Source organism: Podarcis filfolensis, assembly GCF_964270895.1.
Source record: "Podarcis filfolensis genome assembly, chromosome: W".
NCBI classification, from domain to species: Eukaryota; Metazoa; Chordata; class Lepidosauria; order Squamata; family Lacertidae; genus Podarcis; species Podarcis filfolensis.
Genome location: NC_139619.1, coordinates 27807428 through 28384143, shown reverse-complemented (window position 1 = coordinate 28384143; position 576716 = coordinate 27807428). Strand labels below are relative to the sequence as shown.

Genomic DNA, 576716 nt, shown 5'->3' with positions numbered 1-576716 from the left:
CAGGGTGGCTGCAATACCACCAGGTAAATGATCTGTTAAAAGAAGATAAAAAGAAATTAGGATTTGAAGACAAAAAATCTAAATTCAATGTGGAAGTTATAGAAGGTAAGAACAAAATATTGTCTAGGATATATGATATTTTACTGGAGTGGTACACAAAAGACGAGGAGGTGAAGGAGGTCATGACTAAATGGGCGATAGACATTGGTTATAACATTGACTTTGAGAGGTGGCTGGAATTATGGACTACCAACATGAAGTTCACGGCGTGTACGGCACTAAGGGAAAACCTGTGGAAAATGATCTATAGGTGGTACCACACGCCAGTGAAACTTGCTAAGATTTATAGGTTGAAGAACAAAAGATGCTGGAAATGTGGAGAAGCAGATGGTGACCTTTACCACATGTGGTGGTCATGTAGCAAAGTGAAAGGCTTTTGGGAATTGATCTATAACGAACTTAAAAAAAATTCTTAAATACACTTTCCCCAAAAAGCCCGAAGCTTTTCTGCTAGGAATGACGGGTAAAGAAATTTAAAAAGAAGATAAGACATTATTCCTATATGCCACAACAGTCGCAAGAATCATGTTAGCACAAAATTGGAAAACGGAGGTTATACCCAATATAAGTGATTGGCAGGTTAAAGTGATAAATTATGCCGAGCTCGCTAGAATAACAGGAAGATTAAGGGATCAAGACGAACAGAAATTTCATGATAATTGGAATAAATATTTGATGTATATTGGAACTAAATTTCAGACGACACTGGTGGGGTTGAAATAACTCTAACAGTAAGGGATTACTATGTAAAAGAGATAAAATACGTGACCATAAAATTTATCTGATACTTACCAAAGGAGTGGAGGGAAGTCCAAGGCTCGGCAGAGCCTAAAACAACTGTATATTATACTTATGATTTGCGGAGTGGATATAATATGTGCAAGTTATGTAATGGATTTTGTATATGTTTATATGTATATATGTGCAATATTAATAAAAATTTATCGGGGAAAAAAAAGGAAAATTCCCACATTCCCCCCCCCCGACTTAGGATTGTACTCAACACTCTTTGTGAACCTAACAGACTGAGAGTCAGTCATGAATACCCTGTATGCACCTTTTTCGTACCCCATCAACAAACCATGTGCCCCACGCTTCCCAAGCTTGCTGCTCTGTGGGGTGTGGACCCACATGTCAGAACCAAAGATTCTCATGTGCTTAACATAAGGTTTCTTACCAAACATCTTCTCATAGGGAGTACAACCAATAGGTGATGGCAGTCTCCTGTTGTACGAATAAACAAAAGTATTCAAAGACTCAGCCCAATATTTCTCAGGGAGATTGGAATCATGCAACAAGGTTTTTAGGCCTTGCAGCAAATTTTGGCCTGTCCACTTGCAAAGTCCATTCTCCCATGGAGATCTGGGACTTGAGAGGTCATGCTGGATTCCCTTCGCAGTCAGGAAAGCTTCAAACTGCTGAGAAGTGAATTCACCGCCTCAATCAGAAAATAAACAGCCAATGCGTTTATTGTAAGCATTCTCCAGCCAAGCACAGAACGCCTTGAACCTAGGAAACGCTTCTGACTTCTGCTGGAGCATAAACACATGAATGTACCTGGAAAAAGAATCAATTAAAACCATGAAGTACCTTGCTCCACCCAAAGAGGGCGCAAGTGGACCAACCAGGTCTGCGTGGACTAGCTGGTAGGGTTTGGAAGCCTGTCGGCTAGACACTTTGCCTTTGGGAGCAACCTTCACTTTGTTTTCTGCACAAGAGACACATTTCATGTGAAACTTGCAGGGCTTTATGGTCAAACCTTGAACCATCCCAGGCATCTTGGCCAGCGCCTGCCATGCCATGTGAACAAATCTTCTGTGCTGTTCGTGAATACAACCTGAATGAATCTTCTTGAAGGAAATCTCAAAGTCTTGCTCAGTCAGCTGTGGGATGCTGAGCAAATTGTCTGCAGAATGTGGAACAAAAAGTACTTTGCTGATGGTGGTGTGCAGACTTGCCAGTTTCACTGTCCCAACTCCTGCAATTCTCAAAGTCTTACCATCAGCCTGTTGGATTCCCCAACCTGAGGCGTAAAGGAAATAAACAGGTGTCAATTTCCACAGATGTGCCTCGTGGCTCCAGAATTGACAATAAAATGGCCTTTGGCCTTTGCAGCAGCAGTGCTAGCAAACAAAGTCTTGTTTTGCACAGGCCTGGGTTTCTCACCCCCTCCCTGCTTCCAGCCATCTGCAGGCTTTTTCTTTTGTTTCCCTTTAGCCTTTGGACAAAGACGCTGCAAGTGGCCTTCGTTTCCACAGTGCCAGCACTTCACAGCTGCCAACACCTTGGCTCCCCCTGGAGGCTGGAATGCTGTCCCACACTGCTCCCCCCTGAAGCACACAAGCTGGTTCCGCTGCGTTCCTCCTATCATATTCATTTTGGAGGGTCTCCAAATCCTTTGAAGCAGTGAGCTCCTGCGCAGGTAAAGTTGCCAGCTGGCTTGCCACAGCATGGTAACTATCGTCTAGGGAATCCAGGATAAGGATTGCAAACAGAGACTCAGGCATATTAAAACCTCTCTGAGTCAATTCCTGTCTGAGATGCTGCAAATGCAAAACGTGGGCTCTAAGGTCTTCCCCTGGTGACAAACATTTCTTGTGCAGTTTTCTGAAGTAAAGCAACACAGACCCAGCCTCTTGTTGGAGATGACAGGCCTGAAGCCCTTCCCACATCTCATGCGAGCTGGCCTTGCCAGTCAGGGTGATTGACTCTTCAGGGTCGACTGAGAGCAAAATTACTCCCATGGCTTTTGAATACTGTGCCACCCATGCATCCGTCAGAGGCGCTGGGGGGTCCTCATAATCAGCAGAGTGAATAACTTCTCACAACGGAAGTGGTGGACAGAGACATGTGTAAGCATATCTACAGGCGTTTATTCAGCATAGTTCAGGAACAAAGGAAAAAACATGTCTGCTTCCCTTCATGTCCAAGCAAAACAGCAGTACAGCAAAAGCAATATACAACGGAAGTTCCCAGCAGACTGTGCTGGAAGTAAACAGACATGTGACATACTACAACTCCACATATCTGTTCCTCTTAAGGCGGAATGGAACATCAATATCCTAACATATTGGAGCCTGTGCTGATTCAGAAATGAAGTAGTATAACCATAGAGGATAGCCATAGCCCCAAAACTTTTGCACCCCCTCCAGCATTTTCTCTGATGAAAATAGGGACATCTTCTTCTACATCAGGAAGTTTCTCCCGCTGCACACATAGACATCATCTGTGCATCAACATGGGTCACCTTGAGCCAATTACAACCTCTCCGCTGAACCTACCTTGCAGGATTGTTGTAAGGAAAAATGTGCGAGGGCAGGGATCATTTATAACACTTTCCACAGATTAATAGAATGAAATAAATTTTAGCCTATAAGCTCCTTTGAGGGGAAAAGATGTTGTTGTTGTTGTTGTTGTTGATGATGATGATGATGATGATAATGGTAAAGGAAACTGGGAGAATTATCCAGAACATACCAGCAAATAAATCCTGTTGAACTCAGTGGGACTTAGTTCTGAGTAAAAATGCTTAGGATTGCAGTCTAAGTCTTTACCGTTACCTGAGAGTAAGTTCCACTGCATACAGTGGGACTTTCTTCTGAGTAGGCAGGGTCAGGCTCCATCTACAATAAAGGAATCAACACTCCGCACGTTTCCTAACAAATGGCTGGCTGCTGAAGCATTGCAATTAAAGAATTCAAAGTGGATTTCTTACATTTTCTGTCAAAATTATAGGAAGTGCTTCGTATCCCAGCTTCACCATTTCCTTCATTTGGTGCAGTTATTTTATTTTCAGTATAATTAGCATCCACCCGCCCTCCCACACCACTTTTATTTGTTCTCTGAGACGTGAAGGGGAGGAAAAAGGAAAAGTGGGACATTCCAGGATCAATTCAGAAACTGGGACAGCTTCTATAATTCCAGGACAGTCCCTGGAAAATTGGGACATTTGGAGGGTGCAAAGAGGTTCATGTATAACTGCCCTGCCCAGATACCACCATGAGCACAAATTGTCATAAATGCACAATAGAAAGGATGCGTGGAGGGGGCCCATGTGTTCTGCTGAGAAGCAAAGAAAAATGGGCTCTTAGGCAGTCTCCTGAGACTGGTCAACTGGATAAGGCCCCCAAGTCCCACCCCAAGCCTTGGGCCCAACAGCTTAAGAACCCCTCAGTTGCCCCAGGGCAGGTTGTATGCAGAAGGAAAGTTGGCAGTTCACCGTCCTTCCCTGCTTGCCTCTTCAGGGCTTCCTGTGTTTATTGTTGGTGTGACCCTGACCACGTCGTTCAACAAGTACGTGGCAGAGAACCACTACTGGCTGAATGCGCAGACGGATATCATCTGGGCTTTTGTGGGGCATGTCCTCTTCGTCCTGACAGTAAGTGTGTCAGGAAAGGGGGGGCCTCCTCCTTTCATTGGCAGAGTTTGCAATGCAAAAGGTTCTTGCTACCATGTGTGGCAGGATTGGGTGCATGTGAACAAATGTTGGGATTCAGTGGTTTTCAAACTCAGCGCCTTCACAAGACAAAGAAGAACTCTGCAGACCACAGGGTGCGTTTACTTTCCATGTGTGTGGGAGATAACTCTGATTTACACAACAATATACTGGGGTGGGTGTTTCCGTGTTCCCTGAGAGGAGGATTCTGTGAAATCTCCCCCCTCCACAACTGCCACCTCTTAAAGCCGCTGACTGCTGTTTCAGGTCCAGTCCCTGACCCTCTCGCCTCTCTCCTTTGCGCTTTTCCAAGTAGTGATTTTGCTGATTAATCCTGCCGTCCAGTCAGCGCTCCCTGCGTAGCTCTGCTGGGACTGACCTGAGCAGAATATACAGAGTCGCAGCGGTCCTGCCGTCCGTGTGAGATAGAGGGATAAATCAGTCCAGAGACAGTTTGTTGCTATCTCTAAAAGCGTTTATTTACAAGCCATAAATCCATCGGAACTCTCCAGCATTTCTCCGGTGCTTAGAGCACACGCAGCCTCTCTGTAGCGTCTCTCAGTCTAAAGTGAAAGTAACTCTCACAGACAAAGACGGACAAAGCCTGTGACGTATGGCCCTGCGTCAGGCCCCTCCCCAGATACAGGACACCAAGGAGTTTTAACCCTATAAACTCCAAACTCCACACCCCCTCTTGTCCTGCATCTGGGGGAAATAAGCAACAATGCTCACCCCAAACACAGACCTTCACAAAACTCCCCATGCTTCTGGAAGGTTAGCGGTTTTAACCCTATAAACTCCAAACTCCACAGTGATGGTGACAGTCTCCAGTGCACGGCGACGGTCAAGGATGCTGACCCCCAACAGCAGCTTGGAAAAACAGATTGGAATTCAGATCCGGTGAATCCCGGAAGGCCCCTGGGGCTGCCCCCTGCCCCCTCCAGAGAAGAGCACCAGAGAAGCAAAAGGACATATATTTGAATGCCATTTGCTAGGGAGAAGAAGTGTGAGAGCCAGTGGTGATGTAGTGCTTGGAGGGTCAGACTAGGACCGGGGAGGCCAGGGTTTGAATCCACACTTGGCCAAGAAGTTCACTGGGTGTCCTTGGAAGCCAGTCACTGCCTCTCAGCCTAGCCTACCTCACAGGGTTGTGAGGAGGGGAGAATCATGTACACAACCTCGAGCAACTTCGAGGAAAATGTGGGCTATAAATACTTTAAACAATAAAATAGAATCAGAGGCCACATTTCCACCATAGATTTAAAGTGTTGCAATACCACTTTGAACAGTCATGCCGTCCCCAAAGAGCTGTGGGAGCTGTAGTTTACTTAGGGTGCCAAGAATTGCCAGGAAACACCCTGTTTCTCTCGCAGAGCTATAGTTCCCAGAGTTCCCTGAGAAAGAGGGATTGATTGTCTTTTTTAAAGTTTTTTTTAAAAAATAAGATTTGCACATGGGACGATTGAAACATCATACTCACACACATCATAAAAACAGTAATAACGTCAAGAGGAATAAAAATACAAGATAATACAGCTTTAAAAGGATGAATGATGTAAAATATATTCCATAGTTGATATTTATTCAAAATATATCAAGCATTCATAAACCTTGACAGATAAAATATTTAGTAGGAATGCGCCAGCCATGAGATCGTTTGGTCATATATATTTATATGGGAGGGATTGATTGTTAAACTGCTCTGGAAATTGCAGCTCTGGATGGGGAATAAGTGCCTCCTAAATAACTCCCTTAGCAAACTACTGCTACTGCTGCTTGAATTTGTACACTGCCCTTCACCTGAAGGTCACAGGGTGGTTCACAACATCAACTGCACCTCCCAGGATTCTCTGGGGAAGCCACAATGGTTTAAATTGGTATCCTAGTGCTTTAGTGTGAACATGGCCATAGAAGTCAATTGTAGAATTGTAGAGTTGGAAGGGATCCTGAGGATCATCCATTCCAACCCCTGCAAGGCAGGAATGTGCAATAGCAGCTGGGATTAGTAGAGAGGAGGACAAGGAGATGAAGCCAGAGTGAATGACAGGCAGGGTCACCCCCTGGCCAGTTATAAGTAAGAAGACAGGCTGAGGTTGGTAGGGCCCCATTTGCCCCAATAGACCAGCTTGCACAGCTTGAAGCCATTGGTTCGAGTCCTACCCTTTGGAGCTGGAGAAAACAAGCTTGCTCCCTCTTCCACCCGACAGCACTTAAGATATTTGAAGGTGGCTATCATATCTCCATCAATATGCCAGCAAGTTTGGAAAACTCAGCAGTGGCCAGAGGATTGGAGAAGATCAGTCTACATCCCAATCCCAAAGAAGGGCAGTGCCAAATAATGCTCCAGCTACCGCACAATTGCACTCATTTCACACGCTAGCAAGGTTATGCTTAAAATTCTACAAAGAAGGCTCAAGCAGTATGTGGACCAAGAACTTCCAGAAGTGCAAGCTGGATTTCGAAGGGGCAGAGGAACCAGAGACCAAATTGCAAACATGCGCTGGATTATGGAGAAAGCTAGAGAGTTCCAGAAAAACATCTACTTCTGCTTCATTAACTATGCAAAAGCCTTTGACTGTGTCAACCACAGCAAACTATGGCAAGTTCTTAAAGAAATGGGAGTGCCTGATCACCTCATCTGTCTCCTGAGAAATCTCTATGTGGGACAAGAAGCTACAGTTAGAACTGGATATGGAACAACTGATTGGTTCAAAATTGGGAAAGGTGTACGACAAGGCTGTATATTGTCTCCCTGCTTATTTAACTTATATGCAGAATTCATCATGCGAAAGGCTGGGCTGGATGAATCCCAAGCCGGAATTAAGATCACCGGAAGAAATATCAACAACCTCAGATATGCAGGTGACACAACCTTGATGGCAGAAAGTGAGAAGGAATTAAAGAACCTTTTAATGAGGGTGAAAGAGGAGAGCGCAAAATATGGTCTGAAGCTCAACATCAAATAAGCTAAGATCATGGCCACTAGTCCCCCATCAACTCCTGGCAAATAGAAGGGGAAGAAATGGAGGCAGTGAGAGATTTTACTTTCTTGGGCTCCATGATCACTGCAGATGGTGACAGCAGTCACAAAATTAAAAGACGCCTGCTTCTTGGGAGAAAAGCAATGACAAACCTAGACAGCATCTTAAAAAGCAGAGACATCACCTTGCCAACAAAGGTCTGTGTAGTTAAAGCGATGGTTTTCCCAGTAGTGATGTATGGAAGTGAGAGCTGGGCCATAAAGAAGGCTGGTCGCCGAAGAATGGATGCTTTTGAATTCTGGTGCTGGAGGAGACTCTTGAGAGTCCCATGGACTGCAAGAAGATCAAACCTATCCATTTTTAAGGAATTCAGCCCTGAGTGCTCACTGGAAGGACAGATCGTGAAGCTGAGGCTCCAATACTTTGGCCACCTCATGAGAAGAGAAGACTCCCTGGAAAAGACCCTGATGTTGGGAAAGATTGAGGGCACAAGGAGAAGGGGGTGACAGAGGATGAGATGGTTGCACAGTGTTCTCGAAGCTACCAGCATGAGTTTGACCAAACTGTGGGAGGCAGTGGAAGACAGGAGTGCCTGGCGTGCTCTGGTCCATGGGGTCACGAAGCGTCGGACACAACTAAACGACTAAACAACAACAAGTCCACTGAGACTTCTGAGAGTTGTCAAGAGACCCCTATTCCTCTCACAAAGCTACAATTACCAGAGTGGTTCACCCCCTCTTCCCATTAATTAAAACACAAGCCACTTTTTATTAATGGAAATGTTTATGTGATAATGATAATAGAATATTTATTTATTTAAATGCTCATATTCCTCAATCTCATGCCAAAGTGCTACAAGGCTGGGAGCGAGGGATCAGATTCCACTTCCTCTGGAAGAGAGTTCCAAGGTTTTGGAGCCAGCACTGGGAAGGCCCTGTCATGCCTTGTTCAGCAAGGAAACTGTGCCTCTGAAGCAAGTCTTCATCACTGGGTTGGTTTCCAGGGGAGAAGGGTACTTCTGGTATCCCCAGTTGTTGGATCAGCCTGGATTTGTGGTCAGAGTGTCAGACTGGGGCCTAGAGAGACACCGGTTCAACTCCCCCCTTGACCACAAAGTGCTCTGGGTGACTTTGGGCCAGTTGCTCTCTTTTGACCTTGTCTACCTTGCAGGGCTGTGGAAAGAATTAATCTTCTTCTTATTAAAATTTATATGCCATCCTGCACCTGAAGATCACAGGGCAGTTTACAACATGAAAATACAACATGAAAACACAAATTACATAGCATAATAGCAAAACAACACCACCCCTCCCCCACTATCACACTTAAAAGCCGTAGATGGCTTAATCAGCCAAAGCCCTAGTTGAAGAGGAATGTTTTTGCCTGGCTCCATGAAATGGGTGAGGTACTAACTTTGTAAACCACCTTCCACAACCTTCCATTTGCATGTCTGCTGTTTCCCCCTCAGAAAACACAGTCAAAACCTGTCCCACAGCTCATAGCTCAGGTTAATGCATGAGCGATTGTGACAGTGGTGAGTCTAAAGCATTGGCTGCAGCCCTTCAACCCTGAGGGCTTCCACCTGTGGTCCAGCATCACTGTGTTGCTGGCCAGGCCTCATGGGCCCTGGAGCCTTTTCTCAGCGCCCCCAAGTGTTTCCTGGGTGAGTCTGTGGGGAAGTTGATTTCTGGGAGAATTTGGGGTGGTACAGGTTGCAGGGGGTTGGACTTGAAGATCCGTGGGGTCCCTTCCAGCTTCACAGTTCTGTAATTTCTGTAAGAAGCTGCCAGACCCCAGAGCCATCTAGCTGAGCAGGATGATTTCTGGCAGGGGCCATTCGTAGCTCTACCTGGAGCTGCCGATGGGGAGTGGGATTGAATCTGGAACCTTCCTCACTCAAAGCCAGTGCTCTTCCACTGAGCCACAGCTCTGGGAACACGTGACAAGTGTCTAGCCTTGTCTCAGGAGACCCACGGTGGGCAAAGCTCCTTAAAGTCTGAGGGGAAAGTGAAATTGCAGAGCTATGAGAAATTGAAGTCAAAAGTAAGAGACTGGCTTCATTATTACCAGATAAATGAAGTTTTTAAACAGGACAGGAAAATTGGTTTCCAGGTGGAGAGATCAAAACTAGAAACAGAATTGTTGGAACCCAATACTAAGAATTTGTCAAGAATGTATAACTTGCTGTTGAAATGGAATACACAGGATGAGACGGTTAAATCAGCTATGATTAAATGGGCACAAGACATTGGTCATGACATCATGTTTGCTGATTGGGAACAGTTATGGACTACCGGTATAAAGTTTACGGCATGTAATGCCTTAAGAGAGAACATTATGAAAATGATTTATAGGTGGTACATGACCCCAGTCAAGCTTGCAAAAATTTATCATACGCCCAATAATAAATGCTGGAAATGTAATGAAACTGAAGGTACTTTCTACCACCTTTGGTGGACGTGCCCAAGGATCAAGGTCTTCTGGGAAATGATCTATAATGAAATCAAGAAGGTACTTAAGTGTACCTTTCACAAGAAACCAGAGGCCTTTCTCCTGGGCATAGTGGGCCAATTGGTGGCAAGGAAATATAGGACGTTCTTTATGTATGCTACAACAGCAGCAAGAGTTCTTTTAGCAAAGTATTGGAAGACACAAGAACTACCCACGCTGGAAGAGTGGCAGACGAAGGTGATAGACTATATGGGACTGGCTGAGATGACTGGCAGAATCCGTGACCAAGGGAAAGAGACGGTGGAAGAAGATTGGAAGAAATTTAAAGTTTATCTTAAGAACTGCTGTAAAATTAATGAGTGCTAAAATGTCATGGGTACTGTAAAACAGAATTGCAGTGATAAATAATTGGGTAAGAGGAAAAAGATTAAAGAAATTGAATTATAAGTAATTGAAATTAGGGGTTGCTGGAAAAGTTTAAAACAGGGATGCAGAAAAGGGAGGTATGGGGAAGTCGTTGAAACAAGGTCTAAGAAAAAGAGGTTAAGAAATTATACGTGTTTATATGTTTGTTTGTTTATGTGTTGTTAGTTGTTAGTTGTATTGTGTTTTAATAAATGTTGGAAAATCAATAAAAATTTATTAAAAAAAAAAAGCTTCTTAAAGTCTGGTTGTGTGGCACAGACATCTATTGGCACATCTTCTCATCTCAGCTCTCCACATTGCCCCTCTGTCCCCGCCCCCCACTCCCAGATTTATGGCTTCCCTACACACTTTCCCCTAAAATGCCTTCAGCTTGTGCACTGCTCCCAACCCAAAGTTCCCATATAACAGATTTTGGAACAACTGCTACTAAAAATACTTCAAAAATGGCTTTGTGCAGATCAGACACATCTGGGTGGATTTTTCCAAAAGGGGAGGCACACACACCCCTTCACCCACCCTGCCCCCATTTAGTCCCCCTTCTCTAACCTGGGGGTCTTGTTTCTGGCTACAGATTCCCGAGAGTGTCTTCCAGGCAGAAGCCCGAGGCGTGGACCTTTCAGTAGCCGCTGGTTACCTAGGGGTGGTGGAGACGGTCCTGACGGACGCTGAGCCGACATCTCTGGATGCAGCTGCTCTTCTGGGCATCTTGCAACTGCTGAAGGAGGTCTCAGACATGGATGCCAACGAGCTGGAGGAACTGGCAACGCTGGAGCAGCTGGGGCAGCACTACGTGGCAACTGCCGGGGCAATCCTGGAGGAGCAGAACGCTGAGGAGTGGTCCAAAATAAAGCCGGTAAAATCATGGCTTCCTAGAAGTAAGGGGCGGGCGGGGGGGGCGGGTCTGGTGAGCCCCAATGTTTGAGGCAGGAAATCCATAAAGCTAAAGCAGTCCTGATGGTCCACCATCCCTTTCTGTCCTTGAGAGTATGTGGCCAGACCAGGACCCATGGGAGACCCTAGGGCCATGAAGCTGACAGAGGTGACCTTGGAAGGCAATGCAGGCCTCTTAGTCCCACTGACCTCACAGGGCGGTTGTTCGGGGGTTAAACACGGAGGGGATACCTTGAGCTCCTTGATGGTTTTTTTGGCAGGGCGGGGGGAGGTGAGATAGAAACACAATAAATAAAGAAACACTAGATGGTTGTCCGGCCTCTGCTGGAAGATTTTCAGGAAGGTAGAAATATATAAGGAAATAAATATCCCTGGGTACACACCTTAATTAAATGAGTTGCATCACACCTATGCTTGCAGCAGTTAGACTTCTGGTAAAAATCTAAGTTATCAATCCCACTGTCTGCTGTGGCAGAATTTTACACAACTAAATATGTACTTTATTACATGATTTACTACATTATTCCACAACATCCATTTCAATGCAAAGAAAACACAATTCGGTTTGGAAGGGCAGTTCATAGAATCAAAGGACTGCAGAGTTGGAAGGGATCCTCAGGGTCATCTAGTCCAAACCCCTGCAATGCAGGAATCCCAATTGGTTCCATATCATTGGCAAGCTGAACACAACGAAGGTGAAGACCAATCATATTCATTGATTTCTGTTCCAGACATGGGGCAAATAAGCAAACTCTGCTTCCGTTTCCATCAGGATTGTCTGATGTCTCATACCACCTCCCTCTGTGTGACTGGCTCCATTGTCAAACTCTCCCTACTATCAAGAAGCTTCCCTAATCTTTGACCAAAATCTACCCTCCAGTAACTTAAGCAGCAGAGAAGTCATAGAATCATACAGTTGGAAGGGACCCCCAAGGGCCATTTCGTTCCAACCCCCTGCAATGTATTAAGCAGCCTTTGCTGTCTTCAATGGGGCAGCCCCTCAGAGATGCTATTATGTGCTGGCCCCCCAGTCTGCAGGAGGAGGGCCAGGGAAACCCTTGGGCAACGTCGGATGATGATGATGATAAGGTTTGGGCAGCTGCTCCTGTGCTCCTCAGAACCTTGATGGACCCATGACAGTTGTGGAAAACATGGACAAGATGGTTTCCAGCCTCCATCAGCTCCTGAGTACAGAGAGGCCAAAGTCACCATCTGGTGTAAGAATGTTGGTGAGTAGCAGCAAGGCTCTGGGGTGTGAGGGGGAGGAAGAGCCTGGGGAATTGTTAAAGCAAATTTGATGCCAGAAATTCAGTAGGGAAGGAATTGAAAGTAAAACTGCAAATATCCTAATGCTGTTACACAAATTTGTGGTGCATCCCCCACAGTACTGTCTAGAGTACTCATCTCAAAAAGGATACTGCAGGGCTGGAAAAGGTTCAGAAAATGCAGCCAAAATGATCTGGGGGATGGAGGGGCTCCCCTATGAATGAAGGCTTGCAAAATTTGGGGCTTTTTAGCTTTGAGAATGTGGGAATGTTGTGGATAGAAGGAGAGGACAGATTGATTAAATATTGTCCTCCCTCCCTGACACTAATGAGTCAGTAGCACATTCCCCAGTATATAGCAGGAAGCTAGTTGGTAGATTCGTTTGAATCTCTTTACTTCAACAAACCAGGGTTTGATCCTGGTAAATTCCCCTTTTATCCCTCTTATCATTACTTTTAAAAAAGACACAACAGTCTTCTTGAAAAGTAATGATAAGAAGTTTACTTACATGCTGTTCACAGTAGGTTCCCTGAAGGCAGGCTTTTAGCTTGAAGTTACAGAAAAGAATGTGGGGATTTGAGCCCATGTGCTGCTGGCTGAGAGCCAGCAAACAGCAGAATACATCAAGAGAACAGCATCAAGAGAAAATGGTCAAGGACTTCCGGTCTGCTGCGGAGGACAATGGCGGTGTGCTAAGTGTCGCCCGCAACACGGAGTCAGCAGAAAGGCTTGGAGGGCAGTGCTAGAGTGCAGCGCACCCCCAAAACCCCCCCCCCACAGGAGAGTGGGGACCTGAGGGCTCCAGCGGAGCGGAAAATCTCACAACCCCCCCCATTGTCTCCCAGCCGCTGCTGTGTGCGCGGGAGGGAAGGGGAAGAGGCTCGAGTTCGCTCTTGGCACCAACACAGCCTGCTGCGAAAGCTACGATCCGTCATCAGAAGCAGCAGATCTTCCAATTAGAGGTAAAAGTCAAATAAAAAATTTTGAACTTTGAATTAGAGCTTAAAAATTTAATTTGGCGAAATGGAAGCAAAACAGGAAGTCAGCTTCCGATTTCTGTGGACGAGCTCTGCAAAGGGAACTTTTTTGTGAATGGGACTCAGACACAGCCGACAGCAAAGGAGAGTTGTAACATTTAACTCTGACTTGGTGGATGGTTACATTCTAATGGATTTATACATTAACTGTATTCAGTTACCTATTGGGATACAAAGTTAAAAAGCTACTGACAGCTGGAGGAATCTGAACAGTCTTTTAAAAATTGGTGGCGCTGAAGAGGAAAAGGGGAAAGAAAGAAAGCCTGCAGGGGACTCTCAGCACACCTGGGGGGTAACCCCAGAAAGTGGAAAGAGCCTGGAACAGCTTCCAAAGCATCTTTGATACTACGAAAGACTGAAAGAGCCCACCAAGAAAGATGTGTTAACTGAAACCCCAGCACGTCTGTGAACTGAATAACAAGACAAATGCCATGGGATTACAAATAAGAAATAAAATGGAAATAAAACTTCTGGAACTATTGCAAGCCACCACTGTTTGAGATACTCATAAGTAGATAAGTACAAATCAAAGAACAACTTCCTCCCCCCCTTTTTTTAAAGACATAAACTTGAAATTGAACTTGCCGAACATTTTTATTTTTTCCTTTCCTCTGCTTCCTGGATTTGTAAATTACTTTATTAATTCTCTTTTTTATTTTTCACCCTTTCAGTTGTATATTTTATGTTTTCTGGTCCATTGGATGGTTTTATTTCTTTTTGCCTTTTTTCTCTTTTTGTTATATAACTGTATGATATATTGTGGTGGGGAGGGAGAAGGCAGACAAAAGGGAAAGAGAAACTAGAAAGAATCTGGGAGGGGGGAGTCAGTCTCACAGTTGGATAGACTCAGGAAACTTTGAACAACTCATACAACACTGGGAACCAACTGATAAGAGATGTCGGGCAAGGAGGGAGTAACAACTAGGAAAGCGGCAGCTGCGGCGGCTGCTAGATGGGCTAGTGTACAAATTGGGGACACTGGAGATAAAGGAGAGAGAGAGCAGACAGATCTCTTTGCATTGCAACTCTCGGAATTCAGGAAAGAAATGATCCAATCAGTGCAAGAATTTACACAACAGGTTCACAGTGACATGGAAAAATCCAATCAATCACTGAACAAGTGCACTGAGACATTGAAAATTCGAATAGAGTCCTGAAAGAGCAATTTGGGATACTGGGAGATAAGGTTAATAATTTGGAAACATAAGTAGACAAATTAGAAAAAATTAAAGACGAGGTAGGAGAATTGAGAGAGGAACAAAAAGGGATGATGGGAACTGTAGAAGGGGTTCAAGGGAAGCAGAATGAATTGGAAGATCAGGTTCTTCTTCTGCAACTAAGGGAAAGAGACAGAACACTACGAATCAGAGGTTTGCCAGAATCTGATTCAGAGCCAAATTTGGAGACACATGTTACACAGACGATTTCAGAATGGATGGGGGAAAGCAAGGACTGGCTGGATGGGCTAGCAGAGAGCTGTTTTAGAATTAGATCACGCCATAGTTGAGAACGGAGGCAGCCAGAAGATGTTTTATTAACATTAGTAACATAAAGAGTGAAGGACGCAATCCTTCAGAATAGTTTTGAAAAAGATCTTGCGGTTGCCGGGCAGAAAGTAGACATTTTTGGAGAGATCCCACTGAAATTGAGACTCAGAAGAACAAAATATAGGTTTTTAACAGCAGCACTCAGGAGAGCTGACATTAGAGACAAATGGGAATTTCCAGAGGGTATCTCTTTCACATACATGAAAAGGAGATATAGATTAACATCAGAATTCCAGGCAAGAGAGTTCCTTGAGAAAAATAGGAGAGACTTAGATCCCAAACAAGATTGGGGGGATCCCCGAGCTGAACAAAAGGAAGCTTTGGAACGGTTAGCATTGGAAGATGTAACACCAGAAAAAAAACAGATATTGTAACTGACTCTGACAATGGCCAATCTTAAAATACTGTTTAAGGTCAATATCTGACCCTGACCCTAAACTGTACTTTGAGGCAGCGTGCTGGACATGGATCAAGGACTGGATATTAATTAAAAACACGGAAGTCCTAGATTTGGAGGTATGGGATATTGTGTACGGGTGGCATGGCTACATAGGCTATGACAAGGTTAAATCCCACAAAGGATTTTTAAATCATATTGTGAGAAGGGCATTATATGAAGTATGGGAGAGGAGTAAAAAATCAGTAGTAACCAAAACTCATGGAACTTTGAAGTGTCAGGCATAGCTCTAATGGCTTTAGCCCAAACGTAGCAGAGTTTTCCTGCACAGCGAAGAAGCTAGTTGAGGTGGAAATGACTAGTCAGCTAGACTCAGAATAACTATTTACAGGATTTATTAAAAGGAAAAAATAAAACCAGCAGAGTTTCTGCATACGAAACAAAGCAAAATAAATCCTTTCTTTCTCTCTCTCTCTCTTAACCATACACAGCACTTCTACTCCTAACACACCCCTAACACACCAAACTGTGCTAGCAACCCCTAGATAACAGAGTTGAGTGCTGGTCGTTAACCAATCAGAGTAAGTAGTTTCTAGGTCAAGCTGACCTTGGCTTTCTGCCAAGAGTAAATTGACACGGCCTTGAGTTAATTGTGTGAAGCCAGAATCTGTAAGTTTCCCATGAGAACCAATTAACAGAAACTGAACACCCCCTCACAGATTCTGCTGGACAATTAACATCAAATACACCTATGTAGGAGATTATTTTTCCAGCAAACCTAAACCCTTGCACATTCGCTTGTTCTTTACCTTTGCCAATGGTTTAGTTAACACATCTGCTACATTTTCTTCACTTGATACATAAGTACAGGTGATTACATTGTCTTGTACACAGCAACGCACATTTTGGTATTTTACAGAGATATGTTTGGAACGCGATTTGAAACCCTCTGTTTTACTTAAGGTTATACAAGCTTGATTATCAATGTAAACTTGTACTGGTTCTTCACAATTTACATTTAAATCTGTTAACAAATGCTTGAAATAAATCACCTCGTTGCACAATTCACTCAACGCGGCGTACTCTGATTCCGTTGATGACACACTTACAACGTCTTGCTTGCGTGACCGCCAGCTGATTAAAGCTCCACCAACCATTATGACTAGTCCTGTGACAGATTTTCTATCCGGCAAATTTCCCCAGTCACTATCACAGTAGCAACTCAACATTTCATCCTCTGAAGAATTTAATTGTAACATATAGCCAATTGTCTGTTTGAGGTATCTCAGAACTTGTTTTACCCCTTTCCAGGCATTTAGTGTGGGTTTTGAGACCAATCTACTTAATATGCCTACTGCATAGCTAATATCAGGTCTGGACCACTGTGCTAGATACAATAAACTTCCAATTACAGAATGATATACATCAGGATGTTCAAATTCAGGACTCTCATCTGTATGAAGTGTTTTTATGAAACCTGGATCCATAGGCACCACTGCCCCTTTGCAATCCTGCATCCTGTATGTAGTCAGTAGTTGTTTAACTTTGTTCTGCTGACTAATTAGGCAGCTGCCATCTTGGGCCCAGCACACTTCCAACCCTAGATATGTCCTAACCGGGCCTAAGTCCTTCACTTTGAACTTACTGGACAATTGCTTGGCAAACCTTTTAGTTTGTTTATCTGTTTTGCAAGCATACAATACATCATCTACATAAATCAGACAAAACTCTTGATCACTGCCTGTACCACGTACATAAACACAATTGTCAGCTGTACTCTGCTTGAAACCAAATGACACTAAGGCCTCATGGAAACATTTGTTCCAAGATCTTGCAGCCTGTTTGAGACCATATAGAGCTTTGTTTAATTTCAACACTCTATTGGAACCTGTCTCATAACCAGGCGGTTCGGCTAGATACAGGTCTTCTGATATTGATGCATGTAAATATGCAGTCTGGATATCAAAATGGTTTAACAGGAGTTTTCTCTTTGCTCCAAGCGTTAGAATCAGCCTTACACTGTCCCCCTTAGCAGTAGGGGAAAAAGTCTCGTCATAATCTTTTCCAGGCCTCTGAGAGTATCCTTGAGCCACTAAACGAGCTTTGTATTTGTACTCTCCTGTCACCAGAGGTTTAAGTTTGTACACCCACCTGCAGCCTACAATCTTTGCCCCCTCAGGCGCTGCTACTGGTGTAAAGACCTTGTGCTCATTCAGAGAGGACATCTCTTCCTCCATTGCCTGTTTCCAGAGCTCTGCCTCCTCTTTTGGTAACTTTAACACCTCCTGAAAACTCTTGGGCTCTGCAATTACACTAAACACATTTGCAGTATCTGGAGAAAAACGCACCGGAGGCACTCCTTTGTTTTGTCTTTTAGATCTTCTGGGAGAAAATTTTTCTTCTGACCCACTTTCCTCCTCAGAACTACGACCTCTCTTTTGTTGCTTAGCAACTGGTCTCTGGCTAATTCCACTTTCTTGAGAGCTCTTATCTGAACTTTCCTCCCCCTCAGACTCTGATTCTCTATGTTTACCTTCAGAGTCATGAAGCTCCTGGGAAGGTTCAAACCAAACCTCAGTATTGGCATGTAGTCTCTCCCAGCCACTATGTTCACAAAAAGTGGCATTCCTGGAGATCACAATGCCATTTGTCCCTTCAGCAAAGCGGAAACCTTTTCCCAGCTCCTGGTAACCCACAAACACTAACTGTTTGGTCTTAGGATCTCCCTTCTTTCTCATTTGTTTTGGAATTAATACCCAGGCTTTTGATCCAAACACATGCAAATGGTCAATTTTGGGTTTTTCCTGAAACAATTTAAAGTATGGAGTTGTGCCTATTGTTTGATGAAAGAGCCTATTTTGGAGATAACACGCGGTGAGCATGCTCTCCCCCCAATAAGACATGGGCAAATCAGCATCATCAAGCATGGCAAACATCATGTCTTGTAAAGATCTGTTTTTTCGCTCTGCAACGCCATTCTCCTCTGGGGAAAAAGCGTTCGTTTTTCTATGCCCAATGCCACGCTTTTGTAACCAATCTCTAAAAGCATTTGACATAAATTCACCACCTCTGTCCGTCTGAATCCTTTTGAGTTTAATGGACAGAAATCTTTCCACAGATGCCACCCAGCTTTTAAACTTAGTGAACACGTCACCCTTATTCTTCATGGGAAAAACCCAACAGTAACGTGTGGCATCATCCACAATTGTTAATGAAAAACGTGATCCACCCCTGCTTACAGCAAATGGACCAATTACGTCCATGTGAACCAGCTGTAGCGGTGACTCACTAACTCTGTCACTTCTGGGGTAAGAGACTCTGTGGGTTTTAACCTTTTTACAAACATTACAATCAAGGTACTTGTTACAACTCTTTAAATTACCCCCATCAGCCAATTCAGACATTTTTAGTACACTTTTCCAGCCAGCATGCCCCATTTTCCTATGCAATAAGTGCACACAGTTGTCATGTATAGCTTTGTTATTCACTGCAGGCTGAGATTTACTGACTACTGCTGCAACTTGAGATCCCGCTTTAAGCCAAAACAAGCCTCCCTCTGACTTAGCAGTGCCTAAAATCTCACCAGCCTTCTTAATAATGCAACTGTCTCCTTCAAAATACACTTTAAACCCAGCTTTTAGCAAACAATCTACAGACATCAGATTGCTCCTTAATGAAGGCACATAAAGTACATTTTGCAGGCATTCACGAAGACAAGGAACAAAAACTGCACCCCCTGAAATCACTTCGGAAGTTCTTCCGTCTGCTAGAGCCACCTGGCTGCGCTGTGCTGAGTTCTTGGAAACAAACAATTCATCTGAATTTACGATGTGCCGAGACGCTCCCGAATCGACCACCCAGACAGCTTGTTTCTCATCAGCAATCTTGACCTCGGCGGTCACCAGCTGAGCCGACTGTTTTTGTTTGAAGAACTTCTTTTTCCGCTGCTGCTGCTGCTGCTGCTGCTGATCTCGTCTCTGCTCCTGCACCGGCAACTGGGACTTGACCAACTCAGGACATTGTCGTTTTAGATGCGCTGAAGACCCACATCGGAAACAACGCCTAACAGCAAACGCAGACTCCTCACCGGCACGCTGCTCTTGCTTCACCCCTGGCACGGCATGAGAACTCCTTCCAAACCGCCCGCCTGTAGAGGCCTCTGCAGCCAACGACCTTTCTTGCCTCTTCTGCCACTCTTCAATCAAACGCCCAGTAACGTAACTGACTGATAAATCACGCTCCTGTATGCCTTCTAGAGACAAAACTAAATTATCCCAGCTTTCCGGGAGAGAACTCAAAATAATAGCCACCTTCTCCTGCTGGTCTAATGCACAGTCTCTTTCCTGTAGTGCAGCAAACTTTAACTGTAAACTGTGTAGGTGTTCCTGCATTGTAACCCCAGGCTGTAACATTGCCTTGTACAATGCCTTGCGAATGAACAGCTTGGAAACCGCTGTCTCACGCACATGGAGTTCTTTAAGTGCTTGCCACACACCTCTAGCTGTCTTGATTCCCCTCACATACGGCAACTGGGAATCTTCCAGCCCCAAGACAATTGTGGCCCTTGCTCTTTGGTCTTTATCGAGGTCTTCATCATCAGGCTTTGCAGGAAACTTACTCACCACTTGCCAGAGACGATCCCTCTGCAGCACTGCCTGCATGCGTTCCGACCACAGCAAGTAATTGGAGTCATTCAGACGCTCAAAAGCCATCTGAACTGGTTGTGAGGCCATCTTGAGAGCGATGTCCCTGGAACCCGGAACCAGCTACTCACGACCACCGAGAGAGAAAACAGGAACCACAGCACCCAGCACTCACACGCTGCAGCTGTTGTCCTTGTGTCCACTGCGTCACCAGCTCACAACAGTCAGGAACCAGCCAATGTCCATCTGCTGCACCAACGGGAACAACAACTTCTGGAACTACTGGAACCAACACCGTTGATGCTGACACCACCACAACTCAGGCTGGCAGCACAATACCCATAACCTCATGGAACTTTGAAGTGTCAGGCATAGCTCTAATGGCTTTAGCCCAAACGTAGCAGAGTTTTCCTGCACAGCGAAGAAGCTAGTTGAGGTGGAAATGACTAGTCAGCTAGACTCAGAATAACTATTTACAGGATTTATTAAAAGGAAAAAATAAAACCAGCAGAGTTTCTGCATACGAAACAAAGCAAAATAAATCCTTTCTTTCTCTCTCTCTCTCTTAACCATACACAGCACTTCTACTCCTAACACACCCCTAACACACCAAACTGTGCTAGCAATCCCTAGATAACAGAGTTGAGTGCTGGTCGTTAACCAATCAGAGTAAGTAGTTTCTAGGTCAAGCTGACCTTGGCTTTCTGCCAAGAGTAAATTGACACGGCCTTGAGTTAATTGTGTGAAGCCAGAATCTGTAAGTTTCCCATGAGAACCAATTAACAGAAACTGAACAAAAACACCATGGTGGCTGTCACCAATGGAATCTATGTCGGTTCACAGGATAAATATGAACAGCGATTGGCTAACATATAAGGATTTAGTAGAGGAAACAAGTAGTGATCTGAAAATAAAGGGCCTAAGCGAATTGAAACAGAAGGGAATAACCTGGCTGCAGTACTATCAATTAAAAGCCGCCCTTGAAAAGGATAAAAGAACCAAAGGATTTGACCCAAAAATATCCTATCTGGAGAAGGATATTTTATATAATAATCAAAAGATACTTTCTAAAATGTACAAACTACTTTTGAATTGGCAAAGAAAGGAGGAAGATGTCAAAGAAATTACAGTAAAATGGGAGAGGGACCTGGGACATAAGATCAAACCCAATATTTGGAATGAATTATGGACTAAAAATATAAAATTCACGGCTTGTTTCCTTATAAGGGAAAATCTTATGAAAATGTACTATAGGTGGTACCTGACCCCTGTAAAACTTGCAAAAATAAATAAATCAAACAATAACAAGTGCTGGTGATGTAAGGAACAGATAGGAACATACTACCATATGTGGTGGTCCTGTCTAGAGATACAAAGATTTTGGAACATGATTTATGAAGAGATAAAGAGATTGATAAAAACTACATTTAGCAAGAAACCGGAAGAATTTTTACTAGGAATGGTTTCAGATAATATTCCCGAAAACAAAACTAGGCTATTTATGTACGCAACGTCAGCAACAAGGGTTATAGTGGCAAAACACTGGAAAGATAAAAATACACCCTCTAAAGAGGAATGGGTAGTCAAATTGTGCGAGTACTTGGAGCTCACAAAGCTGACAGATGCAATAAGAGATAAACCTAAAAAATTGGTGAAAGAAGAATGGGAATGTTTAAATAATTATTTAGGGGACAAGGGCTCAGCAAGAAGGATCTGGCTATGTCTAGAATGATGCAGCATAGAGAAATGTTCACTGATACCAAGATGAGGGATTCCTTTGGAATGCAGATAGAGATAATTGATAAGAATAATAATCTGTTGTGAGCTTGACGGAAGTGTACAATAGATGAGCCTGTTACGAAAAAGGAGCAATGCTGCTGAGTGCTCCAGATGGCTGGAAAGCCAAACAGGATGTTGATGTTATGGGACTGTACCGTGGGAACAAGGAACAGTCTATTATGTGCTCTGAGCACCGGATGTTAGCTCAGAGTGTCACATGACCCTGTACTGGAAGTACATGGGTGGAGTTTTTCCCTCTCTGCTGTTGCAGTAAAGACAGTGCAGACATGTTTTCTCTGCACTGCTGGAAAGACAGAAATAAAGGCATGTAAATACATTTCTGTCTGTCTCTCTCCCCTCCCTGGGGATGGGGGAGGAAAGGTGTGTTCTTCTCACGTTTGAAGAAGGATCGCCGGGATCTCGCCTTGTCTTGCCGGGAGTCGCTGACGGGGGAGATCAACAAGGAACTCAAGCCGGGCACCGGGAGAGTGGCCAAATTCCTCTGACTGATATGGCTTGATTCCAACATATGGTAGCAGACGCTGCTGGTTATCTGATCCATGGGAATCAGCATGAGAGGCGAGAGGTTGATGGATCGTGTGCCATCCTCTGCACCAAGGAAAGAAGATAACGTCTGCATTGCAGCCAGAAGCTGAACAGACGGCTGGACACCAAGAGGAGGTGTTTTCCAAGCATCGGAGCCCCAAAAAGGTATGCTGAATATCGGGCTGAAAGTGTGAACGCAGAAAGTGGTTCACAGGAGCTGCGTTTGGAAAAACAGCTCTGAGAGCAAAAGGCTTGCATACCACAAATTCTTGTGGCTAGATAACGAAGAGGTATGCACAGTTGCTAAGCAACGACGGTCAGTCGGCTTGGAAAGTTACTGACACCTGGGGCTGGCTCAGTGAGAGCGAGAGTTGTTTTGTCTTCGCTTCTTTGCAAGGACTTTGAAACAGTTTCCCTGCCTGAGAGAGGCAGAAAAACAGCTCGAAAGAGACTTTTGGATTTTACTAGCTCGAGAGAAAGAGCTGAGACTTGGATTCAAAATGGATGCCAAGAAGGGGGGAGGCTTGCCTTACCCGCCTCCCCTGACTAATGACAATTATTCATCTTGGTCTGTAAAGATGAAGGCCCTGCTGCAGAATCAGAGGATTTTTGGGGTGATTGAGAACCCCATCCCTCAAGCACCAACCCGAGGTTGGGAATCACAGAATGTGAAGGCCAGGACGGCTATAATTCTGTGTGTCTCGGATGATCAACTTGTGCATATTCAGGATTTGGAATACGCGCAAGAGATTTGGGAGACGCTGCGTAGAACACATCAGAGAGATGCTGGTTCTTCAGCGTTGTTGTATTTTGAGAAGCTGACCAATCTGAGGCTTGCGCCTGATGGAGATGTTCAAGCGCACCTGACGGAAATGAAATATCTGCGCCAACAGATGGTGGAACGCAATTTCCGTCTGCAGGAGGAAGTGTTCTGCTTCATGATGATAAACAGCTTAAATCGGACTTACAAAACGGTTGCCAGTCAGCTGGGTTCCCTTCCGGCGAACGATTTGACCGCGGAGAGGGTGTCTGCCGTTGTTTTGAATGAACACGACAGGCTTGCTGCACTGGAGGTGAAGGACAGGGGGACGGAGGAACGGAGTTCTAATTCCCCCACTGATGTTGCTACTGGAGAGGATGCTGTAGCTTTGAACGTTGTCCGATGTTACAGTTGTGGACAGGCTGGGCATCTTCAGCGGAACTGTAAGAAGCCACGCCAGCCGAAAGGAGCTGAGGGCCGCTCAGCAAAGCCTGAGGCAGCAGGCAAAGGTCATACCAAGTCTTCGGTGAAACCTGCAAAGGCCCTGATGGCGAAAGGAACCACGCCAGATGTTGAAAACTCTTTTATAATCGATACGGGCTGTAATTTTCATATGTCCCCACACAAGGCGCTCTTTTCAACGTTTAAGAAGCAAAGCTTCGCTGTGGAACAAGCCAACGGTCAGAAGCTGGAAGCGACCGGGATTGGAACTGTGTATCTGAAGAGTCTGAACCTGACTATACACAATGTTTACTTGGTTCCTGAATTGAAGTTCAATCTGCTGAGTGTTTCGCAGATTGCAAAGAAAGGACTGAAACTGTCCTATGATGCTGAGAGCTGCAAGATCTTCAAAGATGGAGAGTTGTATCTTTCTGCCAGAGAGAAAGATGGACTGTATTTGTTGACTTTTGACCAAAGTGATTACATGGAATGTAATTCTGAGTCTAACTTGATTTCTCTTGCAGGTGTGACCAAAACGAGCGCCAAGAAGGTGGCCAGGGTCGACAGAGCGTTTCAGCGGGTGTATGCTGATGTGATTGGTCCTCTAGAACCATCTAGAGGCAATGCAAGATTTTATCTTGTGTGTGTGGATCATTTCACTAACTTTGTCTGGGTTTATGTGTTAAAGAGGCCACAGGAAGCCTTGGAAAGGTTTCAGGAGTTTTGTGACAAGGTTAAGGATATGCATGATGCTAACATTGATTGTCTTTTCACAGATGAGAAGCAAATTTTTCTTTTACAGGATTTCCAGAGGTTCCTGCAGGAGAAAGGGATAAGACACAAGGTTGCTGTTTCAGCGGAAGCGTGGAACAGGGGTGTCTGTGTACGGGTGAACAAAGAATTGCAAAAGGGGATGAATGCGCAATTGCTTAGTTCACATCTGCCACATGAGTTCTGGGCGGAGTCACTCATGTCGTTTTGTTATGCGTGGGTGAGAAAGGTTTCAAGAGAGTTGGGAAGTTCTCCTTTTGAGAAACTGTTCCAGAGAAAACCTTCTGTTGCCCATTTAAAGGTTTTTGGGTCTCATGTGAGGACAGAAGCTCCAGATGGAGTAAAGAATGCCAGAGGCATTTTTGTGGGATATGAGAAGGGTCTCTACAGAATAATTTTGTCTGAATCTGGTCAGGTGATTCTCACAAAATTTCTAGAGAGTGCTCCTAAAAAGGAGAGAGTGATAGTACACACATTTCCCACAGAGGACGATTCAGATGATGATGATGATTTCACAGATTACAGTGGTACTGAGAGCGACAGTGATAGCTCAGAGAGCTCAGTTGTCACAGTCATTGAGAGGAAATCTCACACAATGGATAGACCTTCACAGGTGAAGGATGAACCACTGTTTGCTATTGGAACTGGTTCTCCTAAGAGTCCTGAGACTGAACCAGTGAGCAGAGAGGATCAGCACCTCTTACGCAGGTCTGAGAGAGTCACAAAGGGTGAACCACCCAAAAGGTACTCAGAAGAGTTTGCTAACTTAGCTGTTGCATGTGTTGCTGTTGTACACAACCGAGGACAGGTTGGAGCAGTGTCTAAGTCAGAGACAAAGACACAACAGAGAGTTGCTAGCCAAGGTAATGCAGAAGCACTCATTCCTTGGAAGCCAGACAACCAGAGAGGTACACTGGGGAAACCAGTGGCGGGGAGTTCCAAGGGTGGAACTGAAACAACAGGGGAGTGTTATGTGTATAACAACTGTTTGTTTTCTTCTCTGGATCACGCTTTGCTTGCCGCAACACGCATTGATTCTTTTGGGGGAGGTTGTTACGAAAAAGGAGCAATGCTGCTGAGTGCTCCAGATGGCTGGAAAGCCAAACAGGATGTTGATGTTATGGGACTGTACCGTGGGAACAAGGAATAGTCTATTATGTGCTCTGAGCACCGGATGTTAGCTCAGAGTGTCACATGACCCTGTACTGGAAGTACATGGGTGGAGTTTTTCCCTCTCTGCTGTTGCAGTAAAGACAGTGCAGACATGTTTTCTCTGCACTGCTGGAAAGACAGAAATAAAGGCATGTAAATACATTTCTGTCTGTCTCTCTCCCCTCCCTGGGGATGGGGGAGGAAAGGTGTGTTCTTCTCACGTTTGAAGAAGGATCGCCGGGATCTCGCCTTGTCTTGCCGGGAGTCGCTGACGGGGGAGATCAACAAGGAACTCAAGCCGGGCACCGGGAGAGTGGCCAAATTCCTCTGACTGATATGGCTTGATTCCAACAGAGCCTTCCTGCTTTGGCTCATCCTCCTTTTTATTTTTATATTTTTTTTCTATTTTTCTTTTTTCTTTTCTTTTATCTTTTCCATAGTTGCTTATGTTCTGTGTTATGTACTTTGATATTTTTTGTAGTTTTTAAAGTTTTTTTTTTCATTACTATTAAGGAATTTTCCTTTGTAATCTTGGTTGTCTATATTTATATGTACCTGTTTAAAGCAAAATAAAAGTTATAAAAAAAAATCTTAAAATACTGAGTTGGAATGTGAATGGTTTAAATTGTAAAGCCAAACGTTTTCGGATTGAGCATATAAAAACAAAACAGAAATTAGACATAATCTGCCTCCAAGAGACACGCATTGCAAAAAAACATAAAAGGGTATCTCTTTCACATACATGAAAAAACAAAAAATTAGGTATGGACTTCATCTCATCAGATAAAACAAAAAAGAGAGGAGTTGTTTTTTACATAATCCTGTACTTGAACCCAAATTGATTCAGAAGAATGAAAAAGGTAGAACCTTAATAACACAAGTCAAAATCCAAGGAGAGAAAGTGATACTGGTTGGCATCTATGCACCAAATGACAAAAAAGCAATCGTCTTCAAAAAAATCAGAAACAGAACTACTTGAATTTGCAGATCAAAAAATGATCTTAATGGGAGACTTAAATGGAGTTCCATCTTTAGATAAAGATAGATCAGCCAGGAAAAAAGAGACTAAGGAAGGCAAATTACACTGGTCAACAACAAATTTGTTGTCTGCGTTTTTTCAGTTGATTTAGGACAAATCTGATGTGCTGAATCCAAAAATCACATTGGTTTTGCTCAATCAGGTCAAGTTTTTGAGCTATGGCCACATGTCATTTTTTTACGTTTTTGTTCACATGTACGCTTGTGTGGAGCATTTTAGAAGAAGTTGGTGGGGGTAAAATGCCATGTCGAATAATTGTTTTGATTGGAAATGATTATTTTAATGACAAGAAGTATTCAGGTCCAATAGTTCTGGGTGATTATGTCGAAAAGGGATCAGTTTGAAGTCATAAAATCTTCCATAAATTGGTGCACAAGTTTCATAAGGCGTGCTTACCATGCTTATTTTGGTATTAAACTTGGTGACCAGGATAAAGCTTGGGCGCCACACATGGTGTGCAAGGCATGCACCGAGACTCTACGTGGGTGGACCAATGGCAAGAGGAGTCTGAACTTTGGAATTCCCATGGTTTGGAGGGAGCCGACAAACCATGTCACTGACTGCTACTTCTGCGCTGTTGATGTGACTGGGATCAACAGAAAGAACCGGAGCAGCCTCAAGTATCCTGATCTTCAATCAGCACATCGTCCTGTAGCTCATTGTGATGAAATTCCAGTGCCTATCTTCAGAGAACTTCCTGACATTAGTGACGAAGATGCCTCCAGTGTTGAAGGACATGAAGAAGAAGAAGTGGTTCTTGAAGATGATGCTCCACATCCATTTTCCCAAAAGGAGTTGAATGATCTAGTTCGCGACCTCAGCTTGTCAAAGGACTCTGCCGAACTGTTGGCTCCAGATTGAAGAAAAAAAAACCTCCTCTCTGACAGTGCTCGCATCAGCTTCTTCCACAACAGGCATCAAGAGTACCTCCGTTTTTTCTCGGAAGAGAAGGACTTGGTGTACTGTGCAGATATTGCGCAGCTTCTGCTCAAGCTTGGAGTGCCACAGTACAAACCCAAAGATTGGAGACTGTTCATTGACAGCAGCAAGTGATCACTCAAATGTGTTCTGCTACACAACGGCAACCAGTTTGCCTCTATACCCCTGGGCTCACTCGAGTACACTGAAGGAGAACTATGAAGCGGTGAAGTATGTGCTGGAGAAAATTGGTTATGATCAGCATAAGTGGTTTATTTGTGTTGACCTGAAGATGGTGAACTTTTTGTTGGGACAACAGTCTGGCTTCACCAAGTACCCATGTTTTCTGTGCATGTGGGATAGTAGGGACCGTGCTCAGCATTACACGAAGAAGGACTGGCCTGTGCGGGAGGAATTGGTGCCTTGCAGAAAAAGGAATGTCATCAACGACCCTCTGGTAGACAGAGACAGAATACTCTTCCCACCACTGCACATCAAGCTCGGCTTAATCAAGCAGTTCACCAAGGCTCTGGACAAGGATGGTGACTGCTTCACTTACTTGTGTCAGGCTTTTCCAGGATTGACCATGGAGAAGTTGAAAGCTGGCATCTTTGATGGTCCTCAGATCCATCAGCTCATCAGAGATCTAGAGTTCGGAAACTCAATGAACGAAGTGGAACTGGAAGCGTGGAAGGCATTTGTTCTGGTGGTGAAGAACTTTCTTGGCAACAATAAGGCCAGAAACTACGCAGAACTTGTCAACAACATGCTGACTGCTTTCAGAAACCTCGGCTGCAACATGAGCGTCAAGATGCACTACCTATTTTCACATATGGACCGGTTTCCTGAGAACCTCGGTTCAATGAGTGACGAGCAGGGGGAGAGATTCCATCAGGACATGAAAGAGATGGAGACCAGGTATCAGGGTCACTGGGATGCAGTCATGATGGCTGACTACTGTTGGACTCTGAAGAGAGACCTCCCTGCTGCTGAGCATTCCAGGAGTTCCAAGAAACGGAAGTTCAAGCCCTGAAGTATGAAAAATGGTGAAGCAACATGCAGTTTACGTGTTTTACCTTTACCAATTTACCTTTATCAATGCCCACCATTCAGTTTACAGTAATCAATGTTTCTATCAGGTAATCAATATATGTTGTTGGAAAAACATTTTTTTCTCTTAAAAACATATTTAGGATGATATGTGTTGACAAAAATCAGCTGATAATGCCACAAAAATGTAATTGATTTTGTCACAAGATCTGATTTTTTTCAAATCAACATAGCACAAAAACCTGACCTGATGGAGAGAAACGGATGCCATTTCCTGATTCAGCAGTGCAAAAATACCCTAAATCAATTGTAGAAATCTAGACAACATTCAAAAAGTAAAAAATTGTTGCCCGGTGTTACCAAAGACTTTTTTTGATATGACTCAAAATATGGAGAATAAGACATATGTTTGACAAAGAGTTCACTTATTACAGCCATGTACATGATAGCAGCTCGAGAACAGATTCTTTGTGGATTTCCAAAGAATTGGAAATAAGAGTCAAAAAAATTGAAATTAATCCCAGAAACTTTTCAGATCATAATTCCTTGATTATGGAAAAAGAAAGTCAAATCTCATTCAGATGGAGATTAAATGATGATTTATTAGATGATCAAAATTTTATAGAAAAAACAAAAAAGGTCCTGACTGATTATTTTGAAATAAACAATCAAGGACAAACAAAATTACAGACGGTCTGGGACGCAAATAAGGCGGTAATGAGAGGACTCTTTATACAACAAAATTCATATAAAAGGAAACTGAGAGAGAAAAGGAAAAAAAGAAATTTTAGAGGAAATCACTGAAAAGGAGAAACAGCTGTCAAATAAGGCAAACAAAGAAGCTGTGAAGCAGATAATAAAAACTTTACAAACCCAATATTCAATGATAATTAATGAGGAAATTAGTTGGAAAATAAAAAGAGTAAAACAAAAATACTTTGAGCATGCAAACAAACCAGGGAAATTGTTAGCCTGGTAGCCTGGCAGCTAAAAAAAAAAAAAAGTGAACAGAGGAACTCCATAAATAAAATTAATTTAAATGGAAAGATCACAGATAAGTTGAAGGAAATAAGAGAAGGATTTGTTAAATATTTTTCAGAGTTGTATAGACAAGGGAAAGAAAAAACATTCAAGATAGAAGAGTACATCAGAAGTAGTAATATGCCATATATAAAAGAGGAACAAAGGAACATTCTTAACTCCCAGATAACAGTGCAATAATTTTTAGAGGTAATAAAAGGCTCCAAAAATGGCAAGTCACCAGGCCCGGATGGTCTTATGGCAAAATATTATAAAAAACTAAGCGAACAGTTAGTGAACCTATTGAAAGATGTCATGAATGAAATACTGAATACAGGTGAAATTCCAGAAACATGGAAAGAGGCCTATATTACAGTAATTCCAAAACAAGACGCAGATTTGCTGCAAATTAAAAATTACAGGCCTATTTCTTTGTTAAATAATGATTACAAATTGTTTGCAAATATATTAGCCAATAGATTAAAAAATATACTAAATGAGTATATACATCAAGATCAGCCATGGTTTCTACCAGGTAGACAAATGAAGGAGAATATAAGGAATATTCTGAATATAATAGAATACCTAGAGGCCAAAAATGAAAAGAAAGCGGCAATGATGAAAGAGACTGAAAAAGCCTTTGACAATGTTTCTTGGAAATTAATGACAACGTTGTTAGAACAAATTAAACGTGGCTCTAAATTTCTAAAAGGAATAGCAGCAATTTATTCAAAACGAAAAGCAAAATTAATTATTAACCAGGTGATAACGGATGACTAAGATTCAAAAAGGAACTAGACAAGGATGTCCATTATCACCATTATTGTTCATCCTGGTACTGGAAGTACTTGCCAGAAATATAAGAGCAGACAAAGAGATTACAGGTGTAAAAACTGGGGAAAGTGAGTTTAAACTAAAAGCATATGCAGATGATTTAGTGATAACAGTGGAAGAGCCCAAAATTTCACTCCCTAAAGCAATAGAAAAGATTCAGAAATTTGGGGAAGTGGCAGGATTTAAGTTAAATAGGAACAAAACCAAATTATTAGTTAAAAACCTGAAGGAAGAGGAAAAAATGGAGCTAGAACAAAATATTGAGAATGAAGTCCATAAAAAGGTTAAGTATTTAGGGATATGGTTAACATCAAGAAATATAAATCTATTTAAAAATAATTATGAAAAAATCTGGCTTGAGGTAAAAAGAAATTTAGAAATATGGAGCAGAATGAATCTCTCATTGTTAGGTAAAATAGCAGCGATCAAAATGAACGTGTTGCCAAAAATGCTATTTCTTTTTCAATCAACTCCAGTCATCCTGAAAGATGAATGTTTTAAAAAATGGCAGAAAGAGATTTCAAAATTTATCGGGGGGTGGGGTGGGGGCAAAAGGCCAAGGATAAAATATAAAATACTTACAGACGTAAAAGATAGAGGCAGGTTTGCCCTCCCAGATTTTAAATTGTATTATGAATCTGCTTGTTTGGTATGGATCAGGGACTGGATGAGGTTGGAAAAGCAAGAAGCATTAGAACTGGAAGGACATGATAACAGATTTGGCTGGCATGCATATCTGTGGTATGGGAAAGGAAAGGTACACAGAAGTTTCTACAACCATATAATTAGGAAATCATTAATGAGAGTATGGGAGAGATACAAAGACTTGTTAGAACAAAAGACTCCTTGGTGGCTTTCACCACGTGAAGCGTTACTGCTCAAACCACTTGGAAAGAAAGGAAAATGGCTTGCATATGCTGACCCGTTAAAGGATCAAGATGGGAAATGGAAATTAAGAAATTATGATGCGATAAAAGATCATTTTCAGAGTTGGTTGCACCATCAACAATGACTTGAAACATACAAAGAAGACAGTAAGAAAGGATTCAGTTACACAATATCCAGGTTTCAAAGGGAAGTGATAGGAGGGAAAGTCAAATTATTGAAGGGTGCATATAGCATCCTGCTAGAATGGGAGACGAAGGAAATTGAAAAATATGTTTACCTATGCGACAACGGCAGCAAGAGTCTTAACAGCACAAGGATGGAAGCACGAGGAAATCCCGACTAAAGATTATGGCAAGAGAAACTGATGGACTACGCAGAATTGGCAAAATTGACACATAAACTACAGGACAAGGATAACTGACTTTAAAGATGAATGGGAACCTTTTACAAAGTACTTAAAGAAAAAACAAAGTGAACTGGACTCCTTGGCAGGTTTTGAATAAACACTCACAAACTTTTTATTGACAATAGTTAGTTAGACAAATTAAGGATCTACACAATTTTGTAACATGCAGAGAATAACATGTCAGTGTTTGTAAAAAGCAAAAAAAAAAAAGAAGGAAAGGGTTCTGACCTCCCTTTGTCTCTTCAGCCTGGTCCTCGGACCCTTGTCTGTATAAAAGAGTCCACGAGAATATCCTTGCAGAGTTTTATTCTTAAAAGTCTTTGTGCAAAACACGACTGAATAACTATACACACCAGCACTAACCAACCAACCCAAACACCAGCCACAGCAACAAACTAACATTTCTCACTTATATATACAACTTGGTGCAGACCGCTGAGTCATGCTGACCCAGCTTTATTCGCATTAAAGAAACAGCGGCCATTTTAGCCGTGACACCCCTTCTGTTTCTTAAATGCGAAAAACTTCAACAGAAACAATACATACATACACTATATACATAAACCCAGTTTTGTCATCAATTCATTATGGGATGTTGCTGGCAAAGGCTTGGTAAACAAATCAGCAATATTATCTTGTGATTGACAATACTCCAGTTTGATTACCCCATTCTGTACACAATCTCTCACATTCGCATGACGGATAGCAATATGTTTTGATGCGGACTTCATTGTTTCCGAGCCCGCTAATGCAATGCACGATTGGCTATCTTCATACACTTGGATAGGCAAGTCTACTTTACAATCTAGATCTTTTAGTATCTGTATAAACCACATGATTTTGTTGCATGCTAGCAATAGGCTCCCATATTCTGCCTCACAGGATGAGGTTGCAACAAATCCTTGTTTCTTTGACCTCCACCCAATTATGGAATTGGCAAACATCATAATCATTCCACTTGTAGATTTTCTAGTAGCTACACAGCTTCCCCAGTCCGCATCAACAAATACTTTTAGTTTTTCATCTTGTGTACTAGATATCTTCAAACATACATTTAATGTCCCCTTTAGATATCTGATAAGCCTTTTTCAAAGCACACCAATCGGCAGTACTGGGTTTAGATACACGTTGGCTCAGAACATTTGTAGCGTATGCAATGTGTGGCCTTGACCACTGGCTTAAATACAACAGTGATCTTATTTTTGAGTGATACAACTCAGGCTGATCAAATTCATCATCACACACTGTCTTTGGGAAATCTGGTGTCATGGGAGTCTGAACTGGCTTGCAGTTTTCCATGCCAAACTGCTCTATCAAATGAAGAATTTTCTCTTTCTGACTCAATAGGAAGCTTCCATCAGCTTCCTGCCTTACTTCTACTCCCAAGTAATTGCTTACAGGCCCTAAGGCTTTAAGCTTAAACCTCTTTTCCAGTTGACTTGTGAGATTCTGGATCTCATCTGTGGAACTCCCTGCCACAAGCAAATCATCAACAAAGACTAAGAGCATTAGATATTTGTTGCCTGTCCCCTTGGTGTACAGGCATGGATCAGCCACACTCCTTTTAAAACCAAGTTTTACAAGGGCTTCATTTAAACACTGGTTCCAACACCTTCCACTTTGTTTGAGACCGTAAACAGCCTTTTTCAAACGCCAGACTGCACCATTCTCCTCTTCAAACCCAGGGGGTTGTCTCATTAACACTTCATGGTCTAAATTTGCATGCAAATATGCAGCATCAACATCAAAATGGTGCACTGCTAGTTGTCTTACAGCAGCAATGGAAAGCATTAAACGAAAAGTTTCACTCTTTACAGTGGGAGAAAACACTTCATCATAACTCTCCCCTTTAATCTGAGTGAACCCTCTGGCTACTAATCTGGCTCGAAAATGTGGTTCCCCAGATGCAAGGGTTTTTCTTTTGTAAACCCACTTGCATGACACCACTCTGCCACCAGGTGGCGGCATTATAACCTCAAACACTTTGTTACGTTTAAAAGAGTCCATTTCTTCTTTCATGGCTTGTTCCCACAAAGCACATTCCCCAGGGGGTAAGTCTAAGACTTCATTATAACTTTGTGGTTCCACACAACTCACATTGCATACTCTCACTCCTCCTAGGGTCAAACGTTGAGGAGGTACACCCTTGTTTGAACGCTGGGAGCGCCTAGGCACAACTACTTCTTCTTCCCCCCTTATCTCTGGCTCTTCTTCCTCTTCCTCTAGAGAAGTATTATCTATTGCTACATCTTTTGGGGAAATCTGTGCCTCCTCCTCATCCTGCTCCTGTGTTGCCAATGGCTGAGAAGAAGCCTCTTCTCTTACTTGCAGGGGCAGTAGGCAATCTGGGTTGGCATGGATCGCAGTCCATCTGTCCTGGTCAGCAAAGTCTGCGCTTCGTGACAGAACCACACGTCCTGGGCATAAATTGAAATGCCATCCTTTGTCACAGGACTGATATCCCACAAACCGCAGTTTCTGCGCTCTAGCGCCCCCTTTCTGGCGCTGAGCTTTGGGGATATTTACATGTGCCCAAGAACCCCAGTTATGGAGCATTTTCCACTCTGGTTCTTTCCCAAACAACACTCGATAAGGAATATCTTTTATAGAGCTAGACCAGGTTCTATTAATCAAAAAGTTCGCTGTCAGAAAAGCCTCGCCCCACAGCCTATGGTTGTGACCCAATCCTGCATCCACTAGCAGGCAGTCCTTTACTGACTGTATTACAGCCCCACGTCTTTCACACAGACCATTTTCAGCAGGGCTATAAGGGTTAGTCAAGCAATGAGTGATCCCCTTACGTCGCAACCATGCCCCAAATTGTTTGTTCAGAAATTCTCCGCCCCTATCTGTTTGCAGCTGCACAACAGGCTGAGCGAAGAGCTTTTCAGCTTGGGCAACCCATTCTCTGAATGTGGGAAAACACTCAGATTTCTGCTTTAACAAAAACAACCAACTGAAACGTGATTTATCATCTATTACCAGAAAAGCATATCTGGCACCCCCTTCAGTCTTCTGTGGAAAAGGACCTATCACATCACAATGGACAAGTTCTAAAACCTCTTTAGATACTCTGTCACTTTTAGAAGCCACAGGCTTCCTCTTAGATTTGGCCATTTTACATACATTACAATTTAGGAAACAGTTACAGCTATTTACTTTTAGGTTCTTGCACACCTTTTGCATCTCTGAAAGCACACGGAAATTGGTGTGACCCAGTTTTCTGTGCAGTTCATGTACACACCCCTTATGAACTGGTAAATTATCCTGAACCACCTGGGCTGCTTTAACAGGCTTGTCCTGCATTACATATAACCCATTTTCCAACTTTGCATGGCCACATACCTGAGTTCCATTCTTTATCAGGCAACCATCCTGCGTGAAGTTAACACTATACCCTGCATTAATCAAACAGCTTACAGACAGTAAACAATAGTCCAAACTGCTGACAAACAGAGTCTCTGGTAGAGTAGTGTTCAAGCACTGCAGGAAACATGTTCCCTGGCCATCAATCTTGCTTCTACGACCATCAGCAAGATAGATTGAGTCCTTTCCATCAGCTGGCTTCCCCAGGGTCTTAATGTCCTCCCGACTGTTGCAGATAATTCTGCTGCTCCCAGAGTCCAGCAACCATGTTCCTCGAGGTATCTTCCTCTCCTCTCGAGAAAATGCAGACACAAACTGAGTTGCTCAGTATATAAAGAGTGTTTGTTTTCTCTGCCTGTGGGGTGTGAAGCAAAAATGTCTGAAAGCTCCGGAGGTGTTTCTGTTATCTTTCTGCAATAAACCTGTCTTTGGAAAGACAGGCTTCCCTGTGTCGTTATTTCTTTGCTGCTGAGACTTTGAAGCTTGTACTGCAACAAGAATCTCTGCACTGGACTTAATTAATGCTCTGCAAAGGGAACTGTTGCTGGTGGCACAGCGGAAGCGTTTACTGGACCAGTACACAGACTCTCTTAGGTTATGGGTCCTTCTACGTTTCTACAGCTGTATTGTGTGCAGAGAAAGTGAAAGCAGCTTTCGGATGAGAGAAGACCGGCTTGGTCGTAAATCCAGCTCTTAAAGGAACTGAGAGGCTGCAGAAAGTTGAGAGAGCTGCGTAAGTGAAGATTTACAGCTTCATTAGCTGCAAAAGGCTAGCTTGACCTCCCGTTGTGTTTTTGTTTTGTTAATAAAAAGAGAGGACGGTGGTAGGTTGCTAGTGAAGAGACGGAGGGAAAAAGTTTAAAAGGCGTCAGAGGAGGCTGGAGGCGTCTGAAAAGTGAGTAAAACAAATCCCAAGGGGAAAAAGAAGCAAGGGCACACAGAGGGAGTAGCAGCAGACCCCAAGAATGGCAGTGGAAAATTTCCAGGTTCCCTTTACAAAGTTGAACTCTGCTAATTACGTGCAGTGGTCTAAGAGGGCTCAAGTCTGGTTGGAAGCCAAAGAAGTGTGGGCTGACTATGTCCAGAGGCGAAAGCCGTTTGTGGCTGTTGCAGCAGATGCCACAGCAGAGCAACAGGCTGCTGCACATGCTCAGAACAGGGAACATGATAAAATGGACACTAAAGCTAGATGCATGTTGATGGTATCGATAGACGATTCCCAATTACCTCATGTGGAAAATTTAAGGTCTGCATTTGAAATTTGGGAAGCTCTTAGGCGAATTCACCATAGAGCCACGCCCGGAGAGAAGGTGAACATTATACGTGCTTTGTATGAGTTGAAACTGAAGCCAGGGGATAGTGTGGTTGAACACACGTCACAGATGACTGAGTATTTCAACCGACTGTCATCTCTAGGTGTGAATTTTCCTGAAAATATTAAAGTTTATACTCTGCTTAGCAGCCTGCATGCAGGGTTTGAAAACTTAGTACTAACTTTACAAGTTTTGCCAGAGGACCAGCTGAATATGAATTATGTGACTGGTAGATTGTGTGAGCAAGAATATCAACATCATCGAAAACGTATTGATAATTCAAATACCCCAAGGGTTGGATGTTCAGATAATTCCCAGTGTGGGGGAACTAGCAGGCAGAGCTGTAAGGAAGCCTCACAAGTGTCTGCTATGGCCAGCAAGTCATGTTTTCGATGTGGCAGCAGGTTTCATTTGATAGCAAAGTGTCCAGAAAAGCAACAGGAATTTCAACAGTCCAAGGCCAGTTTCCGAAGCTACAGGGGAAGACGACGTGAGAACTACAAGAATCAACGATCCAGAGGGGGAGCAGGTGCTGATAAGGGACTATCTGCAATGGCAGCACAACAGAGTCCTAAAAGGAGCCAACAAACCTTGAAGTGGATAATTGACAGTGGAGCAAGTCACAGTTTAGTTCCAGCGACATCTAGTGGCAGCTTGATGAACTGCAAGACATTGCCAGTTGCAAAAACTGTGACTATAGCAGACAATAGTAAACGAGAAATGAACCTTAAAGGCACAATTTATGTTAACTGTTTGCAAACTAACCTTCCTGTTTTTGTTCTTCCAGGAATGATGAATGGACTTTTGAGTGTGTCATGCCTGGTAAAAAGTGGTTTTAAGGTTGAGTTTGAAAATGATGTGTGCACCATTTCGAAACAAGGGAAGGAGCTAGTTAAAATTCCCTGTGAGGATGGGCTTTTTGTTTTGGATGAAGAGCAGTTAGCAGCAGGTAGATGTTCAACAGGTGAAGCGCAAGCTAAGTGTGTAAATAAGGCTCCTCATACAGGTTGTGCACATCTACTACACAGAAGGTTAGCTCATATATGCTTTAAGTATGTAAGCAAGATGCCAGATTTAGCTGAGGAGTGTAACATTAAACCCTGTCCAAATTTTCTGGATTGTTGTGCTTGTAAACATGCTAAGGTTAAGACATGTAACTATCCTAGATCTGATAGAGTAAGCAAAAAACTCTTTGAACTTGTGCACACAGACGTGTGCGGCCTTATGCCAGTCAAATCGCTTGGAGGTGCGAGATTTATGCAAATTTTGGTGGATGATTTTTCAAGGGCTAGTTGGGTTTTCTTTCTGAAAGAAAAATCACAAGCAGCTTCCATCCTGATGGATTGGATTGAAGAAGTCGAATGTAAATTTGACACCAGGGTACGTAAAATACAATCAGATCGTGGTGGGGAATATGTGAACCACACGCTGGAGACGTGGTTAAAAAGGAAAGGTATAGTTCATAGACTTACCAATCCCTATTCACCACAGGAGAATGCAGTTGCCGAAAGAAAATTTCGTACATTACAGGAAGCCATTGCTGCTTTGCTGTTTGATTCTGGACTTCCACAGCGTTTTTGGGCTGAGGCTGCACTGTATGCGAATTATACTTTTAACAGAGTATACAATAGCACAGTAGGCAACACTCCTTACTTCATACTATTTGGAAAAAAAAACCAAAAATTGATCATCTAAGAGTTTTTGGATGTCGTGCTTATGTGCTGGTGCCTAGGGCACAACGTAGGAAAGGCGATCCTAGATCTAAAGAAATGTTTTTCTGTGGTTATCAAGCAAACACAAAAGGTTGGAGATTTGTGAATGTAGAAGGCAATCAAACGAAAATCACAATCAGCAGAAGTGCAGAATTTTGTGAACAGGATGGTTGGAATAAAATTCATGGAAATCCTGACATACTATTTGATGTGGTGAACAGTAACAATGAAACTTAGGCCCCCGGGCAGGTATTAGTTCCAGAACAGGCTGAGGAATTTGAGTCTAAGGACGAGGGTGAGAAATCGTCTAGTTCACCCAAGTCTGTAAAGTCAGAATCTTCTAGCTCTAAAAGTTCACCTGTACAGCAAGAGAGACGTGTAAAGTCAGAATCAGAAAGTTCTTCAACTACTAGTGACAAACAGGTGACGACTAGTGATTCTGGGTCAGAGGGAGAAACTGAAGGAACATTGCAGGAACTGTTAAGGCATTCCAAGCGTACCAACAAATGTAAACCTCCTGAAAGGTACCAAGCTATTAGTGTTTGGGCTGGTTTGGCAAATTGCGAACCTGAAAGTTTTGAGGAGGTTGAGCAATTACCCCAGGAGGAGGCCAGTAGGTGGCGTGAGGCCATGCAAAAAGAGTTGAATTCTGTGAAAGAACTGGGTGTGTTTTCCATCACCAAACTGCCAGAAGGTACCAAGGCAGTAAGTTGTAGGTGGGTGTACAGGATAAAGACAACAGCGATGGGGAAACCAGAGTACAAAGCAAGGCTTGTAGCTCGAGGTTTTACGCAAAGAAAGGGGTTACATTATTCTGAAGTCTATGCACCCACTTCAAGGAGTGAAACCCTACGGGCACGATTAGCAGTTGCTGCTCAGAAAGGGTTCAAAGTGAATCAATTTGATGTCTCTACAGCTTATCTTCATTCAGACTTGGCTGAAGAGCTCTATATGGAGCTACCGCCAGGATTGAAAGTTGGTAAATCAAATCAGGTATGGAAACTACATAAATCTATTTATGGACTCAAGCAATCTGCTCATAATTGGAATGAGTGTTTGAATGACGTTTTGGTAGGCATTGGTTTTAGCAGGAGCAAGGCTGACAATTGCTTATATTTCAGAGGTTCAGGAGATGCTCAAGAATCTTTGCTTGTTTATGTAGATGACCTGATTTATACTTCAAAGACACAAGAACAAGTAAAAAAACTAGCCAAAGAGTTAAATAAACACTTCAAAGTTAAGAATCTTGGTGATGTGAAGGTCTATCTTGGTGTTCAGATAGATAGGACCAAAAATGGCAGCTTTCTACTGAATCAAAAAGGCAAGATATTGCAAATGTTGAAAAAATTTGGCATGACGGAGTGTGCAGGTGTTAGAACACCAATGGAAATGGGTTTTGTAAAAGACAATGAGTTCAAGGATAGTGCTGAATTCAAGCGTGCTGAAATCTGGGAAGCTTACTTCATCTTTCGCAATGGAGTAGACCAGATATTGCTTACGCTGTTAACTTACTCAGCAGAGAAGCTTCAAAACCTAGTGTAAATGCATGGAAAGGAATTCAAAGAGTGTTAAGATATTTACAATACACCAAAGATTTTTGCCTTGAATTATCTTCTGAAGGACAAGCACAGATTACTTGTTGGGCAGATAGTGATTGGGCAAATTTAAAAGATAGAAAATCAGTGTCTGGCTGTGTAATAAAATTTGGTAACTCTCTGACTTGGGTGGAGATCCAAGAAACAGAACCTGATTGCTTTGTCGTCAACAGAAGCTGAGTTCTGTGCCTTATCTGAGTTATGTAGAGATCTAGAATTTTACAAATGCTTGGCACAAGAGATGTATGAAAAGGCCATCACTCCAATCACTGTATGGGGTGATAATCAACCGTGTCTTAAGTTAGCACAAAATGGGCAGTTTAAAGGTCGTAGAAAACATTTGGATATCCGCTTTCAAAATGTTTGTCAAACGGTAAAAGCAGGAATTGTTAAATTAAATTACTGTCCCAGTCATGAAAATCAAGCTGATGGTTTTACGAAAACGCTTGGGTTTCAGCGGCATGAAAACTTTTGTGAAGAAATGGGTCTGAAGTAATTTTGTTTTTGTATTGCCAGCGAGAGGGGGTGTTAAGGTGTGAAACCTAAGACGCTGGCAAGTTAGCAATGTCATGTGACTTTAAGTAGTCAAGCTCGTTAATTTGTTAAGTTGCTCAGTATATAAAGAGTGTTTGTTTTCTCTGCCTGTGGGGCGTGAAGCAAAAATGTCTGAAAGCTCCGGAGGTGTTTCTGTTATCTTTCTGCAATAAACCTGTCTTTGGAAAGACAGGCTTCCCTGTGTCGTTATTCCTTTGCTGCTGAGACTTTGAAGCTTGTACTGCAACAAGAATCTCTGCACTGGACTTAATTAATGCTCTGCAAAGAGAACTGTTGCTGGTGGCGCAGCAGAAGCGTTTACTGGACCAGTACACAGACTCTCTTATGTTCTTCTTCCCTGAAGAGAACCCCTTCTGCTTACATTTCTGCATCGATTGCTGTCTCTGCTTCACGTCGTCTCCTGGAAGCCTAGCCCTGCATTGACGTTGGAGATGCCCGGGTTGGTTGCATCTATAGCACCTCCTCACCGCCATGGCCAAGTCCAAGCCTTGGCGTTGCTCCATTGGCAGATTCTGCTGCTGGCCCCCTCGACTGTAACTCCTCCGCTCTTGGAGTTCAGCCTGTCTATCTGACCTTCTTTCTGCTTCTTCAGTCAATCTTCCAACCACATACTCAAGGGTCAGATCTCGGGGACGCATACTCTCCATGCTGTTAATCACAGGCAACCAGCTTTCAGGCAAACTTGAAAGGATAATGTAGGTGTCAGAGCTACCCTAGGTCCCAGCTCACAAAGGACCAACGCTGCTTCGTTGTTAAGTATAAAAGTCTTTATTGAAGTTCAGTTTCACTTCCAGAGCCGCAGCGCGCAGCTCTACGTCTCAACTGTCAGACCGCTGATGCTACGTCTGAGTCTCCTCCCCCTTGACACCAATTTAAGATTCTAGCCTTGCTCCACCTTCTCCGCTGCTCCTTCCTCCTCTGGGTCCGCCTGCCCGCCGGGGTTCCGCCCTTTCTAGCCTCTTCTCCCGCTGATTCCCCTGAGCCTTCTCCCTCCCTCCGGCAGGCTTTAGGAGCTGGTTCCCCATCCGGGTCTCCTGCTGTTCCGCGCGCCTGCACATTTGAACTTGGCGCGCGTGCCCAGCCAGCACCTTTCCTCCTGACCGTTTCACTGCTGCTGTCACTGCTTCCCCCTTCGGGGGGGCTAGCTGCAACTGACCTCCCTTCCGTTCCTCCACTGTCCGATGGAGGCGTGGTCAGCCCTGACTCCCTCTCTGGAGGAGACGCTGGCCCTGACACATGTGACTCTTCGCCCCCACTACGATCTGGTGGGGAAACTGGTCCCGATCCTCCACTGCTGCTTTGGGGTTCCCCTCTGGCTCCTTGTTTCTGGTGCGTCCCCCCTGGGACCCCCCTTGCCCTGACCATCGGCGCCCCCTTCTGGGAATCTTCTGATTCGCTGGAGAAGCTCATGGAATCTCTCGGGCCACTGTCATACTCCCCTACGCTGCCCTCGGATTCTTCCCCTTCGCTCTCCCATTCCTCTCTCCCCATTGCTCCTGCTCCTGATTCCCTGACAGTAGGTTTGGTCGGTCTCATCATAACGCTTACCTCTCTGTTGTAGTTGAAGAAACAGAGATTTCAGCGTTTGAAGATGAGTTGCCAAACTCTCACCTTCTTTCATAACAGTCCTGAACAGCCTTCTGGTCAGAGAAATTATAGTTCCAGCAGTTTCTCTGACATGCATTGCCCTTAATAAATTCCAGCACTCAAACGTTGTGCTGGCATTTGCTACATGCAATAACTGAGAGTTGCTCAAACACAGCATAATTTGGGCACGAGCCCTTTCATCCAGCCGTTTTTTCTCAGCAGAGTCCCGTCTCAAAACCTCAGTTTCAACACAGTCCCATAGTCCATCTCTCCTTAACAACTGTTGCATTTTAATTGACCAACTCAGCCAGTTGCTTTCTGAGAGAAGTTCAAAAGGGATGCCTCCCCCAATATTTACAACTTGGGAAGACTGGAAATCTGCCATCTCTGCTGGTGCTTGCTGAGCCCCTTCTGTGGGGCCTCCAGCAATCTCTCCTGACTCTCTCTTTAGAGTCCAACTGGATGGTCCTGGCTGGCACTCACCGGCTTCTAGCTGCTGCCTCTGTTGACCCTCAGGTCCCGCCCAGCTCTGCAACTGGTGTAGCCGCTCTGTGAGTCGCCTACTGTGGTCCTCTAGCAGTTCAAACTGTTCCAGTAGCCGACGTTGAGTGCTTTCTTGATCCTCAGATCCTAGCCGCTCCAGCGTCACTGCAGACAGTTACAGCTTGCCACCAACTGCTCCAACGCACAGCCACTGGCTCTATACACCACCAGGACTCACCAGCTCCCTGCTCAGTTGCGGTCAGTCGTTCTGCATTCTGCACATGCTCAGAAACACTGGGCCCATAACCTGTCAGTGTATGTAAAAAGCAAAAAAGGAGGAAAAGGTTCTGACCTCCCTTTGTCTCCTCAGCCTGGTCCTCGGACCCTTGTCGGCACAAAAAGAGTCCACGAGAATATCCTTGCAGAGTTTTATTCTTAAAAGTCTTTGTGCAAAACACGACTGAATAACTATACACACCAGCACCAATCAACCAACCAACCCAAACACCAGCCTCAGCAACAAACTAACATTTCTCACTTATATATACAACTTGGTGCAGACCGCTGAGTCATGCTGACCCAGCTTTATTCGCATTAAAGAAACAGCGGCCATTTTAGCCGTGACACAAACTACTTGCTATGTAGCCATATATCAGACATGACGATCAATTAGCCTTTGGAATCCACCAAGTCCTTCCTCCGGGCCCTGGAGGGGGGCTGTCAGACATCCATTTAGCATTTTCTCTCGCTCATGATGGAAAAAAATTCTTTTTGCAAACAGTTGCATATTTAATATTGTCTCCAATCTTTATAACCAACCATCGGTTAGCTCCTGTTTCTCTTAATCAGGGAGGTATTTCAGATATTCCATAAGTGCGTAGTGGGTAGGCGCCATTTTGTTCTTTGTTTTCGTCTTTAACGGGCATTTCAAATCTTAAAAGAAAAGCGGCTGTGAATAAGTCCCAATTATATATAAAAGTCCATCTGTACTCACTTTTTGAAGAGCAATTTAGGTTCTTAATGAGGCTTGGCATGCAATGTGAATTGTTAATGTTAGAAGAAGAAGAAAAAACATACCAAGCCCCTCCAGATTCCAAACATCATGATGAGGATCTCTTTGAAGTTCAATCTTTTACACCAGAGACTGTACATTCTGCAGGTTTTTTTCCAGCTTCGTCGGTTCAGAGCATGTCTGTTTGTTTTTCAAATCTTTATATTTTCCCAAACAGATGCGTCCAGCTATGGGGTGGCATCGCAGGAGTGTCAGCCCGTCCCTTGCTCCGTGACCCAGTGCTCCTGCCGTCTGGAAAAATACTTAGTTCCTGAGCCAGGTCACAGGGTCACCCTATTCATACACAGACATACCCTTAAGACAGGATTTGTGAACGAAAAGACAATGGGGAGGCTTTTCCCTTTTCCTTCGACCTTGCAGAGAAATATTTGAGGTCAATGTGGGAGGGACAAAATGGTTTCAGGACTTTTTCTGTGGGGTTTCAGACATGTGGTTTATATATGCAGTTATGACCATTTATCTCATATATATATATATATATATATATATATATATATATATATATATGATATATGACCTTACATTATTTTATTTCAATATGTTTACTCAGAAGGAAGCTGCAACTCTACTATGTGGGGAACGCTCTGTGGAACTAGGCGAGGGCCTTATTGACACATGGGATTCTTCTTCTGGATCTTAGAATGGTGCAAACTGCTTGATTTATTTGTGAAATAACGACAGGAAAAAATGACAGCGAATACTGTACAATGACAGAAAAAAACAAGGTTTCCTTCCGCCTGACGGAGAGACTGTAAAATGAGCCCCTCCCCCTCTGAAACACTAACAGCCAATGGTGAAACCAAAAGCCCACTCTCCCCCCCCCCATCCTTCCCTTTCATTTGTGAGCATGCGCGGCTCTTCAGTTCCGTTCCCCGCTTACACTTCGGGTGAGAACACCCCCCCCCCTACATTTTGCGTCTGAAAGGAGGGGGGCGCGAGCAGTTCATGCATGCTCATCCTGAGACCAGTGCCGCTCCTGCCAACGGTGGGAAGTGACACAGCCAAAGGGGAACCCAAGCCTTTTCTCTTCTCCCAAGCGCAGCCCCTTCCTTCCTTCCTTCCTTCCTTCCTTCCTTCCTTCTTCCAACGGCCCCGCCCCCACCCCCACCCCCACCCCACCCCACCCCAATCACGATTTGCTCCTGCGCAGGGAAATATTTTTTGTATAATTTTTTATTAATTTTCCAACATATATTAAGACACAATATAACTGACAATACATAAACAAACAAACATATAAACACGTATAATTTCATAACCTCTTTTTCTTAAACCTTATTTCAACGACTTCCCCATACCTCCCTTTTCTGCATCCCTGTTTTAAACTTTTCCAGCAACCCCTAGTTTCAATTACTTATAATTCACTTTCTTAAATCCTTTTTCTCTCACCCACTCATTTATCACTGCAATTCTATTTTACATTACCCATAACATTTTAGCACTCAATAATTTTACAACAGTTCTTAAGATAAACTTTAAATTTCTTCCAATCTTCTTCCACCGTCTCTTTTCCTTGGTCACGGATTCTGCCAGTCATCTCGGCCAGTCCCATATAGTCTATCACCTTCGTCTGCCACTCTTCCAGCGTGGGTAATTCTTGTGTCTTCCAATACTTTGCTAAAAGAACTCTTGCTGCTGTTGTAGCATACATAAAGAACGTCCTATCTTTCCTTGACACCAGTTGGCCTACCATGCCCAGGAGAAAGGCCTCTGGTTTCTTATGAAAGGTACACTTAAGGACCTTCTTAATTTCATTATAGATCATTTCCCAGAAGGCCTTGATCCTTGGGCACGTCCACCAAAGGTGGTAGAAAGTACCTTCAGTTTCATTACATTTCCAGCATTTATTATTGGGCGTATGATAGATTTTTGCAAGCTTGACTGGGGTCATGTACCACCTATAAATCATTTTCATAATGTTCTCTCTTAAGGCATTACATGCCGTAAACTTTATACCGGTAGTCCATAACTGTTCCCAGTCAGCAAACATAATGTCATGACCAATGTCTTGTGCCCATTTAATCATAGCTGATTTAACCATCTCATCCTGTGTATTCCATTTCAACAGCAAGTTATACATTCTTGACAAATTCTTAGTATTGGATTCCAACAATTCTGTTTCTAATTTTGATCTCTCCACCTGGAAGCCAATTTTCCTGTCCTGTTTGAAAACTTCATTTATCTGGTAATAATGAAGCCAGTCTCTTACTTTAGACTTCAATTTCTCATAGCTCTGGGGAAATATTTTTTGAACTGAACGGCAGGAGGGAGTTTTTTGGCGGCGCTGGTTTTGACGGTACGAGTGGGGAAGGAGCAAGAGGTAGGTGGGCCTTGAATGGCTGGGGAATGGCGCGAGAGGAGGGCGGAGTGCTGGTGGGAAGGAAGGAAGGAATGGTTCAAATATTTTTTCAAGGGCTGTTTGAGGTGAAGAGAGGTAGCCTGTGGAGCATGCCATACTTGAACACCATAAACTAACTATTCACTTGAAACTTGGGAGCCAAGCTTTCAAACCCCTCCCCCCTCCCCTCCTACGTGTCTTGGCCTATGGCAAGAAGGGAGCTGTTTATGGTTTTCTGTTGTTGATGGGCTCCATGTCTGTCTCCTCTGATTCCACTTTGAACAACAACCAAAAAAAGCAAAACCAAACCGAAATATCTGTATAATATTTTATGAACTCTTCCAAAGAAGACTTTTCGGGGGGGGGCATCACTGAGACACTGGTTCTGTCGTATTGCTATTACCCTGTTATTATTGTGTTCATTGATGTGCCTAAGGCACCTTTGTTTGTTTGTTTTCAAAGGTAGCTGTCCATTCTTAAAGAAATGGGAGTGCCTGATCACCTCATCTGTCTCCTGAGAAATCTGTATGTGGGACAAGAAGCTACAGTTAGAATGGGATATGGAACAACTGACTGGTTCAAAATTTTCATTCCACCTTAAGGAACAGGCATGTGGAATTGTTGTGTGTCACGTCTGTTTACATTCCAGCACAGTATGCTGGGAACTTCCGTTTGTGCATAGCTTTTGCTTTTGCTGTTCTCTCCAAGACGACATGAGAGAGAGACGACATGTTTCTTTGTCCTGATTTATGTTTAATAAATCTGTAGCTGTAGAATGACTTCACAAGCCTCACGCCTACTTCTGTGTGCACAGTACACTCTGCTAATAGCATGCCCTGGCTTTTGAAGTCCAGGTCGCTGATTTACGTCAGAGCACGGGCCGATGGAAGGAGACGTCAGAAGGGGATTCAGCATGACCTTGCAAGTCCAAGATCTTCATGAAAGAATGGACTTTGCGAAAGGGAAAACCAGACTTTGCTACAAGGACTGAAGACCTTGTTGCATGATGCCAATCTTCCTGAGGAATACTGGGCGGAGTCGCTGAATTGTTTGGTTTATTGTTTTAACAGACGATTTTCTGCACCCATAGGTTGTACTCCCTATGAAAAGATGTTTGGTAAGAAACCATACGTCAGGCACATGAGAAACATTGGATGCCTGCTTCTTGGGAGAAAAGCAATGACAATCCTAGACAGCATCTTAAAAAGCAGAGACATCACCTTGCTGACAAAGGTCCGTATAGTTAAAGCTATGGTTTTCCCAGTAGTGATGTATGGAAGTGAGAGCTGGACCATAAAGAAGGCTGATCGCTGAAGAATTGATGCTTTTGAATTATGGTGCTGGAGGAGACTCTTGAGAGTCCCATGGACGGCAAGAAGATCAAACCTCTCCATTCTGAAGGAAATCAGCCCTGAGTGCTCACTGGAAGGACAGATCGTGAAGCTGAGGCTCCAATACTTTGGCCACCTTATGAGAAGAGAAGACTCCCTGGAAAAGACCCTGATGCTGGGAAAGATGGAGGGCACTAGGAGAAGGGGATGACAGAGGATGAGATGGTTGGACAGTGTTCTCAAAGCTATCAACATGAGTTTGACCAAACTGCGGGAGGCAGTGGAAGACAGGAGTGCCTGACGTGCTCTGGTCCATGGGGTCACGAAGAGTCGGACATGACTAAACAACAACAACAACAAAGCTCTCCATTCCTTTTCTGCACCAAACTTGATTATCAGAGGACAGGAAAATACTAGCAAAAGAAAACAAAACAAAAAAAAGCTGACCTTGTCCTGTGTTTCTTTCCTGGAATAAGATAAAGATAAAGAGACACAAGAATTCTAAGGTGCCAGAACAAGCTTTGCTGGCTACTGGTAGTAAACAAACCAGAAGAGACAGAAGATGACCGACTTTCCATTGAAGAAGCCTTGAACCGTTTGAATAAAGGTAAGAACAAAGATAGGGCTCAGTGCTTATGCCCCAATCCAGCAAAGAATACATGTAAATCAGCTCTTGTATGTTTGTCTCTTGCTGGATCACAAACTGGGAGTAAAGCTGGTGCATATCTGAGTGTTAGTACTGAACTGCATTGTTTTCAATATGATGTGCTTTTGAATGTGTACTCCTATTCATCTTTTAGCTCATCAAGCCATACTTTAAAATGGTGTTTACATGTGACTAGGGTTGGGTAAGGTCCTTACCGTAAGGATGTTAATACTTGGATGCTCAGTTGAAGTTTATCCCATTCTCTTCAGCTGTTTAAGGACTGCCCCTCTTTCTGATTTACTGCCGCTGAATTTTGTGCCATCTGCAGATTTCAACATGCTTCTACTTTACCTGACCCAAACCATTGGTTGGCTTTCATTGAGTTCTGTGGACACAGTAAAAAAAAGCTGCCATCTGGTTTCTCTCTGGATGTTAGATTGTTGAAAACAGATTTGCTCTCCACCGTAACAATGTCTCTCAGCATACCACTTTATTTCCCCCCAGACAGGTGGCTACTATTCAATTGTAGGAAGATGTGCTTATTTAGATTACAACATTGCAGTGGGAGCAAAACCCACCTTTCTTCTCTCAAGAGGGATAGTCGAGTTTCTGTTGTTACGGAAAAATCCAGGTGGGAGGCTGCTCAGAGCCCGTGGGTCCCTGCGGAACAAAGAAGGAGACCAGCCACCAACCGGAGCAAATAGCGTAGACCAAAGTTTATTGCACAACAGGTTCAAAGAGGAATTGAACCCTGAGAACGGGGTGACAAGGACTTTTAAAAGTTCCTATCTTATCCCAGCAGACAGTTCGCTAAACATCACCACTCCATCAGAAAAGGGGAGGGTTATACATGATTAACATAGGAGGAATGTGTTGGGGTAACATGCAAATACAGGATATGTCTTGGGAAGTACATTTTAAGCACCTACTGCAAGAGGAGAATAGAACTTTGGTTTGCATAGTCTGCCGCCTGGGTAAGTCCGGAGGAGAGCTTGTGCCCAGCAATTGTCACCTACGAGTAAAGTACCTTCCTGTGAGTACGTGACCTCCTGCTTGGGGAATTCTGGTGGGGACCGAGGGGTTCCCAAGTCCTTGGCCAACGAAGCAGACTGGCGGTGGAATCAAGAGAACCGGTGAAACCAGTGATTTGCTATGAATTTCCAAGTGTTTTTAGGCGTTTTTAATACAGACGGTTCTTTTCGGAAGTAGCCTGGCCTGACACTGCTACATTTTTGCCAATAATCCTGCCGTCCAGTCAGCACTCCCCTGCGTAGCTCTGCTGGGGCTGACCTGGGTAAGAAAACAGAGTTGCAGCGGTCCTGCAGTCCGTGTGAGATAGAGGGATAAATCAGTCCAGAGACAGTTCGTTGCTATCTCTAAAAACGTTTTATTTACAAGCCATAAATCAGTCTCATTCCATCGGAGCTTTCCGGCATCTTTCCCGTGCTAAAGCACACACAGTCTCTCTGCTGCGTCTTTCAGTCTAAAGTGAAACCAACTCACACAGACACAGACGGACAAAGCGTCTGACGTATGGCCCTGCGTCAGGCCCCTCCCCAGATACAGGACACCAAGGAGTTTTAACCCTGTAAACTCCAAACTCCACACCCCTTCTTGTCCTGCATCTGGGGGAAATAAGCAACAATGCTCACCCCAAACACAGACCTTCACAAAACTCCTCATGCTTCTGGAAGGTTAACGGTTTCGTGAAACCATCAGCGAGGTTCTTGGTTGAGGGACAGTATTTCAGAGCAACTAGCCCCTCACGAACGCTCTGACACACATTCTGAAAACGTATGTCCAGATGTTTGGTCCTGGCCTTGAATTGACCCGTCTCGGCCAATTTGAGGCACGGCTGATTGTCTTCATGCACCACGATGGGTAGACAATGTTCTCCACAGAGTTCCTGGACCAAACACGCATAGAACTCCAGTTCTTTGCAAACCTCAGATAGCGCACTGAACTCAGCTTCAGTAGACGAAAGCGCTATGAGACTTTGCTTTCAGGACCTCCACCCAACTACTGAGTTCCCAAACTTCACCACTAGGCCTGACACTGATTTGCGGTCCTCAAGGTTAGCCCAATCCAAATCCACCCAGGCAGTAAGCTTGACACCACCCTCAGCTGACATCTTGAGGCAAAAGTCTTTGGTATCTTGCAGGTAACGCAGCACCCGTTTAATACCATTCCAGGCCTGTACACTTGGACTCGAAGCCTCTCTACTGAGCAGATTGATAGCGAACGCTATATCTGGTCTGCTCCACTGTGACAGATACAGTAGACTACCCAGAGCTGATTGAAAGAGTTCAACATTTTCGAACACAGCGCATTCTACTTGCTGACATTCTTTCACGTATCCAACTTCCATGGGAGTTTTGACACCTGCACACTCAGACATTCTGAACTTCTCAAGCAACTGCTCAATCTTACCTTTCTGGCTGAGCAAGAAACTTCCATCTTTCGTTCTAGTTATCCCTACGCCTAGATACGATTTGACATCTCCAAGCTGCTTGAGCTTGAACCGCTTTCCAAGCTCCCTAGCAAACTTCTCCACTTGTTTACCTGTCTGTGCTATGTATAAAATATCATCGACAAAAATCTGAGCAGCTTGCTGTGTCTCACCTGAACCTTTAAGGTAGAGACAGCTGTCAGCAACACTTCTCCTGAAACCTAGCTCTTCTAAGGCTTCATTCAGACACATATTCCAGTTTCTGGCAGATTGGCGTAATCCATAGATGGATTTGTGCAACCGCCACACGATGCCTGGCCCACTGACCTCAAAACCTGGAGGAGGAAGCATGTACAACTCCTCCTGGAGGTCTGAGTTCAGATAGGCAACATCCACATCAAAATGGCTCACCTTCCAATCTCTCTATGCAGCAAAAGCTAAAAGCATCCTCAGAGTCTCGGCCCTCGAGGTCAGCGAATAGACCTCCGTGAAGTGGACCCCTTTCCTCTGAGTGAATCCACGAGCCACTAATCTAGCTTTGTACTGTGGTTCTCCAGCTTCTGTGGGTTTAAGGTGATAAACCCACCTGCAACTCACAGCTTGCTTGCCAGCCGGCAATTGTGTGAGTGAGAACACACCAAGAGACTCCATTGAGTTCATTTCCTTCTGCATCGCCTCACGCCATTTGCTAGCTTCTTCCTGAGGCGACTTCTGAACATCCTCAACGGATTCAGGTTCACATCTAGCCGCACCTACCCACATGCTAGTGGCCTCGTACCTTTCTGGTGGCTTTCCCTTGGTTGACCTTGCTGACCTTCTCAGCGTGAACTCTGGAACTGCGCCTGATTCACTTGGGCCAGCCACACCATCCCCTGTGCCAGAAACCTCCCCCTCTGACCTGCTGCGCCTTTTAGGCCTCACAGCTGGTTCTGCAGGTGAGGCTGGCTCACTCCTTGGCTCAGACTTGACAGAGACCTGTGGAGGGGTCTTGGGACTTCCCTTTGGAGAGGTTCGGAGCCTCTCCCTTGGAGACCCCGGCTCTGGACTCTGTGGCTGTGGACCATGCACCTCAGCACAGTGGCGTAGCGTGGGTTGTCAGCACCCGGGGCAAGGCAAGTAATTTGCGCCCCCTAACCCATGGATTTGCGCCCCCTAACCCGTGGATTTGCCCTAACCCCAGATGTTGCGCCCGGTGCAGCCAGCCCCCGCTGCACCCCCCACGCTACGCCACTGCCTCAGCAACAGGTTCAGTTTCATCCTCCTCCTCTTCCTCATCTGAGTCAAACAGAACATCCGGGTTCCCGTGAAGACGTTTCCACCCACTCTGCTCGCAAAACTCAGCACTGCCGCTAATAAGCAGCTTAGACTGGTTGCCAGTAGGGTATGCGAAACGCTACGCCTTTAAGCCCGGCTCATAGCCAACAAAGATCATTTTCCTAGATCTTGGTTCACCCTTTCTGCGAGTGGCCTTTGGAATGAGGACCCAAGCCTCACATCCAAACACATGCAAGAAATCCACTTTAGGCTTCTTACCATGCAGCAGAAAATAGGGCGTGTCTCCCACACTTGAATTGAACACCCTGTTCTGTAAAAAACATGCAGTCTTATAACTCTGGGCCCAAAAGTGCTGTGGCAGACCTGAGTCTGCAAGCATAGCATTCGCTGCTTCCTGGAGCGTGCGGTGTTTTCTCTCTGCAATCCTGTTCTGTTGCGGACTGTAGGGGGCAGTCAATCGATGACTGATACCTTTCTGCCTGAAGAAAGATTGCAGCGCAGAACCTGTGAACTCCGCCCCCGATCAGATTGAAAGGAAACCACCCTGGCGGAGAAACGCAGCTCTACCGCTGTGATCCAATCCCTGATCAGTGCAGCCGCCTCCCACTTGTGTTTAAGTGTAAACAGCCAGGTGTGTCTCGAAAAATCATCAATCAGAACCAAAACATACTTCGATCCACTTAAAGAAGCTACCTGCATCGGCCCACATAAATCTGCATGAACCAGCTCAAAGGGTTTGCTGGTCCTCCTTTCTGACCTGGGATATGTGCATGTTGTAATCTTTGATTGCTTACAAGCTTGACAATCTAAGTATTTATCACATGCTTTGAACCCACACCCAATTGTGTTCTCTTTTTTTAAAAAATAAATTTTTATTGATTTTCCAACATATATTAAAACACAATACAACTAACAACTAACAACACATAAACAAACATATAAACACGTATAATTTCTTAACCTCTTTTTCTTGAACCTTATTTCAATGACTTCCCCATACCTCCCTTTTCTGCATCCCTGTTTTAAACTTTTCCAGCAACCCCTAATTTCAATTACTTATAATTCAATTTCTTTAATCTTTTTCCTCTTACCCAATTATTTATCACTACAATTCTGTTTTACATTACCCATGACATTTTAGCACTCATTAATTTTACAACAGTTCTTAAGATAAACTTTAAATTTCTTCCAATCTTCTTCCACCGTCTCTTTCCCTTGGTCACGGATTCTGCCAGTCATCTCAGCCAGTCCCATATAGTCTATCACCTTCGTCTGCCACTCTTCCAGCGTGGGTAGTTCTTGTGTCTTCCAATACTTTGCTAAAAGAACTCTTGCTGCTGTTGTAGCACCACACCCAATTGTGTTCTCAGTGGCTTTCTTAATATATGACCACCCTGCATGCCCAAAGCGTCTGTGCCAGAGGTGTAAACAATCATGGTGTGGTGGTACATTTGCACACTTTACTTGTGCTTCTTCAGGGGACTCTGCAACAGCCACATTTGCAACAGGCATCTGCACCAGAAAAAGCCTGTCCTTCCCCTCAACGCTGTGGAGCTTCTTCCCATCCCTGTAGAATTAACACGTATTGTTAGTAAACACCACATCAAAACCGTCAGCAATCAGAGCTGATACCCTTAAAAGAGAATGAGCAAGCTCGGGCACCACAAAAGCTTGCACCTCATGATCTATAAAAGGACAGTATAAAAAACCAGTCTCAGTTAACTGTCTCCTAGAGCCATCAGCCATTGAGACAAAACGTCCAGTTTTAACTTTCTTGCAATTTCTCAGGAGCCCACTAGATGGCACTAGGCTGTGGGTGGCTCCTGTATCGATTACAAGAGACAACGTGCCTCTCTGGCTGTCTTCCAAGGTTGCCATGGCAACGTTCTCCCCCCGACGGGGGCCTTCGCAGTTTCCCAGAGACACCATCGCAGCTGTGAGATGATAAGACGACTTGTCCTTGTTTTTCTCCTGGCCTGCTCCTTTCCCACGTCTCTGCTGGGAACCAGCCCTGGAACCGCCGCTTATCTGCTTTGTTGACATTCCTTTCCGGCCAGTGTCCTTGCCTTCCTGGGCCTCTAGCGGACAATTGCGGACCAGATGTGTATTGCTACCACACCAATAGCATCTTTTGGAGGCAAAAGCTTTTACACAGTCTTCGCTGCTCCTGGCTGCTGCCCCCCCCCACTCCTTCTTGGGGTGCAGCCTGCGCCCTCCTTCCCAGCCCTCTGCCGTTTCGATTCTTCGTCAATTAGATGCCCGCTAATATATTCCATCGTTAAATCGTTCGGCGGCATCGTTTCCATCGTTAGAACCAAGTTCTCATAACTCCTGTCCAAAGAGCTCAAAAGCATATAAGCCTTAAGTTCGTCTGGGAAGGGTACATTGAGCTGACGCAGCTTGTTGAAGATAGTCAGCATCTGAGCAATGTGATCCCTTATCGGTTCCCCTGGGGACAGCCTCTTCTCAAACAGAGAGCGTATCACATGGATCTTTGCCCCAGCTGTGGTCCTTTGATGTATTCTAGTCAAAGCGGACCAGATCTGATGACAAGTACGTAAGTCATCAATATGAGGGAGTTGCGACGCTTCGATCGCCATCACCACATGAGACATAGCCTTTTTATCTTTCTTCACCGCCCCTGCAGCCCTCTCCACCTCTGGAGCTGCAGCACCGGGCTGGGCAAGAACTGGCTCGGCCTGCGTACATTCCCATAGCTGCTTCCCTTCCAGCCAGTAGTACATGCGCTTACTCCAGTCTTTTCAATTGGCCCCATTGAGCCTTTCAAAGGGGATATTGTAGCTCTCATGGCCTTGCTGTGGCTGAGCAGCAGCCATCTTCCTCCCCCCGGGGCTTAAGCGTACTCACGCGTTGCCAGCTAGCTGGTCCTTCAAAGCAGCAGCCTTCTCTTGGCTTCGCTCTCCACCAGCGTCTCCCACTGCCCTTCTGGCAGGAGCTCAAAGCAGCTTACAGCTGGCAGCCTTCTTCCCTCCTCACACTTGGCAGGAAACACGGAAGACCCATAACCCTTTGCCAATAATCCTGCCGTCCAGTCAGCGCTCCCCTGCGTAGCTCTGCTGGGGCTGACCTGGGCGGTCCTGCAGTCCGTGTGAGATAGAGGGATAAATCAGTCCAGAGACAGTTCGTTGCTATCTCTAAAAACGTTTTATTTACAAGCCATAAATCAGTCTCATTCCATCGGAGCTTTCCGGCATCTTTCCCGTGCTAAAGCACACACAGTCTCTCTGCTGCGTCTTTCAGTCTAAAGTGAAACCAACTCACACAGACACAGACGGACAAAGCGTCTGACGTATGGCCCTGCGTCAGGCCCCTCCCCAGATACAGGACACCAAGGAGTTTTAACCCTGTAAACTCCAAACTCCACATACATTGTATCTAGTTTTCGTTGGATTAACAGGGTAATGAGGTTTCGATTGACTCAGTCCATTGTTCTCGCAGCGGGAGCTGTCATCACCTTGTCAGCGCTCAGTGGAGCGTGCAAAACAGCTCGAGCTGAGCTGCCTCTGCAGAGGCATGGCATTGCTGCGATTGGCTGAAGGGCTACATTCAACACAATCGGATTGGCTAGGGCGCATCCTCATGCAAATACATTGTTCATTCATAAAATACATCGATTGTGTAAAGCATCGGGATACGGGATCAGAAATGGCGCTTTATTCTTGGGGATCTATGAGAGATCTTCGAAATATGTGGTTTCCAAATCCTTTGTGGACTTTTTTCTTATCATACCATAGATATGCATGCCAACCAAATCTATTATCATAACCTTCCAAATCTAACAATTCTGTATTTTCTATTTTCATCCATTCCTTCAACCAACAGAGGCACAATGCTTCATAATACAATTTCAAGTCCGGCAGGGCGAAGCCTCCTCTTTCTTTAGCATCTGTTAATAACTTAAATTGTATTCTTGGCTTCTTACCCTGCCAGATATACCTTGAAATTATCTTTTGCCATTCTTTAAATATTGCTGCCCCTTTGATTATTGGAATTATCTGAAACAAAAATAACATCTTTGGTAGCACATTCATCTTTATCGTTGAAATCCTTCCCCAAAATGATAACTTCAACCTTCCCCATACCTCTAGATCTCTTTTGATACTATTTCACATTTGTGTATAATTGTTTTGAAATAAATCAATATTTTTGGGAGTTAACCAAATTCCTAAATATTTAACTTTCTTAACCACTTCTATACCTGTTTGTTGCTGCAATGTTTCAACCAATTCCTGTTCCATATTTTTGGCAGTTATCTTAGTTTTCTTTTTATTCAGTTAAAACCTGCCACTTGACCGAACTGTTCTATTTCCTCTAATACTTCTTTAATACTTAATGATGGTTCTTCAGTTGTTAATACCAAGTCATCAGCAAAGGCTTTTACCTTATATTCATTTCAACTGACTGTCACACCCTTTATTAACTCATTTCTTCTTACTGATCTTAAAAAAACTTCCAGTACCGATATGAATAATAATGGTGAAAGGGGGCACCCTTGTCTTGTGCCTTTAGTAATTACAATATTCTCTCTTTTTTAAAAAATATAATTTTTATTAACAGGCCAATCAAATCACATTAATTCCAAATCACATTAAATCCAAATTATACAGCCGGATTTTTAAAATTTTTGTTGGGGGTACCCATACTTCAAGTTCCGAAAGGGGTCAAAACATCACTCTTGCTGCTGCCTTGATCAAACAGTTCTATCCAGTTCTGTCCAGATAGACTTTTTGTTATTTTCTTCATCTTCTTGTTGTTATCATATATTCCTTTCTTTGTGATCTCTGTTAATCTTCACAAGCGGGTGAAAGACAAACATCTCCTGTGTGGGTTTTACACTCTCCAAAAATCATATCACATAAAGGACAGACGCCATTTCCACACCTCCGTTGAAAACATTCCCACAGTCTGTCCGTTGATTCACAGGCTTGCGAATCTATATCTCAGAGGGCCCTGCCAGGTCAAGATTACGTTCCGATAACCATACATTCACATTCCAATGACCCTGGTCCTCCTCCCTCTCGTCCTCCTTAGTCAAGCCTGCTTCACAAAACTCCATTTTTAACTGCGTCATAAAACTTTCCTTTCATTCCCCGGTATTTCCACCAGTCCTCTCCTCAATCAATAATTCATTCCCACACAGTTCTGAGTCTCCTGCTTGTGATTAATAATAGCAACGATTCTTCTCTCTATCTGTCTGGAGGGGAGGGTTATTGGTACTCACATAAGGCAAAAAAAGAAAAGTTTTTTCCTCCCCTCCCTTTCCGTTTCACTCCAACATACCAATCTCTTGATGTTGATTCTTCATTTGATTTATTTTCACGCCCGTCGCTCCGCTCACAGAGATCCCATTAATCAGCAGTCTTTACTCCCGATCTTCACTTGATGTATGTGCATTAGCTTCTCCAATTATGTATTTCCAATTAAATATTTCGAGCTAATGCGAAACAGTGCGCTAATTGGAGACAGCGTCAGGAAGAGCCGACTTTACTCGAGGGCTTCGTGCCAAGTGTCCACACCCCCTTCTTTCGAATCCGGGGGTGAATTATGGACACCGCTGGCAAGGCAGTCCCCCCCATCCCCTTGGAGGGGGCAAGGAAGGCTGCATACTTCCCATAGCAGCCTCTTAATTACCTCGTGTGGGTCGGAGAGATGTTATTGTCGGCCATCTTCCAATGCGCCCCCTGGTGGCCCCCCGTAATTACAATATTCTCTGCTGTTATATTATTTACAATTAATCTTGCTCTTTGCTCTGTATATATAGCTTTTAGTCCATTTAGGAAGAATTGACCCATACCCATAAATTCCAATTTTTTTAACATAAATTCCCAAGATATATTATCAAAGGCCTTTTCCGCATCCACAAAAATTAACATTGCTTGTTTATCATTCCTGGCTGTCAGATATTCAATTATATTAACTATATTTCTTATATTATCTTTCATCTGTCTGCCAGGTAGAAAACCTGCTTGGTCTTTGTGTATAATTTCTTTCAATATTTTTTTCATCCTGCTCGCTAATATGCTTGCAAATAGTTTATAATCATTATTTAACAGCGAAATCGGCCTATAATTTTTTATTTGCGTTAAATCTGAGTCCTGCTTCGGAATAAACGTAATATATGCTTCTTTCCATGTTTCTGGTAATTCTCCCTTCTTTAAAATATTATTCATAACTTCTTTCAACGGCACAAGTAGGATGTGTTTCATTTCTTTGTAGTATCTTGCAGTGAATCCATCCGGTCCCGGTGTCTTCCCACTTTTCAATTCGTTTATAGCATCTTTAATTTCCTCTACCTCAATTGGGTCATTCAGTCTGTCTTTTTTATCAGTCGGGATTTTCTGCACTGCCTTTTTCCTCAAAAATTCCTCTATTTTTTAAACATTACCCTTCTCAGTTCTTATTGGACTTCTGCCTGTCCAGTGTGCTTCCCTGCGCCAAAAACACTGCTTTCTCTCAGTGCAATCTTCTGGGTAAAACTTCAGCTGAGGCAGAAGTAGTAGCAGAAATGCAGTGGTGTTGCTGTCGCGGGAGAATAGAGAGTGAAACAGTCCAGAGACAGATTCTTCTTATCTAGAGGCTTTATTATCTACAAGCTGTAAATTATACCGTCAGAGCTTGCACACATCTTTTCTCAAAGCTCAAACACACTCTGACTCGACTCTGACTGAAAACGAAACTAGAATCACAGATCAAAGAAACAGGGACGTGACATCCTGACTGACTCCTTATAGAAAAAACCCTCCCTCAGACACGAAGCACCAAACTCTATAAGTTAACCCTATAATCACCAAACTCTACAGTTCTTTTATATAAATGTCTATAAAAATCCACAAACCCTTTTCTGATTCCTTTCGGATTATCTATTTCATTACCTTCTACAATGATTTTATTAATTGTATTCTGTTCCTTTCTTTTCCTAATTTGCCATGCCAGCCATTTTCCAGATTTATTTGAGAATTCAAAATTTTTCTGTTTCATTCTTTTGATATTCCATTCTACTTCTTTATTTATTATCATTGCAAATTGGGTTTGCAATATTTTAATATTTTGCTTTATTTTCAAATTGTTTGGTTTTTTAATCAATTTCTTCTCATTTTCCATTATTTGTTTTAAGATTTCTTTTCTCCCTTTCCCCCTAAATTAATTTTTAATCGTATTCTGCTGAATAAAGAAACCTCGCATCACAGCTTTGCTGGCATCCCATACTGTACTCATTTTCGTACCCTTGTTACAATTGTTCACAAAATAGTCTGTCAAGTTCTTTTGTGCTTTTTCTATTAGTTTCTGATCATCAAAAAGATTCTCATTTATTCTCCATCAAAAGGATTTTTCTTCACTTCCTTTTATTACACACTTTATCGCATTATGATCCGAAAGTACCATTGGTTGTATCTCAATTTTTAAATCTCTTGATGTTAATTCACTAGAAATCCATACCTGATCGATTCTTGACATTGACTGATTTGCTTCTGAATGAAAAGTAAATTGTTTTTCTAATGGGTGTCTTAATCTCCAGATATCTATCAAATTACAATTCTCAATCATAGAGAAAAAAGTCTTAGGCAATTTCCCTTCCTTAACCTCCCCACTTGTTCTTAGTCTATCCATTTCCATTGACACCACTCCATTCATATCACCCATTATTATAATCTTCTGATCCATAAAATCAAATAACTTTTCCTCCAAGTCTTTATAGTAGTCAGTTTTGTTTCCATTTGGTGCATATACCCCAACTATTATCAATTTTTCGCCTTGCCATTTGACTTGAACTGCAATAATCCTACCTTCCTCATCTTTAACAATCTGCTGAGCTTCCAGCTTCTTTTTTATATACAATTTTTATGTACAAAAAAACTCTTCTTGCTTCTGTCTGATGAAATAAATTCGTTTCCTATTTTTTTAATTAATTAATACTTTTCTGAGTCTCCTTGCCCCATGAGTCTCTTGCAAGCAAATAATGTCCAAATTCTTCCTCTTCAAAAAATGTTCAATTTTATTGCGTTTTTTCTTATCGTTCATCCCATTAATATTCCAGGTCCATAATTTCAGCGCCATCTTGTACTCTTTTTATAATAAAAATAAAATAAAGTCTTAAATCTGTTCTTCTTCTTCCTTTTCCTCCTCTTCTTCTTCTTACTCTTCCTCTTCTTCTTCGTCCCCTTCTCCTTGATCCTTTTTATGATCCTTCTCCCCTTCTCCTGATCCCGCCGGACCTCCAGCCCCTGCTCCCGCTCCCGCTCCTGCTCCAGCTACCTCTTCTTCTCCCCTTTCCAGTTCCTTATATCTTCTCAAAAACTTCTGTGTTTCGTCTGGATTTGTAAATTTAAACTTCTTCCCTTTGTAAAAAAAAAAAGGAGATCCCTTCTGGGAATTCCCATTTGAATTCAATTTGATTTTTCCTCAAAGTCTGTGTCAATGGTTTGTAAGGGTCCCGTTTTTTCAGTAAACGAAGTGGAATGTCCTTAAAAATAATTATGAAGTTTCCATCAATGCTCAGCCTTTTTTCTCTATTCTTCTGTAATATCAAATTCCTCATTTCTCTATCTTTAAAAATAATTAAACAATCACCTGGGAATTTCTTTGCTTTAGTAGATCTCATTTTAATTAGAAATGCATTTTGAATTGTTTTAGCAACTTCATCCACTTCCATACCTAACCACTGAGCGATTTCTGATGTCAGTTTCTCCCTTATCTTCTCTCCTTGTACCTCAGGCACAGATCTCAGTCTCAAATTCATCTCTCTTTGTCTCAAAACATTCATAGCAATCGCATCCCATATTCCTTCTTGCATTTTATTGATTTCCGAAACCTCCACTTTGATTCTTTCCTCCTCCTTCTTTACCTCCCTCATCTCCAATTTTGTTCTTTTCATTCCTTCCTCTAAGCTTTGTGTTCTTTTTGTCATATCCTTCATTTGTCCCTTCAATTCATTAACTGTCACATCAATTGTTTTGTCCATCTACTCCAACCTTGTCTCTAAGCTTTTCTCACTTTGTTTAATGTCTTTCTTTATTTCTGCAAACATCTTTAATATGTCTCCTTTAAACTCCATTTCCTGCTTAGATCCTCTTCTTTCCCCATGTGTCGCTTCTTCACCCACTTTTTTCTGTGTGTGAGACATTTTCTTAACTTAATAAATCCCAATCCAAATTTATAACATCCATAAATTTTTAAAAAATTAAAACTTCTTGCCACTTGTTTGGCTAATCCAACCAATATAATTGTAATCCGTCAAGCAAAAGGGGAAAAGTCCAAAGAGAGGAATATAAAGAAAAAAGAGAATTCAACAAAAATTTTCTGCCTCTTTACAGGCTAATCCAATTTTGATCCAATTGTAATCCTTATTTTTATAAATAAAAATTGTAAATAAAATTTATAATCCAAATTTAAAGCCACAATTTAAAATAAAGGCTACAAAACCCAAAAAGGGTTGCAAAATCCAAAAAAATAAAAATAGGGAAAGAAAAATTTACTAATAATATACTAGTAATAAAAAGGGGAGAAAAGAGAAAAGAAGTTAAAAAAAAGAGCAAGCAGACTGCCAGGGAACTGCAGGCAGCGAGGGAGGAAAGAAAGGGAGGATATAGAGAAAGATCCCCTCTGATTAGCAGTTTTTCGTCCTCAGAGGAGAGAGAAGAGGGGAGTGAGTCTGAGCGGGAGGGGCTACTTCCGAGAGAGAGTGCTCCTCGTCACAGGGAAAGAAGGAAGGATGATGAGGGAAGAATTCTAGGAGTCCAAATTAATCACCAAGGTGAAAAATTTAATGTGGTAACTGTTTACGCCCCTAATCTAAACAAAGCAGAGTTTTTTAAAAAACTGGAACAAATATTATTAGAATTAGAAAATAATAAAATAATTCTGCTTGGAGATTTGAATGGAGTACCAATACCAGAATTAGATAGAAGTGAAAAAAAGAGGAAGTCGAACCAAGGGAGACTTCCAAAATCATTCAATAACCTTGAAGAAAATTTAGATTTGATTGATATATGGAGACATAAAAACCCAATAACGAAACAATTCACACATTTCTCAGAACCACATCAGAGTTGGGGAAGAATCGATCAGATATGGGTCTCAAGAGAACTATCGATAAGAACAATGAAATGTGAAATACAACCCAGAACCCTCTCTGACCACAATCCAATTGTTTTGGAAATAAAATGTAAATCATCCGGGCCATATAGGTGGAGAATGAATGAATACTTACTTGACAATGATGAAACGGTCGAAAAGGCTAAAAGTACCTTGAAAGACTATTTTGATACAAATTTAAATAAAGAAACAAAAATTGACATAGTCTGGGACGCCAGTAAGGCGGTTCTAAGAGGATTCTTAATTCAACAAAATAATTATAGAAGGAAACTAAGAGAATCAAAGAAAGAAGAAATCATTAAGCAATTAAGAGACTGTGAGAAAAAATTGATAATAAATTCTAGGGATGAAAAGACTAAACAAATTTCTAAAATGCTGCAAACACAATATTCAACACTAATAAGTCAAGAAGTAGAATGGAGGATTAAGTCAATGAAGCAAAAATATTTTGAATCCGCAAACAAAACGGGGAGATTATTGGCATGGCAATTAAGAAAAAGGAAAAAACAAAATGTGACTGTCAGGGAACTGTCATTGGAAGAACCAGTGGTGCAAGGGCTCCCAGAGGTTGGGAGAGACTTATCAGCGGAGGAGGGAACCAGCAGGGGGAGAGAAAGAGCTCCAAGGGAAAGTGAGTCGGAAGGATGGCTCAGAGACAATTCCAGCGAGAACAGCGGGGAGGTTTCAGGACCTCCTATAGGGACACCCACTCCTCGCCGGAAACTGTCACGCAGAGAGTCCAGAAGGCGTGTTTCCGTTAAGGAGCTTTTATGCTGGAAGAAATTCCGTAAACGCCCACTGTCGGATTCTGCCAGCGACTGACGGAGTCATGCTTATGGAGCTCCGTTACAGACAGTGGTTTGTGGACTTAGCCAAACACTGAGGGACTAGGAACTTTACGCACAAGCAGCTCATCATCCCATCACAGCAATCCGACAGTCACTGAAAGCAGCTTGTGCAGAGAGGCATCATGAACAACCCAGCCGGAACCGGAGGAGCTGGAGCGGGTCCAAGCCTGGAAGAAAGGTACCGGGTGTTGGAGGTCCAGCTAGCGCTGCAAACGGCGAGGCTCGATGAGAGGAGGGCTCAGGATGCAGAAAAGGCAAAAGCCCCCCCACAAGCAAGAAAGATGCCAGGATTGGTGCAGAAGTTTGGGGGGGATCCCAGGAACTATCAAGCCTTTAGGACAGAGATGCAGTATGCTCTCAATCTGCAGTTTGATGACTTTCCCGACGAGGAATCGCGAGTGGCGTTTGTGGTTAGCCATCTCGAAGGGGGGGCAAGAGACTGGGTTAGACCCCTGATGGCAGGGCATAATGAAGTCTTGAAGGACGCACGGAAGTTTTTTCGCGCCATGGACCTGATGTTTTCCAGCGACATTGAACAGGGAGTGGTGCGCAGACAGTTGATGGCTTGTAAACAGGGGAGCCGATCTGTCCGTGAGTACTGGACTGAGTTTACCATGTTGATACACAAATTGGGGTGGGATCTATCAGCGGAACCCATTCAAATGCTTTTCGAAGAGGGACTTTCTTCGGCTGTGAAAGACGAACTTTCCCGGGCGCCCAGGGCGGAGTCTATGGACCAGCTGACTAAATCAGCGCTAACCATTGGAGCACGCCAGGAGGCTAGAGCCTTGGAGAAGCGGGAAGGGAAGGGGGAGCGTTGGAAGGATTTCCGCATTCCAGAGATTCCGGAGCCAGCTTTCCCGCCTGGAGAGCCGATGGAAGTTGGAACAGCACGCGCGCGCGCGCAGTTTCAAATCCCAGTGAAGGGCGGAAGAAGGAGGGGAAGAGCCCTAAGAAATGTTATCTCTGCCAGCAGCCAGGTCATTTTGCCAGAGTCTGTCCACAAAGAAAGGAATGGCAAGGGATGGCGGGAGCTGTTGGGGGGAAGGAGGAGGAAGGGCAGGACCAAGTAAAAGCCAACGCCTGACTGCCACCATCAGGGCACAGCAGTCAGGCCAAGGAGCAGTAAAAGTGCCCACGCCGGAACCTCCGAGACCAGCCCTAGTGATAGAGGTGTTGCTAGAGCTGCCAAACGGACATCCCTTAAAGATAAGGGCGCTATTGGACTCAGGCAGCTCCTGTAATTTTATGAGCAAGGAGTTTGCAGCAGAACACCAGATACAGACAATCCCTTTAAGCAACCCCTTGCAGGTGACCACGATCGATGGGAGGGAGCTGTTGGGAGGAGCAGTCAGCTTACAGACCGTCCCAATGGTAATGAGGGTGGCCAGGCACACCGAAAGAATAGCATTCAATGTGGCCACCTTGGGAGGGGCTCCCATTATTTTGGGAATGAGCTGGCTAGCGTTGCATGATCCGCTAGTGGGCTGGCATCAGAGAGTGGTCTCCTTTGGGTCAGCACATTGGCTAGAACATTGCAAAGAGGGCAAGGCTCCGGAAGGGGCAAAGGCCTTTCTAGCAGGAACGGAAGTAAAGGACAAAGGAAAGGTGCCCAAACAATACGCTGACCTGAGCAATGTCTTCAGCGAAAGGGAAGCAGACAAACTACCACCGCATAGGCCCTTTGACTGCCAGATCAATCTAGTCCCTGGGGCCCAGCTCCCAGTGGGCAAGCTGTATGCCATGTCAGACAGGGAAATGCAGGAGTTAAGGGAGTTTATCGATAAAAACCTGAAGCGAGGTTTCATCAGAGAGTCCAGAGCGGTGGGGGGCAGCCCAGTGTTTTTTGTGGACAAAAAAAACACGGATAAACCTAGACTTGTAGTGGACTTCCGGGCCCTAAATGCAGTGTCTGAACCAGTGGCTTTCCCCATGCCCAGGATTGATGACATTTTGACCCGGGTGAGGAAGGGAAAAATTTTTACTAAACTGGACCTAAGGGGGGCATACAACCTGATACGGATAAGGAAGGGGGATGAATGGAAGACAACAATGTTCACCCATCTAGGGGCTTTTGAATATCTCGTTATGCCCTTCGGATTACAAGCAGGCTCAGCATGTTTTCAATCGTTCATGAACCACGTCCTGGGACCTCTGCTCTACAAGAATTGCGTGGCCTTCCTAGATGACGTATTAGTCTATTCAGAGAATGAGGAGCAGCATGTAAAGGACGTCAGGGAAGTGTTGAGCCGACTGCAAGCAAACCAACTGTGGGTGAAATTAGAGAAGCGTCAGTTTCACACCAAGGAGGTGGAATTCCTGGGGTACCGCTTGTCAGACAAGGGATTAGCCATGGATCCAGGCAAGGTCCAGGCGGTGCTGGAATGGAAGACACCGAAAACAAAAAGAGATGTGCAAAGATTCTTAGGGTTTGGGAACTTTTATCGGAAGTTCATCAAGAACTTTGCCCACTTAACGGCTCCCATTACGGACTGTCTCAGCAGCAAGAAGAAATTTGTTTGGACAGCGGAAGCGGAGCAAGCATTCGAAGAATTGAAAAAGGCCTTCGCTTCGGAAGAACAACTCCTGCATGTGGATTTACAAAAACCCATGAGAGTGGAAACTGACGCATCAGACCGGGCGGTGGGGGCGGTGCTTCTTCAGCCGGGGAAGGATAAGTCGGAGTGGAGACCGTGTGCCTTCTTCTCGCGTAAGTTAAACAAATCTGAGAGGAACTACACGGTATATGACCGAGAACTACTCGCCATTCACGAAGCGTTCCGGAAATGGAGACACTTACTAATTGGTGCACAACACAAGGTGCAAGTATCCACGGACCACAAGAATTTAGAGTACTGGAGAACGGCACGAGTGCTCAACCAACGGCAAGTGAGATGGGCACAGGAGTTCTCCAAATTTTATTTTGAAATTTGCTATGTGCCAGGTCCAGAAAACGTCAGGGCGGACGCTCTCTCACGCAAACCTGAGTATTTGGAGGGGGAGGGAGCACCCGAAGAGAGACATATCATCCCAGAGGACCGCTGGGTGTGTGGGGCGGCGTTGGTGGGGCAAAGGGAACTGGTAGAGGAGACGGAGAATGATGAATACGCCCAGAATGAGCTCAGAGGTCTAAGGAGGGAGGGAGAAAACCCTGGAGGTTTTGAAGAAAGAAACGGGGCATTGTATTACAAAGGGGCACTATATATACCCGAAGGGGAATTGAGAGGGAGAGTACTCAAACAGCTGCACGACAGCCCCACAGCGGGGCATTTTGGGCAACACAAAACCATGTGGTTGGTTACCAGGGAATTTTGGTGGCCCAAGGTGAGGGAAGATGTAAGGGAGTATGTAAGAGGGTGTGACCAATGCCAGCGAGCCAAGGGAGAAAGGCGGGCGCCGGCGGGGTTATTAGAACCGTTGCCCACACCAGAACGGCCATGGGAGGCGGTATCGATAGATTTTATGACTGATCTGCCGAAATCCAAGGGGAAAACCGCCATACTGGTCGTAGTAGACCTGTTAACTAAGATGGGCCACTTTGTAGCTTGCTCACATGCAGTCACGGCGGAAGAGACAGCTAAATTGTTTGTAGAACATATTTTTAGACTGCATGGCGCCCCCTTGAGGGTGGTCTCAGACCGGGGCAAACAATTCACGTCCAGGTTCTGGAGGAAGCTCATGAGCTTACTGCACGTAGAGGTCAATTTTTCGACTGCCCGGCACCCTGAAACCAACGGGCAGGCGGAAAGAGCAAGCGGTATCCTCCAACAATACCTGAGGTGTTATGTCAATGACAGAGAGAACGATTGGGTGGAAAAGTTGGCGCTGGCGGAATTTGCCTACAATAATGCGGAGAATGTGTCCACCGGGATGAGCCCCTTTTTGGCTAATTATGGGTGCCACCCCAGGGCATTTCCAGGGGGAGGAGGGGAGAGATGGAGCGTCCCAGCCGCAGAACATTTTGTAGAAGAAATGGAAGCGATCCATCGTCAACTCCAACTCAACTTAGAAAGGGCCAAAGAACAATATAAGAAGCAGGCAGACAAGAACAGAAGGGAAGGTGAAACCATAAGGGTGGGGGATCAGGTGTGGCTGTCAACCCAAGGGTTGCCGTTCAAGGGGGGTTGCAAGAAATTGAGACCCAAAAGATTGGGACCATTTGAGGTCATTCAACAGGTCAACCCCGTGGCTTTCAGACTCCGGTTACCGAACCACATGAAACTGCATCCAGTATTCCACAGGTCATTACTGTCACCGTATAGGGGGGGAAATGAAGGGGTTTCCCCACAGGGACCAGTCTTAGAAGAGAGGGAAGGCAGCAACCATGTGGCGGAAATCCTCGACTCCAGGTGGAAGGGTAATCAGGTGGAGTATTTAGTAGCGTGGGAAGGGGAACCGGAGTCAGAAAACACATGGGTGACGGCAGAGGAAGTCAATGACGAGGTCTTGATCGAAGCGTTCCATCAAAGGTTCCCCAGGAAACCTCAGTCAGTAGCGAGGTTCCGGAGGGAGTACTTTGGCACCACCGACGAGGAGGAGGAATTGGAAGGATTCACGGGGTCGGAGTTGGAAGAAGGAATAGACTCCGATGAGGATGAGTACTTAGAAACCCGAAACAGCAACCGGTGGAGGAAAATGTTTGAGACTTCGGAAGATGAGGGTAGTTCTTTCAGGGGTTTTGCTCCCTCACCTCCAGCAGAGGAAGGGAGGGGAGGGGGTGAAGGGGGCCCTGGAGGGGAGGTGGATGTCAGGGAACTGTCATTGGAAGAACCAGTGGTGCAAGGGCTCCCAGAGGTTGGGAGAGACTTATCAGCGGAGGAGGGAACCAGCAGGGGGAGAGAAAGAGCTCCAAGGGAAAGTGAGTCGGAAGGATGGCTCAGAGACAATTCCAGCGAGAACAGCGGGGAGGTTTCAGGACCTCCTATAGGGACACCCACTCCTTGCCGGAAACTGTCACGCAGAGTCCAGAAGGCGTGTTTCCGTTAAGGAGCTTTTATGCTGGAAGAAATTCCGTAAACGCCCACTGTCGGATTCTGCCAGCGACTGACGGAGTCATGCTTATGGAGCTCCGTTACAGACAGTGGTTTGTGGACTTAGCCAAACACTGAGGGACTAGGAACTTTACGCACAAGCAGCTCATCATCCCATCACAGTGACTAATAAAATTAAAATAGAAGAGCAAATATTAGAAGATCCTAATGAAATAAAGGAAAAGTTCCTCCAATTTTATGAAAATCTGTATAAAAAGGAAGATGAGGACATAGTAGAAATAGAAAAATATTTGGAAAGAAATGGAGGAGAACATTTGATGGACGAAGAGAAAACTCATTTAAATAAAGTAATAACAGTAGATGAGATCAAAGTGGCAATTAAGAAGATGAAACCAGGGAAAACACCAGGCCCAGACGGCTTGTCACAAAAATATTACAAAGTCTTAGAGGAACATTTGGCTCTGGTTTTATGTGACGTAATGAATAATATTCTACAAGGAGGGAGGATTCCTGACTCCTGGAAAGAGGCACATATCACGTTAATACCTAAATCAGATTCGGATAAATTGGACATAAGAAATTATAGACCGATATCACTACTTAATAACGATTACAAAATCTTCGCAGAAATAATGGCGAATAGACTTAAGAAATATTTAATAAAATCCATTCATAAAGATCAAGTTGGATTCCTCCCTAATAGACAATTAAAAGATAACGTAAGGCACATAATAAATATTATTGAATATCTGGAGTTTAAGAATGATATTCCTGCGGCATTAATTTTCATTGATGCCGAAAAGGCTTTCGACAATGTATCTTGGCGGTTTTTACTAAAATGTATGGAGAGGGTAGGGATAGAGGGGCCCTTCATGGAAGGTATAAAAGCGATCTATACAAGCCAAAGGGCTAAATTAATTATCAATAATAATCTAACTAATTCGTTTGTGATCTCGAAGGGTACTAGACAGGGGTGCCCCCTGTCCCCTCTCTTATTCATTATGGTGCTGGAAATAATTGCAAATAAAATAAGGAAAACTTCAGAAATAAGAGGAATCAGAATTGGAGTAAAAGAATATAAATTAAAGGCTTACGCCGATGACTTGGTAATATCGTTAGAAGACCCAGTTAAAGGTATCGGTAAAGTTCTAGAATTATTAGAAGAATTCGGAAAACTGTCTGGTTTTAAGTTAAATAAAGTCAAAACCAAGATGCTGACAAAGAACTTGGCTGAAGATTTAAGAAATCAGTTAGAAGTACAAACAGGAATCAGGGTGGTGAAAAGGGTGAAATATTTGGGTATCTGGGTCTCCACAAAAAACATAAACTTAGTAGAAGATAATTATACTAGAACCTGGAGAGAGATTAAAAAAGACCTAGACACCTGGAGTAGGATAAAACTCTCCTGGTCGGGCAGAATGGCTGCAATTAAGATGAGTACTCTTCCGAGATTGCTATTTCTATTTCAGAACATTCCGGTGATCAGAGGTACGACAGTGTTCAAAGATTGGCAGAAAACCCTTTCCAGATTCATCTGGCAGGGCAAAAGAGCTAGAATTAAATATAAACTACTTACAGACCGGAGAGATAGAGGAGGGTTTGCCATCCCGAACTTGAAATTATATTATGAGGCCTCGTGCCTGTGTTGGATCAAAGAATGGGTTGTATTGAAAAACACAGATTTGTTGGATTTAGAGGGTTTTGACACCAGATTTCGTTGGCATGCATATCTATGGCATGAGAAAGAGAGGGCACACAAAGGATTTTCTAACCACATTATAAGAGGAGCGTTGCTTGAGGTATGGAACAGAAATAAAAGACTTATAGAAAAAGACACCCCCTGGTGGTTATCACCAATCGATATTTTAACAATTAAGAAATTAAACATGGAAAGCCAAAGATGGACTTATGAAGATCTCTTGGTAAGATCAGATAAAGGATGGAAAATTAGAACATATGAGGATTTAAAGGATAAACTAACGGGTTGGCTACAATTTCATCAGATTAATGCTTTATGGAATGAACATAAAAAAACAGGGATGAATGAGAAAAAGTCCAGATATCAGGTGGAAATATTAGAAGGAAATACCAAACTTTTATCCAAAATGTACAATCAATTATTAGATTGGGATACCAAGGATGAAGAGATAAAGGAGGTTATGGTCAAATGGGCCATAGACCTTGGATATAATCTAGATTACGACAGGTGGGTGAAACTCTGGAATAAGGATATGAAATTCACAGCATGTGTGGGGCTCCGAGAAAATATGGAAAAAATGATGTACAGATGGTACATCACCCCCGTGAAACTGGGGAAAATGTATAAGACCGGGGATAAATCCTGCTGGAAATGCAAAACAAAAGAGGGTGACTTTTATCACATGTGGTGGGCCTGTGAAGAAGTGAAGAGGTTTTGGGGACTTATTTACGATGAACTAAAAAAAATTCTGAAATATACTTTTCCCAAAAAACCCGAAGCCTTCCTTTTGGGAATGGTTGGAGAGGAGATCAGGAAAGAAGACCAAACAATGTTCCAATACGCAACGGTAGCCGCCAGGATATTGCTAGCGCAAAATTGGAAAACCCCTAATATCCCAACTGTTAGAGAATGGCAAATCAAGTTATTTGAATTTATAGAATTAGCTAAGATGACACAAAAAATCAGGCAGCAAAAAAATGTAAAATTTATTAATGATTGGAATAAATTTATAACGTACATAGAAACAAATTTAGGAAATAATAAAATCACAGTAGGTGTAATATAAAACCGGCGATGTATAGATAGAGGTTGTAAAAAGATACCGCAGAAAGATAATGTGGTGATATAGCTCAAAACTGAAATGGAGGGAAGTCAATTAATGTTATGTTGTAATTTGATATGTGGTTTGTTTTGTGTTTTTTTTTTTTTTAGGGGATGTAATGTCTTTTCTTTTTGTTTATAAGTTTTTGTTTTTTCTTTACTTGTATGTTTTTGGTTATGCTTTTTTTTTGTCTTAAAAAAAAGTACTCAATAAAAAGAAATTAAAAAATAATAATAATACAAGGTTGATTGTCTTCCCACACTCTGATAGGTAGGGAACATTCTCCAAACAATTCTTGTACCAGTTGCTTATAAAATTCCAGTTCTCTACATACATCTGATAATGCATTGAACTCAGATTCAGTTGAACTTAAAGCTATAAGTGATTGCTTTCTTGATCTCCAACCAATTAGTTCATTTCCAAATTTTATCGCCATTCCTGACACTGATTTTCTATCTGGTCCAGCATCTGCCCAACTGCTGTCGGCCCAACATTCAAGTTGTGTGCTGCCCTCTGCTGATAGTTTTAAGCGAAACCTTTTGGTAGTTTGGAGATACCTTAAAACTCTTTTTACTCCTTGCCAAGCATGCATTGATGGTTTTTCAGCTTGTCTACACAGCATGTTGACAGCATATGTTATATCGGGCCGAGTCCACTGTGCAATGTGGAGTAGACTGCCTATCGCTGACTGGTAAACCCCGGGATTACTGAACTCTGCCTGTTGCTCGGCTTGAGCATCCTTTGTGTAACTTAACTCCATTGGGGTTTTAACACCAGCACAGTTGTCCATTTTAAACGTTTCCAGCAGCTGCTGGATCTTAGCTTCTTGGCTGAGCCAATAGTTCCCATTTTCATCTTGCTGAATTTTAACTCCTAGATAAACAGATACAGTGCCTAGTGATTTTATCTGAAACTTTTCTCCAAGCTTTGTGGCAAATTGTTGTGCAAGTTTATCGTCCTTTCCACTGTATAATAAATCGTCAACAAATATCAAAACTGCTTCTTGTTCACATCCGGAGCCTTTTAGATAAAGACACGCATCTGCTGCGCTCTTTCTGAACCCCATGCTCTCTAGAGCATCATTTAAGCAGGAATTCCAATTACGGGCAAACTGTTTCAACCCATAAATGGATTTGTATTGGCGCCAGACCTGGTTTGGCTTGTCTCCTTCAAAACCTGGTGGTGGTGTCATATAGACTTCCTCCTGTAAGTCTGCATTTAAATAAGCCACATTGACATCAAAATGAAACAGCTTATTTCCCTTCTTAGCTGAAGAGGCTAGAAGCATTCTTAATGACTCCGATCTTGAAGTAGGGGCATAGATTTGAGAATAGTGAACACCTTTGCGCTGCGAAAATCCTTTTGCAACTACTCAGGCTTTATATTGCAACTCCTCAGTAGTTGTGGGCTTTAAACGATATACCCATCGACAACCTACAGCTTGTTGCCCTTTCGGAAGCTCTGTACTTGTAAACACACCGAGAGACTTCATTGAAGCCATCTCTTTTTCCATTGCTTCCTGCCACTTTACGGCTTCTGAGCTTGGAAGCTGTTGTACCTCTATATAGCTATCTGGCTCACACTGTGCCATATTTACGTATACACTTGTCACCTTAAACCGCTCTGGTGGTTTGCCCTTTGTGGCATGTTTTGATCTGCGCAATTGTTCCTCTTGTGCCCCCTCTGACCGTTGGCTGTCAGAATCTGTCTCAGACTTTATATCTGGATGCGCCCCTAGGGATAAAGACCTCCGTTTAGATACCTCCCTTGGGCTTGGTGTTGCAGGCGACCTGCTTCACTTTTGCTGTCTGCTAGGCCTACTGACTGGCGATGTTGGGACACTCCTAGATTCTGGCTTTTCTACCTTAGGAGAAGAACCTTGTGCCTGGTCAGAATCTGCATCTGAACCATGTGCACCATCCCCTTCTGGCTCACCACCCTCTGGACTTTCATTCTCAGCATAAATGCCTAAATCATCTCTGAAAATGTCAGGGTTAGCATGTAAGTGAGTCCATCCGGATTGCTCACAAAATTCAGCGCTCCTACTGATGACCACTCTTGTAGTATCCCCATCTGGGTTCACGAACCTCCAAGATTTGGCGTGTGGTTCGTACCCACAAAAGATGAGTTTCCTAGCCCTTGGACTTCCCTTTTTCCTTAACGCTTTTGGGATAAGTACATAGGCTTGAGATCCAAACACCCGAAAGTAATTAACTTTGGGCTTCTTCCCGTATAAAGCAAAATATGGCGTAGTATCAATTACCAAATTATATACTCGGTTCAGAATATGAGTAGCCGTCTGCCAGGCTTCCGCCCAGTAACTTTGAGGGAGTTTAGAATCAAACAACATAGAGTTTGCCAACTCTTGCAGAACCCTGTTTTTACGTTCGGCCACGCCTCCTTCTTGGGGGGAATAAGGTGTAGACAGACGATGCTTAATTCCCTTTTTCTTAAAGAAATTCTGCAACACAGACCCGGTAAATTCTGACCCTCTGTCTGTCTGAAAAGCAAGTACTCTAGTACCGAATTCAAGTTCTACTGCATGAACCCAATTTTTAACTGTTTCTGCAGTATCTGCTTTTGTTTTGAGAGGAAAAAACCATGTGACTTTTGTTTTGTCATCCGAGAGACACAGTGCATACCTCGAACCTCCCATGCTAGCAACAGGCATTGGGCCACATAGGTCCATATGCACAAGTTGGAATACTTTGTCAGATTTCCTATCTGAACTGGGATAGCTGCATCTATGAACCTTCGCCCTTTTGCATGCAGTACAATCCAAATACTTAGTACATTTGTTCATTTTGCACCCTTCTGATAATTCAGGTTGCCTTTTAACATACTGAAAATGAATATGTCCCAAACGGCGGTGCCATAAATGAACACAAGAATTATGGGTAGGCGAGTTCACACAACCAGCATGAACCTGTTCAACTTCATCTGGACTTGTCTCAAAATAATATAACCCATTTCTGCATTCCACCTGCAAAAGAGATACGTTATTCTTTGAAATAGTGCAAACCCCATTTTCAAACACAGTTTTAAACCCATCTCTATCAAGTTCTGACACAGACAAAATACACCCCTTCATTCCCTTTAGCACATAGGCATCAATTTCTGTATGCAAACAATTCAAGAACACTGTGCCTACGGTCTCTAAGGAACGTTTAGTTGAATCTGCCATTGTCACAACTTTAAGGGTTTGCAAATGCCTGCAATTCTGCAAACGGACACTAGATGGCGCCACCAGGTGGTGAGATGCACCACTGTCGATCAACCAGCGTAGATTGCAGCCTTGGCCACGCCCTTGCATCAACGCCATTGCTGAAGCCATGTGCTGTGTGCTGTGGGAGGAGCCACGACCTCCTCCTCTTCTTCGACGTCCCCTGGAACTCCTTGTCTGGTAACTAGGGGTAACGGCCTTGGTGCTGTCTTGACCAGGTTCACGTGTACAGTTCCTGATTAAATGGGAAGAGGAACCACAGCGAAAACAGTGTCTAGCTGCAAAAGCATTTACTGTGTTCTCAAACTCAGCATCCCCACTCTTAGGCACAGCACAACTCCCCTTTGAAGACAAACCTCTTTCTCTTTGCCTTTTATCCTGTTCATCTGCAAGCCGAGAAGAAATGTATTCAAGGGTTAATTCAGCTGAAGGCATAGCTTCCAAAGTTAAAGCTAGAGTCTCATAGCTTTTATCAAGAGAAGACAACAATATGTATGACTGCTGCTCCATAGAGAAAGGAATGCCCAGCTGTCTTAGTTGATTAAAGGCAGACACCATTTTGGCAATATATTCTTTCACACACGCTCCCGGTTGGAGACGTAAATCAAGCAAACATCTTGTAGCATGGATCTTGGCCCCCGCAGTGTTTCTGGAATTTAGCCGCTGCAGAACCGTCCAGATCTCATGCGTGTTCTTTAACTCAGAAACATAAGGCATTTGCTCTGGTCCCACTGCCAAAACTAATAGACCATGGGCTTTCCTGTCGCGTTTCTGTGAAGCTGCTGCTGCTGCTTTGTCTTCTGCAGACGCGTCTGCAGCTGCCTGTAAAGGCGGTGCTTCAGTACAACTCCACAACTCTTTTGCTTGCAACCAAACCCTTACTCTAGCCTTCCAATCTTGCCAATTTTTCCCATTGAGTCGCGTAAACGGGACAGCAAAACTTTCCTGGGACTCTGCCATCCTCCCTGGGGCTTAGGAACGATACTCACACACCTGTAGACCGTCTCCCAGCTGCTGAGGTGGCTCCTTGAGGAATAAGACGTCTTCCAGCGAGTACAAACTGCGCAGTGCCTGTTTAAAACTTTTCTAGGCACGTTGCAGGACTCAAGCTGCTTTGAAGGCTTTCGTTGTCGGCAACCGCTTCTGTCTTCGCTCCAGTCCTTTCATAAATCACTCTGAACTGCACTCCTTATCTCCTTCTTGACGTACAAACAGCCATAACCTGTCCATTAAACTTTAATTAGTTTAATGTTAAGTAAACGTCCAGTGCGCTTCCAACACCATAAATCTTATCTCAGCAGAGAATTTCGTGCAGCGGTTGAAGAAGGCAGGAGAGTCAGTACCTTTCAATGAAGAATCCTGGAGCAAGCACTTTGGAACTCAGGAAAAAACTTTATTTACAAAAGAAAAACCCTGGCGATAAAGCACACATGCTTTTATCTCCGGCATAAAGAAAACTTTACTCTAAACTTAACTCATATCAGCAAACACGTCCATGGCCACAAACTGAGTCTGCGAGTCAGGTCAAGGGGGAAAACACATGGGTGAACTGACTATTTATACAAACTAACTCACATTCCTGGATGCTTAATGACTTCCAGCTGCTCAGTGATTAGAGCGACTTGTTACCTCTTAACCCTTTAGTACCAACAATCTACTCACCAAAATGTGCCATTTTGTGGCGTGTTCTCATGCGGTAACTGCGGAGGAGACCGCCAAATTGTTTGTGGAGCACGTGTTTAAGTTGCATGGGGTACCTTCGAGGGTCATTTCAGACAGGGGAACACAATTTACCTCAAGGTTCTGGCGCAAACTCATGAGTTTGCTGCAAGTCGAGGTGAGTTTCACCACCGCCAGACATCCCGAAAGCAATGGGCAGGCAGAAAGGGCCAATGCAGTGTTACAGCAGTACTTGCGCTGTTATGTTGGGCAGAGGCAGAACGATTGGGTGGACAAATTGGCGCTGGCGGAGTTTGCATACAACAACGCTGAGAACGTGTCCACAGGGATGACTCCGTTTTTTGCTAATCACGGATGTCATCCTAGGGCTTTCCCTGGGAGGGGGGAGGAGTCGTGGAGTGTGCCAGCCGCTGAACAGTTTGTGGAGGAAATGGAGGCGATTCAACAGCAACTGTGGTTGAACTTGGAAAGGGCCAAGGAGCTATACAAGAGGCAAGCAGACAAGCATCGGAGGGCAGGGGAAACCCTTCGGGTAGGGGATAAGGTGTGGTTATTGACGCAAGGTTTGCCTTAGAAAGGGGGGTGTAAGAAGCTCAAACCCAGGAAGGTGGGTCCCTTTGAGATCATACAGCAAGTCAACCCGGTGGCCTTCAGATTGAGGTTGCCAGAGAGCATGAAAATTCATCCCGTTTTTCACCGGTCGCTATTGTCGGCCTACCGGCAGGGCAGACAGAAAGGGGAGGTGCCACCGCCCGAAGTCGAGGAAAGGGAACGGGGACACCAGATAGAGGAAATACTGGATTTGCGTTGGAATGGGAATCAGCTGGAGTATCTTGTGGCTTGGGAGGGGGCTCCCAGTTCTGACAACACGTGGGTGCCGTCAGGTTGGATCATTGAGGAAGGTTTAGTGGAGGACTTGCATGAGCTATTTCCCCACAAGCCCCAACCCTCGGGGAGGTTTTCTGAGCAGGTGTTTGGGCCGACGGACGATGAGGAGGATTTCAAAGGATTCCCAGCGTCGGACCAAGAGGAAACATACTGGAGGGAAGGAGTGCGCAAAGTTCGTCCGGGTCCGTCAGGTGTTGGGGGTTGGGGTAACGTTTTTGATGATACCGAAGAGGACGAGGAGATTTTCCTGGGATTTACCCCCGAGAGGCATGAGGAGGATGCAGTGGGTGAGGCAGCCTCTCAGGAAGAGGAGGAGAGGGGAGCCTTTGAGGAGGGGGTGGATGTTAGGGAACTGCAGGCAGCGAGGGAGGAAAGAAAGGGAGGATATAGAGAAAGATCCCCTCTGATTAGCAGTTTTTCGTCCTCAGAGGATAGAGAAGAGGGGAGTGAGTCTGAGCGGGAGGGGCTACTTCTGAGAGAGAGTGCTCCTCGTCACAGTGAAAGAAGGAAGGGGTTGGGCAAATGGTTGTGCTGGGGGGAGCGAGGGAGAAAGAACGCCAGTCGGAGCAACGCGTCATGACGCTCAGATCACTTTGTTTATTCTGCCTGTAATTGAGTCGAGAGGCAAAAAAGAGTGTAATTTATGGCCGGCTGCCTGGAATGCTTTCTCTGCTGAGCGCAGCAACACAAAGCAGCTGGAAAAGCTGACACAGACAAAAGAGAAGGTAAGTTATAAAATCAACTCAGAAGACAAAGAGGGGGAAATAGGCAGAAAAGGAGGAAAGTAGCCACCTAAAAGCACGGTTGAAGGGAAAAAGTAAAAAAATGTATACCACATAGGTTCCAGAAAAATTAAAAAGGAGATGAGAAGAATATATAACATGAATAATAATAAGAAAATAATATAATATAATAATAATTATAACATGAATAATAATAATAAGAAAAGATAAAGAAATGGGAAGGGGAGAAATCACAAGGGAATTATAGTTTTCAGTGCAGAAAGAAGTGCACGACCTTTTCAGGGCAACCTCCGAAGGGGTAGGTCGGCATATAGAATTAAAGAGAAAGAAAGACCACACACAACCCTTGTCTGGACAAACTCCGATGGACTAGGGTTGGTGTTGAGATTGAGGAGACAGATAATGAAAGGAGGCAGTTTCAGGGCTTCAAGGCAAGGAAAGAAGTAAGAATTTTTTTGAGAAAAATAGGTTGCTGTGGTTATAGAATCCCACCCCACTACCCATGTCTCCTACTTATACTTTTCCGGGAGCCTGTGGGTTCTGGTCACGGTAAAGCAAGAAAAGGGGGGCCACCCTTAGGTTACCCTTATGCTATTCATATAATCAGTTATCAGTAATCAATATATTCACACATGCTCACACATAACAGGGCTTACAGTGATTTTTTTAAAAAATAATATTTATTAAGAGTTTAAAGATTACAAAAAAAGAGTTAAACAAAACAGAACAATACAATACAATACAAGAAAAACAAAAACACTACTTATCTTAACAAAACAAAAACAAAAACATAAACAATTAAAAACACATCCAATATTTCAATATCTTATCTTTCATTTACTTGTTTCAGCGACCTCCTCGTAGCTCCCTTTTTTGTATTCCAGTTCAGTTAGCTATTTCAGCAAATCCTTTCCATCTTCCTCAGTTTTTGTCCTATAATTTATCTTAACACAATCTAACCTTATTTTTCCCTTTAGTCCATTAACAATCTATTTTTACTTAATTCTTTATAACATTTCTGCTAAAGCCATATAACTTCATTCCAGCATACTTCTAACATCCATTAATTTTACAGTGTTTCTGTAAATAGTCTTTAAATTTTTTCCAATCTTCTTCCACTGACTCTTCTCCCTGGTCTCGGATTCTGCCAGTCATTTCCGCCAGTTCCATGTAGACCATCAACTTCATCTGCCATTCTTCCCGGGTGGGTAGATCTTGTGTCTTCCAATGCTTTGCGATGAGTATTCTTGCTGCTGTTGTAGCGTACATAAAGAAAGTTCTATCCTTCTTTGGCACCAATTGGCCGACCATGCCCAGGAGAAAGGCCTCTGGTTTCTTCAGGAGGGTATATTTAAATACCTTTTTCATTTCGTTATAAATCATCTCCCAGAATGTCTTAATCCTTGGGCACGTCCACCAAAGGTGAAAGAATGTACCTTCCGTCTCATTACATTTCCAGCATTTATTTTCGGGCACATGGTAAATTTTTGCAAGCTTGACTGGTGTCATGTACCACCTGTAGATCATTTTCATTAGATTCTCTCTTAAGGCATTACATGCCGTAAACTTCATACCTGTGGTCCATAACTGTTCCCAGTCAGCCATCATAATGTTGTGTCCAACATCTTGCGCCCATTTAATCATAGCAGATTTCACCGTTTCATCCTGGATGTTCCATTTCAACAGCAAGTTATACATTCTTGACAAATTCTTAGTTTTGGGATCTAACAGTTCTGTTTCCAATTTTGATTTTTCCACCTGGAAGCCAAGTTTTTTGTCCAAATTATATGCCTCCATTATTTGGTAGTAATGGAGCCAGTCTCGCACTCTATTTTTATTTATTTTATTTTTTCTGATCTTTATTGAAAGAACAGGAAAAAACTATTGCAACAGGGTCCCCCCCCTCACGTAACAAAGGCGGAGTGAGAACCTCTAACAAAAGAGCTGCCTAGACTTTTATACCTTTTGGTTCCCATACAGATCAATGACACAGAAGAACAGCAAGGGTGGTGGGAAGCAACATGAATGGCGTGAAGAGAGGATAAGTAGGATGTTGTGAAGGTAAGTAGGATGTTGTGAGACCTTGGCTGGTGTTAATGGAGGTGTCATTTTTGCTGGAGGGCTGAAATAATATGTGTTGAGCTTCTTCTCATTTATCTTGAATCCAGTTAATGGCTTTTTTCCTTTATCTACAGGAAAAAACTCCAGAGCTGCTGATAATCAGTATGCAAATCGTGTGGAGTTTGGAACTGACAGGGTTAAAACTCCGTGGTGTCCTATATCTGGGAGGAGCTTGACGCAGCGAAGTGCGTCACAGTGTGTGTCTGCATTCAGACTTGCTTTCGATTCTGACTGAGACACAGCTCAAGCCTCAGAGGCTGCGTGTGTGCTTTTGGAGCACGGAGAAATGTCGGAAGTTTCTGATGGTTTTATTGCTTTGTAAATAAACGCTTCTAGAGATAAGAACCGAACTGTCTCTGGACTTGATTTATCCCTCATCTCACACGGATGCAGGACCGCTGCTACTCTACTCTCCTGCCAGGTCAGCTCCCAAGCAGAGCCACGCAGGGAAGCCTGACTGGACGCAGAATTTTTTTCCGCAAAGGTTATGGCGGTTTCGCGTTTCCTGACAAGTGTGAGAAGGGAGAAGGCTGCCAGCGTTGAGTTGCTGTGATCTCCTGCCAGGAAGGGCAGTGGGAGATGCTGGAGAGAGGAGCCAAAGGCCAAGAAGGGCGGCTGCTTCAGAGGTCCAGCTTGTTGGCATACTTGTGAGTACGCTGAAGCCCCGGGGGGAGGAAGATGGCTGCTGCACAGCAGGGCCATGAGAGCTTCAATATCCCCTTCGAAAGACTGAATGGGGCCAATTGGGAGGACTGGAGTAAGCGCATGTTTTATTGGCTGGAGGGAAAGCAGCTGTGGGAATGCACGCAGGCCGATCCAGTCCAGGCCCAGCCCAATCCAACAGCCGCAGAGGCGGAGAGGGACTCAGCGGCGGCAAAGAAAGACAAGAAAGCAATGTCCCATGTGGTGATGGCGATCGAAGCGTCACAGCTCCCTCATATTGATGGCTTACGTACCTGTCATCAGATTTGGTCTGCTCTGACTAGAGTACATCAGAGGACCACAGCTGGGGCCAAGATCCATGTGATACATTCTCTGTTTGAGAAGAGGCTGTCCCCAGGGGAACCGATAAGGGATCACATTGCTCAGGTGCTGACTATCTTCAGTAAGCTGCGTCAGCTCAATGTGCCCTTCCCAGACGAACTTAAGGCTTATACGCTTTTAAGCTCTTTGGACAGGAGTTATGAGAACTTGGTTCTCACGATGGAAACGATGCCACCGCAGGATCTTACGATCGAATATATTAGCGGACGCTTGATTGACGAAGAATCAAAGCGGCAGAGGGCTGTGAAAGAGGGCACAGGCCGCACCCCAAGAAGGAGTGGGGGGGCAGCAGTCAGGAGTGGCGAGGACTGTGTAAGAGCCTTTGTTTCCAAGAGCTGCTATCGGTGTGGTAGCAACACACATCTGGTCTGCAATTGTCCGCTAGAGGCGTAGGGCGGCGGCAAGGAGACCGGCCGGCGTGGAATGTCAACAAAGCAGGTTCCCAAGGCCGGTTCCCAGCAAAGACGTGGGAAAGCAGCAGGCCAGGAGGAAAAGAAAAACAAGGCGTCTTATCACCTCACAGCTGCGATGGTGTCTCTGAGAAAAAGCAAAAGCCTCAGTCGGGGGGAGGCTGTGGCCATGGCAACCGATGGGAGTGCGAGCAACGCCATGACATCTTTGGAAAACAGCCAGAGACACTCTTTATCTCTTGTTATCGACTCAGGCGCATCTCATTGCCTTGTGACCTCTAAAGGGCTCCTGCGGAACTGCAAGACAATTAAAACTAGACGTTATGTCACCTTAGCAGATGGGTCTCAAAGACCACTGACTGAATCTGGGTTTCTATATTGTTCTTTTATAGATCATTGGGTGCAAGCTTATGTGGTCCCCGAGCTTGCCCACTCTCTTTTAAGTGTGCCAGCCCTCATGGCTGCTGGGTTCGATGTTCTGTTCTCTAAAAATTTGTGTTCCTTCTACAGGGATGGGAAGAAGATCTACAGTGTCGAGAGAAAAGACAGGCTCTTTCTGGTGGAGATGCCCATTGAAAATGGGACTGGTGGGAAAATGGGGCTGGTGGAAAATGGGGCTAGTGGAGAGTCCATTGAAGACGCCCAAGGGCAGTGTGCTAATGTCCCACCACACCATGATTGTATACACTTACGGCACAGGAGATTTGGGCACGTTGGGTGGTCATATGTGAGGAAAGCCACAGGCAACACCATTGGGTGTAGGTTCAAGGCATGTGACAGATACCTAGATTGTCAAGCCTGTAAGCAATCGAAGGTCACAACATGCACATACCCCAGGTCAGAAAGGAGAACCAGCAAACCCTTTGAACTTGTGCATGCAAATTTGTCAGGCCCCATGCCGACACCTTCTTTAGCTGGGTCTAAATGGGTTCTGGTTCTGATTGACGATTTTTCGAGACATGCTTGGGTCTTTTCGCTTAGACAGAAATCAGAGGCAGCTGCACTGATCAGGGATTGGATCACAGCGGTAGAGCTACGGTTCTCTACCAGGGTGATTTCCTTTCAATCTGATCACGGGGGGGAGTTCACAGGTTCTGCGCTGCAATCGTTTTTCAGGCAGAAGGGTATCAGTCATCGACTGACTGCCCCCTACAGTCCGCAACAGAATGGGGTTGCAGAGAGAAAATTTCGCACGCTACAGGAGTCAGCGAATGCTATGTTGGCAGACTCGGGTTTGCCACAGCGCTTTTGGGCTGAGAGTCTTAAGACAGCATGTTTTCTGCAGAACAGGGTGTTCAATTCAAGTGTGGGAGACACACCGTACTTTCTGCTTCATGGGAAGCAACCGAAAGTGGGTTTTCTGCGCACTTTTGGGTCTACGGCTTGGGTTCTCATTCCAAAGGCCATGCGCAGAAAGGGTGAGCCAAGGTCTAGGAAGATGATCTTTGTAGGCTATGAGCCGGGGTCAAAGGCGTGGCGTTTCGCATACCCTACTGGCAACCAGTCCAAGCTGCTTATTAGCGGCAGTGCTGAGTTTTGCGAGCAGAGTGGATGGAAGCATCTTCACGGGAATCCAGATGTTCTGTTAGACTCAGATGAGGAGGAGGAGGAGGACGAGGCTGAACCTGTTGCTGAGGTGCACAGTCCACAGCCACAGAGTCCAGAGCCGGGATCTCCAAGGGAGAGGCTCCGTATCTCTCCAAAAGGGAGTCCCAGGACCCCTCCACAGGTCTCTGTCAAGTCTGAGCTAAGGAGTGAACCATCCTCGCCAGCAGAACCAGCTGTTCGCCCTAAACGGCGCAGCAGGTCAGAGGGGGATGTTTCTGACACAGAGAGTGGTAGGGTTGATCCAGGTGATTCAGGCGCAGTTCCAGAATTCACGCTGAGGTGGTCAGCAAGATCAACCAAAGGGAAGCCACCTGAAAGGTATGAAGCCACGAGTGTCTGGGTTGGTGTGGCTAGATGTGAACCTGAATCCTTTGAGGATGTTCAGAAGTCGCCTCGGGAAGAAGCCAGCAAATGGCATGAGGCGATGCAGAAGGAGATGAACTCAATGGAGTCTCTTGGAGTGTTCTCACTCACACAGCTGCCACCCAATAAGCAAGCTGTTAGTTGCAGGTGGGTTTACCGACTTAAACCCACAGAAGCAGGAGAACCACAGTATAAAGCAAGGTTAGTGGCCCGAGGATTCACACAGAGGAAGGGTGTCCACTTCACAGAGGTATATTCGCCGACCTCGAGAGCGGAGACTTTGAGAACGCTTTTGGCGATAGCAGCACAGAGAGGTTGGAAGGTGAACCATTTTGATGTAGATGTCGCCTACCTGAACTCAGATCTCCAGGAGGAGTTGTACATGCTTCCTCCTCCAGGGTTTGAAGTCAGTGAGCCAGGCGTCGTGTGGCGGTTGCACAAATCCATCTATGGATTACGCAATCTGCCAGGAATTGGAATATGTGCCTACATGAAGCCTTAGAAGAGCTAGGTTTTAAGAGATCTCTTGCAGACAGTTGTCTTTACATTAGAGATTCAGGCTTGCAACAGCAAGTGGTTCAGGTGTTTGTTGACGATATCTTGATCATGGCACAGACAGGTGAACAGGTGGAGAAGTTTGCTAAGGAGCTTGGAAAGCGATTCAAGCTGAAGCAGCTTGGAGATGTCAAATCCTATCTAGGGTTAGAGATCACAAAAGCAAGTGATGGAAGCTTTTTGCTTCGCCAGAAAGGTAAGATTGAACAGTTGCTTGAGAAGTTCAGGATGTCTGATTGTGCAGGTGCCAGATCACCCATGGAGGCTGGATACGTGAAGGAGTGTCAGCAAGTAGAATGCGTGGTGTTCGAAAATACTGAACTCTTTCAGTCAGCTCTGGGTAGTCTGTTGTATCTGTCACAGTGGAGCAGACCAGACATAGCGTTTGCTGTCAATCTGCTCAGTAGAGAGGCTTCAAGTCCTAGTGTGCAGGCCTGGAATGGTATTAAATGGGTGCTATGTTACCTGCAAGATACCAAAGACTTTTGCCTCAAGATGTCAGCTGAGGGCGATGTCAAGCTGACCGCCTGGGTGGATTCGGACTGGGCTAACCTTGAGGACCGCAAATCAGTGTCAGGCCTAGTGGTGAAGTTTGGGGACTCAGTGATTGGGTGGAGGTCCCGGAAGCAAAGTCTCATAGCGCTTTCATCTACTGAAGCTGAGTTCAGTGCGTTATCAGAGGTTTGCAGAGAACTGGAGTTCTATGTGTGTTTGGTCGAGGAAATCTGTGGAGAGAATTGTCTGCCTGTTGTGGTGCATGAAGACAATCAACCATGCCTCAAATTGGCTGAGACAGGGCAATTCAAGGCGAGGACCAAACATTTGGACATACGGTTCCGGAATGTATGTCAGAGCGTTCATGAGGGGCTAGTTGCTCTGAAATACTGTCCCTCAACCAAGAACCTCGCTGATGGTTTCACAAAACCATTAACCTTCCAGAAGCACGAGGAGTTCTGTGAGGGTCTGTGTATGGGGAAAGCATTGTTGGCTATTGTCCCCAGATGCAGGACAAGAGGGGGTGTGGAGTTTGGAACTGACAGGGTTAAAACTCCGTGGTGTCCTATATCTGGGAGGAGCTTGACGCAGCGAAGTGCGTCACAGTGTGTGTCTGCATTCAGACTTGCTTTCGATTCTGACTGAGACACAGCTCAAGCCTCAGAGGCTGCGTGTGTGCTTTTGGAGCACGGAGAAATGTCGGAAGTTTCTGATGGTTTTATTGCTTTGTAAATAAACGCTTCTAGAGATAAGAACCGAACTGTCTCTGGAATTGATTTATCCCTCATCTCACACGGATGCAGGACCGCTGCTACTCTGCTCTCCTGCCAGGTCAGCTCCCAAGCAGAGAAGCCTGACTGGACGCAGGATTTTTTCCAGCAAAAATCGTGAGGCTGGATATTTGGGAAATGGCTTCAGTGTTGGTGTGAAATCCTGTTCTGCATAGCTATCAATTCAGGTGTGATAGTCTTATGTTTGCATACTTATTGGAAAATAAAACTAATTTATTTTAGAGCTTGTATTTGTGTGTATTCATGGTATTATTTGTAGACCCAGTAGATGGCAGTGTGGTGTGGAGAGTGTTTTTGGCAGCTCGTGAAAGGATAGAGGGTGGAACGTTGACCGTTCAAAGGCACTATAAGCAAGATATATATATATACACATTTTCCTAGCTACGTTTTCACATAAAAGTATGCACTCGAATACATTTGAATCAAATACATTTGGAACAAGTGGTTGTTACATTTAAGGAACATTCTCCAGGTAATGAGATTGGGGGAAAATACAAAAACACATTCGGATACATTTGGATACATTTAGAAAAGTACAACATTTTGAGGAAAAATACATTTCAGTCGAAAAATACATTCAGATACATTCTGAAAGTCAATGAGAAAGAGACTTCCGGTCGGTCGCGAGGAAGGAAATGTCCAGGTTGAGGGGGAGTTGTTGGGGTCTCAGGCTCAGGTGGCTCGGGATTGGGGTGCTCTGCCCGTCATGGCCCCTGCCAGCCCGAGCTGGGGAAAGGGGCATGGCAGTGGCGACCCCGCACACCTCTTTTTCCAGCTCGGGCTGGCAGTGCCTCAGGCTGTCCTCTTTTTTTGCTTTTATTTATTACTTATTGAATTTATATACCACCCTATAACCGCAGGTCTCAGGGTGTTTCACAAAGTAAAATGAAAATATAAAACCAAAAAATAAATACTGTTGTACCCTCGTTTTCAAACAGCTTAGTTCTTGAACGTTTTGGCTCCCGGAACTGATTCCATTCAACTTCCAAGGTACGACTGTAATCAAAATAAAAACAACAACCACCCAGTAACCCACAATTGGATGGCCCCATTGGGTTCTGGAATTATGGAGGGATGAAAAACTTATCGCATTCCACTTTCTCTACACTATGCTTGTACCGCTGACCGAGTCCTCCCTTACTCATTTCCCCCCTAAACTAGAAAGCCCCAAACGTTTTAGCTTCTCATCTGGGAGTTGCTCCAGCCCTTTGATAATTTTGGTTGCCCTCTGCTGAACATTCCTGCCCCCCCCCAAGTTCTGCCTTCAACTGCAAACGTGGCAGACAATGCCTTCCCAAAAAAGTTCAGTTTTACTTTTAAGGACAGGAAATTCTCCTGCAGGCCATCTGTGCTAAAGAGAGGGTGCAGATATAAGTCTCCTTGTTTTGGACCACTCAATTTGCATAACAATAAGACAAGATTAAAAGTGTTGAGTTTTCCCCACCCCATGGAAAAGGAGCAAATCAAAAATCCTCTCCTGAGCTCTGGCTGCGACTTCCTGAGCATGAGAGATGAAAAGGGCCTGTATGGATTTGGCAAAGTCAGCATTCACAGTTCGAGAATCACACTTGGCTCATGACCAAGGGTGTCAAAAAATAGCAAAAGCCAAACTTTTGGCTCAGAGTTGAAATGCTGACGTTCCTCTTCTCTATGGCCTGCTGGTCAGCGGATGCCTTGACCAAGACCTGGTTGTCTAACTTTAGACCTTTCGCCTACACCTGCTGTTCTGGGCTATGAAGCAACAGCAGCAATTCAGCCCTTGGCTCACTGCAAATCATGTGTGCAAACACAGAACCTGGCTTTGGGCTGCTTTGCCTCTGACTTACTTTGCAACATCCTCTCCCTCCAGAGGAATCTTGCTTTGAACAAAAGTAACCCACAGTGGAAGATCAACTTTACAATACTTGACTAGACCCAGTGGCGTAGTGGGCTGTGGGGCACAGGGGCAGTTTCCCCCAGGCACAAAATTGTTAGAGGTGCACAATTTCAGCACCTGGTGCTGCCTCAATACAGCTGCACGCTTCCATCACTGGGGTCCGATGACAACGGCTTGTCCATGCGATCAGGTAAGTGACCTCTCCAGACAATGGGGTGGCTCTTCTTTTCTTATCTCTGTGGCTGTGATCCCCTGGGTGATGTGGATGCCATTAGGCAGTCGAATGCGCATGCATACTCCGTCTGTTTCCCTCCCTCCTACCCCCTCCTCCACATGGCCCCGGGAACTGGCAAGCCGTCCTATGTCTCTGACTAGGCAGAGCTCTGGCACCCTCCTACCTTGGTGGAGTCTACCTCTTTTTATCTGCAGAAAAACTCATGACAGGAGTCATTACAGGAGATCTTGGACTCTGTATCAGACCCTGATGGCAAAGGTGGTTCTGTTAGACTATGAAGCATCTGAAAGAGTCTCCTGGTACTGTTTTCACCAACTGATCACAGCGCCAGGTTTAGACCACAGTGCCACCCGCGTCCCTCCTGCACATCCATACCCTGGGGCAAGTCTGGGGATGGGCTCTTGGCATTGAAGAAGCAACATCTGCTTAGCCAAAGATGCCCTCTTGGCCTCCAGCCAAGAGAGGACAAAGGGACTGTCTTCTTATGGAATAGTTTTCAAGTGTATGTTACTTTTCTAAGCTAAGTCTGCCTTCTGGGATCCGATTGTGAACAGAATGTGAGTAAACTCTTTTTATACTTTTATAGAAGACTGTGTCGTGTCTTATCTTTTATGAGGGAAAAGGGGGGAAATACCATAACAGTTATTATAGAGGCTTTAGCGAGCCTGAGCAAACGCATCCGCTGCCAATTTTAGAAGAGGGGAATGTTACTCTGCTAAATTGTGGAACTTGTTAAGACAAGTTGGATAAGGATATAATCAGACAATATATCCTCTCCTGCATCCCTGAACATTCCCACAGGTTTGAGGGACGGTGGACAGGCCATAGGCAAACATGTCCAGACTTCTCACTCAGTACAAGCTTAACACAGGCAAACATGTCCAGGCACCTCTTAAGTAAAGCTAAAGGTAAAGGGAGCCCTGACCATTAGGTCCAGTCATGACCGACTTGGGATTGCAGCACTCATCTCACCTTATTGGCCGCCGAGGGAGCTGCCATAAAGCTTCCGGGTCATGTGGCCAGCAGGACTAAGCCGCTTCTGGCGAACCAGAGCTGCGCACAGAAACGCCGTTTACCTTCGCGCCAGAGCGGCGCGAATTGATCTACTTGCACTTGGACGTGCTTTCGAACTGCTAGGTTGGCAGGAGCAGGGACTGAGCAACGGGAGCTCAACCCGTCGCGGGGATTCAAACTGCCGACCTTCTGATCGGCAAGTCCTAGGCTCTGTGGTTTAGACCGCAGCGCCACCCGCATCCCTCCTGCACATCCATACCATGGGGCAACTCTGGGGATGGGCTCTTGGTTTCTTTGGCCAACTAACTGCTCAGTAAGTGTCACCTTTGGGCACTTCCCTGAGTGGGGGGCGGGTGGACACGTGTCCTCACGCTTGAGGGATTATGGCGGGAGATAGAGGGGGAAAGAGTCATTTCCTTAAGGGCAAGAATGGTGTTGGAATGGAGGAAATTGATGCAGGGGGTGGATTTTCTGAAGTGAGGGGCTTTTCCTAAGCCGGCAGTCCATAAGGGAAGTGGCTTGACAGATTTCTTGCAACAAAGGATCACTTTTGGCAATAGAAACCAGTTAATGGGCTTTGGATGGACTGAGTCCATTGTTCTCTCAGCAGGCGGCCACTCAGGAGCTCAGTCAAGCTGGCGAAGCTCCGCTGGTCCGCAGAACCGAAACAGGCAGCGGTAAGATTCTGTCCACTAGAGGCCACTATCCGCTAAGCGCTATTGGCTAGCTGTCCAAATCTGATGCTTTTGATTGGTCTATACGCAGCAGTATGTAAATACAGAGTTCATTCCCAAGTCCCCGTTCATATTGATACGCTTTCATACCAGAAAGAGGGAAGCAGGGTCTTTTCTTCATAAAAAAAGATGTGGTGCTTGGTGCGACAGGGGAAGGAAAGGGCTTTCTCGAGCTCATTGTCTCGTGCCCTAGGTATGTGGAGGGCTTTCTGGGGAAGGCGAGATCCGTAGTGAATTTCCCCCTCGGAAATTCCTTATAGCATATTCTTAAAAAAAGGGGGGGGGGAAGGAAAAAGGAGGGGGGGAGAAAAGACTGAAAGGGAAGAAAGGTTTCCTCTGTTCCCCTCCACTCTTCCAAATAATTCCGAGCTGAGGTGCAGAGCTCTTTCCTCCCTTGTGACCTCCCCACCCTCCTCCTCCTCCCTTCCACATAACTGGCTGTGTCACCTTGCCTGCCAATCATACCTCCCTTTGAAGTGAAGCAGATTTCCATCCCTGTTTGTGCCAGTTCTGGAGTCTAAAAGCTGAGGACCTAAATCAGCCAAAGGAAAATGACACCCTTCCTACCCACGCAAAAATGCAACTTTCATTGGTCTGTTTGCTACTGGACGTGGTAGCCAAGCTTGGCAAAAGGGGTTTGTTTTTTTCTTTTGTTTTAAGAAGCAATAGCTCATTTGCTTGCTAGTGTGGGAGTCTGCAATTCTTGGTGTTCCAGGGCTTTTTGCAAGTTGGAGTTGCCTCCAGTCCACCCCGGATGTAAGAACAGTCCTTCTGGATTAGACCAATGGATGATCTAGTCCAGCACCTTGTTCCCCATAGTTGCCCAGCAGAGGCTCACAACAAGCCCATAAGCAGGACCTGAGTGCAATGGCCCTCTCCCACTCATATTCCCAAGCAGGGCCGGACCTCTGATGAGCCAGAGTGAGGCAGCTGCCTCAGGCGGCCGATGCTGAGGTGAGGGGATTGAGCTGGGAGTGGCCTGTGGCCTGCCCTGTACCTCTACGTTAGCTGACTGCTCTCAAGTGCAGGGAAAGCTCCTCTCCTTTCCAAAGTACTTGGAAGAAGATTCAACAGTCAATCCAATTGGCTTTGGTACAGGAAAGATTTTGGGGTGTTTTACTGTTTTGGATGTTTCAATTTGCTGGCAGCGCCCAGAATGGCTGGGGCAACCCAGTCCGATGGACAGCATAGAAATCTCAACGTTGAATTTGTCTGATTTCCTTTCAGAGCCATTCAAGTTGGTACTTTTCAGCACCTATGGGTGTAGTGGCATCTGGACCATGGACCTCTCAGCTGGTGACTTGTGGGAGTCAGTCTGTAGCTCACCACACCTCAGCTAGTGGGATGTATCACCAGAGATTACAGAACCCCAGCCGAGTCTTCAGAGATGTCCTGCTCTCAGCAGAACAGCTTCTTCCAGAGCAGTGGCGGAGCAGGGTGGGGGCGGTCCGCACTGGGTGTCATCCTGCGGGGCGGGGGACACATTCACTGTAGGCTTGGGAGCTGGGGGTCGTGGGTGGGCGCTCCCGGCTGGAGGAGGCAGGCAGGGGAGAGGACGGGAAGGAGGCAAGTGAGCAAAGAACGGAGGGGGCAGGAAGGGGAGAGGAAGGAAGCGGGATCGGTGGGTGCGCCTTTCATTCTGCCTGGAAGACCAGCGCCTACAGCTGGACTACCAAGTGGATTGAAAGGGTCACTTTGGGGGCAGTGCTGCAAATGCAGAAGGGATCTTGGCCGGTTTCTAAAAAGGGAAAGTGAGTTTCCCTCTGACAAACGCTTTCTGCCTCACCTCTGCAAAGCTCCACATGTTTCCGCCCCACCCTGTCCTCAGCCAACCCCCCACTTAGAAGCCACTCTTGGGTTATTGACTTCTGTGTGCTTGTGTATCTGTGTCTCCCGTGTGGGGTTCCTCTCTGCGTAAAGTCTTCAAGCTGTGCCTGTGTGCGCCTGACAAATCTGCCCCATTGCCTTTCCCTCGTGAAAATTTATCTTTCCCCCCACCTCCAGTCTCCGTTGTTGTGTGTCCTGGCTGAGAGGAAAAACAGAAGACGGGGGGCCATCGGTCAGGGATAGTCTACTTGAGATTCCTGCACTGCCCCAGGGGGTTGGCTTGATGACCCTCAGGGGTCCCTTCCAGCTCCACTCTTCTCTGGTGCAGGCTTGTGCAGAGTTTTAGGTACAAGTTGGATGCAAGGGGTGCAGCCCATCTTATGCACCGTCGGCTCGGGAAGAAGTCCCACTGATCATGATGAGACTCGCAGGCGAGTAGATTGCTGCTGTGCAGGCCTGCTGTTGAAATCAATGTTTTCCTTTTCAGACCATGGTGAAATCCCCATGACTAAAACCTCCCCTTCCGTAGTTTCTGTCAGGAGTTCAGCCTACACTCGAGTAGCAGCCTGGCAGAGACACGTGCCCGACTGGCATGTTCCCTCCCTCCTGGTCGATCGTTTGGGAGCTTCATAAGCTTTCTTCAGCCCGAACATCACAGTGACCGATGCCAAGCGACACCGGCACACTTAGGGATCCGCAGAGTTTGTGCATCATGCGTGACAGACCTCAGCAATTCAGCATTTTGGCTAATCGGTTTTATTTACATATCAACACACACACGGAGCACTGCAACATGGCTCCATCTCTCTCGAGCATCAGACAGCAAAGAGAAAAAGAACAAAGGACAATAGTCCCACTTCACGGAACACAGGAACACAAACATCCTGTCGCCGTCACTTCCCACTCTATGGAGTCAAAACATAGACAACAATCCCATGACTGCAATCATGGAGCTGGAATTCTAACAGTTTCAAGCGCTACCACATGTTCCGCAGAATATCTGTACTGCATGGTTTAGTGTGGCAGCACCTGCCCTTTGGAACTCCCCGCCCCTTGCAACAAAGCACGTGCCTTTGCTAGACGCTTTTCAGGCACCTGCTAAAAGCATTCTTATTGAGGCAAGCATACTTAGAAGCTTAGGAAGTTGAAGTAATTTTCATCTCTTTTAATATTTTAGCTTTTGTATGTTTTAAAGTAGGATTGTTAATTTTTCTTGATTTGACTGCTGTGGTGGTTTTTTTGTTTTTTGTTTTGGTAAACCACTTTGCAGGCTTTTAAAAATAAATTTTATTAAATAAAGAAGCAATAGTAAAGGTAAAGGGACCCCTGACCATTTGGTCCAGTCGTGACCGACTCTGGGGTTGCGGTGCTCGTCTCGCTTTACTGGCCAAGGGAGCCGGTGTACAGCTTCCAGGTTATGTTGCTAGCATGACTAAGCCGCTTCTGGAGAACCAGAAGAGCAGCGCACGAAAACGCCATTTACCTTCCCACCGGAGCGGTACCTATTTTTCTACTTGCACTTTGACGTGCTTTCGAACAAAGAAGCAATACATAGAACTAATAATAGAAATATATAGGAAAATATATATTCCCCCCCCCATTTTCTTTATTTTTCCTTCTCATCCTCCTGCTGCTGCTCCTCCTCCTCCTCCTCGTGTTCCTCACCTGAAGGAAAAGCCACAGAACCACCATTAAAATTGGTGCCTGGTATGTGCAACCATATGCTGTATTTTTATTCTTTTTGGCAAGAAAATGGGCACACAAGGAGGCAGCAAACCTTTGTGCCCTTCAGAGGCAGATGCACAGTCTGCTACTGGCCTCTGGTCTCCTGCGCATGGGGTGGGGGTGGGGGTGGGGTGGGGGGTGGGGGGGAGGCCACCCCTTCCACGCAGCGAAGGCGACCCTGGCATGGCTACCAGCTGCCCACAAAGGCACACTGAACTGGGCTCCAGACTGTGGTGGGACTCCCCTAAGCCCCAGCCAACATGGCCAGCACTCATCATGGATGATGGGACTTGAAACCCAACATCATTGGGAGGGAGGGCCATGTGAAGACAGGATTCTCAAAAATACCTCTGGCTTGCGGCTCCTGGAGTGTTGCTGGCAACGCCTGGAGTTTCTCTTCAAGCTCCCGGAGCTTCACACGCAATGCTTGAGTTTTCTTAAGTACTGTTTCAGCTGCATGCCACACCTCAGCCAAAATCACTGCTTTAACTCAGAAAAAGAAGGGAGCATCTGTGCATGTCATTCCGGTCAAATTGCACTGAAGTGGGACTTGTTCATCTGAGCTCCACAGGCTGTTTTTTTTTTTATTGTTTGACTGGGGTTGTTTGTTGGTATTTCTTTAATTTGGGGCAAGGCCTTTTTATGTGCCCTTTCAATCCCCAAGAGCCAGCACTGTAAATCAGTTTTAAGGGAGTCTTACAACCACAGCTGTCGCCACCCCCACCCCCCACCCCCATCAGCAGTTACACATAAAGGCTTTTAAAACTTATTTAATATCTTTTTTAAAAAGTTAACCTTGTAATTCCTAAATCATTTTAAACACTTTGAAATACTTTCTAAAATTCTGCTTTTTAACATTTATGTAAATGATGTAATAAAGGAACCCAAATGGCCAGATATTTCCCTGTTTCAGTTTTATCCCATAATGTATCCATTTTGCTACATGCCAACGATACGGTGTTGTTAGCACAAACATTCTGAGTGTCTGCACATCATTCTGAGCGTCTGCACATGCGTGAGCAGCGAATCCTGGAAGTAACCCGTTCCGTTACTTCCAGGTCGCCGCGGGACGCAACCTGAAAAGACGTAACCTGAACCGAGCGGAACAAGAGGTATGACTGTATTTGAGGATTTGCTTCTCTGATAGGAGTACTGGGTCTCATCAGATGACAGCCTCGGCCTTGAAGGCATCAAGATCTGCACAAGCAATTCTTAGCTTTACCAGAACTGAAGGCGGCAATGGGATTGCCCCTGCTCCGAGAAGATATACAGTGGTACCTTGGAAGTCAAATGGAATCCATTCCAGAAGTCTGTTTGACTTCCAAAACATTCAGAAACCAAGGGATTTGACGATAAAAAAATCAAAATTTCACATAGATATTATAGAAAGCAAAAATAAAACAATGTCCAAAATATATGAGTTATTATTAAATTGGTATACTAAAGATGAAGAGGTGAAGGAGGTTATGATTAAATGGGCCATAGACTTTGGTTATAATATAGAATTAGAAGCCTGTCAAGAATTATGGAATGTGAACTTAAAATTCACGGCTTGTACGGCATTACAGGAAAATGTATGGAAAATGATATACAGGTGGTACCTCACGCCGGTAAAACTGGCAAAGATGTACAGAATGAAAAATAACAAATGCTGGAAATGTGGAGATCTTTTCCATATGTGGTGGAATTGCAGTAAAGTGAAAGGCTTCTGGGAATTAATTTACAATGAGCTTAAAAAAATGTTTAAGAATACTTTTTTTAAAAAAAAACCGAAGCCTTTCTACTGGGACTAGTTGGAAAAGATGTTAAAAAGAAAGATAAAAACTTATTCCCGTATGCCACAACAGCAGCAAGGACTATGTTAGCCCAGAATTGGAAAACAGAAGTAATACCAACTATTACTGAATGGCAGGTCAAAATGATTAATTATGCGGAACTGGCTAGAATATCGGGGAGAATAAAAGATCAGGATGAACAAAAGTTTTATGAAAATTGGAGTAAATACTTGGATTATATAAGAGATAACTGTAAATCTGTAAAGACACTGGCAGGATTTGACTAACTTCAACAGCTTATGATCAAATAGATAAATGTATAAAATACGTGACATAATGAAAATATATGATACTTACCAAAGGGGAGGAAGGAAGTCCAAAGCTCAATAGAGCTAATGTTATGTATGAGATGTATTAATACAATGAATGTATTGGAATGCATGTGTGATGAAAACTAACAAAAATTTAAGTTGGGGGGAAAAAAAAACATTCAGAAACCAAGGCACGGCTTCCGATTGGCTACAGGAGCTTCCTGCACTCAATCCGAAGCCGCGGAAGCCCCGTCGGACATTTGGGCTCCAAAGAACATTCACAAACCGGAACACTCACTTCCGGGTTTGTGGCGTTCGGGAGCCAAAACATTCGAGTCGCAAGGCGTTTGGGATCCAAGGTACGACTGTATTGGTAAGGCGCCCCCACAGGTAACATGGGGGGGGGGAGGAGAACGATAGGAGGGGATCGGGAGAGACAGGGAAGCCCGGAGGGAACGCCCCACCTAGCCCAGCTCCGACCCCAAGCCAATATCACCAGCGGCTGGAGCAAAAGAGCAGAGGAACCGCGCACCGGGGACCGGCTGGGGGCTAGAAGAATGCGGCGTGGACCCTCCCCTGCCAGTGCAGGGGGGCACAGCAAAAACCATGCTTTATTTTATTTAGTTTATTTTCAGTCCATTTCTTATCAGTATTTTCAAACCCTATGAACCCAGGTAGGCGGCCTGAACCATTGGAGCCCATTTCCTGGAACGGCCGCCTCAGCCCTGATCTAGGGACCCGACACCAAGCCCTGGGGGTCCCACAGGAGAATTAAAACTGCCCCTTTTTCTTGTTCCCTTCTCTCTCTCTCTCTCTCTCTCTCTCTCTCTCTCTCTCTCTCTCCCTCCTCATTCTTCTTTAGTTATACACACAACCCTCCCTTTTTTATTAATACATTATTACTCATTATTCATCCATTTCTATTCACTTATTACTCATTTTTTCTTTTTTTCAAAAAAAGTTTTTTTTTTTAATTTCTCATTAATGAATTCTATATATATACCGTATTTTTCGCTCTATAGGACGCACCGGACCATAGGATGCACCGGACCATAGGAGGGGGAGAACAAGGGAAAAAAAATTCTCCCCCTCTCTGCTAAGCATCCCTTCAGCAAAGCGGCAGGAGAAACGGAGCCCCTTCCATTTCTCCTCCCGCTTCGCTGAAGGGGCGCTGCACAGAGAGGGAAAACTGTGCAGCGCCTCTCCAGCGAAGCGTAGCCTGGAGAGCAAGAGGGATCGGTGTGCACTGACCCCTCTCACTCTCCAGGCTTCAGGCGGCTATCCACAAGCCTTCGGAGCGGAGAATTCCATTAGCCTTTACATTTTAAACTTTGGACTCTTATCTGCAAACTCCCAACCCCACCTCCCCAACTTAACACTGGGAGGGCCATGTCCCCGGAATTTGTGAAGACAGGATTCTCAAAAATACCTCTTCCTTGCGGCTCCTGGAGTATTGCAGGCAACGCCTGGAGTTTTTCTTCAAGCTCCTGGACCTTCATACGCAATGCTTGATCATCCTTAAGTACTGTCTCTGCCCCCGTCTTAGGGCTATTGGGCGCCTTCTTCAGTATTTCAACATCCTGGAGAGGACAGACACTTCCTGCTAGACATTTACTCCAGACATTTACAGAAGGCACAGAGGCACTGGTTGAAGAAGTTGGGAATGAGCAGACAGTGCTATTGCTGAGAAGGAGCTCCACCCCAGGGTGCTAAAGAGCTCTTTCCCTAGCCTGCAGGTGCCAGAAGGCCAAGCGCTGGTGTTGCAGTGGTGGTACTTCAGAGGAGTATGAGAAAAGGCTGCTCTGGATTCTGGGTATATAAATAGCCTTGCCTGAAGCTGTGGATTGTGCTCTGCATTAGCAGAGAGGCTCTACTTAGTTGCAAATGAAGCACATTTCAGTTCTTACAGAAACCGGTGTTTCCATGCATGCTTGTTCAGGAACTCTGTGAACTAGACAGCCGCTGTTTTAAACTGGCCCTTTTTCTGGCAGGTTGAACGATTAAAGTTGACTTGATTAACTTCATCCGCCAACTACCCTTCTAAGCAACCAGAGCAATTACAAATCAAAGGCTCTCCAACCGTGCGCTATCCCTATCTGCAAGCAAGCTCTCCCACAAAGTGTTCTATGAGACACATGAGCCAAATAGCCGAGGAGACAGTTTTTTAGCTGCCTGTCATTCATACACTTTAAAATGAAAGGATTTCAGGGGCAGATGCTCTTTTTCTGCATTGAGGGTGGGGGTTTCCAAAGGAGCATTATTCAGACCTGCATTCATGGCTTATGAGTCGCAGCCGTGTGACAACTGCACCTCATGCTGATGTGTTGAAGGGCTGATGTTGCACTTCCAGGTAGAAGAGCTCGTTGGCATTATTTTAGGCTCTGTGTCAATTGACTTTGTGACATGATGGGGGGGGGGGGGAGTTCTTATTTTTAGAGTATTTACCTGCAACCTATTATGTGGGAATCTCAAGGTACTTTACAACTAGGTCCGAAAATAGGCAAACATTGAAATGCAGCAGAATAAACAGGCCTCCAGTAAAAAAAATATCCTTCAAAGCCCATATTGGCTGGCAGCAGCATCCCCCCAAATCCATGATGGATAAACACTTTCCCCACATGGACCAGAATTGCACCCATGTTGGCAAAGGCCTCCTTTCTAGAAGGGGGAGCAGAGGCTGCCCCCACCCACTGCTCTCTTCTCCCAGGCATCTGAAGAGACAAATGGCTCCCCTTCTCTACCTGTGTGCCACAAGCCTGAATTGCAAGACAGTTCCCACTTTGGGGCAACAGGGAACAAACATGCAGAGGACGAGTTCTGAGGCTCCCCCAACAAAGCCATTTCCCTGGGCCCACCTGCCGGCCTGCTGCTGGCTGGCTCCCCACCCACAGGAAAACGGAACGATTCTCCCCACCAACAGGACATAACAAGAAGATGGGCACAATAACATAGGACTTCCTAACTTGTGAGTTCTGATGAGCCGCTGCTGCTTCCCCAGTTTAAAGGATGGCGGCTCAGGTGAGCCATTAAGCTAGAAGCTGCCTTTCAGAAATGTGGCACGCAGGAGGAAAAGGACCGACCCCGGGATGGGCTGTCTGCCTTCCTTTTGCCTTCCACCTCACGACATCCCCAGCCTGGTGCACTCCAGGTGTTCTGGGGCTCCATCTCTCACCAGGCCCAGGCGGTATGGCCAGGGGTCAGGGATGGGGGCAGTTGTCCAAAGCAGCTGGAGAGACTCAGGGAGGGCATTGCAGCTTCAAAGCCCTTTCCCTACCTCTCAATCTGGACTTACCTGGCCTTGCCCCTGGCCGCCTTTAGCCAGATCAGCTGTGCTCGGAGCTGGGACAGACCCCTCTGGAGACTTAGAGGTAGAGGAAACAGCCTGGGTCCCCTGGAGAGCACTCCCAAAGGAGATGCCCTCAAAGCTGATCATACTTTTCCTACTCCCAGACTGCAAGCTAGAGAACGTCGCTGCACACTGGTGACCCGTTCCCTGGGAAGAAGAAACCTCATCCAGAGATGGGAGGGAAGCACTTTGGCCAGTGCCATGGGGCCTTTCTTCGGAAAGCTGCTCGGGGACCTGCAATGGAGCACTGCCCAAGGAGGAGGAAATGTGGGAGGCCTGCTGGGAAGGCTGCTGGGACCCCGACTCTTCCTGGCTAAGGGAAGCAGCTCTTCCAGTGGTATCTCTGGGAACAGAGGGCATCGAAGTGAGCTGCAATGAGAAGGCTCAGCCAGATCATCTCCAAATCAGATGATTTGGTATTGACATTACAGGAGCCAGAATCTAGTACTAAAAGAGTACTGGAACTGATTCAAGAATTTGGTCAGGTAGCGGGTTTTAAGTTGAACAAGATGAAAACTAAGGTTTTAGAGAAAAATCTAACAGTGACTGAGAGAGAGAGGTTTCAGAAGGAGACAGGATTAACACTGGTTAAGAAAGTGAAATACCTAGGGGTCAATATGACTGCCAAGAATGTGAATTTATTTAAGGATAACTATGAAAAATGTTGCATGGAAGTGAAAAAGGATTTAGAAATATGGTCAAATCTGAAACTATCATTGCTAGGCCAAATTGCTGCGATAAAAATGAATGTATTGCCAAGGATGCTGTTTTTGTTTCAAACATTGCAAATTTTGGATAAAATGGATTGCTTCAAGAAGTGGCAGAGAGATATTTCTAGATTTGTCTGGCAGGGCAAGAAGCCTCAAATAAAATTTAAGATATTAACCGATGCTAAAGAAAGAGGTGGATTTGCCCTGCCAGACTTTAAACTTTATTATGAATCAGCCGCGTTTTGCTGGCTGAGAGAATGGCTGCTTCTTGAAAACACTGATGTGCTGGACCTAGAAGGTTTCAACAATGTATTTGGGTGGCATGCATATTTGTGGTATGATAAGCTCAAAGCACATAAAGCGTTTAAAAACCATATTGTCAGAAAAGCACTGTTTAATGTTTGGATAAGATATAAGGACTTGCTTGAAAATAAAACCCCAAGGTGGTTGTCACCAATGGAAGCAAAGGCTCAGAAAAAGCTCAATATGGAGGCCAATTGGCCGAAATATTGGGAAATTTTGGAACAAGAGGGAGATAGATTAAAACTGCAGAGTTTTGAAAAACAAAAAAATAGAGTGCGAGACTGGCTCCATTATTACCAAATAGTGGAGGCGTATAATTTGGATTAAAAAATTGGCTTCCAGGTGGAAAAATCAAAATTGGAAACAGAACTGTTAGATCCCAAAACTAAGAACTTGTCAAGAATATATAACTTGCTGTTGAAATGGAACACCCAGGATGAAACGGTGAAATCTGCTATGATTAAATGGGCACAAGATGTTGGACACAACATTATGATGGCTGACTGGGAACAGTTATGGACCACAGGTATGAAGTTTATGCCATGTAATGCCTTAAGAGAGAATCTAATGAAAATGATCTACAGATGGTACATGACACCAGTCAAGCTTGCAAAAATTTACCATGTGCCCGAAAATAAATGCTGGAAATGTAATGAGACGGAAGGTACATTCTTTCACCTTTGGTGGACGTGCCCAAGGATTAAGACATTCTGGGAGATGATTTATAACGAAATGAAAAAGGTATTTAAATATACCTTCCTGAAGAAACCAGAGGCCTTTCTCCTGGGCATGGCCGGCCAATTGGTGCCAAAGAAGGATAGAACTTTCTTTATGTATGCCACAACAGCAGCAAGAATACTTATTGCAAAGTACTGGAAGACACAAGATCTACCCACCCGGGAAGAATGGCAGATGAAGGTGATGGACTACATGGAATTGGCGGAAATGACCGGCAGAATCCGAGACCAGGGAGAAGAGTTGGTGGAAGAATATTGGAAGAAATTTAAAGTTTATTTACAGAAACATTGTAAAATTAAGGAATGTTAGGAAGATGTTGGAATGAAGTTATGTGGTTTTAGCAGAAATGTTATAAAGGATTAAGAAAAAACAGACTGTTAATTGGTGAAAAGAGGGAAAGTAAAGTTACATTATAGTAAGATAAGGACAAAAATTGGAAAAGATGGAAAGGATTTGCTGAAATAGCTAACCGAACTAGAATACAAAAAAGGGAGGTGTGAGGAGGTCAAGGAAACAAGTGAATGAAAGATAAGTTATGGGAAGGTTTGTTGTGTTTTTTTTTTTAATTGTGTTTATTTTTCTGTTTTTTTTTCTTTTTTTCGTTTTTTTTTTCATTACTGTGACGTGATGTTTTGTTTTTGTTTAATATGGTGTTCTTTATTTTTTTCTTTTTGTAACCTTTAAAACTTTAATAAATATTATTTTTTTTTAAAAAAAAAGAGAAGGCTCAGCCAGGTGGGAGCCGGAGGTCTCTGTGGTCGCACCCAGGGATTCGTTGGGCGAACTTTTCTTCTCCATTCTGTGGACACGAAGGCAAGTCTTCTGACCACTGTACCAGCTGGTTTCAAAGGCTATTTTTTATGAAAGCTTGAAAAACAAAGAAAACACAATATACAGAAATCAGTGTCAGATATCAAGCATTTTGAAAACATAAAAATGAAAAGAAACAGAAGACGAAAAGACTTCTGATTCCTTGTCTATCAGCTTAAAAAACTTATTGAAACCTCTTACTTCCCACCTGGGATGAGCCGCTTGGCACACTAAACTGAGCCGCCGGAGAAAGACTGGGGTGGGCGGCAAGTGGGAGGGGGAAGTCGTGCGCTTCTGTCCCTTGAAAAAAAAAATGCTGATCCTCCCAGGAGGCAGCCTGCTTGCAGACAAGGGGGCTGTGCTGCCTCAAAGCCTATCAAGGCCTCAGGCTGCTAGCATGACTCATCCCGGCTTTCTCATCTGAGGGGAAAGGATGCGCGGTCTTAAATGCTTAAATGCCTTGGCAACCTGGCTGAGCTACCTTGGGCCAGTCCTTGGGCAAGTCCTTGGGCCAGCTTAGCCTCCCTCACAGAGGGTTGTTCTGAAGATACACTCAGGCGGAGGAGGACGTCGGGTGGGTTGCCAGGAGCAGCACAATGTCCCTCCAACCCCCGGCTTCCACTCTCCAGGCAGGCGCCCAACGTGGCCAGCTGGCAAGGGCTCTTTCTTACTCCAGCCTTGGCATGCAGATCCCGGGTTCAGCCCCAGATCTCTGGAGCGGAAAGGCTCTTGGGCGTGAATATGAAAGGCAGCATCTGTCAGAATAGGTCATACTGAGCCAGTACAGATGAACGTGACTATTGGTTCGCTTCCTCCGCTATCTGCCTTTTTGGGCACCTCAGAGGTGGCAGAGAGAGGCAGGGGAGAGACTCCGGCCTCTACAGAAGGCTGCACCCCTTTCCTCCATGTCCCCACCCCAACTCTTAGGACCAGAAGCAAGAGACAGCTTTGCTGAGCACGTGCCCCTTCCCAGGGAGATGCAACTTTGCACTACTGTTCCCTGAATTGCTCGGGAAGCAGCCATACTCCAGGCTCTTATTGTCACAGCCCTGCAGGATCAGACCAAGGCCCATCTAGTCCAGCTCTCAGCAGCCCAGCAGATGTCCAAGGGAAGCCCCAAGCAGACTCCAAATGCAGCCTCACTCTCCCCACTGGGGACGCCCACAACGGGTATGCAGAGGTAGAGTGCCTCTGCGGCTGGAGGTGCAACATGGTCTAACCCTCCATGAATTTGACGAATCCTCTCTTAAAGCCATCCCCCTCAGTGCCTCTGGAAGGAGGAAATTTCAGTGTCACTAGGCACTCTGTGTCTGGCCTGAATCTGCCAACATTCCTCTTTCTTAAAGAGATTCAGGTTCTGATATTATGAGGGAGAAAACATCGCTCTGCACCTTTCCCACATCATGCATACTTCTATGATGTCTCCACTTTCCCCCCTCTCCCAAAGCCCCAAAGCCTCCTACATTGTAAGCCTTCATGGAGATTTGCAATGACTGCTGCAATGCACCCCTAATGATTCAGATTGCATCATTATAGCCTTATTGTGTTTATTTGTTGTTGATATATTAAATTTGTATAATCTTAAAAGCGGTGTGGCTGTGAGTACCATGAAGGGAGCCTGCACTTTGTGATTTGCCAGGGCACTACTGCAGGTTAGGAAGGAGGAAGAGGCAAAGATCATTTCCCCACTAAAACATGTTTGCACCCAGGGTGTTTCCAGACTGTCAGTATTTTGTGGGAGGGATTCAGGTCCAGCCCAGAACTTCAGCTTTTCCAATGAGAATGGATTAAAGCACTCTGACCATTCCCTTAGTAGAGTCTAACCACTGTGTTAAGTTTTGGGCAAGCAAGACATGAACGCAAAACAAACAAGTGGCCGTCTCCTCCGGAGGAACCCCTGCACTGTAAATATATTGACAGCACACTTACAGGTCTTTGGCATTGGCATCCCAAAACTGTGAAGGTTGCCTCAACTGTTGAGCAACACAGCTAAGGAAGAAGGAGTGGAGTGTCTCCAGGGGGAGCGTTGTTACGAAAAAGGAGCAATGCTGCTGAGTGCTCCAGATGGCTGGAAAGCCAAACAGGATGTTGATGTTTTGGGACTGTACCGTGGGAACAAGGAACAGTCTATTCTGTGCACTGAGCACCGGATGTTAGCTCAGAGTGTCACATGACCCTGTACTGGAAGTACATGGGAGGAGTTATTCCCTCTCTGCTATTGCTGCTGAGGAGTGCAGACATGTTTCCTCTGTACTGCTGGAAAGACAGAAATAAAGGCATGTAAATACATTTCTGTCTGTCTCTCTCCCCTCCCTGGGGATGGGGGAGGAAAGGTGTGTTCTTCTCACGTTTGAAGAAGGATCGCCGGGATCTCGCCTTGTCTTGCCGGGAGTCGCTGACGGGGGGAGATCAACAAGGAACTCAAGCCGGGCACCGGGAGAGTGGCCAAATTCCTCTGACTGATATGGCTTGATCCCAACAAGCATAGCTCCCATGACCTTCCAAACACACAGACAGGACAGTGTGCTGGCACCCAGGGAATAGTTGCAGCAGCCGGATGGCTGGCTGAAACACACACCATTGCACTATTTTTGCATGGGATTCACTCTGAATCAGCCAGTTAGTGAACTTGGTGCTCCTGTGCAACAAACCCACTACAAAATTGCTCTTCCCCGCACACTTCCAGGTCCCTCCAGCTGGGCTTTTTGAGTGTGATGGATTTTTCTCACTGCAGAGCAGTTTGTATTTAAGCTGAAGGTCACCAGGAAAGCAAGGGAGACTAAAAATTTTGCATTTGTTGATATATTAAGGTTTTAATAACTCTAATAATTACTAACTGTGTGGAAATGACTGGAAAAAAGGAAAAAAGGAAAATCAAGGCTTTCAACTCTTGGTTTCCTGGAAGAAGATCAAAAGACTCCCCTGGACTAGAAGAGACATCTCATTAACAACTGGAGAAATGCCGAAGAACTTCGGATATCTGCTTGGGGGGTTTCTGACGCAGTATTAACTTAACAAGGAGCCAGGAGTGAAACCGAAAGTAGACTGACCAGCTAGCTGAATCAAATTATATTGCTATGGGGTGGGGGGAAACCTCTAACATTTTACTTTTTGATACTTGTACTTCCAGGGTGAATTGAATGTTTGGGGGTGTGTGGAGGAGAGGCAGAAAGAAGAGCTAACTTGTCCGTGGCTGGGGGCGCAATCTGGACGGTTCTGCCGGTGCGCAAGATCACCTAACTACTGCTCTGCGCCTCTGGACCAGGGGTGGATGGTGCTCATTGGGACTGGGAGGGTGGAAGGCAAGGAGGCCAACAGTAGGTGGCGCCAGAGCCAAGGAGTGGCAGAGCAAATGTGTTCTGTATCTGAGATGGAGTGGGAAGGGGCTGGCGGCCACCGCAGCCATCCCGTCTGCCCTCATGGACCGGCCAGAATCCACTAGGCAAATGCTCATCTTGCCAGAGTCTGGGTCTTCTGCTGTTGCGCTCTCAGAAACCGTGCCCAGGTGGGATGTTTCGTTTTTCGTAGCTGCTTCATCCCTGAGGAAGTTGGAGGTGACGCAACTCCTGCATCTCTGACGTGGGAAGGTTTAGAGGTATTTCAGATTCCCCCGTTCTTCCTTGGCTCCCTGGAAAGAAGGCATCTTTACATTTTGAGCACATTTCACAGGCCAGGAGCCAAGCACCCCTTCCTGAGGGGGAGAAGAGGCCCAGAAAAGATGAGCCCTTCCCAGCCCAAAGGCGTTCCCCTGAGATTCAGCTTCCGGGCTATGGCTAACCAGGTTAGGAGCAGGAATATTGGGAGCGGGAAGGAACTGATGTCATCTGCCAGAGCAGCTGGCTAATTGAAGGGAATGAGGTGATAACAAGGCTTTCAAAACTGAACTCTTTTTTGCGGCTGATTAGCATAGAGGGAGGTGGAGAACAAGGGCAATCAGAATCATACTCTGGGTAGTTTGTTCCTTTTCTTTGTTCAGGTTCCTACGTCACACCAGCAGTTTAAATGGCAACACTCCTTTGCAAGATTGTCCGTCTTTTTAATTGTTTGTTATGGAAAATCAATAAAATGATAAGTTGCCCCTGCCAAAGGGTTGCATGACATCTGGCTGAAGACTTTTTGTGCTAAACGTTGAAGCTATGCTGGTGTGTGTGTGTGTTGCAGTATGGTTTAATTATCTCATTCTCCTCCTAGCACATTGTCTTCATTCAACTCTGGCTGTTGAATGAATGCTTTCTTATAATCATTCTTATGTTTAAGTGGGCTTTGGCCTCCTTCCAGACAGCAGCTTGAAAGGGAAGCAGAGGAAAGCTCAAATGATGACAGAAGGCAGGGGCATCCAACAACCCAGAGTTTTGGTTTGGATGTGACACTTTGAGAATTCCCCAAGCCATCCCGAAGCCCCAATTTCAGTCGGCCCCATTTCACTCTGGTCCATCTGAGTATCTCCTTTCCACCTATGCCTCCCCTCCCCCCCAAATATTCACAATTACGAAATCAGAAAACAACCCCCACCTCTCTTTCGACAGAACTAGATGGAATGATCAGGCATAGCAACTCCTGCAGAGAGGATAAAACCAAAATGTTTCCAAGGGACACATTTATCAAACAAGATATCTGCCCATACCTCAGTCAGTAGAGTGTGAGACTCTGCATCTCAGGGTCGTGGGTTGGAGCCCCACGTTGGGCAAAATATTCCTGCATTGCAGGGGGTGGACTAGATGACTCTTGTGGTCCCTTCCAACTCTACAATTCCATGCTATCCTGTGAGGAGTAGTCAACTGAGTTTTACTCAGAAGAGATGCGTCAAAATCAACACAGCCACGTAATTTGTGCCCATCAATTTAAATAGGTCTGCTGTGGAAAGGACTGATGTTGACTACAACCCTGATGTTTTCTGATTATTTTATAGAGCGTTTCCCTCAATACCAAAAAATGGAAGCAGAGACAATTTACTGAATTTCAAAACCACCGAAGCTTTATTGAATGAACGAATCAATTTATTACAGTCACAAACCAGAATATGGACTTCTACAGAGATAGAGAACATGTAGAAGAAGAAGAAGAAGAGTTTGGATTTGATATCCCGCTTCATCACTACCCTAAGGAGTCTCAAAGCGGCAGCTAGACTGGTGACTGGGGGCGGCCGCCGAGACCATATAACACCGGTCTTGAAAGACCTACATTGGCTCCCAGTACGTTTCCGAGCACAATTCAAAGTGTTGGTGCTGACCTTGAAAGCCCTAAACGGCCTCGGTCCAGTATAGCTGAAGGAGCGTCTCCACCCCCATCGTTCTGCCCGGACGCTGAGGTCCAGCGCCGAGGGCCTTCTGGCGGTTCCCTCATTGCGAGAAGCAAAGCTACAGGGAACCAGGCAGAGGGCCTTCTCGGTAGTGGCACCCGCCCTGTGGAACGCCCTTCCAGCAGATGTCAAAGCGATAAACAACTACCTGACATTCAGAAGACATCTTAAGGCAGCCCTGTTCAGGGAAGTTTTTAACATGTGATATTTTAGTGTATTTTTGGTTTCTATGGAAGCCGCCCAGAGTGGCTGGGGAGGCCCAGCCAGATGGGTGGGGTATAAATAAATAAATTAATAATAATAATAATAATAATAATAATAATAATAATAATAATAATAATTATAACATTCTCCTTTCCCTCCCCCGCCCAACAAACACTCTGTGAGGTGAGTGGGGCTGAGAGACTTCAGAGAAGTGTGACTGGCCCAAGGTCACCCAGCAGCTGCATGTGGAGGAGCGGAGACGCGAACCCGGTTCCCCAGATTACGAGACTACCGCTCTTAACCACTACACCACACTGGCTCTCATATATATGTAGGTTAAAATCAAAATCTATAAGCTAGAACACAGTAAAGAATACAGATGTGAAACTATTAAAATGTGTAGTTTAAGACCTTAACCGCTAATTTAAAATATGCATGTCAATGCTTTATTATAATTAAGGCAGGTAAAATAATTATTACTCTTAATAGTATTCATTGCTATGAGGCTTCTTGAAGCAATTCGGAATACAATCAACATTAGCAGAACACTTTCCTTTACAAGGACAATTTAAAAAGCAACAATTTAAAAGCAATAAAAAAGTAATATTGCATAGGAAAGAATTCTAAAACAACAGCAATGATCACAATTAGCAACAAGACACAATGAAACAGCAAGCAAAACTTGCCACTCCATCATCGCTGAGCCTTGAAACTTGTGTCTTATCCCCATAATCGAAACTGACATCAAGTCTTATGTCATCTGGAAGAGAATGAAGGAGAAGAGAGATGAATTTATGCCACATTTACTGATTCACCAAACTGACCTGGCCCCCATTCCACCCTATTTACAAGGAGGCTTCCAGGGCTGGGGTTCTATTTATGGATCTTGTCTTTGGTGGCAGCGACTCCTTCCAAGCCTGCAGTTTGGCCATCTTTGTGCTGTGGCAGGATTTCACAGCCACATGACCCAGGAGGTCTGCATCAAGCAAGGATGCTGCAGCTACTGAGTGGGTTCTCCTTAGTCTGGAAAGTGCGTCCCATGTCCCCAGGCTGTGGGTGTTACCTTCTTTGGGGCAGAAGTGAGCCAGCTCCAGAGGGACGAGAGCATGCTGTAGAGAAAAGAAAAGACTGTACTGGATCAGATGACTGATCTGATCCTAAACCCTCCCCAAATAATGGGTGCAAGAGAACATGGAAGCAGACCCAAGCCAGGGAAGACTTGCTTCCATCATGGGATGAGTGAGTTCTATTGCCTGGCCCCAAGGTGGAAGTGTAAGATCAAGGAAGAGGGCAGGAAATGTCTCCAGCCTTGTCCGGCATCCCAGGGACACACATTGTGTTGTGTGCCTGATACCAGACTGTGATTCCTCCTGTGGGAATCCTTTCACAAGCCACTCTGGGAGCCTCTTGGGGCTGTGAAGGTGCCAAAGGTGAGAGACTTACCTTCAGGCAACTGAGCCTTCTTGCACAGGACATCAGCCAGCTAATGCCACTGGCTGCCAGTTGCCTCTCCACTGCAATCACACTTGTTGTGTAACTTCTCAGTTCCTGTGGGAGGAAAGGGGACCTCAGGATCAGGAGGCTGGTCTGGGGAAAAGAGGCAGACCACTGTGAAGCCCTTTACACTCTCAGAGAGAGATCCGTTTCTGTTCTAAAATGGCAATGTCCTCTAGCCCCAAATTGTAGCTCTGCATCCAAGGCCCTCCTTTGGCTGTCTGGGCAAGTGGGCCTTTGCTGGCTCGTCCATGTGGCCAGCTTGCCTTACAAGAGGGGAAGGGCCCAAGAGGTGCACTGCTAGGTGGCGGCTTCTCCATGAAAGCTTTCTAGGTCAAACAGCCACTGAGGCCATCAAGATACTTACATTCATCAGCAAGTTCAGGATCTTAGTGCTTGGGGCCTCCCAGAGGAGGCCTCCCAGCATCAGAGTATAACGTTCCTCTAACTCCTGCAGGCAATGGCAATGAGGGAGAGGATGCGCCAAGCAGGGGAAAGAGAGATCAGATGTTGAGCAATGGAAGCAATGCTTAAAGCGTGTGAAGAAGAAACAACAACTAGAGAAGTCAAATTTCAAGGCTAACAACTTACCTGCTTGTCGGGCTCAGTTTTGACCTCAATGACTGCCGCAAAGGCTGCATGCACAATCAGGCTGTGGAGCTTCAGTGGTAATTTGGGCTTCATGAGGCTGGAGAGAAGGAGGGGAAAGTTTTTAGACACTGTCTCATATTGGGGGAAGCATCAAATACATGTCATTCTCTTGAAGTTCTAGTGAATGCATGTGTTAGCTTAAACCACTTTTGACAATCAAGCAGTGTATCAATTTTACAGGGTAAAAATGAATAAAGGTAAAATTAAAATAAACACACGAGGGCACTGTTTATGTGGCAGTCTACCTGGCACTTTGTTGCAAGCCTCTAGGTCTTAGTTAATCCCACCCCTAAAAGCTGAGCCATTTCACAGTCATCTCTAGACAATATATCTTCTATTTTCTCTCTCACATCTCCACTCATCCTGTAAATAGTTGCTGCATAAAGAAAGCTTTTTGAACGCAAGAAACCCAAGAAATTGTAAGCAATTCTTCCAATCGAATTCACTGCAGTGGCAAGGTCTGGTAACACCTTTCCACATTCTGCTCCCCTCCCCCCCCCCCGCCAGCTCCTCGTCAAGCTCAAAAAAACTGGTATACCTCAGTTGGTAAAGGGCTTCCAGCGCCATAGCAAGGGCCAATTCAGGCTACGTAAAGCACGCAATCCGTCCCATGAGATCCTGATAGAGAACAGAGGGCGGAGGGGGAAAACGTCAGTTCCCTACGGACATCAGGTGGATTCCTCCAACCCCAAACTCAGTGCAGGAATTGGCAATTTCATGCCAAATGCCTGCACAACCCTTCTCTTGGCCAGACCCCGCCAGGCCTTCCTTCTGCCCAGCATCCCCCCAATCCCATCCCCAGCTCTCCTGCCCCCCTCACCCCTGGATACCTCATGCAACCTCTCACTCACCGCAATTGCCTTGACGGCCATCTTTTTGGAGTACCTCAAGCTGTCCTTTTCTCTCTGGCGGGCCTCCGAGCAAGTGGCCAGCACGCAGCAGATGAACATTTCATCCTTCTCCAGTTGCTGAAATGGCAAGAGTCAGGCTGTCAGTTCATGGCAGGAGGGCTTCTCTGCATCTGAGACCGCCAAAATGGGGGTATAAACAGCACTGGTGGGTGGGTGGGGGGTGGGGGGTGAGGGATTTCGTATGTACTGTGCTGTTTTCTCAAATACTAACCACAGGCGATGCCCAGACCCTGCCAGTCTCTGAACCATCTGCAACAAGAGAAGCAGGAAAGGACATGGGGGCAGGTTAGTTCATTTCTACTTATTTTCCACAGTTGAGGATTAGAGCATTAAGGCCACCCCTCCTTACGCTCCAAAATGAAAAGGAAGCATTTGCTCACGTGGGCCCACAGCAACCCTGGACTTCTTGGGGACTTTGCGGGTCCCCTTCTTCTTGCGGGCTGCCATGTCCCTCAGTCGACTGAACCTAGAAGAGAAGGAGAGGGGCAGACCTTGTTGTTGTTGTTGTTATACCGCCCTATACCCACAGGTCTCAGTTACAGCCAGTGCTTTTTTCTGGGGGGATGCAGGGGTACACACACCCCGAAACATTTTGTGAATCTTTGCACTTTTGTCCATTTACTGTACTGCATTTATTTTCCCTGATTTGAACTATAAAATGGTGATTTTCTTGAGTCAAAATGAGAGTACCCCAAACATTTTTTTAATAGAAAAAAAGCACTGGTTCCAACATAAAAATCGCAATATAGAAACACAAAATGCATAATAAACGTGAAAAACAACCCAGTAAAGCCCCCTCCTCAACACATTTCAAAACCTGAGACAGAAGCCTACAACCAAAATGGTGTGTGTGTGTGTGTGTGTGTGTGTGTGTGTAAGAGAAGACAGGGAGTCTTTGCAGCATAGCCATAACACAAATATGGGTAGCCTAACAGTTGCAGGCAGAGCCGTGTCATTTCACACACTACTTCGGCTGCGGGACATCGTATCAACAAGGAAAGGAGCATTTGGTGTTGTTGCATCTCCTTGGGTATTTGTTGATTTGTCGCCACGAGGGGTTGTAGTTGTGGAGGTATAGTTTGATGAGGTTTCTGGTTATTTGTACCCTAGGTGCCCACTCTCACACAAAAACAAATCTCCCTGCAGCCAACCAAAGACCACCAACCACACCCTAGGTCACCCCCAACCTCTCTCACCACCAAGGAAATGCAACAAGGGAATAGTAAGTGAACCCACACAAGTGATGCTTACACAAAACCCCACACATACAGGGGAAACTCGGAAAATTAGAATATTGTGGAAAAGTTCATTTATTTCAGTAATTCAACTTAAAAGGTGAAACGTCTACTTCTCAGAGGTCAATCTCTATTCTCTATTTGCAATCCTTGTTTTGCTGATTTCATTTCATATTCTAATTTTCTGAGATCGTTAATTTGGGGTTTTCATCAGCTGTACGCCATAATATCACAATCATAACAAATAAAGGCTTGACATATCTCGCTTTGCATGTCATGAGTCTATCTCATATATTAGTTTCACCTTTTAAGTTGAATTACTGAAATAAATGAACTTTTCCACGATATTCTAATTTTCCGAGTTTCCCCTGTACACTAAGTAGAAGAGAAGCATTGCCACCCGACCCCACCCGACCCCTCTTTCCCCCTCTGTTCTTCCTAACCCAACACTGCATGCAACACTAATGTCTCACAACAAATGAAACTGATCTGTAGAAAACACAACTTGAAAAAAGAGACAAGGCACTTTTTTTTGTAAACTAAGAAATCTTCAATCATTTGTTTATTTATTTATTTATTTTTTAAAAAAGGAAAGGAGCAGGAAGGAGTTATCCAAGATGATTGTGGCCTTGGAGAGAAAGCAGATGGAGGGAGAGCTTTGAATCAACTCATTTGAGAATGCTGGTGGGAACTTCTTCACATCATGTTTACTCCATTGCTGAAATTTGCAGGCAGCCGATGCTACAAGGACAAGTAGCCTGCAGGGCTGGGAAGCAGATTACACCAATTGTTGGAGGAGAACAACAGCATCTCTTACTATTACTCAGCATAGCAATATAGAGCTTCCAGGAATAGAGGCACTCTACCTCTGAAGCCCACAGCTAGAGGAGAAGCAGCAGGAGTGGGCTACTGCTTGTGAGTTTGGACTAGATGGGCTTTTCCTCTGATCCAGCAAAGCCACTTCCGCCTACAAAGGAGGTGGAGTTGCGGGCGACTGAGGGAATCCCCGGCCGCGTCAGCCCCTGGACAGCCAGTCGCTGGCTCAGGGAGCGTGACCAGCCCTATTTATCGCCGCCTACCTCATAGCAAATTGTCACAACTTTCTGGGTATTGGCGGTTAGGCATTGGTATTGGTATTGTTCTGTAGATGGAAGAGGGGAGGAAGCGCCATCACCTGCCCCGCATATTGAAGGGTAGTCTGATAAAGGATTCCGGGGGGCGTGGCCCTGTCCGAAGCCTATGGAGGTGAGGGCCTAAGGCACGCCCCTGAGCGGTGACCCCCGGGGAGGGGGGTTCCGAGTTGATGTGCATCAGCAGGACTCCCCCTACTGGTGGTTAACCCTTCCCGGACCTCAAGCGGACGGGCTGAAGCCGGATGTCGGTTAGGACCAATGCCTAAGCCAATACCGCTCATCACCTGTAACCAATAAAGTTGTGGCCATATTTAGCCCATTAACCTTAAATAATTGTGTCATGTGTCTTTATTTCCACTTGGGGGGGGGCGGGAGCTCGCCACGCAATAGGGCTCTTTTTGTTTTTTTTATGCACCCACAGACCCCAAACGGCTCTCCACAGGAACACAGTGGTGCATCTCATGTATGGGGGGGGGGATTCCAACACTCCCCCCACCCCCACCCCCAGCAAAGGAAAGATAAGGGAAGCATTTCCAGCATTTAAAAGAGCCCTCAGCATAATGCTGTTAGGACAGCAGCCCTGCCTGGAGAGCGAAGGGGGCTTCTAGGAAGGTCGTCAAAGCATCAAGGCATAGATGAGCCAAAGAATGCAATGAAAACGCTCTTAGAGCCAGAGTGACTGACAGGAAGACAGACAGAACCCCTGTCTGTTGCAGTTGATGGCTGAAGAGTTGAGAAACGGAGAGGGGGTAGAGAGAGGGGGGGTGTATAGTGGCTAGAATTCTGGACTAGGAGGACCTGGGAGATCCGAGTGCAAATCCCCACTCAGTCATGAAGTGCACTGTTTGATGTTGGGTCCAGTCACTCTCATCCTAGCCTGCCTAACAGGTTTGTTGTGAGGGGGGAAATGGGGGGAAAGGCAAGCCATCAATGCCACCTTGAACTGCTTGGATGAAAAGTGGGCTATGAATGTAATAAAAAGCATCTCAAAATAATGATCATGGAAGGTACCCTGGGGATCATCTAGTCCAACCCCCTGCAATGCAGGAATATGCAGCTGTACCTTATGGGAATCGAACCTGCAACCTTGGTGCTATCTGCAGCTCCCTCTAACCAGCTGAGCTGCAATGAGATTTCATAGAATCATAGAATCATAGAATCATAGAGTTGGAAGAGACCACAAGGGCCATCGAGTCCAACCCCCTGCCAAGCAGGAAACACCATCAGAGCACTCCTGACATATGGTTGTCAAGCCTCTGCTTAAAGACCTCCAAAGAAGGAGACTCCACCACACTCCTTGGCAGCAAATTCCACTGTCAAACAGCTCTTACTGTCAGGAAGTTCTTCCTAATGTTTAGGTGGAATCTTCTTTCTTGTAGTTTGGATCCATTGCTCCGTGTCCGCTTCTCTGGAGCAGCAGAAAACAACCTTTCTCCTTCCTCTATGTGACATCCTTTTATATATTTGAACATGGCTATCATATCACCCCTTAACCTCCTCTTCTCCAGGCTAAACATGCCCAGCTTCGTTAGCCGTTCCTCATAAGGCATCGTTTCCAGGCCTTTGACCATTTTGGTTGCCCTTCTCTGGACACCTTCCAGTTTGTCAGTGTCCTTCTTGAACTGTGGTGCCCAGAACTGGACACAGTACTCCAGGTGAGGTCTGACCAGAGCAGAATACAGTGGCACTATTACTTCCCTTGATCTAGATGCTATACTCCTATTGATGCAGCCCAGAATTGCATTGGCTTTTTTAGCTGCCGCGTCACACTGTTGGCTCATGTCAAGTTTGTGGTCAACCAAGACTCCTAGATCCTTTTCACATGTACTGCTCTCAAGCCAGGTGTCACCCATCTTGTATTTGTGCCTCTCATTTTTTTTGCCCAAGTGCAATACTTTACATTTCTCCCTGTTAAAATTCATCTTGTTTGTTTTGGCCCAGTTCTCTAATCTGTCAAGGTCGTTTTGAAGTGTGATCCTGTCCTCTGGGGTGTTAGCCACCCCTCCCAGTTTGGTGTCATCTGCAAATTTGATCAGGATGCCCTTGAGTCCGTCATCCAAGTCGTTGATAAAGATGTTGAATAAGACCGGGCCCAAGACAGAACCCTGTGGCACCCCACTAGTCACTCTTCTCCAGGATGAAGAGGAACCATTGATGAGCACCCTTTGGGTTCGGTCAGTCAGCCAGTTACAAATCCACTGAGTGGTAGCATAGTCAAGACCGCATTTTACCAGCTTCTTTACAAGAATATCATGGGGCACCTTGTCAAATGCCTTGCTGAAATCAAGGTAGGCTACATCCACTGCGTTCCCTTCATCTACCAGGCTTGTAATTCTGTCAAAAAACGAGATCAGGTTCGTCTGACATGACTTATTTTTCAGAAATCCATGCTGACTATTGGTGATCACAGCATTCCTTTCTAGGTGCTCACAGACTGTTTGCTTAATGATCTGCTCCAGAATCTTCCCTGGTATTGATGTCAGACTGACTGGGCAGTAATTATTTGGGTCCTCTCTTTCCCCCTTTTTGAAAATAGGGACAACATTTGCCCTCCTCAAGTCTGCCAGGACTTCGCCTGTTCTCCAGGAATTCTCAAAGATGACTGCCAGTGGTTCCGAGATCACATCTGCCAGTTCTTTTAATACTCTTGGATGCAGTTCATCTGGCCCTGGAGGCTTGAATACATCTAAACTAGCCAAGTATTCTTGTACTATCTCCTTAGTTATTCTGGGCTGTGTTTCCTCTGCTGCATCATTTGCTCCAAATTCTTCAGGTCGGGCATTGTTTTCTTTATCGGAGAAGACTGAGGCAAAGAAGGCATTGAGGAGTTCAGCCCTTTCTGTGTCCCCTGTTTGCATTTCACCATCTTCTCCTCTGAGTGACCCCACTGTTTCTTTGTTCTTCCTTTTGCTACGAACATACCCACAAAAGCCTTTTTTGTTGCTTTTAACCTCTCTAGCAAGCCTGAGTTCATTCTGTGCTTTAGCTTTTCTGACTTTGTGTCTACACGTGCTGGCTATTTGTTTGAATTCCTCTTTGGTGGTTTCCCCCCTTTTCCATTTTTTGTACACATCCTTTTAAATCTTAACTCAGTTAAAAGTTCTTTAGATAGCCACCCTGGCTTCTTTAGGTACCTTCCATGTTTCCGTCTCATTGGTATTGCCTGAAGTTGTGCTTTTACTATCTCCCTCTTAACAAACTCCCAGCCATCATGAACTCCCTTTCCTTTTAGTATTACTGTCCATGGGATCTCACCCAGCACTTCCCTAAGTTTTATGAAGTCGGCTTTCTTAAAGTCAAGAAATTGAGTCCTAGTATGCTTGGCTGCTCCTTTCCGCTGTATAGTAAACTTCAGAAGAGCATGATCACTCGCGCCTAATGATCCTTCCACTTCTACCCCACTAACCAGGTCATCAACATTGGTTAGGACCAGATCTAAAATGGCTGTTCCTCTTGTTGCTTCTCCCACTTTCTGGACAATGAAGTTGTCTGCAAGGCCAGTGAGGAATCTGTTTGACCTTATGCTCTTGGCTGAGTTTGACATCCAACAAATATCCGGGTAATTGAAGTCCCCCATTACTACTGTCTCCCTTCCTTTTGCATGCTTGGACATCTGTTCCAGGAAGGCATCATCTATGTCCTCCGTTTGGCTTGGGGATCTATAGTAAACTCCCACAATGAGGTCACTATTATTCTTCTCTCCCTTAATTTTGACCCAAATGCTCTCACTTTGGCTTTGAGGTTCTAAATCTTGGATCTCTTCACAGGTATACACATCCCTGACATATAACGCCACTCCTCCTCCTTTCTTGTCTGGTCTGTTTCTCTGAAATAGATTGTATCCCTCCATTATTAAATTCCAATCGTGGGACTCATCCCACCAGGTTTCAGTGATGCCTATTATGTCATATTTAGTTTGCTGTACCAAGAGCTCAAGCTCATCTTGTTTATTTCCCATGCTTTGCGCATTAGTGTACAGACATTGAAGTCCATTAATCATTCCCCCGTGTCTCTTATTTAAGGAATTAATTTTTTTTAATAATTTTTATTAACTGGCCAATCACATCAAATTAAATCACATCACATAATTCCAAATTACAAAGCCAAATTTTTAAATTTTGTTGGGGGAACCCATACTTCAAGATCCAAAGGGGGATTCAGATCATCTTCTTATTACTGCGTTAATGTCCAAATCAGTCCCAATCAGTCCAAACAAAATTCATAATTCTATCCAGTCTTATCTTGGTGTTTCCACATCATATCTTGTTCATATAATTTCTATTTTTCCTTTACGATGTCTTCTGTTAGTCTCCTTAAGCCGATAAGCAAAATAATAATCCTGTGTGGATTTCCCGTTCCTCCACTAAGTCCAGATGGTTTCCATATATCTCCTTCGTAGATAGCATCGCTCTTTCCATCATAAATTTGGCATTTGTCGCTCTTAAGTCCCACCGAGAAGTTGATCCACAATATGTAAACAACTCTATTTCTCTCTTTCTCCTCCCAGACCCAAGAGCTCCAACAATGCCTCCCAAAATGGCGACGGCATTTTTAACTGCGTCATTCCAAAACTCTTAGCTTTCCAGCTTCATCTTGAAACATTGCTTTGGTTTGAAAGTTTATCTCCACACAGCCTTAAATCCACAGCTTAAGTCCTTAGTTTCTGACTCATTTGGGGAGGGGATTCTTGTTAAATCACATAAGAAAAAGGAAGGCAGGTTTTTTTCCCCTCCCCCCTCAGTCATTTGTCATACCGTATCTTGACGTATCTTCTCATATTTTATTCTTGTCTTGTTATCAGAGATCTCTTCTGTCAGCAGTCTTTACTCCCCTTTTTCCTTGAAGCATGTGCAATTTATCTCGTCCAAATTGTTTCTTTTGAAGATGCTTGCAACTAGCGGCGCGAATCAGGGACGGCGTCCAGGAGTGCCGAAATCCCACAGGAGGGCTTTGTGCCTAGTGCCCCCACCCCCACAAATTCGGGGGTGGTATAGGGCACAGCAGGCAAGGGCCATCCCCCCCAATCCTGGGGGGGTTAAGGAGGCTAATTACCCCCATCATAGCCTCCAAATTACCTTGTGTGGGTCGGAGAGATGTTATTGTCAGCCATCTTCCGATGCGCCACCTAGTGGCCCCTCTTATTTAAGGATTTTTTCCTCCCACCACTAGGTCTGCGTGCTGTTTGCTCCATTCGGTCTATGACATTGGGATGATCATCTTCATCAATTGATAGACTCCTACCTTCAGGAGCACTGTCTCCCTCCCCCACATTAGTCAGTTTAAAGCCCTCCTGATGAGGTTTCTGAGATTTTTGGCAAAAACATTCCTCCCAACCGTTGTGAGGTGCAGCCCATCGCTTGCCAGAAGTCCATCTTTAAGAAACTGCAGTCCGTGATCTAAGAATCCAAACCGTTCCTGTTTACACCATTTGCGAAGCCAGTTGTTCACTTCCACTATTTTCCCCTCTCTCCCTGGGCCACGTCGTTCAACTGGGAGGACAGATTTGAGGGAGAATGGGAAGGCGGGGAAAGGGAGGGGGGTGGGAAGAGAAGTTAAGCTGTTCAGGAAGGTGTTAAATTCCATGGGGATGCTGGCCGTGTGGGGGACCCCAAGCCCTCGCCCCAGAAGATTAAAAAAAAGAAGCAGAAGAAATCCTACTTACAGATTCACGATGATGGCCATCTCTTCAGGTGAAATCCGCTCCTGTTTAAACTCAACTGCTTTAAAATGCTCACACAACACTAACTCTGAACCTTGCCTGTAACCCTATTGCTACTCCTCTCTGTCTAAAATATACAGGAAAATATGTGCACAAAATATACAAATGAAAATGAAATGATAAAGTGAAAGCAAAGCAAAGCAAAGTCTGCACCTATCTCCCCTGTTGGTCCCTCGCTTGCTTGCTTGCTTCTCCGTCCCAGTTCTGTCTCAGCCAACTCCTCCCAACTATCCCACGATGGGGATGTGTAGCTTCTGTCTTTTCTACAAGCAGCACGAGATGTCACAAAGATGGGCAGGACACTGTTTCCTTGACAACCCACCCAGCTTGACCCTGAACTAATCTCCCCCCTCTTTCGTTGCCATGTTTTCTCCCTAACCTTGGGACACCTGCTGTTTGCAGCTTTACGAATCACTTTTTATCACAAACAGGTTCATACATTTTCTGGCAACGTTTCTCAAGAAAGGCCACCCAAGCAATTCACCACCCACAATTTGCGGACACCGCTATGCCATCATATTGGCATCAGGTGTTTTCCAGGCCAGTGAATGTCAGCAACCCCTTCTTCTAAAGCTGCTTCCCCAGTTTCATCCAAAATAGAAAGAAATGCCATTTGGTAGCCCATTGAGAAGCTTTGGGAAGTAATGAAATACATTTCTGAAAGTTATTTATGGATGCACAAGGTCACCACATCTTTGCTTAAGGTGAATGGAAAGGAACATTTCCCCAGGCGGCACACCACTGTCCCCGAATCTCGTCCGCTGCTTGGTCATTTCAACAGATTGTGTGTCTTAGTAAGATTTTGTACATTTCAGAAAGCTTTCCCTTGCCTACAAATGAAGTGCATGATTTTTCAAAAACTTATTAATGCCCCGTGCTTTTACTTCTGGTGTGGTAAAAAATTGCAGAATCTGGCTATCATTTAAAGCAGTGTAAGATGCTGGTTTACGTTTCCCCTCACATTTGGTGACTAGGTAGGGATATGCAGTTTTGTGTTTTGTTTTTTGAAGAGTTCAAATTTTTCAAAAGTAGGGGGTCTGCGGCTTGGCTTTTGAAAAATAAGGGGTCCTCAGTAATCAGCCAATTAGGAACCACTGATCTAGTTCCATCCCCTACAATGCAGGAATAATGCAGATGGCCTATACAGGGATCAAACTTATGACCTTGGCATTATCAGCACCCCGCTCTGAACATCTGCGTCACCTTCAGAGTTGTTGTTGTGGGAGCTGTAGTTCACCAAAGTAAATATTGAAAGGATCCTCTTTTCACATCAAGGACAGACCATGCCAAACATCTACCTTATGCACAAAATTGACTCCCCAAGCTCTTCTTGTGTTTTAAGACGCTGGGATGTGGGGAGCCGGAAATTCCACTGGGCTGGCAGAAGCCCCTTTTGTGACTCAATAGAGCTCTGTCTTCAACCCCAATTTTAGTTTGGAAAACTCATCCCTTTTCCTTTAACACACTCCCCTCCCCCCACTTTCCTGCATTCCACTCTTTTCCATATTGAAAGCAATTTCTAATGTCCACTGCCAGGACCAGCTGAGGATGTTTTTGCTTGAGGCAGAAACACCCTGAACCTTGCCTCTGCTTCTCCTTTAGGAAAGGAGGCTGGAGAGGAGCAGGTTGTGTTGGCGAAACCCTCACAAGGGCCTGACCGTGGTCACAATAGTGGCATGGCTGCAAGCATGGTGCTCTATGGACCTTGATCTGCCCCCCCCCTTGAGCCAATGGCCTCGCAACGCCTCATGCGCAGGTTGGCCCTGCCAATTCCTAGGGTGCCCAGTTGGATTATTTCAGTGGGGAAGGGGGAAGTTCCCAATCCCGTTCCACTGCTCTCCGCCTGCTCCCCCCCCCCAAAGTGGTCCATCTAGCCTCTACTCCATCCCACTTCAAATGAAAATAAATAATAAAAGAGCTCCCATCCAGACTCTGCAGTCTCCATAGCTGCTCTCAGAGCTCCAGTCTCCTTTGGTCATTTTGGGGACTCCCTTGAGAAGAACAAGTGGACATCTAGGAGTTGCTGTTGGTGGTGGTGGCGGGAGCAGGGCTCAGCTCCTCCTGCTCTTAAGTGTGCTCTGCTCAGTTCTGCAGCCTTATCCCTTGGCACCAGGTGCACATATGCTCTCATAACCCCCTCAAGCCAAGCCCAGTTCTTTTTCTTCCTCTGTTCTCCCTCCTACCACTGAGCCCTGGAGACAAAGCTTAATGGGGAGAGGGGAGGGCAGACCTCCCCTCAAGAGTCTATGCAATAATTCGCAGCCAGCCGCTGCTGGGCTGAAACTTGCAAGCTGCAAGCAGTATGAGGAAGGAGAGCAATTGAGAAACACCTTGGGGAAGCAATGTAGCCCTCTTTCTGCACCTGCAAGCCTTGTTGTGAAGAGCGAAGTCAGATTCCATGGTATCTGCACAACCTGATGCCCCATGCAGCACCCCCTCTCCACAGCCTCTCCCTCATGTGTGCTGCGAGGGCCCAAGGCGGCTACATTTGGAAAGTCTGGCTGAGCTTCAGAGCAGTGGAGAAACCAGCAAAGGCAAGTGTAGCTCCCCTCCAAACACCAGAACAATCTCTGCACAACGGATCTTTCATTTTGAAACAACCGCTTCCCAATAAATTAAGAGTGTGTGTGCACCAAGTACAGGAACCCAGGACAGAAAAGCAGAAAGACAAAGTTGCAGAACTTGGGGTCGGGTGGGGAGCCCAACCCAACCCAGCTGTACCCACTGCCTCAGCTCCCCTCCTGCTGCCCAGCCTGCGCCCCCTCCTCCTCCCTGGTCCCTTTAGGCAGTGCTTAGTGTTTCATGAAGAATGAACACCCTAGAACTCTACTTGGCAGAATGGGGACAGATAGCTGAACTATAGAGAGCAGGCTAAGGCGTACGTGGGCCACAGTGGCTGCCCTGCCCCTTCTTGATGAGCATCAAGGCTGGGGGGACAGAGAAAGAGGTCCTGCAATCCCAGGACAGGCCAGGAATCCTTATGCCTGGTACCCACCAAGAGTAGCACATGCTCAGCTGCAGCAGAAGGGGAGAGCGTGGACTACTGCGCAGGGACTGAGAGCAGCAGTGGTGGTAGTAGGATGGGCAGGGGAATGACTGTCCTCCAACAGGGTCCCTCCCCAAGCACCCTGAACCTGCTGCCAATGCCCTGGAACCATGTGAAAAGCCAAGTGTGCAACTGTGTCAGGAGTCAAGAGGAGAAGATGGAAAGGGCGGAGCACAGGGAAGGGAGCTGGCACATGGCAAGATGGCACAAGGGGAAGGGCAGGCACCAGAGAACAGAGGCTGGGCCTTGCCTCTTCCCTCCCAACTTCGTCTCCAGTCACGCTTGGCACCTTTCGTAGTCATCCGCCCCCAGCAGGAAGCCCAGGAGGAAGCCGATGGCACTCGGCAGAACGTTGGGCAGAGGCCATAGCAGGAGGCCGGCGAAGAGGGTGGCTGCAGGGAAGCGAAAACATTTGCATGAGAGGAGGCGGGAGCAGGAGGAAGGCCAGCTCCCAGCCGGGACAGGCAGGCCTTACCTAGCATGTTGCCACTGACGTTGTTGCTCTCAGAGTATTTCAGCAGCTCCCGCAGGAAAGCCACCACGAAGCAGAACACGTTCTGGTGCGACCGCGGCAACTGGCAGATCACCTGCAAGACAGGGAGGGGCGGTTTGGAGTTTCAGTGCAGAGCTTTGCTAGAGGAGAGGCATAGATCACTAGCACGGTGTACTTGTTATGTTTGCAGGTTTAGACCTGGCATTAAAAAAAAGAATGTTTAAAATGGTAACCGGACTAGAACTCTGCTGGGAACTTTGGGGAATAATACAACTGTAGAGTCGGAAGGGACCACAAGGGTTAACTAATCGAACCCCCTGCAATGCCTAAGGTGGGGCTCGAACTCAGGACACTGAGATGAAGAGTCTTATGCTCTACCAACTGAGATATCTTGGGGGAAGGGCCATAGCTCTGCAGTAAACCACCTGCTTTTCATGCAGAAAGTCTCAGGCTCCACCCCCAGCATCTCCCAGGAGGGTAGGGAACATCCCTTGTCTGAAATCCTGGAGAGCCACTGCTTGTCAATTTCGACAATACTGAGCTAGATGGCCCAGTATATGGCCGCTTCCTGGGTTGGAAATTCAAGCGAGGTTCACTGAAACAGGTGGGCTATTGTTACAAGTCCTGGTCAGAAAGCAAAAAGGCAACATGTGTGCACCCCACCCACCTTCCACAACCGAGAGGGATGGTTATCAAAGGAGACATCAGCAACCTCTGCAGTTAACAAGGCTTCCCAGACCAGACTAGCCCTCCTGCCAGTGTGCCGGTTTACTGGCTTTCAAGGATGTTTTAGTGGATTTCCTGTTACTCGCGGCAACATTTGGACTAGATGACTTTGGAAATCCCTTCTGATTCTGTGCTTCTGTACACACCACAGACCAGCCAGGAAGAGATGGGGCTCTGGGGCCAACCTGGCGACAGAGGTGGCTGTCATGTGAGCACTCAAGGCAGCGCTGATACAGTTCATAGCAAAGGACTGGTTCTGGCACTGCCTCCAGGAAGATGAGCAGAGCTTCGGCCACGGAGTGGTCACTGCCAGCTATTGACAGCCTGGCAAGGGAAGTGTTCTGTCCTGTTACCTGCAGCCTGCCTCCTTCCCAGGCTGGTCCAAAGCAAGAAGCTTGGTTCTTATACATCTGGGCCCACCTTGCAAGTTCCCCCTTTTGGCACAAGGTGGACCTTGAACCCGCAGCCCTGAGATTAAGAGTGTCACGCTCTACCAGCTGAGCCATCCCACTGTAATTATCCCACACCTCCCCTCTTGACGAAGCTGCCTGCAAAGCTGATCTGCTGAGGAAATGTCCTTCTGCAGGCATGGTTTCAATCCAAACAACAAATACTAGTGGTCAACTCCAAAAGTGCGGTCAACAAACCCTGCTTGCCAAAGAACAATTGAACGCACCCTTGAAGCTCCTTTGCAGCCATGTCTTTACCTGTCTCCACATCTGACACCACGTATGATGCTAGATGTGGGGCCTGCGGGCCTGTCAAGGTTCCCCACCTCTGCTCTATCTAGCCAGGCTGATGTTTTCAAATGGGGGTTAAAGCTGTGAAGCTGTTTGGATGCATGACTGGACTTGACTGTGGGCATTTCATTTTGCTGTGTCTCAGAGCCTTAAGGATGGGCTGGCCTAGGAACCTAAGCCACCAGGTATATAAAAGTGAGGTCCACTCCAGCCAAGAGCGAAAGAAAACCACCAAGCAGCCCTGCTCCCCAACAATGTCCCCCAAAGAGGATACGGATCGTCTCGGGAATGCTGGTGTCCAGGCACTCAATTCTCTCCTGCAGCTCGTCCTGCGTGCCCGGGGTCTGGAAGAGGTCCTCCTGAAGCAGAGTATCACCCATGCGTTCGGAAGGGATGAGGTACATCCTGGATAGCATGAAGAACAATCCAGCCCTGGGGTGCATAATGTGAGGTCGAGGAATGCCACAATGGAGAGAAGCCCATCACCAAGAGAGCTGGCACAAGGGCTGAGAATTGTATCCCGCCTGCTTTCCACAGTAGCATTCCTACTACCCTTCTCCTGATTTGGGGCAATGGGAGAGTGAAATCATTCCCCGCTTCTTCTAGCGGCTAGTCTCAGAGAGCCGCTTTGCTAGGGATAGACAGACAATGGTTGGGAACACTTGGGTTCTTCTGAGCCGCTCTAAGGAATAGTATATGCTGGATGTCCCACCCGCTGCCGCTCCACCAAGGTGCCACTATACTCACAGCAGGAGCTTGTAAGAGCGAGTCGGTAGCTAAGATATAAATCAATTGGGGCGTTTGGAACCTGTACACCCCAAAACTGGTACTGGATTCCAGCCCACACCCATCCTTTCAATGGTACAGTCCCCCTCAGCTCACCTGGTGGCAGGCATTCTTGAAGAGGTGGTCCACCAAAAGCCAGATCTCCTTGGCCGCTCAGTGGAGTCATCACCATCCTGGGGTACGATATCCAGAAACTGCTTCTCCTGGAGGTCCAATGACAAGCGGGACTGGCATGAGAGCCTGACAGAATGTGTGCTGTATGCATTCTTTCCTTGCTCCAGCTGGGTGGACAAGTCTTGCCCTCTGAGGCCACAACTAGGGCTGGGTAATAGCTGGCTTTCAACACGGTGATATATCACTAGCTAAACATTGCAATACACCAATATATCACAATGTCTGAAATAAGATGGAGCTATGTAGAGGCATTGTCTGGCTTCACAGTTTCCCCCCACATGGTGTTTTTTGCATAGTATACACACACATCATGATTCGCAATATATTGCCAGGTCAGAAATTATGAAACCAGTCTCACTATCTAGACTTCAAGCTGATTTGAAAATATATCTATATTGACATATCGCCCGGCCCTAGCCACAGCAAGCATCTCGAGTGGGGAAACAAAAAACAAATTGCTTGCACCCCAAATCCAAGCTCCCCCTCCCCCTATTAATATGCAGCTAGTAATCCTCCCACTCCGGATGTGCAGTTCACCCAAAAGCTTACTAAATATGCAGCTGTGGACATGGGGTTTGGCTAGAGAGCCAATGTGGTGTAGTGGTTACGAGCGATAGACTCGTAATCTGGGGAACCGGGTTCGCGTCTCTGCTCCTCCACATGCAGCTGCTGGGTAACCTTGGGCCAGTCACACTTCTCTGAAGTCTCTCAGCCCCACTCGCCTCACAGAGTGTTTGTTGGGGAGGAAGGTAAAGGAGAATGTTAGCCGCTTTGAGAATCCTTCGGGTAGTGATAAAGCGGGATATCAAATCCAAACTTCTCTTCTTCTAACATTTTATTTAAATTGTTGGAACCTGCCCTGGGACCTTAGGGTGAAGGGCAGGAAATAAGTAACAAAAACAGCAACAGAACATGGATGGGCCTTCATAGGTTGATGGGCTGCAGCCCCAGCCAGCATGATGAGATGATGGGGTTGATGGGAGTCCAACAACATCTGGAGCGTGTGCTGAGCTAGGAAAGCCCTCTAACTGGGAAACTGCAGAGCAGTCCTACTTATTCCAAGGCAACCCTCCAACTTAATTGGGACTTGCTTCTAATTCAGGTTGCACAAACCTGCAACCTTAAAAAGCATTTGTAGAAGTTGCAGTCATCCTATGTTATAGCTACACTTTGCTCCTAACTGCCTGAAAGTGGTTTCTCTAGCCTAGGCTGGGGTATCCCAGACAAAGGAAATAAACAGGGCAATATCCTAAACCACCACATATAACACAAAGATGTCTCTCACCTGGTCGTAGGTCAGAAGTCTCTGAAGCTCATTTTTAGTGATCAGATGACAATGCTGGAAAAAAGCAAAGCAACCACAGCTACAGGCTAGCTCACGGGGTCGGGGGTCGGGGGGCAGCCTGCTGCCACTTCCTGCAATATGTAGTAAGACTGATAACTAGGATTGGGCAGTATGATCATATTAGGCTAGTGCTCTGTGAACTAGACTGGCTCTTGAACTGCTTCCAGGCCCAATTCAGAGCATCTCATTTGGCCTTTCAAGTGTTTCAAGGTTTGGGAAAAGGGTACCAGAAGAAGGCCCACTTATTTTTGCGCTGCCTCTCTACTGACTAGAATCTTTAGCAGGGGCAGCCCTTTCCCAGGGAAACTCCTGCTCTTTCAAGTATGGCAGGGCCTTTTCAGTCATGGCACCTGACCTTTTAAAATAATCTCCTAAAGAGGTTCACCTGGCCCCTGCTTTGATGTCCTTTCAGCAAAGACTTTTAGAATTTCCCCTGGTTCTTGAATTCATGGGCAGGGCTCTTGTGGCCCTCCAAACCCTGCTGTAGTACACAGGAACATAGGAAGCTACCTTATATTGAGGCAGACCATTGACCCATCAAGCTCAGGACTGACTACATGGACTGGCAGCAGCTTTCAGGCAGCGATCATGCCCAGCCCGATCTGCACACACTGGTGACTGAGCCGGGAACCTTCTCCATGCAAAATGGCCACTCTGCTTTCGCGTTACTGCCCTTAACAAACTGCAACTCCCACCCCGATCACTGGAGAAGTTGCCCACATTTGCTATAATCTAATCTAATACATCTCTGCCACTCGGTTTATCTTGCTCTCTACTGGCTGCTCTAGTAGAAACCTTAGTGGTGCAGCTGCAGCAGCAGGGATCGCCGACACTGCACCCTCCTGGTGTTGCTGAAGTGGAACTCTCATGAGCCCCAGTCAGCAAGGCCAATTCTTAGCAATTATGGGAATTTTGGTCTATCAACATTTGGAGAGCACTATGCTGCCTGCCATAAAGAAGGCTGATCACCGAAGAATTGCTGTTTTTGAATTCTGGTGCCGGAGGAGACTCTTGAGAGTCCCATGGACTGCAAGAAGATCAAACCTCTCCATTCTGAAGGAAATCAGCCCTGAGTGCTCACTGGAAGGACAGATCCTGAAGCTGAGGCTCCAATACTTGGCCAACTCATGAGAAGAGAAGACTCCCTGGAAAAGACTCTGATGTTGGGAAAGATGGAGGGCACAAGGAGAAGGGGACGACAGAGGACGAGATGGTGGGACCGTGTTCTCGAAGCTACCAGCATGAGTTTGACCAAACTGCGGGAGGCAGTGGAAGACAGGAGGGCCTGGCGTGCTCTGGTTCAGGGGGTCACGAAGAGGCGGACACGACTAAACGACTAAACGACTGAACAACAACAAATGCTGCCGACCCTGAGCTACACACAGGCAGGAAAGTTACAGAAACATGACTCAATTTGCTTCTCCAGATAGCGGAGACCAACAAGTTACATCAGCCAAGGCTCTCTCCCTCCAAGCCCTCGAAATGCACAGCTGACAATCACTACTTTGTCTCAGTAGCAAAAAGAAGTTCGCGTGGACAGAAAGTGCCCAGCAATCCTTTGAAAGACTGAAGAAGGCGTTTGCTTCGGAAGAGCAGCTCCTGCACGTTGATCTAGAGAAGCCCATGAGACTGGAGACGGACGCGTCCGACCGAGCCGTTGGAGCGGTCCTTTTGCAGCCCGGGGCCAAGCAGGGCTGGAGGCCGTGTGCCTTTTTCTCAAGGAAGCTGAGCAAGTCAGAGCAAAACTATACAGTGTATGACTGAGAACTGCTTGCGATCTATGCAGCTTTTCGGCAATGGAGACATCTGTTGATAGGGGCGCGGCACAAGATCCAGGTTTGTACTGACCACAAGAACTTGCAATACTGGCGGACCGCGTGAGTGCTCAACAAGAGACAGATTCGATGGGCCCAGGAGTTCTCCAAGTTTTCCTTCGAGATACGATACGTGCCGGGAGAGGAAAACGTAAGAGCAGATGCTCTCTCCCGGAAACCGGAGTACATGGAAGGAGAGGGACCGCCGGAGATCCGACACGTGTTTCCCGAAGACCGATGGGTGTGGGGGGGAGCGTTGGTTGGGAAACGAGAACTGGCAGGGCTTACTAGAGACAATGCGTTCGCTCAAGCGAAAATCAGGGAACTCCGGGACGGAAGGGAAGACCATGGAGGGTTTGAGGAAAAGGAAGGGCTACTGTACTATAAGGGGGCACTGTATGTACCGGGGGAGACCTTGAGGGGGAAGGTACTTAAACAACTCCACGACAACCCAACAGCTGGGCACTTTGGACAGCACAAGACCATGCTGCTCGTCACCAGGCAGTTCTGGTGGCCAAAGGTGAGGGAAGACGTACGGGAATATGTACGGGGGTGCGACCGATGCCAGAGGGCAAAGGGGGAGAGGGCTGCCCCCACAGGGTTACTGGAACCCTTACCTACACCGGGAAGGCCCTGGGAGGTGGTGTCCATTGATTTTATGACAGATTTGCCCAAGTCAAGGGGGAAGACAGCAGTCATGGTAGTAGTCGATCTACTGACAAAAATGTGCCATTTCATAGCTTGCTCACATGCGGTGACGGCAGAGGAGACAGCCAGGTTGTTTGTGGATCACATCTTCAGGCTGCATGGGTCTCCCTCGAGGGTAATCTCGGATCGCGGGAAACAATTTACTTCCAGGTTCTGGAGGAAGCTCATGAGCTTGCTACAGGTCAAGGTGGGCTTCTCGACGGCGAGGCACCTGGAAACCAACGGACAAGCAGAAAGAGCGAACACTATACTCCAGCAATACCTACGCTGCTACGTCAGTGAGAGACAGAACGATTGGGTAGAGAAACTAGCGTTGGCTGAATTTGTGTACAATAACGCTGAACATGTGTCCACGGGAATGAGCCCATTCATAGCCAATTATGGGTGTCACCCCAGGGCCTTCCCGGGGAGGGGGGAGGAAGGATGGAGTGTACCCGCGGCAGAGCAGTTTGTAGAAGAAATGGAGGCCTTGCACCAGCAACTCAAGATGAACTTGGAGCGGGCCAAGGAAGTTTACAAGAGGCAGGCGGACAAGCACCGTCGGGAGGGGGAGGCCATACGGGTGGGAGACCGAGTGTGGTTGTCAACCCAAGGGTTACCACTAAAGGGAGGGTGCAAGAAGTTGCAGCCGAGGCGGCTGGGGCCTTTTGAGGTAACACAGCAGGTGAACCCCGTGGCATTCAATCTCAAGTTGCCTGGCAGCATGAAGATACATCCGGTGTTCCATAGGTCCCTACTTTCACTGTACAGGGAGGGGCGGGAATTTCCGGGGCGGGAGGGAGGAGTCACCACCCACCTGCTGGTAGAGGAGAGGGAACACCGCAACCAAGCCACGGAAATACTCGATTCAAGGTGGCGAGGGCGCCAGGTGGAGTACTTGGTAGCTTGGGAGGGAGAACCCAGGTCAGAAAACACGTGGGTCCCCGCTGAATCAATCAATGACGGCTATCTGGTGGGAGAATTCCACAGTTTGTTCCCGGATAAGCCAAAACCACTAGCGAGATTCTGGGAGGAAGAATTTGGAACCACAGACGACGAAGGGGACTTTGTGGGTTTTCCTGCCTCCGAAGAGGAGGGAGGGGAGGTGTCAGAGGGAGAAGAATCAGACTGGGAGGTCCACCCTGCGGGAAGAGATCGGAGCGGGTGGGAAGCTGGTTTTGAATCCTCAGAGGATGGTGACAGCTCCTTCAGGGGATTCCCCACATCGTCGGCCGAGGAAAGAGACGAGGTTGAATCGGAAAATCGCGCCGGGGGTGGAGGGGGTCCTGGGGAGGAGGTGGATGTCAGGGAACTGCCATCGGAGCCAGAGGGAGAGGGAGGGCTCCAGAGGGATTCCGGAGAGTGTCCCGGGAGGGAGAGAAGCAGCCCATCTTCTGGGGAAGGAAATCAGCGTAGCACCAGTGGAGAAGGGGGGCAGATGGGGGAATCGGCAAGGTGGCTCCATGACTCCTCGCCGGAGACCAGCGGGGAGAGCACGGGTCCTCCGCTGCCCACACCCTCCCTGCGCAGAAGGCTTCCGCGCAGGGAGAGTAGGCGGAGACTAGGTGTCAAAGAGCTTCTTTGCTGGAAGAAGTTCAAGAAATGCCCACTGACGGATTCTGCCAGCGATTGAGACAGCCACGGGTGAGTGGCTGTCCAGACAGAAAGAGTTCACCCAGGTAACGCAGCCAGGTGTGGCGCCGATTTACGCACGAGCAACCCCTAGAACCATTACAATATAGAACTAGCCAAACTTTTAAAAACTCAATGAAATGTAAACTAAAAAAGAAAGTTACATTGGGGGCGCAAAAATCCTTTCCCTTTTTATATTCTTTTGTTAGGATCACTTTCTCTCACCCCCCAGTATCCTGTCACCATCTTCTGTGCAGCTGCTGCTTTGGAGGACTAGAGAGGAAAGTGGGGTGGGGGTGGGAACTGGGTCGCTTCTTTTCCTAATTCTTGAAGTTAAGGTTTCCCCCATACACCTGTGAGAACAGGATGCTGTACTAGATGGGCCATTGGCCTCATCCAGCAGCCTCCTATTGTGTCCTTCTGTTCAATTATTCACCGTCTTAACTTTTAATTTCCCAACAGCTTGCTGTTCTGTCTACTGCTCAGCTAATGAAACTTGTTGTATTGCAGATACTAACGAAGTTTTGCATGCAGGATGTATTCATGGTTATCACAGGAAACTTGATCATTTAAACTTCGAGGCAGTTTCCAAAATGCCTGCCTTAGTTGAAGGTATGGCTTTTAAACCCTGCAGGTACCACATGAAGTGTAAGGCATGCGCAGCAAACAAGGTGAAAATGGCTGCAAAATGTAAGGTGTCTAGTAGACAAGCTACAGAACCATACCAGGTAGTGCATGCTGATCTTGTTGGTCCACTATCACCCTCTTGGGTGGAGCCAGGTACTTTATGGGCCTCATTGATTCATTTTCCAGGTATATTAATGTTTTCAATCTCAAGCAGAAATCAGAAGCGTTTCCTAGGTTCAAGGTATTCTGTGCTTGGTTGAAAAATGTGCATGATAAACAGGTGAAATGTTTATTTACAGATCGAGGGGGAGAATTCACTTCTCAGCAGTTTGAAGCTTTTCTGACTGAGAAAGGAATTCAACATGACCTTTCAAGTCCACGGTCTCCTTGGATGAATGGACTTTGTGAAAGGGCAAGCCAAACATTGCTTCAAGGCTTGAAAACATTGCTGCATGATGCCAATCTTCCAGAGAGTTATTGGGCAGAAGCGCTCAGCTGTTTTGTTTACACTTCTAGTCACAGATTATCATCACCAATTGGTTGTACCCCCTCTGAAAATATGTTTGGCAAGAAATCATTCATCAAGCACATGAGAATTTTTGGTTCTGACATGTGGGTTCACACACCACAAAGCTTCAAGTTAGGCAAATGTGGTTTGCATGGTATCTTTCTAGCATATCAGAAAGGTTCCTGCAGAGTAATGATGACTGACTCTAATACAGTTAGACTCACTAGAAGTGTTGAGTACAATGCCAAGTGGGGGGAGAATGTGGGAATTTTCCAATGTTATCCTGATGACACTGAAGAGACTGAGGATAAGCAGCAGCAAACCCCCACACCCACTGATGAAGGTTCTGATTCTGAATCTGAAACTGACTCAGATGGTTCAGAGGATTTCAAGAGTGCTAAGGCCTCTCTGCTGTTGGTACTAAAGGGTTAAGGGGTAACAAGTCGCTCTAATCACTGAGCAGCTGGAAGTCATTAAGCATCCAGGAATGTGAGTTAGTTTGTATAAATAGTCAGTTCACCCGTGTGTCGTCCCCCCCCCCCTTGACCTGACTCACAGACTCAGTTTGTGGCCATGGGCGTGTTTGCTGATATGAGTTAAGTTTAGAGTAAAGTTTTCTTTATGCCGGAGATAAAAGCATGTGTGCTTTATCGCCAGGGTTTTTCTTTTGTAAATAAAGTTTTTTCCTGAGTTCCAAAGTGCTTGCTCCAGGATTCTTCATTGAAAGGTACTGACTCTCCTGCCTTCTTCAACCGCTGTACGAAATTCTCTGCTGAGATAAGATTTATGGTGTTGGAAGCGCACTGGACGTTTACTTAACATTAAATTAATTAAAGTTTAATGGACAATGTAGCCCAAACCTCTTGTCTCTTTCCTGTGCTGGAAACTCTGCTGGATGAAGAATGTGCCTGAGGCCTCATCAAAAGCTCAGGTCGTTAAACATGTTGGGAGGCATTTCCGAAGGCTCAGCCTGAAGTTGAGCTTTATCAGCTTGGCCGAGCAGAGATCTCGACACCCCTTACCATGGGGGTGGTGGGTCTGTTGGAGGATCTCTGAGACGACAGGAGGGGAACCCTTCGGGAAAACTTTTACTTTCGTTTTTGGGAACTGCGTAGTTATAAATAAGAAGCCCCTTTTTGTTATTTTTTAAATTTTTATTTAAGTGCCAAGCAGTGGCATTTTGAAAGAACTGCCAAGTCCAAGTTAAAAGAGATATATACTGTTTATTGTTACTTTTACTTTATTTTTTACTTGGAGAAAAGCGGAGCGGAGAAAGAAGCGCTTCACACACACACCTTGCTTCCTGTCTGTGGCTTTTCTTTTTCTTTTAGCGGTTTGAGACTGGATTGGTGGACTTAGACTGTCCTAATTGCTTTTTTCTTTTTTGTGTGTCTAGTTTTTTAATTTTTATAGTTATTATATATTTTTCGCCTTCTTTTTCTCTCCTTGTTGTTTTTATTTTTATTGGGGTGGGTACTGCGAAGTGGACGCTTGAAGGCTAAGGGTGGAACATTATTGTACTTGCTTTTTGTTCTTTTTTTACTGTTTGCTCCTTTTTATGTTTTGCTGTTAAAGTTTGTTGGGTCATATATCTTTTGACCCACTGAGTCTGCTGCAACGGCCCTGCAATAAATTTGATTTACTGCCACTCTGACAAATTTCCAACGGTGCCCACACGCTTCCACTCCACGCGCTGCCACTCTCCTCAGTTGCCGGATAATAGCAGAGTCCACACGCAGCATAAAATGGCTTGTCTGTGTCAACGTGGTGTCCTCAATAACTCAGCTCCACACCTGTGCTTCTAATCTAAAACTCTTTATTTAGAAGCATTCAAAACAGAACAGAAAACCTACAGAATCTAGCTGCATGTTCACAGCTTTCTGCCTCTTAAAAAAAAGAAACGACCTTGCTAACGTTCTCAGACTGCTCTCCAGAGAGAGCTCAGCCCCCACAGAGCACAGATCAAAGGAAAAAAGCACGGATCATGTGGGCAGTGCACCCACTTGGTAAGAACACTCCTGGAGTGTTAACTCCTGACAGTCCAGAACCACAACATCTGCAACATAAAAAAAGCATTGTGCTGGATTGGCTAAACAAGTGGCAGAAGAAATATATACTTTAAAAACCTGACAGTACCAAACTACCGAAGGCTTTTCACCAAAGTCAGACTAAATGTCTTTCCCTCTGCAGTGTTGGATGGCAGGTTGAGAGGAGTTCCCTACCAGGACAGACTTTGCTTGTGTGCTCAAGACATGGATTCCATAAAACATATTTTGTTGCATTGTGCAAAATATGAGCAGGCCAGAGCTGAACTCATACTACCCTTGCTGGTACCTTTCCCGGGAAAATCAGAGGCTCACTATGTCAGGTTCCTACTGGAAGACCGGACAAATGCTAGAACGTTAGCAGTGGCAAAGTTTTTATCGGTGGTTGCAAGAACAAATGAGCCCTATATTCTAAACAAAATGCTTGTTTAACCTGGAGGTAGGCTGTATGAATTGTGTATTGATTTGTAATGATTTGTTGGGTCTCTGGACCGTAATAAAGATTGATTGATTGATATTTTGAAAATGTTTGCAGAAATTAAAAAAGATATTAAACAAAGTGAAAAAAATTAGAGACTAGACTGGAATCGATGGATAAAAAATTTGATATGACTGTTAATGAATTGAAAGGCCAGATGAGGGAGATATCTAAAAGAAAACAAAGTTTAGAAGAAGGAATGAAGAGAACAAAGCAAGAAGTAAGAGATATGAAAAAAGAGGAAGAAAAAGTCAAAGGAGAAGTCTCAGAAATTAATAAAACTCAGGAAAAACTGTGGGATGCGATTGCTATGAATGAATTGAGGCAAAGAGAAACGAATTTGAGATTCAGATCAGTCCCAGAAGTACAGGGAGAAAATATTTTGTAGAAACTGACAACAGAAATTGCACAATCGTTAAATGTGGAAGTGGATGATGTAGCAAAGACGATACAGAATGCATTTAGGATCAGAACAAAGACTACTAAAGCAAAGAAATTCCCAGGAGATTGCTTGATTATGTTTAAAGACAGAGAAATGAGAAATTTGATTTGGCAGAAAAATAGAGAACAAAGATTATGCATTGATGGAACATTCACAATCATTTTAAAAGATATTCCACTTTGGTTGTTGAAAAAACATGACCAATATAAACCATTGACACAGATATTAAGGAAAAATGGAATTGAATTTAAATAGGAATTTCTAGAAGGAATTTCATTTTATTATAAAGAAAAGAAATTCAAATTCAAAAATGTAGACGAAACACACAAATTCCTGAGGAGATACAAAGATTGAGGAAAAGGAGACGAAGCAGCAGCAGCTGCAGCAGAGACCCAGGAAGAGGAAGATAAAGAAAGTATTGAAGGAGAGGAAGAAGGAGGAGAAGGACAGGTAGAAAGACTTTTAATTTTTTTTGTTTTAAGAGAACCCAAAATGGCATTGAAATGATGGACTTGGAATGTGAATGGCATAAATGACAAAAAGAGAAGGAATAAAATTGAACATTTTTTATTTAAAAAGAATTTGGACATTATTTGTTTACAAGAGACACATGTAGCCAGAAAACATAGAAGAGTATTAATTAACAAAAAAATAGGAAATGAATTTATCTCATCAGAAAGAAGCAAGAAGAGGGGAGTGGTTTTGTACATAAAAAGTAAATTCGAAGCTCGGCAAATCTTCAAGGACTAAGAAGGCAGGATAATAGTGGTACAAGTCACATGGTGTTAGAGAATGTGCTGTGAATGCTAGCTGAGATAAGAATCCGGGAATCCAGCCATATATACAGAGATTTATTGGCAGCTTCAAAGTATTTACAAGAGTTCAAAGAACGACACCATCACGATCAGTCAGTTGCCTCGAATGGCTCTTTCTGCTTCTTCCCCCAGCAGTTCCACCTCCTAAGCCCAGCCCCCCTTCTACCTCTGCTCCGAGAGTGGCTGGGTCCCGGAAATGGCCCTCCCCTCTCAGATTCATTCTCTCCCGACAGCCCTTTGTCTCCTTCCTCGTCCGAAGAAGATCAACTGTTAATTAAAGGCACGGGATCTCTGTAAGTGCCCATTCTCTCCCCCCTCTCCTCCTTCTCTGCCTCCAATTCCCTGACATCCACCCCCTCCCCAAAGGCCCCCTCCTCTTCCTCAGGAGAGTCGACCGTTACCGTTCCTCCCTCGTCCAGAATGGCGGGGGTGAACCCTAGAAAACTGTCCACCTCCAATTCTGTATCTTCAAAAACCTCCCTCCAACCCTCCCACAAACCCGCAGTTCCCCAGCCATTTTGGTAGTCTTCTTCCAGGTTCCCCTCCTCATCGTCTGATGGTGGGAATCCCTCGAAGTCCTCTTCATTATCCGTCGGCCCGAACACCTGTTGAAAAAACCTACCCTGGGGTTTGGGTTTGTTGGGAAATAAATCATGAAACTCCTCCACCAGATACTCATCAGTGATGCAATCTGCCGGGACCCAGGTGTTTTCTGAACTGGGGGCCCCTTCCCAAGCCACAAGATACTCTAGTTCCTCCCCGTTCCAACGAGAGTCCAGTATGTCAGTTACCTCGTTGCACTGCTCTCTCTCCTCAACTTCGGGCGGTGGAAGCTCCCCTCCCCTTCTACCTTGCCTCATGCCCCCTTCCCTGTAGGGCGACAGCCGTGACCTGTGAAATACGGGATGGATTCTCATGCTCTCAGGCAACCTTAATTTAAATGCCACTGGATTGATCTGCTGGATCACCTCAAAGGGCCCCACCCTCCTGGGTTTGAGTTTCTTGCACCCCCCTTTCCAGGGCAACCCTTGCGTGGACAACCATACCTTGTCCACAACCCGGATGGCCTCCCCTGGTCTCCGATGCTTGTCTGCCTCCCTCTTGTAAACTTCCTTGGCCCTCTCCAAGTTCAACTGGATCTGTTGGTGAATCACCTCCATTTCCTCCGCAAACTGTTCTGCGGCAGGCACACTCCATGACTCCTCTCCCCTCCCCGGAAAGGCCCTGGGGTGACACCCATGATTGGCGAAGAACGGGGTCATCCCTGTGGATACGTTCTCCGCGTTATTGTAAGCAAACTCCGCCAGAGCTAGTTTGTCCACCCAGTCGTTCTGCCTCTGACTGACATAACACTGCAAATACTGTTGTAAAACGGCATTTGCTCTCTCCGCCTGCCCATTAGCTTTGGGGTGTCTCGCTGTCATGAAACTCACCACAACTTGCAGCAAACTCATGAGCTTACGCCAAAAACATGAGGTAAACTGAGTTCCCCTATCAGAAACCACTTTCGCAGGTATCCCATGTAATCTGAACACATGCTCTATGAACAGCTTAGCCGTTTCCTCCGCCGTGACCGCATGTGAGCACACCACGAAATGACACATCTTGGTTAGGAGATCTACCACCACCATAACAGCTGTCTTACCCTTGGACTTGGGCAGGTCAGTGATGAGCCCTCTCCCCTTTGGCCCTCTGGCAGGTGTCACACCCCCTTACATATTCCCTTACATCCTCCCTCACCTTGGGCCACCAAAATTCCCTGTTAACCAACAGCATGGTTTTATGTTGCCCAAAATGTCCTGCCGTGGAGCTGTCGTGAAGTTGCTTGAGGACTCTGGCTCTCAGGGTCTCCCCTGGAATATACAATGCCCCCTGATAGTACAGAAGCCCCCCTTTCACTTCGAAACCCCCCTCAGCTCCCCCCTTTTCCCTCAGCTCGTCCATCTTTCGCCTTGCAAAAGCATCGTCTCTGATTAGTTGCATCAGTTCCTCGTCCTTCACCAATGCCCCCTCCAAAAGTCCACTTGTTCTCGGGGAACATTAATCTGGCAACCGGAGGTCCCTCCTCCGCCAGATACTCTGGTTTTCGAGAAAGTGCATCCGCCCTCGCGTTCTGCTCACCTGGCACGTACTGAATCTTAAAGTTGAAATTGGCAAAAAACTCCGCCCAGCGTATCTGCCTCTGACACAGCACCCGTGCCGTACGCCAGTACTCCAGGTTCTTGTGATCCGTGCACACCTGAATCTGGTGCTTAGCTGCGCTCCGCTGCCCAGGAGGACTCTCCTGTGTGAGTGTCTGAGGGCCCTGCTCCTGCCGCTTACCACCTACCTGGCCCAGGGCGGGGCCTGAAGCCTCACAGGGACTGCTGCACTCTGCTGCCCAGGAGGACTCTCCTGTGTGAGTGTCTGGGGGCCCTGCTCCTTCCTGCCACTCACCATCTGGCCTGGGGCGGGGCCTGAAGCCTCATAAGGACTGCTGCGCTCTGCTGCCCAGGAGGACTCTCCTGTGTGAGTGTCTGAGGGCCCTGCTCTTGCCGCTTACCACCTACCTGGCCCAGGGCGGGGCCTGAAGCCTCACAGGGACTGCTGCGCTCTGCTGCCCAGGAGGACTCTCCTGCGTGAGTGTCTGGGGGCCCTGCTCCTTCCTGCCACTTACCACCTGGCCCAGGGCAGGGCCTGACGGGCCTCACTAGGACAGTTGTTGTTACTGCTGGAGGGGTGCAGAGTGCTTTTAAAATGTTTTAAAATTTTTCTTTTGAATTTTTTGTATGTGGGGTGGGTGGGGGTGGGATGGATGTTTATTGGGCCTGGGAATTTGTTTGATTTTACGTTTTTGTAATTTTTACTGTTTTTTGTTTGTATTGTTTTATTGGTTGTTGTTTTTTTTATGATGTTATATTGTTCTTTAGGGGAGGGGTCAGGGCTGCCGGGGAGTAGGTCCCAGCCAACAAAATGGCTGGGGCATGTTCCACAGGGGGGGATGCACTGGGACAACCGATCTCAGTGATCAAGGGTAGGAGGAGGAGTTACGCTAAGACCAGACCGTGTCATTACAGAGGAGGCAGGTTTAGTCATTGTCTGAGGACTATCCCTGCCTCTGGGTCTGGTCCTGACCGGATGGATACTAGAATCAGCAAGGGATACCCACATGACCTGAAGGTGCTGCTGTACAATACCAGGTCAATGATTCATAAGACCACTGCCATCCATGACTTGATCATGGATGGAGGACTTGACCTGGCATGTGTAACAGAGACTTGGTTGGATGAAGCAGATGGGCCTGTCCTTGCCGCCGCTTGTCCACCAGGTTTCTCTTACGCATAGCAACTCAGGTCATGTGGGCGGAGAGGGGGGGTTGCAGTGATTTTTAGGAAGTCATTAGTTTGCACCAGGCGTCCTATTGGGAAGACCCAGTTTTCTGAGTGCACGTTCTGGAAGTTGGGCAATAGGGTACCGACCTCCCTGCTGCACCAAGGATTCCCTGCCCGAGCTGCTTCAGGTTGTGGTGGATGTTCTCCTGAAGACACCTAGCTTGGTTGTCCTAGGGAATTTTAACATCCATGCCGACACGACCTTACAAGGGGCCGCTCAGGACTTCGTGGAAAGCATGGCCTCCATGGGGCTGTCCCTGAATAAGTCTGGCCCAACCCATAGCTGCGGACATGCCTTGGACCTGGTGTTTACCTCTATGGATGTTGGTGATCTGACACTAAGTAAAAGCGAAACGAAAGAAGTGCCATGGTCAGATCACTTCCTGGTGCAAATGGACTTCTCTGCGACCCATCCCCTCTGCAGGGAGGTGGGACCGATTCGGATGGTCCGCCCCCGCCACTTAATGGATCCAAATGGTTTCCAGAGAGAGGTAGGGGATGCTTTATCCCATGTTGATGGCCTTTCAGCCGATTTCCTGGTGGCCCGCTGGAATGTGGAGTTAGCCAGGGCTATTGACTGTTTGGCTCCGAAGTGCCCTCTCCGATTGCATGGAGCCCGGACAGCCCCGTGGTTTTCCACGGATCTGAGGGCAATGAAACAATCGTTGAGACAGCTAGAGTGCCGGTGGCGGATAACTCATTCTGAATCTGACCGGACACAGGTTAGAGCTCAACGTCGAGCGTACCAAGTGGCGATAGCGATGGCGAAGAAGACTTTCTTCACCGCCTCTATTGCATCTGCAGAAAACAGCAGCAGGAGACTTTTTCAGGTGGTTCACAATTTAACGGAACCACCTGCGACATCGGGGCCCAGTATGGGCCACATGATCTCCTGCAATGATTTTGCAAAGTTTTTTGCAGATAAAATCACTCAGATTCGGGAAGAAGTAGACTCCACCGTGGGAGCAGGGGCAGGGCGGGAGAGTGCTAGAGTCCTGTCTAGTCAAGTTGTGTGGGATCAATTCCAATCTGTTAACTCCGAGGATGTGGACAGGCTGCTTGGAGGAGTGAAGCCAACCACCTTTCTCCTTGATCCTTGCCCATCCTGGCTTATAAAAGCTAGCCGGGAAGGACTGGGCGATGGGCTTCGTGGGGTGGTGAATGCTTCCCTCTGGGAGGGAGCCTTCCCAGACCTGCTGAAAGAGGCGGTTATTAAACCGCTTCTTAAAAAACCATCTTTAGATGCGGCCACAATGGCCAACTATCGCCCAGTCTCAAATCTTCCATTATTGGGCAAGGTGATTGAGCGAGTGGTTGCTGAACAACTCCAGGCACGCCTGGAAGAAGCGGACCATTTGGATCCCTTCCAGTCGGGATTCAGGCCTCATCATGGGACTGAAACTGCCTTGGTCGCACTGGTTGATGATCTCTGGCGGGCTAGGGACAAAGGTGAGAGCTGTTTCCTAGTTCTGCTGGATCTCTCAGCGGCGTTTGTTACCATCGACCATAACATCCATCTGGACCGCCTTGAGGGGCTGGGAGCTGGGGGCACTATCATACAGTGGTTCCGCTCCTTCCTCCTGGGCCGTGTTCAGAAAGTGGTGGGGGGGGGATGAGTGTTCAGACCCCTGGGCTCTCACTTGTGGGGTGCCTCAGGGTTCTGTCCTCTCCCCCATGCTTTTCAACATTTACATGCAGCCACTGGGAGAGATCATCAGGAGGTTTGGGCTGGGTGTTCATCGGTATGCGGATGATACCCAGCTCTACCTCTCTTTTAAATCAGAACCAGTGAAGGCGGTGAAGGTCCTGTGTGAGTGCCTGGAGGCGGTTGGAGGATGGATGGCGGCTAACAGATTGAGGTTGAATCCTGACAAGACAGAAGTACTGTTTTTGGGGGACAGGAGGCAGGCAGGTGTGGAGGATTCCCTGGTCCTGAATGGGGTAGCTGTGCCCCTGAAGGACCAGGTGCGCAGCCTGGGAGTCATTTTGGACTCACAGCTGTCCATGGAGGCACAGGTCAAATCTGTATCCAGGGCAGCTGTTTACCAGCTCCATCTGGTACGTAGGCTGAGACCCTATCTGCCTGCAGACTGTCTCGGCAGAGTGGTGCATGCTCTGGTTATCTCCTGCTTGGACTACTGCAATGCGCTCTACGTGGGGCTACCTTTGAAGGTGACCCGAAAACTACAACTAATCCAGAATGCGGCAGCTAGACTGGTGACTGGGAGCGGCCGCCGAGACCATACAACACCGGTCTTGAAAGACCTACTTTGGCTCCCAGTACGTTTCCGAGCACAATTCAAAGTGTTGGTGCTGACCTTTAAAGCCCTAAACGGCCTCGGTCCAGTATATCTGAAGGAGCGTCTCCTCCCTCATCGTTCTGCCCGGACACTGAGATCCAGCGCCGAGGGCCTTCTGGCAGTTCCGTCACTGCGAGAGGCCAAGTTACAGGGAACCAGGCAGAGGGCCTTCTCGGTAGTGGCGCCCGCCCTGTGGAACGCCCTCCCATCAGATGTCAAGGCGATAAACAACTACCTGACATTCAGAAGACATCTGAAGGCAGCCCTGTTCAGGGAAGTTTTTAATATGTGACATTTTAGTGTATTTTTCATCTTTGTTGGAAGCCGCCCAGAGTGGCTGGGGAAACCCAGCCAGATAGGCGGGGTACAAATAAAAAATTATTATTATTATCATCATCATTATTATTAATATTATCCATTGTTTGAACGCAGCCACAATCGCAAGCAATTCTTTGTCGTTAATACTGTAGTTTAGCTCCGACTTCTTCAGCTTCCGGGAGAAAAAGGCACACGGCCGCCACTCCCCCTTTTCATCTTGCTGCAGCAGAACAGCCCCGATGGCCCGATCTGACACATCCGTTTCCACCCGCAGCGGTTGATCGGGGTTGACGTGCAGTAGTTGCTCCTCGGAAGCAAAAACCTTCTTAAGTCTCACAAAACCCTCTTGCGCCGCTTCCGTCCACAGAAACTTTTTCTTACCACTAAGACAGTCCGTTATGGGCGCCGTCAACTTCGCAAAGTTTTTGATGAATTTCCTGTAGAAGTTGCTGAAGCCCAGGAATCGCTGAACATCCTTCCTGGTCTTAGGGCTCTCCCATTCAAGCACAGCCTTCACTTTCTCTGGATCCATGGCCAGGCCCTTATCAGACAACCGGTAGCCTAGGAACTCGACCTCTGTCGCGTGGAACTGGCACTCCTCCAGCTTCACCCACAGACAATGCTCCTTTAGCTTGCTCAGGACTTGACGCACATCCTTTACATGCTGCTCTTCATTGTCAGAGAACACCAGTACATCATCCAGGAAACAAACACAATTACGATACAGCAACGGCCCCAGCACGTGGTGCATGAAAACCTGAAAGCACGGGCTCCCACACTGCAAGCCGAAAGGCATAACTAGATATTCAAACGCCCCCCCCCCCAACGGGGTGAACATGGTGGTCTTCCACTCACCGTCCTCTCGCACTCTGATGAGGTTGTACGTCCCCCGGAGGTCCAGCTTAGTGAAAATTTTTCCTTTCCGCACTCTTGCCAAAACGTTGTCAATTCTCGGCATGGGGAAGGCCACGGGTTCCGTCAGGGAGTTCAAAATGCGAAAGTCAACTACAAGTCTCTTCTCGCTCATTGACTTCTTCTCCACAAAGAACACCGGGCTCCCACCTGCCGCCTTGGATTCCCTGATGAATCCCCTTTTTAAGTTTTTGTCGATAAAGTCCTTCAAGTCCTGCATCTCTTGCTCAGACATGGAATGCTGCTTCCCCACCGGCAGTTTGGCCCCCGGGATCAGATTGATCTGGCAATCGTATGGCCGGTGCAGAGGTAATGTGTCAGCCTCTCTCTCGCTGAACACTTCCTGTAAGTCCCGGTATTGCGGAGGGATTCTGCCCTTGCCTCCTTTGCACATTGCCGCCATCTTGGCCTCCGACACTCGAGGTCTCTCTATGCCCAGGCAGTTCTCCATGCAGTGCGCTGACCCAAACGTCAGGGACCGCTGATGCCAGGAAACCACCGGATCGTGCAAGGCCAACCAGCTCATGCCCAGAATAATGGGCGGGCCCGCCAACGTGGCTACATGGAAAGCGATGGTCTTGGAGTGTGTGGAAATCCGCATCCTCATGGGAGGGGTCTGATGGGTCACTTCCCCTTCCAATAGTTCCCTTCCAGCAATAGTGGTCACTTGCAGCGGAAAATCCAAAGGCCGCAGGTGCAGTTGGTGCTGCGCAGCAAACTCCCTGCTGAAGAAATTGGCACTCGCTCCTGAGTCCACTTACGCATGGACCTCCATCGCGTGGCCGTTCGGGAGTTCCAGCACCACCCCCAACACTATGTTTGGTTTGGGGTGTCCTGGCCGGGGCCTTTCGCAGCTGCTGCCGCCTGGCTGTTGCCCCGGTTCACCACCAGCCAGGCCCTCCCGTTTCCCTGAACCTGGGGTACCTCCTCTTCTCCCTGTGGAGTAGCCCCCGCCATTCCCTGCCAGTTACGACGCTCCGGACACACTCTGGCAAAGTGTCCTGGCTTCTGGCATAAAAAACATTTCTTGGCCACCTGCCAGTCCTTTCTCTCTTTACTGCTCAGCCGTTGGGCTTTTGAACGTTCCTGCGCGCGGGCTGAGTCAATTTCCATGGGCTCTGGCTGCTGTTGACCTTCAGTGGCCGCTGCCGGCATCTCAAGAATGTGGTCACCATGGAAACGCCGGCCTCTGCTCTGCTTTCTCTCCAATAGCTGGGCTTCCTGCCTCAAACCCACCGATAAGGCAGCCTTCGCTAGCGTGTCCATATCTTTGGGATGGGGCCCCGTGGCAAGCTCATCTTTCACTTCAGAGTTCAGCCCAGCTTTGAACATAGCCTGCACAGGCTCTGAATTCAACTCCCATCCCAATTTGTGAACAAGCATGGCGAACTGTGACCAGTAACTACGTACAGTCAAGTTCCCTTGTTTCAAAGCCAGGAGCTCCTGCTGAGTCATATCTACTTGGCTTTCATGTGAAAACATGATGTCCATTACCTCCCAGAACTTTGCCAAATTCCGCAGCGCTTCATTATTTGCTGCTATCAGTGGCCTGACCCAATCTTTGGCCGGGCCCGATAAATGGCTAATTAGGAAGGCCACCCTTTGAGCATCGTTAGCAAACTCAGCCCCCTCCAGTTCAAGTACATACTTCATCTCCATTTTAAATCCCAAATATTCTTGTGGATCCCCATGAAATTTCCCCACTAACGCAGGCATGCTCCTTCCCAGCAGCCCACCTGTGGCTTTTCCTTGATGTGCCCTGGCTTCCTCCAGTCGAATCTGCAGTTCCGATGCCCTGGACTCCAGTCCGGCATTGCGTCTTCACAGGTCAGCCAGCTCTTGTTCCATCTTTCTTATCTTCTTCTTTCCACTAGCATTCAGCATGTGATTCGAGGCAAGCTGTTAGAGAATGTGGTGTGAATGCTAGCTGAGATAAGAATCCGGGAATCCAGCCATATATATAGAGATTTATTGGCAGCTTCAAAGTATTTACAAGAGTTCAAAGAACGACACCATCATGATCAGTCAGTTGCCTCGTGTGATGGGATGGTGAGCTGCTTGTGCGTAAAATCCTGATCCCTCAGAGCTTGGCTAAGTTCCCAAACCTCTGTCTGTGATGGAGCTCCTTAAGCATGGCTCCATCAATCGCTCGTTGCATCGGACAGTGGGCGTTTACGGAATTTCTTCCAGCATAAAAGCTCCTTGACGGAAACGCGTCTTCTGGACTCTCGGCGTGACAGTTTCCGCCGAGGAGTGGGTGTGCCTACGGGAGGTCCTGAAACCTCTCCACTGTTCCCGCTTGAAGTATCTCTGAGCTCTCCCTCCGACTCACTTTCCCTTGTAACTCCACTTCTCCCCCTGCTGGTCCCCTCCTCCGCTGAGTGGTCTCTCTCACCCTCCATGAGCCCTTTCACCTCCTTCGTCTCAGATGACAGTTCCCTGACATCCACCTCCCCTCTAGGGCCCCCTTCACCCCCTTCCCTCCCCTCCTCTGCGGGAGGCGAGGGAGCAAAACCCCTGAAGGAACCTCCCTCATCTTCCGAAGTTTCGAACACTTCCCTCCACCTTTTGCTGTTCCCGGTTTCCAAGTACTCCTCCTCCTCGGAGTCTGTACCCTCTTCCAACTCCGATTCCCTGAATCCCTCCAGTTCCTCCTCATCGTCGGTGGTGCCAAAGTACTCCCTCCGGAACCTCGCTACTGGTTGAGGTTTCCTGGGGAACCTTTGGTGGAACGTTTCGATCAAGACCTCGTCATGGACCTCCTCTGCCTTCACCCAGGTGTTTTCCGACTCCGGTTCCCCTTCCCACGCGACCAAATACTCCACCTGATTACCCTTCCACCTGGAGTCGATGATTTCTGCCACATAGTTGCGGCTTTCCCTTTTTTCTATGGCTGGCCCCCGTGTGGATACCCCTTCACCTTCCCCCCTGTATGGTGACAGTAATGACCTGTGGAATACTGGGTGCAGTTTCATGTGGTTCGGTAACCGGAGTCTGAAAGCCACTGGGTTGACCTGTTGGATGACCTCAAATGGTCCCAATCTTTTGGGTCTCAATTTCTTGCAACTACCCTTGAACGGCAACCCTTGGGTTGATAGCCAGACCCGACTCCCCACCCTAATTGTTTCACCTTCCCTTCTGCTCTTGTCTGCCTGCCTCTTATATTCTTCTTTGGCCCTTTCTAAGTTGTGTTGGAGTTGACGATGGATCGCTTCCATTTCTTCTACAAAAAGTTCAGCGGCCGGAACACTCCATCTCTCTCCTCCTTCCCCTGGAAACGCCCTGGGGTGGCACCCATAATTAGCCATAAAGGGGCTCATCCCGGTGGACACATTCTCTGCATTATTGTAAGCAAATTCCGCTAGTGCCAACTTTTCGACCCAATCGTTTTCTCTGTCATTGACATAACACCTCAGGTATTGTTGAAGGATACCGTTTGCCCTCTCCGCCTGCCCATTGGTCTCAGGGTGCCTGGCAGTCGAAAAGTTGACCTCTACGTGCAACAAGCTCATAAGCTTCCTCCAGAATCTGGACGTGAACTGTTTCCCTCTGTCGGAAACCAGCCTCAAGGGGGCGCCATGCAGCCTAAAAATATGTTCTACAAACAATTTTGCTGTCTCTTCCGCCGTGACTGCATGTGAGCAAGCTACAAAGTGACCCATCTTAGTTAACTGGTCTACTACGACTAGTATGGCGGTTTTCCCCTGGGATTTGGGCAGATCAGTCATAAAATCTATCGACACCGCCTCCCACGGTCGTTCTGGTGTGGGTAACGGTTCTAAATACCCCGCTGGCGCCCGCCTTTCTCCTTTGGCTCTCTGGCATTGGTCACACCTTCTCACATACTCCCGTACATCCTCCCTCACCTTGGGCCACCAAAACTCCCTGGTCACCAACCACATGGTCTTGTGTTGCCCAAAATGCCCCGCTGTGGGATTGTCGTGCAGCTGTTTGAGTACTCTCCCCCTCAATTCCCCTTCAGGTATATATAGCGCCCCTTTGTAATACAATGCCCCGTTTCTTTCTTCAAAACCTCCGGGGTCTTCTCCCTCTCCCCTTAAACCTCTGAGCTTATCCTGGGCGTACTCATCATTTACCGTTCCCTCTACCAGTTCTCTTTGCCCCACCCAGGCCGCCCCACACACCCAGTGGTCCTCTGGGATAATATGTCTCTCTTCTGGCGCTCCCTCCCCCTCCAAATATTCAGGTTTGCGAGAGAGAGCGTCCGCTCTGATGTTTTCTGGACCTGGCACATAGCAGATTTCAAAATGGAATTTGGAGAACTCCTGGGCCCATCTCACTTGTCGTTGGTTGAGCACTCGTGCCGTTCTCCAATACTCCAAATTCTTGTGGTCCGTACATACTTGTACCTTATGCTGTGCACCAATTAGTAAGTGTCTCCATCTCCGGAACGCTTCGTGAATGGCGAGTAGTTCTCGGTCATATACCGTGTAGTTCCTCTCGGATTTGTTCAGCTTACGCGAAAAGAAGGCACACGGTCTCCATTCCGACTTATTGCTCCCTGGCTGAAGCAACACCGCCCCCACCGCGCGGTCTGAGGCATCAGTTTCCACTCTCATGGGTTTTTGTAAATCCACATGCAGGAGCTGTTCTTCCGAAGCGAATGCCTTTTTCAATTCCTCAAAAGCGTGCTCCGCCTCCGCCGTCCAAACGAATTTCTTCTTGCTGCTCAGACAGTCCGTGATGGGAGCCGTTAAGTGGGCAAAGTTCTTGATGAATTTACGGTAAAAGTTCCCAAACCCTAAGAACCTTTGCACATCTTTTTTCGTTTTTGGTGTCTTCCATTCCAGCACCGCCTGTACCTTGCTTGGATCCATGGCTAATCCCTTGTCTGATAGGCGGTACCCCAGGAATTCCACCTCCTTGGCGTGGAACTGACACTTCTCCAATTTCACCCACAACTGGTTTGCTTGCAGCTGGCTCAGCACTTCCCTGACATCCTTTACATGCTGCTCCTCATTCTCTGAATATATCAGCACGTCATCGAGAAAGGCCACGCAATTCTTGTAGAGCAAAGGTCCCAGTACATGGTTCATGAACGATTGAAAACAGGCGGAGCCTGCTTGTAATCCAAAGGGCATAACGAGATATTCGAAAGCCCCTAGGGGGGTGAACATCGTTGTCTTCCATTCATCCCCCTTCTTTATTCGTATCAGGTTGTACGCTCCTCTCAGGTCCAGTTTCGTGAATATCTTTCCCTTCCTCACCCTGGTCAAAATGTCATCAATTCTGGGCATGGGGAAAGTCACTGGTTCTGACACGGCATTCAGCCGCCGGTAGTCCACGATCAATCTCGGTTTATCCGTGTTTTTTTTGTCCACAAAAAACACTGGGCTGCCCCCCACCGCTCTGGACTCTCTGATGAAACCTCTCTTCAGGTTTTTGTCAATAAACTCCCTCAACTCCTGCATTTCCCTGTCTGACATGGCGTACAGCTTGCCCACGGGGAGCTGGGCCCCAGGGACCAGGTTAATTTGGCAGTCAAAGTCTCTATGCGGTGGTAGTTTATCTGCTTCCCTTTCGCTGAAGACCTTGCTCAGGTCAGCGTATTGTTTGGGCACCTTCCCTTTGTCCGCCACTTCCATCCCTGCTAGAGAGGCTTTTGCCCCTTCTGGCACCTTTCCCTCTTTGCAGTGTTCCAGGCAATGTGCTGACCCAAAGGAGACCACTCTCTGATGCCAGCCCACTAGCGGGTCATGCAACGCTAGCCAGCTCATTCCCAAAATGACTGGCGCCCCTCCCAGGGTGGCTACATTGAATGCTATCCTTTCAGTGTGCCTTGCCACCCTCATAACCATTGGGACGGTCTGTAGGCTAACTTCTCCCCCCAACAGCTCCCTCCCATCGATCGTGGTGACCTGCAGGGGGTTGCTTAAAGGGAGTGTCTGTATCTGGTGTTCAGCTGCAAACTCCTTGCTCATAAAATTACAGGAGCTGCCTGAGTCCAACAGCGCCTTGGTCTTTAGTGGGTATCCATTTGCCAGCTCTAGCAGCACCTCTATTACTAGAGCTGGTCTTGGAGGTTCCGGAGTGGGCACTTTTACTGCTCCTTGGCCTGTCTGCAGTGCCCTGACAGCGGCAGACAGGCGCTGGCTTTTACTGGCTCCTGGACCTCCTCCTCCTTCCCCCCAACAGCTCCCGCCATCCCTTGCCATTCCTTTCTTTGTGGGCAGACTCTGGCAAAGTGACCTGGCTGCTGGCAGAGGTAACATTTCTTGGCGCTCTTTCCCTCCTTCTTCCTCCCTTCACTGGGATTTGAAACTGCGCGCGCGCGCGCTGTTCCAACTTCCATCGGCTCTCCGGGCGGGAAACTGGGTTCTGGAATCTCTGGAATGCGGAAATCCCTCCAACGCTCTCCTTTCCCCTCCCGCTTCTCCAAGGCTCTTGCCTCCTGGCGCGCTCCAATGGTCAACGCTGATTTGGTCAGCTGGTCCATAGACTCCGCCCTGGGCGCCCGGGAAAGTTCGTCTTTCACCGCCGAAGAAAGCCCCTCTTCAAAGAGCATTTGAATGGGTTCCGCCGATAGGTCCCAGCCCAATTTATGTATCAACATTGTAAACTCAGTCCAGTACTCACGAACCGATCGGCTCCCCTGTTTGCAAGCCATCAATTGTCTGCGCACCAGTCCCTGTTCAATCTCGCTGGAAAACATCAAATCCATGGCGCGAAAAAACTTCCTCGCGTCCTTCAGCATGTCACTATTCCCTGCCATCAGGGGCCGGACCCAGTCTCTCGCCCCTCCTTCGAGATGGCCAATCACAAACGCCACTCGCGATGCCTCATCGGGAAAGTCGTTAAACTGCAGTTCAAGAGCATACTGCATCTCTGTCCTAAAGGCTTGGTAGTTCCTGGGGTCCCCCCCAAACTTCTGCACCATTCCTGGCATCTTTCTTGCTAATGTAGCGCCTTTTGCCTTTTCTGCATCCTGCGCCCTCCTTTCTTCTAGCCTCGCCGTTTGCATTGCTAGCTGGAGTTCCAAAACTCTGCACCTTTCTTCCAGAGTTGGACCTTCTCCAGCTCCCGCTGCTCCTCCGGCTCCAGCTGGGTTGCTCATGATGCCTCTCTGCACAAGCTGCTTTCAGGGACTGTCCGATTGCTGTGATGGGATGGTGAGCTGCTTGTGCGTAAAATCCTGATCCCTCAGAGCTTGGCTAAGTTCCCAAACCTCTGTCTGTGATGGAGCTCCTTAAGCATGGCTCCATCAATCGCTCGTTGCATCGGACAGTGGGCGTTTACGGAATTTCTTCCAGCATAAAAGCTCCTTGACGGAAACGCGTCTTCTGGACTCTCGGCGTGACAGTTTCCGCCGAGGAGTGGGTGTGCCTACGGGAGGTCCTGAAACCTCTCCACTGTTCCCGCTTGAAGTATCTCTGAGCTCTCCCTCCGACTCACTTTCCCTTGTAACTCCACTTCTCCCCCTGCTGGTCCCCTCCTCCGCTGAGTGGTCTCTCTCACCCTCCATGAGCCCTTTCACCTCCTTCGTCTCAGATGACAGTTCCCTGACACCTCGAATGGCTCTTTCCGCTTCTTCCCCCAGCAGATCCACCTCCTAAGCCCAGCCCCCCTTCTACCTCTGCTCTGAGAGTGGCTGGGTCCCGGAAATGGCCCTCCCCTCTCAGATTCATTCTCTCCCGACAGCCCTTTGTCTCCTTCCTCGTCTGAAGAAGAGCAACTGCTAATTAAAGGCACAGGATCTCTGTAAGTGCCCATTCTCTCCCCCCTCTCCTCCTTCTCTGCCTCCAATTCCATGACTCATGGCAAGGCGAAAAACTGATAATTGTCGGAGTTTACACACCAAATGGCAGTAAGACTGAATTTTATAAAGATTTGGAAGAAAAACTATTTGAATTTTTGGATCCGAAGATTATAATAATGGGAGATATGAATGGAGTGGTCTCAATGGAAATGGATAAATCAAGGAGGAGAGAAAAATTGAAAGAAGGAAAATTACCTAAGTCATTCTTTTCCATGATTGAGAACTGTAATTTGGTAGATGTTTGGAGACTGAGACACCCATTAGAAAAACAATTCACTTATTTTTTGGAGCCAAATCAATCCATGTCAAGAACTGATAATGTATGGATAACCAGCGAATTAACACCAAGAGTTACAAAAATTGAAATACCACCAAAGATACTTTCGGACCATAATGCAATAAAGTGTGAGATAAAAGAAAAAGAGGGAAAGACTTTTTTATGGAGATTAAATGAAAATTTATTGGACGATCAAAAAGTAAATGAGAAGGCACAGAAGATGCTAATGGAATATTTTGTTAATAATTGTAATAAAGAAACCAAAATGAATGTGGTGTGGGACGCTAGCAAAGCGGTGATGTGAGGTTTCTTCATACAACAAAACAGCATCAGGAATAAATTTAGAGAAAAAGGAAAGAAAGAAATATCAAATCAGATAATGGAAAATGAGAAGAAATTAATTAAAAAACCAAATGATGTTAAAATAAATCAGAATATGAAAATGCTACAAAGCCAGTTTGCAATGATAATAAACCGAGAAGTAGAATGGAATATAAAAAGAATGAGACAAAAGAATTTTGAACATGTTAATAGATCAGGAAAGTGGCTGGCTTGGCAGATCAAAAAAAGAAAAGAACAGAATACAATAAATAAAACCACAGTGGAAGGAGAGTCTGTAACCTGAAGCGTATGGAACCCGAGGTACCACTATAATGTGTTTTTCTTTGTTGTGTGTTTTGTTATATTATTTCTGTGATAAATGTAGAAAATCAATAAAAAAAAAATGGGGGGGAAACAATGGAAGAACCACTAATTAGTGCCAAGGAAGTATTAGAAGAGATAGAACAATTTGAACATGTAGCAGGTTTTAAACTGAACAAAAAGACTAAAATGATAGTTAAAAATATGAAACAGGACTTGGTGGACATGTTGCAGCAACAGATTGGTATTGAAGTTGCTAAAAAAGTTACCGTATTTTTTGCTCTATAAGACTCACTTTTTCCCTCCTAAAACATAAGGGGAAATGTGTGTGCGTCTTATGGAGCAAATGCAGGCTGCACAGCTATCCCAGAAGCCAGAACAGCAAGAGGGACCACTGTTTTCACTGCGCAGCGATCCCTCTTGCTGTTCTGGGTTCTGAGATTCAGAATATTTTTTTTCTTGTTTTCCTCCTCCAAAAACTAGGTGCGTCTTGTGGTCTGGTGCGTCTTATAGAGCGAAAAATACGGTAAATATTTAGGAATTTGGTTAACGTCAAAGAATATAGACCTCTTTCAGAACAATTATATACAAGTGTGGAATGGAATAAAAAGAGATCTAGAAATATGGAGAAGGATGAGATTATCATTTTGGGGAAGGATTTCAGCTATTAAAATGAATGTGCTACCAAAGATGTTACTTTTGTTTCAATCAATTCCAATAATCAAGGGGGCAGCAATCTTTAAAAGATGGCAAAAGGCGGTTTCAAGATATATCTGGCAGGGGAAGAAACCAAGAATTCAATATATGTTATTAACAGATGCTAAAGAAAGAGGGGGCTTCACCCTGCCAGACTTGAAACAGTATTATGAAGCGTCCTGCCTCTGTTGGTTGAAGGAATGGATGTTGTTAGAAAATACAGATTTGCTGGATTTGGAAGGTTATGAGAATAGATTTCGTTGGTGTCAGAGCTGCCCGAGGTCCCAGCTCACAAAGGACCAACGCTGCTTGTTGTTAAGTACGGAAGTCTTTATTGAAGTTCAGTTTCACTTCCAGAGCCGCAGCGTGCAGCTCTACGTCTCAAACTTCAGACCGCTGAAGCTCCGTCTGAGTCTCCTCCCCCCAGACACCAGTTTAAGACTCTAGCCTTACTCCACCTCTTCCTCTGCTCTTTCCGCCTCTGGTTCCGCCTGTCCGTCGGGGTCTCGCCCTTTCTAGACTCTTCTGACGCTGAATCCCCTGAGCCTTCCCCCTCCCTCCGGCGGGCTTTAGGAGCTGGTTCCCAATCCGGGTCTCCTGCTGTCCCTCGCGCCTGTACATTTGAACTTGGCGCGCGCGCCCAGCCAGCAACTTTCCTCCTGACCGTTTCACTGCTGCTGTCACTGCTTCCCCCTTCGGGGAGGCTAGCTGCAACTGACCTTCCCTCCGTTCCCCCACTCTCCGATGGAGGCGTGGTCAGCCCTGACTCATCTTCTCTCCCCGCTGGAGGAGACGCTGGTCCTGACACATGTGACTCTTTCCCCCCACTACGCTCTGGTGGGGAGACTGGTCCTGATCCCCCGCTGCTGCTTTGGGGTTCCCCGCTGGCTCCTTGTTTCTGGTGCGTCCCCCCTGGGACCCCCCTTGCCCTGACCATCGGCGCCCCCTTCTGGGAATCTTCTGATTCGCTGGAGAAGCTCATGGAATCTCTCGGGTCACTGTCATACTCCCCTACGCTACCCTCGGATTCTTCCCCTTCGCTCTCCATTTCCTCTCTCCCTTGTGCTCCTGCTCCCGAGCCCCTGACAGTTGGCAAGCATGTTTATGGTATAATAAGACAAAAGTCCATAAAGGATTTGGAAACCATATATTCCGAAGAGCTCTCTTTGAAATATGGGATAGGTATAAAAACCTATTAGAACATACGACACCGCAGTGGCTATCTCCATTAGAAGTGATGAGTGTGAAGAAGATAAATATGAGCAAAAATTGGGTTACATGTGAAAAATTAATACAAAAAGAGGGTAATAAATGGAAAATGAAACCTTATGAAGAGGTTAAAGAATATATAAATGATTGGCGGCACTATCGCCAAGTCAATGAAATGTTTAAACAGGATTTGAGGGGAAAAGTATTTGATGATAACAAATCGAAATTTGAAATTGAAATATTGAATAATAAATATAAAATTTTGTCTAAAATGTATAAATTGCTGCTTGAATGGCATTTGAAAGATGAAGAGATAAAGTTGGTTATGATACACTGGGCCAAAGATTTTGGGTATAATATACAGTTAAAAGATTGGAAAAACTGTGGAAGGAAGGATTAAAATTTACTGCATGCAATGCTTTGAAAGAAAATGTGATGAAAATGATGTATAGGTGGTATATCACCCCGGTAAAATTAGCTAAAATGCATAAAATAAGTAATAAATGTTGGAAATGTAAAGCAAAGGAAGGAACTTTTTATCACATGTAGTGGGAATGTAAAAAAGTGAAAAGCTTCTGGGAAATGATATACAATGAGATGAAAAAGATGTTGAAATATACATTTATTAAGAAACCAGAAGCATTTTTACTTGGCATTGTAGGAGATGATATTAATAGACAGGATTGTAAGGTGTTTTTATATGCAACGACTGCAGCAAGAATATTATTGGCACAAAAATGGAAGCAAGAAGAACTACCGATGAAAGAAGAATGGAGGATGAAGTTGATGGACTCTGCAGAATTAGGTAAATTATCAGGAAGGATTCGAAACCTGCAGGATCAGAGATTCGTAGAAGACTGGAGTAAATATATGAACTATTTGAAAAGTAATTGTGATGAACAGATTACGCTAGTAGGACTGCAAGAAGTTTGGTAAGGTGGATAGTTTTAAATACTGCAAGAAAGACTATGAAAAGCATTATTAGTTAAGGATAATTAAATGTAATATAGAAATCAAGAAATGCAGAATAAGTGATAAAGAATGGAAAATCATCAGAGGCGTTGACGGAAGTCTAAAATATTGTATAAGATGAGAAGATATGTTGTATGACTGTTGGAACTGATATATGTGTGTGTGTGTGTGTGTGTGTGTGTGTGTGTGTACACATATATATGTATGTATTTTTTTAAAAAATATGGATGGCATTGAAAAAGCGGGTAGGGAAAAGTTCTTCTCCTGTTCTCAAAGAATCATAGAATTGCAGGGTTGAAAGGGGTCTCGAGGGTCATCTAGTCGAACCCCCTGTGGAGAGGAGCTTCCTGGTGGGATTTGAACCCTGGTCTCTCCCAGGTCTCAGTCTGACAGTCTAACCACTACACCAAACTATCTCTGTGTCCAGTAATGTCTAGGGGTCTGCTCTGAGTAAGATTAGGTCGGCCCACACGTTCAGCCTCCCAGGTCTTAGGCCAGCTCTCTAACCACAACACCACACTGCCTTCCCTTTGCACGCTCATGAGCTGTCTTTTGCTCCTTGCTGCCTATACCCTCAGAAAACGAATCCCTGCACCTCCCTTTCGGAGGGAGCCGCTGCTGCCATCTGTGCCTGCCGTGCATGGGTGGCTCACGCCTTTTGCGCGCTCGCTTTTGTATCATGTCCTGCTGCATCCTCGGAAGGCAAGCGCCTCTTCCCTGCCTTGCACGCTTCCCATGAGAAAACACACAGCCCTTCCAGCCTGTGGGAACCACACTTTCTCCCTGGCTGCAGGTCTCATCTCTTGCCCACTGCACGCAACTTCACATTCACACACGCGCAGGCATACACGTGTCTGCCACCCATTTGGCGCGCACCTTGCCTCCTTGCCATGCTGACAGTTCGGGAAAACTCTGCCTCTCTCAAGCAACAGGTATAATAATAACACTTTCCTGGCAATTTTCCTACAAGAAAGCTCCCTCTCCTTGTTGGTGCTGAGGACCGAGCACAACATGCACATGGAACATTTCACCCCCTTAATGGAGGCGTTCAGAGCAATCCCCTAAATGTCTACTCAGAAGTAAGTGCATTGAGTCAGATCGGGCCAACTAGTCCCAGGTAAGTTCACACACACTTACTTTGGAGTAAGTGACAGCAGGCGATGCAGCCTCCGTGCCCTTCTCGGGAGTCCGACGTGAGCCCCATGGCTGGAAGCTCTGCTGCTCACGACAAGGCCAGGTCCCTGCCAGGCGCATGCGCGAGTGACCAGGTCCTGCTCTCCCATCTGTGCAATAATTTCAAGGTGTTTCCCCAAAGAAATCTGGAAGCAGATTTTAAGGGCTGCAATTCCCAAATTTTATTCCCATCCTTGGGAATCATTTGTGTGCCATATCTTTTTAAGAGGTTCCATATATCCATTGATAACCTACATGAAGCAATAGAGAGTATAATTTAGAATCTAATCCTTCCCCCCCTCTCTATCCATTGCAATTTTCAAATTTGGTTAAGGGTGACTGTTTTTCTACAAACCCCTCACCCTCTCCAGTTGCACATATAGACTCAGGCATGCTCATGGGTGAGCTGTGTGATAAGCGGGTGGAGATAGGGTTTTGCTGTATGTGGGGGTGTACTTTGTACATGCTCAGAAGCACCCTCTACACCCTTTGATGCCTTGTGACTGGCCTTCATGTGGCTTTATCCACCAGGGGTCGCCGTGAGGGGCGGAGAAGGGCTATAGTTCAGAAGGTCCCAGGCTTAGTCCCCAGGGACATCTCCAGCAAGCAGGGCTGGGAGAAGACTCATGAGGAGATGCTGCCAGTCAGTGTAGACAATTCCGAGCTCTATAGACCATGAGTCTCTGACTTGGCAAAAGGCAACTGCCCCACGTTCTTATGTTCTTCTATTATTCTGCGTGGAGCAAATGGGTGCATGAAAAAGGGAACGAAAGAGAAGGAGGGGCACACATTCCAACACAACTCCCTGGCCGGATGTTATTTATTCATTCATTAATTGCATTTATATCCTCTCTTTTCCTCAGAGGAGCTCAATGTGACATCCACGTAGCGTCCAGAGTGGCGCAATCTAATCCCAACGATAACCCTGTGAGGTAGGCTAGGGTGACAAGCAGTGACTGGCTGGGGGGGGGGCAACTTGTATGAAATATTGTGAGAGGGCAGGTAAGCCCCTTCTCGCATAATCGATCACAAGAAATCACTTGAGTAGCAATGCCCATCAGCTGGGGGAGGGGGAACTGTCCCCCTCCAATATTTTATTAGGGGATGGGGAAAGGGACCTCGACCCCTAGGAGTTGGCTTCTATGGACTGGCCTCTAATGCCACACCCAGGGAGCTTCGAGGCCGAGTGGGAGGATTTGAACCCAGGTCTTTCCCAGGTCCTAGTCTGACAAACTAATCACTATGCCACCCCGGATCTCTTAAAAAGAGCTCCTTCAACAATGGGGGCCAAAAGGCAACATGAAAGTGTACTGATTTGGGAGGACTAGAGGAAAGGGAGAGGGCGCTGACACCAGCCGTTCTTAAAGGGTTCAAAAACTGCCCCCAGATAGGAGAAGAGGAAGGATGTGCGCGAGAGCAGGAGTGACACGAGGAATCAGGACATCATTGGCATTGCGCATAATTGCGCAGGGATGCGAGCAGACATCGATGCACGCAGCCTCAAGCACTTCTGGTTCACTTTTTGGCAGCCGATCCAGAGCGATTATTGGCTGCTGGAGATGTGAGCAGGTGGAGATAACAGAGGCTGGAAACATCTTTGTTAACGGCACCGAGGAAACTCAGTGGTAGGTAGGTGAGAAGTTGACTTTTGGCGCGCCTCTTCCGCTCCAGCGGAGACGAGGAGCCCGCAGTTCTCTAGATGTGGTTCCCAGGCTCCAGCAGCCTCTGGAGAGCCGCAGGCCCCTCATCCCCAGCACTCCGAGCTTGGGGAGGGCTGTTGCGCCAGCAGCCTACTTCCAAGATGCACCTGGAGGATGGTGTTGTAAGAATTTTAAGGTCTTAGATATGTAATAAATGTTCATAAATGGGCCAAGCAAACACGTGCATAACTATAGAAACCACATGTCTGGAGCAGCACAGGAAGACCGCCCTGAACCCATTTTGACTCCCAAACTGACCAAATGTTTCTCTCCAAGGAGGGAGAGGGAACCTTCCCATTGTCTCAGGAATTAAGTGATTACCATCTCAAAGGACTGGCCAGGTTCCCCAGGTAATCCAATCAAGTGACCATTAACAGGTAACCTGCCAGACAGGAGATAAACAACGCACTCAGATTTCTGTTGTAGACCGCCTTTTTATGATGTAGGTATGATGTATCTGGGGGTTGTCTTGGGCTACACCCCTTCTGTGATGTGTGTATGATGTTTCTGGGGGTGATCTTGGACTCCAGTGCGGGCAATTTAAAATGTCTATATAAGGGTGGGCACACCTTTGTTGTGGGTCCTCCTCCCTCCTCCTGCGTGTGAGGGGAGCACCCTGTTGCAACAGCTTTAATAAAGATCAGGCTTACTAGCTGCTTTGCTCCTCAATATTCTCTGGTTGACCTCTGTTATTTTCTTCTACAGAGAGGAAACCCACTTAAGGACTCTATACAGGCTCTTGTATACCCCATAAGGGAAGAAGAGCAGATATTGTTTACAACAGAGGGCAGCGTGAGAAAAGCATATTGGACCACCAAGGTCTTTGGTTGGACCTCCCGATGTCAGCTGCTGGCTGGGCCGCTGGCTTCTAGCTCATCCACAGACCGCTGGGGTGAGCAGATGGGGCGGGTTGTTCCCACTCCAAATTAAGTTTTTAAAAAATTTTCATTAAAGAATTGAATATATATCTACTTTTCCATCCCCTCTTTCCACCCCTTTTCTATTCACTTATTACAATGGTTTTTTCCCCTTCTCCTTCTCTTTTTTGAACAAACAAACCATTTTCAATAGGATTTTTTGTGTTTTCTTTTTCTTTCTTTCTTCTTTTTCTCTCTGTCTCTTTGCTCTCTTCCTTATCTTTTCTTTTCCATCTTGTCTTTTGTCTCACACTATAACTTGAATCACCACAGCGACTTTTGATTTTTAAATAGAATTCCATTAGCCTTTACATTTTTAACTTTTGACTCTTATCTGCAAACTCCCAACCCCACCTCCCCACCTTAAGATTGGGAGGGCCATTTGTGAAGACAGGATTCTCAAAAATACCTCTTGCTTGCGGCTCCTGGAGTATTGCAGGCAACGCCTGGAGTTTTTCTTCAAGCTCCTGGACCTTCATACGCAATGCTTGATCATCCTTAAGTACTGTTTCCGCCCCCGTCTTAGGGCTATTGCGCACCTTCTTCAGTATTTCAACAACCTGGAGAGGACAGACACTTCCTGCTAGACATTTACTCCAGACATTTACAGAAGGCACAGAGGCACTGGTTGAAGAAGTTGGGAATGAGCAGACAGTGCTATTGCTGAGAAGGAGATAAAGAGCTTTGATGGATTATGCAGAACTGGCAAAATTGACACATAAGCTACGGGACAAGGATACCTGTGACTTTAAGGATGAATGGGAACCTTTCACAAAGTATTTGAAGACGCAACAAAGTGAACTGGACTCCTTGGCAGGTTTTGAATAAACATCCACAATTTTTTACTGATAATAATTAGCTAGACAGTTGGAGGATCTATACAACTCTGTAACATGAAGAAAATAGCATTATTGGAGAAACCAAAGACTGGAACTGAGGGGAGTCGGGGGGTGGGGTGGGGGGATGGGTTTTGTGGGGGGTGGGGGGGAAATGGGGGGAATAAGGATATGTTTTTGGAAAATATGTTTTGTTATAACTTTGAATAAAAAAAATAAAAAAAGAGAGAGAGAGAGAGAGAGAAGGAGATAAAGAGCTCTTTCCCTAGCCTGCTGGTGCCAGAAGGCCAAGCGCTGGTGTTGCAGTGGTGGTAATTCAGAGGAGTATGCGCTGGTTCCTTCTAAGCAACCAGAGCAATTACAAATAAAAGGATCTCCAACCACACGCTATCCCTATCTGCAAGCAAGCTCTCCCACAAAGGGGGGGCAGGGGATCCCTGCTGCTGTGCTTTGCCTCACAGCCCCAAAGACAGGCCTTCCATCCGTTGGTTAGGGGGATTCCCAGGTCGCAATAGGAAACCTGAGGCTTCTAAAGAAAAAGGGAATCCCTGCTGCTGTGCTTTGCCTCACAGCCCCAAAGACAGGCCTTCCAGCTGGAGAAAAGGGGGGAGGGGTGTACGCAACAGGAATGGCCAAGAACGCTGTTTTTTCCTTGGCAATGAGGTGTTAAAGCAGACATACCTTCCTCTGGGTCTGCTCTCTCGGGTCGGGCTCTCCCTCTCCTCAGCAGCAGCGGCTGCAGCAAGGTCGGGGCACCCCCCCCCCAGCCAGCGGATTGGCTGGCTGGAACTGGCTGGAATGTCCCCGGATTTAATTAATGTCCCCGGAGGTAGTCGGGACCTCCGATGCAGCTTGCTGCTATGTTGCAGCGCAGGAAGTCCCCAGGCGTAAATCCGGGGACATTCCGGGGACAAATTTCTGCCGAGAACAGATTGCTGAATCCGGGGACTGTCCCTGGCAACCGGAGATGCCTGGTAAGCCTACTTCTGGCCTTACCTGAGCAGCAAGTGCAGCTTGTCCTGGATCACCGTGGATCCCTTCAGCTGCCATCAAGCTCCCAGGTGTGGATCTGTTGTCCTGACCTGAATACAAAAGAAGTGATTTTACATCTCCATTCCAACATGAAATGAAAGCCCAGAGCCTGGCTTCATGCTCCCCCTCATCTGGAATATGGTCACTTCCAGCCCCCTCCCAGCCCAAGGATCTCCTTGTAGAGGACTGCTTGTATGACAGAGAGGTTTTCTGTGGAGTGCTGCTTCCCTCTGCTAGTGCAAGCTGTTTCTCCAGCAGAAAAATGCTTCCTGGTAGATTGGAAGTGGCCACCCCTCTTTCCCCAACCCATTCCATATGCATCCTGACCCCAACTATCAGGATTTGCCATCTGGCCTAACTCTACAGTGCTGCTGATACACAAGACAGGCAATAGCCTGCCACTCACTAACCTAACTGCAGCCTTGCAGGAAAAGAATATAAGAGCAGCCAGATATTTTGTAGTCCAGCCTATTCACATAAGCAGACCAGTCCCCTGCAGTGCACACCCTCCTACTCAAAACCAAGTCAGCTCACCGCCATAAACTGGGGATCTTTCTCCCGCTTCACTTCTGAGATATTTCATGGTAGGCTGGATTAAAGTCGGCTCACATTCCTGGGAAGGCTGTTTTCGTCTACGGAGTTTGTTCTATGAAACACATGAGCCAAATAGCCAAGGAGACAGTGTTATAGTTATCTGTAATTCATACACTTTAAAATGAAAGGATTTCAGGGGCAGATGCTCTTTTTCTACATGGAGGGTGGGGGTTTCCAAAGGAGCACTATTCAGACCTGCATTAATGGCCTATGAGAAATGGGCTCATTGTGTGACAACTGCACATCATGCTGATGTGTTTAAGGGCTGATGTTGCACTTCCAGGTAGAAGAGCTCGTTGGCATTATTTTAGGCTCTGTGTCAATTGGCTTTGTGACATGATGGGGGGGGAGTTATTATTTTTAGAGTATTTACCTGCAACCTATTATGTGGGAATCTCAAGGTTCTTTACAACTAAGTCAGAAAATATGCAAACATTGAAATGCAGCAGAATAAACAGGCCTACAGCAAAAAAAAAAAAAAAAAAAATCATTCAAAGCCCATATTGGCTGGCAGCAGCATCCCTCCAAATCCATGATGGATAAACACTTTCCCCACATGGACGAGAATTGCACCCATGTTGGCAAAGGCCTCCTTTCAAGAAGGGGGAGCAGAGGCTGCCCCCACGCACTGCTCTCTTCTCCCAGGCATCTGAAGAGACAAACGGCTCACCTTCTCTACCTGTGTGCCAGAAGTCTGGATTGCAAGACATTTCCCACTTTGGTGCAACAGGGAACAAACATGCTGATGATGAGTTATGAGGCTCCCCCAACAAAGCCATTTCCCTGGGCCCACATGCCAGCCTGCTGCTGGCTGCCCACCCACAGGAAAACGGCACGATTCTCCCCACAAACATGAGGATTGTAACATAGGACTTCCTAACTTGTGAGTTCTGATGAGCCACTGCTGCTTCCCCAGTTTAAAGGATGGCGGCTCAGGTGAGCCATTAAAATAGAAGCTTCCTTTCGGAAATGTGGCACACAGGAGAAAAAGGACCGGCCCACAGACCCTCCTTCTCTGCTCAAAATGCATACAGACCCATCTTTGCACGGGGAAGATCCAGACAAAAGGAGTCTGTTTTCACAGTACCCGCGGAGGGGTTTACACAGCTCCATCCTCTTGCCTCCCCCATCCCCCGATCACTGTTTCACTCCGGAAGGTTTCTCAGACCTGGCTGGAGCAGCCACAAATGACAGGCAAAGAGACAAGGTCCTGCCCAGATTCAGGCTTTCTCATGATCGTGTGGAATCTGTACATGTTTCTGTTGGCGCTTCCACTAGTGATTTATCTGTACATGATCGGACTTCATTTCAGCCAACAACATCCTTCCTCTTTTCCCTCCCTCTCCCTCTTCCCCCGACAGCATACTAGAGTTCATATGGATTTCAAAGCATGCTTTGAGAACTTCTATGCTTAGCTTTAAACTCCATAAAATTAGCCTATGGCTAGGATACTATTTATCAAAGTCTGTGTCCATTAAAATATGTTCAGATACAAGTATGCTTTCCCCCTTGTTATACAATTATTATTTTTAAAATTGCATTTAACTATTTACTATTTAAACAGCTTATACACCACTTTACTGTAATCATCTCTGAAGTGACATACGAGAAATGCATTGCAGAAAAAGTTAACATTGATGACATCAGACTTCTGTTAAAAAGACCTGCTGGAATAAATAAAGGATTTGGTAGGTGCTGGGTGCTCAACAGGGAGGGGGGTCCTGCCTGATGCTCTCAACTGACAAGATGTAGGTGTGGTTGAATCAAATGGGAACAGTGACCACAGTGCTATCAAATTCAACATACACAGTATGTAAGTGGACAATTGCGAAGGAAATCCAGAACAGTCACATTTGACTTCAAAAGAGGAGACTTCCTCAAAATGAGGGATTGGGTAAAAAGGAAGTTGAAGGGGGAAAGTCAAGGATGGTGAGCCCTTCTGTGCTCCAGAGGGCCTGGGTGGCCTCATTCCCCTCATGTTCTGATCACTGCAGAGGGAGGCAAACATATCCTTCTTGGGGGCTGGTCCCTCCCTGTCCTGTTCCTGGAGGGCAGCAGGATGAGGGGGCTGCTGCAGCTGCCTCCTTTTGGGGCATGGTTCACCTTGCCTGCTCCTGCCCTCCTCCAACACAGACAACCTTACCTGTCTCAGCCACCCATGTGTAGGAATTCCATAAGACCGAGCTGCTCCTCCAGTCGAGCCTCTGGAATCTCCTCCGACGGTGATTAACAACCTAAGCCTTTGATGAGGCTTCAGGCATGTTCCCATTCTGCAGAGTATACAAACAGCAGCAGAAGGACGAGAAAGTATGAGCTACATTGCTACGTTTTATTTCTAAATACGCAGGCAGAAATAAATATACATCCTCTCTCTCTGAAAGCAGAGAACCAACTGGTACAAAGAAACAGGAAACCAGTAATATCAACATCCGTCTCCCGTCTCCCGTGCGACTTCCAACAGTCTGGAATGTCTGGAATGTAAACAGAGTCTTGTGACTCCAAGCACTGCACAGTGGCACAACAGAAACCTAAAATCCTCCCCCTTTCTGTGAACACCACTGGGCAGTGTGTCAGTACAATCTCAGTACAAACCCAGTTTCTGTACATAGGTACACTGTTGATCCCTTGGAACTGTTGGGTTGAAATAACGACAGACGAGTGAGGAGTGTCATATGGGAGGCATCTCTCGAGCAAGTCTCGGGGAGTCTCTTTTATTGAATATTACAGCATTGCCACATATGTGCTTATTGCTGATTGGTTAACACAAGTACAAAGCAAAGGTTGCATATAGGCATTAATCACCAATAGATTAAAGGCTGGGAAAGGGAGCACAGAACTAGACAGGCATGAAAACCTCCTAATTAAATTATAACTAGTGATTGATATAACAAGACTTAAACAATTACATTCCGATAGATGTGGTCAACTATGCATTAAGAACAGGTCAGAGTATAATGTTTTCCTGAACTCAATGTGAACTGAACATTATAATAATAGATTTTATTGCATTAGCCGTGTGGCCATAGCATGATATACATAGAAATAACAACATAAAATGGGGGTGGGAAGATAGAAGTAGATATCGTCCTGGGCAAATACTTAAAGGGAGAAAGAAAAAAAAAGAGATAATAGAAGCAACAAAGGATTTAAAACATCGAGTGACCGAATAGTACAGAAACAAAAAGACAAAAAAACTGCTGAGGCTGGAGGAGGATCGTTAAAGAGGTCCTTCAGCTCCTCAGATTTGTCCTAGCTCCATTGTCCTTGTACAATAAAGCTACTTGGAACTTCGTTCGGTTGTGCAGCGTATCGACTGCAGCTGTGGTGTTAAAAAAGAAGTTAGTGCCGCTTTCCTCTTCATCACACTGAGCAGGAAGTTAGCTGTCATCTCGGTAATCCAACAATCAGAATCCTGCAAAAAAAGGGACACTATCCAGGGCTGGATTGGGAGATGAAGCTTGTTCATGAGAGGAGTTAAAAACCGAGATCTTTCATCTGACCAGTTAGGACAGAAGAGCATTACGTGTTCCATAGTCTCCAGAGCCGTGTCATTACAGGTGCATGTTCTGTTTGCGATGGGGACTCTGGAATAACGACCTGACAGAACTGCTGTAGGAAAACAGTTGAGACGGGCACAAGTAAAGGCCCTTCGCTTGGCCTCCGAAGAAATTGTGAAGCAGTATAGAGGGATTCCTTCAGGGGGAGGAATAGCTAGGACTAGGCCTGAACACGGCCCTCTTGCATCGGCAGCTGTGTTAGAGAAGTCAAGTTGCTGTAGCTTCTTTTTAATTGAAGGTAGGGCCGCCGGACTGATACATTCTAATTTAAGAACAGTTTTGCAATTCAGATTAAAAAGAGAGCGGAGTTTGAGGTTAATTGTAGTTTTCCAAGGGGAATTATGAATATCTCTTAGAATCAGATTGGAAAAACCACCTCTAATTCGAGCATCCGATGCTAGTAGGTGGGAGCTATAGGAGATGGCTCGACACCATGCTCGTTTTACAATTGAGGGCTGGGCGAACTCAAGTCGTAGGGCTTGATACGCATCTCGGAACACCGGAAAGAGATCTCAGAAACATATGAAGTGGGCGATCCAAGTTACCTGATATTGCTGTAGTCCATACTTCACAGCCATATAGTAGTTTAGGAACAACTTTGGCATTAAATATTTGAATTGCTGCTGGAAGGTGTTTGCCGCCCTTCTGGTGGTAAAATCGGACAATGGCATTGGAGGTCGTGGTTGCGGCGAAAAAGGCAGATTGTAGATGAGTGGTCCAGGAGAGATTATAAGTGAATATTAAGCCTAGATATTTAAAGGCTTTTACCTTTTCTAAGTAGCCACCTGTAATCTTAAGCGGCTCCAGCTTGAGTTTGCGGGAACGAGTGAAGTGAAGGACTTTCGATTTTTTATAATTAATATTAAGAGCTTCCGCCTTACAATAGGCGATAAATGCATTAACTGCATTTGCTAGATCCGCAGCTGTTCTGGATAAGATGACGACATCATCTGCATAGAAAAGGGAAGCAACGGGGTGACCTGGTAAGTGAGGAGGATACTTAGTTGCTAGCTTCAAAGGGGAAATTGCATCATGAAGATAGAGATTAAACAGTAAAGGGGCCAAGAGACAACCTTGTCGGACGCCCTTGGCCGTTGGGAATGGGGTGGTAAGGGAGCCGTTGGGACCACTTCGGACGCAAGCTGTGGTGTTTGAATAAAGGGAAATAATTAGGGAGAGGAGGTGCGGATCAATTCCCAGATGGGCAAGTTTGGACCATAATCTCTGCCTAGGGATGGAATCAAAGGCGGCCTCCAGGTCCATGAAAGTGGCAAATAGGTGGCCTTGCCTTGGTGCAGTGAACTGAACATTCTAAGGTGATGAGGGAACATCTTAGTATTAGAACAGTTTGTACAGAAATCATGTGCAGAAGCAAAGCTTAGAAGCAAGAACTTCCCATCATGCCACAGTCATGTGCAGAAGCAGAGCTTCCCTTCATCTCCCCCTTTCTTTTTTTATTTAAAGGTGAGTGGGACAAAAATACTTCGGGATACGTGGTTTGCCAGTGCATGCCCGAAATGAGTCTGCCCACATCTCCCCTAATGTTTACTGTTGGTGCTGCCATTTCGCAAAGTAGGCAGCAATGATTTTATTGGGTGGCTGTGGAGAAAAACACTGAGACCAAAGGCGTATGAGACCAGGGATGCATTGGATGAAGCAACAGAGCAAAATTAATATACATATTATAACAAGAACATATTGAAAGAGATTGCGAAGCCAATTCAAATTTGGCAACCAGGCAGTGAGCCACTAGGTAAACGAATCCCAGAGGCCAGAAAATCCAACGTCCTGTTTGATGTGATGTGTGAGATTTTGCAAATAATAATAATAATAATAATAATAATAATAATAATAATAATAATTTATTATTTATACCCCGCCCATCTGGCTGGGCCTCCCCAGCCACTCTGGGCGGCTTCCATAGAAACCAAAAATACAGTAAAATATCACACGTTAAAAACTTCCCTGAATAGCCTTAAGATGTCTTCTGAATGTCAGGTAGTTGTTTATTGGTTTGACATCTGATGGGAGGGCGTTCCACAGGGTGGGCGCCACTACCGAGAAGGCCCTCTGCCTGGTTCCCTGTAGCTTTGCTTCTCGCAATGAGGGAACCGCCAAAAGGCCCTCGGCACTGGACCTCAGTGTCCGGGCAGAATGATGGGGGTGGAGACGCTCCTTCAGGTATACTGGACCGAGGCCGTTTAGGGCTTTAAAGGTCAGCACCAACACTTTGAATTGTGCTCGGAAACGTACTGGGAGCCAAAGTAGGTCTTTCAAGACCGGTGTTATATGGTCTCGGCGGCTGCCCCCAGTCACCAGTCTAGCTGCCGCATTCTGGATTAGTTGTAGTTTCCGAGTCACCTTCAAAGGTAGCCCCACGTAGAGCGCATTGCAGTAGTCCAAGCGGGAGATAACCAGAGCATGCACCACTCTGGCGAGACAGTCCGCAGGCAGATAGGGTCTCAGCCTACGTACCAGATGGAGCTGGTAAACAGCTGCCCTGGACACAGATTTGACCTGTGCCTCCATGGACAGCTGTGAGTCCAAAATGACTCCCAGGCTGCGCACCTGGTCCTTCAGGGGCACAGTTACCCCATTCAGGACCAGGGAATCCTCCACACCTGCCCACCTCCTGTCCCCCAAAAACAGTGGGAGATTTGCTTTTGAATAGCTTTGGAATTGTCAGTAATATTGAAACAACACATGTCATCCACTTGTTCACAGCCATAATGATGAAGCATTAGCAAATAATCTATTGCAGCACGATTTTGTAAGAGTCCATGCTGAAGTTCACTCTGTTCTTTATTCAAAAGGTGAAGGGCTTGTGAAGTAAAGTTCAGAGCTTTCACTGCGGAGCAAGCTAAAGAGTTAATGTTCATACTATTCCGTACAGCCAATCCAGGGACTCCTAAGAGAGAAACAGCTAAAGAAATATATTCAGATCTGCTAGGGAGAGAAACAGAATCATCACAATCATTAGTCAATTCCACAGAGCGGCAATATCGAGAGCGGGACAAATGATGCTTTTTGGGTAAAATGATGGACAAACGGCTTAAACAACAAGGTGTGCCATGGGCTAATGTTTGCTGGAATATAATTGAATGTATAGCCTGGGCACGACCAGAACCAGCCTTCAGGCAGCTCTGTATATTTATATACATAGGAAATATTTACATAATTAGAGCAATTAAAATTATCCTTGCCCATTTTCACACAGTTGGTTTTTGTGCAATTGACCATACAGGCGAGTGCAAGCTTACTCATTAAATTGAATGGTAGCTTGTAATTGTTGTAGCAGGTCTCTGCCCCACAGATTGAGGTGGATTTTCAGCACACAGGGCTGGATGTATGCAATGGTTTCAGAGCTATCAGGCAGAGAAACAGGCAGCCACTGTACACTTTTGGAAGAGGTTTGAGGTCCACCCACACCCCAAACTGCAGAGGCAGACTCAAGGGGCCACGTGGGGTCCCAGCAATTACTGGAAATGACAGAAATGTCTGTGCCCGTGTCAATCAAGCCTTCCAGAACTTTGCCATTGATTTTATACTTACGAAGAAGTTTCTGTTCACCGATCCTCTGGATTACAGCTAATAGCTGCGGAGAGAGGGGAGAAAGCTGGTGCAAATTACTATCCATAATAGAAGCAGTAGGATGAGAAGGGAGCACTACCAAATGCGCCCAAGACTCACCCTTTTTTAACTGCATGGGCATATGGCTCCAAAGTTGAACCATGATTGTGCCCACATAGTCAGGATCTAGGACTCCTGGAATTACCATGATTCCTTCTTTGGCCGCAGAGAATTTGGGTAATATTAAGCCTGCGACCTTAGGTGGTAGTGGGCCTGCCAATTGGGTGGGCATGAGCACAATTTCACCAGGTAAAACAGCGTCTTTGGTTTCCTGATTAATTAAATCAATGGTGAAATCAGAGGGTGTATCCTTAGGAAAATTTTCAATAGTGGAAACTGACGGCGGAGGGCTCTCTATTTGTCCTGGCCCGAGAGCTGGGCCCCCATGGAGTTTCCCGAACTCCTGCACTGATTTGCCCAATGATAGCCTTTACCGCATTTTGGGCATTTTTTGGAAGGTTTAGCCTTATTGCCATCACTGTTTGCTCCTCCGCCAGGGGCTCTGCATTGTTTAGCAAAATGACCTGGGCGTTTGCAATTGAAGCAATTGCCTGTGGGCTTGTTGCTAGCCTGAATGGCACCGGCAAGCAAAGACATCGCATGGTTCTGACTGCCAACATCTGCACAGGTTTGAATCATATCGGCCAGGTCATATTTGGGGCAATGTATGATTGACTGCAAAGCCTTCTTGCAGTCGGTGTTAGCATTCTCAAAGGCTAACTTTTTCATCAATTCATTTTGGGCTGTAGGGTCATCAATCTGCCTTGTGATTGATTCTTTCAATCTATCTATAAATTGATGGTAAGGCTCCGAATGTTGTTGCTTAATATTAACGAAGGAGCTCAGTGGTTGCCCTGAGACAGGGACTTTCCGAAAGGCGCGTTGCACACAGGTCGCAGTGCGACTGAAATGCAAAGGTGTCAATTGCGCTTGGGCTGGTATAGTATCATACAGACCAGCACCAAAGAGTTGGTTGGCTGAATGCTGTGGATCAGCCAGGGCTGCTGCGCTATGCTTAAATTCGCTTTCAAAAACCACATACTGAGCAGGAGATAAAAGCATGCGCATCAAATCCTTCCAATCTTGAGGTAGCATTGTGTAACCATTTGCGATCCCCTCCAGCATCCCCAGCACATAAGAAGATTTGAGGCCAGAATCAGTAATGACTTTCCTTAATTCTCTCAGAATAGAATAAGGAAGCGCCTCATACGTTATCTGTTGTTGCGCAGTGCCGGGGTTGGTATAGGAGATAGGGAAAGCAGATGGCATTTCCCCAGCCCATCCAGCCTCTTTCTCCAGGGACAGGTGCCCTTGTTGCCTAGCTTGAGAAAGCGCGGCGCGTACAGCTCCTGTGGAAGGGCACGCAGGGGCTGGGACAGGCAAAGGAGGGATGGGGGGGTGGATGTGGGCTGAGGCGTAGGGAGGGGTCGGCAAGGTTGCGATGGGGGTGAAATCTTAGGGTAAGGTGGAGGATTGTCTGCAGCGGGCAAAAGAGCAGGTGCCGTCGGGGATGCCTGAGGTCCTAATCTAGCGACGGCATCTGCACACTTCTGCCAAGTGAGCAGACAATGAATCGGTGCCCTCGGTTCTGCAAAGAGGGTTTTTCCGATCTTTTGCCAAGCCTCTGACCCTAAAGATCCAGATTCCGGGACTTCCGGTCAGCGCCAGCGGATTAATGGCGGATTCCCTCCGAGCTCCGGAGGGAATCGGCTTTGCGAAGACAGGGTCTGGCCGCTGCGGCGAAGCGGAGACCCGAAGAAATCACAGGCGGTGAAGCCTGTGAACCTGGAGGCTCGGTGGGCTCCATTTGCCCCCCCCCCCCGCTGCGAAAGAGCCTTTTTAAAGGCTCCGGAACGGAAAGGGGGTGTGTGGCGCGGAGCTGAGAGCTGTCTACCCTCTTCGCGGAGTGAAGCCGCAAGCCATAGCCGGAGAGTGCTGATTTCTTTCTGGACAATTGGAAGCTAAAACAACTACCCGTGAGTAGGACTAAGTAAATATTTGGAGGAAATTTACAACAAATTCGGCCGAAACGGGAAAGGTATAAACAGGAAGTCTGCCTTTCCATTCTTGTAAATAGATCAAAGCAAAGAGACTGTAAAGCTACAACTCTGAAAGACGTTATTAAAGGTTTAAAATCCAACACCAAAAAGGCGATCCCCCCTCTGTTTGCAGGGACAGAGGGGTGAAATTGAGCAATATTTACTCCTGCAAGGAAAAAAAAAGGAGAAAAGGTTTATCTGCTGCCTTTAAAACCTGGGAACGGACTGCCTATGACAGGGAAGCCGACTACCGGGATGAACTGTCAACACTTTAAGGGTAAAGAATTTTGACTTAACTCTGAAAGAAAGATACAGTGTCTCCAGGACTGCTATTGAAAGTAACTTTTAAAGACATTGAAAGTGTGACTTTTAAGAGATATTGGAGACTTATAAGGACTATTTGTTTGAAAAGTTACAAAGTGAAGTTGGAAGTGTGTCCCCCTAGAGGAGACTATGTTGCAATAACAACTAAGCCTAGTTGGTCAGCTCACCTAAATATGACCATCCTGGCTGCCCGTAGAACCATCAAAGCCTTGGAGAAATTCTTCTATGCAAAAGGCGGCCAGTTGGTTCCTCCAATCAGAAAAGCATTTATCAGCAAAGTCCTCCCGATGTTACTGTATGGGGTTGAAATCTGGGGGTGGAATTTAAAAACACTACAACGGCTCGAGATTCTACAAAACTCTTTTGCACGAAAGTTACTGGGCCTCCCCAAGCGCTCGGTTGCTGCACAGTTAAGAACAGAACTGGGCCTCCCCTCTATTGTTGCGAGAGCCCACATTAGAATAATTAGTTTTTATTGTAAATTAATCAATGCCCCAGGCTCCCTACTAGCCAGGCAAGCCTTTTTAACTTGTGCTCATAACAACAAATGGTCCAAGGCCATGGAGATTATCACGGCACGCTACTCCCTCCCAGATCTTGACACGCTGTCATCTTGGGACCATCATAATATCCGGGCCTGGATTCTTACAAGAGACGAGGCCATGGACCGGGCACAGTCCACCACAGCTCGCCTCTCCAAGTGGCTCCCTAAAGTGAAAGTGGTAAGATCACTGGCCAACTACTTGATAGACTTGACGGAGCCCAATTTGAGAAGAGCGTTTACCATGGCCCGTTTCCATTCTATACCCACGGCCTTCTTGCAGGGGATTTACTTTAAGACCCCCATTACTCAGTGTCTATGTCCATGCACAATGAATGAAGTAGAGGACTTCATACATTTCTTTTTCTACTGCCCTATTTATGAGCTAATAAGAACTAAGCTCCTCCTCTTGATCCCGCCCACCATCACATCTAAGGAAGACTGTTTGAAATCGCTTCTTGTGGATGCAAATCCCCAAATTTCACGTGGGGTGGCAATCTTTATAGTGCAGGCTTTGAAACTCAGGGCTACACTGACTGGGTAGTGTGTCCCAGACCTGGACCTGTTTTAATTCTTTGTATTACCTTTTTAACCTAATGTGCCGAGCCTATTTTGGGGCCATTATATGTTTTATATACATCTGCATTTTAGATTCCCGGCGCTGGCAACTAAATTTTTACATTATTGTTTTAGGGTAATTTAAATGTCACAATGCCAGTAATATCGTTTGAATCTTGTTAGGTTGCTTCTCTCTAGCATTTTTGTTTTTTTTTTTAAATAATATTTATTAAAATTTTTCAAAAATACAAAAAATATCACTTTACGGGACTCCCCCCTTCCCCCACCCCTACCATATTCCCCTTTCATATTGTTGGCCAAACAAGTTCCCCATTCAAATTGAAACTTAATTTGTTTTACAGTAAAAAAAAGAAAAAAAAAAAAAAAAAAACCCAGTGTTCTTTCCCCAAGACCCACCCCATGTCATTCCACAATTTCCATTTTTTAATAAAAGAAGCACCCCAGATAATAGAAACAGAAAAGGTAGAGAATAAAAAAAATATAATGAATAATAGACCAATTCAGCAAAAAATAACCAAGTTGGCAAGCCTTTGGAGTTTTAGTTCTCCCCCCCCTGTCCCCGGTTTAATTTCCCCCTGACCATCAACCCCTGGTGTCTGCCTGGAATTCTTAAGACCATAAATCACAACTTTTCCCCAACTCCTTGCTGGCTTTTTCTTTTTTAAAATTAAAAATAAATTTTTTTGAAAATCAAAATTATTATTATTATCATTATTTTCCAAAACTTTAACTTCAGTCTTTAATAAAACTGTAATAGAACTCCCTCCATTGTTCTTTCCAGGTTGTAGTCTGATTTCCCTTTGTTCCGCTGCTAAAACGTTGTAGTTCGAAAGTTTGGTAAGTCTGCAGGGATGGTTGTTATTCAGGGGCAAAACCTTCCTTTAAAAAAACAAAAAAGAAAACACCCTGAAGACGAGATGTTATTTCCGTTTTGCAGCTTTCCCAGAAGATAACCAGTCCTGTAAAGTTCCATTGGTGTTTTTCCACTTTCCCAATCCTTGTAATGTCCCGAAACTCCTCAAGGGGGATTGTTGTATCTTTGTTTCCTCTAATCCAAAAGTCAATTTGTTATCCATATTCGCCATTTTGTAACCAAATTTTAACAAGTTGTAGCAAATTGTATCAAATTTAACCAGCCAAGTTCTCATAATAAAATCCACTCCGCTTTTCGACTTTGACAGCTATTTTGACAGCTGTCAAGATCTCCGACTCCTTTCACCAGGCTCTCTCTTCAGTCACCCCGGTTCCCAGGGGGGGGGGTTGCGTTTCCCTTCTCCAGTTCCTCCTCCAGCACAGTTCTTGTAGTTCCCCATCGTGAAATTTTGGATTTTTATCAGCAATGCAAGCCTTTTTGGGTCTTGGTTTCCCCGTCCTTGTTTTGGAAAGTTTACAATAGGGAGGGGACTGACTTCCTTTTTGGATCCCCCCCGCTCGTATCCAATTCGAAAAAAAAAAATTTTTTTTTCCTCCTTTTGAACCCGATTTCCAAATTTACTCACGGGTTGTTGTTGAAAAGTCCGAATTTTCAATGGAAGAAGTCAGCGCTCTCCGCCGAATGGCATGCGGCTTCGCTCAGCAGGGGAAGCAGAGAACTCAAGGCACCACGCTTCTCCCCGGCACCCGATCCGTAGCCTTTAAAAAGGCTCCTTCACGAGTCGGGAGGGCGCTAACGGTGCAAGCCGAGTCTCCATGTCCACGGCCTCCGTGGCCGTGGTTTCTAAGGGTCCCCGCATCGCCGGTGCGGTAGAACCCAGCCCCTGCCGAGCAGACTCCCTCCGGAGCTCGGAGGGAGTCCGCCATTCGGCGATGGCGCCAACCCGGAAGTCCCTCTCTAGCATTTTTGTCTTATCCTGCTATGGCTGTATGCAAATGCAATAAACGTTTGATGATGATGATGGTCAACTAAGCCAATAAGTAACTAAGCTGTGGAAAATTCCTCTTCAAAACAATTTTTTCAGGCGTGTGACTGACCTTGGGTTGTGCATGAGAGTGTTATGGCAGATGGAAAAGGGAAGATAGAGCTGACACAGGAAAAGACCACTAGGTCTGGAAGACAATACAAGACAGATACCACACAACAGAGAAGGGCTTCAACATCCGGAGCAGCAGGCACAGCAGGAGCTGCTGCTTTGCAAGTTAAGCCAAAAGCTATGTCATCTGAAGACTTGCTGGCCCAGGCACTTGGTAAAATTAATGCATCTTTGGAGAATTTAGCTAAACAGGTTGCAGAGACAAATAAACAAGTAGCTGAGGCCTCAGCAAAAATTGATTTGAACACTACAAGTATTAATGAACTGGGAAAGAAGGTGAATACTAACACACAGTCCATTGAAAAATTATTGGAGGAATCGGCCTCGACTAGGAAGTTAGCTGAGGAAGCTAAGGAAATTGTAACCGCCGTCCAAGAGAAGATACCACCGGTATATAAGAAACTTGAGGATCATGATCTGACACTGTCTATGATCGAATTACAAGGAAAAGAGAGGAATTTAAGACTCAGAGCAATACCTGAAAGTGAGAAAGATAATTTGGCAGACTTCCTTACAAAGGAATTTGTAGATTTTTGGCAACAGGACCTGGGGAAGGAAGAATTTAAGATAGTGAGTGCATTTAGGCTTGGTAGAAGACAAAGAAAGAACAAGGTAAGAGACTGTTTGATTACCTTAAGAACAAAAGAAGAAAGAGACAAGATTTTGAATCTGCACTATCAAAGAACTTTGGAAATTGGAGATTCATCTGTGGAGATCTTTAAGGACATACCTAAATATATTCTGGACGTAAGGGCCTACTACAGAGATCTTGTTGTTTTATTGAGAAGAAACAGAATACTTTTCAGGTGGGAATTTCCCCAAGGTCTATCTTTTAAATATAAAGGAAGAAAAATAAGAATAAGGACAGTAAATGATAAAGACAACTTTTTGAAAGATCACGAGGAGGACTTACAGAAGGAAGTGGAATCTGGAGACGAACCAACCGCATCAGGAATAGGAATTTCAGACATAGCAAATCTATCATATGGACTTCCTGGCCTAGAGAAAGACATACCACCGACAGAAGAACAACAACAACTCGGTGCAGTCAGAGGGAAAATTAAATAACTCATCATGGCTTTGCAACTTCTAAGTTGGAATTGTAATGGACTTAATTCCCCTCGAAAGAGAAAAGGTGTCTTTCATATATTAAGAAAGGAACAATTGGACTTGATTTGTCTTCAGGAAACACATGTAATGAGGCTACACAGGAAAATACTTATCAATAAGAGATTGGGACAAGAATTTATTTCGTCTGATAAGGTCAAAAAGAGAGGAGTGGTGATATACGCAAAAGAGAAACTTTCACCGAAATTAATTTTTAAAGATGAACAAGGAAGATATTTGGCTATTGAAATTCAATTTCAAGGAGAGAAATTTTTGACTGTAGGGGTGTATGCACCGAACGAGGGGAAAGCTGAATTTTTAAAGAAGTTGCATGAGGTACTTTTGGACTACATGGACTATAATATAATCCTGATGGGGGATATGAATGGAGTCGTATCTACAAATATGGATAAGGCACAAAAACAGGTAGTCACTAAAGATGGTAGACTACCAAAAACTTTCTTTGAAATGACTGACAATATGGACTTGATTGACATTTGGAGAACTAAGAACCCCCTGGAGAGAGAGGGAACCTTTTTCTCAGAAGCCAAGATGACATGGACTAGAATTGACCAAATTTGGATTACTAGAGGAATGGCACCAAAGATAAAAAAAAGTGGAAATCTGCCCTAAAACTTGCTCTGACCATAATGCTGTAAAGATGGAGATGAAGCAAATAACAACCGGCACCTTTAGATGGAGGATGAATGACGCCCTACTTAGAGATGAAGAAGTACACAGGAAGGCCCAAAAAACTTTGAAAGACTATTTCGAAATAAATATGTCAACAAATGTTGAAAAAAGAGTAAACTGGGATGCAAGTAAAGCTGTGATGAGAGGGTTCTTGATACAACAGAATGCAATAAAGAAGAGAAGTCGAAATGAGAGAAAAAATAAAATTCTGGAGAAAATAAAAGAAGGGGAGAAAAAATTGAGAGCAAAGCCAAAGTCGCAGGAGATTTTGAGAGAAATAAAACTTTATCAAGTACAATATATGGAATTGATGAATCAGGAAATAGAATGGAAAATTAAACAAATGAGACAGAAGACATTTGAATCAGCGAATAAATGTGGGAAATTACTGGCTTGGCAACTGAAAAAAAGACTAAAATTAAACACCATCACAAATTTGGAAGTAGAAGGAAAAGATATACATAATCCAAATGAGATTAGAAATTGCTTCCAGAAGTACTTCAAACAACTATATGCACAAGGGCCACAGAATGAAATGGACATTGACTGTTTTTTGAAAACAAATGGATTACAAAAAATCTCACAAGAAAGTAGACTAATGTTGAATTGTAAAATATCAGACCAGGAGATAGAAGGTGCCATTCAAAATATGCAATTAGGCAAGTCTCCAGGACCGGATGGGCTGACTTCCGGATATTATAGATCCTTGAAAGAGTGGCTACTACAACCTTTGAAGGAAGTCTGCAATGAGATTTTGGAAGGAAAAAGGGCACCAGAATCGTGGAAAGAGGCTTATATTACACTAATAACGAAAACGGAAACTGAAAAGACTCAACTTAAGAACTACCGTCCGATATCCTTACTAAATGTGGATTACAAAATTTTTGCTGACATTCTGGCCAAGAGATTGAAAAAAGTATTGATGGAAGAGATTCATAAGGACCAAGCGGGCTTTCTCCCGGGAAGACATTTGTCTGATAACTTGAGGAACGTAATTGATATTTTGGAAAAACTAGAAGTGAATATAAACACTAAAGCAGTTCTGATATTTGTGGACGCGGAGAAAGCTTTTGACAATATTTCTTGGAGTTTTATGAAAAAGAACTTACAGGGTATGGGGGTAGGCCAAGGTTTTGAGAATGGTATAGGTGCAATATATTCTGAACAAAAGGCTAAATTAATTGTAAATAATGTGGTTACGGAACAATTTAAGATAGAGAAAGGGACACGACAGGGATGCCCAATTTCCCCATTGCTCTTTATTTCGGTCCTGGAGGTCCTGCTGAACATGATTAGAAGGGACCGGTTGGTTAAAGGTATACAGGTTGGAGCTAAACAGTATAAACTGAGAGCATTTGCAGATGATTTAGTTTTGATGTTACAGGAGCCAGAATCTAGTACCAAAAGAGTTTTAGAACTAATTCAAGAATTTGGCCAAGTGGCAGGATTTAAATTGAATAAGTCAAAAACTAAGGTTTTAGAGAAAAACTTAACACCGATTGAAAGAGGGAAGTTTCAGAATGAAACAGGTCTAACGGTCGTGAAGAAAGTGAAATACTTGGGGATTAATATGACGGCAAAAAATGGGAATTTGTTTAAAGACAATTATGGAAAATGTTGGGCGGAAGTGAAAAAAGACTTAGAAATTTGGACAAATTTGAAGCTTTCCTTGTTGGGTCGAATTGCAGCTATAAAGATGAATGTATTGCCTAGAATGTTGTTTTTGTTTCAAACATTGCAAATTGTGGACAAGATGGACTGTTTCAAGAAGTGGCAGAAAGACATTTCTAAATTTGTCTGGCAGGGCAAGAAGCCAAGAATAAAATTTAAGATATTAACTGATGCAAAAGAAAGGGGTGGATTTGCCCTGCCAGACTTTAAACTGTATTATGAATCAGCAGCGTTCTGCTGCTTGAAAGATTGGCTGCTTCTTGAGAACACAGACATTTTGGATTTAGAAGGTTTTAACAATGTTTTTGGGTGGCATGCATATCTGTGGTATGACAAGGTTAAAGCTCATAAAGCATTTAAAAACCATATTGTCAGAAGAGCATTGTTTAATGTCTGGACAAGATATAAAGATTTATTTGAAAATAAAACCCCAAGGTGGTTATCACCGATGGAAGAGAAGGCTCAGAAAAAGCTCAATATGGAGGCCAAATGGCCAAAATATTGGGAGATTTTGGAACAAGAAGGTGACAAATTGAAATTGCAGAGTTTTGAGAAACTAAAAGATAAAGTGCGAGACTGGCTTCATTATTTTCAGATAATGGAGGCTTATAATTTGGGCAAGAAAATTGGCTTCCAGGTGGAAAAATCCAAACTAGAAACAGAACTGTTAGAACCCAAAACTAAGATACTATCAAGAATGTATAACTTGCTGTTGAAATGGAATACTCAGGATGAAACGGTTAAATCTGCTATGATTAAATGGGCACAAGATGTTGGACATAACATTATGTTTGCTGACTGGGAACAGTTGTGGACCACAGGTATGAAATTTACGGCATGCAATGCCTTAAGAGAAAATATTATGAAAATGATATATAGGTGGTACATGACCCCAGTCAAGCTTGCAAAAATTTACCATTTGCCCGATAATAAATGTTGGAAATGTAAAGAAAATGAAGGTACATTTTTTCACCTTTGGTGGACGTGCCCTAGGATTAAGGCTTTCTGGGAAATGATTTATAATGAATTGAAAAGGGTATTTAAATATACCTTTGTGAAGAAACCAGAGGCCTTTCTCTTGGGCATGGTCGGCCAATTGGTGTTAAAAAAGGATAGAACTTTCTTTATGTATGCTACAACAGCAGCAAGAATACTCATCGCAAAGTACTGGAAGACGCAAGATTTACCCACTCTGGAAGAATGGCAGATGAAGTTGATTGACTTTATGGGATTGGCAGAAATGACGGGCAGAATCCGTGAGCAGGGAGAAGAGTCGGCAGAAGAAGAATGGAAGAAATTCAAGGATTACTTACAAAAATACTGCAATATTAATGAAAGTTGAGTGATGTTGGATTGAAATTAAGTGGTTTCTAGCTGTAATGGTACAAAAGAATATGAAAAAATGGTTCTTTTTTCTTTGTATATAAGTAAAAGTTTAAGTTACAATAATTTAAGAAGATGGATAGAAAATAAGGGGTTTTTTAGCTGTAATGCTATGAGATAAGGATTTGCTGGATAAACAATTTGAAATGGAATACAAGAAGGGGAGGCATGAGGAGGTCAGGGAAATATGTTATTGAAAAATAAGTTATGAACTTTATGTGTTTTTATTATTTTTTCTTTTTAATTTTTTTTTCTTTGTTTGTATAAAATGGAAAATTCTAATAAATATCATATATATATATATATATATATATATATATATATATATATATATATAATAAAGATCCAGATTCCGGATACCAGGGGCACTGGCAAGCGATCTCACATAACAATTGTTCAATTTCATTCAAAGAAATATGAGCACCTGCCACCCGCTGTCTAACGAGATGGAGCAACTCCTTGGCATGCTCCTTTTGGAACCTAGTCAGTCCCCCCCCCCCATACTCACGAAGTAGCACGCTGAGACTTTTCCAGTCGAGTGAAGTACAGGGGCTGGCTGCGTAAGGGATCTGGCAATCACGTCGGGGTCACAAGATGTTGGGTTGAAATAACGACAGACGAGTGAGGAGTGTCATATGGGAGGCATCTCTCGAGCAAGTCTCGGGGAGTCCCTTTTATTGAATATTACAGCATTGCCACATATGTGCTTATTGCTGATTGGTTAACACAAGTACAAAGCAAAGGTTGCATATAGGCATTAATCACCAATAGATTAAAGGCTGGGAAAGGTAGCACAGAACTAGACAGGCATGAAAACCTCCTAATTAAATTATAACTAGTGGTTGATATAGCAAGACTTAAACAATTACATTCCGATAGATGTGGTCAACTATGCATTAAGAACAGGTCAGAGTATAATGTTTTCCTGAACTCAATGTGAACTGAACATTCTAAGGTGATGAGGGAACGTCTTAGTATTAGAACAGTTTGTACAGAAATCATGTGCAGAAGCAAAGCTTAGAAGCAAGAACTTCCCATCATGCCACAGTCATGTGCAGAAGCAGAGCTTCCCTTCATGGAACAACCTTGGACAATAAATCAGCAGGAATTTCATTACCTGGCATGTAGGACATCGTTACGAGTCCTTTCTGAATACGTTTTCTAGCATGTTGCCGCTTCAATTACAAGTGCTTCGTGCTTTGCTTACAACCTTCAGAAGTCAGCAAAGCCAAACATGCTTTGTTGTCCTGATAAACCTGGAATGGACACTTTACAGGAATTCTCATGTCTTTACACAATTGTAACAGCCATTCACAATCCACAAATGAATAAGACAGTGCATTCAGTTCAGCTTCACAAGAACTTAAGCTTACCGTTGTTTGCTTCTTCCACGACCAAATAGACCCTGGTTGTACATGTAGCAAACTCCAGACGTGCTTTTCCTGTCTGTAGTGTCACTTCCAAAACTCGCATCAGCAAATATCTCAAGACCACCAGACTTCTGATTGTTAAATCTCAGTCTGTAGTGCATAGTGCCTTTCAAATAGCGTGCTATGTGTTTCAGAGCTTTCCAATCCTTAACAGTAGGATTGTTGACATGTCTGTTTAGCAAATTAGTGCTAATTGCAATGTCAGGTCTTGAACATCTGGCAATGAGGTTTAGTTTGCCTAGCACACTTCTGTACAGTGTAGTGTCAGAAAATTCTTCTTCAGTACCGTCTACCTGATAACCTGTTGTCATTGGTGTGTCTACAGGCTTAGCATCCATCAGGTTCAGTTTGGTTAGCACATCAGCAATTTTCTGCGACTGGTGTACTAAAATATTACCATCTTGGTCTCTCTTTATTTCCAGAGATAGGTAGTTGGTTACCTCACCAAGATCTGGAACCTCGTGTGGGTGCATATGTGCTTGTGCGTATGAAATAGAAATTTGGGTCTACTTCTGAGTGTTCAGGAGGAAGAAAATGCAGAGAGCTCATTTCCCACGTTCTCTCCAAGTAGAGCTGACCATTAGATTAAAACATTGCACCCTCTGCCACAGCCACAGGTGTCAAGATGAAGCAGAGCTGTGTATCAGCAACATATTGCTGACAATGTACTCCAAAACTCTGGATGACCCCATTCAAAGAATGACTAGGGTTGTCTAGACTCACACGTGTGTGTGTGTGTGTGTGTGTGTGTGTGTGTGTGTAACATAGAAGTTTGGGGGACAAAGTGCATGCAGTATGCTACTTGTGAGGTGCTCAGAAGGAAAAATATGCAGAAAGATCATTCCAGGCGACCTGTTTCTTGAGCATTCATCCTGATTTGTTTGTGGGGTGGTGATGCATGCATGCAGTCAAGCTTTCCAGGGCATTTAGCTATTACTTTTCTTCTTGCAAAAAGCCCAGCTAGGGGAACCTGGAAGTGTGTGGGGAAGAGCAATTTTGTAGTGGGTTTGTTGCACAGGAGCACCAAGTTCACTAACTGGCTGATTCAGATTGAATCCCATTCAAAAATAGTGCAATGGTGTGTGTTTCAGCCAGCCATCCAGCTGCTGCAACTATTCCCTGGGTGCCCCCACACTGTCCTGTCTATGTGTTTGGAAGGGAATGGGAGCTATGCTCCCCCCGGAGACACTCCACTCCTTCTTCCTTAGCTGTGTTGCTCAACGGTTGAGGCAACCTTCACAGTTCTGGGATGCGGATGCCAAAGACCTGTAAGTGTGCTGTCAATATATTTATAGTGCAGGGGTTCCTCCGGAGGAGACGACCACTTGTTTGTTTTGCGTTCATGTATTGCTTGCCCAAAACTTAACACAGTGGTTAGACTCTACTAAGGGAATGGTCAGAGTGCATTCTCATTGGAAAAGCTGAAGTTCTGGGCTGGACTTGAATCCCTCCCACAAAATACTGACAGTCTGGAAACACCCTGGGTGCAAACATGTTTTACTGGGGAAAGGATCTTTGCATCTTCATCCTTCCTAACCTGCAAATCACAAAGTGCAGGCTCCCTTCATGGTACTCACAGCCACACCGCTTCTAAGATTATACAAATTTAATATATCAATAACAAATAAACACAATAACACTATAATGATACAATCTGAATCACTAGGGGTGCATTGCAGCAGTCATTGCAAATCTCCATGAGTTGCCTTTCAGCCAGAAGCTCTGCAGCACAGGTGGTTCTGATGATTCCCCTGGGACGCACTTCCCATCCTGGAGCGGCTGAGGGGGGGATCGCTCCCCACCCCCTTTTCCAGACCCCAATTCTCCTCGTTCTTCTTCTTCATGCCTCGGGTGTTTTCCTGAGTGTATCTTCAGAAGAACCCTCTGTGAGGGAGGCTAAGCTGGCCCAAGGACTGGCCCAAGGTAGCTCAGCCAAGTTGCCAAGGCCAGCGTTTAAGACCACACATCCTTTCCCCTCAGGTGAGAAAGCCGGGATGAGTCATGCTAGCAGCCTGTGGCCTTGATGGGCTTTGAGGCAGCCCAGCTGCTATATTCACAGAACCCAGCTCCATCAACGCAATTAGCAGCCACCTTAATGACGAGCACCCAGGACCCTTTCAGGCAAAAGCCATGCAGCAAAGCGCATGGGCAGAGGCGTTGGAGGGCGGGCACCCCAAGGCCAGGCACAATCTCTGCCTTCTGTCTTTTGTCTGCAAGCAGGCTGCCTCCTGGGAGGATCGGCACTTTTCTCACAGGACAGAAGCACACGACTTCCCCCTCCCACTTGCCGCCCGCCCCAGTCTTTCTCCGATGGCTCAGTTTAGTGCGCCAAGTGGCTCATCACACGTGGGAATTCAAGTGGCACTGCTTGCAGAACGATAAGCGGCTGGTGCTGGCGAAAACTCCCATTGTTCTTCTCAGGTAGGACTTCCGGGATCCAGAAAAACGTTTTACCAAAAAGTATGGCTTGACTATAAGATTATATGATTTACATGGAATCTTATTATTTATGTGGATTTTTTTTTCAATTTCATTGTATACTTTTTGATATTTTGTTCATTGTTTATGGCTAGTTTTGTTATGTTTGCAGTTATGTAATATTTTATTTTTTTGTAAGCTGCCTTGCACATGGTTTGAAATTTGGAAAGGCAACATACAAATAAATGATTGATTGAGAGATTCTAGTTGGAAATGAAGACTTGGGGCATGGAAGAGTGTGAGACGGGTTTTGAGATACAATTGTGCACATCATGTGATATAAAAAATGTACAAACTTTTGTTGAAATCCTAATGGAAGAGGAACAGATTAAAAAAATGCATGATTAAGGGGGCAAGATTTTGTGTGTGTGTTATACTGTACAGTTGGAATAGTGGTAACATATATGGACTAAAGGGTTAAAATATACATTGAGTTATGACTTAAAATAGACTGGTATCTAACTCCCGAGAAGTTATTTAGAATATATGAAAACATACCAAATGTTTGTTGGAAATGTCAAGAAGATGAAGGGACATTTTCTTGTGCTTGGTGGACATGTGAAATAGCTAAAAACATATGGAATGCAAATACATACATTGATTTCCCCCCTAGACTATCGTATACAGGGGTGTAACTGTCGGAATTCAAGCCTATTCTCAGCGTGAGAAGAACACCCCCCCCCCTCTTTCCTGCCCCCCCCCCCCCGGGCAGGGGAAAGAGATAGACAGAAACGTATTTACATGCCTTTATTTCTGTCTTTGCAGCGTTACAAAAAACATGACTGCTCTCTTCAAGCTCCAGCAGTCGAGTGACAAACACATCCTGTGCTTCCTGTACAGGAACAATAGGAAGAGCTCATATTACACTCTGAGCTAAGTCCGGTGCTTCGCACTGTGAATTGACTGTCCCTCTGTTTCCCACGGAACAGTCCCAACATTCCATCATGTGATGTTTTCAAGCTAGCAGCTCGCAGCTGCATTGCTTCTATATTGTAACAGTAACTGGTCTGGACTTGATAACCGAGAGACTACAAATAGTAAAAACAACAAAAGCGAAAGTAGGGACCTGATCCTACAAAGCACTCAAGTAGCTCTTGATATATATCATTTTAATGGTATGCTGCCTTACTGGAAATCAATCGACAGTGTGAAGAGAAACTTTAAGCTTTTACTAAATATCCATTGCAACACTCTGATCGCGATAAACTTGCTTTGCACAGACCCCCAGCACACTAGACTCATGCTGACATTTTCTGACTCAGCTACCCCTAAAATGCTCCTGAAATATAGGGCCCTCTTACAGGACTATAATATTGAGTTGAGACGTGTTTTTAAAGACACAGAACGAAAACAACTACTGCCAAACTTGTCGTATAGTCGGACCGACCCCAAGCAATCAATGCCCTCTCTGCCAAAGGGCTTTCGCCATAGGGCCATGATTCATTTGGAAGGGCCGTCAAAGATGGATACGTGCGGTGAACCCAGCCGTAACACTCCCTCGGAGAGGAAAACGTCAGAGTAAAAAGGCCAAACACACAAAGAACGCCAGCCCAATCTAGATAAATCCAAGATAGGACACTCCATTACGCCTTTGGCAGACCCAGAATTTCACCACTCTTTACCCCAGCTGGAATCTGATCAGCCAATGCCAAGTGACGCTCCCAAGGGAAATGTGACACACAGAAAGCCAGAGACAGATTTAATTGTCTTTGACGAAGACCCCCCGATGGTCCCAGCAATTCAGATAACACCGTCGATGCCGGGAAATCGGGAAAATGCTGCAACTCAACCCCGAGAACAACAACACCGTGCATATCCTAAGAACGGTTGCATCACTACTGAACCAGTGGGAGAGCTGATAACAATTTCCCCACCACACTGAAGCCAAGCCAGCTATGGAACGTGCAGCCTTAACATTATCTCGTGGAACATAGCGGGTTGGGCCAACAAACTAGGGGACGAGCCATTTCGTGAATATCTAACATCTTTTGACATAATAATGCTGGGACCGGGGGTGAGGGGTGCGGAGCTGAGAGCTGTCTACCCGTCTCCGCGAAGTGAAGCCGCACAGCCAGGGTCGGAGAGCGCTGATTTCTTTTCTGGCTAATTGGACTTGAAAACAACTACCCGTGAGTAGGAATTTGATACATATTTGGAAGAAAATTACTAAAGAATTTGGCCGAAACGGGAAAGGCAAAAACAGGAAGTCTGCCTTCCCGGACTGTTAACAGATCAAAGTAAAGAGACTGTAAAGCCGGGACTTAGAAAGACGAGTTTTCGGAAGGATTAAAATCCAGCATCTAAAGAGGAAAACTACCCCACTGTTAGCAGGAACAGTGGGGAGACACTTGAAAGATTTTTGACCTGCAAGGAAAGGAAATTCTAAAATATATCTGCTGACTTTAAAACCTGGGAACGGACTGCCTATGACAGGGAAGCCGATTAGAGGGAACTGTCAAACGGAGAGTGGAAATAAAAGTTTGATTTAGCTCTGCAAAGGATACAGTGTGGTTAAAATATCTGGGAAAGGAAAGTAACATTTTGGGACTAAAAATTTGATACTAAGATACTGGGACTTTATTAGAACATTATTGTTATAAAGTTGCAATAAGAAGCTGGACTTGTGACCCCTAGAGGTGACTATGTTGCAATGACACTCTAGACAACAAGTACTGCTGTGGGAAAATTTCTATCTTACCTAAACAAATTCTCCAAGCGTGTGACTGACCTTGGGAGTGTATGTGATTGTTATGGCAGATGATAAAAAAGCAGACCTGACACAGGAAAAAACTACCAGGTCTGGAAGACAATACAAAGTTGACACTACAAGAAGGCCTTCAACAGGGGGTGTAGTGGGCACAGCAGGAGCTGCTGCCCCACAGGCAAAATTAAAGGTTATGTCAACTGATGAACTGTTGGCCCAAGCATTGGGTAAGATTGATGCATCTTTGGAGAAGTTGGCCAACAAGGTCGAAGAGACAAACAAACAAGTAGCAGAGGCTTGTGCAAAAATTGAAGCGAACACCTCAAGCATTAATTTGAATACTTCAAGTATCAATGAACTAGGGAAAAAGGTGAACTCTAATACACAGTCTATTGAAAAATTACTGGAAGAATCGGCTTCAACCAGAAAACTGGCTGAAGAGGCCAAGGAAATTGCAACTACTGTTCAGGAACAGATTCCACCGGTACATAAGAAGTTAGAAGAGTATGACTTGATGCTGTCCATGATAGACCTTGAAAGAAAGGCGAGAAATTTAAGAATAAGAGGCGTGCCAGAAAGTGAGAAAGATAATTTGGCAGAATTTCTCACAAAAGAATTGTCACAATTTTGGCAGAAGGATTTGGGGGAGGAAGAATTTACTATTGTGAGTGCTTTCAGACTTGGTAGAAGACAAGGAAAGAATAAAGCAAGAGATTGTCTGATAACCTTGAAAACAAAGGAAGAAAGGGATAAGATGCTGAATCTACATTATCAAAGAACCTTGGAAATTGAGGATACCTTTGTGGAAATCTTCAAAGACATACCTAAACACATTTTGGAGGTAAGGGCCTACTACAGAGACCTGGTTGCCTTGCTGAGAAAAAACAAAATAATCTTCAGGTGGGAATTCCCCCAAGGCCTATCTTTTAAATATAGAGGAAAGAAAATAAGAATAAGGACAGTAAACGACAAGGACAAGTTTTTGAAAGGTCACGAAGAGGATCTACAGAAGGAAGTGGAATCTGCTGAGGATGTATTGATGCCAGGACAAGGACTTTTGGAGATTGCAAATTTGATATCTGGACGCTCCGGCTCAAGGAGAGACAAGCCACCGACAGAAGAAGAACAACAACTTGGTGCAGTAGGAGGGAAAACTAACTAACTAATCATGTCTCTGCAACTTTTAAGTTGGAATTGTAATGGACTTAACTCCCCTAGAAAGAGAAAAGAGATCTTTCATATATTAAAGAAAGAACATTTGGACTTCATTTGTTTACAAGAGACTCATGTTATGAGGCTACACAGGAAAATACTTATTAATAAAAGACTAGGGCAAGAATTTATCTCGTCTGATAAAGTCAAAAAAAGAGGAGTGGTGATTTACGCAAAGGAGAAACTTTCACCGAAATTTATTCTCAAAGATGAACAAGGAAGATATTTGGCTATTGAAATTCAGTTTCAAGGAGATAAATTTTTGATAGTAGGTGTGTATGCACCAAATGAGGGGAAGTCGGAATTCTTCAGGAAGCTGCATGAGACTTTGATGGACTTTATGGACTATAATATAATTTTGATGGGGGACATGAATGGAGTTGTATCTACCAATATGGACAAGGCGCAAAAACAGGTAGTTACCAAAGATGGTAGACTACCAAAAACTTTCTTTGAAATGACTGATAATATGGACTTGATCGATATCTGGAGAACCAAGAACCCCTTGGAGAGAGAGGGAACATTCTTCTCTGAAGCCAAGATGACATGGACCAGAATAGACCAAATTTGGATTACTAGAGGAATGGCACCAAAGATAAAAAAAGTGGAAATCTGCCCCAAAACATGCTCCGACCATAACGCTGTAAAGATGGAGATGAAGTCAACAACAACCGGTACCTTCAGATGGAGGATGAATGACACCCTATTTAGAGATGAAGAAGTATACAACAAGGCCCAAAAGACTTTAAAAGACTATTTTGAATTAAATTTGCCAACAAATGTGGAAAAAAGAGTAATCTGGGATGCAAGTAAAGCCGTGATGAGAGGGTTTTTGATACAACAGAATGCATTAAAAAAGAGAAGGCAAAATGAGAAAAAAGATAAAATTTTGGAGAAAATTAAAGAAGGTGAGAAAAAATTGAGAGCCAAGCCGAAGTCACAAGAGATTCTGAGAGAAATAAAGATCTATCAAACACAATATATGGAATTGATGAATCAGGAAATAGAATGGAAAATTAAACAAATGAGACAGAAGACATTTGAATCGGCGGACAAATGTGGGAAGTTACTGGCTTGGCAACTGAAAAAAAGACAAAAATTAAATACAATTACAAACCTGGAAGTAGAAGGAAAAGACATAAACAATCCAAATGAGATTAGAAACTGTTTCCAGAAGTATTTTAAGCAACTATATACACAAGGGCCACAGAACGAAAGGGACATTGATGGATTTTTGAAAACAAATGGATTACAAAAAATTTCACAAGAAAGTAAAGCATTGTTGAACTGTAAAATAACAGATCAGGAGATAGAAGGTGCCATTTTAAATATGCAATTGGGCAAATCTCCGGGACCGGATGGACTGACTTCCAGATACTATAGATCCTTGAAGGATTGGATAATACAACCTCTGAAGGAAGTCTGCAATGAGATTTTGGAAGGGAAAAGAGCACCAGAATCGTGGAAAGAGGCCTACATTACACTTATACCGAAAACAGAGACTGAAAAGACCCAACTTAAAAACTACCGTCCCATATCCTTATTAAATGTGGATTACAAAATCTTTGCTGACATTTTGGCCAAGAGATTGAAAAGAGTATTGATTGAAGAGATACATAAGGATCAAGTGGGCTTTCTGCCGGGAAGACACATATCTGATAACTTGAGGAATGTAATTGACATTTTGGAAAAGTTAGATGTGAACATAAATACTAAAGCTGTTTTGATATTTGTGGACGCGGAGAAAGCCTTTGACAACATTTCTTGGAGTTTTATGAAAAAGAACTTACAGGGTATGGGGGTAGGCCAAGGTTTTGAAAATGGTATAAGTGCAATATACTCTGAACAAAAGGCTAAACTAATTGTAAATAATGTAGTTACGGAACAATTTAAGATTGAAAAAGATACACGACAAGGGTGCCCAATTTCCCCTTTACTTTTTATATCGGTCCTGGAGGTTTTGCTGAATATGATCAGAAGGGACCGGTTGGTTAAAGGTATACAGGTCGGAGCTAAACAGTATAAATTGAGAGCATTTGCAGATGATCTAGTCTTGACGTTACAGGAGCCAGAATCTAGTACCAAAAGAGTTTTAGAATTAATTCAAGAATTTGGTCAGGTGGCAGGATTTAAATTGAATAAGACCAAAACTAAGGTTTTAGAGAAAAATATGACATTGTTTGAAAAAGAGAAATTTCAGAATGAAACAGGTCTGTCTGTGGTGCAGAAGGTGAAATATCTGGGGATCAACATGACTTCTAAAAATGGGAACTTATTTAAAAATAATTATGAGAAATGCTGGTCAGAAGTGAAAAAAGATTTCGAAATATGGTCAAATTTGAAGCTTTCCTTGATGGGTCGAATAGCAGCTATAAAGATGAATGTATTGCCTAATATGTTGTTTTTGTTTCAAACATTACAAATTGTGGACAAGATGGACTGTTTTAAGAAGTGGCAGAAAGATATTTCTAAATTTGTCTGGCAGGGCAAGAAGCCCAGGATAAAATATAAGATTTTAACTGATGCAAAAGAAAGGGGTGGCTTTGCCCTGCCAGACTTCAGACTGTACTATGAATCAGCAGCATTCTGCTGGTTGAAAGACTGGCTGCTTCTTGAAAACACGGACATTTTGGATTTAGAAGGTTTTAACAATGTTTTTGGATGGCATGCATATTTGTGGTATGATAAGGTTAAAGCTCACAAAGCATTTAAAAATCATATTGTCAGGAGATCTCTGTTTAATGTTTGGATCAGATATAAGGATTTACTGGAAAACAAGACCCCAAGGTGGTTGTCACCAATGGAAGCGAAAGCTCAGAAAAAGCTCAATACGGAGGCCAAGTGGCCAAAATATTGGGAAATTTTGGAACAAGAAGGAGATAGACTGAAACTGCAGAGTTTTGAGAAACTAAAAAACAAAGTCCGAGACTGGCTTCATTATTTTCAGATAATGGAGGCTTACAATTTGGACAGGAAAATTGGCTTCCAGGTGGAAAAATCTAAGTTAGAAACAGAAGTGCTAGAACCTAAAACTAAAATTATGTCAAAAATGTATAACTTGCTGCTGAAATGGAACACACAGGATGAAACGGGTAAGTCACCTATGATTAAATGGGCACAAGATCTTGGACATAACATTATGTTTGCTGACTGGGAACAGTTATGGACCACAGGTATGAAATTTACGGCATGTAATGCCTTAAGAGAGAATATTATGAAAATGATATACAGGTGGTACATGACCCCAGTCAAGCTAGCAAAAATATATCATTTGCCCGATAATAAATGTTGGAAATGCAAGGAGGTTGAAGGGACATTCTTTCACCTTTGGTGGACGTGCCCAAAGATTAAGGCTTTCTGGGAAATGATTTATAATGAAATGAAAAAGGTATTTAAGTATACCTTCTTGAAAAAACCAGAGGCTTTTCTCTTGGGCATAGTTGGCCATTTGGTGCCAAAGAAGGATAGAACTTTCTTCATGTATGCTACAACGGCAGCAAGAATACTTATAGCAAAGCACTGGAAGACTCAAGATCTACCCACTCTGGAAGAATGGCAGATGAAGTTGATTGACTGTATGGGACTGGCAGAAATGACCGGCAGAATCCGCGACCAGGGAGAAGAGTCAGCAGAAGAAGATTGGAAGAAATTTAAGGACTATTTACAGAAATACTACAAAATTAATGAACTCTGAAAAGATGTTGGATTGAACTTTTGTGGTCTCTAGCTGTTATGACAAAGATAATAGGGATTAAAATTGTTTAAGTTATTAAATTTAAAAAAAAAGTTGAGTGGAAAATAAGGTGTTATTTTAAAAGGAATGTTAAGAGATTAGGATTTGCTGGATTAACAAGTTGAACTAGAAAACAAGAAGGGGAGGTATGAGGAAGTCAAAGAATCATGTTATTGAAAAACTGTTATTGAAATTGATTTGTTTTTAATATTTTTCTTTTTCTTTTTCTTTTTGTGTTTATATAAAATTGGAAAATCTAATAAATATTCATATAAAAAAAATAATGCTGCAGGAAACTTGGGCAACTGACAACATAGTTCTCGATGGCTACCACGCCTATGAAATCAAGGCCTCTAAACCGCTCGGAAGGGGACGACCGGGGGGGGGGGTAGTAACTCTGGTTTCCACTCAACTGGCATCACAGGTTACTGAGTGCTCAGTTTTCGAGCAGCTGGCACTGGGGATCACTTTGCATCTGGAATCCAAGAGTATCATTCTTGTTACAGCTTATATCCCACCATATACAGTGCAAACACAGACCGAGAGCATATGGCATAAATTCCATAGTTTCCTTTATTCCCTACAAATTAAGTACCCCGGATCGCCATTTTACCTAATGGGAGATACAAATGCCAGAATAGGCTCAAATGATGATAGCCTGGAAATAAAATTCCCACTATTAAGAGATCTAAAGGAAAATAGTGCCCTCTTTCTAAACCCACCCCCTTGTAGACATTCGAAAGATTGTCAAATCAACTATGCTGGCTTCTGTCTGGCTTTTTTACAAATAAGTCTTGACCTTATCATTGCTAATGGGGCGCTCCCCGGGGACAGAGAAGGCGACTACACATTCATAAATACAAATGGAGCCAGCATAGTAGACTACTGTCTCACTAACAGGGAGGCCTTCGAATCAATTAAAAAATTCAACATAGATAATAGAACTGAAAGCGACCACCTACCTCTAATCGTCTCCACTACTGGCCAAAATTCAATTCAGCGCTCTTACATAGAACATGAGGAAATAGATAAAGGAAATGATTCAGCATTGCGTAGAAAAAAATGGACACCTGAGATAGCAATTGCAGTTGAGAATAGATTGAATTCACAAACTGCAATTAAGTTAAGATCAATTATAATAAACAATTTATCAATAGATTCCTCCCTGACGGCTTACGAAAATCTCATTGAGTCCTTGCAGGATGTGGTTTTGGTTAACATAAACTCAGCTGGCAAGCCACGCACTGCAAAAGAGCGCGGTTGGTTTGACCAAGAGTGCCGCACAAAGAAGGAAGCCTTAAGGAACGCTTATCTGGCCTATAGAAACGCTGGACTAAATTACTTACCTCCATCTTATTTCAAAATCAAAAAGAGTATAAAGCCCTTTTGGCCTCAAAAAAAAGGCAGTCCAAACAAAATTCCTGGTCCCTGCTATTGAATGCCTCACTAAACAATGAAACTAAACTCTTTTGGCAACTGGTCTCCGACTCAATGAAAAGCCTTCTTCACCCCCCAGCTGTGCCATTCCAGCTCAGGTTTGGGAGAACCACTTCAGAAATATATTTATGGAAAATCCAAACCTCCCTTCCAGCTTCCAGGATGATGACAGGGCAGAATTGTCACTGCTCCCTAATTGGAGGCTGGTTACTGTGGAGGAAGTCCATACATTAATTGGGAATCTGAAGAGCGGAAAGGCTCCGGGGAAAGACTTTATCCCAGTGGAATTGATCACATCAAACCAGCACTGGTGGGCTCCGCTTCTGGCAGCACTTTTTACGGTAGTAAATAACTCGGGTAAAGTACCAAATAGCTGGAAACATGCTATAGTAGTCCCAATCTTTAAGAGAGGCCACCCAAATGTACCCTCCAATTATAGGCCAATTAGCCTGCTTTCAATAATTGGGAAGCTGTATGCCCGATTCCTCAGCAGCAAACTGACAACCTTTCTAAATGAACATAATATACTATCTGAAGCCCAGGCAGCCTTTCGTGAGAACCATTCAACATCAGACCACTGTCTAATGCTGTCCTTCCTAGCCGAGAAGTATACCAGGCCTCTACAGGGTAAACTCTTTGTGACCTTCATGGATCTGAAATCAGCGTTTGACTCCATCCCCAGATCCCAGCTATGGTCCAAATTAAATCTGATTTTGCAGGACGAACGGCTCCTCTTTCTTATAAAAGCCCTGTACAATGGAACCAAACTGCAGGTCCGATGCGGTTGACAGGGACAGTTATCGAAGAGCATCAAGATGACTAGGGGGGTGAGACAGGGATGCATTTTGGCCCCCACATTGTTTTGTCTATTCTTAAATGACCTAGAAGAGAGCTTAATGGACCCAGATGGACACCTTCCAAAAATAGGAATGAGAAGGACCCCCTTGTTGCTATATGCGGATGACGCGGCCATCATCTCACGTTCCAGACTGGGTTTGAATTATCTGCTGAGGAAATTTTCTGATTACTGTTCTGGAAATGGTTTATCCATTAATTATGAAAAATCTAAAATTTTAGTTTTCAAAAGAAGCTTCTCCCGGTCTAAATGGGTGCTGGATGGCCATAAGCTTGAACAGATCAAATACTTCAGTTATCTAGGGCTCACATTCCATCATACAGGATCTTGGAAGCACCACTGGCAAACCTCCCTTCAAAAGGCGGAGATCACAAAGCTAGCCATACTCAGATTCTTTTTCACAAAGGGCGGCAAATATGTTCCAGCAGCCTTAAGGGTTTTCAATGCAAAACCCGTTTCCCAACTCCTGTACGCTGAAAATGTGTGGCATAATGGGGACCTGCCAAAGCTAGATGGCTTTCAGACAAAATTTCTACGATCTCTGCTGCAGGTACCCAACTGTGTCCCCCAACTCCATACTTCTCTTAGAAGCTGGTGAATGCCCAATTTCAACTAAAGCGTGGTGGACTGCCCTAAAACATTGGCTCAGGTTTTCAGTGTTTGATCTAGGGAAGGGTTTGTACCAACACCTGACCAATGAGGAATTTGTCAGCAAATGGCAGAAAACCATGGCTTAAAAAGCCACCTCTATTGGTCTGTCACCCCCCCCCCAGCTGTATTACCTGGGTTATGAAGGCGCCCTAAAGACGTTAAAGCAAAGATTATGGGATAATGCACACAGTGACTTGCAATCTTGATCACACGCAGTCTGTAGTCCGCTGGCAGTAGGAGTACAATATGGGCACGTCTTTAAGTTACCATCTTACATTAAAAACCTGACAGTACCAAATTATCGAAAGCTTTTCACCAAAGCCAGACTAAACGTCTTTCCTTCTGCAGTGTTGGATATGAGCAAGCCAGGGCTGAACTGATATTACCCTTGCTGGTACCTTTCCCGGGAAAATCAGAGGCTCACTATGTCAGGTTCTTATTGGAAGACCGGACAAATGCTAGAACATTAGCAGTGGCCAAGTTTTTGTTGGTGGTTGCAAGAACCAATGATCCCTATATTCTGAACGAAATGCTTGTTTAACCTGGAGGTAGGCTGTATGAATTGTGTATTGCTTTGTAATGATTTGTTGGGTCTCTGGACCATAATAAAGGTTGATGATGATGATGATGACATTGATTTTGAAGGTTAATATTCAACTGTTGGGACTTACCGATATACAGAAAGCCTTTCCTGACTATAGCGCTGCAGCAGCTCCCAGCCAAGTGCTAGGAAATGTTCCCCAGCAGATGCCATGCTAGGAGGTCCTGCACCACTGGGTTTTTCAAGTAGTCAGAGAAATTGTGGATTTTAGGACTTAGAAATGGGTCAGTAGCTTTATTTGGCACTGCCAGAAAAGACTGCCCCTTCAAATTCTGTTTCTAACGTGTATAATAATTTAATAATAATAATTTATTATTATTTCTACCCCGCCCATCTGGCTGAGTTTCCCCAGTCACTCTGGGCAGCTTCCAGCAAAAGATTAAAAATACATTAAAACATCAGTCATTAAAAGCTTCCCTAAACAGGGCTGCCTTCAGATGTCTTCTAAATGTCATATAGTTGTTTATTTCTTTGACATCTGGTGGGAGGGTGTTCCACAGGGCGGGCGCCACTACCGAGAAGCCCTCTGCCTGGTTCCCTGTAACTTTGCTTCTCGCAATGAGGGAACCACCAGAAGGCCCTCAGCGCTGGACCTCAGTGTCCGGGCTGACCGATGGGGCTGTATTGAAGCACAATAGGGGGTGGCGTAGGGACTTTGCACAGGTGATTGATGGTCAAGAAAAGGTAACATTTGTGCTGTTTTATGTCAGGAGTTGGGAATTCTAGAAGTAGTATTTGTTTTTGCACGTTCTTAATTCCTGTACTGCTTGAATGGAAGAGGAAAACTTCACTTACTAATTAATTATGTTAAGCGAGGCAGATGTTAGGTCAGGAAGCTCAGGCGCAGTATACCTGAAGGAGCATCTCCACCCCCATCCTTCAGCCCTGAGGTCCTCCTCTGAGGGTCTTTTGGTGGTTCCCTCCCCGCGAGAAGCGAGGTTGCAGGGAACCAGGCAGAGGGAGGGCCTTCTCGATGGTGGCAGCCTCTCTGTGGAATGCCCTCCCTACAGGTGACAAGGAGATGAGCAACTATAAAACCTCTGAAGGCAGCCCTTTATAGGGGAGCTTTTAATGTTTGTTGTTTTATTATGTTTTTATATGTGTTGGAAGCCGCCCAGAGAGGCTGGGGAAACCCAGTGAGGTGGGTGGGGTACAAATAACACAATTACATTTATTGCCCCCATTTCCTGCAAGGAGGTCAAGTTGGTGTGCAGAGTTCTCTCCCCCCCCCCCCCCATTTTATCCTCACAACAACCCTTTGAGGTAGGTTAGGCTGAGAGTGAGTGCCTGGCCCATGGTCACCCAGTGAGCTTCAGGGCTAAGTTTGAATGCCTGCCCCCAGCATTCCTTCTCTGCAAGGCCTGCCTCCTCCCATTACAAAGTCTGTTCAGAAACTCTCAAGGCCCCCTAAACAGCCTGCATGGTGTTAGGTTTCTGTTATGCCACTGTGCAGTGCTTGAGGTCACAAGACTCTGTTTACATTCCAGACATTCCAGACTGTTGGAAGTAGCACGGGAGATGGGAGACGGATGTTGATATTATTAGTTTCCTGTTTCTTTGTACCAGTTGGTTCTCTGCTTTCACAGAGAGAGGATGTATATTTATTTCTGTCTGCATAGTTAGAAATAAACTGTAGCAATGTAGCTCATACTTTCTCATCCTTCTGCTGCTGTTTGTATACTCTGCAGAATGGGAACGTGCCTGAAGCCTCATCAAAGGCTTAGGTCGTTAATCACCGCCGGAGGAGATTCTGGAGGCTCGACCGGAGGAGCAGCTTGGTCGTACAGAATTCTGACATTTTTGGTTATGGGCCCAGAAAGGAATGCAGCTTATCTTCTCTGCATGTCAAGAAGATTGATGAGAGGTATGTGCTCATGCCCCGGGAAGCCTGCCAGTTCCTAATTAATTGGCAATAATTGCGGACTTTGAACTTCTAGCCAAAAGCACTGATCAGCTGGCGGCAGAAGAATGCAAAAGACTCATGCAGTGCGCTTTTTGAAACTCAGCTGCTTGTAAACAGACGCAGCCTGCTTTAATGACACAGGAGGCCAATGCCAGAGTGATGGAAGCCCTTCAAAACGCGATGGGGGTACCGAAGCACTCAAAGGGGAACTACCAGGAATGGGTGCAGTATGCAGAAGCCCTGCTTCTTTCTGCTTTTATGCCAAGTTGCATGATATGGCACTTGATGAAGGTGCAGATGTACATGCTCACCTCATTGAAATGCAGAATCTCAGGCATGAGCTGCAACAGCGTGGAATCACCTTTCCAGAGGCTGTGTATTCCTTTATGATTCTACATTCTTTGGGTTCAAGTTGGGAAACGATTGCCAGCCAGCTTGCTGTTTTGTCTACTGCTCAGCTAATGAAACTTGTTGTATTGCAGATACTAACGAAGTTTCGCATGCAGGATGTATTCATGGTTATCACAGGAAACTTGATCATTTAAACTTCGAGGCAGTTTCCAAAATGCCTGCCTTAGTTGAAGGTATGGCTTTTAAACCCTGCAAGTACCACATGAAGTGTAAGGCATGCACAGCAAACAAGGTCAAAATGGCTGCAAAAGGTAAGGTATCTAGTAGACAAGCTACAGAACCATACCAGGTACTGCATGCTGATCTCGCTAGTCCACTAACACCCTCTTTGGGTGGAGCCAAATACTTTATGGTTCTCATTTATTCATATTCCAGATATATTCATGTGTTCAGTCTCCAGCAGAAATCAGAAGTGTTTCCTAGGTTCAAGGAATTCTGTGCTTGGTTGAAAAATGTGCATGATAAACAAGTGAATTGTTTGTTTACAGATCACGGGGGATAATTCACTTCTCAGCAGTTTGAAGCTTTTCTGACTGAGAAAGGAATTCAACGTGACCTTTCAAGTGCACAGTCTCCTTGAATGAATGGACTTTGTGAAAGGGCAAGCCAAACATTGCTTCAAGGCTTGAAAACATTGCTGCATGATGCCAATCTTCCAGAGAGTTATTGGGCAGAAGCGCTCAGTTGTTTTGTTTATTCTTTTAATTGCAGATTGTCGTCACCGATTGGTTGTACCTTCTGTGAAAAGATGTTTGGCGAGAAACCATTCATCAAGCACATGAGAATTTTTGGTTCTGACATGTGGGTTCACACACCAGAAAACTCCAAGTTAGGCAAATGTGGTTTGCATGGTATCTTTCTAGGATATCAAAAAGGTTCTTACAGAGTAATGATGACTGACACTAACACAGTTAGGCTCAATAGAAGTGTTGAGTACAATGCCAAGTGGGGGGAGAATGTGGGAATTTTCCAATGTTATCCTGATGACACTGAAGAGTCTGAGGATAAGCAGAAGCAAAACCCCACACCCACTGATGCAGGTTCTGATTCTGAATCTGAAACTGACTCAGATGATTCAGAGGATTTCAAGAGTACTAAGGCCTCTCTGCGACCCTCTGAAGACTCTGATCGAGAATCGGAGCAACCACTGTTCACTATAGGCCACTTTTCCCCTAAGAAAGAAGAGGAGAGCGTTGAAGACCTACGTCTAATTCGCAGGTCTGGAAGGGTCACAAAAGGTAAACCTCCAAAGAGATTTGCTGATGAATTTGCTAAAGCAGCCAAAGCTGTAACTGCTGTTAAAAGCTCCAAGAAGGTATTTGAACCTTCAAACTTCCAAGAGATCCAGGCTTTGGACTCAAAGAGTGCTGAGCCATGGTTAACTGCCATGAAGGCTGAGCTTGATTCCTTAGAGAGGAACAAAACATGGGAGCTAGTTCCGACAGTTCCAGGGATGAAACTGCTTGACAGCAAATGGGTCTTCAAAGCAAAGACAGATCAGAATGGCAAGATAGTCAGACGCAAAGCCAGAGACGACTATCACAAGACCTATTCACCCACCGTGAGATATGAGAGCATTAGGCTTATGCTCAAACTTGCTGCAGAAGAGAATCTTGCTATGAAGAGATCCAAGATTTAGAACCTCAAAGCCAAAGTGAGAGCATTTGGGTCAAAATTAAGGGAGAGAAGAATAACAGTGACCTCATTGTGGGAGTTTACTATAGATCCCCAAGCCAAACGGAGGACATAGATGATGCCTTCTTGGAACAGATGGCCAAGCATGCAAGAGTAAGGGAGATTATAATAATGGGGGACTTCAATTACCCGGATATTTGTTGGATGTCAAACTCAGCCAAGAGCATAAGGTCAAACAGATTCCTCACTGGCCTTGCAGACAACTTCGTTGTCCAGAAAGTGGGAGAAGCAACAAGAGGAACAGCCATTTTAGATCTGGTCCTAACCAATGATGATGACCTGGTTAGTGGGGTAGAAGTGGAAGGATCATTAGGCGCGAGTGATCATGCTCTTCTGAAGTTTACTATACAGCGGAAAGGAGCAGCCAAGCATACTAGGACTCAATTTCTTGACTTTAAGAAAGCCGACTTCATAAAACTTAGGGAAGTGCTGGGTGAGATCCCATGGACAGTAATACTAAAAGGAAAGGGAGTTCATGATGGCTGGGAGTTTGTTAAGAGGGAGATAGTAAAAGCACAACTTCAGGCAATACCCAATGAGACGGAAACATTAAAGAAGCCAGGGTGGCTATCTAAATAACTTTTAACTGAGTTAAGATTAAAAAAGGATGTGTACAAAAAATGGAAAAGGGGGGAAACCACCAAAGAGGAATTCAAACAAATAGCCAGCACGTGTAAAGCACAGAATGAACTCAGGCTTCCTAGAGAGGTTAAAAGCAACAAAAAAGGCTTTTATGGGTATGTTCGTAGCAAAAGGAAGAACAAAGAAACAGCAAAGAAGGTGAAATACCTAGGGATTAATTTGACATCTAAGAATGTGAACTTAGTTAAAGACAATTATGAGAAATGTTGGTCAGAAGTTAAGAAAGATTTAGAAACATGGTCAAATTTGAGACTTTCCTTGTTGGGCAGAATTGCAGTTATCAAGATGAATGTCTTGCCGAGAATGCTGTTTTTGTTTCAAACATTGCAGATTTTGGACAAAATGGAATGTTTCAAGAGGTGGCAGAAAGATATATCTAAATTTGTCTGGCAGGGCAAAAAGCCCAGAATAAAATTTAAGATATTAACAGATGCAAAAGAAACAGGGGGGTTTGCCCTGCCGGACTTAAAGCTGTATTATGAATCTGCGGCTTTTTGCTGGCTGAAAAACTGGCTGCTTCTTGAAAATACAGACATTTTGGATCTAGAAGGGTTCAATAATAGATTCGGCTGGCATGCGTATATATGGTATGACAAGGTTAAAGTTCATCAAGGTTTTAAAAACCATATTGTCAGGAAAGCATTATATAATGTGTGGACCCGGTATAAAGATTTGTTAGAAAACAAAACCCCTAGGTGGTTGTCACCAATGGAAGCTAAGGAAGTGAAAAAACTTAATATGGAATCAAAATGGCCAAAATATTGGGAAATTATAGAACATGAGGAGGGAAAAGTGAAATTGCAGAGTTATGAGAAACTGAAGTCAAAAGTAAGAGATTGGCTACATTACTATCAGATAAATGAAGTTTTTAAACAGGACAGGAAAATTGGCTTCCAGGTGGAGAGGTCAAAATTAGAAACAGAGCTTTTGGAACCCGGTACCAAAAATTTGTCAAGAATGTATAACTTGCTGTTGAAATGGAATACACAGGATGAGGCGGTTAAATCAGCTATGATTAAATGGGCACAAGATATCGGTCATGACATTATGTTTGCTGACTGGGAACAGTTATGGACCACCGGTATAAAGTTTACGGCATGTAATGCCTTAAGAGAAAACATTATGAAAATGACCTATAGGTGGTACATGACTCCAGTCAAGCTTGCAAAAATTTACCACACGCCCAATAATAAATGTTGGAAATGTAAGGAAACTGAAGGTACCTTTTACCACCTTTGGTGGACGTGCCCAAGGATTAAGGTCTTCTGGGAAATGATTTATAATGAAATGAAGAAGGTGCTTAAATGCACATTTGTGAAGAAACCAGAAGCCTTTCTCCTGGGCATGGTGGGCCAATCGGTATCAAGGAAAGACAAGATGTTTTTTATGTATGCTACAACAGCAGCAAGAGTACTTCTAGCAAAGTACTGGAAGACACAAGAACTACCCACACTGGAAGAATGGCAGACCAAGGTGATTGACTACATGGGACTGGCGGAGATGACTGGCAGAATCCGTGACCAAGGGAGAGAGACGGTGGAAGAAGATTGGAAGAAATTTAAAGTTTATCTCAAGAACTGTTGCAAAATTAATGAGTGTTAAAATGTTTTGGGTCAGGTAAAACAGAATTGCGGGGAAAAATAATTGGATATGAGAAAAAGGACTCAAAGGGGGAAAAAAAGTGTTATAAGTTGACATTGGGGCTTGCTGGAGAACTTTAAAACAGGGATGCAGAAAGGGGAGGTATGAGGAAGTCGATGAAAGAAGGTTTAAGAAAAAATGTGAAGAAACTATATGTGTTTATATGTTTGTTTGTTTTTGTATTGTTTTGTATTGTCCATTATTAAGTGTTAAAAAACCAATAAAAACTTTATAAAAAAAAAAAGAACAAAAAAACAGCGGGGTCACTCAGAGGAGAAGATGGTGAAATGCAAACAGGGGACACAGAAAGGGCTGAACTCCTCAATGCCTTCTTTGCCTCAGTCTTCTCCGATAAAGAAAACAATGCCCGACCTGAAGAATTTGGAGCAAATGATTCAGCAGAGGAAACACAGCCCAGAATAACTAAGGAGATAGTACAAGAATACTTGGCTAGTTTAGATGTATTCAAGTCTCCAGGGCCAGATGAACTGCATCCAAGAGTATTAAAAGAACTGGCAGATGTGATCTCAGAACCACTGGCAGTCATCTTTGAGAATTCCTGGAGAACAGGCGAAGTCCCGGCAGACTTGAGGAGGGCAAATGTCCCTATTTTCAAAAAGGGGAAAAGAGAGGACCCAAATAATTACCGCCCAGTCAGTCTGGCATCAATACCAGGGAAGATTCTGGAGCAGATCATTAAGCAAACAGTCTGTGAGCACCTAGAAAGGAATGCTGTGATCACCAATAGTCAGCATGGATTTCTGAAAAATAAGTCATGTCAGACTAAGCTGATCTCGTTTTTTGACAGAATTACAAGCCTGGTAGATGAAGGGAACGCAGTGGATGTAGCCTGCCTTGATTTCAGCAAGGCATTTGACAAGGTGCCCCATGATATTCTTGTAAAGAAGCTGGTAAAATGCGGTCTTGACTATGCTACCACTCAGTGGATTTGTAACTGGCTGACTGACCGAACCCAAAGGGTGCTCATCAATGGTTCCTCTTCATCCTGGAGAAGAGTGACTAGTGGGGTGCCACAGGGTTCTGTCTTGGGCCCGGTCTTATTCAACATCTTTATCAACGACTTGGATGACGGACTCAAGGGCATCCTGATCAAATTTGCAGATGACACCAAACTGGGAGGGGTGGCTAACACCCCAGAGGACAGGATCACACTTCAAAACGACCTTGACAGATTAGAGAACTGGGCCAAAACAAACAAGATGAATTTTAACAGGGAGAAATGTAAAGTATTGCACTTGGGCAAAAAAAATGAGAGGCACAAATACAAGATGGGTGACACCTGGCTTGAGAGCAGTACATGTGAAAAGGATCTAGGAGTCTTGGTTGACCACAAACTTGACATGAGCCAACAGTGTGACGCGGCAGCTAAAAAAGCCAATGCAATTCTGGGCTGCATCAATAGGAGTATAGCATCTAGATCAAGGGAAGTAATAGTGCCACTGTATTCTGCTCTGGTCAGACCTCACCTGGAGTACTGTGTCCAGTTCTGGGCACCACAGTTCAAGAAGGACACTGACAAACTGGAACGTGTCCAGAGGAGGGCAACCAAAATGGTCAAAGGCCTGGAAACAATGCCTTATGAGGAACGGCTAAGGGAGCTGGGCATGTTTAGCCTGGAGAAGAGAAGGTTAAGGGGTGATATGATAGCCATGTTCAAATATATAAAAGGATGTCACATAGAGGAGGGAGAAAGGTTGTTTTCTGCTGCTCCAGAGAAGCGGACACGGAGCAATGGATCCAAACTACAAGAAAGAAGATTCCACCTAAACATTAGGAAGAGCTTCCTGACAGTAAGAGCTGTTCGACAGTGGAATTTGCTGCCAAGGAGTATGGTGGAGTCTCCTTCTTTGGAGGTCTTTAAGCAGAGGCTTGACAACCATATGTCAGGAGTGCTCTGATGGTGTTTCCTGCTTGGCAGGGGGTTGGACTCGATGGCCCTTGTGGTCTCTCGCAACTCTATGATTCTATGATTCTATGAAGGGGGGAGAGACCGGAATGTACAGAGAGCTGCCTCCTTTCATGAGCAGCTGCACTTCGTCAGAGGGAGAGGGGGAGGGACTGTCAGGAAACACGGAAAATGAGAGGGAGGGAGATCCAAAGGCTGCTATAGTAGAGAGAAAGGAGCAGCCTCCGGCGCTTAGGTTTTCACGTAAGGAGAGGAGGAAAGGGGGGAACAGGGAGGAGAGGGGAAACAGGCGTGAGCCACTTCTGGCAACTGATAGCGATCGAGGCAGACATGCTTTCAAGAGCTCCGTACTGTACATAGTTTTGGACTTAATAAATCTTGTAAAGACAGGCTGGAATCCCGGGCTGTTATCTCGGCAAGCACCCACATATCACCCTGACAGTTGGAATGCAAAAGGGTTAGAAATTATTGGGAAATGATATATAATGAATTGGAAAAAAATCTTTTAAAAGACTTTTGTTAAGAAACCAGACGCATTCCTCCTAGGAATTCTAGATCAAGATTAAAAAAAAGAAAACTGGAAATTATTTATGTATGCAACAACAGCGGCAAGAATTATATTAGCACAAGCTTGGAAGACAGAAGAAATACCAACGAAAGAACAATGGCAAGGGAAACTTATGGAATATGCAGAACTGGCAAAATTAACAGATAAATTACATGAAAAGGATAACAAAGATTTTTAAAGAGGTCAACGAAAGGTTTAAACAAGACTCTAAAGAAAAAGGATTTGATGAAAGTGGATCAAAGTTTGAATTAGAGATATTAAGTAATGATGCAAAAATTTTGTCTAAAATGTATAAATTGCTGCTTGAATGGCATTTGAAGGACGAAGAGGTTAAGTCGGTTATGATTCACCGGGCCAAAGATTTTGGGTATAATATACAGCTGAGTGATTGGGTGAAATTATGGAAGGAAGGTTTAAAATTTACTGCATGCAATGCCCTAAAAGAAAATGTGATGAAAATGATGTATAGATGGTATATTACACCTGTCAAGTTAGCGAAAATGTATAAAGTCAGTAATAAATGTTGGAAATGTAAAGAAAAAGAGGGAACATTTTATCACATGTGGTGGGAATGTAAAAAGGTGAAATGCTTCTGGGAGATGATATATAATGAGTTGAAAAAAATGTTGAAATATACATTTATAAAGAAACCAGAAGCATTTCTATTGGGCATTGTGGGGAGTGACATAAATAGAAAGGAATGTAAGCTCTTTTTATATGCAATAACAGCAGCAAGAATATCATTGGCCCAAAAATGGAAGCAAGAAGAGTTACCGACGTTTGAAGAATGGAGGATGAAGTTAATGGACTATGCAGAATTAGATAAACTAACAGGAAGGATTCAAAACCGGCGAGACCAGAAATTCACGGAAGACTGGAGTAAATTCACGGACTATTTGAAAAGTAATTGTGAAGAACAGACGACGTTTGTAGGGTTGCAAGAAGTTTTGTGAGGAGTATTATTAGAAGTATTGTAAAAATGGACAAGGGGAGGATGATTTGTTAAGAGATGTAGAGGCAATATAAAGTTAAGAAATGCATAAGAAGTGGTTAAAACGGTGGATCATCAGAGGTGCTGATGGAAGTCTAAAAAGATTGTATAAGTGATAAGTTTTGTGGTACATTTTATAATTTATATGTTAAAATTAATTTTAAAAAATTATAAAAACAAAGATTTTTAAAGAGAACGGGAACCATTTACAACATATATGAAGAGGCAACATAAAGAATTGGACTCACTGGCAGAGTTTGAATAAAGAAACACAATTGTATATAACAAAAAGTAAGACTATATGTATTGGGGAAATTTTGGGAAACAGCACGCAGGGTGAGTTATATGGAAATAAAACAAAATGGGAAATCCAGGGGAGGAGGGGGGAAATATGGAAAATTGTTAAAGAAATACTGTTAGTGGATGTATACATGGAAAAACAAAAACAAAACAAAAAATTAAAAAGCCACAAAAGCAAATGGTATGGCTGTGCCTTTTTGCTGTATTTATTTTGTTTTGATTTGATTTCTCATTGTCTTCATTTCTTTCTGTTTTGCATCTTTGCAGTTGGCATGCCTAAAGAGCATTGGCTTTAAGAAAAAATGAGGCAAAGCAATGCAGTGAACAGGGACTAGCAGGGAGAACAGGGAGAGGGAAGTGATTTATGAGAGTTTGTGCCTCCTGCAAGGCAGGAGCTGCAAGAATGGATACAGTCTGAGCCGTCAGAGATGGGCAGAAGGTGCAGGATGTGGGGAAAGAGCCAGGGCTGGAGGAAGAGCAGGATGTGCCAGGAGCAGAGGAGGAGACCATGTTGGGGGAGGAGAGCGGTAGAATCTCCTCTGTCCTCTTCTCTGCTGTCCTCCAGCATCAGAGGGGCTTGAAGAGGCAGGCACAGCAGCAACGTCCATGTAGGAGAACTCACAGGTTGCTTGCATGCATCCCATCAGGGGAGGGTACTTAAGTTTGAGTGGAGGCATGGTCACACCATTGCTCCAACAGTCCTGCTCTGAGCACAAGTCTGGAGAGGGATGCCAGCTACTTAGTCGCCAGAAGCGGGTTGTTGGGAGTCATTCTGCAAAGAAACAGTAAATATGTTTGTACCTTTAAGAACTGTTTCTGTGAGCTCTGGGCAGATTGGGTACAGCTGGTCATGACTACAAAAGGAGGAAAAGTTGCAGTTTGAACTTTGACTGCAGGGAGAAAACACCCACAAACTTTGTTGTTTTGTAATAAAACCTTTATTTGATTTGTTTTACACTGGTCTTGTGGTGTCGTAGTTTCTGTCATCTGCCACCAGAGGAGAAATACCCCCTCTAACAGGTTATGGGCCCAGTCCTGAGTGGGCAGAGACAGATTGTGGAAAAGCAACTCAGCGTTTCTCAAGCAGCTGGCTGTGGTAAGGTGAAGGCGTCGATAGAGAGTGTCTGTTTGAGACCAGGAGCCGAACAATTTCTTCAAGCCCCGTGTGAGTAAAGACTGAGTGGAAAGCTGAAAGCTGCGTGGAGCCATGGCTGGACTTGGAGCTGGAGCTCAAGGGGGAGCTTCATATTTTCCAGTAGAGAAACTGGGAGAATCCAATTATATGTCATGGAGTTCACAGATGCGGGCATTTTTAAAGAAAGAACAATGTTGGACTGTAAAAGATGAGGATGAAGAAGTAGATGAAGCAGACCAAAGGCTGGAGGACAAAGCCGATGCCAATCTAATTTTGAGTTTAGACAAGTCTCAATTATCTCATGTGCGAGACCTTGAAACAGCAAGTGAGATTTGGAAAGCACTGAGAGCGATACACATTAGAGACACTGCTGGTAGCAAAATTACTCTAATGAGAGCTCTGTACCGAGCCAGACTAAGTGAGGGTGAACGTGTTTCAAAACACCTTCAAAGAATGTGTGATTTATTTTCACAGTTAAATGAACTTGGGGAACATTTTTCTGAGCAGAGAAAGGTTGATATTGTGCTGTCTTCACTTCCTGAGTCATGGGATAATTTAGTGATGACGCTGGAGGCAATTCCAGTAAGCCAATTAACGATGCATTTCTTAACTGGGCATTTTCTTGATGAGGAGGAAAGAGGCCATGAGAGGAAGGCGACAACACCTCACCGTAACTCCGGAAATGGGAGGTGGTCCAGTAAAAAATATGCAACTGATGAGGAGCGGCAACGTAAAGAGGTTGTTGACCACTCAGAGGCAGCAGTTTTCACAGTCAGAAAATGCTATCGTTGTGGGTCAACCAAGCATTTAGTACGTCAGTGCACTGTGTCTGTGGGGGAAAACACAAGAAAAGGGCTGCCTGCGTTTGCTGGGAAGCGAGGAGACAGGAAGAGTTGAATCCAGTATGTTTCTGCAGCAGTTCGAAGCACCAGTCACGACGTTGGACAAGACTGGATTTTAGACTCAGGAGCGACAAACATTTTTGTCAAGTCTGCACAAGCCCTTGTAGAAAAGCAACCTTGTAAATCTGTAAATGTAGTACTAGTTGACGGAACAGTGCATGAGTCAGCTGGAAAGGGTAGTGTGTAATGGCTTGGCTCTCCCACAGAAGTGAGACACCGGCAGTAATTATCTCAGGTTTATTGCTCAAACACATAAATCACTCTGGAGCTCCTTCACTCCGTGTCTGACTCCAAGTTCGCAGTTGCCGAGTCTAAACTCCGCCCCTTCCTCTTCTTCCAACAGGGGAAAAATCCCTTTTGCTTCCGTGCTTTTCCCCTCCTCTCACTGACCTTTTCGCACGTTCGAGATTTTGGGCTGGCTCTTCCTGGCCTCTCTCCATCTGTTTCTGAGCTAAGAGTGGTATTTTGTGTATCCCTGCTCTGGCTCCCCCTTCTTTGGTCACTATGCTCAGGGATCAGATTACCATTGCTATCTGCTGCCTGCTCTCTGTTCTCTGAAGCCATGCCGCTAGGCTGCCCCTCCTCCCTCTCACATTCCAGTGTCCTTATCTCTCTTTGCCTGTTCTCATTCCAAGCCTCTGTCAGCTCTGGAATGAAGCTGACATAGTGTGAATATTAACTGTTTAAGCACCAAATTTACCAATGTTTTATGTGTACCAAGTTTAGAAAAGAATTTGCTTTCAGTTGCAAGTCTTGTTAAACAGGGGTTTAAAGTAACCTCCTCTGGTTCAGGCTGTAAAATAGTGAAAGCTGGAAAAGTGGTTACAGCGTCACTAAAAAATGGTTTATTTGTTTGGTTTGGACAAGTTCCACAGGGGGAGAAGCACTGGGACATCCGATCTTGGTGATCATGGGCAGGAGGAGGAGTTATGCTAAGACCAGACCATGTCATTACCGAGAAGGCAGGTTTAGTTGTTGTTTGAATACTATCCCTGCCTCCGGGTCTGGCCTTGACCGGATGGATACTGGAATCAACAGGGGAAACCCACATGACCTGAAGGTGTTGCTGTGTAATGCCAGGTCAATGATGAGTAAAACCACTGCCATCCATGACCTGATTGTGGATGGAGGACTTGACCTGGCATGTGTGACAGAGACCTGGTTGGATGAAGCAGATGGGCCTGTTCTTGCCGCTGCTTGCCCACCAGGTTTCTCTTATGCACAGCAACCCAGGTCATGTGGGAGGGGAGGGGGGGTTGCAGTGATTTTTAGGAAGTCATTAGCTTGCATCAGGAGTCCTACTGGGAAGACCCAGTTCTCTGATGGCATGTTCTGGAAGTTTGGCAATAGAGACAGTACAGGATTCCTTTTGGTGTACCGACCTCCCCGCTGCACCAAGGATTCCCTGTCTGAGCTGCTTCAGGTCATGGCCGATGTTCTCCTGGAGACACCTAGTTTGGTTGTCCTAGGGGATTTTAACATCCATGCCGACACGACCTTACAAGGGGCCGCTCGGGACTTTGTGGAAAGCATGGCCTAAGTGGGGCTGTCCCTGAATAAGTTTGCCCAACTCATAGTCATGGACATGCCCTTAGACCTGGTGTTCACCTCTAGTGACGTGGGTGATCTGACACTAAGTAAAAGTGAAGCAAAAGAAGTGCCATGGCCAGATCACTTCCTGGTGCAACTGGACTTCTCCGCGACCCTTCCCCTCTGCAGGGAGGTGGGACCAATTCGGATGGTCCGCCCCCGCCACTTAATGGATTCAAATGGTTTCCAGAGAGTGGTAGGGGATGTTTTATCCCATGTTGATGGCCTTTCAGCTGATTCCCTGGTGGCCCGCTGGAATGCGGAGTTAACCAGGGCTATCGACTGTCTGGCTCCGAAGTGCCCTCTCCGATTTCATGGAGCCTGGACAGCCCCGTGGTTTTTATTATTATTATTATTATTATTATTATTATTATTATTTATTTATTTTCAATGCAGAATCATAACAAAAATTACAAACATTGAATCCAAAATAATACTATACAAACAAAACAAAAAAAACCCGGAACATACAAAAAAGCCGAGAAAAAAACCAGAGGAAACAAAACAAAACAGAAACGAAAAGGCACACATCTACAGAAGAAAACCATATCATCATTCTAATCTAGTCATTACATACATATACACATATTGATTTCCTTCCTTTGTTCTAAGACCTCAAAAAATTTACTCTTACTGTAGTGTTGTGTCTAATGTAGATTTCTTCCATCTTTGTACTTTTTTTTTTAAAAAAACCATTTTTCTTTTAACCCTGTAAAGCATCATTCATTACATATACTTACTCCAGAACAATGTTTTTTCATATACTCTTTAGCACATCCCCATTCTTTTAATAATTTCTTGTCTGATTGTCCCCTTATTAATGCTGTGAGTCTTGCCAGATTTATGTATTCACAAAATTTAATTTGCCATTCTTTCACTGATGGAATTTTTCTCCCTTTCCAGTTTTTTGCTATAAGCATCCTGGCAGCTGTTGTTGCATAAAGGAATACTTTCCTTTGTCGGGAATATCGTTTGTGATTAGACCTAAAAGAAATGCCTCCGGTTTTTTACTGAAAGATATTTTAAACATCTTTTTGAGTTCTTCATAAATTTTATTCCAGAATTGTTTAATAGGTCGGCATTCCCACCACATGTGAAACATTGTTCCTATTTCTTTTTTGCATCTCCAACAGGTGTTTGATTTTAATTTGTAAATTTTAGCCAATTTTACCGGAGTTAAGTACCATTGGTACACCATTTTCATGAAATTTTCTCTGATTGTATAACATGCCGTGAATTTAATATCATATTTCCATAATTTCTCCCATTGGTCCAGCCGAATTACATATCCTATATCACATGCCCATTTAGTCATAACTTCTTTTATTTGTGCAATTTGGTGATATTGTAATCATGTGGTACAGTATTGGGTCACCTCTTCGTATGGTCTTAGTTTTAATTGGCCCTGTTCCTCCTTTAGGAGCTGCTGGTATGTCGCCATTCTTCCTATAGTATTTTTCTTCTTAACCGATATTACTTCTAACGGTGAGACCCACCATGGGGTTTTCGGTTCTAACACCCTTCTATGTCTCACCCAGACCTTGTATAATGCATTTCTAATTACATGGCTTAGAAATTCTTTATGTACTGCCACTTTGTTATAAATTAGATAGCCATGCCAACCATATCTGTTGTTCCATCCCTCCAAGTCTAGAATGTCACTATTATCTAACTTAATCCAATCTCTGATCCAAGTAAAGCATGCCACATCGTAATATAGTCTCAGGTCTGGGAGTCCAAAACCTCCCCGCTCTTTTATGTCAGTTAATAATTTGTGCTTGATCTGTGGCTTTTTGCCTTGCCATATAAACTTTGTTAGGTCCGTTTTCCATTTTTTAAAACAATCATCTTTACCTATTATGGGAATCATTTGAAAAAGGAACAGGAGTTTTGGTAAGATATTCATTTTAATAGCCGAAATTCTACCCCAGAGTGTTAAATTCAATCTTGTCCAAATTTCCATTTCTCTTTTTGTTTCTTCCCTTTTTTTTTACAATTATCTTCAAACAAATTTATATTTTTCATTGTTATTTGGATTCCTAAATATTTCACTTTTTTTACCATTTGTAATCCAAATTTTTCTACCAGTTCCTTTTTCTCTTGATCTCCCATGTTTTTTACCATTAGTTTCATTTTTTCTTTATTCAAAGCAAAACCTGAAACCCTTCCAAAGTTTTCCATTTTTTTCTAGAGCCTTTGCTATGCTTTCCTTTGGATTTTCCACCATTAAGACTAAATCATCTGCAAATGCCCTTATTTTGTATATTTCCTCCCCTAGGGATATTCCATTTATTTCTTGATCCAGTCTGATTTCTTGATTTAGTATTTCCAAAACCAAAATGAATAATAATGGTGAAAGTGGGCACCCTTGTCTGGTGCCCTTCTGTATTTTAAAATAATCAGTCGTGTCATTCTTTATTATTATATTTGCTTCTTGTTGCTTTTAGCCCTCTTGTAATTTGGTCTCCCATGTCCATCTGGTCTAATAATATTTTTAGAAATTTCCATGAAACTTTGTCAAATGCTTTTTCCGCATCCACAAATACAAAGGCTACCTTCTTACCATTGCATCTGCAGAAAATAGTAGCAGGAGACTCTTTCAGGTGGTCCACAATTTAACGGAACCACCTTTACCACCGGGGCCTTGTAAAGACCTCAAGATCTCCTGCAACGATTTTGCAAAGTTTTTTGCAGATAAAATCACTCATATTCGGAAGGAGCTAGACACCACCATGGGAGCAGGGCTGGGGCAGGAGAGTGCTAGAGCCCTGTCTGGTCAAGTTGCATGGAATCGATTTCAATCTGTTACCCCTGAGGATTGTTGGTTTCTATTTCCCTCACTGAGCAGCAAATGCATGTCACAAGACATTGTTTACATTCCACAATCCAAGTTACTGTTGGATTCCCACGGGAATGGGAGACTGGATGTGACGTACACTGGTTTCCTATTTTTCAGTGTTCTGTCGTTTCTTTGTTGGAAAGAGGGAGTTGCTTCTCTGCTCTCACAGAGGCAAGATGTATTTTTGTGTGTTCTCGGTATAGATGAGAAATAAACTTTAGCATGTAGCACAATACCTGCTTATCCTTTCGTCTGCGGAACTACACTCTGCTATATCAGCTCCAGATGGGCCGGAGCTGATCAAATCTCTCACATTTTTGGTTATGGGCCCAGAGGTCGGAATCGGAATGATGAATGGCTGCTGGCAGAGGAACAGAGGTACGGAACGGAGTTATCTGCTCTGCGTGTCAAGAAGATTGATGAGAGGTATGTGCTCTTGCCCCGGGAAGCCTGCCAGTTCCTAATTAATGGCTTTAAGGCTGCACTTTGAACTTTTAAGCCAAAGCAGCCTTTTGCTGCGGCAGAGGCTCGGCAGAGGCTTGACATCGAAAGTGCTTTTGAAAGTGCTTTTGGAATGCAGCTGCTGTAACCAGACGCAGCTTGCTTTAAAGCAGCAATGATGGCTAATGCAAGGCTAGCAGACGCTTTTGGGATTCCTAAGCTCAATAAAAAGAATTACGCGGAATGGGTGTTGTATGCAGAGGCATTGCTACGAAAAGAGGGTCTGCTCTTTGCGGAAAAAATCCCTGCGTCCAGTCACGCTTCCCTGCGTAGCTCTGCTTGGGAGCTGACCTGGCAGGAGAGCAGAGTAGCAGCGGTCCTGTGTCCGTGTGAGATGAGGGATAAATCAAGTCCAGAGACAGTTCGGTTCTTATCTCTAGAAGCGTTTATTTACAAGCCATAAATCAGTCTTTCTCCATCGGAGCTTTCTTGCATTTTCTCCCGTGCTCCAAAAGCACACACACAGCCTCTGAGCTGAGCTTCGCAAACTGCGTCTCTCTCTCTCTCTGTCTCTCTCAGAGATACTGACCACTCCCAGTGTTCTAAACACGCCTCTGAAGAATGTGAGGCGTCACTCAGAACTTCTTAACCCTGTAAGTTCTGACTCTCTCAACACCCCCTCTCGCATCACATTCTGAGAGGACTTGTGAGCACACCTTTACAGACCTCTGTGTGTCCCACACCTTCCCACCTGCCTGTTGAGTCTCCTCACAAATCTCTGGTTCGCACTGTGCGAGACCAACCCACGCATTTGTGACTCGAAACCTCTCAGGTGGAATTCCCTTTGTTGCCCGTGAAGACCGCCTGGGCACAAACTGGGGTTCTTCTCCTGACCCACTGGGGCCAGCAAGTGCGTCTTCTTCATCAGACTCCCCCTCTGACTTGACCCGTCTGTGAGCTTTCTCCATCACTCTAACAGGAGATGAGGGCTCACTCTTGGACACTCCTTTCACAACCTGTGGAGACGCCTCCCCCTGGTCCTGATCATCGACCAGTTCACCATTACCTGGCTCTCCCTCCTGCTCAGATTCGGATTCAGACAGACAATCTGAGACAATGTCATGGCTGACTTTGCGCCTTGAACTATTTCCCTGCTGCTCTTTGAACTCAGCATGCTTACTGACCAGAAGCTTGGTCTGATCACCTTCTGGGTATGCAAATCTCCACCCCTTTGTCGCGGGCTCATACCCACAGAAGATCATTTCCTGGTACCTTGGACCACCCTCTTGCTGCAACCACTTTGGTACAGGCACCATGGCCCTGCAACCAAACGAACGGAAGAAATGCACCTGTGGCTTCTGTCCGTTGAGCAAGAAATATGAGGTGTCACCTACCACTGCATTGTAGCACCTGTTCATCGTGAAATTGGCCGTTTTTACTGCCTCCCCCCAGAAACTGTGAGGCAACCCAGAGTCACTCAATAGGACTTCTGAAACTTGGATCAGAGCCTTACTCCTCAGCTCTGCCACGCCACTCTCCTGAGGCGAAGTCACCTTGTGACGTATCCCCCTCTGGCGAAAGAAACTCTTTAGAGCAGACCCAGTGACCTCTGAACCACGGTCACACTGGAAACCTTGCACCTTGGTGGAGAATCTCTGTTCCACCGCCGCAACCCAATCTTTGATCAGTTGCGTTGCTTCCTCCTGCGATCGCAGCACTAAAGCCCAGGAGTTCCTAGAAAAATCATCGATCAAAATCAGCAGATGCCTGGCTTTGCCCAGACTTGGCTGAGGCATAGGCCCAAACAGGTCTGCGTGCACAAGCTCAAAAGGCTTTGTGGTTACCCTCTCCATCCTGGGATAACTGCATCCCTTGCTCTTGGCTTTTCTACAAACCCTGCAATTTAGGGTTGCACCACATTCTCTTACCTTGCACCCTTTGGTGCATTCTGATAACATCTGCAAGTCATCACAAGACCCATGTGCAATCCTCTTGTGCCACACGCATGCACATGAAACATGAGTTTTCATGTTTTCTTTCCCAGCTCCCTCCTGAGGTTTTGTTTCCAGAACAAAGAGGTTGTTCTGATTTTTCTCAACACGTACCAGTTGCTTCCCCCCTCTGGAAATTGTACAGACATTGTTCTCAAAACAAACCATGTACCCCTCCTGTAAAAGACACGGTACAGACAAAAGACAACAATTCAGTCCCGGCGTCACGTAGACTTCCAGCTGCGCCTGTAGGAAAAAAAGATAAATATCCCCAGACTTGTTTACAAGCCTTTGTGACCCATCAGCAAAACACACTGTTTTCTCAGCTGAAACAGCCCTGCAGTTTTTTAACTGGATATCAGGTGACTCAGGCACGAGATGTCTATTTGCAGCAGAGTCAATGACCCAACGTAACACATTGTCCTTCGTTGCCTTTGCAACAGAGTTCCTTCTGCCCCCCTCCTTAGGGCCTTTACCGGCGTCTTTCAAAACAGCCATAGACGCAAACATCTGATAAGCTCCTCCTTCCCCTTCTGGCCGACCCTGGGACTTTCCACGCTGGCCTCTTCTCCCGGGCTGGTTCCCATGGGAAATGTCCTTGGGACTTTCCTGCCCTTTGTCTCGCTGTGGACAGCTTCGGCGCAGGTGCTCCGGAGAACCACAAACAAAGCAGCGACGAGTGGAAAAAGCCTGAACTGAGCACTCTGCTGGTCTGGCCCCTCTGGATCCTGAAGAGCCGCCCGTACCAGCTTTGCCCTCTCTGATACGTCGTTCTTCTTCATCCCCCAAACGCCCTGCGATGTACTCCATCGTCAGCTGTTGTGGGTCCATCGACTCCAGAGTTAGACACAAATTGTCGTAACTCTTGTCCAGAGAGCTGAGCAAAATATACACTTTCAGCTCCTCTGAAAAGTCCACATGCAGCAATCTCAGCTGGTTGAACACAGAAATCATCTCGGTTACATGCTTCCTGATGCTGACCCCAGGACGCAGCTTCATCTCAAACAAGCGTCTGGTGGTGTGAATCTTTGCCCCAGCTGTTGTTCTATGATGCACTCTCTCCAGTGCTTGGTAGGCCTCCTGCGCAGTCTCAAGCCCCTCAACTAATGGCAGTTGCGACCCCTCCAAACTGAGCACTATAGCTCCCAGGGCCTTTTGATTCTTTCTCTGCGACGCATGTGCGTTCGCAATTTCTGCTGCCGTAGCTCCGGCTCCTGGCTGGGGTAACGGAGGCTGTTGGACGGCTTCCCACAGACCCTTGGCGACCAGCCAGGCCTTGAGCTTCCTACTCCACTCCTCCCAATTCTTGCCGTCCAGCTTTTCAAAAGGGACGGAGTACGATTCATGGCTGTCTGCCATCTTCTCCCCCGGGGCCCAGCTTACTTACGACCAGTAGCAGCTCCTCCCGGCACCCGGTACAGCACAGCTCCTCCCAGCGAGCTCCTTGCCTCACGATCAAAGGCACAGCTTCTCAGCTGGCTCCAGCTGGCTTGGCTTGCTTCACAGCGTCAGCTGATCTCCCATAACCTTTGCGGAAAAAATCCCTGCGTCCAGTCACGCTTCCCTGCGTAGCTCTGCTTGGGAGCTGACCTGGCAGGAGAGCAGAGTAGCAGCGGTCCTGTGTCCGTGTGAGATGAGGGATAAATCAAGTCCAGAGACAGTTCGGTTCTTATCTCTAGAAGCGTTTATTTACAAGCCATAAATCAGTCTTTCTCCATCGGAGCTTTCTTGCATTTTCTCCCGTGCTCCAAAAGCACACACACAGCCTCTGAGCTGAGCTTCGCAAACTGCGTCTCTCTCTCTCTCTGTCTCTCTCAGAGATACTGACCACTCCCAGTGTTCTAAACACGCCTCTGAAGAATGTGAGGCGTCACTCAGAACTTCTTAACCCTGTAAGTTCTGACTCTCTCAACATGCTCAATGTCATAACAGACGCCCCCCCCCCCAGCTCCGGTGACAGCTGAATGGAAAGCTAAGGATTCCAAAGCAAGGGGAACTCTTACGCTGATAGTATCCCCAGAAGAGCTATGTCTTTTGCGTGATAAGACCTCAGCCAAAGAAGTCTGGGACACTTTAAGAGATGCTCATTTGAGAACAGAGGCTGGTGCTTCTTTGTTCTACTATGCCAAGTTGCATGATATGGCACTTGCTGAAGGTGCAGATGTGCGTGCTCACTTGATGGAGATGCAGAATCTCAGGCATGAGCTGCAACAGAGAGGAATCACCTTTCCAGAGGCTGTGTATTCCTTCATGATACTACATTCTTTGGGTTCAAGTTGGGAATCCATTGCCACTCAGATTGCTGTTTTGCCAAATGCTCAGCTCACAGTAGCGCATGTTACTGCTGTTGTTCTGAACGAAGTGGACCGGCGTAGTGCTAGCTGCATCGGTAAGGGGGAGTCTTCACAGACATCATCCCAGAATGCAGTGGCACCACTAGATGGTGCCAAAGCTTCGAAGGCAGTGAAATGCTGCTCGTGTGGACGTCTAGGCCACGTCAAAAGGGAATGCAGATATTGTTGGAAACTGGCCCCCTCGGGTAGGCTGGCTCAACTTCCCAGGCTCTAGGGGCCTGTAACCGGTGACCTACCCTGGCTGGCATCCCAGGAGACCAGGGAGATCTTGATAGGCGACACCTCCCTGATGAAAGGTGCACACCCCCTTCCCCCTTGCATAGCAGCAGGAGAAAGAAGACAGTCAGAAAAGAGTCTATTTCATCTCTACTTTATTCCTGACTGTGCACTGTACAAAAAGCATGTCCGTTCACTCAGACTCCTCCGAGCAACTGACTCAGACTTCCTCGACACAAGCAACAGGAAGGTCTCATATTACACAGAGAACAAATCCCTGAGAATTGCCTGGAACATCCTGTCCCACGGTTAGACCCATCATGTGATGTAAACATCGAACTGCTTGTTTGCAGCTGCGTAGTACTCATATCCCAACAGATATCCCAATAAGGCCAAGACAGAGCAGCGCAGCGAAGGCTCAACACGTGGAAAAGGCAAAGGCAAAGGTCCGGTGTCCAGGACAATGCAACACAAGGCAATGGTCTCACGCTTCACTCCAAAGGTAGCAAAGGTCCAGAAGACGTCTAGATCTTTCTTCGGCGTGGATTCAGGAGCCACCTGGCACATTTGCAACGACAAGGGACTGTTCGTGTCTTTTACACCGCAGGAAGGTGCGATTCACCAGGCGGATGACCACACAATCTCCAGTCAAGGCTATGGAACTGTTGTTCTTCACAGTTTGGACTTGTCGATACACAATGTTCTCTACGTTCCAGATGCTGCACACAATCTACTCAGCGTTGTGCAGCTGAATGAACGGAACATTGACGTTTCCTTCAAGAACAAGAAGTGCACCATCACAAAGAAAAACGATTATGTATTGTATGCTGAATATGTTGATCGTTTGTTTTGTATTTTGATGATGTTGTGCAGGATGAAACTTGTTGCATTGCAGGTTCTAACAAGGTTTTGCATGCAGGATGTATCCATGATTTTCACAGGAAATTTGGTCATTTACACTTTGAGGCAGTATCCAAAATGCCTGCCTTGGTTGAAGGTATGACTATTAAACCCTGCAGGTACCACATGAAGTGTAAGGCATGCGCAGCAAACAAGGTGAAAATGGCTGCAAAAGGTAAGGTGTCTAGTAGGCAAGCTACAGAACCATACCAGGTAGTGCATGCTGATTTAGTTGGTCCACTATCACCCTCTTTGGGTGGAGCCAGGTACTTCATGGTTCTCATTGATGCATTTTCCAGGTATATTTATGTGTTCAATCTCAAGCAGAAATCAGAGGCTTTTCCAAGGTTCAAGGAATTCTGTGCTTGGTTGGAAAATGTGCATGGTAAGAAGATAAAGACTCTTTTCACTGATCGCGGGGGGGGGGGATTCACTTCTCAGCAATTTGAAGCTTTTCTGAGTGAGAAAGGAATTCAACACGATTTGTCTAGTCCTCGTTCGCCATGGCAGAACGGACTTTGTGAGAGAGCAAATCAAACATTGCTTCAAGGTTTGAAAACCTTGCTGCATGATGCCAATCTTCCAGAGAGTTATTGGGCAGAATCTTTGAGCTGTTTTGTTTACAGTTACAATCGGAGATTATCATCATCGATTCGTTGCACCCCATATGAAAAGATGTTTGGCAAGAAACCATACATCAAACACATGAGAATTTTTGGTTCTGACATGTGGGTTCACACACCACAAAGCTCCAAGTTAGGCAAGCGTGGTTTGCATGGTATCTTTCTAGAGTATCAGAAAGGTTCTTACAGAGTAATGATGACTGACTCTAAGACAATTAGGCTCACAAGAACTGTTGAGTACAATGCCAAGTGGGGGGAGAATGTGGGAATTTTCCAATGTTATCCTGATGACAGTGATGAGACTGAGGATAAGCAACAGCCACAGCAACAGCTGCAGCAACAACCCACACCCACTGATGAAGGTCCTGATTCTGAATCTGAGACTGAATCGGATGATTCACAGGATTTCAAGAGTGCGAAAGCCTCTATGCGACCCTCTGAAGGCTCTGATCGAGAATTGGAGGAACCATTGTTCACTATAGGCCACTTTTCTCCTAAGAAGGAAGAGGAGAGTGTTGAAGACTTACGGCTAATTCGCAGGTCTGAAAGAGCCACTAAAGGTAAACCTCCAAAGAGATTTGCTGATGAATTTGCTAAGACAGCAGTAGCAGCTGTTAAAAGCTCCAAGAAGGTATTTGAACCTTCAAGTTTCCAAGAAATCCAGGATTTGGATTCAAAGGATGCTGAGCCATGGTTAAATGCCATGAAGGCTGAGCTTGATTCCTTAGAGAGGAACAAAACATGGGAGCTAGTTCCTGTTGGCTATTTGTAGTATAGTAACGCTGCAGAGAGCTTGCTGGGGAGACCATGCATTAAAAAGGGACTCAAAAATAACTTAAACAAGGTTTTAATTACAAAAACAAAAACTCCTTATACACTAAATACATCTACAAGCAAACATGACCCAACCACCAACCCATCCCCCAGGGTAATGGGAGAGCTAGGTGCTGCTCCTTATATACTACACCCAATTGCTGACACAGCTTAATCAATACAACTCAGCAGCACCTGCTATGTTTCACAGCTGTAAGACCGGGTCTCGTTATTTACCCTGGCCCTTGCTCTGGCCCCTTAAAGACATACACATCGGGTGGAACAATGATGAACCTTTACATTTCAAGAAACCATTCAACATTTCCCCTGCGGTTCATCATTGTGGAACAAAAACATAAAGCATATTTTGTACATGTCTTTCATGTGTAACCTTTGGAAGTGCTTTAGTAAAAATGTCTGCAATTTGATTGTCACCTGGAACATATTGAAATACAAACATTTCATCAGCAATTAGTTTCTTTACAAACTGTAAACGTAATCTTAAGACTCTAGTGCGCTGCGTATTGGTCTCTGAACACAGGATAGCAAGTCCACTCTGGGAATCAAGGTAAACTTTTACTGGTAGTGTTACTTGCATCTGTAGGTCTGCAAATACTTGCAGATACCATTCCACATCACAAGTGGCCTGAACGCATGCACATAATTCACTCTCTGTTGTGGAGAGACAAATGGTTTGTGTCTGGGACTTCCATTCAAATGGACAACCCTTATAACAAAACACCATACCAGACACCCCCCTGCAATTATTTTGGTCCACTGCATGAGATGCATCGCAGAAAATTTCAAAACCTTTGTCAATACTTGATGTAAACTGCAACCTATAATGTTTGGTATGTTTAAGGTACATTACCACTCTCTTAAGAGCAGAGAAACATTGCGTAGTGGGCTTTTCCACAAATTTTGCCAGAAAGTGACAAGCATAAGTTATATCTGGTCTTGAGATTCTTTGAATGAAATTTAGCTTGCCTATAGCAGAACGATACAAAGTTTTGTTAGGAAATGGCTTATCTTCACCTGTAAAGGTGAAACCACACACCATTTGGTGAAATTGACTGGCAGCTTCGCTTGCCCACGGAGCCCACACGCTTCCGCCTGCGTGTCTCTGTCGCTCCGGGCCCCCAGCTGCAGTTAGCAGAGTTAAGTACACAGCGGTAGAAGCAATGCGATGATGCCTTGTGTGCAGTAAATCAGTCAGACGCTCGGTGTCTTTCCTTATCTTACAAAGAGCTTTAATCTCGTACAAATCAACAGATCATAACTTTCCCGGCGACAGCACGCTCATTCTCGGTGCGTTCCTTGAGCGACTCAGCTCACACTGTGTCTCTCTCTCTCTCTCTCTCTCTCTCTCAGAGATACAGAACACTCCCAGTGTTCTAAACACGCCTCCAAGAATGTGAGACGTCACTCAGAACTTCTTAACCCTGTAAGTTCTGACTCTCTCCATACACCATAGGCGTTTCCTTCCCATTTGCATTTTCTAAACATAGCATTTCAACAAGATCATCAATTTTTGCAGTTTGATGAACCAGAAAAGATCCATTTTTGCCTTTCTCAATTTGCATGGATAAGTAATTTTTAGCTATGCCTAATTCCACCACATCAAATTTCTTCTGTAACTGTGATACTACCTGTTCATATTCCTGTTTAGTTTTTGTAGAAATTAACACATCATCTACATACACACATATTTTTGTTACAGAGTTTGCCCTTTCCTTTATGAACACACAATTGTCTGCCTTTCCTTGTGAAAAACCAATATCCAGCAATTCTTTTGCTAAAGTTTGGTGCCAATTCCTTCCACTTTGGTGCAGACCATAAAGGGATTTATTTAATTTGCATACCAAACCTTCAGCGGCGTCTATGCCTTCAGGAACACGCATAAAAATTTGTTCTTTTAAATCTGCAAACAAATATGCAGTTTTTATATCTGAATGATAAACAGAATGTCCACGTTGTGATGCATCTTTTAACAAAAGCTTAACTGTTTCATATTTTACACTTGGTGAATAACACAAATCATAATCTTTGCCTGGAATTTGTTGAAAACCCCTAGCAACTAATCTAGCCTTGTACCTTACAACTTCATTTTTGTCCTTCATTTTCACTCTATAAACCCATTTTGAATCAGTAAGTCTCATATCTGGGGTTTGTGGCACAAGAGACCAAGTGTTATGCTCATTTAAAGAAGCTATTTCAGAGTTCATAGCTTTATACCAATTTACAGCTTGGTGTTTAGGTAAATTCTGAACATCATTGTAGCTTTTGGCTCAAAAACCGCCTTATTGGCATACACAGTATTAAAATGTTCATCTGCAAAACGTTGTGGCTTCTGCCTCTTTCTATCTGAACGTCTCAGTCCGGAAGGAGAGTCAGACTCCTCAGACTTAATGGGACTAAGTAAATTACTAGTTTCAGGTTGTAAATCATCGTTGTCAGACTGAAGAGATGCCTGTTGGCTAAGCTCACGGTCAGAAAACTCAAGAGAATCTAACCTCCCCTCGGGTGCCTGTAACTTTAAATCATCAAGCAAATTATCAGCTTCAACAGGCTTTTCATCTTCTCCCATTAATTCAGAAGCACTATCATTCCCTGCTGCTGCTGCTTCCTCTTCTTCCTCAGTATTATCTATGCCATCAGTATCTTGGAAAACAGCAACTCCATTCCAATTTACAGTTTGTATCATGCTTCTGGTAATATGAAATTTGCCAGTTGCTGGTATATAAATTCTGTACGCCCCCTGCTGGTAGCCCATTAATTTTCCCTGAACACTACGCTCACCCAATTTCTGCTTAGCGGGATAATGCATAATTACATCTGAACCCCAAATACGTAGGTATTTCAGATTAGGGCGTTTTTTAAACAACTTCTCATAGGGGGCGACATCTAAACCAGAATGATAGGCTTCCGGTTTCCGTCGCGGATAGAAAGGGAGCGCGGGAGACCTCGTCAGGGTTTTCCGAACAACACAGGGGCTTGGGGGAGTCGCAAAGGCACTGCACCCCCCAAAAATCTCAAGGGGGATACCCTTGAGGGATGGCTATCTGGCAGCGTGGAAGCGGTCTGGCCGTTTTTTCGGGGATTTTTTTGAAGAGCTCGAAGATGACGGGACTGCAAGCGCAAGAGGAAGATACCGACCCTGTGTTGTGATGCCTCTGGCTCTCTCTAGAGAAAGTGGCGAATCTCCAAAAATGTAAGAACGGACCCTTAGTGTGAGAGAAGTATTTTAAAATTAAAATCTTGAAGAACACACTAAGTGAACGCTGGATGTTGAAGGATTAAATTAAGGAATTCATCCCGGTGGAGGAGTTAAAATGGTGCAGGATACAAAGTCGCAGGAGTAAAGAAAGAAAGGAAGCAGCTTCTTGCCTGACTGCGTGAGTACATAACAAAAGCAGCCTCCATCGAGGCAAACAGACTTTTGAATTTGTAAAACAAAGCGACAGATTAAGGACTATCCAGAGACTTTGTTGTTCCCTCTCGGTGAGAGAGATAATTAGAAACGTAATAACCACAGAGCTGATTGAAAGAGCAGCTTGAGACGACTAGTAGAAGCTTAACTTAAAAGAAAATAGGGAGAGCTAGGAACCTGCATTAAAACCAACAAAGTTACAGTAAAGATAAGAATAAGGGAAGATTGGCAGAAACGTCTCTTCTCTTTTAAATAAGAACTGCTTAAGAAAAAAGGTTATATTTGACTGCAATGATCTGGGTACTCTTTTGATCCTTACTGCTAAAAAACTGGACTTAAGTTAACCCCCTCCTTCCCGTTTCTCTTTATCGTTGCTTCTTTTTTATCTCTGGGAAAGATTTACTGTTAAGCGTTGGAGCTAGAAAAAACCAGAAATAATTGGAATGCGGAAAACATCAAAGAACTGACTAGAGACTTCGAATACCTTTGTGCTGGAAAAGCAAAAAGTTAAAGAGTAACCACGTTCATTTATCTCAATAGAGCTGCAGTCAAGAAGACTGTGAAAAGACTTGAAAAGGCTGTAAGGAGAAGGGAAAAGAATGACTGCATGAAATCCCCACCTCCTCTTGCTCTCTGTGTGATTAAAAGAGACTATATTTAGAAGGGGGATGTATAAGGATCGTTGAAGGGCTTTAAGAGAGAAAGGAAAGAGGAGTACAAAGAATCATTAAAGTTAAAATCAGCTCTACTTCCCTGCCTCCTCCTCGGCATATTAAGTGAACAAGCCACCACCCTTCCATCCTCCCCTGTATTAGATTATTTTGAAACTTTACCCAATTTTCTTTCACTAAGTAGTATAAAGGACCTGGGGACTATTGAGTTATACCTGCTTTTTTGTGTGTGTTTTTTTCCTTTTTGCTCTGTTTTTTGGAGGGATTCCCTAAATTCTTCCACTTTTACAATTGCTGAAGTGAAAGGGATTGGCTCTGCAGGAGGGTATTTTGATACGGACTGAGTTGGAAAGAGAGGGAAGATTCTAGATTTTGACCCCAGTGGTGAAGATTGGAAACTACACCTACTCTCTGCTCCAAGCTTTGATATATTGAACTCACCTTTTTCATCATAATTTAAATCCCTTTTCTAAACTAAATCATTTTCGACCTTGCAAAGTTGAATGAACTCTGGATTCACTTAAGGACTTTAAACGCTGAGGATATTTGCATAATTGGATACCTTTGTGAAACAAATTACGATTTTATATTTTGAGGTCTTACTTGGGGGGGGCTCCGACGAGACAACAATCGTGGAAGACTCTAGTGGGATTGAGCCAACAAGTGGCGGAAGACACCAGAACCATCTAGAACTGATTAGGATTGATTAGGACTACTTAAAAATTATTCTTTGTTTATAGGAATATTATTCTTTCCTTCTTGTTTGTTTGTTTGTTTGTTTGCTTGCTTGTGGTTTTTTTTGTTTTTTTCTATCCGAAAAAATTACGCAAATAGGGCTATATTTCGAATAGTCAAAACTGCTTGGTTTCCTTTACGGGAACAAATTAAGTCTTATTAGAGGATTACGTTTGGGGGTTTTTTTGGTTTTTTTCTTCTTGTGGGAAAGATTTTTAATTCAAATCCTAAAGTTACTAATGCTGTGTGTCCGGACTAAAATATAATCTATATAAGGTGACCTAAGGTAACAGACACCTCAGCGTTAGTAGATACATTGTGGACTCAGAGAAGAAATTATGGAACACTCTGTGTTTATATGATGTTTATTATTTAGATTCGATCGGGCTTGGTCTATACTTGTTGGCTTGGTCTGCACCTTTGGTAACAGACTCTACTCGGGTCTGGAATTCTGGGAGGAAGATATTGGAAGGTACAGGATTTAGACAGAGCAAGAGAGAGATTGTGCGCCCTCTAAGGGAGAGATTAGGTAATAAAACTGACAATCTGGGAAAATAACGTAAAATGTCAGGGGAAAACGGGGAAAAGGTAGGAGGGACCCCTGGGGAAAGGAAAGCATCTCGACAAGAGGAAATCAAAGATTTAGATATCTTGTGGCTAAAGATCGAAGAGGAATTTAAACAAAGCGAGGTGCATATGGAAAATAAATTAGGAGAGGTGCAGGAGAGGATAGACAAGAAAATAGAAGGGGCTGTAGGAGAACTCTCTAGTAAAATTCAAGATCTGACAGGTCAAAATCAATTGAAGAAGCAAATAGGAAAATTCAAAAGGAGATGAGAGAACAAAAGACAGACAGAAAAAATAAAGGAGGAAATAAGAGAATGGAACAATAGACAAGACCAACTGTCAGACAGCTTAGCCATGGTAGAAATGCGGCAGAAACAGTTTAACTTAAAATTTAGAGGAGTTGGCGAAGAAGCAAATGAGAATGTGAAAGGAAAAATGATTAGAGAGCTTTCTAAATGGTTAGAAGTAAAAGAGGAAGAGGTGGCGTACACGATAGATAAGGCATTCAGAATTAGAGGGAAAACGCAGCTGTCAGAGCTGCCCAAGGTCCCAGCTCACAAAGGACCAACGCTGCTTCGTTGTTAAGTACAAAAGTCTTTATTGAAGTTCAGTTTCACTTCCAGAGCCACAGCGCGCAGCTCTACGTCTCAACTGTCAGACCGCTGATGATCCCTCTGAATCTCCTCCCCCCGTACACCAGTTTAAGACCCTCGCCTTGCTCCACCTTTTCCGCTGCTCTTTCCTCCTCTGGGTCCGCCTGCCCGCCGGGGTCTCGCCCTTTCTAGCCTCTTCTGACGCTGATTCCCCTGAGCCTTCTCCCTCCCTCCGGCGGGCTTTAGGAGCTGGTTCCCCATCCGGGTCTCCTGCTGTCCCCCGCGCCTGCACATTTGAACTTGGCGCGCGCGCCCAGCCAGCAGCTTTCCTCCTGACCGTTTCACTGCTGCTGTCACTGCTTCCCCCTTCGGGGGGGCTAGCTGCAACTGACCTCCCCTCCATTCCCCCACTCTCCGATGGAGGCGTGGTCAGCCCTGACTCATCTCCTCTTCCCGCTGGAGGGGACGCTGGCCCTGACACATGTGACTCTTCCCCCCCACTACGCTCTGGTGGGGAAACTGGTCCTGATCCCCCACTGCTGCTTTGGGGTTCTCCTCTGGCTCCTTGTTTCTGGTGCGTCCCCCCTGGGACCCCCCTTGCCCTGACCATCGGCGCCCCCTTCTGGGAATCTTCTGATTCGCTGGAGAAGCTCATGGAATCTGTCGGGCCACTGTCATACTCCCCTACGCTTCCCTCGGATTCTTCCCCTTCGCTCTCCAATTCCTCTCTCCCCAGTGCTCCTGCTCCTGATTCCCTGACAGCAGCAAACGAAATCAAAAAAACTTGCTGGTGACTGCTTAGTGGTCTTCAATTCAATTGAGATGAAAAATACGATTCTAAGATTGAGTTATAAAAAAAACCTAATAATTGAAGGAAGACCTATTGTTATATATAAAGAAATTCCAATCAGGCTCTTACGCAAAAGGGATGGATACAGACAAATAGCAAGTGTCCTAAGAAGGAATGCCATACCTTATAGATGGGAATTTCCTGAAGGGATCACCTTCTATTACAAGGATAAAAGATTTAGATTTATGAATACCCAAGAAGCTGATAAATTCCTGACAAGATATGAGAAGGAACTTGGGAAAGTGGATGAAAGGTTGGAAGAGGGAGAGAGATTCACAGAGGAGAGAGAGAAGAAGAGAAGGAAAGAGAAGGGGAAAGAGAAAGGAGAGAGAGGGAAAGAAGAGGAGGGAGAAGAGGAAGAAAAAGAGGAAGAGGGGGCGGTGGGAGGAGAAGAAGAGGAAGAAAACGAGGAAGAAACTACAAGGAACAGGAAAATTAGATTATAAGCTTGTGCACGCGTGCAATACGAATTAAAAAATAAACGCATACGATAATGACTCTTAAAATTCTATCTTGGAATGTGAACGGACTAAATGACAAATCTAAAAGGAATAAAATTCTGAAGGTCTTGGTGATAAAGAATGCTGATGTGATATGCTGTCAGGAAACACGTGGCCAAAAAACACAAACATATTTTGATAAACAAAAGGTTGGGGGTTGAATTCATTAATTCAGATATAAACAAAAAAAAAAGGAGTGGTGATATATGCAAAAGAAAAAGGGGACCCCAAATTAATATGCAAAGATGAGGAAGGGAGAATCGTGGGGATACAGATTAATCACCAGGGAGAAAAATTAAATGTGGTAAATGTTTATGCCCCAAACACGAATAAAGCAGAATTTTTCAAAAAACTGGAACAAATATTACTGGATTTAGAGCCTCATAAATTGATCCTACTAGGTGATTTAAATGGAGTTCCAATACCAGAGTTAGACAGAAGTGCAAAAAAGAAAAAATTGAGTCAAGGGAAACTACCAAGATCATTTAAAAACCTTGAAGAAAACTTAGACTTGACGGACATTTGGAGACACAAAAACCCACTGACAAAACAATTTACATACTTCTCAGAGCCGCATCAGAGCTGGGGTAGAATAGACCAGATTTGGGTATCAAGAGAATTAGTAACAAGAGTTGAAAAATGTGAAATACAACCCAGAACCCCTTTCTGATCATAACTCAATATCCTTGGAAATTAAGTGTGGAGTACAGGGTGTGTACAGATGGAGAATGAACGAATATCTATTTGAAAATGAGGAGGTAACTGAGAAGGCCAAAAAAACTTTAAAAGATTTCCTTGACTTAAACCTTAATAAAGAGACAAATATTGACACAGTTTGGGACGCCAGCAAGGTGGCTTTTTAATTCAACAAAATAGCCATAGGGAAAAAAATAAGAGAACAAAAGAAAGATGAAATCCTGACCCAATTAAGAGATTGTGAGAAAAAATTAATAATAAATCCTAGTGATGAACAGACCAAACAAACATCCAAATTGTTACAATCACAATATTCAATGCTAATTAACCAAGAAGTCGAATGGAGAATCAAATCAATGAGGCAAAAAATTTTCGAATCAGCAAACAAAACAGGGAAATTCCTGGCCTGGCAACTACGAAAAAGGAAAAAGCAAAATGTGATTAATAAGATAAAAATAGAAGAAAGGCTTGTGGAAGAACCAAATGAAATAAAGAAAAATGTCCTAAAATTCTTTGAAAAACTTTGCCAGAAAGAAGAAGACATAATAGAAATAGGAAAATATCTATAACGGAGGAAGAGAAAATCCAACTGAATAAGTGCATAACAGTAGATGAAGTTCAGGAAGCAATAAAGAGAACGAAACTGGGGAAAGCACCAGGTCCAGATGGATTATCGGCCAAATATTATAAAGTCCTCGAAGAATACTTACCCCCGGTGTTATGTGAGGTAATGAATAATATTCTACAAGGAGGGAAGATACCGGACTCCTGGAAAGATGCTCACATAACGCTGATACCTAAAGTGGACTCAGACAAATTAAACATGAAAAATTACAGACCGATATCACTTCTTAACAACCATTACAAAATATTTGCTGAGATAATGGCAAACAGACTTAAGAATTATCTAAAAAATGCAATACATACGGATCAAGCTGGATTCCTTCCTAATAGACAATTAAAAGACAATGTTAGGCATATAATAAATATCATCGAATACTTGGAAAAGAAGAACGAAATTCCTGCAGCATTGATTTTTATCGATGCAGAAAAAGCATTCGATAATGTATCATGGCGATTCCTGTTAAAGTGTATGGAGACAGCAGGGATAGAAGGTGCTTTCATGGAGGGAATCAAAGCAATTTATTCAAATCAAAGAGCCAAACTGATTATTAATAACAACTTATCTGACACATTCGAAATTTCAAAGGGTATGAGACAAGGCTGCCCCTTGTCACCGCTTCTTTTCATAATGGTGTTGGAAGTAATTGCAAATAAGCTAAGGAAAACATCTGAGATACGAGGAATTAGAATTGGGGTGAAAGAATTCAAACTGAAAGCATATGCGGATGACCTGGTAATATCAGTTGAGGACCCGATACAGAGTACTGACAAAGTTCTGGTACTTCTAGAGGAATTTGGGAAAGTAGCGGGCTTCAAGTTAAATAAAACTAAAACTAAAATGATGGTTAAGAATATGGGAGAAGATCTAAGGAGGCAGCTAGAACTCCAATCGGGAATCAAAGAAGCAAAAAAGATAAAATATCTAGGAGTGTGGCTAACGATGAAAAATATAAACTTAATGGCTGATAACTATACAAACACCTGGAAGGAAATCCAAAAGGAACTAGATACTTGGAATAGGATAAAACTCTCCTGGTCAGGCAGAATGGCTGCAACCAAGATGTGTATACTACCGAAACTTCTATTTTTATTCCAAAATGTCCCAGTGATTAGAGGAAGTGCAATATTTAAAAATTGGCAAAAAATTCTCTCTAAATTTATATGGCAAGGTAAAAGACCGAGAATTAGATTTAAACTGCTAACGGACAGAAAAGACAGAGGAGGATTCTCGGTCCCAAATTTGAGACTGTATTATGAAGCCTCATGCCTTTGTTGGCTTAGAGAATGGGTTACTTTAAAAAACACAGATCTGCTAGATTTAGAAGGCTTCGATTTAAGATTTGGTTGGCATGCTTATCTCTGGCAGAATAAGGAAAAGGTGCATAAAGGCTTCTCAAACCACATTATCAGAGGAACATTGTTAGAAGCGTGGGAAAAGAATAAAAAACTACTGGAAAAAAATACCCCCTGGTGGCTATCCCCTATTGACATATTAACTACCAAAAAAACAAACATGGAAGGTGAGAGATTGACCTATGAAGACCTCCTGGAAAGATCGGAAAGAGGATGGAAAATTAGATCTTATGAAGAGTTAAAAAGCAAATTAACAGGTTGGCTGCAGTATCATCAAATTAATGCCTTATGCCTTATGGAAGGAAAATAAAAAGATTGGAATGAATGAGAAAAAAATCAAAGTTCCAGGTAGAGATAATAGAAAGTAAAACTAAACTGCTATCTAAAATGTATAGTCAGCTATTAGATTGGGACACCAAGGATGAAGAGGTTAAAGAGGTTATGGTAAAATGGGCAATAGACATTGGATATAATTTGGATTTTGAAAAATGGACGAAGTTGTGGACTAAAGGAATGAAATTTACAGCCTGTAAATTCTGGAACCCGGTCAATCATTCTGGATCTCTTCCAGACCCACATAACTACGCCAACAGGAGAAGGAGTTTTCAAACCTTTCTCAGAGTCCAAAAATATGCAGTCATCCACTCAGCAGCTTGGCCCATAACCAAAGATGTTGGCTATTTGTAGTATAGTAACGCTGCAGAGAGCTTGCTGGGGAGACCATGCATTAAAAAGGGACTAAAAAATAACTCAAACAAGGTTTTAATTACAAAAACAAAAACTCCTTATACACTAAATGCATCTACAAACAAACATGACCCAACCACCAACCCATCCCCCAAGGTAATGGGAGAGCTAGGTGCTGCTCCTTAAATACTACACCCAATTGCTGACATAGCTTAATCAATACAACTCAGCAGCACCTGCTATGTTTCACAGCTGTAAGACCGGGTCTCGTTATTTACCCTGGCCCTTGCTCTGGCCCCTTAAAGACATACACATCGGGTGGAACAATGATGAACCTTTACATTTAAAGAAACCATTCAACAGTTCCAACATTTCCAGGGATGAGGCTGGTTAGCAGCAAATGGGTCTTCAAAGCAAAGACAGATCAGAATGGCAAGATAGTCAGACACAAAGCCAGATTGGTAGCCAGAGGTTTTTCACAGGTACCAGGAGACGACTATCACAAGACCTATTCACCCACCGTGAGATATGAGAGCATTAGGCTTATGCTCAAACTTGCTGCAGAAGAGAATCTACACATTTCTCATCACGATGTGAATACAGCATTTTTGTACGGAACCTTAGGTGAATCACTTTATATGCTTCCACCTGATGGCGTACAGGTAAAACAGGGATTTGTTTGTTCTCTGAAGAAATCACTTTATGGTCTCAAACAGAGTGCACGGTGTTGGCACACTAAACTCACTGAAGTATTGTTTTCTCTAGGTTTTCAGCAAGGGAAAGCTGATCCATGTGTATTTGTCAAAGAGGAAGGGTAAAAGAAGCTGTATTGCTTGTTTTATGTTGATGATATTCTTTTCTTTTGGAAAGATGTCACAATGTACAATAATGCCTTAGCTCAACTGAAAAAGCACTTTGACATGAAAGATCTTGCTGAGGTAACCAACAACCTATCTCTAGAAATAGAGAGAGATCAGGATGGTAATATTCTAGTACACCAGTCACGGAAAATTGCTGATGTGTTAAGCAAACTAAACCTGATGGATGCTAACCCTGTAGACACACCGATGACAACAGGTTATCAGGTAGATGACACTGAAGGAGCATTTTCTGACACTACACTGTACAGAAGTGTGATAGGCAAACTAAACTTCATTGCCAGATGTTCAAGACCCGACATTGCTGTTAGCTGTAATTTGCTAAGCAGACAAGTCAACAATCCTACTGTTAAGGATTGGAAAGCTCTGAAACGCATAGCACACTATTTGAAAGGCACTATGCATTACAGACTGAGATTTAACAATCAGAAGTCTGGTGGTCTTGAGATATTTGCAGATGCAAGTTTTGGTGGTGACACTACAGACAGGAAAAGCACGTCTGGAGTTTGCTACATGTACAATCAGGGTCTATTTGATTGGTCATGGAAGAAGCAAACAACAGTTAGCTTAAGTACTTGTGAAGCTGAACTGAATGCACTGTCTTATTCACTTAAAGATTGTGAATGGTTGTTACAATTGTGCAAAGACATGAAAATTCCTGTCAAATGTCCAGTCCAGGTTTATCAAGACAACAAAGCATGTTTGGTTTTGCTGAATTCTGAAGGTTGTAAGCAAAGCACAAAGCACTTGCAATTGAAACTGCAACATGCTAGGGAATGTGTTCAGAAGGGACTCGTAACGGTGTCCTATATGCCAGGTAATGAAATTCCTGCTGATGTATTGACCAAGATTGTAGCAAGAGATCAACACTGTACCTATGTACAGAAGTTGGGTTTGTACTGATATTGTACGAACACGCTGCCCAATGTTGTACACAGAAAGGGGGAGGATGTTGGTTTCTATTTCCCTCACTGAGCAGCAAATGCATGTCACAAGACATTGTTTACATTCCACAGTCCAAGTTACTGTTGGATTCCCACGGGAATGGGAGACTGGATGTGACGTACACTGGTTTCCTGTTTTTCAGTGTTCTGTCGTTTCTTTGTTGGAGAGAGGGAGTTGCTTCTCTGCTCTCACAGAGGCAAGATGTATGTTTGTGTGTTCTTGGTATAGATGAGAAATAAACTTTAGCATGTAGCACAATACCTGCTTATCCTTTCGTCTGCGGAACTAAACTCTGCTATATCAGCTCCAGATGGGCTGATCAAATCTCTCAAGGATGTGGACAGGCTGCTTGGACGCGTGAAACAACCACCTGTCTCCTTGATCCTTGCCCATCCTGGCTAATAAAAGCAAGCCGGGAAGGGCTGGGCAATGGGCTCTGCGGGGTGGTGAATGCTTCCCTCTGTGAGGGAACATTCCCAGATCCGCTGAAAGAGGCGGTCATTAAACCGCTTCTTAAAAAAACATATTTAGACCCAGCCAGTATGGCCAACTATCGCCCAGTCTCAAATCTTCCATTCTTGGGCAAGGTGATTGAGCAAGTGGTTGCTGAACAACTCCAGGCACACCTGGAGGATGCGGACCATTTGGATCCCTTCCAATCGGGATTCAGGCCTCATCATGGGACTGAAACTGCCTTGGTCGTGCTGGTTGATGATCTCCGGCGAGCTAGGGACAAAGGTGAGAGCTGTTTCCTAGTTCTGCTGAATCTCTCAGCGGCCTTTGATACAATCGATCATAACATCCTTCTGGACTGTCCAGAGGGGCTGGGAGCTGGGGGCACTGTTATACAGTGGTTTCGCTCCTTCCTCCTGGGCCGTGTTCAGAAAGTGGTGGTGGGGGATGAGTGTTCAGACCCCTTGGCCCTCACTTGTGGGGTGCCTCAGGGTTCCGTCCTCTCCCCCATGCTTTTCAACATCTATATGAAGCCGCTGGGAGAGATCATCAGGGGGTTTGGGCTGGGTGTTCATCAGTATGCAGATGACACCCAGCTCTACCTCTCTTTCAAATCGGAACCAGTGAAGGCGGTGAAGGTCCTGTGTGAGTGCCTGGAGGCGGTTGGAGGATGGATGGCGGCTAATGGATTGAGGCTGAATCCTGACAAGACAGAAGTACTGTTTTTGGGGGACAGGGGGCGGCCTGGTGTGGAGGACTCCCTGGTCCTGAATGGGGTAACTGTGCCCCTGAAGGACCAGGTGCGCAGCCTGGGAGTCATTTTGGACTCACAGCTGTCCATGGAGGCGCAGGTCAATTCTGTATCCAGGGCAGCTGTCTACCAGCTCCACCTGGTACGCAGGCTGAGACTCTACCTGCCCACGGTCTGTCTCGCCAGAGTGGTGCATGCTCTAGTTATTGTTGGGATTTCAGCCCCCACCAGTTGCCACGCTGGCAGGAAACAGCAGGAGCTGTTTACATCAGGTGGCATCTCAAATTGTGAGAAGGGAAGTGAGCCTCTATTTCTCAGGCTGTTCTCAGTGTGTGCTGGGAGGAGTTTCTCTCCCTCCTTCCGCTCTCAGGATAGAGCAGGGTTGTGTCGCAAAACCCAGAGCTTGACTGCTGAGACATGCAGTCTTACGTGTTGTTGTTTGTTATGCAGTAAATAAAAGTAGTTATGGAACTACAGACTGTTTCCCCCCCTTTTGTTGCTGTATAAGGGAAATTGGTATGCTTCCTCATAAGAGAGAGGCTGCTTATGTTACCGGTCGCCCTGGACTGAGAGGAAGATTCCTGAACGGCAGCCAGGGGTTCGGCCACCGGAATTCGCCTTTGAAATGTTTTTGGGAGGCTGGCACAGCTCCCGGGCAGGCGACGTTCCAACAGTTATCTCCCGCTTGGACTACTGCAATGCACTCTATGTGGGGCTACCTTTGAAGGTGACCTGCAAACTACAACTAATCCAGAATGCGGCAGCTAGACTGGTGACTGGGGCCGGCCGCAGAGACCACATAACACCAGTCTTGAAAGACCTACATTGGCTCCCAGTACGTTTCCGAGTACAATTCAAAGTGTTGGTGTTGACCTTTAAAGCCCTAAACGGCCTTGGCCCAGTATACCTGAAGGAGCGTCTCCACCCCCATCATTCTGCCCGGACACTGAGGTCCAGCGCCGAGGGCCTTCTGGTGGTTCCCTCATTGCGAGAAGCAAAGCTACAGGGAACCAGGCAGAGGGCCTTCTCGGTAGTGGGGCCCGCCCTGTGGAACGCCCTCCCATCAGATGTCAAAGCGATAAACAACTACCTGACATTCAGAAGACATCTTAAGGCAGCCCTGTTCAGGGAAGTTTTTAATGTGTAATATTTTAGTTTATTTTTGGTCTCTGTGGAAGCCGCCCAGAGTGGCTGGGGAAACCCAGCCAGATGGGCGGGGTTCAAATAATAAATTATTATTATTATTATTATTATTTTGAAAGACCAGCTAATAAGTGAGTCTGGGGCATGTGTTAAAGCCTGTAATAGAGCCTTGCATGATGAGTGCCAGCATCTGTGGCGTCGTCGTTTGGGGCATGCCAATTTCCGCAGTATTGCAAAAATGCCAGAATTAAGTAAGGGAATTAGAATGAAAAAATGTTCAGTTTTTCTGGACTGCAATACCTGCAAGGAGTCTAAAAGTAAACAGGAATCTTATCCTGAAGGTAATGGAATTAGCAAGAAGCCTTTTGCTTTAGTACGCTCAGACCTTTGTGGGCCATTTGCAGAATCTGAAGTAGGAGCAAAGATTTTTCTGGTTCTTGTGGATGATTATAGCCGGTATACTTGGGTATACTTGTTAAAACACAAAAGTGAAACCGGTCAACTGATTAAAAATTGGGTCAACTATATAGAAAGGCAGTCTCCCTACAAAGTTACCCAGTTGCAGAGTGACCGTGGAGGCGAGTTCATGTCTGAAGCCCTCCAGATATGGTTGTAAAAACATGGTATTAGTCAACATAAATCGTGTCCTTTTTCACCTGAAGAAAATTCGATTGCAGATTGCCAGATAAGGTCTTTGCAAACAATGCTAGATTCTATGCTATGTGATTCTGGCTTATCCATAAAATTTTTGGGAGAAGCAATTCTCTGTGCTAATTACATACAGAACAGATTATTTCATTCTACCATAAACAATACCCCTCATTTTTTGCTTTATGGGAAAAAACCTTTTTTAGACCATGTTAAAACCTTTGGTTGTTGGGCTTGGGTTCACATCCCAAAAGGACAGAGAAGGAAAGGAGAACCAAAGGCAAAGAGACTTAGATTTGTTGGCTATCAAAGTTGGTCAAAAGGGTATCGTTTTGCACTAGGGCATGGCAGGGTTGTGATATCACGACATGCAGAGTTTTGTGAGCAAGATGTTTGGGCTCATTTACATGGAAATTCATAAGTTGTTTTATCTTCAGATGATACAGATAAATTTGTGAAATCTGGGGAAGCAAAGCCACAAATTAAATAAAGTTCTGAAAGTGATAGTGATGAGGAATCAGGGGATGAGGGTCCCAGTACACAATCTCCTAAAGCTGAACCAATTTCTCCTGAGCAAGATGAATTAGAAGGGGAAGGTAGTTCAGAGGGGGAAAGTGTTCAAGTTAGAAGATCACAAAGAAGCAATAAGGGGGTACCTCCAGAAAGGTTTACTATACAAGAAGTTAAAACTGTTGATGTGAAGAAAGAACCTTGTGATTATGAGGAGGTTTTAAAGTTACCACACCAGGAAATAGTAATGTGGAAAAATGCAATGAGAGCAGAAATGAAATCTTTGGCAGAACATAATGTGTTCACTATTGAGCCATTGCCAGAAGGAAAAAAGGCAGTGGACTGTAGATGGGTGTATAAAATAAAACACTTGGCAGATGGTAATGTTAAGTACAAAGCTAGGCTGGTAGCACGAGGCTTTACTCAAAGAAAAGGTGAAAGTTTTGATGAAACCTTTTCTCCTACTGCAAGGAGCGAAAGTGTACGTTTATTGCTAGCTACTGCAGCACAACATGAGTTCAAGGTAAATCATTTTGATATTGAAACAGCTTATCTTAATGCAAATCTGCACGAAGAAATTTTTATGACTCAAGCACCAGGATTTGAGGCAGGCAAACAGAATTCTGTATATAGGTTACACAAAGTAATCTATGGGCTCAAACAATCAGCTAGAAATTGGAACGAGTGTCTTGATAATGCTTTTAAAAATCTTGGCTTTAAAAGAAGCTTAGCTGATAACTGCTTGTACATTATGTTTGTCTTAGGTTGATGATTTGCTTTATTCTACAAAAAATGACAAGCAAGTGGAAAAATTTGCAGAACAACTAAGAAAAGAATTTAAAGTAAGAGATTTGGGACCAGTAAAAATTATCTCGGTCTAGAAATTCAAAGGACAAACGAGGGAAGTTTTTTGTTGAGTCAAAAAGATAAAATAATGGAATTACTTGAAACAAACAATATGCAAAACAGCAAGGGAGTAAAAACCCCAATGGAAATAGGTTTTTTTCAAAAATGAAGGAGAATGTACAGAACCAGTAAATCCTGAAATGTACCATTCAATAGTTGGAAGTTTATTATACATTTCATTGTGGAGCAGACCAGATTTGAGTTATGCAGTTGGAATACTGAGCAGACTAGTAAGCTACCCCACAGAAAATGCCTGGAAGGGTTTAAAACATATTTTCCAGTATTTAAACCATACAGTTGATTATTGTTTAAGATTACCATCTTCAGTGTCTACAAAATTGCAGTGTTACGTTGACAGCGATTGGGCCAACCTGCCTGATAGAAAATCCATTTCTGGCAAGGTGTTTCAATTTGGGGATTCCTTGATAGGTTGGAAGTCCAAAAAGCAAGGGATCGTGGCCACATCTTTAACAGAGGCTGACTACTGTGCTTTATCAGAGTTGTGTAATGAAATAAAATTTTATGTTCAAATCCTCAATGATTTAGGTATACAATATGATTATCCAGTTCAAATATGGGAAGACAATCAAGCATGCAAAATGTGGCTGGTATATTTGCGAAAGCACTAACTTTTGAGAAACATGCACAACTAGTGACAAAATTAGGAATTGTTGTGCATGATGTATAAATATGTTTTGTATATGTTTAAAGTAGTGTTTTGTTTCTGTTTCTGTTTGAATGAGAGGGGGTGTTGGGAGTCATTCTGCAAAGAAACAGTAAAGATGTTTGTACCTTTAAGAACTGTTTCTATGAGCTCTGGGCAGATTGGGTACAGCTGGTCATGACTACAAAAAGAGGAAAAGTTGCAGTTTGAACTTTGCCTGCAGGGAGAAAACACCCACAAGCTTTGTTGTTTGTTGTTTTGTAATAAAACTTTTATTTGATTTGTTTTACACCAGTCTTGTGGTGTCATAGTTTCTGTCATCTGCCACCAGAGGAGGAAAACCCCCTCTAACATGTGTGTGCATGCTTTGTGCACCTTAGGAGCTACTCCAAGTGTGTGCGTTGTCAAGAAAGAATTAAACTACCAGCTGCCTGTCCTCTTTGGGCTGGGTTGTCCTCAGGACCATAGCTGTCAACTTTTCCCTTTTCTTGAGAGGAATCCTATTCGGAACAAGGGAATTTCCCTTTAAAAAAAGGGGAAACGTTGACAGCTATGCTCAGGACATGCAGTAAGAAATAAAAGAGCATGGGAACTGCCTTACACAAAGTAAGACCATTGGTCCATCTGGCTCAGTTTTGTCTACAGCAGGGTTTCCCAAACTTGGGTCTCCAGCTGTTTTGCACTACAATGTCCATCATCCCTGACCACTGGTCCTGCTAGCTAGGGATGATGGGAATTATATTAAGCAGTTAGGGCAGAATGAATGGAAGTATAGAGAATATGACTATGGAGTTCATAACACGTGGGTGGCAATGATTACTATAGAGCATGATTATCGATGATATGGACAACAAAATAAATGTTCAGCCCTGGAACTGCTCATTGTAGACCAGAGTAGCCACTGAGTATACAAAAGGTTTAACATTAGAGAATCTTCAGAACTGCTCACTGCAATTTAGGCCTGTTTTTGTAGTTGTTGGACAATGAGGACTGTGACATGGATTATTACAAAATTGTCCAGTAGCACCTAAGAGACCAACTCAATTTGTTCTGGGTCTAAGCTTTCATGCGCATGCACACTTCTTCAGATACACTAATACAGAAGTCACCAGACCCTTATATACAGTATAGTGGGAGGATGGGGTAGGGCATTTCTCAAAAGGGTGGTAGGAGGTGGGTGATTGACTCAATGGGGGTGGTAAACCAGTTTACAACTGTTGTTGTTTAGTTGTTTAGTCATGTCTGGCTCTTCGTGACCCCATGGACCAGAGCACGCCAGGCACTCCTGTTTTCCACTGCCTCCCGCAATCCCATCAAATTCATGTTGGTAGTTTCGAGAACATTGTCCAACCATCTCGTCCTCTGTTGTCCCCTTCTCCTTGTGCCCTCAATCTTTCCCAACTTCAGGGTCTTTTCCAGGGATGTTGATGTTTCGCAACTTTGACCTGTTGCAGGACCTTAGCCAGACCTTAGCAGAGCATACGCAGAGTTCTCAAAAGCAATCAGCTGCAGGCAGGATGGACGAAGCAGGAACCAGTAACTTGAAACTTATAGGTGTTTATTATTTACATCGACTGACTTCAAGTTACTATGCACAAGAACAGAACAGAACACGGATCTTAACTAGCTCTCTCTCACCACACAACTCTTAGACTCCAAACTGACCAAACATGAACACATTCGAGTCAGTAGGTCATAAAGCATTACGCCTGTGAGAGACCTTTACCAATGGTAGAGCTGTTTCCAGGCTCCTATCTCCAGGCAGAAATTCTCCTTTCTGCTCAGTCATATTTGGCTGTCAGCCAACTCTTAATTGACTCTGTGTGAAGCTGCACAGAAATGCACGTAGTCAAAAACCCAACACCCCCTCACAGCTCACACAGTGCAATTAACTTCTGAGCACATACAAAGTATTTCACCCAACTTTGTTCTGCAAACCCAAGCATTCATACATTTGCTTGTTTTTTACAAACAACAACGGTTTCGTCAAGATGTCAGCAACATTTTGAGCACTCTGAACATATTCTCATGCAATGACATTTCTCTGTACATTACACAAAACATTTGGGTATTTTACCGCCACATGTTTGGATTTAGACTTAAACTGTTCAGTTTTACTGAGTGTAATACAAGCTTGATTGTCAACATACACTTGAATTGGAGAATTGCATTGTATACCCAAATCTCTCAGCAACTGCTTGTAATACACTAATTCACTGCAGAGCTCGCTCAATGCAGCATATTCAGCTTCAGTGGATGACACGCTGACTATACTTTGTTTTCTGGACTTCCATCCAATTAGTGACCCACCAAACAAAAACACTAGCCCAGTAATCAATTTACGGTCAGGTAAATTTGCCCAGTCGCTGTCTGAGTAACACATAAGTATTTCATCACCTGCTGTGCTTAACTTTAAAATACTATCAGCAGTATGCTTTAGATACCTCAGATCATGTTTTACTGCCTTCCAGGCACTCACAGTGGGTTTAGACACTTGCCTGCTCAATATCCCTACTGCGTAGCTGATATCAGGCCTACTCCACTGCGATATGTACAGTAAACTCCCAATAGCTGATTGATATAAATCAGGTCGCTCAAACACAGGCTTTCATCAGCTTGCAAAGACTTAACAAAACCTAAATCCATGGGAGTATTTGCCCCTTTGCAGTCCTGCATTCCGTATGCTGTTAGCAGTTGTTTGATTTTCTTTTCCTGGCTAAGCAACAAACTGCCATCATCCGCCCAGCACACTTCCAGACCAAGATAACTTTTCGCAGAACCAAGACCTTTTACTTTGAACCTTTTGGCTAACTGCGTGGGAAACGCTTTGATTTGTTTACCTGTCTTAGAAAGATGGAGCAAATCATCTACAAAGACCAGACAGAACTCTAGTTTGTCATTAGCACCACGCACATACAGACAACTGTCTGCAACGCTGCGTTGGAAACCTAGAGAAACCAGAGTCTCATCTAAACACTTGTTCCAATTTCTCGCAGATTGCCGTAAACCATACAGTGCCTTGTGTAGCTTGTACATGTTGCCCAACCCAGACTCAAAACCAGGGGGTTCTGCTAAATAGAGTTCCTCACTCAAACTAGCATGTAAATAGGCTGTCTGGATGTCGAAATGGTTTCCTTTCAGCTTGCGTTTTGCTGCTAGTGCCAGCAGCAGACACAGGCTTTCGCTTCTAGCTGTAGGAGCGAACACTTCGTCAAAATCAAGCCCCTGTCTTTGGGAAAAACCCTGCGCCACTAAGCGTGCCTTGTACTTAAAATCACCAGTGGCTAAAGGCTTGAGCTTGTAAACCCACCTGCACCCCAATATTTTAGCTCCTTTCGGTGGTTGTGTGGGTGTGAACACCTCATGCTCAACCAGAGAATCCTTTTCCTCCTGTATACCGCTTTTCCAGAGCAAAACTTGGTCCTCTGGTAATGCCAGCACCTCCTTGTAGCTTTGAGGTTCAACAGCTACATGAAAAACATTAGCAGTACCAGGTTTAAAACGATCTGGAGGGGTACACCTTTATTCTCCCTCTGAGACCTTCTGGGAGTAAAACTGTCTTCGCTTTTACTGTTTTCCCCCTCAGATTCTCGCCACCTTGAGGAGAGTGGAATTCCTCCTGTGGCGAAAACTGACTGCCATTCTCATTAGCCTCAGCAGAAGAATCCTCTTCTGTGTCCGTGTCTGTCTGGTTTTCTTTTAGCACTCAAAGATTCCCCCTTTGATATTTGAAACCAAACCTCAGAATTGGCATGCAGCCGCTATGCTCACAGAACGTAGCATTCCTTGAAACAACCAGCCCATTTTTACCAACAGCAAACCTGTAACCTTTGCCCAAATCTTGGTAACCTACAAAAATAAGCTGTTGTGCTTTGGGATCACCCTTTTTACGCTGTGCTGGAGGCACATGAACCCATGCCTTCACACCAAAAGTACGCACATGATCAACTTTGGGCTTCTTGTTAAACAATTTGAAATAGGGTGTTGTTCCAATTGATTTATGATCTAGGCGATTCTGCAAATAACAAGCTGAAAGATAAGCTTCAGCCCAAAAAGCTTTTGAAAGACCAGCATCCTCAAGCACTGAGTACATCATCTCTTGAAGAGATCTGTTTTTCCTCTCAGCCAACCCGTTTTCTTCCGGAGAATGGGGGTTTGTTTTTCTATGACCTATGCCCTTTGTCTGTAACCAAGACTGCAAAGGTCCAGACATAAATTCACCTCCGTGATCAGATTGCAGCATTTTTACTTTGAAAGAAAACTGCCATTCAACATAAGTCACCCAGCCTTTGAACTTGGTAAACACTTCACCTTTGTGCTTCATGGGGTAGACCCAACAGAACCTTGTGGCATCATCTATGATCATTAGCACATAACAGGAATTACCCCTGCTGAGTGCGAAAGGACCCACCACATCAGCATGCACAAGCTGAAACGGTCTTTCGCTCACCCTCTCGCTTCTGGGATAAGACCCACGGTAACTCACACCCGTCACTTAATTCTGGCATTTTGGTTACACTGTGCCAGTGGGCGTGACCTAATCTTCTGTGCCATAAATGCAAATGTTTTTTATGAAAAGCTTCATTTTTACCTACAGCTTCTGTATCATTGCTAGCTAGTACAGACTCTTGAACACAGTCTTTTAGCACAAACAACCCATTTTCTGCCCGAGCCCTCCCCAGTGTCTCTCCGCCTTTCTGGGTCTCACAGTAACTGTCCCAAAAAAGCACTACAAACCCAGCTTTCAGCAGACAGGAGACGGACATCAGGTTGCTCCTCAGCGAAGGAACACACACGTTGTCCAGATGCGTGTGTAGACAGGAGACAAAAACAGAACCACCCGACTCCACGTCAGATTTCCTCCCATCAGCCAATGCCACCTGGCTCCGTGGTGTAGAAACTTTCTTGTCAAAAAATGCCTTTGAAACAACAATGTGCCGGGAACTCCTTCAATCGATAATCCAGGTGTTTCGCCGCTCATCAGGACACTCGACCACGGCTGTCACAAGTTGCGCCATCTGCTGCTTCTTTGCAAACTTCTGCTGCTGCTTGCGCTGCTTTGGACCCTCAGATACGGCCTCCTCTGGACACTGCTTCCTCAGATGCCGATTAGAACCGCGCCGGTAACAACGCTGAATAGCAAACACAGACTCCTCGCCAGCCGTAGCTCGGGTAAGTTGTTTTGGCTGTTTCTCCTCAGAAACGCTGCCTGCATTCCTCACAAGCTGATCGCTTGTCGAAGCACTCAAAGCCGACAACTGCTTGCCGTCACGCCTCTGCCATTCCTCCAGCAGCCGGCCAGTAACACAATCCAAGGTCAGATCTTGTTCACGTATAGCCTCCAGCGTGAGAATGAGATTGTCCCAGCTATCAGGAAGAGAACTTAGAATTATAGAAACCTTTTCTTCCTCAGACAAGTTACAGCCTCTCTCCTGAAGTGCCACAAACTTAAGCTGCAAATCGTGGAGATGGTCTTGCATTGTAACTCCTGGCTTTAGCTCAGACTTGTAGAGAGCCTTCCAGATACATAGCTTTGAACTAGCCGTCTCCCGAATGTGGAGATTTCTCAGCACCAACCACACATTATGTGTAGAATCATGCCCACGCACATGCGGCAGCTGCAAATTATCCAATCCCTGGATTATTGTGGCTTTTGCCCTTTGGTCTTTGTCTATGTCTTCATCATCAGGCTCCAAAGGCAGTCTGTCCACCGACTCGCAGAGAAAGTCTCTCTGCAACGTAGCCTGCATGCGCTGAAACCATAGCAAATAGTTGTGGTTGCTGAGCTGTTCAAATGGCAATGCCATCGGATAAGCCATTACTTCTGAGCAGTGTTCCGCAACAAACAGGAACCAGCTACTCACAGCTTACAATTCCAGAGAGCAATCCGCAACATCCAGCTTCCAAACACTCCAGCTGGTGTCTGTCTTTAGCAGCTCCAGACGTCCAGACATCCAGGACACGCAGGTCTTGCCGGGTCAGCTTCTGGTGTCGACACACACACGACACAGCTACCGCTGATCACCTCTGGCCACTCCTTGCCAACTCCTATGCTAGGAATTTGGGAGACTTTTGACCCAGGCGTCCACAGCTTCAGAAACATGCTGCAACCAATCTGCTGCCCATAACCTGCTGGTGTTTCACAACTTTGACTTGCTGCAGGACTTTAGCCAGACCTTAGCAGAGCATACACAGAGTTCTCAAAAGCAATCAGCTGCAGGCAGGATGGACGAAGCAGGAACCAGTAACTTGTAACTTATAGGTGTTTATTATTTACATCGACTGACTTCAAGTTACTATGCACAAGAACAGAACAGAACACGGATCTTAACTAGCTCTCTCTCACCACACAACTCTTAGACTCCAAACTGACCAAACATGAACACATTCGAGTCAGTAGGTCATAAAGCATTACGCCTGTGAGAGACCTTTACCAATGGTAGAGCTGTTTCCAGGCTCCTATCTCCAGGCAGAAATTCTCCTTTCTGCTCAGTCATATTTGGCTGTCGGCCAACTCTTAATTGACTCTGTGTGAAGCTGCACCGAAATGCACATAGTCAAAAACACAGCAAGGGACTCTTCTCTTCTCATGAGGTGGCCAAAGTCTTGGAGCCTCAGCTTCAGGATCTGTCCTTCCAGTGAGCACTCAGGGCTGATTTCTTTAAGAATGGATAGGTTTGATCTTCTTGCAGTCCATGGGACTCTCAAGAGTCTCCTCCAGCACCATAATTCAAAAGCATCCATTCTTCGGCGATCAGCCTTTTTTATGGTCCAGCTCTCACTTCCATACATCACTACTGGGAAAACCATAGCTTGAACTAAACGGACATTTGTCGGCAAGGTGATGTCTCTGCTTTTTAAGATGCTGTCTATTTTTTTTTTAATAAATGTTTATTAAAATTTTCCATCTTAATAAAAAAATCAAAAAAAGAAAAAACAAAAAAGATTAAAAACACATAAAGTTTACAATCCGTATTTTCAATAACATATTTCCCTGACTTCCCCTCCCCTCCCCTTCTTATATTCCAATTCAAATTGTTAGTTCAACAAGTTCTTATCCCCAATGTTTAACCTTTTTATATTTAGTTCATTTTAAAAACAAAACAAAAAAAACCAATTTTAACTTATAAACATCAATATTTGTACTTCAGTGCTCATTCTTAAAACCTTTTTCTAAAGTCGACCCAAATTCCCTTCCACGAATTCCCCAATTTTCATACTAATAACAAAACAAAATAAAAAAACAGATTATAATTGTACACCCTTTGGATTCCCAAACCCCACCACCCCCTTTCCCGGTTTCGATCCCCAACAGATGTCCATCAGTCATCTACTATCAGCCTGGAGACCTCACGTCCGAGGCTCTTAATTCTCTCTCAATTCCTCTCTGCCGGTTTTTTTGATAGTCTTTAGTATTAAACACCAGATCTCGGAGAAGCTCTGTCCCCATAAGGTCCATGTTTCTTCCAGCCAGACCTCCATACTTAAAAGTGGAGCCCGAATCTTGTTTCTTGCTCCTTTTAAGTCCAATTGTCCCGAAAGCTCCTACTTCCACCTTAATCAAATTTGTAATCCATAGGTCTTCAGATCTCCACATAAGGAGATCTCTCCATTCTTCAATCTCCAATTCAAACCAGATTTTCATCATCCAGTACTTATTTTCCTTTGTAACCATCATGTCAGGCCTCTGGCTCGATTTCTTATTTTCCTTTGTGTCCATCATGTCAGGCCTCTGGCTCTCCTTTGTCATCTGCAAAATTACAGCTCCTCCTTCCTTTTCCTCAGAAACAACATATGTCTCCTTCTCCACACTCTCAAAACTCTCAAGTTTCTCTTTTTGTCCAGCTGCATGGGCTTCCTGAGTCAAATCCTTATCAAATTCAGTGATATTATTTACTGTTAAGTTCAGAGTTGCAACATTTGTAGCCAAAACATCCATTTGGCCTTGTAGCTTTCCCAAGAGAACAAAAACTCTGTCCAACCCAGCTTGAATTTTCCCTCCTCCAGCCATTCTTGTAATGTCCCAAATCCCCCTCTAGAGGGATTTTGGTAACTTAGTATTCTTTCCAGTTCAAATCCAAAAATCAAGTTAGTTTGTATCAGTTCTTCCTTGTTTTCAACAAAATATAACCAAATTGCAACAAATATATCCAGCAGAGACAGCAGAAACAAAGTTCTCTTTTTCCTTCTTGACAGCTAATTTTGACAGCTGTCAAACTCTTCTATATCTCCTCAACAGGCTCTCTCACGGATCACTCCCGGGTCCGGAGGGGTGGCACTTCAGCTCTCAAAATTAGCTCTTATCCTCCAATAAAATTATTTATGCTTATACTGCCAAATCGTGAAATTAATATCTTTTACCCAATGAAGAAAAAGAAATTCTCTCGACCTTAGTTAACTAGTCCTTGCTTTAAATTATTTACAAGACGGGGAGGCGGACTTCCTGTTTGCACCTTCCCCGATCGTGCCAAATTCAACAAAAAAAATTCCTTTACAGGTCCAATTTCCGTACTACTCACGGGTTGTTACTTTTAGAATCCAATTGTTCACAAGAAGAAGTCAGCGCTCTCCGACCATGGCATGCGGCTTCACTCCCCAGGAGGAGCAGTCGACTCTCAGCACCGCGCCGCTCACCCCGTCCCCCGTTCCGAAGCCTTTAAAAAGGCTCCATCGCAGGTCGGGGGGGCGCAAATGGTGCCCGCCGAGTCACCAGGTTCACAGGCTTCAGCGCCTGTGATTTCTGAGGGTCCCCACGTCGCCGCAGCGGCAAGACCCAGCTCCTGCGAAGCCGATTCCCTCCGGAGCTCGGAGGGAATCCGCCATTAGCCGATCACGCTAACCCGGAAGTTTTTAAGATGCTGTCTAGGATTGTCATTGCTTTTCTCCCAAGAAGCAGGTGTCTCTTAATTTCGTGACTGCTGTCACCATCTGCAGTGATCACGCAATCCAAGAAAGTAAAATCTCTCACTGCCTCCATTTCTTCCCCTTCTATTTGCCAGGAGGTGATGGGACCAGTGTCCATGATCTTAGATTTTTTGATGTTGAGCTTCAGACCATATTTTGTGCTCTCCTCTTTCACCTTCATTAAAAGGTTCTTTAATTCCTCCTCACTTTCTGCCATCAAGGTTGTGTCATCTGCATATCTGAGGTTGTTGATTTTTCTTCCAGCAATCTTAATTCCGGCTTGGGATTCATCCAGCCCAGCCTTTCGCAAGATGAATTCTGCATATAAGTTAAATAAGCAGGGAGACAATACATAGCCTTGTCATACTCCTTACCCAATTTTGAACCAATCAGTTGTTCCATATCCCGTTCTAACTGTAGCTTCTTGTCCCAAATAGAGATTTCTCAGGAGACATATTAGGTGATCAGGCACTCCCATTTCTTTAAGAACTTGCCATAGTTTGCTGTGGCTGACACAGTCAAAGGCTTTTGCGTAGTCAATGAAGCAAAAGTAGATGTTTTTTCTGAAACTCTCTAGCTTTCTCCATAATCCAGCACATGTTTGCAATTTGGTCTCTGGTTCCTCTGCCCCTTCAAAATCCATCTTACACTTCTGGGAGTTTTCGGTCCACATACTGCTTAAGCCTGCCTTGTAGAATTTTAAGCACACCCTTGCTAGCGTGTGAAATGAGCGCAATTGTGCGGTAGTTGGAGCATTCTTTGGTGCTGCCCTTCTTTGGGATTGGGATGTAGACTGATCTTCTCCAATCCTCTGGCCACTGCTGAGTTTTCCAAACTTGCTAGCATACCTTAACAGCATCATCTTAAAAAAATTTTAATAGTTCAGCTGGAATATCATCACTTCCACTGGCCTTGTTATTAGCAGTACTTTCTAAGGCCCATTTGACTTTGCTCTCCAGGATGTCAGGCTCAAGGTCAGCAACCACACTACCTGGGGTGTATGAGACATCCATATCTTTCTGGTATAATTCCTCTGTGTATTCCTGCCACCTCTTCTTGATGTTGTCTGCTTCTGTTAGGTCCTTTCCACCTTTGTCCTTTATTATGGTAATCTTTGTATGAAATGTTCCTTTCATATCTCCAATTTTCTTGAACAGATCTCTGGTTTTTCCTATTCCGTTGTTTCCCTCTATTTCTTTGCATTGCTCATTTAAGAAGGCCCTCTTGTCTCTCCTTGCTATTTTTTGGAACTCTGCATTCAATTCCCTGTATCTTTCACTATCTCCCTCACATTTTGCTTGCCTTCTCCAAGTCCACCTTTCCTTTTGAAGCAAAATGTCATTGAAATGGGGGAGAAATGCCCTGCATGAAGTCTTGGGTTTGCAATTTTGGAAGAGGGGAGACTGTAGTGCTGCGGAGCGGGCAGGCTGGCGAGGCCCCGTAGATTTAGAGGCCCGAGTTGTCCTGCCCTCGCATGAAGTCTTGGGTTTGCAATTTTGGGAGAGGAAAGACTGTCTGTGGTGCTGGGAAGTGGGCAGGCTGGCAAGGCCCCCTAGATCTAGAGGCCCTAGGCTTCAGCCTACTTAGCCTATACATAAATCCAGCCCTGCCTATGTCACAGTGATCACATGCCCATTGATCATGTGCAAGGTATTCCGTGTGTTGGGAAGGAGCCTCCTGTTCTGGGCCAGGTGGAAGAGTGACTCCGCCAGATGTTTGAAAGTGGAGGAATGCCCATCCTCATCTGCTGCAGCAGAAGACTGGGTGGTGGGGTCAAAGCTGATCCCGTGGAGCACGTGAGGAGTCAAGGCTTCCTGCATGAAGGCCTCGCTTCCCCTAGAAGTCCCTGCCTCCTAGTCTGTATTCGCTTTCTTCTTCAGGTACAGCTCCAGCATGTTCTGGATGGTGCACCTGCTTTCGGGGGAGAGCTTGTAGAACTGGTCATACTAGAAGAATAGCCATGAGACGGGTGAGACTCCTGCAAGGAGTCCCCAAAGTCAGGGGAACAGAAGCGCATTTGAAGAGCCTTGCTGGGTCAGGCCATGGCCCATTCAGTCCGACATCCTGTTGGCATAGTGGTTCCTTCCAGATGCCCGTTTTTGTCGATTCATGATTGTTTCTATTCATGATAGTAGGAGGGCAGTTATATGCAAGACTATATTCAGTACTGTTTGTCCCTGCAAAGCTTTCGGGACAGACATACTCTGACACTTCCAACCAGTGCCCCCTAACTTCCAGCTGAAACCAGGTACCTTTTTCATACCAGAAATGTTCTTCAGTGGTGAACCATGGCACCTCAAATTCCAGGGGAGCCCTGTACGATGCCAAAATTCAGTGCCCCCACGCCTCTCAATGTCCATTCAACATCATAGTTGCGGTGTCCCCTGTGGGGCTCGCAAGGCTTCACGCCAGTGTGACCAAACCAGTTGCACTCCCCTAAATCCACCTAAATGTTATGGGGCGGGGGGGGGGGAGAGTTGTCCCACTTAAGTCACACTTTATAGCTCAAGAGGGTCCCTCTGGCTGATAATATTATAGCAGCACAGGGGACGCATCACAGAACAACTTACAAAGCAAAATGACATGTAGTTGGTTCACCACAACTGCATTATTGCAGCAGTGACCTGCAAAAAAGTCTGCAACAAGTCACTGGCTGCAGTAATAGTGCCCTGCTATGTCTTTCACACATGGAGCAACTGGGAAGAGCTTTTGGGGGTATCCAAAAATAAGATAGTATAGAATAAATAATTCATATTTATTATAATATACTGCATATGTTCTCCACACATACTGTATAGGAGGACATGCAAACTTGTATGCAGGGGTATACAAGCTTGTAAATTAGAAGAAAAAGTTTTATTTTTAAATAATCTCAAGTCCTCGCTGTGGGAGCAGGTAGCCAGAACGGGGGGCCTTGTAAGTGTGCACCATGGCAAGGCAGGCATTAACAAATATTCTTCCCCTCTTTGACTGTGTATTGGTTGAAAGGTGTGCAGCTGAGACTGTAACAAAGGAGGCATTGTGATTCCACAAGCCACCGTTATGGCAATTGGAACAGGCTCTAAAGGCAAGGAGGGAGATACTCGTCCAGTTGTAAATAATTTCTTTATTTTCCAATAAATGCAAGTTCTCCCAAATTGCCAAGTTTCATTCTGACTTCAAAATAAAAAGAATGCAAATATCTATCTGTGTCAGAAGGTGGTGTGATAAGCACCTGGGAGCTTTCAGGGCTTGCAGAAGGTTGAGTTGGCTAGTAGAGGGCAGGGAGAAAGTCAGGGCCCTGCCAGACTGGCTTCCCCTGTGACAAATGCCTCCCCCACCCCCACCCCAATAACAACAACCCCACTGTAGGGCCTCACATGCTGTTGGCAATGATGTTGGCAAGTGCGTGGCTCAGGAGCCTCTTGTCCTCATAAAGGGGCTGCAAGCCCACTAGAAGGCTGTAGTCCAGGCATAGGCAAACTTGCCCCCCGGCTGTTTTGGGACTACAATTCCCATCATCCCTGACCACTGGTCCTGTTAGTTAGGGATGATGGGAGTTGTAGGCCAAAAACATCTGGAGGGCTGAGTTTGCCTATGCCTACTGTAGTCTATCATGCCAAAATCCTTCAGGAATTGTGTGTCCAGCTCCATCTGAGTCGTCATCCAGGCATGCTGTGGAGCTGCATGGATGAGAGATGGGCATATTCGGCCAGTCAGGGGTGAAGAGCTTGCAAGATCCCCTGTACTGAGCAGAAAAGCAAACTCTTTGGCCTCCGAGATCTCTCCTAACTCTCAGCAGCCCTCACTGTGAGCCATACTAGAGGAATTTTGTCCTGCTTTTGCTGAGCTACAACACAGGAGCTCACCCCCTGGTGGCCATGATGTGGTAACCCCGGCGAAGCATTGCAGAGCAACTGAGAAAGCAGAATGTTTGCATGGACAGTCCATTAGAAAGCTGCACTATTATTGTATCGATAGCACATTGCAAAATAAGGCCCCCCTTCTCGCAAAAAAATAATAATAATCTTCCTATTTATTTATTTATTCAAAATTATTTATTTATTTCATAAAATTTGTACACTACCAGATGATAAGAAACATCAAAGCCGTTTACAGAAAGATAAAACCATAAAATCAGGAAAAACCTACAGTACATTAATTGCTGAAGAAGTGAATACCAGAATAGATCAGAACTCACTCCCAAGGTACGGGGAAGAGACATGGCTAAGATGGCAGGACAGCTTACTCTATGATGTTAACCCCTTCATACACTAATTAGACTGAAACATGTTGGTTATACAGTGGTACCTCAGGTTAAGTACTTAATTCATTCCGGAGGTCCATTCTTAACCTGAAACTGTTCTTAACCTGAAGCACCACTTTAACTAATGGGGCCTCCCGCAGCTGCCGCGCCACTGGAGCGTGATTTCTGTTCTCATCTTGAAGCAAAGTTCTTAACCCGAGGTACTATTTCTGGGTTAGCAGAGTCTGTAACCTGAAGCGTATGTAACCTGAGGTACCACTGTATGAGACTGGTTATCCCACACAACATGCTCTCACACAACCCATGCCCTCCAACTGAAACCCCATTTCCTGAACAATATCAACATTGTGTTTTGTGCCTGTGAACTGCACAGTGAATACTTTTATTAGAAAAGAAAACAGCCTGGTGTTTCAGCTTCTCACGGTTGTTTTATTCAGTGCACTGCTACAGCTTCTCACACCCAAATCCTCCAAAGGAATTTGCCAAAGTGCTTTTCCAGGCAAAAGGGGGCAGAGGGAGAGAAACCAAGAACCTCAAATTCACTAGACCAGGGATGGGGAATTCTGTGGCCCTCTAGATGTTGTTGGATTCCAGCACCCCTGACCGTCAGCCATGCTGGCTGGGGCAGAAGGCCATTGGATCTGGCAATATCTGGGAGCCCACAAGATTCCCTGCCCCACCCTACACAAACAACAAGACACTCAGCTGTGAGGCATGCCTCTTACTAGAGGGAGGGTCACTCCAGAGGCAGCTGTGGCATGAGGGTGCTGGATCCCCTAGGAAGCGTGCTTTGAGATCTTCCTTACCACATGGCACTCTGGCAAAAACACAACAGTACTAACAGCCATATGGAACCACACCTCAAAGCTGGATCAGACTTCCCAGATCCTGTAGCCTACATCAGGCGGAAGTCTGGGGCAGAGGGGCCTAGAGTGGGAGTCAGAGCTGCTCTTAGGGCTGCATGTCTGTGTTGGGAGCTCCGTTCGACCGAGCCTTTGAAATCGCCTCCTATGTGTTTAATGACCTGAGCCTTTGATAAGGCTCCAGGCACATTCGTCAATCAGCAGAGTTCCCAGCACAGGGAAGGATGAGATCGTATGAGCTACATGTTTAAAGAGTTTTATTTCTAAACTACGCAGAACAGAAAAGACATTCTCTCTCTATGAAAGCAGAGAGCAACTGAACAAAGGAACAAAGGAAACAGGAAACCACTAACGTCACATCCTGTCTCCCTTCCCGTAAGACTCCAATAGCCTGGACTGTCTCTGGAATGTAAACACAGTCCTGTGACTCCAAGCAGCTGCACAGTGATAAGAACAGAAACTAACAGTCTGAAGCATGGGCAGAAATCTTTGGGTGTGAGGTTACATGGGGCTGTCTCTTTGTGTTTTGGTACTGCCAAGCCGCCAGCCAGCCAGAGGCAGGCAACCAACTGGATTCAGGGGCAAACTCCTTTGCAAAGCCAGTCTGACTTCACCGAATGCAATGGCAGAGTGACCATTCGCCCCGTGATTTGCTTCGCGGTGAAATGGTGTGTGTTCCTCAACCCAGAGAACCTCTCGTTCAACGTCAAACTGGTCTAAGGAAGAAAAGCATAAGAGTTAGTCTTGAATCCCCACACACATGTGCTGGGAGATGCCTGCACACCGCACATGTAAAGCACATCTCCCACCCACCCACACCCAAAAAGTCCTGGGAACAATGGTTTCTTATGGGTGCTGGGAATCATAGCACTGTGAAAGGAAAACTAAGGTTCTTAGGATTCTTTGGAGGGGGTGGGATGTTGAATACACAGCCCTGCTGAAAGCAGAGGGATTTAGCTTTGGAGACAACACATGCATGATGACAATCTTCATGTGAGTTCCTGGTGACCTTCAGCTTAAACACAAACTGCTCTGGAGTGAGAAAAATCCATCACACTCAAACAGCCCAGCTGAAGGATCCTGGAAGTGTGTGGGGAAGAGCATTTATTGCTCGGGGGGAAAAGTCCAGCAGGCTTCTGTTGCACAGTAAGCTTTCCAGGCTTCTGAGTGTAGCAGAGTCAAAAACACAGTGGTCAAAGCCCTTGGCCTTCTGTATTCTGTGTGTGCAGTTAGTGTGCATAAATCAAGAGCTCACACAGCTTTCCTAAGCTAAAGCATTTATTTTACAGCAGCATAGATTAGCCAGTGTCGAACAGATCATAACTCATGACTGTTCCATACAAAAGCGAAACCAGAATGAACAAAGAAAATAGACCCCAGAAATGACGCAGGATCCCTCCGCCCCACAGTAGGCAGAACTCATACACTGAGCTGTTTAACCCTGTAAGCTCAGGTTCTCCTCACACCCCCTCTCGTCCTGGGCTACTGGGGGCTAGCAAGTATCACCACTTACCCCAACTTCAGACCACCACAGAACTCCCCATGACGCTGGAAGCTCAAAGGTTTAGTGAACCCATCTGCCAGGTTATCATGGCTCGTACAGTACTTCAGCCACACCAAACCTGACTGGATACTTTGACACACATTTTGGAAACATATGTCTAGATGCTTGGTTCTGGCCTTAAACTGCCCAGATTCTGCCAACTTCAGACAGGGTTGATTGTCCTCCCAAACAGTGATGGGCAAGCTACAATCCCCACAGATCTCTTGCCTTCCTTTTTCTTATGTGATTTAACAAGAATCCCCTCCCCTAATGAGTCAGAAACTAAGGACTTAAGCCGTGGATTTAAGGCTGTGTGGAGATAAACTTTCGAACCAAAGCAATGTTTCAAGATGAAGCTGGAAAGCTAAGAGTTTTGGAATGACGCAGTTAAAAATGCCGTCGCCATTTTGGGAGGCATTGTTGGAGCTCTTGGGTCTGGGAGGAGAAAGAGAGAAATAGAGTTGTTTACATATCGTGGATCAACTTCTCGGTGGGACTTAAGAGCGACAAATGCCAAATTTATGATGGAAAGAGCGATGTTATCTACGAAGGAGATATATGGAAACCATCTGGACTTAGTGGAGGAACGGGAAATCCACGCAGGATTATTATTTTGCTTATCGGCTTAAGAAGACTAACAGAAGAGATCGTAAAGGAAAAATAGAAATTATATGAACAAGATATGATGTGGAAACACCAAGATAAGACTGGATAGAATTATGAATTTTGTTTGGACTGATTGGGACTGATTTGGACATTAACGCAGTACTAAGAAGATGATCTGAATCCCCCTTTGGATCTTGAAGTATGGGTTCCCCCAACAAAATTTAAAAATTTGGCTTTGTAATTTGGAATTTATGTGATGTGATTTAATTTGATGTGATTGGCCAGTTAATAAAAATTATTTAAAGAAAAAAAAAGAAGCTACCATCCTCAGTTCTAGCTATCTCCATGCCCAGGTAGATCTTTACTGCACCCAGGTTCTTGAGCTGAAAACGATTTCCAAGTTCTTTGGCAAACTTCTGCACCTGCTTGTTTGCCCCTGAGGAGTATATGATGTCATCAACAAAGACTAAAACCATTTCCTGTGACTCTCCTGACCCTGTGAGGTACAGGCAGCTGTCAGCAAGACTCTTCCTGAAACCTAGCTTCTCTAAGGCTTCATTCAGGCACAAGTTCCAATTTCTGGCTGATTGCTTTAAGCCATAAACGGACTTGTGAAGCTTCCATACAGTATTCAGCTCATTGCCCTCAAACCCTGGAGGAGGAAGTATGTACAGATCCTCCTGGAGGTCTGAGTTCAAATAGGCCACATCCACATCAAAGTGATGCACCTGCAAACTTCTTTGTGCAGCAATGGCTAAGAGCATGCACAGAGTTTCACTTCTGGAAGTAGGAGCATATACCTCGGTATAATGCAGCCCCTTCCGCTGTGTGAACCCTCTGGCTACTAGCCTAGCCTTGTACTGTGGTTCTCCAGTTGCTGTGGGTTTAAGACAGTAAACCCAGTGGCTGCTCATGGCCTGTTTGCCCACTGGCAACTTCGTGAGGGAGAACACACCTAGAGACTCCATAGAGCTCATCTCCTTCTGTGTTGCCTCATGCCATTTCCTGGCTTCTTCCTGAGGCAAATTCTGAACATCCTCAAAACTCGCAGGTTCACACTGTGCCATACCAACCCACACACTTGTGACTGCAAACCTGTCAGGAGGTTTACCTTTCGTTGTCCGAGTTGAAAGTCTCAACCCAACTTCAGGTACCCCCTCTGACGCAGTAGGACCAGCCAGAACATCCTTGGCATCAGAGAACTCCCCCTCTGACTTACTGTGCCTTCTAGACTTCTCAGCTGAACCTGTGGGTGATGAAGGAGCACTTCTATGTTCAAGCTTCACAGCTTTAGGAGAAGTTTTCCCCCCTACCTGCTCTGGGTCGGGACTCTGTGCCTCAGCAGCAGGTTCAACCTCTACCTCTTCCTCATCAGCAGAGTCCAGCAGACTCTCTGAAAGAACATCAGGGTTCCCATGTATGTGTGTCCATCCATTCTGCTCACAGAATTCAGCACTGTTGCTGCGCAGAATCCTGGACTGATTGCCTGTTGGATAGGCAAATCTCCACCCCTTGGTCCCTGTCTCATAGCCACAGAAAACCATCTTTTGGGACCTAGGGCCACCCTTTCTGCGCTTGGCCTTTGGCACAAGGACCCAAGCCTCGCAGCCAAATACATGGAAGAAATGCACCTTTGGCTTCTTGCCGTGCAGCAGAAAATAGGGTGTGTCCCTTACAACAGAGTTGAACGACCTGTTCAACCTGAAATTGGAATTCTGCCAGGCCTCCCCCAAAAGCTCTGAGGGAGCCCGGCATCAAACAGCAATGCTGCAGACATTTCCTGCGTTCTGCAACGCCATTCTGTTGGGGTCTGTGTGGAACTATCAACCTGTGTTGTATTCCCTTCTGGTGGAAGAAACTTTGCAGCGCAGACCCGGTGGATTCCCCACCACAGTCACTCTGAAAGTTTCACATGCGTGTGGAAAATTGCAGTTCCACTGCCGCAATCCAGTCACTGATCAGTGATGCAGCTTCACTCTTGTGTCTCAATGTGAACAGCCACCCATTTCGCGAAAAACCATCTGTCAGAGTGAGCACAAATTTGGCCCCGCCCAGACTGGCTACTGACATAGGGCCACACAAATCTGCATGCACCAGCTCAAAAGGTTTGGTGGTTACCCTTTCAGACCTTGGGTAGGAGCACGTTTTCACTTTTGCATGCTTACATGCTCTGCAATGAAGAAATTTAGCACATGACTTCATTTTACACCCCTCAGTGCACTCTGGGATCTTCTTCATGTAACCCCAAGACACGTGACCCATTCTTCTGTGCCAAAGATGTTGACACGCATCGTGGACTGGAACGTTGGCACATTGTGCTTGAGCTGCCTCCGTGGTACCTGGACCTGCAAGAGAAGCTTCTAGCATAAACAGCCTATCTTTACACTCCACACTGACCAGTTGTTGCCCATCTCTGGAAATAAAACACATGTTATTCTCAAAACAGATGCTGTAATCATCAGCAACAAGAGTGGCAACGGATAACAGACAGCAGGACAATCCGGGGATGACAAACGCCTGTATCAACTCCTGTAAGAAATCACAGAAAAGTGAGCCAGACTGTGTCAATGCATGTTTAGTTCCATCTGCAAGACAGATTTCCCAGATTTTACAGAGATGCAGTTCCGCAAAAGACCACTAGATGGCATGAGGTGGTGTGATGCTCCAGAGTCAATCACAAAGGTCAGCACAGCGTTCTGTTCTTTTTTTTTTATAATATATTTATTAAGGTTTAGGAATTTATATAAAACAGAAAAAACAGAACAATAAAAAACAAAAACAATAAAAATACATACAATCCAAAAAAACACACACATACAAAACAAGTATAGTTTCCATCCCTTATATTCATAAAACTTACTTTCCCGACCTCCTCATACCTCCCCTTTCTGTATTCCATTCTCTAATTAAGTCAATTCAGCAAATCCTTTCCCTAATTTCTATATAATTTTTAACCTTTCTTTTCTTAATCACATAATCATTACAGCTTTTAACCCCTTAATTTCTGAATCAACATCGTTCTAGCCTTCAATAATTTTGCAATGTTTCTTAAGATAGTCCTTAAATTTCTTCCAATCTTCTTCCGCCGTCTCTTTTCCCTGGTCTCGAATTCTGCCGGTCATTTCTGCCAGTCCCATATAGTCTATCACTTTCATCTGCCATTCTTCCACGGTGGGTAGATCTTGTGTCTTCCAATACTTTGCGATGAGTATTCTTGCTGCTGTTGTAGCATACATAAAAAATGTTCTGTCCTTCTTTGGCACCAATTGGCCAACCATACCCAGGAGAAAGGCCTCAGCACAGTGTTCTGTTCACAGCTCTTTACTGTTGCCATAGAAGCTGCTAAGTGCCTATGTTCAGGGCCATCCCTGCCAGTCGCCTTTGTCTTTTGCTTCCCATGTTTCGCAGACACAGATGTGCCGTCTCTTATCTGCTGGTTGCTACGGGAGATGACCTTGGGTCCTTCTGGAGCTTCTACAGGGCAGTCTCTCACGAGATGGCAGGAGATCCGCATCTGTAGCAGCGTCCACTCCTTCCTGTGTTCCCTGCACCCCCACCTTTGGGTGCACAGCCTGGGCCTGCACGCTCCCCAGCTCTCTGCTCATGAGCCTCTGCATCACGTGGCCTCCCGAAGACAAAGCAGCAGCTCCCAGCTGTGATTTCAGGAACGTGGCCTTCAACTCCCACTGGGCCTTCAACTCCCACTCCGCCCTTGGCTCCCGCTATGGTTGCACAAACCGTCTCCAGCGCCTGCCAAGCAGCTTGAGCCATCTTGAGACCCTGCAGGTGGGGCAACAGCAAAGCATCAACACTTGCCCTCAGCATACACAGCTTTCTCTGCTCTCTCTGCAAAGCAGCCTCCACGTCCGCTGCAGCAGCTCCAGCAGCAGCCTGGATCGGGGGGGCTGGTTCCCTCTGAGAGCAGCTCCAGAACCCTGTGGCCAAAAACCATCCCCTTGCTCTTCTAGACCAGTCCTCCCAATTCTGGTCAGTGAGCTTCTCAAACTGTACGTTAAAAGCCTCTTGAAGCTCTGCCATCTCCTCCCCCGGGACTTAGGAGTGCTCACGCTTATCAGCCGTCTTCCGAGGAGAGGCCTCCAGCTTCTCTGCCTCTGCTCCAGCACCAGGAGGATCTCAGAGCTGGGCTTCTCTGCAGCTCTTCAGCACACAGCACAGCACAGACATGAAAGCTCTGCTTGCCTTTACAGCGTAATTCTGCGTCCATAACCTCTGAAGTTTATTGCTCAGGGGGGAAAAGTCCAGCAGGCTTCTGTTGCACAGTAAGCTTTCCAGACCTCTGAGCGTAGCAGAGTGAAAAACACAGCGGTCAAAGCCCTTGGCCGCCTGTCTTCTGTGCGTGCAGTTAGTGTGCATAAATCAAGAGCTCACACAGCTTTCCTAAAATGTTTATTTTACAGCAATATAGATTAGCCAGTGTCGAACAGATCGTAACTCATGACTGTTCCATACAAAAGCGAAACCAGAATGAACAAAGAAAACAGACCCCGGAAATGATGCAGGATCCCGCCGCCCCACAGTAGGCAGAACGCTTACTGTTGAACCCTGTAAGCTCAGGTTCTCCTCACACAATAAGAGCCTGGAGTATGGCTGCTTCGTGAGCGATTCAGTGAACGATTCGTGAGCGATTCAGTGCAGAGTTTCATCTCCCTGAGAAGGGGCACGTGCTCAGCAAAGCTGTCTCTTGCTTCTGGTCCTAAGAGTTGGGGTGGGGGACGTTAGGATATAGTTCCGTTCCACCTTGACTGGTTGTGCAAAAAGCAGATGACAGTAAGCCTAAGTTCCTGTGAAGCAGAACTCAATGCCTTGTCATTTTCACTCATGGATTGTGAATGGTTGATGCAACTGTTTCAGGACATCAGAGTTTCTGTGAAATGTCCTATACAGGTGTATCAAGATAATAGATCCTGTTTGGCTTTGCTGAGCTCAGAGAGTTGCAAACAAAGAACCAAATACTTGCAGATTAAGTTACATCGTGCAAGAGAGTGTATTCAGAAAGGACTCATTCAGGTGTCCTACATGCCAGGAAATGAAATTCCTGCTGATCTGTTGTCTAAGGTTGTTAACAGAGAACAACTTAAGGTTTATGTACAGAGGTTGCAACTGGGTTGAACCACAGGTACTACAGGTTATACAGAAAGGGGGAGGATGTTAGGATATAGTTCTGTTCCACCTTAAAAGGGAACAGGCTGTTGTGTGTCACATGCCTGTTTACTTCCAGCTTCTCTCTGGGAACTTCCGTTTTGTATATAGCTTTTGTTCCGGCTGTTTTCTGGACACGGAGGCAAGCAGTCATGTTTATTCTTTGTTTTGAACTACGTTGAATAAAGCTATAAATATGCTCTCCTGTCTGCATCTTTCATTGTGGAGACTCTGCTGAAAGGGTGTGCACGGGTCTTGGAATGTCTCTGAGGCTCGTGTTGCTAATTGACTGATACTGTTCCACGGGAGACTGGTGATTGTCGGGAGACAACTGGGGGCCTGCCTGATGCCTCCGCCTCCCTGGCAGTATCCCAACAGGGACATGGAGGTACAGGGTGCAGCCTTCTGTAGAGGCCGGAGTCTCTCTCCTGCCTCTCTCTGCCACCTCTGAGGTGCCCTAAAAGGCAGCTAGCAGAGGAAGCGAACCAATAGTCACGTTCATCTGTACTGGCTCAGTATGACCTATTCTGACAGATGCTGCCTTTCATAGTCACGCCCAAGAGCCTTTCTGCTTCAGAGATCTGGGGCTGAACCCGGGATCTGAACGCCAAGGCTGGAGTAAGAAAGAGCCCTTGCCAGCTGGCCACTTTGGGCGCCTGCCTGGAGAGTGGAGCCCAGGGGTTCAAGGGACATCGTGCTGCTCCTGGCAACCCCCACCCAACCTGACGTCCTCCTCCACCTGAATTCCGCTTCCCCTGGGACACATTTCCTATCCTGGAGCGGCTGGGGAGGATCGCTCCCCACTCCCCTTTCCAGACCCCATTCTCCTTGTTCTTCTTCTTCATGCCCCCTCTTCGCTCCTTCCAGCCTGGTCTCCCTCCCCATGTCCATCGTGCTACGGAAAAATCTAGGTGTGAGGCTGCTCAGTCACCCAGCTTGTCGGGCAGAGCCCGCGGGTCCCTGTGGAATAAAGGAAGGATTCCAGCCACCAACCAGACCAAATAGCTGTAGACCAAAGTTTATTGCGCAACAGGTTCTAAGAGGAATTTTGCACCCCGAGGATGGGGTGACAAAGACTTTTAAAACTTTCCCACCATATCCCAGAATACAGTTCCTACAGCATCATTGCTACATCATTGCTACATCACTGACATGTCACAAAAGGGAAGGGGTAGACAGAGGTTACACTAGTTTAACCTTGGCAAACATGTCCAAACAAGTCCTTGGTACAAGATTAGCATAAGCAGACATGGCAGGGCAAGACTCAGGTATAAGATTAGCATAGGCAAACACCTCTGAAGTCCCACCACCCAAAGTACAATAGAACTTCCTTTGCATGTCTGGCCCCTTGGCAAGTTTGGTGATTAGGCTTTCCTTGGCCAACAATCAGCTCAGCAATTGTCACCTCTGGGAACTTCCTGGAGTTCCGTTCAAGGTGAAAATAGCTTTGGAATGGAGGAAACGGGCAAAGGAGTTGATTTTATATTATTTTTAAAGCTAGGTAACTTCCCTGAGTTGTCAAGTTGAAAGGATACATTCAGGCATAATATTTGTAACATTTAACTTTAAAGATGTGCCCCCTCCCGTAATTTCCGTAACAGTTCCCCCCTTTGGAGATAAATTTGCTTAGGTTCCGTAGGAACCGCAAATATTTTCTCCGCACTTAACTACAGTTCAGACATAGACATATTTCCCACCCCCCTTTGGTCCCGTATGTTATATAGATATGCACTAAATAATAACCTGGTATCCACCCTTCCAGATGTGTGGGTTTATGTAAACCTGAAAGGGACTTGCAAGTCACGCCTCTTAAGGTCATTTGCAAGTATAGCAGTGCACATAGCTGGACATAGGATATCACATAAGAATAACACATGTTGCATTTTGTTACTAAATTACTTGTGGCATTCTAGCACTTTGGGAGAAACATTTTCTCAATAGTGGTCTATGCTTTACATTTAGCAAGAAGGTCCACCAAAGACTGAAAAATGCAGTTTTGTTTCTGCCTTTGTGTGTTCTCAGGTGTCAAAGTTAGTTCTCTGGTCTCACACCTCCAACATACCCACAGCAACACCTCCTGGTGAATCCCCTTAGGGCTTTCATCTTGACCATGTTGCCTTCTCCCTGGCACAGGTTTGGACATGTTGTGAGAGAAATTTTGCCTTTGCCTTTTTGCCTTTCTATGGGATTGCATCATCATTATTATTGGTGTTGGTCTTGCACTCTAGGAAAGTTGCTCAGTTGTTCTAAGGGGGCCAGAGAAAGTTCAGTGCACCTGGGATACATGCCCAATCAGAACTGAGCCCAATTAGAATCTATTTTGCCCCATGGTTCTCAACATTCTAAACCAATCTGTTAAAACAAAACCATTCTCTAAAAGGGCACTTGTCCAAATTAGTCAATTTAACTCTATAAGGGATTATTCCTGCTAAATCAAGGCATATATACGTTCATGTATTTGGTGTTTTCATGGATCCTGAAGCTTCTCCTTGGTAAAATTAAAATTGGGTAGAGAAGAGTGGGCACACAAAATGAGAGCAATTATGGGGGAAAACCTTAAGATTCACCATGTGCTATCTGAAGAAAAACACTATATGAAAATGATATACAGATGTTAGCAAAAATATATAAAATAATAATAATGTGTTGGAGATGTAAACAAAGTGAAGGAACCTTATTCCACATGTAGTGGACATGTCCCCAAATAAATAAATAAAATTTGGGACATGATCTACACACATTCCTATTAGGCATTCTAACCAAAACATCCCAAACAATAATAAAGAGTGTTGGTTCAAAACTACCTGATAAAATATGGTTCCAAAAATAATACTTGGTTGTGCTTAGATTAATTTCACAGATATACGGGAAAACTGAGATTAATAAATAAATACAGAACAGTTGCTACTTAAGGACAGTATTGAAACTGCAAGAGATACAGAGAAGTCATAGAAGGGATTCAAAATAGTTTTCTGGAACAGAAAGAAAGTGATTGCAAAGAAGTAGTACAAAAGTAATTTTCTGGGAACTTCGTGTATAGAAAAAACAAATCACGGTTTCCTTTGAATACTTTGGTATACACATTGTAAAAAAAATTAAATGTGACAAAATTAAAATAAAATAAATAAAAACGGGTAGAGAAGGCTTGCACACTGCAGAATGCCAGGTGGGACAAGGAAATATGATCATCAGTTGACTTAATCTAAATATTGGACTACACAGTAGCCTGTTTGATCGAAAAGCATGTAGTATATGAGAATCCTCCATGGAAAAACTTGGGGTGTAAGTCAAACCCTTCTGTTGTTCATAGTTATGCACCCTACCTTATACAGAAACAATTACACCCAGAAATTGGGTTTCCCCCCCTTTGTGGAAGTAACACATTATCAGACATTATCAGACACATTTCAGCATTCCTACATAATAACATATAATACACAAAACATACAAATTATTAATTCTACACCAGTTGCATATCTTGAGGCAATCATGTGATCTTGAGACAATTCTTGCTGCTTTTACATGTATCTCCAAACTTGGGCACAAGTGCATTTCTTGCCTGCCTTTGAGTCACTGGGAGGAAGTTAACAGCACTTCCAAACGTAGCTGAAATGTTATAGCTTTTTAGGTTCTTTCCTTCTTAGGTTGTGGTCAAAGAGATAAAATGTCCTTCATAATTCAATTATTCAGTTTCTCTTTTATGGGAAGAAATTGTTGTGGCCACTGTGATGCATTGGCAGGCTGCTTAGCTGGTGAGGAGATGGTCTTAACATTTGGTCTCCCTTAAAGCATCCTTTGAAAATAGGCCTGCAGGGAGGTTGGGGTCTGAAGACATAATTAGTTTTTGTTGTTGTTGTTGTTGCTTTTTAAAGGAGGAAGATAATAGTCAAGAAAGGGGAGAATATTCTAGAAATTTCTTCTTGGGAAGCTGTAAATAATACAAAATCATAGTTAAGCATTTTATTCATTTAAATATTATTGTCATTTACATTTAATTTCCTTCACTTAGTTTGGCTGTGGAAGAAACAAAGGGACAAAACCCTTGTTAATTTGAACACAATTGGCAAGTTATTAAACATTTTGCTTATGTGGGTCTGAATTCTCTTAGAGGTTCACGTATCCTGTTCGGAAGGGAAATTTTTTATTTCCTGTGAAAATCTCTGTCAGGAATGCTGTTCCTATAATGCATAGGTATATAGTACTCACAAAACAAAACCGGATAAAAGAAGACAAACTCAGTGGGAAAGCTGTGAAAATAATTTTGCATGTTAGATTGGAACTTGGCAGCCTCTTAACACTTGATGGTTCTCAATGGTTCTTAATGGTTCTGTACTAGGATTTTGGGCAACATAAAGAGAAGGGGTAATTCTCACTGCATTTCCCCTTTACAGAAAGAAATTTTATTTTAAGTTTAATGTGCAGAGCATAACTTTGTCACCTCTTAGTTAAAACCTCCCTTTTCTTCTCTCTCTCTCTCTCCCCCCCTTTTTTTTTGGTGCTGTGGGAGAAAAGAAGGGACAAACACTTTGTTAGTGGGGTTCATGTATCCTGTTGAAAGGGAAAACTATTTCATGTTGAAAATCTGCCAGGAAATGCTGTTCCTAAAATGCATAGGCATATACACACAAACAAAACCTGTTATAAAATTCATTTAAATCCCTGGGGGGGGGGGGGACTACTCAAGAGAGGAACTCACAGTGGGAGTGCTCTGATATTTACCTGTGAAAAGAATTTGGCATGTTAGATTTGGAACTTGGCAACTTCTTGACTTTTGATGGTCCAGTACTTAACTCCTTTTGTTTTTCATTAAGTAGCCCCTGGAGCAAAGGACACATAAGGGTGATTTCCCTCAATGGTTCCAAGTTTTACATAAAGAAATTTGGATAAATTTCTTCCTGCAGTCTGCTCTCTCTCCAAACCTCTTTTCCCCCCTTTCTCCCCCTCCTCTTTTTTTTAAAGCTGACATAGCCTCTGTGCATGTGCAGAGTTCAAGTTTCAGCAAATCTTTTATACCATTAAAAGTGTTGCATCTTTTGGCTAAATTACCATTTGAATAAAGGAAGGGAAGGGTAAGGAGTAGATTTAAAAAATAGGGTTAGATTTAAAACAAAGACAGAAACTCAGCAATTCAAGTTTTCACCAAAGCCAGCAATAGAAGTTGGTCAAATTAAATTTCTGTTAACTCAGTTCTAAGAGATCATGTTTCCAGCAGCCCAGGCAAAGGGAGTACCGTCTCCTTTATGTACAGGAAATTAGGGTGCAGGTCTCTATTAAAAAATGTGGGCTATCATTATTTTGTGTGCTCCCCCTCTGGTCATTCACGGAACAAACAAGCCAATCCCTTATGTATGGGTAAAAATGGCCAGAGACTCAGAATTCATAAGATCTTTAACATTCTCAGTCATTTCAGCCCTACCATTTGCAGACAAAATTATCTGCCCTTTATTTACAGGGATGGTCCAGGCTCATTCTGCTTGATTATGAATTTGTGTGTGCTTAAACTTTGAAGACTTTGAAGTCTGATTTTTAAATAATAGACAAAATGGTAAAAACTGTTAGATAATCACTCAAATGCTTGTTATCACCAGTTCTACTTCAAAAACATCACGGCTTTCACCTCTCACCTTTTAAACTTTATTCCAAACTCTAAAAACCAATCGTTCCATCTTTCTGTACCAAAACGCAAAGCTGGGCTGAACTTCAACCCATCACCATACACCAGAATTTAAAAATTACCCTCCAATGCTTTGCAGACTCATTGTCTTCCACATAGCCATAAAATTGGGAGAGTTGGAAGGGACCCTGGGGTCATCTAGTCCAACCTAAAAGGATACAGGGTTCATAGCAAGACACATAAAATACCCAGGTTGGGCGACGTTTCTAGAGAAGAGTTATAAAATAAAGATAAAGAGTGAACAATTTCCTGACCTTGCATTGTAAGGGTAAGCCTAGTATAAAGGATAGGAGTAATTTAAGGGTTAAAATAAGCACACACAGAAAGTGAGAAGGGGTGAGTACCGTTCACACCAAATGGAGTTCCTAGCAAACATTGCCCCCCCCCTTTGCAGTTTCCTCATGAAAGGAAGCTTATTTGGGAGAAAATTTACGTGTTAAGGCACAGAAGTCAGAAGGGGAGGAAAAGGAAGGGGAGGGTTCAGCGACATTTTCCAAGAAAAGAGGCCCGGAAATCCTGGCTGATCTTACAGAAACTGATATCAGGAGCCTTACAATAACCCTTCTGTCCAACCGAATCAAAGTTAAAACTGGACCCAGATTGACAATTGCTGGCTATGGAAGCTTCTACCTTTAATAACATTTTTCCTAGAAGGAACACCATATTTTCATAGTCATACAGTAATAATACCTTCAAGGATTCCTCAGAACAACAACATTTTTCTCTCAATAGGAGACCTGCCTAAGGCTTAATGAAATACAGGGAGGCTCTACAGACATTGCATTTTAGCTTGCGAGGGCATTTGTGCTGATTGCAGCAGAAACATTAGGCTAACTTCACAGCACATTCCAAAGTAGACTAGAACACGGCTGCGGACTAGCTCTCTCATAATTGCAAGTTGCAAGGAAACATTTCCCATCAGAGTTACAAATCTCTTTCCTCTTTAGTTGCATAGGGAAGGGGGGGCAATCCCCCTCTCAGAACACAGGTAAACCCCTACAGGGGATTTTCTTACCACTTGGAAGGAGACTCTTTTGGAGCCTCTCTTGAATAATAAGCATTTGCACACACCTCCATGAAGTCCATATGAATGGAGGGGGGGCATATGAACGAAGTCTTACTCCCGAGTAAGAGACATAGAGCCCGAGGCGATGACCTCAAGGGAACCCTGCCACACTAGGACTCCCCTCGCCCCGTCACAACGTTGCACCAAGCACCACACAAAACTCCAAAACCCCAAGAATAAAGCGCCATTTCTGACCCCGTATCCCGATGCTATACACGATTGATATATTTTATGAATGAACAATGTATTTGCATGAGGATGTGCTCTAGCCAATCAGATTGCATTGAATGTAGCCCTTCAGCCAATCACAGCAATGCCATGGCTCTGCAGAGGGAGCTCAGCTTGAGCTGTTTTGCACGCTCCACTGAGCGCTGACAAGGTGATGACAGCTCCCGCTGCGAGAACAATGGACTGAGTCAATTGAAACCTCGTTACCCTGTTAATCCAATCAAAACTAGATACAATGTAGCAATGTCAGGCCAGGCCACTTCCGAAAAGAACCATTTGTATTAAAAACGCCTAAAAACACTTGGAAATTCATAGCAAATCACTGGTTTCACCGGTTCTCTTCATTCCACCGCCAGTCTGCTTCGTTGGCCAAGGACTTGGGAACCCCTCGGTCTCCACCAGAATTCCCCAAGCGGGAGGTCACGTACTCACAGGAAGGTACTTTACTCGTAGGTGACAATCGCTGGGCAAAAGCTCTCCTCCGGACTCACCCAGGCAGCAGACTATGCAAACCAAAGTTCTATTGTCCTCTTGCAGTAGGTGCTTAGAATGTACTTCCCAAGACATATCCTGTATTTGCATGTTACCCCAACACATTCCTCCTATGTTAATCATGTATAACCCTCCCCTTTTCTGATGTAGCAATGATGTAGTAATGATGTAGTGATGATGTTTAGCGAACTGTATGCTGGGATAAGAAAGGAACTTTTAAAAGTCCTTGTCACCCCTTTCTCGGGATTCAATTCCTCTTTGAACCTGTTGCACCATAAACTTTGGTCTACGCTATTTGCTCCGGTTGGTGGCTGGACTCCTTCTTTGTTCCACAGGGACCCACGGGCTCTGCCCGGTGAGCTGGGTGGCTGAGCAGCCTCCCACCTGGATTTTTCCGGAACAACAGAAACTAGACTAACCCTCTTGAGAGAAGAAAGGTTTTGCTCCCACTGCAATGTTGTAATCTAAATAAGCACATCTTCCTACAATTGAATAGTAGCCACCTGTCTGGGGGAAAATAAAGCGGTATGCTGAGAGACATTGTTACGGTGGAGAGCAAATCTGTTTTCAACAATCTAACATCCAGAGAGAAACCAGATGGCAGCTTTTTTTTACTGTGTCCACAGAACTCAATGAAAGCCAACCAATGGTTTGGGTCAGGTAAAGTAGAAGCATGTTGAAATCTGCAGATGGCACAAAATTCAGCGGCAGTAAATCAGAAAGAGGGGCAGTCCTTAAACAGCTGAAGAGAATGGGATAAACTTCAACTGAGCATCCAAGTATTAACATCCTTACGGTAAGGACCTTACCCAACCCTAGTCACATGTAAACACCATTTTAAAGTATGGCTTGATGAGCTAAAAGATGAATAGGAGTACACATTCAAAAGCACATCATATTGAAAACAATGCAGTTCAGTACTAACACTCAGATATGCACCAGCTTTACTCCCAGTTTGTGATCCAGCAAGAGACAAACATACAAGAGCTGATTTACATGTATTCTTTGCTGGATTGGGGCATAAGCACTGAGCCCTATCTTTGTTCTTACCTTTATTCAAACGGTTCAAGGCTTCTTCAATGGAAAGTCGGTCATCTTCTGTCTCTTCTGGTTTGTTTACTACCAGTAGCCAGCAAAGCTTGTTCTGGCACCTTAGAATTCTTGTGTCTCTTTATCTTTATCTTATTCCAGGAAAGAAACACAAGACAAGGTCAGCTTTTTTTTGTTTTGTTTTCTTTTGCTAGTATTTTCCTGTCCTCTGATAATCAAGTTTGGTGCAGAAAAGGAATGGAGAGCTTTGTTGTTGTTGTTGTTTAGTCATGTCCGACTCTTCGTGACCCCATGGACCAGAGCACGTCAGGCACTCCTGTCTTCCACTGCCTCCCGCAGTTTGGTCAAACTCATGTTGATAGCTTTGAGAACACTGTCCAACCATCTCATCCTCTGTCATCCCCTTCTCCTAGTGCCCTCCATCTTTCCCAGCATCAGGGTCTTTTCCAGGGAGTCTTCTCTTATGAGGTGGCCAAAGTCTTGAAGCCTCAGCTTCAGGATCTGTCCTTCCAGTGAGCACTCAGGGCTGATTTCTTTAAGAATGGATAGGTTTGATCTTCTTGCAGTCCATGGGACTCTCAAGAGTCTCCTCCAGCACCATAATTCAAAAGCATCCATTCTTCGGCAATCAGCCTTCTTTATGGTCCAGCTCTCACTTCCATACATCACTACTGGGAAAACCATAGCTTGAACTAAACAGACATTTGTCGGCAAGGTGATGTCTCTGCTTTTTAAGATGCTGTCTAGGATTGTCATTGCTTTTCTCCCAAGAAGCAGGTGTCTTTTAATTTCGTGACTGCTGTCACCATCTGCAGTGATCACGCAATCCAAGAAAGTAAAATCTCTCACTGCCTCCATTTCTTCCCCTTCTATTTGCCAGGAGGTGATGGGACCAGTGTCCATGATCTTAGATTTTTTGATGTTGAGCTTCAGACCATATTTTGCGCTCTCCTCTTTCACCTTCATTAAAAGGTTCTTTAATTCCTCCTCACTTTCTGCCATCAAGGTTGTGTCATCTGCATATCTGAGGTTGTTGATTTTTCTTCCAGCAATCTTAATTCTGGCTTGGGATTCATCCAGTCCAGCCTTTCACATGTTAAATAAACAGGGAGACAATATACAGCCTTGTCGTATTCCTTTCCCAATTTTGAACCAGTCAGTTGTTCCATATCCCGTTCTAACTGTAGCTTCTTGTCCCACATAGAGATTTCTCAGGAGACAAATGGAGAGCTACCTTTGAAAACAAACAAACAAAGGTGTCTTAGGCACATCAATGAACCCAATCACAACAACTGTCAACATGCAGAGGGCCGGGAGGCCACCTGATAAGCCCCAGCTCGGACGTCTCCTTCCATTGGCCCATGCTCCTACGTAAATCAGCAACCCAGACTTCAAAAGCCAGGGCACGCTATTAGCAGAGGGTACTGCGCACACAGAAGTAGGCATGAGGCTTGTGAAGTCATTCTACAGCTACAGATTTATTAAACATAAATCAGGACAAAGAAACATGTCTCTCTCTCATGTCATCTCAGAGAGAAAAGCAAAAGCTATACACAAACAGAAGTTCCCAGCATACTGTGCTGGAGTGTAAACAGGCATGTGGCATGCAACAATCTCATGCCTGTTCCTTAAGGTGGAATGGAAATGTCAACACACTGTCATGCTGAATCCCCTTCTCAGTGAGAAAAGCCTCAAACTGCTGAGAAGTGAATTCTCCTCCACGGTCAGTAAATAAACACTGCAGTTGCTTTCCATGGGCATTTTGCAACCAAGCACAGAATTCCTTGAACCTAGGAAATGCTTCTGATTTCTGCTTGAGCATGAACACATGAATGTACCTGGAAAAAGCATCAATCAATACCATGAAGTACTTTGCTCCACCTAGAGAGGTTGCAAGTGGACCGACAAGGTCTGCGTGGACAATCTGGTAGGGTTTCATAGAATCATAGAATCATAGAGTTGGAAGAGACCACAAGGGCCATCGAGTCCAACCCCCTGCCAAGCAGGAAACACCATCAGAGCACTCCTGACATATGGTTGTCAAGCCTCTGCTTAAAGACCTCCAAAGAAGGAGACTCCACCACACTCCTTGGCAGCAAATTCCACTGTCGAACAGCTCTTACTGTCAGGAAGTTCTTCCTAATGTTTAGGTGGAATCTTCTTTCTTGTAGTTTGGAACCATTGCTCCGTGTCCGCTTCTCTGGAGCAGCAGAAAACAACCTTTCTCCCTCCTCTATGTGACATCCTTTTATATATTTGAACATGGCTATCATATCACCCCTTAACCTCCTCTTCTCCAGGCTAAACATGCCCAGCTCCCTTAGCCGTTCCTCATAAGGCATCGTTTCCAGGCCTTTGACCATTTTGGTTGCCCTCCTCTGGAAACGTTCCAGTTTGTCAGTGTCCTTCTTGAACTGGGGTGCCCAGAACTGGACACAGTACTCCAGGTGAGGTCTGACCAGAGCAGAATACAGTGGCACTATTACTTCCCTTGATCTAGATGCTATACTCCTATTGATGCAGCCCAGAATTGCATTGGCTTTTTTAGTTGCCGCGTCACACTGTTGGCTCATGTCAAGTTTGTGGTCAACCAAGACTCCTAGATCCTTTTCACATGTACTGCTCTCAAGCCAGGTGTCACCCATCTTGTATTTGTGCCTCTCATTTTTTTTGCCCAAGTGCAATACTTTACATTTCTCCCTGTTAAAATTCATCTTGTTTGTTTTGGCCCAGTTCTCTAATCTGTCAAGGTCGTTTTGAAGTGTGATCCTGTCCTCTGGGGTGTTAGCCACCCCTCCCAGTTTGGTGTCATCTGCAAATTTGATCAGGATGCCCTTGAGTCCGTCATCCAAGTCGTTGATAAAGATGTTGAATAAGACCGGGCCCAAGACAGAACCCTGTGGCACCCCACTAGTCACTCTTCTCCAGGATGAAGAGGAACCATTGATGAGCACCCCCGGGCTGCTGGGGGTGGGGCAAAATCTGAGGATGGGGAAAATGATATCACTGGCAGTCACATGAGAGGCTGCTGAAAATGCACGTGGAGAAACAATGGGTCCTTGTACTGAGGGGACTGTTTGATCTGCAGGAGGAAGCCAGTTGTTGAAATGGAACATGGATCTGAGAAGGAGCTTAGAGGGAGATTTCAACATCCAGCTGGAGCCATCAATGGCAGTTCATCACTAGTTCAGAGTTGGGGAATCTTTTTCAGTTTTAAGGGCCATATTCTCCTCTGGGAAGCCTTCCAGGAGCCGTGTGCCTGTGGTGGGAGGGGCCACAGGTGAAAGTGGGTGGAGTGATGAATGTAAACTTTGGTTTCCTAAGGGAGGCTGGTTTCTACACACATTCAAATCTCCACTCTCTGTCCTTCATGACTCAAGGGTGTGAGGGGAAGGGTAGTTCCTCTGGTGGGGGGCACATTGTGCTCCTTCTAGGGTAGTTTGTGTGAGGAGAATCAGAACTTACAGGGTTAAACAGTTCTGTGTGTCGTCTCTGCCTACTGAGGCGTGGTTTCTTTCACATGCAGGAATCTTTCTTTGTGTGTGAGTTACTTTTGCTTTTCGCTGATGAACCGGAAGGATGGCTGCTCGATCTCCCGGCTGATTTATTTTCCTATGCTGTACATGATTAAAGCCTTTTTAGATTAGCAAGAAGCTTGTGTGTGGAATATGATTTATTGCACCTACACAAGGCACACACCGCTGCTGAGAAACTCTGTTTAGAGCCAGGAAGAAGTCTTAAGGCTCAGAGGCACAGGGAAGTGTGCTGGACGCCACTCTAATCCACCTTTCGTCACTACAGCTCTCACCTGCAGCTCTTAGAAACTGTTTTATGGGCTAATAGCCATAAATAAATAGAATTTACAAAAAAAACCTGTCAGCCTGCAGCAGCAGCCACACCCCAGGAACGGCTTCAACTGGCGGGCTAACCAGGTGAGGGGAGTTGATGGGTCTCAAACCCTCAGTGAGTTAGGGGCTTCCCCTGCACGCGAAGATAGTGTCAGGTACTGCCTAGAGGAGGAGGAATGGTGGGAGGCTACAGCCAGGGAAGCATCAAAGTGGGAAGGACCTCATTCGGCAACTTCTCCCTCTAAGAAATGTTACTCTCAGGCAGATGCAGTCACTGTTAGGCCATTTGAACTTTGCTTGCCGAGTGGTTTCCCCTGGCCGCCTATTTTTGCGGCCACCTCACGAGGTTGTCAGCAGGCTTGCGGTCACCCCATCACAGGGTTCGCCTATCCAAAGAGGTAAAATCCGATCTGGAAGTCTGGCTGAAGTTCTTGGAAAGGTATAATGGAATTTCCTTGTGGCAGGATAACATGTCCCTACAAGTAGACTTCCAGGTGCACTCAGATGCATCAGGTTCTCTAGGGTTCGGTGTTTATTTCAGCGGGCAATGGTGTGCCCAGCGCTGGCCCACAGCTTGGCAGGGGGGTCCCATTACCAGAGACTTAACCTTCTTGGAATTCTTCCCGATTGTAGTGGCAGTGCACTTGTGGTCAAAGGAATTCAGTAACCATAGGGTATGCTTTCACACTGACAAACAGGCAGTAGTATCGGTCCTATCCAAGCAAGCCTCACGGTCACCAAGGGTGGGGGTCCTTCTACGTTCCTTTGTCCTCTTGTGCTTAGAGCTCAATATCCACTTTTCCGCCAAATTTGTGCCTGGTGTTAACAATAACATCGCGGATGCCTTATCTAGTTTTCAGATGGACCACTTCCGCTCGTTAGCACCGGACGCGCATCAGCTGCCGCAGCCATTCCCAGAACACCAGTGATGCAGGGAGTATTAGCCTCAGTGGCGCGTTCCAACTTAAGATCTTACAAGAAAGCTTGGTTAGATTTCCTAAGATTTTGCAATAACTCCAACGCCACCAGAATCAATCCCCCCCCCGCCAAGTCCGAGGTTCTTTCCTACTTAGTGCACCTGAGACATCTGGGCCACGCTGCTAAAACCCTTAACATGCGGCGGCGATATCATTCTTCTGCAAGGCAGCTTATTCTTCTGACCCATGTGCGGACTTTGTAGTGCGAAAGGCTTTGGAGGGCTGGCGTAGGCTGCAGCCTCCCAGTTGTGATAAGAGGAAACCCATATCGTTTGACATCCTTTACCAGATCCACAAAAAGTTGAGAACTGTATGCTGGTCAAAGTACGAGGCCCGCTTATTCTCAGCGGCATATTCCGTTGCCTTTTTCAGTGCACTTCGCATTGGGGAGGTGGTATGCGAGGGTGGCCCACACTCCTCTTCCCGGGGTTTACTGTTGAGTGATGTCACGCTATAACGGGAGGATTTAGTCTTGCGGATTCGTAGCTCCAAAACAGACCAGTACTGGAGGGGGGCTTTAATTCGACTCTTAGCGAGCAAAAAATCGGGCCCATGCCCGGTTAAGGACACTAGACGCTTCTTGTTTATGAGATCTAATATCGCAGGGCCACTCTTGATCCATGCCGATGGCTCACTCCTGACACGGCACTAGTTCACCCGCGTAAGCATTTAACAATTGCAGCATGCGGCCTGCCCCCCGCGGATTTCGTGGCGAACTCATTTCGTATTGGGGTGGCCACTACGGCAGTGCACCTGGGCCTATCTGCTGAGAGGATAAAAGACTTAGGCCGCTGGAAGTCGGATGCGTATAACCGTTATGTTAGAAAAAAATTATGACTGCTTACCTGTCAGGGATGATTGGTGAATGCTAGAAGAGATAAGAGTCTGGGAATCCATCCATATTTACAAGATTTATTGGTTTCTTCTTGCTATTTACTTGGAGCTCTGAGAGTCAGCCTGCATCATGGTGAGTCAGTTGCAGAGACTGAAGAAGCTTTCGTTTTCTTCCAGCAGAGCCACTTCCTGAACCCAACCCCCTTCCTTCCTCTGTTACGAGAGTGGCTGGGCCCCGGAAGTTGCTCCCCCCTCTCTGATTCATTGCTTCCTGACAGCCCTTTGTCACCCCCCTCATCTGAGGAAGTACAGCTGCTAAGTAACGGAGGCTTATCTCTATAAGTCCCCATTCTCTCCCCCTTCTCTGCCTCCAATTCCCTGACATCCACCCCCTCCCCAAAGGCCCCCCTCTCCTCCTCAGGAGAGACGGCTGTTTCCGTTTCACCCATATCGGGAGTCGTGGGAGGGAAACCTAGGAAAATCTCATCATCATCTTCTGTATCCTCAAACACATCCCTCCAGCCCTCCCACAAACCCGCAGTTTCCCGGCGACCCTTGAGATGTCCTTTCCCCCGGCCATTTCCACCGACTTCTTCCTGCCCCGCCCCTCATCGTCCGATGGTGGGAAACCCTCGAAGTCCTCTTTGTCATCCATCGGCCCAAACACATGTTTAAAGAACTTACCCGGGCTTTTGGTTTGTCGGGAAATAAATCGTGGAACTCCTCCACCAGATACTCCTCAGTGATGCAACCTTCCGGAACCCATGTGTTTTCTAAACTGGGCGCCCCTTCCCAAGCCACTAGATACTCTAGTTGCTCCCTGTTCCAACGAGAGTCCAGTATTTCAGTCACCTCGTTGCATTGCTCCCTTTCCTCTATTTCGGGCGGTGGAACCTCCCCTTCCCCTCTACCCTGCCGGATGCCCCCTTCCCTGTAAGGCGACAGCAGTGACCTGTGGAAGACGGGATGAATCCTCATGCTCTCCGGCAGCCTTAACTTAAATGCCACTGGATTGATCTGCTGTAGGACCTCGAAGGGCTCCACCCTTTGGGGTTTGAGTTTCTTGCACCCCCCTTTCCAGGGCAACCCTTGCGTGGACAACCACACTCTGTCCCCAACCCGGATGACCTCCCCTGGTCTCCGATGCTTGTCTGCCTCCCTTTTGTATACTTCTTTGGCCGTTTCCAAGTTCAACTGGAGCTGTTGGTGAATCGCCTCCATTTCCTCCGCAAACCGTTCTGCGGCAGGCACACTCCACGACTCCTCCCCCCTTCCCGGGAAAGCCCTAGGGTGACACCCGTGATTGGCGAAGAAAGGAGTCATCCCTGTGGATAAGTTCTCCGCGTTATTGTAAGCAAACTCCGCCAGTGCTAATTTGTCCACCAAGTCATTCTGTCTCTGACTGACATAACACCGCAAATACTGTTGCAAGACAGCATTTGCTCTCTCCGCCTGCCCATTGGTTTTGGGGTGCCTCGCTGTCGTGAAGCTCACCTCTACTTGCAGCAAGCTCATGAGCTTGCGCCAAAACAGTGAGGTGAATTGGGTCCCCTTGTCCGAAATCACCTTAGAAGGGATCCCATGCAACCTAAACACATGCTCTACGAACAGCTTGGCTGTTTCCTCCACCGTCACTGCATGTGAACACGCCACAAATTGACACATCTTGGTTAGGAGATCCACCACCACCATAACTGCTGTTTTCCTCTTAGACCTGGGCAGGTCAGTAATGAAATCTACCGATACCACCTCCCATGGCCTCCCTGGTGTGGGCAAAGGCTCCAATAACCCTGCTGGAGCAGCCCTCTCCCCTTTGGCCCTCTGGCAGGTGTCACACCCTCTTACATATTCCCTCACGTCCTCCCTCACTTTAGGCCACCAAAATTCCCTAGTAACCAACAACATGGTTTTGTGTTGCCCAAAATGTCCTGCCGTGGAGCTGTCGTGAAGTTGCTTGAGAACTCTGGCCCTTAGGGATTCCCCTGGAATATACAATGCCCCCCGATAGAACAGAAGCCCCCCTTTTTCCTCGAAACCTCCCTCAGCTCCCCCCCTTCCCTTAGCTCGTCCATCTTCCGCCGTGCAAAGGCATCGTCTCTGATCAATTGCATCAGTTCATCGTCCTTCACCAATTCCCCCCCACAAGTCCACCTTTCCTCAGGAAACATGAGCCTGGCTACAGGAGGTCCTTCTTCCGCCAGGTACTCTGGTTTGCGAGATAGCGCATCCGCCCTTGCGTTCTGCTCCCCTGGCATGTACTGAATCCTAAAGTTGAAGTTGGCAAAAAACTCCGCCCAGCGTATCTGCCTTTGGCACAGTACACGTGCCATACGCCAGTACTCCAGGTTCTTGTGATCCGTGCACACCTGTATCTGGTGCCTCGCACCAATCAGGAAGTGTCTCCATTGCTTGAACACAGCTACAATAGCAAGCAATTCTTTGTCGTAAATACTGTAGTTTAGCTCCGACTTCTTCAGCTTCCGGGAGAAAAAGGCACACGGCTGCCAATCCCCCTTGCCATCTTGCTGCATCAGGACCGCTCCGATGGCCCAGTCCAACGCATCAGTTTCCACCCGCAGTGGCAGGTCGGGGTTGACGTGCAGTAGCTGCTCCTCGGATGCAAAAACCTTTTTAAGCCTCTCAAATCCATCTTGTGCTGCTTCAGTCCACATAAACTTCTTCTTCGCACTAAGACAGTCCGTTATGGGCGCTGTCAACTGCGCAAAGTTTTTGATGAACTTCCTGTAGAAGTTGCTGAAACCCAGGAACCGTTGAACATCCTTCCTGGTCTTAGGGCTTTTCCATTCCACCACAGCCTTCACCTTCTCAGGATCCATCGCCAGGCCCTTATCCGACAACCTGTAACCCAGGAACTCGACCTCCTTCGTGTGGAACTGGCACTTCTCCACCTTCACCCACAGGCGATGCTCCTTTAGCTTACTCAGGACTTCACGCACGTCCTTCACGTGCTGCCTTTTGTTGTCAGAAAATACCAGAATATCATCCAAAAAAACAAACGCAGTTACGATACAGCAGTGGCCCCAGCACGTGGTGCATGAAAGCCTGGAAGCATGGGCTTCCACATTGCAAGCTGAAAGGCATGACGAGATATTCGAACGCCCCCAGCGGGGTAAACATGGTGGTTTTCCACTCGTCGCCCTCTTGCACCCTGATGAGATTGCACGCCCCCCGGAGGTCCAGCTTAGTAAAAAAATTTCCCTTCCGCACTCTTGCCAAAACGTCGTCGATTCTCGGCATGGGGAAGGCCACGGGTTCCATCAAGGAGTTGAGAACGCGAAAGTCCACGACCAGCCTCTTCTCACTCGTCACTTTCTTGTCCACAAAGAACACCGGGCTGCCACCCACAGCTTTGGATTCCCTGATGAATCCCCTTTTTGTTCTCCAAACAGTGCGCCGACCTGAAAAGTCAGGGACTGCTGGTGCCAGGAAACCACCGGATTCTGCAAGGCCAACCAACTCATACCCAGAATAATGGGCGGACCAGCCAACGTGGCTACGTGGAAAGCAATGGTCTCAGAGTGCGTGGAAATCCGCATCCTCATGGCAGGAGTCTGATGGGTCACTTCCCCTCCCAAAAGTTCCCTTCCATCAATAGTGGTCACTTGCAGAGGAAAATCCAAAGGCCGAAGGTGCAATTGGTGCTGCGCAGCAAAGTCCCTGAGAGGGGGCAATGACAATAAAGATATTATTATTATTATTATTATTATTATTATTATTATTATTATTATTATGTTTTTGTCAATAAAGTCTTTCAACTCCCGCAACTCTTGATCAGACATGGAATACAGCTTCCCCACCAGCAGCTTGGCCCCCAGGACCAGGTTAATCTGGCAATCATATGGCCGGTGCGGCGGTAACGTGTTGGCCTCCCTCTCACTGAACACTTCCTCCAAGTCTCGGTATTGTGGAGATTCCGCCTTTCCTTCCCATGCACGTTGCTGCCATCTTGGCCCCCCGACTTGAGGTTCCCCTACTCCCAGGCAGTTCTCCAAACAGTGCGCCGACCTGAAAGTCAGGGACCGCTGGTGCCAGGAAACCAAAGGTGCAATTGGTGCTGCGCAGCAAAGTCCCTGCTGAAGAAATTGGCACTGGCTCCTGAGCCCACTAGGGCGTGGACCTCCATTGCGTGGCCATTTGGGAGCTCCAGCAACACCCTCACCACTATGCCCGGTTTGGGGTGCCCTGGTCGGGGCTCTTCGCTGCTGCTGCTGCCTGGCTGTTGCCCCGGTTCACCACCAGCCAGGCCCTCCTGTTTCCCTGCACCTGGGGCACTTCCTCTTCTCCCTGTGGTGTAGCCCCCACCATTCCCTGCCAGTTACGATGCTCCGGACACACTCTGGCAAAGTGTCCTGGCTTCTGGCATAAAAAACATTTCTTGGCAGCCTGCCAGTCTTTTCCCTCCTTTTTACTCTGCAGTTGGGCTTTTGAATGTTCCCACGCGTGGGCTGAGTCAATTTCCATGGGCTCTGGCTGACTCTGACCTTCAGTAGCCTCTGCCAGCATCTCAAGAATGCGATCTCCATGGAAACGCCGCCCTCTGCTCTGCCTTCTCTCCAGCAAACGGGCTTCCTGTCTGAGACCCACTGCTAAGGCAGCTTTGGTTAGCGCGTCCATATCTTGGGGTCGAGGCCCTCTGGCAAGCTCATCTTTCACTTCAGAATTCAGCCCAGCCTTAAACAGAGCCTGCACTGGTTCTGAACTCAAATCCCACCCCAGCTTGTGGACCAGCATTGCGAACTGGGACCAGTAACTGTGCACAGTCAAATTGCCTTGCTTCAAAGCCAAGAGCTCCTGCTGAGTCATATCAACTTGACTCTCGTGTAAACATGACGTCCATTGCCTCAAAGAACTTTGCCAAGTCCCGAAGAGCATCGTTATTAGCTGCTATCAGTGGCCTCACCCAATCTCTAGCCAGGCCCGATTAGTGGCTAATTAGAAAAGCAACTTTCTGCACATCGTTAGCAAAATCAGCCCCCTGCAGTTCTAGGGCATATTTCATCTCCTTTTTAAATCTCAAATATTCTTGAGAATCCCCGTTAAATTTACCCACCAGCGTAGGCATCTTTCTTCCCAGCAGGTTCCCTCTTGCTTCTCTTTGATGCGCTCAACTCTCTTCCAATCTGATACGCAGCTTCTCCGCCCGAGACTCCAGACCGGCGTTGCATTGCTGTAAATCAGCCAACTGCTTCTCCATTGCTCTTATCTGCTCTCTCCTACTAGCTCCCGGCATAAGAGTCTCTGCAAGCTGTCAGGGGTGATTGCTGAGTGCTAGAAGAGATAAGAGTCCGGGAATCCAGCCATATTTACAAGATTTATTGGTTTCTTCTTGCTATTTACATGGAGCTCTGAGAGTCAGCCTGCATCATGGTGAGTCAGTTGCAGAGACTGAAGAAGCTTTCGTTTTCTTCCAGCAGAGCCACTTCCTGAACCCAACTCCCTTCCTTCCTCTGTTACGAGAGTGGCTGGGCCCTGGAAGCTGCTCCCCCCTCTCTGATTCATTGCTTCCTGACAGCCCTTCGTCACCCTCCTCGTCCGATGAAGTACAGCTGCTAAGTAACGGAGGCTTATCTCTATAAGTCCCCATTCTCTCCCCCTTCTCTGCCTCCAATTCCCTGACATTACCTTGGGTTACCTGACCTTGGCCTGTCGTTTCAATTCTCTTACAGGAAATATGAGGGCTCGCATCTGGATAATCGGGCACAGCATTGTGCATTGGGCCAGGGCCCGCACAATCAATACCGGTCTCGGGCCACACCTCAACTTACCTTCAAACATCAATACATCCTGGATTTCCCGGAGGGGAATGCGCTGGGCTGAAATGTTGCCCGCAGTAAGGGCCAGAGCAGCAGTGGAGGGCCCCCCAGATGCTTTAGTAATTCAATTAGGCAAAAACGATTTAGCATATCGAAAGGCAGTCGATTTGATGTGGCATATTTTGGGGGACTTTGAGGAGCTGAAGGCTTCTTACCCAGACATCATCATTCTTTGGGCCTCATTGATGGAGAGGCGGGTTTGGAGAGATAGCCGGTGCCCAATAGCCATAAATAGGGCTAGGAAAGCCTTGGATCGGGCTGTGGTGCGTAGAGTGGCAGCCCTGGGTGGGCGGGTCATTGACCACCCTGGCATACGTTTCAACAATGAGGCCCTCTACCGGTTTGATGGCGTGCATCTTTCGGATGCAGGAAATGACATTTGGCTGACTGATATAGCAAAGGGGATCAGGGATTGGTTGCAGGTATGAGGGTATTGGCGGCGAGCGGTTGCTCGAGTAGCGGTTAGGCATTGGTAAGGAGGGGTTAAGAGGATGGGGGGGGGGGAGGAAACGCCATCACCTCCCTCCAAAAGCTAAGGGTAGTCCGATAAAGGATTCCGGGGGGGGCGTGGCCTTGTCCGAAGCCTATGGAGGTGTGGGCCTAAGGCATGCCCCTGAGTGGTGACCTGGGGGAGCTCTAAGTTGACGTGCCTCAGCAGGACTCCCCCTTATGGTGTTAACCCTTGCCGGTCTTCATGCAATCGGGCTGGAGCCGGCTAGTCGATAGGACCAATCCCTAAGCCAATACCTCTCATTCCTGAAATCAATAAAGTTGTGGCCTAATTCGCCCATTAACCTTAATACTTGGTGTCCTGTGTCTTTATTTCTCCCTGGTGGGAGGCGGGAACTCGCCACGCAATAAGCCCAGAGCAGGTAGGCCTTTTTACTCCCAGGGAAATGACCAGCAATTTCATGCCAAATGCAGCAGAGGGGAGAAGCACAGGAGCTGCTATGAAACAGGCGATCCTCAAATCACAGCTGTTTGATACAGGGATGGAATCAATCCTTTTGCTTCAGTAAAAACCTCAAGGGTCGTCGGTTGTGGTTAAATGAACTGGATGGTGTTACGAAGGATCTCAAAATGAAACACTGTTTTTCGATTTGAAAACTGTTGAATGATCTTTACCAATCCTGGGAACAGTACACTGCAGTGGTGGGCAGTTCCACAGACCCTCCTCCTCTGCTCAAAATGCATACAGACCCATCTTTGCATGGGGAAGATCCAGACAAAAGGAGTCTGTTTTCACAGTACCCGCGGAGGGGTTTACACAGCTCCATCCTCTTGCCTCCCCCGTCCCCCAATCACTGTTTCACTCTGGAAGGTGTCTCAGACCTGGCTGGAGCAGCCACAAATGACAGGCAAAGAGACAAGGTCGTGCCCAGATTCAGGCTTCCTCATGGTCGTGTGGAATCTGTACACGTTTCTGTTGGCTCTTTCACTAGTGATTTATCTGTACAGGATCGGACTTCATTTCAGCCAACAACATCCTTCCTCTTCCTCCTCCCTCTCCCTCTTGCCTGACAGCATACTAGAGTTCATATGAATTTCAAAGCATGCTTTTAGAACTTGTATGCTTAGCTTTAAACTCCACAAAATGAGCCTATGGCTAGGATGCTATTTATCAAAGTCTGTGTCCATTAAAATATGTTCAGATACAAGTATGCTTTCCCCCTTGTTATACAATTATTATTTTTAAAATTGCATTTAACTATTTACTATTTAAACAGCTTATACACCACTTTACTATAATCATCTCTGAAGTGACATATGAGAAATACATTGCAGAAAAAGTTAACATTGATGACATCAGACTTCCATTAAAAAGATCTGCTGGAATAAAAAAAGGATTCGGTAGGTGCTGGGTGCTCAACAGGGAGGGGGGTCCTGCCTGATGCTCTCAACTGACAAGATGTAGGTGTGGTTGAATCAAATGGGAACAGTGACCACAGTGCTATCAAATTCAACATACACAGTATGTAAGTGGACAATTGCGAAGGAAATCCAGAACAGTCACATTTGACTTCAAAAGAGGAGACTTCCTCAAAATGAGGGATTGGGTAAAAAGGAAGTTGAAGGGGAAAAGTCAAGGATGGTGAGCTCTTCTGTGCTCCAGAGGGCCTCTTGTTCTGAGCACTGCAGAGGGAGGCAAACATGTCCTTCCTGGGGGCTGGTCCCTCCCCGCCCTGTTCCTGTTCCAGCTGCAGCTGCCTCCTTTTGGGGCATGGCTCACCTTGCCTGCTCCTGTTCTCCTCCAACACAGACAACCTTACTTGTCTCAGCCATCCATGCAGACTGTTTAGGGGGGCTTGAGAGTGTGTGAGCAGACTTTGTAATGGGAGGAGGCAGGCCTTGCAGAGAAGGAATGCTGGGGGCAGGCGTTCAAACTCAGCCCTGAAGCTCACTGGGTGATCATGGGCCAGGCAATCACTCTCATCCTAACCTACCTCAAAGGGTTGTTGTGAGGATAAAATGGGGGGGGGAGAGAATACTGCACACCAACTTGACCTTGCAGGAAATGGGGGCTATAAATGTAATTGTGTTATTTGTACCCCACCCACCTCATTGGGTTCCCCCAGCCTCTCTGAGCGGCTTCCAACACACATAAAAACACAATAAAACAACAAACATTAGAAGCCTCCCTATAAAGGGCTGCCTTCCAGAGGTTTTATAGTTGCTCATCTCCTTGTCACCTGTAGGGAGGGCATTCCACAGAGAGGCTCCCACCACCGAGAAGGCCCTGTGAGGAGAACCTGAGCTTACAGGGTTAAACAGCTCAGAGTTCTGCCTACTGTGGGGTGGAGAGAGACTCTGCATCACTTCTGAGAGTCTCAGTTCTTTGTTCTGTTCTAGTTTCACTTTTGTCCGGGACAGACACAGTTTGTACAATGTTCCGTGATAATGGTTAGAATGCTGTAAATAAAGTGCTTTTAGTTTTAGTAACTCTGTGTGAGAGCCTGATTTATGCACACTGTTGCACAGAAGACAGAAGGCTTTATTCCTGACTGCTGTGTGACTCTGCTTTTGCTAAGAGGTTTGAAATGTATGCTGCCGCAGCAGAACCCTACCGGACCCTATGTCTCTGAGCAATAAATTATTACAGAGGCCCTCCCTCTGCCTGGTTCCCTGCAACTTCGCTTCTCACTGGGAGGGAACCACCAGAAGACCCTCGGAGGAGGGCTGAATGATGGGGGTGGAGATACTCCTTCAGTTATAGTGCGCTGGGCTTCCTGACCTAACATTTGCCTCGCTTAACATAATTAATTAATTAGTAAGTGAAGTTTCCATTTTCCATTCAAGCAGTACAGAAAGTAAGAAGGTGCAAAAAGGCATACTACTTCTAGAATTCCCAACTCCTGACATAAAACAGCACAAAGGTTGCCTTTTCTTGACCATCAATCAACTGTGCAAAGTTTCTACGCCACCCCCTATTGTGCTTAAATACAGCCCCATTGGTCAGCCCGGAAACTGAGGTCCAGCGCTGAGGGCCTACTGGTGGTTCCCTCATTGCGAGAAGCGAAGTTACAGGGAACCAGGCAGAGAGCTTCTTGGTAGGGGCGCCCGCCCTGTGGAACGCCCACCCACCAGATGTCAAAGAAATAAACAACTATATGACATTTAGAAGACATCTGAAGGCAGCCCTGTTTAGGGAAACTTTTAATGACTGATGTTTTAATGTATTTTTAATCTTTTGCTGGAAGCCGCCCAGAGTGGCTGGGGAAACCCAGCCAGATGGGCGAGGTAGAAATAATCACAAATTATTATTATTAAATTATTATATGCGTTAGAAACAGAATTTGCAGGAGCAGTCTTTTCTGGCAGTGCCAAATAAAGCTACTGATCCATTTCTAAGTCCTAAAATCCACAATTTCTCTGAATACCTGAAAAACCCAGTGGTGCAGGACCTCCTAGCATGGCATCTGCTGGGGAACATTTCCTAGCACTTGGCTGGGAGCTGCTGCAGCGCTATAGAGTCAGGAAAGGCTTTCTGTATATCAGTAAGTCCCAACAATTGAATATTAACCTTCAAAATCCTCTGTATCAATGTTTGTATTTGTATCCCATATGTTTTTAGCTATTTCACATGTCCATCAAGCATTAGAAAATGTCCCTTCATCTTCTTGACATTTCCAACAAACATTTGGCATATTTTCATATATTCTAAATAACTTCTCGGGAGTTAGATACCAGCAATATATATATATATATATATATATATATATATATATATATATATATATATAGTCTATTTTAAGTCATAACTCAATGTATATGTTAACCCTTTAGTCTACATATGTTACCACTATTCCAACTGTACAGTATAACCAAAAAAATGAAAAAATATTGCTCCTTTAATCATGCATTTTTTTAATCTGTTCCTCTTCCATTTAGGATTTCAACAACAGTTTGTACATTTTTGATATCACATGATGTGCACAATTGTATCTCAAAACCCGTCTTACACTCTTCCATATCCCAAGTCTTCATTTCCAACTAGAATCTCTCAATCAATCAATCAATCAATCATTTATTTGTATGCTGCCTTTCCAAATTTCAAACCATGTGCAAGGCAGCTTACAAAAAAATAAAATATTACATAACTGCAAACATAACAAAACTAGTCATAAACAATGAACAAAATATCAAAAAGTACACAACGAAATTGGAAAAAAATCCACATAAATAATAAGATTCCATGTAAATCATATAATCCAAACTAAAGAAATTAAAAATTAACATCAGCAACATCAAAAATCCCCCCTCCCCGGAAAAAGAAGCCATAAACAACACCCCAGCCCTCTTTTATTAAGTGTAAAAGAAAAAACCCTTGTTTTAATTTTACAATCTCCCCGTTTCCACTTTAAGAACTCTCGATAAGACTTCCTGGCGTGGTGCGCTCAGTGACGGGTTGAGGAAAGTGCTTTGCTGCAGTAAGAGTGCTCCCAGTCATGGGTACAGGATAAAAGGATGGGGAAGCGAGGGCGACACAAACCCTGAAGAGGTCTGAGAGGAGGTTCCAGACTGGAAAAAATAGATCCAAGCAGCGCACAAAGGGGTTTTCTGCCATTCCAGCACAAAAGTGGAGGAAGGTGGAAGAACCTCAGAGCAGAAAGATCGCACACCCGACCGTGAGACGCCCCTTAGACCCGAATGAGAAAGCACTAGGCTGCTCCAAACTAAAACTGTAAAATCAAGAGTACTCATGAAGGAAGATGGTAACAACGTTGGTTTAAATTAAAATAAAAGGAGTACGGACTAACTTAATATTATAAAAGACAGTAAAGCTAATTGAGAGAGGAGCTTCAGCGTTCTGAGACTTAGCAAGTTGTGGAAAATAAGCCTTGTAAAGAGGCGGAAAATAAAAACTGAGACATACCGAGTACCTGCTTCTACAGGGTGATGCTCTGTTGAGAGAGACAAGGAGCTGAAACAGCATGCAGCAGCAGCGGTGACAACAAAGCAGTGGCCATTGAGAAGGAGACCAGCGTAAAACAAAGGGGTGAGTGGGGGGGGAAAGAAGGAGGGGGAGGAACGTGGAGGATACAGTGGAGAAGAGAAGGAGTAGGAAAGATTTGAAGACCAGGCAACGGTGGGAAGATAAAGATAAAGATAAAGAAGTGAAAGGGAAGAAGAAGAGATATATGAAGGGAGAGAAAGAAGGAGGAAAAAGACGACAATAGGGAAGAAAGCAGCTGGCGAAAATGGAGCTGGGGGGGAGTGTGAGTCATCACCCTCAGAAGGGAAAAAAGACGGAAGAAGAATAGTGGCGGAAACAGTCACTGGAATAAAGAGAGGTTAGCAGAACAAAACAAGAAGGACCACCTCTCAAGTAAATTGGAAAATCTCACCATCTAGTGGCGGAAAATAAAATTACTCCCACAATTTAAAAAATTCTGCAAAGACACAGGTTTGAAACACAACCATAAAGAAAACTAACTACACATGAAAGGATAACTGAAATAGCAAGCTCAGCTTCTAGAAAATAAGTTCTTAAGATGGATTTTAAGTACTGCGAAGGAATTGTTCTCTGACAATTGCCAAAGTAAATAAAATAAAATATTCAACTAAATTTATATTAAAACTCTGATTAAAAAAAATAAATATTTGAGATGAACTGGTAACGACATAGTGAAAAACCACCAGAATCTTAACTGACTTTCAATCCCAACAGATGGAATAAAACGACTGAAATATAGAGTATAAACAGAACATTTTCAAAGTTTAGAAATATAATATTCTTGGACTGAAGTAAAGACATTTAGATCAGAACCAAAAGGAAGAAGACAAATATGGGTTCTAAAAAATACCAAACTACACTGACATCTGGGTCAGGACTACAAGTGAGAAGACAATCAACAGCCGAAACGGACCCCAATGCTGACATAAAAGACCTTATAATGGGGATGGAAAAGAGCTTGAATGATAAGCTGGACATATTAGCTGGCAACATCCAACAAAACTCAAAGCTAATAATAGACTTAACAACACAAATAAGCGACCTCTCACTTAAAAATAAAGAACTGGATAAATCTGTACAAGAACTCAAGAGTAAAACCACCAAACAATAGGAAATGACGAAGAAATTGGAAAATGAAAATAAGGACATTAAAAAATCACAAGGTTTAATGAAGGAAGAAATAAACGACTTAAAGAGAGCCCATGAAGAGATACTCGATGATATATCATTGATGGAAATGCGTCAGAAGGAGATGGTTCTCCGTGTCCGAGGCGTCCCACAAACTCATGATTAGCAAATTCAAGAGAAATTATCACAGGAGATTGCAAACTGGTTGGGAGTAGAAGTAGAAGAGATGCTAATGGATATCGATAAAATTTTCAGGATCAAATCAGAAAGATCAGACACTTATAAAGGGCCAGGAGATTGTTTAATTTTTTTCAATTCAAGACTCTAAAGGACAAAATATTACAGCAAAAGGGCCAAGTGAAGCTAATAATAGATGACAGACCTATCAAAATATTTAAGGAAATCCCAAAAAGAATTTTGAGAAAAAGGCAGAACTATAAGACAGTAACAGAAGCACTCAAGAAGAATTTGATTAGATTCTAGTGGGAATTTCCTGAGGGTATCACATTTACATATTAGGACAGAAGAAAAACTTTTAGATCAGTGGACGAGTTGGAAAAATTCTGGAGGAAGTACAAAAAAGAACTAACTGGAGATTCAACATTGGAGCGAGAAGAAACAATGCAGACACCACAAGAAGTATAGAGAGACAAGCGGGTATTAAGGGGGGGGAGAGAGAGACTGGAAAAAAATATAATATCAAAATCCACAAACTTCTGAGTTTTCTTTTCTTTTTCTTTTCTTTTTTATTTACTCAATGAAACCATTGGAATAAAAATAAAAATAAAAATAAAAATAAAATTTTTTATTTATATCCTGCCCTCCCCAGCCGAAGCCGGGCTCAGGGCAGCTAACAACAATAAAACAGTACAAAAATGCAACACAACACAACACAACACTCTAAAATCATTCATTATAAAATTAATTCAAATCAAGCCACTGGCAACCATGGGGCCAGAGCTCCGCGAACATTGCCGAGGGAGGGAGTCAGGCTGTGCCCTGGCCAAAGGCCTGGTGGAACAGCTCTGTCTTGCAGGCCTTGTGGAAAGATGTCAAGTCCCGCAGGGCCCTAGTCTCTTGTGACAGAGTGTTCCACCAGATCGGAGCCACAGCCAAAAAACCCCTGGCTCTAGTTGAGGCCACCCTAACTTCTCTGTGGCCTGGGACCTTCAAGATGTTTTTATTTGAAGACCGTAAGTTCCTCTGTGGGACATACCAGGAGAGGCGGTCCCGTAGGTACGAGGGTCCTAGGCCGTATAGGGCTTTAAAGGTTAAAACCAGCACCTTAAACCTGATCCTGTACTCCACCGGGAGCCAGTGCAGCTGGTATAGCACCGGGTGAATGTGATCTCGCAGCGAAGACCCCGTAAGGAGTCTCGCTGCAGCATTCTGCACCCGCTGGAGTTTCTGGGTCAGTCTCAAGGGCAGCCCCACGTAGAGCGAGTTACAATAATCCAGTCTGGAGGTGACCGTCGCGTGGATCACAGTGGCTAGGTCAGGGCGAGAGAGGTAAGGAGCCAACTGCTTAGCTTGGCGGAGATGGAAAAATGCCGCCTTTGTTATAGCTGCAATCTGCGCCTCCATGGAAAGGAAAGTGTCAAAGATTACACCCAAACTCTTAACGGTCGGTGCTGGCACTAATTGCGCCCCTGCAAGAGATGGGAGTTGCCCCCCCAATCCCATATCGTCCCGTCCCAGCCACAGGACCTCTGTCTTCGAAGGATTTAGCTTCAACCAGCTCCCACGTAACCATCCAGCCACAGCTTCCAAACATCTGGTCAGTGTGTCTGGGGCTGAGTCAGGATGGCCATCCATCAACAGATAGAGTTGGGTGTCATCAGCATACTGATGGCAACCCAGCCCAAAACTCCGGACAAGCTGGGCAAGGGGGCGCATAAAGATGTTGAAAAGCATCAGGGAGAGTATCGCACCCTGAGGTACTCCACACACCAAGGAGTGGCGCGATGACAATTCCCCCCCAAGCGCCACCCTCTGTCCCCGACCAGAGAGAAACGAGCGCAGCCATTGAAGGACTGTGCCCTGGATCCCCACGTCGGCAAGGCGGTGGTCCAGGAGTTCGTGATCGACCATGTCGAAAGCTGCTGACAGATCTAGAAGAATCAGCAGCCCCGACCCGCCTCGATCCAGCTGTCTACGATGATCATCTGTTAGGGCAACGAGAGCCGTCTCGGTCCCATGACCAGCGCGGAAGCCGGACTGGAATGGATCCAGAGCCGATGTTTCATCCAGAAACCCACCAAACTGTTCAGCAACCGCTCTCTCAATCACCTTACCCAGGAACGGAAGATTCGAAACCGGGCGGTAATTGGATAGATCTAAATTATCTAATGATGTTTTCTTTAAGAGCGGGCGCACCACTGCCTCCTTCAGTTCCCCTGGGAATGTCCCCGTGCCAAGGGACAAATTGATGATATCCCCCTGGAGGGCCCGCACCTCGTCTGGACACGCTCTAATCAGCCAAGACGGGCACGGGTCGAGAGGACAGGTGGTGGGCTTTCCAGCTCGGAGGAGTCTGTCCACATCGGCTGGGGATATCCAGTCGAAGTGGTCGAATACTGGACCCGAGGACAGTCGAGGGGCCTCCAGTTCCTTTATTGCATCCAAATTGGCAGGGAGGTCATGGCGGAGCAACAAGACCTTCTCTGCAAAAAAGCTCGCAAATGCCTCACAGCTGTGTGTCAAATTGTTATTTAAATTTGGCTGTCCCTCAAGGGACGTTAAAGACCTAATTATACTAAATAATTGCGCTGGGTGAGAGCTAGTGGATGCAATGGAGGCCGAGAAGTAAGACTTCTTAGCAGCCTTCACCGCCATCTCGTATGTTTTCATAAAAGCCCTATAAGATGTTATTGAAGCTCCGTCGCGGGCACCCTGCCATACTCGCTCTAGCCGTCTGAGGTCCCGCTTCATTTTCCGGAGCTCCTTGGTAAACCAGGGAGCCTGGTTTCTGCGGGGTCGCAGAGGGCGCTTAGGTGCGATCTCATCGATGGCTGCCAGGAGCTGGATATTCCAGCCCTCAACAAGCTCAGTCAATGAGTCGCCAGGGGGAGCAAGGTCCCGCAAGGCTTGGCGGAATCTATCAGGGTCCATCAGCCTCTGCGGGCGAGCCCAAATCGGCTCGCCACCTAAGCAGGGTGGGGGTGGAAAATCAATCCTGGCTTTCAGAGCGTAGTGATCAGACCATGGCACCTTCATCGAAGGAGACATGATCACATCTATACCTACGCCAAAGATCAAATCCAGCGTGTGGCCTGCTTGATGTGTGGGGCCCGAAACAAACTGGGAGAGCCCTAGTGTCGCCATGGAAGACACCAGGTCCAGAGCCTGTGAGGAGGGAGTGGCATCAGCATGGATGTTGAAGTCCCCCAATACCAATAGGTTAGGGAACTCCAAGGCCCAGCCGGGCACCGCCTCCAGGAGGCCTGACAGGGTGGCTGCTGGTGCGCTAGGTGGCCGGTACACCAGCCAGACAGCCAAGCTCACCTTGGAGCCCCACACTAGGCCAACACATTCAATGCCGGGGATCGATGGCGATGGTAGAGTCCTGAAAGGAGAATCTTCCCGGATTAATAATGCCACCCCTCCGTCCCGGCCCACAGTCCGTGACTGGTGGAGGACGGAGAAACCCGGGGGCGCCATCTCTCGTAAGGTAACTGTTTCCCCTTCGCGCACCCAGGTCTCTGTCACACAAGCCAGGTTGACCCCCTGCGAGGTAAAGAAATCTCTCAGGGTGGCGGTTTTGTTGCCTATAGACCTGGCATTGCACAACACCAGTGACGGAGGTGAGTAATCCTTGCTCACCCTACCCTCGTCCCTCGGGATGAGGCGCAGATTGGAAGGGGTACGAGCATATCCATATCTCAGAGAGCAAAAACTAGAACAAATAAGGAAAGAAATAGGAATAAATGAAAAATTATTAACAAAACAAAATTATTAACAAAACAACCAAAAATGGAATTAATTGAGAAGATTTATTGCCCAGATAAGCCTGGCGTCTGGCCCGCTCTTGCTGCCAGGCCTCTGCATTCCAAAGTCCACATACCGATGCTCTGAGCAAAATAGCAGAGTTTGCAGCGTTCAGAGAAAGCTGCTGTCTTCTGTGCTTCCGTGTGCTTAAAACAGAGTCCCACACAGGGTTCTAATAACTATAAGCAGCTTTATTTACAGCAGATTCTATCCATTGTCTAACACAGCACGCAGCATCGTGAAAACACGTCTGTTTCTCTCAAAAGCGAAAGTAGAGAGAACAAAGGGCTGAGACTCTCGGAAGTGACGCAGAGTCTCTCCCCACCCTACAGTAGGCAGGACGTACACTCTGAGCTGTTTAACCCTGTAAGCTCAGGTTCTCCTCACATTAATAAACCAAAAACTAAAAATATTACAAACCCAGGCTTCAGCAATATTAAATAGTGAAATAGAGGATAATATTAAATGGATGAAACAAAGGTCGTTCGAATTTGCAAATAAACCCAGAAAGATGCTAGCCTGGCAATTGAAAAAGAGACAAAAGGAAAAAATAATTGATAAAATAGTGGAAGAAGGGAGAACTTTAGATAATCCCAAGGAAGTTAATAAGTGCTTTATAAAATATTATAATAAGCTATATAAAGCAGGAAATGAGACAGAGGATGAAATAAAAGAGTATTTATGTGGAAAGGCTATACCTAAAATTAAGAAAGAAAAGATTCAAGACCCAAACTCCCCAATAACCACGACAGAGCTACATCAAGCGATAATTAAGATGAAATTGGGAAAATCCCCAGGTCCGGACGGTCTTACCGCAATACATTACAAAAAATTAGAAGAACCACTATTATCACCTATGAAGATACTTTTAAATAGAATACTAGAAGACGGGAAGATTCCCAATACCTGGAAGCAGGCTCACATAGTAGTAATCCCGAAACAAGGACAAAATAAAGAGTTCATAACCAATTATAGACCAATATCATTACTAAATAATGATTACAAGATTTATGCACAAATATTGGCAACAAGATTAAAGACAGTTTTGCAGGATTGTATAAACAAAGAGCAGGCAGGGTTCTTGCCGGGCAGGAAAATGACTGATAATATAAGAACAGTGATCGATATGATCGAGTATTTAGACATGAAACCGAGTAAGAAGGTAGCCTTTGTATTTGTGGACGCGGAAAAGGCATTTGACAAAGTTTCATGGAAATTTCTAAAAATATTATTAGACCAGATGAACATGGGAGACCAACTTATAAGAGGGTTAAAAGCAATCTATGAACAACAAGAAGCAAATATAATAATAAATAATGATATGACTCAAGCAGCAGCTTGAGGGCCTCCATCAAGGCCTCCAGGACACTGCTGCTGCTGCTCTGGTGAGTGCTGGGTGGACCGCCCCCTTTCCTGCCAACTCCATCTGGCCTAGGGGGCGGGGCCTGCACTCACCACCACAGCTTGAGGGCCTCCATCAAGGCCTCCAGGACACTGCTGCTGCTCTCGTGAGTGCTGGGTGGACCACTCCCTTTCCTGCCAACTCCATCCGGCCTAGGGGGCGGAGCCTGCACTCACCACAGTTTAGAGGCCTGAGCAGCTCCCTGCAGCAAGTGACAAAATGGTTTTAAATGTTTTAAGTGCTTTTAATTTGCTGCACTTTAAATGGTGGTTGTTATTTTTTATAATATTCTATAATTTTATTGTTTTAGTTCTGCTTGGGGTTGGATAAGTATTTAGTCAGGGTGGGGAGTAGTTTAATTTTAGCACTATTGTTTCTTGCTTTGCTCCTATTTTTATTATTCTGTTAAGTTATTGTATAGGTTGTATTTTGCCTTTTAAGGGGATGGGTCAGGGTTGCCTGGGAGTGGGCCTCAGCCAATAGAATGGCTGGGGCAGGTTCCACAGGGGGGAATGTATTGGGACACCCGATCTCAGTGAACACAGGCAGCAGGAGGAGTTACGCTAAGACCAGACCATGTCATTACCGAGGAGGCAGAGTAAGTCGTTGTTTGAGGACTATCCCTGCCTGCAGGTCTGGTCCTGACCGGAAGGATACTGGAATCAGCAAGGGAAACCCACATGACCTGAAAGTGTTGCTGTGCAATGCCAGGTCAATGATGAATAAAACCACTGCCATCCACGACCTGATTGTGGATGGAGGATTTGACCTGGCATGTGTGACAGAGACCTGGTTGGAGGAAGCAGATGGGCCTGTCCTTGCCGCTGCTTGTCCAGCAGGTTTCTCTTACGCACAGCAACCCAGGTCATGTGGGCGGGGAGGGGGGGTTGCAGTGATTTTTAGGAAGTTGTTAGTCTGCACCAGGCGTCCTATTGGGAAGACCCAGTTTTCTGAGTGCATGTTCTGGAAGTTGGGCACTAGGGGCAGTACAGGATTCCTATTGGTGTACCGACCTCCCCGCTGCACCAAGGATTCCCTGCCTGAGCTGCTTCAGGTCATGGCGGATATTCTCCTGGAGACACCTAGCTTGGTTGTCCTGGGGGATTTTAACATCCATGCCGACACGACCTTACAAGGGGCCGCTTGGAACTTCATGGAAAGCATGGCCTCCATGGGGCTGTCCCTGAATAAGTTTGGCCCAACTCATTGCCGCGGACATGCCTTAGACTTGGTGTTTACCTCTACGGATGCTGGTGATCTGACACTAACTAAAAGCGAAACAAAAGAAGTGCCATGGTCAGATCACTTCCTGGTGCAACTGGACTTCTCCGCGACCCTTCCCCTCTGCAGGGAGGTGGGACCGATTTGGATGGTCCGCCCCCGCTACTTAATGGATCCAATTGGTTTCCAGAGAGTGGTAGGGGATGTTTTATCCCAAGTTGATGGCCTCTGAGCTGATTCCCTGGTGGCCCGCTGGATTGCGGAGTTAACAAGGGCTATTGACTGTCTGGCTTTGAAACGCCCTCTCCGATTGCACGGAGCCTGGACAGCCCCGTGGTTTTCCCCAGAGCTGAGGGCGATGAAACCATTGTTGAGACGGCTAGCGCGCCAGTGGTGGAAAACTCACTCTGAATCAGACCGGACACGGGCTAGAGCTCAACGTCGAGCCTACCAAGTGGCAATGGCGACGGCGAAGAGGGCCTTCTTCGCCGCCTCCATTGCATCTGCAGAAAACAGCAGCAGGAGACTTTTTCAGGTGGTTCGCAATCTATCGGAACCACCTGCACCATCGGGGCCTGGTAGGGACCCCAAGATCTCTTGCAATGCTTTTGCAAAGTTTTTTGCAGATAAAGTCGCTCAGATTCAGAAGGAGGTAGATTCCACCGTGGGAGCAGGGCCAGGGCGGGAGAGTGCTAGAGTTCTGTCTAGTCCTGTTACATGGGATCAATTCCAATCTGTTACCTCTGAGGATGTGGACAGGCTGCTTGGACAAGTGAAACCGACCACCTGTCTCCTTGATCCTTGCCCATCCTGGCTGATAAAAGCGAGCCGGGAAGGGCTGGGCGATGGGCTCTGCGGGGTGGTGAATGCTTCCCTCTGTGAAGGGAGCCTTCCCAGACCCCCTGAAAGAGGCGGTCATTAAACCGCTTCTTAAAAAAACATATTTAGACCCAGCCAGTGTGGCCAACTATCGCCCAGTCTCAAATTTACTATTCTTGGGCAAGGTGACTGAGTAGGTGGTTGCCGAACAACTCCAGGCATGCCTGGAGGATGCGGACCATTTGGATCCCTTCCAATCAGGATTCAGGCCTCACCATGGAACTGAAACGGCCTTGGTCGCGCTGGTTGATGATCTCCGGCAGGCTAGGGACAAAGGTGAGAGCTATTTCCTAGTTGCGTGATCTCTCAGCGGTGTTTGATACCATCGACCATAACATCCTTCTGGACCGTCTAGAGGGGCTGGGGGCTGGGACCTGGGGGTACTGTTATACACTGGTTCCGCTCCTTTCTCCTGGGCCGTGTCCAGAAAGTGGTGGTGGGGGATGAGTGTTCAGACCCCTGGGCTCTCACTTGTAGGGTGCCTCAGGGTTCCGTCCTCTCCCCCATGCTTTTTAATATCTATATGAAGCCGCTGGGAGAGATCATCAGGGGGTTTGGGCTGGGTATTCATCAGTATGCAGATGACACCCAGCTCTACCTCTCCTTTAAATCAGAACCAGTGAAGGCGGTGAAGGTCCTGTGTGAGTGCCTGGAGGCGGTTGGAGGATGGATGGCGGCTAACAGATTGAGGTTGAATCCTGAAAAGACAGAAGTACTGTTTTTGGGGGACAGGGGGCAGGCGGGTGTGGGGGATTCCCTGGTCCTGAATGGGGTAACTGTGCCCCTGAAGGACCAGGTGCGCAGCCTGGGAGTCATTTTGGACTCACAGCTGTCCATGGAGGTGCAGGTTAATTCTGTGTCCAGGGCAGCTGTCTACCAGCTCCACCTGGTACGCAGGCTAAGACCCTACCTGCCCGTGGACTGTCTCACCAGAGTGGTGCATGCTCTAGTTATCTCCCACTTGGACTACTGTAATGCGCTCTACATGGGGCTACCTTTTAAGGTGACCCAGAAACTGCAATTAATCCAGAATGTGGCAGCTAGACTGGTGACGGGGAGTGGCCGCCGGGACCACATAACACCGGTTCTGAGAGATCTGCATTGACTCCCAGTACGTTTCCGAGCACAATTCAAAGTGTTGGTGCTGACCTTTAAAGCCCTAAACGGCCTTGGCCCAGTATATCTGAAGGAGCGTCTCCACCCCCATCGCTCAGCCCGGACACTGAGATCCAGCGCAGAGGGCCTTCTGGCGGTTCCCTCATTGCGAGAAGTAAGGTTACAGGAAACCAGACAGAGGGCATTCTCGGTAGTGGCACCCACCCTGTGGAACACCCTCCCTTCAGATGTGAAGGAAATAAGTAGCTATCCTTGTCAGCATCGCCCTTGAGCCAGTGCCACCAACTGGACTCATACACTTCAGCCCCGACTGGGCTAGGTAAGCTGGGTAGCACTTCCAGAGACCACCTTCTGCACAGGAACAGGTCTAAGTGCTGTGGACACACAGCTTAGAGTTGTGAGCACCGGATTCACTCCAACAAGAAGACAGTCGTCGCACAGCAGAGTACAGCAGAGTACAGCAGAGCATAAACGACTCGGAGAGCAGCTATGTAGAATATCTTCTTTATTCTATCTATAACTATAATACATAACTATATACAGAGCTAAATGAGGTCTAAACGAAAATGCTGAACTGCACTGAGTGTCTGCAGCTGTTCTTAGCAGCAACCTTATCTATACACACGATCTCTCTCTAACACTCAGTCTCTCTCTCTCTTTGATGTGAGGCTGGAACGGAATCAGTAGAGAGCAGAAACCGCCCCCTCCTCTCTGGAAAATCAGCAGAGAACATCAGCAGATTCTTTGATATGGGAGGGGTGAAATCTCCTCAATCCTATCTTTAGAAGACATCTGAAGGCAGCCCTGTTCAGGGAAGTTTTTAATATTTAATGCTGTATTGTTTTTAATACTTGATTGGGAGCCTCCAAGAGTGGCTGGGGAAACTCAGCCAGATGGGCGGGGTATAAATAATAAATTATTATTATTATTATTATTATTATTATTATTATTATTATTATTATAAATTACAGAAGGGTACCAGACAAGGGTGCCCACTTTCACCATTAATATTCATTTTGGTTTTGGAAATACTAAATCAAGAAATCAGACTAGATCAAGAAATACATGGAATATCCATAGGGGAGAAAATATATAAAATAAAGGCATTTGCTGATGATTTAGTGTTAATGGTGGAAAACCCAAAGGAAAGCATAGCAAAGGCTCTAGAAAAGGACTTCCGGTGGAGCGCGATCCTGCCGCAAGCGAGGATTTTTCCGTGAGGAGAATCCTGCGCTATTTCGGGTGATAAGGGGAGCTACAGGGCGCAGTAGCCCCCAAATTTAATCTCTGGGGGGATATCCGGAGTGACAGGTTCCCAGCGAAGCCAGGAGCAGCCCACCCGGCCGTCAGGTAACTCCAAAAGGAGCAAAGAGAAGGGCTGCGGGCTACGGGAAGCCATTTTCTACACCCGAATAGCGAAGCCCCGAGCTTGCAAGAGAAGCGCTCCATTCTCAAATAGAAGAAATTCGGACCAAATTGGATTATAATTTTATAGCAACAAAATAAGGAAGGATTCGAAACATAAAGAGAAAAGTTGTTTTTTAAAAAATAATATTTATTACTTTTAAACCTTACAAAAAAGAGGAAAAAGAGAAGGAAAAAAAAGGGGGGAGGAAAAAACAAAAAAAAGAAAGAAAATACAATACAATACAATATATAAACAATACAGAACATTAAGACATTAGGCTAAATAAAACAAAGCAACAACAATTTAAAAACATACATCATACCATTTCAATGCCCTATCTTTCATTCCCTCGTTTCATCGACCTCCTCTCACCTCCCTTTTTGTATTCCACTTCTATTAATTATTTCAGCAATTCCTTTCCATCTTTCACTATTTTCTGTCATATAATTTTCTTAACTTATTTTAACCTTATTTTCCATTAATACTGTAATACTGATTAATGCTTAACTCCTTATAACATTTCTACTAAAGCCATGTAATTTCATTCCAACATTTTTCTAACACTCATTAATTTTGCAATATTTCTATAAATAAACTTTAAACTTTTTCCAATCTTCTTCCACCGTCTCTTCTCCCTGGTCTCGGATTCTGCCAGTCCTTTCCGTCAATTCCATATGGTCCATCAACCTGGTGATCTTCTGTCCGAGGCTCTTCTCTTATTCCAAGTCCCTTCTGTGGATCTTCTTCATATTTATACATGCACTTTACTTTGTCTTCTGCTGATCTTGTTCTTAATTTCCTTCCTTTGATGCTGAAGAGTAAGTCTCGGGGAAGCTCCGACTTAGCAATGTTTTTATTCCTTCTCGGCAGTTCAGCCAAATCTCCATAGTTAAAACTGAAATCCAAAAGATATTTCAGGACGTGTTTCAAAATCCATCCAAATCTGAAGGTCCCCACAACTCCAATCTCCTCCTGACCCAAGTCCAGGTCCCAAATGTCAATACATCCCTGCATGGGGGGATCTATCCAACTTTCCTTCTCCAGTCCAAGCAGGGCTCCAATCTTCAAAATCTGACTTTCTCTAAATTCAGTCATGGAAAGCAACAGCAACAACTTATATTCATCAAATTGCCTCTGTGAAGCTGGGGCTCTCTCCTTTTCCAATTGTATTACTTTAGGTTCAACAACAACAACTTTCTCCCTTGCCTTCTCCACAATTTGCCGTGTCAAAGTAGATTCCCGTGTCGATTCCTGAGTAGTTTCTGTATAGATATTCACTTTTTGTCCCAAATTAGTCACTTTTTGTCCCAAGTTATCAATTTTAATAGTCATCGCATCCGTCTTCTTATGGAGCTGTTCCAATGAGTCACTTATCTTGCATAATGCAATCGCTAAGGCTTCTTCTGTCGACATTCTTACCGATCCAAGGTCAATCCCTGGTTCTCACGATTTTTTATCTTGCAGCTGGAGATTCCCCCAGCTCAACTCTTGTAACAGTTTCAAAGGCTCCCTCTAGGACTGGCAGAATCCGAGACTTGGGAGAAGAGGTGGTGGAGGAAGACTGGAAAAAATTTAAAGACTATCTTCAGAAAAATTGTAAAATTAATGAATGTTAAAATTATGTTTGGATTGGCAAAAAGTGGTATTCAGCAACAAAAGTTAATAAGAATATGCAAAAATGAACTGATAAATGGATGAAAATATAGAGTTATAATATGTTATGATATTGAGTTAAAATAAATGAAAGAGGGTAAGGACTTGCTGAATTGATTATGTAAATGGGAATACAAAAAGGGGAGGTGTGAGGAGGTCAAGGAAATAAGCAAATGAGCTTAAAGATATCAAAAAATGGATTCGCTTTTTGTATTTTGTATTTTCTTTTTTTCTCTTCTATGTATCTTTGTATTTTTTGTATTTTGTATTTTTCTTTTTTTCTGTCTTTTTTTTTATTCTGTAAATCTCTGTTCTTTGTAAAACCTTAATAAATATCTTTAAAAAAAAATCAAAGGCTCCCTCTAGAGGGAAACAATTTCTATTTGTATCAATCCTTTTAAGCACAGTTCAAGCAATAAAATCAGTTTCAATTTTCAGTTACTTTTACTCCTTTTTAAACGCAGAAGGAGACAATGGAAACAATGTATTTCTCTTATTTAACTATCTGTCAACATACATTTTGTTCAGAGTCAATGAACTTTTCAAAAATGTCAAACTAGCTAGCAGCCCGTTTCCAGGTTCAGAGCGGTGGTAATTTAACTTTCTTCACTCTCTCTCCTGCAGGCTTGCGCGGTCCAAAATTCCCCCCCTCTTCTCCTGCCTCCAAGGGGGGTTTACTGATTTTAGCCGATGGAAGTTTAACCCTTTACAAAGGACTTTCCAAGACTTTAGCTTGCAGCCTCTTTGCTTCAGTCTATTTACAAAAGGGGAAGGCGGACTTCCTGTTTAGAACCTCCCCGTTTCGGTGCCAAATTAAGACATTTAAAAATCCAATTTTCTGTTCTACTCACGGGTAGTTGTTTTAAGATCAAATTGTCCACAGGAAAAAGTCAGCGCTCTCCGGCAACAGCAATGCGGCTTCACTCCGTGAAAAAAGCAGTCGATTCAAAGCACCGTGCCACTCACCCCACGTCGCTCCGGATCCCCGAAACCGGGTTTCCCTGTGAGTAGGGGAGGTGCAAAAGGTGCCAGCCGAATCCCACGTTCACAGGCTTCTCCCGCCTGTGATTTTTGGTGGGTCCCCGCCTTCGCCGTGGTGGCCAGACCCTAGTTTCCACAAAGCAAATTCCTCCCGATCAGAGGAATTCCGCCATTGTCCGGAGGCGCCAACCCAGAAGTCCTTCCGGTGGAGCGCGATCCTGCCGCAAGTGAGGATTTTTCCGTGAGGAGAATCCTGCGCTATTTCGGGTGATAAGGGGAGCTACAGGGCGCAGTAGCCCCCAAATTTAATCTCTGGGGGGATATCCGGAGTGACAGGTTCCCAGCGAAGCCAGGAGCAGCCCGCCCGGCCGTCAGGTAACTCCAAAAGGAGCGAAGAGAATGGCAGAGCGGGGCTGCGGGCTACGGGAAGCCATTTTCTACACCCGAATAGCGAAGCCCCGAGCTTGCAAGAGAAGCACTCCATTCTCAAATAGAAGAAATTCGGACCAAATTGGATTATAATTTTATAGCAACAAAATAAGGAAGGATTCGAAACATAAAGAGAAAAGTTGGAGTTCAGCTGTCATCTGGAATCAGGACAGATGCAACGCAGCGCGCAGAGCTGGAAAGGGAAAGTGAGTTGCCACTGGCAGTTACTGTTTTCTTTCTCTCCCAGAACTTTATTTAAAAGTAACTCTTTAAGAAGCTACAAAGTATTAAGGCTGCTAAAGCTAGAAAGGGAGAGCAGAAAGTTAAGATTGAAGAAGTTTGAGGTCTTTGATGTAACGGAGGGAAACACAGAGGACTAAAGTGCTTGGTTACTTTCACTTTTAAAAGAACAAAGAACTCCGAAGCGGAAAAGGAGCTTCCGACTCCATTATTAAAACTTTGTTGGAACAACGGTAAGGTGGAAACAGCGGACAAAGGTTGTTTTTCTTTTTTTAGACTTTATTATTGGAATCTTTAATACTAAAAAGCATTATAGCTGCCTCTGTCATTTAAGTACATTAATATTTGCAACTGGGAAACCCCTTATTTTTCCCCCTCTTTTTTTATGAATTGGGAGCCTCTAAATTTAAACTGCGTATACTAAAGGAGGTGTCTGTTATCCTAGTGGAAGGAACGAGTTACTACAATTTGTTTTTCTTCTATTTTTTCTTCCTGGTGAAGGGATATAATACTGAGAAGTGACTTGCGCCTCTTTAGTTTGGGGAAATAATCTGCGCTTGTTTTCTTACTGTTTTCTTTTCTTCATTTTTTTTTTGGAATTACGCCTCTGGAATTCTGTCACTTGGACATAATTTTTTGGAACATTATCAATTGGATATAATTTTGGAAAGGGTTTTTTATGGAAAGATCTCTGGGAAGACTCTTGGGAAGATTTTTGAAAATTTTTGGAAATTCCTTCTCCTTTGGGCAAGGTATTGGATTAATTTGGGAAGCAATTTTTTTTCGGAGGAATAGCCTAATTGGTGGCAAGAAGATTGTTTTGTTCCGGTTTCTGCTTTGATCTCATACTCCTCATCATCCCAAAATTTCGGTTAAATTATATGCTATAATTATAATCTGGAAAATTGATAAAGTGTAAAAATTGGTTTTAATTAATATTTGAAGACTGTTAGAATATTTAATAAAGATGACACACCAGCAAAAGAAGGGGGCAGATGGGGGGACACCAGCAGAGAGGAAAGGGTCTAAACAAGAAACAGAGTTTAAAGCAGAAATTTTGAAGATGTTTGCTGAAATAAAACAAAGTGAAAAGAATTTAGAATCAAAATTAGAATCAGTAGATAATAAGATTGGGAAAATGGATAAAAAAATTGATGAGACAGTTAATGAACTTAAAGGTCAATTAAAAGAGGTATCTAAGAGAACTCAATCACTGGAGGAGGGATTTAAGAGGACGAAACAAGAAATGAAGGAAGTGAAGCGAGAAGAAGAGAGGATTAGAGTGGAGATGTTGGAATTAAATAGATCACAAGAAGAAATTAAAGATTCAATTGCTATGAATGAACTGCGACAGAGGGAAATCAACCTGAGGCTGAGAGCTGTTCCGGAAATTCAGAATGAAAATATCAAAGAGAGATTGATATCGGAATTAGCCCAATGGATGGAATTACCAATAGAAGAGGTAGCTAAAACAGTACAAAATGCATTCAGAATGAGAGTAAGAACATCTAAAACAAGAAAATTTCCAGGAGACTGTTTAATCACTTTTAAGGATAGGGAAATGAGAAATTTGATACTACAGAAGAACAGAGAGGAAAGACTGTATATAGATGGAAGTTACATAATCATCTTTAAAGACATACCAATAAGATTATTGAAATGAAGAGACCTATACAAACCATTGGTACAGGTCCTTAAGAAAAACAACATTGAATTCAGGTGGGAATTTCCGGAGGGAATTTCATTTTTTTACAAAACTAAAAAGCGCAGATTGACGAGTCCAGAAGAAACAGGGAAGTTTCTGAGAAGGTATAAGGAACTAAAAGCAGAAGATGGAGAAATTGGAGAAGTCAAAGGAGCAGAAAAAGGAGCAGGTGCCAAGGATGAATCAGAATCGGGGAAGAAGAAGAAGAGAATGGGAAAAAGTCAGAAGAAGAAAAAGAAGAGGAAGAAGATAAATTATAAAAGAGAAAAAAGTAAACTAAATTTATTTAATTGGAAATTGCCATGGCACTAAAATTATGGAATTGGAATATTAATGGGATGAATGAGGGGAAAAAAACGGAATAAAATTGAACAATTCTTAAAAAAGAAAAATCTGGACATTATATGTTTACAAGAGACACACATCGCAAGGAAACACAGAAAAATTTTGATTAACAAAAGATTAGGAAACGAATTTGTATCTTCAGATAAAAAGAAAAAAAAGAGGGGTAGTTCTATATATTAAAAGTAAAATTGAATCACAACAAATCTTCAAAGATGAAGATGGAAGGATGATAGCAGTACAGATCGAATGGCAGGGCGAAAACTTGATAATTGTCGGGATCTATGCACCTAATGGAAATAAGACAGACTTCTATAAAACCTTAGAAGAAAAATTGTTTGAGTATATGGACCAGAAAATTATAGTAATGGGAGATATGAATGGAGTGGTCTCATTGGAAATGGATAGACTAAGAGATGGATCAAGCAAAGAAGGAAAACTGCCTAAGACTTTTTTTTCAATGGTCAAGAATTACAATTTGATCGATATTTGGAGACTCAGATATCCATTGGAAAAACAATTCACTTATTTTTCTGAACCAAATCAGTCAATGTCAAGAGTAGATCAAATATGGGTCTCGAATGAATTGACCCCAAGAATTCTTCAAATTGAGATCCAACCAAGAATAATTTCAGACCACAATCCAATAAAAATGGAATTGAAAGGATTCGAGGAAAGAACTTTTAGATGGAGAATTAATGATTACCTCTTTGACGATCAAAAAATTATTGAAAAAGCACAAAAGAAATTAACTGAGTATTTTGTGGATAACGGTAATAAAGGAACGAAGATGAGCGTAGTATGGGATGCAAGCAAGGCAGTGATGAGAGGCTTTTTTATCCAACAGAATTCATTGAAGAATAAGAACAGAGAAAAAGGGAAAAAAGAAATTCTAAAGCAGATAATGGACAATGAACAAAAATTAATCAAGAAACCAAATAATTCAAAAATAAAACAAGAGATTAAGACTCTACAAGCACAATTTGCAATGATTATAAATAAAGAAATAGAATTGAATATTAAAAGGTTAAGACAGAAAAATTTTGAATTCGCGAACAAATCTGGTAAATGGCTTGCGTGGCAAACCAAAAAAAGAAAGGCGCAAAATACAATTAATAAAATTATCGTAAACGGAGAAGAGGTTGACAATCCGAAAGGAATTAGAAAAGGATTCTTGGACTTTTACAGACAAGTATATAAAAATAGAGAAAGAAATAATATGAGGAAAATAGAGCGATTTTTGAAAGAAAAAAAGGTGCAGAAGATCCCGGCAGAAAAGAAAGACCAACTGAATGCTCCAATAGGAAATGAGGAGATAAAAGAGGTTATAAAGGAACTGAAAAGGGGGAAAGCCCCTGGACCAGATGGATTCACATCAGGCTACTATAAAGAACTGAGAGATGCTTTAATGACACCATTGAAAGAAGTCATGAATAATATTTTAAAAGAAAGAGACATCCCGGAAACATGGAAAGAAGCATTTATTACACTTATCCCTAAACAGGACTCAGACTTAACACAAGTTAAAACTATAGGCCTATTTCACTGCTCAATACAGATTACAAGATATTTGCAGGGATTTTAGCGAACAGACTGAAAAAGATATTGCAAGAAATTATTCACAAAGATCAAGCGGGTTTCCTTGCAGGCAGGCAGTTGAAAGATAACATAAGAAATGTAATCAATATTTTGGAATATCTGACTGCCAGGAATGAGAAACAAGCTATATTAATGTTTGTAGATGCGGAAAAGGCCTTTGACAATATTGCTTGGGATTTTATGTTGAAGAATTTGGAGTATATGGATGTAGGGATAGAGTTTTTAATGGGATAAAGGCAATCTATACAGAGCAGAAAGCAAAATTAATTGTTAATAATGTGACTACAGAAGATATCAAAATAACAAAAGGAACCAGACAGGGATGTCCACTTTCTTTCTTTTTTTTTTTTTAAAAAAATAATATTTATTGAAATTTCAAAAAATTACAAAAATAAAGAAAAATAAAACAAAAAATACAAAATACAGAAAAATAAAAACAATTATAAACAAGTCAATCTTTCCATATCTTATCTTTCATTTGCTTATTTCCTTGACCTCCTCACACCTCCCTTTTTTGTATTCTAGTTCAGTTAGTTAATTCAGCAAATCCTTTCCATCTTTGTTTTTATCTTAGTAATTTATCTTAATATATTGTAACTTTACATTCTCACCTGTTAACAATCCATTTTTACTTACTCCTTTGTAACATTGCTGCTAAAACCACATAACTTCATTCCAGCATCCTTCTAACATTCCTTAATTTTACAATATTTCTGTAGATAGTCTTTAAATTTCTTCCAACCTTCTTCTACCAACTCTTCTCCCTGGTCTTGGATTCTGCCAGTCATTTCCGCCAGTTCCATGTAATCCATCACCTTCATCTGCCATTCTTCCCGGGTGGGTAGATCTTGTGTCTGCCAATACTTTGCGATAAGTATTCTTGCTGCTGCTGTAGCATACATAAAGAAAATTCTATCCTTCTTTAACACCGATTGGCCGACCATGCCCAGGAGAAAGGCCTCTGGTTTCTTCAGAAAGGTATATTTAGATACCTTTTTCATTTCATTATAGATCATCTCCCAGAAAGCCTTAATCCTTGGGCATGTCCACCAAAGGTGAAAGAATGTACCTTCAGTCTCTTTACATTTCCAGCATTTATTATCAGGCAAATGATATATTTTTGCAAGCTTGACTGGTGTCATGTACCACCTGTAAATCATTTTCATTAAATTCTCTCTTAGAGCATTGCATACCGTAAATTTCATACCTGTGGTCCATAACAGTTCCCAGTCAGCCATCATAATGTCCACAGGGATGTCCACTTTCACCACTACTATTTATAATGGTCCTAGAGGTTTTTTTAAGGTCGATGAGACAAAATGAATTAATAAAAGGGGTAACAGTTGGCCAGAACGAGTACAAAGTGAAAGCCTTTGCAGATGATCTAGTAATTACAATTGAAGAACCATTAGAAAGTGTAAAAGAGGTATTGGATGAGATTGAGAAATTATTGGCTTCCAGGTGGAAAAATCAAAATTGGAAACAGAACTGTTAGATCCCAAAACTAAGATACTTTCAAGAATGTATAACTTGCTGTTAAAATGGAACACGCAGGATGAAACGGTTAAATCTGCTATGATTAAATGGGCACAAGATGTTGGACATAACATTATGTTTGCTGACTGGGAACAGTTGTGGACCACTGGTATGAAATTTACGGCATGTAATGCCAAATCTTTGGCCCAATGAATCAATCTTTGGGCCAAAGATTTTGGATACAATATACAACTGAATGATTGGATAAAATTTAATGAAATTTACTGCGTGTACTACAATAAAAGAAAATGTGATGAAGATGATGTATAGATGGTATGTAACACCAGTGAAGCTAGCAAAGATGTATAAAGTAAGTAATAAATGTTGGAAATGTAAAGAAAAAGAAGGAACATTTTATCATATGTGGTGGGAATGTAAAAAAGTAAAAAGCTTTTGGGAGATGATATATAATGAGATGAAAAAAATGTTGAAATATACATTTGTTAAGAAACCAGAAGCATTTTTACTAGGAATAATAGGAAATGAAGTTAATAAGAAAGAATGGAAGTTGTTTTTATATGCGGTAACAGCAGCAAGAATGTTGTTGGCCCAAAAATGGAAACAAGAAGAACTGCCTACGATTGAAGAGTGGAGAATGAAATTGACGGACTACGCGGAACTTGATAAATTAACAGGAAGGATCCGGAATCACCGTGACCAGAGATTCACTGAAGACTGGACTAAATTTACAGAGTATATGCAAAAATTATGTGATGATCAGACAACGTTTGTAGGTTTTCAGGAAGTTCTGTGAAAATGTAAGGTAGAAAAAATAAGGTATAAATAAGATGTTAAGGTAGTGCAATATTAAGTAAGAAATGTGGAAGAAGTAAATAAAATGGAGAATTTTCAGACAGGCTGAGGGAAGTCAAAAAAGAAGGTGTTGGTGATAAATAAGATGTTTTGTTTTGTATGTTTTTATATTGGAAAATTAATAAAAAAATATTTAAAAAATCAAATAAAATGAATATCTTGTCGGAATCTCCGTTCGACCGAGCTGATAAGGCTCATCTTCAGAATCGCCTCCCGATGATTAATTGACGACCTGATCCTTTGATAAGGCCTCAGGCACGTCGTCCCAGCAGAGCATCAAAACAGCACGCGGAAGGATGAGATAGTATGAGCTACATTGCTATGCTTTATTTTCTAGCTACGCAGAGAGCAAAGAAATATACATCCTCTCCCTGTGAGAGCAGAGAGCAACTGAACAAAGGAACAAAGGAAACAAGAAACCACTAACGTCACATCCAGTCTCCCTTTCCCGTGAGACTGCAAGGTCTCTGGAATGTAAACAGAGTCCTGTGACTCCCAGCAGCTGCTCAGTGAGAAACAGAAACTAACACATCTTGCCAAAACTCCTGTTCCTTTTTCAAATGATTCACATAATAGGTAAAGATGATTATTTTAAAAAATGGAAAACGGACCTAACAAAATTTATATGGCAAGGCAAAAAGCCACAGATCAAGCACAAATTATTAACCGACATAAAAGAGCGGGGTGGCTTTGGACTCCCAGACCTGAGAATATATTACGATGCAGCATGCTTTAGTTGGATCAGAGACTGGATTAAGTTAGATAATAATGACATTTTAGACTTGGAGGGATGGAATAACAGATACGGTTGGCATGCCTATCTAATTTACAACAAAGTGGCGGTGCATAAAGAATTTCTAAGCCATGTAATTAGAAATTCATTATATAAGGTCTGGGTGAGACATAGAAGGCTGTTAGAACCGAAAACCCCATGGTGGGTTTCACCGTTAGAAGTAATATCGGTTAAAAAGAAAAATACGATAGGAAGAATGGCAACATACCAGCAGCTCCTAAAGGAGGAACAGGGCCAATTAAAATTAAGACCATACGAAGAGGTGACCCAATACTGCACCACATGGTTACAATATCACCAAATTGCCCAAATATTCAATCAGAATAAAGCAATAGGATTTGAAAAAGAAGAATCAAAATTACAAAAAGTATTATTACAAAACTCAAAAAAAGAGTATATCCAAAATGTATAATTTATTATTAGAATGGGAGTTAAAGGATGAAGAAGTAAAAGAAGTTATGACTAAATGGGCATGCAATATAGGATACGTAATTCGGCTGGACCAATGGGAGAAATTATGGAAATGTGATATTAAATTTACGGCATGTTATACAATCAGAGAAAATTTCATGAAAATGGTGTACCAATGGTACTTAACTCTGGTAAAATTGGCTAAAATTTACAAATTAAAATCAAATACCTGTTGGAGATGCAAAAAAGAAATAGGAACAATGTCTCACATATGGTGGGAATGCCGGCCTATTAAACAATTCTGGAATGAAATTTATGAAGAAATCAAAAAGATGTTTAAAATATCTTTCAGTAAAAAACCGGAGGCATTCCTTTTAGGTATAATTACAAACGATATTCCCAACAATCAAAGGAAAGTATTCCTTTATGCAACGACAGCTGCCAGGATGCTTATAGCAAAAAATTGGAAAGGGAGAAAAATACCATCAATGAAAGAATGGCAAATTAAATTTTGTGAATATATAAATCTGGCAAGACTCACAGCATTCATAAGGGGACAATCGGACCAGAAATTATTAAAAGAATGGGGATGTGCTAAAGAGTATATGAAAAAACATTGTTCTGGAGTAAGCATATTGGTATGTAATGAATGATGCTTTACAGGGTTAAAAAAATGAAAAATGGTGTAAAAAAGTACAAAGATGGAAGTAATCTACATTAGACACAACAATACTGTAAGAGTAAAAATTTTGAGGTCTTAGAACAAAGTAAGGAAGTCAATATGTGTATATGTATGTAATGACTAGATTAGAATGGTGTGTGTGTTCTGTTTTTCTTTCTTGTTTGTATAGTATTATTTTGGATTCAATGTTTGTAATTTTTGTTATGATGCTATGATTTTGCATTGAAAATAATATATATATATATATATATATATATATATATATATATATATATATATATATATAATATATATATATATATGAACTCTCGATAAATTAACCATTTCTTTTTATCCGTCACCCTTTTTTCTATAAAAAGTGTCTTCTGGTGAAACCCAAAATAGAGTCTTTGTGTTTAAACTAACTTTATATCTACTTTCAGATTCTTAATAAACGTCTAATACAGTGGTTCTCAGGGTGCGGATTTACTCTAACTTTATCTACCACAAATATCCAAGCCATCTAATACAGTGGTTGCTAACCTTGAGCCTGACATCCTGGAGAGCAAAGTCAAATGGGCCTTAGAAAGCACTGCTAATAACAAGGCCAGTGGAGAGGAGAACCTGAGCTTACAGGGTTAAACAGCTCAGAGTGTGCGTCCTGCCTACTGTGGGGCAGAGAGACTCTGCGTCACTTCCGAGAGTCTCAGTCCTTTGTTCTGTTCTGCTTTCATCCGGGACAGACACGCTTGCATGATTTTCCTTGATTCTGGATAATGTTGCTGTATTAAAGTGCTTTTAGTAACTCTGCGTGAGAATTTGATTTATGCACATTGACGCACAGAAGACAGAAGGCTTATTTTCTGACTGCTGCTAGCCTCTGCTTTTGCTCAGAGCCTTGGAATGCCTTTGGAATGCGTGCTGCGAAGCAGAGGCCTGCTGCAGCCGAAGTGCGCAGGACTGTTATCTCTTTGAGCAATAAATCATTTCAGAGGTAATGGAGCCGAAGTTTTTACGCTGTCAGAGAAAGCCTGCTTTTATGCGCTGTGTGCTGAAAAGCTTTTGGCTGCTGAAGAAGGAAGCCCAGCTCTGAGACCCTGCCTGGAGGAAAGCAGGGGGTCTCACTGGCTGCAAGCTGTGTGCTGCAAAGTGTCGCTGGAGGCCTCTCCTCGGAAGCCGGCTGGTATGCGTGAGTACTTCTGAGCCCCAAGGGAGGACCGGGGGAGGAGATGGCTGAGCTCCAGGAAACTTTTAATGTGCCGTTTGAATGACTGACTGGGCAGAACTGGGAGGACTGGTCAAGGAGAACACGGGCGTGGCTCACAGGGAAGGGCCTGTGGAGCTGTGTTCAACATGAACCTACCCCAGCGGCTGCTGGTGCTGATGAAGCAGCGAGGGTGCAGGCAGCCACTGCGCTGAGTAGGGACCAGAGAACGTTGGGGCTTTTAATCCTTGCCTTGGATTCCTCCCAACTCCCTCATGTTGACGGTTTAACTACTGCGAAATCCTTCTGGGATGCTCTGGAGCGTGTCCATCAAAGAACGACTGCTGGGGCCAAGATCCATACTACTATTAGTCTTTTTGAGATGAAGCTTATGCCGGGGGGGGGGGGGTTTCGATGAGAGAGCATATAACCCAGATGCTGGCCTCTTTTAATAAGCTTTGACAGCTGCAAGTCCCTCTCTCTGAGGAGCTCAAAGTGTACATTCTCCTGAGCTCATTGGACAGGAGCTATGAGACGTTGTGTTTGACCTTGGAGTCTATGCCGGCGGACCAGCTGAGTCTGGATTACATTGCGGGGCATCTTTGCAATGAGGAGGCTCGCAGACAGAGAGCTGGGGTTCGAACTGCAGACCCAGGCTGTGCTCCCAAAGGTGGGGGTGCAGGGAATGCAGGAAGAGCTGGAGGGGAGACTGTGAGAGCTTTTGCTACACGCCGTTGTTATCGATGTGGTTCCCCCTCCCATCTTGTGAGAGACTGCCCAGTGGAGGCGCAGGAAGGGCCCAAGGTCGTCTCCCGGAGCAACCAGATAAAGAGCTCTTTGAAATGTGTGAAGCAAAAACCAAAGGCAGCTGGCAGAGACGGCCCTGAACATAAACATTTAGCAGCTTCTATGGCAACAATCAGGAGCTGTGAACAGGACGCTGTGCTGACCTTCGTGGTTGACTCAGGAGCTTCGCATCATCTCGTGCCCTCTGGTGGTTTTCTGAGGAACTGCACCTCTGTAGTCTCTGGAAAATCTGTCTGTTTGGCAGATGGGACTAAGCGTGCTTTGACACAGAGTGGCTCACTGTTTTGTTCTTTCTTACAAGATTTGATACAGGCGTTTGTCATTCCTGGACTGTCCTGCGTGTTGCTATCCGTCGCCGCTCTTGTTGCTGATAATTATAGAGTCTGTTTTGAGAATAACATGTGTTCTATTTCCAGGGATAGGCAACAACTGGTCAGTGTGGAATGTAAAGATAGGCTGTTTGTGCTGGAAGCTTCTCTTGTAGGTCCAGATGCCATGGAGGCAGCTCAGGCGCAATGTGCCAACATTCCAGTCCATGATGCGTGTGCTCATCTCTGGCGCAGACGTCTGGCTCACGTGTCGTGGGGTTCCTTTAAGAAGATCCCAGAATGTATTGAGGGGTGCAAAATGAAGTCCTGTGCTAAGTTTCTTGAGTGCAGAGCGTGTAAGCATGCAAAGGTGAAAACGTGCCCATACCCAAGGTCTGAAAGTATGACCACTAGGCCGTTTCAGTTGGTACATGCAGATTTGTGTGGCCCGATGTCAGTAACCAGTCTGGGCGGGGCCAAATTTGCGCTAGTGCTGATAGATGATTTTTCGAGGAATGGGTGGCTGTTCACGCTTAAACACAAGAGTGAGGCTGTGCCGCTAATCAAAAATTGGATTGCGGCAGTGGAAATGCAATTTTCCACCTGCGTGCGGAACTTTCAGAGCTACCGTGGCAGAGAATTCACCGGGTCTGCGCTGCAAAGTTTCTTCCGCCAGAAGGGAATTCAACACAGGCTGACAGCTCCACACAGTCCCCAGCAGAATGGCGTTGCAGAACACCGGAACAGAACGCCGCAGATGTCTGCAGCGTTGCTGTTTAATGCCGGACTCCCACAGCACTTTTGTGGGGAGTCTTGGCGGACAGCCAATTTTAACTAGAACAGGTCGTTTAATTCAGTGGTAGGGGACACACCCTATTTTCTGCTGCACAGCAAGAAGCCCAAGGTGCATTTCTTCTGTGTTTTGGGCTGTGAGGCTTGGGTCCTCATTCCAAAAGCCAAACACAGAAAGCGTGGCCCTAGGTCTCAAAAGATGATTTTCTGTGGGTACGAGCCAGGGACCAAGGGGTGGAGATTTGCTTATCCATCAGGGAATCAGTCCAGAATTCTGCTCAGCAACAGTGCTGAATTCTGTGAGGAGTGTGGGTGGACACGCATACATGGGAACCCTGATATTCTTTCAGAGAGTCTGCTTGACTCTGCTGATGAAGAAGAGGAACCTGCTGCTGAGGCACAAAGTCCAGACCCAGAGCAAGTAGAGGGGAGAACTTCTCCTAAAGCTGTGAAGCTTGAACACAGCAGTGCTCCTTCTGCTCCCACAGGTTCAGCTAAGAAGTCCAGAGGACACAGCAAGTCAAAGGGGGAGCTCTCTGATGCCAAGGACATTCTGGCTGGCCCTAGTGGGTCAGAGGGGGTATCTGAAGTTGGGTTGCGCCGTTCAACACGGGCAACGAAAGGGAAACCTGCTGACAGGTTTGCAGTCACAAGTGTGTGGGTTGGTATGGCACAGTGTGAACCTGAGAGTTTTGAGGATGTTCAGAAACTGCCTGAAGAAGAAGCCAGGAAATGGCATGAGGCAATGCAGAAGGAGATGAGCTCAATGGAGTCTCTAGGTGTGTTCTCCCTCACGAACCTGCCAGCGGGCAAACAGGCCGTGAGTTGCCGCTGGATTTACCGTCTTAAACCCACAGCGACTGGAGAACTGCAGTACAAGGCTAGGCTAGTAGCCAGAGGGTTCACGCAGCGGAAGGGGCTGCATTATACCGAGGTATATGCTCCTACTTCCAGAAGTGAAACTCTGTGCATGCTCTTAGCCATTGCTGCACAAAGAGCTTTGCTGGTGCATCACTTTGTTGTGGTTGTAGCCTACTTGAACTCAGACCTCCAGGAAGAGCTGTACATGCTTCCTCATCCAGGGTTTGAGGACCGTGAGCCAAGGTACTGTATGGAGACTTCACAAGTCGATTTACGGTTTGAAACAATCGGCCAGAAATTGGAACTTGTGCCTTCATGAAGCTTTAGAGAAGCTAGGTTTCAGGAAGAGTCTTGCTGACAGTTGCCTGTACCTTAAAGGGTCAGGAGAGTCACAGGAAATTGTGTTAATCTTCATTGATGACATCATTTACACCGTAAGGGCAGGCAAACAAATACAGAAGTTTGCCAAAGAGCTTGGGAAGCGGTTTCAGCTCAAGAACCTGGGTGCAGTGCACTTCCGGGACTGCTGCGGAAAGGAATGTCGGTGTGCTAAGTGTCGGCTGTGACACGGAGCTGGCAGAACGGCTTTGAGGGCAGCGCCAGAGCTCAGCGCACCCCCAAAAAACCCCCACAGGAGTGTGGGGACCCAAGGGCTCCTGCAGAGCGAAAATTCTCGCCCCCCCGGTGGCTGTTTAGCACACGGGAGGAAAGGGGGAGAGGCTTGAGGACGCTTCCAGGCATCATCGCGGCCCCTGCCAAAGCTACATTCCGACACCAGAAGCAGCAGACCTTTCTAATTAGAGGTAAAAGCCAATAAAACAATTTAAAGGCGCAATTAGACCATAAAACTTCAATTTGGCGAGACGGAGATAAAAGAGGAAGTCAGTCTCCGATCTTTGAGGACAGGCTCTGCAAGGGATTATTTTTGCGAATGTGACTCGACTTTGTTTATTGCTATGGAGAATTGCTACAGCTAAATCTGACTGGATTGTTACATTCTAATGGCTTGCAATTGTAACTGTGTCCAGTTACTCAATGAGATATAAGTGGAAATCTACACAGCTGGAGGTTTAAGCAACTTTATAAAAATTTGGAGGAGCTAAAGAAGAAAGGGGGAAGTAAAGACAGGGAGCCTGCAGGGAACTCTTGCACATTTGGGGGGCAACCTCCAAAACAAAATGGAAAAGAGCCTGGAACAGCTTCTCAAGTACCCCAAAAAGAAGTCGGAGAGCTCTCCAAATAAGAATTGCTAATCAAAGCCTCGGGGACGCGGGTGGCACTGTGGGTAAAACCTCAGTGCCTAGGACTTGCTGATCGTATGGCCGGCGGTTCGAATCCCCGCGGCGGGGTGAGCTCCCGTCGTTCGGTCCCAGCTCCTGCCCACCTAGCAGTTCGAAAGCACTCTTAAGTGCAAGTAGATAAATAGGTACCGCTTTATAGCGGGAAGGTAAACGGTGTTTCCGTGTGCTGCGCTGGTGCTGGCTCGCCAGCTGCAGCTTCGTCACGCTGGCCATGTGACCCGGAAGTGTCTTCGGACGGCGCTGGCTCACGGCCTCTAGAACGAGATGAGCACGCAACCCTAGAGTCGGACACAACTGGCCCGTACGGGCAGGGGTACCTTTACCTTTACCTTTAATCAAAGCCTCAGCTGCTTGCGAATTGGAACTTTAATTGCCTGTGAATTTACAACTTGGAAAACAAGACTACGGTCATGGGATTAAAAATAAGAATGAGCTAAAAGGACCTGCAAGTTTTGGAAATACTGCAAATCACCACTATTTGAGAGACTATAAGTAGATAAGTATAACTTAAAGAATAATCTCTCCCCTGCTGGTTCTTTTTTATCTGCTTTGTGCATTTCCTTTGTTCCAAGAAAATATCGGAAATTGGAAATTGGACTGACCCAATATACTTTTTAAGTTTACCTCCCTTGCTTTTGGAATATTAACTAATTGGCTCCCCCCTTATTGTTAAATATTGCATTGTATATTTATATATTTTATATTATAGGTTTTATTGAAAGCCTCCACCCCTTTCTTCTTCTTCTTTTTTATATTTTTCTTTGTTCAGGGGATAAAAGTGAATGTGAAAGGGTGACAGGGAGAGAGATAGTTGACAAAAGTGAAAGAGAAACTGGGAGAAAGCTGGGAGGGGGGGATAGCTGTACGATTGAACAGACTTAGAGCTGGCAGGTGTGACCTTGAACAACTCATATAACACTGGGAACCAACAGATAAGAAATGTCGGGGCCAGACAGAATAACAACACGGAAAACAGCAGCTTCGGTTGCTGCTGCAGCTGCAAGACGGGCCAGTGTACAGGGTGATAATGAGGGAAAAGGCGACAAAGAACAGACAGACCCTTTTGCACTGCAGCTTTTAGAATTCAGGAAAGAGATGACGAAATCAATGCAAGAATTTGCACAACAGGTCCGACGTGACATGGAAAAATCTAATTTATCATTGAAGGAACAAGTACACAGAGATATTGAGAACTCAAACAAAGTTCTAAAGGAACAGTTTGGGATATTGGGAGACAAGGTTAGCAACTTGGAGACGAAAGTAGAAAAAGTAGAAAAATTAAGAGAGGAGGTCACAGAAGTAAGGGAGGAACAAAAAGGGATGTTAGGATTGGTGCAAGGGGTTCAAGAGAAACAGAGTGATTTGGAGGATCAGTTTTTTTACTTTTGCAGCTACAAGAATGGGACAGGACGATCAGAATCAGAGGTTTACCAGACTCTGACTCTGAGCCAGTCCTAGAGACATATGTGACACAGATAATTTCAGAGTGGATGGGGGAAAGTACAGATTGGCTGGATGGTTCAGTTGAAAGCTGTTTCAGAATTAAATCGTTTCAGAGCAGAGAACGGAACCGTCCAGGAGACATTTTGTTAACATTAGTGACAAAAATAGTGAAGGACGCAATCCTTCAGAATAGCTTTGAAAATGATCTCGTGGTTGCTGGACAGAAAGTAGACATCTTTAGAGAAATTCCTCTGAAATTGAGATTAAGAAGAACAAAATACTGGTTTTTGACAACGGCTCTTAGGAGAGCCAACATCAGATACAAATGGGAATTTCCTGAGGGTATCTCCTTTACATACATGAAGAGGAGATATAAGCTGACATCAGAATTTCAGGCGAGAGAATTCCTGGAAAAAAATAGGAGAGACTTAGACCCTAAACAAGACAGGGGAGACCCCCGATCTGAGCAAAAGAAAGCTTTAGAACAACTTGCACTGGAAGAGGCAGCTTCAAGGAAAACAGATATTGTAACTGATTCTGGAAATGGCCAATCTTAAATTACTGAGTTGGAATGTTAATGGATTAAATTCTGGAGCCAGACGACATCAGATTGGACATGTAATAGCAAAACAGAGATTGGATATAATTTGTCTCCAAGAGACACATATTGCAAAAAAGCATAAAAGGGTCTTAATTAACAAAAAATTAGGTATGGATTTCATCTCATCAGATAAAACAAAAAAGAGAGGAGTTGTTTTTTATATTAATCCTGCACTTGAACCCAAATTGATTCAGAAGGACGAAAAAGGCAGAATTTTAATAATACAAATTAAAATCCAGGGAGAGAAAGTGATACTGGTTGGTATTTATGCCCCTAATGATAAAAAAGCATTTTTTTTCAGGAAATTAGAAACAGAACTACTTGAATTTGCAGATCAAAAGATTATTTTAATGGGAGACTTAAATGGAGTTCCAACTTTAGACAAAGACAGATCAGCCAGGAAAAAAGAGACCAAAGAAGGTAAACTGCCAAAAACTTTTTTTGACATGACTCAAAATCTAAAGCTGATAGATATCTGGAGAGTGAGACACATGTTTGATAGAGAGTATACTTTTTACAGCCATGTACATGACAGCAGTTTGAGAATAGACTCTATATGGATTTCCAAAGAATTGGAAACAAGAGCCAAAAGAATTGAAATCAATCCCAGAACCTTTTCAGACCATAACTCCCTGACTATGGAATTACAAAAAGAAAACCAAATCTCTTTTAGATGGAGACTAAATGATGATTTATTAGATGATCACAAATTTGTTGAAAAAGCAAAAAAGACCTTGATGGATTATTTTGAAATAAATAGTCAAGGGCTAACAAAGTTACAGACGGTCTGGGATGCAAGCAAGGCTGTAATGAGAGGACTCTTTATACAACAAAATTCATTTAAAAGGAAATTGAGAGAGAAAAAGAAAAAAGAAATATTAGAGGAAATTAGGAAAAAGGAGAAACAGCTGCCAAACAAAGCAAATAAAGAGGCAGTAAAACAGGCAATCAAAACATTACAAACCCAATACACAATGATTATAAACGAGGAAATCAGCTGGAAAATAAAAAGAGTAAAACAAAAATATTTTGAGCATGCAAATAAACCAGGGAAGTTGTTAGCCTGGCAGTTGAATAAAAGTGAACAAAGGAACTCCATAAATAAAATTAACATAAATGGCAGAATTACAGACAAGCTGAAGGAAATATGAGAAGGGTTTGTTAAATATTTTTCTGAGTTGTATAGACAAGGGAAAGAAAAAAACATTTAAGATAGAAGAGTACATCAGAAATAGCAATATGCCATATTTAAAAGAAGAACAAAGGAACACCCTTAACTCCCAGATAACAATGCAAGAAATACTTGACGCAATAAAAAACTCTAAAAATGGCAAGTCTCCAGGCCCGGATGGCTTTATGGCAAAATATTATAAGATATGAAATGAACAATTAGCGGACTCATTGAAAGATGTTGTAATGGTTTCTAAGGGGTTGCTCGTGCGTAAGCAGGTACCTATCTCCCTAGCTGGGTGCAAACACCTGGCTGGGCTGCCAAAGTGAACCTCATCTGTCCGGACCGCCACTCACCCGTGGCTGACTCAGTCGCTGGCAGAATCTGTGAGTGGGCGTTTCTTAAACTTCTTCCAGCAAAGAAGCTCTTTGACGCCTAGTCTCCGCCTACCCTCTCTGCGTGAAAGCCTTCTGCGCAGGGAGGGCGTGGGCAACGGAGGACCCCTACTCTCCCCGCTGGTCCCAGGCAAGGAGTCATGGGACCGCCTTGCCACTTCCCCCACCTGCCCCCCTTCTCCACTGGTGCTACGCTGATTCTCTTCCCCAGAAGATGGGCTGCTTCTCCCGATCCCTGGATGCTCTCTGGAATCCCTCTGGCTTTTGCGCTCTCCCTCCAGTACTGATGGCAGTTCCCTGACAGATGTCATGAATGAAATACTGAACACAGGCGAAATCCCAGAAACATGGAAATAGGCCTATATAAAAGTAATCCCAAAACAAGATGCAGATTTGCTGCAAATTAAAAACTATAGGCCTATTTCCTTGTTAAATAATGATTACAAATTGTTTGCAAATATCCTAGTTAACAGATTTTTAAAAAAAAATTAAATGAATATATACATCAAGATCAAGCCGGGTTCCTACCAGGAAGACAAATGAAGGAGAATATAAGGAATATTCTGAATATAATAGAGTATTTGGAGGCTAAAAATGAAAAGAAAGTGGCAATGATGTTTATAGACGCTGAAAAAGCCTTTGATAATGTTTCTTGGAAGTTCATGATAAAGCTGTTAGAACAAATCAGAAGTGGTCCCAAGTTTTTAAAAGCAATAGCAGCAATCTATTAAGAACAAAAAGCTAAAGTAATTATAAATCAGGTGATAACGGATGACTGTAAGATCCAAAAAGGAACAAGACAAGGATGCCCATTATCACCATTATTGTTTATTCTGGTCTTGGAAGTACTTGTCAAAAACATAAGAGCAAATAAAGAGATTACAGGTGTAAAAACTGGGAAAAGTGAATTCAAGTTAAAAGCGTATGCAGATGACCTAGTGATAACTGGGGAAGAACCTAAAACTTCACTCCCTAAAGTAATAGAAAAAATTCAGAAATTTTGGGGAAGTGGCAGGATTTAAGCTAAATAGGAATAAAACTAAATTATTAGTTAAAAACATGAAGGAAGAAGAAAGAACCGAATTAGAACAAAACATTGAGATTGAAGTCCATAAAAAGGTTAAATATTTAGGGATTTGGTTAACATCAAGAAATATAAACCTATTTAGTGGCTGTCGCCAATGGAAGCTAAGGCAGTTAAAAAGTTAAACATGGAGTCGAAGTGGCCAAAATACTGGGAAATCTTGGAAAAGGAAGGGGATAAATTGAGATTGCAGAGTTTTGAGAAATTAAAAGGGAAGGTGAGAGATTGGCTGCACTATCATCAAATAAATGAAGCGTTTAAATTGGACAGTAAAATTGGCTTCCAGGTGGAAAAATCAAAATTGGAGACAGAATTGTTAGAACCCAGTACTAAGAATTTGTCAAAAATGTACAATTTGCTGCTGAAATGGAATACACAAGACGAAACGGTTAAATCAGCTATGATTAAATGGGCTCAGGACATTGGTCATAATATTTTGTTTGCTGATTGGGAGAAGTTGTGGACCACCGGGATGAAATTTACGGCATGTAATGCTCTGAGAGAAAACATTATGAAAATGATATATAGGTGGTACATAACCCCAGTCAAGCTTGCAAAGATTTACCACTTGCCTGATAATAAATGTTGGAAATGTAAAGAAAAGGAAGGTACATTTTTTCACCTTTGGTGGACGTGCCCGAAGATTAAGGCATTCTGGGAAATGATCTATAATGAACTTAAAAAGGTATTTAAATATACTTTCCCTAAGAAACCAGAGGCCTTTCTCTTGGGCATTGTCGGACAGGGGGTGTTAAAGACGGATATAACTTTCTTTTTGTACGCTACAACAGCAGCTAGAATACTTATTGCAAAGTACTGGAAGACACAAGAACTACCCACACTGGAAGAATGGCAGATGAAGGTGATAGACTACATGGGCCTGGCAGAAATGACGAGCAGAATCCGAAACCAGGGAAGAGAAGCAGCGCAAGAAGAATGGAAAAAGTTCAAGGACTATTTAAAGAAATACTACAAAATTAATGAAAGTTAGAATGATGTTGGACTGGAAAGTAAACGGTTACTATTAGTAAGGGTTAAGACAAGGAGAATAAGGAAAGATTAAATTTAAACTAAAATAAGGGAAGATTTGCTGAGTAATTGATAAGAATTTGGAATACAGAAAAGGGAAGCATGAGGAAGTCGGGGAAGAAAGGTATAAGAAATTAAGATATGAAATGGTACATGTTTTTTGTTTTGTTTCTGTTTATGTCTGTTTATGTATTTGTTATATGTTTGTTACTGTTATAAAAACCTTTAATAAAAAATAATTAAAAAAAAAAAGAAATATGAACCTATTTAAAAATAACTATGAAAAAATCTGGCTTGAGGTAAAAAGAAATTTAAAAATATGGAGCAGAATGAATATCTCAATGTTAGGAAAAATATCAGCGATTAAAATGAATGTGTTGCCAAAAATGCTATTTCTTTTTCAATCAATACCAGTCATCCTGAAAGATGAATGCTTTAAAAAATGGCAGAAAGAGATTTTAAGATTTATCGGGGGGGGGGGGGCAAAAGGCCAAGGATAAAACATAAAATACTTACAGATGTAAAAGGTAGAGGCGGGTTTGCCCTCCCAGACCTTAAATTGTACCACGAATCTGCTTGTTTGGTATGGATCAGGGACTGGATGAGACTGGACAAGCAAGAGGCATTAGAACTAGAAGGACATGACAACAGATTTGGCTGGCATGCATACTTATGGTACGGGAAAGGGAAGATTCATAGAAGCTTTTACAACCACATAATCAGGAAATCATTAATGAGAGTATGGGAAAGATATAAAGACTTATTGGAACAAAAGACTCCGTGGTGGCTTTCACCACATGAAGCATTACTGCTCAAACCACTTGGAAAGAAAGGAAAATGGCTCACATATGTTGATTTATTAAAGGAACATGATGGAAAATGGAAATTAAGAGATTATGATGAGATCAAAGACCATTTTCAGAGTTGGTTGCATTATCGACAACTACATGAAACATATAAAGAAGACAGTAAGAAAGGATTTAGTTATACTAGATCTAGGTTTCAAACGGAAGTGATTGAAGGGAAAGTGAAACTACTGAAGGCCGCATATAGCATATTATTAGAATGGGAGACGAAAGATGAAGAGGTAAAATCAGTTATGATTAAATGGGCACAAGATGTAGGTCACAAGATTACGATGGAAGATTGGGTTAAATTATGGAAAACTGACTTAAAATTTACAGATTGTTCCCTATTGAAGGAGAATTACATGAAGATGATGTACAGATGGTACACAACACCAGTGCAGTTAGGGAAAATGTACAAAACTAGTTCAAATATATGTTGGAAGTGTAAGGAAAAGGAGGGAACATTTTATCATATGTGGTGGGATTGTAAAGTAATTAAAAAAATATTGGGAAATGATATACAATGAATTGAAGAAAATGTTCCATTTAACATTTGTTAAAAAACCCGAGGCATTTTTGTTGGGGATTGTAGGGAAAGACCTGCCAAAAAAGTTGAAAAACATCTTCATGTACGCGACAACGGCCGCGAGAGTTCTGGTAGCACAAGGATGGAAGACTGAAGAAACCCCAACTAAAGAATCATGCCCTCTGCGACTCCCCAGTAAGCCCTAATAAGGGCTCCGAAAGTGAGTGGGGTTGGAGACGTGGGCACTGTGGAATCGACACGCTTCCTTCACAGCGCGAAGCTCCAAGTCTGGCGATTGTGAGCGGCCAATTTCTCCATGAAAATTTAAATTCGGAAACCGTGAGTAAAGAAAAGAGAGACTTAATTTGGACTGTCAAAATTAGACTAGAAGGGATTTAAACACAGAGGTCGATCCCTTACCACTGATTTAAAAGTGAAAGCAGTTATTGCTGACCGAAGCCGTAAGCTGGAAAAAACTTTTTGAAAACTTCCAAGTAGAACTGTTAAGTCTCCGCTTCCAGCAGGGGGAAGCGGCGGGGGGGGGGGGGGAATCTTTAACGAAGTGAACCCTGCATGTGTGAGATTTGTTGGAAAAGAGACTCTTGCTTTCTGAAGTGGACCTCCCGGCACGGGAAGGCTAGACTCCATTGTGACGTCACAAAGGGAGAGGAAATCTTCAACTTTCATTTTCTTCTTTGGGGGATACAAAGTAAACTGCAGCTGCCTGAACTGGATATTATATTACAAAAAGTATATTTCACCCTCTGCGAACATTTTAAAAGTGTAAAGAAAGTCTGAGGAGTATTCAATAAATTTTTACAAGAGTAAAAAGGAAAAGGGGAGCTGCTGAACTGCCTGCAGGGGGCTGTGGTGGGAAACTGCTTCGTCTCCTTTCTCTCTTATTTGAGTCTGTGACTGACCTTGAAACTGCAGAACAGTTATGAATGGGGAGAAGGGAGAGAAGATAGATAAGAGCAAGCCAAGACGGGGCTCTAGAGCTGTTACCTTTGAGGAAAATGTGGTGCTATTACTAACTGAAATTAGTAATACAAGAATTAGTATACAAGAACTGAGAAATGATTTTGCAGACGTGAGAACTGAATTGAAAGAGGTTAAGACAGATGTCTCAGGCCATGAAACTAAATTGACGCAATTAGAGACAGTTAGAGTCCCTGATGTAGAGAGCTTACAGCAGGAAAATTCCAATGCAATAGCTTTTCTTCAGATGAAAAACAGGAAACCCACTTAAGAGTGAGAGGTGCACCCCAGTTAGAACAGGATAATCTCAAAGACTGGCTAATTGACCAGTTTGTTGCGTGTTGGGACCTCCAGAAAGAAGAGTTAACTTCTTGGATTGAAAAGGCTTACAGATTTGGACCCAAAAAAGACTCTAAAATTATACATGATTCTTCAAGACCAAGGAACAGAGAGATAATATCTTCGGCCTTCACTATAAAAACAGTTTTAAAATCAAGGATAAATCAATTGTTCTTTTTAAGGAGATCCCAAAACATTTTTTGAATCTGAGAAGCAATTGCGTGGCGAGATCCCGCCTCCCACCAGTAGAAATAAAGACACAGGACACAGTAATTTAGGTTAATGGGCTAAAATTAGGCCACAACTTTATTGGTTACAAGTAATGAGCGGTATTGGCTTAGGCATTGGTCCTATCGACTATCTGGCTTCAGCCTGATTGCTTAAAGACCGGGAAGGGTTAACACCAGCAGGGGGAGCCCTGCTGATGCACATCAACTAGGGACTCTCCCGGGGTCACCGCTCGAGGGTGCGCTTTAGGCCCTGACCTCCATAGGCTTCGGACGAGGCCACGCCCCCCGGAATCCTTTACCAGACTACCCTTCAATATTTGGGGGAGGTGATGGCGCTCCCCCCCATACATCTACATAACAATACCCATACCAGTGCCTAACCGCCACGCAAGCAAAGCTCGCCGCCAATACCCTCAAACCTGCAACCAATCCCTAATCCCAGCCATCATATCCGCCAACCACACATCGTTTCCCGCATCAGAAAGATGTACGCCATCCTTTCGGTAGAGGGCCACTTTGCTGAACTGGATGTTGGGGTGGTCAATGACCCAGCCCCCCAGAGCTGCCACTCTACGCACCACCAAACGTTCCAAAAGCTTCCTGGCTTTGTTTATTGCAATAGGGCACCAACAGTCCCTCCATACATACCTCTCCGGCAGCGGTGACTCTGGCAATGAAGCAATCAGTTCATTGAAGTCATTGTAAATGTTCCACATCAAGCCCACGCCTTTCCGATCGGCAAAGTCATTTTATCCCAGCTGAATAACCAGAGTATGAGGGGACCCTCCAAAGTGGCTCTGGCTTTCACTGCAGGCATAAATTCTGCCCAGCGCATCCCCCTCCATGAGATCCAGAATTTTATTATTATTATTATTATTATTATTATTATTATTATTATTATTATTATTATTTTAGTGGAAGACCAACCTGCACTCTAGGCCACAGTTAACAGCACCGTTTCTAGCCCAGTGGACAATGCTGGGCCTATAATCCAAATGCACACCACAACGTCTCCTGAAAGCAAAAGAAGGTAACAAAGCCAGGTCATCCTTCATCCTTTCAGCTGAGAGTCCCAAATGCACTGCTGTGGTGGCGGCCCCAATCCTAAAGGAGTTAGCCGTGAATTCAGCTGAGGGTAAACCACAGGCAGCAATCGCCCTTCGCATAATGCGCGTGAACTGATGCCGTGCAAGGCGGGAGCCATCCAAATGTATGAGGAATGGACCTGAGACGGTTGGTCTCACGTACCTGAAATGTTTAGTGTCCTTTACTGGGCAGGGCCCGTTGTGACTAGTTGCTTGGAGCCAAATAAGGACCCCTTTCCCTGCTGATCAGTTTTGGAACATTGGACATGCAGGACTAAATTGGATTTGAACAAGGTCAGGTCTCTCAAACTTCCCCGGGCAGCGGAATCTGGATGGCCCTCACAAACAACTTCGCCAACGCGCAGAGCGCCAAAGAAGGCGATGGAGTATGCAGCTGAAAATAACCAGGCCTTGTCCTCGGACCAACAGATACTTCTTAATTTATTTTATTTTTTTATGTTTTGGAATTGGCATAGAATGTCATAAGTTATGGGCCTTCTACCATCACTGCTAGGAGGCTGCAGTCTGCGCCAGCCCTATAGTGCCCTTCACACTAAGAAGTCTGCTCCAGGGTTTATGGATTAAACAACTTTACAGAAGAAGGAGATTGCCACCTACTGGATGATTAAGAGTCTTTGCTGCACGACCCAGCATCCTCCAATGTACCAAGTATTGCAGAACTTCAGCCTTGGTAGGAGGTGTGTCAAGCCTAGCATTTTTTAATTTGCCTTGAAACTCCATAAAGTCCAGCCAAGCCTTTTTATAAGATCTAAACGTGGACGGGGTTCCTGAAGCTAATACTCCCTTCAGGACATCATGTTCCCAAGGCTCCAAAGGTGCTCCAGGAATGGCTGTGGCAATTGCTGCGCCTGAGCATCCGTGATGTCATTGTTAACCTTAGGTGTCAATTTGGCAGAGAAATAGATGTTTAATTCTAAGCACAAAAGGACAAAGGTCCAGAGCAGATTTGCCACTCTAGGAGAGTGCAATGATTGCTTTGACAGGACACTGACAACCGTTTGATTGTCGGTCCAGAAGCATACCTGGTGATTCCTGAACTCGTCAGCCTGCAAGTGCACCGCAAATACGATAGGAAAAATTCTAAGAAGGTGAGGTCACGCTTGATAGTTATTCCTTGCCAACGCTGAGCACACCAGTGCCCCCTAAAGTAGACACCAAACCCCAGGGAACCAGCTGCGTCAGACTGTACCTGAAAGTCTGAACGCAGCATCAAATTGTCCTGCCACAAAGAAATGCCATTGTACTTATCCAGGAACTTTAACCAAACCTCCAGGTCTGACTTGACCACTTTAGAGAGGCACACTCTGTGTTGAGGAGCACACAGTCCCGCTGACAGCTTAGCCAATCACCCGCAAAAGGGGCGGCCAGGGGACACTACCCAGCATGCAAAGTTGAGGTGACCGAAGAGTGATTGACTCTGGCCAAGGGTGACCTTCTTGAGAGGAAGAAGTTGCAGAATTAATTTCTTAAGTGCTGCTAGCCTCTCCCTTGGTAGGCGGGGTGTCTGTGCAATTGTGTCCAATTCAATACCCAAAATAGGTTATGGTCAAAACTGGACCCTCTGTTTTGTCTGCCACCAAAGGTACCCCAAGCTCCTCAGCCAGGGAGGTGAAAGCCTCTAAAAGAGAAGCACAATCAGGGCTATTACTAATGATAAGAAAAAAAGGGGGGGAGTTATCGAGGTAATGGGTTACCCCTTCAGAACCAGTTCTAAAGCGAAGGGCCCAGTCCAAAATTGTACTAAATGACTCAAAGGCTGCACAAGCTACTGAGACCCTATCAGCATAGATTTGTCTATGAAATAAGCCCCCTCAAAACTAAAACCTAGCCATAGAAAGTCCTCAGGGTGAATTGGCAGGAGACGGAAAGCTGACTCAGTGTCGCACTTAGCCAAGAGCGCCCCCCTGCTGAACCTGCGAATAAGCTTTATAGCCTGATCAAAGGAGGCATACTTCACAGAACAAGGCTTCTGTGGTATTGCATCATCGACTGAGCCACCTCCTAGGGTAGGGTAGGTTGTGGATCATAGGATACTCTCCTGGAGTCTTTTGGAGGGACAATGCCTAAAGGTGAAATGTGTAAACCCGCTATAGGTGGCTCCCTGAAGGGGCTGGCCACCCTCCCAGCCAGAATTTCTTTATTTTCTTTTTTGCAATAGCTGGCATTTCCCAAACTGATTCTTTGGTTTGGGGGGGGGTCCCCTGAGTTAGGGGGTAATGAAACAAGGATCTTGAAGCCATAAGAAAAACTCTTCACCAGGGTACTTTGCTGCCTCTTTTTTAGGGTATTTATCGAGAAGGGTTCTACGAGGTGAGAGCTTAACAGAAGAGAACACCAAAGCCAAGGGCCAAATTCATACCAGTTTGCGGCTGCTCTTTTGGCAGGCCTGTGAGCATTTCAAGACCCCTGGTGGAAATGCCCCCTACTGCCCGGAAAGGACTGTTTACCTTTAAAACATGAAGACGCCGGGTGGTTACCTAGGCACTTCTCACATTCATGTGCATAATTACAATTTTGGCCCCTGGCACACACCCCTGTTGTATTCCAAGCAAACCTCATGGTGAGGGACTCGCTTAGCTTCAAATTTTCCAACTTAGAGGGATCTGGCTGCTTCTTTTCCACATAGGGACCCACATGCTCCATCCAGTAATTCTGGTTGCTCAGGTCCTAGCAGGTGGTGGGCAGCAGGGAAGCATTTCTGAATTGTCCTCGGCATCAGAAGGCTTACTTCTCTTGCTCTTCTTGGCCGAATGCTGCTTCTTAGACTTCTTTCTCCCTTGTCCATCATTGGTGACCAGGTGCTGTTCTGCAGCCACTGACACTTCCTGTTGCCCCTGCGTCTCTTCCTCCAATGATGTTTTGGAGCCCCCTTCCGCGGTAAAGGCTGAGGTTGTGAATCCTGTAGAATACTGGGAAAGTCTGGGGTAGACTGAGAGGCAGAAAGGTTATAATTGGAAGCATGAGGCCTACCACCTGAGGATCTGGCATTGGAAGCCAGGGGACACGTAGACTGTGATCGTGTGTGAGGATGCATAGATGGATTGCTACCTGAATGTGGAACCCTAAATAAGGAGGCCGAAGTGCAAGGGATCTCCTCATTGCTGGACAGTAGTACTCACTATTTGGGAAGAGGACGCAGTGACCATAGGCCTGAATTGTTGGTAAAAGGTTTCAAAAGCAGAGAAAAAACTGACTAGGCCTGTGGGTTGCAGGGCACAGGAGGCTTCCCTGACCCATCTTGAACACAGGACCCACTTATATTGGGGAGTTCTTGGGGAGGAACAGAAGATTGTGCCTGTTGGGTTCTCTTGGAAGCCATTATATCGCCCTTGTACTCCTTGTAATCCTTGTACTCTACTCTAAACTTTAATTGTGCAAATTGGTCAAGCAGGCCGGGTACTGTTTAGAACTTTTAACTTAAGCCTTTATTACAAGAGGACACTTTAGCCCAGCCGGCCTAGTTCTGATTGGCTGGCCCGGGGATGACGCGGCTGAGGATTTCCCAGATCGCACGGGGCTGGGAGCCAGACTCCGCGCACGTGTTGGGGCGTGATGCCAACAACAACAACAACAACAACAACAACAACAACAACAACACCTCCTCCCGAGGTTGGAAGTGGCTTTACGCAGACCTTGCTGGCACCTTAAGAAGGAAAAACATCTTTTTTAGGTGGGAATTCCTGGAAGGTCTCTCTTTTAAATTTCAGGGAAGAAAACAAAGAATCAAGACTATTGGAGAAAAGGAAAGGTTCCTGAAAAAAACCGCAGTCAAACTTGGATTGGAAAGTCCACAGCCACTGGGAGCAGGAGCAGCGGCCCCTTAATAAGAAAAGATGGCATTGGGAATCTACTCTTGGAACGTTAACGTATTAAATTCTCGACCAAAAAGGATCCAAATTTATCACGTGTTAGCAAAACAGAATTTGGATATATCGGTAATTTGTCTGCAAGAAACCCATGTTATCAGACTACATAGACAAATTCTTCAGAACAAGAAACTTGGACAGGAATTTATTTCTTCAGATAAAGTTAAAAAAAGAGGAGTGGTTTTTTATGTTAAAGAAAAACAGAATCCAAAATTGATATTTAAAGATGAGGAGGGAAGATACATAGCAGTTGACATTAATGCACAAGGCGAAAAATACTTATTGTTGAGAATTTATGCACCAAATGATGGCAAAGCAGAATTTTTTAAGAACCTGGAAACAAGACTTTTGGATTACAAACTGATTTTAATGGGAGACCTGAATGGAGTTGCATCAACATTAATGGATAGAACACAGAGACAGAAAATAATGAATGCTGGCAGACTACCAAAGACTTTCTTTGAAATGGCAGACAAATTTGATCTGTCAGATATATGGAGAATAAGAAATCCAACAGAAAAAGACTTCACATTTTATTCAGTTACAAATAAATCATTTTCTCGAACTGATTATTTATGGCTATCCAGAGACTTGGTTCCTAGAATATTTAAAACGGAAATTTGCCCAAAAACTTGCTCTGATAATAATGCAGTGTCTATGGAAATGAAATTATCTCTGCAGGGATCTTACAGATGGAGAATGAACGACGACTTGCTGAGGAATGAGCAAATAATTAGTAAGGCCAAAAAGGCTCTAAAGGACTATTTTGAGATAAATATGAATACAGAGATGGAAACAAGAGTCGTTTGGGATGCAAGTAAGGCAGTAATGAGAGGATTCCTCATACAACAAAACTCAATCAAGAAAAAGATACAAAATGAAAAAAAGACAAGATTTTGTTACAACTAAAAGATAAGGAGAAGAATTTGAGAAGTAATCCAAAGAATCGGCAGATACAAAAGGAAATCAAAGCTTTACAGATCCAGAATTCACAGATTTTAAATCAAGAAACAGAATGGAAATTAAGAATGATGCGACAAAGGAACTTTTAATCTGCAAATAAATGTGGAAAACTGCTAGCTTGTCAGTTAAAAAAGAGACAGAAACAAAGTACTGTCAGGGAACTGCCATCAGCTCAGAGGCGAGAGGTGGAAGGGCAGTTGTGTTATAGGGAACATCCGAAAATCTTGCGAAGCAGTTCCTCCTCCAGCGAGGAGGAAAGCCCCACCTCCAGTGGAAAGCAGGTGCAGTGGCCAAGGGATGCTAGGGAGAGCCTCAACACCGAGCCTGAGCAAACCGGAGAGGAGGGAAGTACCCCTTTGCCAGCGCCCATTCTGCGCAGTAGGTTTCGGTGCAGGGAGGGGTGGAGAAGGCTAGGGGTCACGCGACTGTTATGCTGGGGGAGGTACATAGATCGACCACTCCCAGATTCTGCTAGCGATTGAGCCAGACATGAACTAACGACACTCTTCACTGTAAATAGTTTGCACTAAGAATAAAGCCTGGAAAAGTCTTGCCTGTTTACACTCAAGCAACCACACCAGCACCTGACAGCAATCTGTGAATCTTTGAGGTTTCTTGTGACCACTGCTGCTGCTGCACTGTGAGTTGGGGAAGGCCGCTCCCTCCTCAGGCTGATTCCACCTGGCCCAGGGGGCGGGGCCCAGACTGACTCACCACCGCCACAGCTTAAGAGGCCTCATGAGGCACCGGGACACCACTGCTGCTGCTGCACTGTGAGTTGGGGAAGGCCGCTCCCTCCTCAGGCTGATTCCACCTGGCCCAGGGGGCAGGGCCCAGACTGACTCACCACCGCCACAGCTTAAGAGGCCTCATGAGGCACCGGGACACCACTGCTGCTGCTGCACTGTGAGTTGGGGAAGGCCGCTCCCTCCTCAGGCTGATTCCACCTGGCCCAGGGGGCGGGGCCCAGACTGACTCACCACCGCCACAGCTTAAGAGGCCTCATGAGGCACCGGGACACCGCTGCTGCTGCTGCACTATGGGGGTTGAGGAAGGCCGCTCCCTCCTGTAGGCCCATTCCACCAGGCCTAGGGGGCGGGGCCCACACTCGCCACCGCTACAGTTTTAAGGACACTGCAGCAAATGTTAAAAATGTTTTTATATATTTTAAAGTGTTTTTTACTTTTTACTTTGTTGTACCACCGTGAACGGTGGTCTGTATACATGTATTTTTATTTTGTTCCGTTTTATGTTGGTTTGGGGTTGGATAGTGAGTGGGGTGGGGATTTGTTTTGTTGGTACAATTGTTTTTGGTTTGATTTGTTTTTATTTTGTAAATGGAGGTTGGTTTGAGGCTTGGGATTGCTACCGTAGTGGGGCGAGGGAGGTATGGCGGTGGGGGCAGATGTTATAGGCGAAGGGGATCGAGATACGGATATGCTCATACCCCTTCCAATCTGCGCCCCATCCCGAGGGAAGAAGGTAGGGTGAGCAAGGATTACTCACCTCCGTCACTGGTGTTGTGCAATGCCAGGTCTATAGGCAACAAAACCGCCACCCTGCGAGACTTCTTCACCTCGCAGGGGGTTGACCTGGCTTGTGTGACGGAGACCTGGGTGCGCGAAGGGGAAACTGTTACCTTACGACAGATGGCGCCCCCGGGTTTCTCCGTCCTCCACCAGTCGCGGACTGTGGGCCAGGGGGGAGGGGTGGCATTATTAATCCGGGAAGATTGTTCTTTCAGGGCTCTACCATAGCCATCGATTCCTGGCATTGAATGTGTTGGCCTAGTGTGGGGCTCCGAGGTGAGCTTGGCTGTCTGGCTGGTGTACCGGCCACCTAGCGCACCAGCAGCCACCCTGTTAGGCCTGCTGGAGGCGGTGGCCGGCTGGGCCTTGGAGTTCCCTAACCTATTGGTATTGGGGGACTTCAACATCCATGCTGATGCCATTCCCTCCTCACAGGCTCTGGACCTGGTGTCTTCCATGGCGACACTAGGGCTCTCCCAGTTTGTTTCGGGCCCCACACATCAAGCAGGCCACACGCTGGATTTGATCTTTGGCGCCGGTATAGATGTGATCATGTCTCCTTCGATGAAGGTGCCATGGTCTGATCACTACGCTCTGAAAGCCAGGATTGATTTTCCACCCCCACCCTGCTTAGGTGGCGAGCCAATTTGGGCTCGCCCGCAGAGGCTGATGGACCCTAATAGATTCCGTCAGGCCTTGCGGGACCTTGCTCCCCCTGGCAACTCATTGACTGAGCTTGTTGAGGGCTGGAATATCCAGCTCCTAGCAGCCATCGATGAGATCGCACCTAGGCGCCCTCTGCGACCCTGCAGAAACCGGGCTCCCTGGTTTACCGAGGACCTTTGGAAAATGAAGCGGGACCTCAGACGGCTAGAGCAAGTATGGCGGGGTGCCCGTGACGGAGCCTCATGAACATCTTATAGGGTTTTTATGAAAACCTACGAGATGGCAGTGAAGGCCGCTAAGAAGTCCTACTTCTCGGCCTCCATTGCCTCCGCTAGCTCTCGCCCGGCGCAATTATTTAGTATAATTAGGTCTTTAACGTCCCTTGAAGGACAGCCAAATTTAAATAACAATTTGACACACAGCTGTGAGGCATTTGCGAGCTTTTTTGCGGAGAAGGTCCTGTTGCTCCGCCATGACCTCCCTGCCAATTTGGATACAATAAAGGAACTGGAGGCCCCTCGACTGTCTTCGGGTCCAGTATTGGACCACTTTGACTGGATATCCCCAGCCGATGTGGACAGACTCCTCCGAGCTGGAAAGCCCACCACCTGTCCTCTTGACCCGTGCCCGTCTTGGCTGATTAGAGCGTGTCCAGACGAGGTGCGGGCCCCCCTGGGTGATATCATCAATTTGTCCCTTGGCACCGGGATATTCCCAGGGGAACTGAAGGAGGCAGTGGTGCGTCCGCTCTTAAAAAAAACATCATTAGATCCCTTAGATCTATCCAATTACCGCCCGGTTTCGAATCTTCCATTCCTGGGTAAGGTGATTGAGAGAGCGGTTGCTGAACAGCTTGGTAGGTTTCTGGATGAAACATCGGCTCTCGATCCATTCCAGTCCGGCTTCCGCGTTGGTCATGGGACCGAGACAGCTCTGGTTGCCCTAACAGATGATCTCCGCAGGCAGCTGGATCGAGGCGGGTCGGGGCTGCTGATTCTTCTAGACCTGTCAGCAGCCTTCGACATGGTCGATCACGAACTCCTGGACCACCGCCTTGCCGACGTGGGGATCCAGGGCACAGTCCTCCAATGGCTGCGCTCGTTTCTCTCTGGTCGGGGACAGAGGGTGGCGCTTGGGGGGGAATTGTCATCGCGCCACTCCTTGGTGTGTGGAGTGCCTCAGGGTGCGATTCTCTCCCCGATGCTTTTCAACATCTTTATGCGCCCCCTCGCCCAGCTTGTCCGGAGTTTTGGGCTGGGTTGCCATCAGTATGCCGATGACACCCAACTCTATCTGTTGATGGATGGCCATCCTGACTCGGCCCCAGACACACTGACCAGATGTCTGGAAGCTGTGGCTGGTGTTGAATCTCAAGCCTTGTCAGAGGAATTTGGCACTCTCCAGGTGCCCGGCTTTGATTCCATGTTGATCTCCCCCGTCTCGGCTCCCGGCAAGACAAGGCCAGATCTCTATCGGCCGATTCTCCTCAACGTGAGAAGAACACAACCATCCCTCCTCCCTCACTCCCAGGGAGGGGAGAGAGACAGACAGAAATGTATTTACATGCCTTTATTTCTGTCTTTCCAGTAGTGCAGAGAAACGTGTCTGCACCCTCTCACATCAGCAGCCAGAGAGAGAAATAACTCCACCCATGTACTTCCAGTACAGGGTCATGTGACACTCTGAGCTAACATCCGGTGCTCAGTGCACATAATAGACTGTCCTTTGTTGCCACGGTACAGTCCCATAACATCAACATCCTGTTTGGCTTTCCAGCCATCTGGAGCACTCAGCAGCATTGCTCCTTTTTCGTAACAACCTCCCCCAAAAGAATCAATGCATGTTGCGGCAAGCAAAGCGTGATCCAGAGAAGAAAACAAACAGTTGTTATACACATAACACTCCCCTGTTGTTTCAGTTCCACCCTTGGAACTACCCGCCACTGGTTTCCCCAGTGTACCTCTCTGGTTGTCTGGCTTCCAAGGAATGAGTGCATCTGCATTACCTTGGCTAGCAACTCTCTGTTGTGTCTTTGTCTCTGACTTAGACACAGCTCCAACCTGTCCTCGGTTGTGTACAACAGCAACACATGCAACAGCTAAATTAGCATACTCTTCTGAGTACCTTTTGGGTGGTTCACCCTTTGTGACTCTCTCAGACCTGCGTATGAGGTGCTGATCCTCTCTGCTCACTGGTTCTGTCTCAGGACTCTTAGGAGAACCAGTTCCAACAGTAAACAGTGGTTCAACCTTCACCTGTGAAGGTCTATCCATTGTGTGAGATTTCCTCTCAATGACTGTGACAACAGAGCTCTCTGAGCTATCACTGTCGCTCTCAGTACCACTGTACTCTGTGAAATCATCATCATCATCTGAATCGTCCTCTGTGGGAAATGTGTGTGCTATCACTCTCTCCTTTTCAGGAGCACTCTCTAGAAATTTTGTGAGAATCACCTGACCAGATTCAGACAAAATTACTCTGTAGAGACCCTTTTCATATCCCACAAAAATGCCTCTGGCATTCTTTACTCCACCTGGAGCTTCTGTCCTCACATGAGACCCAAAAACCTTGAAATGGGCAACAGAAGGTTTTCTCTGGAACAGTTTCTCAAAAGGAGAACTTCCCAACTCTCTTGAAACCTTTCTCACCCACGCATAATTAAACGACATGAGTGACTCCGCCCAGAACTCATGTGGCAGATGTGAACTAAGCAATTGCGCATTCATCCCCTTTTGCAATTCTTTGTTCAACCGTACACAGACACCCCTGTTCCACGCTTCCGCTGAAACAGCAACCTTGTGTCTTATCCCTTTCTTGTGCAGGAACCTCTGGAAATCCTGTAAAAGAAAAATCTGCTTCTCATCTGTCAAAAGACAATCAATGTTAGCATCATGCATATCTTTAACCTTGTCACAAAACTGCTGAAACCTTTCCAAGGCTTCCTGTGGTCTCTTTAACACATAAACCCAGACAAAGTTAGAGAAATGATCCACACACACAAGATAAAATCTTGCATTGCCTCTAGATGGTTCTAGAGGACCAATCACATCAGCATACACCCGCTGAAACGCTCTGTCGACCCTGGTCACCTTCTTGGCGCTCGTTTTGGTCACACCTGCAAGAGAAATCATGTTAGACTCAGAATTACATTCCATGTAATCACTTTGCTCAAAGTCCAACAAATACAGTCCACGTTTCTCTCTGGCAGAAAGATATAACTCTCCATCTTTGAAGATCTTGCAGCTCTCAGCATCATAGGACAGTTTCAGTCCTTTCTTTGCAATCTGCGAAACACTCAGCAGATTGAACTTCAATTCAGGAACCAAGTAAACATTGTGTATAGTCAGGTTCAGACTCTTAAGATACACAGTTCCAACCCCGGTCGCTTCCAGCTTCTGACCGTTGGCTTGTTCCACAGCGAAGCTTTGCTTCTTAAACGTCGAAAAGAGTCCTCTGTGCGGGGACATATGAAAATTACAGCCCGTATCGATTACAAAAGAGTGTCCAACATCTGGCGTGGTTCCTTTCGCCATCAGGGCCTTTGCAGGTTTCACCGAAGACTTGGTACGACCTTTGCCTGCTGCCTCAGGCTTTGCTGAGCGGCCCTTCGCTCCTTTCGGCTGGCGTGGCTTCTTGCAGTTCCGCTGAAGATGCCCAGCCTGTCCGCAATTGTAGCATCGGACAACGTTCAAAGCTACAGCATCCTCTCCAGTAGCAACATCAGTGGGGGAATTAGAACTCCGTTCTTCCCTCCCCCTGTCCTTGGCATCCATTTTGAATCCAAGCCTCAGCTCTTCACCCTCGAGCTAGTTAAAATCCAAAAGCTCCTTTTTGAGCTGTTTTTCTGCCTCTCTCTCAGGCAGGCAATCTCCAAGCTGTCTCACAGTCAAAACAACTTTCGCTTTCCCAGCTCTGACTGAGCCAGCCCCAGGTGTCAGTAGTTTTCCACTGTCCGACTGTCGTTGCTTAGCAACTGTGCATACCTCTTCGTTATCTCACCACAAAAATCTGTGGTATGCAAGCCTTTACTCTCAGAGCTGTTTTTCCAAACGCAGCTCTCGTGAACCAGAGAATAAATCAATCTGCATTCACACTTTTAGCCCGATATTCAGCATACCTTTTTGGGGCTCCGTTGCTTTGAAAACACCCCCTCTTGGTGTCCTTCCGTCTGTTCAGCTTCTGGCTGCAATGCAGACGTTATCTTCTTTCCTTGGTGCAGAGGATGGCACACGATCCATCAACCTCTCACCTCTCATGCTGATTCCCATGGATCAGATAACCAGCAGCGTCTGCTACCATAGGTTGAATCTCAAGCCTTGTCAGAGGAATTTGGCACTCTCCAGGTGCCCGGCTTTGATTCCATGTTGATCTCCCCCGTCTCGGCTCCCGGCAAGACAAGGCCAGATCTCTATCGGCCGATTCTCCTCAACGTGAGAAGAACACAACCATCCCTCCTCCCTCACTCCCAGGGAGGGGAGAGAGACAGACAGAAATGTATTTACATGCCTTTATTTCTGTCTTTCCAGTAGTGCAGAGAAACGTGTCTGCACCCTCTCACATCAGCAGCCAGAGAGAGAAATAACTCCACCCATGTACTTCCAGTACAGGGTCATGTGACACTCTGAGCTAACATCCGGTGCTCAGTGCACATAATAGACTGTCCTTTGTTGCCACGGTACAGTCCCATAACATCAACATCCTGTTTGGCTTTCCAGCCATCTGGAGCACTCAGCAGCATTGCTCCTTTTTCGTAACAGCTGGATGGTTACGTGGGAGCCGGTTGAAGTTAAATCCTTCGAAGACAGAGGTCCTCTGGCTGGGACGGAGCGATACGGGATTGAGGGGGCAACTCCCATCTCTTGCGGGGGTGCAATTAGTGCCAGCATCGTCCGTTAAGAGTTTGGGTGTAATCTTCGATACCTCCCTCTCTATGGAGGCGCAGATTACAGCTATAACAAAGGCGGCATTTTTTCATCTCCGCCAGGCTAAGCAGTTGGCTCCTTACCTCTCTTGCCCTGACCTAGCCACTGTGATCCACGCGACGGTCACCTCCAGACTGGATTATTGTAACTCGCTCTACGTGGGGCTGCCCTTGAGACTGACCCAGAAACTCCAGCGGGTGCAGAATGCCGCGGCGAGACTCCTTATGGGGTCTTCACTGCGAGATCATATTCATCCGGTACTATACCAGCTGCACTGGCTCCCGGTGGAGTACAGGATCAGGTTTAAGGTGCTGGTTTTAACCTTTAAAGCCCTATACGGCCTAGGACCCTCGTACCTACGGGACCGCCTCTACTGGTATGTCCCACAGAGAAATTTACGGTCTGCAAATAAAAACATCCTGAAGATCCCAGGCCACAGAGAGGTTAGGCTGGCCTCAACTAGAGCCAGGGCTTTCTCGGCCGCGGCTCCAATCTGGTGGAACGCTCTGTCACAAGAGACTAGGGCCCTGCGGGACCTGATATCTTTCCGCAGGGCCTGCAAGACAGAGCTGTTCCACCAGGCCTTTGGTCAGGGCGCAGCCTGACCCCCTCCTCTGGCAATCTGCACAGAATTTTGCTTAATGGTTGCCATCAATTTGATTTTAATTTGATTTTAATTAATTTTATAATGAATGTTTTTAGAATGTTGGATTATTTTGATTGTTGTTAGCCGCCCTGAGCCCAGCTTCGGCTGGGGAGGGCGGGATATAAATAAAATTTATTATTATTATTATTATTAGCAGCGAAAAGGTAGCACGATGAGCAAGCCAGGGAAAGGCGCTGAGAGGGAGGAGGCGAAAACCATAATAGCCCTGGCAGAGAGGAACAGAGAACTGGAGGCTCATATAGCTGATCTGGCAGCCAGGCTTGAGGAACACCGAGCACAGGACCACCAGGTCAGAGTTACTCCAATTGGGAGAAAAGTCCCAGCGCTTGTGAGCAAGTTTGGGGGGAAGCCTCAGGATTACAACGCTTTTAAAGCTGAGATAAAATATGTGTTGGACTTGCAAAAAGGGGAGTTTGCTAATGACCAAGAGAAAGTTGCTTTCGTAATTGCACACTTGAAGGGGGGTGCTAGAGAATGGGTCAGACCCCTGATAGCAGCGGAGAACGATGCCCTGAAGGACCTAGTAAAGTTTTATCAGGTGATGGATGTGATGTTCTCCAGTGAAGTGCAGGGAGTGTGACGCGACAGGAGTTGCTGAATTTCCGGCAGGGGTATCTAACAGTCCGGAGTTATTGGTCACGCTTTGTGATGCTAGTGCACAAGTTAAACTGGGATTTAGCCTCTGAACCCCTGCAAGCGCTTTTTGAGGCAGGCTTGAATCCAGAGGTGAAGGGGGAACTATCTGTTACGAAAAAGGAGCAATGCTGAGTGCTCCAGATAGCTGGAAAGCCAAACAGGATGTTGATGTTTTGGGACTGTACCGTGGGAACAAAGGAACAGTCTATTCACACCACTGAGCACCGGATGTTAGCTCAGTGTGTCACCTGACATGTACTGGAAGTACATGGGAGGAGTTATTCTCTCTCTGCTGTTGATGTTAAGAGAGTGCAGACACGTTTTCTCTGTACTGCTGGAAAGACAGAAATAAAGGCATGTAAATACATTTCTGTCTGTCTCTCTCCCCTCCCTGGGGATGGTAGGGGAGGAGTGGTGTGTTCTTCTCACGTTGAGAAGGATCGCCGATAGAGATCTCGCCTTGTCTTGCCGGGAGCCGCTGACGGGGGAGATCAACAAGGAACTCAAGCCGGGCACCTGGAGAGTGGCCAATTCCTCTGACTAAGGCTTGAATTCCGACAACTGGTAGCAGAGACCGATGGTTATCTGATCCAGGGGAATCAGCATGAGAGGTGAGAGGTCGATGGATCGTGTGCCATCCTCTGCACCAAGGGAAACAAGATAACGTCTGCGTGCAGCCAGAAGCTGAACAGACGGCTGGACACCGAGAGGGGGTGTTTTCCAAGTAACGGAGCCCCAGAAAGTATGCTGAATTTCGGGCTAAAAGTGTGAACGCAGATTGATTCATTCTCTGGTTCACGGGAGCTGCGTTTGGAAAAACAGCTCTGAGAGCAAATGCTTGCATACCAGGAATTCTTGTGGTTGATAAGGTTTCCTGTCTGAAGAAAGGTATGCACAGTTGCTAGGCAACGAGTGGCTCAGTCAGAGAGCCTGGGAAGTGGAATTGTTTTGACTATCTTAGCAAGGACTTTGAAAAAGCTTGCAGTCAACCTGCCAGAAAAAGGCAGTAAACAGCCCAAAATAGACTTTTGGAATTTACAAGCTCGAAAGTAAGAGCAGAGACTTGGATTCAGAATGGATGCCAAGAAGGGGGGAGGTTTACCTTATCCACCTCCCCTGACTAATGACAATTATTCATCTTGATCTGTAAAGATGAAGGCCCTGCTGCAGAATCAGAGGATCTTTGAGGTGATTGAGAACCCCATCCCTGCAGCACCAACGCGAGGTTGGGAATCACAGAATCTAAAGGCCAGGACGGCTATAATTCTGTGTGTCTCAGATAGCCAATTGGTGCATATTCAGAATTTAGAGTATGCGCGAGAGGTTTGGGAGACGCTGCGTAGAACACATCAGAGGGATGCTGGTTCTTCAGCATTGCTGTATTTTGAGAAGCTGACCAATCTGAGGCTTGCGCCTGATGGAGATGTTCAAGCGCACCTGACGGAAATGAAATCTCTGCGCCAACAGATGGAGGAACGCAATTTCCGTCTACAGGAGGAAGTGTTCTGCTTCATGATGATAAACAGCCTAAATCGGACTTACAAAACGGTTGCCAGTCAGCTTGGTTCCCTTCCGGCTCAAGATTTGACCGCGGAGAGGGGGTGTGCCGTTGTTTTGAATGAACATGACCGTCTTGCTGCACTGGAGGTGAAGGACAGGGGGAGGGAGGAACGGAGTTCTAATTCCCCCACTGATGTTGCTACTGGAGAGAGTGCTGTAGCTTTGAACGTTGTCCGATGTTACAATTGTGGACAGGCTGGGCATCTTCAGCGGAACTGCAAGAAGCCACGCCAGCCAAAAGGAGCTAAGGGCCGCTCAGCAAAGCCTGAGGCAGCAGGCAAAGGTCATACCAAGTCTTCGGTGAAACCTGCAAAGGCTTTGATGGCGAAAGGAACCACGCCAGATGTTGAAAACTCGTTTATAATCGACACGGGCTGTACTTTTCATATGTCCCCACACAGAGGACTCTTTTCAACGTTTAAGAAGCAAAGCTTCGCTGTGAAACAAGCCAACGGTCAGGAGCTGGAAGCAACCGGAATAGGAACTGTGTATCTTAAGAGTCTGAACCTGACTATACACAATGTTTACTTGGTTCCTGAATTGAAGTTCAATCTGCTGAGTGTTTCGCAGATTGCAAAGAAAGGACTGAAACTATCCTATGATGCTGAGAGCTGCAAGATCTTCAAAGATGGAGAGTTGTATCTTTCTGCCAGAGAGAAAGATGGACTGTATTTGTTGACTTATGAGCAAAGTGATTACATGGAATGTAATTCTGAGTCTGACTTGATTTCTCTCGCAGGTGTGACCAAAACGAGCGCCGAGAAGATGGCCAGGGTCGACAGAGCGTTTCAGCGGGTGTATGCTGATGTAATTGGTCCTCTAGAACCATCTAGAGGCAATGCAAGATTTTATCTTGTGTGTGTGGATCATTTCTCTAACTTTGTCTGGATTTATGTATTACAGAGGCCACAGGAAGCCTTGGAAAGGTTTCAGGAGTTTTGTGACAAGGTTAAAAATATGCATGATGCTAACATTGATTGTCTTTTAACAGATGAGAAGCAAATTTTTCTTTTACAGGATTTTCAGGAGTTCCTGCAGAAGAAAGGGATAAGACACAAGGTTGCTGTTTCAGCGGAAGCGTGGAACAGGGGTGTCTGTGTACGGGTGAACAAAGAATTGCAAAAGGGGATGAATGCGCAATTGCTTAGTTCACATCTGCCACATGAGTACTGGGCGGAGTCGCTAATGTCGTTTTTTTATACGTGGGTGAGAAAGGTTTCAAAAGAGTTGGGAAGTTCTCCTTTTGAGAAACTGTTCCATAGAAAACCTTCTGTTGCCCATTTCAAGGTTTTTGGGTCTCATGTGAGGACAGGAGCTCCAGGTGGAGTAAAGAATGCCAGAGGCATTTTTATGGGATATGAAAAGGGTCTCTACAGAGTAATTTTGTCTGAATCTGGTCAGGTGATTCTCACAAAATTTCTAGAGAGTGCTCCTGAACAGGAGAGAGTGATAGTACACACATTTCCCACAGAGGACAATTCAGATGATGATGATGATTTTACAGATTACAGTGGTACTGAGAGCGACAGTGATAGCTCAAAGAGCTCAGTTGTCACAGTCATTGAGAGGAAATCTCACACAATGGATAGACCTTCACAGGTGAAGGACGAACCACTGTTTACTATTGGAACAGGTTCACCTAAGAGTCCTGAGACTGAACCAGTGAGCAGAGAGGATCAGCACCTCATACGCAGGTCTGAGAGAGTTACAAAGGGTGAATCACCCAAAAGGTACTCAAAAGAGTTTACTAACTTAGCTGTTGCATGTGTTGCTGTTGCACACAACCGAGGACAGGTTGGAGCTGTGTCTAAGTCAGAGACAAAGACACAACAGAGAGTTGCTAGCCAAGGTAATGCAGATGCACTCATTCCTTGGAAGCCAGACAACCAGAGAGGTACACTGGGGAAACCAGTGGTGATGTGTTCCAAGGGTGGAACTATAACAACAGGGGAGTGTTATGTGTATAACAACTGTTTGTTGTCTTCTCTGGATCACGCTTTGCTTGCCGCAACATGCATTGATTCTTTTGGGGGAGGATGTTACGAAAAAGGAGCAATGCTGAGTGCTCCAGATAGCTTGAAAGCCAAACAGGATGTTGATGTTTTGGGACTGTACCGTGGGAACAAAGGAACAGTCTATTCACACCACTGAGCACCGGATGTTAGCTCAGTGTGTCACCTGACATGTACTGGAAGTACATGGGAGGAGTTATTCTCTCTCTGCTGTTGATGTTAAGAGAGTGCAGACACGTTTTCTCTGTACTGCTGGAAAGACAGAAATAAAGGCATGTAAATACATTTCTTTCTGTCTCTCTCCCCTCCCTGGGGATGGTAGGGGAGGAGTGGTGTGTTCTTCTCACGTTGAGAAGGATCGCCGATAGAGATCTCGCCTTGTCTTGCCGGGAGCCGCTGACGGGGGAGATCAACAAGGAACTCAAGCCGTGCACCTGGAGAGTGGCCAATTCCTCTGACTAAGGCTTGAATTCCGACACTATCCAGGGGTCCGCGGGCGCGATCGATGGATGAGCTGACCAAGGCAGCGTTAGCCATTGGGGTTTGACAAGAGGTGCGTGCACAGGAGAGGAAGGAGGCCAGAGGGGAGCGTTTCTACGGCAACCACTTTCCTGAAATGCCAGCAGGGGCTTCCCACAGGCTGCCGCCAGCAGAACCTATGGAAATCGATGGAGCCCCCGCGGGGGAGGTTTCAAATGCTGGCGCTCTAAAGAAAAAGGAGGGAAGGGACTGGAAGTCAGCCAAAAAGTGCTTCATCTGTCAACGCCCCAGGCATTTTGCCAAGGCTTGCCTGCAGAAGAAAGCCTGGCAAGGCATGGTGGGGGCAGCAGGCAAAGAGGAGGAGGGAGACATGCCTCAGGTGCAGGGAAACGAAAGGGCCTGGCTGCAGACCAACAGGGGCAGCAGCCAGGTGGGCGACCAGTAGAAAACCCCCGACCAGATCCTCCCAAGGCAGGCATAGCAGTCAAGGCGATACTAGAGCTCCCTAATGGGCACCCAATAGAAGTCCAGGCCTTAATAGATTCTGGTGCGTCAGCCAACTTTTTCAGGAGAGACTTTGCTTTAGAACACCAGCTACACCTGCTGCCACTAGATTTCCCCTTGCATGTGACCACCATTGATGGGAGAGAGCTACTGGGAGGGGAAGTCACGCACCAGACACCCCCGATGAGGATGAGGGTTTCCAAGCTCACGGAAACCATTGCCTTTCATGTGGCCACCTTGGCGGTACCCCCCATAATTCTTTTTTTTAAAAAAATAATATTTATTAACAGTTTAAAGGGTATAAAAGAAAGAAAAATAATTCAACAAAACAATACAATACAATACAAAAACAAAAACACTACATAACACTGACACTAAAAACATTAAATTAACAAAATACAACAAACACAATTTAAAACACATCCATAATTTCAGTATCTTATCTTTCATTCACTTATTTCCACGACTTCCTCACACCTCCCTTTTTGTATTCCACTTCAATTAACTGTTTCAGCAAATCCTTTCCATCTTCCTCAGTTTTCTGTCCTGTATTTTATCTTAACTTATTTTAACCTTATTTTTTTCCCTTTAATACATTGAAAATCTATTTATACTTAATTCCTTATAACCTTTCTGCTAAAGCCATATAACTTCATTCCAGCATTTTTCTAGCATTCATTAATTTTACAGTATTTCTGTAAATAATCTTTAAATTTTTTCCAGTCTTCTTCCACCGACTCTTCTCCCTGGTCTCGGATTCTGCCAGTCATTTCCGCCAGTTCCATATAGTCCATCAACTTCATCTGCCATTCTTCCCGGGTGGGTAAATCTTGTGTCTTCCAATACTTCGCAATAAGTATTCTTGCTGCTGTTGTTGCATACATAAAAAAAGTTCTGTCCTTCTTTGGCACCAATTGGCCGACCATACCCAGGAGAAAGGCCTCTGGTTTCTTCAGGAAGGTATATTTAAATACCTTTTTCATTTCATTATAAATCATCTCCCAGAATGTCTTAATCCTTGGGCATGTCCACCAAAGGTGAAAGAATGTACCTTCAGTCTCATTACATTTCCAACATTTATTGTCAGGTAAATTATAAATTTTTGCAAGCTTGACTGGTGTCATGTACCACCTGTAAATCATTTTCATTAAATTCTCTCTTAGAGCATTACATGCCATAAATTTCATACCTGTGGTCCATAACAGTTCCCAGTCAGCCATCATAATGTTATGTCCAACATCTTGTGCCCATTTAATCATAGCAGATTTTACCATTTCATCCTGAGTGTTCCATTTCAACAGCAAGTTATACATTCTTGACAAGTTCTTAATTTTGGGATCTAACAATTCTGTTTCCAATTTTGATTTTTCCACCTGGAAACCAACTTTTTTGTCTGAGTTATATGCCTCCATTATTTGGTAATAATGAAGCCAATCTCGCACTCTGTTTTTCAATTTCTCAAAGCTCTGTAGTTTTATTCTGTCTCCATCTTGTTCTAAAATTTCCCAATATTTCGGCCATTTGGCCTCCATATTGAGTTTTTTCTGAGCCTTCGCTTCCATTGGAGACAACCATCTTGGGGTTTTATTTTCTAACAAATCCTTATATCTTATCCAAACATTAAACAGTGCTTTTCTAACAATATGGTTTTTAAACACTTTATGTGCTTTTACCTTATCATACCACAAGTATGCATGCCAACCAAATACATTATTGAAACCTTCTAAATCCAACACATCAGTGTTTTCAAGAAGCAGTCATTCTCTCAGCCAGCAAAAAGCAGCTGATTCATAGTAAAGTTTAAGGTCTGGCAGGGCAAATCCGCCTCTTTCTTTAGCATCAGTTAATATATTCGAGGCTTCTTGCCCTGCTAGACAAATCTAGAAATATCTCTCTGCCACTTCTTGAAACAATCCTTCTTGTCCAAAATTTGCAATGTTTGAAACAAAAACAACATCCTTGGCAGTACATTCATTTTTATCACAGCAATTCGGCCTAACAATGATAACTTCAAATTTGACCAAATTTCTAAGTCCTTTTTCACTTCAGTCCAACATTTTTCATAGTTATCCTTAAATAAGTTCACATTCTTAGCAGTCATGTTAACCCCTAAATATTTCACTTTCTTAACCAATGTTAATCCTGTCTCCTCCTGAAACTTTTCTCTCTCATTCACAGTTAGATTTTTCTCTAAAACCTTGGTTTTCATCTTGTTCAACTTAAAACCTGCAACCTGTCCAAATTCTTGAATCAGTTCCAATACCCTTTTAGTACTAGATTCAGGCTCCTGTAAAGTCAATACTAGATCATCTGCAAATGCTTTCAGTTTATACTGTTTAGCTCCCACTTGTATACCTTTAACCAATTGGTCCCTTCTAATCATGTTTAACAGAACCTCCAGGACCGAAATGAAAAGCAATGGAGAGATTGGGCAACCTTGTCGTGTTCCTTTCTCAATCCTAAACTCTTCTGTCACTACATTGTTCACAATTAATTTTGCCTTTTGTTCTGAGTAAATTGCACCTATACCATTTTCAAAACCTTGGCCTACCCCCATCCCCTGTAAATTCTTCTTCATAAAATTCCAAGAGATATTATTGAAGGCTTTCTCCGTGTCCACAAATATCAGAACTGCTTTAGTATTAATATTCACTTGTAATTTTTCTAAAATATTAATTATGTTCCTCGTATTATCAGACAAATGTCTGTCCGGGAGAAAGCCCGCTTGCTCTTTATGATTTTCTTCTACTGACACCTTTTTTAATCTTTTAGCCAAAATGCAAAAATTTTATAATCCACATTAAGCAACGATATGGGGCGGTAATTCTTAAGCTGTGTCTTTTCAGTCTCCGTTTTTGGCATAAGTGTAATATAAGCTTCCTTCCACGACTCTGGTGCCCTTTTCCCTTCCAATATTTCGTTACAGACTTCCTTCAATGGTTGTATTAAGCATTCTTTCAGAGTTCTGTAATATCTTGAAGTCAAGCCATCCGGTCCTGGAGATTTACCTAATTGCATGTTCTGAATGGCCCCTTCCACTTCCTGGTCCGTTATTTTATAGTTCAACGTTAGCTGTTTTTCCTGAGAGATTTTATGTAGTCCATTTATTTTCAAAAATCGATCAATGTCCATTTCTTTCTGCTTCTCCTGTGTATAAAGTTGTTTAAAATACCTCTGGAAGCACTTTCTAATCTCCACTGGGTTCTGTATATTCTTTCCTTCCACTTCCAAATTTGTGATAGTGTTAAGTTTTTGTCTTTTTTTCATTTGCCAGGCCAACAATTTTCCACACTTATTTGCCGATTCAAATGTTTTTTGCCTCATCTGTTTGATCTTCCATTCTATTTCCTGATTCATCAATTTCATATATTGTACTTGATATAACTTTATCTCTTTCAGGATCTCCTGTGACTTTGGTTTTGCTCTCAGTTTCTTCTCTCCTTCCTTTATTTTATCCAAGATTTTATCCTTTTTTCATTTTGAATTCTTTTCTTGATTGCGTTCTGTTGTATCAAAAATCCTCTCATAACCGCTTTACTTGCGTCCCATATTACTCTCTTTTCCACTGTAGTATTCATATTTATCTCAAAATAGTCTCTCAAAGTTTTTTGGGCCTTCTTGGTCACTTCTTCATTCCTAAACAAAGTATCATTCATCCTCCATCTAAAGGAGCCAATTGGCGTCAATTTCAGTTCCATCTTCAGAGCATTATGATCAGAACAAGTTTTGGGACAAATCTCCACTTTACTGGTCTTCAGAACCAGTCCTCTAGTTACCCAAATTTGTTCAATTCTTGTCCAAGTCATTTTAGCCTCTGAGAAGAAAGTTCCCTCTCTTCCCAGAGGGTTCTTCATTCTCCAAATGTCAGCTAAATCCATATTTTCAGTCATGTCAAAGAAAGTTTTTGGTAGTCTACCATCTTTGGTAATTACCTGTCTCTGTGCCTTATCCATATTTGTAGACACCACTCCATTCATGTCTCCCATAAAAATCATATTATAATCCATATAGTCCATCAGAGTCTCATGTAACTTCTTAAAGAATTCTGATTTTCCTTCATTTGGTGCATAGATACCTACTATCAAAAATTTCTCTCCTTGTAGTTGAATTTCAATTGCCACAAATCTTCCTTGATCATCTTTAAATATAAATTTCGGTGATAGGCTCTCCTTTGCATAAAGAACTACTCCTCTTTTTTTTACTTTATCCGATGAGATAAATTCATGGCCCAATCTTTTATTACTTAATATCTTCCTGTGAAGCCTTATCACATGTGTTTCTTGTAAACAAATCAAGTCCAATTGTTCTTTTTTCAATAAATGACTCTCCTCCTTTTTTCCGGGGAGTTCAGTCCATTTACATTCCAGCTCAGTACTTGCAATGCCATAGTGTAATTACTCTGATTTTCCTCCAACTGCACCCAATGCTTGCTCTTCTTCTGTTAGTTGTCACTTTCACTGGGAGATCCAATCCAAAGGTTAGTGTTGCTATATCCACTATTCCTCTTTTTGGTGATCTTCTATCCGATGCTCTTTGCTCTAGTCCTCTATCTGGTGATCTTCTATCCGGTGCTCTTGGCTCTTTTCCAACTTCCTTCTGTAGATCTTCTTCGTAATTATACAGAAACTTTACTTTGTCTTCTACTGATCTTATTTTTATTTTCCTTCCTTTGAAACCGAAAGATAGACCTTGGGGAAACTCCCACCTAAAGATGATTTTATTCCTTCTCAGCAGAGCAACCAAATCTCCGTATTTAGACCTAAGATCCAAGAGATATTTCAGGACGTCTTTAAAAAATTCCACTCTTGACTGTTGTACTTCTAAGGTCTTCTGGTAATGCCAACCCAAAATTCTGTCTCTCTCTTCTTTAGTTCGGAGGGTGATCAAACAGTCTCTTATTCTATTCTTTTCTTTTTTGCCTCCTCTTCCAAGTCTGAAGGCCCTCACAATTCTGAACTCTTCTTGATCCAAGTCCAAGTCCCAAAAATTAGCAAATTCCTGCGTAAGATAGTCTATCAAACTTTCCTTCTCCAATTCAGGTAGTGCTCTGATCCTCAAATTCATCTGTTTTTCTTTGAGCTCAATCATAGAAAGCGTCAGCTTGTGGTCATCAAGTTGCCTCTGTAGGACTGGGACTCTCTCTTTCTCCAATTGTGTTACTTTACCTTCCACAGCAGCAACTTTTTCCTTAGCTTCCTCTGCTGTCTGCCGTATCAAAGTAGATTCCTGTATCAATTTCTGAATAGTTTCTGTGTTGGTATTCACCTCTTGTCCCAAATTATTTATACTATCTGTATTTAGATCAATTTTAGTGGTTGCAGCATCCACTTTTGCATTTGTCGCATCTGCTTTCTTGTTAAGCTGTTCCAATGAATCATTTATCTTACTTAATGCGATCGCTAGGGCCTCTTTGTTAACATTCCTCTTGATTTAGAATGTGTTGGCGCAGCCGCAGAAGAAGAAGGGGGCCCTGATGTTGAGGCTCTCCTAGGTTGCTGCCAGGACTACCCAGACCTTGTTGTTTTTTCCTGGATTGGCTGGTCTATTTTTTCCTTTCCATCTGCCATAACACTTGAAAAAATTCAAGGTCAATCCCACAGTCACACAGTTTTTATCTTGCAGCTGGAAATTCCCCTAATCCAGCTCTTGTAACAATTTCAAAAGCTTCCTCTAGAGGGAAACAGTTTCTGTTTGTATTAATCCGTAATGTCTCCTTTTAAAACACAGTTCAAGCAGCTCAATAAAGTTCAATAAAATTAGTTTCAATTTTCAGTTACTTTTACTCCTTTTTAAAGAGCAAATAGATACAATGAGAACAATGTATCTGTCTTGTTTAGCTAGCTGTCACCGAATGTTCTATTCACTGTCAATGAACCTTCCAAAACACGTCGGTCTTACTAGCAGCCCGTTTCCAGGTTCGGAGCGGTGGTATTTTAACTTCCTTCACTCACTCCTGCAGGGATACACAGTCCAAAACTTCCACCCTCTTCTCCTGCTTCCAAGGGGGGTTTAGTATTTTTTCCGGTGGAAATTTAGTCCTTTACAATAGGCTTTCCAAGACTTTAGCTTGCAGCCTCTTTGCTTCAGTCTATTTACAGAAGGGGAAGGCGGACTTCCTGTTTTGAACCTCCCCGTTTCGATGCCAAATTAAGATGTTTAAAAGTCCAATTCTTCAGTCTACTCACGGGTAGTTGCTTTAAGATCCAATTGTCCACAGGAAAAAGTCAGCGCTCTCTGGCAACAGCTATGCGGCTTCACTCCGTGGAAGAAGCAGTCGATTCGAAGCACCGCGCCGCTCACCCCACGTCGCTCCGGATTCCCGAAACCGGGTTTCCCCGCGAGTAGGGGAGGCGCAAAAGCTGCCCGCCAAATCCCACGTTCACAGGCTTCACCCGCCTGTGATTTTTAGAGGGTCTCCGCCTTCGCCGTGGCGGCCAGACCTGAAATTCCAAGAGGCAAATTCCATAATTCTGGGAATGAGTTGGTTGGCACTCCATGACCTGGTGGTGTTGTGGCATCAACGATCCCTTACCTTTGGGTTGGCACACTGTGTGGAACACTGTTTGGGGGAGGAGGAGCCACGGCTGGCTATGGCCAAGGTCACCGGAGCGACTCTGGAGGAGAGGTAGAGCGTTCCACAACAATATGTGGATTTGAAGGAGATCTTCATTGACAGGGAGGCTAACAAGCTGCCCCCCACCAGGCCCTATGACTGCCAGATCAATCTGGTCCCAGGGGCCAAGCTGCCGGTGGGTAAGCTGTATTCAATGTCTGACCAAGAGATATAAGAGTTGAAGCAGTTTATTGACAAAAATTTAGAGAGGGGTTTCATAAGGGAATCCAAGGCGGTAGACGGCAGTAGAGTATTCTTTGTGGACAAGCGAGGGACAAACGAACACCGCTTGATCATGGACGTCAGGGTCGTGAACAGTCTGACGGAACCCATAGCCTTCCCCATGCCCAGAATTGACAATGCTTTAGCGCGAGTCAGGCAGGGGGAAATTTTACTAAGCTGGTTCTCAGGGGAGCGTACAACCTGATTAGGGTGCGGGAGGGAGACGAATGGAAGACGACCATGTTCACCCCCCTTGGGGCATTTGAATATCTCGTAATGCCGTTTGGATTACAAGGGGGCAGCGCCTGCTTCCAAGCCTTCATGCACCACGTGTTGGGCTCCCTGTTGTACAGGAATTGCGTTGCCTTTTTGGATGACGTCTTAATCTTTTCGGAGGACGAGGCGCAGCACGTGAGCGACGTCAGGCAAGTGTTGGAGAGATTGAAGGAGCACCAGTTATGGGTCAAGCTGGAGAAATGCCAATTCCATGCTCGGGAGGTCGAGTTCCTGGGGTACCGGCTGTCGGATAAAGGGCTGGCCATGGATCCGGAGAAGGTGAAGGCAGTGCTGGACTGGAAGAGCCCCAAGACAAAGAAGGATGTGCAGCGGTTCCTGGGCTTCAGCAATTTCTACAGAAAGTTTATCAAGAACTTTGCACACTTGACAGCGCCTATAACTGATTGTCTCAGTGGGAAGAAGACGTTTTCGTGGACAAGGGAAGCGCTGCAGGCCTTTGAAAGTTTAAAGAAGGCCTTTGCATCGGAGGAGCAGCTCTTGCATGTGGACCCTGGGAAGCCTTTGAGGGTGGAGACGGACACTTCAGACCGAGCCATCGGAGCAGTGCTGTTGCAGCAAGGTCGGGGGAGGATTGGAGGGCTTGTGCCTTTTTCTCCAGGAAGCTGAGCAAATCGGAGCAAAATTACACTATTTATGACTAGGAATTGCTAGCCATTTAAGCGACTTTTAAGCAGTGGAGACACTTTTTGATCGGGGCGCAACACCAGATCCAGGTATGAACAGACCACAAGAACCTGGAATACTGGAGAACAGAGCGCGTGCTCAACCAGAGACAGATCAGATGGGCGGAGGATTTTTCTCAGGATTTTTATTTATTTATTTATTTTTTGTAAAAAAATTATTAGTTTTTATAATATCAACAACAAACAAAAACACAAAACAAACAAAACATAACAAACATAAATCATAACCTTATAGAAAATAAAACTTTTTTACTTTGTAAAATGACTTCCTCATTTCCCCTTAGTTGAATTTCATTGCATATCCTTATAACGGTTTTCCAAATCCCAATTTTAATACCCTTTAAATTAAACATTAACATCTTTAAATCTTCTCCTTCTTGTATTAGACATATTATTTTATCAGTTAACATAAATACAATCCTAAGCCCATTAAGTATCTGGAAGCTATTTCCAATTATTTTAGCTTAACAAATTTAGCTAAGTAATCATTAAATTTCTTCCATTCTTCGTGGTGTTCCTCCTCCTTCTGGTCGCGGACTCTTCCAGTTAGATCAGCTAGCTCCATAAAATCCATCATCTTCATCTGCCATTCTTCTACTGATGGTAATTCTTGAGTTTTCCACTTTTTAGTTAACAAAATACGAGCCGCAGTTGTGGCATACAAAAATCGATTAACATCTTTCTTGGGCAATTCCGAACCTCTTATTCCAAGAAGAAAGGCCTCTGGTTTCTTTATAAATGTATATTTCAACATTTTTTTCAATTCATTATAAATCTTTTCCCAGAAGTCTTTCACCTTGGGGCAGGTCCACCACATATGAAAGAATATTCCTTCTTTTTCTTTACATTTCCAACATGTATTATCACAATTATGATACATCTTTGCTAATTTTACAGGAGTCAAATACCATCTATACATCATCGTCATAATATTTTCCTTTAACAAAGTACATGCGGTGAACTTAACCCCTTTCTTCCACAATCTTTCCCAGTCCTCAAACATTATATTATGTCCTAAATCTCTTGCCCAGTCTATCATCACTGATTTAACTTGTTCATCTTTCGTATGCCACTCCAGCAAAAGCTTGTACATTTTAGATAAGTTTTCACCTTCAGTATCTAACAACTCCATCTCCAACTTAGATTTTTCCAAGGCAAAACCATTTTTCTTATCCAATTTATACAATTCGTTAATCTGGTGGTAATGTAGCCAGTTTAGCTTATCTTTAATTTGCTCAAATTGTCTTAATTTATAACCTTCCTCTTCCTCTATTAATAAGTCATAATATCTCAACCATTTGGTATCCATATTTAATTTTTTCTAGGCCTTTGCCTCCATTGGTGAAAGCCATCTGGGCGTCTTTCTTTCTAAAAGGTCTTTGTATTTTATCCAAACATTATACAACGATTTCCTAATTATATGATTTTAAATGCTTTATGGGCTTTTACTTTATCATACCACAAATATGCATGCCAACCAAACACATTATCAAATCCCTCCAAATCTAGTAAAACTGTATCTTCTAATTTCATCCATTCTTTAATCCAGCAAAGTGCGGCAGCTTCAAAATAGATTTTTAAGTCTGGCAGAGAGAATCCCCCTCTTTCTTTAGAATCCGTAAGTAATTTATATTTAATTCTAGGTTTCCTCCCCTGCCAGATAAATCTAGAGAGAGCTTTTTGCCATTCTTTAAAACATTTCACATTGTCTATAATTGGGAGGGCTTGAAACAAAAAAAGCATCTTTGGCAGCACATCTTAATCACAGAAATCCGGCCCATTAATGACAATTTTAAGTTAGACCATACCTCTAAATCTCTTAGTTTCATTCCATATTTTCTCATAGTTATCCTTATATAGATTCAAATTTTTCCCAGACAGGTTCACCCCCAAATATTTAACTTTTTTCACAAAATCTAGGCCCGTTTTTTCTTGTACTATTTTCCTTTCTTCATCATCCAGATTTTTCTCTATTACTTTGGTCTTGCTCTTGTTTAATTTAAATCCTGCTACCTGACCAAACTCATGTATTAGCTCCAGTGCTTTAACTGCACTGGAGTGTGGATCTTGTAATGTCAGAACTAAATCATCCGCAAAGGCTTTTAATTTGTATTGTTTCGAACCTACTGTAATACCTTTAACTTGTTCATCTTTTCTAATCATACTTAGCAAGAGCTCCAGTACCGAGATAAACAGCAGAGGGGACAGTGGGCACCCTTGCCTGGTTCCCTTCTCAATTCTAATTTCCTCTGAAACCACATTATTTACAATAATTTTAGCTTTTTGTTCTTGATAAATCGCTTTAATACCATTTATAAAATCATGACCTATCCCCATACTCTCTAAGTTATGTAACATAAAACTCCAAGAAACATTGTCAAAGGCTTTCTCAGCATTGATAAACATTAACATTGCTTTACAACTCTTTCTTGCTTCTAACTTTTCCAAAAAATCCACAACATTTCTAATATTGTCTTTCATATGTCTTCCAGGCAGAAATCCTGCCTGGTCTTTATGAATATGCTCAGATAAAACCTTTTTTAGCCTATTAGCCAGTATATTTGCAAAAAATTTATAATCCACATTAAGTAGGGAGATTGGTCTGTAGTTTTTAACGTTGGATCTATCCTGACCCTGTTTAGGAATCAGAGTAATGTAGGCTTGTTTCCAGGTCTCAGGTGCTTCCCCCCCCCCCCGTAAAATTGAATTAGATATTTCTACCAGAGATTGCATAAGCCAATCTTTCAATGTCTTATAATATTTTGCTGATAGACCATCAGGTCCTGGTGTCTTGCCAAGTTGCATTGAATTTATTGGATGTTCCACTTCCTGACTTGTAATTACATCATTTAGTAGATTCTTTTAATCCTTCGGAATCCGTTGCAGTCTGTTGTTCTTTATAAATTGCTCGATTTACCCTAGATCTTCTTTTTCTTTTTTATACAGTTGCTTATAATATTTATAAAAACATTTTCTAATGTCTGCAGGTTTCTCTACTGATTTTCCTTCTGTAACGATGTTTGTAATAGTACTTTGTTTTTCTCTCTTCTTTAATTGCCAGGCTAATAATTTCCCACATTTATTTGCAGATTCAAAATTTCTTTGTCTCATCCTTCTTATCTTCCATTCAATTTCTTGGTTTACTAACTGTGAATATTGAACCTGTAAGGCTTTAATTTCTTTTTGGATCTGCAAATTATTTGGGTTTCCTCTAAGCTTCTTCTCTTTGTCTTTCAGTTGTTCCATAATTTTGTCTTTTCTCTCATTCTGTGACTTTCTCCTAATTGCATTTTGTTGTATCAGAAACCCTCTCATTACCGCTTTGCTGGCCTCCCAAATCACCCTTATTTCCATTCCTTGAGTCATATTAAATTCAAAATAATCCTTTAGGGTTTTTTGGGCCTTATTTACAATTGATGAATTTCTCAACAAATCGTCATTCATTCGCCATCTGAAGGAACCCTGAACAAACATTTTCAAGTCCATAGAAACTGCATTATGGTTCGAGCAAGTTTTAGGGCAAATTTCTGTTTTTGTCACTTTAGGAACCAAGTCTCTGGATATCCATAGATAGTCTGTTCGCGAAAATACTTGATTTGCATCTGTAAAAAAAGTGAAGTCTCTTTCCATTGGATTTCTAATTCTCCATATATCTGACAGATCAAATTTTTCAGTTAGATCAAAGAAAGTCTTCGGTAGTCTGCCAGAGTTCGTAACCTTTGATCTCTGAGTTCTGTCCATCAAAGTAGATGCAACTCCATTCAAATCCCCCATCAAAATAATTTTATAATCCAAGTATTCCAGCAGACTTGCTTCCAGGTTCTTAAAAAATTCTGCTTTGCCATCATTAGGTGCATAGATAACAAATATTTCTCGCCTTGTGCTGAAATTTCAACTACGATATATCTTCCTTCCTCATCTTTGAAAGCAAATTTTGGATTCCATTTATCTTTGATGTAGAAAACCACTCCTCTTTTTTTGACTTTGTCAGAAGAAATAAATTCTTGACCCAATCTTTTATTTATTAGAATTTTTTTATGTAATCTTGTAATGTGGGTTTCCTGTAGACAAATTATGTCCAAATTTTGTTTCTCCAAAATATGATAAAATTTTCTCCTTTTTTGTGGCAGGTTCATGCCATGAACATTCCATGAATAAATTCTCAACGCCATATTGTCTATTTACGAGGAGGCTGCCTCCGCTCCCCGCAGCTGTGGAGTTTGCAATCCAAGTTCTGCTGAGTGCTTCTGCATAAATCTATCCTTCTCCTGAAGATTCTTAATCTTTTGCTTTCTTCCTTCAAATTTGAAGGATAGGCCCTCTGGAAATTCCCACTTGAAAAAAATGTTCTTTCTCCTCAGAATGTCTGTCAAAACCTTGTACTGGGATCTCAAATTCAAAAAAAACTTAGGGATTTCCTTAAAAAGGACCACCGCTTTATCAGAGACTTTGAGGCCTTTTTTATAGTGATGTCCCAAGATGATATCTCTTTGTCCCCTGGTCTTAAAGACCACAGTACAGTCGTAGGTTATTTTAGTCTCTTTTTTAGGTCCAAATCTATAAGCTTTCTCCACCCAGTCTTCAACCTCCTCTTTTTTCAGATCCCAGAATTCAAAAAAAGTTTTATCACACATTCTCTGAGTTTATCTTGATCCTGTTCCAGATTAGGAAATCCTCTCAATCTCAGATGAGATTGTTTCTCGGCCAGCTGTAAATAAGCTATAGCTATTGCATTTTCCTGTTGCAAGCGTTCCAGGTCCTGGACCCGGACATTCTCCAATTGTATCAATCTTTCATCATGTGTATTAATTTGCTTTTTGACAACTTGCATATCGGTACTTAACTGGTTAATCCTTTCTTCCAATTTATTTACAGCGCCTGTATTGCGGTCCACTCCTTCTTTAATATCATTTAACGCTGACAATACCGACTCCTCAAATTGCGTCGGTGCTTTAGAGCCATGTCTAGGATTTTCTTTTTCTGAAGTCATAACTGAGGAATGTCAAGGTCAATCCCACAGTCTGCCAGAACAATGGAGAAAAACAGTTTCTCTCCTTTCCACCAGCCAAATCGAAAGCACCTTCCTTAGTCTTTAAAACTGCTCAATCACAACAAAAAATATGGCAGAGAGAAGTTTATCCAAAGCTCTCTTTCTTGAGAGGAAGTAAGACAGTTTTTATCACTTTATAAACTTACTAGTCAGTGCAGGACAATTTATAAACTGTTCAGTCGAGGTGGAGATTAAGTTTATTCACTTTCATTATAAAATTACCATGGAGACTAGCCTTTCCTCTCAGCTGGTCCGCTGCCGAAAGAGGATATCTCAGTCTAATTAGGCAAGTTTCCAATTGTAAGAAATCATTCACACACCCCTATGTTCCCAAAGAAGGGAAAGGGGGAAATTCGCTTCCAGTTTTAAAACTTTTTCTTTATTTTTAGGCTTTGGTCTTTGCACGCCGATTCATATTTTTGTTCAACAGAAGGGGAGCGACCTCCTTTTTCAATATCTCCCTTATCCTCTCAGATAGCTCTAAGATTGATTTAGGAGTACTTACAGTTCCGAATTGCTTATTCTTTTTTATGGAGGAATTGATCACTGCTGGTTGCCAGTCTCAGAGCTTCGCAGCTTTGAAGCGAGCAGTCGTTTCCGCTGAGCCGCGTCTCTACCCCACTCATCTCGGAGCTCTTACGAGCTTACCAGGGACTGGAGGAGTCGCAGATAAGGCTTGCCAGATAAACCAAGTCCTCAGAACGCCTGATCTGAGGTTTTTATTGGGGAAGTGTGTCGCTCTCACAGTCTCTCCCTTCTTCAAAGTGCTGTAATTCTTTCACCTGAAAGAATCCATGACTGCCAACCAGGAAGTCCTTTCTAAGTTTAACTTTAAGATACAATATGTCCCTGGGGGGGCAAAACGTGAGGGCAGACGCACTTTCCAGGAAGCCAGAGTACATGGAAGAGGAAGGGCCACCCGTGGCCAGACAAATGTTCCAAGAGGACAAATGGTCATGTGGGGGAGCACTGACAGGGGAGGCAGAACTGGTTGGGCCCACCAGACACGATGAGTTTGCTAAAACTAAAATTAGGGAACTTAAGGATGGTCAGGGAGCAAATGGGGGTTTTGAGGAGAAAGGGGGGCTGTTGTTCTACAAAGGGGCACTATATGTACCGGGAGAGCCAACGAGAGCCAAAATCCTCAAACAGCTCCATGACAACCCCACAGCCGGGCATTTTGGGCAACATAAGACCTGTTGATTCAAGCCTTGTCAGTCAGAGGAATTTGGCACTCTCCAGGTGCCCGGCTTGAATCCTTGTGACCTCCTGTCTGCGACTCCCGGCAGGATCAAGGGAGGTCTCCAATCGACGATTCTTCCCAACGTGAAAGAAGAACACACCATTCCTCCCCCTCCTCTCCCAGGGAGGGGAAAGAGACAGACAGAAATATATCTACATGTCTTTATTTCTGTCGTTCCAGCAGTACAGAGAAAACATGTCTGTACCCTCTGATACCCAGCTGCAGAGAGAGAATAACTCCACCCATGTACTTCCAGTACAGGGTCATGTGACACTCTGAGCTAACATCCGGTGCTCAGTGCACATAATAGACTGTCCTTTGTTGCCACGGTACAGTCCCATAACATCAACATCCTGTTTGGCTTTCCAGCCATCTGGAGCACTCAGCAGCATTGCTCCTTTTTCGTAACAACCTCCCCCAAAAGAATCAATGCGTGTTGCGGCAAGCATAGCGTGATCCAGAGAAGAAAACAAACAGTTGTTATACACATAACACTCCCCTGTTGCTTCAGTTCCACCCTTGGAACTACCCGCCACTGGTTTCCCCAGTGTACCTCTCTGGTTGTCTGGCTTCCAAGGAATGAGTGCATCTGCATTACCTTGGCTAGCAACTCTCTGTTGTGTCTTTGTCTCTGACTTAGACACAGCTCCAACCTGTCCTCGGTTGTGTACAACAGCAACACATGCAACAGCTAAGTTAGCATACTCTTCTGAGTACCTTTTGGGTGGTTCACCCTTTGTGACTCTCTCAGACCTGCGTATGAGGTGCTGATCCTCTCTGCTCACTGGTTCAGTCTCCGGACTCTTAGGAGAACCAGTTCCAACAGTAAACAGTGGTTCATCCTTCACCTGTGAAGGTCTATCCAATGTGTGAGATTTCCTCTCAATGACTGTGACAACTGAGCTCTCTGAGCTATCAGTGTCATCACTCTCAGTACCACTGTAATCAGTAAAATCATCATCATCTGAATCGTCCTCAGTGGGAAATGTGTGTACTATCACTCTCTCCTGTTCAGGAGCACTCTCTAGAAATTTTGTGAGAATCACCTGACCAGATTCAGACAAAATTACTCTGTAGAGACCCTTTTCATACCCCACAAAAATGCCTCTGGCATTCTTTACTCCACCTGGAGCTTCTGTCCTCACATGAGACCCAAAAACCCTGAAATGGGCAACAGAAGGTTTTCTCTGGAACAGTTTCTCAAAAGGAGAACTTCCCAACTCTTTTGAAACCTTTCTCACCCACGCATGAGAAAACGACATGAGTGACTCCGCCCAGAACTCATGTGGCAGATGTGAACTAAGCAATTGCGCTTCCATCCCCTTTTGCAATTCTTTGTTCACCCGTACACAGGCACCCCTGTTCCACGCTTCCGCTGAAACAGCAATCTTGTGTCTGATCCCCTTCTTCTGCAGGAACCTCTGGAAATCCTGTAAAAGAAAAATCTGCTTCTTATCTGTCAAAAGACAATCAATGTTAGCATCATGCATATCTTTAACTTTGTCACAAAACTCCTGAAACCTTTCCAAGGCTTCCTGTGGCTTCTTTAACACATAAACCCAGACAAAGTTAGAGAAATGATCCACACACACAAGATAATATCTTGCATTGCCTCTAGATGGTTCTAGAGGACCAATCACATCAGCATACACCCGCTGAAACGCTCTGTCGACCCTGGCCACCTTCTTGGCGCTTGTTTTGGTCACACCTGCAAGAGAAATCAAGTTAGACTCAGAATTACATTCCATGTAATCACTTTGCTCAAAGTCCAACAAATACAGTCCACCTTTCTGTCTGGCAGAAAGATATAACTCTCCATCTTTGAAGATCTCGCAGCTCTTATCATCATAGGACAGTTTCAGTCCTTTCTTTGCAATCTGCGAAACACTCAGCAGATTGAACTTCAGTTCAGGAACCAAGTAAACATTGTTTATTGTCAAGTTCAGACTCTTAAGATAGACAGTTCCAACCCCAGTCGCTTCCAGCTCCTGACCGTTGGCTTGTTCCACAGCGAAGCTTTGCTTCTTAAACGTCGAAAAGAGCGCCTTGTGTGGGGACATATGAAAATTACAGCCCGTATCGATTACAAAAGAGTGTCCAACATCTGGCGTGGTTCCTTTCGCCATCAGGGCCTTTGCAGGTTTCACCGAAGACTTGGTCTGACCTTTGCCTGCTGCCTCAGGCTTTGCTGAGCGGCCCTTCGCTCCTTTCGGCTGGCGTGGCTTCTTGCAGTTCCGCTGAAGATGCCCAGCCTGTCCACAATTGTAGCATCGGACAACGTTCAAAGCTACAGCATTCTCTCCAGTAGCAACATCAGTGGGGGAATTAGAACTCCGTTCTTCCCTCCCCCTGTCCTTGGCATCCATTTTGAATCCAAGCCTCAGCTCTCTCACTCAAGCTAGTTAAAATCCAAAAGCTCCTTTTTGAGCTGTTTTTCTGCCTCTCTCTCAGGCAGGCAATCTCCAAGCTGTCTCAAAGTCAAAACAAACTTTCGCTTTCCCGGCTCTGACTGAGCCAGCCCCAGGTGTCAGTAGTTTTCCACTTTCCTGACTGTCGTTGCTTAGCAACTGTGCATACTTCTTCGTTATCTCACCACAAAAATCTGTGGTATGCAAGCCTTTACTCTCAGAGCTGTTTTTTTCCAAACGCAGCTCTCTCGTGAACCAGAGAATAAATCAATCTGCATTCACACTTTTAGCCCGATATTCAGCATACCTTTTTGGGGCTCCGTTGCTTGGAAAAACACCCCCTCTTGGTGTCCAGTCGTCTGTTCAGCTTCTGGCTGCAATGCAGACGTTATCTTCTTTCCTTGGTGCAGAGGATGGCACACGATCCATCAACCTCTCACCTCTCATGCTGATTCCCATGGATCAGATAACCAGCAGCGTCTGCTACCATATGTTGATTCAAGCCTTGTCAGTCAGAGGAATTTGGCACTCTCCAGGTGCCCGGCTTGAATCCTTGTGACCTCCTGTCTGCGACTCCCGGCAGGATCAAGGGAGGTCTCCAATCGGCGATTCTTCCCAACGTGAAAGAAGAACACACCATTCCTCCCCCTCCTCTCCCAGGGAGGGGAAAGAGACAGACAGAAATATATCTACATGTCTTTATTTCTGTCGTTCCAGCAGTACAGAGAAAACATGTCTGTACCCTCTGATACCCAGCTGCAGAGAGAGAATAACTCCACCCATGTACTTCCAGTACAGGGTCATGTGACACTCTGAGCTAACATCCGGTGCTCAGTGCACATAATAGACTGTCCTTTGTTGCCACGGTACAGTCCCATAACATCAACATCCTGTTTGGCTTTCCAGCCATCTGGAGCACTCAGCAGCATTGCTCCTTTTTCGTAACAAGACCATGCTGCTAGTCACCAGGCAGTTCTGGTGGCCCAAGGTAAGGGAAGATGTACGGGAATATGTCCGAGGATGTGACAGGTGTCAGAGGGCCAAAGGGGAAAGAGTAGCACCGTTGGGGTTACTAGAACCCTTACCAACACCGGGGAGACCCTGGGAGGTGGTGTCTATAGCCTTCATGACGGATCTGCTCAGGTCATGAGGTAAGACAGCGGTCAGGGTGCTGGTCGATCTGCTGACCAAAACGTGTCTCTTTGTAGCATGTTCCCGTGCAGTGATAGCCGAGGAGACTGCCAAGCTGTTCACGGATCATGTTTTCCGGCTGCATGGGACCCCATCGCAGGTGAGCTCGGACAGCGGAAGGCAGTTCACCTCGCGGTTCTGGCGCAAACTCATGAGTTTGTTACAGGTAGATGTGAGCTTCTCAACGGCAAGACACCCAGAAACCAACAGGCAGGCCGAGAGAGCTAACGCCATATTACAGCAGTACTTAAGCTGCTACGTCAGTCAGAGACAGAAGGATTGGGTGGAGAAGTTAGCGCTGGCTGAGTTTGCATACAATAATGCTGAACATGTGTCCACGGGGATGAGTCCCTTTCTGGCCAACTACAGGTGTCACCCCAGGGCCTTCCCAGGACGGGGGGAGGAGGAATGGAGTGTTCTGGCTGCAGAGCAGTTTGCAGAAGAGATGGAGGCTTTGCACCAGCAGCTCCAGTTGAACCTGGAGAGGGCCAAAGAGGTGTATAAGAGGGAGGCAGACAAGCATTGCAGGCCAGGGGAGGTCATACAGGTGGGGGACAGAGTGTGGTTGTCATCTCAGGGGTTGCCCTTAAGAGGGGGGTGTAAAAAACTGCAGCCCAGAAGACTGGGGCCCTTTGAGGTGATCCATCAGATCAACCCAGTGGCATTCAGGCTAAAACTGCCAGACAGCATGAGAATTCACCCGGTGTTTCATAGATGCTTCCTTTCACCTTAAGGGAGGGACACAGCTTCCCGGGAAGGGAGGAAGGGGCGGCCACCCACCCCCACGTAGAGGAGAGGGAACTCTGTACAGGTGAAACTCAGAAAATTAGAATATCGTGGAAAAGTTCATTTATTTCAGTAATTCAACTTAAAAGGTGAAACTAATATATGAGATAGACTCATGACATACAAAGCGAGATATGTCAAGCCTTTATTTGTTATAATTGTGATGATTATGGGGTACAGCTGATAAAAACCCCAAATTAACAATCTCAGAAAATTAGAATATTGTGAAAAGTTGCAGTAGCTATTCAATTCATAAAACCTGCAATGGGTTCAGTAGGAAGCACAATCATGGGGAAGGCTGCTGACCTGACAGTTGTGCAGAAAGCCATCATTGAGGGGGGCCACCAGGGGCGCATTGGAATATGGTTGATAATAACATCTCTCCGACCCACACTAGGTAATTAAGAGGCTGATATGGGAGTATGCAGCTTCCCTTGCCCCCCAAGGGAATGGGGGGCACTGCCTTGCCTGCTGTGTCCATAATTCACCCCCGGATTCGAAAGAAGGGGGTGAGGGCACTAGGCACGAAGCCCTCGGGTGGGGTCGGCTCTCCCGGACACTGTCTCTGATCGCGCACTGGTTTGCATCAGCTTGAAATGTATAATTGGAAAAAGAAGCAAATGCACATACTTCAAGTGAAGATCGGGAGTAAAGACTGCTGATTAATGGGATCTCTGTGATGCGGAGCCACGGGCTGGACAATAAATTAAGTGAAGACTCATCATTAAAAGATCGGTATGTCGGAGCGAAACGGAAAGGGGGGGAGGAAATTTTTTTTCCTTTTTTGTCTTATGTGAGTACCCAATAACCCTCCCCCCCCCCCGAGAGAAAGAATCGTTGCAAATTACTAATCACAAGCAGGAGATTAAGAACTGTGTGGAAATGAATTACTGATCAAAGAGAGGACTGGTGGGAATCATCGGGAATGGAAAGAAAGCTTTGTGACGCAGTTACAAATGGAGATTCGTTAAGACAGGCCTGCCCACAGGAGGACGAGGGGGAGGAGGACCATGGTCATCGGAATGTGAATGTATGGTTATCGGAATGTGAATTTGACCTGGCAGGGCCCCCTGAGATACAGATTGGCAGGCCTGTGGAAATCAACGGGCAGACTGTGGGAATGTCCTTTACGGAGGTGTGGAAATGGCGTCTGTCCTTTATGTGATATGGCTCTTGGAGAGTGTAAAATCCACACAGTATATGTTTGTTTTCAACCCGCTTGTGAAGATTATCAGAGATCACAAAGAAAGGAATATATGATAACAACAAGAAGATGAGGAAAATAACAAAGAGACTATCTGGACAGAACTGGACAGAACTGTGTAATTAAAGCAGTAGCAAGAGTGATGTTTGGATCCCTTTCGGAGCTCGAAGTATGGGTACCCCCAACAAAATTTTTAAAATTTGGCTGTATAATTTGGAACTAATGTGATTTGGAATTAATGTGATTTGATTGGCCTGTTAATAAAAATTAATTATTTTTTTTTAAAAAAGAAAGCCATCATTGAGAACCTCCATAAGGAGGGAAAGCCTCAAAGGGTAATTGCAGAAGAAGTTGGATGTTCCCAAAGTGCTGTATCAAAGCACGTTAATGGAAAGTTATGCAGAAGGGGAAAGTGTGGAAGAAAAAGGTGCACAAGCAGCAGGGATGACCACAGCCTGGACAGGATTGTCAGGAAAAGACCATTCAAACGTGTTGGGGACTTTCACAAGGAGTGGACTGAGGCTGGAGTTAGTGCATCAAGAGCTACCACACACAGACGGATCCTGGAGATGGCCTTCAAATGTCGTATTCCTCTTGTCAAGCCGCTCCTGAACAAGAAACAACGTCAGAAGCATCTTGCCTGGGCTAAAGGAAAAAAAAGAACTGGTCTGTTGCTCAGTGGTCCCAAGTCCTCTTTTCTGATGAGAGCAACTTTTGCATCTCATTTGGAAACCAAGGACCCAGAGTCTGGAGGAAGAATGGGGAGGCACACAATGCCAGATGCTGGAAGTTCAGTGTGAAGTGTTGATTTGGGGAGCCATGCCATCAGCTGCTGTTGGTCCACTGTGCTTCATTAAGTCCAGGGTCAACGCAGCAGTCTACCAGGAGATTTTGGAGCACTTCATGCTTCCTTCTGCAGACAAGCTTTATGGGGATGCTGACTTCATTTTCCAGCAGGACTTGGCACCTTCCCACACTGCCAAAAGTACCAAAACCTGGTTCAATGCCCATGGGATTACTGTGCTTGATTGGCCAGAAAACTCGCCTGACCTGAACCCCATAGAGAATCTATGGGGCATTGCCAAGAGAAAGATGAAAGACATGAGAATGAGCAATGCAGAAGAGCTGAAGGCTGCTATTGAAGCTTCCTGGTCTTCCATAAAACCTCAGCAGTGCCACAGGCTGATAGCATCCATGCCACGCCACATTGAGGCAGTAATTGATGCAAAATGGGCCCAAACCAAGTACTGAGTACATATGCATGCTTCTACTTCTCAGAGGTCCAATATTGCTCTATTTGCAGTCCTTGTTTTGCTGATTTCATTTAATATTCTAATTTTCTGAGGTTGTTAATTTGGGGTTTTCATCAGCTGTACACCATGATCATCACAATTATAACAAATAAAGGCTTGACATATCTCGCTTTGCATGTCACGAGTCTATCTCATATATTAGTTTCACCTTTTAAGTTGAATTACTGAAATAAACGAACTTTTCCACGATATTCTAATTTTCCGAGTTTCACCTATAATGAAGTGACGGAAATATTTCACTCCAGGTGGAATGGGCATCGGCTAGAGTACTTGGTTGCCTGGGAGGGGGAGCCCAGTTCAGAAAACGCGTGGGTTCCCACAGAATCTGTCACGGATGTTAGAGGGGGATTTTCCACTGGTGGCAGATGACAGAGACTGTGACACCATGAGACTGGTGTAAAACCAAATTACGAAGAGCAGACTCCATTTGAGGATCTCTCCCTCATTACAGTCGATCAGGTATATGAAGACGAGCAGCAAAGGCAGTCCTCAGGGAATGTGCAGGCGACCTTGGAACGGACAACTCACGGAAGAACCCCGACCAGACCTAAGAGGAGGCGTGTAGTGGTGATAGGGGATTCCCTACTGAGGGGAACAGAAGCAGTGATCTGTGGGCCTGACAAGATGTCTCGGGAAGTGTGCTGTCTCCCCGGGGCTAAGATCCAAGATGTAACTGAACGACTGCAAGGAATCATAAAACCCACTGACAAATACCCCTTCCTCTTGGTTCATGTGGGAACCAATGACACTGCAAGCAATAGCCTCCAGAAGATCAAAAGAGATTACGAGGCTCTGGGCAGGAAATTGAAGCAATTAAATGCACAAATTGTCATCTCATCTGTCCTCCCAGTTGAACGACGTGGCCCAGGGAGAGAGGGGAAAATAGTGGAAGTGAACAACTGGCTTCGCAAATGGTGTAAACAGGAACGGTTTGGATTCTTAGATCACAGAATGCAGTTTCTTGAAGATGGACTTCTGGCAAGCGATGGGCTGCACCTCACAATGGTTGGGAGGAATGTTTTTGCAAAAAATCTCAGAAACCTCATCAGGAGGGCTTTAAACTGACTAATGTGGGGGAGGGAGACAGTGCTCCTGAAGGTAGGAGTCTATCAATTGATGAAGATGATCATCCAAATGTCATAGACCGAATGGAGCAAACAGCACGCAGACCTAGTGGTGGGAGGAAAAAATCCTTAAATAAGAGACACGGGGGAATGATTAATGGACTTCAATGTCTGTACACTAATGCGCAAAGCATGGGAAATAAACAAGATGAGCTTGAGCTCTTCGTACCGCAAACTAAATATGACATAATAGGAATCACTGAAACCTGGTGGGATAAGTCCCACGACTGGAATGTAATAATGGAGGGATACAATCTATTTCAGAGAAACAGACCAGACAAGAAAGGAGGAGGAGTGGCGTTATATGTCAGGGATGTGTATACCTGTGAAGAGATCCAAGATTTAGAACCTCAAAGCCAAAGTGAGAGCATTTGGGTCAAAATTAAGGGAGAGAAGAATAACAGTGACCTCATTGTGGGAGTTTACTATAGATCCCCAAGCCAAACGGAGGACATAGATGATGCCTTCCTGGAACAGATGGCCAAGCATGCAAAAGGAAGGGAGATAGTAGTAATGGGGGACTTCAATTACCCGGATATTTGTTGGATGTCAAACTCAGCCAAGAGCATAAGGTCAAACAGATTCCTCACTGGCCTTGCAGACAACTTCATTGTCCAGAAAGTGGGAGAAGCAACAAGAGGAACAGCCATTTTAGATCTGGTCCTAACCAATGTTGATGACCTGGTTAGTGGGGTAGAAGTGGAAGGATCATTAGGCGCGAGTGATCATGCTCTTCTGAAGTTTACTATACAGCGGAAAGGAGCAGCCAAGCATACTAGGACTCAATTTCTTGACTTTAAGAAAGCCGACTTCATAAAACTTAGGGAAGTGCTGGGTGAGATCCCATGGACAGTAATACTAAAAGGAAAGGGAGTTCATGATGGCTGGGAGTTTGTTAAGAGGGAGATAGTAAAAGCACAACTTCAGGCAATACCAATGAGACGGAAACATGGAAGGTGCCTAAAGAAGCCAGGGTGGCTATCTAAAGAACTTTTAACTGAGTTAAGATTAAAAAAGGATGTGTACAAAAAATGGAAAAGGGGGGAAACCACCAAAGAGGAATTCAAACAAATAGCCAGCACGTGTAGACACAAAGTCAGAAAAGCTAAAGCACAGAATGAACTCAGGCTTGCTAGAGAGGTTAAAAGCAACAAAAAAGGCTTTTATGGGTATGTTCGTAGCAAAAGGAAGAACAAAGAAACAGTGGGGTCACTCAGAGGAGAAGATGGTGAAATGCAAACAGGGGACACAGAAAGGGCTGAACTCCTCAATGCCTTCTTTGCCTCAGTCTTCTCCGATAAAGAAAACAATGCCCAACCTGAAGAATTTGGAGCAAATGATTCAGCAGAGGAAACACAGCCCAGAATAACTAAGGAGATGGTACAAGAATACTTGGCTAGTCTAGATGTATTCAAGTCTCCAGGGCCAGATGAACTGCATCCAAGAGTATTAAAAGAACTGGCAGATGTGATTTCAGAACCACTGGCAGTCATCTTTGAGAATTCCTGGAGAACAGGCGAAGTCCCGGCAGACTGGAGGAGGGCAAATGTTGTCCCTATTTTCAAAAAGGGGAAAAGAGAGGACCCAAATAATTACCACCCAGTCAGTCTGACATCAATACCAGGGAAGATTCTGGAGCAGATCATTAAGCAAACAGTCTGTGAGCACCTAGAAAGGAATGCTGTTATCACCAATAGTCAGCATGGATTTCTGAAAAATAAGTCATGTCAGACTAAGCTGATCTCGTTTTTTGACAGAATTACAAGCCTGGTAGATGAAGGGAACGCAGTGGATGTAGCCTACCTTGATTTCAGCAAGGCATTTGACAAGGTGCCCCATGATATTCTTGTAAAGAAGCTGGTAAAATGCGGTCTTGACTATGCTACCACTCAGTGGATTTGTAACTGGCTGACTGACCGAACCCAAAGGGTGCTCATCAATGGTTCCTCTTCATCCTGGAGAAGAGTGACTAGTGGGGTGCCACAGGGTTCTGTCTTGGGCCCGGTCTTATTCAACATCTTTATCAACGACTTGGATGATGGACTCAAGGGCATCCTGATCAAATTTGCAGATGACACCAAACTGGGAGGGGTAGCTAACACCCCAGAGGACAGGATCACACTTCAAAACGACCTTGACAGATTAGAGAACTGGGCCAAAACAAACAAGGTGAATTTTAACAGGGAGAAATGTAAAGTATTGCACTTGGGCAAAAAAAATGAGAGGCACAAATACAAGATGGGTGACACCTGGCTTGAGAGCAGTACATGTGAAAAGGATCTAGGAGTCTTGGTTGACCACAAACTTGACATGAGCCAACAGTGTGATGCGGCAGCGAAAAAAGCCAATGCAATTCTGGGCTGCATCAATAGGTGTATAGCATCTAGATCAAGGGAAGTAATAGTGCCACTGTATTCTGCTCTGGTCAGACCTCACCTGGAGTACTGTGTCCAGTTCTGGGCACCCCAGTTCAAGAAGGACACTGACAAACTGGAATGTGTCCAGAGGAGGGCAACCAAAATGGTCAAAGGCCTGGAAATGATGCCTTATGAGGAACGGCTAAGGGAGCTGGGCATGTTTAGCCTGGAGAAGAGGAGGTTAAGGGGTGATATGATAGCCATGTTCAAATATATAAAAGGATGTCACATAGAGGAGGGAGAAAGGTTGTTTTCTGCTGCTCCAGAGAAGCGGACACGGAGCAATGGTTCCAAACTACAAGAAAGAAGATTCCACCTAAACATTAGGAAGAACTTCCTGACAGTAAGAGCTGTTCGACAGTGGAATTTGCTGCCAAGGAGTGTGGTGGAGTCTCCTTCTTTGGAGGTCTTTAAGCAGAGGCTTGACAACCATATGTCAGGATTGCTCTGATGGTGTTTCCTGCTTGGCAGGGTGTTGGACTCGATGGCCCTTGTGGTCTCTTCCAACTCTATGATTCTATGATTCTAAATAAAGGTTTTATTTCAAAACAACAAACAGCAAAGCTTGTGGGTATTTTTCCTGCAGGCAGAGTTCAAACTGCAGCTTTTTTCCTTTTGTAGTCATAGCCAGCTGCAACCAATCAGCCCAGAGCTCACAAAAACTGTTCTTAAAGGTACAAACATGTTTCTGTGCAGAATGATTCTTTTCCAACACCCCCTCTCATTCAAACAGAAACAGAAACAACAGTACTTTAAACATATACAAAAACGTATTTACACATCACGCACAACAATTCCTAATTTTGTCACAAGTTGTGCATGTTTTTCAAAAGTTAGGGCTTTTGTAAATATATCAGCCACATTTTGCATACTCTCACAGTACTTTAGCATTATCAGGTTTTGCTTCACATTTTCAGTTACATTTTGATACTTAATTTCTAAATGTTTGGATTTATTTTTAAACTGCTCAGATCCAGCCAAAGTTTTTACAGCTTGATTGTCTTCCAATATTTAATAATAATAATAATAATAATAATAATAATAATAATAATAATAATAATAATAATAATAATAATTTATTTATACCCCCCCCCCAATCTGGCTGATTTTCCCCAGCCACTCTGGGCGGCTCCCAATCAAGTGTTAAAAACAGTACAGCGTTACATATTAAAAACTTCCCTGAACAGGGCTGCCTTAAGATGTCTTCTGAATGTCAGGTGGTAGTTTATCTCTTTGACATCTGATGGGAGGGCGTTCCACAGGGCGGGCACACCACTACCGAGAAGGCCCTCTGTCTGGTTCCCTGTAGCCTCACTTCTCGCAGTGAGGGAACCGCCAGAAGGCCCTCGGCGCTGGATCTCAGTGAACGATGGGGGTGGAGACGCTCCTTCAGGTATACAGGACCGAGGCCATTTAGGGCTTTAAAGGTCAGCACCAACACTTTGAATCGTGCTCGGAAACATACTGGGAGCCAATGCAGATCTCTCAGAACCAGTGTTATGTGGTCCTGGCGGCCACTCCCCGTCACCAGTCTAGCTACCGCATTCTGGATTAATTGGAGTTTCTGGGTCACCTTCAAAGGTAGCCCCACGTAGAGCGCGTTGCAGTAGTCCAAGTGGGAGATAACTAGAGCATGCACCACTCTGGCAAGACAGTCCGCAGGCAGGTAGGGTTTTAGCCTGCGTACCAGGTGGAGCTGGTAGACAGCTGCCCTGGACACAGAGTTAACCTGCGCCTCCATGGACAGCTGTGATGGACAGCTATTTGAACTGGATAATCACATTGTATATTTAAATCATTGAGAATTTGAACGTAAAATTTTATTTCATTACACAACTCCGATAAAGCACAGTATTCAGCCTCTGTTGAAGATGTGGCCACGATACCTTGCTTTTTGGACTTCCAACCTATCAAGGAATCCCCAAATTGAAACACCATGCCAGAAACTGATTTTCTACCTGGCAGGTTGGCCCAATCGCTGTCAACGTAACACTGCAATTTTGTAGACCCTGAGCATGGTAATCTTAAACAATAATCAAGTGTATGTTTTAAATACCGGAAAATACGTTTTAAACCCTTCCAGGCATTTTCTGTGGGATAGCTTACTAGTCTGCTCAGTATTCCAACTGCATAACTCAAATCTGGTCTGCTCCACAATGAAATGTATAATAAACTTCCAACTATTGAATAGTACATTTCAGGATTTACTGGTTCTATGCATTCTCCTTCATTCTTGAAAAAACCTATTTCCATTGGGGTTTTTACTCCCTTGCTGTTTTGCATATTGTTTCTTTCAAGTACCGGTAACTCCATTATTTTATCTTTTTGACTCAACAAAAAACTTCCCTCGTTTGTCCTTTGAATTTCTAGACTGAGATAATTTTTTACTGGACCCAAATCTCTTACTTTAAATTCCTTTCTTAGTTGTTCTGCAAATTTTTCCACTTGCTTGTCATTTTTTGTAGAAAAAAGCAAATCATCAACACAAGACAAACATATTTCTTGTTTATCACCCTTTCCTTTAGTGTACAAGCAATTATCAGCTAAGCTTCTTTTAAAGTCAAGATTTTTTAAAGCATTATCAAGACACTCGTTCCAATTTCTAGCTGATTGTTTGAGCCCATAGATTGCTTTATGTAACCTATATACAGAATTCTGTTCACCTGCCTCAAAACCTGGTGCTTGATTCATAAAAATTTCTTCATGCAGATTTGCGTTAAGGTAAGCTGTTTCAGAATCAAAATGATTTACCTTAAACCCACGTTGTGCTGCAGTAGCTAGCAATAAATGTACACTTTCGCTCCTTGCAGTAGGAGAAAAGGTTTCATCAAATTTTTCACCTTTTCTTTGCGTAAAGCCTCGTGCTACCAGCCTAGCTTTGTACTTAACACTACCATCTGCCAAGTGTTTTATTTTATACACCCATCTACAGTCCACTGCCTTTTTTCCTTCTGGCAATGGCTCAATAGTAAACACATTATGTTCTGCTAAAGATTTCATTTCTGCTCTCATTGCATTTTTCCACATTACTATTTCCTGGTGTGGTAACTTTAAAACCTCCTCATAATCACGAGGTTCTTTCTTCACATCAACAGTTTTAACTTCTTGTATAGTAAACCTTTCTGGAGGTACCCCCTTATTGCTTCTTTGTGATCTTATAACTTGAACACTCTCCCCCTCTGAACTATCTTCCCCTTCTGATTCATCTTGCTCAGGAGAAATTGGTTCAGCTTTAGGAGATTGTGTACTGGGACCCTCATCCCCTGATTCCTCATCACTATCACTTTCAGAACTTTCTTTAATTTGTGGCTTTTCTTCCTCAGATTTCACAAATTTATCTATCATTTGAAGATAAAACAACTTCTGAATTTCCATGTAAACGAGCCCAACCATCTTGCTCACAAAACTCTGCATGTCGTGATATCATAACTCTGCCACACCCTAGTGCAAAACGATACCCTTTTGACCAACTTTGATAGCCAACAAACCTAAGTTTCTTTGCCTTTGGTTCTCCTTTCCTTCTCTGTCCTTTTGGGATGTGAACCCAAGCCCAGCAACCAAAAGTTTTAACATGGTCCAAAAAGGTTTTTTTTCCATAAAGCAAAAAATGAGGGGTATTTTTTACGGTAGAATGAAATAATCTGTTCTGTATGTAATTAGCACAGAGAATTGCTTCCTCCCAAACTTCCTGGATAAGCCAGAATCACATAACATAGAATCTGGCATTGTTTGCAAAGACCTTATCTTGCGTTCTGCAACTGAATCTTCTTCAGACGAAAAAGGATATGATTTACGGTGACTAATACCACGTTTTTTCAACCATATCTGGAGGGCTCCAGGGTCACTCTGCAATTGAGTAACTTTTTAGGGAAACTGCCTTTCTATATAGTTGACCTAATTTTTAATCAGTTGACCAGGTTCACTTTTGTGTTTTAACAAGTATACCCAAGTATACCGGCTATAATCATCCACAAGAACCAGAAAAAACTTTGCTCCTCCTTCAGATTCTGCAAATGGCCCACAAAGGTCTGAGTGTATTAAAGCAAAAGGCTTCTTGCTAATTCTATTACTTTCAGGATAAGATCCCTGCTTACTTTTAGACTCCTTGCAGGTATTGCAGTCCAGAAAAATTGAACATTTTTTTCATTTTAATTCCCTTACTTAATTCTGGTATTTTTGCAATACTGCAGAAATTGGCATGCCTCAAACTACGATGCCACAGATGCTGGCACTCATCATGCAAGGCTGTATTGCAGGCTTTAACACATGTCCCAGACTCACTTATTAACTGGTCTTTCAAAACAAACAAACCATTTTTAGTGACGCTGTAACCACTTTTCCTGCTTTCTCTATTTTACAGCCTGAACCAGAAAAGGTTACCTTAAATCCCTGTTTAACAAGACTTGTAACTGAAAGCAAATTCTTTTCTAAACTTGGTACACAGAAAACATTGGTAAATTTGGTGCTTAAACAGTTAATATTCACACTACCCTTTCCAGCTGACTCATGCACTGTTCCTTCAGCTAGTACTACATTTACAGATTTACAAGGTTGCTTTTCTACAAGGGCTTGTGCAGACTTAACAAAAATGTTTGTCACTGCTGAGTCTAAAATCCAGTCCTGTCCAACGTCGTGACTGGTGCCTCGAACTGCTGCAGAAACATACTGGACTCGACTCTCCTTGTCTCCTCGCTTCCCAACAAACGCAGGCCGCCCTTTTCCTGTGCTTTCTCCCACAGACACAGCGCACTGTGGTACTAAATGCTTGGTTGATCCACAACGATAGCATCTTCTGACAGTGAAAGCTGCTTCCTCTGCGTGGTCAACACCCTCTTTAGGTTGCCGCTCGTCATCGGCTGCATATCGTTTACTGGACCACCTCCCATTTCCGGAGCTATGGTGAGGTGTTGTTGCCTGCCTCTAATGGGGTCTTTCCTCCTCCTCAAGCAAACGCCCAGTTAAGAAATGCATCGTTAATTGACTTTCTGGAACTGCCTCCAGGGTCATCACTTAATTTCCCCATTACTCAGGAAGTGAAGACAGCACAATTTAAACCTTCCTCTGCTCAGAAAAATGTTCCCCAAGTTCATTTAACTGTGAAAATAAATCACACATTTTTTGAAGGTGTTTTGAAACACATTCACCCTCACTTAGTCTGGCTCGGTACAGAGCTCTCAGAGTAATTTTGCTGCCAGCAGTATCTCTAATGTGTATCGCTCTCAGTGCTTTCCAAATCTCACTTGCTGTTTCAAGGTCTCGCAAACGAGATAACAGAGACTTCTCTAAACTCAAAATTAAATTGGCATAAGCTTTGTCCTCCAGCCTTTGGTCTGCTTCATCTACCACTTCATCCTCATCTTTTACAGGAGGGTTAACAATAACAGTCCAAACATTGTTCTTTCTTTTAAAATGCCCGCATCTGTGAACTCCATGACATATAATTGGATTCTCCCAGTTTCTCTACTGGAAAATATGATGCTCCCCCTTGAGCTCCAGCTCCAAGTCCAGTCATGGCTTCACTGCTCAGTCTTTACTCACACGTGGCTTGAAGAGTTGTTCGGCTCCTGGTCTCAAACAGACACTCTGCCAACGCCTTCACCTTCCCAAATCAAATCAAATCAAATTTTATTAAACGGTCACAGACCAGATTAACTCGTACAGCTAGTCAGCAAAGCATAACACTGGAAAAAACAAAGGACAATTTCAATACAGATTAGGCCATAACAGCAATTTAAAATTAGACAGCATAAATAAAATTAAGTATTTACCTTCGCCTGCATATTGGCATTGGAAAGCTCTTGTTTCCTGCGCCTAATAGCGGCTACACAGAATTTGGCAACATTGATCGTAATTTCAGGAACCTTATCTTCTACCAAGGCTCTCATACATTGGAGTTCTGGTTCATTTTTAAGCTTTTGTAGAACTGGGGCAATAAAGGTCAGGCGTAGATCCTCGTAGTAACTACAGTGCAGCAATACATGCAGACTTGTTTCCACTTCCAATGAGCCACATGGGCAAACACGTGACTCATATGGTTTGCCCTCGTATCTGCCTAGCAGCAGGGCAGAGGGCAGAACATTAAATCTGGCCAGGGTAAAGGAGTGTCTGTACTTAGGTATTTGTAAATCAGCCAGATAATTTGCGGGTGAGAACCCTCTCCCAAAGTCTCTAATTGTGGCATGTTTATCCATTTTGCCCATATGACATTGCAGCTCTATGTCCCTAATGCGTTGAAGCACTTGACTTCTGGCTCTCTCATATCCTGCCGCTATCAAGATCTGTGGGGAGAATCCCAAGCTTCTTATCTTTTCAAACAGGGAAGCTTTCCAGGTAGAATGAAAGGTGTCTAAGAGTGTTAAAGGAGCCAAACCGGCTGGGGGAAAAATAAGTTTTAACCAGTAGTGTATCTTTAGAATCCACAACCGCGCGTTAACGGGTAGTTGTCCAACTTCTAAGCGGACAGCTATATTAGATACACGGGGGGGGGGGATCCCCAATAAACACCGATAGAATTTTGTTTGAAATGCCTCCATAGGCGCAAAATTTTTAAAACTGCAAACCTGGGATCCATAAGTGAGTTGTGGGAGTATTTTTGCAGCAAAAACCTGGGAGGCCGCCGGAACGTATTTACCCCCTTTCCCGTGAAAAAATCTTGTAAGGGCTTTATTGGCCCTTCCTGCGCTGGCAATGGCATTTTTCATCTGTTGGTGCCACGAGACCCTTTCCTGAAAAGTTATTCCCAGGTATTTGAAAGTTGCTACCTGGTCAATAGGTTGACCATTAATTCTCCATTTGTGTTTCCTTCTTTTTTTTGGAGAACACCATAATTTTAGATTTGCTGTAATTTATTGATAGTTGTTCCGCTTGACAATAGTCAGCAAGTGATCTCAAAAGCTTCCTCAAGCCAACGCAGGAAAAGGAGAGTAGGACTGCGTCGTCCGCATACAGAAGCACTGGGCGGGGCATACCTGCCAGATTGGGAGGGTGGGCATTTTCTTTCGCCACATTTACTGCTAGAGAGTTGATATAAAAATTAAATAACGTTGGCGCGAGGACACATCCTTGTTTAACCCCATAGTGCGTTTGAATTTCTTTAGTTAGATTGCCTGACCAATCGCATCTTACCCTCACCCTGGTGTTTTCGTATAGACCACGGATAAGGCGTAATAAGCGTTTATCTATGTTTGTAGCGCCAAGCTTTTCCCAGAGTCTGTCCCTTGGTATTAGATCAAAAGCCGATTTAAAATCCACAAAAGCTGCATATAAAGACCCCCCCCTTCACCTTCCCACAGCCAGCTGCTGGAGAAACGCTGAGTTGCTTCCAGTCTCTGGGTTCTTTTCCACAATCTGTCTCTGCCCACTCAGGACTGGGCCCATAACCTGTTAGAGGGGGTTTTTCTCCTCTGGTGGCAGATGACAGAAACTACGACACCACAAGACCAGTGTAAAACAAATCAAATAAAGGTTTTATTACAAAACAACAAACAACAAAGCTTGTGGGTGTTTTCTCCCTGCAGTCAAAGTTCAAACTGCAACTTTTCTTCCTTTTGTAGTCATGACCAGCTGTACCCAATCTGCCCAGAGCTCACAGAAACAGTTCTTAAAGGTACAAACATCTTTACTGTTTCTTTGCAGAATGACTCCCAACAACCTGCTTCTGGCGACTAAGTAGCTGGCATCCCTCTCCAGACTTGTGCTCAGAGCAAGACTGTTGGAGCAACGGTATGACCATGCCTCCACTCAAACCTAAGTACTCTCCCCTGATTGGATGCCTGCAAGCAACCTGTGAGTTCTCCTACATGGACGTTGCTGCTGTGCCTGCCTCTTCAAGCCCCTCTGGTGCTGGAGGACAGCAGAGAAGAGGACAGAGGAGATTCTTCCGCTCTGCCCATCTCTGACGGCTCAGACTGTATCCATTCTTGCAGCTCCTGCCTTGCAGGAGGCACAAACTCACATAAATCACTTTCCTCACCCCCTGGATCTGACTCTGGCCCCACGGCCTCCGCCACACATTCCTTGGACGCTTGCTAGTCCCTGTTCACTGCATTGCTTTGCTTCAATTTTTCTTAAAGCCAATGCTTTTTAGGTATGCCAACTGCAAAGATGCAAAACAGAAAGAAATGAAGACAATGAGAAATCAAATCAAAACAAAATAAATACAGCAAAAAGGCACAGCCATACCATTTGCTTTTGTGGGTTTTTAAAGTTTTTTTAGTTTTTGTTTTTCCATGTATACATCCGCTAACAGTATTTCTCTAACAATTTTCCATATTTCCCCCCTCCTCCCCTGGACTTCCCTCATATTCCCATTTTGTTTTATTTCCATATTACTCATCCTGCGTGTTGTTTCCCAAAATTTCCCCAATACTTATAGTCTTATGCAATTGTGTTTCTTTATTCAAACCCTGCCAGTGAGTCCAATTCTTTATGTTGCCTCTTCTTATATGTTGCAAATGGTTCCCATTCTCTTTTTAAATCTTTGTTATTATTTTCATGTAATTTATCTGTTAATTTTGACAGTTCTGCATATTCCGTAAGTATCCCTTGCCATTGTTCTTTTGTTGGTATTTCTTCTGTCTTCCAAGCTTGTGCTAATATAATTCTTGCTGCTGTTGTTGCATACTTAAATAATTTCAGGTTTTCTTTTTTTAAATCTTGATCTATAATTCATAGGAGGAATGCTTCTGATTTCTTAACAAAAGTCTTTTAAAACATTATTTTCAATGCATTATATATCATTTCCAATAATTTCTAACCCTTTTGCATTCCCACCACATATGATAAAATGTACCATCTTTTTCTTTACATTTCCAACAAGTGTTAGATCCTTTTTTATACATTTTTGCCACTTCCTCTGGCATAATATACCATCTATACATCATTTTCATATAATTCTCTTTCAATAAAATACAATCTGTAAATTTTAAATTCACCTTCCACATCTTTTCCCAATCTTCAAGTTGTATATTGTGACCTAAATCCTGAGCCCACTTTATTTGTGCTGACTTTACCATTTTGTCCAGCGTTTCCCCATATAACAGATTATACATTTTTTGAGTAATTTTGTATCACTCTCAATTATCTCTTTTTGAAAGTTTGACACTGTGTAGCTGAAACCTTTCTTATTGTCTTCCTTAAACTGTTCATTTAATTGTCTATGATGTAACCAACTTTGTAAAAAAATCTTTAGTTCCTCATATTCTTTCAGCTTTAACCCTTTTTCTGCCTGCCCTGAAGGCAGCCCTGTTTAGGGATATTTTTAATGTCTGACACTGTATTGTTTTTGATATTTGGTTGGAAGCCACCCAGAGTGGCTGGGGAGACCCAGTCAGATGGGCGGGGTATAAATATAATTTTATTTATTTATTTATTCATTTATTTCTCTGTACGTTGACCATTTCCTCTCTTATTAAGAGGTTTTAATGCTAATGCTTCCACTGGCGAAAGCCACCATGAAGTTTTGAGTTCTAAAAAATCTGTTTATTCCACACTTTTATAAGCGTTTTTCTTATTATATGATTATGAAAACCTTTGTGTTTTTTATCTTTCCCATACCATAAATATGAATGCCAACCAAATCTATTATCATGTCCTTCCAAATCTAATATTTCATCTCTCTCTAATTTAATCCAGTCCCAAATCCACATGATGCAAGCTGCTTCATAATGCAATTTTAGGTCTGGAAGGGAGAAGCCTCCTCTATCTTTAGTATCTATAAGTATTTTGTATTTTATTCTAGGCTTTTTCCCATTCCAGACAAACTTAGAAATATCTTTCTGCCAGTTTTTGAAGCAGACATAATTACTTATTATCGGTACTGACTGAAATAAAAATAACATATTTGGTAGTGCATTCATCTTTATTGCTGCTATCCTTCCCATCAGAGAGAGATTACTTCTGTTCCAAATTTCCAAATCTTTCTTAATCTCATGCCAAACTTTCTCATAATTATCCTTATATAAATATAATTTTTTATTGGTAAGCCAAATTCCTAAATATTTGACTTTTTTGTGAATTTCTGTTTTTGTGATCTCCTGCAATTCCTTTTTCTCCGATTCCTTCATGTTTTTTGTTAATATTTTTGTCTTTCCTTTATTTAATTTAAATCCTGCTACTCGCCCAAACACTTGTATTTTTTCTAAAACTTTAGGGAGACATAATTTTGGTTCCTCAACTGTAATTACCAAGTCATCTGCAAATGCTTTCAACTTAAATTCATTTTTCCCTGTTTTTATTCCCACAATCTGTTTATCTGCTCTTATGTTTCTGTTCAAAACCTCCAGGACCAGGATGAATAATAAAGGTGATAACGGACATCTGTTGTGGTTCTGAACAGTTAAGAGTTAACACTCCAGGAGTGTTCTTATCAACTGGGTGCACTGCCCACATGACCAGGGCATTTTCCTTTGATCTGTGCTCTCTGGGGGCTGCTGAGAACAGTCTGTCTGAGAATGAGAGCAAGGTGACTTCCGGTGGCGCGCGATCTTGCCGCAAGCAAGGGATTTCTCAGAGCGAGGAATCCCAGCTATTTTGGGTGGAAAAGGGGAGCTACAGGGCACAGTAGCTTCCCATCAAGCCTCTGGAGGGTGTCCAGGGCATCAGGTTCCCGGCAGTGCCCTAAAACTGCCCGTCCAGCCGTCAGGTAACCCCCAAAAGGGTGAAGAGTACGGCGGAATGGGTCAGTGGGCTATCGGGAAGCCATTGCTGCATCCGAATAGCGAAGCCCCGAGCTTGTGAAGAACAGCGCTCCGCTCTCAAAACTAAGAAATTTGGACCCAATTTAAAGTGTAAATTCTAAGATGTGGAACTAAGGAAGGCTCCAGATTAATAAGGACTTTTTTTTCCGAGTTCAGCTGTCATCTGGAATCAGCTTTGACGCAGCAACTTATGCAGAGCTGGAAAACGAAAGTAAGTTGCCACTAGTGGCTATTGTTTACGTTTCCCCGTAACTTTTAGAAACAAAATAAAGAAGTTAAAAGTAACTTTGTGGGACTTTGAAGAAGGGAAAGAAGTAATTGGATTAAAAGGGGAACAGAATGTAATTATGGTGGCGAATAGAGATCTTTGATGGAACGGAGGACATTTAAAGAGTGAAGTTCTTTGTTGTTCCACCTTCGCTTTTAAAGACAAAAGACAGAGAACCAAGCGGTTTCTGACTCCATTGTCAGTAATAGAGAAGTGCAACCTGAAAAGGCTACAGTTGCAACGATTTAGCATATCCCCTTTGTTTCTTCTCTTTTTTATTTTTTTATTAATTGGACATAAAATGTGGACATCAAAGTAGCAGACGGAATTTGGTTATTGGGATTTATTAATTTATACTTTTTTTCTCTTAAATTTGGCCATTGACTCCCTAGTGGACGGAATAAGCTATTACAACTTGTTTTTCTGGGCTCCTTTTCAAGTCAGTGGAAAATTTTTCTGAAGTGACCTTGGCTCATCTCCTGCTCTATACTGCTTTCTTTGTGGATTTTCCTTTTTTGGATATTTTTGGATAGCAACGGTAGACATTTATTATTATTATATTATCATCCCTGGGGTGTTCAAAGGAAACATAATTTGAATTTGGAATCAAGTCCCTCATTTATTTTTTTCTTTTTGGACTTCAATTTTATTTGGACCCAATTTTTGTTTGGATGTTAACTTTATTCCTTTGGATCTAAATTTTACCTGGATTTTATTGGATCTAAATTTTATTTGGATTAATTATAATACCCCATTTGGATTACAAGTATAAAGGCAGAAGGAAGAACCCAATTAAGGATTAGTCCAATTGGGGGCAAGAAGATTGTTTTCATTTGTGCTTGTGGTGGTGGAGGGTCCTCTATTTCCCCCCAAATCATTGAGGGATCAAGTATTTTTGTTTAATTTCTATTTTTCTTTTTTCTGGATTTATAAGATACTTTCATTTGCAAAAAGATCTTGATTTTATATTTTTGTTATTTCTCTGAATTTAAATTAGTAAATTAGGTATATTTGTGATTTGATCAGGTGGGGAAGTATTAAAGGATAATTTTGGGAAATGGCACATCAACAAAAGAAAGGGGCGGAAGGGGGGACACCAACAGATAGGAGAGCATCCAAGCAAGAATCGGATTTTAGAGCAGAAATATTGAAAATGTTTGCAGAAATTAAACAAAGTCAAAAGAATTTGGAAACAAAATTAGAACAAGTGGATAATAAAATGGAACAAGTAGATAATAAAGTTGGGAAAATGGACAAAAAAATGATGAGACAGTTAATGAATTGAAAGTGCAAATAAGAGAGGTTTCTAAAAGAACACAATCAGTAGAAGAGGGGTTGAAAAAGACAAAATCGGAGATGAGGGAAGTGAAGCGAGAGGAAGAAAAGCTGAGGGTGGAGATGATTGAAATAAATAAATCCCAGGAGAAAATCAAAGATGCAATTGCTATGAATGAATTGAGACAGAGGGAAGTTAACCTGAGGCTGAGATCAGTACCGGAAATACAGAATGAAAATATTAAAGAGAGATTGATAGCAGAAATTGCGCAGTGGCTGGAGTTATCAGTAGAGGAAGTTGGAAAAACAGTACAAAATGCATTCAGGATGAGAGTAAGAACAACAAAGGCAAGGAAATTCCCAGGTGATTGTTTAATCACGTTTAAAGATCGAGAGATGAGAAATTTGATATTACAAAAGAATAGAGAGAAAAGACTATACATAGATGGAAATTACATAATCATCTTTAAAGATATACCGATAAGGCTGTTGAAACGAAGAGACCCCTACAAGCCACTGGTACAGATTCTGAAGAAAAACAAGATTGACTTCAGATGGGAATATCCAGAAGGAATCTCCTTTTTTTATAAAACTAAGAAATGCAGGTTGACAAGCCCAGAAGAAATAGGGAAATTTACAAGAAGATACAAGGAACTGCAAGTGGAAGAAGAAGAAGTAAAAGGCGCAGGAGGGGGAGCAGGATCTAAGGACGAGTCAGAATCGGCAGAAGAGGAAGAAGACCAAGGAAAGAGATCTGAAGAAGGAGGAGGAGGAGGAGGAGAAAAAGAAGACAGGTTATAATTAAATTAAAGTAAATTTATTTAATTTGATTTTAGCATGGCTCTAAAATTATGGAATTGGAATATAAATGGGATGAACGATAAAAGAAAACGAAACAAAATTGAACAATTTTTAAGAAAGAAAAACTTGGACATCATTTGTTTACAAGAAACACACGTGGCAAGGAGGTATAGAAAAATTTTGATTAATAAAAGTCGAGGGAATGAATTTATATCTTCGGACAAAGAGAAAAAAAAGGGGGTTGTGTTATATATCAAAACCAAAATTGAATCCCAACAAATTTTCAAAGATGAAGAAGGAAGAATTATAGCAGTTCAGATCAAATGGCAAGGCAAAAATCTAATAATTGTCGGTATCTATGCACCTAATGGAAATAAGACTGATTTTTATAAAGCTTTGGAAGAAAAACTATTTGAACATATGGATCAGAAAATCATAATAATGGGAGATATGAATGGAGTGGTGTCACTGGAAATGGACAGACTAAGAGAAGGATCAAATAAAGAAGGGAAATTACCAAGGACCTTTTTTTCAGTGACCAAGAACTGTAATTTGGTTGATATCTGGAGACTTAGACACCCATTAGAGAAGCAATTCACTTATCACTCAGATCCGAATCAGTCAATGTCAAGAATTGATCAAATATGGGTCTCGAATGAATTGACTCCAAGAATCCAGCAAGTAGAAATACAGCCTAAAGTAATTTCAGATCATAACCCAATAAAACTAGAACTAAAAGGTTTTGAAGAAAGAACTTTTAGATGGAGAATTAACGACTATCTGTTGGATGATCAGAATATCATAGACAAAGCACAAAAGAAATTATCAGAATACTTTATAGACAACATCAACAAAGGTACAAAGATGAACATCGTTTGGGACGCAAGCAAAGCAGTTATGAGAGGATTTTTTATACAACAGAACTCATTGAAGAATAAACACAGAGAAAAGGGGAAAAAGGAAATCTTAAAGCAGATTATGGACAATGAGCAGAAATTAATTAAAAAACCAAATAATGTAAAAATCAAACAAGAAATCAAGACTCTACAAACCCAATTTGCAATGATAATAAATAAAGAAGTGGAATGGAATATAAAGAGGCTACGACAGAAAAACTTTGAGTTCGCTAACAAATCAGGGAAATTGCTTGTGTGGCAAATCAAAAAGAGAAAAGAACAGAACACAATTAACAAAATTATTGTAGATGGCGAAGAGATAGTTAATCCGAAAGAAATTAGAAAAGGATTCTTGGACTTTTATAGGCAATTATATAAAAATAAAGAGAGAAACAACACAAAGAAAATAGAAAGATTTTTAAAAGATAAAAAGGTGCAGAAGATCCCGACAGAACAAAAAGACCAGCTGAATACTCCAATAGAAGTGGAAGAGATCAAAGAGGTCATAAAAGAACTGAAGAGGGACAAAGCCCCAGGACCAGATGGACTTACATCAGGATATTATAAAGAAATGAGAAATGTTCTGCTATTTCCATTGAAAGAAGTTATGAATAATATTTTAAAAGCAAGAGAAATCCCAGAAACGTGGAAGGAAGCATTTATTACTTTGATTCCGAAACAAGATTCGGATTTGACTCAAGTTAAAAATTACAGGCCTATCTCTTTATTGAACACGGATTACAAAATATTTGCGGGAATTTTGACGAAGAGATTGAAAAAGATTTTGACAAATATTATCCACAAAGACCAAACACGATTTCTGCCAGGCAGACAAATGAAAGATAATGTAAGGAATATAATCAATATTTTGGAATATTTGACTGCCAGGAATGAGAAACAAGCGATATTGATGTTTGTGGACGCTGAAAAGGCCTTTGATAATATCATATGGGAATTTATGCTGAAAAATTTAGAGCATATGGAGGTGGGAAAAGAGTTTTTCAATGGAATCAAGGCAATATATACAGAGCAGAGAGCCAAACTGATTGTCAACAATGTTGTTACAGAAGATATAAAAATATCTAAAGGAACAAGACAGGGTTGTCCGCTCTCGCCATTGTTATTTATAATGGTCCTGGAGGTTTTTTAAAATACGATTAGACAAAATAAACTAATTAATCTGTTTACAAGAAACGGAAGGCGGACTTCCTGTTTACACCTTCCCGTTTTTGGTACCAAATTAGTGCTTTTTCTTCCCTTATTTTCAAATCTTTAAATTCAACCTACTCACGGTAGTTGTTTTGCTGGCCGAATTGTCACAGGAAAAAAGTCAGCGCTCTCCTACAACAGCTGTGCGGCTTCACTCCACGGAAGAAGCAATTGACTCTCAGCACTGAGCCACTCACCCCGTTTCGCTCCGGAGCCCGTAACTGGGTTCCTTTGCAAATTGGGGGGGGGGCGCTGAAGGTGCCCGCCGAGTCCCACGGTCACAGGCTTCACCCGCCTGTGGTTTTTTGAGGGGTCCCCGCTTCGCCGCAGCGGCAAGACCCGATTTCCGTAGAGCTATCTCCCTCCGAGTTAGAGGGAATCCGCCATTGCCGATGGCGCCGACTCCGGAAGGTGTAAACAGGAAGTCCGCCTTCCGTTTCTTGTAAACAGATCAAAGCAAAGACTATTTAAACTAAGACCTGGAAAATCGCTTTAAAAGGACTTAAATCCTAACATCAAGACAAAAGATCTCCCTCCCTGAATTGCAGGAGAGGGGAGGGAAGAGGGAGAAGTATTTTTGCCTGCAAAAAGAGAGGAAAAAGAAACAAAGACCACCGCTTAATGCCTGGGAACGGGCTGTCAAGTGCTAATAAGATTGCCGTACTGTGAATCGCGCTGTTTATGGACATTGTAACCTTTTGACAGTTAACTCTGCAAGAGAGATACTTTTGATTCTGACTGGCTTCTCCGGACTTTAAGGAACTGTAAAGTAACTGAAATTGAAATTGAAACGGTTGTTTACTTTGTTAAATGGGGGATTTGGAAAAGTTACTTTAATGCAACAAGAATTGACTGTTACTGTGTCCCCCTAGAGGAACTTTGCAATTGTTACAACTGGCCAGGGAATTTTCCACTCCAAATTGGCCAGGGGAATTTTCCACAGCAAAATAAACTCCGGCCGTGGGATTGACCTTGAGCTTCAGATAAAGTGTTATGGCAAACTTGCCTCAGGAAAAAACAACAAGATCTGGGGAAATTCGGCAGCAGCGAAGAGCATCAGCATCTGGCCCTTCTGCACCATCAGGGGCAGCACCTGTTCAAGTTGATCCAAAAGGAATGGCATCTGAAGATGTTTTAGCTGTGGCATTAGGCAAAATTAATGAATCTCTGGAAAAACTGAGTAAACAAGTAGCTGAAGCATCAACTATAATTGATCAGAATACTACAAGCATCAATAATTTGGGACAGAAGGCGAATTCTAACACAGAATCTATTGAGAAATTGCTGCAGGAATCTACTTTGACCTGAAAGACAGCTGAAGAAGCAAAGGAAAAAGCACTGGCCGTAGAGGAAAAGGTACCACCGATATGCAGGCAACTTGAGGACCACAGGTCAATGTTATCTATGATTGAACTGAAGGAAAGACAGAGAAATTTAAGGATCAGGGCGGTACCTGAACTTGAGAAAGATAACCTAAGTGACTTTCTTATGCATGAATTTGCAGACTTCTGGAACTTAGATTCAGAGAAGCAAGATATCAAGATAGTGAGTGCTTTCAGGCTCGGAAGAGGGGGGAGAAAGAACAGGGTGAGAGACTGTTTGATTACCCTCCGAACAAAAGAGGAGAGAGACAAAATATTGAGTCTGCATTTTCAGAAGACCTTGGAAATACATCAATCAAGAGTGGAGATATTCAAAGACATTCCGAAATACCTTCTGGATCTTAGGAGCTAAGAGCACTAAAACCAGGAATATTAGACATATCATCACTATCATTTGGATTGGACAACTTAGAGAAAGTGATACCACCGACAGAACAAGAACAATTGCTGGGTGCAGTTGGAGGAAAAGCAAAGTAACCACGCCATGGCTCTGCAACTATTAAGCTGGAATATTAATGGTTTTAACTCCCCAGAGAAGAGGAAAAAAGTCTTTCACTTATTGAAAAAGGAACAATTGGACTTGATTTGTCTGCAGGAAACACATGTGATAAGGCTGCATAGGAAAGTATTGATCAATAAAAGATTGGGTCAAGAGTTTATTTCATCGGACAAGGTAAAAAAAAGAGGTGTAGTGATCTATGCAAAAGAGAGCCTATCACTGAAATTTATGTTTAAAGATGACCAAGGAAGATTTGTGGCAATTGAAATTCGAGCACAAGGAGAGAAATTTCTGATAGTAGGAGTTTATGCACCAAATGAGGGGAAATCGGAATTTTTTAAAAAGTTGCATGAGACATTGCTGGACTATATGGATTATAACATTATCATGATGGGAGATATGAATGGAGTGGTATCCACATATATGGACAAGGCACAGAGACAGGTAGTTACTAAGGATGGCAGACTACCAAAAACCTTTTTTGAGATGACTGACAATATGGACTTAATTGACATTTGGAGAACAAAGAATCCCTTGGGTAGAGAGGGAACTTTCTTCTCTGAAGCCAAAATGACATGGACAAGAATTGACCAAATCTGGATAACTAGAGGACTGGCTCCTAAGACCCGAAAAGTGGAAATTTGCCCTAAAACTTGCTCCGACCATAATGCTGTGAAAATGGAGATGAAACTAACAACAACTGGTTCCTTCAGATGGAGGATGAATGACACCCTGTTTAGAGATGAAGAGGTTACTAAGAAGGCCCAAAAAACCTTGAGAGACTATTTTGAGATAAATATGAACACTACCATTGAAAAAAGAGTAATCTGGGACGCAAGCAAAGCAGTTATGAGGGGGTTTCTAATTCAACAGAATGCAATAAAGAAGAGAACTCAAAATGAGAAAAAAGATAAAATTTTGGAAAAAATAAAAGAGGGTGAGAAGAAACTGAGAGCGAAACCAAAGTCACAAGAGATTCTGAGAGAAATAAAGTTATATCAAGTTCAATATATGAAAATGATGAATCAGGAAATAGAATGGAAAGAGACTTCCGGAGGCGGCGCCAACGGCAATGGCGGTCTCCTTCTGAGTAAGAGGGAGAAGCCCTGCAGAAAGTGGGTCTATCCGCTACGGCGAAGCGGAGACCCGATCGGAAATCGCAGGCAGAAGAAGCCTGCGAGCGTGGGACTCGGCGGGCACCATTTGCGCCCCCCGAATCAGCGAAGGAACCCCGCAAGGGGCTCCGGAGCGTAACGGGAGGCGCGGTGCTGAGAGTCAATTGCTCCTTCTGTGGGGTGAAGCCGCGTAGCTGTTGCCGGAGAGCGCTGACCTTTTTCCTGTGACAATTCGGCTGCTAAACTACTATCCGTGAGTAGGTGGAATTTAAAGAGGGGATTTGAAGAAGGAAAAAAGACAACAATTTGACACTGAAGCGGGAAGGTGTAAACAGGAAGTCCGCCTCCCGTTTCTGCAAAAGATCAAAGCAAAGACGTCTCTATGCTAATACTTGGAAAGCGGAGTTTTTAAAGTTTTAATCCGAAACATCAAGAGCGAAAGAACTCCCCCCCAAATTGGGAGAGGGGGGGGAGAGGGAAAGTGACTTTATTTCTTCTGGGAAAAATAGAGGTAAAACTCTCTTTCTTTTTTTTCTCTGTTGGAATCCTTGGGAACGGACTGCCAGGCTTATGAGAATTGCTACATTGGGACTCGCACTACCTTTAGACATTGTAACTTTTTAATGATTAACTCTGCAAGGGAGATACAATTTGAGAGTCTTCTTTGGACTGGAAACTGTTGCATGATTTTATTGAAGGGGACATGGAAAGTTAGAAAGACTTTTCTATTGTGAACTTTATGGCTGTTACAGTGTCCCCCTAGAGGAACATTGAAGCTGTGCATTTAGCTGGGGGAATTTTCCACTTTGGAATTAGGGAATTTCCACAGTAAGACCTGACCTTGACTCAAGATAAAGGGCTATGACTGAACAAAGAGCAACAAGATCAGGCAAGGTCAGAGTGCAGCAGCCCAGTGCTGTTTCCCAGCAACGTAGAGCATCTGTACCCGGCCTTCCTGTGACACAGGAGGAAGATTCGGCAGAAGTTGAACCAAAAGGAATGGCCTCAGAAGGGGATTTTACTTCGGTATTAAATAAAATTTATGAGAAATTGGAAGGCCTAAGTAAACAAGTTACAGAACAATCAAACAAAATTGACGGGAATACTGCCAGCATTAATTCAAATACAAAATCAATTGAAAAATTGCTGGAAGAATCTGCGTCTACCCAAAAAATAGCTGAGGAAGCAAAAGAAAAAGTAGCGGCTGTGGAGGAAGAAATAAAACCTATGCGTAAACAGATTGGGGACCATCAGTCTTTATTGTCTATGATTGAATTGAAGGAGAAACAGACAAACCTGAGGATCAGGGCCGTGCCGGAATTTGAAAAAGATAACCTGAGTGACTACCTTTCACAGGAATTTGGGAAATTTTGGAATCTGGAGCCGGAAAAAGACTTTAAGATAGTGAGTGCCTTTAGACTTGGAAGAGGAGGGAGAAAGAACAGGGTGAGAGACTGTTTGGTTACCCTCCGAACGAAAGAAGAGAGGGATAAAATATTGAGTGCACATTTTCAGAAGTCCTTGGAAATTAACGATTCGAGAGTCGAGATCTTTAAGGATATACCGAAATATCTTTTGGATTTGAGAACCAACTACGGAGACTTGGTGGCCCTACTGAGAAGTAACAGCATTGTCTTTAGATGGGAATTCCCCCAGCGATTATCTTTTACCTATAAAGGGAAAAAGTCTAAAATCAGATCAGTGGAAGACAAGGAAAAATTTTTGAGAGACCACGAAGAAGACCTACAAAAAGAAGCACTAGAAGAGTTAAGAGCCCTGAGATCAAGAGTTCTAGACACAGCACTACTACCTTCGGGACCAGACAAACCAAAAAAAGGGATACCACCGTCAGAACAAGAAGAGCTTTTGGGAGCAGTTGGAGGAAAATAGAATAAACACATCATGTCTCTGCAATTATTAAGTTGGAACATTCATGGATTTAACTCCCCGGAGAAGAGGAAGAAAGTATTCCATTTACTGAAAAAAGAACAATTGGACTTAATTTGTTTACAGGAAACTCATATGATAAGGCTCCATAGGAAAATTCTAATTAATAAAAGATTGGGTCAAGAATTTATCTCATCGGACAAAGTTAAAAAGAGAGGAGTCGTCATCTATGCTAAAGAGAGTCTATCACCGAAATTTGTCTTTAAAGATGAACAAGGAAGAATTGTTGCAATTGAGATTCAATCACAAGGAGAGAAATTTTTGATTGTAGGAGTTTATGCACCAAATGAGGAGAAGTCTGAATTTTTTAAGAAATTGCATGAGACATTGTTGGACTATATGGACTATAACATCATTATGATGGGAGATATGAATGGAGTGGTATCCACAAATATGGATAAGTCGCAGAGACAGGTGGCAACTAAAGATGGCAGACTACCAAAAACCTTTTTTGAACTGACTGACAATATGGACTTGATTGACATTTGTGAATGTTAAAATTATGTTCGGATTGGCAATAAGTGGTATTCAGCAACAAAAGTTAATAAGAATATGCAAAAATGAATTGTTAAATGGATGGAAAGATAGAGTCATAATATGTTAAGATATAGAGTCAAGATAAATGAAAGAGGGTAAGGATTTGCTGAATTGATTATGTAAATGGGAATGCAAAAAGGGGAGGTGTGAGGAGGTCAAGGAAATAAGCAAATGAGCTTTGAAATACTAAAAACTGGATTTGTTTTTTGTATTTTCCTTTTTTTTCTTTTTTATGTATTTTTGAATTCTTTGTTTTCTTGGTTTTCTTTTATTCTGTAATACTCTGTTTTTTGTAAAACTAATAAATATCTTTTTTTAAAAAAGGAAATAGAATGGAAAATTAAACAGATGAGACAAAGGACATTTGAATCGGCTAATAAATGTGGAAAATTGTTAGCTTGGCAAATGAAAAAAAGACAAAAACTTAACACCATTACTAACTTGGAAGTGGAAGGAAAGAATATTCAGAATCCAGTGGAAATTAGAAAATGTTTCCAGAGGTACTTTAAACAGTTATATACACAAGGGCCACAGAAAGAGTTCGATATAGACCAATTCTTAAAAACAAATGGACTACAAAAAATCTCTCAAGAAAACAAGTTAATGTTGAACTATAAAATCACAGAACAGGAGGTGGAAGGTGCCATCCAGAATATGCAGTTGGGCAAATCTCCAGGGCCGGACGGCTTAACCTCAAAATACTATAGATCTCTGAAAGATTGGATAATTCAACCACTAAAGGAGGTTTGTAATGAAATTTTGGAGGGGGAAAAAGCGCCAGAGTCGTGGAAGGAAGCTTATATTACACTTATACCGAAAACTGAGTCTGAAAAGACACAAGAACTACAGCCCCATATCCCTGCTTAACGTGGATTATAAAATTTTTGCAGACATTTTGGCTAAAAGACTAAAAAAAGTATTAGTGGAGGAGATACATAAGGACCAAGCTGGCTTTCTCCCGGGCAGACACTTATCTGACAACATGAGAAATATAATTAATATTTTGGAAAAATTGCAATTGAATATTAATACTAAAGCAGTCTTAATATTTGTAGATGCGGAGAAAGCCTTCGACAATATTTCTTGGAGTTTTATGAAGAAAAATCTTCAGGGGATGGGGGTTGGTCAAGGTTTTGAAAATGGTATAGGTGCAATTTACTCAGAACAAAAGGCCAAATTAATTGTTAACAATGTGGTGACAGAGGAATTTAAGATAGAGAAAGGGACACGACAAGGCTGCCCAATTTCCCCATTGCTCTTTATTTCGGTCCTGGAGGTTTTGCTAAATATGATCAGAAGGGACCGTTGGAGCTAAACAGTACAAATTGAAAGCTTTTGCAGATGACTTAGTACTGACGTTACAGGAGCCAGAATCTAGTACTAAAAGAGTATTAGAATTGATTCAAGAACTTGGTCATGTGGCAGGATTTAAGTTGAACAAGTTAAAAACTAAGGTTCTTGAGAAAAATTTAACACAGATTGAGAAAGAGAGGTTTCAGAAGGAGACAGGTTTAACATTGGTTAAGAAAGTAAAATACCTGGGGGTTAACATGACCGCTAAGAACTTGAATTTATTTAAAGACAATTATGAGAAATGTTGGTCAGAAGTGAAAAAGGATCTAGAAATATGGTCAAATTTGAAGCTTTGCTTGTTAGGTCGAATTGCTGTTATAAAGATGAATGTATTGCCAAGAATGTTATTTTTATTTCAATCATTGCAAATTTTGGACAAAATGGACTGTTTCAAGAAGTGGCAGAGAGACATTTCTAGATTTGTCTGGCAGGGCAAGAAGCCCAGAATAAAATTTAAGATATTAACTGATGTAAAGGAAAGAGGTGGATTCGCCCTGCCAGACCTTAAACTCTATTATGAATCAGCAGCATTCTGCTGGTTGAAAGAATGGCTGCTTCTTGAGAACACAGACATTTTGGATTTAGAATGTTTTAATAATGTTTTTGGGTGGCATGCATATTTGTGGTATGACAAGGTTAAAGCACACAAAGCATTTAAAAACCATATTGTCAGGAAAGCATTGTTTAATGTTTGGATAAGATATAAGGACCTACTTGAAAATAAAACCCCAAGGTAGTTGTCACCGATGGAAGCAAAGGCCCAGAAAAAGCTCAATATGGAGGCCAAATGGCCGAAATATTGGGAAATTCTGGAACAAGAAGGAGACAAACTGAAATTGCAGAGTTTTGAGAAACTAAAAGATAAAGTGCGAGATTGGCTTCATTATTATCAAATAAGGGAGGCTTACAATTTGGATAAAAAAATTGGTTTCCAGGTGGAAAAATCAAAATTGGAAACAGAACTGCTAGATCCCAAAACTAAGATACTTTCAAGAATGTATAACTTGCTGTTGAAATGGAACACTCAGGATGAAACGGTGAAATCTGCTATGATTAAATGGGCACAAGATGTTGGACATAACATTATGTTTGCTGACTGGGAACAGTTGTGGACCACAGGTATGAAATTCACGGCATGTAATGCCTTAAGAGAGAATATTATGAAAATGATATACAGGTGGTACATGACACCAGTCAAGCTTGCAAAAATATATCATTTGCCCGATAATAAATGTTGGAAATGTAAAGAAAATGAAGGTACATTCTTTCACCTTTGGTGGACGTGCCCAAGGATTAAGGCTTTCTGGGAGATGATATATAATGAAATGAAAAAGGTATTTAAATATACCTTCTTGAAGAAACCAGAGGCCTTTCTCCTGGGTATGGTCGGCCAATTGGTGTTAAAGAAGGATAGAACTCTTTTTATGTACGCTACAACAGCAGCAAGAATACTTATTACAAAGTATTGGAAGACACAAGATTTACCCACTCTGGAAGAATGGCAGATGAAAGTGATGGACTATATGGAATTGGCGGAAATGACTGGCAGAATCCGAGACCAGGGAGAAGAGTCGGTGGAAGAAGATTGGAAGAAATTTAAGGACTATTTACAGAAACACTGCAAAATTAATGAATGTTAAAATGATGTCGGAATGAAATGAAGCGGTTTTAGCAACAATGTTAAAAATGAGTATGTAAAAATGATTTGTTAATAGATGAAAATATAAGGTTATAATATGTTAAGATAAAGAACTAAGATAAAAACAAAGAGGGTAAGGATTTGCTGAACCAACTACTCGAAATGGAATACAAAAAAGGGAGATGTGAGGAGGTCAGGGAAACAAGTGAATGAAAGGCAAGACATTGAAAGATGGACTTATTTTTTACTGTTTTTTCTTTTTTCTTTTTTTTCTACTCTGTATTTTGTATTATTTGTTTTTTTTCTTTATTTTCTTATTATTTTTGTAATCTTTTTTTGAAATTTGAATAAAATATTTAAAAAAACAAAACAAAATAAACTAATTAAAGGGGTGACAGTAGGTCGGAATGAATATAAAGTAAAAGCCTTTGCCGATGATCTGGTTATAACGATGGAAGAACCGAGGCAGAGTGTTAAAAAAGTATTGGAGGAGATTGAACAATTTGGAAAAAGTGGCCGGTTTTAGGTTGAATAAGAAAAAAACTAAAATAATGGTGAAAAATATGGAGTATAATAAGATAGAAATAATGCAACAACAGACAGATATAGAGGTGGTGAAGAAAGTAAAATACTTAGGAATTTGGTTAACTCCTAAAAATATTGACCTGTTCCAGAATAATTATGTACAGGTGTGGAAAGGAATAAGGAATGACCTGGAGGTGTGGGGTAGAATGAAACTGTCCTTTTGGGGCAGAATTTCTACGATAAAGATGAATGTGCTTCCAAAGATGTTATTTTTATTTCAGACTATCCCCGTTATTAAGGGGGTAGGGATTTTTAAGGATTGGCAAAGAGTGATTTCAAGGTATATTTGGCAGGGCAAAAAGCCGAGAATAAAATATAAATTATTAACAGATGTGAAGGAAAGGGGAGGCTTCGCCCTGCCAGATATGAAATTATATTATGAAGCAGCTTGTCTTTGCTGGTTAAAGGAATGGATTAAATTAGAAAATACGGAATTATTGGACTTAGAAGGTTTCGATAACAGATTTGGGTGGCACGCCTACCTATGGAGTGACAAGAAGAAAGTCCATAAAGGATTTGGGAACCACATTTTCAGGAGTTCATTAATAGCAGTATGGGACAGGTATAAAAACCTTCTGGAACCAAGAGTTCCACATTGGCTATCTCCGTTAGAGGTTATGTGTGTAAAGAAAATTAATATGAGAGGGAAATGGGCTACATACGGAGAATTAATAACTAAAGAAGGAGGAAAATGGAAACTAAAACCATATGACTATGTTAAAGATGATGTGTATGATTGGTTGCATTATTTTCAGGTAAATGAAATGTTTAAAAAAGATATAAAGGAAAGTGGTTATGCAGAAAAAGATTCAAAGTTCCAAACAGATAATAAATAATGAATATAAAACTCTGTCAAAAATGTATAAGATATTGTTAGAATGGTTTACGAAAGATGAAGAGGTTAAATCGGTAATGATACAATGGGCCAAAGATTTTGGATATAATATTCAATTTGAAGATTGGGAAAAATTATGGAAGGAAAATTTAAAATTTACTGCATCATGCATGTAGGTTGAAGGAAAATGTTATGAAAATGTTCTATAGATGGTACATTACACCGGTAAAATTGGCAAAAATGTATAAAACATGTAATAAGTGTTGGAAATGTAAAGAAAAAGAGGACTTCCGGGTTAGTGCCATCGGCAATGGCGGAGTTCCTCTGACCGAGAGGAACCCGCTCCGCGAAAATCGGGTCTTGCCGCCGCAGCGAAGGCGGAGACCCTTCAAAAATCCCAGGAGGAGGAAGCCTGGGAACGTGGGATTCGGCTGACACCAGGAGCGCCTCCCCTACTCGCAGGGAAACCCCTTTTTCGGGGATCCGAAGCGACGTGGGGTGAGCGGCGCGGTGTTTTGAATCGACCGCTATTTTTACGGAGTGAAGCCGCACAGCCGTTGCCGGAGAGCGCTGACTTTTTCCTGTGGACAATTGGACTCTAAACAAGTACCCGTGAGTAGAACGGAAAATTGGATTAAGAAACACTTTAATTTGGCACTGAAGCGGGAAGGTTCTAAACAGGAAGTCCGCCTTCCGCTTTTGTAAATAGACTAAAGCAAAAATTGTGCAAGCTAAAGTCTGGAAAGTCGTATATAAAGGTCTAAATTTCCTTCAGTTATAACCACCAAAACCCCTCTTGGAAGCAGGAGAAAAGAGGGGGGATTTTGATTGTTCAAGCCTGCAGGAGAGAGAGTAAAGAAAGATAAATTTCCACCGTCTCAAACCTGGGAACGGGGTGTCAGAGACAGAAATTTTTGGGGAAGTTCATTGACTGTGAATGGAAACCATTCAGGAACCAACCCAGGAACCTGTTTTGACAGGGCAAGTGCAAATGCAGAAGACAATGGAGGAGGTTGCTGTTGAACCTCAAGTAATACAAATGGAGAGACCCGAGACCCTGCAGGAGCATAAGCCGCTGTTCTTGAAGATTGAATCTGGAGTGGGCCAGGGGGGGGGTCTGGAGTTGTGGGGGCTCTTAATTTTGGAGGGACTTTGAAACATGCTTTTAAATACTTTCTGGACTACACTGCTGACTGTGGGGAATGGGACTGTGGGGAATGGGCTGATCTGCTGAGGGGAGATGGAGATATTTTTGGGTTGGAGTCTCCCCGAAACCTACTCCTCAATGAGAAAGGAAAGAAACTAAGAAAGAGATCAACAAAAGACAAGGTAAAGTGAAGGTATAAACAAGAAGAAGATCTGCAGAAGGGACATGGAAAAGACTTAAGAGCCTCGGCCATAAGATTACCAGGTTGATGGACTAGATGGAATGGACGGTAAGGACTGACATAACCCGAGACCAGGAAGAAGAGACGTTGGATGAAGATTGGAAGAAAGTTTTTAAAAATTTATTTTGGGAATTAGTGTAAAATTAACGAGTATTAGGAAAAATGTTGGAATGAAACTATTTGGCTTTAGTAGAAATGATATAAGGAGTTATGTATAAATAAGTATTAAGTTTTAAGCTTTAAGGTATTTTATGGTAAGATAAGGTTAAAATAAATTAAGGTAAATTGAACGACAGAATATAGTGAAAGATGGAAAGGATTTGCTGAGTTAATTAATAGGTTAGACTGTTAAGATAAATTACCCAATAAAAATTGAGAAAGATGGAAAGAATTTGCTGAAACAAATAACTAAACTAGAATACAAAAAGGGAGGTGTGAGGAGGTCGATGAAACAAGTAAATGAAAGATAATGATATGGAATATTGGATGTGTGTTTTTTATTGTTATTGTTATTGTTGTATTGGTTTTTATGTTTTTTCCCCTTTGTTTTTTATGTATTGTAATGTATGTTTTGTTAATTTTTTGTTGCTTTCTTTTCTTCTTTTTTTCTGTAATTTTTAAACTTCTAATAAATATCATTTTAAAAAAAAGGAAATGTAAAGAAAAAGAGGGAACGTTTTACCATATGTGGTGGGAATGTAAGAAAGTAAAGAGTTTCTGGGAAGCGATATATAATGAAATGAAAAAGATGTTAAAATACACTTTTGTTAAGAAACCAGAAGCTTTCCTTTTAGGGATTACAGGAAAATAAATAAGAAGAAAAGACTGTAAACTATTCCAGTATGCAGTTACGGCAGCAATAATTTTATTGGCCCAGAAATGGAAACAAGAGGAAATACCGACGATACAAGAATGGAGAATGAAATTGACGGACTATGCGGAACTGGACAAATTGACTGGGAAAATAAGATATACTCGAAACCAAAAGTTCATCGAGGATTGGGGAAAATTCGTAGATTATCTGAAAAATATATGTGAGGTGCAAACAGCGCTAGTGGGGTTTCAAGAAGCACTGTAAAATTTTAAGAGGTATTGTTAAAAGAAAATAGAAAAGGGAGGGAAGACAAATGGCAATGCAATTAAAGGAATGCGTATTGAAGGGCAAATACGGATGATTACCAGAGAAGCTGAAGGAAGACCAAAAAGAGTACTTTGTTAAAATTTGTTAAAATTTGGACAAAATTGTATGACTATTTTGGAAAATTAATAAAAATTTAATTTTTTTAAAAAAGAGAATGTGAGCAAGGTAGTTTTGTTTTGTTAGAGACAGAAAGCTGCAAGCATGCAGCTAGATTCTGTAGGTCTTTCTTTTCTGGTTTTGTATGCTTCTAAAAAAAGAGTGGTAGAATAGAAGCACTGCTGTAGAGCTGAGTTATTGAAGATACCACACAGACACAGACACAGACACAGACACAGACACAGACAAAGCCATTTTACGCTGTGTGTGAACTCTGCTAACGTCCGACAACTGAGAAGAGTGGCAGCGCGCGAGTGGAAGCGTGTGGGCACCGTTGAAGTTTGTCGGAGTGGCAATAAATCAAATTTAATGCAGTGCCGTTGCAGCAGACTCCGTGGGTCAAAGGATTTACAACCCACAAACTTTAACAACATCCTTGTCTCATTCCTTTTTCTATTTTAAATTGATTCGTTATCACCTGCTTAATAATTAATTTTGCATTCTGTTCTGTATATACAGCTTTTATCCCTTTTATAAACTTTTCTTCATATTCCATTTCTTCCATCACTTTCTTCATAAAATCCCAAGATATATTATCAATTTTCCCCCCGCATTTATAAACATCATTGCTGCTTTATTCTCATTTCTTCCTTCTAAATATTCTATTACATTTAAAATATTTCTTATATTATCTTTCATCTGTCTACCTGGAAGGAATCCCGTTTGATCTGGATGTAGATAAAAATTTAAGACCTTTTTCAATCTATTAGCTAAAATATTAGCAAATCTCTCGTAGTCATTATTCAGTAATGAAATGGGTCTATAGTTTTTGATCACTGTCAGATCTCTATCTTGTTTTGGAATCAAGGTAATATAAGCTTCCTTCCATGTCTCCAGAATTTCCCCTTTTGTTAATATTTTGTTCACTATGTCTTTCATTAGGTTTGCAAGCTGTTCTTTAATTTTTTTATAATACTTTGCTGATAGTCCATCTGGTCCTGGTGATTTACCCACCGTTTTTGACTTATTGCATCGAAGATTTCTTGGTCTGTTATTTGTGTATTTAAGAGTACTGTCTCTTCTTGTTTTATCTTTGTCAAATGACTCTTTTTAATATATTCCTGTATGTTGGTTATCTTTTCATTTCCTTTTTTATATAAATTCTGAAAATATATTTTAAGAGCTTCCCTTATTTCTTTTGTTTTATTCAAAACTTTTCCATTGGAATTAATTTTACCCATATAATTCATCTGTTGATTTTTCCTTAGTTGCCATGCTAACAACTTTCCTGATTTATTTGCATGCTCAAAAAATTTCTGTTTCATTTTTTTAACTTTCCATGCTATTTATCATTAATTATCATTGAATATTGTGATTGTAATAATTTTATTTATTGTTTGTTTGGATTTTTTCCCAATTCGTTTTCCTTCTTTGATATGGCACCCAGGGGCAGAGGAAGGCATCATGACACCTGGGGCGGGTATCACGATGTAGGGCGCATGTGCAGCAACGCTATGAACGATGCATGTGCCGTATGTAGCAACGCCGCACATGTGTTGTATAGAGGTTTGCCGCTGGCGCCACTCCGGCCCCTTACAGACGGTGCCGGGACCCCTCTGTCACTGCTAGAGCAGAGTATCTCATCACTGTCTCCAGGATTGACCATGGAGAAGTTGAAAGCTGGCATCTTTGACGGGCCTCAGATCCGTCAGCTCATCAGAGATCCAGAGTTCGGAAACTCAATGAATGAAGTGGAACTGGAAGCGTGGAAGGCATTTGTTCTGGTAGTGAAGAACTTTCTTGGCAACAATAAGGCCAGAAACTATACAGAACTTGTCAACAACATGCTGACTGCTTTCAGAAACCTGGGCTGCAACATGAGCATCAAGATGCACTACCTATTTTCACATATGGCCCGGTTTCCTGAGAACCTGGGTTCAATGAGTGACGAGCAGGGGGAGAGATTCCATCAGGACATGAAAGAGATGGAGACCAGGTCTCAGGGTCGCTGGGACGCAGTCATGATGGCTGACTACTGTTGGACTCTGAAGAGAGACCTCCCTGCCGCTGAGCATTCCAGGAGTTCCAAGAAACGGAAGTTCAAGCCCTGAAGTTTGAAAAATGGTGAAGCAACATGCAATTTACGTGTACTTACCTTTATCAATGCCCACCATTCAGTTTACAGTAATTCATGTTTCTATCAGGTAATCAATATATGTTGTTGGAAAAACATTTTTTTCTCTTAAAACATATTTAGGATGATATGTGTTGACAAAAATCAGCTGATAATGCCACAAAATTGTAATTGATTTTGTCACGAGATCTGATTTTTTTCAAATCAACATAACACAAAAACCTGACCTGATGGAGAGAAACGGATGCCATTTCCTGATTCAGTAGTGCAAAAATACAGTGGTGCCTCGCAAGACAAAAAGAATCCGTTCCGCGAGTTTCTTCGTCTTGCGGTTTTTTCGTCTTGCGAAGCAAGCCCATTAGCGGCTTAGCGGATTAGCGCTATTAGCGGCTTAGCAGGCTTAGCGGATCAGCTGTTAAGCGGCTTAGCGGCTTAGCGGATCAGCTGATAAGCGGCTTAGCGGCTTAGTGGATCAGCTGTTAAGCGGCTTAGCGGCTTAGCGGATCAGCTGTTAAGCGGCTTAGCGGCTTAGCGGATCAGCTGTTAAGCGGCTTAGCGGCTTAGCGGATCAGCTGATAAGCGGCTTAGCGGCTTGGGAAAAAGGGGGGGGGAGGAAAAAAAACCACAGGAACTCGCAAGACATTTTCGTCTTGCGAAGCAAGCCCATAGGAAATTCGTTTTGCGAAGCACCTCCAAAACGGAAAACCCTTTCGTCTAGCGGGTTTTCCGTCTTGCGAGGCATTCGTCTTGCGGGGCACCACTGTACCCTAAATCAGTTGTAGAAATCTAGACAACATTCAAAAAGTAAAAAATTGTTGCCCAGTGATTAAGTCTCCATCTCAAGGTTGACCGTTCTTCCTTTTGCATTTCCATAACCACTGGGTTATGATCTGACATAATCCTCTGCTCTATCTCAACTTTCTTGACTGAATTCTAATTCTTTAGTAATCCAAACTGCATCAGTTCTCGTACTGCTCTCATGGACATCAGAATAATACGTGAACTGTTTCTCCATTAAATGCCTTACTCTCCAAATCTCTACCAAGTTCAAAGTTTTAGTCATATCAAAGAAAGTTTTTGGAAGTTTCCCTTCTTTTGTCTCTTTTTTCTGATGGTTCCAACCACTTCCAATGATCCCACTCTGCTCAAATCTCCCATTATGATAATTTTTTGATCTGTAAATTCCAACAGGTCTGTTTCTAATTTTTTAAAATAAAATTCTGCTTTATTATTGTTTGGGGCATAGACTCCTACCAAATATATATTCTCTCCCTGAATTTTAATTTAAACTATTATCATTCTCCCTTTTTCATCCTTTTTAATCAGTTTGGGCTCCAGTGCAGGTTTAATGTAAAAGACTACACCTCTTTTTTTGCTATTGCCAGCAGTAATTAAATCCATCCCTATTTTTTTATTTGTCAGAATTCTTTGGTGTCTTTTGGCTATTTGTGACTCTTGTAAACAGATTATATCTAAATTGTGTTTGAGAATTATGTGTTGCACCCTATTTCTCTTTGTTTTAATATTTATCCCATTCACATTCCAGCTGAATATCTTAAGGTTTGCCATTGTCTGTTTTTCTTAAGATAGGTCTACCCCCTACTACACCTTTTTCTTCTTCATGTGCCAACAGTTCCATTGCCAGCCTTTGCTGTTCCAGAGGATTCTTCCCATGCCTATCTGCTTTTTGTCTTTCTAAGTCTCTGCCTTGTTTGTCAAAAAAGTCATATGCCTGTATTTCTGTTGTAAATCTGTATCTTTTGCCTTTATATATAAATAAGAGTCCTTCTGGAAACTCCCATTTATATCGTATGTCTGCTTTTTTAAAGGCCTCTGTCAAAAATGTAGTTGCGAGAACCGGGTCCCGGCAGGAGGAAAGAACGGATTCCGCAGGACCAATTCGAAGCCCTGCTCTTCTGCAAGGTTTTTTTTAGGGGGGTACCTATTCCTGGCAACCTCCCCTCTTCGCTCATCAACCCCCAAAGCGCTCATCTTTAACGGGGCAAAGCGCCGGGCGCTGCCATTCCTCTCCTCAACATCCAGAAGTCTCATACATACCATTTGCTTTTGAACAGCTACATGTATTTACTTCTGTGGTGTTCTGCCTCTTCTAGAGGTTCAGATAGTTTGATTTCAGGATATGGGGGAGAAGTTAAGGATGTTTATGGAAGGTGTCTGCAAAATAAGAATATACTTTTATGGATGTAATACAGGCATCCCCAAACTCGGCCCTCCAGATGTTTTGAAACTACAATTCCCATCATCCCTGACCACTGGTCCTGTTAGCTAGGGATGATGGGAGTTGTAGTCCCAAAACATCTGGAGGACCCAGCTTGGGGGTGCCTGATGTAATAGCTAAGCACTTGAGCCTATAAGAAAGGGTATTTCGCTTATTGTCCTTAAAAAAGGAAGAAAATGCTTTCTTTTGGAAACAGTTCCGTACAGAGAAAACAAAAACAAACTTAGCCCAAGAGTTCTTGTCATCTTGTTTTTCAAAACTATTTCCTTCATACCTTTTTACAATGTGATCCACACCTAGAGATAGGTTCTGTCCTGTTACAAAATCTTTATATGAAATAGACGTCAGATTTCTGTCCATCTAGCCAATTTCACAGCTTAGGATTTATTGCTCAGAGGGATAAAGTCCAACAGGCTTCCCTGCTGCGCAGCAGACATTTCCAGACCTCCGAGCAAAGCAGAGTAAAAAACCACAGCGGTCAGGTCCTTGGCTGTCAGGTGGTGTTACGATTGCTCGAGAATAACCAAGCAAGACTCCGACCTGTCTTTTACAGGCTTTATTTTGGTGCAAACTATTTACAGTGAAGAGCATCATAAGTTCATGTCTGGCTCAATCGCTAGCAGAATCCGGGAGTGGTCTGTTTTTATACCTCCCCCAGCATAAAAGTCTCATCACCCCCAGCCTTTTCCGCCGCTCCCTGCACCAAAGACTACTGCACAGGATGGGCGATGGCAAGGGCGTGCTCCCCGCCTCTCCGGCTTGCTCAGGCTCGGTGTTAAGGCTCTTCCTAGCATCCTCTGGTCCTTGCACCTCATCTACACTGGACGTGGGGCTTTCCTCCTCGCCGGAAGAGAAACTGCTTCGTAAGATTTTCAGAGGCTCCCTATAACACAACTGTCCTTCCATCTTTCGCCTCTGAGCCGATGGCAGTTCCCTGACACACACACCCCCCCTCAAGACCCCCCTCCCCGCTGGGGAGGTCTCTAGCAGCATCCCCCTCCTGGGCGTTGGTAGGAGAGGGGGGAAAACCCAGGAAATAATCGTTGTCTTCCTCTGTGGATTCAAAAACTGCTTCCCATCCCCCCGTTTCCCCCCTCTCTGGTGGGAAGCCCCTGTCAGGTCCCCCCCCCATCAGACAGCTCAGTGACTTTGTCCCGGAGTCCCTCCTCCTCCCCTGAGGATGTAAATCCTACGAAGTCCCCCTCGTCCTCCGTGGGTCCAAACACTCCCCCAAAGAACCTCTCCTGGGGTTTTGGCTTTCATGGGAAAAGAGCATGGAACTCTTCTACAAGATACTCCTCTGTCATGGCCTCTGCAGGAACCCACGCGTTTTCTGAACTGGGCTCCCCCTCCCAGGCAACCAAGTACTCTAGCTGATGCCCGTTCCACCTGGAGTGAAGTATTTCCGTCACTTCATTACAGAGTTCCCTCTCTTCTACGCTAGGATGGGTGGATACCCCCTCCTCCCTTCCCGGGAAGCTGTGCCCCTCCCTGTAAGGCGAGAGCAAGGATCTGTGAAACCCCAGATGTATTCTCATATTGTCCAGCAATTTCAGCCAGAACGCCACTGGGTTGATCTGATGGGTCATCTCAAAGGGACCCCGTCTTTTGGGCTGCAGTTTCTTGCACCCCCCTCTTAAGGGCAGCCCCTGAGATGACAACCACACTTTGTCCCCCACCTGTATGACCTCCCCTGGCCTGCAATGCTTGTCTGCCTCCCTCTTATACACCTCTTTGGCCCTCTCCAGGTTGAACTGGAGCTGCTGGTGCAAAGCCTCCATCTCTTCTGCAAACTGCTCTGCAGCCAGAACACTCCATTCCTCCTCCCCCTGTCCTGGAAAGGCCCTGGGGTGACACCTGTAGTTGGCCAGAAAGGGACTCATCCCCGTGGACACATGTTCAGCATTATTGTATGCAAACTCAGCCAGTGCTAATTTCTCCACCCAATCATTCTGTCTCTGACTGATGTAACAACACAAGTAATGCTGCAATATGGCGTTAGCTCTCTCGGCCTACCTGTTGGTTTCTGGGTGTCTTGCCGTCGAGAAGTTCACCTCTACCTGCAACAAGCTCATGAGTTTACACCAGAACCGCAAGGTGAACTGCCTTCCGCTGTCTGAGCTCACCTGCGATGGGGTCCCATGCAGCCGAAAAACATGATCCACAAATAGCTTGGCAGTCTCCTCGGCTATCACTGCACGGGAACATGCTACAAAGAGACACATTTTGGTCAGCAGATCGACCAGCACCCTGACCGCTGTCTTACCTCGTGACCTGGGCAAGTCCATCATGAAATCTATGGATACCACCTCCCAGCATCTCCCCAGGGTTGGTACTGGTTCCAGCAACCCCGCCGGTGCTGTTCTTTCCCCTTTGGCCCTCTGACACCTGTCATACCCTCGGACATATTCCCGTACGTCCTCCCTTACCTTGGGCCACCAGAAGTCCCTGGTGACTAGCAGCATGGTCTTATATTGCCCAAAATGCCAAGCTGTGGGATTGTCATGGAGCTGTTTGAGGATTTTGGCTCTCGTTGGTTCTCCCGGTACATATAGTGCCCCTTTGTAGAACAACAGCCCCCCTTTCTCCTCAACCCCCCCCCCCCGTTTGCTCCCTGACCTTCCTTTACTTCCCTAATTTTAGTTTGAGCAAACACGTGTCTGGTGAGTCCAACCAGTTCTGCCTCCCCTGTCAGTGCTCCCCCACAAGACCATTTGTCCTCCTGGAATATTTGTCTGGCCACGGGCGGCCCTTCCTCTTCCATGTACTCAGGCTTCCTGGAGAGCGCGTCTGCCCTCTCGTTTTGCCCCCCAGGGACGTATTGTATCTTAAAGTTAAAATTAGCAAAGTACTGCACCCATCTGACCTGTCTCTGGCAGAGCACGTGCGCTGTCCACCAATATTCCAGGTTCTTGTGGTCTGTTCGCACCTGGATCTGCTGCTGTGCCCCGATCAAAAAATGTCTCCACTACTTAAAAGCAACATAAATGACCAACAATTCCTTTTCATAAATGGTCTAATTTTGCTCCAATTTGCTCAGCTTCCGAGAGAAAAAGGCACAAGGTCTCCAATCCTCCCCTGCACCTTGTTGCAACAGCACTGCTCCGATGGCCCAGTCTGAAGTGTTCATCTCCACCCTCAAAGGCTTCCCAGGATCCACATGCAAGAGCTGCTCCTCTGATGCAAAGACCTTCTTTAACCTTTCAAAGGCCTGCTGCACTTCCCTTGTCCATGAAAACTTCTTCTTCCTCCTGAGACAATCTGTTATAGGTGCTGTCAAATGTGCAAAGTTCTTGATGAACTTTCTGTAGAAATTGCTGAAGCCCAGGAACCGCTGCACATCCTTCTTTGTCTTGGGACTCTTCCAGTCCAGCAATGCCTTCACCTTCTCTGGATACATGGCAAGCCCTTTATCCGACAGCCGATACCCCAGGAACTCGACCTCTCGAGCATGGAATTGGCATTTCTCCAGTTTGACCCACAACTGATGCTCCTTCAATCTCTCCAACACTTGCCGCACGTCTCTCACATGCTGTGCTTCATCCTCTGAAAAGTTTAAGACGTCATCCAAACAGGCAACACAGTTCCTGTACAGAAGGGAGCCCAACACGGGGTGCATGAAGGCCTGGAAGCATGTGCTGCCCCTTTGTAATCCAAACGGCATAACAAGATATTCAAATGCTCCAAGGGGGGTGAACATGGTCGTCTTCCATTCGTCTTCCTCCCACACCCTAATCAGGTTGTACGCTCCTCTGAGATCCAACTTGGTAAAAATTTTCCCCTGCCTGACTTGCGCCAAAACATTGTCAATTCTGGGCATGGAGAAGGCTATGGGTTCCGTCAGACTGTTCACGACCCTGACGTCCATGATCAAGTGGTGTTCGTTTGTCCCTCGCTTGTCCACAAAGAATACTGGACTGCTCCCTACTGCCTTGGATTCCCTTATGAAACCCATTTTCAAATTTTGTCAATAAACTCCTTCAACTCTTGTATGTCTTGGTCAGACATTGAATATAGCTTACCCACTGGCAGCTTGGCCCCTGGGACCAGATTGATCTGGTAGTCATAAGGCCGGTGGGGGGGGCAGCTTGTTAGCCTCCCTCTCACTGAAGACCTCCTTCAAATCCGCATATTGTCACGGAATGCTCTTCCTCTCCTCCAGAGTCGCTCCGGCGACCTTGGCCATAGCCACCTGTGGCTCCCCCCCCCAAACAGTGTTCCACACAGTGTGCTGACCCAAAGGTAAGGAATCGTTGATGCCATGACACCACCAGGTCATGTGCCAACCAACTCATTCCCAGGATAATGGGAGGTCCCGCCAGAGTGGCCGCATGAAAGGCAATGGTTTCTGTGTGTTTGGAAACCCTCATCCTCATCGGGGGTGTCTGGTGCGTGACTTTCCCTCCCAGTAGCTCTCTCCCATCAATAGTGGTCACTTGCAAGGGGAAATCTAGTGGCAACAGGTGCAGCTGGTGCTCCAAGGCAAAGTCTCTGCTGAAAAAATTGGCTGACGCACCAGAATCTATTAAGGCCTGGACTTCTATTCGGTGCCCATTAGGGAGCTCTCGCATCGCCTTGACTGCTATGCCTGCCTTGGGAGGGTCTGGTCGGAGCTTTTCTACTGTCCCTGTTGGTCTGCAGCCAGGCCCTTTCGTTTCCCTGCACCTGAGGCTTGTCTCCCTCCTCCTCTTTGCCCGCTGCCCCCACTATGGCTTGCCAGGCTTTCCTCTGCGGGCAAGCCTTGGCAAAATGCCTGGGGCGTTGACAGATGAAGCACTTTTTGGTTGACTTCCAGTCCCTTCCCTCCTTTTTCTTGGGAACGTCAGCGTTTGAAATCTCCCGCATGCGGGCTCCATCGATTTCCATAGGCTCTGCTTGTGACGCCCTGCCTGAAGTCCCAGCCGGAATTTCAGGAATGCGATTGCTACGGAAACGCTCCTGCCTTTCCTGTGCACGCGCCTCTTGCCTCACCCCAAAGGATAATGCTGCCTTGGTCAGCTCATCCATCGATCATGACTGCGGACCCCTGGATAGTTCATCCTTCACCTCTGGATTCAAGCCCACCTCAAAAAGCGCTTGCAGGGGTTCAGAGGCTAATCCCAGTTTAACTTGTGCACTAGCATTGCGAAGCGTGACCAATAACTTTGGACTGTCAGACTTCCCTGGTTAAGACCCAACAAATGCTGTTGAGTGACATCCCCCTCCACCTCGCTGGAAAACATCGCGTCCATCGCCTGATAAAACTTTGCTAGGTTCTGCAGGGCATCGTTCTCTGCTGCTATCAGGAGTCGCACCCATTCCCTTGCAGATCCCTCCAAGTGTCCAATTACAAACGCCACTTTCTCCTGGTCATTCGCAAACTCCCCTTTTTGCAAGTCCAACGCGTATTTTATCTCAGTTCTAAAAGCTAGATAATCCTGGGGTTTCCCCCCAAACTTGCTCACAAGCAATGGTACCTTTCTCCCAATTGGAGTAGCTCTGATGTGCTGGTCCTGTGCTCTGCGTTCCTCAAGCCTGGCTGCGAGATCTGTGACATGAGCTTCCAGTTCCCTGTTCCTCGATGAAAGGGCTGCTATGTCCTTCGCCTCCTCCGTCTCAGCACCTTTGCCTGTCTTGCTCATTGTGCTACCCCTTCGCTGCTACACGCGAGCAACCTCAAAGACTCCCGGATTGCTGTCTAGCGCTGTTGTGGTTGCTCGAGAGTAACCAGGCAAGACTCCGACTTGTCTTTTACGGGCTTTATTTTGGTGTAAACTATTTACAGTGAAGAGCGTCATAAGTTCATGTTCATCCCATCTGCCAGGTTATCGTGGCTAGCACAGTACTTCAGCCGTATCAAACCTGACTGGACACTTTGACACACATTCTGGAAACGTATGTCTAGATGCTTGGTTCCGCCTTAAATTGCCCAGATTCTTCCAGGACTTCCACCCAATAAGAGATCCCCCAAACTTTATTACCATCCCAGATACGGACGTCCTGTCATCCAGATTCACCCAGTCGCTGTCTGCCCAGCACGTGAGATTCATTTCACCTGCAGCTGACAGTTTGAGACTGAAGTCCTAGGTATCCTGCAGGTAACACAGTACCCTCTTGACACCATGCCAGGCATTTACGCTGGGCTTTGTAGCTTCCCTACTGAGCAAATTGGTAGCAAAAGCAATGTCTGGCCTGCTCCATTGGGACAGATACAACAGACTTCTAGGGCTGACTGAAAGAGCTCAGCATTCTCGAACTCAGTGCGTTCTGCTAGCTGACTGTCTTTCACATAGCTTCTCTCCATGGGTGTTCTGACTCCTGCACAATCAGCCATTCTGAACTTCTCAAGCAACTGCTCAATCATGCCTTTCTGACTGAGCAAGAAGCTTCCATCCTCAGTCCTATCTATCTGCACACCTAGGTAGATCTTTACTGCACCCAGGTTCTTGAGCTGAAAACGTTTTCCAAGTTCTTTGGCAAACCTCTGCACCTGCTTGTTTGCCCCTGAGGAGTATATGATGTCATCAACAAAAACAAAAACTATTTCCTGTGACTCTCCTGACCCTTTGAGATACAGGGAGCTGTCAGCAAGACTCTTCCTGAAACCTAGCTTCTCTAAGGCTTCATTCAGGCACAAGTTCCAATTTCTGGCCGATTCTCTCAGCTCGTAAATTGACTTGTGCAACCTCCATACAGTACCTTGCTCATTGCCCTCAAACCCTTGAGGAGGAATCATGTACAGCTCCTCCTGGAGGTCTGAGTTCAAATAGGCCACATCCACATCAAAGTGATGCACCAGCAAACCCCTTTGTGCAGCAATGGCTAAGAGCATGCACAGAGTTTCACTTCTGGAAGTAGGAGCATATACCTCGGTATAATGCAGCCCCTTCCGCTGTGTGAACCCTCTGGCTACTAGCCTAGCCTTGTACTGTGGTTCTCCAGTTGCTGTGAGTTTAAGACGGTAAACCCAGCGGCTGCTCACGGCCTGTTTGCCCACTGGCAATGCTGTGAGGGAGAACACACCTAGCGACGCCATTGAGTTCATCTCCTTCTGCATCGCCTCATGCCATTTCCTGGCTTCTTCCTGAGGCAGTTTCTGAACATCCTCAAAACTCTCGGGTTCACACTGTGCCATACCAACCCACACACTAGTGGCTGCAAACCTTTCAGGAGGTTTCCCCTTTGTTGTCTGAGCTGATCGGCGCAACACTACTTCAGGAACCCCCTCTGACTCACTAGGGCCAGCCAGAACATCCTTGGCATCAGAGAGTTCCCCCTCTGACTTACTGCGCCTTCTGGACTTCTCAGCCAAACCTGTGGGAGAAGATGGAGCACTGCGTTGCTCCAGCTTCACAGCCTTGGGAGAAGTTCTCCCCTCTGCCTGCACTGGGTCTGGACTCTGGGCCTCAGTAGCAGGTTCAACCTCTTCCTATTCTTCATCAGCAGAGTCAAGCAGACTCTCTGACAGGATGTCAGGGTTCCCATGAACCCATTCTCCTGTCGTTGTGGGTTTAAGACGGCAAACCCAGTGGCTACCCACGGCTTGTTTGCCCACTGGCAACTTTGTGAGGGAAAACACACCTAGTGACGCCATTGAGTTCATCTCCTTCTGCATCGCCTCATGCCATTTCCTGGCTTCTTCCTGAGGCAGTTTCTGAACATCCTCAAAACCCTCGGGTTCACACTGTGCCATTCCAACCCACACGCTAGTGACTGCAAACCTTTCAGGAGGCTTCCCCTTCGTCGTTCGAGCTGATCGGCGCAACACTACTTCAGGTGCCCCCTCTGACCCACCAGGACCAGCCAGAATGTTCTTGGCATCAGAGAGACTCTGTGCCTCAGCAACAGGTACAATCTCTACCTCTTCCTCATCAGCAGAGTCAAGCAGACTCTCTGAAAGAACATCAGGGTTCCCATGTATGTGTGTCCACCCATTCTGCTCAGAGAATTCAGCACTGTTGCTGAGCAGAATCCTGGACTGATCGCCTGTTGGATAGGCAAATCTCCACCCCTTGGTCCCTGGCTCATCCCCACAGAAAATCATCTTTTCGGACCTAGGGCCACCCTTTCTGCGTTTGGCCTTTGGCACAAGTACCCAAGCCTCGCAGCCAAATGCATGGAAGAAATGCACCTTGAGCTTCTTGCCGTGCAGCAGAAAATAGGGTGTGTCCCCTACAACAGAGTTATATGACCTGTTCAACCTGAAGTTGGCCTTCTTCCAAGATTCCACCCAAAAGCGCTGGGGGAGCCCGGCATAAAAACAGCAACACTGCGGACATTTCCTGCAGCGTTCTGTTCCGGCATTCTGCAACGCCATTCTGTTGGGGTCTGTGTGGAACTGTCAACCTGTGTTGTATTCCCTTCTGGCGGAAGAAACCTTGCAGCGCAGACCCGGTGAATTCCCCACCACAGTCACTCTGAAAGTTTTGCACGTGTGTGGGAAATTGCAGTTCCACTGCTGCAATCCAGTCTCTGATCAGCGGTGCAGCCTCACTCTTGTGTTTAAGCGAGAAGACCCAGCCATTCCTCGAGAAATCATCTATCAGAGTGAGCGCAGATTTGGTCCCGCCCAAATTGGCTACTGACATAGGGCCACACAAATCTGCTTGCACCAGCTGAAAAGGTCTAGTGGTCACCCCTTCAGACCTTGGGTAGGTGCACGTTTTCACCTATGAATGCTTACACGCTCTGCAATCAAGAAATTTAGCACATGACTACATTTTGCACCCCTCAGTGCACTCTGGGATCTTCTTCACATAACCCCACGACACGTGAGCCATTCGTCTGTGCCAAAGATGTTGACACGCATCATGGACTGGAACGTTGGCACATTGCGCTTGAGCTGCCTCCGTGGTACCTGAACCTGCAAGAGAAGTTTCTAGCACAAACAGCCTATCTTTACATTCCACACTGACTAGTTTTTGCTCATCCCTGGAAATAGAACACATGTTATTCTCAAAACAGACTCTATAACTGTCAGAGTGATTAATGGCTGCTTGCGGAGATAACAGCTCGGGACTCCAGCCTGTCTTTTACAGGATTTATTGAGTGCAAATACTATGTACAGTGCAGAGGTTCCAAAAGCATGTCTGTCTCAATTGCTAACAGAATCTGGAAGTGCTCCACGCCTGTTCCCCCTCCAGCAGAGAAACCCCGGAAGCCCCCCCTTCTTTTCTTTTCCTTCCGTGACAAACTAAGTGAGGCACACTGCTCTTTTTGCTCTCTGATAGCAGCCTTTGGGTTCCTCCCTCTCTCATCTTCTGTATCTCCTGACGGCCTCTCCTCCCCCGACTCTGATGAAGTACAGCTGCTCAACAGAGGAGGAGGCTCTCTGTACATTCCTGCCTTTCCCCCCTCCCCTGCAAACCGATCCCTGACAATAACCATCAGCAACAAGAGCGGTGACGGATAACAGACAGCAGGACTGTCCAGGAATGACAAACTCCTGTATCAAATCCAGTAAGAAAGAGCAAAACAGTGAGCCAGACTGTGTCAGAGGACGTTTAGTCCCATCTGCAAGACAAACATATTCCCCAGAGTCTACAGAGGTGCAGTTCCGCAAAAGACCACCAGAGGGCACGAGGTGGTGGGACGCTCCAGAGTCTATCACGAGGGTCAGCACAGCGTCCTGTTTACAGTTCTTGACTGTTGCCATGGAAGCTGCCAAGTGTCTATGTTCAGGGCCATCTCTGCCAGTTGCCTTTGGCTTTTGATGGCCTGGGATCCGGATTCGGATGCTGAACCTGAAGAATCCCAGCCTGCACAGGATTTCCCACCTCCAGAACCAGCTGAGCCGGGACTGGGGCTTGAGCCTGAAGGGTCCTCACCTGTGCTGGATCCTCAGGTGCAGGCACCAGCTGAATCTGCTTGGGCTCCTGAGGGGGTGGAGGACCCATTGCCTGCAGGTGCTCCACTCTCAGCCCCGGCAGAGGAAGCTGAGGTTGCCTCTGGGTCCGGTAACCCTCCAGCCTCTCCTGAGCTGCTGAGGCTCAGGGCAGAGAGGCGGAGGAAACTAAGTTCCCGCAGGAGGAGTGCTCGCCTCCAGGCCAGGAGAGGCGAGTTATCTGAGGATCGGAGCCGCCCTGTGCCTCTGGGCGGATAAAAGCCAACCAGCCCCAGTCCCAAGTTGTGGGAGCAACTTTGTTGGTTGACAGGTCCTGCCTGAACCCTGTCCTGCTATCCTGCCGGAGCTCCTGACCTCACCCGACTACCTGCCCTGCATCCAGCTTCAACTTTTATGGACTGCCTCCATACTGCACCTTTGACCTCGGACTGGACTTGGACCTCGCCTCTCGGTTAGCACACAGGACCAGCACAGTTTGCTCCTGCCACACCCACACTCCCCCTTCATCGGAGTGCGTTTGGGAAGAACCAGAAGCCATGGCTAACCAGGCGGCTGCGCTGGTGGCATTGGCCCAGGAAAACCAGGCCTTGACCCACACCGTTCAGCAGCTAAGCAATGCGGTTATGGCGCTTCAGCAGCGTTTGGGCGCCTTACTGGCTCCTGGGGCCGACGCCCCAGCTTCTGGCAAGTACCCAGTGGCCCTGCCAGAGAAGTTCAGTGGGACACCAGCCAGCTTTCCCACGTTTCTCGCCCAGGCCAAACTGTATATTCAGGGGCGAGCCCGGAATTTCCCTGACGACCGCACCAAGGTGCACTTCTTGATCAGCTTGCTGAAGGACCAGGCGGCCAAGTGGGCATTGCCGCTGCTCTGGCAAGACTCTCCCTTCCTGACAGACTATACGGGGTTTTGCAACCATCTGGAGACCGCGTTCAGCAACCCTCAGAGGGGAGTCAAGCCAATCGGGTGATTTGGCGGTTGAAACAGGACAAGTCCACAGTGGCCGCCTACGCCACAGAATTTCAGCTGTTGGCACAGGACTTGTCCTGGAATTACTCTGCACTTCGGGACCAGTATCTCGAGGGGCTCTCGGACAAGATACAGGACCAGCTGGCCACAATGGATCACCCCGCCGCGCTGGACGCCCTCATTCAACGGAGCCTGCAGATAGACGATTGGTTGGAGGACCGTCGTCAGGCCCGGGACCACCGGCACTCCCGGCTCCCAGCTCCGGTCCTTCTCAGCAGTTCCATGGCCACAGCCGAGTTGCCGGAGGAGCCAATGCAGCTTGGGGCAGCGCGGCCTCACCTCTCCTCCTCGGAGAAGATGCGGCGATGGGAGGGGAACCTGTGTCTCTACTGCGGCGGGAGTGGACACTACGCCCGAACCTGTCCCGAGAAACACCGGCCGCAGGGAAACCGCCAATCCCCAGTAGCCGTTGGCCCAGGCTACCTGGGGTCCCAAACATCGTATGATGGGTCCTCACCGATGGAATTGCAACATCTCATGGTTCCGGTGCGTCTATACCCCCCTGGCAGGCCGTGGATTCTCACCCACGCTCTGGTGGATTCTGGGGCAACCCGCTCCTACATGGACTCTGCCTTTTCCGCCCATCATCAGGTGCCACTCCAGGATAAGCCAGAACCGGTACAGGTGGAGGCAATTGACGGACAGCTCCTGCGCTTGGGTGCTGTTACTCAGGAGACCCAGCCCTTGGTTTCCCCTGGTTTCCCCTGGTGCTCGGGATGGACTGGCTGGAGTCTCACAATGTTCAAATCAACTGGGTCAATCGGACTGTGCACTTCCCAGACCCGTGCCCCATGCTCAGTTCCAGATGCTAGCGGCCGCCCCCACGGGGGAGGCCGCATCAACGTTTCCCGCTGTTTACCAGGACTAACAAGATGTGTTCGAGGAACAGGGGGCAGACCAGCTGCCGCCTCATCAATCTTTCGACTGCGGCATAGACCTCCAGCCTGGGGCGCCTCTGCCTATGAGTCGCCTATACTCCCTTACGGAGCCAGAGCGCGAAGCTTTGCAGGGCTTCCTTCGCAAGAACCTGGAGCGCAGGTTCATTCGGCCCTCTACCTTGCCCACCGCCGCTCCAGTACTCTTCATTTAGAAGAAGTGTGGGGAGCTTCGCCCTTGCCACAATTACCGGGCCCTGAACAAGATTACCATCCCTTGCCCCTTATTGTGGAGTTGCTGGAGCGGGTGCAAAGGGCGCAGATGTTTACCAAGCTGGACCTCCGGGGAGCCTACAATTTGATTTGGATCCAAGCCAGGGATGAGTGGAAGACAGCATTTGGGACCCGGTATGGGCAGTTCGAATACCTGGTCATGCCTTTTGGGTTGTGGAATGCGCCCGCCGTGTTCCAACGGTACATCAACCACATGTTCCAGGACTTGCTAGACAAGTACATGGTGGTGTACCTAGATGATATTCTGATTTACTCCCGCGACCTGGAGCGCCACGAGGGTCATGTCCGGTCTGTGCTGCAGCTCTTGTGGGAGCACCGCATGTATGCTAAGCTCAGCAAGTGTGAGTTCCACCAGCGGTCAGTGGTCTTTCTCGGTCACCGACTCTCCCCTGATGGGGTACAGATGGATCCCGGGAAGGTGGCTGCGGTTTGGGAGTGGAAGGCACCCCAAACCGCAAACACCTACAGCGGTTCCTGGGGTTCGCCAACTATTACCGGACCTTCATTGTGGATTATGCTCATCGCACCACCCCGTTGACTAGACTGCTGTGCCCCAAGACGCTGTTCTCCTGGGACAAGGAGGCAGAGGTGGCGTTTCAGGGGTTGAAAGCCTGTTTCCAGTGGGCGCCGATTTTACAGCATCCTGATCCCTCTCGTCCCTTCGTGGTGGAGACCGACGCCTCCAGCACAGCTCTCGGTGCTGTCTTGTCCCAGCAGCACGGACCTGATGCGCCGCTGTTGCCCTGTGCTTACTATTCCCGCCAGCTCCTTCCAGCAGAGCGTAATTATACCGTGTGGGAGCGGGAACTACTGGCCATCAAGGTGGCCTTTGAGGTCTGGAGCCATCATTTTGAGGGGGCACAACACCCGGTGGAAGTGACAACTGACCTCCGGAACCTGGAGTACCTTCAGACCACCCGCAAGTTGAACCAAAGACAGATCCGGCGCGCTGTTCTTCTCTCAGTTCCAGTTCCGGATCCGCTACATCCCTAGCTCCCAAAACCGGAAGGAGGATGCCCTGTCTCGGAAATCCGAGGACGTCGCAGACACGGTACAGCAAGCAGTACCAACAATGATCTTACCATTGGCCGCGTTCATGGCCACTCAGGAGGCTGAGCCACTGTCGGCTCGGGTGCGGGAACAACAACGGGTCGAAGCTTGGGCTTGAGAACTGCTCTGGGAACTGTCCGAAGGGTCATGCCCTCACTATCCGGGGCTGGTCTTGCATCAGGGCCTACTGCTGCACCACGGCCGTCTGTACATCCCGCTAGGACCACTGCGGGCTGAGGTACTCCGGATGTCCCACAATGCCCCAGCAGTGGGGCACTTCGGGCGGTATCGGACCACCCATCTGGTAAGCTGGGAGTTTTGGTGGCCCCGCCTGAAGGCTGATGTGGCACACTACGTTGCCAGTTGCGACGTCTGCCGGCGGGCCAAGGGTCCTACCAGGCGACCCCCCGGCCTATTCCAGCCGTTGCCGGTCCCACCACGTCCCTGGCATATGGTCTCGCTGGACTTTGTGGTGGACTTACCCCTGTCTCATCACTGTACCTGCCACCTGGTTTTCACAGACCATTTCACCAAGATGGTGCACTGTGCCCCCTGCCCATCCATACCCACGGCCAAGGAAACTGCTCAGCTATACCTTCAGCACATCTTCCGCCTGCATGGCCTTCCCGGGCGTGTAGTTTCCAACCGGGGTGTCCAGTTCACATCCTGCTTCTGGAGAGCTTTGCACCAGGCCCTCGGGACAGAGATCTGTCTATCTTCGGCCCACCACCTGCGGACCGATGGCCAGACGGAACAGGTGAACGCAGTGCTGGAGCAGTATCTCCAGTGTTACTGCAGCTTCCAGCAGGACGACTGGGTTGACCACTTAGCATTGGTGGAGTTCACTTACAACAATGCGGTGAACGCCTCCTCCCAGCAGACCCCGTTACAGGCCAATTACGGTTACCATCCGCATTTGTTCCCGGATGTGCTGCCGGCAGTCGCAGTCCCCACAGTGGCAGATTGGCTCCAGGAGCTCCAGTCTTAGCAACAACTGTTGATGGAGCAACTGCGCCAGGCCAAGGACACATACAAGGCCCAGGCAGTGGCATTGGTGGAGGGAAATTGTTTTTCTCCTCCACTGCGCCAGACTGTGGGACTGACCTTGACATTCCTAAGCCATTATGAGTTCAGAAAAAACAAGACATGGCTCTAAAACCCAGCAATTTGAAGAGTCGGTGATGGCAATGTTGAGCAACATTAGAGAAAGTTTAAATCACAATACAGCAAGCATTGATAAATTGGACAAAAGGACTGAACTTTTAAGCACTGACTTAAAGGAAGTGAAATATGAGATAATCACGCATGACACAAGGTTGGCACAGCTGGAGACTGTTAGAGTGCCAGATTTGGAACGGTTGCAATATGAAAATGCTAATGCAATCGCCTTTCTCCAGTTGAAGGAAAAAGAATCACATTTGAGATTGAGGGGGGTCCCTTTTCTGGAAGAGGAAAAACTCAAGGAGTCTTTGATAGGTTTTTTTGTGGAATGTTGGGATCTGAAAAAAGAGGAAGTGGAAGCTTGGATAGAGAAAGTTTATAGATTTGGTCCTTAAAAGGATATTAAAATAACTTATGACTGTATAGTGATTTTTAAGGCCAAGGAGCAGAGATATTATTTTGGTACACCACTACAAAAAAGGCCTAAAAATCCAGGATAAATCTGTGGTGCTCTTTAAAGAGTTCCCACATCAATTTTTGAACCTGAGATTGCAATACACGGATTTGACAACCATCTTGAGGAGGAAGAACATCTTTTTTAGGTGGGAATTTCCAGAGGGCCTATCCTTCAAATTTGAAGGAAGAAAGCAAAAGATAAAGACTGTTGGCGACAAGGACAGATTTCTGCAAAAGCACTCGGTGGAACTTGGATTACAAAGCCCACAGCTGTCGGGAGCGGAGGCAGCATCCTCTTAATTTGGCATTATGGCGTTGAGAATTTATTCATGGAATGTAAATGGTTTGAACTCTCCTCAAAAAAGGAGACAAGTTTATCATGTTTTGGAAACTTCTTTATTCCTTTTCAGCTACTGCAAAACTAAAATAAACTACTAAAGACTATCGGAGACGCTGGACTGCATGAGTGTTATAGTTGTTTAAGCAGTCATCTTATCTCGACACAGATAACACTCAGACTCTTTGAAGAGAGTCAGGCTGGAGTGGAAGAAACAGTGAGCAGATTCCGCCCCTCCTCTCTGTAAACATTGTCAGTAGAGTCTTGCAATGGGAGGGGTGAAATATCCAGATCCTCCCCCTTTTCATGCCAACCATTGCAGAATCTAACACAACCACAATTTATGTACATACACCGGAAGTTGTTCCTTGTTAACAACTTTGGTTAAAACATCTGCAGGTATCTCTTTCCCCGGCATATAAGACACTTTTACAATATCGTTTTGGATACATTCCCTAGCTCGATGAAGTTTGATTTGCAGATACTTCGTCCTTTGCTTGCATCCTTCTGAGTGGAGCAACGCTATACATGCTTTATTGTCCTGATAAACTTGAACAGACAAGTGACCTTTACTTTTATATCATCAAACAGTTGCTGTAATCACTCTATGTCCATGAGCGAAAGAGTTAAAGCATTAAGTTCTGTTTCGCAAGAACTCAAACTTACTGTTGCCTGCTTCCTACAAGACCAATCAAATAGGCATTGATTGTGCAGATAGCACTCACCTGATGTTCTTTTGCCATCAATTGTGTCACTGCCAAAACTGGCATCGGCATAGATCTCAAGACCTCCAGATTTTTGACTAGTAAGTCTCAATCTGTAATCCACAGTTCCTTTTAAATCTCTCGCTATTCGTTTCAGCGCTTTCCAATCTTGAACTGTGGGTTGGTTCGCATGTCTGCTGAGCAGATTTACACTCACAGCAATATCTGGTCTTGTACACCTTGCTATAAAACTGAGTTTGCCTAATACACCCCTGAAAAGTGTTGTATCAGGAAAAACATCAGCATCAGCATCATGTTGATAACCTGAGACCATGGGGGTGTCTACAGCATTAGCATCGCTCAGGTTCAACCTTTTGATGACATCAGTGATTTTACATGTCCGATGCAGCAAAACATCACCTTGTGCATTTCTTTCTACCTCTAGTGAGAGATAATTGCTGACTTCTCCAAGATCTTTCATATCAAAATGTTTCTGCAGCTTTGCTAGAGTGCTTTTGTAGATATTCTCCACAAAAATAAGATATCATCTACAAAGCAAATGCAGTAGAGCGTGTGCTGATTGGACTCTTTCACAAAAACACAAGAATCAGCCTTCCCTTGCTGAAAACCTAGGGAAAACAGAACTTCAGTCAGCTTGGTGTGCCAGCATCGTGCACTATTTTTTATTTTTTTTATTTTTTATTTTTTTAAAAAATAAATTTTTATTGATTTTCCAACATATATTAAAACACATTACAACTAACAACACATAAACAAACAAACATATAAACACGTATAATTTCATAACCTCTTTTTCTTAGATCTTATTTCAACGACTTCCCCATACCTCCCTTTTCTGCATCCCTGTTTTAAACTTTTCCAGCAACCCCTAATTTCAATTACTTATAATTCACTTTCTTTAATCTTTTTTCTCTTACCCAATTATTTGTCACTGCAATTCTGTTTTACATTACCCATGACATTTTAGCACTCATTAATTTTACAACAGTTCTTAAGGTAAACTTTAAATTTCTTCCAATCTTCTTCCACCGTCTCTTTCCCTTGGTCACGGATTCTGCCAGTCATCTCAGCCAGTCCCATATAGTCTATCACCTTCGTCTGCCCCTCTTCCAGCGTGGGTAGTTCTTGTGTCTTCCAATACTTTGCTAAAAGAACTCTTGCTGCTGTTGTAACATACATAAAGAACGTCCTATCTTTCCTTAACACCAATTGGCCCACCATGCCCAGGAGAAAGGCCTCTGGTTTCTTGTGAAAGGTACACTTAAGTACCTTCTTAATTTCATTATAGATCATTTCCCAGAAGACCTTGATCCTTGGGCACGTCCACCAAAGGTGGTAGAAAGTACCTTCAGTTTCATTACATTTCCAGCATTTATTATTGGGCGTATGATAGATTTTTGCAAGCTTGACTGGGGTCATGTACCACCTATAAATCATTTTCATAATGTTCTCTCTTAAGGCATTACATGCCGTAAACTTTATGCCGGTAGTCCATAACTGTTCCCAGTCAGCAAACATAATGTCATGACCAATGTCTTGTGCCCATTTAATCATAGCTGATTTAACCATCTCATCCTGTGTATTCCATTTCAACAGCAAGTTATACATTCTTGACAAATTCTTAGTATTGGGTTCCAACAATTCTGTTTCTAATTTTGATCTCTCCACCTGGAAACCAATTTTCCTGTCCTGTTTGAAAACTTCATTTATCTGGTAATAATGAAGCCAGTCTCTTACTTTTGACCTGCACTATTTTTTAAGCCATACAGGGATTTTTTCAGCTTACAAACCATTCCCTGTTTTATCTGCACACCATCTGGCGGTGACATGTAAATATTCTCAGTGAGAACTCCACACAAAAATGCAGTATTTACATCATGATGAGAAATGGTCATACCTTCCTCAGCAGCAATTTTCATCAACAGCCTAACACTCTCAAACTTTACTGTTGGTGAATATGTTTCATGATAGTCCTGATCAGGTATTTGAGAAAAACCTCATGCCACTAGTCTGGCTTTGTATCTGACAATTTTTCCATTCTGATCAGCTTTTGTCTTGTAGACCCACCTGCTATCAACACACTTCATGCCTGGTTCTGCTGGAACCAATTCCCAAGTATCATTTTGCTTTAGGGACTTTAACTCGGCTTTCATGGCGTTCAGCCAAGGTTCGGCATCCTTTGCGGATAGATTTTGAACCTCTTTGTAGTTGGCTGGTTCAAAAACCGCATCAGAGTTGCTAGTAACAGCAGCTTTAGCAAACTCTTTGGAGAACCGCTTAGGTGGTATGGCCTTAGTAGTTCTTTCAGATCTACGCAAAACTCTCTGGTCCTCTGGGTCTGGTGTCTCCTCCTCCTCGGGAGAATGACGACCTAATGTAAATGAAGGTGCTGTGTCTGAATCAGTGTCAGACTCTGTAGAGTTTGGTGGTTATAGAGTTAACCTCCTTGTGTTCTGCCCTGGGGGAGGGGCGTCCATCCAATGCTGCACTGTACGTCACGGTTCTTTTTTCTTTGAGAGTTGGTCTCACTTTTCTCCGAGAGCGAAAGGAGAAAGACGCGATGGGTTTAAGCTCTGATGGAATGTGTTGCTTTTGCTTGTAAATAAAGCTTTTAGATAGAAGAAGCCGTGCCTGGACTATTTTCACTCCCTCTTCTCTCACACAAAGACTGCTGCGTCTCTGCTCTGCAATTTGTTTTCCTACCTAGGCTGTTTTTCCTCAGAGTGTGCGCGCAGAAGGAAGCGGCCGGACAGGAGGAAGACATAAATCCTGAAAAGACTCATCTGATCGTTTAAGAGAGGCTTTTGGACTTTGATAATCTGTGTCATCATCAGAATGTATGTTGGCATCAGCATTATGATCAGCAACAACAGAATCTGCCTCTTTCTTAACTGCTTTTGCACCATCATCATCTGAAATGGGATGACATTGAAAAATGCCAACTCTTTCCCATTTTGGATTACAATCCATGCTTCTGGTCAACCTAATCACCTTTGTGTCAGTGATTAACACACAATAGGAACCTTTTTCATAACCCAGAAAAATACCATGTTCACGATGTTTGCTCAATTTGTTGTTCAGCAAAGTGTGCATCCATACCTCTGAACCAAAAATTTTGAAATGTTTTACATATGGCTTCTTTTTGTAAAGCATTTCATATGGGGTGCAATCAATACCGGACTGATATCTACGATTGTACACATAAGAAAAACAGGATAGAGCCTTGACCCAAAAGGGATGGGGTAGGCCCGAATCGTGCGACAGAGTTCTTATACCTTGTTGCAAGGTTTGGTTCACTCGTTCACACAAACCATTTTGCCAGGGAGATCTGGGCATGGCAGTCATGTGCTCTATGCCCTGTTCAGTAAGAAAACTCCTAACTTTTCTGAACAAAGTTCTCCACCCCTGTCAGTAAACAAACAATGTATGTTCTCATTGTGTACATTCCTAAGCCACGCACAAAATTCTTGAAACTTAGGAAAAGCTTCAGATTTCTTTTGCAGCACATAGACCCAAACATATCTTGAATTGGAATCTATCAGCACCATGAAAAAACGTGAGTTGCCTCTAGAGGTCCCACCAAGTCAGCATGTATGACTTCATAAGGTTTCTTGGCTTCTCTCCCAGATTTTACACCTTTGGGAGCTTGCTTAGCCTTATTTTCAGCGCAAGAAACACATTTCATATGGTAAGGACAATTTTTCAATTTCATGCCCTCAGCCATGCTTGGCATTTTAGCTACTGCCTGGAAATGCAAATGACCATAGAGACGGTGGTACTCATGAATACATTGGTCATGCAGCTTCTCATTCTTATCTACAGAAATGTTACAACATGTCTTCTCAGTTGCTTCAGCAGCTGTACCTGTAACAAAAGGCAATTCATATAAACCATTAACACATTTGGCATACAGAATGAGCTTGCCATCTTGACGAATTTCACAACGAGATCCAGCAAAAACCACCTTGAACCCTGGATAATCAAGCTGAGAAACACTCAAAAGATTGTCCTGAAGATGAGGAGCATACAGGACATTCTTAATTGTTGCATTAAGGCTCTTTAAAAACACATTTCCTTGAGCCAAACTTCTGAAAACAGTCCCATCTGCTTGATGAATTGCTTTCTCTTGCTTCTCAAGATGAACAAAGAGATCTTTATATTTACACAAGTGGTTTGTACAGCCAGTGTCTACAACAAAAAATCTCCGTCCACGTTGATTGGAGCAGCGCGAGATCAAAGCCTTTGATGTAGCTGGCACTTGGGGATTTCCTCCCCCTCCCCCTCTGCCTTTGAAGTTGCCCTCCTTCTTTGAAGTTTTTTTACACTGGAAACTCATATGGCCTTGAGCTCCACGTGAAAAACAACGCTGCAATTTTAGAGCTTTAGCAGCATTTTCACTTTCCCCTGCTGGAGACTTAGGCACATTTTCAACAGCATTGTCCCGACTTTCTCTAACAGCCTGTCTGCTATCCCACTCATTCAAGAGCACACTAGACACATAATCTTCTGTTAGCCGGTCAGAAGGCAAGAAATTTGGGCAGCTACTCCGTCGAAAGAATCGTCTATGCTATTTATCACTAACATTGCAAACACAGCCTCTGAAATATTCAGATCTCGCTGAACAAGGTCCTGTCTGAGGCATTTTAATTGGGACAGATGGCTGGGCAAATCACCATCTTTCTTTAATTGCAACCTGCACAGCTTCTTGAAGAAAATCACGCTGGAACCGGCACCTTGTCTCAAATGCATATCTCTCAGTTTATGTGCACAGGCCATGTCTGCTGTTAATTAAAGCAAGACACTTCCCTACGTGCAACACAATAAAGCCTTAGACTCCTTCAGCCACTCTTTCTCCCACTCAGAGCCCAATTAACAGGCAAACAGGGACGCTATCTTCTTTTCTTGGCGGACAGCAACATACCTCCATAAATCAAGCAGCAACAGCTGCATGGAAAACAGCTCAGAAAACAGCTCAGAAAACTCTGCTTCTGGGCACCGCAAATAAATCCAACTTGCAGCTTCTGTTCTGCCGTCCGGCATCAGCGTCAGAAGCCACTGTGTGAGTGTCTGGAGGCGGTTGGAGGATGGATGGCGGCTAACAGATTGAGGTTGAATCCTGACAAGACAGAAGTACTGTTTTTGGGGGACAGGAGGTGGGCAGGTGTGGAGGATTCCCTGGTCCTGAATGGGGTAACTGTGCCCTTGGTGTGCAGCCTAGGAGTCATTTTGGACTCACAGGGGTCCATGGAGGCACAGGTCAAATCTGTGTCCACGGCAGCTGTTTACCAGCTCCACCTGGTACGCAGGCTAAGACCCTGCCTGCCCGCGGACTGTCTCACCAGAGTGGTGCATGCTCTAGTTAACTCCCGCTTGGAGTACTGCAATGCGCTCTACGTGGGGCTACCTTTGAAGGTGACCCGGAAACTAAAACTAATCCAGAACGCGGAAGCTAGACTGGTGACTGGGAGCCGCCGCCGAGACCATATAACACCGGTCTTGAAAGACCTACATTGGCTCCCAGTACGTTTCCGAGCACTATTCAAAGTGTTGGTGCTGACCTTGAAAGCCCTAAACGGCCTCAGTCCAGTATACCTGCTGCAGCCGAGGCTCCTCCTCTTTTCCTCCGCTGCTGCAGCTGACCCGGTTTTTTGACCCGGTTTGTATTTCCTTCCCTGCGGTCTTCTCCCTGGTCTCGGCTCGATTTTTCTTTCCCTCCCACTATGTCTCCTCGTCTACCCATTGTCGGAGGCTCCTGCAGCTCTCTTCCAGCGTTGGGCAGCAGGTCCAGGGGTTTTTCCCCACAGCGCTCTCTCCTTTTTGCTCACAAAGACCTAGGATTACAGCTCTCCTCACAACTGAGGGGATTTGGCTTTGACTTCGTAACGCAGGTAGCTTCAGCACTGCGTGAGGTTGGTGACTTTGGGGGGAGGGCGCCGATCTCGGCTTTTGCTTTAAACTCTTGCGGCTGCGCATCTTGGGCGTCTGAGCGATTGCAGGGACGTTTGTTTAAATTCTGGCAGCTTGCGACCCTTGCGCGTCGGAGCGAACGCGAGATCACCGGCGTTTTTTTAGATAGCTGGCAGCTTGTTTATTGAGCAGAATAGGGCACTTGAGCCATTTTTCCTAAGAAAATAACGTGTAGAGAAGGGGCTGCTTCTTTGCGGACGGGCGATCGCAGGGCTATTCTAGCTGTGTCTGCAAAAGTGTTTACCTGTTGCCTAGGTTACCGCAGCTAGCGGCCGCCATTTTAACTCGACCACGTGGCTGGGGGGGGCCACCCGCCATCTTAGGTGAGGCGTTTGCCCTCTGCGAGGTTATGTGCCTTTGGATATAGAACCTTTCCTTGAATCTTAAGCTGTGTCTTCGCTGCGCAAGGGGTTGCAACATTGTTGTGTATTCAAATAAAGCTGCCACCTTTTTTTGTTATCACAGTCTGCCAAGTAACTCGGACTGCTATTAACTTGCAACTTTGTTAGCCTACTATTCAGCAGCTGCACGCACGCTCATTAAAATTTCTGTGCCGGGGGCTGCTACTTTGTAGCTTCACTGGTAGTATTATTCTGTTGTTTGCGTTAGTACACCGGGGCTTTGCATGGGGAATCGCTACTTTTGCAAACTGCTGGGAGCAAGTGCCTAAAGTGTATAAGTTAGTAAAGTGCTGTGTGCTGTCTCTAAAGTGCGATAGCTGGCAAAATTAATTGGTGCAATTAGCAAACGCTGCTGCTTGCATAGTATTTAGCGCTGCTTTTAAAATTAATTGGAGCAAGTGGCAAACGCTGCAGCTTGCATATTATTTAGCTCTGTTTTTAAATTTAATTGGTGCAATTAGCAAACGCTGCAGCTTGTATGTTATTTAGCGCTGCTCTTAAAAGCCCTAACTCATAAAGGCAATTAAAGGACTTGCTTACACTGCGGTTGGTTCTGGCAATTGAGGACTGCTTTTATTCACAGAGGCAGTTAAGGTGCTTCTTAATTAAACCTTCTTGGATATTCCCTCAATCTTACACGTAGGCTGATAGTGGCTCACTTACTTCTTGTATATCACATAGAGTGTAGGACTGCAGGTTTATAGGTAGTGTGTTTAGTGCGGGATTGCTGCATTTTACCATTGTAATCAAGCGCCTGGCAAAGGGTATATTCATACACAGCCCATTATATTCATGTATATGCTCATTGCATAGTCATCTCATACAACTCAATTCATCCCATTTAGCATGATTCATTACTCATATTGAGTGCATATAACGCGGTAAGATCATGGGATACCCTTTGTCCAAATTGGGTTTCCTGCTGCTGGCGTAGTTACTACTGAACAGTTCGGAACTGGTCTAACCATACTTTTGGTCAGTCAGCCTAGGAAATACTGAACTAGGCTTAGGGGTCTAGTGACACATGCATTATATAAACAAATTCTTAAATTACACAATTAACAAATAAAAATATTATTATTAATAATAAAATAATTAAAACATAATAATAATAAATAAAGAATTAATTAAGTTTTATTTTCATTTAAAACAGTAAATAAATAAATAATAAAAAATCAATAGTAAGTAAGTAAATAAATGAATGAATGAATGAATGATTGGGATTAGGATTAGCTGTGGCATGGTTGCATACTAGTTCTTGCCAGACCAGGTCACCTAGCTAGGTGCTGGTGGTGTACGCTCCTTCCAACATGCCTTCTGGTAAAAAACAACAGGCATCTTTCCGCAAGGGGAACAAGGAAGCCACTCAAACCAATTCACTGGTGCCCGTCATGCCGTGTAACCCGCAAGCATTCGCTCAGTTCTTTGCGGCATTTGAAACCTTTTATAGGCAGTGTCGGCCAGGGGCCATACCACTCCCAGCGCTACCGCCGGCCTCCCAGGATTACATTCCTGACACCCTACCCAGTAATCAGGAACAACCAAGTACCTCTGCCTCTGGTTCGGGCATAGCTCCACCGGGACCCGCCGCTGGGTCACCACGTATAACCCGCTCTCAGTCTGCTCGCTCCCTTGGGTCTAATTCAGGTTCCTCTGGTGGCAGAGCGCCTCCTGAGAGATCCAGCAATACTAATTCTCATCAGGACATAGGTGTGCCCAGTTTCTTTCAGGAATCAGCGCAGCAGCTCACAACGGTGGATGGAGATTCCGGATCATCATACAAGGAGGAACAACAGGGACACCAAGACGACCCCCCGGCCGCTGCCCAGACTGTTGCTGATGCGGAGCAGCAGGGTGGGAAACGGAAGTCCAAGAAGAAACACACTTCAAAAAAAGGCAAGAAAAGCAGGAAGGCGGATTCCGAGGACGAGTCAGGTACCTCTTCTTCCGATTCAGATAGCGAAGCCCCCATGGAGGATTACTGGGGCTTGGGCAAGGATAATTCTGGGCTTCCTTTGTGGGTACATGAAAGGAGGGCTAACTCCCACCGTAAGTCCTTTAACGGGTCCCTGGATTGGAAAGGGGGGGCATTGGTGGAAGACGTAAAAACATCCACCAATGTGTCGGCCGATTTTATATTGGGAAATCATTTATCTAAGAAAAAGAAGACCAAAATACTCAATAGGGACTGCATCGACATATTTACGCTCCTCCCCCCGACAAAAATGACAGGTAAAGGGGAGACAAAACGTATTTATGGGAAGCGGAGATACAGAACCCCGCGGGCGGAGCATACTTTTGAAAATTGGTTAGATGGCTACCAGGTCTTCATGGGGGTAGTTTCCGCAGCTTATCCAAAATGTGCGATGCATCTCATAGCACACATGGCACACATTAGAAGGGCCTTTACGCTAGCAGGGGAGAATGCCGCCTTATCTTATGACGAGGACTTCCGTAGAAACGCGTCACTTCTGCCATCCACTTGCTGGGAACTGAGGGACCAGAACTATTGGATGGATCATGTAGGTCCATATGTGGAGAAGAAATCCCAGGATTCTCCAAAGGTGGGAAAGGTGGAGCCAAAACACCGTCGGCAATGCTGGGATTTCAACAGGGGGGTCTGTTCCCGTCCCACGTGTAAGTATGCACATGAATGCGAAAGGTGCCTCGGTAATCACCCGGGCTCCGCCTGCCCCAAAGGAAAGCAGCCCTTTCGAGGCGGCAGGGGGTACTCTCACCAAGGTCCTAGGGGTACCTCCGGACACCCACGGGGACTTCCGGGAACCTCAGGCTAGCTCACACACCTATCAAATTGCACCCGTTGAAAGCCCTATTAGAACTATACCCCAATAAAATAGCAGCGAGGTACCTTTGGGAAGGGTTTTCCTCAGGCTTTAGAATCCCAGTCTCCTTTCCACCAAACCCGGGCGATCCACCCAACCAAAAATCAGTGAGGGAAATGCCAGAGATAGCCAGAAAGAAAATTCAAAAAGAAATTGCAGCGGGAAGGGTGTCCGGTCCCTTCAGCCAACCCCCTATCGAAGGCTTACACATCTCCCCCCTGGGCATTGTTCCCAAAAACGCCCCTGGGGAATTCTGTATGATTCATAATCTCTCATACCCAAGGGGAGGCTCCGTCAACGATGCCATTCCCCAAGAACTCTGCTCAGTGAAATACGCGTCATTTGACCAAGCGGTTAAACTGATTCATAAATTTGGTAAGGGGGCGCTGCTCGCAAAATGTGATATAGAATCAGCCTTCCGTCTCCTCCCAGTGCACCCTGAGGATTTTCGTTGGTTAGGCTTTAAATTTGAAGGTTCTTACTTTGTTGACAAAGCTATGCCTATGGGCTGTTCAGTGGCTTGTGCAGCCTTCGAAACTTTCAGTACATTCCTGGATTGGGTGCTTCAATTTAAAACCGGCTCCATCGGGGTCTCACATTACCTCGATGACTTTATTCTCATTGTAGCTACAGCACCCCAGTGCACCTCTTTGCTGACGTCATTTATCTCTTTAGCTGAGGAACTCGGAGTCCCATTGGCGGCGGACAAAACCGAGGGGCCCGCCACCAAAATGGTGTACCTAGGCATTGAATTGGATACAATTGCACAGACTTCCAGGTTGCCAAAGGAAAAATCCAGTCTCTATTAGGTCACCTGAATTTCACCTGCCGGGTGGTATCTCCTGGGGCCCCTTTTGCGCCCGCCTAGCTAGATTGTCTGCGGGCCTACGCACTCCTCAGCACAGGGTACGCCTTTCTAAGGCGGTTAAAGCCGACTTAGAAATATGGCTTCATTTCCTGGACAATTATAATGGTATATCTTTGTGGCAAGACACCATGCTGCTTCACGCCGATTTTCAGGTGCAGTCTGATGCCGCAGGTTCGCTAGGATTCGGGGTTTTCTTTAAGGGTCAGTGGTGCGACCAACGCTGACCCCCCGGTTGGCAAGGAAGACCCATCTTGAGGGATCTTACTTTTTTAGAATTCTTTCCCATCGTGGTAGCGGTTCACTTATGGGGAGAGGTATTTAGTAACCACAGGGTGTGTTTCTGGACCGACAATCAGGCAGTAGTAGCGGTCCTGTCGACGCAATCTTCACGATCCCCAAGGGTGGGAAGCCTCCTACGTTCCTTTGTCCTGTTATGTCTTCAGCGTAACATCTATTTTTCTGCCAAGTTTGTGCCAGGCGTTAATAATGACATCATGGATGCTGTCTCGTTTTCAGATGAACCGCTTCCGCTCATTAGCGCCAGAGGCGCGACAATTGCCGCAGCCTTTCCCGGAGCACCTTTGGAGCCTTGGGAACACGAAATTATGAAGGGAGTATTGGCCGCATTGGCGCCATCCACTCTGAGATCATACACAAGGGCGTGGGCGGACTTTCAAAAGTTTTGTAACAGAGGAGGCAACTTGAACATCGCTTCCCCCCTATATCCTTCTTTTCAAAAGCTGTTTACTCCATAGACCCCTGTGCAGACTTCATAGTGTGCAAAGTGCTGGAAGGTTGGCGCAGGCTAGAGCCCCCCAGTAAGGACAATAGGAAACCCATTGCATTCGATATCCTTAGCCAAATTCACAGGAAATTAAGAACCATATGTTGGTCAAAATTCGAAGCTCGATTATTCTCAGCGGCCTTTTCCATTGCATTTTATGGAGCACTTCAGATAGGGGAGGTGGTATGCGAAGGAGGCCAGGAAAAAACTCAGCATGGTATATTGTTGAATGACCTGACCCTCTCGCGCTCAGATTTGATCTTACATGTGCGCAGTTCAAAAACCGACCAACGGGAGAAAGGGGCCCTCATTAGGTTATTACCAACGGGGAAGGAAGGGCCTTGCCCGGTAAAAGATACCAGGCGTTTCCTATACTTGAGACCTAAGTTGCCCGGGCCCCTATTAATTCATAACGATGGTGCTCCTCTGACTGGGCACCAATTTACACGGGTGATGCGTATGGCAATCGCGGCTTGCGGCCTCAACGCTGCAGAGTTTGCAGCCCATTCTTTTAGGATTGGGGCGGCTACTACTGCCGTACACATGGGCCTCTCAGCGGAAAGACTTAAGGACATGGGGCACTGGAAATCCGATGCTTACAAGACCTATGTTAGAAAGACTCAATGATTGTGGCCGCACTCCTGATCTTTCCATGTCATTTCATTCCCCTTCTAGGAGACACGAGAATTCGGATATGGATCATGGGCCACAGTATCGTGCATTGGGCTGCAAAGCGGGCTGCCATGACGGGCTTAGGGCTAAGACTCGGCTTGCCGCCAAGCACAGATGTGATATGGATGGCACGGAGAGGGATGCGATGGGCCGAGTTCATGCCGATCATTAAGAACAGAGTGGCAATTGAGGGCCCTCCAGACGCTTTGGTGATACAGCTTGGGGGAAACGATCTTGCTTATCATAAAACTATTGATCTGCAATAGAATATATTCAGCGACTTTGAGGAGCTACTCACCTCTTACCCCAAGCATTAGCATTCTGTGGTCATCCTTACTAGAAAGGCGCACATGGAGAGATTGTCGCTCCCCTGCTGCGGTGAATAGAGCCCGAAAGATCTTGCAACGTACTGTGGCACGTAGAGTGGCGGCTCTGGGGGGACGAGTCATTGACCATCCTGAGATCCAGTACACCAAGGTGGCCCTCTACAGAGATGATGGCGTACATCTTTCCGATGCGGGAAATGATGTTTGGTTGAGCGATATTATATCAGGGATTAGGGATTGGTTACAGGTTTGAGGGTATTGGTGGTGAGCCTGGGCTTGAGTGGCGGTTAGGCATTGGTAGGGGTACTGTCCTATTGTTATGCAAATGAAGGGGGAAGGAGCGCCATCACCTTCCCCCAAGCAAGGGTAGTCCGGTAAAGGATTCTGGGGGGCGTGGCCTTGTCCTAAGCCTAAGGAGGTGTGGGCCCATGGCACGCCCCCACGCGGTGATGCCCGGGGGAGGTCCTAGTTGACGTGCCTCAGCAGGACTCCTCCTGGTGATTAATCTGGTGATTAACCCTTCCGGCCTCGACTTCCGGGTTAGTGCCAACTACGAATGGCGGAGTTCCTCCGACTGGAGGAACGGGCTCTGTGGAAATTGGGTCTTCCCGTCCTGGCGAAGGCGGGGACCCGCTAGAAATCCCAGGCGGAGAAGCCTGGGAACGTGGGGTTCAGCAGAGCACCAAGAGCGCCTCCCCTACTCGCGAGGAAACCCCTTTTCGGGGCTCCGGAGTGAAGTGGGGTGAGCAGCGCGGTGCTGCGAACCGATCGCTATTTCCACGGAGGGAAGCCGCATAGCCATCGCCGGAGAGCGCTGACATTTTCCTGATGACAATTGGACTCAAAATCAAGTACCCGTGAGTAAAAACGGAAAATTGGATCAAGAAATCTGTAAAATTTGTGAATTAGGCAACGAAGCGGGAAGGTTTAAACAGGAAGTCCGCCTTCCGCTTTTTGTATATAGACTGAAGCAAAGACCTTGCAATCTAATAGCCTGGAAAACTGTTTTAAAGTTGGAAATTTCCTGCATCCACAACCAATAAAACCCCCTTGGAAGCAGGAGAAAAGGGGGGGGGGATTTGACTGTTTAATCCTGCAGGAGGAGAGTAAAGGAATTTAAGTTTCCATCGTCCCAAACCTGGGGACGGGGTGTCTGGACAGAAATTGTTTGAGACGTCCATTGATTGAAAGTGGAGCATTTTGACAGATAGTTTAAAAAAAAAGAGAGAAACAAATTAACTTCAACGCTACTTTCTGCATTTCTGCATTTTAAAGAAACAAAGTATTTGAAAACCGAAAGTAATCTCCTTTGTTGGATACATTTTTAAAAAATGGATACAAATAGAAATTGTGTCCCCTAGGGGGAGCCTGTCAGTTTGTTGTTGCAGCTTACTTGGAGACCTTACAGCTGCGAGATTTGGATCGTGGGACCAGCTGTTTGACCTTGAACAGAAATGTGTTGGAAGGAAGGTTTGGTGTCTGCCCTTGGCATGACAAATGCTTTGCTGGAGCAGCTGCATGAGAAAATGAACTTGATGAATGAAAAGTTGGACTTGATGAATGCTGTAGCCAGTGAATATGATTTAACAGGAAATAAGGATAAAGAAGCTATACAGCGACCAATTCAGGAATCTGGTTTGACAGGGCAAGTCCAAGGGCAGATGAGGAAGGAAGAGGCTGCGATTACACCTCAAACAACACAAATGGAGAGATCCAAAGTCCTGCAGGAGCAAAAGCCACTGCATTGGAAGATTGAACTTGGAGAGTGTCTGAAAGTTTTTGGAGTTAAGGAAGCTCTTAACTCTAGTGGGACTATGAAACAGGTGGATGACTATCTTTTGGATAACTATTTTTTGGATTACAAAGATGATGACGGGGAGTGGGACTGTGGGGAATGGGCTAGTCTGATGAAGGAAAATGGAAATTATTACCGGAAGGAATCCCCCGGAGACCCACTCCCCAAAGAGAAAGGGGAGAAACTACGAAAGAAACCAACAAAAGACAAAGAAGTGCGTAAGCACAAACAAGAACAAGAAAATCTGCAGAAGGGGCCTAGAAGAGACTTAAGGGCCTCGGACATAAGATCACCAGATTGATGGACTGGATGTAATGGTCAGAAAGGACTGACATAACCCGAGACCATCTAATTTTGGATAAAAATTAGAGATATTAAGAAAAATTTCTTTTTATTTTTGGAATTAGTGCAACATTAATGAAATATCAGGGAACATGCTGGAAAGGAACTAAATTGGCTTTAGTAAAAAAGATTTAAGGAGTTATGTATGAATATGGTTTAAATTTTGAAATTTTAAGGTTTTTACAAGATAAGATAAGGCTAAAGAAATTAAGGTAAATTGAATAACAGAATATATTAAAAGATGGAAAGGATATGTTGAATTAATAAATAAGATAGATTGTTAAGATAAATTATTTAAATTAAATCAAATTAAATTAAAATTGAGAAATATGGGAAGAATTTGCTGGAATAATGAATTAAATTAGAATACAAAAAGGGAGGTGTGAGGAGGTTCAAGAAATAAGCAAATGAAAAGATGCAATTCGAGATTTGTATTTTTCTTCTTTTTTAGTTTTTTCTTTTTATTGTATTTTTTGTTGTTGTATTTTTCTTTTTTTTTTCTTTTTTCATACTTATGTATTCATGAAACCTTGAATAAATATCATTAAAAAAAATAAAAAAATAACCCTTCCGGCCTCTAGCCGGTTAGTAGTTAGGACCAATGCCTAAGCCAATACCGCTCAATTCCTGTAATCAATAAAGTTGTGGCCTAATTTGACCCATTAACCTGAATTCTTGTGTCTTGTGTCTTTTTTTCCTCGGGGGGAGGGGGGAACTCGCCACACAAAGCCACTTCCGCGATAAACAAGGAGGTGAGGTTGCGGGCGGCACGCCCCTTCCCCACATTCACGGGGGTTGGCTCCAGCCCCCGCAATACCTAAGGGAATCCCCGCCCGTGTCATACCCCGGGCCAGCCAATCGGCTGGCTCTGGGGGCGGGGCCTCGGCTATTTAAACCTGCTGCAGCCGAGGCTCCTCCTCTTTTCCTCCGCTCACACAGGACCTTCACCGCCTTCACTGGTTCTGATTTGAAAGAGAGGTAGAGGGACTTCCGGAGGCGGCGCCATCGGTAATGGCGGATTCCCTCCAGTTGTGAGGGGATTACTCCATGGAAATCGGGTCTAACCGTGACGGCGACGCGGGGACCCTTTAGGAAACTACAGGCGGGAGAAGCCTGTGTTCATGGGACTCAGCAGGCACCTTTAGCGCCCCCCTAACTGCGAAGGAACCCCGTAAGGGGTCCCGTAGCGAAACGGGGAGAAAGGCGTGGTGCTGAGAGCCAACTGCTTCTTCCGTGGAGCGAAGCCGCACAGCCGTTGCCAGAGAGCGCTGACCTTTTTCCTGGGACAATTCGGCTAACAAACAACTACCCGTGAGTAGGTCAAGTTCAAAGACCCGGGGATTCAAGAAAAAGAGGATTAATTTGGCACTGAAACGGGAAGACGCAAACAGGAAGTCCGCCTTCCTTTCTGTATATAGATCAAAGCAAAGACTGATTAAGCTAACGCTGGAGAGTGGGGTTTAAAAAGGACTTAAATCCTAACGTCAAATTAAAAGATTTCCCTCCTTGAATTGCAGGAGAGGGGAGGGAAGAGGAGAAAATATATGTTGCCTGCAAGAAAAGTGGAGGAAAAAGGAGTAAAAGACCACCACTTAATCCTTGGGAACGGACTGCCAGACTAATAAATTGCTGTACTGAGAATCGCACTATTTATGGACAATGTTACTTTGTGACAGTTAACTCTGCAAGTGAGACACTTTTACTCTGAGGATTACTTTGAATTTGGAACTGTTGCTTTTCTCTTTTGTAAAGGGGGGACTTTGGAAAATCGGAAGAGAGACCTTATTGTAACACTATTGATCGCTACTGTGTCCCCCTAGAGGAACTTTGAAATTGTTGCAACTAGCCAGGGGATTTTCCACTCTCAACTGGCCTGGGCAAATTTCATAGCAAAACAAGTTTTGATCGTGGGATTGACCTTGACTTCCAGATTCCTAGATAAAGTGGTATGGCAGACTTGCTTCAGGAAAAGACAACAAGATTGGGAAAGGTTAGACAGCAGCAAACTAGTGTAACGCAGCAGCGTAGAGCATCCGTATCTGCCTCTGCATCTGTATCTGCCCCTTCTGCATCACAAGGAAAAGACTCTGTACAAGGGAAAGATCCTGCACAAGTTGGGCCTAAAGGAATGGCTACTGAAGAGGGATTCACTTCAGTATTAAATAAAATTTTTGAAAGTTTGGAAAAATTAAGTAACCAAGTCACTGAAGCGACTACTAAAATTGACCAAAATACTACTAGCATTAACAATTTGGGGCAGAAGGTGAACTCAAATACAGAAGCTATTGAAAGACTGTTGCAAGAATCCGCTTCGAACCAAAAGGCAGTTGAGGAAGTAAAGGAAAAAGTGCTGGCAGTAGAGGAAAAGATTCCACCTATATGCAAAGAGCTTAAGGACCACCGGTCGCTTCTGTCTATGATTGAACTTAAGGAAAAACAGATTAACCTGAAAATCAGGGCGGTCCCTGAATTGGAAAAAGACAGTTTGAGTGACTTTCTTACGAAGGAATTTGCAGAATTTTGGAATTTGGATGCTAAGCAAGACTTCAAGATAGTAACTGCTTTTAGACTTGGAAGAGGAGGGAGAAAGAACAGAGCGAGAGACTGTTTGGTTACCCTTCGAACGAAAGAAGAGAGAGACAAAATATTGAGCCTGCACTTCCAGAAGACCTTGGAAATACATCAGTCAAGAGTGGAGATATTCAAGGATATTCCGAAATACTTATTGGATCTTAGAACTAACTACGGAGATTTGGTAGCCTTGCTGAGAAGTAACAGAATTGCTTTCAGGTGGGAATTCCCTCAAGGCCTATCCTTTACCTTTAAAGGGAAAAAGTTCAAAATAAGATCAGTGGAAGACAAGGAAAAACTCCTGAGAGATTACGAAGAAGACCTGCAAAAAGAAGCTCTAGAAGGGCTAAGAGCTTTAAAACCAGGAGTACTAGACATAGTACCACTATCTTCGGGACTGGACAAATTAGAAAAAGTGATACCACCGTCGGAACAAGAGGAATTACTGGGAGCAGTTGGAGGAAAGTAGAATAAATACACCATGTCTCTGCAATTACTAAGTTGGAACATTCATGGACTTAACTCCCTGGAGAAGAGGAGGAAAGTTTTTCATTTACTGAAAAAGGAACAATTGGACTTAATTTGTTTACAGGAAACACATGTGATAAGGCTACACAGGAAAGTATTGATTAATAAAAGATTGGGACAAGAGTTTATTTCATCGGATAAGGTTAAAAAGAGAGGAGTTGTAATTTACGCCAAAGAGAGCCTGTCACCGAAATTTGTTTTTAAAGATGATCAAGGAAGATTTGTGGCAATCGAAATTCAATCACAAGGAGAAAAAATTTTAATAATAGGAGTTTATGCACCAAATGAGGGGAAATCTGAATTTTTTAAGAAATTGCACGAGACATTGTTAGATTACATGGATCACAACATCATTATGATGGGAGATATGAATGGAGTGGTATCTACAAATATGGACAAGTCGCAGAGACAGATTGTAACTAAAGATGGCAGACTACCAAAAACCTTTTTTGAACTGACTGACAATATGGACTTGATTGACATTTGGAGAATTAAGAACCCCCTAGGAAGAGAGGGAACATTCTTCTCTGAAGCCAAAATGACATGGACAAGAATTGACCAAATATGGATAACTAGAGGACTGGCACCTAAGACTCGAAAAGTGGAAATTTGCCCTAAAACTTGCTCCGACCATAATGCTGTGAAAATGGAGATGAAGCTAACACCAAGCGGTTCCTTCAGATGGAGGATGAATGACACCTTATTTAGAGATCAAGAGGTTATCAAGAAGGCCCAAAAAACCTTGAGAGACTATTTTGAGATAAATTTGAACACTACTACGGAAAAAAGAATAATCTGGGACGCAAGTAAAGCAGTTATGAGGGGGTTTCTGATTCAACAGAATACAATAAAGAAGAGAGCCCAAAATGGAAAAAAAGATAAAATTCTGGAAAAAATAAAGGAGGGTGAGAAGAAACTAAGAGCGAAACCAAAGTCACAAGAGATTCTGAGAGATATAAAGTTATACCAAGTGCAATATATGAAGATGATGAACCAGGAAATTGAATGGAAAATCAAACAAATGAGACAAAAGACATTTGAATCGGCTAATAAATGTGGAAAATTGCTAGCTTGGCAAATGAAAAAAAGACAAAAGCTCAATACTATCACTAATTTGGAAGTGGAAGGAAAGAACATTCAGAATCCAGTGGAAATTAGAAAATGCTTCCAGAGGTATTTTAAAGAGCTATATACACAAGGGCCACAGAAAGAGTTTGATATAGACCGATTTTTAAAAACAAATGGATTACAAAAAATCTCTCAAGAAAATAAGATAATGCTGAATTATAAAATCACAGAACAGGAGATAGAAGGTGCCATTCAGAATATGTAGTTGGGTAAATCTCCAGGGCCGGATGGCTTAACCTCAAAATATTATAGATCTTTGAAAGATTGGTTAATTCAGCCACTGAAGGAGGTCTGTAATGAAATTTTGGAGGGGAAAAAAGCGCAAGAGTCGTGGAAGGAAGCCTACATTACACTTATACCGAAAACGGAGTCTGAGAAGACACAACTTAAGAACTACCACCCCATATCCCTGCTTAATGTGGATTACAAAATTTTTGCTGATATTTTGGCTAATAGATTAAAAAAAGTATTAGTGGAAGAGATACATAAGGACCAAGCTGGCTTTCTTCCAGGTAGACACTTGTCTGACAATACGAGGAACATAATTAACATATTGGAGAAGTTGCAAGTGAACATTAATACTAAAGCAGTTTTAATTTTTATAGATGCGGAGAAAGCCTTTGACAATATTTCTTGGAATTTCATGAAGAAAAATCTTCGGGGGATGGGGGTGGGTCAAGGGTTTGAAAATGGTATAAGTGCAATTTACTCAGAACAAAAGGCTGAGCTAATAGTTAATAATGTGATGACAGAGGAATTTAAGATAGAGAAAGGGACACGACAAGGCTGCCCAATTTCCCCATTGCTCTTTATTTCGGTCCTGGAGGTTCTGTTAAATATGATTAGAAGGGACCGTCTGATTCAGGGTATTCAGGTCGGAGCCAAACAATATAAATTGAAAGCTTTTGCAGATGACCTAGTTTTGACGTTACAGGAGCCAGAATCTAGTACGAAAAGTGTATTAGAACTGATTCAAGAATTTGATCATGTGGCAGGATTTAAATTGAACAAGTCAAAAACTAAAGTACTTGAGAAAAATTTAACACCGATTGAGAAAGAGAGGTTTCAGAAGGAGACTGGTTTAACATTAGCTAAGAAAGTAAAATATTTGGGGGTTAATATGACTTCTAAGAACTTAAACTTATTTAAAGATAACTATGAGAAATGTTGGACAGAAGTGAAAAAAGACTTAGAAATATGGTCAAATTTGAAGCTTTCCTTGTTGGATTGAATTGCAGCTATAAAGATGAATGTATTGCCAAAAATGTTATTTCTGTTTCAATCATTGCAAATTTTGGACAGGATGGACTGTTTCAAGAAGTGGCAGAGAGATATTTCTAGATTTGTCTGGCAGGGCAAGAAGCCCAGAATAAAATTTAAAATACTAACTGATGCAAAGGAAAGAGGCGGATTTGCCCTGCCAGACCTTAAACTTTACTATGAATCAGCAGCATTCTGCTGGTTGAAAGACTGGCTGCTTCTTGAGAACACGGACATTTTGGACTTAGAATGTTTTAACAACATTTTTGGATGGCATGCATATTTGTGGTACGACAAGGTTAAAGCACATAAAGCATTTAAAAACCATATTGTCAGGAAAGCATTGTTCAATGTCTGGATAAGATACAAAGACTTATTGGAAAATAAAACCCCAAGGTGGTTGTCACCAATGGAAGCGAAGGCTCAGAAAAAGCTCAATATGGAGGCCAAATGGCCGAAATATTGGGAAATTTTGGGACAAGAAGGAGATAAACTGAAATTGCAGAGTTTTGAGAAATTAAAAGATAAAGTGCGAGACTGGCTTCATTATTATCAAATAAGAGAGGCCTATAATTTGGACAAAAAAATTGGCTTCCAGGTGGAAAAATCAAAATTGGAAACAGAATTGTTAGATCCCAAAACTAAGATACTTTCAAGAATGTATAACTTGCTGTTGAAATGGAATACGCAGGATGAAACGGTTAAATCTGCTATGATTAAATGGGCACAAGATATTGGTCATAACATTATGTTTGCGGACTGGGAACAGTTGTGGACCACCGGTATGAAATTTACGGCATGTAATGCCTTAAGAGAGAATATTATGAAAATGATATACAGGTGGTACATGACACCAGTCAAGCTTGCAAAAATATATCATTTGCCCGATAACAAATGCTGGAAATGTAAAGAAAATGAAGGTACATTCTTTCACCTTTGGTGGACGTGCCCAAAGATTAAGGCTTTCTGGGAGATGATCTATAATGAAATGAAAAAGGTACTTAAATATACCTTCCTGAAGAAACCAGAGGCCTTTCTCCTGGGCATAGTCAGCCCATTGGTGCCAAAGAAGGACAGAACTTTCTTTATGTATGCAACAACAGCAGCAAGAATACTCATTGCAAAGTATTGGAAGACACAAGATTTACCCACCCTGGAAGAGTGGCAGATGAAGGTGATGGACTATATGGAATTAGCGGAAATGACTGGCAGAATCCGAGACCTGGGAGAGGAGTTGGTGGAAGAAGACTGGAAGAAATTTAAAGACTATCTTCAGAAACACTGTAAAATTAATGAATGTTAAAAATGATGTTGGATTGAAAATAAGTGGCATTAGCAACAAAGTTATGAGAATATGCAAAAATGAATTGATAAAGGATGAAAATATAGAGGTACAATATGTTAAGATATAGAGTTAAGATAAACGAAAGAGGGTAAGGATTTGCATACTTGATTACTTAAGTGGGAATACAAAAAGGGGAGGTGTGAGGAGGTCAAAGAAACAAGCTAACGAATTTAAAGTTATAAAAAATGGATTTGTTTTTACTTCTTTTTTATCTATCTGTGTTTTTTTTGTATGTTGTATTTTTATTTTTATTTTTTATTTTTTATGAATTTTTGTATTTTTATTTTTATTTTTTATTTTTTATAAATTTTTGTATGTTTTTGTTTTTTTATCTTTTTCTTTTACTATGTTTCTCTTTGTATTTTCTAAACCTATGTTTTTGTAAAATCTCAATAAATATTTTATTAAAAAAAATGAAAGAGAGGTAGAGCTGGGTGTCATCTGCATACTGATGAACACCTAGCCCAAACCCCCTGATGATCTATCCCAGCGGCTTCATAGAGATATTAAAAAGCATGGGGGAGAGGACGGAACCCTGAGGCACCCCACAAGTGAGAGCCCAGGGGTCTGAACACTCATCCCCCAACACCACTTTCTGGACACGGCCCAGGAGAAAGAAGCGGAACCACCGTATAACAGTGCCCCCAGCTCCCAGCCCCTCTAGACGGTCCAGAAGGATGTTATGGTCGATGGTGTCAAAGGCCGCTGAGAGATCCAGCAGAACTAGGAAACAGCTCTCACCTTTGTCCCTAGCCCGCCAGAGATCATCAACCAGCGCGACCAAGGCAGTTTCAGTCCCATGGCGAGGCCTGAATCCCGATTGGAAGGGATCCAAATGGTCCGCATCCTCCAGGCATGCTTGGAGTTGTTCAGCAACCACGCGCTCAATCACCTTGCCCAAGAATGGAAGATTTGAAACTGGGCGATAATTGGCCATATTGGCCGGGTCTAAATATGTTTTTTAAAGAAACGGTTTAATGACTGCAGAATGCTGCTACATGTAAGATATCAGGTGCAGTAAAAGAGCCAGGATGCTTCCTTGGATATTTGATCATGGTCCATACTGGAGATTGAACTCCTTTTTGTGTCTCTCCTCCTGCTGTAGGTCCGAGGGCGGCTTCCAAAGAAGCTACTGGGTAAGTTTGTTTTACTTAAAGTCTTTGCAAAAGAGGTGGACAATATCGACGCTGCTTCCGTGCAGTCGCTTTGACTGTGAGCCCGATCAAGATGCACAACAGTGCACTGCCACCTTCGGCAAACAAGAAGCTATGGAGGGATCATGCAACTTTTTATTCTTTTCGACTTCCGGTCAGCGCCAGCGGAATTAATGGCGGATTCCCTCCGAGCTCCGGAGGGAATCGGCTTTGCGAAGAGAGGGTCTGACCGCTGCGGCGAAGCGGAGACCTGAAGAAATCACAGGCGGTGAAGCCTGTTAACTTGGAGGCTCGGCAGGCTCCATTTGCGCCCCCCTCCACTGCGAAAGAGCCTTTTTAAAGGCTCCGGAGCGGAAAGGGGGTGCGTGGCGCGGAGCTGAGAGCCGTCTACCTTCTTCGCGGAGTGAAGCCGCAAGCCATAGCCGGAGAGCGCTGATTCCTTTCTGGACAATTGGATGCTAAAACAACTACCCGTGAGTAGGATCAAGTAAATAGTTGGAGGCAATTTGATATAAATTCGGCCGAAACGGGAAAGGTACAAACAGGAAGTCTGCCTTTCCGTTCTTGTAAATAGATCAAAGCAAAGAGACTGTAAAGCTACAACTTTGGAAGAGGTTATTAAAGACTTAAAATCCAGCACCAAAAGGGTGACCCCCCCGCTGTTTGCAGGGACAGAGGGGTGAAATTGAGCAAGATTTATTCCTGCAAGGAAAAAAAAAGGAGAAAAGGTTTATCTGCTGCTTCTAAAACCTGGAAACGGACTGCCTATGATAGGGAAGCTGATGAACTGTCAACACTTTAAGGGTAAAGAATTTTGACTTAACTCTGAAAGAAAGATACAATTATTATTGAAAGTAACTTTTTAAGGACATTGAAAGAGTGACTTTTAAGAGATATTAGAGACTTATAAGGATTATTTGTTTGAAAAGTTACAAAGTGAAGTTGGAAGTGTGTCCCCCTAGAGGAGACTTTGTTGCAATAATAACTAAGCCAATAAGTAACTAAGTTGTGGAAAATTCCTCTTGAAAACAAATCTTCCCAGGCGTGTGACTGACCTTGGGCTGTGCATGAGAGTGTTATGGCAGATGGACAGGAAAAAACTACCAGGTCTGGGAGGCAATACAAGACAGATATTACACAACAGAGAAGGGCCTCAACATCTGGAGCAGCAGGCACAGCAGGTGCCGCTGCTTTACAAGTTAAGCCAAAAGCTATGACATCTGATGACTTGTTGGCCCAGGCACTTGGCAAAATAAATGCATCTTTGGAGAATTTAGCTAAACAGGTGGCAGAGACTAATAAACAGGTTGCAGAGACAAATAAACAAGTAGCCGAGGCCTCAGCAAAAATAGACTTGAACACTACAAGTATTAATGAACTGGGAAAGAAGGTGAATTCAAATACTCAGTCCATAGAAAAGTTATTGGAGGAATCGGCCTCGACTAGGAAACTAGCAGAGGAAGCTAAGGAAATTGCAACTGCTGTCCAAGAAAAGATACCACCAGTATATAAGAAACTTGAGGAACATGACTTGACACTGTCTATGATTGAATTACAAGGAAAAGAGAGGAATTTAAGACTCAGAGCAATACCTGAAAGTGAGAAAGATAATTTGGCAGACTTCCTTACAAAGGAATTTGCAGACTTTTGGCAACAGGACCTGGGGAAGGAAGAATTTAAGATACTGAGTGCATTTAGGCTTGGTAGAAGACAAAGAAAGAACAAGGCAAGAGACTGTTTGATTACCTTAAGAACAAAAGAAGAAAGAGACAAAATTTTGAATTTGCACTATCAAAAAACTCTGGAAATTGGAGATTCATCTGTGGAGATCTTTAAGGACATACCTAAATACATTCTGGATGCAAGGGCCTATTACAGAGATCTTGTTGTTTTATTGAGAAGAAATAAAATACTTTTCAGGTGGGAATTTCCCCAAGGTCTATCTTTCAAGTATAAAGGAAGAAAAATAAGAATAAGGACAGTAAATGATAAAGACAACTTTTTGAAAGATCACGAGGAGGACTTACAGAAGGAAGTGGAATCTGGAGAGGAGCCAACCGTACCAGGAATAGGAATTTCAGATATTGCAAATCTACCATATGGACTTCCTGGCCTAGGGAAAGACACACCACCGACAGAAGAAGAACAACAACTTGGCGCAGTCGGAGGGAAAATTAAATAACTCATCATGGCTTTGCAACTTCTAAGTTGGAATTGTAATGGACTTAACTCCCCTCGAAAGAGAAAAGGTGTTTTTCATATATTAAGAAAAGAACAATCGGACTTGATTTGTCTTCAGGAAACATATGTAATGAGGCTACACAGGAAAATACTTATCAATAAGAGATTGGGACAAGAATTTATTTCGTCTGACAAGGTTAAAAAGAGAGGAGTGGTGATATATGCAAAAGAGAAATTTTCACCGAAATTAATTTTTAAAGATGAACAAGGAAGATATTTGGCTATTGAAATTCAATTTCAAGGAGAGAAACTTTTGATTGTAGGGGTGTATGCACCAAATGAGGGGAAAGCTGAATTTTTTAAGAAGTTGCATGAGGTACTTTTGGACTATATGGACTATAATATAATCCTGATGGGGGATATGAATGGAGTCGTATCTACAAATATGGATAAGGCACAAAAACAGGTAGTCACTAAAGATGGTAGACTACCAAAAACTTTCTTTGAAATGACTGACAATATGGACTTGATTGACATTTGGAGAACTAAGAACCCCCTGGAGAGAGAGGGAACCTTCTTCTCTGAAGCTAAGATGACATGGACTAGAATTGACCAAATTTGGATTACTAGAGGAATGGCACCAAAGATTAAAAAAGTGGAAATCTGCCCTAAAACTTGCTCTGACCATAATGCTGTAAAGATGGAGATGAAGCAAATAACAACCGGCACCTTTAGATGGAGGATGAATGACGCCCTATTTAGAGATGAAGAAGTACACAGGAAGGCCCAAAAAACTTTGAATGGGGACTTCCGGTCGGCGCCAGCGCTCAATGGCGGTCTCCCGTTGAGCTCCGCTCAGGGAGACTGCTCCACGAGTTCGGGTCTGACCGCTACGGCGAAGCGGGGACCCCTAAAATCACAGGCGCGGAAGCCTGTGAGCACGGAGACTCGGCAGGCACCTCAAGCGCCCCCTTACTGCAAAGGAGCCTTTTTAAAGGCTCCGGAGCGGCATCGGGTGAGTGCGGTGCTGAGAGTCGCTACCCAGCCCGTGGAGTGAAGCCGCGTCGCCATTGACGGAGAGCGCCGATTCCTTCCTGACATTTTGAACTTAATTGGATTATCCGTGAGTAAGACTGAACAACAACTTTAAAAGAATACCCGAAAATTGGCTGAAAACGGAGAAGGCAAAAAGTAAGGAAGTCTGCCTTCCCCGGACTGCATGATAGCTAAAGCAACGAAATACAAAGCTGCAATTTGACAGAAAACAGCTTTAAAACAGACTGACTCAGACATTGGATTTAAACCTCCCCCTCAGCAGGCAGGAGCGGGGGGGGGGGGAGAGACTTTGATTTGTACTACCTGCATGAAAGAAGTATAGAAGTGGAGTTTTCTACCGTTTTAAACCCTTGGGAAGGACTGCCTGGAAAGTAAGCCACCGGGACTGAGAACTGTCATTAGAGACTTGCTACAAAGTTGGTGCTTTGCCTTTTTATTATAAAGTGAGGACTTTATTTGTTACAAGTTTGGGACTCTGGAAAAGTTACAAATTGACAGTATTACTATTGGAAATATATTGGAAAATTGGTTGCTACTTTTGAAGGGAATCCTTGTTTCTTTGTATTCTGAACTTTGGACTGCTCCCTCTAGAGGGTTGTAGGGAAACAGTTATTAATTACACTGTAAAGAACAAGCTGGTGGAGTTTTCCATTTGAAAGTAATTCCCGTGGGAAAGACCTTGGGACATGAGTGGCCCAGCAGAAGAGATAACAACAAGAGCTAAAAGTAAAGCTGCACAGAGAAAAAGGGGCTCAATATCAGGTTCAGCTGCAGCAGGCGTAGTTACAACTTTACCTATGGAGCCAGCGACACAGGCATTAGTCAAAATAAATGAGGCTTTGGAAGCTCTGACAAAGCAGAGCACAGAGAACTCCAAACAGCTGACAGAACTGTCAACAAAATTAGATTTAAATACAGAGACAATAAATAAATTAGTTCAAGAAAATGATGTAACCCGAAAGATTGCTGAGGAGGCAAAAATTTCTGCAGAAATTACACAGGAAAAGTTAGTACCAGTCTGCAAAAAGCTGGATGAACATGAAGCGGCCCTGTCTTTATTGGAACTACAGAGAAAAGATAGGAATCTGAGACTGAGATTGATTCCAGAAAGTGAAAAGGATAACTTGATAGACTTTCTTACAAAAGAGTTTTTGGAATTTTGGCAGGATAATTTGAAAGAGGAGGAATTCAAGATAGTAACCGCCTTTAGACTGGGCAGGAGACAAAATAGAAAGAGTCCAAGGGACTGTTTGATAACTTTAAGATCTAAGGAGGAGAGGGATAAAATACTAAATTTACATTTTCAAAGAACTCTGGAGATTGAAGATTCCCATGTGCAGATATACAAAGACATTCCTAAATATATTTTGGAAGTGAGAGCTCATTACAAGGACTTGGTCACTCTGCTGAGAAAGAATAACATACTATTCAGATGGGAGTTTCCACAAGGCTTGTCTTTTAATTACAAAGGGAAGAAAATTAAAATAAAAACAGTGCAAGATAAAGAACAATTTCTGGAAAGGAACGAGGAGCACCTTCTGAAGGAAGTGGTGGAACCTACAAATCTAGTGGAAGTACCAGATATCTCAAATTTATCTTTTGGGCTTAAAACACCAACAGGAGAAGAACTGCTTGGAGCAGTCGGGGGAACAATTAAGTAAATAACAAGATGTCTCTGCAATTTCTAAGTTGGAACTGTAATGGACTAAATCTTCCCAGAAAAAGGCATGAGGTTTTTCATATTTTAAAAAAAGAACAATTGGACTTGATTTGTTTGCAAGAAACCCACGTGACTAGAGTACATTGAAAATTACTTATTAATAAAAGATTAGGACAGGAATTTATTTCATCAGACAAAGTGAATAAAAGAGGAGTGGTGATCTACGCAAAGGAAAAGTTGGCCCCTAAATTAATTTTTAAAGATGAACAAGGAAGATATTTGGCAATTGAAATTCAAGTTCAAGGAGAAAAATTATTGATAATAGGAATTTATGCTCCAAATGAAGGGAAGTCAGAATTCTTTAAGAAATTGCATGAGACATTAATGGACTATTTGGATTACAATGTAATTTTGATGGGAGATATGAATGGAGTGGTCTCTACAAATATGGATAAAGCACAAAGACAGGTAGTCTCCAAGGATGGGAGACTACCAAAGACTTTTTTTGAAATGACAGATAACATGAACCTGATTGACATTTGGAGAACAAGGAACCCTCTTGAGAGGGAGGGAACTTTCTTCTCTGAAGCAAAAATGACCTGGACCAGAATTGACCAAATATGGGTAATTAGTGGGATGGCACCAAAGATAAAGAAAGTGGAAATCTGCCCAAAGACTTGCTCCAACCACAATGCTGTAAAGATGGAGATGAACTTAACAACAGCTGGTTCCTTCAGATGGAGGATGAATGACTCCCTATTTAGAGATGAAGAGGTGTACAAAAAGGCCCAGAAAGCAGTGAAGGACTATTTTGAGATAAATCTGAGAACAGAGGTGGAGAAAAGAGTAATTTGGGACGCAAGTAAAGCCGTCATGCGAGGATTTTTAATACAACAGAATGCTATAAAAAGGAAGAGACAGAATGAGAAGAAGGATAAGATTTTGGAAAGGATAAAAGAAGGAGAAAAAAAACTGAGATCAAAGCCAAAGTCACATGAAATTTTGAGAGAAATTAAGTTTTATCAGAGGCAATATATGGAACTGATGAATCAGGAGATAGAATGGAAAATAAAACAAATGAGACAAAAGACATTTGAATCGGCAGACAAATGTGGGGAACTTCTGGCATGGCAATTGAAGAAGAGACAAAAATTGAATATGGTTACAAGCCTAGAAGTTGAAGGAAGGAACATTTATAAACCAAATGAGATTAGAAACTGCTTTCAGAGTTATTTCAGGAGACTTTATGCACAAGGGCCGGTGAATGAAAAAGAGATAGAAGAATTTCTTTAAAAATATGGATTACAAAAAATTTCTGAACAAAGTAAAGTGATTTTGAACCAGAAGATAACTGAGCAAGAAATTGAGGGAGCCATTCAAAATATGCAATTGGGAAAATCTCCAGGACCAGATGGATTGACCTCCAGATACTACAAAGCTTTGAAAGAATGGCTTGTACAACCGCTGAAGGAGGTCTGTAATGAAATTTTAGAGGGGAAGAAGGCACCCGAATCGTGGAAAGAAGCGTATATTACACTTATACCAAAATCGGAGACTGAGAAGAATCAGATTAAGAACTACCGCCCTATATCATTACTTAATGTGGATTACAAAATTTTTGCAGACATTTTGGCAAAAAGATTGAAGAGAGTTTTGGTGGGAGAGATTCATAAAGACCAGGCGGGCTTTCTTCCAGGAAGACATTTATCTGACAATGTGAGAAACATAATAGATATTATGGAATTATTAGAAGCCAATATTAATACTAAGGCAGTATTAATATTTGTGGACGCGGAGAAAGCCTTTGACAATATCTCTTGGAGCTTTATGAAAAAGAATCTTGAAGGGATGGGGGTAGGCCAAGGTTTTGAGAATGGTATAGGTGCAATTTATTCTGAACAAAAAGCAAAACTAATTGTAAATAATGTGGTTACTGAAGAATTTGCTATTGAAAAAGGGACACGGCAGGGGTGCCCAATATCCCCATTACTTTTTATATCTGTCTTGGAGGTTTTATTAAACATGATCAGAGGGGACCAGCTGGTTAAAGGGATTCAGGTCGGAGCTAAACAATACAAATTGAGAGCGTTTGCAGATGATCTAGTATTAACTTTACAAGAGCCAGACACTAGTACGAAAAGAGTTTTAGAGCTAATACAAGTATTTGGTCAAGTAGCAGGTTTTAAGCTGAATAAACAGAAAACAAAAGTACTGGATAAAAATCTAACAGTTGCTGAAAGAGAGAGGTTTAATAGTGAAACCGGTTTAATGGTAGCAAAGAAAGTGAAATACCTGGGGATTAATTTGACATCTAAGAATGTGAACTTATTTAAAGACAATTATGAGAAATGTTGGACAGAAGTTAAGAAAGATTTAGAAATATGGTCAAATTTGAGACTTTCCTTGTTAGGCTGAATTGTTGTTATTAAGATGAATGTTTTGCCGAGAATGTTGTTTTTGTTTCAAACATTGCAGATTGTGGATAAAATGGATTGTTTCAAGAGGTGGCAGAAAGACATATCTAGATTTGTCTGGCAGGGAAAAAGCCCAGAATAAAATTTAAGATATTAACTGATGCAAAAGAAAGAGGGGGGTTTGCCCTGCCGGACTTAAAATTGTATTATGAATCAGCGGCTTTTTGCTGGCTGAAAAACTGGCTGCTTCTTGAAAACACAGACATTTTGGATCTGGAAGGGTTCAATAATAGGTTTGGCTGGCATGCATATATATGGTATGACAAGGTTAAAATTCACCAAGGTTTCAAAAACCATATTGTTAGGAAAGCACTATATAATGTTTGGATTCGGTATAAAGATTTGTTGGAAAACAAAACCCCTAGGTGGCTGTCACCAATGGAAGCTAAGGAAGTGAAAAAACTTAATATGGAATCTAAATGGCCAAAATACTGGGAAATTATAGAACAAGAGGAGGGAAAAGTGAAATTGCAGAGCTATGAGAAATTGAAGTCTAAAGTAAGAGACTGGCTTCATTATTACCAGATAAATGAAGTTTTCAAACAGGACAGGAAAATTGGTTTCCAGGTGGAGAGATCAAAATTAGAAACAGAATTGTTGGAACCCAATACTAAGAATTTGTCAAGAATGTATAACTTGCTGTTGAAATGGAATACACAGGATGAGATGGTTAAATCAGCTATGATTAAATGGGCACAAGACATTGGTCATGACATTATGTTTGCTGACTGGGAACAGTTATGGACTACCGGTATAAAGTTTTTTTTTTATTATTATTAAAAAAATCATATATCTTTATTAAAAAGTTAGCTCATGACAGTTCAGACTTCATGGGGATCAGGTCGTCTGTAGCCTCTGGACATATTATAGCCTGTGCGTCTTCAGGTTGCCAACAAATTACTGAAGCAAGGTAATAACTCAACTCACTTCATGGCAGGAGAGATCACAAATGACCAGTGCACCATGTAAGTACAGCCACAAGAGGGTTTGGTTTAAGACAGATGATTAAGGGAGATGGTTGCATGATTCCAGGCAATATCTGCTTCAGGTGTCGATTATCACGGTCAAACTTTGTGAAGAGCAGCGATGTGCACAGGCCCATCAGATTTGCTGCATATGTGTAGTATCCTTCCAGTGATGGATTTTCAGCCGCCCACTTCTCCTGGAGAGCGATGATATTAAAGTTTTGACGGTAGAAGGGAATGTCTGTAGAATGGGAGAGGCATCTGGACCAGCCGGCAACATTCCAGGAGATGATGTTTAGGGCAGTAGTTGGTTCTTGGGTTTTTAGATTCCAGGCACTCATAGCTGTTTTCTGCTGCTGATTCCTTGGGTCCTTTGGGTTTGGCTTGATTGAGCCGCGATGCGGAGGAATGGGTGAGCCTTTTGGGGGAAAGGCTAATTTGGGGGTATTAATTTGTCTGTCCAGGCAGTCACCCACTAAGACCTTATTTCATTCCTCTGCATGAATAGCTTCTAGGATTCCCGGACTATAAAGTTTACGGCATGTAATGCCTTAAGAGAGAACATTATGAAAATGATTTATAGGTGGTACATGACCCCAGTCAAGCTTGCAAAAATCTATCATACGCCCAATAATAAATGCTGGAAATGTAATGAAACTGAAGGTACTTTCTACCACCTTTGGTGGACGTGCCCAAGGATCAAGGTCTTCTGGGAAATGATCTATAATGAAATTAAGAAGGTACTTAAGTGTACCTTTCACAAGAAACCAGAGGCCTTTCTCCTGGGCATGGTAGGCCAACTGGTGTTAAGGAAAGATAGGACGTTCTTTATGTATGCTACAACAGCAGCAAGAGTTCTTTTAGCAAAGTATTGGAAGACACAAGAACTACCCACGCTGGAAGAGTGGCAGACGAAGGTGATAGACTATATGGGACTGGCCGAGATGACTGGCAGAATCCGCGACCAAGGAAAAGAGACGGTGGAAGAAGATTGGAAGAAATTTAAAGTTTATCTTAAGAACTGTTGTAAAATTAATGAGTGCTAAAATGTCATGGGTAATGTAAAACAGAATTGCAGTGACAAATAATTGGGTAAGAGAAAAAGGTTTAAAGAAAGTGAATTATAAGTAATTGAAACTAGGGGTTGCTGGAAAAGTTTAAAACAGGGATGCAGAAAAGGGAGGTATGGGGAAGTCGTTGAAACAAGGTTTAAGAAAAAGAGGTTATGAAATTATACGTGTTTATATGTTTGTTTGTTTATGTATTGTCAGTTGTATTGTGTCTTAATATATGTTGGAAAATTAATAAAAATTTATATTAAAAAAAAAACAACAAAAAACTTTGAAAGACTATTTCGAGATAAATATGTCAACAAAGGTTGAAAAAAGAGTAATCTGGGATGCAAGTAAAGCCGCGATGAGAGGGTTTTTGATACAACAGAATGCAATAAAGAAGAGAAGTTGAAATGAGAAAAAAGATAAAATTCTGGAGAAAATAAAAGAAGGGGAGAAAAAATTGAGAGCAAAGCCATAGTCGCAGGAGATTTTGAGAGAAATAAAACTTTATCAAGTACAATATATGGAATTGATGAACCAGGAAATAGAATGGAAAATTAAACAATTGAGACAGAAGACATTTGAATCAGCGAACAAATGTGGGAAATTACTGGCTTGGCAACTGAAAAAAAGACAAAAATTAAATACCATCACAAATTTGGAAGTAGAAGGAAAAGATATACATAACCCAAATGAGATTAGAAATTGCTTCCAGAGGTACTTCAAACAACTATATGCACAAGGGCCACAGAATGAAATGGACATTGACTGTTTTTTGAAAACAAATGGATTACAAAAAATCTCACAAGAAAGTAAAATAATGCTGAATTGTAAAATATCAGACCAGGAGATAGAAGGTGCCATTCAAAATATGCAATTAGGCAAGTCTCCAGGACCGGATGGGCTGACTTCCAGATACTATAGATCTCTGAAAGAGTGGCTACTACAACCTTTGAAGGAAGTCTGCAATGAGATTTTGGAGGGGAAAAGGGCACCAGAATCGTGGAAAGAGGCTTATATTACACTAATACCGAAAACGGAAACTGAAAAGACTCAACTTAAGAACTACCGTCCGATATCCTCACTAAATGTGGATTACAAAATTTTTGCTGACATTTTGGCCAAGAGACTGAAAAAAGTATTGATGGAAGAGATTCATAAGGACCAAGCGGGCTTTCTCCCGGGAAGACATTTGTCTGACAACTTGAGGAACGTAATTGATATTTTGGAAAAACTAGAAGTGAACATAAACACTAAAGCAGTTCTGATATTTGTGGATGCGGAGAAAGCCTTTGACAATATTTCTTGGAGTTTTATGAAAAAGAACTTACAGGGTATGGGGGTAGGCCAAGGTTTTGAGAATGGTATTGGTGCAATATATTCTGAACAAAAGGCTAAACTGATTGTAAATAATGTGGTTACGGAACAATTTAAGATAGAGAAAGGGACATGACAGGGATGCCCAATTTCCCCACTGCTCTTCATTTCGGTCCTGGAGGTCTTGCTGAACATGATTAGAAGGGACCGGTTGGTTAAAGGTATACAGGTTGCAGCTGAACAGTATAAATTGAGAGCATTTGCAGATGATCTAGTTTTGACGTTACAGGAGCCAGAATCTAGTACCAAAAGAGTTTTAGAACTAATTCAAGAATTTGGCCAAGTGGCAGGATTTAAATTGAATAAGTCAAAAACTAAGGTTTTAGAGAAAAACTTAACACCGATTGAAAGAGGGAAGTTCCAGAATGAAACAGGTTTTACTATTGTGAAGAAAGTGAAATACCTGAGGATTAATATGACAGCAAAAAATGGGAACTTGTTTAAAGATAACTATGAAAAATGTTGGGCGGAAGTGAAAAAAAGATTTAGAAATTTGGACAAATAGGAAGCTTTCCTTGCTGGGTCGAATTGCAGCCATAAAGATGAATGTACTGCCTAGAATGTTGTTTTTGTTTCAAACATTGCAAATCGTGGACAAGATGGACTGTTTCAAGAAGTGGCAGAGAGACATTTCTAAATTTGTCTGGCAGGGCAAGAAGCCAAGAATAAAATTTAAGATATTAACTGATGCAAAAGAAAGGGGTGGATTTGCCCTGCCAGACTTTAAACTTTATTATGAATCAGCAGCGTTCTGCTGGTTGAAAGATTGGCTACTTCTTGAGAACACAGACATTTTGGATCTAGAAGGTTTTGACAATGTTTTTGGGTGGCATGCATATCTGTGGTATGACAAGGTTAAAGTTCATAAAGCATTTAAAAACCATATTGTCAGAAGAGCATTGTTTAATGTCTGGACAAGATATAAAGATTTACTTGAAAATAAAACCCCAAGGTGGTTATCACCGATGGAAGCGAAGGCTCAGAAAAAAGCTCAATATGGAGGCCAAGTGGCCAAAATATTGGGAGATTTTGGAACAAGAAGGCGACAAATTGAAATTGCAGAGTTTTGAGAAACTAAAAGATAAAGTGCAAGACTGGCTTCATTATTTTCAGATAATGGAGGCTTACAATTTGGACAAGAAAATTGGCTTCCAGGTGGAAAAATCCAAACTAGAAACAGAACTTTTAGAACCCAAAACTAAGATACTATCAAGAATGTATAACTTGCTGTTGAAATGGAATACCCAGGATGAAACGGTTAAATCTGTTATGATTAAATGGGCACAAGATGTTGGACATAACATTATGTTTGCTGACTGGGAACAGTTGTGGACCACAGGTATGAAATTTATGGCATGTAATGCCTTAAGAGAAAATATTATGAAAATGATATATAGGAGGTACATGACCCCAGTCAAGCTTGCAAAAATTTACCATTTGCCCGATAATAAATGCTGGAAATGTAAAGAAAATGAAGGTACATTTTTTCACCTTTGGTGGACGTGCCCTAGGATTAAGGCTTTCTGGGAAATGATTTATAATGAATTGAAAAAGGTATTTAAATATACCTTTGTGAAGAAACCAGAGGCCTTTCTCTTGGGCATGGTCGGCCAATTGGTGTTAAAAAAGGATAGAACTTTCTTTATGTATGCTACAACAGCAGCAAGAATACTCATCGCAAAGTATTGGAAGACGCAAGATCTACCCACTCTGGAAGAATGGCAGATGAAATTGATTGACTTTATGGGATTGGCAGAATTGACTGGCAGAATCCGTGACCAGGGAGAAGAATCGGCAGAAGAAGAATGGAAGAAATTTAAAGACTATTTGCAAAAATATTGTAATATTAAGGAATATTGAGTGATGTTGGATCGAAATTAAGGGGTTATCAGCTGTAATGGTATAAAAGAATATGAAAAAATAGTTTTTTTTGTATATAAGTAAAAGTATAAGTTACAATAATTTAAGAAGATGGATAGAAATCAAGGCTTTTAGCTGTAATGCTATGAGATAAGGATTTGCTGGATGAACAATTTGAACTGGAATACAAGAAGGGGAGGCATGAGGAGGTCAGGGAAATATGTTATTGAAAAATAAGTTACGAAATTTATGTGTTTTTAATATTTTTTCTTTTTAATTTTTTCCTTTTTTTCTTTGTTTGTATAAAATGGAAAATCTTAATAAATATCTTCTTTTTAAAAAAACTTTTTATTCTTTTCAAAGTTTGCACTTCAAGACTTTTATTTTTTAAAAAATCCCATTTGCAGATTCAGTAAGTTTCCCCATGTTGTGCCTCAGCATTTGACGCTGTTTCTGTGCAGCCTCACCAGTGCACTGTGCTCACTAGAAAGACTCCCTTAAGAATCCATTCTTTGCCAAACTCATTTTGGCACCAATGCTCTCCCTAATAATTGTGAGGAGAACCTGAGCTTACAGGGTTAAACAGCTCAGAGTGTGCGCCCTGCCTACTGTGGGGAGGGGGGAGATTCTGCGTCATATCCCAGAGTCTCAACCTTTTCTCTCTCTCTACTTTCGCTTTTGAAGAGAGCGGACGTGTTTTTCACGATGTCCGCTGTGATAGATAATGGATAGTTTTCTGCTATAAATAAACTGCTTTTAGCTGCTAAGATCCTGAGTGGACTTTATTTAAGCACACTGAAGTAAGCACTGGAGCTTACAGCTTTCTCTTACCGCTGCTGAACTCTGCTTTTGCTCAGAGCATTGGAATGCGGAGCTTGGAGAATGCCGAGGCCTGGCAGCAGAGCTGCGCAGAGGGAGCGCGCCGGGCTCCAGGATTTATCTGAGCAATAAATCAATCTAAGAGGTTATGGGTGACAGAAATACGCAATTAGAGGAAGCCTGCTTTGAAGTGCTGTGTGCTTAAAAAGGCTGGAAAAGCTGAAAAGCTGCTGTTTTGGCTGCCGGAAGAAAAGACCTGCTTTGAGGCTCTGCCTGGGAGAAAAGCAGGGAGTCTAGCTGCAAGCTGTGTGCTGCAAGCTGTGTGCTGTAAGCTGTGTGCTGCAAAGAGTCGCTGGAGGCCTCTCCTCGGAGCTGGCTGGTACGCGTGAGTACTTCAAAGCCCCAATGGGAGCACCGGGGGAGGAGATGGCTGAGCTCCAGGACTTTTATGATGTCCCGTTTGAAAAGCTCACAAGCCAGACCTGGGAAACCTGGTCTAGAAGAGTGAAGGGGTGGTTTGTGGCCACAGGGCTCTGGAGTCCAGTCCAGAAAGAGCCGGCTCCACCCATGCAAGTTGCTGCTGAAGATGGCGCAGCAGACCTGGAGGCTGCTCTGCTGGAAGATAGAGAGCAGAGAAAGCAAAGAGAGCTCTGCATGCTGAAAGCAAGCGTAGACGCTTCACTGTTGCCCCACCTGGAGGGCATTGAGTCGGCTCAGGCCGCCTGGCAGGTGCTGAGGAGTCTGTGTGAAAGCTCAGCAGGAGCCAAGGGCCGGGAGAAAGCCGAGAGCAGGGGGGAAGCCGAAGGCCCCGTGGGGGCTGCTGGCCATGTTCCTGCAGTTACAGCTGGGAGTAGCTGCTTTGTCTCTGAGAGGCCGTGTGATGTAGAGGCCCACAACCAGAGTGCTGGGGAGCGTGCAGGCCCAGGCTGTGCACCCAAAGGTGGGGGTGCAGGGAACAAAAGAATGGCTGAAGAGGACGCTGTGAGAGCTGTTGCTACACGTCGCCGCTGTTATCGCTGTGGCTCCCCCTCCCATCTTGTGAGAGAATGTCCAGTGGAGGCACAGGAACAGCCGAAGGCCGTCTCCCTTAGCAACCAGATAAAGGGCTCTTCTTCGAAGCGTGGGAAAGGCAAGCCGAAGGCAGCTGGCAGAGACACTGAACATAAACATTTAGCAGCCTCTATGGCAGCAGTCAAGAGTTGTCAACAGGACGCTGTGCTGACTTTTGTAATAGACAGTGGGGCCTCCCATCATCTCGTGCCATCTAGTGGATTCCTGGAGAACTGCACCTCTGTAACTTCTGGAAGGACTGTCTGTTTAGCAGATGGGACTAAACATGCTCTCACGCAGACTGGCTCACTGTTTTGTTCTTTCTTACAGGATTCAATCCAGGCCTTTGTTGTTCCAGGACTGTCCTGCGCTTTGCTGTCTGTCAGCGCCCTCCTTGCTGAGAAGTACAGAGTGTGTTTTGAGGACGATATGTGTCATATTTCTAAGAATGGACAGCACCTAGTCAGTGTTGAATGTAAAGACAGGCTGTTTGTGATAGATGCTTCTTTTGCAGGTCCAGATGACATGGAGGTGGCTCAAGCACAGTGTGCCAACGTTCCAGTCCATGATGCGTGTGCCCACCTCTGGCACAGCCGCATGGCTCACGTGTCGTGGGGGTCAGTGAAGAAGATCCCAGAATGCACTGAAGGGTGCAAAATGAAATCATGTGCTAAGTTTCTAGATTGCAGAGCGTGCAAATCCGCAAAGGTGAAAACGTGCACATACCCAAGGTCTGAGAGGGTGACCACTAGGGCTTTTCAGTTAATTCATGCAGATTTGTGTGGTCCGATGTCTGTGACCAGTATGGGCGGAGCCAAATATGCGCTGGTTCTGATTGATGACCACACGCGCAACTCCTGGCTCTTCACGCTCCAACACAAAAGTGAAGCTGCGCTGCTAATCAAAGACTGGATTGCGGCTGTGGAACTGCAGTTTTCCACATGGGTGCAAAACTTTCAGAGCGATCGTGGTGGGGAGTTCACCAGGTCTGCACTGCAAAGTTTCTTCCGCAAGAAGGGGATTCAACACCGGTTAACTTCTCCACACAGTCCCCAACAGAACGGGATTACGGAAAGGCGGAACAGGACGCTAGGGGAGATGTCCGCAGCGCTGTTGTTTGATGCCGGGCTCCCACAGCGCTTTTGGGGGGAGTCTTGGCGAACAGCCAACTTTATTCTGAACAGGTCGTTCAATTCAGTGGTAGGAGACACACCCTACTTTCTGCTGCACGGAAAGAAGCCAAAAGTGCATTACTTCCGTGTTTTTGGCTGTGAGGCTTGGGTCTTCATACCAAAGGCCAAACGCAAGAAAGGTGGCCCTAGGTCCCAAAAGATGATTTTCTGTGGGTATGAGCCAGGGACTAAGGGGTGGAGGTTTGCTTATCCGTCAGGGAATCAGTCCAGGATTCTGCTCAGCAACAGTGCTGAATTCTGTGAGCAGAGTGGCTGGACACGGGTTCATGGGAACCCTGACATCCTGTCAGAGAGTCTGCTTGACTCTGCTGATGAAGAAGAGGAAGAGGTTGAACCTGCTACTGAGGCCCAGAGTCCAGACCCAGTGCAGGCAGAGGGGAGAACTTCTCCCAAGGCTGTGAAGCTGGAGCAACGCAGTGCTCCATCTTCTCCCACAGGTTTGGCTGAGAAGTCCAGAAGGCGCAGTAAGTCAGAGGGGGAACTCTCTGATGCCAAGGACGTTCTGGCGGGCCCTAGTGAGTCAGAGGGGGTTCCTGAAGTAGTGTTGCGCCGATCAGCTCGGACAACAAAGGGGAAACCTCCTGAAAGGTTTGCAGTCACTAGCGTGTGGGTTGAAATGGCACAGTGTGAACCTGAGAGTTTTGAGGATGTTCAGAAACTGCCTCAGGAAGAAGCCAGGAAATGGCATGAGGCGATGCAGAAGGAGATGAACTCAATGGCGTCGCTAGGTGTGTTTTCCCTCACGAAGTTGCCGGTGGGCAAACAAGCCGTGAGTAGCTACTGGGTTTGCCGTCTTAAACCCACAGCGACAGGAGAACTGCAGTATAAGGCCAGATTAGTAGCGAGAGGATTCACGCAGCGCAGGGGATTGCATTATACGGAAGTTTTTGCTCCCACCTGTAGGAGTGAATCTCTACGGTTGCTCTTGGCCGTTGCTGCACAAAGAGGTTTGCTGGTGCATCACTTTGATGTGGATGTAGCCTACTTGAACTCAGACCTCCAGGAGGATCTGTACATGCTTCCTCCTCCAAGGTTTGAGGGCAATGAGCAAGGTACTGTGTGGAAACTTCACAAGTCAATTTACAGCCTGAAGCAATCGGCCAGGAATTGGAACTTGTGCCTGAATGAAGCTTTGGAGAAGCTAGGTTTCAGGAACAGTCTTGCTGACAGTTGCCTGTTCCTTAAAGGATCAGGAGACTCACAGGAAATGGTGTTATTTTACGTTGATGACATAAACCATATAGGAAAGGTAGACAAACAGGTACAGAAGTTTGCCAAAGAGCTTGGTAAGCGTTTTCAGCTCAAGAACCTGGGTGCAGTAAAGACCTACCTGGGTGTCCAGATAGCTAGAACTGAGGATGGTAGCTTCTTGCTCAGTCAGAAAGGCAAGATTGAGCAGTTGCTTGAGAAGTTCAGAATGTCCGATTGTGCAGGAGTTCGGACACCCATGGAAACGAGCTACGTGAAAGATTGCCAGCAAGCAGAAAGTGCTGAGTTCGAGAATGCTGAGCTCTTTCAGTCAGCTCTGGGTAGTCTGTTGTATCTGTCCCAATGGAGCAAACCAGACATTGCCTTTGCTACCAATCTGCTAAGTAGGGAAGCGTCAAAGCCTAGTGTGAGTGCTTGGCACGGTATCAAGCGGGTACTGTGCTACCTGCAGGATACAAAAGACTTCTGTCTTAAGCTGCCAGCTGAAGGTGAGGTGAAGCTCACATGCCAAGCGGACAGTGACTGGGCGAATTCGCAGGACCGCAATTCTGTGTCTGGGTTGGTGATAAAGTTTGGGAAGTCACTGGTTGGGTGGAAGTCCCGGAAGCAAAGTCTCATTGCGCTGTCTTCTACTGAGGCTGAATTCAGTGCACTGTCAGATTTGTGCCGGGAACTGGAGTTCTATAGATGTTTGGTGTTTGGGGATTGTAGCTTACCCGTCACGGTTTGGGAAGACAATCAACCCTGTTTGAAATTGGCTGAATCTGCGCAATTTAAGGCCAGAACCAAGCATCTGGACATACGTTTCCAAAATGTGTGTCAGAGTGTTCAGTCAGGTGTGATACGGCTGAAGTATTGTGCTAGTCATGATAATTTGGCCGATGGATTTACCAAACCTTTAAGCTTCCAGAGTCATGGGGAGTTTTGTGATGGTTTGGAGTTGGGGTAAGTTCTGTACTTACTTTCCCCACAGTAGTGCAGGGAGAGAGGGGGTGTGAGGAGAACCTGAGCTTACAGGGTTAAACAGCTCAGAGTGTACGCCCTGCCTACTGTGGGGAGGGGGGAGATTCTGCGTCATATCCGAGAGTCTCAACCTTTTCTCTCTCTCTACTTTCGCTTTTGAAGAGAGTGGACGTGTTTTTCACAATGTCCGCTGTGATAGATAATGGATAGTTTTCTGCTGTAAATAAACTGCTTTTAGCTGCTAAGATCCTGAGTGGACTTTATTTAAGCACACTGAAGTAAGCACTGGAGCTTACAGCTTTCTCTTACCGCTGCTGAACTCTGCTTTTGCTCAGAGCATTGGAATGCGGAGCTTGGAGAATGCCGAGGTCTGGCAGCAGAGCTGCATAGAGGGAGCGCGCCGGGCTCCAGGATTTATCTGAGCAATAAGATCTAAGATAATCTAAAATCTAAGATAATCTAAGAAATAATAATATTTTTTATTGTTTATACCCCGCCCATCTGGTTGGGCTACCCCAGCCACTCTGGGAGGCTTCCAATAAAATATGAAAATACAGTAATCCATCAAACATTAAAAGCTTCCCTAAACAGGGCTGCCTTCAGATGTCTTCTAAAAGTCTTGTAATTGTTGTTCTCTTTGACATTTGGTGGGAGGGCGTTCCACAGGGCGGGTGCCACTACCGAGAATGCCCTCTGCCTGGTTCCCTGTAACTTGGCTTCTCGCAGTGAGGGAACCACCAGAAGGCCCTTGGAGATGGACCCAGGTGTCTGGGCAGAACGATGGGGGTGGAGACACTCCTACAGGTATACTGGACCGAGACCGTTTAGGGCTTTCAAGGTCAGCACCAACACTTTGAATTGTGCTCAGAAACGTACTGGGAGCCAATGTAGGTCTTTCAAGACTGGTGTTATGTGTTCTCGGTTGCCGCTCCCAGTCACCAGTCTAGCTGCTGCATTCTGGATTAATTGCAGTTTCCGAGTCACTTTCAAAGGTAGCCCCACGTAGAGCGCATTGCAGTAGTCCAAGTGGGAGATAACTAGAGCATGCACTGGCGAGACAGTCTGCGGGCAGATAGGGTCTCATCCTGCGTACCAGATGGAGCAGGTAAACAGCTGCCCTGGACACAGAATGGACCTGCGCCTCCGTGGACAGCTGAAGGAGAAAAATTATCATTTTCTTAATAACAATTTAAACAGTGTATTTAACTAAACAATAAAATTATAGCATATGTATCCATGTTTGTTAACTGATGTGGTTAAAAGTGTTGTTTTTTTGTCCCCCCCCCCCCAAATCCTTAGAATGAGTTTTAGCACACATGAAAAACTTAAAACAAATACTTCTTTCCTGATGAATAGCCTTTGGACTATAATGTAACTTAAATAGAAATGATCTTTCCTCCAAAAGCATTTTACTTAAAAAAAAAATCAAATTTAAATTTTTTAAAAAATCAATTTAAATTTTAAAAACAACAGATTTTAAATATTATTATTTTTTTTAAAAATCATTGATTTTTATCCACCCTGTTGGGTGTACACATTGAATGTGTCATACCTGAAAAATACCTCTTGCAAGAGCAGCCATAGGAGGTGCGCTCTAGTAGAGGCAACTCAAATGAATTTCATTTAATATTTCCCATCATCCTCAGCTTGGCTATGTGCCCTGGTTCTTCTTGAATCAGAGGCATTCATCAGTCTTCCATGAATTCTTCCCTTCTCCTTATCAGACTCTTGTATAAAGAGGACTGTCAAGGTAGGGAAAGATACTCCACCTCGTAATAATCCTAATTGTTTTAGCTAATCTCTTGGCTGAAAGATAGAAAATTAATATTTGTGTGCCTGCTTCTTAGCCTAATCATGTTTCTTCCCACTTTAATGCAGTTCTGTAGAGTAACACGAAAGACACCATAACTCAGGCTTCCTCAAACTCGGCCCTTCAGATGTTTTGAGACTACAATTCCCATCATCCCTGACCACTGGTCCTGCTAGCTAGGGATCATGGGAGTTGTAGGCCAAAAACATCTGGAGGGCCGAGGTTGAGGAAGCCTGCCCTAACTCCTTGTTACGGTAAAATCTGGGTGTGGAGCTACTCTGCCACCCAGCTCGTCGGACTAAGTCCGCGGGTCCCTGCGGAGGAAAATGAGCTCAGCCGGAGACAGGAGCAAGCTGCAGAAGATCCAAGTTTATTGCGCAACAGGTTCAAGGCAAGATTGAACAGCGGGAAAGGGGTGACATGAACTTTTAAAACTTCCCTCCATGTCCCAGAATACAGTGCAAAATACATCATAGTTACATCATGAATACATTAAAGAGAGGTTGGGTTACACGGATCACATCATGAATACATTAAAGAGAGGTTGGGTTACACCGGATTAACATATAGAAGAGGGAGGGGGAATATGCAGAGCTGGAGATATGCGCAGATAAGCACTTCCTGAGTACCGGTGATGAGAAGACAATGGTCCATGTATGTATGGTCTGCCACCTGGCATTGCCCGGAGGAAAGGCTTGGCAGAGCGATTTGACCGGATTAGGGTCTTCCTGAGTACGTGACACCTCGCTTGAGGGATCATGGAGGCAGGGGAGGTGTCATGGAGTCCTGAAGAGACTGAGCCGATCGGCACCAAAAGCAAGGAAATCGGAGTTGTGGTTGATTTTATACAAATTTCTAAAGATTTTAGTCCTTTTTAGTCCAGTTTATATTGGTAATTGAAGTCGGAAACAAAATAGATACATTGTAGCAAGATTTGACACTTTTATGAGTTCACAAGTTTCGGTTCCATTGTACTCCCAGCGGGGAGCCGTCAGCAGCTTGCCAAGAGGTTAAATGAGGCGTGCAGGAGCTCGCTGAGCTAGCTCTGCCAAGCGAATGCATGCTTCTGATTGGGTAGAACACAGCCATTGAAAGGAATAGGGAATACAGCTTCGTACGGTCAACCCACAGTAAAGATAGATCGGGAAAGAGGCATAAGAATTTGGGCTTATTTTGCCCGTAATAGCGGATCGGTGTAGGAAAGGGAAAAGGCACTTTATTTATGGGGCTTGGGGTAGAGTGTGGTGCTTGTGTAACGGTGTGGGGGCTGAGGGGTCCACGTGGGGCTGGGTGCCCTTGAGGTCATCGCCTCAGACCCTCTGGTGACCGGTGGAAGGGTGAAGGAAGGCATGCCCCCCCCTCCGTATCACTCCTCGAGATGTTGAACTTGCTCCCAGCTTCGGAGTACCTGGTATAAAAGAGACAACTCTAAAAAAGTCACAGTGCTCCAAAGCGTCACCAGTTGCATAAAGTTGCTTTAGAGAGAGCATTCATGATCATCATTATCACATTACAGAATTGCTTGGCGACTAAGCAGTGAGCAGCACACGGAGATAAGGGGGAAAGCAAGTACTCTGCAGCTTGTGCCTCTCCCATCCCTGTGCATCATGAGTTCAACAAGTACAGAATGTAATGCAACCAAGCACAGCAAAAGCAAGAGGGGCCGTCGCAACACCTAAGCAAGACCTCATAATACTCTGGACAAGATGATAGTGGGAACTGCTTCTGAACCCTGTATCCCCTCCTCCTCCTCCTCTTCCTCTTCCCTGCCATCTACTTCCTCCCTGGCCTTACCTTTATTACAAACTGCCCTTGCTGGCTCCCCTCCTGATTCAGGGCTGAGTTTTATGGAACAATCTACTCCTTTCGGTGAAAGCAAAGGAACTGAGCAACAGAAGATTCAGAGAAAGTATTGTGGATGCAAGACTCGCTCTGTGCAAGCCTGTAATCAAAGGAAAATAGCTGCTGCAGCTGCACAAGTAGAACCACGCAGCCTTAATGATAGAAGTATTGATGTGGAAGTAGTTGACCTCACTTGTGAAACTTCAGAATCTATAGTTGTTGATCTTACGCAAGACGATTCTGTTGTGCTTATTGGAGAGAGTGGGCAGCAGCCCAATAGAGAGTTCAGATGTCAACCATTGTCTGACAGCCTCATATTTAGTGGTGATGGTGATAGCAGACACACACAGAGTGGTGCTCTTGCCACTAGAAAGCTCCCCAGAGAAGTGGGAAGGAGGGAATTTGCAAGATCCTCAGGCACTTTGAGTTGCCGAACTTGCATAGACAGCTTTGCAGAGATTGTGCAAAGCGGACGGCTTATAGTGTCAACAACATGTGGCTACATCTTCTGTAGTCAGTGCCTCAGCAATTTTCTTAGGCATGCTAACTTTTGCCCAATTTGAAGGAGGAAACTCACTCCAAAGAAGTATCATCCACTTTATATGTGAAGACATGGGTGTTCCTGAACACAGTCTAATGTGGCCTTCATAAGCATGAGTGTACTCCAAAGAAAACACAAAGTATATATGACTTAAATATGACAGTTAGCAATTTCACTTTTTCCCAGTTGGCCTCCTTATAGTCCAGTTGTACTGTTTCAGCTTCATTTTGCTTTAAGGTTTTTGCAGCTCACATTTTTTGAGGTCTGTAGAAGTTTGAAGAACAGCTTGGAGGATATGTCTGCTGTTGCCACATTGCTTTGTGCAGATATCTCATTTCTGTTCTAGTTCTGTTGCTGCTTTGAGAAAAGACTGATGTCTAGTGAACTCACTTATTCAAGACTAGGCAATTCATAGTCATCTATGATAATACAACCTGCAGCTTCTTTTTGCAATTGCAAGTGGTGTCAGGCTTTGGGAAGGATGCACAAGGCTCTGGTGGGTCCTAGAGCCCTCTCATCTCATTCCCAAAGTTGGGAAAGCGCTAACTAGGCTTGGGGAAGGAGGCAGGAAGGCTCCCTTTTGGCCCCCACATCCTGTGCAGGGGAACAGCTTCACTGCCCTAACTCCACCTCTGCTTTGCCTCTTGTATCAGTTACCATTAAGGCATTTTACCCATTGGAGAAAGTTGCACAATGTATTTTTGAGGTCACTTATTTGAGTCATGATGGGAAAATCTGAATTCCTGTGCAGAATCCTTAATGTGCACCAGACTGGAGGGGTACAGCAATCACTACTGTTGGACGATGCTGTATGGAACCTAACACTTCACCAATCTAGTCTTTGCATAAAAGTTCTATCAAAACTATGTGTTAGGGTGCCTCGGCCCTTACACAGTTTCCTGAATCCTTGCATTGATAGGTTTTTTATGGGGATGGGGGTGGGTTGTCTAGTGGCAGATGAAAAACGGCACCCAAGTTAGCAAAATGCAGTAACAAAAATTACATCTGCATAATGGACTGTTCTTGATGGTAGGCAGCAATTGCCATGTGATACCATGACAAGGATAGGAGAATATTTAGCAATTGAGTCAGAACTTACAATTGCCATATTCAGATGGGTTATTACATGCTATTGTTTGACTTGAGACTGGACACCTCCCCCACAGGACACTATTACTTTTGCGGTACATAAATAAAGCCATAGGCGGACTTCCGGGTTAGCGCCATCGGCAATGGCGGAGTTCCTCTGACCGAGAGGAACCCGCTCCGCAAAAATCGGGTCTTGCCGCTGCGGCGAAGGCGGAGACCCTTCAAAAATCCCAGGCGGAGGAAGCCTGGGAACGTGGGATTCGGCTGACACCAGGAGCGCCTCCCCTACTCGCAGGGAAACCCCTTTTTCGGGGATCCGAAGCGACGTGGGGTGAGCAGCGCGGTGTTTTGAATCGACCGCTATTTTTACGGAGTGAAGCCGCACAGCCGTTGCCGGAGAGCGCTGACCTTTTCCTGTGGACAATTGGACTCTAAACAAGTACCCGTGAGTAGAACGGAAAATTGGATTAAGAAACATTTTAATTTGGCACTGAAGCGGGAAGGTTCTAAACAGGAAGTCCGCCTTCCGCTTTTGTAAATAGACTGAAGCAAAAATTGTGCAAGCTAAAGTCTGGAAAGTCGTATATAAAGGCCTAAAATTCCTCCAGTTTTAACCACCAAAACCCCTCTTGGAAGCAGGAGTAAAGAGGGGGAATTTTGATTGTTCAAGCCTGCAGGAGAGAGAGTAAAGAAAGATAAATTTCCACTGTCTCAAACCTGGGAACGGGGTGTCAGAGACAGAGATTTTTGGGGAAGTTCATTGACTGTGAATGGAACGTCTTTTGACAAATAGTTAAAGAAGAGAAACAAATTGGTTCCAATGTTGCCTTTTGCATTTAAAAGAAACAAAAAAATTGAAAAATGAAAGTAATTTTCTTTTGTTGGACCTGCTTTCAAAAGATGGATACAAATAGAAATTGTCTCCTCTAGAGGGAGCTTGTTAAATTGTTGCTGGAGTCGATCTGGGGATTTCACAGTTGTGGAGATTAGGATCGTGGGACCAGACTCTGACCTTGAATAAAAATGTGTTTGGAAGAAGTTTTGGTGCTTGCTTTTTGCAAGACAAGCGCTTTGTTGGAGCAGATGCATGAGAAGATGGATTTGATGACTGTTGCAGTCAAAAATTTTGGACAAACAGCGAATATTTATACAGAAACCATTCAGGAACCAACCCAGGAACCTGTTTTGACAGAGCAAGTGCAAATGCAGAAGATAATGGAGGAGGTTGCTGATGAAACTCAAGTAACACAAATGGAGAGACCCGAGGCCCTGCAGGAGCATAAGCCGCTGTTCTTGAAGACTGAATTTGGAGTGGGCCAGGGGGGGTCTGGAGTTGTGGGGGCCCTTACTTTTGGAGGGACTTTGAAACATGCTTTTAAATACTCTCTGGACTACACTGCTGACTGTGGGGAATGGGACTGTGGGGAATGGGCTGATCTGCTGAGGAGAGACGGAGATATTTTTGAGTTGGAGTCTCCCCGAGACCTACTCCTCAATGAGAAAGGAAAGAAATTAAGAAAGAGATCAACAAAAGACAAGGTAAAGTGCAGGTATAAACAAGAAGAAGATCTGCAGAAGGGACATGGAAAAGGCTTAAGAGCCTCGGACATAAGATTACCAGGTTGATGGACTAGATGGAATGGACAGTAAGGACTGACATAAGCCGAGATCAGGAAGAAGAGACGTTGGATGAAGATTGGAAGAAAATTTTTAAAAATTTATTTTGGGAATTAGTGTAAAATTAATGAGTATTAGGGAAAATGTTGGAATGAAACTATTTGGCTTTAGTAGAAATGATATAAGGAGTTATGTATAAATAAGTATTAAGTTTTAAGCTTTAAGGTATTTTATGGTAAGATAAGGTTAAAATAAATTAAGGTAAATTGAACGACAGAATATAGTGAAAGATGGAAAGGATTTGCTGAGCTAATTAATAGGTTAGACTGTTAAGACAAATTAACCAATAAAAATTGAGAAAGATGGAAAGAATTTGCTGAAACAAATAACTAAACTAGAATACAAAAAGGGAGGTGTGAGGAGGTCGATGAAACAAGTAAATGAAAGATAAAGATATGGAAAATTGGATGTGTGCTTTTTTATTGTTATTGTTGTATTGGTTTTTATGTTTTTCCCCCTTTTTTATGTATTGTTATGTATGTTTTGTTAATTTTTTTGTTGTTTTCTTTTCTTCTTTTTTCTGTAACTTTTGAAACTTCTAATAAATATCATTTAAAAAATAAATAAATAAAGCCATAGGCTATGCGAATAACAGATGGAAAAATTGGCAGAATTCTCTGCTAGGTTTTGTGACCTCTGCCATTTCTCAAGGACAGGGTCACAGACATCTGAACACAATTTACCTGCATTTAATAAGAAACAAGTTCTTAAAGGGCTGTCAGTGTTTATTTGAGGTTTTCATTTGGTGATGTATATATAATTAATGTTTGTGAGGTGCCCCCTCCCTTTTTACTTGCTCCTAGCTCCTAGTCAAGTAACGAGTTAATGTTCTGTAATTCACACAGAAATCTTCAGCACCACAGGGCAGGTGTATCTGGTACTGAACACTTTTTGTCTGAACAGATTTAAGAAAAACACAACAGCTCTTGGTATTCAACGTTACCTGTTTAGTTACTCTACTCTGAATTCCCTTGCTTAGTTAATCTAGTTCACTTTTCTGCATAAACAAAACACACTTTGTATCTTAAACAAAACTCCCATCAGGATTCCAGTAGGAACCAGTTTTGAAAGCGGTGACCCAAACCCAGTGGGTCTATTTTTGCTTGCACTAGAAGACATTGCCGAACTCCCTTAATCATGGTGAGTGCAAGGGTGTGCATAGATTATGTTGTAATCTATGTATTCACACATCATCATTGACTTTCTGACTTACGGTTGCAAGATGCTTGTGACCATTGCTTCATTTCTCCCACTTTGATCCTGGCACAGGAAGCTTTGTTTTCCCCATTACATCTGGTCATGGTTTGTTGCTCCCTAACAAGCCACAGTCGGCAGGCCAACCATAAGCAGTGATTTAAGATTGGCTGGCAATTGTTGCTTATTATGATAAGGCCACAGTCCCTGGTTCAGACATGATGTGGTGCCAAGGCCTTGTGCTTTGCTTCTCCTGCTTGCTCCAAAACAGAACAGAATGAGGAGCAATTGGGCAGCATGTGCTACATAATACATTATAAAATTACTCATTATGACCGCTGTATGTTTACAGTGTCTAGGAAGCTGCTTTGTATGGAATCAATCACAGTCTTAACTTAGACTGATCTGCATAATAACAAATCACCATTTCGTAGGGAATGCATGTTTTAATGCTGTGGAATATCTGCCTGTCCAGTACGTTTCCTCTGCGCGAATCCTCTGTGGAAGACGTCTTCAGGCAGTAGCAGAGCTGAGCAGCAGTTGCCGCCGTGTGAGAAGAAGGAAAGGAAAGTCCACACACTGTTCTTGTTCTCTAACAGCGTTTATTTACAACCCAAATTTTCCACCCGAACTTGAACACATCTCGATCTCTCTCGCTCTTGGTGAAAAGTGAAACTAACTTCACACAGACAAAGAAACGGCAGCTTCCATTAGAAGTTCCTCCCCAGATACAGGACACTCAGGAGGTTTAACCCTTAACCACCACACTCCACACCCCCTCTTGTCCTGCATCTGGGGGAATAGGCATCACCACTTACCCCAAACACAGACCTTCACAGAGCTCTCCATGACGCTGGAAGGTTAATGGTTTCGTAAAACCATCAGTGAGGTTCTTGGCCAAGGGACAGTACTTCAGCGCACCTAATCCCTCTCAAACGCTCTGACACACATTCTGAAAACGGATGTCTAGGTGTTTGGTCCTGGCCTTAAACTGCCCAGATTCTGCCAACTTCAGGCAGCGCTGATTGTCTTCTAAAACAACGACAGGCAAACAGCTCTCCCAGCAGATCTCTTGAACCAAACACACATAGAACTCCAACTCTCTGCAAACCTCAGAAAGCTCACTGAACTCAGCTTCAGTAGATGAGAGCGCTATGAGACTTTGCTTCTGGGACATCCACCCAACCAAGGAGTTCCCAAACTTCACCACTAGGCCGGACACAGCGCGTTCTACTTGCTGACTATCTTTCACGTAGCTCGTCTCCATGGGTGTCCTAACTCCTGCACACTCAGTCATTCTGAACTTCTGAAGCAGTTGCTCAATCTTACCCTTCTGGCTGAGCAAAAAGCTTCCATCTTCAGTTCGAGCTACCTCTACGCTAAGGTAAGATCGAACAGCTCCCAGGTGTTTGAGCTTGAACTGTCTACCAAGCTCCTTAGCAAACTTCTCCACATGTTTACCTGTCTGGGCCATATAAAGAATATCGCCAACAAAGACCAGGCTCGCTTCCTGTGTCTCTCCTGACCCTTTAAGGTACAGACAGCTATCAGCAACACTTCTCCTGAAACCTAACTGCTCTAAGACTTCATTCAGACACCTGTTCCAGTTTCTGGCAGATTGACGTAAACCATAAATAGATTTATGCAATCTCCACACAATGCCTCGCCCCTTGGCCTCAAACCCTGGAGGAGGAAGCATGTACAACTCCTCCTGGAGGTCTGAGTTCAAGTAGGCGACATCCACATCAAAGTGGTTTACCTTCCAACCTCTTTGTGCAGCAACAGCTAAGAGCATGCACAGATTTTCACTTCTGGAAGTCGGAGCATACACTTCTGTGAAATGCACTCCCTTCTGCTGCGTGAACCCTCTGGCAACTAACTTAGCCTTGTACTGTGGTTCTCTAGCTTCTGTGGGTTTAGGGCGATAAACCCACCTACTACTCACAGCTTGTTTGCCAGCTGGCAACGTTGTGAGGGAGAACACACCTAGAGACTCCATTGAGCTCATCTCCTTCTGCATCACCTCATGCCATTTGCTGGCTTCTTCCTGAGGCAGCTTCTGAACATCCTCAAAGGTTTCAGGTTCACACCTAGCCACACCAACCCACACACTTGTGGCTTCAAACCTGTCAGGTGGCTTCCCCTTCGTAGTTCTCGCTGATCTCCTCAGCGTAAACTCTGGTACCCCCTCTGACCCACTAGGGCCAGTCAGACCATCCCCAGTGTCAGAGAACTCCCCTTCTGACCTGCTGCATCTTTTGAACCTTACAGCTGGACCTGTGGGCGAGGATGGCTCACTCCAAAAGCAGCAAAACGTGTTTAGACCCACCCAGAGATGCCACTGGCATGGGTCCACACAAATCTGCATGAACTAGCTCAAAGGGCTTGCTAGTTTTTCTGCCCGATCTGGGATATGAGCATGTTGTTACCTTGGATTGCTTACAGGCCCTGCAATCTAAGAACTTATCAAATCCCTTAAACTTGCACCCCTCTGCACACTCTGGGGCCTTCTTGACATAGGACCAATTTGTGTGAGCAAATCTTCTGTGCCATAGATGGGAACAGCCATCATGTGGTGGCACGTTTGTGCACTGCACCTGTGTTACCTCAGGGGGGGGGGTCATCACCAGCAATAGGCATCTCAACCACGAACAGCCTATTCTTACATTCAACACTGAACAGTTGTCTCCCATCCCTGGAAAAAGAACACATGTTATTTGCAAACTTTACACAGAAACCGTCAGCTACTAAAGGAGACACGGATAAAAGGCAGTTGGCAATCTGTGGAACCACAAAAGCCTGGACCTCATGGTCTGGGAACGAACAATATAAAGCCACAGACTGAGTCAAAGGTCTCTTGCTGCCATCTGCCAGCGACACAAATCTTCCACTTTGCACAGACTTGCAGTTCTGAAGAAGCCCACTTGATGGCACTAGAGTGTGTGTCGCTCCTGTATCGACGATAAAAGAGAGGCTGGCTGCTTGTTTGGGTTGCTGCAACATTGCCAAGGACGTAGCCAGGTGGAACAGAGATGTTTTCTCCTTGCTTTCACCACGGCCAGGGCCTTTGGTGGCTTTCCCATGCCTCTGCGCCTGAGAACCGTCTCTTATCTGCTTTCCCTGCATTCCTTTCCGGTCGTCCCTGGACTCCTGGGCCTCTACAGGACAGTTTATGATGAGATGGCTATTACTTCCACACCAAAAACATCTTTTGGAGACAAAGGCTTTTACAGAGCTCTCACAGCTGCTGCCTGCACCCCCACTCCTGGGTGCACAGCTTCCAGAGGAACAGCCTGTGACTGCTTTCCTCTCAGCTCTCTGCCTCTCTCCCTGTCCATCACACAGATGTGTTGAAGCATAGAAACACCTTCCAGGAACTTTGTTTTCAGCCCCCACTAGGCTCACAGCTCCTTCTAGGTCTTTGGCTCCCACTGTGGCTTCACACACCCTCTGCAGTGCCTTCCAAGCGACCCGGGCCTCCTTGGTCCCCTGAAGGTTCGGCAAAAGCCAAGTGTCCACGCTTGCTCTCAGCATGCCCAGCACACTCTGCTCTGTTTCCAGAGCTGCAGCCACGTCTGCCTCAGAAGCACTCTCAGCAGCCTGAGGTGGCGGGGGTTGCATGCAAGACCAGAGCTGTTCTCCCAACAGCCAGTACTTCATTCTGATGGACCACTCAGTCCAATTGGGGCCAGTTAGCTTCCCAAAGGGCACTTTGAAAGCCTCTTGAGCCTGCGCCATCTTTCCCGGGGCTATAAGCTTACTCACACTTTCTGCTGGCCGGTGCTCCAAAGATGCTTTCTGCATCAAGCTCCGCTTTCACCAGCGAAATCATGACTGCCTCATCCTCAGGCAGGATTTCAGAACTGGCCTGTTCCCTTTGTTCCCTTCTCACACCCAGCAAACAGATGTACAGCCATAACCTGTGGAATATCTACCTGTCCAGTACATTTCCTCTGTGCAAAACCTCTGTACGTTTTCTCTGCGCGAATCCTCTGTGGAAGACGTCTTCAGGCAGTAGCAGAGCTGAGCAGCGGTTGCCTCCGTGTGAGAAGAAGGAAGGGAAAGTCCACACACTGTTCTTGTTCTCTAACAGCATTTATTTACAACCCAAATTTTCCACCTGAACTTGGACACATCACGATTTATCTCGTTCTCGGCGAAAAGTGAAACTAACTTCACACAGACAAAGAAACTGTAGCTTCCATTAGAAGCTCCTCCCCAGATACAGCACACTCAGGAGGTTTAACCCTTAACCACCACACTCCACAAATGCTCCCTAATGGCAAACTCCTTGCTTGAAGAAATATCTTTTAAATTAGAGAGAGATGAAATATTAGATTTGGAAGGGCATGATAATAGATTTGGTTGGCATTCATATTTATGGTATGGGAAAGATAAAAAACACAAAGGTTTTCATAATCATATAATAAGAAAAACGCTTATAAAAGTGTGGAATAAACAGAGAGATTTTTTAGAACCCCAAACTCCATGGGGGCTTTCGCCAGTGGAAGCATTAGCATTAAAACCTCTTAATAAGAGAGGAAATTGGCCGCCGTACAGAGAAATAATAATAATAATAATAATAATAATAATAATAATAATAATAATAATAATAATAATAATTTATACCCCACCCATCTGACTAGGTCTCCCCAGACACTCTGGGCAGCTTCCAACCAAATATCAAAAACAATACAGCGTCAGACATTAAAAACTTCCCTAAACAGGGCTGCCTTCAGGTGTTTTGTAAAAGTAAAATAGTTGTTTATTGCCTTGACATCTGCTGGGAGGGCGTTCCACAGGGCAGGCAGGAAAAGGGTTAAAGCTGAAAGAATATGAGGAACTAAAGATTTTTTTTACAAAGTTGGTTACATCATAGACAATTAAACGGACAGTTTAAGGAAGACAATAAGGAAGGTTTCAGCTACACAGTGTCAAACTTTCAAAAAGAGATAATTGAGAGTGATACGAAATTACTCCAAAAAAATGTATAATCTCCTGTTATATGGGGAAACGCTGGACAAAATGGTAAAGTCAGCACAAATAAAGTGGGCTCAGGATTTAGGTCACAATATACAACTTGAAGATTGGGAAAAGATGTGGAAGGTGAATTTAAAATTTACAGATTGTATTTTATTGAAAGAGAATTATATGAAAATGATGTATAGATGGTATATTATGCCAGAGAAAGTGGCAAAAATGTATAAAAAGGGATCTAACACTTGTTGGAAATGCAAAGAAAAAGATGGTCCATTTTATCATATGTGGTGGGTGTCAGGGATCGGTTGGCAGAGGAAACTGAACTGGTGCAACTGATCAGAGACAATGCTTTTGCTCAGCGGAAGCTGAGCAAACTCAAGGGGTGTGTGGGAGCTGAGGGAGGTTTCCGTGAGGAGAATCAGAACTTCCAGGGTTAAACAGTTCTGTGTGATGTCTTACATTCTGAGGCGTGGTTTTGTTCACATACGGGAATCTTTCTTTGTGTGTGAGTTACTTTCGCTTTTAGCTGTCGAGCTGGAGAGAATGTCCACTAGATCTCCGGGCTGATTTATGATGCTTTTCTGTACGATAATAAAGCCTTCTTAGATTAGCAGGAAGCCTGAGTACGGACTTTGATTTATCACCCACACAAGGCACTAATCGCTGCTGCGAAACTCTGCTTGGAGCCAGGAAGAAAGCTTAATGCTCACATTTGGCACAGGGAAGTGTGCCGGACGCCATTACATTCTTCAGAGTTTTGAGGAGAAAGGCAGGCTGTTTTTCTATCGGGGGCATTGTATGTGCCAGGGGAGTCCCTAAGGGCCAAAATTCTCAAACAGCTCCACGACAACCCCACTGCGGGGCATTATGGGCAACAAAAGACCATGCTGTTGGTTACAAGGGACTTTTGGTGGCCCAAATTGAGGGAGGACGTGTTGGAATATGTGAAAGGTTGTGTCACATGTCAACGGGCTAAGGGGGAGAGGGCTGTTCCAGCAGGGTTACTAGAACCTTTGCCCACACCAGGGAAGCCATGGGAGGTGGTGTCTATAGATTTCATAATGGACCTGCCCACATCCAGAGGTAAGACGACAGTCATGGTGGTGGTGGATCTACTGACCAAGATGTGTCACTTTGTGGCATGTTCCCATGCAGTGACCACGGAGGAGACCACCAAGTTGTTCATAGAGCACATGTTTTGACTGCATGGGGTTTTCTGACCGGGGGGGCGCAGTTCACCTCACACTTTTGGCGCAAGCTCATGGGTTTGCTGCAGGTAGAGGTGAGCTTCGCGACAGCAAGGCACCCCGAAACCAACGGGCAAGCGGAGAGAACAAATGCCATTTTGCAGCAGTATTTGCGGTGTTATGTCAGTCAGAGACAGAACGATTGGGTGGAGAAATTAGCACTAGCAGAGTTTGCGTACAGCAACTCTGAACACGTGTCCACAGGGATGAGTCCTTTCCTTGCCAATTACGGATGTCACCCCAGGGCCTTTCCGGGGCGTGGGGAGGTGCTGTGGAGTGTGCCAGATGCAGAGCAGTTTGCGGAAGAGATGGAGGCCATCTGCCAACAGCTCCAGTTGAACCTGGAGAGGGCCAAGGAGGCGTACAAGAGGGAAGCAGACAGGCATCAAAGACCAGGGGAGGTCATCCGGGTGGGGGATAGGGTATGGTTGTCCACACAGGGGCTGCCCTGGAGGGGTGGGTGCAAGAAGCTCAAGCCTAGGAGTGTGGGGCCCTTTGAGGTCCTCCAACAGGTCAATCCTGTGGCATTTAAGTTGAGGTTGCTGGACAATATGAGGATCCATTCTGTCTTGCACTGGTCACTGTTGTTGCCCTATAGGGAGGGGGGCGGCCATCCGGGGAGGGGGCAGGTGGTGACTTCAATACCGAACCTAACGGAGAGGGAGAAATGCAACGAGGTGACGGAGATACTGGACTCTCGGTAGAGCGGGCAGCAACTAGAGTATCTAGTGGCCTGGGAGGGGGCGCCTAGCTCAGAAAACACATGGGTTCCAGAGAGTTGTATCACAGAAGAGTTTCTGGTGGAGGAATTCCACGCCCTATTCCCTGACAAACCAACCGGCCCCCCGGAAGTTTATTTAGGGAAATCTTCAGGCCAATGGAGGACGAGGGGGATTTTGAAGATTTCGCACTATCCAAGAGTGATGAGTGGGCACCAGGGGAGGGGGGTCACCGAGAACTTCACTGCAGAAGAACACCCTGAGGATCGCCCCAAAACAACGGGGTTGGGGGAGGGCTGGAAGGATGTTTTTGAGGACACAGAAGAGGATGACGACATCTTTCTAGGATTCTCCCTCTCGCCTCGCGAGATCAGTGAGGGAGAGGTAGCCAACTGTCCTGAGGACAGGGAGGGTTTTTTTTTGGGGGGGGTGGATGTCAGGGATCGGTTGGCAGAGAAGGTGGGAGAGACCGGAATGTACAGAGAGCTGCCTCCTTTGATGAGCAGCTTCACTTCGTCAGAGGGAGAGGAGGAGAGACTGTCAGGAAACATGGAAAATGAGAGGGAGGGAGATCCAAAGGCTGCTATAGTACAGAGAAAGGAGCAGCCTCCGGCGCTTAGGTTTTCACATAAGGAGAGGAGGGAAGGGGGGGGGGGTTCAGGAAGCTTTTCTGCTGGAGGGGGAACAGGCGTGAGCCACTTCCAGCAACTGATAGCGATTGAGGCAGACATGCTTTCAAGAGCTCCGTACTGTACATAGTTTTGGACTTAATAAATCTTGTAAAGACAGGCTGGAATCCCGGGCTGTTATCTCGGCAAGCACCCACATATCACCCTGACAGTGGGAATGCAAAAGGGTTAGAAATTATTGGGAAATGCTATATAATGAATTGAAAAAAAATGTTTTAAAAGACTTTTGTTAAGAAACCAGAAGCATTCCTCCTAGGAATTCTAGAACAAGATTAAAAAAAAGAAAACTGGAAATTATTTATGTATACAACAACAGCAGCAAGAATTATATTAGCACAAGCTTGGAAGACAGAAGAAATACCAACGAAAGAACAATGGCAAGGGAAACGTATGGAATATGCAGAACTGGCAAAATTAACAGATAAATTACATGAAAAGGATAACAAAGATTTTTAAAGAGAATGGGAACCATTTACAACATATATGAAGAGGCAACATAAAGAATTGGACTCACTGGCAGGGTTTGAATAAACAAACAATTGTATATAACAAAAAGTAAGGCTATATGTATGGGAGAAATTTTGGGAAACAACACGCAGGATGAGTAATATGGAAATAAAACAAAATGGGAATATGAGGGAAGTCCAGGGGAGGAGGGGGGAAATATGGAAAATTGTTAAAGAAATACTGTTAGCGGATGTATACATGGAAAAACCAATAAAAATATTTTTTTTTAAAAAACAAAAGCAAATGGTATGGCTGTACCTTTTTGCTGTATTTATTTTGTTTTGTTTTGATTTCTCATTGTCTTCATTTGTTTCTGTTTTGCATCTTTGCAGTTGGCATGCCTAAAGAGCATTGGCTTTAAGAAAAATTGAAGGAAAGCAATGCAGTGAACAGGGACTAGCAAGGGTCCAAGGAATGTGTGGCAGAGGCCGTGGGGCCAGAGTCAGATCCAGGGGGAGAGGGAAGGGATTTATGAGAGTTTCTGCCTCCTGCAAGGCAGGAGCTACAAGAATGGATACAGTCTGAGCCGTCAGAGACGGGCAGAAGGTGCAGGATGTGGGGAAAGAGCCAGGGCTGGAAGAAGAGCAGGATGTGCCAGGAGCAGAGGAGGAGACCATGTTGGGGGAGGAGAGCGGTAGAATCTCCTCTGTCCTCTTCTCTGCTGTCCTCCAGGACCAGAGGGGCTTGAAGAGGCAGGCACAGCAGCAACGTCCATGTAGGAGAAGTCACAGGTTGCTTGCATGCATCCCATCAGGGGAGGGTACTTAAGTTTGAGTGGAGGCATGGTCACACCGTTGCTCCAACAGTCCTGCTCTGAGCACAAGTCTGGAGAATCCTATTATATGTCATGGAGTTTACAGATGCAGGTATTTTTCAGGAAAGAACAATGTTGGACTGTTATTGTTAACCCTTCTGTAAAAGATGAGGATGAAGAAGTAGATGAAGCAGACCAAAGGCTGGAGGACAAAGCCTATGCCAATCTAATTTTGAGTTTAGAGAAGTCTCAATTATCTCATGTGCGAGACCTTGAAACAGCAAGTGAGATTTGGAAAGCACTGAGAGCGATACACATTAGAGACACTGCTGGCAGCAAAATTACTCTAATGAGAGCTCTGTACCAAGCCAGACTAAGTGAGGGTGAATGTGTTTCAAAACACCTTCAAAGAATGCGTGATTTATTTTCACAATTAAATGAACTTGGGGAACATTTTTCTGAGCAGAGAAAGGTTGATATTGTGCTGTCTTCATTTCCTGAGTCATGGGATAATTTAGTGATGACGCTGGAGGCAATTCCAGTAAGCCAATTAACAATGCATTTCTTAACTGGGCGTTTGCTTGAGGAGGAGGAAAGACGCCGTGAGAGGAAGGCAACAACACCTCACCGTAACTCTGCAAATGGGAGGTGGTCCAGTAAGAGATATGCAACTGATGAGGAGCGGCAACATAAAGAGGTTGTTGACCACACAGAGGCAGCAGCTTTCACTGTCAGAAAATGCTATCGTTGTGGGTCAACCAAGCATTTAGTACGTCAGTGCACTGTGTCTGTGGGGAAAAACACAAGAAAAGGGTGGCCTGCTGTCAGAGCTACCCTAGGTCCCAGCTCACAAAGGACCAACGCTGCTTCGTTGTTAAGTATAAAAGTCTTTATTGAAGTTCAGTTTCACTTCCAGAGCCGCAGCGCGCAGCTCCACGTCTCAAGTGTCAGACCGCTGATGCTCCGTCTGAGTCTCCTCCCCCTTGACACCAATTTAAGATTCTAGCCTTGCTCCACCTTCTCCGCTGCTCCTTCCTCCTCTGGGTCCGCCTGCCCGCCGGGGTTCCGCCCTTTCTAGCCTCTTCTCCCGCTGATTCCCCTGAGCCTTCTCCCTCCCTCCGGCGGGCTTTAGGAGCTGGTTCCCCATCCGGGTCTCCTGCTGTTCCGCGCGCCTGCACATTTGAACTTGGCGCGCGCGCCCAGCCAGCAGCTTTCCTCCTGACCGTTCCACTGCTGCTGTCACTGCTTTCCCCTTCGGGGGGGCTAGCTGCAACTGACCTCCCCTCCGTTGGAGGCGTGGTCAGCCCTGACTCCCTCTCTGGAGGAGACGCTGGCCCTGACACATGTGACTCTTCGCCCCCACTACGCTCTGGTGGGGAAACTGGTCCCGATCCTCCACTGCTGCTTTGGGGTTCCCCTCTGGCTCCTTGTTTCTGGTGCGTCCCCCCTGGGACCCCCCTTGCCCTGACCATCGGCGCCCCCTTCTGGGAATCTTCTGATTCGCTGGAGAAGCTCATGGAATCTCTCGGGCCACTGTCATACTCCCCTACGCTGCCCTCGGATTCTTCCCCTTCGCTCTCCCAATCCTCTCTCCCCAATGCTCCTGCTCCTGATTCCCTGACACCTGCGTTTGCTGGGAAGCGAGGAGACAGGAAGAGTCGAATCCAGTATATAGAAAAGCAACCTTGTAAATCTGTAAACGTAGTACTAGCTGACAGAACAGTGCATGAGTCAGCTGGAAAGGGTAGTGTGAATACTAACTGTTTAAGCACCAAATTTACCAATGTTTTATCTGTACCAAGTTTAGAAAAGAATTTGCTTTCAGTTGCAAGTCTTGTTAAACAGGGGTTTAAGGTAACCTTCTCTGGTTCAGGCTGTAAAATAGAGAAAGCTGGGGAAGTGGTTACAGCGTCACTAAAAAAATGGTTTATTTGTTTTGAAAGACCAGCTAATAAGTGAGTCTGGGGCATGTGTTAAAGCCTGTAATAGAGCCTTGCATGATGAGTGCCAGCATCTGTGGCATTGTCATTTGGGGCATGCCAATTTCTGCAGTATTGCAAAAATGCCAGAATTAAGTAAGGGAATTAAAATGAAAAAATGTTCAGTTTTTCTGGACTGCAATACCTGCAAGGAATCTAAAAGTAAGCAGGGATCTTATCCTGAAAGTAATAGAATTAGCAAGAAGCCTTTTGCTTTAGTACACTCAGACCTTTGTGGGCCATTTGCAGAATCTGAAGAAGGAGCAAAGTTTTTTCTGGTTCTTGTGGATGATTATAGCCGGTATACTTGGGTATACTTGTTAAAACACAAAAGTGAAACTGGTCAACTGATTAAAAATTGGGTCAACTTTTCAGAATGAGACAGGTTTAACTGTGGTTAAGAAAGTCAAATATTTGGGCATTAACATGACAGCTAAAAATGTGAACTTATTTAAAGATAATTATGAGAAATGTTGGATAGAAATGAAAAAGGATTTAGAAATCTGGTCAAATTTGAAGCTCTCCTTGTCTGGTCGGATTGCAGTTATAAAGATGAATGTATTGCCTAGAATGCTGTTTTTGTTCCAAACATTGCAAATTGTCGACAAGATGGATTGTTTCAAGAAGTGGCAGAAAGATATTTCTAAATTTGTCTGGCAGGGCAAGAAACCCAGAATAAAATTTAAGATTTTAACTGATGCAAAGGAAAGGGGGGGATTTGCCCTGCCAGACTTCAAACTATACTATGAATCGGCAGCTTTCTGCTGGTTGAAGGACTGGCTGCTTCTTGAGAATACAGACATTTTGGATCTAGAAGGTTTTAATAATATTTTTGGATGGCATGCATATTTGTGGTATGACAAGGTGAAAGCTCATAAGGCCTTTAAAAATCATATTGTCAGGAAAGCATTATATAATGTCTGGATAAGATATAAAGACTTGTTGGAAAATAAAACTCCAAGGTGGTTGTCCCCAATGGAGGCAAAGGCTGTGAAAAGGCTCAATATGGAGTCCAAATGGCCGAAATATTGGGAAATTTTGGAACAAGAAGGTGACAAACAGAAATTGCAGAGCTTTGAGAAACTAAAAGATAAAGTGCGAGACTGGCTTCATTATTATCAAATATTGGAGGTTTATAAGTTGGACAGGAAAATTGGCTTCCAGGTGGAAAAATCAAAATTGGAAACAGAATTGTTAGAACCCAATACTAAAAATCTGTCAAAAATGTATAACTTGCTGTTGAAATGGAATACGCAGGATGAAACGGTGAAGTCAGCCATGATTAAGTGGGCACAAGATATCGGTCATAACATCATGTTTGCTGACTGGGAAAAGTTGTGGACCACTGGTTTGAAATTTACGGCATGTAATGCCTTAAGAGAGAATATTATGAAAATGATCTATAGGTGGTATATGACCCCAGTCAAGCTTGCAAAAATTTACCATTTGCCTGATAATAAATGTTGGAAATGTAAAGAAAATGAAGGTACATTCTTTCACCTTTGGTGGACGTGCCCAAAGATTAAGGCTTTTTGGGAGATGATCTATAATGAACTGAAAAAGGTACTTAAGTACACCTTCCCTAAGAAACCAGAGGCCTTTCTCCTGGGCATGTCCGGCCAATTGGTGCCAAAGAAGGATAGAACTTTCTTTATGTACGCTACAACAGCAGCAAGAATACTCATCGCAAAGTATTGGAAGACACAAGACCTACCCACTCTGGAAGAATGGCAGATCAAGGTGATTGACTATATGGGACTGGCAGAAATGACTGGCAGAATCCGGGACCAGGGGAGAGAGACAGCGGAAGAAGACTGGAAGAAATTTAAGGACTATCTTAAGAAATATTGTAAAATTATTGAATGTTAGAAGGACGCTGGTTTAGAATTTATGTGGTTTTCAGCTGTAATGGATAAGTAAAAGAAAAAGAAAGGTCAAAATTTGAATGAGAATGAAGGGAAAGGATTTGTTGAATCAAATAAATTAGAAATTGGAATACAGAAAGGGGAGGTATGAGGAAGTCGGGGAAGTAAGTTATAAGAAAATAAGGGATTGAAAGTATACTTGTTCTTATTTTTGTTTGTGTGTATTTTTTTTCTTGTATTGTTCTGTTTTTATATAATTTTTGAAACTTTAATAAAAATCTTAAAAAAAAAAAAAAATGGGTCAACTATATAGAAAGGCAGTTTCCCTACAAAGTTACCCAGTTGCAGAGTGACCGTAGAGGCTAGTTCATGTCTGAAGCCCTCCAGATATGGTTGAAAAAACGTGGTATTAGTCACCGTAAATCGTGTCCTTTTTCACCCGAAGAAAATTCAATTGCAGAATGCAAGATAAGGTCTTTACAAACAATGCTAGATTCTATATTATGTGATTCTGGCTATTCTACATGCTACCTCCTCCAGGGTTTGAGGGCAATGAGCTAGGTGTTGTGTGGAAATTGCACAGGTCCATTTATGGCTTGCGACAATCGGCCAGAAATTGGAACACGTGTCTGAATTAAGCTTTGGAAAGCATGGGTTTCCAAAGGAGTCTTGCAGACAGTTGCCTGTACCTGAAGGGGTCAGGAGAGACACAGCAGGCGGTCCTGGTGTTGGTGGATGACATCTTATACACGGCACAGACAGGTAAACAGGTGCAAGGTTTTGCCAAAGAGCTTGGAAAGCGTTTTAAGCTCAAAAGCCTTGGTCCAGTTCAGGTTTATCTGGGAGTTAAGATAGACAGGTCTGAGAACAGAAGCTTTTTGCTCAGTCAGAAAGGCAAGATTGAGCAGTTGCTTGAGAAGTTCAAGATGTCTGACTGTGCAGGGGTCAGAACGCCCATGGAGACAAGCTACGTGAAGGACAGTCAGCTTGGGGAGCGTTCTAAGTTCCAAAACCCTGAGGTGTTTCAGTCAGCGCTAGGGAGTCTGTTGTATCTCTCTCAGTGGAGCAGACCAGACATAGCGTTTGCTGTGAATCTGCTCAGCCGGGAGGCTACAAAGCCCAGTGTGAGTGCCTGGCTTGGTATCAAGAGAGTGCTGAGGTATTTGCAGGATACCAAAGAGTTTTGCCTTACGTTGTCAGCTGAAGGTGACGCATGGCTCACATGCAGGACTGAAAGTGGCTGAGCAAATCTTGGAGACAGGAAATCCGTGTCTGGACTGGTAGTAAAGTTTGGGGAATCTCTGGTTGGGTCAAAGTCCCGGAAGCAAAGTCTTATTGCACTTTCCTCTACCAAAGCTGAGTTCAGTGCGTTGTCTGATTTGTGCAGGGAATTGGACTTCTACCAGTGTTTGATCCAAGAGATCTGTGGGGATTTTTGCTTGCCCATCACTGTTTGGGAAGACAATCAACCTTGTCTTAAGTTGGCAGAGTCTGGACAGTTTAAGTCCAGAACCAAACATTTGGACATACGTTTCCAGAATGTGTGTCAGAGTGTCCAGGCAGGTTTGATACAGCTCAAGTACTGTCCAAGCAAGGAGAACCTAACTGATGGGTTTACTAAACCCTTGAGTTTCCAGCGTCATGGGGAGTTCTGTGAAGGGTTGCATTTGGGGTAAGTGGTTATTCTTACAGTTTCCCTCAGGATGCGAGATGAGAGGGGGTGTGAGGAGAATCAGAACTTACTGGGTTAAACAGTTCTGTGTGACGTCTCACATTCTGAGGCGTGGTTTTGTTCACATACGGGAATCTTTCTTTGTGTGTGAGTTACTTTCGTTTTTAGCTGTCGAGCCAGAAAGAATATCCGCTAGATCTCCGGGCTGATTTATGATGTTTTTCTTTTCTTTTTTTAAATAATATTTTTTATTAAGTTTTCCATTTTAACAATCCAATCAAATCACATTAAATATTCCAAATTATACAAATATATATCATAAAGTCAAAATATTTTGCCAAATTATAAATTTTTTGTTGGGGGTTCCCATGCTTCAAGTTCAGTGGGGTCCAATCATCTCATATTTCTACTGCTTTGAGTGTCCACTAGTCCTATCTTTAAATCTTCTTGTTATTATCCTTCTTCTTTCATAGCCTCTGAGTTGTTTCCACAGGCGAGCTGAAATGAGCAATATTATGCTTCTGTGTGAACTTTATATGACTCTCCCTTCTTTTTTTTTTTTTTGCAGCTGGTAAGTCTTTTATTTGTAGTGTGTCCTCACACGCTGGTATTTATGCCGAATCCATCCAAAAATCCTTCTCGGGTGGCAGACGCCACCTTTTCTCAGTTCCGATGAAATAGAATCTAGGGGTTTGCTCATTAATTTTCTCGGACAGGTTGCACCAAACATTAGTCTTTCCAGGGGAGGTTTGCCAAATCGAACTTGAGATACAGATATAATAACAAAGTAAGAGCTCGCCTCCCCCTATGACTATTAATCTCTGCAGCACAGTCTGCCTCATAATGGCGGATCCCGATTAAATAGTGTGTCACAAGAGAGTCTATTATCTTCTTCCAAATATTTTGAAAAACAAAGGCTTTAGTTAATATTATTATTTCCACACAGTTTATATTTTACGATCTCACGTGCTATAAGTAGTATAGACGGTTCTTCTGGGGGGGGGGGTGTTGTTAGGTAGTATCATAGTAGAAAAAGAAAAAGTTTTATCCCACCTCCTTTCCGTTCCGTTTCAACATACAGGCTTAGATGTTATTCTTTGATGTTATCTTTCTTCCAATCCGTCACTCTTAGCATCTCAGTGGCTGGCTTAATTAGCAGATAAAATACCCTTTCTTCACTCGAAGCATGACCATAAATCTTATATCCAATCTTTTATCTTAAGAAATGGAACTTGGAGCGCTCATAGAGACAGCGTCCAGGAGATCCGAGCTCGCTCGAGGGCTTTCCATCCAGTACCCCCACCCCCTCCTTCTTTTCAAACTCAGGGGTGGTTTGTGGGCAGCCGCGGATGAGACTGCATCTTCCCTTCCACCAGGAAGAACCTGGGAGGCTGATTACTCCCATCTTAATTACCTCGTGTGAGCTGGAGAGATGGTATTGTCGGCCATCTTCCATGGCGATCCTAGCGGAGCCCCGATTTATGATGTTTTTCTGTACAATAATAAAGCCTTCTTAGATTAGGAAGCCTCCATACAGACTTTGATTTATCACCCACACAAGGCACTAACCGTTGCTGCGAAACTCTATTTGGAGCCAGGAAGAAAGCTTAGGGCTCACATTTGGCACAGGGAAGTGTGCCGGACGCCATTACATTCTTCAGAGATCTTCCTTACCACGTGGCTCTCTGGCAAAAACACAACAGTACTAACGGCCATAAGGAACCACACCTCAAAGCTGGATCAGACTTCCCAGATCCTGTAGCCTACATCAGGAGGAAGTCTGGGGCAGAGGGACCTAGAGTGGGAGTCAGAGCTGCTCTTGGGGCTGCATGTCTGAAGCATGGGCAGAAATCTTTGGGTTTGAGGTTGCATGGGGCTGTCTCTTTGTGTTTTGGTGATGCCAAGCCGCCAGCCAGCCAGAGGCAGGCAACCAACTGAGTTCAGGGGCAAGTTCCTTTGCAAAGCCAGTCTGACTTCACCGAATGCAATGGCAGAATGGCCCGTGTTCTGCTTTGCTGTGAAATGGCGTGTGTTCCTCAACCCATGGACCAGAGCACACCTGAACTTTAACAAAAAGTCTTCAGCCAGATGGCATGCAACCCTTTGGCAGGGGCAACTTATCATTTTATTGATTTTCCATAACAAACAATTAAAAAGGCGCACAAAGATGCCTTCTTTCCACGGAGCCAAGGAAGAAGGGTGGAATTTGTTATACCCCCAAACCTTCCCACGTCAGAGATGCAGGAGTTGCGTCACCTCCAACTTCCTCAGGCCTCAGGGATGAAACAGCTACGGAAAATGAAACATCCCACCTGGGCTCCCTTCATGGTACTCACAGCCACACCGCTTCTAAGATTATACAAATTTAAAATATCAATAACAAATAAACACAATAACGCTATAATGATACAATCTGAATCATTAGGGGTGCATTGCAGCAGTCATTGCAAATCTCCATGAGTTGCCTTTCAGCCAGAAACTCTGCAACACAGGTGGTTCTGATGATTCCCCTGTAAGGAAGGCTAACAATGTAGGAGGCTTTGGGGCTTTGCGAGAGGGGGGAAAGTGGGGACATCATAGAAGTATGCATGATGTGGGAAAGGTGCAGAGCGATGTTTTCTCCCTCATAATATCAGAACCTGGAGCTCTTTAAGAAAGCAGAATGTTGTCAGCTTCAGGCCAGACACAGAGTGCCTAGCAGTGGCGTAGCGTGGGGGGTGCAGGGGGGGCGGGCCGCACCGGGCGCAACATCTGGGGTTAGGGCAAATCCATGGGTTAGGGGGCGCAAATCCACGGGTTAGGGGGCGCAAATCCACGGGTTAGGGGGCGCAAATTACTTGCCTTGCCCCGGGTGCTGACAACCCACTCTACGCCACTGGTGCCTAGTGACACTGAAATTTCCTCCTTCCAGAGGCACTGATGGGGATGGCTTTAAGAGAGGATTAGTCAAATTCATGGAGGGTTAGACCATGTTGCACCTCCAGCCACAGAGGCAGTCTACCTCTGCATACCAGTTGCAGGCGTCCCAAGTAGGGAGAGTGGGGCTGCATTTGGAGTCTGCTTGGGGCTTCCCTTGGACATCTGCTGGGCTGCTGAGAGCTGGACTAGATGGGCCTTGGTCTGATCCTGCAAGGCTGTGACAATAAGAGCCTGGAATATGGCTGCTTCATGAGCAATTCAGTGAACAGTAGTGCAGAGTTTCATCTCCCTGGGAAGGGGCACGTGCTCAGCAAAGCTGTCTCTTGCTTCTGGTCCTAAGAGTTGGGGTGGGGACATGGAGGTAAGGGGTGCAGCCTTCTGTAGAGGCCGGAGTCTCTCTCCTGCCTCTCTCTGCCACCTCTGAGGTGCCCGAAAAGGCAGATAGCAGAGGATAGCAGAGGAAGCGAACCAATAGCCACATTCATCTGTACTGGCTCAGTATGACCTTTTCTGACAGATGCTGCCTTTCATATTCATATGGTGTGTCTTGTGCCGTTGAACCAATCATGCAACATTCCTTCCCTACTAATAAATCTACAACACTTAAAATATAAATCTGGGGACCTTAAATGAAATCCAGGGACAGGACATTCCGGGGACGGATTTTGTCGGGGACAGATTTGTAAATCCGGGGACTGTCCCCGGGAGACGGGGACATCTGGTAATCATTCCGCAATAGGGCTTCTCCTGCCTTTGCCAGTATGTCAGCCTTCTCAGCTTCGTTAAAGAGGGCGTTCGGAAGCATTTGTATGTCTGGCCATATGGGATTGTGAGTGGAGAAGGTGGCGCGGTCTGGATGAGTCCCTCTGTCTTGCTCTTTGGTCACTGTGACCGAGCACCATTTTGGGCCAATCAGGATCTATGGGGAAGGGGATCAACCCAGAAGTTTTGGAGGGAACAGGAAGAGAAGCTTGGTCAAGAGACTGGCTCATGTCAGAAGGAGGCCTGAATGCATCCTTGGTGAAGCCCAGGGCAGGGCAGGAAGGCAGCATTGCCCAGCGGGAAGGCATTCGGAGGCAAATCATCAGCAAGGAGCAGAAAATCCCCTCCCCTTCCATCAAGAAGACTGAAGAATCTCTAGTCGGCATTCAGGTGAGTTCAGCACCCCAGGTCTCTTGGGTGTTCCTGTCCATTACAAACCTGACTAGAGGCTCCGTCACCTGAGCCCCTACACTCCTGCATACATGAAAGGGGCACAGAAAGGATGGGAGGCAGTCTTTTCCTGGAGCCTTGGGCTGTTCCTGCTGTCGGAAAACAAGCCTATATCAGTAGTAACTGGCAGAACTCCCAGGCACCCGGTTTGCTTTCCCGTTGACCTCCCTGGCTGCATTCCCCAGCAAGATCCAGGCTAGGTCGCGATAGGCGATTCTTCTCAGCGTGAGAAGAACACACCCCCTCTTTCCTGCCCCCCCGGGCAGGGGAAAGAGATAGACAGAAACGTATTTACATGCCTTTATTTCTGTCTTTGCAGCAGTACAGAAAACATGACTGCTCTCTTCAAGCTCCAGCAGTCGAGAGACAAACACCTCCTGTACTTCCTGTACAAGAGCAAGAGGAAGAGCTCGTATTACACTCTGAGCTAATTCCGGTGCTTCACACTGTGAATTGACTGTCCCTCTGTTTCCCACGGAACAGTCCCAACATTCCATCATGTGATGTTTTCAAGCTAGCAGCTCGCAGCTGCATTGCTTCTATATTGTAACACCTGCCACCATCTTACCTGCAGCAGTTCACTCGCTGGCTGCTGACCCTTTCCCTCCATCTCCTGGATAATCCTCTCAAGAGAGGAGAGTTTCCTGGAGTGTCTGGCCAACTGCTCATCCCTTCTCCCTGCAATCTCCTTCTCCACCTCTTCCACATCATCATCATTCATCATTTTTAATTTGTATACTGCCTTTCTATCTTACAATACTCAAGGCGGTTTACAAGCCAAAGAAACAAAAAATGTACATCTTATAACAATCTAATGCAATACAAAAATGTGATAATAAAACATAACTTTAAAATAGGCAACCTCCATCAAAAAAGTAACATTCAACAATAATTAGAATAGTATAAAATAATATCAACATACAAAAGTTAAACAGAAATCCACTCAAGAGTTACGATAATATCTAAACTATAGTCAATAAAACAACGGCAAAACACAGTACATTAAACAATGCAATACAATACACATTGAGAAGCAGAGGGTGGGGCAAAGAAGGTGGAAGGAGGCCTTGCCTGATGGAGTCTCTCCCCTCACATGATTCAGCAGACGCTTTTCTTCTTCTTCCAGGAACTGGCGCAGTTGTCTGAACTTCTCCACAGTCTCCAGCCTCTCTGTTTCTGTTAATTTTTGCAAGAAAAGAGGAGGTCTGAGTGAGGAAGATGGTCAGCCTTCAAAACATCAGCAAAAGAATTATGATTTGAATTGAACTGCTTCCACCCTCTCAGCTCACAAGTCCTCAGACGTCTCCTTGACTGCTTTTCACATAATAAACAACAATGGGAAACAAACTCTGTTAAGTTGTGGGCGAACATATCAGACGACACAGCGATTCTTCGAAGCAGCTCTTTATTTGTAAGCTGGAACTGAACTGAACTGAACTGAGGAGCTCAGTCAGCCTGCTTATATAGAGCTCCACTAGAATGCAACAGTAACCATTTTCTGTAACTATCCAATCACTGAACGTCACTTTCGATCCTTCATTTGCATAACTATCTACAGAATCCCCCTGCTGGCCCAGGGTGAGAACTTCAGTACATAACAAACTCCATTTAGCTGCATTCAAAGGTGAACTTACCTAATTCGCAATTCTTGGAAAAATATGGAGACCAAAACAGTAATCTTTTGAAATTCACACCTCTGAATTTTTCAAGGTTGACCCAGCCAGGTAATGTTCACAAAAAAATGTATTTATGAGGGTAAAGCACGTATCAAAATATTTATACGAGAAGGTAGCCACCCTAGCATTTGATTCATTTTCAGAATAATAAATAAATAACAAACCAATATGGGAAAAGGAGAAATAGGGAGAAGTTGAAATGGGCAGATTTCCCCCTCCCTCCTCAGTCCTGACTTGCTTCTTGAAGTGCTTGTTCCCTCAATAGTAACAATAATGACACTTCCAAGGAGGTCTTTGCTTTCCTTGTCCAGGTCTGCTTGATAGGCCAGAATTTCCCCTCTCTCTTTCCTCCAAATCTCCAGGCGGCGACAGATCTCTCCCTGACAAGAAAAGGGAAAACTCAGCTTTGCTTGAGACACAAAGAGAGGAGATGAATATTATACTGGCTTCTTGGGTCCAGTGGCCTTGCTATAATAGCAAAGTAATTGACTGGAGGAAATAAAAGTACAGAGGTTTTCAACCCTTTTGGGTCCATGGCTCCCTGGACCAACTCCCTTCTTTCTGCGGCACCCCTGTGGGGCTCAGGAGACCAGTTAGGTCCCCCCTTGCTTGCCTCCCCTCCCCCTTTCTCGAACAGCCTCCCTTGCAGAGTGCTCTCTCAGCCTCCTCTCCCCTCTCCTTAGGAGTCCTCCTCTTGGTCTCTGAGCTGCCCCCGCTGCCCCCCAGGGTCCTGGGACTTGCCTGTCCATTCCCAACAGCAAGGGCCCCTCGCCAGTTTGCTTGCTTACTCTGAGGCCGTCTCAGCTCCTGGCAGCCCACACCCCCTGGCCAGCCCCAGAGGCACCATTCTCTGGGGGAGAACAGCTGGGCAAGCCTTGGGGAGGCAGAGATGGCATCCAAGGAGGGAGGGAAGGAAAGAGGGACAGAGGCGAGTGTCTCCCGCAGCACCCCTGACCATCATTCAAGGCACCCCAGCTGCCACAGCACACTGCTTGAAAACCACTGCAGAACTGGGATAGGAAAGTTTTCTAGTCCAACTAACTGGTCTGGAGAAGAGTAAAGGCAGCCATGCTTGCTCCTTTGTCTTCTCCGAGGAGACTTCCAGCCTGACTTCTCATCTTGAGGCCCCAGGGAGAAGTGGGAAGAGGAGGAGGAAGCATCCCCAGAAGAAGTCTGCTCCCCACCAGTAGGTGCTTCCACCCCCCACTCCTAAATCTGCTTCCAACAGATACTTGGGTGGGGGGGCATCCTGCACCATCTGGTCAATTCCTGTTGTTAGGAGAATTAGAAGATCTAAGATATAAACACATACATAAATACCGTAAGTAGTTATCATCACAAAAGAATATCCAGGTAAACCCATGAACAGCCAGGTAAACCCATCAACAGGTTTCCTGCCAGACAGGATTCTGTTGTAGACCGCCCCTTCTCTGATGTATGTATGATGTATGTAGGGGTGGTCTTGGGTTCCAGGGTGGGCAATTTCAAATGTCTATATAAGGACTTGTGCGCATGGTTCGGGGTCTCCCCCTCCCTTCTGCGTGGGGGTGGGGGGGTGAGCACCCTGTTGCAACAGTTAATAAAGATCTGGCTTACTAGCTGCTTTGCTTCTCAATATTCTCTGGTTGGCCTCTGTTATTTTCTCCTACTGATAGAGAAGCTACAAAAGGACTCTGTATGGGCTCTGAGGTACCCCATAAGAGAAAAGGAGCAGTTTTTCCCTTACAACACTGGCCACCAGTCCCCACCCCCTTGCAGCTGATCCCTTGCTGCTATCTGCATGCAGGGTATTGAGGAGGCATCCTGCTAGCCAAAGGAGACATGTACTTAGTTGTGTATGTGCAATTCACATTTGTAGTGTTCTAAATATGTACAAAGCAACCTTGCTGGGGGATGTGGATGAGGTTAACCCTTTCTCTCCCTGCCATGGTCCCAACCCAAATCTTTGAAGCTGCTTTATTTCATTTTTTTAAAAAAATAATTTTTATTGAATGATTTTATGTTACAAAAAACAATACAGCCATACTACCACTAAATATAATTAAGAAATAAAAATTACATTCATCGATATTTAGTTTGTTATTTACCGTCTTATTTCCTCCCAAACATTGCATACAACAACACACATATGTGCAGACACTCACACACCCACACCCGCACACAAAATGATAATAATGAAAGTAAATATTTTTTCCCCTTTTATCTTACAAAATCTTTTCTTCAACTTTGACTTCCTGTCAAGTCCCTTTGCATATATTTTATCTTACATTTGAATGTACACAAAACAATAAACCTTTTTATATGATTTTTCCAATACATTCTGAAAACATAATAAATCCTTAATTGTTGTCCACCTCCTTTTAGTTCCTTTATCACTCGAATGCTAGCACGGGGTCAAAACTATTATTGTATTTTTGAACATGACTTCTATAATCATCCCATTTTTCTGCAAATTTTTGCTTTGAGTTTCCTCTGAGTTTACTAGTCAGTTGAGCCATCTCCACCAATTCCTGTAATTTGATTTGCCAATCTGTTATTTTTGGAGCCTCGTGATCTTTCCATCCCTTGGCCACAAGTATACGAACCACTGCGGTTGCATACAAGAATACCTCTCTTAGATTTTTGGGATCTCTTTATCTAAAATACTTAATAGAAATGCCTCCTTTTTTTAGTAAAAGTTATCCCCATCATCTTTTTTAATTCATCGTATATTTCCCCCCAAAAAATCTTTATCTTTTCACACGTCCACCACATGTGGATCATGTCACCGTTATTTCCTCCACATTTCAACAAGCATTCGCCAAATTTTTATACATTCTTGATAAATCGGGAAGGAGTGAGGTACCACCTATGAGCCATTTTCATCATGTTCTCTCTTATATTATAGCTGGCTGTAAATTTCAAATTTACATTCCATCAGTTTTCCCCATCTTTTAGCATAATTGGACAGCCCACATCTTGGGCCCACTTTATCATTGAAGCCTTAACCTCCTCATCCATTACTTCGTAGTCTAAAAGAAGTCTATACATTTTTGCGATTATTTTGGTTTTACTATTCAGTAGTTCTCTTTCAAATCTTGAAGGGTCCTTTTCAAAACCTATCTGCGTATCCTGTCTGAACACTTCATTCACCTGGAAGTAATCTAGCCAACTAGAAAAGTGATCTTTTATTTTCTCATAACTTATCAAAATTAGTTGACCCTCCTCCCCCCCCTTAATTTGTGTTATATGTTATCCAGTTCTCTTTGATGTTGTTGCTTTTTTTTAACAGTGATTGCTTCTAGTGGAGAGTTCCATCTTGGGGTTTTCTGTTCCAAATATCTTTTGTATTTTCCCCATACCTTATATATAGCATTTCTTATTATATGATTTGAAAAACTCCTATGCGTCTTTATTTTCCCATAATTAAGATAGCCATGCCACCCAAAACGGGTGTCATGACCTTCTAGATCTAAAATATCCCAATTTTTTAATAAACACCAATCTTTCAACCAGAGAAGACATGAGGCTTCGTAATATAGCTTCAAATCTGGTAACCCGAAGCCACCTCTTTCTACAGTATCTATTAATATCTTATGCTTTACTCTTGGTCTTTTACCCTTCCACAAAAATTTAGAAATTTCTTTTTGCCACCTGTCAATACTGCTGGTCTTTCCTATAACTGGAATCGTTTGGAATAAAAAGAGTAGCTTCGGTAAGACTATCATTTTAATTACCGAAATACGGCCCAGGAATGATAAATTTAAGCTTGTCCATGTCTCCAACTGTCTTTTGATATCTTTCCAACAATTAATATAATTATCTTCATACAAGTTAATATTCTTTGGTGTTATCCATAATCCTAATTACCGTAGATCGTCAGCAAATGCCCTCATTTTGTAACTTCTATTTCCCAGCATAATCCCTTTTATTTCTTTTTCCTCCCTAATTCGTTTACATAAAACTTCCAATGTTAATATGAAAATTAAGGGGGATAGTGGGCAACCTTGTCTGGCCCCTTTACTGATTTTACACTCCTGTGATAAATTTCCATTTATTATGATTTTAGCTTTTTGTTTTGAATATATTGCTTCAATCCCTTTTATATACTGTATACCAAAATCCATATGGTGTAATAGACCTTTCATAAATTTCCAGGAGACCCTATCAAAAGCTTTTTCAGCATCTATGGCCATTAAGACAGCCTTGTATTCTATTCTTAAGTCTAAATACGCTAATAAGTGTCAGGGAAAGGGAGGCAGACAGAGACGGGGGGGGCATGGAAACACTTACCGAGAGCCCAAGCAGCCCTTTTCCAGCCAGTCCTCTGAATCAGAGACTGAAATAGGGAGTGGCCAGTCTGTTCCAGGAACTAGCTATTCCCAGAAGAGAGGAGATAAGAGGCGTTCCCTGTCTCACTGGGCATGCTGGTCTAGAAAGCAACGTCACAAAAATTTAGAAGCGGCAACTTACTGAACAACACGGATGTGTTGTTTGGAACTCCGGCGTGGGCTTGGATTTTGCAGTAATAAATCTACCGGACAGAAGTGGCTCGATGCCTGGAATGTTATCTCCTAACTAGCTAGGCAACAAACACATCCCTCACAGCTTGCCGCTTCTCAATTTACTGCTGCAGGAAGCTAATGACAGAAAGCAGACGGCCCATTATGGAAAAGGAATTGGCAGACTTGCGAAAGCAAAATGCGGCTCTTCAGGCTCGTGCTTCGGACTTGGAGGCTCGGCTTATGGAATCCAGAGCAGCACAGCAAAGGACCGCAGGTGCGCCAGGGGCAGGGGGCAGGTCTGCGTGGGTTGAAAAATTCTGTGGAGACCCTAGGACTTATCTTGATTTCAAAACTGAAATGGGTTTTTTTTGGAACTGCACAGCGCTCAGTTTAACGATGACGCGCAGAAAGTTTCCCACGTAATCAGTCACTTATCGGGCTCTGCCAAGAGCTGGGTGAGGCCGTTAATTGCATCGGGGAATCCAGCGCTCAAGAATCTGTCCAAATTCTGGCAGGCTATGGACTTTATCTACTCAGATGAAAGTTTAATTGACAAGACACAGGAGGAGTTGTTAGCTTTGAAGCAGGGGAAATCCATGGTGTGCGATTATTGGGCCGAGTTCGCCATGCTTATACACAAGCTGGGCTGGGAATTGGAGTCACAGCCAGTACAAGCTCTATTTAAGGGAGGCTTGAACTCAGAAGTTAAAGACGAACTGGCCAGGGGTCCACGCCCTAAGGACATGGATGGGTTAACGAAGGCTGCGCTTGCGGTGGGGTTGAGACAAGAAGCCAGACAGAGGGAGTGGAGACAAGGCAAGGAAAGGAATTACCATGGTAACCGCATTCCTGAAATGCCGGCAGCTGCCTCAGAAGGTCAGCAAATGCCAGAGCCGATGGAGATAGACGCTGCCCGCACGCGGGAAAGTTTGAAAACACAACGGCCGGGCGGGAAGGAGAAAAAAGACTGGCAAGCGGACAATAAATGTTTTGTCTGTCAGAAAGCAGGGCACTTTGCCAGAGTGTGTCCTGAGCGTCGCAACTGGCAGGGAATGGTTGGGGCTGCTCAACAGACTGAGGCAGAGGTCCCTAAGATGTCGGGAAACGAGGAGGCCTGGCTGGTGATGAACCGGGGCGGCAGCCAGGCACAAGCGACAGCGAAAGTCCCCGGCTTGGACACCCCAAAGCAAGCATAATGTTGAAAGTGATTCTAGAGCTCCCCAATGGCCAGACAGTGGAGGAATTCATTTTAGTGGACTCAGGTGCTTCTGCCTCCTTTTTCAGCAAGGAGTTTGCGGCGCGGCACCAACTTAACCTGAGGCCTTTGGATTTTCCATTGCAAGTTACTACCATTGATGGGAGAGAACTGTTGGGGGGTGAAGTCACACATCGAACGCCTCCCATGAGGATGCGGGTGTCCACCCACTCTGAGGTCATCGCCTTCCACGTGGCCACCTTGGCGGGTCTGCCGATCATATTGGGCATGAGTTGGTTGGCTCTGCACGACCCGGTGGTTTCATGGCACCAACGGTCCCTCACTTTTGGTTCGACGCACTGCATGGAGAACTGCCTGGGCCTAGAGCAACACCGGCTGACGGAGGCCAGGATGGCAGCAGTATGCGGAGCAGGAACTCCCGAGATACCTTCGTGCTACAAGGACCTGCAGGAGGTGTTCAGTGAAAAGGAGGCTGACGCGTTGCCACCTCATCGGCCATATGACTGTCAGATCAACCTGAAGCCTGGGGCCACGCTGCCTGTGGGACGGACCTACGCCATGTCGGAAGGAGAAATCGAGGACCTAAAGGACTTTATTGAGAAAAATCTGAGGAGGGGATTCATCAGAGAATCCAAGGCGGCTGGTGGGAGCCCTGTGTTCTTCGTGGACAAGAAATCGACTAACGAACGCCGCTTGGTCGTGGATTTCAGAATCCTGAACAGCCTGACGGAACCGGTGGCCTTCCCAATGCCCAGGATTGACGATGTTCTAGCCAGGGTGCGAAAGGGGAAGATTTTCACCAAGTTGGACCTCCGGGGGGAGTACAATCTCATCAGAGTGCGAGAGGGCGATGAGTGGAAAACCACCATGTTCACCCCACTGGGGGCCTTTGAGTATCTCATTATGCCTTTCGGATTACAGTGCGGCAGTCCCTGTTTCCAAGCCTTCATGCACCACGTGCTAGGGCCTTTGCTGTACCGGAACTGCGTTTGTTTCCTGGACGATCTACTGGTGTACTCGGACAACGAGAAACAGCATGTCAAGGACGTACGGGAGGTCCTGAGCAAACTTAAGGAGCATCGATTGTGGGTGAAGCTGGAGAAGTGTCAGTTCCACACGAAAGAGGTCGAGTTCCTGGGTTACCGGCTCTCAGACAAGGGTCTGGCCATGGATCCGGAGAAGGTGAAGACGGTGGTGGAATGGGAGAGCCCTAAGACCAGGAAGGATGTTCAGCGTTTCCTGGGTTTCAGCAATTTCTATAGGAAATTCATCAAAGGTTTCGCGAAACTGACGGCGCCCATAACGGACTGTCTTAGTGTCAAGAAGAAGTTTCGCTGGATGGAGGTGCCACAAGAAGGTTTCGAACAGCTAAAGAGGGTCTTTGCATCAGAGGAGCAACTGCTCCACGTCAACCCCGATCAACCACTACGGGTTGAGACGGACGCCTCTGATCGGGCGATTGGGGCGATTTTGCTGCAGCCAGATCAAAAAGGGGAGTGGCGTCCGTGTGCCTTCTTTTCACGGAAACTGAGTAAATCAGAGCAGAACTATACTATCTACGATAAGGAATTGCTAGCGATCGCCGCTGCGTTCAAACAATGGTGGCATTTTCTGATTGGAGCGAGCACCAATTCTTGGTGTGCACTTACCACAAGAATTTGGAGTACTGGCGAACGGCGAGGGTGTTGTGCCAGAGACAGATAAGGTGGGCGGAGTTCTTTGCCAACTTTAACTTTCAGATCCAGTATGTGCCGGGAGAACAGAATGCGAGGGCCGATGCACTGTCACGGAAACCGGAGTATATGGTGGAAGAAGGGGCTCCGGTGGCAAGACTGATGTTCCCCGAGAGCAAGTGGATTTGTGGGGGGGCGTTGGTCAAGGACGATGAACTGATGGGGCTGCTCAGAGAGGATGACTTTGCCAGGCAAAAGATGGAGGAGTTAAGGCAAAGGGGAGGTTCTGAGGGAGGTTCCAAAGTTAGGGGGGCTCCTGTACTATAGGGGAGCTTTGTATGTCCCGGGGGAAAACCTTAGGAACAGAGTGCTCAAACAACTCCACGATAGCTGCACGGTGGGGCACTTTGGGCAGCATAAAACCATGTTGCTGGTCACCAGGGAATTTTGGTGGCCCAAGGTGAGGGAAGATGTCAAGGAGTACGTGAGAGGATGTGACACCTGCCAGAGGGCCAAAGGGGGAAGGGCGGCACCTGCTGGTTTGCTGGAACCTTTGCCCACACCGGGCAGGCCATGGGAGGTGGTGGCGGTGGACTTCATCACTGATCTGCCCAGGTCCAGGGGAAAGACAGCGATCATGGTGGTGGTGGATCTTCTAACAAAAATGTGCCATTTTGTGGCCTGCTTGCATGCCGTGACGGCAGAAGAAACAGCCAAGCTGTTCGTTGAGCACGTTTTTAGGTTACACGGCGTACCCACGCGGGTGGTCTCAGATAGGGGGACTCAGTTCACCTCGCGTTTTTGGCGCAGACTCATGAGTCTGTTGCAGGTGGAGGTGAGTTTTACCACAGCCAGGCACCCGGAGACCAATGGGCAGGCAGAGAGAGCAAATGCTGTTTTGCAACAGTATTTGCGGTGTTATGTTAGTCAGAGACCCAGCGAGTGGGTGGACAAACTCGCTCTGGCTGAGTTTGCCTACAACAACGCGGAGAATGTTTCCACAGGAATGACTCCGTTTTTTGCTAACCACGGTTGTCACCCAAGGGCATTCCCGGGGAAGGGGGAGGAGTCATGGAGTGTGTCCGCAGCGGAACGCTTTGCGGAGGAAATGGAGGCGATCCACCTGCAGCTGCAGTTGAACTTAGAAAGGGCCAAGGAGGTTTACAAGAGGCAGGCCGACAAGCATCGGCGGCCGAGGGAAGTGGTCCGGGTTGGGGATAAGGTGTGGTTGTCCACGCAAGGGTTGCCTTGGAAAGGAGGTTGCAAGAAGCTCAAGCCCTGGAGGGTGGGACCATTTGAGGTAATCCAACAAATCAACCCGGTGGCCTTTAAGCTGCGGTTGCCGGAGAGCATGAGAATCCATCCAGTGTTTCACCAGTCACTGCTCTCCCCCTACAGGGGGGGGGGGAGGAGGCAGGATGGTGGGGGTGGGGAACCCCCACCACCTGAAATGGAGGAATGGGAGCAGTGCAACGAGGTGACGGAAATACTGGATTCTCGCTGGCATGGGGGGCAGTTACAGTACCTGGTGGCGTGGGAAGGGGCCCCAAGCTCAGAGAACACCTGGGTTCCGGAAAACTGCATCACAGAAGGGGACCTAGTGGAGGAGTTTCACAATTTTTTCCCTGACAAGCCCAAGCCCCGGGGTAGGTCTTTGCAACAGGTGTTCGAGACAACGGACGATGAAGAGGAGTTCGAGGGGTTCCCGCCATAGGAGGAAGGAGGAAGGAGGAAGGAGGAAGGAGGAAGGAGGAAGGAGGAAGGAGGAAGGAGGAAGGAGGAAGGAGGAAGGAGGAAGGAGGAAGGAGGAAGGAGGAAGGAGGAAGGAGGAGGAGAAGGAGAAGGAGAAGGAGAAGGAGAAGGAGAAGGAGAAGGAGAAGGAGAAGGAGAAGGAGAAGGAGAAGGAGAAGGAGAAGGAGAAGGAGAAGGAGAAGAAAAATAATATTATTGGGGAACACGAGGAATGGGGGACTTGAAGGAGGTTTTTGAAGTAACGGATGAGGAGGAGGGTAGTTTTACAGGTTTTCCATTTGCCACCCTGGATGGGAAAGAAATGGAGACAGTCGAGGCTCCAGGAGGGGAGGGGGCCTTTGAGGAGGGGGTGGATGTCAGGGAAAGGGAAGCAGACAGAGACGGGGGGGGGGCATGGAAACACTTACCGAGAGCCCAAGCAGCCCTTTTCCAGCCAGTCCTCTGAATCAGAGACTGAAATAGGGAGTGGCCAGTCTGTTCCAGGAACTAGCTATTCCCAGAAGAGAGGAGATAAGAGGCGTTCCCTGTCTCACTGGGCATGCTGGTCTAGAAAGCAACGTCACAAAAATTTAGAAGCGGCAACTTACTGAACAACACGGACGTGTTGTTTTGGAGCTCCGGCGTGGGCTTGGATTTTGCAGTAATAAATCTACCGGACAGAAGTGGCTCGATGCCTGGAATGTTATCTCCTAACTAGCTAGGCAGCAAACACATCCCTCACAATAAGTTTATAATGTTTCTAGTGTTGCTATAAATGTTCCTCCCAGGCAAAAAGCCAGCTTGGTCATTGTGTATAATCATCTGGAAGACTTTTTTTGATCTTTCAGCTAAAATATTTGCATATAATTTATAATCGTTATTTAGGAGTGTGATAGGCCTATAGTTGTTAATAAGTAGATTGTCCGTTCCCTGTTTTGAAATTAATGCAATAAGGCTGTCTTTCCATGAGTCCGGCACGGTTCCGTCTTTTAAGATGTTGTTCATGATACTTCTTAATGGGTCAGACAGTATGTTCTCATTTTTTTTTATAATATATTGCCGGTAGGCCATCTGGCCCTGGTGACTTTCCTATCTTTGCTTCCTTGATTGCTCTTTGAATTTCGTACAATGTAATAGGGGCATTCAACATTTCTTTTTGTTCTTTAGTAAGTTTCAGAAGACCTTTCTGTTCTAAATATTCTTTAACTTCTTCTGTTGTTTCATTTCCTTCCTTATAGAGTTCTCTAAAGAATTCGAGAAATCGTTTCTCTATTTCTTTAGTGTTGTTTATTATTTTGCCTTCGCACTTAACTCTATTTATAAGCCTTTCTGCCTCTCTCTTCTTTAATTGCCATGCTAATAACCTTCCTGGTTTATTAGCATGTTCAAAGTTTTTTTGTTTCAATAATCTTAATTTCCATTCCATTTCTGCATTTATTAGCATTAAATATTGAGATTGTAGGATCTTAATATTTCTTTTTAATTCTACACTATTTGGTTTTTTGTGTAATTCCAGCTCACTTTTTCTAATCTCCTCTAAGAGTTCTTGTTGTTTTTTTCCCTTTTGTTTTCTTTGAATTACATTTTGTTGAATAAAGAAACCTCTTAAGACAGCTTTACTAGCATCCCAGACTATCTTTAAATTGGTTCCCTTATTTAAATTCAATTCAAAAAATTCATTTAAGGTCTTTTTTTGCTTTTTCTATTATTATTTCATCTCTCAATAAAGTTTCATTTAATCTCCATTTTATAGATTTCCTCTTTCCCAAGTCAGCGTTATTTGTACTGCATTATGATCAGCTATTGTCTTTGGTTGAATTTCAGATTTATATATTTTGACTTTCAAATCTTTTGTTAGCCAGAATGCATCAATTCTTCCTGCCGAGTCATTAGGGTAGGGGAAAAAAGTGTATTCTTTCACTGTCGGATTTTGTATTCTCCATGCGTCCTCTAAACTTAACAAATCTACTAACTGAAAAAAGGTTTTGGGGAATTTTAGTAGTCTTTTTGGATCTGTCTAAATCAGGATTTACCACACCATTTTGGTCTCCTAAAAATATAATTTTCTCTCCAATAATCTCCCCCAACTCTCGTTCCAACTTCTGATAAAATTCACTTTTTTTTTCATTCGGCGTGTAAAAGCCAATAACTTTAATTCTCTCCCCCTGGACTATTATTTCTATCACAACGACCCTTCCTTGTGAATCTTTATAGATCAATTTCAGCTCCAAATGCTTTTTTGCGTATATTACAACTCCGTTCTTCTTAAATTTATCTGAAGAAACAAAACCAAGTCCCAGTTTCTTATTGATAAAATTCTTGTGTGTTGTTTTGCGATATGAGTTTCTTGCAAACACATCAAATCCAATTTCTGTTTGCTAAGTATAAATTCCACCTTATTTGCTGTATCTTTCTCATTGACTTTAAGAATGTATCTGAATGTATTTTTCTACTCAAATTTATTTTTTATTTGGGAAAGTGTGTATGTGCAGCTACTCACACAGAGGCAATTAAGTTTTGGCAGACAGCCAGAAGGCAATCTGAAGGAGTAAGTCTGCCTGGTGATAACAGAGACATGGAGACTGCTCCCTGATTGGTCAAGCTCTCTCAAAGGAGTGATAATTAATGGCCTACTAACTGGTAGTTCAGAGTTTGGAGTCCAGAGTTCTGGGTGTCAGTGTAGGAGTTGTGAGTAGTGTCAGAGAGATCTAGCAAAAGATCCGTGTTCTGTTCCTGTAAATAGTCCACTGTATATAATAAACACCTAACTACAAGTTCCTGGTTCCTGCTTCGTCTATCCTGTCTGCAACCAAGTTGCCAATTGCTTCCATGGATTCTGTGTGTACTCTGCTAGGTCTGGCTAAGGTCCTGCAACTAGTCAGAAAGTTGCAAAACTCCAAATAGGTTTTGCCAATAAACTGTGCCTTGGGGAATGTATCATTTTTCGCTGTATCGTTTTTGCTGTCTCTTTCTCATTGACTTTAAGAATGTATCTGAATGTATTTTTCTACTCAAATGTATTTTTCCTCAAAATGCTGTACTTTTCTAAATGTATCCAAATGTATCCGAATGGGTTTTTGTATTTCCCCCCAATCTCATTGCCTAGAGAATGTTCCTTAAATGTAACAATCACTTGTTGCAAATGTATTTGATTCAAATGTATTTGAGTGTATACTTTTATGTGAAAACGTAGCTAGGAAAATGTGTATATATATATTGCTTATAGTGCCTTTGAACGGTCAGCGTTCCACCCTCTATCCTTTCACGAGCTGCCAAAAACACTCTCCACACCACACTGCCATCTACTGGGTCTTCAAATAATACCATGAATGCACACAAATACAAGCTCTAAAATAAATTAGTTTTATTTTCCAATAAGTATGCAAACATAAGACTATCACACCCGAATTGATAGCTATGCAGAACAGGATTTCACACCAACACTGAAGCCATTTCCTGAATATCCAGCCTCACGATTTGCATACTGATTATCAGCAGCTCTGGAGTTTTTTCCTGTAGATAAAGGAAAAAGCCATTAACCTGGATTCAAGATAAATGAGAAGAAGCTCAACACATATTATTTCAGCCCTCCAGCAAAAATGACACCTCCATTAACACCAGCCAAGGTCTCACAACATCCTACTTACCTTATGTTAATCCTCTCTTCACGCCATTCATGTTGCTTCCCACCACCCTTGCTGTTCTTCTGTGTCATTGATCTGTATGGAAACCAAAAGGTATAAAAGTCGAGGCAGCTCTTTTGTTTGAGGTTCTCTCTCCGTCTTTGTTACGTGAGGGGGGACCATGTTGCAACAGTTTTTTCCTGTTCTTTCAATAAAGAACAGACTTTGCTTTCCTGAATCCTGGTGTTGGTCTCTGTCATTTCCCGACTGGAGCAGAGCCTACCCAACGGTGCTCTTCCGAGGGTTTCGGTCCTCCCTATGAAGCTGCGACCCCTTTATAAGGAATTAATTTTCCTATTTCAACAGGATCATGGAAGTAATCCAGGCAGATGGAGCAAGTGGCTTCATCACAAAGATTCTTGATGTGACCCACTGCAGCAGCCATGGCTCCCTCGTGCCAAAGACCCAAGTTTAGTCTCATTTTTTCAGTTTTCAGCTGAAGAAGACAAAAAGAAACTGCCCTAGGTCCTTAGGGGACACTGTGAACTGTGGCGTACCAAGGTCAGGTGGTATCTGATGTGGAAACTTTTTTGTCACCCCCCCCACATTGAAATCCCCCCTCCTCCCCCCCTTGTCATGGAAGCAGCGCAGGCAACTATCCGATGTAGAGCCTGCCTTCTCCCCCTCCCTCCATCAGATAGCTGCCTGCGTGGCTGTCTTTGAGGGGGGTGGAGGGAGGAATGGGCGGGATCTACATCGGATAGCTGCCTGCGTGCGTGCATGCGTGCATGCCTGAACATGCCGTGCACCTGGGGTGCACTGCGATCGGCACCCCTTGAGAAGGAACAAGACAGGAAAAGGAAGGAAATGGGACAGGTTTTTTTAAGGCCCCACTTTTCACATGGTGTCCTGTTGTGTGGTCGGAAACTACTCTTTATTGTTTGATTTTGGTTAATGTCAGAATAAAAGCGAGTTCCTTCAAAATAACACATTCATTTTTATCTTACCAGTTTCTCATATTGTAAGAAGCTGAAGAAGAAACCATAGAGAGCATTAATATTTTCCTTCTGATCAATGAAGTCAAACGTTACAATTATCCATTTTAGAATGAGCACCTATAGGGAGAAGACAGATATCAGTAAGCAAAAGCAAGACCAAGACAACAAACCCCTTCTGAAATATGGTCAGCATGTACAACATCTAGCTGAATCATCACCAGGATAACTAAGTCAGACTGGGGAAAATATCATTCTTCAGAACCAAGACATCATTACCATGCTTTCCAAGTTACCTTACCTGAAAGTCACTAGAACACTTGCGAGCACAGAGCCAAGACACAGCTGAAATAAGAGAATCCTCTGTTATTACGGAAATGGGAATCAGATTCTTCAGTAGCCTGGTGCTTATCACTGTGCCTGCAAGACATTGAAAGACACTGCTTAACATTCTGAACATCTTCACTATTGATAATTTCTCACAAGCTAGAAGCAGCCCCGGTTCTTGTTAAGGGAGAAGGCAGGGCAATGCAGCTACTTTGACATACTTTACTGCCAAGGGGAAAGAGAAGCCAAAACATGTTTACTTTACCAAGCTTGGCACTGAGTGCGATGTTCAGCAAGTTATGAATTTCTTCTGGTGCCAAGCCTCCCTCTTGTGCAATCTTTTCCAAAGTCTCCAAAGGGCTTGACAACCATATGTCAGGAGTGCTCTGATGGTGTTTCCTGCTTGGCAGGGGGTTGGACTCGATGGCCCTTGTGGTCTCTTCCAACTCTATGATTCTATGATTCTATGATTCTATGACTCTGCAAAGCTTCATGCTTTCGTGAGGCACTATCTTGAATTAGAAAAAAGTCAAAGTGTGATTCAAATCCATTCGAAAAACCATCCCCATGCATGATGGCCTGTCCAATGGCTTGCTTTACCATCAGTTGGCAAGGGAGCTCCACTGAGATGCCATGGCATTTGGAAAACTCTGGAATTCTGAACTTGCCTCTTGCTTTCTTGCTCCTTCGTTCAGTGGGTAGGTAGGTGTAGGTAGGGGCAAGTCTAAAGCTTCATTGAAATTCCTCAGCCCCAGCCAGCATTGCCAATGGGCAGGATGATGAGAATTGTAGTTAAGCAACGTCTGGAGGGCCAGAGGTTACCCTCACCTGTTTTATCGGTTAGTGTGCTAAGATCTGGGCACAAGCCCAATTCAGCTGATGGTAATTAACAAGGGCTTGCTTTAAACAAAACATTAGAGCTAATACACTATTCTGCTCCAATATACAAAACAGCCCCTTCTCTATAGAAAGCTAAAGAAAATACAAACTTTGGGGTTTGTAGATGGATTGTTAGCGTGTCTGCTAAGCAGATTAGTGCTTACAGCTATATCAGGTCTTGAACATCTGGCAATGAAGTTCAGTTTGCCTAAAATGCATCTGTACAGTGTAGTGTCAGAAAATGCTTCACCAGTATCATCTACAGGATTTGCTTCAACCAAATTCAGCCTGGTTAACACATCAGCAATTTTCTGAGATTGGTGTACCAAAAAATCACCTGCCTGGTTTTTCTCTACTTCCAGAGAAAGATAGTTGAATACCTCACCAAGATCCTTCATGTCAAAGTGCTGCTTCAGCTGAGCTAGGGTGCTTTGGTACAAAGCCTGATTCTTCCAAAAAAGAAGAATATCATCAACAAAGCATAAACAATACAGTTTGTTTTGCCCCTCCTCTTTGACAAACACACTTGGATCAGCTTTGCCTTGGTGAAAACCTAGAGAAAGCAATGTCTCTGTTAGTTTTGTGTTCCAACATCTGGCACTCTGTTTGAGACCATATAGGGATTTCTGTAGCTTACAGACCATTCCCTTCTTTACCTGCACTCCATCGGGTGGAAGCATTTAAATCACCTCCCCCAGAATCCCATACAAAAAAGCTGTGTTCACGTCGTGATGTGATACCTGAAGCTTATCTTCTGCAGCAATCTTGAGCATAAGCCTAATGCTCTCATACTTGACGGTGGGTGAGTAGGTCTTGTGGTAGTCCAGTCCTGGTACCTGTGAAAAACCTCTGGCGACCAATCTGGCTTTGTGTCTTACTACCTTGCCATTCTGATCAGTCTTGGATTTAACGACCCATTTGCTGTCAACCAGCTTCATCCCTGGGACTATTGGAACCAGATCCCAGGTCTTGTTACTTTCCAAGGAATCAAGTTCAGCCTTCATGGCATTTAGCCATGGCTCAGCATCCTTTGAGGTTAAATCCTGGACCTCTTGGAAGCTTGAAGGTTCCCACACCTTCTCTGAGCTACTAACAACAGCTACTGCTGTTTTAGCAAACTCATCAGCATACCTCTTTGGAGGTTTGCCCTTTGTGGCCCTTTCAGATCTGCGTATTAGATGCAAGTCTTCAGCACTCATCTCCTCTTTCTTAGGAGAATAGTGGCCAATGGTGAACAGTGGTTCTTCCAATTCAGTGTCAGACTCATCAGATGGTCTGAGTGAGGCCTTTGCGCTCTTGTAGTCTGCTGTGTTATCACTGTCGCTGACATCAGCACTAGCACTGCCCACTGAACTGGAATCCGAACGCTGATCATCATCCTCAGCTTCCTCTGCTTCTTCAGCTTCAGGGTGACTGGAAAATACATTTAGCATTGTACCGAACACTTCTGATAAACCGTCTTTGTGTCAGTCATCACCACTCTGTATGCACCTTTTTCATACCCCACAAATATGCCATGCACAACACACTTCCCGAGCTTGCTGCTCTGTGGAGTATAGACCCACATGTCAGAGCCAAAGATTCTCATGTGCCTGACGTATGGTTTCTTACCAAACATCTTTTCATCGGGAGTACAACCTATGGGTGCAGAAAATCGTCTGTTAAAACAATAAACCAAACAATTCAGCGAATCCACCCAATAGTCCTCAGGAAGATTGGCATCATGCAACAAGGTCTTTAGTCCTTGTAGCAAAGTCTGGTTTTCCCTTTCGCAAAGTCCATTCATCCATGAAGATCTTGGACTTGCGAGGTCATGCTGAATCCCCTTCTCAGTGAGAAAAGCCTCAAACTGCAGAGAAGGGATTCTCCTCCGCGGTCAGTAAATAAACACTGCAGTTGCTTTCCATGGGCATTTTACAACCAAGCACAGAATTCCTTGAACTTAGGAAACGCTTCTGATTTTTGCTTGAGCATGAACACATGAATATACCTGGGAAAAGCATCAATCAATACCATGAAGTACTTTGCTCCACCTAGAGAAGTTGCAAGTGGACCAACAAGGTCTGTGTGGACAATCTGGTAGGGTTTAGATGCCTACCTGCCAGAAACCTTGCCCCTTTGGTGCAACCCTCACCTTGTGCTCTGCACATGACTTTCACTTCATGTAAAACCTGCAGGGTTTGATGGTCATGCCTTGAACCATCTCTGGCATCTTGGTCAGTGCCTGCCATCCCAGGTGACCGAACCGCCTGTGGTGAGAATGTATGCAATCTAAATGGAGAATTTTGTTAGTATTCATAACACAACAAGATTCATCACTTTGCACATTGACAGCATCATCAACATAAGTTATGCTTCACATACCTCAGGCTTGTGGGATTTGATCAGAAATTATTGTCAATGAATTAAACCCAGTCAACGCAATGCGTTCATCGCGGACACAATGGCTTGATGCATATTTTATAATTCCTCATAGTAATCCCATCTGATCACTACATCTCTGGATATTTGCACTCTTACATAGGCTGAGCCTGTGACCTGGCTCAGGAACTAAGTATTTGTGATTACAAAAGACTGGCCAGGCTCCCCAGGGTACCCAATCAAGTGAGCATCAATAGGTAACCTGCCAGAGGTAAACAACACACTCAGATGTCTGTTGTAGACCGTGTTGGATTCTTGCCCCCCCCCCCCGGAGCTATGCCAGCCTCCCAAAGCACTCCGGGGCGATTAATCCGGTGGTCACTCTCTGGCTGCTGCCCAGGAATCCTCCTTCAGTCCAGAGAGACCGATGAATAGGCGACTTCTCCCTCCTGAGAAAAGCACACCCATTTCCTCCTGGCATAGGAAGGAAAAGGCAGTTCGTAGACTTCAAGCTACTTTATTAAAACTGCATATACAGACACACACATGACTGCACGTTCTGAGCAGCCCAGCTTCTGAGTTCTCTGACTCAACACTGCTTCATCCTAGAAGCAGAAGAGGGAAGTGTAACTCCGCCCCGGTTACACTCAGGACAGTCTGAGAACTGGCTCAGACTTCCTTTCTCACGGTCAGCTACACCTGATGTAAACAACAACCTTGTAGCTCTTGCTGCTTCCTGGCAGCTTATGGGAACTGAAATCCCAACAGACTGCCCTTTCTGTGATGTCGGTACGAAGTATCTGGGGGGTGGTCTTGAGCTACATCCCTTTCTGTGATGTATCTGGGGGGTGGTCCTTTTCCCCAAAAAAAAATTTTATTGGTTTTTTCACAAAAATTTAAACATACAGACAGAAAGGCAAACAAACATAAACCATAACCTTATTAAGACTAATCTAATTAACATTGTTAGATGACTTCCTCGTATCCCCCTGGTTGGATTTCAGTGTATATCATTTTAATGGTTTTCCAAATCAATATTCTTATAAAATTAACTTAATCACTTACAATCTTTCTTTCTTCCCAATTCAGTATTAAACATATTAATTCATCACGTATTACATATTTAAATCCTAAGCCTATCCGGTATTTGCAAGCTTTTTCCAATTAATTTAACTTAACATATTTAACTAAATAGTCATTAAATTTCATCCATTCTTCCTGATACTCCTCCTCCTTCTGGTCATGGACTCTTCCAGTCAGGTTGGCTAGCTCCGAAAAATCCATCATCTTCATCTGCCATTCTTCCACTGTTGGTACTTCTTGCGTTTTCCTATTCTTAGCTAGTAAAATTCGAGCAGCAGTTGTGGCATACAAAAATAATTTAACATCTTTTTTGGGCAATTCCAGACCTGTTATTCCAAGAAGAAAGGCCTCTGGCTTCTTTTTGAATGTATATTTCAACATTTTTTTTCAATTCATTATAAATCTTTTCCAAAAGTCTTTCACTTTGGGGCAGGTCCACCACATATGATAGAAGGTACCTTCTTTTTCTTTACATTTCCAGCAATGATTATCACAGTTGTGATAAATCTTTGCTAATTTAACAGGGGTCAGATACCATCTATACAGCATTTTCATTATGTTTTCCTTTAGTACAGTACACGCAGTGAACTTGACCCCTTTCTTCCACAATCTTTCCCAATCCTCAAACATTACGTTATGTCCTACATCTCTTGCCCAATCTATCATCACTGATTTAACTTGTTCATCCTTTTTATGCCACTCCAACAATCTGGGGGGTGGTTTTGAGCTACACCCGTTTCTGTGATGTAGGTATGATGTATCTGGGGGGGTGGTCTTGAGCTACACCCCTTTCTGTGATGTAGGTATGATGTATCTGGGGGGTGGTCTTGAGCTACACCCCTTTCTGTGATGTAGGTATGATGTATCTGGGGGGTGGTCTTGAGCTACACCCCTTCTGTGATGTAGGTATGACGTTTCTGGGGGTGGTCTTGGACTCCAGGGCAGGCAATTTAAAATGTCTATACAAGGGCAGGCACACCTTTGTTTGGGGTCCTCCTCCTTCTCCTGCGTGTGGGGGGAGCACCCTGTTGCAACAGTTCAATAAAGATCAGGCTTACTAGCTGCTTTGCTTCTCAATATTCTCTGCTTGGCCTCTGTTATTTTCTCCGACCGATGGAGAAACTACAAAGGACTCTAGAAGGGCTCTTGTGTTCCCCATAAGGGAATAAGGGCAGATTTTTGTTTATTACAATATGCAGGACTGAGTTTGGCCTCATTAGGTCTCCCTACCATGAACTCCTTAGGTGGGCCACCCTGCGTCCGCCTCGGCATCGCGCCTCGCTATTCTGCAACTCGAGATAACACTGAACTGCTCTGCAGGGTTGTTGTAAGGATTGCAAGTCAAGGCATCCGAAGTGCTTTTGAACATTGAAAAGCCCCTAATCAATGCTTTGAACTACAATCGCTTTAAAAACGAAACTCTGATTAGTAAGAGTTTGGGGAATTAAAAATTGGTTTGTTCTGGGGGCGCTGAAGCTGTGTTCTGGCTTGAAAACCCAGTGAGACCACTGGGCCATCGAGTTCTGTATGGTTTGCCATAGCCAGCAGCTGCTCTCCAGGTTTTCAGAGCTCTGTTTCCCATGCATGGATTGAAACTGCCGCTTTTTGCATCATGTGCCTCTCCCAGTGGGCCATCCAGAGCCATTTCCTGCATAGCGTTCTACATCCCATGTAGTCCTGGTTCTTCTAGCTCAACTCAGTTAATTCTGCAACTGTGCAAGTTAGGCCGCATCTGCTTTATGCATTCAAAGCACCATCATGCCACTTGACATTATAACAATTGCATCTTTGTATTCAATCCCTTCAGCACGTTGGACAGCAGTCTCTCAAGGCTCATCCACAGTTACCTTGTGCCCCATGCTTCCTAGGCACAGGTCCGTGCTTTTTTTTTTTTTAATAATATTTATTACTTTTATAGATTACAAAAAGGAAAAAGAAAAAAAAAAGAAGACAAAGGAGAAAAAGCAAAAAAGAAAAAAACAATACAATACAGTATATAGACAATGCAAAACACGACCTAAACCCAAAACTAAACACATTAAATTAAACTAAACAAAACCCACTCCCTAACCTTAACCCTAAATAAAACAAAACAAAAACAATTTAAAAACATACATCATCCCTTTTCCGTACTCTATCTTTCATTCCCTTGTTTCCTCGACCTCCTCTCACCTCCCTTTTTCTATTCCTCTTCTATTAATTGTTTCAGCAAATCCTTTCCATCTTTCTCCATTTTCTATCATATTGTAAATAACATATTTTTTAACCTTATTTTCCATTAAAACTAAAATACTTATATATGCTTAACTCCTTATAACATTTCTGCTAAGCCCATAAAAAATCATTCCACCATTTTTCTATCACTCATTAGTTTTACCATATGTCTATATATAAACTTTAAATTTTCCAATCTTCTTCCACCATCTCCTCTCCCTGGTTTCGGATTCTGCCAGTCCTTTCCGTCAACTCCATAAAGTTCATCAACCTGGTGATCTTATGTCCGAGGCTCTTAACTCTTTTCCAAGTCCCTTCTGCAGGTCTTCTTCATTTTCTTTAATGCTAAAGAGCAAATCTCGGGGAAACTCCAACCTATCAATACTTTTCTTCCTTCTGAACAGGTCAGCCAAATTTCCATAGTTGAAACTAAAGTCCATAAAGTATTTCAGGACATATTTCAAGATTCCTCCAAATCCAAAGGCCCCCAAAACTTCAATCTCCTCCAAGCCCAAGTCCATGTCCCAGAAGTCAGTTGATCCCTGCATAGAGGGATCTTTCCAACTTTCCTTCTTCACTCCAAGCCGGGATCCAATCCTCAAAGTCTGACTTTTCCTAGATTCAATCATAAAAGGCCTCAACTTATAGTCCTCAATTTGCTTCTGTAAAGCCACGGATCCCACTTTGTTCAACAACAGCAGCTTTCTCCTTCTCCTCCTTCTCCTCCTTCTCCTCCACCATTTGTCCTGCCAAAGTGGATTCTTGTACCAAATCCTGAATTATTTCTGTGTTGGTATTCGCTTTTTGACTCAAATTAGTCACTTTCTGTTCCAAATTATCAATTTTAAAAGTCATGTCATCCATCTTCTTGTGAAGCTGTCCCAGCGAACAGCTTGTTGGGATTCGCAGGATACTGAGTAAGTCTGCAGGCTTCAACAGGCTGATGCAATACTCTGTGAAGTGCTGGGTCAGAGTGACTCAGCGGGAATGTGATTGGCTATCACCTGTTTTAAAAGGAAAGCCTGTGCAACAGTAATTGTGGTTGTGGTGGTTGTGCTGGTGGTTGTTGTGGTGGTTGTGCTGTGGTGTGGTGGTGCTGTGGTGGAGAGTATTTGTTTGCCTTAAGGAGCAGGTACTCTGTATGGACTGTTTTTGTAAATACCTGTATATAGCTCACATTGAAAAGACTGCACTGGAAAAACCTGGGACTCTGAGCGTTTCTGCTAAAAGCGCTGCGAGGATTCGCGACAGGGTTATGGGCCCAGCACACTTCCGCTGCGCAAGAGTACAGGTGGCAGTTATCTAGCTGTGGGTGCTGGAGGTGAGCTGCAGAGATGGAGCAGTCCAGAACTGGCGTGTTGCTGGAGAAGCTCACGGCCACGAACTACAGCACCTGGTCGGTCCGCATGCAACACTTCCTCAAGCGTGAGGGCCTGTGGAAGGTGGTGGAAACTCCACCGCAGCCCCCTGAGGAGGATGAGGACGAAGATGAAAAGCTGGCACTAGCAGAGGCCCAGCTAGAAAAGGATGAGAAAGCTTTGGCTACGATCATTCTTGGAGTGGACGACAGCCAGCTAGTCTACGTAGCTGATAAGCTGACGGCAAGTGAGGCGTGGAATGCGCTCAAGGCTGTCCACGTGCGAGAGACAGCTGGCTCACTGATAACATTGACCAGGAGACTGTACCGGTGTCAGAAGAAACCGGGGGACTCCCTGGTGAACCACCTAAAATTCCTAACAGGCTGTTTCCAGGAGCTAGCCTTAAGAGGGAGGCCTGTGGGGGAAGAGGACAAAGTCTTTATAGTCCTGAGTTCCCTTGATGACAGCTATGATATGCTGGTCAATTCCCTCGAGTCTGTAGAGACTGATAAGTTGACTCTGGAATACGTTACTGGACGGTTGTATGCAGAGGAGGACAGGCGTGCAGAGCGAAAGATGACCTCAGCCCAGCTGTTGGAGCGTCCCAGAGGGAACAACAGCCGGGAAGAGCAGAGGTGTCGGGAGCTGGAGAATCAGCCAGGAGGAGCTGCTGCAGACCAGCCGGTGGTCAACAAAGTAAAAAGGTGTTTTTGCTGCAAGTCCAGTGGACATCTGCTGTGGGACTGCCCGAGAAAACAACAAAAACAGCAGAAGCACAGGAGGCAGCAGAGAGAGTCTACCGCTTGGGTGTCTGCAGATGGTCAAGAAAATGAAGAGCTGTGGGTTCTGGACAGTGGAGCTTCTCAAACCTTTAGTAAAAGAAAAGGATTGCTAACTGATGCTAGGGTTTCAAACAAAAAACATGTAAGTCTTGCTACAGGCCAGAAAGCTAATGTAGTCTGTGAGGGGGAGGTTGTGTTCCCACAGCTGGGGCACACATTCAGGAATGTGTTGTGTGTGCCTAGTTTGCAAAACAATCTCCTGAGTATTCCAGACTTGGCAAAAGCAGGCTTTGAAGTAAACTTTGTGGGAGATGAGTGCCAGATAAAGAAAAATGGGGCAGTGTTGGCAAATGCTAACCTTAGAACTAATATGTATGTACTACAGTGTGAGTCTAAGGTTGCGAATGTGCAAAATGTCCCAACCCATGATATGTGTATTCATCTCCTGCACAGGCGTCTGGCTCATGCTAGCTTTAAGGTGCTAAACAAAACATTGGAGTTGTGTGGGGGGGTGAAAAACATAAAAAGTTGTGATAATTACTTAGACTGTAATATCTGCAAGGAGGTTAAAAGCAGGGCTTGCCCAGTAGCAAGAGCAAGCCAGAGAGAAACCAAAAAACCACTGGAGTTGATTCATGCTGATGTAACTGGTCCTTTTCCACCAAGTGTCTCCCAAAACTTTGAAATTCTGGGTAAGAAGGGTAGAAAGGCAACTTGGCGAAAAGGTGTGCTCTATTCAGACAGACAGGGGAGGAGAGTTTATGGCAAGCTCCCTAAGAAACTGGTTGCGTTCCCAAGGGATTAAACATAGGCTTACCAATGTGGTGACGCCTCAGGAGAACGGAGTAGCAGAGCGTAGGGGAGGTGTTTTGCAGACACAAATGAAAGCATTGTTAGCAGATGCAAATCTTCCAATTAAATACTGGGCTGAGAGTATTAAGACCGCAAATTATATTGGGAATCGCTTATGGTCAAGGGTACTAGATGACATACCCTATAAGATTCTCTATAACAAAAGTCCCAGTTTGCAACATTTGAGAATCTTTGGGACAAAGGCATGGGTTGACATACCTGTAAAGAACCGAAGAAAAGGTGGGAAAAGGGCACAGCAGTTGCTATTTCTTGGGTATGAAAGTGGTACGAAACTTTTTTTTTTTTTAAATCTAATAACAAAAACAATTATAATCCCCATTATCTTTATCATAACAGCTAGAGACCACCAAAGTTCAAATCAACATCTTTTCAAAGTTCATTAATTTTATAATATTTCTGTAGATATTCCTTAAATTTCTTCCAATCTTCTTCTGCCGACTTTTCTCCCTGGTCGCGGATTCTGCCGGTCATTTCTGCTAGTCCCATACAGTCAATCAACTTCATCTGCCATTCTTCCAGAGTGGGTAAATCTTGAGTCTTCCAGTGCTTTGCTATAAGTATTCTTGCTGCCGTTGTAGCATACATAAAAAAAGTTCTATCCTTCTTTGGCACCAAATGGCCGACTATACCCAAGAGAAAAGCCTCTGGTTTTTTCAGGAAAGTATACTTAAATATCTTTTTCAATTCATTATAAATCATTTCCCAGAAGGCCTTAATCTTTGGGCACGTCCACCACAGGTGAAAAAATGTACCTTCAACATCCTTACATTTCGAACATTTATTATCGGGCAAGTGATATATTTTTGCGAGCTTGACTGGGGTTATGTACCACCTATATATCATTTTCATAATATTCTCTCTTAGGGCATTACATGCCGTAAATTTCATACCTGTGGTCCATAACTGTTCCCAGTCAGCAAACATAATGTTATGTCCAAGATCTTGTGCCCATTTAATCATGGCTGACTTAACCGTTTCATCCTGTGTATTCCATTTCAGCAGCAAGTTATACATTTTTGACATGATTTTAGTTTTAGGTTCTAGCACTTCTGTTTCTAATTTAGATTTTTCCACCTTGAAGCCAATTTTCCTGTCCAAATTATATGCCTCCCTTATCTGAAAATAATGTAACCAGTCTCGGACTTTGTTTTTTAATTTCTCAAAGCTCTGCAATTTCAGTCTATCTCCTTCCTGCTCCAAAATTTCCCAATATTTTGGCCAACTGGCCTCCATATTGAGCTTTTTCTGTGCTTTCGCTTCCATTGGTGATAACCACCTTGGGGTTTTATTTTCAAGTAAATCCTTGTATCTGATCCAGACATTAAACAAAGATCTCCTAACAATATGATTTTTAAATGCTTTGTGAGCTTTAACCTTGTCATACCACAAATATGCATGCCATCCAAAAACATTGTTAAAACCTTCTAAATCCAAAATGTCCGTGTTTTCAAGAAGCAGCCAGTCTTTCAACCAGCAGAATGCTGCTGACTCATAGTACAGTCTGAAGTCTGGCAGGGCGAAGCCACCCCTTTCTTTTGCATCAGTTAAAATCTTATATTTTATCCTGGGCTTCTTGCCCTGCCAGACAAATTTAGAGATATCTTTCTGCCACTTCTTAAAACAGTCCATCTTGTCCACAATTTGTAATGTTTGAAACAGAAACAACATTTTAGGCAACACATTCATCTTTATAGCTGCTATTCAACCCATCAAGGAAAGCTTCAAATTTGACCATATTTCGAGATCTTTTTTCACTTCTGACCAGCATTTCTCGTAATTATTTTTAAATAAGTTCCCATTTTTAGATGTCATATTAATCCCCAGATATTTCACCTTTCTCACCACAGACAGACCTGTTTCATTCTGAAATTTCTCTTTTTCAAACAATGTCATGTTTTTCTCTAAAACCTTAGTTTTGGTCTTATTCAGTTTAAATCCTGTCACCTGACCAAATTCTTGAATTAATTCTAAAACTCTTTTGGTACTAGATTCTGGCTCCTGTAACGTCAAAACTATGTCATCTGCAAATGCTCTCAATAAGGAGCAGGTACTCTGTACGGACTGTTTTTGTAAATACCTGTATATAGCTCACATTGAAAAGACTGCACTGGAAAAACCTGGGACTCTGAGCATTTCTGCTAAAAGCGCCGCGAGGATTCGCGACACAGCTTATCTTACATAAAACAGTCACAATGGCCTCTCCTGTCAACATTTTTTAAATGGTCCAAGGTCAATCTCTGGTTCTCAGAATCCTTATCTACAGCTGTAAATCCCCTAGTTACACTCCTGTAACAGTTTCAAAAGCTCCCTCTAGAGGGAAACAGTCTCCACTTATATCAGTTCTTTCAGGCACAACTCAAGCATTAAAGATAGTTTCAATTTTCAGTTACTTTTCCTCCTTTTTAAACGCAGAAGAGGACAATGGAAACAGTATCTTACTCTTATTTAGCTAGCTGTTAAATCCGTTCTGTCAATGCACTCTCCAAACGTCATCTGGCAGCCCGTTCCCAGGTTCAGAGCAGTGGTAATTTGATTTTTCACTCTCTCCTGCAGGCTCACTAGGTCCAAAATTTCCCCCCTCTTCTCTTGCTTCCAAGGGGGGGGGGGGTTGTATTTTAAACCGATGGAAATTTAATCCTTTGCCAAAAGCTTTCAAAGACTTTAGCTTGTAACGTCTTTGCTTCAGTCTATTTACAAAAGCGGAAGGCGGACTTCCTGTTTATGACCTTCCCGCTTCAGTGCCAAATTAAGGTATTTAAAAATCCAATTTTCCGTTCTACTCACGAGTAGTTGTCCACAGGAAAAAGTCAGCGCTCTCCGGCAACAGCAATGCGGCTTCACTCCGTGAAAGAAGCAGTCGATTCAAAGCACCGAGCCACTCACCCCACGTCGCTCCGGATCCCCAAAACAGGGTTTCCCCATGAGTAGGGGAGGCGCAAAAGGTGCCAGCCAAATCCCAGGTTCACAAGCTTCTCCCGCTTGTGATTTCAATGGGTCTCCACCTCACAGGTCCGTGCTTTAAAGGCACAGTGTCCAAGTGTTTTGTTTTGTTGTCCCAGTGCTTTCTAATTTTGACTCATTTTCAGCATCCCTTTCCAGGGCAGCTTTATTTATTTCATGTATTTAAGAAGTCCTCTGTGCGTGGCAAAGGCTTCTTGCTGGGACAATAGGAGGCTGCCTTATACTGAGTCACACTATGGCTCTATCTAGCTCAGTGTTGTCCACAATGGATGGCAAAAACTCTCCAGGGTTTCAGACAGAGGGCATTCTAGCTGGAGATACAACAGATTGAACCTGAGAGCTTCTGCATGTAAGCAGCTGCTTTACCACTAAGCTATAATAATAATAATAATAATTTATTATTTATACCCCGCCCATCTGGCTGGGCCTCCCCAGCCACTCTGGGCGGCTTCCATAGAAACCAAAAATACAGTAAAATATCACACGTTAAAAACTTCCCTGAACAGGGCTGCCTTAAGATGTCTTCTGAATGTCAGGTAGTTGTTTATCGCTTTGACATCTGCTGGAAGGGCGTTCCACAGGGTGGGCGCCACTACCGAGAAGGCCCTCTGCCTGGTTCCCTGTAGCTTTGCTTCTCACAATGAGGGAACCGCCAAAAGGCCCTCAGCGCTGGACCTCAGCGTCCGGGCAGAACGATGGGGGTGGAGACGCTCCTTCAGGTATACTGGACCGAGGCTGTTTACGGCTTTAAAGGTCAGCACCAACACTTTGAATTGTGCTCGGAAACGTACTGGGAGCCAATGTAGGTCTTTCAAGACCGGTGTTATATGGTCTCGGCGGCCGCCCCCAGTCACCAGTCTAGCTGCCGCATTCTGGATTAGTTGTAGTTTCCAAGTCACCTTCAAAGGTAGCCCCACGTAGAGTGCATTGCAGTAGTCCAAGCGGGAGATAACCAGAGCATGCACCACTCTGGCGAGACAGTCCGCAGGCAGATAGGGTCTCAGCCTACGTACCAGATGGAGCTGGTAAACAGCTGCCCTGGACACAGATTTGACCTGTGCCTCCATGGACAGCTGTGAGTCCAAAATGACTCCCAGGCTGCGCACCTGGTCCTTCAGGGCCACAGTTACCCCATTCAGGACCAGGCAATCCTCCACACCTGCCCGCCTCCTGTCCCCCCAAAACAGTACTTCTGTCTTGTCAGGATTCAACCTCAATCTGTTAGCCGCCATCCATCCTCCAACCGCCTCCAGACACTCACATAGGACCTTCACCGCCTTCACTGGTTCTGATTTAAAAGAGAGGTAGAGCTGGGTATCATCCGCATACTGATGAACACCCAGCCCAAACCTCCTGATGATCTCTCCCAGCAGCTGCATGTAAATGTTGAAAAGCATGGGGGAGAGGACAGAACCCTGAGGCACCCCACAAGTGAGAGCCCAGGGGTCTGAACACTCATCCCCCACCACCACTTTCTGAACACCGCCCAGGAGAAAGGAGCGGAACCACTGTATGACAGTGCCCCCAGCTCCCAGCCCCTCAAGACGGTCCAGAAGGATGTTATGGTTGATGGTATCAAATGCCGCTGAGAGATCCAGCAGAACTAGGAAACAGCTCTCACCTTTGTCCCTAGCTCGCCAGAGATCATCAACCAGTGCGACCAAGGCAGTTTCAGTCCCATGATGAGGCCTGAATCCCGACTGGAAGGGATCCAAATGGTCCGCTTCTTCCAGGCGTGCCTGGAGTTGTTCAGCAACCGCTCGCTCAATCACCTTGCCCAAGAATGGAAGATTTGAGACTGGGCGATAGTTGGCCATAATGGCCGCATCTAAAGATGTTTTTTAAAGAAGCGGTTTAATAACCGCCTCTTTCAGCGGGTCTGGGAAGGCTCCCTCACGGAGGGAAGCATTCACCACCCCACGAAGCCCATCGTCCAGTCCTTCCCGGCTAGCTTTTATAAGCCAGGATGGGCAAGGATCCAGGAGACAGGTGGTTGGTTTCACTCGTCCAAGCAGCCTGTCCACATCCTCGGAGGTAACAGATTGGAATTGATCCCACTCAACTTGACTAGACAAAACTCTAGCACTCTCCCGCCCCGGCCCTGCTCCCACGGTGGAGTCTACTTCTTCCCGAATCTGAGCGATTTTATCTGCAAAAAAACTTTGCAAAATCATTGCAGGAGAACATGTGGCCCGTACTGGGCCCTGATGTTGCAGGTGGTTCCGCTAAATTGTGAACCACCTGAAAAAGTCTCCTGCTGCTGTTTTCTGCAGATGCAATAGAGGAAGGAATTCTTCTTCTCCGTCGCTATCGCCACTTGGTAGGCTCGACGTTGAGCTCTAACCTGTGTCCGGTCAGATTCGGAATGAGTTATCCGCCACCAGCGCTCTAGCCGTCTCAACGATTGTTTCATTGCCCTCAGATCCATGGAAAACCATGGGGCTGTCCGGGCTCCATGCAATCGGAGAGGGCGCTTCGGAGCCAAACAGTCAATAGCCCTGGTTAACTCCACATTCCAGCGGGCCACCAGGGAATCAGCTGAAAGGCCATCAACATGGGATAAAGCATCCCCTACCACTCTCTGGAAACCATTTGGATCCATTAAGTGGCGGGGGTGGACCATCCGAATCGGTCCCACCTCCCTGCAGAGGGGATGGGTCGCAGAGAAGTCCAGTTGCACCAGGAAGTGATCTGACCATGGCACTTCTTTCATTTCGCTTTTACTTAGTGTCAGATCACCAACATCCATAGAGGTAAACACCAAGTCCAAGGCATGTCCACGGCTATGGGTTGGGCCAGACTTATTCAGGGACAGCCCCATGGAGGCCATGCTTTCCACGAAGTCCCGAGCGGCCCCTTGTAAGGTCGTGTCGGCATGGATGTTAAAATCCCCTAGGACGACCAAGCTAGGTGTCTCCAGGAGAACATCCGCCACAACCTGAAGCAGCTCGGGCAGGGAATCCTTGGTGCAGCGGGGAGGTCGGTACACCAAAAGGAATCCTGTGCTGCCCCTATTGCCCAACTTCCAGAACATGCACTCGGAAAACTGGGTCTTCCCAATAGGACGCCTGGTGCAAACTAATGACTTCCTAAAAATCACTGCAACGCCCCCTCCCCGCCCACATGACCTGGGTTGCTGTGCGTAAGAGAAACCTGGTGGACAAGCAGCGGCAAGGACAGGCCCATCTGCTTCATCCAACCAAGTCTCTGTTACACATGCCAGGTCAAGTCCTCCATCCATGATCAAGTCATGGATGGCAGTGGTCTTATGAATCATTGACCTGGCATTGCACAGCAGCACCTTCAGGTCATGTGGGTATCCCTTGCTGATTCTAGTATCCATCCGGTCAGGACCAGACCCGGAGGCAGGAATAGTCCTCAGACAACGACTAAACCTGCCCCCTCTGTAATGACATGGTCTAGTCTTAGTGTAACTCCTCCTCCTACCCGTGATCACTGAGATCGGTTGTCCCAGTGCATCCCCCCCTGTGGAACATGCCCCAGCCATTTTGTGGGCTGGGGCCCACTCCCCGGCAGCCCTGACCCCTCCCCTTAAGAACAAAATAACACCTTAAACAAACAAACAAAACCAATAAAACAATACAAACAAAAAACTGTAAAAATTACAAAAACATCAAAATCAAAAAAATTCCCCAAGCCCAACCAAACATCCATCCCACCCCCACCCCCATATACAAAAAATCCAAAAGAAAATTTTAAAAACATTTTAAAAACACTCTGTGCCCCTCCAGCAGTAACAGCAACTGTCCTAGTGAGGCCTGTCAGGCCCCGCCCTGAGCCAGGTGGTAAGTGGCAAGAGCAGGGCCCTCAGGCACTCACTCAGGGGAGTCCTCCCGGGCAGCAGGCAGCAAGCAGCAAGCAGTCCTTGTGAGGCTTCAGGCCCCGCCCCAGGCCAGGTGGTAAGTGGCAAGAGCAGGGCCCTCGGGCACTCACTCAGGGGAGTCCTCCCGGGCAGCAGGCAGCAAGAAGTCCTTGTGAGGCTTCAGGCCCCGCCCCAGGCCAGATGGTAAGTGGCAAGAGCAGGGCCCTCAGACACTCACACAGGGGAGTCCTCCTGGGCAGCAGGCAGCAAGCAGTCCTTGTGAGGGTTCAGGCCCCGCCCCAGGCCAGATGGTAAGTGGCAAGAGCAGGGCCCTCAGGCACTCACTCAGGCTATGGCCCTTCTCCCATTGCTTCTGCCCTGAATGAACTGCAAGCCTGTCCTACAGTCCTCCCAAAACTCTCTTTTGTGGCTACACTCTGCAGGAGGTAATTGGTTGTAGAAGTTGAGCTGTCTGCACAAGTGACTGAATCAGTGAGAAGGCTGATCTGTAATGAAATGCTGACTTTCAGGCATCTCTTGAAGACCTTTTTTATGCCAACAGGTCTGTGCTGCCATTTAAACATTTCTTGAGCACCCAGACATTTTAATTATTTTGACTGATTTTAATGTCCACCGTCCACCTGCTTTTGTACATTGCTGTATTTTATGACATGCCCTAGCTTCTGAGAAGCCTTTCACTCAAACCAGTTAGACATGACATGAATTAGTAGTTTTATCCTTGCAGCTGCCCCAGTTCTTCTCATTCTGCACAACTAGGGGGATTATTTGATGAACTGCCCCTTAACTACTTGGTTTCTGTTCTCCATGTTGCTTTAATGTGTTTCTTTTCATTATGTCCACACTCCACACTCACATACCCCGCCCCTCAACAGCTCACACGGGAAAAAAGTAAATTACACTTCTATCTCCACCCGGCATGTATGGAACAGACCCTGACAAATCAAATGACAAAGCATAACACTGGTCAACAACAAATTTGTTGTCTGCGTTTTTTCAGTTGATTTAGGATGAATCTGATGCGCTGAATCCAAAAATCACATTGGTTTTGCTCAATCAGGTCAAGTTTTTGAGCTATGGCCACATGTCTTTTTTTACATTTTTGTTCACATGTATGCTTGTGTGGAGCATTTTAGAAGAAGTTGGTGGGGGTAAAATGCCACGTCAAATAATTGTTTTGATTGGAAATGATTATTTTAATGACAAGAAGTATTCAGGTCTGATAGTTCTGGGTGATTATGTCGAAAAGGGATCAGTTTGAAGTCATAAAACCTCGAAATCTTCCATAAATTGGTGCGACTGGAATCAACAGAAAGAACCGGAGCAGCCTCAAGTATCCTGATCTTCAATCAGCACGTCGTCCTGTAGCTGATTGTGAAATTCCAGTTCCTGTCTTCAGAGAACTTCCTGACATTAGTGACGAAGATGCCTCCAGTCTTGAAGGACATGGAGAAGAAGAAGTGGTTCTTGAAGATGATGCTCCACATCCATTTTCCCAAAAGGAGTTAAATGATCTAGTTTGCGACCTCAGCTTGTCAAAGGACTCTGCCAAACTGTTGGCATCCAGATTGAAGGAAAAAAACCTCCTCTCTGACAGTGCTCGCATCAGCTTCTTCCGCAACAGGCATCAAGAGTAGCTCCGTTTTTTCTCGGAAGAGAAGGACTTGGTGTACTGTGCAGATATTGCGCAGCTTCTGCTCAAGCTTGGAGTGCCACAGTACAAACCCAAAGATTGGAGACTGTTCATTGACAGCAGCAAGCGATCACTGAAATGTGTTCTGCTACACAACGGCAACCAGTTTGCCTCTATACCCCTGGCTCACTTGAGTACACTGAAGGAGAACTATGAAGCGGTGAAGTATGTGCTGGAGAAAATTGGTTATGATCTGCATAAGTGGTTTATTTGGGTTGACCTGAAGATGGTGAACTTTTTGTTGGGACAACAGTCCGGCTTCACCAAGTACCCATGTTTTCTGTGCATGTGGGATAGTAGGGACCGTGCTCAGAATTACACGAAGAAGGACTGGCCTGTGCGGGAGGAATTGGTGCCTTGCAGAAAAAGGAACGTCATCAACGACCCTCTGGTGGACAGAGACAGAATACTCTTCCCACCGCTGCACATCAAGCTCGGCTTAATCAAGCAGTTCACCAAGGCTCTGGACAAGGATGGTGACTGCTTCACTTACTTGTGCCAGGCTTTTCCAGGATTGACCATGGAGAAGTTGAAAGCTGGCATCTTTTACGGTCCTCAGATCCGTCAGCTCATCAGAGATCCAGAGTTGGGAAACTCAATGAACTAAGTGGAACTGGAAGCGTGGAAGGCATTTGTTCTGGTAGTGAAGAACTTTCTTGGCAACAATAAGGCCAGAAACTACGCAGAACTTGTCAACAACATGCTGACTGCTTTCAGAAACCTGGGCTGCAACATGAGCGTCAAGATGCACTACCTATTTTCACATATGGACCGGTTTCTTGAGAACCTGGGTTCAATGAGTGACGAGCAGGGGGAGAGATTCCATCAGGACATGAAAGAGATGGAGACCAGGTCTCAGGGTCGCTGGGACGCAGTCATGATGGCTGACTACTGTTGGACTCTGAAGAGAGACCTCCCTGCCGCTGAGCATTCCAGGAGTTCCAAGAAATGGAAGTTCAAGCCCTGAAGTTTGAAAAATGGTGAAGCAACATGCAATTTATGTGTACTTACCTTTATCAATGCCCACCATTCAGTTTACAGTAAACCTGACCTGATGGAGAGAAACGGATGCCATTTCCTGATTCAGCAGTGCAAAAATACCCTAAATCAGTTGTAGAAATCTAGACAACATTCAAAAAGTAAAAAATTGTTACCCAGTGAATTAATCCCCCAGCTGAACTGAACAGGGAGCAGCAGCTGGGGTAGAACATGCAAACAAGAAATTATTAGTTCAAGGTACAGAAGCCCCAGAACACCCCAGCCACATGGAATTAAGAATAGTAATTCCAGATTAAAGGGCTTACATCTGAGACATTTGTTCTTTTTTTCCAAGACAGGTGATGTTCCTACGCGTACATTGGAAATTTTGAAAGGACCGTGGGCATTTTTCCTCTGCAGCTGAAGATTCAGAGCTATCTGAAGAGGGGAAAATATCAGGTCTTGCTCAGCGGGAGATGTCTTATTTCCTTTGAAGATATAATCTGATGAGAATTTTAGGCTGCTGGGGGTGGGGCAAAATCTGAGGATGGGGAAAATGATATCACTGGCAGTCACATGGGAGGCTGCTGAAAATGCACATGGAGAAACAATGGGTCCTTGTACTGAGGGGACTGTTTGACCTGCAGGAGGAAGCCAGTTGTTGAAATGGAACATGGATCTGAGAAGGAGCTTAGAGGGAGATTTCAACATCCAGCTGGAGCCATCAATGGCAGTTCATCACTAGTTCAGAATTGGGGACTCTTTTTCAGACTTAAGGGCCATATTCTCCTCTGGGAAGCCTTCCAGGGGCCGTGTGCCTGTGGTGGGAGGGGCCACAGATGAAAGTGGATGGAGTGATGAATGTAAACTTTGGTTTCCTAAGGGAGGCTGGTTTCTACACACATTCAACTCTCCACTTTCTGTCCTTCATGACTCAAGGGTGAAAGGGGAGGGGTAGTATCTCGGGGGGGGGGACACACGTTGTACTCCTTCTGGGGTAGTTTGTCCACCTTTGGTCACTACAGCTCTCATCTATGGCTCTTAGAAAGTGTCAGCCTGCAGCAGCAGCCACACCCCAGGAACGGCTTCAACTGGCGGGCTAACCAGGTGAGGGGAGTTGATGGGTCTCAAACCCTCAGTGAGTTAGGGGCTTCCCCTGCATGCAAAGCTAGTGCCGGGTACTGGTTAGAGGAGGCGAAATGGCGGGAGGCTACAACCAGGGGACCCCCCCCCCCAGGGAATCATCAAAGTGGGAAGGCTCTGAGCCAGGAGACTGCTGGTGGGATGCAGGAGACAGGTCAGAAAAAGAAGAAGAAGGGGGAGCAGATGGCTTGGAGGCTAAAGAAGCAACAGGTTTAAGTGAGACTGAGGCAGCTGAGGAGGAGGAGGAGGTGGTGGAGGCTGCAACAGATCCCCAGGCACCTGCCATGTTCACTGTTCCCTTCTCCCCTCCTCCTCTGTCCCCAGGAACAAGGGAGGCATTACATGTAGCAGAACAAAAGGCACAGAGAGCCCCTCCACGACTGTTGGGCAGTCAGCCGACTGGGGAGGAGCCTTAGGGTAGGGATGCCATATTGAAAAGATAGCAGAGAAGGGACCCCCAATTAAATGGTACCTGCAGGAAGCCGTCATCTGCAGAGCAGAGCCATCAATTGGGTATATAAGGGGTGACATGATATTTCAGGTGCCTTAGCCTCAACCAATACCTCGAACTATCAATCAACCTCCTCAGTCTCCTTTATGCTTCTGATGAAATAGGCTATGTCTGCATAAGTTTTTGTTATGTTGTCCTAAAATGCCACTACTCTTTTGTCTCTTCCTTCTGAAGGATCCCAGTGAACAAGCAAAAAGCCCTTGAAACACACAAACACACACACACACACGAGGACAAGACAAGACAGGGCTGTGCACCACAAAGCATCCCAAAATAAGCCTCCATTCCCCCATCAATCAATATTGGGCTAAAAGCTATAGAACACAAAGCTAAATGCACCTAAAAACTGGTTTTGAAATAGCCTTGGTCTTGCCTAGTCCCTCAGCCTTGTGAGTTTGGGAGTTAGTCTGCAAGGGTGAAAATCTAATGGAGGATTCCATTGCTGAATTAACCAAGCAAGGGTCATAGTTGCCACCTATGTACCTTGTGGTTGCTCTGTGCCAGAGGGCAAATGAGGGTGGGCCTCCTCCCTCGCCTGGCTGGGAATGAGAAAGGAAAAGGTCAGAGTTGCATGAGAATGCTGGGCTAGAAGTTGGCAGAAGTCACAGAGAGCGAGCCATTCCTGATTTCTTCTTGATTCGAAGGCTGTAACTGGAAGAAGCAAGACCTTCTGGGGCGTTAATGCTGTGAGCCTCTCCATCTTAGGCTCAGGTTGTATATATGTGTGAATAAACCATATATCATATAGACACCACAGTCTCCGCTGAGCCTCATTCCAAGGAAACTTGCTCTAACAACCTCACTAATGCAGCCCCTTCAGTCCTTTATTCTAGTTCTCCTTTCCATGCCATACCATACAAGGCTTTGCCAGTATTTCCAGGGTCATCTTTCACCACAATTTAGGGTTGCCACTTCCTGTTCCGGTTGCAGATGGAGTAAGCAGCAGAAACTGAGAGCTCCCGGAGAAAATATTTTAAAAGACGGATTTCTCACTCTGAAGATCAAGTATCATGAAGCAAAGAATACAGGTCAGTCCTTAAGAACTTTTCAAGCAGGAATGTAATCTGGAGTAGTGAAACACTACTACTTAATTTCTGGGCTAGATGCCAGACCTTGGCCGGACGCCAAACTTTTCAATTCAATTCAAAATCCTTTATTAGGCATAGCACACCACACAATATCAAACAAACATCATATACAAACTGTATAAAATACGGGCTCAGCGAACACAATTTATCCCAGTCCTATTCTTAACTCCAAAAATAAATTGATGTACATAGATAATATAATACAACACAGCAACATCACCTACCATTAAGAACCACTAAGTCTCCTCATCATGGCCCACTCTTTCTCCATGGACAGCACTCAAAAATTCAGCCACCACAATAGTAACCTGATCATCGCTGTCCGCCAGCAGGTCCTGAACAGTTGGTTGTGTAAAAATCTGTCTATTAAATTCTAGGGCCTCAAACAATTTTCCTCTGGCATAACTGCCAAAATCACAGGAAAATAATATATGCTCCAGAGTATCAGGTTCCCGCCTTCCGCACTTGCAGAGACGCTCTGATTCTGGGATAGCTAAGTATCTTCCTCTCACTACCACCGAGGGAAACGTGTTAAATCTGGCCAGCATAAACAGCCTACACGATTCATGTTTCTTCAGATTTGTCATGTATCCCTTTTGGAAATCTCTACACAAAGGGAGATTTAAGTGGATAGGAGAGCAGGTGCTGTGCTTTGCAACCTCAAGCATGGCGAGAACACTTTTTTCTGTAAGAGTCTTCCTGATAATTTCCCATGTATCTTTGGGATCAGAAATTTCAAAATCAGTTAGAGTGAGCCCTATCGAATCCAGTTTTCTCCTACAAGTCAATGATAGATTGTGAATTGCACTATCACTTAAAAGATCGTAAAGTAGAGAATTAGGGGATAGGGCTCTATAATGGAGGAAGATCCAATATTTCAAGGTCCTCAGCCATGCTCTTACTGATAAAGGCAATATTCCCAGCTCACAACATATGTTTCATATTTTACAGAGTTTGCAAGTCCTAATAATGACCTCAGAAGGGATGCGTGAAATTTATCCAACCTCTTGAGGTCACCTGAAATCCACACTGGTGTGCCGTATAGAAGTTGGGCACAAAGTTTCATGTCAATCACTTGCAATACAGCTGGAATAAATCTGTTTCCTACTGGAGAAAAAAAATAGGATTTAATATGGTGGGCTGTCACTTTGGCCTTAACTATTGCAGCACATATATGTGTATTCCAATTCATATTATTTTTGAATGTGATTCCCAGATAATTGAAGTGCTTAACTTCCTGTATTAGATGTCCATTAATTATACAGCCTTTTGGGTTCCCTCTCTTTCTGAATTGCATAATCTTTGTTTTATCATAATTCATTTTGAGATTATTGAGAGAGCAGTAGTTTGAGAAACTCTTAAATAATTTTTTTAAACCCAAAACAGAGAGTGAAATAATTACAGCATCATCTGCATAAAGTAATAAAAAGAGTGGGCTATTGTTTAAATAAGGAGTATGAGTGGTTGCGTTTTGAAGAAATAATGGTAGGTCAGATAAAAATAGATTAAATAGGGTAGGGGCCAAGATACAGCCTTGCCTAACTCCTCGATTATTCAGAATAGGACCTGCTAGTCTACCATCTTTTGACACTTTAACATATATTTGGTTATTAGAATGTAGACTTTGAATCAGTGTAAGTAGATATGGGTCGATACCAAGGTGTTCTAGTTTAGTCCATAGTTTATTGCGGTCGTCCGAATCAAAGGCACTTTTTAAATCTATAAATGCCACAAAGAGTTTTCGTTTATTTCTCATGACATATTTATCCACAAGATGACTTAACACTAGACACTGGTCAAGAGTTGACGAGCCTGCCTTAAAACCAGCCTGCTCTTTACCAGGTAGACCTTTTGTCAGCATCCATTCTTCCAATTTAATAAGCAGAGATTTGGCATAGATTTTACTTATGCATGGTAACAAACTTATAGGCCTGTAATTCTCTTGGCAATTCCTATCACCTTTTTTAAAGATCGGTACCACTATTGAGTTGTTCCACGACTTAGGTACAAGGGCTGAGTGATAGATAGAATTAAAAAGCGGCACAAGTTTAATGGCCCACCATTCTACATTTAATCTCAACAGGTCTATTGGAATGCCATCCATACCAGGTGATTTCCCTTGCTTAAACGAATAAATTATCCTTTTCATCTCCTCAACAGTAATTTGAAATTGTGTGGTTTTTGCCAGAGAAAATTTAAAATTTTCCTTTTTACATACTTGGTGATCATAAAAAACAGCAGTAAAATGTGAGATCCAAGCCTCATCGCTTATATTAGGGAAATCAATGATATCTTTTATTGAGAGAAGTGACCAAAAAGTTTTGGTATCTTTAATTTCTAATGCAGTAACAATTTTAGACCATTTGGCTAGTGCGAACTCAGATTTTTTTTCCAGGAGCATGTTCTTAAAAGCATTTTTCATTTCAAAATAAGTCTTCCAGAGACCTTGGGAGTTGTTAATAGAGGCTTCTTTTAGACAAGTTCTAAGTTCTTTCTTATAGTTAATACAATCTTTATCAAACCAGTTATACTTATTTAAAGGTTTGTTGCTGAACTGAGGGTCTAAAAAAGAAGAAAATAATTCCTGGATAGTCTTATAATAACAATCATTGTTCTCCAAGGGCATCAAATTTTGGTTAGCCACAGGTTCAAGAATAACTGGGTTATTTTCAAATACTGCTAATAGATCCTCCCTATTTTTATCACTTATATAAATTCTTTTGGCATAAATAGTCTTATCAATACTATTAGGAGGACAAATATCATTATTTCTAGGATTCCTGTACATCTCTAAAACTATTGGGAAGTGGTCACTCTCTGAGCGAGGTACAACTGTAAAAGAGGCAACTTCATTTAACATTTCAACAGAAACTAGAGAATAGTCGATTACGCTCCTACCCCTTTTGGAGCTAAAGGTAAAATTTCCTGGAATATCCGGCCACATTGAGCCATTCAAAAATGAAAGATTAAATTCTAAAACCAATTGTAAAAGTTTTCCTCCCGCTTTATTAATAATGATGTCCTTTGAATTCCTCCCTATTCTCAATGGAAGTGGGGCATCTTCAGTTGGATTTGAGACATAGCGTTTATAGAGAGCTGTATTATCTGATCCAATTCGAGCATTGGTGTCTCCCATTACAATCAGGGGGATGTTTGGAGATTTACTGCGTATTAAATACAGCTCTTCAGAGACTATATTCCAACCATAATCTGGTCTAATTTCCAACTCTATGGGAGGAAAGTATATATTTAAAAGAAGAATTTCCCTGTACCCAATGGAAAATGATAACAATTGTCCATACTGTCCAATATTTCTGATATAATTAATTTTAAGGTTAGAAGACTGCTTAATACCACAGATCAAACCGGCTTTAGGGCGTCCTTTTGTTGACATTTTAGTAGCGGGTAAATTATAAGTAATAAAATTAGGAATATTTAAAGGTTTAAGAGACCAGGTTTCCTGCAAAAGTATTATATCATAAGACACAAGAAAATTTATAAAATCAGAATCAGCTAATTTACATGAGAGTCCAGCTACATTCCAGGACATAATAGAAAGAGTTTGGAGAGATCTTTGATTTAAGGGTGCTAGTGAGGTATGCGTGGTGCATTCCGGATGTCACACCAAGTTCCTCTGGTTCTTACTATTAGCCCTTTCAGCGGGTTCAGATAGTTCAGATGCTAATTCAATGATGTTTAAAGATGTATTCAGTATGCTCACATTTGAGGAGGGTGGAATGCTAGGGTTGCAACCTGGCGCACCCATGCTGGGCACTTTATTTGGGGAGCCCAATTCAGTCTCATTTAATTCTCTCATTTTATCCCATGCTAATGTAGTGATCAGGTTTGCCTCTGGGATGGATTGCATGCGAGCTGGGTTATAGGAGGGGCGTTTCAGCTCCAAGATCTGAGAGGATGGATTCATCTCCGCGGCAACCAATTGGCCTGGGGTAACGGAGGGTTTCTCGACCCATAAATCCAGCTCGTGACGATAGAAGCATGAAGCCTGATCTGGGACATAATCAGATATGTTTTGGTTGTGTGGTCCCGGTTGGTCCTTCATCAGATTCATCAGACAAGAACGAAGGTTATTCAGTCTATAAAGTATTTTGTTCTGAGTTTCTTGGGGGAGAGCGCAGTAGGAGTAGACTAAGTTATTTTCAAAACTTTCAAACCCGTTGCCTTGGCTCGCCTCATATAAAGTCCCGGGAGAGTCTGGTCTTTGTAGATCATTAGTAAGTAACTCTGGGTGGTGATTCGGCAAGTCCTCAGTGGATTTTATATCAATTAAAGTGTGGTATTCAGCCTTTTGATGAGGTGCTGTAGTCGAAGTTGCAGAACTGGGGAATAGTGGGATAGGAGAGGCCTCATTTTTGAAGTACCTTGATATTTTTACACCAGTTGTCTTTAGGTGTTCTCTGTGTTTATATATCAGTTTTGCCAAACTCCGATCATGGAATGTAGCCACCGCCCTGGCAAGCAAGCCATCAAAATATAGATATTCCACTTGGTCCAACTCCGAGGGATTACTCAAAGTACCTGGCATATATGCCTTAAGGAAGTTCAGTAGATGGACTTTGCGGTCCTCTTGAGATAAGAATCCTGGAGGCTTAGGATAGCTTGAAAAAACAAGCTTGTTTTGAAGCAACACCAGCTTCCAGTGCTTATTTGTTGGAATGCTCTCCTTATTGGATTTGGAGTTGTCTATGGTTAAAACGTAGGACCATGGATCTTGGGGCAATAAATCTTGCTTAGGGCTTGGTGGTGGAGCAAGCGCTGAAGGTTTTAGACAATCCAGAGCTTTATCAGCACAGACGTTTGGGGGCAAATCCTGTTTAACTGACTTCTTGGCTAAAGACTTCACCAGGTTCCCTCTAGTCCCAGAGGCTGATGTGCTCTCGAGTAGGTTAAAAAGCTTTTTAAAAACCATTTTTTTATAATGCACTGTCTTAAGATTTTTTATGTTTTTACTTTTTTTAACATTTTTTACAACTATGGATCTCCTTTTACAAGCATTAGCTCTGCAGGCTTTCTTACCCTTCCTTAATGGGTCACTCCTGCAGAGGGTGGAGGCGAGGCCATGATTACTTTCCGATTCTGCAGGCATTCTGACGGGTTTTCTCCAGAGAGTTTTACAGGAGTCAGCCATGATGGTAAGAATTTTTGTGCAAATGTCCAAGTAGGACTTTATGGATTCAATGTCCTCAGTAAGGAGCACTAGCCATTTGATGATTGAGAGACCCTCTTCATTTGTCTCATGGGGATGAGGATAAGAGTCTTTCGAAGGTTTAATATTTCCCGAGGCCAATTCCGAAATTTGTTTTAACATTAGTTCCTCCAATTTTTGATCTAACGATGGTTCGGGGGGAACTTGGGATTTGGCTTTCAGTTTCGGGGATGCTTCATCGGCTGTATCGAGGATGTTTTGTGTTGCTTCCAATATATTCAGGCTTTTATCGCTGCTTTTAGTACACTCCTTTCTTTGCATAACCAGTCCTTCACTATGGCTGGTTATGCAAAGAAACTTACTGGCTGGAAAAGGATCAAAAGCAAAGGGCTTGTGAAGAGAAAAAAAAATGGACAATTAGAAATGATTGGAAATCTTACATTTAAATAGTAGAAGGGGGGGGGGGAGGAAAGAAAGGATCAATACCCAGGACAGTAAAATATTTGGAAATCTTGGAGTAAATAATTGAATATAATTAATTGCTCTTACTTCTGGTCTCCAGGCCTGAAGCCTGATCACATCTTGGAGACTAGATTTAATTGAAATAGAAAGGAATAGACGAGAGCAAGACTTTGTTAGTATTTATTCCCACCCCCACCCCCATTGCAGATCTAATCTCAAATGTGCCAAGCTATGTTCTAAGGGTTCTCCCCAAGCTACGGACGAGCTGCCAAAGACAGTGGAGTGAATAGGAGAACCCCAGCACATTAAGATAATTTTGAGGACTGAAAGAGGAAAAGAGGGAGAAACGGTGGAGCTTGGAAGGAGGGGTGGTGAGTGACGGAAGGCCCTAAAGAGGAAAATGGCAAGGGGAAAACTGCTGTCTCATGCTGCTTGAATGACTGTCTGAGAGGCAATGCCCAAGAAGGAGGGGGAGGAGTGAAGCAAGTAAAGTAAACAAAGCAAGCTGCCAATAGAAGACAGCGGCACCAGCTGGAGAAGGAAGTAACTGCAGGAACACATAAATAAGTTTATGGTTTTTTTGGCTTCCTGTTTTACCGCCGCCATTTGAAGGAGCGCAGGATCAACTCTCTGGAGAGGTCCTGAGCTTTGCGAGGCAAAAAGAGGTTACGCTAGGGCAAAAGCGAACCTCGTAACTCGAGGAGGTAAATCCTCAGGGCTGGGGGTCTGGCTGTGAACCCCCTGTTGGGGTTCGGCAAGGAGGCAGGATTGAAGACGCGAATGCTAGGATCCATTCTGACCCGCAAAGCGATGCCACAGGCTCCGAAAGGTGAAGCGGTAAAGCATTCCGAGGCTTAAGATTAAACCCCCACACCCCAAAACAAAAGAAAAAGCAGAACAGAAGCAAAAGAATAAGGAGGTACAGGGGAGTGTTATAACAATTTGAGAGCAAAGGAAATCCTTCCTGACGCTGGTGGAGAAAGTGACGCAAGGGGAAAAAATTGGTATGAGTGAGCCAGCGTTTTAAAAAGAAAGTCTGCGGAGTAACAAGAAGGAAAAGAGTCTCAGCTCCTAGAAGGGCTAAGAGACAATATAAAGCTAAACAAATAAAATTAATTGGGAGATATAGGACAATGTTTCAAATACCCATGAAATTCAGTACATTTGTGAGGAACTCAGAACTTTGTACATACTGTTAAGGCGCTTTTGGGAATACCAGGTTGGAAACACCATTGAACGTAAAGACCCATCGTAATACTGTAACAACATTGTAACAACATAGCTACTGGACGTTACTGAAGGTTTAGGATTGCAGAGAGCTTAGAGTCATTGTTTGCACTTCACTTCTCAATGTTTACAACTACTGGACTTGAGCGATTTGAGACTTTTTGCAACCTTCCCTACATGGCAACAGAGGGGAAATTAGAACTGCTACTTCTTCTCCCCTATTGTTTGCGACTGGTGACGCTGTGTAGAATGACGGAGCTGATTGTGAACTGAATAGGAGGGAGGGACTGAGGTCTGGGGAAACGTAAGGTGTTGATATAAACAGAACGCAATTGGACAGATACTGAATATATGAAGTATTTGATTGTATACTTGTTTGAGTTAAGTTGCTCTTTAAGAGAGGAAATTTACACTATCATTGTGTACAATTGTGTGTGATAAAAGAGGAAGTAGGAGAGATAGATACACCCTGTGGTGAATGAGGGAATAGCAGAGAAAATAAGTGTCTTGGCAAACAGGGTAAAATAAGTTCCCCTGTGGAAGTTAGTGGAATTGCATCTTGGAAAATTATTTATTAATTAAAGAAACATAAGTAAGACAGCAAAAATAACAACACCAGGAGAGAGAAGGACATCAAAAGCTGAGATAGAAGGGGAGGGAGATTTTGCAAAAATATTGTCAGAAATAAGAGAAATCAGGAGAGAAGTAAAGGAAAGTGAAAAAAATATTGGGGAAAAGTTATTGGAAGTGGCTTCAGATTTATCAGGACAAATGAAAGAATTGAAAGTAAAAATACAAACAGTAGAGGAACAATAAAAAAATGCAAAAATAAATGGGGGGGGAGAAGGGGAAAGAATGAAAGGGCAAATAGAAGAACTTTCAAAAACACAAGAAAATACATTAGACAATCTAGCCTTTCTTGAAATGAACCAAAAAGCACAGAACTTGAAATTTCGGGGACTTCCAGAGAAAGATGGGGAGAATGTGAGAGAAAGACTTATCACAGAAATTGCTAAACTATTAGAAATGAGGGAGGAGGATTTAGATTACATGGTGACCAATGTTTTCAGAATAAAAGTCACCTCGGTCCAGGCAAGACAAAAAAAATACCCTTGAGATTGTTTAGCAATCTTTAACTCAGCAGAAGTGAGGAACACTATTCTGAGGAAGAGCCAAGAAAAACAATTGATTATAGATGGGAAAACAATTGTGGTGTTTAAGGATATTCCCAATCGTTTTTTACGCAAGAGAAATGTTTACAAAGAACTGGCAAAAAATTTAACAGCTAACAAAATAAGGTTCCAATGGGAGTATCCAGAAGGTGTGTCATTTTATTATAAGGACAAGAAATTCAAAATTAAGACATTGCAAGAAATGCAGAAATTTGGGAGAAGATATAAGGAGTTGGGGAAGATGGAGGGAGGGGAACAGGAAAGTGAAGAGGATAAACAAGAACAAGAGGGAGAAGAGGGAGATATTTAAATGTAAACAATAAAATAAAATTGTGTTTAATTAAACAAATCAAAATGACAATTAAAATTATATCATGGAATGTTAATGGCATGAATAATAAAGCCAAAAGAAATAAAATTGAATATGAGTTTTTTTTTTAAAAAATATAGACATAATCTGCTTACAAGAAACACACGTAACACGGAAACACAATACAGTTTTAAAGAATAAAAAATTGGGGAATGAATTTATTTCCTCAGATGTGCAAAAGAAGAGAGGAGTTGTTATATATGTCAAAAATAAATATAGAGCACAACAAATATTTAAAGATAATGAAGGAAGAATAATAGGAATACAAGTACAAATAGAAGGAGAAAAAATAATCATAGTGGGGATATATGCGCCAAACGATAAGAAAGCAGACTTTTACAAAAAATTAGAGGAAATATTGATGGACTACATAGACTATAATACTATATTGTTGGGAGACTTCAACAGGGTAATCTCCACTGAACTGGATAGATCAATAAGAAGAGTGAAATCGGACCAGGGCAAATTACCGAATTCTTTTATATCTTTAACAGAGAATAATGAATTAGTGCATATATAGAAACTAAAAAACCCATTAACAAAACAATTCACATATTAGGTAAAGGTAAAGGGACCCCTGATCATTAGGTCCAGTCGTGACCGACTCTGGGGTTGCGGCGCTCATCTTGCTTTATTGACCGGGGGAGCCGGAGTACAGCTTCCGGGTCATGTGGCCAGCATGACTAAGCCGCTTCTGGCGAACCAGAGCAGTGTACAAAAACGCCGTTTACCTTCCCACCGGAGCGATACCTATTTATCTACTTGCACGTGACGTGCTTTTGAACTGCTAGGTTGACAGGAGCAGGGAGCGAGCAACGGGAGCTCACCCCATCGTGGGGATTCGAACCGCCGACCTTCTGATCGGCAAGTCCTAGGCTCTGTGGTTTAACCCAAAGCGTCACCCTATTCACATATTACTCAGAGCCAAATTAAAGTTGGAGCCAGATAGATCAAATCTGGATATCAAAAGAACTAACTACAAGAGTGGTGAAAGCTGAAATTTTACCAAAGATGTTATCAGATCATAATGTTATTGCAATGGAATGGAAGACTAAAGACCCAACAGTTAGGAGGTGGAGAATAAATGACAATTTGTTAGACAATACAGAAATATTAGAAAGAACTAAAAAACATCTAAGTACATACTTTGAATTAAACCTAAATAAAGGTACAGACATAAATGTAGTGTGGGATGCAAGCAAAGCAGTTATGTGAGGATTATTCCTGCAACAGAATTGTATCCAAAAGAGGGAAAGGGAAAAGGAAAAGAAAAAAGTAGAAATATTAAATAAAATAAAAGATATAGAAAAGCAGGTGGTAAGGAAACCAGAGGACCCAAAACTAAAACAAGCAAGTAAATTGCTGCAAATGAAACTATCTATGATTATAAATCAGGAGGTGGAATGGAAAATTAAACTACTAAAACAGCAAAATTTTGAATCAGCAAACAAAACTAGAAAATGGTTAGCTTGGCAACTAAAGAAAAAACAAGGACAGAAGATCATAAATACAATAAAAGACAATAATGAAATAATAGATAATCCCAAAGAAATAAGGAAAGTTTTCCTTAAATTTTACAAAGAACTATATAAAGCACCCAAAGAAAATGAGGAGAAGATAAGAACTTATATAGGAAAACATAAACTGAGGGCAATTTCCCAAGAAAGAAGAGAACAACTAGAAAAACCAATATCAGAAGAAGAGATTATAGATGCAATTAAGCAAGGAAAGAATGGGAAGGCCCCAGGGCCGGATGGCATACCAATTAAATATTATAAGAAATTAAGTCAACAATTAGTCTCCACACTAAAGGAAGTAATGAATAATATAATGGAAAAAGGGCAGATTCCCAAGACATGGGAAGAAGCATTTATTTCCCTAATACCAAAACAAGGAACTGATCTTACAAACGTAAAAAACTTTAGACCGATATCACTGCTTAACAACGACTATAAACTGTTCGCAAACATACTAGCGCAGAAATTAAAAAACATTATGACTTTACATATACACTCAGACCAGGCAGGCTTTTTACCAGGACGGCAGTTAGAAGACAATATACGAAACATAGTAAATATAATTGAATATTTAGAAACAAAAATAAATAAGCAGGCTGCACTAATCTTCATAGATGCAGAAAAGGCGTTTGATAACGTGTCTTGGTTTTTTATGAAACACAATTTAGAAATGATGGGTCTGGGAACAAAGTTTTTAAGAAGTATAGAGGCAATTTATAAAGATCAGAATGCAAAACTTATAATAAACAATGGAGTAACAGAGAACTTCCATATTACAAAGGGCACAAGACAGGGCTGCCCATTGTCACCCCTATTATTTATATCAATACTGGAAATATTACTTCAAAACATAAGAGAAACAGGGAAAATTACAGGAATAAAATGTGGAGAAAAGGAATACAAAGTTAAAGCTTTTGCAGCGAAGCGGGGACCCTTTAAAAACCGCAGGCGGAAGAAGCCTGCGGACCTGGGACTCGGCGGGCACCGTTTGCGCCCCCCCGTTTGACAAAGGAACCCTATAAAGAGCTCCGGAGGAGACGGGGGTTGGTGTGGTGCTGAGAGTCAATCGCTAACTCTGCGGAGCGATGCTGCACAGCTGTTGTCGGAGAGCGTTCTCCTTCTTCCTATGACAATTCGGATTCTAAACAACAACCCGTGAGTAGGACAATTGAAAATTTTGCATGAAAATACAGCCTGGAATTTGACCTGAAACGGGAAGGTGTAAAAAGGAAGTCCACCTCCCGTCCTTTGTATAAAGATCAAAGCAAAGATTTTACAAGCTAAAAGCCGGGAAAACAGATAGCCTGAAGGTTCCTGCATTTTTAACCATCAAAACCCCCCTTGACAGCAGGAGGAAAGGGGGGAAAATTTGACTTTTTAAGCCTGCAGAGAGAAATTTAAGAAAATAAGTTTCCACTGTCCCTAACCTGGGGACGGAATGGCAGGAAAGAAGGAAAGAAACGGTCGGTGATATTTACAAATTGAAAATAGAAAAATTGATATACAGAACTGGAAAAGGGAAAAATAACTCCAAAGCCGCTTTCTGCCTGTTTGTTTTATATGGAAAGGAAATAAAGTATTTGGAAATCGAAAGGAACTTTTCCTTGTTGGATACAATTTAAAGATGGATGCCAAAAAGTAACTACACCCCCTAGAGGAAGCCAGCCAGTGTGCCTGTTTTTTCAGTTATAAAGAGAACATTGTATCAGGGAAAATTAGAGCGTGGGACCAGTTCCCTGACCTTGACAGAAATGAATAGAGAGGAAGTCTTATCTGCTCTGAACAAAATATACGATGGGCTGCGACAGCTGGAGGAGAAAATGATTTTGATGAATCAAAAGAGGGACAATACAGCTAAAGTCAGTAAAGAGGTGCCAATGGAAGACACCACAGAAATTGTACAACAATCTATGCAGGAGACAGATTCAATAGGGCAACTGCAAGGTCAGAGAAAGATGGAGATACAGAGGATGGATTTTGGATTTAAGAAAATTTTTATCTTTGGTGGGACTGTGAAACGAGTGGAAGAAATTTTTTGGAACAATTACTTCTTGGATTACAAACCAAATACTGGGGAGTGCAACACCGCGGAATTGGACAATTGGAGAAAAGGAAAGGAAGAATGTTACTGTACGGAATTACCCGGTGATTGGACTCCCAAGGAGAAAGAGAAGGAAAGGCGAAAGAACTCAACAGGGATCAAGGATGTATGTAACTACAAACAGGAACAAGAAAGCTCGCAGAAGGGGCTTGGATATGATTTGAGAGCCTCGGATATTAGGACACCGGACTGATATGGATATAATGATATATGGACTGACATTGCCGTGAACCAGGAAAAGGGGCGCTGGATTAATCTAGAATGAGAAATGTCTTGTGTAATTAATCTATATCTATGGAATTAGTTTAATACTAATGAAATATTAAAAGATGTTGGAAAGGATGTAATCGGCTCTAGCAAAACTTAGTTTAAATTTTGAAAGTTTAATGATTTGAGGACAAGATAAAATTAATGAAATTAATGAAATTATTGTAAAAAAGAAGAGGTTTGAGAAATAAGGTGAAATAAGAACTGGCAAAAACGGTTTGATTAAAAATGAAAATATGAGGATATTATATGGGGATATATAATCAAGGGTAAGATAAGAGGTATGAATTTGCTGAACATATCGTTAATTGGAGTACAAAGAGGGAGGTGGGAGGGAGTCAGGAAAATAAGTAAAAAAGGGAAAAATGGTGAGAAATTGAAAAGAGAGATTTTTGTTTTTCTTGTTTTTTTCTTCTTTTTTGTTTTTCTTCTCTATGTTTTTTTTAAGTTTTTTGTGTTGAATCTATTGTTTAAGATTTTGTAAACTTTTTTTTCTGTTTTGTTAAAATCCAATAAAATATCATTATAAAAAAAAAAACAAAGTTAAAGCTTTTGCTGATGACATAGTCCTGACATTACAAGAACCTCAAACTTCGATAGTAGAAGCATTAAAAGTAATAGAAGAATTTGGAGGGATGGCAGGATTTAAAATTAATAAAAGTTATCATGGCGTTGAAATTGTGGAGCTGGAACATTAATGGAATGAATGATAAGAAAAAACGAAATAAAATTGAACAATACTTAAAAAAGAAAAATTTGGACATTATTTGTCTACAAGAGACACATGTGGCAAGGAAACACAGAAAATTTTTGATTAATAACAGACTAGGAAATGAATTTATATCTTCTGACAAAGGGAAAAAGAGAGGGATTGTATTATATGTAAGAAAAAAAATTGAAGCTGAACAAATTTTTAAGGATGAAGAAGGAAGAATTATTGCTGTCCAGATCAAATGGCAAGGCGAAAAATTAATAATTGTCGGGATCTATGCACCTAATGGAAATAAGACTGATTTTTACAAAAAAATGGAAGAAAGACTGTTTGAATATATGGACCAAAAAATTATAGTCATGGGAGATATGAATGGAGTAGTTTCAATGGAAATGGATAGATTAAGAGATAAAGAAGTTAGTAAAGAAGGGAAACTACCCAAGACTTTCTTTTTGATGACGAAGAATTGTAATTTAACTGACATCTGGAGACTTAGACATCCACTAGAAAAACAGTTTACATTCTATTCAGATCCAAATCAGTCAATGTCAAGATTAGATCAAATTTGGGTCTCAAATGAACTAACTCCAAGAATTCTTCAAATTGAAATTCAACCTAGAGTAATTTCGGATCACAGCCCAATAAAATTGGAGATTAAAGGTTATGAAGAAAGATCATTTAGATGGAGAATCAATGATTATCTCTTAGAGGATCAAAAAATCATACAAGATGCACAAAAGAAGTTGATGGACTATTTTACGGATAATTGTAATAAAGGCACAAAGATGAGTACAGTTTGGGATGCAAGTAAGGCGGTAATGAGAGGATTCTTCATTCAGCAGAACGCAATTAAAAATAAGTATAGAGAGAAAGGAAAGAAGGAAATCTTAAAACAAATAATGGAGAATGAACAAAAACTAATCAAGAAACCCAATAATTTTAAAATAAAACAAAATATTAAAGTTCTGCAAACGCAATTTGCTATGATAATAAACAAAGAGGTGGAATGGAACATCAAAAAGTTAAGACAAAAGAATTTTGAATTTGCTAACAAGTCGGGTAAATGGCTTGCGTGGCTGCCTGGGAACTGCAAGCAGCGAGGGAGGAAGGAAAGGGAGGATACAGAGAACGATCTCCTCTGATTAGCACTGGCTCGTCCTCAGAGGACAGAGAAGAGGAAATTGAGTCTGAGCAGGAGCGGGTGGGATCCACATCACAGGGAAAGACAGAAGGGGTTGGGCCGTTGGCTGTGCTGGTCTCGGGGGAGAGGGAAAAAAGAAACCAGTCGAAGCAACGCGTCATGAGAGACGGATCGCTTTGTTTATTCTGCCTGTAATCGTGTCAGAAGGAAATAAAGAATGGAATTTATGGCTGGCTGCCTGGAGTGCTTTCTCTGCTGAGAGCAGCAACGCGCTGCAGCTGGTTAGCTGACAGTTTGCTTCGACTCACACACCCAGTTAATGAGCACTCGAGAGGAGAGGCTCGAAAAGAAGAAAAGGAGGATGGAACGTCGCCTTGAACAGCTGGAAAAAGAGAGAGCTGATTTATTGGCTACATCAGAGGAATTAAGGATTTGTTTGGAAGAAGCCAGAGCCGGATCTGCTGGAGCTTCTGGAGGGCCCCTGAACCGGTCTTTGCCGCTGGTAAGCAAATTCAATGGAGATCCCAGACTGTATATGGGCTTCAAACTGGACATGCAGTATGCTCTGGAACTGCAAGGAGCTGCTTTTGCTGGGGATGCTGAAAAGGTGGGGTACCTTATAGGCCATTTGACTGGGGCAGCGCGAGATTGGGTACGCCCACTGCTTGCTAGCCATAATGCTGCGCTCAGGGATCTCAAACAATTCTGGGAAGCGATGGACGTTATGTTTTCATTTGAATCGGAGGAGGATGTGACCCAGCAGCAGCTATTGGATCTCCGGCAGGGGAAGTCAACTGTGAGGGCGTACTGGTCCCGATTTGCGATGCTGGTGCACAAGCTTGATCGGAACTTAAACTCAAAGCCTGTGCAAGCTTTATTTAAGGCCGGACTTAATTCTCAGGTGAAAGATGAGCTTGCCAGGGGCCCCCGTCACAAGGACTTGGATTCCCTCGCTAAAGCTGCTCTGGCGGTGGGCAGCAGGCAAGAGCTGAGGCAGTTTGAGAAGGCTGAGAGCAAAGGCCGGCGTTTCCATGGTGATCGCATTCCTGAGATACCAAGTGAGGGAGAGCAAGGTCATTCTCGTTCGGAGCCGATGGAAATTGACTTGGCCCGCGTGCGGGAAGATTCAAAGGCTCAACGGCCAATTCACAAGGCTGCAAAAGACTGGCAGGCTGCCAAGAAATGTTTTATCTGCCAGAAACCAGGGTACTTTGCCAGAGTGTGTCCTGAACGTCGCAACTGGCAGGGAATGGTGGGGGCTTCCTCCCAGATGGGAGAGGGGGGAGTCCAAATGCAGGGAAACGCCAGTGCCTGGCTGGGAATGGAACGGGGCAGCAGCCAGGCAGGAATGGGACTGAACCAGAGCCCCGACCAGGACACCCCAACCAGGCATAATTGTGAGGGTGTTGCTGGACCTCCCCAATGGACATGCTATGGAGGTCCATGCCCTGTTGGACTCAGGAGCGAGTGCCAATTTCTTCAGCAGGGACTTCGCTGCACAGCACCAATTGCATTTACTACCTTTGGACTTTCCGCTACAAGTGACCACCATTGATGGGCGGGAACTTTTGGGAGGGGAAGTGACCCATCAGACCCCCCCCCATGAGAATGAGGATTTTGACGCATTCCGAAACGATTGCTTTCCATGTGGCCACGCTGGCGGGTCCGCCCATCATTCTGGGCATGAGCTGGTTGGCCTTGCACAATCCGGTGGTCTCCTGGCATCAGCGTAACCTGATGTTTGGATCGGCGCATTGCTTGGAGAACTGTTTGGGAGTAAAGGAGCCGCGAATTGGTAGAGACAGAGTGGCGGCTACACGTGCGGGAGAGAAAGGCGGCATTCCTCCAGAATATATGGACTTGGTGGAGGTTTTCAGCGAAAGAGAGGCAGACACGCTGCCGCCGCACAGGCCTTACGATTGTCAGATCAACTTGGTCCCGGGGGCCAAGTTACCGGCAGGAAAACTGTACTCTATGTCTGATCAGGAGATGGAGGACTTAAGAGCCTTTATCGACAAGAACTTAAGGAGAGGTTTCATCAGGGAGTCCAGGGCAGTGGGCGGAAGCCCCGTGTTCTTTGTGGACAAGAAGGCCACGCGAGAGAGGAGACTGGTCGTGGATTTCCCGTGAATCAACGTCCAGACGGTCCCCATGGCCTTCCCCATGCCTAGAATCGATGACGTATTGGCGCGGGTGCGAAAGGGGAAAATGTTTACGAAACTGGATCTGAGAGGAGCCTACAATCTCATCAGGGTGCGAGAGGGGGACGAGTGGAAGACTACCATGTTCACACCACTAGGAGCATTCGAATATCTCGTTATGCCCTTCGGTTTACAGTGTGGTAGCCCGTGCTTCCAAGCCTTCATGCACCACGTCTTGGGACCTTTGCTCTATAAAAACTGTGCTGCATTCTTGGATGACATACTTATCTACTCTCCAGACAAAGAACAGCACGTCAAGGACGTGCGGGAAGTTCTAACTAGGCTCAAGGAGCATCGCCTATGGGTGAAACTGGAGAAGTGTCAGTTTCACACGAGAGAGGTCGAGTTCCTGGGCTACAGGCTGTCGGACAAGGGTCTGGCAATGGACCCGGAGAAGGTCAAGGCGGTGGTGGAGTGGAAAAGTCCGAAAACAAGGAAGGATGTTCAGCGGTTCCTGGGCTTCAGTAACTTCTACTGGAAGTTCATCAAGAATTCGCGCGGCTGGCGACCCCCATAACGGATTGCCTCAGTGGCAAGAAGAAGTTTGAGTGGACGGAGGCAGCGCAGAGGGCCTTTGAGAGTCTAAAGAGGGTCTTCACCTCCGAGGAACAACTGCTGCATGTCAACCCTGAACTACCACTGCGGGTGGAGACAGATGCGTCGGATCGAGCGATTGGAGCGGTCCTCACGCAGCAGGATGGGGAGGGGGAGTGGCGACCGTGTGCCTTTTTCTCCTGGAAGCTCAATAAATCGGAAGTAAACTATAGTATCTATGGTAAGGAATTGCTTGCTATTGTGGCTGCGTTCAAACAATGGTGCCATTTTTTGATTGGAGCGAAGCATCAGATACAGGTGTGCACGGATCACAAGAATTTGGAGTACTGGCGGACAGCGAGAGTGATGTGCCAGAGGCAAATACGCTGGGCACAGTTCTTTGCCAACTTTAACTTCAGGATTCAGTACGTACCGGGTGAGGAGAACTTGAGGGCGGACGCTTTATCCCGTAAACCAGAGTATTTGGCAGAAGAAGGACCGCCGGTAGCCCGGTTCATGTTCCCCGAGCAGAGGTGGGCTTGCAGGGCAACACTGGTGAAGGACAACGAACTGCTACGATTGATGCGAGACGATGCTTTTGCCAGAGGAAAGTTGGATGAACTTGGGCAAGGGAGAGGGGCTGAGGGAGGTTTCAAGGAAAGAGGGGGGCTACTGTTTTATCGGGGGGCTTTGTATGTACCAGGGGAACCTCTCCGGGCCCGAATCCTCCAACAACTTCACGACAGCTCGACGGCAGGACACTTTGGGCAACATAAAACCATGTTATTGGTCACCAGGGAATTTTGGTGGCCCAAGGTGCGGGAAGATGTGAAGGAATATGTGCGAGGGTGTGAGACCTGTCAGAGAGCCAAAGGGGAGAGGGCAGCTCCGGCAGGGTTATTAGAGCCTCTGCCAACACCAGGGAGGCCATGGGAGGTGGTATCAGTAGATTTCATCACTGACCTGCCCCGGTCCAGGGGGAAAACGGCGGTGTTGGTGGTGGTGGATCTACTTACCAAAGTGTGCCATTTTGTGGCGTGTTCTCATGCGGTAACTGCGGAGGAGACAGCCAAATTGTTTGTGGAGCACGTGTTTAAGTTGCATGGAGTCCCTTCAAGGGTCATTTCGGACAGGGGAACACAATTTACCTCAAGGTTCTGGTGCAAACTCATGGGTTTGCTGCAGGTCGAGGTTTGTTTCACCACCGCCAGACATCCCGAAAGCAATGGGCAGGCGGAAAGGGTCAATGCAGTACTACAGCAGTACCTGTGTTGTTATGTGGGGGAGAGGCAGAACGATTGGGTGGACAAATTAGCGCTGGCAGAGTTTGCATACAACAACTCTGAGAACGTGTCCACAGGGATGACTTCGTTTTTCGCTAATCACGGGTGTCATCCTAGGGCTTTCCCTGCGAGGGGGGAGGAGTCGTGGAGTGTGCCAGCCGCTGAACAGTTTGCGGAGGAAATGGAGGCGATTCAACAGCAACTGAAGTTGAACTTGGAAAGGGCCAAGGAGGTATACAAGAGGCAAGCAGACAAGCATCAGAGGGAAGGGGAAACCCTTCGGGTAGGGGATAAGGTGTGGTTATCAACGCAAGGTTTGCCTTGGAAAGGGGGCTGTAAGAAACTCAAACCCAGGAGGGTAGGTCCCTTTGAGATCATACACCAAGTCAACCCGGTGGCCTTCAGGTTGAGGCTGCCAGAGAGCATGAAAATTCATCCCGTGTTTTACCGGTCGCTATTGTCGGCTTACCGGCCGGGCAGAAGGGAAGGGGAGGTGCCACCGCCCGAAGTCGAGGAAAGGGAGCAGGGACACCAGATAGAGGAAATACTGGACTCGCGTTGGAAGGGTAATCAGCTGGAGTATCTTGTAGCTTGGGAGGGGGCTCCCAGTTCGGACAACATGTGGGTGCCGTCAGATTGGGTCACCGAGGAGGGTTTAGTGGAGGACTTCCACGAGCTATTTCCCCATAAGCCACAACCCGCAGGGAGGTTCTCTGAGCGGGCGTTTGGGCCGACGGACGATGAAGAGGATTTCGAAGGGTTCCCAGCGTCGGACCAAGAGGAAACACAGTGGGGGGGGGGAGGAGTGAGTGAAGATCGTCCAGGTCCATCAGATGTTAGGGGTTGGGGTAACGTTTTTGATGATACCGAAGAGGAGGAGGAGATTTTCCTGGGATTTACCCCCGAGAAGCATGAGGAGGACGCATCGGGTGAGGCACCCTCTCAGGTAGAGGAGGGGAGGGGGGCCTTTGAGGAGGGGGTGGATGTCAGGGAACTGCAGGCAGCGAGGGAGGAAGGAAAGGGAGGATACAGAGAACGATCTCCTCTGATTAGCACTGGCTCGTCCTCAAAGGACAGAGAAGAGGAAAGTGAGTCTGAGCAGGAGGGGGTGCTTCCTAGAAAGGGGGATCCATGTCACAGGGAAAGATGGAAGGGGTTGGGCCGTTGGCTGTGCTGGTCTCGGGGGAGAGGGGAAAAAGAAATCAGTCGAAGCAACGCGTCATGAGAGACGAATCGCTTTGTTTATTCTGCCTGTAATCATGTCAGAAGGAAATAAAGAATGGAATTTATGGCTGGCTGCCTGGAGTGCTTTCTCTGCTGAGAGCAGCAATGCGCTGCAGCTGGTTAGCTGACAGTGGCAAATTAAGAAAAGAAAGGAACAAAACAAAATTAGTAAAATTATTGTGGATGGAGAAGATATAGAAAATCCGAAAGATATCAGGAAAGGATTCTTGGACTTTTACAGTCATTTGTATAGAAATAGAGAAAAGAATAACATGAAGAAAATAGAAAGATATTTAAAAGACAAAAAGGTGCAGAAGATCCCGACAGAAAAGAAAGACAGACTGAACGCCCCAATTGAGAATGAGGAAATAATAGAGGTCATAAAAGAATTTAAAAAAGGGAAAGCTCCAGGACCAGATGGCTTTACATCTAGTTATTATAAAGAACTGAGACATATCCTGACGGTACCACTAAAAGAAGTTATGAATAACATTTTGAAGGAAAAAGATATCCCGGAATCTTGGAAAGAAGCCTTCATTACACTTATTCCCAAGCAAGATTCTGATTTCTCACAAGCTAAGAATTATAGGCCGATTTCATTGTTGAATACAGATTATAATTTTTTTTCTGGAATATTAGCAAAAAGATTGAAAAAGGTTTTGCAAGAACTTATCCATGAAGATCAAGCGGGTTTTCTCCCAGGCAGACAGATGAAAGACAATGTTAGAAATATAATTAATATTTTGGAGTATCTGACTGTCAGGAATGAGAAACAAGCTATACTAATGTTCGTAGATGCAGAAAAGGCCTTTGATAATATATCATGGGAATTTATGTTAAAAAATTTAGAGCATATGGAGGTTGGAAAAGATTTTTATAATGGAATAAGAGCGATTTATACAGAACAGAAAGCAAAACTGATTGTTAATAATGTGATTACGGAAGAAGTGAAGATATCGAAAGGTACAAGACAGGGATGTCCTCTCTCGCCACTGTTATTTATAATGGTCCTGGAAGTCCTTTTGAACTCAATTAGACAAAATAGACTAATAAAAAGGGGTGACAGTAGGTCAGAATGAATATAAAGTTGACTTCCGGTCAGCGCCAGCGACCGTAATGGCGGATTTCCTCTGATCTCCGGAGGAAATCGGCTTCGTGGAGCTAGGGTTCTACCGCTACGGCGAAGCGGGGACCCGAAAAAAATCACAGGTGGGGAAGCCTGTGAGCTGAAGGCTCGGCAGGCTCCATTTGCCCCCCCCCCACTGCAAAGGAGCCTTTTTAAAGGCTCCGGAACGGACCGGGCGTGAGCGGCGCGGAGCTGAGAGCTGTTTACCCGTCTCCGCGGAGTGAAGCTGCATAACCAGGGTCGGAGAGCGCTGATTTCTTCACTGGACAATTGGACTCGAAAATAACTACCCGTGAGTAGGATTTTGACATATATTTGGAAGAAATTTTTTAAGAATTTGGCACCGAAACGGGAAAGGTAAAAACAGGAAGTCTGCCTTTCCGGACTGTTAACAGATCAAAGCAAAGAGATTGTAAAGCTGTGACTGAGAAAGACGTGTTTTTGAAAGGATTAAAATCCAGCACCAAAAAGGAAATTTTCCCCTCTGTTTGCAGGAACAGTGGGGTGAGATCTGAAAGATATTTGTCCTGCAAGGAAAGAAAAATTTAAAGTATATCTGCTGACTTTAAAACCTGGGAACGGACTGCCTATGACAGGGAAGCCGATCAGAGGGAACTGTCAAACTGCAAGAGTAAAAAAAGTTTGATTTAGCTCGGCAAAGGATACAGTGTTGACAGAACTATATTGGAAATTAAAGTAACTTTTTAGGACTCTGAAAATTTGATATTAGAGATACTGGGAATTTACCAGGACTATACTTGTTATAAAGTTGCAATAAGAAGTTAGAATTGTGACCCCTAGAGGTTACTATGTTGCAATGACATTTTAGTCAATAAGTAACTGCTGTGGAAAATTTCTTCTCAAAACAAACTCTCTAAGCGTGGGACTGACCTTGGGAGTGTATGAGAGTGTTATGGCAGATGAAAAAGGGAAAACAGAGTTGATACAGGATAAGACTACCAGGTCCGGTAGACAATACAAGACTGATACTACACATCAGAGAAGGCCTTCAATAGCTGGTGCAGCGGGTACAGTAGGAGCTGCTGCCCCACAGGTAAAACCAAAAGTTATGTCAACTGAAGATCTTTTGGCTCAAGCATTGGGCAAGATTGATGCATCTTTGGAGAAATTGGCTAATAAGGTGGAAGAGACAAATAGACAAGTAGCTGAGGCTTCAGCAAAAATTGATTTGAATATTTCAAGTATTAATGAATTAGGAAAAAAGGTGAATTCTAATACACAGTCTGTTGAAAAACTACTGGAGGAATCGGCCTCAACTAGAAAGCTGGCTGAAGAGGCTAAGGAAATTGCAACTGCTGCCCAGGAAAAGATTCCACCGGTATATAAAAAGTTAGAAGAGCATGATTTGACACTGTCCATGATAGAACTACAAAGAAAGGAGAGGAATTTAAGAATCAGAGGCGTGCCAGAAAGTGAGAAAGATAATTTGGCAGAATTTCTCACAAAGGAATTGCTACAATTTTGGCAAAAGGACTTGGGGGAAGAAGAATTCAAGATAGTGAGTGCATTTAGACTTGGCAGAAGACAAGGAAAGAACAAAGCAAGAGATTGTTTGATTACTTTAAAAACAAAGGAAGAAAGAGATAAAATTTTGAACTTGCACTATCAAAGAACTCTGGAAATTGAAGACACTTTTGTGGAAATCTTCAAAGATATACCTAAACATATTTTGGATGTAAGGGCCTACTACAGAGATCTGGTTGTTTTGTTGAGAAGAAACAGAATAATCTTCAGGTGGGAATTCCCCCAAGGTCTGTCTTTTAAATACAGAGGAAAGAAAATAAGAATAAGGACAGTAAACGACAAGGACAAGTTTCTGAAAGACCACGAAGAGGACCTACAGAAGGAAGTGGAATCTGGTGAGGACCCATCGGTGTCAGGAAAAGGACTTTTGGACATAGCAAACTTATTATCTGGACTCCCCGGCTCAGGGAGAGACAAGCTACCGACAGAAGAAGAACAACAACTTGGGGCAGTGGGAGGGAAAACTAATTAACTAATCATGTCTCTGCAACTTCTAAGTTGGAATTGTAATGGACTGAATTCCCCTAGAAAGAGAAAAGGTGTTTTTCATATATTAAAAAAAGAACAATTGGACTTGATTTGTTTACAGGAAACACATGTAACGAGGCTACACAGGAAAATACTCGTTAATAAAAGATTAGGGCAAGAGTTTACTTCATCTGACAAAGTTAAAAAGAGAGGAGTGGTGATATATGCAAAGGAGAAATTTTCACGGAAATTTATCCTCAAAGATGAACAAGGAAGGTATTTGGCAATTGAAATTCAGTTTCAAGGAGAGAAAATTTTGATAGTAGGTGTGTATGCACCGAATGAGGGGAAGTCGGAATTTTTTAAGAAGTTGCATGAGACCCTTATGGACTTTATGGACTACAATATAATCCTGATGGGAGACGTGAATGGAGTTGTATCTACTAATATGGACAAGGCGCAAAAACAGGTAGTCACTAAAGATGGTAGACTACCAAAAACCTTTTTCGAAATGACTGACAACATGGACTTGATTGATATTTGGAGAACTAAGAACCCCCTGGAGAGAGAGGAAACATTTTTCTCTGAAGCCAAGATGACATGGACCAGAATCGACCAAATTTGGATTACTAGAGGAATGGCACCAAAGATAAAAAAAGTGGAGATCTGCCCTAAAACTTGCTCTGACCATAATGCTGTAAAGATGGAGATGAAGCAAACAATAACCGGCACCTTTAGATGGAGGATGAATGACACCTTATTTAGAGATGAAGAAGTATACAATAAGGCCCAAAAGACTTTAAGAGACTATTTTGAATTAAATTTGCCAACAAATGTGGAAAAAAGAGTAATCTGGGACGCAAGTAAAGCCGTGATGAGAGGGTTTTTGATACAACAGAATGCATTAAAAAAGAGAAGGCAAAATGAGAAAAAAGATAAAATTTTGGAGAAAATTAAAGAAGGTGAGAAAAAATTGAGAGCCAAGCCAAAGTCACAAGAGATTTTGAGAGAAATAAAGATCTATCAAACACAATATATGGAATTGATGAATCAGGAAATAGAATGGAAAATTAAACAAATGAGACAGAAGACATTTGAATTGGCGGATAAATGTGGGAAATTATTAGCTTGGCAACTGAAAAAAAGACAAAAATTAAACACAATTACAAACCTGGAAGTAGAAGGAAAAGATATAAACAATCCAAATGAGATTAGAAATTGTTTCCAGAAGTACTTCAAGCAATTATATGCACAAGGGCCACAGAATGAAAGGGACATTGATGGATTTTTGAAAACAAATGGATTACAAAAAATTTCACAGGAAAGTAAAATACTATTGAACTGCAAAATAACAGACCAGGAGATAGAAGGTGCCATTTTAAATATGCAATTGGGCAAATCTCCGGGACCGGATGGGTTGACTTCCAGATACTATAGATCTTTGAAGGACTGGTTAATCCAACCTCTGAAGGAAGTCTGCAATGAGATTTTGGAAGGGAAAAGGGCACCAGAATCGTGGAAAGAGGCTTACATTACACTTATACCGAAAACAGAGACTGAAAAGACTCAACTTAAAAACTACCGTCCCATATCCTTATTAAATGTGGATTACAAAATTTTTGCTGATATTTTGGCCAAGAGATTGAAAAGAGTATTGATTGAAGAGATACATAAGGACCAAGCGGGCTTTCTACCGGGAAGACATATATCTGATAACTTGAGGAATGTAATTGACATCTTGGAAAAGTTAGATGTGAATATAAATACTAAAGCTGTTTTGATATTTGTGGACGCGGAGAAAGCCTTTGACAACATTTCTTGGAGTTTTATGAAAAAGAACTTACAGGGTATGGGGGTAGGCCAAGGCTTTGAAAATGGTATAAGTGCAATATACTCTGAACAAAAGGCTAAACTAATTGTAAATAATGTGGTTACGGAACAATTTAAGATAGAAAAAGGGACAAGACAAGGGTGCCCAATTTCCCCTTTACTTTTATATCGGTCCTGGAGGTTTTGCTGAACATGATTAGAAGGGACCGGCTGGTTAAAGGTATACAGGTCGGAGCCAAACAGTATAAACTGAGAGCATTTGCAGATGACCTAGTTTTGACGTTACAGGAGCCAGAATCTAGTACCAAAAGAGTTTTAGAATTAATTCAAGAATTTGGTCAGGTGGCAGGATTCAAATTGAACAAGTCCAAAACTAAGGTTTTAGAGAAAAACTTAACACTGTTTGAAAAAGAGAAATTTCAGAATGAAACAGGTTTGACTGTGGTGAAGAAAGTGAAATATCTGGGGATTAATATGACAGCTAAAAATGGGAATTTATTTAAAAATAATTATGAGAAATGTTGGTTAGAAGTGAAAAAGGATCTTGAAATATAGTCAAATTTGAAGCTTTCCTTGATGGGTCGAATTGCAGCTATAAAGATGAATGTATTGCCTAAAATGTTGTTTTTGTTTCAAACATTGCAAATTGTGGATAAGATGGATTGTTTTAAGAAGTGGCAGAAAGACATTTCTAAATTTGTCTGGCAGGGCAAGAAGCCCAGGATAAAATATAAGATTTTAACTGATGTAAAAGAAAGGGGTGGATTTGCCCTGCCAGACTTTAAACTTTACTATGAATCAGCAGCATTCTGCTGGTTGAAAGACTGGCTGCTTCTTGAAAACACAGACATTTTGGACTTAGAAGGTTTTAACAACGTTTTTGGATGGCATGCATATTTGTGGTATGACAAGGTTAAAGCACATAAAGCATTTAAAAATCATATTGTTAGGAGATCTTTGTATAATGTTTGGATCAGATACAAGGATTTATTGGAAAATAAGACCCCAAGGTGGTTGTCACCAATGGAAGCGAAAGCCCCAAAAAAGCTCAATATGGAGGCCAAATGGCCGAAATATTGGGAAATTTTGGAACAAGAAGGAGATAGACTGAAATTGCAGAGCTTTGAGAAACTAAAAAATAAAGTGCAGGACTGGCTTCATTATTTTCAGATAATGGAGGCTTATAATTTGGACAAGAAAATTGGCTTCCAGGTGGAAAAATCTAAATTAGAAACAGAAGTGCTAGAACCCAAAACTAAGATCATGTCAAAAATGTATAACTTGCTGCTGAAATGGAATACACAGGATGAAACGGTTAAGTCAGCTATGATTAAATGGGCACAAGATGTTGGACATAACATTATGTTTGCTGACTGGGAACAGTTGTGGACCACCGGTATGAAATTTACGGCATGTAATGCCCTAAGAGAGAATATTATGAAAATGATATACAGGTGGTACATGACACCAGTCAAGCTCGCAAAAATATATCATTTGATTGGAAAATAAGGTGTTAGTTAAATGGAATGTTAAGAGATTAGGATTTGCTGGATAAACAATTTGAACTAGAAAACAAGAAGGGGAGGTATGAGGAAGTCAAGGAAATATTGATTTGTTTTTAATATTTTTCCCCTTCTTTTTCTTTTTTGTTTTTATAAAATTGAAAACTCTAATAAATATTTATATAAAAAAAAACAGAATGAATATAAAGTTAAAGCCTTTGCCAATGATTTGGTAATAACGATAGAAGATCCATTAAAAAGTCTAAATGAGGTACTGAAGGAGATTATCAATTTGGTAAGGTAGCCGGGTTTATACTAAATAAGAAAAAAACAAAAGTAATTGTAAAAAATATGGACCATAATGTAATAGAAACAATGCAACAAGAAACAGGGATTGAAGTTGTGAAGAAGGTGAAATACTTGGGAATATGGTTAACTTCTAAAAATATTGATTTATTTCAAAATAATTACATACCAGTGTGGAACGGAATTAAAAAAGATTTGGAGGTATGGCGAAGGATGAAACTCTCTTTTTGGGGTAGAATCTGAAGAATGTTAATTGCTCAGATAAGCCTTGGCGTCCAGCCCGCTTCAGCTGCGCAGTTCTGCTGGGCCTCCGGACTTCAAAGGCCACATTCCAAAGGCTCTGAGCAAACGCAGAGTTTAACGAGCGGCAAGAGAAAGCTGCAAGCTCCAATGCGTTCTTCAGTGTGCTTAAATAAAATCCACTCAGGATATTAGCAGCTAGAAGCAGTTTTTATTTACAGCAGACTATCCATTGTCTATCACAGCGAACAGCATCGTGAAAACACGTCCTCTCTCCTCAAAAGCGAAAGTAGAGAGAAAGAACAAAGGCTGGAGACTCTTGAATATGACGTGTCTCCCCCCTCCTCCCAATTTGTAGGCAGGGCGTACACTCTGAGCTGTTTAACCCTGTAAGCTCAGGTTCTCCTCACACCCCCTCTCGCCCTGCACTACTGTGGGGAAAGTATGTACAGAACTTACCCCCAACTCCAAATCACCACAAAACTCCCCATGACGCTGGAAGCTAAAAGGTTTGGTAAATCCATCGGCCAAGTTATTGTGACTGGCACAATACTTCAGCCGAATCAAACCTGACTGAACACTCTGACACACATTTTGGAAGCGTATGTCCAGATGCTTGGTTCTGGCCTTAAATTGCGCAGATTCAGCCAATTTCAAACAAGGTTGATTGTCTTCCCAAACCGTGATGGGCAAGCTACAATCCCCATAGATCTCTTGCACCAAGCATCTATAGAACTCTAGTTCCCGGCACAAATCAGACAGTGCACTGAATTCAGCCTCAGTAGAAGACAGCGCAATGAGACTTTGCTTCCGGGACTTCCACCCAACTAGTGACTTCCCAAACTTTACCACCAACCCAGACACAGACTTGCGGTCCTGTGAATTCGCCCAGTCACTGTCCGCATAGCATGTGAGCTTCGCCTCACCTTCAGCTGGCAGCTTAAGACAGAAGTCTCTGGTATGCTGCAGGTAGCGCAGTACCCGCTTGATACCGTGCCAAACACTCACACTGGGCCTTGACGCTTCCCTACTTAGCAGGTTGGTAGCAAAGGCAATGTCTGGTCTGCTCCATTGGGACAGATACAACAGACTACCTAGAGCTGACTGAAAGAGCTCAGCATTCTCAAACTCGGCACTTTCTGCTTGCTGGCTATCTTTCACGAAGTTCGTCTCCATGGGTGTCCGAACTCCTGCACAATCGGACATTCTGAACTTCTCAAGCAACTGCTCAATCTTGCCTTTCTGACTGAGCAAGAAGCTACCATCCTCAGTTCTCGCTATCTGCACGCCTAGGTAGATCTTTACTGCACCCAGGTTCTTGAGCTGAAACCGCTTCCCAAGCTCTTTGGCAAACTTCTGCACCTGTTTGTCTGCCTTTCCAATGTGGATGATGTCATCAACGAAAAATAACACCAATTCCTGTGAGTCTCCTGATCCTCTAAGGAACAGGCAACTGTCAGCAAGACTCTTCCTGAAACCTAGCTTCTCCAAAGCTTCATTCAGGCACAAGTTCCAATTCCTGGCCGACTGCTTCAGGCCGTAAATTGACTTGTGAAGTTTCCACACAGTACCTTGCTCATTGCCCTCAAACCCTGGAGGAGGAAGCATGTACAAATCCTCCTGGAGGTCTGAGTTCACGTAAGCAACATCCACATCAAAATGATGCACCAGCAACCCTCTCTGTGCAGCAATGGCCAAGAGCAAACGTAGAGATTCACTCCTACAGGTGGGAGCATATGTTTCCGTATAATGCAACCCCCTGCGCTGCGTGAATCCTCTCGCCACTAATCTGGCCTTATACTGCGGTTCTCCTGTCGCTGTGGGCTTAAGACAGTAAACCCAGCGGCTACCCACGGCCCGGTTTCCCACTGGCAAACTCGTGAGGGAGAACACACCTAGAGACTCCATTGAGTTCATTTCCTTCTGCATCGCCTCATGCCATTTCCTGGCTTCTTCCTGAGGCAGTTTCTGAACATCTTCAAAACTCTCGGGTTCACACTGTGCCATTCCGACCCATACGCTAGTGACGGCAAACCTTTCAGGAGGTTTCCCCTTGGTCGTCCGAGCTGAACAGCGCAGCACTACTTCAGGAACCCCCTCTGACCCACTGGGGCCAGCCAGAACGTCCTTGGCATCAGAGAGCTCCCCCTCTGACTTACTGCGCCTTCTGGACTTCTCAGCCGAACCTGTGGGGGAAGATGGAGCACTGTGTTGCTCAATCTTCACAGCCTTGGGAGAAGTTCTCCCCTCTGCCTGCACTGGGTCTGAACTCTGAGCCTCAGTAGCAGGTTCAACCTCTTCCTCTCCTTCATCGGCAGAGTCAAACAGACTCTCTGACAGGATGTCAGGCTTCCCATGAACCCGTGTCCAGCCACTCTGCTCACAGAATTCAGCACTGTTGCTGAGCAGAATCCTGGACTGATTCCCTGACGGATAAGCAAACCTCCACCCCTTAGTCCCTGGCTCATACCCACAGAAAATCATCTTTTGGGACTTGGGTTCACCTTTCTTGCATTTGGCCTTTGGTATGAGGACCCAAGCCTCACAGCCAAAAACGCGGAAGTAGTGCACTTTCGACTTCTTTCCATGCAGCAAGAAGTACGGTGTGTCACCTACCACTGAATTGAACAACCTGTTGAGAATAAAGTTGGCCGTTCGCCAAGCCTCCCCCCAAAAGCGCTGTGGGAGCCCGGCATCAAACAAAAGAGCTGCGGACATCTCCCCTAGAGTCCTGTTCCGTCTTTCCGCAATCCCGTTCTGTTGGGGAGAGTGCGGAGAGGACAATCTGTGTTGAATCCCCTTTTTGCGGAAGAAACTTTGCAGTGCAGACCCGGTGAACTCCCCACCGCGATCGCTCTGAAAGTTTTGCACCCATGTGGAAAACTGCAGTTCCACAGCCGCAATCCAGTCTTTGATTAGCGGCGCAGCTTCATTTTTGTGTCGGATCGTGAAGGTCCAGGAATTCCGTGTATGGTCATCAATCAGAACCAGCGCATAATTGGCTCCGCCCATACTGGTCACAGACATCGGACCTGACAAATCTGCATGAATTAATTGAAAAGCCCTAGTGGTCACCCTCTCAGACCTTGGGTATGTGCACGTTTTCACCTTTGCGGACTTGCACGCTCTGCAATCTAGAAACTTAGCACATGATTTCATTTTGCACCCTTGCGTACACTCTGGGATCTTCTTCACTGACCCCCAGGATACGTGACCCATGCGACGGTGCCATAAGTGAGCACACGCATCATGAACTGGAACGTTGGCACACTGTGCTCGAGCCACCTCCGTGTCACCTGTACCTGCAAAAGAAGCATCTATCACAAACAACCTGTCTTTACATTCAACACTGACTAGTTGCTGTCCATTCTTAGAAATAGAACACCTATTGTTCTCAAAACACACTTTGTAGTTCTCAGCAAGAAGGGCGCTGACAGACAGCAACGCGCACGACAGTCCCGGGACAACAAAAGCTTGGATTGAATCCTGTAAGAAAGAACAAAACAGTGAGCCAGTCTGCCTGAGTGGGTGTCGAGTCCCATCTGCTAAACAGACAGTCTTCCCAGAAGTTACAGAGGTGCAGTTCTCCAGGAATTCTCTAGATGGCACCAAATGATGAGAAGCACCTGAGTCTATGACAAAAGCCAGCACAGCATCCTGTTGACAACTCTTGACTACAGCCATAGAGGCTGCCAAATGTTTATGTTCAGTGTCTCTGCCAGCTGCCTTCGGCTTGCCTTTCCCACGCTTTGAAGAAGAGCCCTTTATCTGGTTGCTATGGGAGACGGCCTTCGGCTGTTCCTGTGCCTCCACTGGACATTCTCTCACCAGATGGGAGGGGGAGCCACAGCGATAACAGCGACGGGAAGCAAAAGCTCTCACAGCTCCCTCTTCAGCCATTCCTTTGTTCCCAGCACCCCCACCTTTGGGTGCACAGCCTGGGCCTGCACGCTCCCCAGCACTCTGGTTGCGGGCCTCTACATCACACGGCCCCTCGGAGACAAAGCAGCTACTCCCAGCTGTAACTTCAGGAACATGGCCAGCAGCCCCCACTGGGCTCTCGGCTTCCTCCCTGCTTTCGGCTTTTTCCCAGCCCTGGGCTCCTGCTGAGCTTTCACACAGACTCCTCAGCACCTGCCAGGCGGCCTGAGCCGACTCAACGCCCTCCAGGTGGGGCAACAGGAAAGCGTCCGTGCTTGCTCTCAACATGCAGAGCTCTCTGTGCATTCTTTGCTCTCTATCTTCCAGCAAAGCAGCCTCCAGGTCTGCTGCGTCATCTTCAGTAGCAATTGGCATGGGTGGGGCTGGCTCCTTCTGGGCTATACTCCAGAGCCCTGTGGCCAAAAACCACCCCCTTACTCTCCTAACCCAGATATCCCAGGACTGGGTTGTGAGCTTTTCAAACGGGACATCATAAAAGTCCTGGAGCTCAGCCATCTCCTCCCCCAGTCCCCCCTTGGGGCCTTGGAGTACTCACACGTACCAAACCAGCTCCGAGGATAGGCCTCCGGCGTCCCTTTGCAGCACACAGCTTGCAGCCAGCCTCCCTGCTTTCTCCCAGGCAAAGCCTCAAAGCAGGATTTCTTTTCTTCCAGCAGCGTCTCAACTTTCACAGCCTCTTTAAGCACACAGCAGGCATCAAAGCAGCTTCTTCTAATTGCAGTTACTGTCTCTCATAACCTGAAGAATGTTAATTGCTCAGATAAGCCTTGGCGTCCAGCCCGCTTCGGCTGCGCAGTTCTGCTGGGCCTCCGGACTTCAAAGGCCACATTCCAAAGGCTCTGAGCAAACGCAGAGTTTAACGAGCAGCAAGAGAAAGCTGCAAGCTCCAATGCGTTCTTCAGTGTGCTTAAATAAAATCCACTCAGGATATTAGCAGCTAGAAGCAGTTTTTATTTACAGCAGACTATCCATTGTCTATCACAGCGAACAGCATCATGAAAACACGTCCTCTCTCCTCAAAAGCGAAAGTAGAGAGAAAGAACAAAGGCTGGAGACTCTCGGATATGACGTGTCTCCCCCCTCCTCCCAATTTGTAGGCAGGGCGTACACTCTGAGCTGTTTAACCCTGTAAGCTCAGGTTCTCCTCACAGAATCTCAACGATTAAAATGAATGTACTTCCAAAGATGTTATTTTTATTTCAAATGATTCCTATAATCAAAGGGACTGTGATTTTTAAAGAGTGGCAAAGAGTAATTTCAAGATACATTTGGCAGGGTAAAAAGCCAAGAATACAATTCAAGTTATTAACAGATGCGAAAGAAAGAGGAGGCTTTGCCCTGCCAGACTTGAAATTATATTACAAAGCGTCCTGTCTCTGTTGGTTAAAAGCATGGATAAAATTAAAAAATAACAAATTGTTAGATTTAGAAGGATTTGATAACAGATTTGGATGGCACGCGTATTTATGGTTGGATAAGAAGAAAAGCCATAAGGGTTTTGAATATCATATCTTCCGGAGATCTTTAATAGAAATATGGGATAGGTATAAAAATATATTAGAACCTAAAGTTCCACACTGGTTGTCTCCATTAGAGATTATGAGCGTAAAGAAAATCAATATGAGAGGGAATTGGATTACATATGGAGAATTAATAATTAAAGAAGGAGGAAAATGGAAAATGAAGCCATATGAACAAGTAAAAGAATATGTGTTTGACTGCTTGCATTATTTTCAGGTAAACGAAATGTTCAAAAAGGATTTTAAAGAGAGTGGATATGCAGAAACAGAATCAAAATTTCAAACAGAGATAATAAATAGTGATTATAAGATATTGTCAAAAATGTGTAAAATGTTGTTGGAGTGGCAAACGATGGATGAGGAAGTAAAGTCGGTGATGATACATTGGGCCAAAGATTTTGGATATAATATACAATTGGATGACTGGGAAAAAGTATGGAATGTAAATATAAAATTTACAGCATGTACTGCGTTAAAAGAGAACATTATGAAAATGGTATATAGATGATATATCACACCGGTTAAGTTAGCAAAATTGTATAAGACATGCAATAAGTGTTGGAAATGTAAAGAAAAAGAAGGAACATTTTATCATATGTGGTGGGAGTGTAAGAAAGTGAAAGGTTTCTGGGAAATGATATATAATGAATTGAAGAAGATGCTGAAATACACATTTGTAAAGAAACCAGAAGCCTTTCTGTTAGGAATAATAGGAAGTGAAATAAATAGAAGGGACAATAAATTCTTTCAATACGCAGTAACAGCAGCAAGAATATTAATGGCCCAAAAATGGAAACAGGAAGAAATACCGACTCTTGAAGAATGGAGAATGAAACTTATGGACTATGCAGAATTGGACAAACTAACTGGGAAGATTAGATATCAACGGGACCACAAGTTCATCAAGGACTGGGGAAAATTTACAGAATATCTGAAAACTATATGTGATGAACAAACAACGCTAGTGGGATTTAAAGAGGCTTTGTGAAAGGGAGAGGAGTATTGTTAAACAGAAAGAGGATTGTAAAAGTAATATTAAAATGCAATATTAAATTTAGAAAATGTGTAAAAATGGGTAAATATGGATGATTGACAGAGAAGCTGATGGAAGTCCAAAAATTGAAATTTGTGAAAATTGTTTGATATTGGAATTGATATAATGGAAAATTTTAATAAAAATTATATTCTTAAAAAAAATTAATAAAAGTAAAACAAAAATGATGGTAAAAAACATGAATGAGGAACAATTAGACCAATTACAAAGCAAAACAGAAAGAACAAGGGTAAAGAAAATAAAATATCTGGGTGTTTGGCTTTCCCCCAAAAATACAAACCTATTTAAGGATAATTATAAAACAACATGGAAAGAAGTAAAAACAAAATTGGAAATATGGGACAGACTGAAGCTATCCTTCTGTGGAAGGATAGCAGCTATTAAGATGAGTGTCCTACCGAAGATGCTCTTTTTATTTCAAACTATTCCAGTTATAACAGGACAAGGCCAATTCAATGAGTGGCAAAAAGTGATTTCTAGGTTTGTATGGCAGGGGGGAAAGCCTAGAAAAAAATTCAAACTTTTAAAGGATAAAAAGGAAAGAGGAGGCTTTTCATTACCGGACCTCAAAATATATTATGAAGCTGCATGTATAACATGGTTAAAAGAATGGTTCAGCTTCAATAATACGGACATATTAGATCTCGAGGGGTTCGGAAACAGATACGGGTGGCATGCATACCTTTGGTATGACAAAGTCAGAGTACATCGGGACTTTTTAAATCACATCATAAAAAGACCACAATTTGAAGTCTGGATAAGATCTAAAGAGTGGTTTGTAAGGAAGACACCATGGTGGCTGTCACCCCAAGAGGCATTTTCACTGAAAAGACTATATATGAAAGGAAAATGGTTGACCTATAGAGACATGTTATTGGTAGAGAATAATGTAATCAAGATCAAACCTTATGAGGAATTAAAAGATAAATTATCAAGTTGGATGGAATACCATCAAATGAATGACATCTTCTCAATAGATAAGAAAGCAAGAGGGTATGAACAAACAAAATCAATACTAGAAACTGCAGTACTACAAAATAACAAAAAAACACTGTCTAAGGTCTATGAGTATTTACTAGAATGGACACAAAAGATGAAGAAATCAAAAGTGTCATGATTAAGTGGGCAATAGATGTAGCCCACAACATTGAGTATGAAAAGTGGATAAAATTATGGAACACCAGCCTAAAATTTACAGCTTGTACATTGTTAAAAGAAAATCTGTTAAAAATGATGTACAGATGGTACCTCACGCCAATGAAATTGTCAAAGATGTATAAAACAGGAAATAAGAACTGTTGGAAGTGTGGGGTGAAAGAAGGCAGTTTCTTTCACATGTGGTGGACATGTGACATAGTGAAAATGTATTGGGGATTGGAAGACACAGGATCTACCCACCGTGGAGGAATGGCAGACGCAAGTGATAGACTACATGGAGATGGCTGAAATGACTGGCAGAATCCGTGACCAGGGAGAAGAATCGATGGAACAGGACTGGAAAAAGTTTAAGGACTATCTACAAAAATACTGTAAAATCTTTGAGTGTCAATAGGATGTGGGAAGTAAAAGCAACAGGGTTTGTGTGACTTTGGTCAAAGGTGTGTGAAAAGAAGAATCTAAGAAAAAAAGGATAAGGGGTTTTGAACAGAACAATATTATGTCATATTTTATAAGATGAGGTACGGATTAAAAAAATGGAAAATGGGGACATAATAATTAGAATATAACATTAAGTATGGTTGAAACAAGGTTTTGAATTTGCTGAATCTGATTGGAGTAAAGTGGAACACAAAAAAGGGGGATGTGAGGAGGTCAAGACAGAGGGGCATGGAACTTTATAAATTTAAGAAAGAGTGTTTTTCTTTTTTCTGTTTTTCTATTTTTCTTCTTTTCTTTTTTTTCTGTCATATATTTTTGTTTTTCTTGAGCTTTATGTATGGAAATGATGCATTTTGAAATGATGAAATTCTTTGTTTTGTAAAACCTTAATAAATATGTATTTAAAAAAAAAAGAAAATGTATTGGGGAAATATATATAATGAATTAAAGAAGATTTTTAGGTATAAGTTTTTGAAAAAAACAGAGTCATTCCTGCTGGGAATGGTGGGAGAGGATATTGACAAGAATAACCAGAAACTGTTCTTATACACAACAACAGCGGCGAGGTTATTGCTGGCTCAGGTGTGGAAACAGCAAAAATTGCCTACAATAGAAGAGTGGCAATACAAGGTTAGAAATAGCCAAACTAACAGCAAAAATTCGACATCAGGGTGACGAAACATATCAAAAAGAATGGGGAAAATTTATGTTATATATAGAGAAAATAGGGAAACCAGTAGAACTAAAATAAACCTCAAAACAGGAAAACACAAGAAATTTATTGGATAATAATATCAAAATGAATTAAAAATGTATATTAGGACTATTGTTGAACAATATTTGTAAATGAATATAGACAGACAACAAGAATTGTATATATAGAAATATTTATTTGTTTACAGACAGACATTTTATGGAAAAAATTGAAGAAGAACAATTATATATAAAATGGACAAAGACAATGCAAAAAGTTAAAGACGACATAAAAAAGCCGGAAGAAGGAAGGAGGGAAGTCAGCTCGGGAGAGCAAGAACAAATGTGAAACATAATGTCTGTGTATGTATAGTATGTAACTAAAAATTCAATAAAGATCATCTGGGAAAAAAACAAAACAATATAGGGTTGCCATATGTCTGGGGAAACCCGGACATGTCCTCTTTTTGGGGACCAACATATGGGCGATTTTTTACATTTTAAAGGAAATGTCCAGGTTGAGGGGGAGTTGTTGGGGTCTCGGGCTCAGGTGGCTCAGAATTGGGCTGCTCTGCCCGTCATGGCCCCTGCCAGCCCGAGCTGGGGAAAGGGGCATGGCAGTGGCAACCCCGCACACCTCTTTTCCCAGCTCGGGCTGGCAGTGCCTCAGGCTGTCCTCTTTTTTTGCTCTTCAATATATTATTTAATTATTTATTATTGAATTTATATACCACTCTATACCCGCAGCTTGAATGAATGAACTTTATTATGATACCATAAAAGCCTTGAAGAATCTCAACCAAGAGGTGTCTGCAATGAGAGAGGTGGTCTTACAGAATCGTTATTCTTTAGATGTGATTTTAGCCTCAAAAGGAGGGGTTTGTGGACTTGTTCATTCTCGTTGTTGTATGTTTATTCCTGATAATAATGTTAGCATATCTGTGACGATCAACCATATGGAAACCATGGTAGCCCACAATCCATTTGCCCCCCCTCCTTCCACTGATCCGTGGGCATGGTTATATTCTTGGCTTCCGGATGGAAGTTGGCTTCGACATTTATTGATTTTAGTGATCCTAATAGTAGTTATTTGCGTTATTTTGTGTTGCTGTATACAATGTATTCCTTCTTTAATCTCTGTATGTACTGCATGGTTCTCCCGTCCGCGGCCTGCTTCCGGCCTCACAAGAGTCGCTTATCGCGCTCAATATAACCGTATTGGTACTGACATATATGACTCTGATTAATAAAATAAAGAAAGAGGGCATGTGGGAGTCATAAAGCCATGGCAGAGGCTTGTAATACTGCAGGGTGCCCCCTGAGCTCGGCTGACTCACACTCTGTGCCTTACAATGTATTAGAATGTATTGACCTTATATGGTGATGGGCGTAGCAAAAGCCATGACCGGATGAGGTAAGGTGAGACATTGGCAAATGGCCATGCGGCTGGGGAGAACAAAGGAGAATAAAATCGGGGGAGAGCGGACGAGGGAGCTGCTCTTACCATCCTGAAAATATAGCTGGCTCTCTGTGTCTTTTTTCTATGCTGTGCACCATCTCATGACGGATGGATTCCGTCAAGTGGTGCCCCGTGTGAGGCAACTAAAAGAAAACAGTCTGAGGCAGACTAAGAGGCTTTTAAAAGAAAACCGTCCAGGACCGGTGAGGGAAGAGCTGAGCTTCTGGTGAGTGTAAAGGCCCTCCTTGCATTTCTAGATACGAGAAAGGAGAGATATGCTGCTGGTGCGGCTATCTCTCTCTCTATTTCTCCAATTTTATAGTCGGGGCACCTTGCGCTGTCCTGTTGTCTCTCAGTGTCTAATATTCTTTGCCTGACCATATCTTTTGCCTGGCCCAAGCCCAGACTTAGAAGGGCTTGAGGGGCAAAACCCAGTTTTTGGAGGGTGTTCATGATTGCAGTCTGCCAACCTGACTGGAATTGGTCACAGAGGATCAATGGGGCTATCCCTCGGGGGAGCAGATTCAATGTCAGCCATTTGTAGATTGATGTTAGGCAGATGCTAGCCTCCACTCTCATCATCCCCGTTTCCAATCTCACCCATGCGTTTGAGACACATCTGGGGACATGGAGGAGAGCTCTAAGAAGCCTGGATTGAACTCTCTCAAGGGGGGAGAAAGCAGAGGAAGGCGGACCCAAAAAGGAACCATACAGGGGTTGTGCCAAAGTTTTGGCCTTGTATAATTTTAGAGCTGCGGGGATGAAGAAGCCCCCTTGTGCTCTGAAGAATTTAAGGATACAATTTGCGTTTTTTTCCGCTGAACTCCCAATGGAGTTTATGTGTAGTTTGTTGGTTCCTGAGGCCTGTACCACCATTCCTAGATACTTGTAGTTTGTGACTTGTTCTAATTTATGGCCTTGGAGTTCCCAGCTTCTAAGCTTTGGTTTCCCCCCAAAAGCGAGTATCTTGGTCTTTTGATAGTTGATTTTGAGACATTCAGATTCACAGTATGCTGCGAGCTTTCTTAGTGCTCTTTTGAGTCCAATGGGGGTTCTAGATAGAAGAATCCCCTCACGGGCAGGAGGAGGAGTTACGCTAAGACCAGACCATGTCATTACCGAGGAGGTAGGGTTAGTCATTGTTTGAGGACTATCCCTGCCTCCAGGTCTGGTCCTGACCGGAAGGATACTGGAATCAGCAAGGGAAACCCACATGACCTGAAAGTGTTGCTGTGCAATGCCAGGTCAATGATGAATAAAACCACTGCCATCCACGACCTGATTGTGGATGGAGGATTAGACCTGGCATGTGTGCCAGAGACCTGGTTGGAGGAAGCAGATGGGCCTGTCCTTGCCGCTGCTTGCCCACCAGGTTTCTCTTATGCACAAGAACCCAGGTCATGTGGGTGGGGAGGGGGGGTTGCAGTGATTTTTAGGAAGTCGATGTTAGGATATTTCCGTTCCACCTTAAAAAGGGAGCAGGTTGTTGTGTCACAGCCTGCGTATTTCCTGTTCACAGGAAGTTTCTCTTTAGTGTATTGCCTTTGTTCTCTCTCTGCGCCTGAACATCGAAGCAGGTAGTCATGTTTTCTCTTTGTTCTGACCAACGCTGAATAAAGTTGTTGTCAGAGCTACCCTAGGTCCCAGCTCACAAAGGACCAACGCTGCTTCGTTGTTAAGTATAAAAGTCTTTATTGAAGTTCGGTTTCACTTCCAGAGCCGCAGCGCGCAGCTCCACGTCTCAAGTGTCAGACTGCTGATGCTCCGTCTGAGTCTCCTCCCCCTTGACACCAATTTAAGATTCTAGCCTTGCTCCACCTTCTCCGCTGCTCCTTCCTCCTCTGGGTCCGCCTGCCCGCCGGGGTTCCGCCCTTTCTAGCCTCTTCTCCCGCTGATTCCCCTGAGCCTTCTCCCTCCCTCCGGCGGGCTTTAGGAGCTGGTTCCCCATCCGGGTCTCCTGCTGTTCCGCGCGCCTGCACATTTGAACTTGGCGCGCGCGCCCAGCCAGCAGCTTTCCTCCTGACCGTTCCACTGCTGCTGTCACTGCTTCCCCCTTCGAGGGGGCTAGCTGCAACTGACCTCCCCTCCGTTGGAGGCGTGGTCAGCCCTGACTCCCTCTCTGGAGGAGACACTGCCCCTGACACATGTGACTCTTCCCCCCCACTACACTCTGGTGGGGAAACTGGTCCCGATCCTCCACTGCTGCTTTGGGGTTCCCCTCCGGCTCCTTGTTTCTGGTGTGTCCCCCCTGGGACCCCCCTTGCCCTGACCATCGGCGCCCCCTTCTGGGAATCTTCTGATTCACTGGAGAAGCTCATGGAATCTCTCGGGCCACTGTCATACTCCCCTACGCTGCCCTCGGATTCTTCCCCTTCGCTCTCCCAATCCTCTCTCCCCAGTGCTCCTGCTCCTGATTCCCTGACAGTTGTAAATAATGCTCTCCTGAGTGCATCTTTTGTTGTACGAACTCTGCTGAAAGAGCGTGCACAAGCCCTGGAATGTGGCAAGCTATTTCTGAGGCTTGTGTCGCTAATTGACTGATACTGTATCTACGGGAGATCGATGGATCGTCCGGAATCAACGTGGAGGCATGATGGCCTTTGTCTCCCTGGCAGTATCCCAACAGTCATTAGTCTGCACCAGGCATCCTATTGGGAAGACCCAGTTTTCTGAGTGCATGTTCTGGAAGTTGGGCAATAGGGGCAGTACAGGATTCCTCTTGGTGTACTGACCTCCCCGCTGCACCAAAGATTCCCTGCCGAAGCTGCTTCAGGTCATGGCGGATATGCTCCTGGAGACACCTAGCTTGGTTGTCCTGGGGGATTTTAACATCCATGCCGACACGACCTTACAAGGGGCCGCTCAGGAATTTGTGGAAAGCATGGCCTCCATGTTTTATCCAGAGCTGATGGCCTCTCAGCTGATTCCCTGGTGGCCCGCTGAAATGCGGAGTTAACCAGGGCTATTGACTGTCTGGCTCCGAAGCGCCCTCTCCGATTGCATGGAGCCCGGACAGCCCTGTGGTTTTCCCTGGAGCTGAGGGCGGTGAAACAATCATTGAGACGGCTAGAGCGCCGGTGGCGGAAAACTCACTCTGAATCAGACTGGACACGGGCTAGAGCTCAACGTCGAGCCTACCAAGTGGCAATGGCGATGGTGAAGAGGGCCTTCTTCGCTGCCTCCATTGCATCTGCAGAAAACAGCAGCAGGAGACTTTTTCAGGTGGTTTGCAATCTATCGGAACCACCTGCACCACCGGGGCCTGGTAGGGACCCCAAGATCTCCTGCAATGCTTTTGCAAAGTTTTTTGCAGATAAAGTCGCTCAGATTCAGAAGGAGGTAGACTCCACCGTGGGAGCAGGGCCAGGGCGGGAGAGTGCTAGAGTTCTGTCTAGTCCTGTTACATGGGATCAATTCCAATCTGTTACCTCCAAGGATGTGGACAGGCTGCATGGACAAGTGAAACCAACCACCTGTCTCCTTGATCCTTGCCCATCCTGGCTGATAAAAGCGAGCCGGGAAGGGCTGGGCGATGGGCTCTGCGGAGTGGTGAATGCTTCTCTCTGTGAGGGAGCCTTCCCAGACCCGCTGAAAGAGGCGGTCATTAAACCGCTTCTTAAAAAAACATTTAGACCCGGCCAATATGGCCAATTATTGCCCAGTTTCAAATCTTCCATTCTTGGGCAAGGTGATTGAGCGGGTGGTTGCTGAACAACTCCAAGCATGCCTGGAGGATGCGGACCATTTGGATCCCTTCCAATCAGGATTCAGGCCTCACCATGGGACAGAAACTGCCTTGGTCGCGCTGGTTGATGATCTCTGGCGGGCTAGGGACAAAGGTGAGAGCTGTTTCCTAGTTCTGCTGGATCTCTCAGCGGCCTTTGACACCATCGACCATAACATCGTTCTGGGCCATCTAGAGGGGCTGGGAGCTGGGGGCACTGTTATACAGTGGTTCCGCTCCTTTCTCCTGGGCCGTGTCCAGAAAGTGGTGTTGGGGGATGAGTGTTCAGACCCCTGGGCTCTCACTTGTGGGGTGCCTCAGGGTTCCGTCCTCTCCTCCATGCTTTTTAATATCTATATGAAGCCGTTGGAAGAGATCATCAGGGGGTTTGGGCTAGGTGTTCATCAGTATGCAAATGACACCCAGGTCCTGAGTGGGGTAACTGTGCCCCTGAAGGACCAGGTGCGCAGCCTGGGAGTCATTTTGGACTCACAGCTGTCCATGGAGGTGCAGGTTAATTCTGTGTCCAGGGCAGCTGTCTACCAGCTTCACCTGGTACGCAGGCTAAGACCTGCCCACGGACTGTCTTGCCAGAGTGATACATGCTCTAGTTATCTCCTGCTTGGACTACTGCAATGCGCTGTACGTGGGGCTACCTTTGAAGGTGACCCGGAAACTGCAATTAATCCAGAATGCGGCAGCTAGAATGGTGACGGGGAGTGGCCGCCGGGACCACATAACACCGTTTCTGAGAGATCTGCATTGGCTCCCAGTATGTTTCCGAGCACAATTCAAAGTGCTGGTGCTGACCTTTAAAGCCCTAAACAGCCTCGTTCCTGTATACCTGAAGGAGCGTCTCCACCCCCATCGTTCAGCCCGGACACTGAGATCCAGCGCTGAGGGCCTTCTGGGGGTTCCCTCATTGCGAGAAATAAGGTTACAGGGAACCAGACAGAGGGCCTTCTCGGTAGTGGCGCCCACCCTGTGGAACACCCTCCCTTCGGATGTGAAGGAAATAAGTAGCTATCCTATCTTTAAAAGACATCTGAAGGCAGCCCTGTATTGTTTTTAATTACGTGATTGGGAGCCGCCCAGAGTGGCTGGGGAAACTCAGCCAGATGGGCGGGGTATAAATAATAAATTATTATTATATTATTATAATTACCGCATCATCAGCATATAGCAGGACCGAAATATGCCGATTTGCAAGCTTCGGCCGGTGGAGTTCTGAGTCATTGAGTGCAGATACTAAGTTATTTAGATAGAAATTAAATAGTAGAGGGGCCAATAGGCACCCTTGCCTGACTCCTTTGAAGGTTTTAATAGGTTCCGTTAGGTGTCCTAGGCGGCTGCACCTGACTCTAAGAGCCGTGTTTGCGTGCAGCGCCTGAATTAAGAGCAGGAGCCTTCTATCTATATTGGTACCCTGTAGTCTGTCCCAGAGTCTGGTTCTGGAGACTGTATCAAAGGCTGCTTTTAGGTCAACGAAGGCAGCGTATAGTGAGGCCTGCCCTCCTGATTTGTATTTGTTGATGAGATGTTGTAACGTTAGGCAGTGATCTGTCGTGGACCTTCTGGGTCTGAAGCCCGCTTGTTCTATTGCCAGGATATCTTCATTCTCTAGCCATTCTGTAAACTTATTAAGGAGGTGCTTTGAGTAGAGTTTACTAATCACATTTAATAAGCTAATCGGCCAATAATTCGCTGGGTCCCCTCTGTTGCCTTTTATAGATTGGGACTATTATGGCTGTTCCCCATTCCCTTGGGATGCGGCCAGTGTCATCTATGTAAGTGAAGAGGGTGGCTAAGAAAGGTGCCCACCAATCCGCCTGTGCTTTTATCATTTCTGGCGTAATGCCGTCTGAGCCTGGGGCTTTGGCCGTTTTCAGTTGGTTTATACATGATTTCAGTTACTGAAACTGGCGGCCATTTAGCCAGTTGTTCTATATTATAATTCTGTAGTGGAGGTTCAGTGTCCTCATACAAAGATTGGAAGAATGAGACCCACAGGCTAGGGGGAATTTGTGAGGTTAAGGGGGAAATAGCTTTATGGGTGCCAGAAGCTACCAGTTTCCAGAATAGTGTCTGATCTTTTGCTTTTGCTGCACTAATTAATTCTAGCCAACATTTTCTGGTATAGGCATTCTTTTGGTGGAGTATTAGGTCTTTATACTCTTTTTTTAGGGCACGGACGGCAAGATAGGCTTGGTGTCTGACAGAATTTTCGGCTGTCAGGGTGGCTTTGTAAGCATTTTGCAGGGCTTTCTTTGCCTCAAAGCAGGTGTAATCAAACCAGGGTTTATTTGATGTTATCGGTTTAGTTGGCCTTTTCTCTGTGTTATTAAAAAGATAGGGTTTTAATTGTTGGAGCAGGCTCTCATACTTGGAAACTGGGTCCTCAGGCCTAGGATTATTCCCAAAGCCAGTTAAAATTGTGCAGAGTTTTTCAGAGGTTAGAATCTTCTTCAGTTTGGAGTCAAGTGCAGGGGTCCATTTGACTCGACAACCAGGTCGCTCTAATTACCCGTAGCTTAGTTCCTGAACGTTTTGGTTTCCGGAACTGATTCCATTCAACTTCCAAGGTACGACTGTAATCAAAATAAAAACAAGAACAACCCAGTAACCCACAATTGGATGGCCCCATTGGGTTCTAGTATTATGGAGGGATGAAAAACTTATCGCATTCCACTTTCTCTACACTATGCGTGTACCCCTGACCGTGTCCTCCCTTACTCATTTCCCTCCTAAACTAGAAAGCCCCAAATGTTTTAACTTCTCATCTGGGAGTTGCTCCAGCCCCTTGATAATTTTGGTTGCCCTCTGCTGAACATTCCTGCCCCCCAACCCCCCCCCCCCAAGCTCTGCCTTCAACTGCAAACGTGGCAGACAATGCCTTCCCTGCAGTTGCACTGCCAAAAATGTTCAGTTTTACTTTTAAGGACAGGAAATTCTCCTGCAGGCCATCTGTGCTAAAGAGAGGGTGCAGATATAACTCTCCTTGTTTTGGACCACCCAATTTGCATAAAAATAAGACAAGATTAAAAGTGTTGAGTTTTCCCCACCCCATGGAAAAGGAGCAAATGAAAAATCCTCTCCTGAGCTGTGGCTGCTACTTCCTGAGCATGAGAGATGAAAAGGGCCTGTATGGATTTGGCAAAGTCAGCATTCAGAGTTCGAGAATCACACTTGGCCCATGACCAAGGGTGTCAAAAAATAGCAAACCCAAACTTTTGGTTCAGAGTTGAAATGCTGACGTTCCTCTTCTCTATGGCCTGCTGGTCAGCGGATGCCTTGACAAAGACCTGGTTGTCTAACTTTAGAGCTTTTGCCTACACCTGCTGTTCTGGGCTATGAAACAACAGCAGCAATTCAGCCCTTGGCTCACTGCAAATCATGTGTGCAAACACAGAACCTGGCTTTGGGCTGCTTTGCTTCTGACTTACTTTGCAACATCCTCTCCCTCCAGAGGAATCTTGCTCTGAAAAAAGTAACCCACAGTGGAGGATCAACTTCACTTTATAAGCCCTGCCCCCCCCCCCACTCCACCCCACATATGGGGGAAATAATACTGTTATAACTGACCTCTCCTGAGGATCCCTTGCTGTTATTCTGTGAGGTCCAAAGCTTTTCGTGACTCCACCAAACCCCAAACAATGTGGTCCTTAAAATATATATGCCTGCACCCACTTTTACACTTCAGTGGTACTTACTTTGACATGTTGACCATGAATCAGTGTGGCCCTCAGCCTGAAATGGGATTAGCTATCGCTGGTCTGCCCCTTAACTCAGAAGTTGCTGGATCCACATTTCAAACCCTGCCTTAAGACAGTAAAGCTTATTTTTCTACAGCTGAGGTGGGGGATCTGTGTCCCTCCAGATTTTGCTGGTCTCCAATGCCCATCACCATCATGACCAATGGTCTGGGATTATAGGATCTGGAGTCCAGAAACACCTGGAGGGCCTGAGCTTGAAATTAGGAGTGTCAGTTTTTCACTGTGGGCCTGTGACATTCTGAACAAAGGGACAGTCTCTGCAAGAGCGCTTCTATTCTGAAATGAAAAATATGGCATGTCAAACAATAGCTTGGGATCACACATCCGCTCTGGAAGTCCTAAGGCCAGATGTGTGGGAGCTGTTTGGGCTTACTCACTGATCAGAGAAAGGAGTTCTGGGCACATCCTTTTTTAAAAAAAGCATTCCCTTCTTTTCCTTTTTTAATTTATGCAAGTGGGGTCTGAAACAAAGCGTTGCAACTTGGCGAGTACTTATGCCGTGAGGATGTTTCACCCCTCCCATTGCAAGAATCTGCTGACAATGTTTCAGAAAGGAGGGGGCGGATTTTGCTCATTGCTTCTTCCGCTCCAGCCTGACTTCAAAGGGAGTCTGAGTGTTATCTGTATATAGATAAGGTGACTGCTCAAGCAGCTGTAACACTCATGCAGTCCAGCATCTCCGATTAGTCTTTAGTTAGTTTATGCAGTAACTGTAGAGAATAAAAGAAGTTATACTTCAGAGCTGTTGTTCGTATGGTTCATGCTCTGCTGTGCTCCGCTGACTTTTGGAACTGAGTTTTGGTGCTCACAGCTCTAAGTTGTGAGTCCACAGCACTTAGACCTGCTCCCTGCAGTGGAAAGTCTCTGGGAGTGCTTTTCCAGCTCGCCTGGCCCAGTCGGGGCTGAAGAGGTTGAGCCCAGTCGTTGGCACTGGCTCAAAGGTGAAGCTGACATCGGTTATGGGCCCAGTGGCTTCTGATGCTGATGCCGGATGGCAGAACAGAAGTTGCATGTTGGATTTATTTGCGGTGCCTAGAAGCAGAGTTTCTGGAGCTGTTTTCCACACTGCTGCTGCTTGATTTATGGAGGTATGTTGCTGTCCGCCAAGAAAAGAAGATAGCATCCCTGTTTGCCTGTTAATTGCGCTCTGGGTGGGAGAGAGAGTGGCTGAAGGAGTCTAAGGCTTTATTTGTGTTGCACGTAGGGAAGTGTCTTGCTTTAATTAATAGCAGACATGGCCTGTGCACATTCCGGCCAGATGGCTCTATCCTTTCCTCTCCTCACGCCCGAGACCTATCCAATGTGGCAGGTCAAAATGAAAGCGCTTTTACAGAGGGAAAAGCTATTCCACACCATAGAAGATGACCCACCCCAGAAGGATGCAGATGAATGGCCTGAGTAGCATGTTGCAGACATGAGAGCCCGGGGGACAATTGTTTTGAGTGTTTCAGACCACTTGTTGGTAAACTTAGAGGGTCAAGAGACTGCATGAGCTGTTTGGCATAAACTGAGAGATATGCATTTGAGACAAAATGCCGGTTCCAGCGTGATTTTCTTCAAGAAGCTGTGCAGGCTGCAATTAAAGATGGTGATTTGCCCAGCCATCTGTCCCAATTAAAACACCTCAGACAGGACCTTGTTCAGCAAGACCTGAATATTTCAGACGCTGTGTTTGCAATGTTAGCGATAAATAGCCTAGACGATTCTTTCGAAGGCGTAGCTGCCTAGATTTCTACCATGCCTTCTGACCAGCTAACAGAAGATTATGTGTCTAGCATGCTCTTGAATGAGTGGGATCGCAGACAGGCTGTTAGAGAAAGTCGGGACAATGCTGTTGAAAATGTGCCTAAGTCTCCAGCAGGGGAAAGTGAAAATGCTGCTAAAGCTCTAAAATTGCAGCGTTGTTTTTCACGTGGAGCTCAAGGCCATATGAGTTTCCAGTGTAAGAAAACTTCAAAGAAGAAGGGCAACTTCAAAGGCAGAGGGGGAGGAGGACGAAATCCCCAAGGACCGGCTACTTCAAAGGCTTTGATCTTACGCTGCTCCAATCAACATGGGCAGAGTTTTTTTGTCATAGACTCTGGCTGTACCAACCACGTGGCCAAAGATAAGGATCTCTTTGTTCATCTTGAGAAGCAAGAGAAAGCAGTTCATCAAGCAGATGGGACTGTTTTCAGAAGTTTGTTTCAAGGAACTGTGTTTTTAAAGAGCCTTAATGCAACAATTAAGAATGTCCTGTATGCTCCTCATCTTCAGGACAATCTTTTGAGTGTTTCTCAGCTTGATTATCCAGGGTTCAAGGTGGTTTTTGCTGGATCTCGTTGTGAAATTCATCGAGATGGCAAGCTCATTCTGTATGCCAAATGTGTTAATGGTTTATATGAATTGCCTTTTGTTACAGGTACAGCTGCTGAAGCAACTGAGAAAACATGTTGTAACATTTCTGTAGATAAGAATGAGAAGCTGCATGATCAATGTATTCATGAGTACCACCGTCTTTATGGTCATTTGCATTTTCAGGCAGTGGCTAAAATGCCAAGCATGGCTGAGGGCATGAAACTGAAAAAATGTCCTTACCATATGAAATGTGTTTCTTGCACTGAAAATAAGGCTAAGCAAGCTCCCAAAGGTGTAAAATCTGGGAGAGAAGCCAAGAAACCTTATGAAGTCATACATGCTGACTTGGTGGGACCTCTAGCGCTCTCTAGAGGCAACTCACGTCTTTTCATGGTGGTGATAGATTCCCATTCAAGATATGTTTGGGTCTATATGCTGCAGAAGAAATCTGAAGCTTTTCCTAAGTTTCGACAATTTTGTGCATGGCTCAGGAATGTACACAATGAGAACATACATTGTTTACTGACAGGGGTGGAGAATTTTGTTCAGAAGAATTTGAGAGTTTTCTTACTGAACAGGGCATAGAGCACATGACTGCCACGCCCAGATCTCCCTGGCAAAATGGTTTGTGTGAACGAGTGAACCAAACCTTGCAACAAGGTATAAGAACTCTGTTGCACGATTCGGGCCTACCCAATCCCTTTTGGGCCGAGGCTCTTTCCTGTTTTTCTTATGTGTACAATCGTAGACATCAGTCCGCTATTGATTGCACCCCATATGAAATGCTTTACAAAAAGAAGCCATACGTAAAACATTTCAAAATTTTTGGTTCGGAGCTATGGGTGCACACTTTGCAGGACAACAAATTGAGCAAACGTGGTGAATATGGTATTTTTCTGGGATATGAAAAGGGTTCCTATCATGTGTTAATCACTGACACAAAAGCGATTAGGTTGACCAGAAGCATGGATTGTAATCCAAAATGGGACAGAGTTGGCATTTTTCAATGTCATCCCATTTCAGATGATGATGGCGCAAAAGCAGTTAAGAAAGAGGCAGATTCTGTTGTTGCTGATGATAATGCTGATGCCAACATAGATTCTGATGATGACATAGATTATCAAAGTCCAAAAGCCTCAGATGAGTCTGACACTGATTCAGACACAGCACCTTCATTTACTTTAGGTCATCATTCTCCCAAGGAGGAGGAGACACCAGACCCAGAGGATCAGAGGGTTTTGCGTAGATCTAAAAGAACTACAAAGGCCATACCACCTAAACAGTTCTCCAAAGAGTTTGCTAAAGCTGCTGTTACTAGCAACTCTGGTGCGGTTTTTGAACCAGCCAACTACAAAGAGGTTCAAAATCTGTCCGCAAAGGATGCTGAACCTTGGCCGAACACCATGAAAGCCGAGTTGAATTCCCTAAAGCAAAATGATACTTGGGAATTGGTTCCAGCAGAACCAGGCATGAAGTGTGGTGATAGTAGGTGGGTCTATAAGACAAAAACTGATCGGAATGGAAAAATAGTCAGGTACAAAGCCAGACTAGTGGCACGAGGTTTTTCTCAAATACCTGATCAGGACTATCATGAGACATATTCACCAACAGTAAAGTTTGAGAGTGTTAGGCTGTTGATGAAAATTGCTGCTGAGGAAGGTATGACCATTTCTCATCATGATGTAAATACTGCATTTTTGTATGGAGTTCTCACTGAGAATATCTACATGTCACCGCCAGATGGTGTGCAGATAAAACAGGGAATGGTTTGTAAGCTGAAAAAATCCCTGTATGATTTAAAACAGAGTGCACGATGCTGGCACACGAAGCTGACTGAAGTGCTGTTCTCCCTAGGTTTTCAGCAAGGGAAGGCTGATTCTTGTGTTTTTGTGCAAGAGTCCAATCAGCACAAGCTCTACTGCATTTCCTTTGTAGATGATATATTATCAGCTAAATAGTTTGAGGATCTATACAACTTTGTAACATGCAGAAACCAGCATTCTTAGAGAAACCAAAGACTGGAACTGAGGGAAGTCGGGGGTGGGGTGGGGGTGGGTGGGTTTTGTGGGGGGGAGGGAGGAAAAATGGGGGGGGGAAACAAGGATGATATGTTTTTGGATAATATGTCTTGTTATAATTTTGAATTAAAAAAAAAAATACAGGGCGAGTCAGACCCAATGCGAGAAACAGCTCCAATTTTGTGGTGGCAGGAGAGAAGATTTCCCTAAGACCATTTGGAGCAAGTAATGAAGAACCTACTCAACCTTTCTTTTTTGTCAGGTGGCTTGCTAGTTCCAATAAGTCCTTCAAGTCTGACTACAGCTTTAGTATTTCTGTTACTAATTCAAGTCATCCTACCCAGCCTGACACACAGCAATATTAAGGCATTAACAGCAGGAACAAAAAACATTCTAAGAAACAGTTTAAAACATTTTGCCAGTGTCTTTCAGCCATCAATGGCCAGGCAGGAAGGATCATTTTTATTTTTTTTTTTTTAAATAATATTTATTGAAGTTTCCAAAATACAGAAAGAGAAGAAAAGAAATTATGAAGATACATTCAGAACCTTATTTTCAAACATCCACTTTCTGGGACTCCCCCCTTCCCCCACCCCTACTGTATTCCCCTTTCATATTGTTGTTTCCACAAGTTCTATTTCTGATTTAAAGCACAATTTATATACCCCATTGTTCAAATTTAAATTTATACAAACCTTATGCAACACCCTTGATAAAAAAAAAGCAAAAGATCTCTCCCCATAGCCCACCCCCTTTTCTTTCCACAATGTCCCCCTTTTTTCCCATTAAAGTAAAAGCACACAGAATAAAAGTATAAAAAAATAAAAAATATATTAGAAAAAAGAAAACCAATTCAGAAAATAGTTGCAAGCCTTTGGATTCTAATTCTCCCTCCCCTTCCCCGGTTTAATTTCCCTTATCCTCCAATCTATGTTTCCAGCCTGGAAATCTTAAGTCCATCAATCCCATTTTTCCCCCAACTCCTTGCAGAATTATTTCCCATTTCTAGGATTACTTTCTTTAAAAATTAATTCCTAAATCTTTAAAAATGTCAAATTATAAAATTCCCCCCATTGTTCTTTCAAGGTTATAGTCCAGCTTCCTCTTGTTCCGCTGCTAAAACTTTCTTATTCAGAAGTTTAGTAACTCTACATGGGTTGTTGTTATTCAGGAACAAAAACTTGCGTTCAGTCCCTTCCTTCTTCAGTAAGGTATTCTGTTGTCTCCTTTTAGTCTAAACACCCTGTAGACAAGATTCAGTTTCCGTTTTGCAGCTTTCCCAGGAGATAACCAGTTCTGTGAAATTCCGGAGTGTTGTATTTTTCCCGGCTTACGCCCATCTTTGTAATGTCCCGAAACTCCTCTAGGGGGGTTGTTGTAACTTTGTTTCCAAAAATCCGATTGTTCTCCGTATTTTCGCCATTTTGTATTCAAGTCTTAACAAATTATATCAAGTTGTAACAAATTTGACCAGCAAGGTCCTTGTAATAAAATCCTCTTTAATATTCCGACTTTGACAGCTACTTTGACAGCTGTCAAAATCACCGGCTCTTTTCACCAGGCTCACTCCTCAATCGCCCCGGTTCCCAGGGAGGGGGGTGCATTTTCCTTCTCCTTCAATTCTTCCTCCAGCACAATTCTTGTACTTTCCCATCATGGAATTCTTAATTTAGCAAAGATACCGTTCTTTTTGGGCCTTGGCTTCCCAATCCTTGTTTTAAAATGTCTACAATAGGGAGGGGGACTGACTTCCTTTTTAGATCCCCCCCCGCTCGTCTCAAATCCCAAAAATTTTTCTTCTTTTAAACCCGATTTCCAATTTACTCACGGGTTGTTGTTAAAAGTCCAAATTCTCAATGGAAGAAGTCAGCGCTCTCCGCCGGATGGCATGCGGCTTCGCTCGGCAGGGATGGCAGAGGACTCAAAGCACCACGCTTCTCCCCGGCACCCGATCCGTAGCCTTTAAAAAGGCTCCTTCACGAGTCGGGAGGGCGCTAGCGGTGCTAGCCGAGTCTCCAAGTCCACGGCCCCCGTGGCCGTGGTTTCTAAGGGTCCCCGCATCGCCGGTGCGGTAAAACCCAGCCCCTGCCGAGCCGGCTCCCTCCGGAGCTCGGAGGGAGTCCGCCATTCGGCGATGGCGCCAACCCGGAAGTCCCAGGAAGGATCATTTTTTAAATCTCTCCTGAGCATCCTTAATGGGAGAATGTCTCCGCTGCAAAAGCTTTTAAGTGTGGTCTTCAACATGTTTGAATTAAACTCCAATTCTCTTGTAAAAACAGATCATTAGGAAGAAAGGAAAGAAAGGAGGAGGAGGGAGGAGATCAACACCAAAGCGAGATATTAGGCCAGGTGCATTTTGAGAGGCAAGGACATTGCTTAAAATAATGAAATGCTATCTATCTATTTGAACAACTCCTGTAAAACACTTTTTAAAGAACTGAAATCACCACAATATATACATATGATTAAACAATCTTAAAATCCACATAACAGAGCAACTTTATGTAAAAATAGCTCAACCAATATAAAACTTAAATCTATTATTCCGAAAACCCACCAACCGCAACCAACAGCACAGTTTTATAAACTGACCATTCAGTCAACACTCCTGAGAAATTGGAAAAAAAAACACCCCAAAGGCAGCTGAATTGTCAAAGCCAGTCTTACTTATACTCCCTGTCATCTATCTCATCCAAATTGCAATGGCAGAAACACACACAGCCTCCTGGTGTTAAATATCAACAATATGTATGGAATAGGAAAAAGCTTCCTTCTATGTTAGCTTTGTTCTTTGTTGCAAAGTAATTCCCAAGAATAAGCCCAGAGTCAGTAGGCCTTTTTACTCCTGGGGAAATCACCGGCAATTTCATGCCAAATGCAGCAGAGGGGAGAGGCACAGGAGCTGCTATGAAACAGACGATCCTCAAATCACAGCTGTTTGATACAGGGATGGAATCAATCCTTTTGCTTCAGTAAAAACCTCAAGGGTCGTAGGTTGTGGTTAAATGAAGTGGATGGTGTTACAAAGGATCTCAAAATGAAACACCGTTTTTCGATTTGAAAACTGTTGAATGATCTTTACCTATCCTGGGCAGTTCCACAGACCCTCCTCCTCTGCTCAAAATGCATACAGACCCATCTTTGCACGGGGAAGATCCAGACAAAAGGAGTCTGTTTTCACAGTACCCGCGGAGGGGTTTACACTGCTCCATCCTCTTGCCTTTGCAAGTAGAGCCTCTCTGCTAATGCAGAGCACAATCCAAAGCTTCAGGCAAGGCCATTTATATGCCCAGAATCCAGAGCAGCCTTTTCTCATACTCCTCTGAAGTACCACCACTGCAACACCAGTGCGTGGCCTTCTGGCACCTGCAGGCTAGGGAAAGAGCTCTTTAGCACCCTGGGGTGGAGCTCCTTCTCAGCAATAGCACTGTCTGCTCATTCCCAACTTCTTCAAACAGTGCCTCTGTGCCTTCTGTAAATGTCTGGAGTAAATGTCTAGCAGGAAGTGCCTGTCCTCTCCAGGATGTTGAAATACTGAAGAAGGCGCCCAATAGCCCTAAGACGGGGGCGGAAACAGTGCTTAAGGATGATCAAGCATTGCCTATGAAGGTCCAGGAGCTTGAAGAAAAACTCCAGGCGTTGCCTGCAATACTCCAGGAGCCGCAAGCAAGAGGTATTTTTGAGAATCCTGTCTTCACAAATTCCGGGGACATTGCCCTCCCAATGTTAAGGTGGGGAGGTGAGGTTGGAAGTTTGCAGATAAGAGTTATAAGTTAAAAATGTAAAGGCTAATGGAATTCTATTTAAAAATCAAAAGTCGCTGTGGTGGTTCAAGTTATAGTGTGAGAAAAAAGACAAGATGGAAAAGAAAAGGGAAAGAGAAAGAAAAGAAAAAAATAAGGAAAAGAGAAAAGAGATAGAGAGAAAAAGAAGAAAGAAAGAAAAAGAAAACACAAAAAATCCTATTGAAAATGGTTTGTTTGGTTGGTTGGTTGGTTTTTTGTTCAGAAAAGAGAAAGAAAAGGGGGGAAAACCATTGTAATAAGTAAATAGAAAAAGTGGGGATGGAAAAGTAGATATATATAGAATTCTTTAATGAGAATTTTTTTTTAAAAAAAAATAATAATTTGGAGTGGGAACAACCTGCCCCATCTGTGCACCCCAGCGGTCGGTCTGTGCATGAGCTAGAAGCCAGTGGCCCAGCCAGCAGCTGACATTGGGAGGTCCTGTTAGGATATTTCCGTTCCACCTTAAAAAGGGAGCAGGTTGTTGTATGTCACAAGCCTGCGTACTTCCTGCTCACAGGAAGTTTCTGTTTTGTATATAGCTTTAGTTTTCTCTCTGATGCCTCGACACGCAGGCAGGCAGTTATGTTTTTCCTTTGTTCTGACTAACGCTGAATAAATCTGTAAAATATGCTCTCCTGGGTGAATCTTTTGTTGTGGAAACTCTGCGAAAAGGGCGTGCATGAGTCCTGAAATGTGGACAGCTATTTCTGAGGCTCGTGTCGCTAATTGACTGATACTGTTTCCACGGGAGACCGGGAGACGTCGTGGAGGCATGATGGCCTTTGTCTCCCTGGCAGTATCCCAACAGGTCCAACCAAAGACCTTGGTGGTCCAATATGCTTTTCTCACGCTACCCTCTGTTGTAAACAAAATCTGCCCTTCTTCCCTTATGGGGTATGCAAGAGCCCGTATAGAGTCCTTAAGTGGGTTTCCTATCAGTAGGAGAAAATAACAGAGGTCAACCGGAGAATATTGAGAAGCAATGCAGCTAGTAAGCCTGATCTTTATTAAAGCTGTTGCAACAGGGTGCTCCCCTCACACACAGGAGGAGGGAGGAGGACCCACAACAAAGGTGTGCCCACCCTTATATAGACATTTAAATTGCCCGCCCTGGAGTCCAAGACCATCCCCAGAAACATCATACCTACATCACAGAAGGGGTGTAGCCCAAGACCCCCCCCCCCCGATACACCATACCTACATCATAGAAAAGGCGGTCTACAAGAGAAATCTGAGTGCATTGTTTATCTCCTGTGTGGCAGGTTACCTGTTAATGGTCACTTGATTGGATTACCTGGGGAAGCTGGCCAGTCCTTTGAGATGGTATTGTAACGGCTTGGCTCTCCCACAGAACACATAAATCACTCTGGAGCTCCTTCACTCCGTGTCTGACTCCAAGTTCGCAGTTGCCGAGTCTAAACTCCGCCCCTTCCTCTTCTTCCAACAGTGGAAAAAACCCTTCCGCTTCCATTCTTTTTCCCTCCTCTCACTGACCTTTTCCCGCCTTCGAGTCTTTGGGCTAGTTATTCCCGGCCTCTCCCCTTCTGTCTCTGAGCTAAGATTGGTGTTTAGAGCTTTGCTATCTTCTTCCTCTCTGCTCTCTGAAACTCTGCCACTCAGCTTCCCCTCCTCCCTCTCACATTCCAGTCCGCATTCCAGTGTCCTTATCTCCCTTGGCTTGCTTAGATTCCCAGCCTCTGTCAGCTCCAGAACAAAGCTGACATCACCCCCTCCTCCTAAGCCCCCCTTCCTCCTCCTTGGCTTCGCTGGCTGACTCGGAGGGCTCTCTCTCCTCAGCTGCTTCTTCGCTAAGGTCGTCCTCTTCCTCCCAACCTCTGGGCTTGGGCTTGTGGGGGAACCTACGGTGGAACTGCCATTGCAGGTCTGGGGCGTGTAAATCCTGGCTTCGTACCCAGGAGTTTTCTTCAGGACCATAACCTTTCCATGAAACAAAATACTGTAACTGTCTTCTACACAGTCTCGAGTCTAAAATCTGTTGGATCTCAAACTCCTCCTGATCCTCCACCATGACCGGAGGAGGAGGTGTCTGTTTAGGTTCCTGGTAGGGATGTGCAGGAATGTATGGTGACAAGAGAGCCCTGTGAAATACTGGGTGTATCTTCATTGAGGCAGGCAATCTCAATTTAAATGCTACAGGGTTTACCTGTTCTACCACTTCAAATGGTCCCAACCGCCTTACCTCTCACTTCTTGCACCTCCCCTTCGTTGCTAAGTCCTTGGCTGACAACCACACCTTGTCCCCCACCTTGATCTCCTCTCTCTACTGTCTACGTTCATCAGCATTCCTCTTATGCGCATTTTTAGCTGTGTCCAGCTTTTCTCTCAGTAGTTCGTGTAACGCCTGCATCTCCCCTACGAACTGTTCTGCCGCTGGCACCAACAAGGTGTCCTCTGGTTCTGGAAACGCCCTCGGATGTTGTCCATAGTTGGCCAGAAACGGTGTTTGTTGGGTAGACGCATGTACCGCATTGTTATACGCGAATTCTGCTAGTGTCAATTTATCCACCCAGTCCTCTTGCTGGTAGTTCACGTAGCAACGAAGGTATTGCTGTAACGTAGCACTGGTCCTCTCTGACTCTCCATTGGTTTGAGGGTGTCTCGCTGATGTCAGACACACTTCAACTTCCCAAAGCTGCATCAGCTTCCTCCAAAACTGAGGTAAATTGTGTTCCTTTGTCCGAAATCACTCGCAACGGCAGCCCGTGCAGTTTGAACACGTGGTCTACAAACATCTGGGTCGCTTCCTGTGCCGACGGCAGCTTTGGGCATGGCACGAAGTGCGCCATTTTCACGAACAAGTCCACCACAACCCAGATCACTGTCTGCTTTCGAGAAGGCAGCAAGTCTGTGATAAAATCCATCGCGATCGCCTCCCAAGGTCCTTGCGGAGCCGGAAGCGGTTGCAGAAGTCCCGCTGGGTGCTGCTCTAGGTGTTTTTGCTCGTTGGCAAGTGTCACATGCCCTGACATACTCCTGGGCCTCTTCTCTCATCCTGGGCCACCAAAACCGTCTCCTTAGTTGATCTACGGTCTTGCACTGCCCAAAGTGACCCACCATCCGGTTGTCGTGGCACTGCCGCATGACTTGTGCTCGCAAATCCCCTTCTGGCACGTAGAGCCCCTCACCCTTAAACAAGAGGCCTTCCCTTTCAGTGAATCCTTCAGTGCTGTTCTCCTTGTTACGTATCGATGCCAGTTTCTGCTGCGCAAATTCATCTCCTTGTGTTTGGTGCTTGAACTCCTCTACTCCGACAATCGACGTCACCGCTAGTTGCAACTGTTCTGGCTTCAGAATGTGTTTCAATTCTTGCTTCTGTTCTCCCTGTTGGCTTTTTGCTGTTTAGTAGTGCTGCAGAGAGCTTGCTGGGGAGACCATGCATAACAAGGAACTCAAAAATAACTTTAACAAGGTTTTAATAACAAAACAAAAACTCATTTTACACTAAAGATAACAACAAACATGACCCAACCACCAATCCATCCACCAGGGTAAGGAGAGAGCTAGGTGCTGCTCCTTATATACTATGCCTAAATGCTGACACAGCTTAATTAACACAACCTAGCAGCACCTGCTATGTTTCACAGCTGTAAGACGGTCTCGTTATTTGCCCTGGCCCTGGCCCTTAAAGACATACACAACTTGTGAAACAATAATGAACCTTCACATTTTACAGTGACCTTTCAACATTTCCCCTGCGGTTCATTATTGTGGAACAAAAACATAAAGCATATTTTGTACATGTCTTTCATGTGTAACCTTTGGAAGTGCTTTAGTAAAAATGTCTGCAATTTGATTGTCACCTGGAACATATTGAAATACAATCATTTCATCAGCAATTAGTTTCTTTACAAACTGTAAACGTAATCTTAAGACTCTAGTGCGCTGCGTATTGGTTTCTGAACATAGGATAGCGAGTCCACTCTGGGAATCAAGGTAAACTTTTACTGGTAGTGTTACTTGCATCTGTAGGTCTGCAAATATTTGCAGATACCATTCTACATCACGAGTGGCCTGAACGGATGCACATAATTCACTCTCTGTTGTGGAGAGACAAATAATGGTTTGTGTCTGGGACTTCCATTCAAATGGACAACCGTTAAAACACCATACCAGACACACCTCTGCAATTATTTTGTTCCACTGCATGAGATGCATCGCAGAAAATTTCAAAACCTTTGTCAATACTTGATGTAAACTGCAACCTATAATGTTTGGTATGTTTAAGGTACATTACCACTCTCTTAGAAGCAGAGAAACATTGTGTAGTGGGCTTTTCCACAAATTTTGCCAGAAAGTGAAAAGCATAATTTATATCTGGTCTTGAGATTCTTTAAATGAAATTTAGCTTGCCTATAGCAGAATGATACAAAGTTTTGTTAGGAAATGGCTTATCTTCACCTGTAAAGGTGAAACCACACACCATAGGCGTTTCCTTCCCATTTGCATTTTCTAAACATAGCATTTCAACAAGATCATCAATTTTTGCAGTTTGATGAACCAGAAAAGATCCATTTTTGCCTTTCTCAATTTGCATGGATAAGTAATTTTTAGCTATGCCTAATTCCACCACATCAAATTTCTTCTGGAACTGTGAAACTACCTGTTCATATTCCTGTTTAGCTTTTGTAGAAATTAACACGTCCATCTACATGCACACATATTTTTGTTACAGAGTTTCCTTTATGAACACACAATTGTCTGCCTTTCCTTGTGAAAAAACCAATATCCAGCAATTCTTTTGCTAAATTTTGGTGCCAATTCCTTCCATTTTAGTGCAGACCATAAAGGGATTTATTTAATTTGCATACCAAACCTTCAGCGGCTTCTATCCCTTCAGGAACACTCTTAAAAATTTGTTCTTTTAAATCTGCAAACAGATATGCAGTTTTTATATCCAAATGATAAACAGAATGTCCACGTTGTGATGCATCTTTTAACAAAAGCTTAACTGTTTCATATTTTACACTTGGTGAATAACACAAATCATAATCTTCGCCTGGAATTTGTTGAAAACCCCTAGCAACTAATCTAGCCTTGTACCTTACAACTTCATTTTTGTCATTCATTTTCACTCTATAAACCCATTTTGAATCAATAAGTCTCATATCTGGGGTTTGTGGTACAAGAGACCAAGTGTTATGCTCTTTTAAAGAAGCTATCTCAGAGTTCATAGCTTTATACCAATTTGCAGCTTGGTGCTTAGGTAAATTCCGAACATCATTGTAACTTTTTGGCTCAAAAACCACCTTATTGGCATGCACAGTATTAAAATGTTCATCTGCAAAACGTTGTGGCTTCTGCCTCTTTCTATCTGAACGTCTCAGTCCGGAAGGAGAGTCAGACTCCTCAGACTTAATGGGACTAAGTGAACTACTAGTTTCAGGTTGTAAATCATCATTGTCAGACTGAAAAGATGCCTGTAGGCTAAGCTCACGGTCAGAAAACTCAAAAGAATCTAGCCTCCCCTCGGGTGCCTGTGACTTTAAATCATCAAGCAAATTATCAGATTCAACAGGCTTTTTGTCTTTTTCCATTAATTTGGAAGCACCATTTCCTGCTGCTGCTGCTGCTGCTGCTGCTTCTTCCTCTTCCTCAGTATTATCTATACCATTAGTATCTTGGAAAACAGCAACTCCATTCCAATTTACAGTTTGTATCATGCTTCTGGTAATATGAAATTTGCCAGTTGCTGGTATGTAAATTCTGTACGCCCCCTGCTGGTAGCCCATTAATTTCCCCTGAACACTACGCTCACCCAATTTCTGCTTAGCAGGATAATGCATAATTACATCTGAACCCCAAATGCGTAGGTATTTCAGATTAGGGCGTTTTTTAAACAACTTCTCATAGGGGGTGACATCTAAACCAGAATGATAACTGATTTCTAACATGGCAAAACACATTAAGCGCTTCAGCCCAAAAATCTTTGGGAAGATTAGCATCGTGCAGATAAGTTTTAACCCCTGCCTGCAGGTCACGCTGCACAACTTCAACAAGCCCATTTTGCCAGGGACTTCGGAGGCAAGATAACTCATGAGTAGTCCCCTGCGCTTCCAGGAAATTCTCAAAAACCTCAGAAACAAATTCCCCGCCCCGGTCAGAAAACAGGTTCTTTTTAAAAAAAATAATAATATTTATTAAAGTTTTAAAGGTTACAGAAAGAAAAAGTGAAAAAACACCATATTAAACAAAAACAAAACAACACATCACAATAAGGGAAAAAAAGAACGAGAAAAAGAAAAAAAACAGAAAAATAAAATCCATTAAAAAAAAAAAACACAGCGAATCTTCCCATAACTTATCTTTCATTAGCTTATTTCCTTGACCTCCTCACACCTCCCTTTTTTGTATTCTAGTTCGATTATCTGTTTCAGCAAATCCTTTCCATCTTTTCAAATTTTTGTCCTGTAATTTATCTTAATATAATGTAACTTTACTTTCCCTCCTTTCACCAATTAAGTCTGTTTTTTCTTAATCCTTTATAACATTTCTGCTAAAACCACATAACATCATTCCAACATCCTTCTAACATTCATTAATTTTACAATGTTTCTGTAAATAGTCTTTAAATTTCTTCCAATCTTCCTCCACCGACTCTTCTCCCTGGTCTCGGATTCTGCCAGTCATTTCCGCCAGTTCCATGTAGTCCATCACCTTCATCTGCCATTCTTCCTGGGTGGGTAGATCTTGTGTCTTCCAGTACTTTGCAATAAGTATTCTTGCTGCTGTTGTAGCATACATAAAGAAAATTCTATCCTTCTTTGGCACCAATTGGCCGACCATGCCCAGGAGAAAGGCCTCTGGTTTCTTCAGAAAGGTATATTTAAATACCTTTTTCATTTCATTATAGATCATCTCCCAGAAAGTCTTAATCCTTGGGCATGTCCACCAAAGGTGAAAGAATGTACCTTCAGCCTCTTTACATTTCCAACATTTATTATCGGGCAAATGGTAGATTTTTGCAAGCTTGACTGGTGTCATGTACCACCTGTAGATCATTTTCATTATATTCTCTCTTAAGGCATTGCATGCCGTGAACTTCATACCTGTGGTCCATAACTGTTCCCAGTCAGCCATCATAATATTATGTCCAACCTCTTGTGCCCATTTAATCATAGCAGATTTCACCGTTTCATCCTGAGTATTCCATTTCAACAGCGAGTTATACATTCTTGAAAAGTTCTTAATTTTAGGATCTAACAATTCTGTTTCCAATTTTGATTTTTCCACCTGGAAACCAACTTTTTTGTCCGAGTTATATGCCTCCATTATTTGGTAATAATGAAGCCAATCTCGCACTCTGTTTTTCAATTTCTCAAAGCTCTGTAGTTTTATTCTGTCTCCATCTTGTTCTAAAATTTCCCAGTATTTCGGCCATTTGGCCTCCATATTGAGCTTTTTCTGAGCCTTTGCTTCCATTGGTGACAACCACCTTGGGGTTTTATTTTCTTTCTTTTAAAAAAAATAATTTTTATTAACTGGCCAATCACATCAAATTAAATCACATCACATAAATTCCAAATTACAAAGCCAAATTTTTAAATTTTGTTGGGGGAACCCATACTTCAAGATCCAAAGGGGGATTCAGATCATCTTCTTAGTACTGCGTTAATGTCCAAATCAGTCCCAATCAGTCCAAACAAAATTCATAATTCTATCCAGTCTTATCTTGGTGTTTCCACATCATATCTTGTTCATATAATTTCTATTTTTCCTTTACGATCTCTTCTGTTAGTCTCCTTAAGCCGATAAGCAAAATAATAATCCTGTGTGGATTTCCCGTTCCTCCACTAAGTCCAGATGGTTTCCATATATCTCCTTCGTAGATAACATCGCTCTTTCCATCATAAATTTGGCATTTGTCGCTCTTAAGTCCCACCGAGAAGTTGATCCACGATATGTAAACAACTATTTCTCTCTTTCTCCTCCCAGACCCAAGAACTCCAACAATGCCTCCCAAAATGTCGACGGCATTTTTAACTGCGTCATTCCAAAACTCTTAGCTTTCCAGCTTCATCTTGAAACATTGCTTTGGTTCGAAAGTTTATCTCCACACAGCCTTAAATCCACAGCTTCAGTCCTTAGTTTCTGACTCATTAGGGGAGGGGATTCTTGTTAAATCACATAAGAAAAAGGAAGGCAGGTTTTTTCCCCCCTCCCCCCTCAGTCATACCGTATCTTGACGTATCTTCTCATATTTTATTCTTGTCTTGTTATCAGAGATCTCTTCTGTCAGCAGTCTTTACTCCCCTTTTTCCTTGAAGCATGTGCAATTTATCTCGTCCAAATTGTTTCTTTTGAAGATGCTTGCAACTAGCGGCGTGAATCAGGGACGGCGTCCAGGAGTGCCGGAATCCCACAGGAGGGCTTTGTGCCTAGTGCCCCCACCCCCACAAATTCGGGGGTGGTATAGGGCTCAGCAGGCAAGGGCCGCCCCCCCCCACAATCCTGGGGGGTTAAGGAGGCTAATTACCCACCTTGGGGTTTTATTTTCAAGCAAGTCCTTATATCTTATCCAAACATTGAACAGTGCTTTTCTGACAATATGGTTTTTAAACGCTTTATGTGCTTTGACCTTGTCATACCACAGATATGCATGCCACCCAAATACATTGTTAAAACCTTCTAGATCCAGCACGTCAGTGTTTTCAAGAAGCAGCCATTCTCTCAGCCAGCAAAACGCGACTGATTCATAATAAAGTTTTAAGTCTGGCAGGGCAAATCCACTTCTTTCTTTAGCATCAGTTAATATCTTAAATTTTATTCAAGGCTTCTTTCCCTGCCAGACAAATCTAGAGATATCTCTCTGCCACTTCTTGAAACACTCAATTTTGTCCAAAATTTGCAATGTTTGAAATAAAAACAGCATCCTTGGCAATACATTCATTTTTATCACAGCAATTCGGCCTAGCAATGATAGCTTCAGGTTTGACCATATTTCTAAATCCTTTTTCACTTCCATCCAACATTTTTCATAGTTATCCTTAAATAAAGTCACATTCTTAGCGGTCATATTAACCCCTAGGTATTTCACTTTCTTAACCAGTGTTAATCCTGTCTCCTTCTGAAACCTCTCTCTCTCAGTCACTGTTAGATTTTTCTCTAGAACCTTAGTTTTCATCTTATTCAACTTAAATCCTGCTACTTGTCCAGATTCTTGGATCAATTCCAGTACTCTTTTAATACTAGATTCTGGCTCCTGTAATATCAATACCAGATCGTCAGCAAATGCTTTCAGTTTGTACTGTTTAGCTCCGACTTGCATACCTTTAACCAATTGGTCCCTTCTAATCATGTTTAAGAGAACCTCCAGGACCGATATAAAAAGCAATGGAGAGACTGGGCAACCTTGTCGTGTTCCTTTCTCTATCTTAAATTCTTCCGTCACTACATTATTCACAATTAATTTAGCCTTTTGTTCTCAGTAAATTGCACTTATACCGTTCCCAAAACCTTGACCAACCCCCACCCCCTGTAGGTTCTTCTTCATGAAACTCCAAGAAATATTGTCAAAGGCTTTCCAGAAAACAGGTTCTTAATAGGTTTGTTAAAGTGCGTTTTTACCCAGCTACAAAAAAAAAAAATTGTACTTCTCAAATGCTTGGGACTTCTCAGCTATTGCATAAGTCCAACAATATCTACTATACTGGTCTATCAGAGTGAGCCAGTACTTAGAACCTCCTAATGATGGTGGGAGTGGCCCAACTAAATCACAATGTACACGCTCAAATGGCTCAGTTACTTTCCTATCTGAGCACCTACCCTTGGGTGCAACCTTAATCTTATTCTTGCAACAAGATAGACATTGCATAAAGAATTTACATGGTTTTAAGTTGAGGCCATGAACAACATTCTTTGTCTTAATTACATCAGCAAAATTCAGATGTCCTAGAAGTCGGTGTGCCTCATGGACACACCCGGAATGTGGCCTGACATTCCTCAACCCCTGGCTTGACTGTGCTGCTCTGCAATTTATAGGCGATTGGGAATAGGTGCGAAAATACAGTCTATATAAACCATCAGAGTCCCGGGCATACAATAGACGTTTGGTCCCATCGAAAAACTCACACATTGACTAAGAAACACACAGTTATGCCTTGACGAGCAAAACACCTTACTGACAATAAATTGTCCACTGACAGGCAATAAATGCAGTTCACTATCGTAATGTTTAAAGAGTCAAGTTTAACAGTACCCCTGCCAAGCGACTGCAAGACTTGTGAATTGGCTAAATGTACATTACCAATTTCCTCTTCGAAAGAAATAAGCTTCGATCGTTGCAAATGTGCTGGGATGCTCCTGAGTCCACAATAAAAGAATTCCACTTGGCACCTTTAATTCTTTTACGATCTGTTGTCCGAGCATGAAAAGCTCGCGGCTCATTTCTGTCTTTATGATACAATGTTGGCTGCTGGGCTGACGGCCGTGATTGACGAACAGAAACATACTTGGGAATACTTTGCTTTCTTTTGGATCTGCAGTCCTTTGCAAAATGTCCTTACTTATTGCAGAACCAACAACGCTTGGCAGCTTTAAATGCAGTAGTATCACCACAAGTTTGCATATGGTGTTCCTCATTCTTTTTGGAAATAGGAGTGCTTATGGCACAAGCCTCCCTTCTGTCCAACTCGCCCATTAATCTTGCCGTTACCCCTTCCACAGTTAATTGTGCTGGTGGAACGGAAGATATCTGGCTAGCTATACCATCAAAGTCCTCATTAAGGGAACAAAGAATGATAAACACATACTGAATATCAGGTATCTCCATGTCCCTTTGAATTAATTCGGCGCATATTGCCTCCAGACGTCTCAAGTGTGCTGCCAAATCACCACCAGGCTGCAACTTCGTCTGGTACAGCTGTTTGAAAAACATCAATGCAGACGCTGACTCCTTTCTAATATGCACTGCTGCAAGACTGTCCCATATTTCTTTGGCAGTTTTCTTATTCCTTATATAGACTACTTGCTGGTCGCTGACTGCCAAATTAATTATCGCCCTGGCTTTTGCATCTCCTTTCGACCAAGCATTAGTCACAAGGTCAGGAGGGTCATCAGTTAAATGGGTCCATACTTCTCTAGAGGTCAAAAGCACCTCCATCCGAAAAGACCATAAACTATAGTTCTCATCTGTCAGCTGTGGGAAGACCAGAGCCTTCTCAGCTTCTGGAACCCGGTCAACCATTCTGGAACTCTTCCAGACCCACAGAACTACGCCAACAGGAGGAGGAGTTTTCAAACCTTTCTCAGAGTCCAAAAATATGCAGTCATCCACTCAGCAGCTGGGCCCATAACCAAAGATGTTGGCTTTTTGCAGTTTAGTAGCACTGCAGAGAGCTTGCTGGGGAGACCATGCATAACAAGGAACTCAAAAATAACTTTAACAAGGTTTTAATAACAAAACAAAAACTCATTTTACACTAAAAATAACAACAAGCATGACCCAACCACCAATCCATCCACCAGGGTAAGGAGAGAGCTAGGTGCTGCTCCTTATATACTATGCCCAAATGCTGACACAGCTTTATTAACACAGCCTAGCAGCACCTGTTATGTTTCACAGCTGTAAGACGGTCTCGTTATTTGCCCTGGCCCTGGCCCTTAAAGACATACACAACTTGTGAAACAATAAATGAACCTTCACATTTTACAGTGACCATTCAACACTCCCCTCATGTATTCCGGTTTCCGGGAAAAGGCGTCCGCCCTCTGGTTCAGGTGCCCAGGTACATATTGTATGAGGAAGTTGAAGCAGGCAAAGAACTCAAGTTCAAGTTTTATTGCGGCAAAAGCCAGTAACACTAAACACCACAAGATCAAACAAAAAGAAATCATCAACAACATCAGAAAAGAAAAAAAGAAAAAAAGAAAAAAAAAAGGATTACACAAGGGGACTTCGCAGTGTGCCATTCAACAGAAGAGATTTACGCTTCCTGATTACTAAAGTGCAAAATTTGGCCACCTCATACGATATTGAGCTTGAGGAATCTTCCAGAAGGTATTTTCGTAGAATTTCGGGGGAGGATTCCAAATAATGTTGTAGGGGTATAAATTTTGATAAAAGCGGCAAAATAAGTTGAACTCGTTCTTCACTATAAAATTTGCAAAATAGAAGGATGTGTGTGACAGATTCTACCTTATTAGACATACAGGGGCAGAGACGCGCATGCATTGGTACCCGCGTGAATTTGCCGTACAGCACTGCTGAGGGCATTGTCTCAAAGCGGGCTCTAGAGAAAGCCCATCTATAAGCTTCGTTAGTGATGTTGGTTAAGTAAGGGGCAGCTGCAAAATTAGGCCAAGCTTTTAAGCATCTATACGTCTCCGGGAGTAGGGCGACTTCTTGTTGTAATTCGACATCGTAAAGACCACCTTATCTGTCTCTGGTTCAGTTGTCTCGCGGTCTGCCAATATTCCAAGTTCTTATGATCAGTGTGCACCTCCACTTGGTGTCGTGCACCTTCTAGGAAATGCCTCCACGTCTCCAAGACCTCTTTTATAGCCAGCAGCTCCCTTTCCCAAATGGTGTAGTTCTGTTCCGAGGCTTTAAGCTTCTGTGAGTGGAATGCACACGGCCGTAAGTCCCCGTGGCTGTCTTCCTGCAACAGCACCGCTCCTACTGCCCTTTCAGAAGCATCCGTCTCCACTACCATCGGTCTGTACAGATCTGCGTGGTGCAGGTACTCCTCAGCGGCAAACATCTCCATGAGCCTCTCAAACGCGCACTACGCCTCCTCCGTCCAGACGAACGGCTTCTTGCCCCTCAAGCAGTCAGTGAGGGGTGTGGTGAGTTGCGAGTAGTTAGGCACAAACTTCCTGTAGTAGTTAGCGAAGCCCAAGAACCTCTGCAAGTCCTTCTTGGTCTTAGGCTTCTGCCACTCCAACACCTCCTTCACCTTCGCCGGATCCATATGCACTCCCTCAGGAGACACGCAATACCCCAAAAATTCCACCTCTGTCACGTGGAACTGGCACTTCTTCAACTTGGCGTAGAGTCTATGCGCCCTCAGCCGTTGCAACACCTCCCTTACGTGTCACACATGCTCTTCAGGACTTTCTGAGTATATCAAAAGATCATCAAGGTAAGAAAGCACGTTCCTGTCTAGCAAGTCTGCCAAAACATGATTGATGAAGGCCTAGAAGGTGGCGGTGCTCAATTGCAACCCAAACGGCATCACTAAGTACTCAAAGGTCCCATATCTTGTATTAAAGGCCGTCTTCCACTCATCGCCTTCCCTCACCCGTATCAGGTTGTAGGCCCCCCTCAGGTCCAACTTGGTAAAAATCTTCGCTGATCTCAGCCTCTCCAGCAGATCCCCAATACGTGGCAAGGGGTATTGGCTGGGAATCATGAGCTTGTTGGTCCTCCTATAGTCCACAACGAGCCTTTTTTCCGGGGTATCCCTCTTGCTTACGAAGAAAACTGAGGTTCCCCTTGGTGCCTTTGTTGGTCGGATTGAAGGAATGGGTTTCCCAAACCCCAAAACTGACTGTGCAGGCAGTTTGAAACTGCACCAAAATCCCTATTTTTCCTTAGCTAAAATACTTTAACTTGAGCTCTTGAGCCGAAACCCAGCTGTATAAACAAGTGCTCAGAGCCCTCTCCTTCATCAGTTTGTGACTGCAAGTATGGCCTTGACTGTACCAGTAGAACAGGGAAGACACGTCTGTGCCTTATCTTATATCCTGACCACAAAAGACGCACAGACCTAGTCTGGGAACAGCGCCAGAGGGTGTTCTTGGAGATGGTGACCTCTTGCTCCAAGATAAGAGTAGGAACAGGAAGATCCTTTTATGGTCAGAAGTACAGGAAGGAATATCCTTTTATGGTCAGAAGTATAGGAAGGAATACCCTTTTATGGTTAAGAGTACCGGAGCAGGAACATCTGTGATGTCAACCTGCGTGTGTAGGCTGACGTGGCTGGATTCCTGGGGAAGGGGGAGAGGGTGCCTGGAGGATATATATACTGCATGTAATCTCTCATTTCTTTGGACTTGCTGTGGACTGACCACGCAAGTGCCTTTCTGCTGTTCCGGAGAGCAGAAATAAAGAACTCTTTCTCTGAACCAACCCTTGGTGTCATTTGACTTCCTTCCTCCTGTCCGGGAGCAACGCAGACCCAATCGGTGAACCCCAATAAGGCTACAGTATAAAACCCCTTGCCAAATTCTTCTGCAAGAACTCCCTCAGCTCAGCTAGCTCCGTCTCTGACATGGAATAGAGGCGACTAGTTGGTATCTGTGCCCATGGCACCAAGTCTATTTTGCAGTCATAAGGGCGGTGTGGGGGTAACTGGTCTGCCTCCTTCTCACAGAACACGTCTCTGAAGGCCTTATACTGCGGTGGTATGGAACTCTCTTCTCCCGTGAGTTTCCCTCCTACCTCCGCCCTCTTCGCTCCCACCTCTCTAGGTACTTCAAGCCTCAAGCAGTTCACTTGGCAAAAGGCTGACGCGAACGTTAAGAGCGTTGGAACCAGGCCACGACAGGATCGTGTTTTGTGAGCCACGTCATTCCTAGGACTATGGGGTGTGTCGCTAACTTAGTGATATGGAACCTCATTGTCTCCTTGTGCCCCACCACCTCCACCCCTAATGGTTGTGTGGCTTGAACCACCTCCCGCCTATTAAGGGTCTACCATCTATCGTCTGTACCTCGATTGGGGAGTCTAGTTGCTGTGTCCCAAGCTTGTGTTGCTTCACAAAAT

General features: G+C 44.3%; 1 protein-coding gene and 3 long non-coding RNA genes across 5 annotated transcripts; 2 read left to right on the top strand and 2 right to left on the bottom strand.

The window, feature by feature from the left end:
* Positions 1–135875: 135875 nt before the first annotated feature.
* LOC310753875 lies at positions 135876–550447 on the bottom strand. Of its 2 annotated transcripts, none has more exons than XR_014543479.1 (3): positions 550294–550447; positions 549978–550258; positions 135876–135939 (listed from the first exon to the last, which is right to left on the bottom strand). It is a non-coding gene; the product is annotated as an uncharacterized lncRNA (long non-coding RNA). The 2 variants fall into 2 exon arrangements; XR_014543480.1 differs by lacking the exon at positions 135876–135939 and adding an exon at positions 285344–285636.
* Positions 155294–157280, bottom strand: LOC310753676. The gene is made up of 3 exons (XR_014543441.1): positions 157209–157280; positions 156639–156724; positions 155294–155366 (listed from the first exon to the last, which is right to left on the bottom strand). It is a non-coding gene; the product is annotated as an uncharacterized lncRNA (long non-coding RNA).
* On the top strand, positions 414816–418007 carry LOC310753688. The gene is made up of 3 exons (XR_014543446.1): positions 414816–415243; positions 415668–415944; positions 417788–418007. It is a non-coding gene; the product is annotated as an uncharacterized lncRNA (long non-coding RNA).
* On the top strand, positions 449020–449718 carry LOC310753780 (E3 ubiquitin-protein ligase RNF4-like; the record flags this gene model as incomplete). Its single annotated transcript, XM_083595119.1, has 1 exon — positions 449020–449718. The coding sequence occupies one exon, from the start codon at positions 449020–449022 to the stop codon at positions 449716–449718; it is 699 nt and encodes a 232-aa protein (XP_083451245.1).
* Positions 550448–576716: the final 26269 nt, after the last annotated feature.